The sequence below is a fragment of the Anthonomus grandis genome, chromosome 3 (assembly GCF_022605725.1).
Source record: "Anthonomus grandis grandis chromosome 3, icAntGran1.3, whole genome shotgun sequence".
In the NCBI taxonomy this organism is placed as follows: Eukaryota; Metazoa; Arthropoda; class Insecta; order Coleoptera; family Curculionidae; genus Anthonomus; species Anthonomus grandis.
The window spans coordinates 20,185,550-20,762,265 of NC_065548.1; the positions used below are offsets into that span (position 1 = coordinate 20,185,550).

Sequence of the window (576,716 nt, forward strand, 5' to 3'; positions counted from 1 at the left end):
GACAATACCTTTAAAAAAATCTTCACATGGAAAGTAGAAGCCAAAAACTAATTATTTAAAATTGTTAAAAAACATTTTTTTAAAATTAAATCATTGCGTCCTTCCACTGCTTTAAATATACTTAGTGATAATATTAAAAGTGACCTAAACATTTGCAATTTATCTTATCTTAGATTATAAACTGCAATATTTATAATAAACGTATATATTTCTCATCACTATAATTTTGTCCAATACTATTTGGACAACTTTAACATATTTTTATCACACAATAAATAGAAAACACTCAGTTCATTGATACGGTAAGTATATTAGTTAAAAGTATTAATAATAATTATTTAATCCCATAGGTTACTTTAGACAAAAACATTTATAATATTCATTTAAATTGTGCCTACTATGCATAACTTAATTGAAAACGATTTTAATTTGTTAACTGGTTTTTGTTAAATTAAACTTATTTCATATTTACAATATTATTTATTTATGTTTAATTTAATTTTAGTGTGTTGCCTTTAAAGCTTAAGTAAACAGTTACGTAAATAACATTTTGAATAAAGAGCACAAATAAAGTTCTTTAATTAAATTGAATGATAAGTGTACAAGGAATCAAAAACTATTTTTCAAATCATTTTAATAGTTTATAATAAATAGGACTAATTAAGACTACTAATGAGACATGAAAATAAAGAGTAAAGTGTTTACGGCACAAACACATATTTAAGACTAATAAAACTGTACTTTCTAGTCCTTTTTTAGGACACGCTGTAAACTATTTAATATAGCATAATATTCGCGTTTTAAAAAATAATATTCGAGATTGCGATTATGTTAATCAACGTGTATAATTATCAAGAGTAATTAACTCAAATCTACTTTCTATTAAGTGCGTTAATGCTTGCTTGCATCATGATGTCATTTCCAGCTTATATTAAATTGGGTTCAATAAGATGTAAATTGTTCACTGATTTTTAAAGAAGGTTGTCTTCTGTAAAATATCTAAAATGTTGCAGTAATGGTCAAATAACAATTAAGTATTATTACCTCACTTTCAAATGCGGCTTGACTTTAGATATTAAGTATGCATTTATAATTATCTCAGGGTAATTTGCAAATAATTTGTTTGGATTAAAATTTAATATATCAGGGGGATATTAACACGACAAATCAGTATTGAATTTAAATATATAATGATAAATAATTTTGTAGGCGTAGTACGCACTTTGAATTTTATTTTAGTTAAAAACAACTCGTTTAAAAAAATATATTAAGTTTAAAGATAATAGTTAAAAAACAGACATTTTAGAAAATAGTTTATAAAAAGCGAAATTTGTTCTTTAAAAATAAATATAAATTCTTTTAAAGTTAATTAAAAAAAAATTAATGGTTGAACTTTTACAGTTGGTGTGTGCGATGGTATATATTAAGTCATATCACAGCTGAGAATAACATATAATTCTTTATCATAGTGATTCAATCCCTTCCCGCATATGATGATTCATTATAATTTTTTTTGATCAGACTTTCTAAGTCACAAAAGCCGTCATAAATAACGATCATCCCCATCTCTTTTTGGATACACATAAAAAAGGTATAGAGCCACAATTCACAATACATTCACTTCCTAATTAAAAAACCTGCGAAAATATCGCGTGGGCATTAGTAGGGCCTTAATGGGATAGGAGATGGAAAATGAAGAGCCGGCCCCGGAATTGGATGGAAATATGATTACGCGGCATCGCAATGGCATGGCATCGGCAAAAGTCCCTCGCTGACCGAGAGCCAGAAAAACAGAGGGAATTTGACTGTGGAAAATAATAAAAATTGGACGATGGACTTTGAATTATGTAGCAGAGTGGAAGAGAAAGTCTTTTCCGCCAGTTGTTTATTATTTCTATTAGTATTTTACTACATTTTAACTAATATTCACATTTATTATAAAATTTATGTTTCTCTCGCATAATTTTCTTTAAATTTACTTGTTACTTTATCTGTTTCTTTTCATAACATTAAGTTTTGTTAAAAGATCCATGCTTCTATGATCTGGGAGCCAAAAAGAAAAAACTTGTTTTACAGAGCATAAGTTGATCATCTTAATGTGCACTCATATAATAAGTAAACCCAAATAAAAAATAAAATTAAGTTAACATAACATTAAACTATAAAACTTGCCAAATTGAATGCAACAACATAATAGATATTAAATTAGATAAAGGGTGATTCTTAACATATACGCATAAAGTTAGAAAATGAATGCTAATAATAAATAATGACTAATATTGAAAAAAAGTAATTAAAATATTTTTAATTCAGTAGATAATAAACCATTGATCACGTAAATTCTATAAAATTGAATGTACATTTAATTATCATAGTAGCTCTTCGAAGTTCCTTCCATGTTTTTCAATACATAATTGAGCTCGTATAATCGACGAGTTCGGTTACATAAATATTTCTATTTTTTAGATGACCCTAAAAATAGAAGTCAAACGGATTAAGTTCGGGTGATCAAGGAGGCCATCCAACTGGACCACCTTGGTCTATCTATCGTTCAGAAAAAAATATTTGAGCCAAATGCTCTCTGAGCACCATGGTGAAGAAACCACAAATGCTTTTTAACGTTAAAAGGAACGTCTTCAAGGAGTACCAGTAATTTATATCGCAAGAATTGTAAATAAAGAGCACTGTTGTAAATTAAGAGCACACAGTTGGACGATTATTTAAAATAAAAGAGCCAATAAGTATTCCGTTCACAATTCCGGTCCACACATTCACTGAAAATCATTGTTAAAAATGTGTTCGCCGAATCCGAATAACATGCGGATTTTTCACTACCCAATAATGCGTGTTGTGAAAATTGTGAATATCATTGATGGCGAAAATTGCTTCATCCATAACTAAAATGTTCATGATAAAGTTTGGGTTTAACTGCTGCTGACTAACGACCACTCGCAAAAGTTCACTTGAGGCGCATAATCCCTAGGAAATAAAGCGTGTACTTGTTGCACGTGAAATGGATATAGTAATTCGTATATTAAAATTTACCAAACTGTCGCTTGTGATAATTCAAATTGCCTTGCAATTGTTCTAGTGTTTATGTCAGGCCTCTCTTCGATGACATTTAAAATGAATTCCTCCAGATTTAAAATGTACCTAGGTATAATAGCTCCTCCATATTGCCCTTGGCTGCAAATTGTCAGTTTCTCTGTCCTGTTGTACCTCACGTAAAAAGGCTTTACTCCTGGCCACTGCATCTTGTTGCGATTCCCCGTACCCCTGTAACATGTACATAAGTTCTTCGTTTAAAAAATTATGCAGCATAATTTTAATTTTAATCGCAAGAGAAAAACGATCAGAACAAATAGCAAAGTACTAGTAAAAATAACAAACATTATACGGACTTGTTTACTTGTAAGTTTATAAACAAAATTACAGGTGATAAAGTTATAGATAAATTTTTTAAACAAAAAAAGTACTCAAGTTTTTACGCAGTTTAAGAATCACCCTGTATATTAACAAGATATGTCAAACTTTAGCCGATGACCGTGAACAATTATATATAAAACTTTTACCTTAATTAACAAAAGATCCAAATATTTGAGATGACAAATATATATACGCTTACCAATCTTTTGAGACCATTTATTAGCAACAGATCAGATATAGTTTTAGTAGACAAAAATAGACAAACAACAACACAACTACGAAATATCTGGGCCTAGCAGCACTACAGAAGCAATCATAGATCATTAAATAACACAAATTGGCAGTCAACCACATGAGTAACACTAATAATCTGGAACCAAATGCATATGCAGTAAGCCACAAAAATCAGTGGAATGTCCGAATACTTATTATTATATATACTTATTATTAGATATTGTTACAAATTAAGGTAAAATCGAGGATAAAAATAATGTTATAAACATTGCCAATTGTTGCAATGCAAAACAGCAAATAATGAACATTTGCAATAATAACCGTCAGTTTGTGTTACGAGTTTTGTTTTCGGATGAAGCAACTTTTTATTTAAACGGTGTCGTAAATCAGCAAAATTATCGGTACTGGTCAGTGTGAAATCCACACTGGGCAACTGAGGCTCATACACAGTACCGTAAATCTATTAATGTTTGGGCTGGTATCATGAAAAATAATAGGGCCATACTTTTTCGAAGAAAACTTAACAGGACAACGCTATTTGAAATTTCTTCAAAAAGATCTTATCCCTGCTTTGGCTGCCCTATAGCCAGATGAACAAGACCCTGCTGTCCCGACAGATAATTTGTGGTTTCAGCAAGACGTCGCACCGCCACATTTCTTTCGAGATGTCCGTAATTAGTTGGATACAGTGTTCCCAGGAAGATGGATAGGATAAAGAGGGCCAATTGAGTGACCGGCCAGGTCACCAGACCTAAATCCCTGCGACTATTTTCTATGGGGGTACCTAGAAGTAAAGTTTATATTTAGAAGCCAAACAACGTAGAAGATTTAAAAAATAGAATTAGATATAAAATTAGACGTATATCACCCGAAATAAGTGATAGTGTTTTACATGAGTTTGTAAACCGTCTTGCTTTCTGCCAAGAAGTAATTGGGAATCAGTTCGAACACTTGATACATTAATAAGAGTTTTCACAGTTTATAACATTTTATCTTCCATTTTATCTTAATTTGTAAATAGACGTACTTATATTGCTTTCTGTTGGTTAAATGTAAATATTTCTGAAAAAGTTGAGTTTTGAAATAAGGTGTGTTATACGAAACTTGCTTGGAATTTCGCCTATATTTCATAAATGCAATAAAAAATATAGCATTCTATTTAAAAAAATGACCGATGTCGTCATATCTTTTTTTGTTCCACCCTGTATACAAAAATTTATGTGAAATAATGCGCAACTGAAGATAAAAATCGACGGGTCCGAGCGTTTTCTCAAAAAATCATGTCACTAATTTTTATCGAATTTATGCGGAACTTTAGGCGGGCACTGTATAATGTATTAAACTTACATTATATTAGTGAAGAAAAGAAGTTTTCGAAGATTGCAGCTATTTGTCGAGAGCAGAAGTGTATATCACATAAAGTTCATCATCATCAAATAAATAGGAGACTTTGTAGCAATATTAGTTCGAATTATTTAACAATAAAAAGTTTCCTTTAATCGTGAATTATCTTGGAATGTACACGAAAATGTATAATTGATAAAAGGTGTTAAGAATTAACAAGATTATAAACTATTTTATATAAGCCATTTAGAGAGATGAGGATTCTTTTAACTTTTAGTGATTGAATACTACATTATGATAGCAAAATACATCAGACTTTTTAAGATAGAAATCTCCTTTGAACACTCTCCAATGCATTAATGTGAACCTGATAGATAGGATATCAAATTAAATAATACTCACGCTTTAAACGAATTAAAGAATATTTTTAAACAATAACATCCCATCTAAGACATAATCTAAGACATAATTTGGCGGTAATTAAAAATCTTGTAATAAATTGACGACTTCAAAAAAATTTTCGAATAATAATGATCTCTCTTAAAGGCATGAGGAGCCAGGGTTTCAATGGAACATCCTCCTTATGAATTTTTGGTACGCAATACAGTTTTCAAATATGTGTATAATAGTTTCTTTGGCACGCAGATATAAGTAGCCTTAACACATTCCTGGTGAATGTTTAGCAACTGAAATATAAAGATTATCTCTCTTGAGATATCAGTAGCTAAATATGTCGAAGATCAATGAAAGCAAGCTCAGTGTGATTCTTAGCTTAAATAGGGAAGTGACACTGCTGGTTTGGTAAATATTTCATTTAAGGTTACAAAGGGTCCGTGCTATAATCTCAAGTGGTGTAAGTGTGTAAGTAGCTGGTAATTGCTAAAACCACCCCCGTGCTTCTCCACATCCGTATCCTCTGGGTCTGCCTCTTCAATAACCGGTCATCAAATGATACGTATAAACGTATGCTGTCATGCCCAATACCGGCTCCATACATTCCTTGGCAATCCTCAGGCAATGATATTTCTTCGAGGATTATAGTTTTTTCCACTTTTATGGGTGTGCGAGTAAGTTTAGATAGAAGCCAAGAAATCTTAGGTTGCTCTTATTTGATTCAGATTAACTAACAGGTTTTTGTTATGAGGCGGTTTATGATTGGAAATAATTTTTTTAATCACATTCTTAAATGGCACGTTTTCTGCTCTATGAACTTTGGACTAGCCTCTGTTATCGGGTTAAACTCTTTTGATTTCATGTTACATATTTCGATATTTTGTTTTTATACAAATAGGTAATTAAACTAGAATAATAGAATTTTAACTATAACCACTGGCGGAAAAAATAACACGAAACTCGGGCACATTCACATACATATACAGCGGAGAAACTCGCGGCTGCTTATCATACATATGCAACGGTGGAGCGTATCTCCACCAGCGGACAGAGGGGGCCTGCATACCGGGATAGGGGGTGGTGTGGGTTAGTAAATGGTTTAACGGCTGGGCCGAGGGGGAGACGGTCCATAATTTATTTGCGAAATAAAAACGACCGAAGCAGGGGCTAATTATTCAAACGCGGCCTGAATTTCCTGATAGCCCGCGCGGGATTTGATGGAACAACGTCCCGAATTGAAAAAACGACGTATTTTTGAATAATAATACTAAATAAACAAAAGCAGCCCGTCCTCGACGTCCTACGTATATTTAGCGATTTTTTCGCGGGATTGGATAAATGCATTTGGCATTCAATAGCGGGCTGGACAGTCGAAAAACGCGATGTGTTTCTTTTTTCTTTGAGTCGTCAATAAGCGTGACGAATTTTGCAGCGCTCTAGCTGCTATTCTATTCAGTTTTTCCAATATATCAGCATTTACTAATCAAACGCTTAAATAAAATATTTTGTTTGTACATCGATATGGCAAAGTTTTATATAAAAGCAGTTAGATCTTAAGAAAAAATATCTCTTGCTGTTTCAACTATGTGCTATTGGTAAAATAATTACTACATGAAACGACCTGAAAATGTATTAGGCACTCAAACATTTTTATTCAAAGCCAATCGTTATTAAATCTTAAAGTCATTGTTAAAGAATTTGGAAAAAAATTCTTATGAAAAGTTAAGAAATGGAATTCAAAAGTTTTGTGTTTTTAAAAAATGTCTCATGAAGGGATAAAAAATACACACCTGGGCAATAAATAAAATTACTTACGTAATATAATAACTATTAAGGAATAAAATGATATGGCAGGAGGAATACTAAGACAATCTCAACATATTTTACATTTAGTGCGAGATATTTAAGCCTATTTCTAGTTGCATAGGAGTTTCAAAAAAGACAAGCAAGCTATTAAGCAACTTATTATCTAAAAGCACAAAGACATTCAACAATTTAATAAAGAAAAAACTCATAAGAGACTCAAGACATCTTTAAAATGTTCGTTTTCACGTTTTCGTTTTCACGATTACTAGTGAATGATTTTAAAGGAAATATGTGATGAAAAGATTAGTGTTCAAATTATGGTTTATAGATGTAAAGAAGACCTGACTTAAAAAAAAAAACCATATTTAATTAATTAGTTTTAAAATAAACATACAAATATAGTTTTTTTTTTAAACTTTGTTATCCTATATAAGTTTTGAGGTACCTGAGCAAAAAAGCTATTTAATAATAAAAATAATTAAAAATTTAATATCTAAATTAATTTTTTTTGCGAAAATTACTTAAATAAAAATTATTGAAATAATAATTAAAGTAGTTCAAAAAGTCGCATATTTCTTTTAAATTAAATTGTTTATTATAGCATGTTTGGTTATAAAATTATAAGAGCCTAGTAAGTAGAATGAAATAAAAAAATAATTAGATTATTTAAAGTATAGTCAATAAAGCCATTAATATTCTATCTATTTTCTTAAATTAGATTTTAATTACTTTGATAAATAAAAAAATAATTTCGGTATTTTTTAAATGTATTGTAGTTATAACACAAGGAAAATTCAAAATTGTATTTTTTTTTCCAAAATTTAGTTTATCTAAGTAGGTTAGAATGGCTTTAATGTTAAATATATTTTTTTAACCAATATAAAAGCCTAGTAAGTAGGAAAATAGAAAAATTACGACTTGTTTTGAAGTAAAGTTAATAAACCGGTTACTATTATATCTAATTTATTTTTTGAGTTGTATTTTTTCAGATGAATATGAATTTATTAGGAATAAATACCTTTACGGAAGTTTTTTTTTAAAGTGATATTATTAGTAATTATAGAATTTTTTTAGTGTATTTATTAAATTTTCTCTTGAATAAAGGGAATTAATCTCCTGCCACTCCATCACCAAATAAGAAACTTTTGGAAAAAATATTCTTATCAAACGTTCAATAAACGCATTAAAATGTACTAAATGTATACTAAATTCTTTTGGGTCTGATATTTATGTTGTTTTGATATTCTAATATTCTGATAAGTGCGTTATTTAAAGGTAAGTAAAGGCTACTCAAAAACATTTTAAGAATATCTTGTACCACTAAAACTAAATATCTTTACTAAAATCACTATCATTGCTAGTATACAGCAATGGCAAAGATTTTAGTGAAAATATTTACAGCTTTAATTATTTCATAAAAATTGATATAAGAATTATATATAATTCGTATAGATAATAGTAAAAATAAAAAGTGAATAAACTAAACTAAATTATTTAATATTTTATAAATAATTTATTATTTTTATACCGGATTTTAATAGTGACAATATTATTGGTAGATAGAAAAACCAAAAATCTACAAACAAATTTACGTGTCGAGTTAATTATTAGGCTAAATTAGAGCTAATGTACAAGACCAATGTACTAGTCTCTGTCACAAAAGTGTTACCTACATGGCAAGAATTACACATAAATAAGTAAAAGAATTTATTGATTTTTAAATCAGCTATATCAGGAGAGAATACATACAGTATATAGCTACGGTATGGCTAAGTATTATACAAAAACAGTTTTTCCATGATTTTTTGTAAATTTAAATGATGAAGATCTCTACCAAAAGTAATTTTGATTCCAATATTCAATTCCATATTTAATTAAATTATTTATAGAATAGTAAACTAACATACAATTCTCGTCTAATAAACATATTAAGCCGTTTAAGATCATTAAGCTTATAATTAATATATTACTTCATTTATTAAAACCATAAATTAAATCAATACAAAAGATTTGCAATTTCTAAACTCGTGGCGAGTCTTGACTATCGACATAATTTACGTACGACATAAGTTGTACGCAACCCAAAAAAAGATATAAATCAATTATACACACTCTGATACTATTAATTATCACTCTGATACTATTAATTATTACATTTATCACAGAAGATTAAGTGTTAACCTGCATTTCTTATGCTCGGGAGGAAGTTTAAAATTATTATATATCCGTTATTTTTTTTTAATTTCATTGATAATCATAGGTCCGTTACTCTTAATTATATTTTCTTGCAAGTTGTTGAGCGGATCCTTCATTCATTATTGTACTCCCCTATAAAACATCTTATCGTTAGTCGACAGCTGTCATAAGATGTTTTATCTTTTTCTCCTTCTTCTTGTCTTCATAAAGGGCAGATCCACTGCTTACAGTCGGCCAAAATATATAAATCGATCATTTCAAGTAGTTTTTTTTAATTACGTTTATCTAACAAAAAAATTAGGCAACCTTTTATTCTTATTAAGGTCATATAATTTATTTTAGAACCTCTAAATAAGTCTCAAGCTTATACAATCTATACAGACTTCTCGAAAGCTTTCGACCACCTTGACAACGCATTTTTACAAGAAATTCTTCTGTTCATTTTGGAATTTCATCTCGTTTAACCGCCCTTATATTTTTAATAGTAGTTTTAAAATAGTGCAACAGTAGCTTCTTCAGGTGTACAATTGAGCTCTATATTGGGATCTATATTCTTCAACCTATACATAAATAACATTTCTAAGCATCTAGAAGTAAAGAGCTTGCTATACTGTGATGGCAAAAGGCTATGCTCTAGAATTGCCACTATTAAAGACTGGGTGGCCATTAATTCAGTGGAAAAAAAAACACACTGATGGAAAAAAAATTGTTTTTAGAAGCCTCTAAATGTAGTTTAGTTTTCCAATACTTTAAAAAAAGAACTATATTACTTAAAGATCAGGTCCTACCTATATCAACTGACTTTAAGGACCTGGATGTTATTTTTGACAGCTCACTTAGATTTAATTTGCATTTCGAAATTTACATTTATTGTTCATTCGAACTTTACTCCCAAAAAGATTAACTGCATATTTTTCGGGATTTAATTTTAATGGATATTTATTTCAGATTTAAAGAAGTACCTCATGGTCGAAATTTATGTGGTTTCTGGAAGGTAAATTGTAGCGGGTAAAAAGGACTGATAATACAGATGTGTTTTATCTCTGTACATCTAATACAGTATTTAAGGTATTGAAGGAAGTGTCATGAATAAACACTAATTAGTAGTGGAATTAAGATACTTCTTTGAGGGGTACCATTGGAAATTATTAACCACTTTTTTCTTAAATTTAAAGCAGAAATCACATTAGGCAATCGTTATGGTATTCTACTAACTATATTTTGTAAAATAAAAGATTAATTCATATCATTTCTCAAAATTACCTAGTATTTTAATGGATACCAAATACAAGAAAATGACTGATCACAATACCTTAGTTCCCACCCACGTACTATTTACCCCAAATAATATTTAAAAAAAAAGTGTCTTACTAACTTAAGGTCAGGTTAGTCGGGATATTCCGTGAGTAAGGAAGCAGAATAAATAAGGATAGTACTTGCCAATACGTGTTTTTGCTTATTGGCTTCCTCAGGGTCAAGCCTCCAGAAAACTAAAGGAAAAGCTAAATAGGAAAAATACGTAAGGAATCACTTAAGGGATAAGGATATAACTCTAATTTTTTTCGCTTCCAGCATTATCCGGATTACCCTATCCTATTATTATTTAAATTTTAATTGCAATTTATTTCCAAATATTAATTATTTTCTAAGTATGCCCAAAAGCTTTAAAACTAAATTGCCCACATTTATGCTAAAATATTATAAGTTTGCTATATTGAAAAATACTGTTATGGTATAATTTAATCTATTCAGGTTAATATAATTCTGTTAAAGTTACTATATTTAATAGGCAGTAAGCTCAATAAGTGTTACCTTTAAATTGCTATTTAAAATATCATTTAATTATTTCTATTATCATAAGTTGGCTGCATAACACGCTATTAGCATAACTGATCAGAAAGAAAAGCGCTAATGATTTAAAAAATTTTTTTTTGCAATGATTACTGAGCTTTTCCAGTAAGCATTTTAATATTTACACAACGAATTATTTTATGCAAATTACAAAGTATAATGCATAGTTTTTAAGGTCGTTTATGACCGTTCCCTTATAGGTAATTAATACTTGGTATTTAAATTTTTAATAAGCTCGTTAACATAATTCTAGTTAAAAAATGGTAGTGATACCGGTTTACTGTTTGTTTCAAGTAGTTGAATAATAATAGCAATTAATTTAGGTCTTCGAATAAAACTGAAGAAAAGAATAAAGGCAAATTTGTATTGGTTAAATTTAATAAAAAAATATGAGTAAATTTCATTAAATTTGATTTTTCTGATTAATATGAGTAGGTTTGTTTTTTGAAATATGTACTCTTGTCCTTCTCATCAACTACAGAATTAGCTACACATAATATTTCTACGAAATACGAGGATTGCTACTTGTAAGCTGAATCTTAACGACACCATTAGCTTTAGGAGCCATTTGACATTTCTACCTTAAGTTATCTTAAGGTTTTTTTAGAACGTTTTGTCAAAGTGACAAAATACGAGCAGTCATCCAAAATTTGTTGTTGTTCCAGAACATAATAATGGTTCGAAAAAACTAAGTATAAATAAGTATCCTTGAGGATAACTATAGTGAGCACTAATGAGATATTGCATGAGCGTAATATAACAAAAGCTCAAATAGATGTTCGTGTAGATGTGATAAAAGAAGGCAAATATTTCCTAGAAATATATTGACGCAGCAATAAAAACCTCTTAGCAGGTGACAAATTTTAGGCCTGGACTCACACCTAAAATAAAAAACAAGAATCTATTATATTGGTTCTAAGACCATATTATTATTATAGACCATATTATATGTATTCCAAGACCAGTCGAATTCAACAAAAAGTGATTTGTGTAAACAAAACATTTGTAAATGAAGCACAAGAAAGTAAATTATTTCTTGATTCTTTAAAATAATTTTTAAAGAATTTTAAATAGTATACGAGCATTTATTTACCAGAAGTGCTTGGTCAAATATTTTTGGATCATTTTTTATCATGACAGTGCAGGCTCTTATAAATCAGCTTAAACAGCTCAAAGAGTTAAATTGATAGGTCATCCTTCTTAGACCTCCTACAGCCCTGATTTAGCATCTTAATTGGAGTAGAATTCTTACTTGGGAAAACATTCAACTTTATATATAACATTGCTGAATTTACACCGTAAAAAATACTGCAGCGTAAATCAATAGACATCATAATTCATATTAATTTAAATCCTATTCATCTTATCATATTGATTAAAAGTGAAATCAATATAAAGATCAAAGTTTAAGAACGAGTAAATAAAAATTTCTTGAATACGTTATTAACAATTTTCTATAAGCTGACAAATCTGTCTAGCATACTCGTTTCTATAATTCAACAGTGTTTATTTTAAAAATAATCCTTTTGAGCTATTAGAAATACTACCGATTTAAAGAGTTGACTGATATTACTAATAATACAAATGCATAACTTAAATTATTACGATTCTCACCTTTTTAACAATTAAATGTAGTTTACAACTCTCGACATCTTATTAAACTATTATACAACTAATTAAATTTTACCCTATCTTACAATGTAAACCATTAAAAATATTTATATACATGTTTTTTTAATAGCATAAAAGATATTTTGCTGCATTTGAAGGAGTTAAAAGCTGCCATACGGGTACAATTATGGTGTGAAGTACTAATTGTATATTGTAATAAAAGGTATGAGCTACTTAACTAAAAATAAGAACAAATAAATCGAATATGTTTAGATTATTCTGGTATTCCACGTCCAACACAGTTTAGTAAATACGGGTATACTTGTAAACAACGAGTTTCTATTGCTATTTTTTTCTTTTTTAGAGAAAGACAAAAGCATAGTTTTTAGGACATTTAATTATATAAGTGATATAGTTTTGGCTATGGTATCGATTGGGAATATAGACGGCATCAAAAAGATGTCATTTATTACTATTTTTCCAGAGCGTTTGATAGAGAAGATAATATTATGAATAATGTTTATATAATGATTAATTTTTGTGTTGATTAGTTTGCTGATTCTTCGTCTAAAAAAACATAGTACACATCAGTTGGTAATACTAGGTAAAGCTACATTGATGGATTCTCTGGTGTTCCATAGACATAAAGTCATTGTTCTCCCTCAATATTCAGTCTTTTTGTGAATGATATTGGTCCGTATTTTATGAAAGCCACTTTTTTGTTAGTTCTAGATGGTATAAATATTTATAGATAGGTTTTTATCTTATATTAATCAGGCCTTATTGCAGAGAAACATTGTCTATGTGTGTGATGTATTTAAAATTAGTTCTTAAATGTGCAAAAAAGAGTATATGAAATATTATGAGAAATAAAAAGATAGTTTGTATTATTATAGAAAGGCACATTTATTTTTAAAGGGCTATTCAAATTTTGGCCATTATCTTATCTAAATTCAAGCATAAAATTTAACAAACAATTTAAAAACATGACTATGCTATTGAGGTGTATTTTTTTTCTAAGGAAATGATTATTTATTTATTGATTATATGATGTATCATATTCGTTTTATGATTTAGCGATACTACTAAAGCATCATTTTCCCGTCATTTTTCTATTTTCGGAAAAAAAGGTTTGATTATATTTTTTCAAAAACTCCAGAATAAATAGAGTGTAGTCCCTGAAGAACTTAGGGTAAGCTTTGATTGTAAATTTTGAATAATTTAGAAATTTTTAACACAAAAAGGGATTTTTTAAGTTTGAATAGGCAGAAATACCAGTTGTTATTTGTAGACTACAAAAGACGTTTAAGAAAAATTGTCGTTTTGACGTCTTAAAAAGATTTTTTTTTATTTATTTTATTTTATTTTATTTATTTTTATTTATTTATTTTATTTAATAATTATTGAATGTATTTTTTCTATGTTTGTCTATTACAATAAATAAATGCCAAAAAAAAATGTGATATCAAATTAAGGTCGCAATATTTATTAAATAACTGCTGCTATAAATTATTTGAAAATTTATAATTTATTTTTATTGAATCTTACATTTTCAACATTTTTTTATGTCAAAATATTGATAGAATGTGGAGGATTAAGAAAGATTTAATACTTAGTTTAGACGAGTTGGTTACGGAATCAAATATGATTAGGACGAATAAAATGAGGCTGATCTCCTCACCTATTTTTTAGGCAAAGTAAAGATTATAAGATAATATGAATTTTAAAATTATTTATAATTTCATTTTTTTCTTTTGGTTTAACAGTAATAAAATAAAATTGTTGCACAACTAAAATGGCTACGATAAGCAGCTTTTTAGTCAATAACTCTGGCAGTATATTTATAGTTTACTTATGTGCAAATTTTATCCTCTCTTGTAACATGAGTTGTCAATCTTTTCTGATTGTTTTTTAACATAAATGATAAAATACGTATATAAAGATAATAAATATATTATATTAGTTTTAAAAGCAGATAGCTTAAACATCTTACTTACTATTCTTTAAATTAAATTGGCTAGTCTAGTAACTTTACATAATTTAACAAAGATTTCAAACTTCATTAAAACAAAATCGAGCAAAATTGATGCATAAGAGAGTATAATAACATATACAAATAACGGGTTTAAGGTAAAACTATAATCAATTTCATATCAATTAATCTACTATTTCTTTTTTGAGAAAGCAAAATAATTTGAAATATTACTTTACCGAAATATTATTGGTTGTATATTTCAATATAATCTTATTAAATAAATATATTCTATATGCTGTATTTTTTAAGCCTCTGATTACAAAATCGAATAAAAGCCAACTAAAAATTGAAAAATAAATAGTAAATGTAATTAAAAAAAAACGAAAAAAAATATTTCGTATAAAAATTTTGCAATATTCAATTTTTACAACACCCCCTCCCTACCAAACACGATTTTATATCGAAATTTCTCCCAAATGCGTCGTTTTTTATTAATGGAATAATTAAAGAGATTTAGTTTTTTCGAATAAAAATTAATGGATTTTACATGCAAAATATAAAAAACGCGCTTTGCAATAATGCCGTATATTCCAGTGCTTTTTTTATTTTTCATATAAAATAAACTGCCTAAAATATTAATTAAGGGAACGTTCGAATTACGACCGCCCGTTTTTTGGTATCCTGTGTTGTGATTGGTTGATTTAATATTGATAGAAAAATGCCATTTTTGCGAAGAAAATTTGCATTAGCAAAAATATAGTCGATTTAATTATTTAATTTTTAACTTTTAGTGGAGAGGGAAGTAGATTATTTTTAGGAGAATTTAAAAAATACCTTAAAAACAATTAAGATACGGGCGGTATTTTCAATAATACAACCAAAACAATCTTTATAACTTTATAAACACTGAATGATCTCTCATTTATCCGATTAATGTATAAATTGCTTCTAATTTGTAAAGAAACGATTGCCCAAGAAATATTTTTTTGAATAATTAGAAGGTAATTAATATTTAATCTAGGAAAATAATTTTGAAAACAAAAGTTTTCTTAAGAAATTTTAAACATTTAGATTTAGCCATTATTATCCATTATTAAACCATTATTTATTTAATCGATTGAAATTGATCTAGAAAAAGGTTTCCAAAGTAGGAACTGGTGTCGTCTTTTAGGCAAGGAGATGACTTATTATAGTTGAAGCTGGCTAGTGTTATCCTGACAAGCTATCGTATATTCCTTTGGTTCTTAAAGTATTTATTCGGAATTTTCTTACTGATTCTGAGAGTTTTATGGCTTTTTCATGTTTTGAAATAATCTGAATAAATTAGAAACCAGCCCAATACTTTACCTTTAGAACATTGGATGGCTAGAATTAGCATTGCCTTGGAACTATAGACATATAGTTTGTTTGCTTGCAACATTTCTGATGCAATAATGCCAAATGTTTATGTAGGAATGGCCAAAAGACACTTTATATTATCACAAAAATTTGTCAGTTATTTTGACAGGCACTAAACAATACTACTATTCCCTTTTAATAAAATATGATATGATTCCCTATAAAGAAATCAATATTCAAAGTTAAATGAATGTGTGTACGTATATTAAAGGAAAGGGCAACAACAAGAAATCTACACAAGAAATCTTTACCAGTGACGTCGTCAAAAAATATTTCCATGATAAATATTCATTATTAATAGATTATGCTTTAAATATAAACAGTATGGCCATTTATACACTCTTTATATGTTTTTTTAAACGGAATTGATTAAAGTAAAAGTACATATCAAAAATAAGAATTTTTATGGAAATTAAATATTTTATAATTATTATAGATTTCTTAATGATTCGTGTTTTAAAATATCAATTTTTAACATTTTATTATGCCATTTTTCTGCTAAGACAATAAGAAAACATAAAATTAGTTCTCTTAATAAATCCATGAAAAAAACAAAAATTTCAATTTAAAAATATAAAGATGCTTGTATTTTATACATTTCGCATTCAAGTTTTTATTTATGTTTATTTTTATGATAACTTATTCTACGGTTATGATAACGGTTCTCCCTTGATATGATATTATGAGAGTATCGGTATTTACTTGTGAAAATATCGGCTTGAATCGTCTTTTTTTGATGGTGCGGCACAAACGGCACAAGTTTTTATTATCGTAACAGTTCACAAAAACACTCAAATAGGACCTCTTTCTTTTTTCAACCAAAAACTAAAAGCAAAATACAGAACTTCACAAATGCCCAGTGTAAATACAAAGCCTTTTAACAAGATGATATTTCGCGCATCACTTAGTTTCTTTTGCCATTCCAAATTTTTTTGAACAAAATTGTTGTTTACTAACTGTAGTCTTTCAATGTTTTAAGACTTCACCTTAACATTAAGTTGGCATCTGTGATACTGCTTTGTTGCAATATAAAACCTTATGACCTTAAATAATTTTTGATGCACTATCTCTTTTTTCCTTCTTATAGGTGATGCAAAAGACCTGCATTAAGAACTGGATCACAAACCCGCATTTAACTTTTAAAGAAATGTAGTTTTTATAAAATTTTTAAACAAATAGCTTTTATTAAAAATAGAGTTATCTAAACAGGATGCTTCTGTTATCCTTCTGTAAAAAGTAAGATGGTAAAGTCTAATGCTGTCTCCTGTTTGCTCAGAAAATTTTAAATGGTGGTTATCCCATAATATGTGATTTGATTAGGCAAAATATTTTCTTGAAGTCTTGTTGTTCTACTGGTATTGGCAGTCTACTAATTATCTTGGACACCATCAATTTATTCGAGATTGTTTAGCTTTTGAGGTCGAGCATGACCAAGGGGTCTTTTTTAAAACTTTCTCTAAGAATGTTAAACTATTGGCCTTCTTTGATAAAGATATATCAATCGAAGATCTATACTAATAGAGAAGGGGAGAGTAGAACTATAAGCAGTGGTTTTCTCAAAGTATTAGCATCATATCCATGATTATTATTTTGTTTGAGAATAACAATACAAGTTAAGTTAAAAGTAAATCTGGTATTCATTTATTGGGCCCTAGAGTTGTTCTTTTTTGCTTTTGAAGGGATTATTTACCCCATTTTTAAAAGTTGCTTAGACCAAATTAGGATTACATTAAATAGCTTCTATTACTTAAATTTATTTATTAAATATACCTCAGTGTAGGGATATACCTGTTGAAATCTTACTAGGAATATAAGGAAGTGGAATTTTGATATTTGAAACATTATTGGGGGATACTATTAGGATCTATATTTTTGTATGAGTTCTTTGATTTCTTACCCAGAATAAGAAAAAAAACTAACTAAATTAATAAAAATATATGGTTACTATAAATTTAACTTTAATTATAAAAAAGTAAAGCAAGTTTAAGGTTATAAAAGTATAATCTTTGATTCCTTGACTATTTTTTTACATAGTCTCACTAGATTTCAATGCATTTTTCATAACTGTGGTAAGCTTGTCGAACCTCTTGATTTCTTCATTCATAGGGAAGCACTGGTCACCTTATTTTTTTGCAGCTTTGGGAAAAGGCACTTAAAGTCAGACCCAGAGAGTAGAGAGGCTGATAATTTTTCCTTAAAATTTGTCTGTGTTAAGTATTATTTAGGCGGAATGATTATGAAAAAAAATAAGACTTTTTTTAATAGTTTTTGTTGTATAAGAGACATTTTTTAGTTAATACTGATACCTACTAAATTGTTGTACCTAACTCAAGACATCACAAACAGCACCTAACTCAGTAGAAATTTAAAGTTATACCTTTTTTCAGAGTACTATCTTTTAAATTATTACAAATATGTATTTTTTGTTATGTATTTATATATGTATGTATTAATTGTCTTAGTGCCTAAAATACTCACAAGTTCACTGTAAATCTAATTACCACTTAGCAATAAAAAAATGGATAACCGTACTTAGCTCACATGACTCTGATTGCAGACCTTGTATTGCTGAAAATAGTATATTATAATAATATAGATATTGTAATAGATGCCTAAAACGAAGTAGTTGGATATGGCTAAAGAAAGGTACTACATGTTCTCTTGAAATTTAATAAAATTATATTTAAGAAATGCCCAAGGTACCTATACCAAAAAGCTAAATTCAAATATGACGCTTATGATACAAATGCCATACCTTCTAATCTAAGTGACCTGACGCCGTCTCTGTTTAAACGTACAATTAAAACTTTCTTTATAAAGAGTGTTCCAATAAGAATGTAAGATTTGAATTACGCGCTAGATTTTACAGTCATAATGTAACAAAATTATGACTTGACAGATTAAAAGTTAACAGATTATCAAAAATTATTATTAATATGGTAAATATTTGCCGTCCGTCCAGTGGTCGGTCGAAATAATGTTCGTAGTTCATCTACTGTGAAAATAATAATCAAAAAATTCGAAAGTACTGGTTTGGTTAGTGATGTGACAGAAAGGCCAGATACGTAAACTCGTCATGGGTCAAAAGAATTGGACATTTCAAGGTACTCGTCAGCGAATTCTTCCTAAAGATTTACCGCTACATGCTTACAAAATCCAGCTGACTCAATAACTTCTGCCAGCAAATCAAGAGCAGTGAAAAGAATTCACCAGTTGGATCCTTGAGAAAATTGCTGATTTTGAAAAACAAAATCATTTTCAGTGCTGAGAACCATTTTCACCTCAATGACTTCCTTAATAGGAAAAAACGTTACATTTGGGGCTTAGCAAAATCGACGAATGATTCATCAGAAAGCACTGCGTCCATAGCGTATCACTCTTTGATGTGCATTATGGTCTAGAGGAATGAATCGACCGTTCTTCTTCAAAAACGAAGATAGCCTGCAAGTAATGCAGTAGCCGAACGTTACCGTGCTATGATAACACGGTTTATTTTGCACCAGGCTTCAGTAGGATGGTGACATATGACATACCGTCGTGAAACCATGACGATCTTGCAGAATTGGTCTCCACGATCTTGCGAATTAATGCCTTTAGAATTCTGCCTGTGGGATTATTTAAAGTCGCAGATTTATGCCAATAAGCCGGTAACCATCGAAGCATTAAAGACCGAAATTAGATGCTGTATGAATGATATACCACATGTTTACAATAACATTATTGAAAATTCAGTCAAAAAATATTTCAATATTTTGCTACAGAAAACCATGTTTTATTAAACACTGAAATCTTGCGCTCTTATTAAAAGAGCCTTTAGAATCAAATTAATATTTTTTCTCGTCGCTTTTATCATATTTTTGTTTCTACTTAGCTTATATAAAGTAATATAGAATAGTATATAGTTTAAGATAGGAAGTATGCTTCCACTTCGCCGTCTGGTATTTATTCCGTTAAATGAAATAAAGAATTATTATTATTATTATTATTATTATTATTATATTGAATAACCACTGAAGAATAGGCAAATTCTACCGAAGTAGAATTTGCTTGTGTTCAAGGGCCAAAATGAATCTTTACGAACTGATCATGAAATACAGCCTAAATTAATAACTATTTATTTATCTATTAATAACTATTCCTAGATTAATAACTATTTCCAAATGTAAATACTTTGTTACAAAAAGAGTATTCTTGGCTTTCATTCAGAGCATCTAAGCTAGGTTTTATTTATCGTTTCAATATATTAGAATAGGGTTATTTATCGATATTAGAATAAGGAGGGATTCCTTATTCTAATATCGTAAATATAAGAATGCGATTCTGTATTATAAAAAAATTAGAAAAATTAATTTATAAGCTACTGTTTTAAACTATTCCATTACTATTTTTTTAATTAGGTCAATTAACTTGAATACATATTAATAAAGTGATTTTTTAAAGATAATTTAATTTCATATAGCAAAAAAAATTAATTTTATATTTAACATGGGAAAAGGAATAAAAAAAAGCCGACATTGCAGTTTCATGCGAGATGATAGGCCTTAAGAATCTTCAATTCTATATGCAAAAATATGGGTAAAAGCCATGTTGATATGCAAGAATTGCGATGTAAACAGTATAAGTAAAAAGTAAATATGTTCAAGCATCTCCAATTAGATTATTCATTAGGAGCGTTTAATGGCCAATTTTAATGGTGACCGTATACGCCCCACCCCCTTTTAAATATTAATAATAATGTTACTTACTTTTAAGTTTTTTTCGATGCCTGCAAAATGAGGCTGTTAAATAAATCACAGTTTATAGCTACTTGCATTTAAATGGAGTCCCCATTTTTTCGCTGCTTTCCGAACACTGGCAGAGTATTAATTATATAGTTTAACCACTATTAAAAATTTAACATAATATTTTGTTAATATAAATGTAAATTATTTTTCGTTTAAGTTGTTGCAGTTCATTTAACTTTCCATATAGCTAAAGAACGTAAGCTACAATGATGCAGCCCAATATTTTTTCATCTAAAAAAATTAAAATAACTTCTAGTGTAGATTATTTACACCAACGTATGTTTTTTTAATGTAAGGGTTCTATCTACATGGTGGCATATTGAAAACATACCGCAAAGGCCTTGTAGGGTAAGAAAGAATCTTTCGACAAAATTTAAGAGTATGTCAAGCTTCTTTTTAAAGGAGACAAATTTTCAGCGAAAAAACATGGAAGGGTATCATCTTCCATTTTCTTTGCAAATAGGAATGTCGTTAAATTAATACCTCAATAAGCGTTTTTAATTATCTCTACTGCTTAATTTTTAAAAATCTACTCTTTTGGAAAATATGAAACTTTGAAATACCGATAATACGTTTAAAGAAAAAAGCACAAATCTAATTTGCTTCACACTTTACCATATTAAATAAGTTAATGCTAAAAGTAATGTCTACCAATACATTAATATAGGTTATTTTTCAACCGTTGTGATATATTCCAAAATATTTGCGGTGTCATTTAGTGACCTACGTCAATGATTTGTAGGTTCAAAACGACCCATGTCTCAGATGGAGTATTTGCTATTGATAAATTTGTTTTTTATGTGTCTTAATAAAAATAAATCTAGGAAACTTAAGGCTAGTAACCAAGAGGGCCACTCAATGGCAGCTCTTCGTCCAATCCAGCATTGTGAAAACGTGTAATTTAGATAATTGTGATTTACATATTCGGCAAATAATGCGTAGGAGCTCCGTCTTGGAAAATTAGTTCTTAATCATTGGATCCTATAATATTTATGGCGATATCATTTTGCAATAAATATAAGAACCTATCGCCTGATAAATTTATATCTTCGTAATTATCTGAATATTTTAATTGGATTTAATATTCGTTGAACCTGAATAGTACGACCATAATGCCCATGGCAATAGTGAGTTTTCTTGTACTTAAGATTTTCCAAAAATACGCAGAAACCTTCAAGCATGTCTTCCTCACATCCTAAAATATTTTTGAGTTGTTCCAAAAAGTTTTTTTTATTCGTAAAGCTTTACGTTTTCGATGTAAATAGATTATTGTAGAAAACAATACATAATACACAATACAAAAAAATATATACAAAGTACCTACCTTTTCTAAGTAACTTTACAGCAAGATAACAAGTTTATTTCTATGCCTTATAAGGACTTATGTAATAAATGTAGTTTTTATATTTAACTAAAAATAAAATAGATTTACCCGTATTTTAGTATTAATGTCAAAAACGTACTATAAATAACCAACGATTTAGTGTTTTGTCAAAATATTAAGCACTGTCAGCTGCCTTTGGTCCAAGAGGACCCCCATCATAAATCTATGGAATTTGACATTTGCCTTTCACCTGTGGATAAAATTAATTGCAAGAATAACACTAATGTCCATAATTTTAAAAAAGGTGATTACGATGATCTAAATTTGCATTTTGATAACTTTGATTGGGAAGACATTTTTAAAGATCATAACATAGATTTATGTATAAGTAAATTCTATGAAATTGTAAACCATGCAATAAAAATTTTGTACATTTAAAACAAATTAATAAAAATTTTCCACTTTATTTTAGTAAAAAAACTATTGATAAAATTTTGCAAAAGAATCGAGCTCATAAAAAATGGAAAATATCAAGCTCTGAAATTCATCATCGCGTATTTAGTGAGTTACGTCGACAAAGTAAAACAATGATGAATTCGGATTATGTTAATTATGTAAAATCTGTTGATAATAATATTTCAAAGAATAAAAAGAAATTCTGGCAATTGATCTCGCTTAACAATAAAAGTAGTGGGATACCCAATTCTATATACTTTAATCAAGCTGCTCGGGGACCTCAGGTCAGCCAAGTATTCTCAGATTTTTTTAGAGAAGCTTTTCAATCCTATGTACAGTCAGTAAATCATAATAATTCACCCATATTTGATGCAATTATTCCTAATGCATTCTTTTTAGATTCAGAGGAAGTATGCAGAGCTCTGTCCGACTTAGACGAGAGTAAGGGTGACGGGCCTGATGGTATACCGTCTTTTTTTGTAAAAAAATGTGCACATTCGCTATATAAACCATTGTCTATTATTTATAACTTATCTCTTAAGCAATGTGTGTTCCCTTGCAAGTGGAAGATGGCTAATGTGGTGCCAATTTATAAAAGTAGTGACAAATCTAGTGTGAAAAATTATAGACCAATAAGTAAACTTGATATCTTCGGTAAAAAATTTGAATTAATAATTCATATTAAATTAATACATTTTCTAAAACCTATAATTATCGATGAGCAGCACGTTTTTTTTCCAAAACGATCAATTGTTTCCAACTTAGTTGTTTACTCGGAATATTTACTCTGTTCAATAGATTGTCAGACGCAGGTAGACTCTGTGTACACCGACTTCAGCAAAGCATTTGACAAAATTGATCATAACACTTTATTACAGAAACTTGCTGGAGTGGGACTTCATGGAGATCTCCTGCGGTGGTTAGCGTCGTACATTTTTAATCAATCCCAGTATGTCACTGTACATGACCACCAGTCCTCCACGTATCCAATTACCTCAGGCGTACCTCAAGGTTCCCACTTGGGGCCCTTACTATTTGTAATCTATCTAAATGATGTTATAAAATGTTTTACCTTCTCCAAAATATTACTTTATGCAGACGATATTAAGATTTTTGCTTCCATTAATGATCTCGGTGATTGCTTTCTCTTACAAAATGATTTGGATGGATTTTATGAGTATTGTCAGAGAAATAAACTTTACCTTAATTATGATAAATGCGCATTCATTAGTTTTACACGTAATACTAAATTATTTCAATTCGAGTATAATTTTAATGGAATTCTACTTAAGAGGACTGATAAAGTGAGGGATCTGGGTGTCATATATGATCAAAAGCTAACTTTCGCAGAACATATTAACTACTTAAGCATCAAGTGTAATCGAATGCTGGGATTAATTGTAAGAAATAGTAGGCTATTAACCTCTAAAAGCTCTCTAAAAGCATTATATTTTGCCTATATTTATAGTCGTTTGGGTTTTGCCTCCTTCGTCTGGGCTCCGCAATATGCGGTGCATGCTAACAGATTGGAAACAATACAAAATAAATTTCTAAAATTTTTGGACTATAAAAATATTGGTATATTTAACCTACATGCTAATTTAATCGAACTTAGAGTTAAATATCAATTATAATCACTTGAAATACGGCGCTCTCACACATACATGTTCTTTCTCTATAAAATAAGTAAACTATCAGATTGACTCGAGTTATCTAATATCCCAAATACCTTTCCATATACCTCAGCAAAATTTTCGAAATTCTTATTTGTTTCCAGTCTGTTTGTATAGAACCAATGTAGCAAGGAATTCGCCGTTAAGTCGTATGCTTTCCTTATATGATTCCAAATTTTTTTTCTATAGATTTATTTTGCCGCTCTCTTTCCATGTTCGAAAAGAGAATCAGAGATTCTTGTTCTAAATAACAAAAACACAAAATTAGAATCTTAGCACCTTACTGTATTTCTGCTCTTGTATTATTTTTTAATTTTGTATTAGTTAAGTACACCTGAAACACTTTGTAATTTGTGGATGTTCCTTTGGGTTTCGGCCTGTTAACATCCTATTTGTTTTTGATAAATAAATAAAAATAAAAAAATAAAATAAATAAATAAAGTTCACACTATGTTCAAAAATACAAACTTCTGATTATACCGGGTGGTGCTTCGCCGAGCGGAACGTAGGAAATTCCATGTAAATTTTAAGGAGCTCAATTATTAGCTTCCCTGTACGTTTTACAGAAAAAATGTAAGATGATGTAAATGTTAATAAGCGAATCTTGAATTATTCAATTAAAAGTAATTGCAAAATTAGCAAATTTTCGGTTCAGGTAAAACCAAACAGGCACCAGTAAAATGAATTTTGTCACTGACGTGAGGAAAAGTGTCAATAAATCAGTGACAGTCGATATTTGACCAACTATGAATTGAGTATGAAGTATGAGTATGAAGTATGAAGTTTGAAACAAGTATGAATTATTCAATCGACGAAAACATCGCCATAATTAAGTGGCATAATGCGTAAAACAGTTTTAGAGCAGTATCTGAAATGTTTTCAGTTTATTTCCCCACCAAGCCCATTCCGTACAAAACAAAAACATTTCTTGCATTCGGCTGTACGTTAGATTTAACAAAGCCTTATAACAAATTGTTTGCTGCTGGCTGGTGTCTTGTTTCACCTGAACCGAAAATTTGGTAATTGTGTAATTACATTTAATTAAGTAATTCAAGATTCGCTTATTAAATTTTTTTTAAACTTTGCAGGAGGTTTTGCCAGATTGGTCTCTTTAAAAAGTTATGTTACATTTTGTCTGTAAAATGTACAGGGAAGCCAATAATTGACCCCCTTAAAATTTACATGGGATTTCCTATGTTCCGCTCGGTGACGCACCACCCGGTATACCCTTAGGATGCAAAAGTAATATCGTTACATATACAAATATATGTGCTAAAATTGTTGTAAAGGTGGTAGTTTTATGTAACTTCTATACTTTTATGAATCCACTAGGTTACACAAGGTTATACTTCAATCCTCTTGACTAAAAAGGATAAGTAGGAATTTTTTATGATGCAGAGAATAATTAGATGAATACTGCCGTCAAAATATGATAAAAAGCCTATTTGGGACATGTTTAACCTAAAAGATAATTAGGAGGTTATAAAAATGGTTCACACATATGTTTTTATTCTAAGTGATTTAGAAATGACGGAAATTATAACATATGTACTATTTGTTATATCACTGTATATTCGAGGCTGTCGGACTAGAACTTTATGTCAAAATTTGTATCATATTCGGTAAGGTATGTACACTACTAACGGATGTTCGGAAGAATCAGATCAGCCAGTCAGATCAATAACAATTTTAATATTCGCGGCAAATATACCTAATAAATACTAATTAAAATCATTAGAGGCTCTTTCATTTAATATTTTCTTTTCGTGTTTTTCAATTTATATTTAGTTTCATAAAGTTCTTACTGCAAAATGGGAGATAAAAACTAATAGTTGCCTACATACATACTAAATTGACTGACTGAAGCAACCTTTATGTGATTATCTTCTCCAAATCTAATCTTATAACGCAAATGGGAGTCAAAAAATTAAAAATTTGCACTTATTTTCAAATTTTAAACATTCGTATTTCTACTATTTGCTGATGATCATTATAGTATTGTGCTAGAGTAAAGTAGTACCACCAGATTACACCAAGTTCACCATTCTCTATTATTAACAGCAGATTTATGACAACATTAGAAAAAAGGAGAGAACCGAGAATAGACCCTTATAGCGGTATATCTGTTGATATAGTAAGGTAATTACAGACTTTACCTAAACCACCGCAAAAGGTAACCAAAATCTTTTTTTTGCATCAGTATATAAAGCAACTCATAGTTCAAGGCTTCTACCATAATTTAAAGTACTATCTCATCTGCATCTCAGATAAACCTTTTTCAACTAATATTAGCGAAGATAGAGCTTTTTTATCCAGGAAATCAGGAAATAAAACCAGGAAAGAATTCCGTAACTTAAGAATGAGTACTATAATCATCTGCAAATAAAGCTTTTGGATTTGTTAAAGACGCATTGCTTCTTGTAAATGTTGCTGCTGAGTTACTCATTAGGATAACTCCGTTAAAGTATATTCTGGATCTAAAGATCTATAAATTTTAATAAATTTTTCACGCTCTCAATAAAATCGCATATTTTCTTTTGATAAATACACTGCTTTAAGGTTACTGTCTTGATTTAATTAAAAAATCACTTTATTGTCCGGTGTTCTGGTATTTCGCAAGTACTGAATTACCAATGTTCCTAAGACTAATTGCTATTTGATGTTCTCTTGTTCTCTTTGTTTTTGAGTCTTCTTTTGATGGCTCTAATGTACAAAAAAATTCTATGGGTAATTAATCGTTATCTAATGTAATGATTTATATAAGAATTGCTACCTGAAAAGTTGAAGCTTATTAGCAGCAAAAATGTTTCCAATAAATTATCTAAATCAAGTTCTAATTCCATGCTTCTTTTCATAATTAATAAGTTGTAAATGAATTTTTTATTAATGAAGAAACTTGATATTTTTTGTTAAAAAATTATAAACCAGTAATATACGAAGAATATTTATTATTTGGGGATATCCTAAAATTAAATAAAAATTAGGCCAATTAAGTCGTTGCGTAGTAGACTCGTTATTTTTCAGAAAACTAATTTAAATGATATTAAAAATACAAATTGTTTAGTAAAAGAGGCTCTGCATTATTTTGTCCCGGGATTTCATGGAAAAAATCGGATTTTTTTTAATTGCAGGATTAATTTGGTAATTAAATTCTTAAAATTTTACGGAAAAATATTAAAATTTATATCGGTTGGGGTTACTTAGAATTGATTGCTTGCTTTATTGTCTTGCATAGAAACTGGTCTCTTTAGTAATGGTTTTAAAATGTTATAAATAATTTAAAATTTCAGGGTTTACTTATTTGCATAATAAACTTTTTAAATTTAAATACTAAATGTATAGATTAAGTAAGAACGTTAAGAAGAAGATACTAAAGGAAGAAATTGAAGATATTTCCATTTTCCCTTTATTACTTCTTGTGCTCCTGAATTTAATGCTGTAATATTTGGAGGTGATTATAATATAGACTTTTGCACAGACTTCAATAGAAGTAGCTTTTAATTTTTATTGGTTTTTATTTTCGCTACTTGGCTTTACTGTACCCATCCACCATACTTAAGTATAGCTATGTTAAGTTAAGTAGTTAAGCCACTATACTTAAGTTAGTTTTTATATTAATTTGAAGCTTAAAACTAAATTGGATCGACATGGATAACATATTAGTTCATTCACTTAATTCTGCTGAGAATATGATTTAGTTTTAGAATGTCAATATTCTGCATTACGAGAACTTTTTACGGTAACACATGGTTACCTTTATGTAATCATAATTGTAATTAATATTAATAAAATAACTTAAATTATTTACACCTGGATATTGAATATGTATGAGTGTAGGTATTCGTGAATTACATCCTAAGTAGGGCCTTTAAGGAAATACCTTCTTTTTTGTTAGGAACTGTATTGACGATCTTTCAAATCTAATACTAATATTACAAATAAAATTACTCTTAAATCGTCAATTCCCGGATACATGAAAACCAGTATATAATGTGCCTTGAATGGTCAAGAAAATTTAGTTAAGAATTATCAAATATTAAATATATTTTTTATTGAGTTATAATAGTTATAATTATAATTATATAATAGTTATAATTATAGATTATTTTGTAATTATATAGATTTTTATCTAATCGATTGCATGCCATTTATAGTGATTTTCATAATAAAAAAGTTGGTTCAAAATTTATGCTGCAAACTGAAAGATCTATATTTTAGCAATTATGTGAATCTTATACGTTTCTTGGATATTTTGAACTAGTTTTCAAGTTTTCAAAAGCATTTTTTTTTGTTTCAGTCATTTGGCGGAATTTGTGACTTTTTCCGGGTATTCGATCAAATTTATCGCGACTATCGGGCTTAATGCTATAGAAAGGTGATAGCGAAGCTTAAGTAAAGTAATTTTTAATTTTATTACAAATATTTGTGATGATTTGTATATTTTTAAGGAACTGGAATAATCTTTTGCGTTTTCCAGGATATTAAAGAGTATATTTTTCAATGAAGCGTTAATTTGATGGAATTTTTTTGTTTTTCAGGCAAAGCCAAATTTAAATTTCTTTAATATTTTATAAAAAAACTTTTACAGTAGATAAAAATTTTTTTAATACATTTATTTATTGTGTTTATTCTATTGTACTATCTGGTAAGAGGTGTGTTTGTGCAAGTGGGTATATAGAGTTACTCAAAAGTCCCGCATAAAATTCACATTTCTTTAACGGTTTTATTTTTAGTAAGATGGTGAAACGCGTAGAATACTTTTAAAGTTTGGAGATCTTTTACGTCAATTTTGAATTTTGCTGCTTCAACCCCTTGAGCTGACATCTAAAAACTTAAATGGATTAACAAAGGGTATAAATGGGCATGGAATCCTTTTTTGAACGCCACTTAGTTTCTTCCAATTTGTTGTTTTTAAAAAAACACGTTGAAATAATTTCAGTAGTAGCATTTGTAAAACTTAAAATTACTAAACAGAGTATTCAGTAGATAATTTTTAATACATGTTCATATTGTTCCATTAAGGTCGTTTTTTCTAATGACCCTAATTTTTATAAAGATGGATTTAAAAGTAAAAACAAAATATAAGATAAGATATGAGATTTATTGATGATGTATGTGTTGACCTCCTTTAGCTGAACAAGCCGCAAGGCAATGATAAAAGCCGCCGACGGAGTTCTGAATAATTTCAGTTACTATATTATTTAATCATATTCTTCACTTGCTATTCCAGTGATGTTAATTCAGGAGATCTAGGTGGCTATTTAACAGTACCCCGTCGACCAATCCAACGATCCTAAAAAATGAGATAAAGATACCTGCGACCATTATCCATAATGAAACCATATTCGGTCATTTCGGTCGTATATTTGGATCGACTGCATTTGGAAAAATTCAAGAAATCAAATCAATCATCACTCACTCTCAAGGGGTTAAAATAGCAAGGTCTAAAATGGACTCAAAAGGTCACCAAACTTTGAATGTATTTGTCACCGTTGTATCACTGTTTTAACAAAACAAAAAAAAGTTTAACAAAAAAAAATGTGAATTGTAGGCGGGACTTTTGAAAAACCCTGTATACATATCATTAAATTAAAAAAAATTAAATAATCAAAATTAAATGTTTTATTGCATAGCTTTTTGTAAATCTGTTAACGAATTACCACCGCATGTTATTCTTCAGAAATGTCACATCAAAGTGTAGGAAAACAAGATTTCTGTATAAAATATCGTATATTTGGCTAATATAATATTATAAGCGGGCGATCGTTGATAACTTAAAAAAAAATAAAGTTAGTTTCTCTATATTTGACGCTTATTGTTTTCTCATTTTTATACTGGTATGCGTCTTCGGATAAATATTTATTAATGAATAATTTATCGTTCTACTAGCTCATCTATTTAAAAAAATGCATAGAGCTCTGAACGTTGGCAAGCACTAGTGCATGAAAAAACAACCAAGGGTAAACCTTGCAAAACTCACCCTCGTTGCCTTCACAAAAAGGAGAATACTAGAGCTCATAAGAGACTTAGTGCTCTTTTGCGAATATCTGTGACTCGAAACCAATCGAGTAGTAAAACCAATCATTACATTTGCAGCACCAATATGGTAGCATGCGGCAGAAAAGAAGACTGTTATTCAAATACTCAACAAGACACAAAGAACAGCGTGTCTGGGTATATCAAAAGTGATGCCAATGACACCGACTATTTTTTTAGAAAACCTGACAGTGCTAAGCCCACTATACCTAATAGTTCAGGCTCAAGCAATATCAGGAACAAAAAGGCTACTATTGAATGGCGCAACAATCCTAACGAAAAAGGACCTTGCATGTATGGCACTAAAAATGGAAAAAACAAAAAAGGACCTTGCATCTAGGGCACTAAAAATGGACAAAACCAAGGTCAGACAGCCATTTAAACAAAATACGAGTATCAAGCGAAACAAGCCCTTTGTAGTTAAATAGGGAAAACCTGACAGGGCTAAGCCAACTATAACTAGTAGTTCGTGCGCAAGCAATATGAGGAGCAAAGAGGCTACTATTGAATGGCGCAACAATCCTAACGAAAAAGGACCTTGCATGTATGGCACTAAAAATGGACAAAACTAAGGTCACACAGCCATTTAAACAAAATGTCAAGCCAAACAAACCCTTTGTAATTAAGGAGGGAAAAGCCACTATACCTAGTAGTTCGGGCTCAAGCAATATCAGGAGCAAAAAGGATACTATTGAATGACGTAACGATCCTAACGCAAGAGGACTAGAGGACTATGATGGCACTAAAACTGGACAAAATCAAGGTCACACAGCCATTTGAACAAAATGTTAAGGCAAATAAATCCTTTACAATTAAGGAGAGAAAGGGACTACTGGGCACAAAAAATGGAGGTTCAAAACTACCGGTGTTTATAAAAAATTTCTTCGCTGACAAAAAAAAAACGAAAAATTTATTTCAAGTATTTTACAAAATTAACTAATTATTAAGTTAAGGCACATATTATAAACTAGTAATATTCCTTTTAATTAAATTCTACAAAACAATAGAAAAGATACATATCATAACATTTCAAGTATACCTTTTTTTATTGGATTATCAAAATAAAAGGGTAGGGTAATGGGTACAGTTGTTGGCCGGCCACTAGTGATTGGCCACTTTTACAAAATTCCGAAATAATAAGGTTTACAAAAATTAAAAGGAAATATTATTATTTGCATTGCAATCTGGCAACATTAATATTTATTTTCTCTAACTGTCCTCTGTCTCAGTCAAGATTTTCTTGTTGTTGCAGCATGTGTTGTTTGAAGCTTAACAGGTGCATCCAGTTTTAAGGATTTTACAAGGAATTTGTTAAGGGAAGCTATAAACAAGGTTAGTTATTCTGGGTAATAGTATTGTTCTATATTTGTATATTACACTTTTATAGCGATTTAGAAGGGTATTTCTTAGATTATTGGTGGTTTCAAAAGTAAGGTTATATATTTTGGCGGTAATATTTAGTGGCCAACGACTGTGTTTAAAAAATGTCCGTGTTATAATGATTGGCCTGCCTGCCAATTACTGTACTTAGTTTAAATTAAAATATTTATTATAATTTGGGTTCTTTTAGTCTAGTTTGGTCCAAGAAAACATATTTTATGCATTTTTTTAGAAAAATCATGGCAATAACCAGTGGTTGGCCGACTGTCAATCACTGAACAACAGGTTAGTGCCAATAATTGTAATGTGTAATTTTAAATTCCCCATTACAATTGTTGGCCAATCATTAGCTAATATAATTATAAAGGTAATATTATTACCATTAAATTATTTTTATTTCTAGATTAAAATACCAAAAGTTCAGAAAGATAAAAACTATTACAAAAAATACACCGAACAAGATCTGCAATCTGCTTTTCAGGCCATGGAAAATAGCATGAGCCAACGAAAAACCGCCGAACAATTTAATGTGCCAAGAGCAACACTGCAGTTTAGAGCAAGCGAGAAATTTAATGAAAAAACGACCCTTGGCCCTAATCCTATTCTTTCTTTGGAGAAAGAGAATCGTTTAGAGAATTGGATTAAAACATGCTAAGACAAAGGTTTTCCAGTAAGAGTGGAAGATATACAAGATTCAGTTAAAGGTTTTCTGGACGCAAATCCACGTGCCAATCTTTTTACTGACAATTGGCCCGGTAGAGGTTGGTATAGATCCTTTTTAAAGCGACACCCAGATTTAATCGAGAGAACTCCAGAGGCAGTGACAGCAGTAAGTTCAGTTGTGTCAAAAAAAGATATAAAAAAATGATTCACCAATGTTCAAGAATACTGGGATCGTAAAGGTTACAGTGAATTTCTTCAAGATCCTTTACGTATTTTAAATGGGAATGAAACCTGCTTTCTCTTGTGCCCCAAGAATAAACGAGTGTTAGCTGTCAAGGGAAGCAAAAATGTATATCAAATAGAGCATCACTCAAAAGTAAATTTGACAGTTATGTTTACTTTAGCAGCATCCCCAATGGTTATTTACCCTTATAAACGGATTTCTAGCAATGTCGTAAATTCAGTTCCACGAGAATAGGGCGTATAGGATGTAGGGAATAGGGGGTGGAAGAAAAATGAAAACTTCTATGAATATATAGGAAACGTCTTATATAAATACTTAGTTGCGAAAAACACAAAATTTCCAGTTATTTTGTTTGTTGATAAACATAAAACTCATTTAACCATTCAAACTAGTAAATTATGTTTAAAGTTACAAATAATTTTAGTGGTATTGTATCCCAACGCGACCAGAATTATGGACCCAGCAGATGTTGCTGTATTTAAACCATTAAATGTGAATTGGAATCGGGCTATGTTAAAGTTTAGACGAGATAATCCAAACTCAGTAGTTACCAAGGACAATTTTGCATTGGTACTTAATACAGCCATTAGTGAATTAAAATCAGATTCCATCGTTAATGGCTTTAAAGCTTCCTGATTATACCCGTGGAATCCCGAAGCAATCGACTATTTCAAATGTTTAGGAAAGATTAACTACCCCAGTAAATTTATTAATCGGAATATTTCTTAAAAAAATCAATAATATATGAAGATTTTGTAAACACAGTTGGAGCCGCAAAAATATTAGAATTTGAAAGTCTAGAAAATTCCGAAGAACTAATTGGAGATTCAAAATTGCTTTTCAGAATATTTAATTTATTTCAAACTAACCAACCCACAACACAGCTTACAGAAACCAATAGAATTACAAATGATAAACAAGATATCTCTATCACTAGAGAAAACCATATAGCTTCAGATATTTCAGTTGAGCCTTCAGAGGGCAATGAAATCATATGCAACGTACAAGATATCCCTATTATCACGGAAGACGATCTACTTTTGGATTTTAGGGTACAACGTCCAGAAAACGGTGATATCACCGGCATAAAACATAGTACTAGTATTACAGAAGATAATATAATGGCTTTAGATATTCCATCGACATCCAATATTCCTTTACATAATCAATCCTTTGGAGATGCTTCTGAACAACAATTACCACAGGAAAATTCATTATCTAAAGAAACTGACACCTCAACAGAAAAATATTTTTTTTGGCCAAAAACCCCAGAAAGAAATGGTAAAAAACAAACAGAAAGGTTGCCTTTTGTGCTCACTTCTTCGGATCGTCAAAATGCAGAAAGGCGTAAAATTGAAGAAAAAGCAGAGCAAGAAAAAATAAAATTAGAACGGAAACAAAAGCGAATTGATAAGCTAACAAACAAACAAGTCAAAAAAACAAAAACACCAATATCAAAGTAATTTAAAAAAATGCCACAAAAGACAATGCTGAGAGCAAAAAAAGTCAAACTGTTCTAAAGAAAAAAGAAAATGTCGCTTTATCTACTAACAAACGAGTAGACCAAATTGGAAGCAGCAGCAAAGAAAAGTTTTATTATGATCTAAATAATAGTTCCCGAGATCTGAACGTTGATGCAGGTGATACTCTAGACGTAGATATTTTAAAGGCAGATACACTTTCCAGTCACACAATTAAAAGCACTACTTTAAAAAGTCGATTTAGAGTGCACATACCAGAAGTAATTCGCCCCAAAGATGATAGCCAAGAATTATTCACAGAACAGAACCAATTTCCTGATTTTGTAGATGCAAATATTAATCCCACAATTGATGACACATTTTTTGATGTTTTGAGTAGCAAATATGCTAATTTAGAAACCAGGATAGAAAAACATGATGGTGAGTCGGCTAAAAGAAAGTTATTTTTTGAAACTGATAGGTATCTAGAACAGGAAAAAATACGTATTCTCTCGGATACAACAGTGAAACACTCAGACGACACCAAACCATCTGTAAAAAATCTCTTGTATACTGAATTATGTTATTCTTGTTCGTATAATATGACTAAATCCAAAGTTGGAATAAGATGTCAATTTTGTGTTAGAAGTTATTATATCGGCACTTGTGCAAAGAAACAACAAGGCATTGAAAACTTAGAAGATTTTGTGTGATATAATAACAAAAAAACATAAAACAATAAAGAAACTTATAATGGCCAATAACTGTAATTTTACATGCCAATAACTATATTTGTATGGCCATTAACTGTGAAGTTTTATAAGTTTTTAAATTTGTGTTTATTTTTTATACCCAATGTTACTTTACTTAAAATAAATTGATTTTTTGTAAAATTTGGTGTTTTCTTATTATTAAAACATCCATTAAACATATTTTATTTAAAAACATTCCCATTTACAAGATTAATATAATTCGCAATCCCTTAAGTGGCCAATGACTGTACCCGTTACCCTATTTAATAAGATTCTGTATATTGTACAATGAAAATAAAAACTAATTTGTCATATTGCAATTGGGTTGGTACTCTTAACAACCCCCTTAATTGTGCTTAATTTTGTAATCGTCATTGAAACGTGCCTTTAAAAGTTTTCTTTGTACTTTAAAGGGTGAATTTGTTTAATCGCACGACACACAATAGACTTGAAAATAAAAGGTATTCTGAAAAAGTCATTAAAAAGGTTTTGTCATTTTTGTTTTATTTTAATAAAATCTTTAAATGATTATTGTAATATACATTATTATCATTAAAAATTCTAAGACCATAAAATTTAAACCCGTACTCGAAAAAAAAATATATTTAAATTTCAGATTAAATTCCTTCATTTATCATTTGAAAAAATACAAATTTTAAATTGACTTAAAGGGAGAGTAATTAAACTCAAGAAAAGAATATTCTTTGAAATCAAAGGCTAGTACTGTCGTAACGTATAGTTTTTTTAATTTATGATTTTTTAGTTATAGAATATACAGTGTGCAAGTATTTTTTTTTCACAAAAGTCAAAAAATCGTTATAATTTGTTTGAAATTCTGTTAATGGCGGCTACTTTTACAATCTGATAAAATAAATTTTAAGAATGTGGAATGTAATTTGTAAATTTAGGATGCAATAAATTTTTATTTAAACATAATTATTTCTTGAACAGTTACAAGACATGTCCAAAATTTCTTGGGAAATCAAAAAATGCAAAAATAAACAGAGAGTTTCATTTAAAAAGGAAAAAATTCTGTCACATTTTTTTGCGATACTCCGATACGTTTGATGTCAAAATATTCCTGAATAAAATAAAATCAAGATATCCGAGGATTTAAAAAAAAACTAACACTCCTTTAATGAATATATCCATTATTAAATATTAATAATTAGATTAAAAATATCCTATCCGCAAAACTTTAATTTTACGTTTACCTTAATAACTCAAGGTATTTCCCATTCATCATCTAAAGTAACCATCAGGTTTTTTTATATTTTTCATAATCCTACTTGTTTTTTTCTGCATAATTAAGTTCAATTATTGATAATAAACATTGTAACAAAAATTTAAAATAAATATACTTTTAAATAATAATACTTCTTAGAATTTTGTTTTTTTGTTACATACATTCATTTCTTATAGTGATCAAACTGCCACAAGTAAATTAAACTTTGAGTTAAAGTTAAGTTAGAATATTTGGGGTAAATAAAGTGAATTGTTTGGTTTTCGCAAATTAATAGTTTAATTCTATAAAAATTTATTTGTGAAAAAAACATATTTTATCAACATATAAAGCCATTAGTTTGCACAAATAAATAAAGTACTTTTTTAACTGCAATTTAAATTAGTATAAATTTAAATTTAAACAGTTTATTTAAAATACATTTAATCTGTCTATGTCAATATAAAGTGCTCTCAAAATATATTTAAATTACCAGTTTTTTAAATAAGAAAAAAACAAAATGAATTAACTTCATGTCTCTAAATTTAAAAAAGAATCTTTAAAAAACTAAATTTTAATTAAATTATGTATAATAACTTGCCCATTTTGACACCACTAGACCTATTAATTTAATTAGGTGTAAGTTAGGCCCTTATTACTAGAAATAACATAAAAAAGAAAAAAAATTTTTTACATGACTTTAAAAAATTCATAAAAATTCTAAAATTTATATGTTAAAAGAAATCTCAGCAAAGGTTTCCCAGCATAAAGCCTATTTAGAAATCTTACTTTTTGGTGAGTGGCAGTGGCTTTCTCAATAAGCTTGGACTAGGAACGGGTTAACATTAGATATCCCCGGGAGTTGAAAAGAGGAGAGAATGCTGACTTCAGAAGAGTAGTTCCTTCGATGGGATCTAGGAGGATAGACAGAGTTCCTGAAAACAGGACGCGCCCACTTTTGTACTAAATATGAATTCTACAGGATAGGATCTCTGGAGGTAGCCCATATGAATGTAGCCTAATAGAGGGCCCAAAGGTCTAGTAGACTCGGATATAATTTCGTTCTTCTTCTATTTCTTCTTCTTCTTCTTTTTCTTCTTTATATCACGCCTTCTCTTCACGGAGATCCATATAGCTGCTGACATTGTCCTGGATTCAGCAGCTCAAAAAATCTCAGTCGAAGTTTACCTAGTTTTTTTTATCTTCTTTTGTCTTTCAACCAGAAGTTCTGACGTCTTTCAACAGATCTTCTTCCGTTAATTCTTCCTTTAATAATCAGCCTTATTCATATTTTGTCATTATTTTTTATTCTGAAAATTCATATTTTTCTCCTATTATGATACGTATATTTAGTTTTTCTTTCTCTAATGATCTTTAGTAACTCTTTTGCCGTTTTTAATCTTCTCCATTCCTCTTTATTTCTAACTTGGTGAATCCATGAGACACGAAACATTCGGCGATATAGATACATCAAAGCTTTGATCTTTTTCTCAGTGATCGGATCGAGAGTTCAGCATTTACAACCGTACAATGAAGATATAGTACCATGCGTATTCTAAGCTCTAAGTTCAAATCAAGACTGGTGAATAACTGCTTAATTTAAGTGAAAATTTTCCTGGCTTATTATATTCTAGAACGTATGTCACGCTTCGGATCGTACCTCAAGTTGATTATAATGCCAAGGTATTTGAAAGATGATACCTGTTCGATATTTCTACCATTTACCAAAAGCGTTTTGGTGATATGTACCTTAGAGAATACTATTAATTTGGTCTTGGAAGTGTTTATGTCTAGTCCGAATCATTTATTGTATTGTGTAATCTGGTGCGTCATTTTTTGGAAGTCTGATTAGTTATCTGCTAGGATAACGGTGTCGTCTGCGTATCTTGTATTAGTGATGTGGACTCCATTCACTTTAATAGCTGCCATTTCTTCCACTAGATTCTCTGAAAATGGCTTCCGAGTAAATGTTAAACAAGAGCGGAAAGAAAATGCCCCCTGTCATTCTCCCTTCCTTATTGACACGGCTTTGGCAGTCGCCCTGTCTACTCTCGTAGTAGAGCGATGCTATAATTGTAATGTCCCTCTTGTCAATGGGGTCTTAGTAATGGGACGAACGTATATGAATATGAATATATCTATGTTTATGTCCCTACACATTACGTTCGGAGGAAAGAAAGCTTCTTGAGTGCACTTTCAAATACGATTTGAATGTTACTTATTTATTCTTTGTAGAAAATGCATGGATTATTCTTTATCCTACGAATACTTTGAGGACATGGGCATCAGACTAATTATGCGGTAGTCATCACACTAAGAAGAGTTTGGCTAGTTTTGAAACCTCACGGGGGTAGACTTGAGCCATTCGAAAGAGATTTTTGCTGCACTGTAGATAGTGTTCAATAGTTTAATTAGAAGCTTTGCCATTTGCTTTGCCATAATTTAAGGCACCTCCGTATGCACTTTTTTCTGATCCTGTGGCTTTTCTGCATTTATATTTGCATCAATAACTTCGCTCCTTGTAATAGTAGGTCACTTCTCTCTGTCGTCATCCACCTCCGTGGAAGACTCCGGCCGGTCATCAATAAATAGTTTCTCTAGGTAGTTCTTCGATCTCATTTATGGTTTTATTTCCACGTGCTATTTCCTCTCTATTCCTGTCAGCTTTTTAACCTTCGTGTGCGCGTTGAATAAATCATGTCTCTGCTTCAGTAACTCATGTTTTCGGCATTTCTCGATACAGGTCCCGTGCGTTTTTAGACTTCCTCCTCAGAATCCTTTTTATCTCCGTATACTTCGGCGGTATCCTCTTGCAATTTCTTCCCTCCGTCATGAGTTCCAATATGTCCTTTGTCGTCCTGTCGTTTCTCCTTATGTTTTCCTCATACACAATATCATGTTTCTGAACTTTTACTATGATATTCTTTATTTCATCCCACGTATTCTCTGTCTAGTTTTTCTAGTGTGGCAATGTCTTCTTAGTCCCTCTTAACTTTTAGGCCTTATCTTTTTTTATAATTTTATATTATGTCATAAGGTGTTTTCAAATCTATTTGTGTATTAAACGTTTCATTCTAAAGTCCATAGTTGAGAAATGCGCTTATTTATCACTACATACTATACTACGCTACAGAGCATTAGAAAAAAAATGTTCTTATGTGATTTTTTTGGTGGTGTAAAATTGGTAGTAACATATTTCATTATTGTGTAATTATTTATGTTATTCTTTTTATTGAATTTTGTTTTTTTTACTAGGGATTTCGATATACAAGATAAAGGATGTTTAAATATTTAATGAATATGATGCAACTAAAAAATTTGGAAACAAATACCTAATGTTGTGAAGGTGAGTTGTATTTTAAAAATTTTAATAGTGGCTTGTGGGCTTTTTTAAATACGTACGCGTAAAAAGTAATTTCTTTAGTCCATTCCTAAATTTGGTTTAATTTTAAAATCTAGGTTTCGCTTTAGAATATACAGATTTATATTTTTTATTATTAATCTGCTTGTATGGATAATACAGTAGGATAAACTTTTCTAAAATAGCGAAAAAATGCCCTTATATTGATAAAAATGTTTAACGTTACCACACATTAAACCACAAAATAGTAATAGCGCAAAAGTTTTTTATATTATTCATATGAATTGCAGAAAATTTATATTATTCTGCAATTCATATGAATTAAAAACTAAATTAAAAACTCCTTCAGTGGTTAAGCTTGACTACGTTAAGTATTCTTCTGAAGTTTGCCTTAAAATTTTTTGCAATATCAGAATAGTTTGCAAACTGTTTAGAATTAGAAGGTATATCAAATAAGGATGCGACTATAAAAGAATATTTTAGATTAATTTTAATAAAAAAATAAAACAGATTTATAGGTATTAAATAAATATTTATTAAAAATAAACACAGGTACTTGACGTAAAATAAAAATAAAATATCTTAGTCTACCAAACTGTAAGTTAGTATCTTAACCTTATTATCTAATTAATTGTATTAGTATCTAAATTTGTAATTTTATTATAGTTAGTTAGCCTATCTTCTTCATATGATCTTTTAATTTTTTGCTGGCCTGCCTGAATTCCTTTTGATCTAGATGTTATTCCAGATCTTTGCGATCTTCTACTTGTGGACGTAGGTTGTACTTCTACATTCATTCATTCATTCTACTAAATAGATTTAGTAGCTCCGATGATGTTTTTATTTTTTCTAATGTTCTGTTCAATTTCACTATCATATTTGTTGCTTCTTAAGTCGAGTCTCTTTTAACCATCTGTACGAGATTTGAAAAATGTTGACTTAATTGGTCTACCGCAACTTGTTTTCTGTTAAGTAAATTTAACTCTAAATTTGGAACCATATCTTACTGAAAAAACATAAGTGTGTAATTTTTTTTTTACTTTTAGAATTATCCATTCATTAAGGCGCAAGGTCACTAAATAAACCTGTGCCCTACAATCGTCAAAACGCAATATATCACTAAATTTTTAAATTTTTTCTTTTAAGTTAATTCCTTTTAAATTTAAGCTTTTTGTTATGCATACTAGGTGTCATCTCTTTAATTTTTTTTATATAAAATAGATCTAATAAAATATTGAATGATTTCTTACAGCTTTTACTTACTGATTACAAGTGGTGATCGTATAAACTGCTCAAGTTTGGTAATATTGTCTATAAATAGGTAACCTGTCCAATCTTAGGTAGATGAGTATATAAAAATCAAAATAAATAATAACATGTATATTCCTATATATATTTTGTGTCATTAACACACAAAAATATGCTTCTACTTCTACCATTTCTAATGCGCAAAGTTTTATGGTTTTGCTTTCATATTTTAAGCAAAAGTAATTGCTTTATTTATGATTTAAGCAATTTTATGATTTAAGCAATATTTATGATTTTAAGCAATACAGATTCAAATAAAGTAACTTATGACCTTTGGTTACTAAATACTAATATTTCAAGATAATAATAAAGATATAGTAATACAATAGCACTTAAATAATTTAACTATTACAAAAAAAAACTATAACTAAATACGCATAAAATAAATTAGAGAACCCTTGACATAAACGTATAATAACTAACAGGCATAAAATGTTGAATTTAACATTTAATAATATAAATACACAAAAATTTAACAATTTATATTAATTTATAGGTAATCAATAAGTTTGATGACTTAGAAGAAATTGCAAATTCATTTTAAATTTAAATGAAAGAACAGAACATGTGAACTCATTCCAACACTTCACACTCAACCAAACACTTGGAAGTGTGTGGTTGGCTTTTTAAAGGCCTGATGATGCTCTAACTAGAGCGAAACACGTGTAGCCCGTTTAATTACATGTTGTGAGACCGTGACTTTGTGTTTTTATTTGTTTTTCGTTAATTTTGTATGTTGGTCTCTTAGAGAAGAATGGATGAGATTTTTAAAAATGTATATGTACTTATTCAGATACATACTTTATATTCACATACATAAAAATTAAAAACCTAACTAGCCTTATTTAAAGCACTATCAAAATTTGAAAACCCAAAATAGAACACACCTTCACAACATTGTTTTTAAATTTTAAAGTAGCATTGTATTCATTAAATATTTTAACACGCCTCATCGTGTATATTAAAATCTCCAACAAAAATTAAACAAAAACCAATAATAATATTAACATAAATAATTACACATTTATTCACTCTGTTACTACCAATTTTACAGCACCAAATAAATCACATAAAAACATTTTTTTTTCTAATGCTCTGTAGCATATTATAGTATGTAGTGATAAATAAGCGCATTTCTCAACTACATATACTGCGGTGCAGGGCCGCTGAGTTCTATGGTGCTCTGTGCTGTAGTATAGTACGTAACTACGCAACCGGGTTGTGATCGCTACTGACATCTGTTCCGAGATATGTCTTTACTAAGTTAACATACTTTTTGATTTCGAGGGCAGTCATTATGTAATTATTAACATATATTATTCCTGGGTAAAGTTTAAGTATTGGAAATAAAAATATTATACTGATCGCAAAGCTGCATAAGCCGATCACTTTTAGAGTTTCTCGCAACGAGATCAAAAGCCCTGACAGTCCTAACATCTGCATCACGTCCAAGTTTAGCATTTAGATCTCTCATTATTATCGTAGTTTCACTCGATAATCATAATAGTGAGTTTCATTACTTCATCTACCTTGCTATGAAATTCTTCAATGTCTGCATCTTCTGACTCATCATTGGTAGGTGCGTATAATTGTATGACGTTCATATTACGATGAGATGTTCAAACTTTCATTAGTATGAACGAATCCTTGAGAGGTACACAATAGCCAAAAACAATTCACAATGGTACGCTTTATCTCGTCTCTGATGAGTAGTGCCGTTCCCGATTTATGAACAATATCGGATCCTCCAGAATAGTAGATATAATATAATTTTTTAAGTCTATTTCTCCGGTTTAGGAAGGGGGATAGAGGAGTCGGAGTCGATAATTCAATTTAACAGCGTGCGCTGGTATGCTTGGTATGAAAGATTTACTTGACGAGGTAATTAAAAGTAATTCTATGGTTTATTAGCTTAGTTGGTCTGTAGTTTTCAGCTGAGTAGGTTTGATGTTTCTATTTTTCTCTTTTATGTCTTCCATTTATTGAAAATGGACTGCCTTGGGTTGGGTAGGCTGGTGAGTGCGGTACTGGAAAGGGGCTCTGCTTCAGGTTTTTCTGGAGGCTGTTTTTAAGATGGCATTGTTATACGGTAGAGTAATATCAACTTTTATGTGGAAATATCACTTTCATACAATATATTGAAAAAAAAAGATAATACAGGAAATCCTTGAGAAGCTTATAAGAGAATAAGTCTTGGGTAAAATCTCAAAATTGGTGAGAAAGGAGAGAAGAAAATAGTCATGGAGATTAGTCCAGCACGCCACAATTTATCACTATTTTTATTTCAGAATCCAAGAAGAGTTCCAGTTTTCATTAGCCATTGTAATTTGTATCTGGCAAGCTGAGTGGTTCGGTAAAATAATGCTTCCTGAAACCCAACTGATTTAAATAAATAAATGTCAGAGATGAGATTTATTATGTGGTTGACAATGTTAGTTCTTAAGTGTTGATAAGAAAATAGTTTATTTACCACAATTACCTCTAAATGTCATGTTTGTATATTGGAGGCAATTTCTATTTAGAATTAGATGTTGGCTGTAAAATCAGAGGTACTTAGCTTCCTGTTTTTATCATCTAAAAAAACACAATGTACACAAAAATAAAAATAGATTGAACAGTAATAATATACTTAAAAAATAATTTTATAATAAATTAAATATTAACACTTTATTTTATACTTGGATACACTAATAAAATTTAAAAAAATTAACAATTAATAAATTGTTGTTGATTTATTCACTCCTTCATGTTCCAAAAGCAATAAATTCTAAAATTTAATTTAAATATCAAATATAGATCATTATTTACGACCATCATTTACAGTTAACAATGCCGGAAAAAATTCCTAAAAAAATACAAAGAAAGGCCGGTTATTTTAAGGGTTGTATTTTGAATAGCTCTTAAGTTCAACTCAAATACAAGTTTAAATTAGCCCTGGAATAAATTAGCGCGGTGCGCGGTCTATCTCGGCAATTATCGCGCCTTTGTAATTATTGTTATTCAAAATTATGGAATTTTCGATGTTTTATTATGCTGATTTTAACGGAGGTGCTAAATTTATTCCGTTATTCCTTGTAATATTGCCCCCCGTGGAATCATTAAGGGTCCCAATGTTTAGTCACACAAATTAAGTTAGAACAAGCCTTTTGCCAAACTATTTTCGTTCAGAAATCAAAATTTAAGTGAGCAAAGACATTTTGCGTATTTCATTTGAAGATATATAAGATTTATATTTTTTTATTTTTTTATTTTAGCATATGGTATTTTTTAGCAAGCCACAATTTTAAACCATTTTTCTAAAGAAAAGATAGCTACCCGATAATATATTTATTCTGTGTCTACATATATTAGCTTCAAAGATATTAATTTTTAACCAGTCATTTTAATTACCTACACCCCTGTTTGTGAATATTTAACATAGTCTCTAAATAAGTATCAATTTTTTAAAATATTCAAATGTTATTAATTAAATTGAGACTCAAATAATAATTATTCGGGGTTAGTGTGAGAAAACTAACAGATAATGAAGTTAAAGTTATCTTCAATAAAAAAAAAAAAAATAAAGAATCGGTAAGTCAGTATGTACAATCAATAATAAAATTGAGGCTAAGTGGAGAGAGACTGAAACTGTGAGCTTTACAGATCAAAAGAAGCAAGAGTGACATCTTCATAAAATTCAATTACTTCTAGAGCTACTAGAAGATGATCGCAAAGATGACTTTTGCCAGATAATGACTGACAGAACTGTGCTTTTCAAATGAGGCAACTTTTTGTTTAAATAGACAATAATAGGCATAATTTTATATACTGGGTACCTAAAAATCCACACTGGTTTAGGGAAAGTTATTCCTAGAATTATGAAAGGGTGTATATATTGTCATGAATTAATAAGAGAGTAATAGGAACATACTTCTTTAAAGGAACTTAGACTGGCGACACTATATTCTGATTAAAATATCTAAGATATGCCAAACTAAGGATTATCGTTTTAACAGTATAGAGCATCCTCCCAGTATACTGCGATTGTTTGAAGATTCCTAGAAAATGTTTTCCTAAGCCAGTGGATAGGCAAACGATGATCAAGAGTGGGCGCCTAGATCACACTACCTCCTTCCACTGGACTATTTTTTTTGGATTTATATCAAAAATTAAGTGTACAAAAATAAGCCACCCACGCTTGATATTCTCAAAGATCACATTCGTAATATAATTAGGAATATTCATATAGTTAAAAATCTACTGCAAGAATTTACCGATCGTCTGGCGTACTACAGCACTGTTAGTAGTGGATACTTTTAACATTTGATGTAACAAATTTTAAATTAGATTCGAATGCAGATTATAATTATTTCGTGATCAGTTGAATATAGAGGTACAATATACATAAAAACCATTTTTTTTTCTGTCACATTTTCTTACAAGAACTAGTATACTTATATTTGCTGTAAAAATAAGCCTGATCAAGAAATAAAATTGACGTGCCTAAGGATAAAAAAAACCTTTTATTACGATTTTCAGAATATTTGACTTGATATTCTATTTAAGTTTTTCATAATTTTCAAACATTTTAAGTGGTTTCTTATTCTACTACAGGCAATTAAGATAAGTTATTTTTGTAGGCATTAAAAACAATTTCTCATGTTTTTGTTTTAATAGCGACAAATTGAAAAATATTTTTTAAAAATTCATATTTTTGTTTGTCTCCTAGGCACTTTATATGATTTTTGTTACAAAATATTTTTAACATAACTATATTTACCACAAGTTAAAAAATTTTAAAATCAGGACCTGTTACTAAACGTTTATTTCAAAAAAGTGCTAGCCACTAGTCAACTTTTAGTATTTTGAACAGTTAAGGATGCTATAGATAAAATATGCAACAATGAAGATATGGAAGAAATGCTTTCCAGTTATTTCTCTAATACAAGCGCTTTTGTGTAACCGTTCTATTAAGATTAATTAACTTTTTAGGTTTCATATTTTGAATAAAATTGTAAATATGTAAATTCACATATTTACGCAATGTAAGTTGCACCAAGTTTTTAACCCAATAATTATTAAATTAGATACACCAGTTCATCAGCGAGTGCACCACTGAGGTTTTTGAAGAACCCATAATAACTCGTCCCCTATAATTTCTGCACATTAAACAACGGGCCCTATTAATTCGTCCGAAAATTTACGACATCTAATTAATAAAGTAAAGGATCTGCACGACGAAGAGCGTAATTGGTCGAACATTCAAATCGGCCAATAATAAATCGTCATAATACACGGAGGGCCGAATGTATTATTTATTAATGACCAAATCAGAAATCGTATCGTACGTACGTGTGTCTGGAACAGCAACTGGCAACATCGCAATTTATGTGCCATCTTGGATGTTTATGCGATCTGCAACTGACTGATGTGGCTGCTCGTACAGACCATGGACGTTGGCTGCGTGGAATTGAATGCCTAATAAGTCGCTGTTAACTTAAAGGTATTTGAGTTTCATGGACAAACATAATTTTAGCATTTATTATCTAATCACCAATTTATATTATAAACCAGTAATTGTTTATTATAGAAACAATAAGAATATATAATAATTCTAATAATTAAATCCCAGAGCTGACCTGGTCGCTTGTACATCCCCAGAAAATAGGGAGAAAGAAAGATGTAAGTTAAAGCCTCGACAGCAAAAGTCTAGAAAAAATACCTTAAGCTAAAACCAAAAGATAAATGGACAAAGATGGGAACCATGCAAAGAACGTATTAGCATCAAAATAATAAAAATTAATAAAGAGAAGTAGAGCCAGGAACCAAAGAAATCTAAAAGAGAACAATAATTTTAAAAAACGGTCAATACTTACTAGGCCTGGAGTTATCTTGTCAAACTCCGTCAAAGCTAAAAACTGAAATTGTACCATTAATAACAACACGCCAATAGATATAGCTATACCAAAAAACCAGTGAGATATTACTATTAAATATATAAGACGAAAAAGTGTATGAACATCGACAAAACAGTACTTTTAGACTATAACCCAAAACAACTCAAATGTAGAGCTTTACAAATAGAACTAGAGAGGCTCTGGAAAATGAAGACTACTGTACTTCAGTAAAAATAGTAGGTTTAATTTCCAAAACCACTTGTGTAATATTTAAAGAAATTTTAGGCAACTATATATAAGTCCGACCGACCTAGACAACTTTATTATATCAATAACGAAGAATAGATTGCATTATCCGAACGCATATAAATACTAATTGAACCTATCAAAGGCAAAAGAAACAGGGATATTAGGAATCTTAAATAATTAACGCTATAAAGAATATAGAAAACTTTTACTTACCTAAAATTTAAACACCATCCAACTAATAGGGAGATAGCTAATGTAGACACAAAGTTATTGATTTGGCAGCTGTCGAAAACATATTATCATTTGGTAAAAGCTTTTCTAAAATTAAATCAAAGTGATGTGAAGTTACCCTCAGTTAATCTATTTGTGTTGATTAGTTCTAATGCATAAATGCAATAACATTATATTTCTCATTATGAGGATCACAAAAGACATGAACTGATGATCAAAATTGTCCCATAATTATTGATTTTGGACTTTTTGTTTAAGGGTTTGACCTATTGCTCTAATCATAATGAAGGAACAATATCTTATTGCAAGTATATCTATATCTTTTATTTAAAGCATTACCTATTATACTTCACGTAAATCCAAGTTTAACACTCTGCCTGGCCAAATTATAGTTTTCAGCAAAACTTTCCAAAGGTTTTCTGTCTTAAAGAATATTTGGAATTCTGTCTGAATTCTGATGTTGTACATTTAACCCACTCGCATCAGAGTTTGGTAAGATACCACCGCATTGGATTTAGATGAAGTAAATTGGACCTACGGGACTGTGGAAGAAAAAAATAACATGATGGCCCCTTCTGGATCAAAATAAAATAGAGTAAAAATAGTTTCCCATTCAGATCTCAGAACGCCATGTATCAACATCTGCAGACAAAGAAATCTCACGTTGTAGCTCTAGCAGACACGAAAGTAAACTCGAAACAACCAAGGCCCAATATTGTATCCTGGTGCCCGACCCACACTCGATTTAAGTATAACTTTAGACTTGCCGTCTTCGTTAGAAGTGACATATTTTACTGGCGGAAAGAAGCTATGGAACCCCCAGGGTTCAATGTTACGTGGTTCAAAATAGCAACCGAAAGATCCACAAAGTAATTCTGCTTCATCTACACACCCAGTGATATAGAATATACATATAGAACTGATAAGCAGAGGCGCCAAGCAGAAAACTTTGCGATTAGTTATGGTCTAACGCAGCTGTATGAGAGCCAACCAGAATCCCTGACAGACAGTAAACAGGGAGATTTTGCGAGCCTCCTGGATTTTTTCTTACGACAGTTCCTGACTCATACAATATTACCACATATGCACCACAAAGAACATCAGATCACAATTTAATAACCGCAAAATATGTGAACTAGAAATAAAAACTCAGGATCCATCAATATCGCGTAGTGTTTGACTTTATATATCAGCCAACTCGAGACATTTAAAAAAGTTCCCCTCTTCGTTTCCTTGGAATGATGTCTGTTTCAGGACCAATGTTCAGCGTGTACGAGCGAGATCTTAAAAGTGATTTTAACATGAATGGAGAATTTATTCCGAACACCTTGATAAACTATTCAGATAGCAAACCGTCCTTTGATAGAAGTTGCACTAAGACAGTCAACAACAAAAATGCTGCATATCGCAAATGGCGCCAAGATCCAAACCGTGCAAATTATGTCAAATTTCTTGCATTGAGAAATGCGTAAAAGCAGACGACCGATATCTGCACAGAAAAATATCATGAAAGAGAGAAAAGCAAAAGTTTTCCAAATGGATCAAGTTCATTCTGGTTTGCAGCAAAAACAGTTGGTCAAGATTTCTGTAGGTCAAAAAATCCACCATTGGCTAAGGAAAATAGTTCCACTCTAATGGCCGCAATGAAAAAGGCAGATTTGCTGGGTCAAATATTCGCATTAGACTCTACCATAAAGCCATAAAGCTAATGATCGCCGACTTTACTGAGATAGGCTTCCTTAATGCCAGAGATAATCTTCCATCACAGAGATCTTGAAAAAGTTATCAAGGGTTTAATCACTAACAAGGTCAGCGGTCCTGATACCGCTGTATATAAAATAATAGTATTAAAAAAGTATACGGTCGTGCTAACACTACCATTGCGGAGCTGTTTTCACTTTCATACAGAAGAGGTCTCTTGGCTGGAAACCAAAAACTTGCGCGGACTCAACCGATACACAAAAAAAGGAAAAAAGACACTGCTCATCAGTTACCGTGCGATTTCTGTAGTTCTGGCAATCGCCAAGGTAATAGAAAAATTTCTCGTCGAAATTTTGAAATACGTGGAAGCCACGAACTTAATAAATATACCTGGACCGCTAATGCATATGGCCACGATACCCAAAAATGACCACTGCCTGGGGGCCGCCATTTTTATAGTGGTTGTGTCCTTTTGATGTTGGTCAACATTTTTAGTGTTGCCAACAAAAAGTATATTGAAAAGCAGTAATGTTGACGACGCTAACGTTTGACGTGTGTGTATAGCGGATTTCCTAGTTTTTGGCGATTTGTAAAAGATGCTTGGGTATATCGTCTGGAACAGGCGATCTATCTTCCTCCTTACTTAATACGTGAATAATGTACCACCATCTTTATTTAAAGGTATTTGGTTCAGTGTTTGTCAAAACCGAATTATTGTGAATTGTCTGTCTGTGTTGTTTATGATAGAATAATATATTTTTACTATATAAGCCCTTGCTAATTACAAAACCTCATAAAATCATCTATATTTTGATTTTTATTGATGGTATTAATGTGGAAACACGCTGTACATGGAAGGAAAGTAAAACTCGTAGTAGTAAAAGTAGAAAAAAAAAACTGTTTTTAACTGAATTTGTTAAGTAAATACAAGCAAAAATTTAAATGAAGATAATCATTTTCATGGTATTAGAATTTATAAGATTCAAGTTTAAGTTTAGAATTATAAGATTTAAGATTATCAGAATAATAAAACAAACATTTTAAAGTGCATGCATCTATTCCAAGTTGATTAGAACTTTGTCTTATTTTAGGTGAGGATTACTTTCTTTCATAAATTTTAATGAAATTCTTAAAGAAGTACAAGAAAAATCACAGATCTAACGCAACTATCTTAAATTCTTCCCTATATGTAACTTTCTATTTTGTATTTTTGTAAACATAACCTCTCAAAAACTTTTTATTGTTTTTTTTCCCTACAATTCGCACAACTAAAATTTGTTAGATTGACCAACATCGAAAGAACACCATCACGCAAAATAGCGGCCCCCTAGTAGTGGTCATTTATTTTTCATTGAATTGGCAGTCCAGGTATATTTATTAAGTTCGTGGTGGAAACCATCAACATTGTTAGCGACCGTTACTATGAAATCTGTTGACCTATATCACGTATGTGTAGATGCGAAGCTATTGTGAAATATAGTAAATTTTGTAGAATAGCTCTGAATATTTCAAAAGCATTCGCTAGGGTCTGGCATAAAAACCTCTTAAACAAACAAACAATTTCCTTTAAATCACCTAACGAGATGTCTTCAGCCGACATGCAGTACTATAGGCGTCGCCAGATAGCAACTATTTATGCCCACCTTAACATCATATTGGAGTAGGATGAGTGGAATCTGAGTTTAACGCAGCTATGACTCGGCTGTGTGCTGTATTTAAAAAGAAGGCTGCCTTTGCCTCCCCAAGCCTCATTATGTTTGTGCTTACTTTGCCACTATTTTCAGTTTGCTTATAAGGTGTGAAGGTTGGAAGCACTCAGTCTTGGCATCCTGTAACGAAAATAGCTAAAGACGCTTTTTAAAACTTGGATCTCTCTTTATAGCGAAAAGGTTGAATACACCGCAACAGGTTTTTACGCAAGGTTTAGATTCGTCCACCTCTTGAGTAGTGCTATCAGATATGTCAATAGTCACTATCATATGCATATCGCAGTTGAGCGTATAGAAGAAAATACTATATACTTGAGTAGCATAGGATTTGCATTCTTGTGCCAGTGTATTTAGTAAAAAAATATATATTTAGTTGACTACAGCATCCATTCTTGTCTATTTCTGCGGCATTATCATTCGCATCATTAAGTAAAATAACGTCCAAGGTAATAGACGTCACTTCTAGGTTCTCTTTGAGTCATGGATACCTTGGATTAAACTCATATCTTCGACGTTTTTTGGACATTGCCGAAGAAAGTTGCAGTCGTTCTTTATCATTTAGTTGAAAATTGATTAAAATCTTTTAAATATTAAGATCTAAATTTATAATGACATCTACAGTGGAAAAAAAATGCGTGTGAAGGAGTCTCTTTAAAATGTCATTTTGGTTTTGAATTTATTGGTCATTACAACGTCTGTTAATAGACTAAAAAGACATTTAGACTAAAAAGCACCAACAATAACATATTGTAGATGTAATTTTTCTACGTAATCTCCATTATAAGTCTGTATAATTAAAAAAAAGGAACAAAATAATATTTTGGCTTATATTGCAAATATTAATATTTAAGATGATAAGCATTATTGGTTCTTGGATACGTCAATGGATTATTTAGTCGTGTAGCAGACGGCAGCCGCCCACGATTGAACTGAACGAGTCACGTCAGCACAATCCGGCTAATTTTCAGTTCCAGCTTAGTCATAATATATTATGTTAATTGCATTGCAGGATCGCTGCTATGGCCCCGACTATACAAGACCGCCGCTATGCTGCCGGCGGCGTAATTTACGATCGGCTGCATATTTTCGCCACTGCCCCGTTATGGCCCCTTTAAGGGGACAACCTATCGGCTAGATTTTACAATCAAATTTCGTTATCGGTGGTTAGTTTTAAGTTAATATTTAGTAGTAGAGGAAAAAGTGCAAATATGTTATATGCTTGTAAAAAATCATGTCATTCATCATAGAAAATATGAAAGAATTTTTTTACAAGCGTTTGTCCGAAAATGCATAATTTCTCAAATATTGTAGTTTTAGATTTACTTCAAATTATTTTATGGTATTTAGTGATATTATAGTAGTCCCAATTTGATTCAAAATAAAATAAAGTAGCACTTTTAACTGCTTAATCTAAAAATAATTTAAAATTTCATGACGTTCTATAATTTTTTCTAACTTATTTACAAAAAAATTACATGTGTAAAATTTTTCTTAGATGGTTTTAAGAAAAATATATAAAAAGTTCAGTATAAAAATATTGTAAGATTCTCATTCTCTAAATTTTTAATGTTACTTTATTTAAAAAGCAAAATTAAAATAACTATCTAGTCCTGTACTAATAATGTCTTTTACAATATAATCAAAAACGCATGATATAGGAAGAAGCATCTCTTTAAACCTATTAAAGTTTAAAATGGTAGTGAAGTAGCATGTCGTAGATTAGAAACATCAAATCAAATCTCTTTCTTGCGTTGGTGATATCTCTACATCCTCCTTCATCATCAGATTTTCAAAGTATGCTCTCCATTTATTTAATATAGTTCTCATCATTGATGGCATTACGGTTTGATGCAAAGGACGAATTATCTGCTTTATTTTCTTAAACATTTCCTTAGTTTCAATTTAATTTTTGTGTACTTATTTTAATATTCAGTGCTTTCAATAAGAGATGCCTATCTCTTTTAATCTTATATCTTAGTCCTAAGGCTCTTAGTTTCCTTATTTGTATTCTGTTTCAAGTAACATCTGTTATATAATCCTTCTACTTTTCGTTCGTATAATTTTTGATGGTTTTAGTACCATAATTTAATACGGATTTTGTTTCTGTCCAGATAATGTAAGGTATTTCTTATGATTCTGCGGCTCGTTTAAGTATATCCGGTATCACAGCTTTGTGTAATATATCTAGGATATATATGGATAATTTTTTTGTGCTTCCGTAGTTTTATGCGTAGTTTCACTAATAAAATTGATGATCGCTCTTGCAATCTACACCTGGATTTACCTTAAGGCCTTTAACTGCAGATTTCCTACGAGAATTGATCTAATAAATCTGATTTTTGGGTCTGTAGGTATATGAACGTCTCGGATGATGCTAAAAGCCTGTGTTATGAATAAGTATGTTATTCTTAGGGCAGCAGTGCAGAATACGCTCTTCTCAGGCATTTTTTTCTACGAGGCTATATAGATGGACAGTTCCTTGCAAAATATCTTCTTTAATTGCACCAATCTTATTCTTTAAATCACCCAGGACTATCAAGAATTTGCTATTTGGTAGTTTTTTCTAGCGCCTCTCCTAATTTATTTTAGAACTCATCGGTAAACGATTATATACAGATTTACTGAACTAGCTTTGAATCTTAGAACAATGATTAAAATATTTTTAAATTGTAAATCTTTCTTTGTAAAAAAAAACTAAATATAAAATAACCTTAATTTGTAAGTTAAAAAATATTAACCAATCTTAGTTAATATTTTCATTTTAAGTTGATTGAAATTGATCGAAGAAACTTTATTGAACGTGATTGCCAAGTTTAAAATGCTGCGTTCTTCATAAAAGTGTAAAATTTCAAACTCAGGTATAATTCAATTTTTAACAAAAACTTGAAAAATAATGTTTTGTGATAACTGTATATGTATTTATTTATCATTTAATTTCATGAATATATTAGTCACGGCAATTAAATAATCATAAAATACGCACTTAATATATTATAATCCGACATTTTGAAGTTTATTGAAACGTTATTAGATATGCAACGAAGAACTGTTACTGAAAATTGACGGATATATAAATTGTAGGCCTTACCATTACCGTATGCAAAGTAAGTGGCTATACATAAGCGATACAACTAGTTAAAAATCTCATTTGTCATAAATCTACCGGGCAAAACATTATATTATATGCCCCGAAAAAAACTCGATTAAAACCTCATGGCAGGGCCGCGTTCGCGATTTTTAATTAAAAGGGTTACAAACCCATAATAAGCCGTTTTTGCACGGGCTGAAACATCCATCACTGTCCCCCCGCCCACCCTTCCCCCTCTTCCTGAAAAAATAATATAAAATTTAATTATAGGCTACTTAAAATTAATGGGCGCACAGCGACCGAATTAACATAAGACGATTTGCATTTAGATTACGCTTACACAAATTAATATGATGAAAATAATATGCGTTCCTTAATCATGGTATTGAAGCAGTAGGGATTAACTTACTGAAATTTATTTAAAACTAAGGCAAAATATTTTTTTTTGCAATTTGAGGTAACCATAATAAACACATTAAAATGGTCTAGGGAACAAAAGTATTAAAAGACAATTAAATGAAAATTTCAAAATTTATTTAGAAAAACATCTGAATTAATTTTTGAAGTACTGCTAAAAATTATCTTATCAAAAACATAAAAATTTATTGCAGTACACCGCATATTCCTAATGACTATTAAATTGTCAATATTAAATTAATGTCAATTTTGCTCAATTTGTATTCATTGCTCTTGTATACACTTCAGCAAAGATGGAACACTATTTCTTAATTTAAAGTACTGTCAACCGGGGTTATATCGGACGATATTTTTAATTATCTGTCTGTATTTCTTGTATTATACGAAATTTAAGCTAACTAATGCATTCTATAATAAGACGTTAACCTAGTAAACATATTTACATAAAAAAATATTTTAAAAATGTCATCACATCTTGTAGGAACGTCAAAAAATAAAAATTAAACCAAAAAAAACTTTAAACATTAGATAAAAAATTAAAAATAACATTCTAAAAACGCAAGTAGGTAGGTATAGCTAGTTGATCCCTTAACTCTGTAACTGCAGACCTTTAAACACAAAAATACCGCGATGGATTTTCGGCGCAGTTAAAACACAGCAGACCTGTTTAAGTTTGATCTTGATCATGTCCTGTTTGATCTTTCTTGTCATGTATGACAGATTACTAGAAGTTTAATGTTAGATACTTCCGATGGAGATTCATCGTCCGGCACATCCATTTGCCACCGAGGACGTTAATCTTCAACTTACGTTTGGGTCTAGTTGTGGTTTGATCCAAAGGACCAACAATCGCGTTCATCGCTTCTGTAAATCACGCTCTCATTGCATCATCTATGCCTCCTGCTGGTTCTTTCCGAATACTTTTTAAAACTTGTTTTGTATCGACTGGGATTATACCGGATGCTCGGAAACCAGACCGTATATTATTTGACGTGCTATCCTTTTATTTTTCCAGAAGCTTCTTCAGCAGAGAAGGAAATACAGATTTTGGCACAACTCCTTTATGGGTCCGTTTCCATTCGGTCAAAATTTCTCGCCACACCCGTTTTAGAAGTGCAAATACTAAAACGTTCAGGGGCTCACCTGGGTCTGTCGAATTCTTCGGCAAAAAAATAATTCGAATATTATTTTCTGTGCAACTTTTGATAGTCCGGTAGGAAAGATGCCTTGCTTGCCTCTCAAAAGGATATCCGAATTTTCCTGCAGTAGTAATGGCATCTACTATGCAACGCTCTTCACTCACTGACAAAATTGGGGGCCTCCCGAGTGTGTCAAAACGCTCACCGCTTGTAAATATCGGTGCTTTTTTTAAAAAGGTGCTTTTTGGTACTCTGTGCGTTTCTGCTGCCTGTTTGAATGAATATTCACCATCTAATATGACCTTCAATGCTCTTTCCATGCTTTCTTGGGAATAATTGCGCCAATAAGGCGTCTCAAGCTTATGAAGGTATTTTCGTGGCATATCCGACATTACCCCTGAAAAACACATTTTTAGTTAATTTCGATTTTATGCAAAAAGGAAGGACGCAAAATAAACTTTGAGGTTATGGGGTCTTTATAAGATTAAAAGCAAATATTAATCCCATTACACCATGTAGCTATTATGTACAGGGTTCACAGGCCAGAGGACACTATTTGGCTGTCTCAATTTTAACAAAAAAGTGATTCTAATAATTAATTTTTTGTGAGCTTACCTTGATTTTCTAATAGATTACGAAACACATGTACGACTAGTAGATTACCCGTTAATCTAGGGATATTTTTGTTTAGTAACCAAACTGTCACCCAACATTTGTAGCGCGCGCAGTTTAAAATATAAGCACATCATCCGATATAACACCTGCCATCTGATATAATCTCGGTTGATAGTACGCTTTTTAACATATTCCAAACGTGCCCAATAGGATTTAAGTTAGAAGATTACACAGGGTAATAAAATACTTAAGTATTATGTTTCCTCAAAAAGTTTCTAGTGGTTCTTGCAACATGCAGACGTCCATTGTTGCGCATAGGTACAAAATGATCACTAATTTCTGCAGTATCTGGATGAACAATAATGGGTTCTAGAATTTGATCCCGATATTCGTTTGCTGTTAAAAACTCAATCGATATAAAGTTCCGCCGTGGTGTCCGTTAACTTATTGAATGGTTTGCAAGGAGGACACAGTACCAGGTGTTCAGACCTCCTTAAATCAGTATAAACGATAAACCAAATCTTGATTCATTAGTAAAAATAGTGCAGACTTATTCACATTCGAATGCTCGAAGGCGAATAAACCAATGATGTATGGGTTTTTTGCTCTTATTGGATAAACTTATCTTTCTCGCATATTAAGTCTCTTCGAATTCGCCACAATCTTCCTCTTCATAGAATTTAAAGATTTTGCAACATCGCGAATGTTCACAATACCCTGTATTATATCAACAGCCCATAAGTGTAGTTAGTGATTAAGATATTACACGTTTAACAAAAACAAATTCTTACTATAATAGCAGCAAACATTTGCAATAACAAAAAGAAAGAGCGAAAATAATTTTACAATATATCTTATTAGAGGCGAACGCCAAAGTGTATTTACTCTTGTGTTACTAATGTACTAAACGTTTAATAAACTTTTTTTTATTGCTACAATGCACTTTAAGAAAATGATGCAGCTAGCAGTTTAATAGACCCGATTTTTATTAACAATAAAGACATTGTCAATAAATACTACCCTCTAATAGAATAAGCGATCATAACCTTGTTTTTGTCAAAATATCTATTAAATTTATAAAGCCTCCACCGCGTTTTTTTCAATATAGGACGTTTGAAGACTTTAATCTAAATGATTTAAAAAATATACCATTGCATAGAATTTTTTGGGAAAGAAGCATAAAAAAATTAATATCTTTAATGTTCTTATTTTTGATAAACATGCTCCAGTTCGGACGGTAAGAGCAACAAAACCTAGGGCTCCTTGGCTTACCAGAGATATTCGTGAATTACAGAGATTAGAAGATAAAGCATGGCAAAAATATAAAAAGACTAAAACAGAAACTAATTACAATTATTATAGAAGAAGACTTTAAGAAATCATACATTATCTTGTATTAGAAAAGAAAAAGGAAATTACATATTAAATATTTCTAAACTTAATAATCCTTCGAAGCTTTGGAAAACCCTATAAGGCTTAAATATTACTTCACAAAATAACAGTACTCTTCCGCCAAATCTATCAAACGCTGAAAATATAAATAAATACTTTACCTCTTTTTTACAAACAGTAACTGAATAATGTAGGGATAAGATATACTAAGAGAATACTACAACAATAATGTTTATAACTTTAAATCTAGATTTAACTTTTCAGGAAATACATTAAATTTTACTAACCCTTAAATCAAATGCTGTAGGTGTAGATTCAATCAATTTAAAAATGTTAAAAATGTGTAGCCCTTTTATAGAAGATATTATTATGCATATGATTAACTCTATAATTGAAACGAGCGATATACCGACTCTCTGGAAAACTGCAATTGGCATCCCTTTACCTAAAATAAATGATCCTTAAACCTTCTTCGACTTAAGAATTATAAGTATATTACCCACATTATCTAAAGTATTGGAAAAAGTTTTATATAAGCAATTTTTTTTCATTTTAACAATAATAAAGTTATTCCTGATTTTCAGTGCGGATTTAGAAAGACGCTTTAGCATCAGTACTTCATGTCATTAAGAGTTTCGACGAAGGTCTTTTTAGTATTCTGGTTTTGTTGGACTTCTCTAAGACCTTTGATACTTTAGACCATAGGCTTTTATTAGCTAAACTTAAATACTATGGCTTTGAGTCCGATGCACTTGGTTGGATCATTTCTTTAAACAGATCGCAAAAGATCAGTTTAGGTGACTCAGTGTCAAATAATATTTTGATTAAATCTAGTGTACCGGTGCTATTTTATCTCCGCTCTTATTTATTATTAACGCAACGTTATCGCTTCTCCTTTGTTTTGTAGTATACATGCCTATGCTGATGATACTCAGATCTAGTTTTCTTTCAATTCTCAAGATACTCTCTCAGACAACTGTTAAACTTTCATAAAAAAAAGATGCTATGAGCCTTGTTTTTTCGCATTTTAATTATTGTGACTTTCTGTGCGGGCCTTGCCTAACTGCGGAGGATAAATATAAAATTCAAAAAGTACAAAATGCATGCTGTAGGGTTTTGTATGGAATACGTAAATGTGACCATGTCTCTCATTTGATCTCTGAATGCAACTGGCTGAATATGAAAAACCAAAGAACACATCATCGTACTTTGTTCATAAATTGCTTACTGAGGCGGAAGCATCTCAAGTTCTTAAATTCAAATTTTTACCACGCACAGCAATTCACAATATTAACATTAGATCACGCCATGCTTTTACTGTACCGCAACATAAAACTGCTATGTTTCGGAGATCTTTTATTTTCAACGCCATCAGCATATACAATCTCATACCAGACAATTTTAAAATTCTTAATATAAATAAATTTAAATTTAAATCTTGACAGTTCCTGCTTCCACTTAAGTATCTTATTTTTTTGAAACTTATAAAGGTTAATAAAAGTCGTTTTTATTTATTTATTTATTTATAAAAATATTACTGAGAGGGTTGCCTTTTCCTTCTTTCATCATGAAATCATAAGCAAAGTTTCCATAAAAAAATTTATACTCTATAACGGTATCGGAATGTATACTATGAAAATGAAGTGCTGCTCTGTTGATTCAAATTAATAATGCGGTTAACTCAGCTATCTGGTATATCTTGACTTGCAAAAAAGTATTTGATATAATCAAAAGATCTTGCCGAGCATGCTGACGTTCATGGTATTTGTAACACTTAGTTTTAGAAATATCTGATAAGTCAAAACATTATTTGCTCTTGATACTGTACTGGAATCCTCCAATATACGTAAAAAGGGATGTATGTACATACATGGTGGCCAACTAAGAATACGAGGTATTGTATCTCGGAACGAAAAGAATACTTGATCTTTATAGAAAAAAAACAATTTGAAACTTTTTTGTTTGACAGTTTACTGTATCTCTGAAAATAAAGTGGCAAGTTTCAAAGGTTTCCGTAAAAAATACCCTATATCTTAGAAATGGCTTAGTCGGCTATAACACAAATGTATTCTTGAAAAGTTAGTATAATACTTACGAGTATTATTTGTTATTATTTAGAATTTGTGTGTGTATTAAGTAACTCTAGTCTGATGATGACAAGAACACTTGCCGATTGACTTTACTTCAGAATGGACTTTTTCCTTAATACAACTGTATTCTTTAAAAAGAGCCATTCTTGAGCTTTAACTGTTTTAGTATTCGAAGTTTTGTTAGTCTCATATATCGCTGCCAAAGGACGTTTTTGACCATTCCGACAGAAATGGTAAAATGTATTACTTAATTTTTTTGGCAATTATTAGTAGGCTATAGAAGGGAGCCATGGAAATAAAAAAAATAAATATTTAATCAAAACATAAATATACATCAAATTGTCAATAGTTTCGCTTACTTTTGTATAATTTGGGTCATAATAATCCGTTTTACAAACGTTGAAGCTGTGTATTTGCTTGCGGTTTATTTTGAATGTCTTTAGAATGTTTTTTCCCGATTAGTGGCTACTTATCTTGAATGTTTACTAGTAGTTTTAATTACTTTTAGAATGCATCCATATCATGTCGTTTTGCATCAGGTCTTAAAAAGGGAAGACTTTAATCGGAGGTTGGACTATTGCGGTTGAATGTTGGGTATCATTCGGGAAAATGGAGAGTTTTTATTCAAAATTCTTTGGACGGATGAAACCACCTTTAATAGCGATAATAGAGTCAATCTGCACAATATGCATTACTGGTCTGCAGAAAATCTGCATTGATTAATTACAGTTCAGCACACGTTTGTTTTATCTTTTTGACCAATTAATTGCCACTGTTGCTGGAAAATGTGCAATTAGAATTATGGCAAAACATATTTTTGCAGTTAGATGGTTGCCTCGCACATTTTTCTAGAGAGCACATTAATGCAGTTTTTCAACAGCATTGGATAGAAAGAGGAATTCTTTTTATATGGCCTCCACGATCACTAGATTTAACTTGTCTTGATTTTTATTTATAAGATCAAATAAAGGGCATCGTATTTCAGAGTCAACTTACGACCAGAGAAGATATGAAAAACCCTATTCGGAATGCAATTGGAATGCAAGGAACATACCCAGAGCCGAAATTCAAGCTGCAGTTCTGTCTACTCATGAGAGGCTTTAAGAATGTATAGAGCTTAATGGTCAACGTTTTGAACATCTACGAAGGCATTAAAAATCTCTTTCTTTTAAATTGGTATTTTTCAGAGCCACAAATAAATATAAAAGAATATTCAAGAAAAAATAATTTAAACATTTGTATAAAAATTTTTTTTTACTAAATTTTAGGTTAGAAATGAGATATCGAGATGCGGTTTTCGAAAGCCTATTTGGGCATTATTTAGCTACTTTTTCATGAAAAAAAATCTCAATGAATTTAATTTTTTTGAGAAAATTTATCATTTCTGTGGGATTGTTTAAAAAAGCCTTCTGGCGGTGACATGTGAAACTAATAAAGCTTCGAATACTAAAACAGTTAAAGCCCAAAAATGGCTCTTTTTAAAAAACAGAACTGTCTTAAAATCAACTAAGTCATATCTAAGATACAGGGTTTTTTTACGAAAACCTTTGAATACTCCCTCACCACTTTATTTTCAGAGATACAGCAAAACTACTGAACAAAAAAGTTTTAGATTGTCCTCTATCTTGAGGAATCACAAAAACTTTATTTTTTTAGATTCAAGATTGCGGTTACACGCTGTTTCTAGAAGGACTAGTCATTTAACAAACTGAAAAATATTTTCTAGGTTTTACTTTTAGCCATTTTGGTCATAATATTTTTTACCGTAAGCCTCTGCGATAAGCACGTTCCGAGATACAGTATTCCTAGTTGGCCACCCTGTACATCATTACTTTATGTAGGTTATGATTTTACAGGCTGACAATAAATGCGAATAAATCAGGATTTTCGTTTTAAAAAATCACATAAAAATTGAATATGTTCTGTTAAACAATTTTGGTCTATATATGGATAACTTGAAACTATAAATTTGAGAAGTAAATTATTATATTAAAACGATTTCTTTATAAGGCTTTTTAATACTCATAATAATTTATTACTAGCTTGTTTATATTCATATGACATATTCAATATTAGATAAAAGTTAAGTATTGAACAGTAAATTTGATGTTTTGTCTGTAAAGCCGTGAACAAAACTCTAAATATATAATTATTTAATTAATAATTTAATTAATCTTCAGGAATCTATGACTTATAGAAAAAGAAAATATTAAAGTCTTAAAAATATCTTAATTATTTCGAGTATTTTCTATCTATTGTAATTAAATATAATTTCAAATATTGGCAAGAAATAATTAGTTTGCTTATTCACAAAATCCTTCATCTGAAGATATAAACCAACTACAAATAGAATACACTTTTAATACAAGAATGATTAAATCATGACTTATATATACGAAATATTTTCTAATATTTATCTCTATCTAATAAGTTACTTAGGCTTAGATATTCCAATATTTCCAATAAATTTTGATATGATATGCACACTTATAAATACTCAGTAAGGTCAGAAGAATATTTATTCTAATGAAGTATAAAATTTCATTTAATAAGATTTCTTAAGGAGAATACACACATCTGTTATATACAAATTCATACATAATTTTAATTATATTGGTTTCACTTTGTCTACTGATTTTTTTATTTAATATCATCGTTTAGAATAATAAACCAATTTTATAATAATTTTAAAATAGTATGACAAAGTAACAAAAATAATAGAATTACTGATCAATGGATATATCAATATTTCATTACTATTAGGAAGTAGTTCCAGTTTTTTTTAGAGCCAGTACCTTTACCTTCATATCCAGATAAAAATGATGATGCAGTAACATCTGCATCATCATTTTCATCTGGATTTAACATAAAAAAGATAAAACTAAAATGCATCGATTAAAAATAGGAAATATTTTAAGAAAATCTTATTCACCTCAAATAAAAAATTTACTTCAAGCTTTCAGGACCTTAGAAAAATACTGTTTAAGTCAAATTTAATGTTATAAAGTAAGAGAATTATATTAGAGTCCTAAAAACAATTTAAATTCATATATAGGATGGAAATAATAAAGATGTTTTATGTTAGGTAAATGCTAAAATGCGATGAAGGTAATACGAAGCATTAATTTTGTCGATTTTTTATAATCCCTTTTAAATGGTATTACCAAAACACGTTAAAGTTACAACCAAGAGAAGAGATTATTTATTATTTTATTTTCCATTTGAAATTGATCCTTAAATAGCTTTTTTAAACTGAAATGTATAAACATTATTTACACATTTCTACGATGTGTATTCGTACACGATAGCGGAATTAGCATGCATCGAATGAAACTGGTTTATTACTCTTATAGAAATCTTTGCCCCAGTTCTGTTATATTTATGATTCACACCAATGATGAGTTTTGCGTAACTCCTTTAAATACAGGGTGACCCATCGAATACCGCCAACAAGGGGTACAGATTTCAATGTAGAAGTTTAAAAAAATCCTAGGATGCGTATATGATTTAACCTTCTTTAGAATGGCGCTTCGTTTTTAAAATTTCAAAATCATTAACCATTTTATAAATAACCATTTATAAAACTATTTGTCCTATGTTTTTTTAACTATTCAAAGTAATTAATTGTTTTTTTTAATATTAAAAAAAATATTGGTCAATAATTTTTAAATTATTTAGTAGAGCATTATAAAACTTAGGAGCCAAGTTAAAATCTGTGATTTCTTGGTTTTTTAAATATTTACTATTTTTAAACATTTGTTTACATTATTCTTGATTCCATCATTATGATTAACATAATTTTTTAGATTTAGTGAATATACACTAAAAGTCACTTTGGAATATAGTTGTCAAGTAGGAAATATTTTTTTCTTTTCTATATATAACTTTTAGAATAAAATTTTGTACTACGTTAAGCTATCGGAAATCATAATAAAATAAACCACGTACTAAATAGCTACGTTTACAACGCGTGTACCAAAAATATTTAATACTTGGATCAAATGACGTCACGAGGACTATTTTTTCAGTGTAAATCGCAGCGCACTAAAATTAGATACGCGAATTTGATGGTTCTCAAACAGGATAGATTAAATTAATTTTTTTCGGTGTAAACAACTTAGGACTTGATTTTGACGTACTAAAATGACAGATTTACCATTTTATTGGATTTTAGCTTAGGAGGTTTTTATTTTTCTACATAAAAATAAACAAGGGGAAGAGAAGGACCAGCTCAAGTCTTGAAAAAAAAATATTAGTTTATTTTCATTATTTAAAAAAAATAATAACACTTTTAAAAATTTAGAGGTTATGTCCTATAATCGTCTTTGTCTAAAATAACAAACTCCTTTCAACTGATATTTTGATCCTAGAGATAATTCTGCACTAATTCAAATAAAACTCAGGTTTCAGACTTACTCAGGACTGCCGACGTTACATCCTCAGGGCGATAAAAAGTTAAAACCTTTTGTCCATAAACAATATACTTTAAAGTCGCAAAAAAACGTACTAAACCTCAAAAAACGATATTATAGACCATTAGTATTTTTGCTTCAGTCTAAAGTTGGTTCTACTAACCATAACCATAACTAGTTATTAGTAGAAGTATGTTCTTTTAAATTAATGTAATAGATTCTGATATTTGGTGACTTTAGCTTGTGCTTTCTGCATGTTGGTATCTACTGGAATAGCGAAATCGATGATAAAGGCCTATTTTTTAGGTTTGTTGATATCCAGAATGGCAGGCTTGTTAATTGAACTATTTTTATAGCAGATATTGCTATCTACGATTTTCACTATATCTTTGTGCCTATTTAAGTATTCTTTTCGAGCAATTTCTCTACATCTACTAATTATATGTTAAAAGGTTTCAGACTTCTGACTGCCAACTTTGCTTTAATACATGTTGGATATAAGACCTTGTCACCACCCAGGACCAGGTAGTCCATGGTGGATATGGCACTCTCTATTTCGCTATACAGCTAACCCTCACGTGAATATGTAACAAATTGTTCCTTATCAACAGCATCATCGCAAAGTACAGCTTCAAATTGACCATAGAATTCTTTGCTTAAACATTGATGTATCATTTCATTTTCATAACTAGAACGAGGATGGTCTACGTGAGAAGCCAGATTGAGAGCAGTAAAATTTTCATCCGATCGAACTATAGCCTCATGGATCGGTTAGTTGAAAATCGGTTACTTGAAATATTTTGACTGAGTTTTTTGACTAATTTTTGATTAAATATTTGTGACGAGAATTTAGACAGGAGAGATCTCGTCCGCCATTTTGTCTACGGATATAATCCGCCGCGCATGAAGGATTACGGATGATGGCTTCTTTATGAGGTGAGTATTGGGCGTACCAAACTGTCAATTTCTTGCAGGTCCGTATCTCGTATAGGTCTAGTCTACGGTATAGACGAATAGTATTTTAATCATTATTATTATTTATATTATTATTATTTACATAATAAACGAATTATACAAGAGGCTAAAAATTATACTAAAAATAAAATATAACTCTAAATATATAACAAAGGTCATCAACACGTACGTAATCCCAGCACTATTAGACTTATTAGGAATTATGAAAAGCTCAAAAACAGACTTGGAAAAACTACGGAAAAAAAGAAAGATCACCTTGACAAGAGTACAGATACACCACCTAAAAGCTAGCTATAAGAGGATGTCTCTTTTTTAAAAGATGGGAGGAAGAGGCATATTTAGCATAAAAAATTGCGGCGTTAACTTTAGAGTGTTACTGTTTTGCCAAGAGTTTGCAGACAGTAGCTCAGAATTATTGGAGGCTTGAGATTGTTCGAAAGTTGACTTATGACTGGCTATTAAAGAATCTAAATTTGATTATAACTATTAAATAAGAGGGCGCCATTAACAATTAAATGACCCTGCATAAGGTAGATTTAAAGAGGCAAAAAAAATCTCAACAATATAACCAAATTATATTTACATCAAAGATATGTACATACCTCATGTTTTAATCTGATAAATGTTAATAATTTGCTATGAATTAAAATATGAATAATGTTGATATGAATAAAATAAGTTTGACAAAAGTAACATTTAAATTATGATTTCGCTACTAGGTAGATTTCAGCACTTGAAAATTAAATTGCAATTATTAAAGTTTTTAGTATATATTGGTATTACGCAGTAAGAAATTTTTCAGTCATTTTTCAGTCAAGAACCTTTTTACCTAAGGCATATCAGCCTTAACCGTATTATATCTACTTAACTACCAAAAAGGGTACTCAAAAATACTGAACAAGAAATAATTAATATTATAGATAAGAAATTGACGTATTAAATTATGACATTGATTAAATATTTGTAACATTAAATTGAAATAAAAGGTATATTAATAAAAATTTAAATAAGTGAGACAAATCTATGGTAACCTGCAACACGGAAACAAGTCCTCGAAAAATGGCCGCAGTACCGACTTGTGAATTTAAAGGAATATGAATAAAATAAGTTGACTGAAATTATTAATGTAATTATTGAAATTAATGAAATGTCAATGAAGCGTTAGTAAATATAAGAAATACAAAAATAAAACGCTACAAGATAATGAAAAAATAAAGAATATGTGGAAAGTCTTTTACTTAAAAGAAAATCTTGCTCTTCGTGGTACAATCATAAGTGCAGATGATAAACTAAAACTAATTTACTTAAAAAATAAAACCGAGGCACCCTATGCCTCAAATATACAGGAATCTCGCAAAAACTGGAGATCAAAAAAACCGCACGGCAGATTTTGCAGAAGTCAGCGGATAAGCAAACATTACTCAGATGGCTGACACAGTGATTTCAAATGCAGAAACTGCAAGAGGTATAATTTGCATACAAGAAATTGTACCTTGAAACTTTATCTACCATAAAATCTTGAAAGATGCACTTTCGGAAATAAAAATACTTACAATGCAAAAGACAATAATCCTCGTCGACAAGCATTGTGACGTCCTTTCTTAATGGTAGCTCCAGGAGTGCTCGCTTGATCTACCATGACCCGTGTCTCTCTTGGTGATAAAAAATTATATTATGTAGTAGCTTTTATGTTACTATATGCTAATATACTACATGAACCTGAACATGCCTAAAGATATAGTCATTCAATATTAATTAATAATTTAATAATTTCAGCATAAGTAATACCACTTATGCTGAAATAAATAGCACATAACTTTAGGTCACGATAAAGTAACAATTCCTATACCTTATAATAAATATATTTCTTATGAACGCCACTGATGTGATATTTCAAAGAGAAGTAAAATTTAAATGTAGTTACTGAAGCGCCTTCTGCAAATCCATACATGCAAAGCGATTCATTAACCCTGATTTGTGCTTCTATTGAAAACTCCAATTTCATTATTGATATTTCTTCAGCTGTAATAATTTTATATATTTCTAGTAATTGCATAGTAGAAAATTTGTTAGTTTATGTTAGCCTGCTTGAGAATTATTGAAGAGAATCATATAAAGCCAATCGTTCAAAATTTTATTTGAAAAATAATTAATAATTTAAACCAAACAACTTTTACTAAATTAGTTTTATTAAATTAGTTTTTTGTTGTACGAAAAAAGCATTTGATACTTATTACTTAAGTGATAGAAAATATATTTTATAATCTTATTGTCGCAGAATATAAAATGTTGGGCACCAAAGTTTAATAAGTAATTTTTTGCAGTGTTTCGGCGTATTAGAATTAAAAAAATTGTATAATTCAAAACAGTTTTCAATAAAGAGTTTGTGTTAGCATTACAATGAAATTTAAAATGCGCGAATTTTCTTAAACCATTCCAGTCAAAGGCATAATAGAATAAAATACATCCAGGAAAGAAACGAGAAAAGAAGCAGATTTGGTAAAAAATGTTACGTAGTTATTAATAGTTTAATGGTGAGACTATTAAACTACTAATATAGTATATATTTTACAAAAGGTAAAATATATTTAATGTAATATATTTTACCTTTGAACCGCATTAATTTTTAACAATCTTAATTACGACCTGGATAGCACGTAAGTTTAGCGCTTGCCTACGAACCCGATGATCGCTGGTTCAATTCTTATTTCTTGCTTCATTTCCGTTCTTCTGTTCAACTTAACCTTATTTTGCTTGTTTTGTTTACTTTTATTTTATTTAGTTTTGAAACCGGATATAATGTGAAGGTCAGCAATAATTTTTATATGTTTATTTTTTTTTAACTTAAATTTTTGTGGTGTTAAACGAATAACTTTATCGGTAAGTCGTATCTTAACATTGTAATTCATGTCTATGCGTTGTTATTTTTTTATACCAGGGTTGCTTTTTTAGATCTGATGATGGTTAAGGACAAAACACATATAATAGTTTTTTAAGGAATAAACATAATCTAAGACCATTGACTTTGTGTCTTTTCAATCCCTGAATTCCTACTAATATAGGGTCCAGTTTTCAGTATTTCATTTCATTTTATTTAAGGCCTCTAATTTTCTTAAATCTTATTTGAGAATGTTTACTGTGAAATTATTTTTCGTTTAGTATAATATTGAGTTATATGTTTTTAAAAAATTGGTTAGAAGAAGATAAAAGAATATAATTTTTATAAAAATTTACGCATCAGATATATGATGTACCCATCAAGTTTCCAAAGAACCTAACTGATTTTAAGCGCTGTTATGCTAGTAGTTAAAATCTGTTAAGCTAATTTAATAGATTTTAACTTAAGCTAACATCTAAATAACTACTTTCTATAAAAAATCAATGGTTTTCAATTTTTTTTTCCAATAAGAAACATTGTAAATATAGATTATTATAGCAGTGTTTTAACATAATTGAAATATCACTGCGTAAATATTATGTTACTAACACTAAGATAACGTGGCTGTGTCAATCCCCAGCAGTTCCTTTTGCTGTTCGATTAACCGAGTTTTGCAACATGAGAGCGTTTAATTTAACCCTTTTTAGGGCCTCGCTTGAATCAGGCAACCCTAAACCGAGCCGTGCGGGGTAAAATATCGCCCTCATTATTTCCCAAACGATTCCCAGGATTAACTATCAAGTCTTCTTAACACTCACTCTGCCAATGTTTCATGTCTTTATTGTCTGCCTCTACTTGTTCGTTTACTTTGCCTCGGATGGAGTTGCTTGATCCGAAGTGAAGATAAATCGGGAATTTAGATTTATTTATATGTCTATTAAATGGACGGTAAGTAAGACAAGTAAACTTGCATTTTTAGGGTATAAGTTGGTCATATAGATTTGTTTTTAATTTAATCATTTCTGATCGATTTAATATTTTGTTAAGCATTTTATTAGTTAAGAGATATTTTATAAGCGAATTTTATGCTAAATCAATGGCTGCAACCTGCTTTTTAAAGTTTGTTTTATACGTTATATATATCTATTACATTTTTTAAAAAGGAATATTTTGAGATATTAGGTTTTATTAAAGGATTAAAATAACTTTTATAACACGCACGCACATTCATAGAATATTACCTAATTTTTTGATAGAGGACAGTTGCTTTTATGTATAAAGAGAAACAATAAATTATTATTTAAACTTTATCATCGTCACCTTTTTTTTTTAGCGATAGTATCGATTTTGTTATAAAGAATATGGAGATGATTTTTTTTTAATAAAAAAAATATTTGTTCTTCTTACTGCAATAAAAAAGGATTAAAAGGCTAAGCACTAAAGTTGAATTAAATCTTTTTCTTAGTTTAGCCTAATTGATTTTTTTTTTAAAAGTTTAAAGCATTATAAAAAATATTTTAAGTGGAAGACATTCCCCAACTTTTGGTTTAATATTTTATTTTTTAAACAATTAGATTTATAAAAAATTGGAATGTTTCTTGTCGTAAAAAAATATTTTTTTTCTAACTTATTATATATTTTTTATAAGCATATAGCATAAGTATTTAAGTTATTGTGATAATTCTTTGGTAATTATAGTTGCTTCTGAAACTCTAAGGCATTATCATAATTCAGCTTACATTTAAATTTGTTTTGTCTAAAAGGTTTAATTTTATTTTTAAATTCAGAAATCTTTCAGATAATTGATGATAAAATCAGACCTATTTTTCAAGATAAGAATTTTATAAATATAAATTTTAAACTATATTATCAGTTCTCTTATTAATTTTAAATGATTTTATTATAGTAAATACTAAAAGTTTTGTAAAAGAAAAACTAAAATTTCTTAGGGAAGGTCTCGAAATGATTTGTGATTTAATTTTTAAATGTAGGAAAAAATATTATTTAGGACAATAACCCAACTCAATTTATAGCTTGCTTACTTTAGTCATCATAAAATAAATATTTATTAATTTTAAAATTTAAATAGAAGAAAAATGTTTTAGTAAAGATATTTAAAACCTGTTTAGTTATCATTTAGACTTTACATTACAACAAAACAGATTTAAAGATTATTATTAATATTTATTTGTAATTTTAAACGTTTAATTAAAAAGTTCAGTCAATTTGATATTAGGCTGTATTACAAAAATTAAAATTATTTTTACATAATTAAAAGAAAATAGTAGTTAATTTTTAACTAGAGTTATCTAAAATGTTAAAATAATTTAAACATTATTTAGACTACTAACTATATAGTAATGCATTATTTGATAATATATTTGATTTAATGTAAGCCGTATCATTATTTTAGAACTATTTGTTACGAAAAATAAAGAGTGGAAGATTACAAGTATATTTTGAACTCCTATCTTTAATCTAACTTATTTAAATATTCCATATACATACATATATACATAAATCAATATTTTGATAAATAAACACAAAATAATTTTTCTTATTTAAGAAAAAATTTAAACAAGCAAATTCAACGTGTTTGAATTGTCATTGACTTTATTATTTTATTATTTTATGATGGCCGAGTATAAGTGCGATTCCTGCCAGAAGAACATCTTGGAAAAAGAAAAATATAAAGTTCGCTGTAGTGGAGAGTGCCGACGAAGTTTTTGTATGTCATGTACGGGCAAAAAAAAACTACCAAGGCCTTATACAACCAAAAACACAACAACGTAAGGTTTTTCTGCTCTTTATGCGAATGTGAAATACCTTCATGAAAAAGTCACCCAACTACAAAATTCGCAACTTCCCTTGGAACTTTTGGAAGCGTTTGGGACATGTTTAAAAAAAATAATGACCTTTTTCCCGTGGTGAATGAAGTTTATGAAATTCTAACCGATCACGACTCCAAATGGAAAGAGCTTTACCAAAAAGTGGATGACATTCACAATCTGCTCTCAAGCAACAGATCTGAGAGTGAGCAAGAGTCATTATTCTACTCCATTCGGGACATGAAACAGGACATATTTAATAATTCCTCGCTTCTAATGGGTAATCATGAGGAGCCTGTAAACATACTGATTCGGGAATCTTCAAAGGAGGAATTAATACGAAAAAGCGTAAATCAAATGGCCGGCAAATTGGAAAGAATGGAAAAAAATGGACTTTAAAGAAAAATCTGTTATTAATTATACTGCACCTAAAATTAAAAAAAACGATTTCGACCCAGACTGTTAAAAGTCATGAAATGCCTACATCATCAAAAACTCAGAAAACCTCTTCAAAACAAATACCCAGGGATGAATGGCATTACACTGTTATAGAAAACATACCTGCCTACTATACTATGAGTCAGCTTGCACACTACATTAAGATTAAACTTAGTACCAATGACTTTATTCGATGTTTTCCTATGCTTAAGGATGGATACAGTTTACCCTCTAGTTTTAAAGTCAGTGTGCAAAACAAGGATCTCCTGAAACGACTTAAAGAGACAGACACGTGGCCTGCTGGTACTGTAATAGATGGCCATAAAGCACATCCCTCCCAGCATATAGCCTTACCGCCAACTCCAATGTCCATTGCTGCCCGAGCAGCCTCCGATAACATTTCAAAGCAAGAAAAGCTACTTAAGATCAACTCAGATAGGGAAGCCATAGCTGCTAGTAAGTTCTTAAACGGTGAAGCCGTCAAGATCAAGATTGTGGAGAAAGCCAATAACGATAGTGGTGGGCTCCATCTCGACCCAATGATCCCACCAATACTACGGCTCTCTCGTAAATCTGACATGGAAAATTATCGTTACTTGTTGGCTAGACTGAGAGATCCTTTACTCCTTAAATCTTTCAGACTTTACCTGGCACATCCGATCACATGATTAACCGAGGAGTACATGTTTTGATGGACAAACCAACACCAGCATTAAACTAATGCATACTGCTGAGGGACTGCCGACCGATCTGGTCTCGCTACGAAAGCTGTACATCCGGTTCCACGAGGCCTATGGTTTTGGATCCACGGAAGTTGAAGAGGACCTTTCTGCCTTTAGGACCTATTTTTCATCGGAGAAGCTTTTGCGGCTTCAAAAAATTAGGGAAAGCCAAAATAATTATTTTTCTAGTGGTTCGCCATCTAGAAAAAATTTTTAGAATACCTGACGCGACCAGAGGATCAAGCACCCTCTTTAAAATTGGTTGATAGTAAGCCTAGTATTTTTCTTTTAAATATTCAGTCCTTAAGACACAAAACTAACGATCTATTTTTATTGCTAGAAGAACTAAATTTCCCTGAAATAGTTGCTATTACTGAACATTGGTTAAATACTGATGAACCCATATATGTTGAAAATTACAACATCATAGCTAGATAAAATAGAACAAACATAACGCATGGAGGCACATTGATAATGTCCACTAATAACGGCTTTTTAGTAGTGACAAAGTTTGATAACTTATTATCTGAAAAATTGTTTGAATTTTCCATTGTTTATAATAATTCACATGATCTCAACATTGTTTGTCTATATAGAGCACCCGACTCTGATATACAAAGTTTTAGCTAAGCTTGCTAGAATCCATGCCCTTAAAAAGCAAACTTAGCAAAAAGCAAAAATTTACGTATACATCTTAGATTGACGTCGCGCACATCTCTTCGAAAACTGAATTTTTCACGAAGGTAAGCAGGGGAGGATGTACCAAGCAATCGATCCACAAAAACGGCCAACTGATAAAGATAAAGATTCTCTACACACAACCATTCAAGAGTACACATTTTTTCTGAAACTCTGTCATATTTTCTTAAGTTAAAAATTAATCTACAGCACTGATTTTGAAGCTTCTGCAAACGATACAGGGTGACTTTATTTAAGCAAGGAACATACACAATGTTACAGTAATTCATAATAGGTAGTACTAAGGAGTCGCATAATTTCTTGCGTACTTTGTAGTTAATAATACTTCTACTAGCATACAATGGTTTGATAGCAAAATAGGATTTTTTAATTATGTCAGAAACGTGCATTTTGAATTTCGAGTCCTCCTCGAAAATTACACCAAGATTTTTATTGTGACCAATTTGTTATTTTGAACTGCGTTCCCCCCATAAATAGTTGTAGATTATCCAAGACAATTTTTTTCTTATTTTTTGAAGAGAACACTTGCTAGGATTTAATTTTAAATTATTGCTCGACAAGAAAGTTGAAATACATGACCAATTTTCATTTATTCTATGAATTATATAATGTAGATTTTCAGCCTCTATTTTTAGGATTCATTTGAATGGTAAAACCGATATTTCATGTTTTTTTCTAATTACTGTTACTGCATAACAAACCAAAATATTTCCAAAGTAAAAAAAAAATGATCAAATTCTTCCTATTCTACGATATTAAGGTATAAAATTAGCAACTTTATTTTAAATGTTTAAGTATCAAATGACAAAAAAAATAAAAAGATAGCTAAACTAAATGATTCTATTACAATCCAAACATTTAACCGTCATGCATCTACCCCCATACTCCTTAACCATACCGAAATTCGTAATAATTCATAAATAGCCTCTCCGTCCCTCCCTACCCTCCTCCGACGCTGAACGCTGCTCTACACCTCCGATGCCCTCCTGCTGCCTCCCCTCACGTCCCCGAAAACCCTGCCCTCATCGGCCACCTAAAATACGAAACTGGACATTCGAATCTAATTACAATTCTTGCTCATGCGTGGCCCTGATAACAGAGGGGCGAGGGGTAGGACCCGGGGGGTGCGACTTACCCCCTTCCCACCCGCACCGCAAGGGGTAAGTCGCGAAACAAGCGAAGAGCAGGCCGCGACGGCGATCGGCAGTTGTTTCAGTCAGTCAGTTGTTTTATCGCGGCTTGCCTGTTGAGATCGTAGCAGGCGACAGAGCAGCGCTGTTAGTCACATGTTTTTCAGTGAACACGCGAACTTGGCGCGAAATTGTTTTTTGAAAGTTTCGCCTTTACGATTTTATGGTTTTTTGATTGGAACAATGATATTTAGTTGGGGAACTGCTTATGTGTAACTGTAATTGACAATTTTGTGATTAAATCACTCTGGTGTATTAACCATTGCAAAAAAAATTTTGTGCGATACATTTGTCAGTTTTTGAAAAAGTTAAAGAACTTTAATCGAAAAATATAAAGACTTTCGAAAACAGGCTGAAATAAAATATTAAGTATAGTTGAATGAAGGTTAAATAGATCGAAAAACAGTTTAATTTATCTGTGGCTTCATAATTAAGGATTATTAACAGCTGACGCCAAAAGTAATGTAATAATAATATATAGACCGAGCATCTGTTCGTCAAAATTGTAATTTAATTTTAAAAAGTCTGCATCGAGATAGTTTGGATATGAGTAGAGATATTTAGAGAAAAGTCTGGACTTTTATTTTTGGACATCGAGAAGAAATTGACATCAAAACGGCGGGCTATTTTCGAGACTGGTACGCAGCGATTCAACAAAATAATTTAGCAAATTCAGGTAAGAATGTCTTTATTAGAGTTGTTATATTAGATTGAAAACATTGCTTAAAATTGGTAAAAAAAATAAAGGCATGTAGTTTCTCTAATGGTCGATCCACTTATTCCAAATATACAATCCATTGTCAAAAATGTACCAACAAAAATAACTTTAAGTTTTATTGATAGTCTTTCAAAAAAGTAAAAAAAAAATATAGTAAAATCTTACAATTTCCAACTTGAATTACCTAAAAAGACGTTAAAACGTTTACAAATTTAAAGTCATTTCAAATTTAAGTCATAACATTTATATTATTTATAAATATTATATTTAACTGATCCAGTTATAATCGTCGCTATTGCTAATAAACTTTTTTAACCATGAAAAAAGCATCGACTACAAATTGACATACAATAAAATTATTTAAAAAACTCTTTAAAAAAATGTTTTTTATTTCAGTATCATTTTGAATATTAAACTATTTTTCTTAAAATTAATTTATAGTAAAATACGTATTTTTTGTAATTTTTCATCAATTTCGTAGATCAGATAATTCAAGCTACTGCCTTACTTGCCTGTTAAAGTTCTTTTAAAAGTTGATTTAAAATGTTGGCTAAATAGATTATTTGCTATTATTTTGGTATTACTATACGTTATTTTAAATACCTATTAAATAATAAAAGTATTAAATATTATCTTTTTTATAAAATTTACTGGCTAAAAATTCGGAATAAATTTTATTATATTCTAAACGATTTATATTATGGCAAAAGTGCATGCAAATGGTAATCTAATTTCTTTGATGGAATATATTTTTGTAACGTTATATTTAAAAAATTTTTTTTGATCGAGAAAAAAACTTATGGTCACCTAAATCTATCAAATGTATTACAGAGGCTACTATTACCCTGTATTTTATATTTTAATTTGCACTAAGCATTTAAAAAAAATAAGTTTAGCGTAAAATAATCTAATTATAATAAGTTACAAGCAAGGAGTAAAAATATTTGCTCAACAGGATATTTAAAAATGCTCTTCTCGTCAAAAAGAGAAATCTTTCCTAATATCGGCAATTAAGTCATTATTTCTATACAAACATTCAGAGAATCCAAAACAGTTGTAAAGTTCAGAGTTCCAGTAGCCCATACAAAAAAAAAATCAATAGGTGTAAAATCCGGTGAGTGAGCTGGTCATTCTGTCGGTCCGTAACTCCCAACCGGCTATAAGCGGATAAGTTGTATTTAATATTTATTAGTATTTTTATGAATTAGCAGATACTCTAATTTTCTTGGCCCAAGTTTTACATTTATTATGGAACTTCTTCTGCTGGGTATACCTTATGGTAAATTATTTTAATTTATCATATTAACAACAAAAGAGTTATACCGTAGTATATAATATACAAACTATAATTTAAAAATTACTATCTTTATGTACAAGATGATTATTTTTAATTAATTGTAAAAATCAAATCTCAAAACAATTTTACCATTAACCAAAACAAGATGAATAAAACTAAGAAAATATGGCTTTAATCAATATATATTATAAAATTCTAAGTAAACTGTTTAAACGTTTATGTTTAATAATTTTTAAACCATTTATCATTTTATTAATTAAGTACTTATAAGCATTCTTAAAATGACTAATTACAGACATTTTTTGCAAAACTAAATAACACAAAGTATTAAAATCTGCAGCTTGCTTAAATGTATAATAATTTTAATAAAAGACCTGGCGTTTTAAAAAACTTAAATCAGTAGATATAGTCACCATCAAACGTAATTTATTTTGAGAACATGTCAAAGAACCTGCCTAAACCTGTAAAAGATTTTAACAAACAATGTAAATAGCAGGCGACAACATAATTTTGATAGGCAAAAGGCAGCAGTACTGACAGGTATCCAAGTTTAATTGTCTGGAGGCGACTATGAACGAAGAATTTAAATTATTCGTTGAAAATCTGATTTTGGTTTACATATTTTTTATGTTCTTTTAATATTATTATGTATTGTATACAGCTTAAATATTTAAATTTATTTTATTTAATATAGAATTTTAAAAAAATCTATAAAATGTATTTTTTTAGACTAATTACTAACTATTTAAATTTAATTAAAAAAAAAGAAAAAAATAAAAACAAAAATTCTATTATAAAATTAAAAAAATAAATTAATAAATAAATAAATAAAGCATCAGCGAACATAAAAAAATATTAAAATAAAATTTACAATTTTTTCTACAATAATTATTTAACTTTTATCTTAAACCCAGCTTCAAGTTTGTTTAAAGTTAGATGAAATTTAGATAAAGGGGGTTTGTTTTGAAAATATGTTATAACGAATTAATTATATTAAATTTGAACAAAAAAACTTTAAGATATTTTGTTGATTTTATTGGAACTTTTATAGTTTATTTAAACAACAAACACCACATAGATGTCTCGGAGTCTTAAATGTGGTTAACAAGCAAAGGTTGCATTTTTCAAAACATATTTTTGTATTCAGAAGAAATTATTAAAATAAAACATATTTTGTTTCTGATTTCTTATAAGGATTTGCTTAATTACAAAAATACCATGACACGTTTTTATACATCTAAATCTATAGAGATATAGAAAAATTCTCAAAAATTAATATTTTATCGCCAAAAAATAATTTTAATATAAAAATATACGACAGGCGACAAAATATATGTAATATAATATAATGAAATAAGTTGAGGGATATTTCTTTCTGCATTTACTTTTGTTCATATTTCTAGTTTCTCTAGTCTTTCTAATCCTCTAATCTGATTATTCAGATTATTCTGATTATTATTATCCAGTATTTATTCCAGTACTGTTGATTGTGTAAATAAGCCATAAAACTTTCACTAAAATCAGTTAAGTTGTTTTTTTATCCGTTATTTATGTATTTTCTTTACCTTGTTTATTTATGTGATAAATGCTGTGTTTAAGAAAATACTGTATTTAATATTAACGCAAAACACTTTCAATCTTTGAAGAATAATTTTGATAAGAAGTTTTTTTTTGCTGAGTTAAATTTTTCTTAGGCTTTTTCATTATAACTGTGAGATGTCCTATAACTGAAACTATTTAAGTATAATATTATTTGTAGAATATTACAGAGTTAGGAATTAAGAATAAGTGTTGAAATTATTTACAGATTATTAAAGTCATAGGGCTTCTTTATTTCACTTTTTTATAAAAATCAATGAATATATGAATTATAAAATATAATATATTTATTCATAAATGAAGCATAGATGGAAATGATGAGTGAAGTTAAATTTTAAATAAACATTTCAATAAAATATAAAAATTAAACAAAGAAAAATAAAAGAGTTATACATTATATAGAGGATATATCAAATGAATTCTAAAAATTAAATTGAAATCAAATTGGAACAATAGCTAAACAGTTTAGCTATCCTAGTGTCTTAACACTAATTATGTCCAAAACGCAAAAAATATACTTTTTTTAAAGAACCTCCTTGTTCGCATAAAGAAACTTAAAATTATAAAAGAATTTTATTTCTACATTTCAATTAATAAGTTTTTATTAATTATATAACTCATTATTGCTATAATTTTAATCATAGCAATTAAACTAACCATACTTGAACCAATGCCACCATTTGTTCCCCTGCAATTCCTAAGGAGTAATCAAGATATACCAGTAATTACCAAGAACCGCAATTAAGGCTAAAGATGGTTATCAGCAAGTGCCCAAAAAAACGCGATACTTTCATTATTAAAAATTCATTAGAGCAAACACGTCGGTAAGGCCGTCCTCATTTTAATAATTTAACTCCGAAAATGCGCCAAAAAATAATTAAGCAAATAAACTAATGATGGATAATTGTCTTCGGGGTCGTTATTTTCTTAATTTTATGTTTTGGTTTATTTCTTTGGAATTTTTTCAACGAGATAATAATTTAGTTCTTATTGTAATAGTTTCTTTTTAGTAATGGGTGATTAATAATAAATTGTCACCGATAAGGTTTTTAGCCCTATAGAAATATAGAATAATGATCGGAGCCTTTATAAACTTGATAATGAGTTTGGTCTTCAGTTGTATAATAGGTAAACTCTTTGTAAGATATTTATTTCATTAGTTTAATTATTAAATATAAGTGTTATTTTTTTGAATTTGTAAGTATAATTTTGGTTATTTTCTTAAATATTTACATGCCTTTTTCTAATAAATTTTCCTTTATATAATTTGTTTAAGGAAAAATGTAACTTTTTTAATAATTAAAAAAAAACTTTCTTAGAAGAAGGTCTTTTCACCACAAATAAATTACCAACATTATTTCAAGAATATTATTTTAGGCATCACTCTTGATACAAGATTGATATTATTATTATTATTATTATTATTATTAATATCTCTTGCCAGAATACGGAGAGTATCTACATTAGAAAATACTAAATCTAAAAACATATCTTTGCTGTTAGGTATGAAATTATGTTCATCAAAAGTTTTAAATAATCAAATGATCGCGCAACCTGAATTGCTGAATCTCCTCTAAAGCACTATACTTAATATTGGACCATGCAGTTATGGATAAGACGTATTTACCAAAAACATAAATGTTGCAAGATGTGTGATGTGACACAATGGATTCAACTGTCTCACAGTGATGGTTGTACAAAACCAAAGAAGACAATAAGTTTGTAGTTACCAACTTGGCAGAATATCCTTCCATCCTTTATTATTGGGACAATGTGGGTCCACAACTTGTAATTAACAAAAACTGGAACCCTTGCGCTACTAAATTTCTTGCTAGTTCTATCATTCCTGTTACACCTGAATAGCTTAAATCCATTACACTCTTTCAACAAAGATCAAAATATCATAAGAACAACAAGATATATATCTTAATAATTGCACGATTTTGGGCCAGAGGTCGCTGACATTTTGTAAATATACATTAAATGGGGCTGCTGTGAGATAAAAAATTCATAATTTAATTTTTTTCTTTCAAGTTAAATAATAAATAATATTAAACCAGATTTATGCAGGTAGGTACATTATTGTATTTTATAAGTGTAACGTCTATTTTCTATCTTCAACAGCCCAAAATTATATTTATTATCACCGACTTTAAAATATTATTGGTAATTTTTTATATTGTGCTCTTATTTTATATTTATTTTAACTAGATTAGCTTTTTTAAGGTTTATTAGTTAAACTAATGCCTCTTCCATGAAGCTAATTTATTATACAAGTGATCTATTTTCCTCTAATTTCTAAATTCTTTATTCTGCATTTATTTTTCATTCAAGCTTTATAATATTGTTTTACCATTTGGAACCATTGTTAGGGTTTTTATTAAGAATTCATTAACCTTTTTTTGCGTTATACATTCTTCATTTTATTAAAGCTTATAACTATTTTTCTTTTCTCCTTCGTTTTTATTTTCTTCTTATATTCCTTTGCCATTTCCCTTTTAATATTTCCACATATCCATTTTTAAGCGTTAAACTCTTTCATCAATTTCAATATTGTTAACGCCCTTAATTTTATTTATCTGATTATATTTTTTTCTACAAAGTTTTAAATAAATAATAACTAAATATTATCTTTATTTACCAAAAGCTACATTCAATAAAAACATAAAGGAAAAATAAAGTAAAAGTATAAGTTGGCCATAACTGTATCAGGACTCTCCGGTTTGTCCATGGATGGTCTCGGTAATCCAGAACCAGCATCCCGGTTCCAGAAATATCCTGTCAGAGGTAGACCATAAATTAAAACTAGACTTAACCTAAAGATTATTTCCTTGCCTCACTTATTAAAAGTTGGCCCAAAGATGCCCACTCAGCAGATAAACCCACAATCAAGATGATGATTGGAGCGGGAACAATGCATACTATAGTAAAACTTAATAAACCACATAATTAAAATAACAAACACAATATTACTTATTCATGATAAATTTTCTCAAGAGACCTCTGGATTTATTCAAAGTAATACAATTTTTGATGTTAGCAGGCAAGTTGTTAAATAGAATTAAACCTTTGTACAGAACTGAATTATGCATTTGGGTTGTGTTATATCTGTCGACCAGTATGAAGTCTATACGATTTCTCGTATTATAGTTATGTATATCTCCAAAAACTCATAATTTATTACAAATATAATCGGGAAGCATCTGATGTTTTAATTTAAAAATAAACAAATAGACGTTATACAAAATTCTTTGATGTACAGACAACATATCTAGAACACCCAACATAGAGACAATAGGCGTGTAACGATTACAATTTAGAATCAGTCTCATAGCCCTATTTTGAATTCTTTCCAGTTGGTCAATTCTATACTGTGGCAAGTTAAACAATAATGTTGAACAGAACTGTAAATGAGGAAGAGCAATGGCGTTGTAAAGTTTTAATTTGATGTACATTGACAAATTTTTTCCAATTCTTGTGATATATCTATAAAAAAGTCTACTATTTATAAAGAGACTAACGTTTCAATAGTTACAATAAAAAAAACTACAATTTAAAGTCTCACAATTATGTAGCTAAAAATTGTGGGTCATAGATTAAAGCTGTTTCATCCATCGCGATAACAGTTATGTTATAATCATTGTGACTATATGTTAATTATTAATAACAACTTCTCTTATAAATATTAATAAATATATTATAAATAAATATATAAATAACTTTTTTTTACAATTATCTGCATTATAAAAACTGTTTCTATTAAAGAAAAAAAGTTGAATTTGATGAACATAAATATTTTGTAATATTGTGCATATTTTTTTTTAATACTTATGTTAGTTCTTTTTTCTAGTTGAGTTCTGTTTTAAAAATAAATGAAAAGAAAAAATAAATTATATATTTATTTACTATACTGATCTTTTTTTCTATATTTATTGGATTTTTTTTTAACTTTTTTAGTTTTTTTTTTAATTTTGCATTAAAGTTATATGTCTTGCTTATGGTTTTAACCTAAAATGCCTATTAAGGAAAGTTAAAGATCTTCATTTTTCAATCTTATTTTTATATAATAAATGCAAATTATGAAATAATAATATGTAATATACAATAATACAATTAAATTCTAAAACTTTTATTATATACAGTTTACAACGAAAAGAAACAACATATTTATTTTCTATCAATATTCAGTTCATAAACTATAAGCTTTATAGAAAAATAAATAAAATCATTTTATTAGTGACGCCATTATAAAATATTTTAATAACAAAATGTATAAAAACATATTTTTATTATTCTTAATTTTAATACGCAACTAAATAAACATTCATATATATTCCTAGTAACAGTTTTTCATAAACAAAAAAGGATATATTAGTTTAATACTTTAATAACTAAGGAATAATTTTTAAATCCTTACTAAAATACCTTAAATTGAAAATATTTATAACTATGTCTTTTATACATACACCTATTTTTATATAAAGTGATAGCACTCTAATAATTTTAACAGATTAAGCTCAAAATAAAATAAAAGGTGAAGAATAAAAATCATAGTTAAAAAAATTAAATAGAAAGCTCTACAGAATTGAATTTTTGTTTTATAGCAAAAATTTTATTTTTTTCAACGTCAATACGTTACTTATTCTAAATAAATAATAAATAAGTTTTTATTTTTTAATTTTTTCTTAGTTTGGGTGCCTTACGCCTTTATGGCAATTAGGTATTATGTTTGAATATCAAGAATTTTTTTTGCAATTTTTTTTAAATTGACTGAGAATAACTATCGACTACTCAAAAATAACAAAAGTTTCTATTTCTAAAATTTTCGAAAATCCTTTTATTTTTTTTAACAATTAACTGTAGTATATTGAGGGATTATTACTGTATGACAATTTAAAGAAGAAAAATATCCAAAATTTAAAATTTACATATTTAAAAACAAACAGTTTTTAACAAAATTCTAAGAAAAGTTAAATGAAAAGAAAAAGTGAGTGTTAAAAGACTGTATGACTGGTGTGGTCATACACTCTGTACTTACACTGTTGTTAATAACAATTTGACATCTATTAAGCATTCTCTAAAATAAATTGTTAATATCGTTTTATCCAATTTGTAGACATTGTTCAGCTCTTTCCTTGTCTGGAGCATCATCCTTGATTTAAAACACGCCTTTTCAACATATCCCAAAATCACGCAGGTCATTATATTTTTCCAAAAAGTGTCTAGCGGTTCTTGTACCATACGGCCGTGCATTGTCCAGCAATAGGTTTCAGAATTATAGTCCGATATTCATTTGATATTAAAAACCCTTCAAGTGGGAATCAGAGTAGCCCAGAAATGTAGGTATCTAAACTTCAGCCCAAATCATCAAAGTTCCGTGGTATCTGTCATCTTCTTGAATGGTTTGCAACCAAGACGCAGGTATTCCTCATAACCTCATACCCTAACCTCCATCCTCGTAAATCAGGGCGTAAAATAATCTATGGATTCATTGATAAAATAATGCACACCCATTTACGCTCTTGCCAATTCTGTGTTCAATAATCTTCGGCCCATCCTAATGTCCATACGCGATTTACACGGGATAGTAACGTAGCTCTAATGGGACGTCTGACGTGAAATGAAAGAGAGTACTTTGGATATCTGATAAGATGTGAGCAGGCCTTCATTTACCTGAAAGAACTAAGAAATTACTTTCAGGGTACAATATTTGCAATGAAGTTTACTTAGAAATGCTCTGTGAATAACTTTCTTGAAATTATCTCGTATATACGCGGCGCAATCTAAGTTATTGAGTGCAAAGTAGCCTTGCTCCTAAGTTCTTCTATTTCGGCACTCAAGAAAGAGTTTTATCAGGGGTGTATATAGAGTTTTAGATGTATTGATAAGTACAGATTAATTTTTTTATATTTAGTCTGGATACAAAGGTGGTTATTAAAAATAATATGATACGATATTCTTTTTTCTTAGAGAGTAATAATAAGTATATCGTTAAACTATGAAAAAATCATGACTATATTTTTCTATTAATCATTTTAAATTATTAGTTTAAATCTCTAACATTTCAAATTTTAATATGGCAATGGAGAAGAGGTTTAACATTTTAATATGTGTATCGAAACTAGTTTTTCTTATAACGGAATATTATTATGATAAGTATTCTTTAACATTGATGATGATAATATTTTTTTTGTCAAAACATCGAATTAATAATAAATATAATATATCCATTATATTTCAAATTATAGTAAAATTCATAAAAGAAAGGAAAAAGAACTTTAAGAAAATCAAAGTGTAAAAAAAATAGTTCTAATGACAAAACTTATATCAAAATGTTTTACTCAGTGGACAATCTATTAATGTCTCTCTATATTCATTTTGTAAGTATTTTAAATAATATTTTATTTATTAAGGCAAATTCGTTAGTATACTTTATTGTTTAATTGATTTTTTTGACTACACAATTATAACTATATTAAAACCCAAAAACAAAACACAACTTTTTTTCTTAATATTTAGGTTAACCGAAAGTTTTTTTAGATTAATCTCATTTGATTAGGCAGCCAAATTTTACTGATTTGCCATGGTAATTACGGTTGCTACTTTACGTAATCGTAATGATGATTTCTAATTTTTTTGGTAATTATGAAAGTCAAGGAAATTGGAAACAGATATTAAGTAAAATTAGCTGAAGGAATTAGATCATATCATAACCGTAGCTAATTAGGGTTACGGCATTAATGAGTTTTAATATTAGATTTAATAAACTAATTCTTGATGTTTTGTGTAATTTAAATCTAATCAAATACATGTGTTTAATCGAAAGCCATTTGTATACTCTATTTGGTATATTTCGATATATTTATTACTCATGTGAATGGTGGTGGATATAAGTAAATGCATTTTTGTTTGTTATTCAATAAAAGTGAAATGTGATCATAAGTGAAAGGTAAATAATTACATAAATTAACTTCTAGGCAGATAATAACGAAAATAAAAAAAGTTACTAAGTTTAACTAATAATAACTTAATATACAACGTTTTTTTTATATGAGGTTCAATTTCTATATTTTTGCTTAGAAAAGAAATTAAGCATTTAGTTTTAATCGGTTGACTCTATATTATTGGGAAATAAAAATAGTAAAATTATATATTTATTAAAAAATATTCCTATTAACACGCAACTAAAGAATAAAAATAGTAGGTATATTTTTATAGCGGCACATAGACTTATTTATGTGTATATGTTTTATTAATATAGATATATATTTAGGTAGATCACACTAAAACGTTTAAATAAATACGAACATAAGATTCTTTTTGGTAACTATTTATTTAATAAGGTAATTTTTCATCCAATGAAGTATTTTAATATAATCAAAAATAATAGTTTTAAACCTAAGTCGATAGTTATACTTAAATCTTTATTTGAGTTTGATGGTTTTAATAGAAAAGAAACTGCAATTTGAGTAGAGTTCTAAATTGTTTGCAATACTCCATTTTATCTAATAAACTGTTATATAATAATTTCTATAAAACGACGATTCCAATCCAGAATTTCAATTCCAGTTCCTAGAATCCAATCCAGAGAATAGATAATACAATGGAAAAGTGAACCGAATTATATATGGATTGTTGCTCAGCGAACTAATTTAGTCCTAACATCAAATAATGACAATCCATCAATAAAACCACTGACGTAAAATTTAGAATTTTCGCTAATGACAGATGTAAACTTATTAAAACCTTTTTGACTGAAGAAAAAACTTAATTCATCATAAGTACGATAATTCTTTCATCCAATACTATAACCTTTTTTAAATTTAAAGAAGTCGTCCATATTGGCAGAGACCTTGATATAAATAAATCAAAAAACAACAACACAAAGTCCCGGTCTCAAAACAATTTCTTTTTTATCTTCATCAGACCCAAAAACTAACGTAAACAAAACCAAATAAAATTACAAAAAGACCTTAAAGTAGAGACTTAAAAAAGTAAATTGTAACTTTATTTGGTTTTGTCCACATTATATTTCGGCTCTGATGATGCTCTAAGAAGCGAAACACGTGTCACCACTATGACTAAAAAAAGAAATTGTTTTGAGACCGAGACTTTGTGTTGTCATCTTTTGATTTATTTATAACTTTTTATTCAAATTTAACTAGTTTTTGGCAGGAGTTTAGTGCTAGAAATCTATAAAGACATAGATTATAATCTAATTAATTAGGAGCTACTGACTTTAATAGACAGTTTGTTAAGTTTTAAACAAATTGTTCAAGAAAGTTGTTTTTCTTAAGCGTATTTTTGCATTTAAGGCATCAATTTCTATTTACGTTACAAAACCGTTGCTAATTTAGAGGATTACATTTTGAAGTTAAAAATTAAATACTTGGAAATAAGGCATATTTTAAAGATAAGTATATAAATAATCTTATTAAAAACCATTAGTTCACTGTTAAACAAATATTTTTAAAAATATTAGAGGACTGTGTGGGTCATCTTAACATTTAATAATTTGTTAAGGCTTAATTTTTTTTAACTTAATTACTTAGGGAATAAAAAAATATAGCACCTTATTTTTATAAAAAAATATATGTTCTTCTATAAAATATATGATCGTAGTCAAATCGAGACATAACTGCAGTCTTTTCAGACTTTAATATGCCAATTAAATATTAGGAATTTTTTTTATATGAATATAATTTTCACCTTTTTAATATTACAAAAACGTTTAAAAACGTACAAGTCCATAAAAAGGTCTACAAAATTCCTACTCAAAAGCGCACAACACAGCCCTCTTCAAATAACTGTCTGTTTTGTTTTTAGTCTGTTCTAAGTCTAATCTGTTGCCGGCTATTCTTACTAGTAGAGTCTTTGCTTTATGAAGAAATGCTATGAAAATAATGGTAAAACTCAATTATAGAAAAGTCTATGGATCAGAGTACAGAGAAGTCGGTGTAACCATATTAAGTGCTCTATTTTGTGAAATATAAAAATTAGAGATCTCCGTATAGATTTTATGACCATAATATTCATCATCGCCTAAGAAAAACCATAGAGATGTTAAAATAGTAAAAGATATTAAGGAATAAAATTTGTTCATAATATTAATTAGAACATTAATGATATTGTAATAAACAATAATAAATTAGCAATATGGTTTACTTATAAGGGTTTCATGTAAATTGTTCAAGTTGTTTCATGTTTATAGCGTATTTACTTTATAGTTTCTAATCTATTTATTTATCATATAGTCCAATTTGACAATATAGTAATAATATGGCAATATTTTCTTAAAATTAATGTTAAAACCTTTGCAAAACTTAATTATATAGCACTTTTCAATTTTCAAACTTCTAGAAACTTCATATTTACCTTTACTTATTTTACGTTTCGCACCCATTCCTTGCTATAGAATAGAGTTTTTCATAGCCATTTATACAGCTGTTTAAGAAAAATCTTATCAAAATTGAAGTTTTTCTATTAGGACTTTCAAATATAATTCTTACGATGAATAATTGCAATTGTTTATTATTTTAGTGATTTTTGTTGTTTTATTTTTCAGTTATGAAAATATAAATGCTACAAATTTTTTTAAAATATTTCTTAATTATTTAATAATGATTTGTTATTAGATAAAAAAACTCTTAAATAAAATCTAATACTTCCTTTTTGCATAATTCTTTTAATAAAAAACCAAATTTCACGTTTTCTGTCAGTAATTTTACTTACAATGTAAAAACGAAGTGGCATGTATCATTTCTTAGGAGTGTAAGTTGACATTGGTCAATATAAAACCAGTTATGAAATAATTTCTCAAAAGTGTGTAAAGAGTTTTTTAAGTTATAGTTACCATAAACTTAATTTAAATTTTAAAAACATAAAAAAATCAAATGTAGCTTTAATAAAAGTTTGCCCTACAAAGTTTTAGTAACGAAATTACCCCAAGGATTATAAGAAATATAAGAATTATTAATATAGCGGGTTGGGAAGGGCGGAAAGACTTTTCTCCACAAATGAAAATGGCAATCTTTTTGTCAAGAGTTATGCATTTCAATGTATTGTGATATTTACATATAAACATCATAGCTATGTAGTGTAAGAGTCTGATGATGAGTGAACTCATCGAAATGCATAACTCTTGATAAAAAGATTGGCATTTTCATTTGTGAAGAAAAGTCTTCCTGCCATTCCCAATCCGCTATATTATAGCCACTCCGCTTGAAGAACGGACTACATACGAAAAAAAAATTAATTATAAGAACAAAAGAAACTATTTTATGTTGATTCAACAGACTGCTCTAAAGCGAAAGAGTTGGCGGAAAACCTTATTAAAGAATGAATGAATTGATCCGTCAGTTTATCACTTATATCAAAAGAAATGGCAGAATATAATATACACATGTAAAAGTGAAAACATATAAGTAAGTATAAGTTTTTTTTGACTGATGTTAATAATGGCAATGTTATCAGGTCTGAATTTTTATCACACAAGTCATTTGCTAAAATCTTAAGCACTATGTTACGTATTTAGTAAATATTTTTACATAAGTCTTTTAGTTAACTTACGTAGCTAATTGTAATTAGTTACTTAGCTTACATTTTGTTTTTCTTTTAGATTTATTTATGGATAGTCGTTTTACATGACTTTCTTAGCAAAACAAATAAATAAATATGATTTACAAAATAAGTAATGATTTTAAAGGTCACGGGCAGTTACAATAGAACCAACTTTACAAAGGAAATTTAGAAAATTAGAAGTGATAGGTACTATGAGAAGTACTGGTGAAGGAGGCAATGTAGTATATGAAATAATATAAATAAAAGACATGAATAGAATACGAATGATTCAGTCCTACATTACATCAAATTTATATGAATACGAATTTATTTGATTGCTCTATAAAATTAAATATTTTAGTTGCTTAACAGATTACTCCAATCTCTAACTATTTTATTATTTTTCTAACCTGAATGATAATTTTTTATAATATTTAGGCCGTATACTACTTTTTATAATAATCGTTTTTAAAAACTTAATTGTCACTATTACTACATTGATGTTTTCGAAAATAACCGACTAATATTTTCTTATTAATTTTACAATATTTTTTCCAGTGAATTTAAAATTTGTTTTAATTTAACGCAAAAACAGTGGTTTCTGGTCAGTTTACTTTATTACTTATTACTTAATTACTTTAAATTAGTAATTAAAAGTAATTTGAAATTTGAATTAAGGGAGCTAGAATATCCTTAAATTTAAAAATTATGAAAAAAAATTGTAAAATGTAAAAACGTTTGATCTAAAGGCTGCGTATGTATGATTTTTTTGACACTCTTAAAATGATTTTTTGCATTTCTTTTAGAATTTTTTGTGGCTATTTTTTATTATACAGTATAAACCGTATTATCATTATATGAATTTTATTATTCTCAACAAAATGTTCCAATTTCTGCAAACTGTAAACCCGCAAGAGATTGAAACACTTACGTAGTTTTGCGTCATTGTAAAAATTTAACAAGTTGCCTGCAACAATTTATATTTAGCTTAAGTAATGTCTAAATATAAATCCGAATTATTTCTTAATTTGCTCCGTCTAATTTAAGTGTCTAATTAACGTTAACTAGACGATTAACAGTAACTTGATTCATAGAAAAAATTGCGTTAATTACCATGGCATAATCAGATGTTTCTCTTAAATTAAAGGCAATTTGTACAGTAATAATATTTTAAAACCTTTTATGAACCTTGTCGAAATGATTAGACTTTTATAGCTACTGAAGATACGGTTTTAGAGTTAAAAATTTAAGTGAGGTTACCACTTTTACTCTCCCTTAATATTTTTTTTATTTTCCACTTAGTTAAATTAAAACATATAAATAATTGTATGAATAAAATATATATAATGTAATAATTTTTGTACAATAATAAAGCAAAAATAATATTTACTAATAATTAGTTATTTAAAAACCGCCTTGATATTTTTTTTAGAAAATTAAAATGAATATGTGTCAAAATGATGTGTCATAAATATTATATATATTTATATATTCTGTAAATATTTGAACGTTTTGAAACCATCCAATTATATTACTTTGTCTTAATTTGACCGACTTTTTGTATGGTTTTCGAGATCCCAATGGTCATCCTCGATTTTTTGGGATAATGTTAATATACGTATTTAGACTAAATCTAAGAGCTCTCATGCTTCAACAGATATTAAATGATTAAACTAAATCAATAGAGGTTTCTTGTGATTGTAATATCGGAGGTTTATGTGGTTCCATTGGAATCTTAGCACAATTAAAATATGAAAAACTGTTATTTCTGTGTGAAAGTTTAACAGGATCCCTTGCAAAGTAGTGAATAAACTGCTTTTTATGACTATTGGGATATAACTTATCAATACTTTTGTATTTTATCATTTTAAAACACATTTACTATTATTATGTTTTTGTTTATAATTTTAAATACTTTATTGGTCTCTAGACACTTAATTTTATACACTATAATTTTAGACACTTATTTCTCTGATAAAATTGATACAGGCATTTTTTAAAACCTACTAAGCAAATAAATACAGGTAAAAACTTTAGACTTAAGTTGCCAAAGTCGAGTTTAATTATTTCTTGCAGAGATGTAATGTGTAGGTCGAGTCGCGAGCCCTAGTCACGGTTCACATGAGAATTTTCTCATAAATTTTTAAACATTTCTCTTTCTTCTTCTTATTACCCCTATATTCTATGAAATGTCTCTCTCGTACTCTTTCTCTATAGATTCCTACTTACCAGTTTCAGATTCAAAAGTTCCAACCAATAGTCAAATCTTCCTTCTTCTTGTTACTTCTCATGTCTTAAGATGGATTTGTCTTGTCTCTCTCTACAGACTCTTGGTGATTACCTGCAGATCGAAGAGTAACAGTAAACAATCAGAGAAATTACTCAAGAATTAACTCCAGAGTTAAAGTCTAAGACAGAGTTTTCTTTTTACACTTTTGATGATCTAGTGAAGATCCATAAATGTTATTTTGGATTGAATTATCTCTAGTTATAAGTTCGATCATCGTAAATTGATGCAGTCACTTAAAGTACTTAACTCGTTGTAATTAGGTAATAAGTATCATCGCTTAGAAGATGTCAGTGAATATCTCTGTTCAGAAGCATATTTGAAGACAGTAAAAACAGCCTATATTTTACACCTGCTAAATTGCACATATCTGCATAATCTTTTCATAAGATCTAATGGGCATATTTAGTGAAATCGTTGTTTTATTATTAGTGCAGCTTTTAATATAAAGGCTGTGTAAAACAATTTTGTTAAAACTTAAATTTTTTATATACAGACAGATCGTGTTATCGTGAGATCGTATTACTCAAAATAATGGCAACACCGCTTGGTTGCGGCTTGCAGGCGGCGGAATTTTTCGTTTTTATTTTTTGAACCGGGAGTCAGCAGACCTCACTTTGCTGTGTTACTGCACGTTGCATTAACAATTTTTGAGCGTTATTTTCGTGTTTTTTTCACTATGGCTGTTTATACCCCTTCCAAAAGAGTTCAACTAATTAAATGGTTTTATGGAGGCAATTCGGCAGTACAATGTAGAGATTTGTTTTCAGTGACATTTGAGAATAGACCGATTCCTTGTGCAAAAACGGTTTTAAATGTGGTTATAAATTTTGAGACATCTTTTTGTCTTCAAGATTGTAAAAAGTGCCACATAAAACGTCAAGAACCACCTGTTGAAGTGGTCCAGGATATAGAACAAAGGGAAGAAATGGTTTGCAGTACCCTAGAACTTGATTCGACATGGTCCACTTGAAGTGTTGGAGAGGAACTGGGAATGAGCAATAAAACTGTTGCTCGTATCTGAAAAAAATATAGGTACAAATGTTTCAAGTATTCAAAAACTCAGGAAATATTTCCTGAAGACCAGTGGCGAAGAATGGAATTTTGTGAAACCATGATGGAAAAGGCAAATGAAAACGAATTTTTTTAAAAAATATTTTGTTTTCTGATGAATCTTCTTTTCCATTACATGGCAAACACAATCCTTCCATTGTTCGTTATTGGTCTCAGGAAAACGAGCACAGAAGTTTTCAGTTTCGTACTCAGTATCCCCAGAAATTGAATGTTTGGGCAGGTATTTTGGGCGACAATGTTATAGGGGCATTTTTTTATTGATGGCACTTTAAACGCCCAAAAGTATCTTGAGTTGCTGCAAAACCAAGTTCTTCCTGCCATTCAAGTCCTACCTGATGTAGACTTGGGATCGGTTTATTTTCAGCAAGATGGCTGTCCTGCTCATAATGCGGCTAGGGTAAAAGAATTTTTAACAAATACTTTTCCTAACCGCCTTATTAGTGGGACTGGCGATATTAAATGGCCTCCTAGATCTCCAGATTTGTCTCCTAATGACTTTTATCTGTGGGGGTTACCTTAAGCAGACCATTTACAAGCATGAATTTAGTAGGCCAAAAAATTTAGAGGAGTTGCGAAATAAAATTGTCGAAGGTGCCAATTCCATTTTACCTGAAACTCTTTTGGAGGTGCGAAGTAGCTTTTACGATAGGTTAAGTTTTTGTTTAGCGAAAGAAGGCGGTTTATTTGAGCCTTTTATTAAAAAAATGATATGTTGTTAAGTTTGTTTATTAGAGTTTTATTTTTGATTTTTTATAATATTTTTACCAGAGTTGATATTTTATTTTTTATTAGAATAACGCTTTAATTTTCATTATGCAAAACACAGCATATTAAACATTTTAAGATTACAATTCTATACGGGTTTTACACATTCCGTTTAATTTACTAATCCGGTCCTCGGGCCGGCCGGGGCGGTGCTCTGTCACAGGCACTCGTACACGCGCGACGTTGCAAATTTTCGCCTCTATGCGGTTTCCTATAAGTAACGAACGAAAACACGATCTGTATAATAAAACTAGTGAAATCACTTATTATCTAATTCGATACCGCACTAATAAATTAATCAATATTGTTCACGATAACGCTCAATTCAATGAATTAAAAATTATTTCAGCTACGTCACATTCCATCAAGATAAATCGTTCCAGCACTTAGAGCACCTCGGTATAACAATCAAGTTATACAGTTTTGAAAATATCAAGTCATCCTTTTTAATGTGTTAACACGTTTTGTAACAATTAAACTTATTAAGGATTATTTCGGAAGAAGCGATAATTTCATTAAATTAATATTAAAATTATTAATGCTCGCTGAGCGGCACATTAAATTTATGCCGATATACAGAGATAACTACTCAAAGTTGGTGATGTTTTTACCTTATATTTTATTATGAAAATGCTGCAGAATTTTAATTTAGTGGCGCATCGGTTCTGTTATTTAATTTGTGTTCTCGTATAAATAAATAATTGATAATTGAAAATAAAAATAATATGATGTTATTATTTTATTAGAAGTGCCTTAATTATTTTATAATTATTTTATTATAATTTTTAAGGTTGGTAATATTAGATGAATTTTTATGTTAGTACAAACAGTACAAATACAGAAATTTTAATTATGCAAGTAGATATATTAGTTTGTTAAGTTATTCTAAGGATACATCTTTTTCTAATATTTGAATTGGAATGGAAGAGGTTGTTGGAGGTATATGGGGTTAGTACTGGATCTAGGGATAAAGCAAAAGTTGGCCGTATTTCGTTTGGTATTAGAAAAAAATCTAAATAAATTTCATTTTCATTGTAATATAATATTATAATTTAAATTCCAAAACGTACAATTTGAATGAAGCAAATTAATTTTTTTTCTAATTTTATATAAATATATATAGTGTTAGAAATAAATAAATGTTTTATTTTTGGTGAATTTTAAACAACCATGTAAAACAAACAAGTGTATTATGAATTATAGAACTTAACAATTTAAACGTCACATAAAGACTGAAAAATAAACTACTACCAGAGCTATTCATGTTTTTTTCCTTGTTCAGCATTCTTGCCAATATCTAGACTGCGTGTGGTTAAGAAGACCGCCAATCGATAAAAAAACATAAACAGTCCTGATGAAAGAGGATTATATTCGGCCTTGTTCACATTCGGTCACTCCTGACGTGGTTGCGACCCCGCAACTCCTTACAGTCTGAGGTCCTAGGATGTCGTCCCCCTGGTCTACTTGCTCCATCATGCAGCTTTGGATTGCTCCACGGTACACTAGACCACTCGGTTAGTAGTAACCTGGACTACAGAATAGTACACTAGACTACAAGAGACTACTGATCTCATCATCGTGTAACATACTGAGCTACACTTTAGCATACTCAGCCAATGTAACATACTGAGTCACTATTGAGCCGTAGTATACATTCACGACCCTAGTTACTAAGCACACTGGGCTACTCTCTAAACAGAGCATTCACTAGGTCATGCTTGTAACACACTAGGTTACCCCAGTTTACTAGACTGGTGTGGTTCACTGGACCACGCGGTTAGAAGGCAAAAATGACACTTCCAACTATTTGGTTGGCCAGACCGACTTTCTATACTTAACGAATAAACTATACTCAATCCGGAATCCCCTTTTCTAAATTCCCTTTTTTTTACAACAAAAAAAAACAGGACTTTCTAGAATTAAATTCTAGTCACTACAAACTATAATTCTTAGTAAAACTAAACTTTAAACATATTAGATTTACAATCTAAAATGTAAACAAAGGGTACTGATTCTTTCTTTCACTATACTGCCCAGCTATACTAACTAATAATCTAACATACGTGTTTACATTAACAAATCGCATTCTGTACTAACTTTTAAATCGTTTGCGGTCTAAATAACCTAAGACGGTGGCTAGCCACGATGCCTTTAAATCTTCTTTTGTCCTTACTAAAAGAAACAACCCTATATCTGTCGTTTCCTATCACTTCAACAATCTTTACTGGTCCTATAAACTTGGGCACTAACTTGCCCCTTTACTAGTAAGGTTCTTTCGACTAGAACAGTATCTCCTACTTTATATTTTTCTGCATCCAAGCGATTTTTGTCGTAGCGCTTCTTCATTTTCTTTGCTACCAAATCGCACCTTTTTTTTGCTTCTAATCTTATTGCTTTCAAATCTGGATGCTCTTTGTTACTGAGTCTAATTTCATGTTCAACTTCAGGCCTAAAGCCGTAAACAAGTTCGCTAGGAGATACGCCTGTTATTGCATTCTGCGTAGAATTTGTACCACGCTGTACCCTGTACAAATGTGTATCCCAATTATCGTGTTCGCCTTCGACGCTAGCGCGAAGAGACTCTAAAATGGTTTTATTAGAGCGTTCCATCTGCCCATTACTTCTAGGTAAGGCTATAGCATTCTTAACATGGTTTATATTATATTTGGCACAAAGTTGTTGAAATTCTTTGCAAACGAAAGCTTTTCCTCGATTAGTGATTATTCTTTTAGGAGGGTGGACAAGTTTTATCAGCTGTTTCATTTTTTCACATACAAATCTACTACTAGCATTTGGTATAGCTTCCAGCCAGACGAACTTTGTAAAACCATCAATAATAGTCAAAATATGAGTATTTCCTGACTCTGTTTGGCAAAAGGGTCCTACATGATCTGTATGTAAAGTATTGAACGGTTCTGCAATTTTTTTTAATCAAAATAAAGGAAGCACGGTGGATTCTATCCCACTTCTGATATGTTAGAGATAAATAAATGTTTTATTTTTGGTGAATTTTAAACAACCATGTAAAACAAACAAGTATATTATGAATTATAGAACTTAACAATTTAAACGTCACGTAAAGACTAAAAACTAAACTAATACCAGAGATATTCATGTTTTTTTCCTTGTTCAGCATTCTCACCAATGTTTAGACTGCGATGTGGTTAAGGAGACCGCCAATCGATAAAGAAGCATAAAGAGTCCTGATGAAAGAGGATTATATTCGGCCTTGTTCACAATAGGAATAAAACGAAATATAATGATACACAAAATACACCCTCCTTAGATCTGATGGAGAGACTCAATAAAAGGTAGTAAATATCAATTATTTTTTCTAGAAAATATAAGAATAATATATTCTGGACAACCGATATTCATAAAAAATCTGTCCAAAGTATTTAAGCAGTGTAGAACTTTAGATAAGAAAATCTTCCAGTAAAGTAATTCTAATCTTATCTAGATATACAGAGATTCATTTCATGTACATACTTAAAGGTCTTGAAACTGTTGATCTTTCTATTTAGTTTTTTTCATCGATATATTTAATTCTTTAGCTATCGAAAAAGGGAAACTTAAGGAAGTGCTGGCTTCCACTTCAGTATATTTTTCTGGTTATTTTATTAAGTAAAAAAAATCTATACAACTATGTAAATGTTGTTTTAATAAAAATCGGAGGCATGGACTTATAATATCTGAAGTCCTACTTAGTAGTCCTCACCTAATAGGTATTTTTAGAGCTTTCTATGAATTAATTTTAATAGTGGTCTCCTCAGGAAAGCACTTATTAATGAGCTAAATAAATAAATAGTTGTTTGCAGATGGTAATACTACTTTGTAATGCCAAAGATCACCTATTATTGAATCACTGGTTGATTCCCTGAATGATTGAGTACATTATACAATAGCTTTTTATATCTCTGTTTATACTCATTCTAATTAAGAAAGTCAATATATTTTGCTAAGTTCAGTAGCCAACTTATTGGTTTTAAGAATGGTTTATTTTCGTGTGTCTTGTCTTTCTCAATTTCTCAGTAAGTAGTTTTCTTACTGGCCTATCACGAAGTATTTTTATCCTAGTTATCTTGTCGAATTTCTAATCTGTGATCTATTTTTTTATTAGGCTTATATTCTTTTAGTCGACAGTCATTTTTTTCCCAATTAGATGTGCCTAGTGTAATTGCTAAATTTGGTTGCATATTATTAAATATGAGTTGGTGAACTTTGTACATCAAATATTTTAATTCAGAAAAGCGCAATCAAAAAAATCTTCAATGGTCTATCAAGATAATTGGACAAACCTCGTTTCTAGGTAAACCTTTATGGTTTCCTCCATACTTTAAATTAAAAAAAAATAATAAATTGACCCATCTATCGTAATATTGATAAATCTTCATATTACTGATTCGGTTTAATGGTAAGCATATTGTAAATAATAAAATAACTTATATAAAGTCGTGTGCAAAACCTATGGCGATAATGGTCTCTAATTATTTATAAGTACAGAAAGCTTAATTTTCAATCTTTCAAATACCTCTAATACCAAAATCTTGCAAATTACATAAATATATACATAAATATTATAAACATATCGTAGAAATGAATAATCTTAGTATGGTTATAATATTTTTTTATTAATTTTTATTAAATAATAAAGTTTTTAACACATTCAAACAAATAAATCAAAATATTATTATTCACATAAATCTATTAATAATTAAAATTTTAATATAAAGCCCGATTTCAGGCTTCATATTTGTACGATTTAAATAGGAGCTTAAAAAATAATAAACCAGATACGTAAAAGTATTATTAAAATGGTTTTGGTGTAATTTTTATAAATTATTTTTTGGAAATATAAAACATAACATTATTATTAGACTTTAAATAAAAATTCTTATTTAGGTATTTTTTAAATATTTGTATCAGAGGGATGAATATTTCTAAAGACTTTGAGCTATTTTTTACAATAATAATTGATAATAGCCGACCAAAAGCTTTGTTATGAACTAAGAATTTCCTAGTATAAAATTTTTATTCCCATGATAGTGAGTATAAAAATGAATTAAATTCAAAAAATAAAAATTTGTGTATCCGGAAACAAATTTGTTATTACTTTATTGGCCCTATAAAGACAAATACAATTTTAACTTAATAAAAAAGTTTTGTTATGCAAATTTTAAAATTATTAAACTGTCTGACCATGAACTCATTGTTAAATAGAATTTTTGAATTATTTTTTAAATGATATTTTTGATTAGAACCTAAAATTCTATTTTAATAATATTAATCTTATAAATAAGAAAAAGCAGTGAGGAATAAGAATAAATTATTTATAAATATTTCTTAACAAATTTTAAATTAAAAGTAATTTTGCGTTATTTTATTTCCCTAATATATCTGCCAATAAAAAAAAATAAATTATAATCTTTACATATATAGAGGGAGAAAATATATTTAAAAGCTAAAGGTAAAATAAGCCTTTTCCAGCTTAATATATAATGATTTTTTTTTAAATTAAGACCTTCTGTGTGGTCTTTTTAGTCACTAATCAAAAAGCAAATTCACGGGACTTATATTTTACAACTTTTCAAAAATTGAAATTTTTAGGTGTATCTCAAAAATTGTGAAAATCACATAATATTGCATTTTATTATGATTTTTATTTTATTCTATAACATAAGTCTTTTTTAGCCCTATATCCAATTCATAGATATAGACCCTCTTATCAAAATTAGTTACCAAAGGTGCATTCTTATGATTAAATTTTAGTCCTTTAAATAAGTTTTTGATCGGCTTAAATTTCATAAAGTTACTATCTAAAATAGCGCCACCTGTAACTCAATAACTAATATTATTATTAATTTATTTATTCGGAACTAAAAAAAAATCTACTGAGAATAAACAGAAAATATACAAAAAGCTGGTTTTAGTTACGCAATTAAATTAAAACCGGAAATTAGTATTGAGTTTTAAAAACTACTCTAAGAGAGCTTTGAATTAAGAAAAATACGAAAACTAACTTGAAATATGTTTATAAGATAGTAGGAATAACTATTATTAAAGCTAGATCGTAAATTCCATTAACAGAATATTCTTATGCAAAAAGCCCTTTAAATTAAAAAATTGGTAATAAATTTGTGAAAATTGTGAAATTTTTTAATTCAGCAGTTATTTCAGATTTATCTGTAAATACAACATTGTAAGCAAATATGTTTGTGAAAATAATCAAAGAATGGAGTATTTGGCGCTTATGAAATTTTTCGCTCAAAACATTTATTTTAAAACAATACGTAAGATTTACGTGTCTATCTAAAAAACAGAAAATATTTAATTATTGTCTATCTAGAGCACGCCGCATTCCAGAGAATGCATTTGAGATTTTAGCCTCGAGATTTAGGATATTTGAAAAACTGATATATTTTGCGATTAAAAAGAATATAAAGGAAATAGGTATATATCCATATTAAGGATCAGCTTTCTTGCAGTTAACAATATGAAAAACCGGAAACACACATTAATTTTATTTGTAACACTTTAATCGAATATTTTTAGACGTCTTGTTTTAACCCCCTAGGTAGATGTCATCCTTAAAGCCTTAAATGAGAATAAGGGGTCAAGTGACATATCCTTTTAAAGGGCGTTTAATTCTCTTTTAAGCATTATCATACTTTACTGCTTTTTGTTCATAGGTTTCTGAATAATCACGTTTCAAATTTTCAGAAACAATTAAACTTGCTTGCATTGAGATTTTGGTTTTCAGGGTCGTGTTTTCAAAAAACATTGCATTGGGTCTTGTAGAAGAAATTATTAGAAGAGTAGACTACACCATAAAAATCGTTAAATACCGGAAAGAAAATCTAGTTTAAAGAATTTATTTTGTATTTATTGATTGTTTTACATAGACAAAAATTACTTTTTATTTGTGAATGAGAAATTTCTAGAATCATACATACCCATCTACATACGCACTATAAGTTGGTGAAAATGTTATCCATTATCCTATAAACAATAATAAGGTCTGTTTTCGAACACTTTCCTAACATTTCGGAAAACTTCACCAAGAAGTGACTGGCATTTTAATCTAATTCGTCTTTTAAAATCAACAATATCAACAGGTTGTGTTTTATAAACAATGGACTTAAGACGTCTCCAAAAAAAGAAATCTAAGAGTGCTAAATCCGGTGATCTGGGAGGCCATTAAATTGGTCACCTTGTGCCAGTCCATTATCCGGGAATCTTGAACTTTAACGGTCTCAGTGCATTAAATAATATTAATGCACTGAGTATTTTTATTACATAATTCTATCAATCTACTTCAAACGGTTTGGAAATTATTAACAAAAAGAAATTAAAGTTTCAAAGTAAAAAAAAATAAAAAAAGAAGAGAATATTGAGAAATGAATCCAGGATCGTCTTCACCATATTTGCTGTACGAAATAAAAACATTTGTTTATTAATATCCAAAGTTTGATCAAGAGTAGATTTTTAGCAGTTCGCAATTTTAAGTTACGAAATAAGAGCAATAATTTCTTTAAGTATACCTTACAAACAATATTTACTTTTAAAGATTTGTTGTATTATTGATGTAAATAACTACATTGTTTATACAAAAATTTAATATTTACTATTCAGGAGGTAATGCCCGCAAAAAATATATTAAGATTCAAACTTGTCAGTATATTTGTGCCGAATGTTTCCTCAAGAAAATTAACCAAAGAATGTTTGTTCTATTTTAATATATATACAAATGAATAAATAAATATATATTTGGAAGTTAAGTGAAAATGTTTTTTTATATTTAAGAATTTCTTAAAGGTCATTTTAAATTAGTTACAATAGTCTTTAAACGTCGTCCTATAGTTAAATATGTGACATCTTTCAGGAGTCTTTTTCAATTCGGTTTGAGACGTTGTTAGGGCCAAATTTGAACAGCGGCATCACCGCTCGTAGTTAGTTTAATGAGAGTCTTCAATAAGCTCACACCACGACGCCGTTCCTATGTACCAGTCGTTACTTTTACGGTTGTATTTAATATAAATATTAAAGTTATTACAAATAAATTATACAGTCCATATCGAACCCTTCATTTTGGTCCTTCGAGCCGGATTTGAGGTAGAAATTACATTTATTGTGGCAAATTTGGTGCCTGTTGTCGCGGCCATTTTTGCAACGCCTTCACGAGGCTATTTTTGGAGCCTACTACTGCTAGTTCCCAGGCCGGAATTTGCAAGTTTGTTAATGGTTTGATTGCTAAAGTGGTAATCAGGAAGACATGTAAGTCCGTTGACATTTATTACTTTGGTCAGTCTATTTGGGTTATTTTATTGTTCAGTTCTGGTAGGTTTGTTTAGTGAAATACGTATAATTACATTTTATTTATATCTCAATAGTTAAAATGTCAAATTTAAACAAACTTAGATTAAAAAGAGGTGGTATTAAAGGTCAGTTGACAAGACTTAAACACCATTTTGATGCCCTTGACCTAAATAATATTTCTGAATTAGAGGTTACTCAACTTCATAGTCGCCTAGACAGAGCCGAACCTCTCTTGAGCCAGTTTGAAGACATTCAAAATGACATTGAGGTAGAGTTGAGTGCCGCTGATCAGGAAAATGTAAATATTGATGAAATTATTGAAAAGGAATCTTCAGAGAGACTTAGTTTTGAGGAGGAGTTTTACTCTATTATTAGTAAAATTAAGATTGTTGTTAATAAATTTAAGTCATGCAATATGTCACATACTAGTAGTTCAGGTAAAAGTGCAAAGGCGACTTCCAGCATTGTTGTAAGGTCTATTCACGATATACCTGATGTACCGGTGACAGTGCAGAGCACTGCAAATACTCAAACTTTCTCTCAATTGGAGCCATCAGCTCAACCTCAAACTTTCTCTCAGTTGGAGCCATCAGCTCAACCTCAAACTTTCTCTCAGTTGGAGCCATCAGCTCAACCTCAAACTTTCTCTCAGTTGGAGCCATCAGCTCAACCTCAAACTTTCTCTCAGTTGGAGCCATCAGCTCAAACTCAAACATTTTCTCATACTCCTATGTTTGTTAAGCTGCCTGATCTAAAGCTTCCTATGTTTAACGGAGCCTATGAAAAATGGCTGGAGTTTAGAGACTCTTTTGTTGCAATGATTCATAATAATTATAATCTAAGCGATGTACAGCGTTTTTATTATTTAAAATCATATTTAGAAGCCGAGCCTCTGCAGGCTATTGCTAATTTATCGGTAACAAATGACAACTACTCTGTTGCCTGGTCTCTATTGGTTGACAGGTATGAGAATAAACGATTAATTATCTTTAATTACATAAAGGCTTTGTTTGAGTACCCTGCATTAACTAAAGAATCGCATAATGATTTGAGAAAGTCATATGACTTGTTTAACAAGAATTTGCGCTCGCTTAAAAGTTTAGGACAAAATATAGACAATTGGGACACTTTGATTGTCTATTTACTTACTAGTAAATTCGATTCAATTTCACGGAGAGAATGGGAGTCTTATCAAATTTCAGGTGAATTGCCCCAGTTTAAAGATGTAAATACATTTTTAAAGGCAAGATGTGAAATTTTAGAAAAATTGGAATCTGTTAAACAGCCAAGGACGTTGCCGCGTACCGAAAATAAAGTTCGTTGTCACCATTCTACCACGAACTCCCAAAAGCAAGCCAAATTTGTTTGTTATTTCTGTAAGAAAAATCATTCCGTCTATCGGTGTTTTGCCTTGAAAAAATTGGATGTTAAAGCTAGAAGTTCAGCTGTAAATAAATTGAATTTATGTGTTAATTGTCTTAATCCCTCTCACACCATAGAAAATTGCTGTAGTAATTCAACTTGTCGCCAATGTGGACTCAAGCACAATACACTTCTTCATTCATCAAGTAGCGATACTCCGGACGATCAACAGCATAATAGGCGTGATGCCCCAGACGCAGGTGAAGCAGTCGCGGAGCCGATGACGACACTTGTTGGTCATACGAGTGGACAGGGGACGACGTTGTCAGTTTTATCGACGGCGAAAATAAGAGTTTGTGATTCTAACGGAGCGATGTATGTTGTGCGTGCATTATTAGATGCTGGATCTCAGAGTAATTTTATTACGGATAGTTTGGTAAATAAATTGGGTTTAGAGAGGCATAAGATTAATTTTGATGTTATGGGTGTCGGTGAGGCTCTGACGACCACCGTCAACTCCAGGATAAATTTAAATATTTCTTCAATTAATGGACCTTTTAGCGATTTTATTTCTTGTCTTGTTATTTCCAAAATAACTCAATTTTTACCCACGATGTCATTTAATGTTTCGCAGTGGAATTTGCCTGCTGATTTGGAATTAGCCGATGATTCCTTTAACATACCAGGGCCAGTTGATATCTTATTAGGAGTAGACATCTTCTACCGTATTTTATTAAATGAACAAATAAACTCACCTGGTTTGCCGGTTGTACAAAAAACGAAATTAGGATGGATCTTTGGCGGTCATTTTAATAAGAATTTTAACAAAGTTGGTTTTTCAGAAAACACTGTTATTTCTTGTTTTTCTAGAGATATTTCAAATGAGGTTATTGATATGCAGTTGACAAAATTTTGGGAGTTAGAACATTGTCCAGAGACATTAAATCAGCTATACTCGGATTCTGAACAGTTTTGTGAGGATCATTTTATGCAAAATTATAGTCGTGATCATAAAGGTCATTTTATCGTCAAGTTTCCTTTTAGGGATAATGTTAGCAAATTAGGAATGTCTAAGGAAATGGCTGCTAAGCGTTTAACATTTTTGGTGCAGCGTTTAAACAAAAATAAGTCTTTAGAAAGAGAGTATATTAATTTTCTGAATGAATACCGGGACTTAGGGCATATGGTTAAAGTCAAAAACTTCTCTATCAGCGACGTCGATTCCAGGTTATGCTATTATTTACCGCATCATGCAGTTCTTAAAGAATCAAGTTTGACGACAAAGCTTAGGGTAGTTTTTGATGCGTCAGCCAAGACAGATACTGGATTATCTTTAAACGACATTCAGTATGTGGGCCCAACTATTCAAAGAGATCTCTTGTCTATACTCTTACAGTTTAGAATTTACCCGTTTGTCATTAATGCAGATATATCCAAGATGTATCGTCAGATACTTATTCATCCCGATGAACGACGATTTCAAAGAATTTTATGGAAGGATCCGCAGTCCTCGGATGCTTCTATTGAATGTTACGAGCTACAGACTGTTACTTACGGTTGCGCCTCGTCGCCATTTTTGGCAGTCAGATGTCTAAAGCAGTTGGCATTAGATTTTAAACATGAATTTCCGCAGGCTTGTGAAATTATTTTAAACTGCTTTTATTTTGATGATCTTTTGGCCGGAACCTTTTCAAGTGCTGAACTATTGCAGCTTCAACGAGATATATCATTTATTTTGGAGTCTGGAGGTTTTAAATTAAGAAAATGGCTTTCTAATAGGCCTGAATTGCTGCCTAAGTTTCATGTAGATAATGAAATATCTTCGGGTATTTTGCAAATTGGCCAAACTGAACAAAATAAAACTTTGGGTATCATTTGGAATGCTTATAGTGATACTATTCATTATTCGATAAAATCATTTTCTGGTAGGGGCATTCTGACCAAAAGGGTAATTTTGTCAGTAACAAGCCAAATATTTGACCCTTTGGGACTGCTAGGGCCAATAGTTGTCGTTGCAAAACTTATTTTGCAATCTTTATGGCAAAGCCAGCTCTCTTGGGATGAGCCAGTACCGGCAGTTCTTACTGAAAAATGGATACATTTTTGTGAAGACCTTCAAACTCTAAATGAGTTAAAAATTCCAAGGTTTGTTTTATGCAATGGTTTCCTAAAGGTTTGTTTATATGGATTTGCAGACGCCTCCGAAAGGGCCTATGGAGGTTGCGTTTATATAGTAAGCTCTACAGAGGATGGGGTTGTGTCTTCTAATCTATTGTTATCAAAGTCTCGCATTGCCCCAATTAAGACTATAAGTTTACCTCGCCTTGAGCTGTGTGCTGCGTTGCTTACTGCAAAGTTGGTGGATAAGGTAAAGGAATCCATCAAGTTAAACATTGATAAATGTTATTATTTAACTGACTCCACTATTGCTCTTTGTTGGATAAAGGGCTGCCCAAGTCGTTGGAAAACATTCGTGGCAAACAGAGTGACTAAAATTCAGGCCTTAACCAGTTCGATTGATTGGTTTCATGTAAGGTCAGAGGAAAATCCTGCCGACTGTCTATCCAGAGGCATTTCAGCCCAACAACTTTTAAATTTTGAGCTATGGTGGAAGGGACCCGTGTCTTATTTTTTATGCTCAGATAATTTGCAAGAGTTCCCAGTTGTACCACAAGAAATACCGGAGGAAAAAGTTGTTTCCCATTCGTCTATTGTCTTCGAGGCACCTGATTTTAATTTAGATAAATTTTCACAATTAATTAAATTACAAAGGGTGTTTGCATATGTCTTAAGATTTATTAAAAATTTGAAAGATAAAGGGAAATTCTGTGGGCCTCTGTCTTGTAGTGAGCTTAATTTCTCGCTACAGAATTTGTTAAAAATTGCTCAAAAACAATCGTTTCCCAGTGAATATCATTCCTTTTTAAGTCAGAAAAAAATAAAAATGTCTAGTAAACTCTTGAGCCTTAATCCATATATTGACAGTGATGGTTTAATAAGAGTAGGTGGTAGGATTCAAAAGGCGAAGGTTTCTGAGGAACAAAGGCATCCTGTAATTTTACATAATAAACATTTTTTAACTACTTTGATTATGCGTCATACCCATGAACGCCTTTTGCACTGCGGTCCACAGCAGTTGTTATATACTGTAAGACAGCAATATTGGCCAATTTCTGGTCGTGGCCTAGCTAGGTCTGTTGTTAGACGGTGCGTTATTTGTTTTAAGGCTAAACCAGTAACTGCTGATTATATTATGGGAAATTTACCCGAATGTAGAGTATCAGCGTACCAACCAGTGTTTACATATACTGGTATTGACTACGCAGGCCCAATTGAAATTCGGGACAGAAAAACTAGAAATCCCAAACTTTTAAAGGCGTACATATGTATTTTTATTTGTATGAGTACAAAATGTATTCATCTAGAGTGCGTGACAGATCTCACAAGTCAATCGTTTATTTTGGTTTTGCGGCGATTTGTTGCGAGAAGAGGTAAACTTTTGCACCTTTATTCTGACAATGGCACTAATTTTGTCGGGGCCAATTCAATTTTACGTCAATTTTTTGAGTCCAATTCTGATAGGATTGATTCTGCTTTGTCTAGTGAAGGTATTAACTGGCACTTTATACCTCCCAGGGCTCCTAATTTTGGCGGGTTATGGGAATCGGGCATTAAATGTGTTAAGTATCATTTAAAACGCGTAATTGGTGAAGCTAAACTTACCTACGAAGAGCTTAGCACGATTTTAACGCAAATAGAGGGAGTGTTAAACTCCAGACCTTTATCGCCATTGTCAACGGACCCTGAGGATGTGACACCTCTGACCCCAGCTCATTTTCTGCTGGGAAGACCGATGACAGCCCTTCCCGATGATGACTACAAGCAAGTGCCTGAAAATCGTCTTGCCAAGTTTCAGCGACTTCAATCAATCGTGCAACACTTTTGGGAGCGTTGGAACAAAGAATATATTTCGGAGTTGCAAAGCCGGGTCAAGTGGAAGAAAAATCATCCTTCTTTGTTGAAGCTTGGATCGATTGTGCTGATTAAGGAGGACAATTTGCCAATTTCAGCATGGAAGCTAGGTCGAGTCACAGAATTACACTACGGTGAAGACAAGGTCGTACGAGTCGCCACAGTTATGTGCAAGGACAGGACCTGTTGTAAACGGGCTGTTACAAAACTTTGTGTGCTGCCTATCAGTGAAAATAATTTAATAGAATAGAATTAATTTTAAAATATGTTCTGTTAATGCCTGATTGGTATTGTATTTTATTTAAGTTAGTTTAATATTTTTTCTTAAGGCTAAGGCACTTGTAACAATTTAAATTTATTTAGTTTGCTTGTTTTTTATATTACTAATGTTGAAATTGATATTTCAAGGCGGGCGGCATGTTAGGGCCAAATTTGAACAGCGGCATCACCGCTCGTAGTTAGTTTAATGAGAGTCTTCAATAAGCTCACACCACGACGCCGTTCCTATGTACCAGTCGTTACTTTTACGGTTGTATTTAATATAAATATTAAAGTTATTACAAATAAATTATACAGTCCATATCGAACCCTTCAGACGTATTTTAGCCTTAATTTAGTTTCATCGACGTCTTTTAGCATTTATTTGAGACGTCTCAGCAACGTCTTTTAGGGCCATCCTTATAACCTTCTTTACGTAGTGTCATATGTAGTCCAGTGTTAAGTGTCCTTGTCGTAGTATATGTTGTGCTAATTCCAAGTGAATTTGCATTATGTTTTCTTTGTGGCTCTGTTGACGAGGTTTTCTGGAAACCTTCTTTTATTTCTTTAATATTTCAGGTAACAAATTGTCTATTGGTTCATTGAACTCACGTACATATTTTTTGCCATGACAATTTTTATTTTTCCATCTCTGTGCTGTTACGTCTATTATCCCCTTTTTGAACTGTCTGCAATCTTATTTATGCGTTCTAAGTGATTCTTTCGCTTCTGTTTGAACTTCTAAGTACGTTATGATTGTCTTTAAGATATTTGTCGGAATTTTTCTTTTTTTTTATGTTAGGTTTTGATTTTTTTGACACTGTCTATGTTTTTTGGTACAGTATTGTTACTTTTTGTTCTGGTAATTGCCTTTGCGTATGTGTACTTCTGTGTTATACCCTTCTCTTTGTTATAATTATTTTTGATAGGAAAAAGACTGCGAGAAACACAGCGAAGTGAAGGAAAATGAGCAGACGGACGAGTTTTCCAGACTTAGATCATGTTTCACACTGATCAGTCCCGTGTCCTATCTTGACTGAGTAAGAGACACATTTTTTATATCCTTGATAACTGAGAATGAAAAAAAACTAGAGAAAATTGAAACAGAATCTGCATATCTTAGGCATGGTACCTATTCTGATGTGCTCTAAATGTGGCGTAGCGAAGGAAAACAAAATAAGTCAGGCGTTAAGTCAGGTCATGCTAAGTCAGACTTGTCTCTCTTGCGAAACCATGGGTCCTCCCTTTCTGCCCCTAGCAGAGTTAAAGAAAGGCTAAATTAATTGGGAAGGTTTGCTCTCCTTCATTAGGAGGACGGATCGCCTGTCTAGAGAGACTAGAAAGTTTAGCTAGCGGTAAAGGCAGGGCACAGATGTAAATACCTCCGCACTAGCTATTTACATCTGTGGACAGGGTTTTAGGCCTACCTACCGGACACTGTTCTCCCACTATCGAATCATGTAAATGCGCCTTAAATTCCTCTACTGTAAATAAGCATTATATTTTTTATTACCCATAAACTGTGAAAAAATTTAAATAATGAAAAATATTTCAATTTGAACTTTTGCCAAAAATTTCCCCTATGCAAAATAATATCCTTCAAAATAGCCACACTCATATACAGTTTCTCCATTAGTTCTCATATTCTTCATGTACATTAAATATTACTACAAGCACAACTGCACGTTACAATAATAATTATTAATTACATTTAAACATTAGAACTACTTTTGTAACAAATTAACCAAATTTGTTAACAGCCTGTTTCGCGCGAAAGCATTAACAAGAAATTAACAAAACAAACCTTGCATTATTATAACAAATTTGACTAATAAACATTGGGAGGGTAGATAAAATATGGTGTTGTTTCTGTGAATTGCTAAATTTGATTTATTAATTATTTAAAAAAAAAGTGTTTATGATATGAACAGAAATTAGAACTCGTTATTTAATTTTATATTAAAGATGTCACAGTATGCCAAAGTACCACATATCTAAAGAATTTCCTTTTTTATTTAATTATATACGAATTAATTACAGTGTCGTGTAAATTACTCACCGCTATGCCGTTAATCACCCAAACGGTAGAATTTCATTGTTATATAAACAAATCATTGTATATGACGATCGATTAATAGCTAATATATCTTTTATAATTACTAAGTCAACAAAACCTAGAAATAATCCATTAGAAAACGGAACAAATGGTCGATATCAAAAACTTAAAATTTATTCAAATAAAAAAATAATTATTTTTCTTTGGCAGTGTTTATTTGGCATTAAAAATAATCAGTAATTAATTTTATTGTTACTATAAATAAATATGAAAAATGTGTGTGGGAGAGTTATGAGTAATAAAACACACCTATATTAATATGCAGATTTAACGTAAAGTAAATATGGGCTTTTATTATGAGTGTTTTTATGCATATTTAATGTACAGAGAAATATCTAAGATATAAATTATATACAAGGTAACAATATTTAAGATTACAACTATGAAAGTTGATATAGATTGATATTGAGTCAGCTTTAATATTTGTATCTTTTTGGATATTTTATATAAAATTACAGAGCGACTCCTAAAAAAAGGAGGAGGGATCAAATTGATGTTTTTTGATGGCAAAGCTAAAGCTTTATTCCTGCATATCCCTATTTTTTAAACTGTTATAAATTTAACGCCAATGATTTTAACTATTCATTTGTTATCTCTATTTGTCAGAGTTTTAATAATTTTCATTTTATTAGGTTATTTAATGAAATGATTTTTGTAACTAATACTTTAATTTTTGTAAAGGATGTTTTTTTTTAGTTTATTAGGACAATATTTTAATTTAACGTATTTTTATATAAGGTTATTAACACTTCATCAATAGGATATTTGCATCTACCAGTTTTATACCTTTACTATAATAATTATCTTAAAAGTTGATTTATTATTGATTGCGTATCGTTATATCGTCTTTTTTGAAGTTAAATAAACTAACTTTTTTAGGTATAATTCCAATTTTTAAATGGCCCTTTTTCAATAAAAATATACAAAAATAAATATTACCTTATTATTGAGCATCTATTAACATCAAAAATATGATCTATAATTTACGTAAAAAAAGTTGATAGAAGTTAAACTCCTTAGATTAAATGTTTTTTGAGATAAATGGTTTATGTCCACAGGTTATTAAAAGCTTATTATATGAATTAGAATTTATAGTACTGGTACCTGTGATAACATCTAGAATCTTAATAACTGTATACAGATATCATACCGCTATTGCAATAAATTAATACACAAATTAATATTGATAAAGTTTTGATAGTCTTAGTCCATATTTCTTACTACAAATTAAAGAAATATTGATGATAGATTTGAAAAAAAATTGCTAAGAAAGCGTTGGTGGTAAAAATAAATGTTTATGGTAATGAACTTTAAATGCTGCTACTAACTTTCAATCTATATATTTATTTAAAGAATTTGAGGAACGAATATGAAATGACAGTGTTAATTTATTTATTTTTTCAAATTAACAGAGAAAAAAATCATTTTATAAAATGTTGTTTTTATATACAATTTTATAAGTATTAAAAATTTTCTAAATTTATTGAATTTGATATATTTTGCCCATATATTTTAATAATAAGATAAATTTGAGCTATATCTCTCATACGAACCGTTATAGGCAGGATATATGAATCGCTAACTGCAGAAAGGGGACATCTCCAAATTCTTAGGAAATTCATATTTTCATATATTTAGATTTCATTACCTTAAATACATCGTTTACTGCATAAACGCGACATACGACATTGTCACACCGTTTACTCGATAGCATTATAATTCTCGCTAACCGCAGAAAGGGGATATGTCCTGGAGAAGTAACCTTTCTGCGGTAAACTATTGACTTCGGTTCTTTTCGTGCAGTTTCGTACACCAATACAAAAGAACAGATAATATAATCACTAAAATGCAGTGGCGGCTCCTTCTTAGGGTCAATTGGTCAATGACCCCCCTTAAATAATCTCATAAAAATACCAATTTTATTATAAATATCTTTTATCTAAAACTTCATTGTGAATTATAAAATTCTCTAAGCAGTCTGCATTGGCAAAACAAATAAATATATTATCGCGCCTCGCGCGCATCACAAGCCCCTCGGCTGGGCCGTATTTTAAATTGTCCCTATACAGTTCTTATGGCTTATGGAGAAATGCATGTAAAATAGAACAAAGAAGGCAGATTAGCATTTCGTGAGCGGGAGTGAGAGTCACCTTTCAGTCCTATATCGCTAACGTAGTCGACGGCCCGACTGGATGAATGTTTTATTGTTTTGTTTTAGTTAGTTACTGTTTGCCGCCCGCACGAAATAATTGCCTTAAAATCTGCTGGAACATTAAATTATGAACGGCGGCTTGAGAAAAAGGAAAGTGGTCGACCAAAACCAAATATGAATTTAAAACAAACAACAAAGGATAGGGGTAAAGATATTCAAAGATATTTTAAAGAATCAATGTACAATTTGTGTGATTGGATTTGTGGCTGCAGTGTGAGAAATGCATTTTTTTTGCTACCCGTATTTATTGTTTTCGAATGACGCTGTATGGGCGAAAAATGGAGTAACTGACATGAAGCATTTAAAAGTGAAAATTACAAAGCATGCTTCTTCCACTACTCATATAAATTCATCAATGAGTTACGCAAGTTTAGGACGTGTTAACATAAGACAGCAACTTGATAGTGTATATCGTAAATCTGTGCATGACTTTAATGAATCAGTTTCTAAAAATAGGTATATTTTAAACAAACTAATCGACTGTGTAAAATTGTGCGGAGTTTTCGAAATTGCATTGCGCGGTCATGACGAAAGTATCGGCTCCAATAATCCTGGAATTTTTCTGGGCCTTATCGATTTTGTTTCTGAACTGGATTTAATGTTTAAAGAACATATTGAAAAAAGTACAGTATTTAAAGGCACATGAAAAACAATTCAGAACGATATTTTAGAATCAATGTTAGCCATTTGACATACTCATATAATTAAGGAGATTGGCCAGACAAATTTTGTGGCAATTCAAGTAGATGAGACCACAGACAGCTCCAATAAAACGCAGATTTATTGTCATATTGTGATATTTAACTCGAAATGCTGTAGATTTCGTGTTTTTTACCTTTTATAAAAAAAATATTGTGATATGTATTAACTGATATTGTACATGAAAGATTTTGGAAATTTGTTAACCCTCCAGGTGCCACAGCACAACACTTAACTAATGTAATATTGGAAGAACTTCAATTATCAAAAATTAATGAAGCACCTGAAAAATTAATTGCCCAAAGTTACGATGGTGCATCAGTCATGAGCGGTAAACTGGGAGGAGTACAAACAAAAATTAAAGAAATATACCCAAATGCACACTTTATTTACTGCTATGCCCATCAACTTAATCTTATCCTGCAAAAAGCGGCGAGTCAACATAAACCGATAAAAATATTTTTTGCAAATTTACACGCTTTTTCGTCCTTTTTCGGCCGATCTCCAAAACGTACGATGGTTCTGGATAGAGTGGTTTCGATAACCTGTTTATACCCTTTTTCCTATATTTTTATTTAAAATATTTACTCTAATAAAAAGGCAAAGTTAATATTCGGAAAACGATTTAAGCATTTAAAGTTATTTTTACCCGCTTAATAGGATAAATATCTCGGTAAATATTATTGAGTTTTATCTAAGTCTGTATTTTTTAATCTAAAATATAAATGCTAAAAGATCTTTCAAATACTTTAAAAAATCAATAGTTTGATTTGTTTTTTTTTCTATTCTGAGTAAACTATAAGTTTTCAAACCAAAATGACCCCCCTGAAGATTGACCCACGAGCCGCCACTGCTAAAATGCAATATTCGGAGATTCGGAGACCTATTTTAATGTTTCGCTCTGATTTATTTTGGTTTTTGCTGGCTGAGTAATAAAAAACGCAGTCGTTTAGTTTTGTTTAGAATTTCATAGAAACAAGGAAACAACACGTGCTTATTTCATTTACAATTTCATTTTATTTAAGTTGAATAGAAAAAATGAGTTCGAGTTCAGAATCTGAAGATATCCCAAAAAAACGAAAAAAAGGCGTTGTGAACACTGAGAAATATAAAAGAAATTATATTAAAAGGGCAAAACTGCAAGGCGTCCAACATGTAAATTATTCTGGAAAATGCATTCCTGCCAAAGAGGTTGCGGGTGATTGATGGTAAGCCTGGGATTTTTTAAAATCATCGTTAGGCAAACTAGTTTATCCTTTTAGTTGTTACAAGAAATGTTTAAGTGGACAGACTGAAGAAGAAAAACAAAGTATGCTTAATTTGTTTTGTAATTTGCAAACAAAAGACTTACAAGATATGCATTTACAAGGACTCTTAGAAATACATTCCATTTCACGAAAAAGGGGTAGCATAGACGCTTCTAATAGTAAACCAAAGTCTTTAAGTGTCAAATATTTTATTCTTAATGGTTCAAGTAGAATACAGACTTGTAAAAGAGCATTTCTATCAATTTATGGAATCTCTAAGAAGCGATGCGAACGTATTGTTTTTCTCCTAAAAATCACAAAACCCCTCAGGATATGCGCGGTAAAAATGTACGTGGAAATGCAATAAAAGGATCTGTTATTGCAAATATCCGGAACCACATTGAATCCCATCCGGAAAAATATCGCATTATATGAGCCAAGCAATTCATTATCTAGATTGCAAATTATCAGTAAAGACAATGTTTGAGATGTTTAGAGAAAAACACCCGACTGATAAAATTTCTTATAAATTTTTTTGGTCCTATTTTAAAGAAAATTATAACTTAAAATTTGGTAGACCAGCAAAAGACACTTGCAGTACCTGCGAGGAACTTACTGCTAAAATAAAGAGTGACTGTCTTAACGATAATGCAAAAAGAGTAGCAGTTGCTGAGCTTATGGTCCACAAGAGACGAAGCAAGAAGTTTTATACTGCTCTAGATTCGGTAAAAAAGTGCTGTACTGAAGATGAGCAGACCTTAGGTATTTGCATTGATTTCATGGCAAATGTATCGCTACCACAACTTCCGGTTCAAGATCTGTACTACTTTCGACAGCTCACTGTTCGTACTTTTGGGATACATAATTTAGGATCTAATAATATTGCTTGTTATGTCTACCATGAAGGGGAGGCGGGCAAAGGTGCAAATGACGTATGCTCTTTTCTTAAGCATTACTTAGATCAGCAAAGCTTGCAAAAGTATAAAACTCTTCACATTTTCTATGACAACTGTAGTGGGCAGAATAAAAATAATACCGTGATTTATTTTCTAATGAGTTTAGTTGAATTCAAGAGATTTAATGAGATTGAAATGTACTTCCCAATGAGAGGCCATTTATTTATGCCTTGCGACCGTGACTTTGGCCTAATTAAACGACAGCTTAATAAAATAGAACGATTTTACACCATTCATTATGTTAAAATAATTTCCAAGGCTTGCAAAAATCCAGCAAAATTTTCAACTGTTCAGGTGTCTAGCTATTTTGTGTACGATTTCAAACGTTGGTGACCACAATTTTATAAAAGAACCTGTCTGAGTAATGAATCTTATGGAAAGAGTGTACCACGATCTCAAAAGAAATCGTTTTCTATCGCATCGTTCCAACATTTGAGTATTTCAACAACCACTCAGATAGTTGGCCGTGAGTTTATAAACTGCCCTGTAAGTAATACTTACCGGCTTAGAAATGCTGAAAAAGAATTAACTCAATGTTCTAAAAAAGCATACCTTGAAAAAATACCAATTAACAAAAAAAAATGACTGATATATTAAATACAATAAAATTTATTCCTGAGGATTATATGGAATTTTGGAGGATCATTTCGGCTTGGCCGACAAGTGAGAAAGAATGCGATGTAGAATGAGTATGTACTATTTGAATAAAGCAAATGTCAAAATTATAGAATTTTGTTTTATTTTACTGCAAAAAAGAGGCATGTCCATATGTCAAAATTGACAATAACTTAATGGGAAATTTAAAAACACCAAAAGAGACGAAGGTGATATATAAAATATACCTCCAGATACATTTCCGCAAAAAAAAATAGTCAAATAAGCTTTAAGCAAAATTTAGGTAGTTTTTTCCTCTTCCTGTACAATTTTAAAATTATGACATATCCCTTTTCTGCAGTTAGTTATTCATATATTAATATCATTGGTACCACAAGAATGGTTGCGATGAATATATAGATAATACATATTTTTCTTGTAACCTTCTTGCCTTTTTGTTTAAAACAATATTGACCATAAATTAATATCTAATAGTTAATATAATGCATTTATATGGAAAATTCAACTTGACAGTAAAAATTAGCAAGTAGACATGAGCTACAACACAAATATATTACATTAGAAAGACCTATTAAAGAAGTGTACAACTATAGAATCATAGACTTTGCTTTTACCATAAACTATAAAACAAAGTAAAAATTATTTTATTGACGTATATTTAAATATTGATAAAGAAGTTGTCAAAACTTTTCATGGATAAAGGCCATTGAGACTATACTAATTAATAAATATCTTGTATTGATTTATCTAAATACAGGTAAACAATAAGACAATATGACTATCGTAACATAAATTATTTTTATTGTTATGTTAATAAAAATTGGTAATAAATTAATGAAAAAACGTAAAATCAAACATTATTATTATTATTATCATAAATGTATTAAATAGCATAGCTGGTACAGTGTATATTAATAAACACAATTAAACGAATAAATAAAATATTGAAATTTAAACTCATTTTTTTATTTACTTTTTGTTCATATTTAAATATTACGAAGAAGTTTTCGTAAGTATTTATTTATTTTTTGATAAAGAAATTATAATAACTACGCGTAAAACAGGATATAATATCTTTACGAAATGTAAATGAGACCACCTGAAGTCGTTCACCACTGACTGAGTCATCAAATATTGTGACTATTTTAACATACTTTATATACATACCAGATCCGTACGGTGTTATTTTGTAATCATGTTAATTATAAATGGGTATATTTTTATAGCGGTTTTATTGTAAGAATAATCGTAGAGAATATATTTAAAGCATATTGATCAAAATTATAGGAGTGTATAAACATATGTAATTTTGAACGAGTTACATCATATGCAATAAATAATACCTACATTAAATTAATGTTCTTGTATATCGCCGGTGGTGTTAAATATTCATGAAAGGTTGAGTGTAAGTTGTTATGAAGTTGTAAATTCTTATCGTTGCTTCATAAAAAGCCATTGGATCATAAAATATTCTTAAAGGACACTCAAATGTTAAAGTAGTCTAAACTCAATGCATATGATTAAAGTGGCATATATAATATTAGATTATTTCAAAGACATTACTATAATATTAAGATTTTAAAACGCGTCAAAAAAATGCAAAAAATTAGATAATAACTTTTTTACATAATTTTTCATATAACTCTTTTACATGTAAATAAGTTACTTGCAGATAAGTTGTTGCATGCAAGAAAGTAAGAATTTATATAACATGCAGGTTTAAAAATATAGAAAATTACACATATTTACCGCTAGCTAAAACAAAGTGAATAAACAATTCCTATACAAAACCTTTGCAAGATCTGAAATAGGTCTAAAGTTTTTCACGTCAAATAATATTAGAGAATAGTAACTTTCTTTAAAATTTAAATAAGTTTTTTTGAATTGGATCATCATTGAAAATAGCTAAGTGAAGAGAATAGCAGAAATAGAGTCTTTTAGGATTACTAGTAATGGTGATCTATTGGGTTCAGGGATCAATGAATATAAATGAAATTCGCCCCATATATTAATTTTTTTTAGAGCATTTTTTCTTAACCCAGATACCCCTGAAACTCTTAACGTTTGTTTTTTGTTATATACTTTTGTAAATCTACTTATTGGGTTAAAATAAACATTTTTTTCTAGTAAAATTTTTTAGTTGCGGTTTTAGGTTTTTCTGTAAAAGCCGTCGGTTTAAACATACGGTAGCAATATAAGGTACTAAAACTCAATTATTCTTATAAACTTATAAAACTTTATTTAGAAACGAGATTTTTTTTTAACCAATAATAATAGATTAGTTTTTAGTATGGTAACTTAAAAAACACATTTTTGGATGAAGTGCAACATCACACTTCTGGCATGTGAATGCTGCTTGTCTGTGACAAAATGCGCAGCGGGTTTGCTTTTCCTGATAATTCACAAGATGATCCATCCGATCATATCTGGACTCATAATGCAGGTATTTGCCTGGTTTAGATGGCCCCCGTTTTGTTTCTTTCTTATATGTTTCTAATAATCCCGCAGCAATACACCTCCTAAACTGCAAATGGTTCATTTTCCCGCCAGAATGTTTACGAAGTTGCCATGCGTTTTGTTCTGCCATATCCAAAGCATGTGAAAACAAGCAAAAATACCACTTCTTTCCTGTGATTCCTAGGCGGTAAAGGCTTATATTTTGGTCAGCCCTATCAACACCACCCATGTTTTCGTTGTATTTTTTGATCAAACATGGCTGCTCAACATGTATCATTTTCTTGTCTTTCTGAGAGAAGCGTTTGACTTGTTGTGTCGGAAAAGGAGATGTTACATTTGAGGCGATTGTAACAACACTATTCTCATTCCATTTACATACAATATTATTTTGGTTCTCCTCTAAAAGATAATCAAAACTAGCACGGGATTTTTTCTTGAACATACTGGATTTTTCAAGAGGGCAATCTGACAGTCTGTTTTCTCGCAGAGTCCCTGTACATTTGAGGCCCCTGGAGGTCAGCTCAGCCAACAGACGTAATGACGTAAAAAAATCACAATGTCACAAAAGATATAGAAAGGAGCTTTTTCACATTGAGACTGAATAATATCAGCAAACTGAAGTACAACACTAGCCCCTAAGCCAAGAGGATGATATTTTTCAAAAATAATAGTTGTGGACTCTTGATACGGCTCAAACCATTCAATGTACCCCTTTTTAGTTGTTCCCACCCATACCTTATAACCCCAACGAATGGACTTTCCTCGGATGTACTGTCTTGATCCATGACCGCCATAATAGGGTACCATCGACTCGTCCACGCTATGGCACTCTTCAAGGGGTGCAAATGACTGAAATTTCTCATTCAGAGTAGAAAACAAATTCCTCAGTTTCGAAAACTTATTTCCTGCGTCACTGTTATTTTCCCAATACATTGACCGTCGAGGAAGTGAGTTGTATCCAGAGAGCAGTAAAACACCAACGAAACATTTTATTTCACTGGAATGTATATTACCTTGGCGATTATGCTGAATAGCATACAAATTGGAATATTTTACAACCAAGTCAATAATTTCGTCATCTATATACTGAAAAAATAGTTCTAAAGGAAATAAAGAATTTTTTAGACCACTTGCGTTTACCCATTCTGGAAAATCTTGGTTGATGTCACCTTTTTTCCAAGAGTAATTTGGTTTTGAGGTCGATAATTTTGGTCGTTTTTTCCTAAGAAAGATAGATAAAGGTAGGTCATCGTCGCTATCAAAATCACTCTCAACTGTAGTTTGGTTAGATCCCTTATTTTCAAATATTACCTTAACTTCAGTCATCAGCTGACTTCCAGGAAGGTTGTTTATATCCACTTCATTTTCGTCGCCGAAATCTTCATCAGTGTTATATTCATTTGCGTTAACTGGCGGTAGAACGGCAATAGCATCAGGAATCAACTCATCGTCATCAAGGTTTTCAATTTCTGCCATGAGTTCATTAAGTTTCAAGGGCAGCTTCCAATAACTGCAAATATAAGGAAAAAAATCGAATAATACCGGATTTTCCTACTATCCGTTAAAACGGACATCGGTATTTGAGATTATATTTTTGCCGGTGAGATGAAAATTTTTAACTTATTTGTTTACAAGTATAAAGATTGATGTTTTCCAAAATTACTTATTCACAAGATGGAAAAATAATATGAATAGTTTATCAGTATATTTGCCTATAATTATCCATTGTTTACAAGAAACTAAGCACCTGTTATTCCAAACACTTTCTCGCATACAGAACTCTCCCTTTAAGAGGTTAGAAAACAAAATTTCGCTAAAACACGCGTTTCTAACAACGAATAACCCAACGCCATCTAACGCGGAGTGACAGAGTTTCAAATCTGCAGCGAACTATTAGGTGATTGTTATAACGGACGGTAGGGGTATCTGGGTTAATAACTGATGTCATTATTTATTAAACTACAATCCCACAAAAAAACCACTGTGACAGAAAAAATATTTGATCGTTAAAAGAGACCACAAGATTTTATATCAGGATATCTTTATAACTGACGTAGGGAAGAGCAAGCAAGACATGGAAATATTCTATGGCAAGGAAGTAGTTACAGGATAAAAAATGTAGCAGACTGCAATAAAATCCTTGCTATGGCGATGAACAATTGTCTTGATCTTTGCTATTCCCACCATAATCTAGTCTATTACTTATAATTCACCACTAAACATAAGTCTTTTTCATTCGGCATGATCCTGGGCAGCTTTGAGTCACTGAGTTAGTGCTCTGTCACTCATCTTTTATATCAACTCTTTATCGTGTTAGTAGCCTACCTCTGCTATGGGTATTTGCAAAAATCACCTGTCATTCTTACAACATATTCTCATTTTCATTGCCTTATGAGTGAAGTAATTCTTTCTTAGATATCTTTAATTTTTTGCTAATTTTTTATGTTTCTTGCGTAAGAAGTCTCTTAGATTATACCCAACATAGCTTTACTTATTCATAGTTCATATTCCAGATATTTATACACGCTTACTTCTTTAATTAAAGTTTTCTCTAATTTTACAACTTCTTTCAGTACTTCTCTATTTCTTTTGAAGCAATTAATTTTATATCTTTGCAAGAGGTAATCTGTAGCTGTGGCGATTTAAGTTCACTTTCTTTTTTGAAAAACTCCTCTTTAATCTCTTTAGTTAATGCAATGTGCATGAAAATCCTAATTTTTTTTTCTGTTTGGTAATATAAAGACCAGTTTTTTCAGTTACTTGCCTTCGCTCTTCAGCCATTACTGCAGCATCCTAAATTGTCATTATTAAATAGTTTTCCAAACGACGATGTTAGATGCTTATATTTCTTTAGTCTACTATTATGAAGAGAATTGGTAAGTAACTTGGAAGGGTTTGTATCGTTTTGTCTAACTGCTCTTTTAATAATATTGATAATCTGATGGCAAATCGGTACAATTAATGTCATAACACAGTTTTGTATCTTAGTCGTGTGGACTATTTTTTGAAATATTTTAGTATTTTTAGGATAACATAAAATTAAACTTCTTTTATCAATACACAAGTTTAATTTTGCTTTATTATAAAAAATAAAATGTATTTTTTACTTTTTATAAAATCTCTACTTTAGTCTTTATCGGTAACCAATTAGCTCCTAGAAAGTTTTAAAAAAATGGTATCAAGAGCGATCGACAGATGAATACACAGTACCCTATAATGAACCGTAACAATAGTAAATGAAAGTAAATCCCATCAAAAGCAAAAAAATACATTTCAGTTGCCTGAATTAATACCAAAAAACCTCCTGGTTTTGTTTCTTACTTAGTAGTAACTACGAAAAGCTGCAAAATTTATCTTAAAATTATAAAAACAATAGAACGTGTGCAATCCAAAGTAAATCTGATATTTTAGGATAATGAAAATATATCTCTTTATTATTTTGTATGTCCATACTGATCCTTATATAATTTTGCCCATGATTCTGATGTTCTTAGTACTGCTGCTCGTCCATTAGTTTATTTTCTATTACCTATTAGTTTATATCTATTACGTCTAATAAATCTACTACAATTTACTACATCATTTCTATCATTTGTTTTTTCTTCACTATCGTCACAACAATTTTAGTAATTTTTTTATTTAATTTTTATTTTCAAAACAGAAGAATTGTTCTATTCTGTCCTTTATTTAAATTTAATTTCATTTAATCCGATTAACCTCTTCTACCTTTTGAAAAGTAAATCGCCCGCAAAAAGTTAAAAGAAGGGCCGCAAATGGACTTAAAAAGCTTATGAAATAAAATTCCTTCGGGAAAATTGACTAAAATAGCGGAAATGCCGGTGTAAAAGAAAACTTCACAAGGGCAAATGATTATGACCTACTATGGAATATCCGGACCGTAGATTAATGAACAAATTATATTCTATTCTACTTTATTTTCGTAAAGTTGTTAACTGCTATTGTTATCTAAACTAGCTTATTTGGTAATTGTGAATAAAAAATTGATAAACTAGAGAATATCTACATTCTAAGTTCAATAAAAAAGTTTAATAATTATATAGAAAAATACGGATCAAACTAGAACATTCTTAAATTCAAACATGACTCGAATGAAAATTTCATTCTTTAGTCATTATCTTCTTGAATTTAATAAATAAAAAAAACTGTTAAAAATGCACCTTATAATTACATTTTACTTAAAACTAAAATTCTGGCCTTCAAATCACCATAAAAACCCAAAATCATCAGGTAAAAATTGATTTCCTTTTTGCCTTTACGCTCCCGACATCCCTTTTTACCCTTACAATATTTAGCGGCGCCTGAATCTATTCTCTTTCTCTCTCACCCGCAAGGTTAAATCTGAACCAGTTGAGTTTTCTTTGCTTCTCTTTTGGTCGGCCGTTCGAGGTGCGAATCGCACTTTCATAGCTTTTCAAGTCTCGAGGATTATCTCGATCTTTCGCTTTAACTCATACTTAATTTTCAACGGACTTGACAGCCGACTCGTGCGGTTCACATTTTGCCTTTATTACAACTCTTTTAACGTGTAAAAAATGTTAGGTGAAACAATTATTTGCTGGATGTTATTTTGATATAATCTATTTAATATATTGCTTTATAAAATTAAACAGGTAATTTTATAAAGATTTTATGTTATGATACTATTTATACATTGTATATAAAAGGCTTCGAAACTTTTGTATGGATGTTAAAAAGTTTGGAGCCTATTATTAAGCCTTGTGGAACCCCACAGAATCTTTAAACAAGCCTACCATAAGGTTGGTTATGTATTAATTATTAATATTAGAAACAATGATTAGGATTAGAAGCTTAAAGAGTTATGTTATGCTTTGCTCTGGCTATGCTCTGGTTATAATAGTCAAACAGAATCAGGACAGTGCTTTTAGTCTTACCTACAAACGTTAATATTATCATCTGTTATATTGAGAAAAACTGTGGCTCACAATGAATTAGACAAAAGTTACCTTTTTTGACGAAATGGTAAATTTTCCAATACATTTCATAAAACTAAATTCACATAGGTGATAACTCATAATCTTTGGAAATAAGAATAAAAAAAAATCTAAGATCTAGTATTGATTGTTATATTGATAATACAAGATTAGCATATGTTGAGTCTGCTAAAACCATGGGAATAATTTTGGACCATCTATATAGATTTAAAGAACACTTAAAGGAGATTTTTCAAAAAAGTTTTTTTGTACTTAAGACTCTTTATAATAATAGACCCATATTAAACGTTAAGTTAGGAAAACACATACGTGAATCCCTTGTGCTATCACACCTTAATTAGTATGATTCGGTTTACGAATTCTCTTCTGATTTTAAAAGACAATTATGAATTCAAAAAGTTTAAAATGCCGGATTACGTTTCGTCTATTATGGTTTAAGAAAGTTTGACCATATATCTCACTTACATCAAGATTTTGGATGGCTTAGAATGGACTTTAAAGCTGTTGCATTTTGGCGTTTTCATAATTACAAATTATTATTAGTCCATCTTCCCCTACCACTCTTCAAGACTGATCTTCCGCAGACATAACCATAAATTAAATGTGTGTTGTGTGAAAATGATTTTCTTGACAGGCTAACGGTTCCACTCCATCGGAGTGCAATGTTTCAACGATCTTTTTCGTATAACGCAGAAATAGTACACAATAAATTACCAATAAATCTGTGACATTTACCAATTAATATCTTTAAGCATAATTTATTTTTATTCATTAGTATGTATTTATTGACACATCTTACTTAAGTTATGCTGATCGGTTCAGTAGAGTAGCTATTAGCTAGACTGCACCAGTCCACACTTAACATTTTTATTTTTCAGCTCTGTTTGAATAATTATGTTCCAGTAAAAGACATTTATTATTATTATTTTTAAATTGTAAACCATGTGTAACATATGCTATATCTAGTCCACTATTTAGCTACTAACCAAGTGTACTTTTCTTCCTTCAGGTCAGGATTATTAAGATATTAGCCCAGATTCGTGCGAATGCGTTGCCGAAAAGTATAGAAATTATTGGTTTATATACTATAAAGCGTGTCTATTTTGTACTACCTTCCTCCATTCTAGCTGTATTTTTGAAGCAAAAATATCAATTTTTGGTAAACAGAGCGTAAAAAAAGCTAAATTTTAAAATTATTTTGGTTTATACAGGGTGTTCACAGAAGGTTTGGCAGATAATATTTGATTTTCTGGTTCTGAGTCAAAATGTAAACAATTTGATGTATTACATGTTTTACTTTTAGTCAAGTATTTAGTATTTCAATTAGAGACTTAATATAGAGTTTAAATTTTGACGCAGAATCAGATATTCAAATAATATATAAGGTCTTCCATTTCAAAAAAACATAAATTTCTACTGCCACGCCTTGTGTGAACACCCCATATGAGTCAAAATAATTTTAAAAGGTAGATTTGTTCACCCCCTGTTTTAATTGTAATATTTGAAATATAAGTTGTAATATTTAAAATTACAGCCACTATGGAGAAAGGAAGTATTAAATGGACACGCTGTACAAAAACAAAATGCCTCAAGTTCAAAGACGTTAAAATTATCACTGTAAACATCATTATCATGTTAGCTATTTTAAGAGGTGTAAAATTATTGCCTATCGAGACATTGGTTTATGCAATTTCGGATTACAGTCGTCAACGTTTAAACTTAAGCATATTATGGCAATATTGGAAGGCAATATGGCACAATGTCATCTTCAGTGACGAATCGCGATTCTATCTAGGTATGCACGATGATTAGGTATGGTTGTAGAAGGGTATGACGTCAGCGTGGAGAATGGCGTGACATTGGATTTGCTGTTGAGAGACATGTACACTCAACTGCTGGTTTGGGGGGCTATTGCCTATGATAGCCGGCCAATAATCCCGTCACTTTATTCGAGGAAATATGACTGCTGCGATGATATCTTACAAATCACTTTAATGCCTTACCTAGAGAGTCGAACGCACGTCCTTTTTCATTAAGATAACCCCCGTCCCCGTATTGCTAGTTATAATACGGACTTTCTTCAAGAAGCGAGCATTACTTTTTTGCCGTTCACGGGATTTAAATCCCATAGAACATAATTATGCAAGATATGATAAGAGGAGACTAACCACTTTGCACTATTCGCCATAGATTCTGGCACAGCTTATCCACGAAGTTCGAGTTTCTTGGAATACTCATACTATCGATGCCTAGAAATATTAGAATATAGTTCAGCACGAACGGGTCAATTCAGCTGCGGGGTCGCCAATTTCATTATTAATTTTGCTCTTTTTAGATAACTAATAAGAGCAAAAATAAAAACTATTTTAAATGTTATAATTTCATTTTTTATATACCAATGCCAAAAAAATAAATTGAAGAAATTATTCCTTTTGGGGGTAATACTTCTTGTGTTAGTGAATATATTTACAGTTTTTTGTATGTTAGATCTAACATAAATTTAATTGTTTAAAATCCTTTGCATGAAAACTTTTGAGGTTTTTCTATGGCTTACTGAGTTTTCTTTCAATTGTCACTCCTGCTAAGACTATTGTTTCCTAAAGTTCATGGAAAAACTTTGAGTTAAATAGTTTCTTTCTATAGCCTATTTCTTTCTCCGTAGGAACAAAATGCCTTATTATTTATTTAAAAGTACTATAAATTTAGTGTAAGTCTTTTTTTTTCTTATGTCAAACAAAATAATAAGGCAGATCGGTTTTACCAAATTTAAATCGACACGTCCTCTATCGTTTCAAAAATATTAGGGTCGCAAAATTTGGCATAATGGTTAAGGCTTCAATAAAAAATCCTATCGTGCTCTGCCAAAATGGCCATAAAGGCAACAAACTTTTATCTCCTATAACCTTTTTTAAGTTGTAAGTTAGTACTTTGATTTCCGCACTTAAGGTCTTAGTTGGCCAGGCCTGTACATAATTAGTAGGGCACCTGGAATAATTATTTGGAATAATTGTTTTAACTCAAGTTTAATTAATTTCTAAATTTTATTTTTCTTTCTTATTAAAAAGAAGGAATTTACGAAATTGGGAAGAATTCAGAATTGCAATGGTTGAAATTATAAATAAAATTTGTTTTTATATACTAAAATAGATTTAATAAAGTAGAAGGTAGAATTTAATAAAAGTACTAGGAAAGTAATTGCCTTAAAATAGGAAATAAAACATCCCGGAAAGGAATAGTGTGTTACAACCTGACTAAAGGCAATTGATATCCAAGAACTTATAAACCTAGTTCTGGTATTTTACTCATTTCAACCCTATTTTACTTTTAAGATGTTATTTAACAAAAATTCTTTTTAACATGTTATATATGTTTGATAACATGTTATAAAAAATTGAATATTTTCCTGGAGTAGTAGGGTTTTTTTTATCGACTTCTTAATTCTCTGAAATTAAAACAAGAAAGCCTTTTTTGGTACCAATGAACCCCAAGTAAAACCAATCAAATTTCTATTAACACCATATAGTAACCAATGAGTCGACTAATATGGATAACTTTTCTTAGTGGTTTTTGGATTTAGTCGATAACATCACCACATAGTTGTCAAATCTTAGATTATTTATTACATAAGTACCTTTAGAAATACCTAGTTAATTCTGCAATGTAAAATCGGCTCTTGACAATGTAATAACTATTTACTAATATTATGATACCTAACTTTTGCACTAGTAAATAAACTCGACAAATGAAACTCTTTGGGTCTTTGTACCACAAAATGTAGCACCAATGGTTTATTACTTCTTTACGGGTATCGACCCTTTCTTGTGCTCTTATGCAATAGGAAATGGACTTTAGCTTTGGTAAATCTAAAAATCTGATTTCACAATCTGTCTTTTTTAAGTTGTCACCAAACATCAAGAAAATAGTTAAGATTCTTAATAAACTTTATACGGCAGAACTAGGCCAAAAACAATATCATCAGTCCGCTAACGCCGAGATAAAGCAAAGAATAAGTAAAAAAAACTCCCCGGCCTTGATCTTGAACTTGGCCCCAGTTTCATCTTATTTCGCCGGTTAATTAACGAATCATTGTGAAAAGAAAAATGGCAAATCAGGGTTGAGACGATTTTTTTATCATAAAAGGCAAATTATATGGAAAATTGGCCATATTATTTTAGAATATTTTTTTGTCTGCTCGTTACCCCGTCTGTCTCAACGGGTAATTCGAGTCATTATAGTTATAAAAGAAGATTTTGTAGCTAAATTGTAAAATAATAGTTCATTTGATATTATATTTGATTGACCAGACTACGCAGTTACTAGGCAAGTAAAATTATTCTAAAACCCTTTTAACTAAAATATTAAGCAAGCCTTCAGAAAACATGACTAGATCTAGCAAAGATTTTTAAATTCACGGTAATCTCCTAATTACACATCGTAGCTTTTCCGTAGCTTGATTTAAAAAATAAATGTGTAACACTCCGTAAAATCGGCGGATTTATGACAAGCCGACCAGAAATCCCAGCGTTTAATATGAAAGTGCTGCTTAATATGCATGTAGTGTCATATTCAATTACCAAACGCGAAAATACATAAAACTGAATATAAAGTAAAGGTAATGTCGATATGGTATGCCTTTTGGATTAGTAATAAGTATATTGATATATTAATGACTCGCTTCGTTTAAATTGAATTTCAAGTTACACTGACATCAACATGTTTTGAAGTTTAATATATAATACAACCACAGTGAGAAATGTTTTATGCCAATTTACATTCCAAATTTGATTGCAATAATAACCTGGTTAAAAGCAGTACTTTTATACCTTATAAATGTTTACGATTTTAAGCAGGTTTCTAAATATGTTATTTTTTTGTTTTATTAAATTATTTTTCTCTAGCATACGCCTTTTCTTATCTATTTATATTTATCAGCTGTTTTTCAAATGTTCTTTAATAATAGTAGGACGATGCATACATCGAATTGTTCTTTTGTTCCATAACAATGACAAGCTGGTGACCAAATTATGCTGGTACGTAAAAAACTGATTTCTGCAAGTTTTATGTACTATTACCCTGATGAAGCCAACAAGTCTCAATGTTTTTTAAAACAATTAGTAAATTTATCTAAGCCTTACTTTCCAAAACTAAGTCTCCTCTCTAGTGACACTCTCAAATTAAGTCCGGTTGCAGAAGCTAACTCTGAACCTTCGTGTATATGTATACTTTTTTATGATCTATAAGTAGAGTCAGTTGTTTAAAAGCAGAGCTTATGTGAGGTTCTTGCGTTAATTTCTTAGTCCCAGTAAACTGACAGAATAGAGGTACTGCCTTAAATATTACAAACAATCAGTAAAAACGATTCGGATGATATAAATGGTTATATGCTATGGATATAATAAGAATTTAAAGATGTTATAATTAGTTTAAAGAAAAGTGCCTACTGGTGCAAAACGAATCATTCTCTGGTCGGATATTCACTTATTAATATGACAATATCATTGCCAAAGTGAACTTTGTCGTGATATACGACCGTCGTGTGTATATATGCAATATCCGATAAATTGCGCAACTTCGTCTTAATGTCTTTCAAGACATGATAAAATCGACAAACATTTACTATCATCATAAGTAAGGCCCTAGGTGTGCTGACATGCCACCGAAAGTAAATCCCAGTCGTCACAATTGACGCATTCCCCAGCAAGAAAATTCCAAGCCAAACAATCACCAAGGAGTATTACAAAAATGTCTTAAGACAGATGACCCAAGTTGTGAGCTCAGACTTTTTTGAGAAAACCTAGTTTCTTCTGGTTTAACAGACTCCTAAAACCCCCATATTGATCTTTTTAATTCCGTTTTCTTAGATTTTGTTATTGAAATAATAAGGATAGTTATTTAAGTTATTGCTTGTTTGAGTATTTTATTGTTGGATGTGAATGAAAGTGAACATGAAAATGTTACATTTTGAGCTACAGTTTAAAGAAATTTTTGTAATCGTCTTAATGTTTATACTAACTGTTTCTAATTCTTTATACTGATTGATTGATTGCTTATTTGCGGAGAAGTGTACAGCCGAAAGCTGTTACGCACATAGGTATTCAGATGAACCCATGCCTCACCAAGGATTACTAGAGGCCAATAGTCTTGGAAAAAGTAATTAGGCTCTCTGGTTTGAAGGACTTAAAGTCGCTCGGTATATTATAGGTGCTACCCAAGAATTTGTACTTTACGCGTGAGAATTGGGCACTCCCCGATAACGTGGTCTGAAGTTTTGTCCTCGTCCCAACACTACCGGCATTCCGGGTTGTCCGCTATATCGATAGTGTGGAGATGGTGCCTTATGTGTCTGGTTAAGAGACTCGTCACTAGCTTAATTTTGCGTCTTCTTAAGCGCAGTAAATTTCTGATGAGGCAGGCAGAGAAAGCCCGTCTATGTGTGCCTTAGCCTCATGCCAAGTGCCTCATCCTATCTGCGAAAGGTTCACTAGTCTAGCAGACTCTTCATTGATGCAGCTGCTACGCACTTAGCTATACCGATTATGGATTCAGGCCCCACCGGCTGTTTTGCAAATCCTAGTCTATCAAAAAAATGTGCTTTCTCAGCAGGAACTGACTGCCCAGATAACCAGACAAGCTGAACCCTACAGCCCACCTTTACCAGTTCCTCTAGAACTTTATGCGCTCTAGTATGAGTTTGGAGTTAACCTTTTTGACCGTAATAGTCTTAAGGGCAGTTCTGCTCTCCGAATGGATTGATACGATTGACTTGCGGTTTACGATTTTCTGTCCGCATTTCAACACAGCAAAAACTTTATCCTAGAAGACATGCAGCATACTCTCCTAGCAAATACGCTCTGCTGGTATGTGGGACCTCAGCACAGAGCCCTATACTATCTCTATTGTTTTTTCTGAAGCCATCTGTATACTAAATAATCTCTTAATTTAACACTAGAGGCCTACTGGAATTCTGCCACTCCTCTCTGCCTACGATGTAGGTCACAAAACCCCTGTAATCCACAGTCTCAGGGGCCTTACAGTCACTGCCCATCAGAAGAAGAGGGCGCTCCTGTACGGTCTGGGACCAGATTTTTACATAGTCAGGGCCACCAGCCCGTAGGTCTATGTGCCGTTCTCATTGCCGTCAGGTCCAATCGCGGAAGAGTCAACAGAGCTTCTGGCGATTTAGTTGGCGCTGTTCGCATGAAATTCGTTATTCTAAAACATGTAAGGCACTGGATGCTATGCAGTTGGGCTTAGGTTTTTGCTTTCTCTGTATATGGCTACCAAACGATAGAGCCACATGTGAGAAGAGGTTTGATAATGGATGAATAGATCAAGTTCAGGATTTTAGGGGTCAGACTTCAAGTGTTGCCAACATCGCTTCTACAGACACATAGCAGGCAGGTGGCCTTCTTAATTTAGGTGACTGCGTGATCGTAACTGGACAGTTGGAATCTAATGTGATTTCCAGGAACCAAATTATCCTGAAGTATTGCAAAAGGTGTGAAGAAGCAGGAGGTATGTCAAAGTTACGTCTCCTCGTGATTATTAGTAGCTCTGCTTTTTTTGTCGATTGATCCTGAGACTCCCTGAGAGGCACCATTTGTGCACTATACGCAAAGCTCTCATCATCGGGCCCTGCATTGTGGCTTCATCTTTCTCCGGTCATAGCATTACCAGGTCATCAATGTAGGCCTGTGTGTATAGGCCAGCCTTAATTAAATATTCAAACAAGCTATTGACCATTAGGCACCAAGGTTAGGGATTATACTCCTCCCTGCGGGCAGCCCTTAGCCGCCAACGTTTTGACAATCTCGCTGTTTAGCTAGGCAGATACATTCCTAATAGTACAGGCTCGTATCATGCTGGGAACATTACAGAAACATGCGACACTAGAAACATGCCAGCAATGACCCTATTTCCTTATAGATAGATATACCAGAAATATTTCTGGCAGCGACCATGTCCCCTTTTCAACGTCTGCATGACATCTTTTGTGGAATATTTCTGCGACATTTTAGAACATCGTATGTATGCGTTTAATACATAATATATTGGCTGTGGACAAAAAAACGCCGTCTACGACTCGTTCATAGCGTCACTGCAGCTAGCGCTGCCAACGTAAATCTGGTGTCTTTTAGTTTCTAACCAATAATGAAAAGATGTATTTCATGTCATTTCTATGGCGGTAAATTTAAATACATAATTTAGATAATTTTAAGATCGTTTTGCAAAATTTCTGTAGGTATTTAAACGAAATATTATGGTGAAATGGTAGTATAATATTATATTTTTACAACACTTAGCCAGAAACTGGATTTTTTAAATTCTTGATTTGCTGCATAATTTATATATATTATATATTTGTTAGCTCAAAGTAGTGGACTGTATGAATGAAAACTGTGCTGCACTTTACTAACAGAAACTATAATTTTTACTTCAAAATTACAAATAAAGCGCGACAAAAAGATTCTAGCGGGACGACCCTTCTAGAACCCACACAGATCTCTCTTTTCTCCACGTCGCAGCGTGGCTAGTACAAAAATGGAGGGGCAAAAGCGGCGTTGTCGGTTGTTACATAAATACCCTTTAAAACGTCTTGAAAAATAATAATTATGCTCAAACATGCCGCCCGCCTTGAAATACTTAATTTCAACACAACAAATAAATAAAATTACAAAATGTAAAGCTTGCCTTAGGCTTGACAAAATAAACGACTTCAAAATAAACACTTGAACACAAATCTTGACTCTAAGATTTCTTAAAGCTTATTCTACTGGCAATACACAAATTTTAGAGATTGCACGTTTATACACTGAACCATCAGCACATTTCAAAGTCACAACACGCGTGATATTATCTGGACCTGGATGAAGTTCAAGGACACGTCCAACCTTCCATTTGCAAACTGGAACATTGTCTTTTTTGACGATCACTAGACTGCCGACCTTTAACAAAGTTACATAGGACTTCTTCCATTTGAGACGTGACTGTAACTCGGATATGTACTCCAAACTCCATCTCTTCCAGAAGTGCTGGATCATAGCTTGAAGACTTTGGTATTTATTGAGACGATTCTCTGCAACTTCGGTATAAACTGGCTCCGGAATAGCAGTGAGGGGTTTTCCCACCAAAAAATGTCCAGGAGTGAGTGGAGTGGGGTCTTGCGGGTCCGTAGATAATGGTGATATTGGTCGGGAGTTTAACACTCCTTCAATTTGGATTATCACTGTACTCAGGTCCTCATAAGATAATTTAGAATCACCCATAATCCGCTTTAAGTGAAACTTAAACCCTTTTACGCCGGCTTCCCCCAACCCACCGAAGTTGGGAGCTCTAGGCGGATTAAAATGCCAAGAGATACTTTCCGTGGACAAAGTTGAACCTATTTTGTCGGAATTTGACCTTAGGAAATCAAAAAGTACTGAATTGGCTCCAACAAAATTTGAACCGTTGTCCGAATAGATATGTAAAGGTTTTCCACGTCTGGCAATAAAACGCTTTAATACCGCAATAAAAGCTGAAGTAGTTAAATCAGTTACCACATCCAAGTGAACGCATTTGGTACTCATACACACAAAAATACATATATAGGCCTTTAAAATTTTCGGATTTCTGGTTTTCCTATCTCTTATGGATATAGGACCAGCATAATCAATGCCCGTATGTGTAAACACTGGTTGGAATGCGGTTAATCGACTTTCAGGTAAGCTGCCCATCAAATAGTTTTGAGAAATTGGTTTTGCCTTGAAACATACAACACAACTCCTTACTATAGATCTGCAAATTCTTCGACCAGAAATTGGCCAAAAACGTTGTCGAATTGAATATAAGAGCTGTTGAGGCCCGCAATGAAGTAATTTTACATGTTCCAGCCTTAATATTAAAGAAGTCAACATATGCTTAGGATGCAAAATAATAGGATGTTTCTGTTCCGTAGAGATGTTTGCCCTTTGAATGCGTCCTCCAACTCTTATCAAGCCTTCATTATCCAAGAAAGGATTCAAACATAAGATACGACTTGAATTTGACACCAGATCCTTTCTTTTCAAAGCAACATATTCTTTAGAAAACGATTGTAATTGACAGATCCTTAACAAGCAAATAAGAGCACAATTCAACTCGTCACTACTAATGGGACCATTTTTCTTAACCTTTGACTTAAGACGATGATAAAACCGAAAACAATACGAAATAATTCGCTGTAACTTTAATAAAGCTGAATATCTTAAAAAATCAAATTCAAATGTCTCTTCTACACCTCCATAATGACTCAAAACCCTTTGTTCTGGTATATCAAATTTAGGTTCTATTAGATTTTGCATATCGGGAGGTGGACTAGAAAATATGTCAATAGGCCCTTTCCACCACAACTCTAAGGAAAGCAAATAAGCAGCGGAAGTTCCTCTAGAAAGGCAATCTGCTGGATTCATCTCTGATCTAATATGGTGCCAATTTTCAGGGATAGATAAATTCTGAACTTCAGTTACCCGGTTTGCTACGAAAGTTTTCCACCTACTGGGGCAAGCTTGAATCCAGCACAATGCGATTGACGAATCAGTCCAATAAACACAATGGTCAATTGACACACATATTGAATTTCTGACCTTCTCAACCAACTTAACCGTGACAACCGCGGCACAAAGCTCCAACCTCGGAAGGGTAATTTTCTTTAATGGCGCCACACGAGACTTAGCCAATATTAAATGCGAAGAAATATATTCGCCCGTAGATGAAAATGAAACCAAATATACGCAACCACCGTAAGCCTTTTCCGATGCATCTGCAAAACCGTGAACTTGCAAAATCTTCCAATTATCAGCCAAAACATAGCGAGGGACATTTACCTGACTTAGAAATTGCAAATCTTTATAAAACTCTAGCCACCTTTCTGCTAGACTTTGAGGAACTGACTCGTCCCATGATAGGCGATTCTGCCAAAGAGTTTGCAATATTAATTTTGCAACTACAATAATTGGACCTAGTAATCCAAGTGGATCAAATATCTGACTAGTGATAGACAGAATTAATCTTTTTGTTATTCTTTTAGGTACATCACCATTTATTATGGAATAATGAATAGAGTCCTGCGCGGCATCCCAGAATAAACCCAATGTTTTATTTTGTTGGCCTTCACCTAATTGTAAAATGCTGGAAAACTCATTTTTATCAATTTCAAATTGTGATACCAGCTCAGACTTATTTGAAAGCCACTTCCGAAGCTTAAAACCCGCGGTATTGAGAATAAAAGAAATTTCATGCTGAAGTTGCAATAGAGCAGCTTGCGAAAACTCCCCAGCTAATAAATCATCTAAATAGAAGCAATTCATAATCGCTTGACTTGCTTTGGGATATTTATCTTTATACTCCAAACCCAACTGATATAAGCAACGGACCGCTAAGAATGGCGAGGAGGCACAACCGTAAGTGACGGTATTAAGCTCAAAACATTCAATTTCTGCGGATAAATCGCCAATATTTTTCCATAATATTCTTTGATATCCACGTTGACTAGGGTCAATTAATACCTGTCGGTACATTTTTGTGATATCTGCATTAATCACGAAAGGATAAATTCGGAAGTTTAAAAGAATAGCCAATAAATCATTTTGAATTGTGGGACCAACATGCTGTACATCGTTTAAAGAGAGTCCCGTATCAGTTTGAGCCGAAGCATCAAAAACAACCCTGACTTTGGTCGTTAAGTTACCCTCTTTAACCACAGCATGATGTGGTAAATAGCAATATTTATTCGAATCACTCGAGTCGATAGAAAAGTTTTTAACTTTAGTCATGTGTCCCAGATCTCTATATTCATTAAGAAACGCTATATAATCCTCTTTTAAAACTTCATCTTTAAGTAATCTTTTTTCTAAATAAATTAATCTTTTATACGCCATCTGTTTTGAAAAACCTAGCTGATGTAAATTCTCTTTAAAGGGGTATTTAACTACGAAACGACCTTCGGAATTGCGCGCGAAGCTGCTCACAAAATGTTCTTCACAATCTTGTTCAGATTTCGACAAAACTTTACTATTTGACTCGCATTCCTCCAGTTCCCAAAATTTAGTTAAGCTTTGATCAATACTCTGCTCAAAAGAATGACATGCCAAAACTCTATTCTCAGAAACAGGTATACATTTTGGATTAAAGTTACCTGCAACAATCCATCCCAACCTACTATTCTGAAGAACAGGCATGCCCGGGCTACAAATTTGATTCATAAGTAGAATTCTATAAAATATATCATTACCTAACAACATATCAATATTACCCCGTACATTAAATGTATCATCAGCCAAGCTTATATTCCCTGGAATTTTCCACTGAGAAATATTAAAAGACATATAAGGCAAATCTTGCGTAATTTTTGAAATTACTAAACAAGGAATTATTTCTTTAAAATCGTCACAAATATTCGACATAATAGTTACGTTTACTCGAGAACTCGATGTAGCTAACAATGCCTGAGCCAAACCCCTAATCTCATAATCAACATTTTGCCGCTTTAAACCTAATTTACTAACCAAACTCTCCGATATAAAGTTACTTTGCGACCCTGGATCCAACAACGCTCTGATTATAAAAATATTTCCGCGTGAATCGAAAACCCGTATTTTAGCTGTTACTAAAAGCGACAACGTTGCCTTAACATTCGAATCCACGTGGTTGACTTCCCCTATTGTGGCGCTCAAAGCTACGGCATTTTCATGAGTCGAATTCTCGATCCCGTTCGTTACTGGCGGAGGGGAGTTGACCGAAACGAAAGGCCTACTATGCACGGGCGCAACCGGAGACTGGATGTTTAAATGCAATAATGAATTATGTTTTTCTCCACATTGACGACAAATATTAGATTTAGGACAATTATTTTGGGTATGATCAGGACTAAAACAATTACTACACAGTTTCATTTTATTTACTGCCGCAATTCTAGAATTAACATTAAGGTTTTTAAATGCGAAACATTTGTAAATCGAATGATTTTTCTTGCAATAATAACATGAAAACTTCGATTGTATTGTTGTTGCAGCGTGACATTTAACCCTTTCACATTTAATAGGCAACTTACCATCCTGTTTTGAAGCCTCCAACTTCTCAAGTAGTTCGCACTTTGCTTTTAAAAACTTATTAACATCTTCCAATCCTGGCAACTCACCTTTTATGGGAAAACTTTCCCATTCGCGACGGGTCACAGAATCAAATTTATTTATCAGCATAAACACGATTAATGTGTCCCACTGATCAACTTCTTGCCCAAGACTTTTTAATGATCTTAAATTTTTATTAAATAAATCGTATACTCAAATAAGTTTTTAACATAGTTGTATACAATTAATCGCTTATTTTCGTACCTATCTGACAATATTGACCAAGCATTTGAATAGTTGTCATTCGTAACTTGCAAATTAGCAATGGCTTGTAAAGGTTCACCTTCAAGAAAGGATTTTAAATAAAAGAACTTTTCAACGTCCGATAGATGCACATTTTTATGAACAATGGCTTGAAACGCATCTCTAAATTCGAGCCATTTTTCATACGACCCATTAAAAACCGGCAACTTCAGATCAGGTAATTTTATTGAGGGTTTAGATGGGACCACATTTTGCGCGTCATGAGTACTAACTGCGTTATTATTAATGACTACCGAAGTCTGCGAATTTATTTCCTCTTTTTCTTTAATAATTGATTTTAAACTGCAAATTAGTGAAAAATATTCATTCTCAAAACCTACTCTGTTCAAAGACTCTTCCTCAAAAATTTTACTAGAATCCTCATCACTTTGCGATTCCAAGGTCATTTGACATTCGATGTCAGATTGAACATCGTTAAACTGACACAAAAGAGGTTCAACGTTATCTAATCTTGTCTTAATTTGTATCAAATTTAATTCGGTCAAATAATCTAAATCAATAGAGTCTAAAAAGGACTTGGTCCTGGTTAAATATCCCTTGATATTTCCCCTTTTTATCTTTAATTTACGTAGATCCTCCATGTTACCAATAAATTATAATAAAATAAACACACAAATGATTCTAGTTCTTACCAAAACCTAAATACAGTACACAATACCAAATGAAAGACCAAAATCATAAATTTATTATCATGGAACGGACTTACTCTCTCGTCGACCCAATTTCTTCGGACTGGAACCTTCTAACGTAGGCCATACACATCAACCTGCCTGTACGATGACGATGCGACGGCTACACGGGCCAACATGGCCGCCTGACTGCGGATATTTTATCTGAGCAATCACTTCAAATACTGACCCATCCGTCTCGATTGGACCAAAAATGTTAGCTCAAAGTAGTGGACTGTATGAATGAAAACTGTGCTGCACTTTACTAACAGAAACTATAATTTTTACTTCAAAATTACAAATAAAGCGCGACAAAAAGATTCTAGCGGGACGACCCTTCTAGAACCCACACAGATCTCTCTTTTCTCCACGTCGCAGCGTGGCTAGTACAAAAATGGAGGGGCAAAAGCGGCGTTGTCGGTTGTTACATAAATACCCTTTAAAACGTCTTGAAAAATAATAATTATGCTCAAACAATATTATAGTTCGCGTTCGCGGATTTTTCCTGTTTTTTTGCTTTAAATGTATCTCAAAAACCTTGTTTGTTTTGCTTTAATTTACAAAAATCATCGTACTAGAGTGTACGATAAATGTCTGAAACATTGGGTCATACATTTGACTTAAATGGTATGTTTCTGGCATGTCCGGTATTATCTGGGATAACGTTGCGAGAGCATGGCCTCTATCCGCCTCACCAAATAGGGTTTTGAGCCATGACATTGGAGTGCTTGGAAAATTACTTCGTGTAATGGAGTTGGTGAATTCATGAGAATGAGCTTATACGGCTGTACAGAAAAATGGTTAAATGTTAAGCCCAAGTTTTAAGAATCAAAAACTGTTATTAAAAAACAAAAATTCCTTTCATGTATATATTTAAAGGATGCATGATTGAGAAAAAAACATACACAGGAAAACCATAAAATCCGGCAGAAAGCCAAGAAATCCGACGGCAAGCAGACGTCAGACGGGCAGAGGATAAATGGAAAAAGGAGCAAAAAAAAACTCGATGGAGAAATTCTTTCCGCCACGACCCTAACCTTTCTCACGTGACGGCATTGGACCGCAGCACGTGCACTTTCGCTTTCGTATCAAGGCACCCGCCGCCGCGACGCTTCAAGGTCGCGGGCGACGCGAAGGGCGGCCTCCCGCGAGTTGCAAGCATATCTTGCCCTTTTCTTATTTATTCGCACATTTTATTATTGGGCAGTTTAGTCTGTGAGATAAAATATATAAAAGAAGAAGAAAGACATTTACTATTTTTTTGTTGAGTTTGCTGTTGTTAATTAAATGCTCATATTTTAAGAAAGGGCGCCGTAGTTAGATAAAATTGTTAGCAAAATTTAAAGAGAACTAAAATTAATTTTTTTTTTATACATTTTGCGACACTTTTTTATTAGTTACTCTTCTTCTTTAAGAAGAAGAGTTTCTTAAAGCCAAAATGAGTATTTCTTTTTTAATCATCTAATAAAGTTGATCCTTTACAAAGGAAAAAAATGGTTGACCACCTAAGAGATTTAATTTTTTAATTAAAATTTAAAAATCCTAAAAATCTGATTTTAACGAATCTTAAAACATTTGGTGTAATAATTCGATGTTCGTTTCTGATCCTTCGGCTTAGTTAGACAGACTTTTACTTCCAGAGAACCTCAAAGTTGAAAATCTAAGGTCTGGTGACCCTGCTGGATATTCGATTCTGCCTCTCCGTCCAATCCATTTATTGCGGAACATATAATTAAGATATTATTGTACATTACCAGGGTACAAAACGTGCACCAAAATTTCCATTTTTAGTAGGAAATTGTTGTGAAGGTACATATTCTGTAAAAATTTAAGATATGTGTCACCAGTTGTAAAAAAAATATTGGACCAATAATTCGATCTCGAATGATGCCCGTCCACACATTAGATGTATGTGCTACTTGACCACCAATTTTGTACTTGTTTGAATGGATGAATACAACTACAATTGTACAATAACGCCTACAGTACAATGTAAGTTTGAACATCGTTAAACTAATTAATAAAATTATTTAGTTTGTTAATAAGGTAGTTATCTAGCATCTACCACTAATTATAGGACCTTAAGTAATAAATTGGTTACAAAATATTGTACTTAGTAAAATAGGAATAAAATATTATAATTATTAATAACTTTTTAAGTACATTTTTAAATACTAAGACTAACACATACATAGTACAAAATACAAATAAATACAAATAGTAGTAGCTCTACTAAGCTCAGCAATAGTTTGCATTACCGCAAACTATAAGAATGTTATATGGACTTATGTGAAGGAAGATTTTTTTTTATTGTGAGTTTAAATTTATTAGAGGGCAGACTTTTTATTTTATCTGGGAGGCAATTAAAAGGTTTGATGAATAATATTTTAAAATTTCTTTGCGTTAAGGCTAGTCTATGGTGAGAAATCGTAACTTTATTTTGTATTTCTTGTTTTATTTATATTGGTAAGTTGACTTTTTTTACATATTGGAGTGCTTGTTCTATGTATGCTGCAGGAAAAATGACATTTTTAAATTTTTAAAGTGTGGTGACATGAGTCTATCTGTTTCAATTTTATTAGGATTCTTTGCTTTTATTGATTGAATAAATATGATATGCCAGTCTGTAGATTGACCCCATCTCAATACACCATACATTATTAGACTCGGAAACATGCCCATGTACGCAATTCTACCAATGCCTATTGTTGTGTATTGCATTATTTTTCATAAGAAGAAAATGACACTTGCTAATTTGTTATTTATGACAATATATGCGGGTTAAAAGAGAGCTGCTTATCTAATTTAATTCCTTGAAATATTGTATCGTTTTTATTACTTAATACTTGTTTTTTTTAAATTACAAGTTTATTGTTTTTTTTTAGGTTAAAAGAGAAAGATGTTGAGTGAAAGCAATTTTTTACATGTATGTTTTGGCATAGTAACGACAATTTTGCCAGTTTTCCTAAAAAGAAAAGATAAAGATAATTTTAGCCTAAACTTTAAAGTGACATAGACATCTACATACGTTCCTCTTCATTAATAGTAAAAAACCCAAACTAAAATATTTGACTATTATCCACCAAATTCATCATTGTTTCGCAAAATTCTAATCTACAATCAGAATTGTCGTCTAGCAGCTCCTGGATTGGTTTCATTTTAAAGCCTATTTTTCTTGCTGACTTTAGAACTTTTCTTCATAACTCACGAGAATATCCAGTTTTACATTCTCGCTTACCGATGGTTGCTTTTGTTTAAGAATACTTTTTACATGACCATAAGGTATGAATTGCTTTTTAATTTTACTTACATTACTTTGACTCAGTGGGGGCAAATCAGGATGAGTTACGAATAAAATACGCGTTTAGTGTCGGTATAATTTTTTTTTTAAATTTTTATACCATTGTCGCACAATGTTAAATTGTACACAAGTATTGCAGACGGTAGCTCAAAATTATTGGCCGCTCGTAGATAAGGATTCAATAAGTCACAGTTTGCAAATAATTAAAATAGTAATAAAGAGAACCAAATAGGCGCCACTTAGTTTTACTAAAACTAAGAAAACTTCTTACCAGATTATTTCAATTTTAGTAAAAATATTTGGGATTGCGCTATGGCAATCAGAAGCAACAGTTCCTAACAACAACCCATTTTATTCACATAAAGCACTTTTTACAATTTATACAATATTTGTAAAATATAATCAATGATCACTCTTTATAAAATAATAATTTGAAATATTATGTTACACTTTAGGTTAGATTATAGCTTATGGTTTGAAAAAGTATTTAAAAGTGAATTGTATGGAAAATAGTACATATTATATAGTTATTGAGTGAGGCGAGAAAGACATGAACACACAACCCAAGGTTATATGGCTTCGAGTATGTGTTCATATCCCCCTAATCAACATTAGTCAAATAAAAAACAAATTATTTAGAAATAGAAAAAGGTTTAAAAAATTAATAAATATAATAAAACTGGCCTGAATTCTCCTAGTCACCAGTCAGCAACACGTGGAGCTTTATCAAGACAAGCTGGGCAGTCTGTCCGAGTCCTATCTGTATGAAATGGGGCTCATAGTTAAGTTAGGCTTCCTTACCGTAGGTGACCGAAAAACTAGATTGTTCTGGTGTCAGTGGTGGCACATCACAGAACTCCAAACCATTACACCCTCAAGGCAGTGTTAAGGTTAAGAAGCAATCGAAAATAAGAACGGGAAAGAAATTAAAAGAAAAGAAAACCATCGCTAAGTTTCTAATTAAATCTTAGGCATCCTGCCAAGAAATAACCAAATCTTGTCTTAATAAGGTAAAAGAGGTTCCAATGAATCAAAAGTAAGGAATATATTATATATAACTTGCATTCTTACCTCTTTGGTTGGGCTGTAAAGTTTTACGGGCGCTCCTACAAACACACGGGAACCAAGTCCGCAGAAATATCGGAGGTGGCAATCGATATCGATCTTAACAAGTGACAGACCCATGAAGAACCAAGGCAGGGAGCAGAATCCAATAAATAAAAAAATCCGCGGCGTAGCGATACTAGCGCCACCAGTATACCGAACAGGTGTTCCACTTTAAGAGAAGCAATAAAAATGTATTTCAGTCATATTAATCATGAGAAATTGTTCCTTACTCAATAATTATAAACAATTCTTATTGTGATTTATTTAAGTAACGAATGGGGCATCTAGCTTATTGTATTAAAAATCAATTTAAATTGAAAAATAAAATGCAACACCATTAAACAGTTTTTTTCAATTTACAGTAAAGGTTTGGTTTTTTCAAATAGAAGAGTACACCGTTCCGTTAGGAGGTTCAACAAGTGGCATCACCCTATCTAAAAAAATTGGGTTGAGTAAGGTTTTTCCCTTTTGGAGGAAGTAAAAAAAAATATTTTTAAAGATTGTAAAAAATCTTAGTAGATTTTTTTTTGCGTTTTTCTGAAATTATTTTTTTTAATTTTTAAATTTTTCTAAGAGCGCTAGGGAATTTATTTTAGCTAGAAATGTACATGAGGCCATTGTTCTAAGACATTCTTAGTTTACAGTATCCAGACACTAGGTCACTTCTATACCGCATACCATTATATAATTAATACTACCAGATTTGGATAGATGTTAATTGTTCTTCACTTAGGGAAGATTTAAGAAAACCGTGTCATTATATACTATAATAATATAATATATATAATATAACTATCGAAAGACATCTTTACCATCCTAGTTCTCAAACAACTTAACCTAATTATTAGCGTCATCCAGTGTTATCCAATAAAAACAGTAACCACATATTTCCTACAAACTATCCCAGAATCATAGAGTCATTTAAAGCAGCTATATAGTAATAAATGTGACTAAATTCTCACGTAGAATCGAAAAATGTAATTGAAGTTAAAATTTGGCCTCGGTGTAAACAGACATACCAACGCTATCAACATGTTTTTGTTGTGTGTCGTCTAATAGCCCGGCCACGTTGTCAAATTTGCAATATTTTTATTAATAAATCATAGTTTCCATAAAATCCATTGATGTAGTTTCCGCGGACTTTGTAGAATATAACAGTTAGAAACTTGGAATACTGTTTTAAGAGTTTCACTTTATATTAGTACAATTAATCTCGCATACTAAATTTTAAAATCTTCAGGCAACCTGTTTTCGGTCCGTCGTTAGTGGAAAGCTTCAAGGAAAGCTTTAAGCAAAAATGTATACATTTCCTTTGTACATACATCTTATTATTTGACGATTTAATTTGTAAGGCAGAATATCTAAGATGGAGAAGTAAGAACTACTTTTATTAAGTTTTCTGTTAATTAAATGCCCATGTTTTATATGAAAGGCCGACATACTTAGATAAAATTGTTAGCAAAACTAAAATGGAAATCATAATATATACTGAAATATTTAACTTATATTTTATAGCACTTGTTAGTTTTAGTAATCAGCCTTTTTTTCCAAAGTTTCCTAAAGCTAACAAGGATATGTTTCTTCAAACCGAATTATCTATTTCTTTTTTAATTATCTTCTAAAGTCAGGTATCCATATTGTCCAGATGAAACCGCCTATATAACTGCATCCACTGCTTGCTCACTCCAGGATTGTCTGTTAGTTTTTCTGTGGTAAAGCAATATCATTGGGAATTTTGTTGCCTAAAAAAATTAAAATCGCAATTATTTCTGGTCAATCATAAAAAGAAATTAATAAAAAACTAAAACCTTTGGAGTTATTTAACTTAAGTGAAATACAAATTTTGATTTATTTATTTATAAAGGAAGTCAAAATATTTAGTAATACCATTAATATTATGCGTTAGTATAATATGAGACACATTTTGTACATTGGCTCGAAATGGGATAATGATATAGAGTAGGGCATCCCGTTTTACCTAAACTGCATTTGATGAAATTAACATATTTATCACCAGCTAACCACAATTAAATTTAGCACCGCCCTTTTACTAAATATAAAGCAACTGTTAAGGCTATAATATTATATGATTAGATTTTATTAAAGTTTACATTTGTATACAAGTATTTCAAAATTAACAGGAATATTAAAATATTCAATTTAGTAACATAATTAGATCGAAAATAAGCATTAAAGTAAATAGATTAAAACCCATTCAGCAAGTACAATTTTGTTGCTTTTTCATGCGATTTGCATTTAAAACTATTAAGGTCTTTAATATTTATTAATAGGAAAATAAAAACTGTTTTTTGTTGGGTGAGAGTCGTCTTTTTAAATAACTGCCAAAATATTTAATTTTGAAATAATAGGAATACAAAAAATTAGTTTTAATTTTCTCTGTTTTCCAATTTGTTACTATAATAAATATTTGATCCTATTTAAGCCCATAAAAGAACAAATATATTATATTTATTGCAGTTTCATTTCGGGTGGTGTTTCAACAAGCATAACCCTTAAAATCGATATTGAGATTTAAAATTCTCATATAGCTATGTTAGCTAATGGTTACTTCAAGTATCAACTAAAAGTCTAACTAATTTTTTAAATGACCTAACCTCTAATATAGTTTTTTAATTATAATCAAACCGATGGGAAAAAAAATTATAAATTCCGTTTAATAAAGTCGTTAAGTTTAATAAATCACTGCTGTTCGAAGTATGTTGTTGTGCTATCTTATCCAGTGCTAAATAAAACCAGATTTGATGGTGGCTTAATTAACTTTTAAAATCACTGACATTATAAATGTTTGTTCACCTAATCATGTAACTACTTCTAGTTTACCAAACTTTAAAAATTAGTATTTTACAACTAATTTTTGACTAGTTATTTAAAAAAAAATTTAATATAAAAAAAGACCTTTTATATATGAAGACTTTTTCAACACTTTTACCTTCGTCAGAGTTCGCGCCGTCCGCTGCCATAAAACATTAAATCGAAAACCGAAATGCGGTTTTCGCTATTTGCCGAAATATTGGCGTGTGAACATGCATAATATTTGCTATCGGCAGACACTCTAAATAGCTATTATTTCCCTTTTAACTCCATTATTTATGTAAAATTTCCTCTAATGCGCGATTTATACCGCCGACTCGGGTTCATGCATAATTATTTACGATTTGTTTTGATATTATATTTATCATTTACAAAGCGAAATTTGTGCATTTTCACATCATTTTCGAACTTGTTAACATTGACGCTTGTTATACCGGCTTAGGTGCTTTAATATTAATTAGCATTCAGCCAAATTAATATTTAGTTATTTTTTAATTAATTATGTATTAGTTTTTTATTAAGCCTTACTTAACTAATTAGTTTGATGTACAAAACAAGTTTCTTCTCTAATAAAAATGCCTTGCCATACTAATTTTTAAATTCAGTTCGTATAATCGGTATTGTTGCATGCCAAGACTATTTGATTACGTACTTTCTTTAAACATCCTAGCCGTTGACAATGTTGACATAATTTTAACTTAACTAGGGTTAAGTATCGTAAATTAGAAATGAATAAAAATCTCAGAGCGCAAATTAAACTTGAGTTGGTTTTTATCGCTAATGGCGGCATTAATATAGTGCTAAAAATAAACTCTTAGCGTCACTAGGTTGGGATTATTATGACATTTAAAATACATTCAGTAGTTATTATAGACCTAGATTAAGTGCATAGCATTTTACTTGACAATAGAATATCTACGATTAAATGATTTTTTTTCTCACACTCGTATCGTGAAGGATCGTAATAAATAAATGTTTATTGTTTATAATAAGTAAAATTACGTAACAAGAATATAATTAAATGCTACATAGAAGTGCAGTAGAATTTAATGTTGAATAATGAAAAAATATATCGTTTTTACTATTTTTAGACAATATAAACCTGTTAAAAATATTACAAGACAAATATAGTTTTAATGCAAAAACCTAGAGATTAATTTCATCCCGAAATAGTATTTGATAAAGAAGTAGATTCATTCTTCTTCTATAATCAGTGCAAGAATATTTAATTTCACCCTTATTTGGGAATGTCTACCTGTCGCGTCATCATTAGCTTTAAAAAGGTAATTCTTTAAACCAAAAAAAATGGACAACCACAAATTAACAAAAGTAAAAATAAATAAGTGGATGTGGCCAATAGAAAAAGAAATTAAGGTATTTGATCCAGCAGAAATACTAAATACAATAAATATGTTTAATTACAAGATTATATACCTGACTCCATATTCAATAAAAACATTATGTTGCCTAAACTTAACCTGCCTGAACTACTACTATTATATAAATAATTATTTCTTCATCCACTTAAATTATTTGCTAGTATCTATGACCATTACTTAGCTAAAAAATCAGAATTTCAAGGAAATATATTATTAAGTTACTTCTCAGAGGAAGATAAAGGCTAGGTTAAGAGGAGCTACAAGGAGCCACGGTGGAATGAATTTTCAAAAACGAGAAAAAACTCTACTAATAACTCTTAAGCCTAATATCTAATCTTTTCTAAACTATTGGAAAACAATGTTTTAGAAAAACGGATAAACACATTCCAGTATTTTTAACCTGTCCCTAAGACTTCGTGACCTATCGTAGTCTACGATATTATTAAAAAAGAGACATATGCTTAGGTAGATTTTTAGATTGGCCAAAGACTCTTGATAGGATCTGCAATAGGATTTCATTTGAAGGGTACAAGCAAAGAAGGTGCTATGTCAAAAAAATTAGTTTTGAGAAAAACGGTTTTTAGGGTTTAAACTCCCTCTCGTGTTCGTTTATTATTGGATAATGAAATGTGAAAAATTATTTTGTGGTGTATTTTAGTATAACCTTCTAAACACTCAATTAAAGTAAAATTACTCAAAATAGATTATCTTAAATAGATTTGAATTTGGAGTCAGTGGTAGCGGTGGATTTCCACGTACCATAGTAGCTCTCTCGGTGAAAAATCATTCTTGTATGTTCTTTTCTTATCTTCATTTCCCTAATAGGCCTGGAAGGAAACGGACACGTTCGTCTATAACATTTCTCAAAGAAATCTGTCCAGCTTCTGAAGTACGTTTGGATAACGTTTTCCACTTGAAAATGAGAAGGTATATTTCTTGCCAACCTGAAAACATCCTGCCATTGTTCTGCCGAAGTTCGATTCGTGTTTTTTGACTTATTAGACCAAAGTCCATCGCACTCCATGTACGGATGATCTCTAATTGGAAAGGCTACCTTAGTTAGATCGAGTCGTTTTTCTACATGTACTACATAATGCAGGAAACAAAACATGGTATAATTTTCTGTCATGGTATAAGTTCTGCCCTCCACAGGAATCGCAGAAAATTTGAGTGAAAAAGTGAAAAAAAAAAAGTGACTTTCTTTTTGTGTAGCCTATTCTATTTGCTTAACATGTTTATATCTCTCTCTATTTTACGGTGAGGAAAATTTTTCGTCTGCGATAAGTTTAATTTTGCAGCTTCTAGACTTTTTAGTTTGGCTAGATATCCAAACGAAATGTTGATCTCAGTTGAAAAAATGGTTCTATAAGTTTCATATGACGCATGTTCATTTGAAAATATTTCGCACAACATCTTAAACATTTTGATGATATTTAGTTCTTCTGGTAGATATAGTTTGGTCGCATCATGTAAGTTATAATGACTTTTACGACCCTTAAATGAACCAACGTGTCTTTTTATCTCACTTCGTGTTTCAACAGAAAGATTGTGTGGTCGATTTTTGTGTTTACCTCTCTGATCTTTTGGTGCATCTCCTCTTAATTTCGGTGATTTTTGTAGCGATGCTAACTTGCCTCGACCTATTCCATGCATAGACATGAATGCCTTTTTAGATATTTCGATATCTTGAACTTGCCCATTCGTATTATTCACAACTCTTACACGGTAACCAACAAAAGCATCTTGCTCTTGTTTCTTCGTTGTTTGATCGGGAGAGCCGTGATGAGACCACACAAATATATATTCTGCTCATCAACTGAGTTAAGTAGGTTGAAGTTCTGAATAATTTTTTTTCGAGAATCTTCTGGTACACTTTCAAAGACTTGAATCTTTTACACTCCCAGTCTTCACCTATAGTATGGCTTTTTAAGTTTATTAACTTATTCACGTCAGTCATTTTTCCGTATTCCTTCCTTTTTTGCTATCAGTTCTTAATCTTTATTACTACTCGTATTTTCACTCTCACTCGACTCCATTACACTTGCTTTTTAATTAGGAATGATTGGGCACTGAAGAAAACACGTTCGTTTACAAAATAATTCCATCGTTTTTATTTTAGTTCATGCATCAGTCGATATGCGAAACATGACACAGCACCTTTTTAGCCTGACTAGAGAATTTTAGATAGGCTGATATTCCTGACCAAATACCCTTTTAGCCGTAATTTATATTTTAGATAGTTTATACCTCCTATTATAATTGATAGTTTAGACCTCTGGCTAACAGATGGGACTAAGAACTCATTTTCTGTAAAAATTGACATAGCACCTTCTTTGCCTGTACCCTTCATTTGATAAACTGTTATACAAAGACCAGTTTTAGAGTGAAAAAAATTTATACTTATAAAAAAGGTATCTTAGATACAATATTCAAAGTACACACTAGTGTTACAGGTTCAAGACTTATTAAATTAACATAATTTAAATTATTTAAATAACACAATTAGTGAAATCCTAAAAACTTCCACCTTTCTAGTTTTGCCGATGACACAAACTTATTAATAGTTAGGTCAATACCTTTAGAACTAAAAAAAAAAAATTTTTCTAAAAGATGATTTGCCAAACATAGGCCTGTTTTAATTTCTACTAAAATTTATTTTATCTGCTTGTCAACCAAGTAGAAAAACTCCTGAAACTGTCGCGTTTTTACTAGAAGTTCAAGGGGATTTATACAGATATATTTCTAAATAAATTAAAGAAGGATACATTATTTGCCGTAGACATATACGTATTAAACCTAGTTAACCTAGTACCAGTATGTTTGAAAATTGTAATCAAATTATGATTTTTTTATTGAAAAAAACTTAGATCCAATTCCTTAATGAATTTAGTTTTCTTTTAGCAAATCACGTATTAAATGAAAATCTAACTACAAGAAAAAAAACCTAAACTATATTCATTTTGTGTTGTAAAATTAATATAATTTTTATTCATACGTACAAGTTTTTTCAATACAAATTGTGCAAATGTGTTTCCGTACGCACACCACTGGTAAAAGTCAAATAACAAAAAGATAGATCTTTATTATCTAACCAAACATGCCAAATTTCATTTAAATATCTAAAGTAGTTTTAAAAATATAACTAAATTTAAATATTTTAATTAAAACTTTGATACCCTGTATCTTTGTAACGAAGCATTTTTCCAAAATAGTTTATATAGTTTACATTAAAAAGTGAGATTATTTTGAGGTTTTCTATTTGCCACTTAAATTTCCGCTTTCAAAACTAGATCACCTAGTATGAAGTAAATGTTTTTCAAAAATTACTCAAAATGTCAAAAAAATTGAAATAAGTTGATAGAAATATTACTTCAAAAATAATTAAAAGCATATGTAATAAGCTAAATTACAGACATTTGTTCTATTTTTGAATATAATAATCCTCTCGGATTCACATGTTAAAGAAGATCTGAATGAAAGAATGATTGTTATAGGTAATGTGATCAATAATTATAAATGTCGTATAGAGAAACTAAATATAGTAGAAACGAATTAAAGTGCTTTTAAAAATTATAAATAATTTAAGTAAAAATAGATAAATAAAAAATAACAGTCAGTGACACTCATATGTAGTGAACCAACATTTGTAATTAATTTAATGAGAAACAGTATTTAAACATCAAATATAAATATAGGAATGAAATATCAAAACATAATTTTAAGATTCATGCATTTATTGTAGCGTAGAGGTTATGATATGGTTCTAATATCAACGTAAAGAACACGAAACAAATGATCACCAGCAAAAGAGATATAAATGGAGATCACTTATATGTTGACGGAATCCGAATTAAACGTGTTCAACAAAATTGCTACCTTGAAACCGTCATAAATGAACAATGGGACAATGCACAAAAAATAAAATGTCATACAGGTAAAGCAAGAATGGTATTTCACAAAATAAGTGCCATCTTTAAAAGTCACAACATATCTCTTGAACAGACACAGCACCTGAAGTAAGACACTTTAGATGCTATGTATTTTCTATTTTATTGTACGGCGTAATATTCTGGACACTTATAAAAGCCACCACTAAAAATCTAAAAGCATTTATGATGTGGCTGTATAGAATGCTCATGGACAGCTCATAATACAAACAGAGAAGTGATAAGAATGCTAAGAAGAATGAAAAAAGATCTAAAAGTCATGTACACTATTAGAAACAAAAAACTAGAATATCTGAAGCATGTTATAACAGATAAAAATTGATACTTCCCACTGTAAACCATAATACAAGGAAAGATATTGGGTAAAAGAGAACCCGGAACAAGAAAATGTTTGTGGAACCTACGGAATTGGTTTGAGAAAAGTTTAGTAGAAGTATTTCGAGCTGTTACAAAAACAGTTATAGTTGTCAACATGATTCCTAGTATCCGAAACGTATAGGTACCTGAAAAAGAAGAAGAAGAGATGAAACATTAACCAAAAATCTAATAATTATAGACCTAAACTAAAGCATATTTTTCTTTAAAAAAATACCAAAATAGACTTTTTTTAAAAATCTATAAATGATATAAAACTTGAAAAAGTCGTTTATTGTTCTCAAAGAGACTGAAATTCAATATATAAAAAATTAAAGTACTTTTGACCATAACTTTAGTCTTATAGATATGAAATTTGTTAGTAACTTTATATACAGGGAATATAAGGTTATAGAAGAAAAAAAAATAAATAAAGTTATTGACCTTTAAAAACTTTTCGACGTGTCGGTGTTTTTTGGACCTTTCTTAACTTGAACTCTTCGAAATAAAAACTTTGATTCTCTGAAGGAGGTCAATTTGGGTTCACAGAAAACTGTCTTATTTATTGGAGATTTCTAATAGAAAGTATTAGAAAAGTGTTGTTCTTTAATTTTTTTTTACCTTATTTTTAAGTTATATGTTTGGCATAAATTGTTGCTTTTTAATGAAAAATCTTTTTTATTTTTTTATATTTAATAAAGTCATTTGTTACATAAAAATTGCCATTAACTCTATGAGGATGAAAGTTATAGGAGATAAAGATCGGGTTATTTATCTCAATAAACTTTTCGACGCCTGGATGGTTACGGCGGCATTTTCGTTAAGACCTAATTTAACTTCGGCCGCATCAGAAAAAAACTTTTATTCCCAAAAAAGCGTCAAATTAAATCAGACAAACCCGTTTTATTTGTTGTTTATTGCAAATAAAATATTTTCAGATTTTTTAAATACTTTTCTATACAACTATTTTTTAATATGTTTCGTTTTAGGGTTTACCATAGGCCTTAACGTATTTTTAATAAAATGTTCATATTGTTTCTGATTGCGACTGAATGCCTTTAGAAAATATGTATTTTATGCATATATTAATTTTTTTTTATTTTAGTTTTAAAACGATCTATATAGTTTTGCCAAAAGTTGATTTATTGGGATAGTTTTATGGAATAAAAATCTGAATATCAAGATCAATATTGATTGGATGTAGTTCTTAAGTTCGTTAGTCCTTTTCTGTTTTTGATTTCTAAGCGAACGGAAGATAAAATGTTTTAATTTGCAGTTTCAATTAAGCCAACTTATTTACTACGAAAGAGATATATTCCTATAAAAAGAAGTTTTCCTGATTTCTAATTTTTGTTCGCACGGTAATTTTCAGTTATGGTTTACATGACTTTATTCTTCTCAATCGGTAATAATTGTTGGTTATTATTAGTTTTATCACAGTGTAATAATACGATTAAATTCGTAACATTTATTATTATTGCTTACATCAATCATTTTATTTGCTTGCATTCATTATTAAAAAACTTTAAAGTTTGCGAATTATCGTGGCAGTCCAATACATTAATGCATAATATACCGATATGATATTAGTTCGGGCATTCTCAAGAACATAATGTGAGTTTATTGTTAGAAGACCGCTATAGATATTTAGCCAAATCACTCCCAAAGCCATTAATAATAGAAGATAGCGTTTTGTAGGGGTTTCTAAAGTCAAATTAGTCATTTTATTAAATTTTTCAATGATATAAGTAGCCTAGTTGATCAACCATTTTTGCAGAGCGACCCAAATAGACTTAACAACCAAATATATAAACATATTCCTTTACCCCACTTTTTACAAAGTAAAAAACAGTAAGCAGAAAACACTAGGAAATCATTTTTCAAGAAAATTTAACCTTTGTAGAATTGTAGAACTCATAATTTATGTATATACTGTTAATACTTAAAAAATGTTAGGTTTTATGTTGAGTAATCGATATGATCCTTATCAGGCAGTGCACGACCTCACTATCAAAAGGCTTCAAGATGAACGTTTGAGATTTTATGCATTTGGATTAGGTTAAATAATTGATCATGATTAATCTGGCAGTGTCTATTAACTTAGTTTAACTACTATTAAGGAAAAGGTGCAATTGTAGCGATTTTTCACGTTTTTGATATTTATCCAACGCAGGTTCCTATTAATGTGTTTAAATTACTACACGCAGAGAAGGAGAATCATAACTTTGCTTTGCCAAGAATAATATGTATACTTATGAAGCATGTTTTACATGAAGAGGAATTATGAATTTTAATGATGAACATATTCGGATAAATATACACTTGCTATCAAGGTTAAACATTATTTAAATTAGTTATCTTATTGGTTTATTTCATATGGTATTCACATTGTTGGTCCTGCCAATCTTCTACAAAGATTAACAAACTAAGGAAATTTATTTGTAATATCTACAAAATACTCTGGCAGATCTATAAATAGATTTATCTTCATAATTTTCGAGAGACAAGGGGGTTTTATGCAAGATTAAGCTCTTCTCCATTTAACATTAAATATGTAAGACATTTTTTGAATCAGCATTATCACTTGGGCTAGTAGATGTAGTGCCGCTGTAAATTGGCCATCAGGATCTCCGGACTTAAATCCATTGGACTATTGTTACAAATGCCTCTCAAGACATTGACTTACAAAAATAACTCCAAACGACTATGACGACATATTCAAGATGTAATAAATATTCTTAATAGCGATGCTGGGTGTATTTCAATTTTCTTTAAGTCATAAAAATTAATAAGGAATTTTGAATCAATTTGCAATTTAATCGAATCCCATTTCTTCTTTTTTTTTTCATGATAGGAATCGAGTTTGACCAAGAGTACTTTTGTTGTAGCAAATGAGTTGACCCCCCACCAGTATCCTATTGTTCGATTAGCGTAAAAAACTAAAACGAGTAATTATTCAAAAACTTTGGTTTTACGCCTAAAACCTAATAGTAATCATATTTAATAAGCTATGCAAATGTACCAAATTTTGGTAAAATAGTATAGGCAGTCTTAAAAATACTGACAAAGAAAGAATTTAGAATATTATTTTACAGCAGTATAGCAGTCAAACTAATAAACTTTATATAATGCTTAGTTTATTTAAATCATCTGATTGTAGTGTGAAAATTAGTAGGTATTTGTAAAGATTTTTTATAAGACACCTTGTATATATTTAGAAGTTAGAAATTAATTGCAAGTCAATTTGCAAAATGTTTTTTTTAACTGCCTCGAGAATATTTATGCAATAGTATTACACGGTTTTAATGAGATGCAAGGTTCTCAAAATAAACCAGAACACAATGACTAATACCGGTGCGTTTCGGTTTACTCCCACGCAAATTATTAAGATCTAAATGAAAACTGAATTAATAGATAGATTTAGCATGCATACAAACTTGGAAATTACATATTTAGTTAATATGTATAACGATTTTTTTAAAATATGTTATTATATAGTGCGGTTCTTAATTGTCACCTCTCTCTTATCTTTTGAATGCCTTTATATAAAAATTTTAAATTTGGCACACATCATTAGCAACCTCAATACTACTTTTTGGTTCCTAGCTTATTTTGCAAAACTTTAAAATGACTGCGGAACGCCATTTTAAAAAAATAAATTAAATAGAAAGGGGTCACGCGCTACATCGTTTGAAAGCTGCCACTGAATGCTTTATAATCCTAAAATATTAACTCATTACTTTTACTCATAGCAATATATAGCAGCCTTCCAAAACCTTATTTTTTGCATTTTTATTTCCATTTAAAATAGTTGTAATAGAAAACACTATAGATAACACAGAAATGTAACTATTTCACTATAAAAGATGTTGAGAATAAGTACCGTTAACTTCAAGACTCTAAGATAATATATTGAAGAACTCTTCACCAACATTTTGGAAAGTGGCAACATCAGTATTGTGACATACATCAATTATTCTTTGACGTAGATGGAAGATAGATTCTTGCTGGTTGATGTAGATTTTTTGTTTCAAGAAGCCCCATGATAAAAGTCCAGATTTGTGTTGGTAGGCCACTCGGTAGACCCTCGACGACCAATCGACCGATTAGCATAAGTATTAGTCAGATATTCTCTTTAATTCTTTTATTCTCTTAACATTTCTGCTAAAGAGAGGCGGTGCCCCATATCGTGGAAAAACTGTTTCTAATTCAAATTCATGAGGATTGTCTTCAATAATCTTAAGGATCACTGATTCCACTGCACTTGTTGATGATGAAAGATGCTCTGTCAAATTTTGGTCTAAAAAGAGAGTACCAACAATGTAATTCCCTAATATGCCAGCCTACCCATTTATTTTTTCTGGGTATTGTGCGTGTGTTTTACGAAATATGTGAGGATTTACGTCGCCCCAATAATGGAAATTTTGTAAAGTAAAAAAAAGTACATTCATCACTAAAACACATGTTCTTTACATAAGCAGGCCGGCGTCCTATTCTCTCGGTCATTATTTTGCAGAATTCCATACGTCGATCAGGATCATCCTTTGTCAATTAATGAACCATTTGAATTTTATACGCATGAAATTTACGATTTTTAAGTACCCTTTTCAGAATAGCAGAAGATACATCACACTTATCACCAACTCTGGAGGTAGACTGTTGTGGATCTCTTACCATAGCTGCTATAATACCCATATGATGAAAATTATTTCAATTTTTTTAGCAAGGGGACGTGGATCAGGCAATCTCGATTAAATCAAGGTACAAATAAAATTGCACTAAACGAAATAGCAAAAATATGCTCTTCTTTCGATATTATTCGCTTTTAATGGCATTTGTAAACCAAATAAGTTTTTGTGTGGAAGAGTAACTTTTATGATAATATTTTGACATTGACATTGATAAAAAAAAACTCTACAAATAACAACTTACCTACAAACAAATTGCATCTGAAAAGGTATATCAATTAATATAAGTATCGACTTAATATTCTAAGACCATAAAGCATTCAGTGGGAGCTTTCAAATGTATCACATGATCCCTCTTTCTATTTAGTTTTACAGTTTTATTTTGCGACATGAGCTAGGGACCAAAAAGTAATATTTAGGTTGCTTATTATCTGTGCCAAATTTTAAATTTTTATATAAACGCAGTGAAAAGATAAGAGGAGGAGGACGATTCAGAATCGCACTGTATAAATGGTAGTTAAAAGAATAGGCCAAGTAAATAAAAGCCGCAATTAAAATCATGACAAATTTATTTGTACGAAATATGAATTTATGACAATGAGCCAAAATGTCAGTTACTTGATTTGATTAGTTGGCAATAAGACCACGCCCATTTTTATTAATGAGAAGATGACTAAGGAAAACTATACGCTTTTTAAAAAGGCAAAGCAACTTAAGGACTTGGGGTATCGATATGTGTTGTATCGTGATGGCAGAACCTTGGTAAGAAAAAGTGAAAGCGATAAGCCAATCCATACAAAAATAAGGCTATATTGGAAGAACTTTTTAACTAATTTATCTTGTTTACTTACGTATTTGTTAGGTATGTGTATTTTAATATTTTTAAATGGCTCAAAGGAATTTTAAAAATTTAAAAGTTGGTCATGTCAACATACGTTCCTTGGTACGCATCTAGAGGTGGAGAAGTTGAGGTTTACGTGAGGACCTCAAGACAAATTTGACAGTTCATAAAGTGGATTTGTCAGAACAAGTAGAAATTTTTGAACAACAATGGCTTATTTTAGAAATAAACAAAGTTAAAATAGGCTTTGGGGTTTTTTATCGCCCGCCTCAGTTTAATGTCCTTAGAGCATTAGAGCATTTGAACACTTCAATTTCATACATTCTTCCAATGGTAGATGAAACAATAATAATAGGTGACCTCAACATTAACCTCTTAGAATATAAATCTGTAAATTAGCAGTTTGATTTTCTGTGGTTGTAAATCCGACTAGGTTTTCAAAGCAGAAAGCAAGTATAATTGATGTCATAATGCTGTGAAATAGAAATCTACTAATAGGTAATGTTAGACATAAAGATATGCATGAGCACTCCGACCATCAACTTATTTATTGCGCTCTTGCTCTTAATGCTCCAAAAATTTGGCCAAAACTTGTCACATTTAGAAATTTTAGGAGTTTAGATAGGATTGCTTTTAATTCCGATCTTAACGCAGTAGATTGGGGTGAGGTGTTTAGTTTAAAGAAACTAGATGATAAAGTACAGTGTTTTACGCATACTCTTATGCAACTTTTTGATAGGTATGCACCTTTCACCACGGTTGAGGTAACAAAACCAAAAGCACCTTGGTTTACAGACGCTTTAAAACAAATGAAAAAATACAGAAATTCACTGCTTTCGAAACATAGAAAAACTAAACAGCCTGGTGATTGGAAAGCTTATCAAAAATATTGGATATAAGGGTACTAAGCTCAGCAAATATAGGAATCAACCCCAGATTAGTATTAGGTAAATTAAGGGGATGTGTACAAAGAAAACTTAATATGGAGGCCTTCAGCGATGCTACCGCAAAGTACATATACTAGCAAAGACTAAAGCAGAAAATTAATGAAAAATAACATACCAGCAGCTGGAAATGAAGCAATAGATCAATACAAAATACACAAAAATGGAAAGCAAAACAGAGAATCATGGTTTACCAAAGAGATTAAAATACTTGCGGTGGAGAAAAGAAAAGCTAACCTACAACTTAGAAGTCAACCTATTTCTTACGAAGATTATAAAATGGTTCGAAACAGGGTGAACGCAGCAACTCCCAAATTAAAAGAGTGTTTTGGAAGAAATACTTAATTGACATGGAACACGATTTGTACGGAGGCCAAAGAAAAATATGGAATATGCTACTAAACCGCAAAAAAAACTATTAACGAATATGTACATTAGAAGCGTGGGGGAGATACTTTAAAACCATCTATAGTAACTCACACATAAAAGAGACTATAGGACTAGAACCTGAAAATGATAACACCAAAAGCAACGAAGATAAAAATTAAAGGATACAAATATATATCTAAGGTACTAGAAGAGTGGAAACAGAGTATAACGATCCAATTTTTTTAAAAAAGGAGAAAAGATGGGTATACAAAATTATAGAGGCATTAGTCTGTCAAGAGCACTTTCAAAGCTATTCACAAAAATTCAAGCTAAAGAAATTCTACAGACGGGCAAAAAGAAGAACAACAGGGGTTTCGACAAAATAGATCCACCAGAGATGCAATATTTACTTTAAGATAAATAGCGGAAAAATCAATTGAGTATAACAAACTTGCCTTTATGTGCTTTACCGAATAAACAAAAGCATTCGATAGGGTTAGACTTAAAGCAAACAACAAACCTTCCAATAAGATACCCGTCTCAACAACAATAAGGCAAGCGGACAAGGTCTTAGTCCCATACTTTTTATTGTCCCAATGGATAAGATCCTCCAAGAAGTTAAATCCGCGGAAAAAGGATATAAAATGTGTGCAAAAGAATTTAATATAATTTGCTATACTGACGACGCGGTGATAATATCGGAAGATGAGGACAACTTGCAAAGAATACCTTATAGATTCGAAACAGTTGCAAAGGAATTGAACACTGTGATTTCTGTCCAGAAAACTAAGTCTCTTGATAATGTCAAGAGAAGGTGCAAGTTAGCGAGCTAAGTCCTTTAAATACCTAGGTGTTAATATCACAAGTAATAGAAACCTAAAAGAAGAAGTTTGAACATGGTGGCAGGTAGGGTATCAGGGTACCTTCAAGATATAATATGAAGGAATAAATTTATCGAAATTAATAATAGAAATTAATTTAAAAAAGAGTATCGGAAGCAAGAAGCGAATATACAAGACATGTGTACATATGCCAGCAGAAACAGCTGCTACTAGACAACTGCTCAGAACAATGGAAATGAAGACGCTTAGGCCAATTGTGGGAAAGACCTTTAGAGACAGAGAAGTCAGGAGTGAGAAGCAGCGACATCAGATCCTAATATGACATACAAGATGTTGTAAGATGATCCAGAACAAAACGAAGAGCACGGAAAGGTTATTCCTGACAAAAGACTAGCTAAAATCGCAAAAGAAAAGAAATCAACTAACCGCAGACTAGTAAAAAGACCTTTAAAACGTTGTTTCGAAAATTGGACATCGAAAGTACAGTTTAGGCAACAACTTTGAAAAAACAAAAGACTGTCTTAAAATAAGAAGAAGAAGAAGAAGAAGAAGAAAAGAATACTACTTTGATGGAAACCTTATAGGAAAAGGGATTTGGATATTATCAGTAGCGAAAGCTAATTCATTGCATACATAAGTAACATAAATCATGGTTTAAAAACCTTTTGCTGGCTTGCTATAGAATTTTACAGCTTATAATTACACAAGCTGGAACCAATATCACATTTGCATGGAGTATTCAACAGATTTAAGTCCATTCCATTGATATCTAAAATCATTAATTTTATCTAAAATGTTTGTTAATCAATTTTTTTGAGTCACCCCTTGCTTACATTCTGCTATTCACCAGCATATAAATTACATAAATAAATATGTTCTTACATCCAACCATATATCGCTGGTTTGCTCTTTATACTGTAAAGGCAATAATAGTGTATATATTTTTATCATAAGCCAATATAATAATAATTTATTTAACTTGTAAATAATAAATTTGACTATAAGTTAACTGAAAATATATAAATAAATATAAAAATGTGTAATTTTATAAGGAAAGTGATGTCGCATTTCAAGAAGTTTCAGAAAGTATTTTTAAAGAGATTCAATCTGATATGATTCCAAAAACCGTCCAGTACCGTTAAAGAACTGTCGTGAAAGTGAATGATAATAAACTAAATCTTTTTATAAGCAGTCTTCAACTATACACGCTTCTTTTCAAACCCTATGAGGGTAAAGTTAACGATTGCCTTGTTTTAAAGGTTAAAAAAAATTAATTTACAAGTGTTTCTGTTTACTTTTGTAAAACTTAAAAACAAATAATTAGCATATTAATAAAAGCATCATTACATAATATTAAAATTAAGATAAGACTAAAACTCTAGTAGTCTATCTCCCCTATGTATTTGCTCATTACTATAAACTGAATAAAAGATATCCTATAAATTTAAGGTACGTATATACGTATATAAGTTGAGTCAAACAATGACTGAACTGATTTAACATAATTTAATGATGGCTTCTATATCTATTGCATCAAGTTGTTTTCATTTCCAAGTAGTATTTATATTATTATAAGACAATTGACTCAAACTATGATTTCACAAAACCAATTATTTTTCTCGAAAGCAAAAAACGTTCCTAATCTTCTTGGGCATAGGCACTCATTAAACATATCTGTCTGCAATTTTTTTGGCATTTAGACCAAAACAAAGCAACTTCTAAATCGCTTGATAAAAATAATGATTCCCATGGTTATTAATTCAATCGTAACGTGCTCACGTGGCTCACAATCCGTTCTTCAAATTATAAAAAAAAATCATTTGAAAATAAGGGAACCCAAACTGTTAATTATTTAAAAGCTGAAATACATTCGGGCCAATTCATTTAGCATTAACGGAGTCTCTCCCCAATTTTTTTGTTGATTAAATTGCCCTTGAAAAGAGTCGTGCGCCCCGCCTAAAGAATCAAAATTGTGCGTGATGAAGACAAAGGACCGGTCCCAGGAAAAAACGGTTTGAATGAAAAGAGGAAGGACTCTCCAGGCAGGGGTCGCCCGATGCCTTCCAGTGTGAAGTGCGTTGATTATGTTCATTAAAGTTATAGCTGGTTTTGTTTTTCCATTGGGGGCAAACGGCTTTAAGGAAATGTTAAAGGGGTGCATATGAACCGATGGTAGTTATTTTATCGCAATATACTGTTTTTGATTTATAATTTTTATTAATAAATAAATATATATTTAGTATTGAGGGTAATGTAAGTATTTGGTTTTATTTAATGATGAATATAAAACATTATAATTTAGTTTTCATAACCTAAATATGGCGCAAGTTCTTTTTTGTATTTCGTTGAGTCCGTTTTTTCAGTCATTTATTTTTACAGCCTCTCCTTTCGTCTTATTCCTTTTTTAAAAAGGAACTGTTTAAATCCAAATTCTAATTTACTCAAGTGCTCTCAAATTATTCAGTATAATTTTACGATAAGTATATGTTTTTAAATTATGTACATATATTTTTTATCTTCTTTTATTTAATTTTGTTCTTTATCTCGTTTTTTTTTACAGAATATACTGCCATAAAAGGGCAGACCCTATGGTAGTCGAGTATCACGAGTAGCGCCAATGCTATGAAAACCAGTGCTTGTAATCTTTTACCAATGATTTGTTTAATTTATTTTTTTTATATTTCAGAATATAATATTTTTTTGTAACTTTATTATCTTCACTAATATTTTGGTTTCATCGGATCTAGTAGTAAGGTTTTGTTTTTGACATTATATGAGACGTCATTGTTTTATTGCTTTTTTAAAAATTCTTGTAAGATTTGTAAAGAACACAAACATTTATATTGGTATCCATTTCTTGTAAAGACTAGCTGACTATATCCCTAGTTTGCCACGTGTAGAAATTTTCAAAAAAGAAAAGAATTTAATTTTTTGTTATCGCAGATTCTCTAGCAACGCATTTTTATCACTCATGGGCATAATCAATTTAGAATTTCACTTATTCTTTTTCTCTTTTTATTCTTTTAGAAGCCAGACTTCTAGGGTTGGCTATATTACTGATATCAGATGATGTTTTACTCATTCATCGGATCGGTTCCTGAGCCATGAGTTCTGTCTTCTCGTTATTGATATTTATTTCTGAATTTTTTTCTCGCTAATCAACCAAAGTATTTCATATTTAACTGCTCTCATTATATGACCAATATAGCTTAATTTGCGCTTTTTGATTATGAGACACAGCTCCTTATTTTTCTGCATTCTATTGAGAACTTCGGTGTTTCTTATTATTTCGATCCAGAATATGCGTAGTCTTCTCCGATAAAGATACATTTCGAAAGTTTCGATGCGTTTTTCTAGCAAAGGGTTAAGGGTCCAGCTTTCGCAGTCATACAGTAGGATGGGGAATGCGTAGAAGCGCAGTATTCGGAGTTTTATACTTATACTTAGGTCTAGGTCACGCCTGATAAAGAAGTTCTTCGTACTGATAAATGTCTTCCTGGCCTATTCAATTCTTAATAGTACTACCCTCGTCGAATCGCAACTATTATTCATAAGTACCCTTAGATATCTGAAGGATGATACTTGTTCAAAGATTTTGTTGTATATTCGGAGAGCAGCTTCTGTTTAAACTACGAGTTGCGGGAATTTAGATAAGTTTCTGGCAGTAACGACTGTATTATTGGCATATCTCATATTGTTAATTGTTTTTCCATTGATTTTGATATCAGCACTAGTGTTTTTAAAAAAAATCGCGAATATAGATTAAAAAGCAGCGGGGATAATATGCATTACATCCTTGTGGTACTTTCTTTTCCTAAGGCTATTTCGTCCAATACGTTGTTCTTTACCTTTATTGGAGCTGTCTGATACCAGTAGAGTTCTGTAATGATTCATTAATTAGCTTCGCCTACGCCTGTTGCACTGAGTAGTTCTGCTGGTTTTTAAATTTTGCATGCAATCAAAGACTTTGCGGTAGTCTACATTCATATTTGTCGTTACGACATCCAACCGATCGTGGTCACAACAATTAAAAATAAAGGCTTAAGCCGATACATGATTATGCTCATCAGGATTTAAATTCTGCAATGATTTCTGTCATAGTAGTTTTTGATCTAGGCCTGTAACTATGAATTTAGATAGCAAATTGTTATGTCCAGTTCTTTAATATTGTGTAGATATTTGGAAAAAGTTTCGAAATGTACACTTACTATAGTGTATAAGAACTCTGTAAAATATCTGTGACCAACGGCTTCTCAGAAGAATGGTAATCATCTTACATTATGAAAGATCTTAGATATCATACTTCGTAACTTCCAATCCAAGTTAAAATTTGCGGGAGAAAAATAAAAATTTTGGCTTATAAACTTAATGAAGTGGTCATGTCATTAAATTTATTCAAAGCAGAAGTTTCCAGAGTCAAAGTAGTAACTATGATAGCAAACCATCAAAAAAGGAGAATGCACCTGAAGAAAAAGAAGATACTAGAAGTAATGTAATAGTATTACCTTATCAGCTATTGTGTTACAAAAAATAGTTTTCTATTAAAAAATTTACTGACTTGGTAGATAAACCACTTTGTAAAATAATTGAAAAAAATTCTTTGTTTTAGACGTTTGCACTCATGGCAGACTGGAGTTGATGGATCTCTAGTTTCCATATAAATTATATTAATATCTCATAAATATTTAAGTTTGTAAGTTTCGTTAAATGCTTGGAACATTTTATTTGTAATCTGTAAAACTATTTATGTTCAGTTAATTCATTTACGTTTCCTTCTTACTTTTTATATTGTTAAATTTTATCTAAACATCTAATAATATAATTTCAAAGGATATAGTTTTTTGCTATCTCATTATTATTACGAACAACTTATTACCGCTTCAAGATGATTAATTATCTTATTTTATAGAGTCCCTTATTCCTCATATATTTTAATTTTTGTGGAAGCCTTTTATTGAAAATTGATTGATGTAAAGTAGAGAATCTTATTCTTACAATTTCTTTTGTCAACTTATTGCAACAAACAAGGATGGTTTAAACAAATCAAAAAACAAATTTTTTTAGAGTAATAAACTTTTAAAAGCTTTTCTTCAAATATCGTTAAAACAAAAGAATTTTGTGGGGTTCTCTGAAAAGACAATTTTTTTAGGTATCTGTTCAGGTATGTAGGTCAGGTATCTGTTATTAGGAAGTGAACGTTTTATTTTTTCAAACACTGTTACAATTTTTAATGGTAAATAGATCGACTCTAATTATCAATAAGAAAATAATGATCATTATTTTTTTTAAATAAAAAATTATCTTTAATTAAGAAACTTTAATATAATTTACTCCTTTGCAGTACTAGTAACAATTAAATTATTTTTCATAAAGAGTTTATGCTAAATTTTTCAGTGTATGCACTTGGACTAGTTTACTTGAAATATACAATTCATCTTCTATAACCACTAAATTGATATTACAGCTTAAAAATAACATGAAAAAATCTATATCGTAAATAATCATCATACATACATTGAACATAATCAAAATTATTTGTCTTGAAGACAGAAAATCCTAAACAAAATTACTATACGGGCATAATAAACGCTAATTTTATTCGACTCGTTTCGTTACCTAATAGCTAAAGTAAATACCTCTTACATAAAAAAAATCCAACAATCATTATAATAATTAAACTAATTATTGTAAGTATTCATCATCAACTTCCTACATTCCAAGCACATTACAAAGGAACAGCATTAAAATAACACAAACATATTATAATCCACCGACGAAATCATTAGCTGAAAAATCATTAGCTCGCCCAAACCAAATTTCCATGACTCGACTCGCCTAATTATCTTCATTAATCATATTTAATTAGCATATTTTTTATCTCATTATTGACTTCATTCTCTAGCTTTGTTTCGGTCTAATGTTGGAGAGGTTTAGCATTTAATTAAAATTAGCAAAGTTAAAAGATATTTTTTACATTACATATTTAAAATACCTCAGAAATATTTTTTTAAATCTTATCATCAAAATAGAGATTTTGGGCATGTCTCACATACAAATATTTCTATAATATCTGAATATTGAAAGTATTTTGAGATTAACTGATTGTATGAGTTTACTTATGGAAAATATATTATTCATGACGGTTAAAAAATGGAAATATTTTAGACTCGTTTAATATTATTTGTATATTCTTTTACCTTTCTTAGGAAGTACATGTATGAGAATATTAATTAAGATATGAAAGGTGCATCCTTTTTAAAATCGGATGGTGAAGTGAAAAGATGGCTGTAAAGATAGGCATATAACAAACAAAAAGATGCTCACGAAATGTTATATAATAACCCATTAAATTTAATCAAATTAAAAGGTATAGAATATTTACAAAAATACTTTTTCCAATACGAGATATAAATGATTCTCTAAATTGAAATATGTCTTAACTCTCACGAGATGTGTATGGTTTTTACGTCCCTACATCACATAATCCTATGCATCACATTTAAGTCATATTTAGAACTATGTACATATTTTACTTTTAACATACCAACTGACCAACGCTTTTTTTGACAAGATTAAAAATATAACTAACAACCCTTGTAATATCTTTTAAGTTACTAGAGATTTAGTTGAATTACATTTTTGATACTAATTTTGTCATTACTCATGCAACTCTAAGTTATTAATATTAAGCTTAGTTCTAGATTAATAGATGAATTAACTCTAATAAAACCCATGGATTTAACCAAGTCTGTTCAAGAAGATGATCTTTTATGAGAGATTAAACCTCATGTTTACCTTTTTGCAATAAACAACTTTTAAATATTATTATTATATATATTTTAAAAAATGCATTTCTTGACTTGTGGAAAAAAGGTATTAGCAGACCACTAGCTTCCAATTGTCAGGAGCTTAAAAATTTAAGGACTATTAGTATTTTACCGGTTGTTTCCAAAGGTCTTGATAGACTTAGTCATAAGATGTTACTTGTAGAATTGCACTATTTTCGTTTTTCAGATAATTCATCAAATTTATTAAAGTTTTATCTTTCTGATAGATTTTATTGTATTGTAATTAAAGGTCAATATTTAATTTCAAAACCCAGCTATATACCTTTAAATACTGAAGTGCTTCAAGTTGATTGAAAATTAAGAATTGAAAATTGACTTATTCTCACGCATTTTGTCCAAATTTCTTACCTTTTTCCCGAACACAGTTTTTAAATGATCTGGTTAAAACTTCTTATATGGTAAAAAACATAATATAAAATTAAATGCTATTAAGTCATGTGGTCTTTTCTTAAAATCCAATAAAATTAAACTCAAAGAACAAAGAACAACTATGCTCTAGAATTCCAATAGTAGTGGGTGAAGCCAAAAATTTAGGATTGACTATTGACAGCAGCTTAACCTTCTTAATTCATATAAATAAAAAGCTGAGCGTTAAGCTCACATGAGTTTAAGAGGTCTGCATAATCCAAAGCATTAGTGGTGTAGTTTATAATATTACAATTGTTGTTGTTAGTGTTAGCAGTATCTTATTCTATGCAAAATTTGCAAAATTCCTGTTTGAGGTTTTCTTATGGAATATCATACAGAAGTCCTAAAACTTCTTTTTTTTACTCTTTACTCTTATTTAAATTTGGAAAACATATAATCAAAACTGAGGTATACTAAGTGCTATTTGATATTTGTAATCACTCCCACAATACTAGATATTTTAATTACTATAGAATGTACTAGCATCGTACAGTCGCGTGTCAGCGATCTTTCGGTTTTGTGGCCATTATAATATCGAATCATTTACATTTACCTGCTTGTGCAAATGAATATTTTTTTACAGATTTGAAAAATATACTAAAAGATTTCTTTTAGAATTTTAAAACATACATCGTGTATGTTGATATGATATGCATTCATAGTTCTTTGATATAAACGTGTTTATCTTTTTGGTAGCACTACAAGTCTTGGTGGATGCGTCACTGATTTACCTCCATCGGTGTCGGTTCATCATGGCCTTCTTCTAGTCATATATCGTATCAGTAGGCTTATAGCCTAAATATCATCGTATGTAGGTGGTTTAAAATGGTTGTTCCTTTATCTGATTTTGGCCCCAGCAGTTTCTTCTTTGCTGAATTTCTTTCCTATGCTACCTTAATCAGCCAGTAATCAGCCGCTGGAATTTTATTGATTTATGATATCGGGCATTCGGCATAGGTTCTGAAGTTCTTAATTCGTAATTATGCAATATTACTTCGTATCTGTATTCTTAACGGAGCCAAATATTCCTCTCAGGATTATCCTCTTAATCCACTTCAGTAGAGTTTCATTGTGTTTCGTAAGGGTCCACGTCTCAGCAGTTAACTCGTTTGATCACAGCCTAGTATACCTGTTTTGATACTTTCAACTCCGTTGTGAGTTGCATGAGAGCTCGCATGATAAAGCAAAATATATTTTTACTGTGTATTCGTGCTTGAATCTATTCGTTTATGTCATTGTCTAGCATATCGTTGCTCTAAGATATTTAAACTGTCTGACGCATTCAAAGTTATAGGTGTTTATCGTTATATTCTGACCGATTCTGTCCCTGGTTGGTTGTCGAGTAATGTGCATATTTTTGGTTTTTTCCTCATTAATGTTGAGGCTAATTTTTTTACATTCCTTTTCCGTTTTTAGAAAGTTTTTCTTGCCTATAACTGTAATTTTTTTGACCTCGTTAATATCGTCCGCGAATGTCAGGATCATCTGTGGCCCCTGGTTAGTAACTACTTCCGTTGCGATGTTTGTCTTCTTGATAGCCATATTTAAAACTATGGTAAAGAGTAGGCGCGACTGTCTCAATCCACTCATGACCAAAAAATTCCTCTGTTATATGGTGACCTATCTTATAGCAACACCTATATTTGCCATGGCTAGCCAAGCCACACACTGTCGTGTATAACGGTGTCGTAAGCTTGTCTAAACAACTGCACGTTTTTATTAAATTCGCAGTGCTTCTTCAGTAGTTGTCGGATCGTGAATATCTGGTTTATTGTTTACCTCTTTGATCTATATCTACACTGATGGTCGCCAATTTGTCTTCCGTATACGGTGATACGGCTCAATAGCAATTTGGAGGGTATCTTGTATACTGCGTTCAGTATTGATATTACCCTGGAATTAATATATTTTATGCGGTCTGCCTTCTTATGAATGGGGATAATATTATTCTCGTTCCATTTATTTCGCAAGGCTTCCCATTTTCATATTTTTAGTATTTATGTATGTAGTTTTGCTGTTATGAGTTATTTTCCTACATATTTTAGACATTCTGGTATTATGTCGCATCCAGGAGATTTGTTATTTTTGAGTTTGTTGATTGCCCCAATTATTTCTTGGAAGCTCGGCTCCTTTACGTCTATTTCCGCCCTTTGGTATATCGTGGTCTCTACAGGTATGCAGTTATCTACAATAAGAAGCTTGTTAAAATACTCTTTACTTTTTATGTTGTGTCTTTTTTAGTTATGTCTTTACTATTTCTTGTAAGAATCTCGTGCTATTATTGCTTTTGGGATCCTTCTCCAGTTGCTGTAGAATTTTATTCTGGACCGCTCTTTTTTTGTTCCTTATAAGTTTCCTTTCCTCCTTTTTGCATTTTTTAAATTTAAAGCGTATTAGTATTAGAATATTTTATCTTCAAATTACTAATAATACCAGTACAATTTGTATTGTGGGCATTGTGGGTTTATGTATTGGTTCTGTTAAAATCGAGATACATACATATTCACTAGAAATTTAACGAGTAGCATCTTGTTTTTGTTATTCTTTGGCAAATCAAGTTTTTTGAATTTGAATTACATTTGATATATAAGCTTGCATGGAAATTAATTTGACGATAATTTAGTATTTTTATATACATAATAAAACTTAATGTTATTGTTTACCTATAAGAAATATACATAATCTAGACTAGGAAGTTAACTAGCATTTACTTTTCTATACTAAGACACAAACGTTACATAAACTATTCATAAAAAAAGTTAAAACGCATCAAAGCTGATAATTGTAATTTTCCGCGTAATTTCGCCGGATCGTTTAAATGCCTAATGTTAATAACATCGCGATACGTTATTCGCCATCGGTGGCGATCAGGTGTGGGAATAATTTACCGCCATTGTTGCTAAATCGCCAATGCATACAGTTTTGTGTTCAATATTACGGTGCCACGATGATTTAAATGATATCTCTATATACGAGAATTGCTATAATTTAAGAACCTTGATTTTAATTTATTGTCGGAAAATCTGGGAAATTAATTAGTATTTGAATTATCTATGTGTTGTTACATCCTTAAGCTCTATTAAGTAAGAATTATATGTTGATCGGTTTTATAATACTGATAATGAGTTTATCCTTAATAGAAAATATATAGCAACAATGTTTTAAATAAATATTTTTTTAAAATATTTTTCTTAATATTGTAGTAGAGGTTTTTTGACGCTACAAAATGGCACTGGCACTTAATAGCGTCAAAAAAATTATTCAGTGAGTTTTAAAAGTAATAGAGTTAGTATAGGCAAAACTAAAATGTTTTTATAGAATTCTAACATAAAAAATCTTAATTTATATGCTGTATAACAATAATAGAGGTTTCTGTACTATCAGATCATGGCTTTTTAATCTTTATACTTATTACAAGTAGTAAATTAGAAATGTGTGGGAATGTATAAAGAAAGAGAAAATATTTACGATAAGTAGTCGTTAAAAATCCATTTACTTTCTTCAACTGGTGTATCGTCGATATACTATATGTGTAGTGATTTTGAACTCGAAGTAAGTAATAGCAGTACTTACTTACTACTAAGTTTTTTACTGCTATAAGGTTGAATGAATTAGTGATTAGTGATTGGTAACAATTTTTCTATCTGATAATGTCTTGCTTTAAATATACTTATTAAAAGTGGATTTGAAAGTAGTTAAATTAACTTTTATTTACTTATGTATACACTATTGATACATGATAATGTATAAAACTTAATATATATCGATAACGTAAAAAATAGTTTTATTTTAACAATTTTTATGTAAGTATAGCCAAACAAGTTTCTGTTTATAACACTTAACTTTCACAAAAGGTTTAAATAAGAAACTAGGTTTAAATTTTACTATCTTATTTTTCTCTAAGTATTCCAAACAAACTTTTAATATGCCAACCTAAATTCCTTTTAAATAAATCAACAGTTAAAACTGGGTCTTCTGAATGAGTATTTGATATGATCTTAAATAAACAGGAACATGAATCTTATAGACGGATTGTGCTAAGGCTTTTGACAAGGTTAATCATGGTGTTTTATTCGTTATGGTTTAAACTGAGTAATGCTCATCAATACATTAGGCTTCCTCAGGGTAGTATCTTGGGCCCCGTTTTCTTTTTAATTTTTTTTGATGACTTGACCAAGTGTCTGATGTCCTTGAGTTTGAGATGAATTTATGTTTTTTTAAATCTAAAGGAAACTATAAAGGAAAAGTTGTTGACATTTTAAATGACTTAAATAAAGGCAAATTCTAGTTCGGAAATGGTGTACTGTTCTAGACTATCTTTGAATTTAATATTTATTATTACAATATTATAAATCAAGCTTTCAAATAACTTGGATTTATTATTCGGATTACTGCTCTTGTACGATTTTACAGGGTATGAATCCAATATGCGGTATCCCAATAGCTACTAGCTGATTTCGTTTAGATCAATGCTATTTAATTTTCATTTATGTCCTTTTAGAAAGAGGGCTCAGGCTGTGATAGTCATATAAAACATTTTAAATATTTTAGCTGTGGTTTGATGAATTGATAAGAAGACCTCATCGCCTGCTATTGTGATGCATGAAATATGTATCTGAGATCTAAAGACATTTTTTCGGATTTATTTAGTATAAAGTTCTTAAAGAATAAATACAAGCGCAGGCTGTATCAGAATCAAAATCCGTCGCGATATGTGTTATTTAAGTTTTAATTTTTATTGCCTTCTTTTTTATATTTTATGTTCTATTATTACTTTTGGTTCTTATTTAATTAAAATAACCTTATCTTATTAAAATAACCTTTAAAAACTAGTTTTTTTTTAATAGCTCTGGAACTACTTTAGCCACCGCAATACAATTTTGGGAGGTAAATTATTGTTAGTACGTTTATTCTTTTGAACCTACTAAATAAAAAAAAAATTTACCAGGAGCTTCAGAATCAGAGGGGTATTTGCTAAATTTAGGGCCATTTCTTTAAGACTTTAATTTCTGCCCGTTTGGGCATTAGATTATGATGTTCCTATGCTTTTTACATAAAAAGGGTGCTCTTAGTAAAAGTCGGTAAATGGTAAATATCACCGTTTTTGTGAAAATTGACGAAAAGCAAGTTATGAGATACAAAAATGAATTACCTATTATTATTAATAAACAATTTAAAAAAAACAAACAAAAAACAATTTAAAAAAAAATCTGGCGCAAATAAAAAATAAATGTTTAAAAAAAGTTAAGGTAGCCACTTTAATAAATTGGTACTCACATTAATTAACTGTCACTTTAATTACCTTGAGGCATAAAATGTTTAAATGATTTTAAGTGTAATAAAAAACCAACAAATTAACAATTTTGGAAACGTAAACAAATTTTATTAAAGATTGGTATTACAAAAATAAACTTACAATATTAATTGCTCAAAATGCCGGCCGCCACGATCGATACATTTATTGTATCTACGCACCATATTAAGGTTGACGTGGTTAAACATATCAGGCGTGGTTTGGATTACTTCAGCAGCTGCGGGAATTCTGGCCACCAGGTCTTCTTCTGACTCGACTGGAGTTTCATATACGAGACTTTTCATATGCCCCCAAAGAAAAAAATCTAAGGGTGTCAAATCTGGTGAGCGCGCTGGCCAGGTGACAGGGCCTCCGCGGCCAATTTAGCGCCTTCCAAAATTTAAATTTATAAACTCGCGGACAATAAGTGAAAAATGAGCTGGCGCTCCATCGTGTTGAAGCCCTAAGTTCTGTCATCTATTTAGGGGCAGATCATCTAATAGTTCTGGCAGTACATTTCTTAAAAAATGTAAATAAATATTTCCCGTTAAACGAGGAGGCAACATAATTGGACCAATTAAGCGTTCTCCAACAATGCCGGCCCACATATTGACCGAAAACTTATGTTCAAAGCTCCTAAAATGAATACCATAAGGGTTTTCCTCACTCCACACATGATTATTCTTAGAATTAAAAATGCCTTCTTTTGTAAATAAAGCCTCGTCAGTAAAAAGGACATATTTTAGAAATTGAGGTTCTTCTGTACACCGGTCAAGAAACCACTGGTAAAAATTGACGCGGGGCATAAAACCATTGGGTCCTAATGATTGCACCTTTTGTAGGTGGTAATGCCGAAGAAGCTGTTCATTAACAACGTTCCATACCCTAACATGATTTACATGCATCGCATCAGCTACTGCTCGAGTACTTACTGATGGGTTATCTTCAAATCGCTGAAGCACATCTTCCTCAAAATCCGGGATTCGGATGTTCCTTTGTGCGCCATGATCTTGGCGTTTTATTTTAACGGAGCCAGTCTCCCTGAGCCTTTGATTGACCCTTTTAAAAAGTGTGTGAGCTGGGATTCGCCTTTCGGGAAATCGCTCTTCATATAGTCGAGAAGCAGCTCTACCATTACATCGAACTTCCCCATAAATTAAAAGCATATCGGCGTATTTAGCAAAAGTGTAATCTTCCATTACTTAACCGTAATAAAAAGGGAATTAATATCATGTAAAAAATACTGACAGTGACAAATTTAAAAAATACTGACAGTGGCAACGAATTAGCATTATTATTATTATTAAAATAATTAATTCAGGTGCTGTATCTTAGTTTGGTTTTAGTTAATTTCCACAAAAACGGTGATATTTACCGACTTTTACTAAGAGCACCTTTTTTATGTAAAAAGCATAGGAACATCATAATCTAATGCCCAAACGGGCAGAAATTAAAGTCTTAAAGAAATGGGCCTAAATTTACCAAATACCCCCCTGATTCTGAAGCCCCTGGTAAATTTTTTTTTATTTAGTAGGTTCAAAAGAATAAACGTACTAACAATATTTTACCTCCCAAAATTGGTTGCGGTAGCTAAAGTAGTTCCGGAGCTATTAAAAAAAACTAGTTTTTAAATTTCAAAGAGCTCTAGCTCCCTGAGGAAGCTTTTCCAGACCCATGTTTATATGAACTTTTGTTTTTCTTTTGACATTTTCTATCTGCTAGAAGTTTGTAACATGATCAATGGAACACCCTGTATAGTATTCTATTGATTATTAATAATTATATTAAGGTTACTACTTTGCATATATCGAACACATTAAGTTTTTGTTATACAATTATTTAAAAGAGCTTTATTAAAAAAGACACGCTTTTCTTTAAAAACTTTTCTCTCGTAATTTTAGTAATTTTTTTTTATTTCATTTTATTCATCATTTTCACACCATATAACTCATTAAAATTTTCAAAGGTAAACAGTATTTTTAATAAACTATAAAGTATAATTAAAATACACTGTATAGCAATATCAGTAACGCGCAAAGCCCTGAGTACTAAAAAAATATACTTTTAATTAATATACTGCAAAATATTGACTGACTATTTTACTTGTAACACTGACTAATTAGTGAATATTGGCACCATAAAAGAAATAATAAGTTTAACAAAATTATTTATATATTATTTAATAAAGTACTATTTTACAGTTTTTAGTAAATGTAAAGTATGGTACTGTTTATTGGGCCAAATAGCTTTTTTATTTTAAGGTAAAATAAAAATCCTTTAGTCTCCCTCCACTTATTTATTAAGCATTAAGTAAACTTAAAATTCCCTACATGTTTCGGGCACAGTGGTGTCGATCATCAGGGTGTAAAAGGTTCAAAATTGGTATCAGGCACACGCCCCAGGATTTGATTGCACATCAAAAACCCTCTATGTAATATTATAGTTTTTAGTTTTTTTTAGTTAATATTAAAGTTGTATCATTAGGAACAATATTTATATGAAATAGAGAGGCTAAATACAGTCATAATATTTAGATTTAGATAAATTAGAGCATAATAGTAGAAACCTCTAACTATTATGTTTATTGGTTTCTATCATTTTAATCTAACCGAATTCCAAGCCGATATATATATCTCGATTCTTTATCGCGTCTGCCCTATTATATAAAAGCATCTTAAATTTTAATACTTCAAGTTATACATGCGACTAATTTGAGACTACTTTTTGGAGATCACAAAAGCGATTCGCGTTTTATCGGACTGTTGCATTTAGTTTGGAATAATTTGTTTAATAACTTTATGAATCAAAGCTTTTTTCAGATTCAGAGTTTTGTCATTCAACTAAAAAATTTCTTGAAAAGTTGATTACTAAAGCTATCATTGGTCAATGTAAGGACTCACAAATTCTACACAAATCTTCTTTATTATCAGACGTTACATTCATTAGGGTGTAAGTTATCTATTATAAAAAAATGGTTCTAAGTATCTCTTAGGGCTTAGATTTAGGCAACTTTAAAAGAGATTTCTTATTTGAAAGTAAAACCTTTTTATTAACGTGCAAACCAAAGGTGTACATTTGATGATAAACCTTGGAAGATTTAAAGGCTAGAATTAGTATTTCCGTAAAACTATGGGCAGTTTGTTTGCTTGCAACGTCTCTGATGTATTGATGCCAAATGCCTATGTAGAAATAGCAGAAAAATACTATATAATATTATAAAAATTTGCTACTTATTTTGACAGGCACAAAACAATACTAAGTTTCTTCGTAATTAAAATATGAATAATTTTCTGTAGTAGAATATGAAAAGATACTCTATAGAGAAGTCAATATTCAAAGCCAATTGAATGCAAATAACGTGCCTATATTAGAGAAAAAGACAACAACATCTCAACGCCGCTTGATCGCATTATTGATTTCACCGACACATGGAATCTTTACCAGTGACGTCGTCAAAAAATATACATGATGAATATTTATTTATAATAAATTATGCTTTAGACCATTAATAATATTACCGTTTATCAACTCTTTATAAGTTTTTTTAATGTGCTTCATTAGAGTAAAGGTGCCTATCCAATAAGAAGCATTTTTACGGAAATAAAATATTTTATAATTAGTATAGATTTCATAATAAGTTTTTGTTATTCTAGGTTTATGATGACAGTAGCATGATGTTATGATAGTATTGGAAAAGATCAGCTTAAATCACCTTTATTCGAAAAATTCATCCATTATCCCAAAGATGCTGGTCATACTCTTTTATAGACGGTAAAAAACACGAAATCTACAGCATCACAAATACATTTAATAAAATTACGAAGGTTACATGTTTCGCTCGACTAGAGCATCATCAGACCTAAACAATAATTAAAATTATGTAACCCGAAAAAAGGAGAATTCAACAAAAACTTACCATTACATACACAAAACACCCGAGATATAAGTAAACAAAGCTTACAATAAAGTGGCACTATCTATGTACAAAGAACTTAACTAAACAATCCAATCACTTTATACATTTTATAAATCTAACCATCATTTAAGAGTCTAGAACTACTTAAGGTTATTAAAAACTAGGTGGCCATCAAAATCAAACGTTTCATTAACACAGGACAGATCTGGACTTTTAAAAGCTTTACTAATCTCCATTGTCCTCCAACAAGACTAGTTTTTTTAGCTTTTGTTGCATTGATGCAGTATTTTTATATTTTGGCTGTCAGGAAAATTATGTTTGGAGTCGAGGAGGTGATTAACAAAAGCTGATCTGGTCACTGTGATTTCGGTATTTTTAAATTTATTATATTGGGCCTTGTGACGGTCAAAAACGGCAAGTTTTTATCATCATAATAGTTCACAAAAACACTCAAATGAAACATTTTTCCTTTTTTAACCAAAAAACTAAAGAAAAAACAAAGAACTTTATAAATGCCGAATGTAAACATAAAGCCGTTAACAAGTTGACATTTCGCAAAATGACATTAGTTTTTTGCTTGCGGGTCTTGCCATTTTAAATTTACAAAATTACAACAAGAATATTAATAATTTTTATTTTGCTTTAAAAATCTTATTTTTGCGCTTAAATAAGATATATCTGTTCCTCACTTGTTATTTTAAAACCCAAATCTAACACCAATAAGTTAAATTAACATTAATATATGCGTTGATATATAGGTGAAAATGTCTCCTCTGAACATGTGTGTAAACTTGACAAGAGAGAATCGATGAATATGTTTGTCAACAAAACAGCCTCCTTGCCCCTGGGCACATGTCGAACTCAAACAAAGTTGTTGTTTACTAATTTTAGTCTTTCAATATTTTAAGTAATAAACTCAGATAAAATAATATAAACGGGAACATAAAAAATTCATTATGTGCAAACAAAAAGTTAACCCGGGTCGTAAAGTAAAAAACCCAAAAACCCGGTGAGTTTTTTAGAGTATCCGCAAGTAAGTGAAACAAAAAATAAGTTGGAACCGTATTTTTTAACGCGTATTACTGCAGAAAGGCTATTTTAATTATTAAACTTAATACTTTCTTTTTTTATTGCAGACGAATCAGGATGCGAGGCTGACATGGCAGAAGGCAGCGTGGAGGAGGACAACGGTGAAATGTTGGGTCCCCTCTGGGGTGCCACCTATGCCAATGCACGCTCCCTCGGCTCCCACTAATTTATCTATTAAAGAAGAGGTAAGTTATTTATTGATTAATTTATGGTTACTCCTTACAAACAGAATCAAATGTTAATTACATACAAGAGGCTGTTAATACTTTTTACAGATTTATAACTAAAATAAATATTAGAAAACGCCCTAAACACAGTAAATATGATGGTAAACCCAATTACAGAAAAATGGTTTGAGTTTCCAAACATACAATTTCTATTTGTTAGTATATCTTTGGAAAAGATACGTTATAATCTTTTTAAAATCTGTTTAAAAATACACATCATATTGTTGATGGGGTGAACAGCTTAAGAAGCTTTCACAAAATAATTTTTCATTATTAATCATTATTTCAATAGATGGAATATTTTTTATTAGAAGCCAACCCCATATTTAATTTTGGTAACTAAGTGGTAAATAAATAAAATTAGGATATTTGTCTTCTTATTGCTAAAATTTGAATATTAAAGTACTTTAGAGTGGTTTTATATAGAACTAGGTAATGGCAGACATTATTTCTTTTAACATAAAGATATTTTAAAACTCTTTTCTGATTTTTTTCTATTGTATCCAGTGTGATTTGCTTGTTATATCCATATTACCCAAGCATTATTCTAAATCTTACCAGTGTATTACATATACTTATTATACACGTTCGTCGTAAAGTAAGGAATAAATTCAATATATTGTAAATTTATTTTTTTCTTTAAAATCGCTCAGACTCGTCGATTTTATTTTTTTTTGAGACGTATTTGTGAAAAAAAATTTATACAGTGTTTCAAAAAAAAAAAGCTTTGCTATTTTTTTATATTTTTTTATATGTTTTTTTTAATTTATTTCACAAAGTTGTGAAATAAATTTAAATAGCACTATACTTACAGCAGAAATACATGCTCTTGAAGAAAGTAAGTTACTTTCATAAAAACATAATCTTTTAATAAATTCTCAATTTGCTACAGACTTTCTCAGCTCATTAAATACTCTTAAAAGGTATAGTTATGAACACCCAGCATTCATAAAATTCAAAAAATAACATAATTAAATGCAATAGAAATGGTAAATGATTTTATCTGGATTCCCAGTCACATAGGTATAGGCGGGAATGAAACAGCTGATAACATGGCAAAAAATCCAACTAGTATTTGCTGTAGACTATCAAATACCTTTTACTATAGAGATCTATTTCTGCAAACAAAAAACAATATTTAACTCAACTCAAACTAGATTTAAACGAAACCGACAATAAGTTTCTCGAGATAATCAAAATACAACCTTCGCCTTACCTAGATGTAAATTTAAATAGAAAAGACCAATCAATTATTTTAGAATTCTGATAGGCCACACGGAAAACCATTCATGAATATATCTTAAAGAAAGAAAATCAACCAATATGCACCTTTTGCAATGACCATAATCTCACCATAAAACATATTTGCACATTGTAATAGACTACATACATTTAAAATAAAACACATTTACCAATCACCACTAACAAATACTTGAACCAAACAAAAAAAAATATAATAGAATTCTTAAAGCAAGTAAATCTATATAATAAAATATAAAAATAAATCAATCAATCAATCAATCAATGCTTTATTATCATAAAATTTAAAATTTTGTCGACAAAGCTATTATTTAAATAAATCATACAAACAAAATATACACAAAGACAAAACAAAAAATACAAATATATAAAAATAAAAAATACAACAAAACATACAAAAAACTTAACAATTTTATAAATTGTTTAGGTCACATTTCCTTTAAAAATATGTATACAATCACTTGTATACAAAGTCGGCAAAAGGTAGTTGTTTACAAAAACATTATTAGCAAACTACTAATTTGTTTACATAATATACGAATATTATTTATGTACAATATCATAACAACATAAACAATATTTACCAGTGTGTTTAGGAAGCGCGTGCTTAAAATTACATAACATTAATTGTTAAAAAAAGTCGTTTACTGTGTATAAGGCTCTCTCCAGCAAGTATGAGTTTCAGAACTTTCCGAAATTTGTAAAAAGTTGTTATTGATTTGATTTCAAATGGAAGATGATTGTGCATTTTTTTTTGCATTGTAAAGATGGATCGTTTAACTAGTTCTGATCGTGGGGTTGGGTAGATAAAGATCGTACTCTGCGTTTCTAAGAGGATAATTGTGAGATGGCCTTTCTGACATATCTGATAAGTGCTTGCGGATTAGGCAGACGGATTCAAATATAAATAAGGAAGGAAGAGTTAGTATTTTATATTTTTTAAAATATTCCTGGCAGTGAGTTCTGTAATTTAGTCTTAATGAATAGCGTATAGCTCTCTTTTGTAGCTTAAATATGCGTTCAAATTGAGTCGCACCACACGTACCCCAAAACGGAAGGGCATATCGGAGGTGCGACTCAAACAGGGCATAATAAACTGTTATAGCCGTTGCCAAACTTAGCTCCCTGGATACTGATCTCAGAGCAAAACATGCAGAACTTAATTTTTTGGATAAGTAATCGATGTGGATATCCCATTTTGAAGAGGTTGTCTACCATTAGTCCCAAGAACTTTACGGAGTCAACGACCTCCATTCTGTTGTTATTAATTACAAAAGGTTGCAATGCACCGCTAAATGATAATACTCTAGTTTTTGAGACGTTAAGGCACAAGAGATTTGAATCGCACCACGATTTAATGGTGACTAGGTCACGAGATATGGTTCTACGAAGAGCCACCATATTTAAGTTGCTCCAAGAAAAACTAGTATCGTCCGCAAAGAGACATTTTATCATTTATGTCCAGATTAGCAATATCATTTATAAATAGAAGAAACAAAATAGGGCCTAGAACTGAGCCCTGAGGTACCCCTAACAAACTGATTCCTGTTATTCAGGTATGACATGAACCACTCGAGAGGTGTTCCTCTAATTCCATAGTGCTGCAATTTATTAATTAGGATATTATGGGTTTACACAGTCGAAAGCTTTAGAGAAATCACAGAAAATTGTTGCTGTAGAGAGATGGCTATTTAGGCTGAAATATATATTATTAAAGAGGGACAACATAGCATCATTGGTGCACTTGTTACTTAAGAATCCGAACTGATGCGGGGGTTATAATTTTAAATTTAAGCAAAAAGGATAAAAGTCGTTTCTTTACCAGTCTTTTCAATAATCTTCGATAATGTTGGGAGAAGTGCAATTGGGCGATAGTTCGAACATTGATCCTTCTCGCCCCCTTTTATGTAAAGGAATAATAATTGCCGTCTTAAGGCAGCTTGGAAAGATTCCAATTTGAAGAGACATATTAATCAAATTGGAAAGATGGCTTAAAAGTGATATCCGGCAGATTTGAAAACATTTTGAGTGTTAGACCATCAGCCCCAGATGAAGATTTGTTTTTTAATGTCTTTTATTGTGCTGCGTAGTTCTTCTAATGCTATGGGTTTAAGAAAGAAATTATGTAAATTCTCATTAGCGAGATATGAGAGAGGATCGTGGGAAGGAGTTTACGGTATTCATGAGATTTTTGGCTACTATTATAAAGTAGTTGTTTAAGTTATCCGGTGAAGTGGGGATTGTGATAGATGGAGAAGCCTTATCCCTTTAATTCATTAACAATAGACCAAGTCTCCTTACCAACATTTTCAGAATTAGAAATCCTTTTATTGTGGATGAAAACGTACAGGGCGCTAAATGGCCTTAAAACCTAAATTCCTCTCTCTCTTTTTATATTTGTGGATTTTCCTTACAATTCTAAATATTTTTCATGTAGCATGTTGCATATACCTAAGTTTAAGGGTTCTGGAGTAAGCAAGCTTTGGATTTATGATGCGGGAAACAAAGAAATTATTAATATTAATAGTGATTATCGTTGACAGTTCTGTGTGTATTTTGGTAACGTTTTATTGGTTTACCAGTCTATTTTAATTTCTTCAACACTAAATTACATTAATATGCGGCTTACTGAGATACAGCGCATAGAAATCTTGATAATGATTGGCTACGGTAATTAAGTCAGAAACTTTGTGAGATATTTAATAAAAAATACCCTAATCGTCCGCCAATATCGCAATGGACAGTTAGCAAGATTAAGCAAAAGTTTAATCAATTCGGTCATATAAGACATGTTCCTAGATGTGGTCGTCCTCAAGTTAATGAAAATATGTAGTTAGAAGTTTTATTGGCGGTTCAAGATAATCAGCATGTAGCATCTAGGCAGGCAGCAAAGGATATAAGCATTGAAAAAACAAGTGTTTTTAAGATACTACATACAATTAAAAAGCACCCTTATAAGATACAAGTTCATCAAGAACTCTTGGAAGGAAACCGGATTTTGTGAGCTTGTGCAAAATATGGGTTTGAGAATTCAAATTTAGTCAAAAATATCCTTATTTCCAAAGAAACCATTTTTTGCTTGAATGATGGCGTAAATATCCAGAACTATTGGTACTGGTCCGATGTAAATCCACACTGGATAAGGGAAGGATATACATAATTCAATCGAAAAATAAACATGTGGGCTGGCGTTGTTGATGACATTTATATCGTGTCTTTCTTCTTTAAAGAAAATTTAACAGGTGAAAGATACCTGTTAAAATATGGTGAAAGCTTTCTAGAAGAAAAAATTGTTCTAGCTCTGGCTACCCTTTTTCCCGAGATAGAACGTCCGTATTTGCCACATCATAACATCTAGTTCCAACAAGATGGTGCTTCTCCCCTTTTTGCTATGGAAGTCCAAACTTTTTTGCATGATACTTTCCCAAACAGGTAGATTGGAGGGAGCGGTGTTATTGAGTGGCCACCAAGAATACCCGATCTAACACTACTAGACTTTTTCTTATGAGGTTATTGCTGAAAGCGGAATGTAGTTAAAAGCCAATCGGAAATCTAGGTGATTTAAAACAATCAATCCGTCAAGAAATACGTCGAATAACGCTCGGAATGTTGATCGATTAGGCTACTGTCAGGTGACTAACGGAAGACATCTCGATCATTTGCTGAAATAAAATTATTTTAAAGTTGACGAAGCTTTATGTTCGATAGAATAAAACGTTTTTAAAGTTATTTTATTTTTTTCTCTTTTTAATTTTTTTCTTCAATTTTCAAATTTTGAATGAGAATAACTTAAAAACGATTGGACACTTGCACATGCTTCGTAATTTTTTTTTATAATTATAAGCTTTTTAAAACTAATTAAAAATTAGTGTCAAAAAGCTTTTTCCAGACATTTCGAGAGATATATTAAAATTACGAGATATTAAATTATTTTTTTCTTATTTTACGACCAACCTGTAGAATTATTAGTTGTAAAATCTTCTGGTAAAAGTTCTACGATTTTGCTTAAACTAATTTTTTACATCGTATAGATCTTCTTAGAACTTTTCGCAGTATGTTTCTGAATTTATACGTTTATATATTTGCAAGTCATCAGCAAAAAAGGCTTTCCGGGTGTTTTACTACTTTCATAAGAATATCAATAAAACTTATAAGGTAACGATAAATTACTACTTTGTGGTACCACAGAATCCAGAAAAACCTCCAGATATTGATTTTCTAACTTTAACAACCTGCTGTCGTGTTTCCTTCCATAATTCCTTTACAAGATCAGGTATATTTATATATGAGCACGTTCGTTCAGAAAAATCAAAGCCGAGCAACTTGTCTAGCAGAATCTGGTGATAGACAAAATTAAATGCCTTAGTGCAATCAGCGTAGATCCATGTTAACCAAAACCATGTTGAGATTTTGAAAATCTATTAAAGATATCTGATATATTTTTAGATAGAATTAATTCAAAAAGGTTTTGCCAAAGAATTTAAAACACTATTGGCATGTTGTCTCAATTTTATTACGATTTCCATTTTTATATACTGATGTTACTACTGCATTTTTAAGTCTATCCTAGTCTATCTATTTTAAGAAGTTTTTGACAATAAAAACATATTAAGTTTAATGGTTGCTTATGTCCTAAAAAATCTATAGTTACCAATTTACCAGATTGTCAGAACTTTTTGGGTCGGTTAACATAGTTTACCGCATTTTCACAGAATACTTAAAAGCTTTTTACCGTGTGATTAACTTTTTATTTTTGGCCAAAGTATAGAGCATCGACACTGCTGGATTAACTTTTAAATTGTAGGAGAATTTGATGGTAAATAGATGCCATAGTGTTAAAGTCATTAAGTTTCTTTCAAATCCTTGCTTGGTATCATCCAGTATGCCTCAACGCACTGATTGTAAGACTCTTGAAGCTTTTCATACATATGTAAGTGTGAAGTAAGTTTATGATGTTAATTACTCTTCGCTAATGACTTGAAACTATGTCGAGCAATTAACCATGATGGGAATTATGCTACTTTTCAGAAATATGTAAATAGGTTGATGAAGTGGTAAAAGGAAAATGGTTTGGTTGGTATTTTCCAAATGTAATGTTATTACCTTTTTGAGGAAAACGTTATTCTCTTTAAAGTATGTATAGTGCATAAATTTCAACACATTAGAATGAACACAATTAAAGTATATAAGAGTTTAAGTTCATTCAACAGCTTAATTGCATTAATTAATTTAATAAACTTAAAGTCTAAACTTTTAAGTAGTTAATTTATACTTTTGACATTTCTACTACACACTCATCTAACACTTCGAATATGCGCTGATAGTGTGGTCGCTCAATGCAAATCACATTGAAGCAATCGACTTTAATTTACTTAGATATATGTTTAAGTTTCAGTTATTAACTTCCTAAATACCTACAAGAGATATGATGAAGTTAAGCTCATCTCTAATCTAAAAAATTATAATAAGGTTTATTATAGGTATAAGTTTAATATGTCCACGGAATTATAATATTCCTCTGTTTTCTGGTTATTGTTGGACTTTACTCGTATGTCTATACTTATACCTAATTGTCTTATTATACCTTAGGTTCACGAAATTCAGATCCCACTTAACTAGTTTTTAACAAATCGAAAAAAAACATTAATTTAAATATAAAATTTCTTATATGTAAATCTATTCAAAGATTATTCCTTCAAAAGCACTGGAATATGTATTCCAATACTCAACAGCCAAATTCTATTTTCTATTTTTTATAAGTCTCCATAAATTTAATACATAAAAAAACATAAAATATGTAAGTAAGTTCATTAACCAGAATATTACCCCGATAACAGTAAACTCCCTTTTAGCAAACACCCTATTTAACATACTTTATGTTGCAAGTTCGCTTGAAAATAAGCTCGGCTTGGTATTTTTGCCCACCAACAACTCTCATATTATAATTAAAACGTACAAATTAATTCAAAATTACTCCTAATGTCGGCGTATATCTGTTCAGGGATCAAAAGGAAAATAACAAAGTCCTAGTGGAACTTTAAAATCTGCGGTTCTTATCTGAAGTTAATAAGTAGTTGGAGAACATGCGATCCAGCTATAAGTTATATTATACCACTTGAGTGTGCTAATGCGCAAACTGACGTTGTTTTTATTGTTTGTTGATGGGGAAATAAATTCTAATCATCATAATAAAGTAGCCGGTTACATGAATGTTTGTATTTAAAGAGCTGCTTTATAATAGGAAAAAGTCTTTGGTTTTTACAGTTTTAGAAAATATGCACGTCCATACATTTAAATTTAATGATCTTATGATATAACCTTAAATAAAATTAGTAAGAAGAAGTTAATTATGTATTTTCGTTGCACCTCAAGCGTATTTTGGTAGATTATTAGTTTCATTAAAAAGGCCCGTTTAAATAAAACACATAGTAAAACTTGGAAAATGTTCTGCTCAACATTAAGTTTTAGCTCAACCCTCCACATTAAGGTGCCCAAATGGTCAATTGGGTAGGAAGAAATGCATGTCGTGTGTCTGTTGTGGATATTTTTGTCAGAAACAATAGGTAAAAAAATGATTTTTTAACCTTTTAATGTTAGCCATATTGTCATATTCCTACTTCTTCAAAGTGCTCATTATTAAGTGCACCTAAAATGAATATTTCAGTTAGATGAAAAGAACACTCTATATTCAGCTGGCTTCTAAAATGATAACTATAAACTGGCTTCGCTCTATTTATATATTACACATTTTCTGATCTAGATAAGAAACGTTGAGTCTTGTTATATATTCATTTGACACCTATTTCTCAGGAAGAAAGCAACACATAAAATAACATATTTAGCTTGATAGAATGAGAAGAAAAGTATAGAATATTTAAGGAAATAAAAATCCATTTTTTTTGTATTTCCAGTCGGTATTTTATTTTTACGGGCAAATCACTTTTACTTCCTAAACCATCTGCAGTGTCCAGTAAGAAGTGGAGTAAAAGTGAAAATTGTAATTTTATGTATTTAAAGCAATTGGAAAAAAATTTTACTAAACCTTATTGATTAATTGTAGAATAGAATGACCCTAGTATAAAAGCACAAATTGACAAATATATTTAAGAACGTTAAATATTTAAAAAAAAAAAATTTTTGCATAAGTTTGTCAGTTGTCAAAAAAACTAAAGAGACAAAAATTTTTATATTAGGAATATTAGAGTTGTACCTTATTTTCTCTTATCTCTGAGTTTATATTTAAATGGTGTTAAAAGACCTAATAAATAAGACATTGCATTTTGCAATATCATTACCATTTGGGATATTTTTCTCAGTTAGTTAAATAATATTGTGAGTCTGTGATAGAGATGTTTGTCTGAATATTTAAAACATTAATAATTCTCTTAATGCTTCAATATAAGGCTTACTGTCTCATCTGCTTTAGAGACGTTTCTTATTGAAATGGCTTCGAGTGGAATAAACTCTTATCAAATGTATAAATCTAGTACGGAAACCTGATTAGTATAACAATTTTAAACTTGTCTAACTTTGTTTGAATAAATTATATTTTAATAACTGAAAGATAGTGTATAAAAATTAAGTTACAATTTACATATTCAATTGATGTATGCTTGTTCTAAATATAACAAATTACAATATAGCAGTAAAGTCATGGTGTCCGATATTATTGGTCCGATATTATATCCGATTTATTATAATTGAATGAAATAAAAATACAAGAGTCTTTATTGAAAAGTTGATGCATCCACAAAATTCCTTTATTAGGTTTGAATTATTTGATGGTAGAATTATTGCTAATTCTTGTGGAAATTTTTTTATCGTCAGTGGTGAGCTATTGGGGGAAAGGTATTTAAATGGTGACTATATTCATATTTGTTTGTCATATTTTAAGTTATTAATCCACTCTAAAAAGCGACTAAAATATCATTTAGATAGAATTTTATGGCTTTTACTTATTGAGCCAAAAGAGAGTAATTATTACCAAAGCTATCAGTTTTCCTCGTCAGTGATTGTAAAACATGTGCAAGATATTTTACAATGGAATATGTTGCAAAACATATTGTTTGTTCTTACACGTTCTGTCTGAATTAAAACAATCAAAAATAGTCAACTAATTTGTTTACACATTTACACTACGAAATAGGCTTAATAACACTTACTACTACTCAAATATTAATTATTACTGTATTTATTTACAACAATTTATATCTGATTTTATTTACTGAACTGACAACTGACTTCCATTAGCGATGCGGCTCCTTATATACTCGTCAGAACGCTATTCTGGATTCTCGCTAACCTTCGAGACGTCGTGTAGTGTGTCACTTATGTCATTCCGCAATTACGGAGAATCAGCTAGTTTCTCGGTATTTACAATATAAAACTAACGATTGGCCCAGGAAAAAAATTAGATTTGTAGATCTTTGGAAGGCGATTTTGGGAAATCGATATTTGCTTTATTTTCCTTTTGAGTTTTGGTATACCCTGTAATATTCAGGCTGTAATACTCAAGCTCCAGTAGGCAACCTCTTCCACAAGTAAACAAATTGAAATAGTTCTCCTAATTTAAATCCTGAGAAGATTACTTATATTTCAAATTTTCGGCTTAACTATGTTCTAATATAATTTTTTTTACATATTATTATTAACGGAGCAATTAATTGTCAACTTTTGCTTCAGCTGGTCAATTTCAGAGCGAATGTAAGGTTAATGTACTTACTTATGAATTACTTATATCTGGGCGACTTATTTCTTATTTTATAACATAATAACAAGATACGTACATGTTAATATACACACATTAAAATGATCTAGGGAACAAGGAGAAATAGCCGTTTTACTTTTTGTTTTAATAAAAAAACAATTAGTTCTAAGACAAATTGAATTTATTATTTGTTTGAATTTATTATTTTTTTGAATATTCGACAATTCTTCAATTCTACTAAAAGCATTATAAGAATAGGTTGTATAGGCTTGCTTATTTTTTATTAATGAATCAAGGTTTGGGTAACGTTTTGATTTAAGAGAACTGCGACTGTGAAGAACACTTGACAATGCATCTTAGTTGCAAACCATTTAACATTTGACCGAACTTTGATGTTTTGAACTAATCTGGTTCCGATTAAAGAATTTTTAACAACAAACAGGGATCAATTTCTGGAACCCATTGTTTATCCATCCGCTATAGAATTTCATAAAAATGTCGTACTTATGAACGTCTGCATGTTGCAAGAAGCGCTGGAAATATTTTAGGACAATGTTCAGGTATATTCTTGGCCTGTGTAGTCCCTTGACTTAAATCTCTCTCTCGAGCACGTTTTCAATAAATTAAAAAGGAATGTTTTAAATCGGGAAAAAGTATTCTCGGCAAAGAAACAATTACTAAACTGTATGCAAGACCAATGACTACAAATGAAGCAAAACGACATTAATCATTTAAGTATTATCACCTTAAACAGATATCAAGCTGTTATTAGCAACCGAAGTGGTCATCCACCCATATTAACGGTTATATTAATGTGGACATTTTGTTTTCTATTTTTAAATGAATTAAATTATGCTATTTACAATTTTCAAAATTTTACTTCCTTAGAATTAATAATCTATTGTTATACTATGTATACTATATACAGGGTGTTCATTTGAAAACTTCCCACCACGGATTTATTGAAAACCACTGTTTTAAAAAAAACTGCCGAAATACGTCAAAAGGTTTGTTAAGGGGGGCAACTTTCTAACCTAAAATTACTTCACCCCCTTTCACCCTCTGCCCCCCAGGGTCATCCCCTTAAAAATTTTAAATGGCAAGGGGTATCGAGTAATAGATTGTTTAAAAGGTCTTTCGAAGTCTTTTATTTTGACGTTTGACTTTTTTAAATCGGTCGATTCGTTTTCGAGAAAATTACAAAAATCTTTTTTTATCTTAATTTGTTCAGATAGAAAACAAAAACATGAAAAAGTCAGTTTTTATTTCAATAAGTGTTCAAAATGTTGCCCGTTAGGATTTGCCAAATATACAATTCGTTTATGATTTAAAACGGAAACTACCAACATAAAGAGCAATTCCGAAGTTTAGACGTGGAAAAAACTAAAGAACAACCTGAATTTTTTTTCCGCATTCTTTTCATTAATACAGATATCCTGGGCGAACTGTATTTATTGTTATACCTGCTTAGTTATTTATAGTTGCTAAGGAAAATAAAGAATTTATTTTGCCGTCAGTTACATTTGTGACAGTCTTGGAATAGTGAAAATTTATTTGTTCAATTGAAGATTTTACGTCCAAAATGGTTTACACACTAGTCGAAAGAGTGGAAATTATTCTAATTTATGGTGCCCAAAATCAATGTGCTCGGCAAACTGCCGTCACGTTTAACGCCAGACATCCGGAGAAGATAACTTCGCATAGGTATGTTTTGAACCTTGTTACTAAGTTTACTGAAACTGGATCTGTTGCAAATAAAAACGTGATCATCGGCGAATTTTGAATGAAGCCGCTCAAGTTGAAGTTTTGGGTCATTTTGGAATAAATCCTAATACTTCATTATGCAAAATTGTTGCTGCCACTGGTATTTCATTAGCTCTGTTTACACAGTTACCAAGAGTTACCAAGAGTTAACCGAAGACGATTTCGATAGGCGAGTTGAGTTTTGTGAAAAAATTACTGAAGCGATTAACGATAATTCTATTCATGTAAAGAATATCTGCTTCAGCGATGAATGCATATTTTATCTAAATGGATTTGTTAATAACCATAACTGTAGATATTGGAGCAATAAAAATCCTCATGAATTTATAGAAGGGTACCCAGTACCCTCAAAAAATTAATGTATGGGCAGGCATTTTAGGAAATAAAGTGATTGGGCCATTATTTATTAACGGAAATTTAAATGGAGACATTTATTTGGATATGTTGGAAAATACCATCAATCCGCTTATCACTAAATCCATTGAAAACCAAATCGATGATGATGGAGACCCTATACTTGATGAGGTGAAATATATTTCCAGTAAGACGGCGCTCCTCCTCACTATGTTCTTCCCGTTCGGCAATGGCTAGACGACGAGTTTCCGTTTCCAGATAAATGGATAGGGCGAAGGGGGCCTATAGAATGGCCTGCTAGATCTCCTGATAAAACGCCGTTAGACTTTTTTCTATGGGGTCATTTGAAATCTATTGTGCTTACTCCCCAACCTAAAAGTTTGGATGAACTTCGTCAACGTATCATCGACAGCTGCCGTGATATCCCACAACATGTTTTTGAAAATGTCCATCAGGAATTTAAACATCGCCTATATCATTGTTTGGCCAGAAACGGGCAACATTTTGAATATTTATTTAAATAAAAACTGATATTTTCATATTTTTGTTTTCTATCTGAACAAATTAAGATAAACAAAGATTTTTCTCGAAAACGAATCGACCGATTTAAAAAAATCAAACGTCAAAATAAAAGACTTTGAAAGACCTTTTAAACAAGCTATTACTCGATACCGCTTGCCATTTAAAATTTTTAAGGGGATGACCCTGGGGGGCAGAGGGTGAAAGGTGGTGAAGTAATTTTAGGTTAGAAAGTTATCCCCCTTGACAAACCTTTTGACGTATTTCGGCGTTTTTTTTTTAACAGTTTTCGATAAATCCGTGGTGGGAAGTTTTCAAATGAACACCCTGTATATATTCGGTAAACTATGATGATTTTTTGTGTTTTGAATGCATTAATGTTTAGCAGTGGTTTCAAAATGATTTCGTATGTATTAAATTTCAATATTTTCTAAATATGTATTTAATTCGGTTTTTATACATTTGTCCAATTATTCTGATCTAAATGTCTCAATTATTCTGATTTATGTATATATGTATAAATAGTTTTATTTTTGGATTGTGTTAATTGTTTAGGTTTCATTTCATTATATTTTTTCGCAAGATATTTTAATTTACATTAAGTTCAAAGGTTTCAGAAATGAGAATCAAATTACCATCAAGTTCCTAAATCTTAATTAACGATACAACTGTCACTCACAAAACTAAACTAATATATTTTTTTTTACCGTGAATGTCTCTTAAACAACTCTTTGAGATTTTTTATATGCAGCTGATCAGATCTTACTTAAAAGAAAGTAAACTTTAAAGAAGGTCATTCTGGTATAACTGAAATGTTTTCTTACCAGAAAATTCCTGAATATTTAATATAAAATGAAAGAGAAAATATTTTGTTATTTTTTTATTTTTAACTGGAAAATTTTATTAAAATGAGGTGGAAAATATAGACTAACTATATACTATAAACTTTTAAATAATTCCCCGTTCATAATAAAATCAAATAATTTAGACGAAAAACAAGTTTTGCATAAATCTAAGCGATGTAATTAATATCGAATCAAATACGTGAAAAGAGATTGCGAATGTAGCTCAGAATTTTTGTTGTTCTAATTTTGAATTCATTAATATCGCATTATGCATTTATTGTAGGTATGTCGTCAGATTCTAGTTAAAATAATAGAGCAAAAATAAATTAACGTTATATTAGATTTAAAATGTTTAATTAATTTCTCTTAACTCCCTATAGAAACCAGAATAGGTAATAATTTTAATAACTATAATTATATTTGTTGTTTAAAAGCTAATACACAGTAGGTATAGAAAAATATGTAGTTTTTTAAAGTACTATATAAATCAAAATAGGGGGATTGCTATTAGCTGTGCGTTAATAGATTATTACAAAGCTTAGATCTTCTATGGTCAGTTTAAGAAAAATCAAATATAGTATATATTGGTGAACATACACTTATTTCTTTATTGACGTAGATGCCAGAAGAAACTTGTGATTGTAGAATAGAATCAACTCACTTTATATCAGTTGCTGTTTTCTATTTAACATGAAATTTTACACACTTTAACCTTTAATGTAACCAATGACGTGATAATAACGCCCTGTATATTATAAGCAAATAATTTTTTTTCATAAAATATTTACTCAAAGGTAAACTATCTGCGTATATTAATTACTAAATTATTCAAATCTAATAATAATTATATGACCAAATCAGATTTCTAATTTCATCATTGCTTATTATACATTAATGCAACAATAATTATCATTGTCAGTTTTTTTGTATCTATTTGCTAAATAAACCAGATCAAGTAAGTATTTTTAAATTATGTATTATAAATAAATGAATATGGTTTGTGCGAGTATGGTAGAGTAATTAAATTAAAAATAATATATATTTTTAGTCCATAAAAATTTTATAAATTTAGATAAAAAGCAAAGAAAAAATATATTATAATGCTTTAGTTGACCATTATTGAGTTTTCATGAAATGTTATTTTGTTTCATTAACTAGTAAAAATTATTATTATCCTTATTTTTTTGCTAGACTAAGGATATAAAATATTATAATAATTATAATAATAATATTATAATAAAATTAAAATTTGAATTTTTGACATGCTCATTTTAATTGTGTATGTAAACACAGCTCAAGATTTGGAAGAACTACTCAGGTACAATATTTCCAACCAAATAAAATATTTTGATTATTACTTCAATTCTGCGTCCTGTCCATACTAAATTAGGTACCTACCAGATAATCTCGTATTTTAGCATTATATTAACATAGAAAACAATTTTTAACATCAATGTAGTTTGTCTTTTATTTTTCATAAGCCAAAATACTTGTCATTCAAAGTTTTTCTGAGACCAGTTCTCAAGGTCACAGAAATCGATTTGCGTTTTTTTGCAAAACTTTCGCATTCTTGGTTAGAGTAATTTGTAACATAATCAACTAGAAGTATACTATATATTAGGAGGTACAAAATAATAGTCTCATTTTTAATAGACTTAATAAATATTAAGGAAATAAAATTTAAAGAAGCTTCTTTTGTAAATAAATATTTATTAAAACAGTAAAATTGAATGAGGAGTTTTTATAAAGTCCTATATCCAATGAATACAGTGATTGTCTCTTAATTTTTTTAATGATATTCTGTAGAAAAGCACAAGGTGCTTGATTCTCTTTTCAGTGAAAAATTCTTATCGAGTTTAATGAGTATCTTTAATCGTAGGCGGTTTCGATTTTTATGAGGAACGTCCACATATATTAATTTGTTTGGTATTTAGGTTGCATATCCAATTGCTTTGAGAGGTCTCCAGGCTATATATATATATATATATATATATATACTGATTCGTCCATGCTTTTGATAGGGCCAACGATTGTATCGTCTTAGAGAGGCTGAGGCTAGTAAATAACCTTACAGATACTTGGTTTATTTGAATATAGTGGGGTTCCTATCTAATAAGTTGCTTAAGATAATGAAATCCTTCGAATCTGACTTATGATAGAATGTCAATAAATATTAACAAACATCGTAGAAAGGATAGACTCTGAGTAATTTTACCCGACAAATATTTTCGCAATTGCTTTTAAAACAAAAGCATTTAATTTAAGAAAGTAAGTCACAAAAAATATAGAAAGGCCAAAGTGGTTATTTGTCTTGTCAGTGCAACATATAGGGTTTCAGAACTATCTTTAAGGAGTTTGAACCTTTAAAAGGAACGTCCACATATGTTATTTTAGTTTGGCATTTTAATTGCATATTTTTATTGATACATGGTCAACGATAGCATCCTCCTGGAGAGGCTGAAGGCACTAGTAATCAAAATTATAGCTACGTGTTTCCTATAATAAGAAGTTTGAAATATAGTGGTGTACTTTTGTAATAAGTTGCACTGGATAATTAAGTCCTTCTGTTTTAGAAGGATATTGGTTAAACGGTCGAGTTTAATTTTTCAGAAAACTTCAGAAAAATCATCAGTTTTCATTTAATAGTTTTTTTTATAAGGGTGTAAAAACCTTATAAAATTGCAATCTTTAAACAATATGCCATTGTTAAAAGTTTAAACTTTTTCTTATCATTATTTCGAGGCTGATCTTAAATATCTTAATATTTTTTTTTCTTTTATATACTAATATGTTTTAAAAACTTTTCGTTTTTTTATATACTACTAATTTTATATACTTTTAAGTACTCTCAGATTTTCAATATATTTTGTCTATTAGCTACCATTATCGGTCTTTTTCTCATAATCTTCTCATTTTAATATGACAGTTTTAAGTACTCCCGAATTATCTTTTTGTGGAGCTTATTTGGAAGTCAGCTTTTAAGTGACCAAATGAGAAATCAAACATCTTTAATGAAAAACATGCTTTACCCTAATTTAACCATCTTAGACAGTTGCCATTTAAATGGTGAATGTTATTTATTCATGCAAATACAATAAACATACTTTTCTTCACACAGGTTTAATTTTATTGCAAATTGTTTAAGCATATTTTTGGACCATTGGTCAGTTGTTGACTCAAAAAGAAAAAGCAAGAGATCTGAGTGATTTGAATTTACTTTGTACATCAGAGTATTAAAGAACTTAATTTGTATTTTTTTAAATGAAATAATTATTGCCGCTATTTTCAGTTGATATTATTCAGTAAATATTTAATAAAATTGATAGAAAATAAGAGACTTTCATAGTTCCATTTTACCACATTTATAAGGGTTACTAACTTTTATAAACTCACTTCGTTTTGATGAAGAATTATACCAAGTTTCTTTTTTAGATGCTATTAACCTTACATTTAAATCAATTCTTATAAAAACTCACACCATATATTATAGGGTATAACAGAATAGAGTGCTCATCATTAAATTTATATTATATATGAATAAATTGACCGTGGTAATTGCATGTCAGATGAAAAAAAGTCAAGAATCAAATTTGCCCCAAATTGAATGGGGATTATGAAAATAGTATTTTTTATAAAATAAAATTGTATCTTTTATAATATTATCGGGTTTTATAAATCAATTAACTAAAAGTCCAATCCTATTTTAACTTGCCGACGTTTCTCAAAATATATTTACATCTTTCGGGCGCTTAAATAGAGTAATAATAATTAGGGCAACATAAAAAAAGTATTTGTACAGTTAAAACTTAATTATAATTGAAATTAACATAAATAAAACTGATTTTCCTATTTGTAATACAACCAACATTAGATACACACTTATAATGCAAACGAGAAAAAAAGGATAGATTTTACAGCAATGAGAAAAAATAATACTTACAATTCAATATGTTGAACTTAAGTCAGGAGTAGTCTTAATTTCCATTATTATTAAGTTTTAACTGCACAAACACTTTTTTTTGATGTCCTAATTATTATTATTATATTTTAGCGCCCTAAAGTTGCAAATATAATTTGCGAAACGACGATAAGTTTAAATAGGATTGGACTTTGATTTTATTGATCTCCTAACCAATATTACAAACGATATATAAAAATAGCTTTTATTTTACGGAAAAGCAGTGGCGTTAATATTTTTTTTTAAATAAATAGTTTTCGTTCCTGTACGGACGCCACTCGTTAAACTTTAAAAGAAAATCCTACATCAAAAAATGGTTATTGATTCTTAGAGGGTTTGTGCTAAATTTTATAAAGATATCTAGGAAGTTAGGATAACGAAACGATTTTTTTCTTCAGACTTTAATACCCTATAACTCAAAAGTTTAGGACATAGCTTTATTCAAACTTTTCTTCTTAAAATCACTTAAGAATTAACACTGTTAAGGATCAGCACCTTATTCTGTAACACTCTGTATATACAAAACATTCTTTAACTCACATAAAGAAAAAGAAATAAGTTAAACACTGGCTTTGTCCGACCTATTTTGCCAGAATCTTGCAGCATCAGATCCTAACTCGCAAAATTGGAATTCAAAGTGGCCTTACAACCCCCGAGGAGCGGTAAAGGGGTCATCGTAGCCGGCCTAGGGTTTGGATAAAACAGACATCCCGGGGGCTTCTTCAACTCTAAGTTGCCAGTAACTTATCTCGAGAAAACACTGCTTAATTTGCAGTGTCCAATTTAAAGGTCTATAAAATATTTGCGGGTCTAATCTGTTGAGATTTTGGTCGATTGAGTGTTGTTACTTAACTTTGATTGATTAAAAGTACTTAAATGTGTTAGTACAAGTTGTTGTACCAAGTTATTTTTAAAAACAATTATAATATTTTATGATAATTTTCAATGACGACTATTTAGCATAATGATGTCGGTATTAACGCAAGTTCTCGTCGAAAGCCCGCTCACCCCTAAACGTTTTGTTTCTGCTTTTCCCTATGTATTATCCACCATGCGGCGGTGATTCATTCTCTATTATTATTAATAACTATGCAGATTTTAAGATTAATTTTATAGAAGGGGTGAGTTCGAATTTATTTGTTCATCTGAAAGAAGGGGCTTAAATTTTCTGCGTTGTACTCGCACGCCCTTAATTCCCGGGATTTATTTCTGTTTAAAAAGTTTTTGATTGTAGTCGCTCCTATATTAATGGACAATTTAAGTAATTGGGAAAATTATAATGTTTAAAATAAAAAAACAGACATATAGAAAGCGGCAAAGACGTATATGGAATTAAAGCAAACTGAGTATTTTATTTGAATTTTTACGTCATTTGTAATTTTACAGAAAAAAAGATAATTTTATAGATAAAAAAATATAACAGAACAAAAAATTTCTGTCACCTTTTATCAGAATCTTAAAATGGCTTAAAACTTTTTATTACATATTTGTTTTTGGTATTTTTTTAATATTACTAAAAGTTAAAAAGATGTGCATATGCTACTGATGGCTTAAATGGCTTTTGAATTTACATATCTAATTTTTATTTAATACAGGGTGTTTTAGAACTATGGGATCAAACTTCTGGGGGTTGTTCCGTACAACAGAAGAATCCATTTGAGTATAGGAACCCATACGAGAACGAAACATTAATTACCTAAATAGGATCTGCTGAATTTATTTTTACCTTTTGTACATGATACCATAACAACAATTGTTTAAAATCAACGCTTATCAATGTGAATTCTCAATGTCATGTTTAAAAATTTTATAGCTTACAATGTTTAAACATTTATTGCTAATAGAAAACTTTACCAATCAAGAATTGGCGGATATGCATTTGGCATACGGAGTAACAAACTGCAATGCACGAGCAGCATTGCGGTTGTATGATGAACGTTATCCCGAACGACAGCATCGTGGATACAAAAAGTTTATTGCGGTTCATCGGCGGCTCGTTGAGAGACAGGCATGTTTAAGACCAAGATGCATGATACTGGTGTTGCTCAAACCGTAAGAACGGTCGAATTTGAAAAAGAGGTGCTTCAGCGAGTTGCCGATGAACTATCAAATAGCACACGTGGCGTCGCTAAGAATATGAATACGAGTAAGAGCTTCTGTCTGGCGGGTACTACACGAGCAACAACTCCATCCTTACCACTTCCAGAAAGTTCAAGGTATGACTGCAGCCGATTATCATCCTAGAGTTTAATTTTGTCGATGGCTTCTGAATCACATCATTGCACAACCAATTTTTTTACGATATGTTTTGTGGACCGATGAAGCCTCTTTCACAAGAGACGGTATTTTTAACAGTAGGAATAGCTATATAATGTTTGGGACGAAGAAAATCCTTATGCAATTTTTCCAAGAAAACATCAGAATCGTTGGTCTGTCAACGTATGGGCAGGCATTGACTCAGAACTCCTTAAAAATGTTCCACTAAACGTTAGACAGCAACTAAAGTCTTTAGTCTACGAACCTCCAGTAGAATCAGAGCTAGACTTAATTGGACGAATAACAGCAGCATTTAAAATCATTCAAAACGAGGATCAAATTTTTAGTGTAGTCCGCCGAAATCATGTGCGGCGTTTAAATCACTGTATTGAGGTTGGAGGAAGACATTCTGAACAATTGTTGTGATGGTATCATATACAAAAGGTAAAAATAAATGCATCAGATCCTATTTAGGTAATTAATATTTTTTTCTAAATTTATACGCGTCTTGGGGTCGTAGTGGTGTAGTGACACATTTCCGGTCATGGGTTCCTATACCCAAATGGATTCTACTGTTGCATTGAACAACCCCTAGAAGTTTGATCCCACAGTTCTGAAACACCCTGTATATTTTTGCTTTTTTCTTATTTTTTTAAATGTACGTTTTTTAGTAAAGATGGGGAGGATCATTTTGACTTGATATATTTACCAATATTTTTTTTTTATTTATAAAGTATGAGTAAGGTCTTCTAAGCAAGTTGATTATATTAATTTTGATTACTTAAATTTCTCTATCTACAAAATATTGCTTAACTAACTAACTTTGCAACATTTCAACATTAGATGAATGCTTCCTTCGCTTCCCCCTTTTCTAAAAGAACCAAATTTCAAACATTTATTTCTCCCATTACACCAACTAAAAGCACGCATGGTTCAAGCTTTGTTCGATTACTCATTTATTGATCTTCCTAAGATACTGCCTATCTTTTCTTACCTTATTTAGATACACTGACTCGGGACATCAGATGTTTTTTTCTTTCAAAAACTAAAGCTCGGTTCATCTTTTAATACCAGTGTCTAAACTGTTGTCAAAACTAACATGAAAACATTTTCCTATAATCAAGACTTTATAAAAGCCTTTTCTCATAAATCAAAAACTAAATTAGAACGAGACGAGGCGGTACATGTAAGATATTTAATTTCACTTCGTTTTTGTCTTACTTTTCCCTTTAAACTCATCGTGGTTTTATTCTAGGCCTATACTTTTGCCAATATACACTGGGGGAAAAAATTAGGTGCTAAGGTTTTTTTTTTATTATAAACAGCTAAAAACTTTTCTGTACAAAGGTCACAGTTTTGCTAAATAAAAAAATAAATTTAATTAAAAATAGCAAAACTTATATTCCAGAAATATTATTTAAATATAAAAAAAAATAAAACATGCTAAAATAATTAATAATATGTGTGACTTATGTGAACCTCCAGAACTTCATTAATGCGTAGTTCGGTATGCTAAGAACCAAACTTTTAAGTTGACCTTGAGGAAAGTTTTCTCATAATTTCCCAAATTTTGAAGCATATTTCAAACTTCTATAGTGCTATGCGGAGTGCATTATCATTCAAATAAATAATACTTTCCTCGGCTGCTTGCCTTATGATATCAGAAGCATAAATCATTCCTGTCATATTGTTTTGGCATCTTTAGAGAGGGGTACGACGTCCCAGAGCGATTTCTCCCCAAACAGTGCCACCTCTAAAGAGATTCACTTCTTGGACAAACCTGTGATGTCGACGTGTTTGCTGTATTTTCTACACTCTTAAATGCCTTGAGTTACTATGCAAACCAAAACGAGTAGTAAGTCGACGAGAGTTCGTCAGTAAAAAGGACCGAATTCCATTCTGCAGCCCAATTGTGCTTTGTGTCTTCGTGTAAGATGTACACCACAAAATGCTCTTCGAGCAAATAAACCACTCTTGTACAGACGATTTCTCACTATTCTTACAGAAGTTCTAGTTTTATCTCGGTTGTTCTTAAAGATTAACAGATACCTAGATGATGTTCAAGCTGATGTCGTAACTACGTTGTAGGGACAATTGGGTTTTTCTAAAGAGCAATGAAATACACTTATAGTCACAGGTCTCAAATTTATTAAATTAAAGTCAAAGGATTAATGGGTTAACGTCGCCCATACGGACAATTCAGCCTAGATGATGCCTAGTATGGGCGAAACACGTGTAATCCTTTGAACTTAATTTATTAAATTTGAGACCTGTAACTTACAGTTGATTTCATAACTAGTTAATGTTAGCTGGTCTCTTTAAGAAAAGATGAGAAAATGCTATTTCTTGGAATTGGGTTTCTTCTTATAATGAGGGTTATGTAACGATCTTGTTGCTGTATAGTGCACCTTCTACGACTTTGTCCACGCCTTCTCGAGACTATTCCTGTTTCTCTAAAACGATTCCACATCCTGCTTATAACACTTTGTAATGTTCTGAACTTAAGAGCAACATCAATTTGTCGTAGCCCCGCTTGAATTATTTCAACTACTCTGTTGACTTCCGCGGGTGTTAAATGTCTTAATGTGATGCTAAAAAAATAACTTGTAATGTACGACTATACTTTACTAAAATAAGTGACTTCTGAAACTAAAGTCTATTTGATATTGAGATGGAATAACAAGACTATATTCCAACCGCAATGTTGCAATAGCCACAATAATTTTATAAATAGAGATATATTTTCTAATTTTTGCCACCGGTGTATATCGACGTTCATGACAGCTTTAGCTGTTTAATGAAGCTGATATTCGCACAATGCCATTTCTCTGTTTTCTCTATTTTTGACAATCTTGAAAACTATAGGATTTTCTTCTGGTCACTTTGGACTATTTTCATTTTAAATATATTTGTTCGCGTCTATGTAACCTGTAAGGATTGAAAGCGGTCTGAAAATTTAAAGATTTAATACCTACAACCATTTATCAAAAATTTTAACCACGTAGATGAGATTAATACATATAAGTTATATTATAATGATTTCGCTTGAACTAAACTACATTTTCTAAATGTATAATTATAAATCTACTAAAAATTTGTCCAAAGAAGTTACAGAGTCATACACCTTAAGAGCTAATTGCATTATAAGGTGTAACGAAAAAAATAGGGTGTTGAATCTTTATTAAAAATTTTAGAAAAATCTCTATCATCAGCATTTCTCTATCATCACATAAGAAAGGCTTTTGATTTAGAATTTTCAATTAATATAATAAACACAAGTTTCAATTTAGACAAAAACATTTATAACAACTTGCTGCTAGTTTTAGTTAGATATTAAATAAGATTTATCTTCCAAAAATATCCTCTATAACTAGTCAATCTATATATGCGAAAAAAAAATTTGAATACCGAAAACTAATAATTTAAATTCGCTTTCTTTCTATTCCTAGAAATTCATATTGGGAAAGCAAAAACAATAACGTAAAGACAATTCTGCTTTTCCCTTCAAAAAAAGTTCAAAGAGTAACTTTCTAGTAGTTGACACGAATCCAGTATCATTAAAAACCTGACAAATATATGTTTAATAAACAAGAGAAATTCTTGAAAAAACAGCTTCCTGTTCTTCTTAATAATAAAAAAAAATTGTTGATGGTATAGTTAAGGATGAAAAAACCAGAAAAACAGCTATTAAAGCAACAATTCAACAAATCATTCAAGATACTGAAAGATAGATAATGAAACAAAGGCTTTGGCTAATGATGAAATCATCATTAAATATGAAGTAAAACTATATCATCTATAACTTTAGGAGAATCATATCAGATACAAAAGAGACTCAAAGTCAAAGATTTTTAGACTTTTACAATAATATGGTCCAGACTTTAAGTATTTTTGACCTTATATTTTCCCGCCATCTATTCTTAAAATTAATAAACAGTTTTTAGATAACTAGTCTAATAGTAATTAATTACCTAACTATAGGATGAGTCAAAATTGCAAATTTATATATTTCTTAAAAAGTTTGTAGATTTATTGATTGACGCATTTCCCTTGAAAAATTTTTATTTGCTGCCAAATATTTACTTTTAATTTACTTGTATCAGCTGAACTGTTTTCGTAGACTTGCCATTTAAGGTGAGCAATAATCCAGAGGCGATAAGTCTGTTCTCCTACATCTTCAAATTACTTCATTAGATGTGTGGTAGGTAGGTCCATTGCTAATGCTTTGCAACATCCAGTAGATTTTCTTTAATTAATCATATATATTAGTTATGCATCTAGTTTTAGTCCCTGGTTAAAAGGAGTTGCAATTATTTAGTAAGCCGCCTTTTCGCAATATTTTTGTGCCATTTAGGGAATATAATTCAAGCAAAAAAACTATAATTCCAACTTAAGCCATTCATTTTAAATGGTAATTTAAATTATGTATCTAAATTACAGCATTGCATAAATTACAAACTTATTAAATCTTAAACGGTATAATAAACCATATATCGGTAAAACTAATATTCTCCAAATCACCAGTAAATTTACTCAGAAAATATGCAAAAGTGAAAGGACAATTATACTGGCATTTAAAGAACCCAAATAAAAAACATAATTATTAACAAAATAATTACAGAACAACTACACGTATAATATACTTAAATTATCTTACTTTATATGTCGACTTTTTACAGTGCTCACTCGACCAGTGAGCTAGTGCTTATAATTCCTAGGATTTACGGAATAGACAAGTAATGGTTATAGAAAAATGTCATTACAGAATTACCGTGAGTGCGCTTTTGCATATTTAACGTTATTTAATATGACTAAAAAGTAATTAAAATTTGGTGCATTAAGCTGTTATATAATAATGTGTTAAGCTTATTTAGATAGTGGGCAGCAGGTTAAAAACTAAATTTGTTTTCGCAATAAATTTTTAGTAGTATAGATCTCTATACTTTGCAGAGGAGTGGAACTATAAAGGTTAAGCAAGGCTGTCGTTCTTCCCACATTAAATGAAAAACAGCCTTAAAGCAATTTATTATGCATTTCGGGTATTGTAATAGCTATCATCAGATACCAAAAAAAACGCAGAAATCATAAACTTCTACGCTTAATATGTATTAAAGGCTCGCCAGAATTATTTATAAACATTTCATTATATTTCAAAAGCGTCCAATAAATCTCATTTCAATCCCTTTTAAGAGAGAGAATGAAAGACTTTCATATTAGGTCCTAGATAAGTTACGATCTGACTCTGGAGTATGGTTTACGGAAAATGAAAGGATAATTGGTGTTAGTTATAAAAGTCTCTTTATTTCTCTTAATAAGTCTGATGTGTTCATTTACTCTAATTTCAATTCTTTCGCTTTGACCCACATAGCAAGCTTTACATTCTGGATGGACACAATCAAGTCAAATCACCAGATCTATGTATTATTAAAACTCAATTATCTTGGGTGTTGAGTAAGTGTTTCGCTAATCAGTTCTTTGTTTTTAAATATATATTCGGCTTTAATTTTAATTCATTAGAACAAAAATACCTAGCAACACCGGACGAGAGACTCCCAAATTAAACTAAAGAACGGAAAATGTTTTAGAGGTTTCCGCAGTTTGTGTTAAAAGCAGTTAATTATTCAGTTTATGTAAGTGTTTGTAGTATAACCTTTTGATTGTGTAAAGCGGATAATCATTATTATAAGCCACTTGTAAAATATATCGTATTCTTTTTTGAACTTTTCACTGGGCAATGGGATATTAAATAATATGTGAAAGAATAAATTAAAGGCTACAAATTTGTGATTAAAGAAATGAGTGGATATGATGATATAGAAGTATTACTGTAATGTTATGGTATATTTTCGCTATATTCCAAATTTAAAATAGCTATTACTATTTATAATTAGAAAGTTCAAAAATGACAAAGAAGGATCTTTCTCCATTTTGTAGTTAAATTACATGTTAGGATGAATTGAAACAATGAATGGAAGGATATTCTCCAAATTATTTTTAGTTTTACTAAATATGGTAAAAATATCATTGACGTACCAAATCCATGTTTTTAACATACGTTTTAAAAAGAATATGTTTACTTAGTTTTTATTCATATTGTATACAAATATCTCAGCAAGAAAAGGAGTTTGGATGAAAACCGACCTTTATTTAAAAAATACCATCAAACTAAAAAAACTTTTAAGAAGCACACAATTACCTAATGAGCGTTATTTAAAGAGCGTAAATAATAAAACAGTTTGGTCATAATAAAAAGCATTTCTCTAATTATAACAATAAAATCATCAGGAAAAATCACTAGGAAAAAGATGCGTTACATCAAAAGTTATTATCCATGATTAGGGTAGTATTCGGAGACTTGATAAGCTTTCTGTTAGTTAAAAAGAATTTTTTATACAAAAAAGACCTTATAAAATTAAAAAAAAGGGTAAATAAGGATGTTGGCTAAGGAGAAAGTTTGGAAGAGGTAGTATTTATGAAACAAACTTCTAGATAAACAAGCTAATATATTTTCGACAAACAGTATAAATAAAGGGTTAAATAAGGATGAAGGGTTCATAGCAATGAGGTATTTGTAGATATATATTTTTTATTTGGATTTAAGTTAAAGCAATAAGTTAAAGTTAAAGCAAAAGAAGGTCTCAGAGCTTAGGAAATCATTGACTTTTTAAATAAAATCAACCCTAAAAAAATTACCATACAAGTGCTCAGCTTTGGTTAAAATCAAATTATTTATTTTAACTATTTATAACTTTTTTGTTGACCAATAATCAAGTTCCCTAAACTTGATTATTGGTCACATGATATGATTGACTGGCTGTTATAATGATTGCTATTATAGTTGTAATTCAAATATTTATTAATTTTAAATAATATTTTACCTCTTTCTTTTAACTTTTTGCGTGTACTTAATATAGATGCCTCTGACTGTATTGCCTGCAATGTTTTATTATTTTTGTCGGTACCATAAAATCAATGGTTTTCTGAATTTTAAAACTTATCTGATGTGACTTATTTAGCTAAAAAGTATATTATTTCTGTGTTTTCAGTATTTGGTAAAAGCTATTAGAATAAACGAAATGCATGATAGATTAGCTTAAATATATATTGCATTTTGTTGTGCGGAAAACGATAATCTTGCCTACGAATTTTTTCAGTTTCTAGAATAGTTTGACAAAACTACAAGAATTTTCTTTGGAACTTCTATCAGCACACCTAAATATATAGAAAATTAAGGCAAAAAAATATATTTAAAATATAATAGAACTATTAAAATAATGCCTATTTACTTAAAGAAATATATATATTTTCAATAAGAAGAAATGATTATTTATATTAGCAGAGGGCATTTAACACTACATGTCATCATCACTACTGACACTGAAGGAGAAGACATAATAAAATTGTAAATTAAATTACTTTATAATCTATTTACTTATTTTAATCTTCAAGGTATTTTCTATCAAGATCCTAAAGACATAGAGACACCAATAGGCATACTTTTAATAAAGATTAAAACTTAAAATAACCTTAGAGAATAACATAAAATTACACTTGAAGTTTAAAACAGATCCAAAGATAGCAGCCAATAGGAGAACCTACGGCTTTCAAGACTTTATCATAAATCTGCCGTCCAAGGCATAAAAGTGGATAACTGACATTTTTGTCAAAATTGAGTTTTTTATATCAATAGATTCGTGTTATTGCTTGTTAAAAATATAGATGCAAAATTTATTATGCATGAGAGAATAAATACATTATGGAATAGTAAAACTATATTTTCTTGGATTTAACATAAATGCAGTTAGCCACTTTATGTTTTTATGGGAGAAATGTCTTTTTGTTAAAAATTTGACGCTGAAACGGTTAGAAATAGTGTTGTACGAGTGCTAACTTTATATTGCTAAAGCTGTCATGAGGGTCGATAAACAACAGCAATACTGCCGTCCTAAGAAAGAATGTCGTATCTGCACTTTTTATATTTTTACACGAGGGTGATTTTTATAAAAATATAATTTTTGTAATATTTTAGTCACATTATATAAAGGTATACAATGAAATAGGTACTTAAGAAATATCATTTTTTTAAATTATGTGGAATATGTTTAAAAACTTACAGTTGAATAAGTCAGATACGCCATTTCTTCTAGATAATTTTAGTTATAATTGCTAAAAAAAACAATCGTATCTGTCAAAATATTTTATTAAGCCTTTAAAAATAACATATTTTATTACAAAAAAAAATATTATTCTTTAAAATATAATATTTTCTTTAATTTGAGTCAATCTAGAGCTACTTTTGTTTCAGCTTCTACGAGATTTTGCCAGAATGGTAAACGATTTTCTGGAATCAACCATTGAATTTTAATTAAAATGTTACTTTTTCTTTCTTTGGATATACCCCTCTCACAAATTTTTTGATTAGGGTGAGGTAAGGGCCCTGTTTCATATTTGGCTAATAGGTAATTTGCTAAAAGGACTGAAAATCTTCTGAAAAAGATGTTTTATAATTAAAAGATCTTTTTCCTCTTTCGAACTGAACCAAAACCATATCTTGTAAATAGGGTCTGGGGTTAATTTTCTTTAGTTTATATTGGGAGGTTAAATCCGAAAAAGTATAAAAATTGTTTATATTCATTTCTTTGACAACTACCTTTTTTGAATTGGCTAAAGTAACACATTCGCTGAGATCATACACTTTTTTTTTCTTTTTAAGGCTAATTCGACTTGATGATGAAAAGCATCACTAGACATAAAAGTGTGCCCAGGCTAAAAATATTTTAAATTCAAAGTTTTTGGGTTAATTTCGTTCGAATTAATTATATATGTTAAAAAAGAAAATAATCCTCAGTATTTATTTTGGGCCGCACTGTTGTCCAGCCATGTGGTCACATTTAGAGCATCTCTCACGGCTAATAAAAAATTATAAAAGTTGAAATAATGTCGTCTCTGGATCTTCCCGATACACCTTTATGCCAAATAAAGGCAAATAGTTTTTCCTGAGATTTCCCTATTGTCACAAATATTTCGTTGAATGCAATAACTTTCGGCATAAACATAATTTCTTTAAACATTTGGCATCTAGGAAGCATAATAACCTGTAACAGTAAAAAAAATAACTATTTAATTTTAGATATTTAGTTTTAAATTAAAAGGTACCTTCTGGAGGTCAGCTGAAAGGTATAAACAATCTTTCGCAGCACTATCCTGTTTATACTCCTCCCTTGCTTCCCGATATGCATCTTGATGCTTCTTGAATGATGTACAAATTTCACAAGTTTGGTAGATATTTTCTTTTTCATGTTTGGTCGAGATACAATGTAATCTAAATGATTCACAGTCAAAACACTCCTCATGACCTAGATTTGAGAACGATATATTCATTTTGGCAACAACTTTTCTATACATTTCATAAGAAATTTTAGCATTAAGCTTCAATAAAAAATCTTGATGCATTGCCCTTATTGTAATATCGCTTGGCAAGTATCTTCGTAGTGGGGCGTGCTCCCGTCTGTAATGCGAAATTGTGGGCTGAAAGCTTTCAACATGTTGTTCAATCAATGTTTCATCAAATTTATTTTCTTTTTGTTTTCTACCTCTATTATCTGGTTTTGGAGCAATAGATGTCCTTTCATTTATTAAAGTAACATTTCTAAGAACACGGTCATTTTTTAGTTCATATCCTAATGTTGTAAAAAAAAAATTCTTGCAAACTTTTTGATTGCAGCCATTCTCATCAGGTAAATTATACTGAACAGATCTGTTTCTTCGGGATCCTTCAGCAGCTAAAATGATTGATCTTCTTTTAACACCAGTGGTGCTAGTTTTATGCAATATAAAGGCTCGCCTTTCTTTTTCCTCCCAATATTCCTGATTAATCTGATTCTGCCATTGCATACCGATTTTTGTAAAACATTTCTTTGTACACTTTTCACCACAGTTTTTCCCTTTTTCCTTTTCCTTATTGTACCTTTCTTTGTATAAATAGCACCATCCACATTTTTTAAAACTTCTTCAATTATAGAATTAGCATTTTTTTATTTCTTTTGGAGTGTCTCTTTCTTTTAAGATAGACAAAAGAAGGTCGTCTTCTTCTAAATCTAAGAATTCATTTATGTCATCTTCCGATGAACTACTGACTAAATCCTTTTCAAAGTCTGATAAGACAAAGTCTCGGTCTTTATCAGAATCATCACAATCCGAAAAATTAGCAAACGATTCCAACGAACTAGTTAGCTCATTTTTTCCATGGTAGATTTTGTGGCAAGTTGCATGATTTTTTGAGTTCTGCTATTCTTGCTAAAATGATGAAACAACGTATTAGAGGCTTAGACCCGAGACTAATTTTTCATACTTTTCAGTACTAAATTTAATACAATTATAAAATATACAAAATAATTTTGTTTCAAAAATACAAAATATACAGTGAAATTAGCACAACAAATTAAAACAAGTTCTAGTTAGTAGTAGCAAGTTTTTAGATTTGAAACACTTTTTAACATAGATAAACAAAAAACTACTTACCTTTATCTATTTATCGTCAATATTTCTCGAAGAATAAAACAGTAATCAAACCACTAAATATTAAAAAACATCGATTCTTATCTTACTGTTTAATTTAACATTCAAACGAGGCATACAAATTGAGGTTATGTTGTTTGCACATTCGCGAGCTCACGGCGAAATGGTAAAATACCACAATATAGTAAATAGTAAATAAGAACAAAGACCAAGTAAATTTATTACAATCGCCGTTTTTATCTCGTCTTGTTTCATTTTTTGTACAATCTAATAGTTGAATTATTATTCAATTTTCAGTAGGGCCGGTTTATCTGTTAAACGCAAATATTGTTGATGACTTGAAACTTCTCAAAACCCCAAAGGCTATTGAAAAGTTTTAAATTCAGTTTTTTTGCCAATATAGTCAAAACTATATTGGCAAGAGAACCATGGTTTAAAAACATGAAGTATATCCTCAAGAAGTAGTATGTATAGTCCTAGTAGTAGTATAGTATTTTGAAATTAGTTTTTTTTAATTAGGAACGATTAGCTAAGATTGATGGAATATAATCTTCATTTAATTTTTTTATCTGTTTTGCTTATTATATTCCAAAATAATATTAAATAGTGTTTAATATATTTAGTTTGTTTAGATACCACATATTTTAACGCTCTTAATTTAGAAAAGATTTTTCGACTAATTTTTCTCTGGAAATTAATTGTCTTTTACCTCAATCAAATCCCTTTTTCTTAAACGATAACAAATTTGTTAAACTTGATTGAGATAAATCAGGACTATGAACACTAATCAACATAATTTGCATACTTCTATCGTAATATGTTATTTTATAGCAATAAGTGTTAAAAAGATTTATGTTAGTTTTTGTGATTTATAAGGAGATGTTTTTCAAAAATTCCTATTTTTTCTCTGTGAACCATACCAATTATATTCTCTAGAACCAGAATTGTTTTTAGCTATTTCTTTGGACACCTTTTTTACCAATTTTTTTCCGAAAACACCTGAATTATTAATGGCTGATATACAGTATTTTGCTATATTTATCGAAACACTTCTTATATTATTGCTGTATCTAAACAATTATTGTTATATTTTGAAAATAAAAGTTTTTTCAATTACCATCTAGTATAGTTTGTGGGTTGTTATCCAAGCTTATAACAATATTAAAACAATGAATAGTAAAAAAGGGGACTGACTTATTGGAAAATAAATTTTCTGAAACCTTGACTTTCCTCGGAAAGACAGATTCAAGAAGAATTCTATAACTTCGACAAAATAAATAGCTTTTAAGAATGTTTGACTGGGAAATCAATATCCACTCTTAGATTGATTTTATAGTTATGTTATATCATTGGTGTATGCCAAAATCTTAAAAAGTTTTAAGATCATTTAAGACATAAATTCCATAAACTTTTAAAGTAAATAAAGGAGATTGCTGTATTTTTTTTGGTTTTACAAAACATATAATACTTATCTAAGGGCTCCTACGTTTATAAACAGAAAACTTTTTTGCTTGATTGGCTCAAATTGTTACAGTCAATTAAATATTATATCGCTTTATAGAATACAATTTAACCAACAACTTAGTAAAAACTTTTGCACAATAATTTCACGGTTGAGAGGACCGAACTAAGAATGACCCGTAGGGAATGATGAGTTCGGTCAAAGAAAATGGACGTGGCTCCAGTGCAAGGCTATGGAATTATAATTGAAACGGATCAGTCGGACTTCAGATGGACGAACGGGAGTGGCCGCCCGAAGTCCGACCGCCGGGACTATGTTCAACTTTAATTAGTTTGTAATGCAAAGGGTCAGACTTCTACCTGAACTAAGTAAACGCCGAGTTATGAACAGTTAGATGAGCAGCCGGGCTGCTGTTAAGTTTCTAATTTCGACCCTTATTATCAGACCAAATTTATCTTAGATCTCTCGGAACATACAATTCCTCATCTGGACCGGACGTAATGACTTAATATCTCCATTTCCATAACTTTGAACTAATGCAACAATAATTAGAAATATGATGCCGTCTTTGTTTTGCGCTGTAGCTAAGTTGTTTCTCTTTGATGAATCTTTTAACTACTCATGACCTACTGTTATATTCTATAATACAATCAAGCTGTTGTGATTTTAGTATTTAATTTAAACAAAAAATAATTTAAAGTTCTAATATTTCTGCACCAGTAAACGTTTTAAATTAAGAGCAGTACCTGAAAACTTTAACTTAAACTGGTTTTTATAACGTAACATAAATAAATTTTCAATTTTGTTTTGAGTATTTAAAGTAATTTATTATAGCTTTTAGGAATTAGAAAAAGTTTTTAAATTTTCCAGGTTTTTCGAAATGTGTCTGATGTTCCTTATGTTTGATACTTGTTGAAAAACTTTTCTAATGTAAATACTTGAAAAAGTATCTGGAAAGATCTGATGGTAGAAGTAATTGAAAACCTAAGGGAAAAATCGGACATGTCCAATTTTAAAAATTGTTGGGAAATCAAGAAAAACTGAACAGTATAAGCAGTATATAATATTTTTAACCAGCCTTTTTTTTGTTGTGTATTTAGTCCCTATATACTTTACTCTTAGGTTTAAAAGATTTTTTAATAAAAAACATCGGACAGAGACAATTTTGAAAATTTGGAGATGTCCGAATGTTACCCCAAATTAGCCAAAATAATACAAATAATAAAGTAACTTTAATAGAAAAGTGTTATTATTCACAAAATATATATTTAAAATAAAACAAAATTTATATATTGATATGCAAACAGCATATTTTTATATTAAGAACACATAAACAAAAATTCAAAACCAATAAATAAAAAAAATATATGTTAAGAAAACATAAACAAAATAATCATATAAATGAACTGTCTGATTCATAGGCGGGTTCTTCTAAATTCGCGAGATTTTCGGCATTATCTTCACCTTGAATACCTTCGGATTCTTTGGCAAATATCTCGTCATAGTACCTTTAGCTTTTGGGACATACTTCTGCACTAAAAGCATTACATCTTTTACTTTTTTTCATTAATTTTAAGAGAATAACAGTGTGCCAGTTAATTATTCGGTAATGAAAGAACGCCATCCGATTTTTTAGCAGAAAATTTATCATAGACGGGTTGACTCACTGCATTCAATAAAGTTACTGCCTCTTTCATATTTAAATAATCGGTAAGTGGATATAGCAAACTTAGGAGTTTTTTCCATAGAAGAATATGAAGGCTTAAAAATGGGCTTGAAATGCTCGGTAAAGTTTTTAATGATGTCCTGATTAACATCAACCACCCTAAACTTTTTAGACGTTTTACGAACCAAGTCTTTCCACTCTTCAGGTATGTAAACTCGCTCTGCTTTCCGCTTTTCTTTTTCTATAAGCCCAAAGGATCGGTCACATGGTAAAAAGCTGTGACCCGGCTCAGGATATTGATGGATAATCAAACCAACGTTTTTAATATTTGAATTTACCACAGTAAACAAATATTTGGTCATCGTATGATTTTTGTTTTGTGCAAAAGCATTATCAGAAAAAAGGTATATCGTTGTAACAGAGTCAGACAAATACGTGCTTATGAAATGATGCAGAAAACTTATCACCTCATTACTACCTTTTTTTGGTGTTGCTTCATCATATATATAAAATGTTGATATATCTGATTTTGCAGACGTAATGCAAAAGTTGTACTGCCACAACTGACGTCTATAAAATACGTCTCCGGCTAGAACATGTGGTAGAGGCAAATTCTGTTGGTAGTGGAAACACAAAGCATCTACAGTTTCGTCATCTTTGGCAACTTCTGTTTTCTCTGGTTCATTTTTTTCTAAATACAGCATATGCTTTTTTTTATACTCAGTTCCGGAGATAAATAGCTCCTTCCCTCGTTTTTTCCTCTACTGTAATGTGAAGATCTTTTTGGGAAGCTCTGTATATGTTTATCAATAAGAGAAATATTATTATCTGGAATTTTATTTGCTCTGTTTTTGTGTTTTCCTGTCATATCTGACGGCGGTAGAAGTCTGTTATTTTTTAAATCTGTTGCTATACGATGTACTCTATGCTTTGTTATGCCATGAAAAGAACAGAACGCATCTCTACATATTTTTTGGTCTTTGCTGTTAAGACGAATCTGTAATAAAAAAATATATATTAACATTTTCATTTTGTTTAAATTATTAGTTTCATTTAAAATAGAAAACCAAATCTAAAACCTACCTTGTAAACAAAACTGGCTGTCTTCTTACGAGCTTTTTCCTCTAAAGTACCAGTTCTCGGTCGATTTCTTGATCGATCGTCTCGAACATCTTTTACCTGAATAAGTCCTCCCAGGTAAATATCCTGTTTTTCTTTTTTCAGCGACAGCATTAAATCCCTTTAAAATCCTATTTGTCTCCTTCTCCTTTACAAGGTCAAAGCATTTTAGGCGACATTTACAATCTATTCCTGTTTTTCGTTTTGACATTAATCGTCCCGTTTTAGCCGACTTGTATTCCGCCCCCTGAGCCCTATTTTTTTTGCGAACATTTCTCACCCAAGTCTCTTGTTTCTTGTCCCTTTTTCTTCCTTTTTTTGACATTAGAATTTTCACCACTAACTTCTGTTGCACATTATCGGTTTCCATTACCAATATTAACATTTAAAACATCTGGTACGAGGAGTTTCTGCGGGTAAGATTTGTTAATATCTAAAAATAAATTTAAAAAATTATTATTGTCTTTTTTTTCATATTACCGCGCCGTTTTTGTTTAAAAAAATATTACCTTTAGGTTGCCGTTTCTTATTATTGTCTGGCAACACTGGTTTTCGGAAACCACGGCTTGTGCTCGGCAAATCCTCGGACGGTGAATATTCCCTCCCCGATGATAAAAAAGAATCATCTTCTTCTGCACTGCTTGAAGACATATTTAATATCCGCAATACGTACTCAAGAAAATAAGTGTGACACACTCCAAAAATAAAACTAAAAAACTTAATTCCACATGCACTATGCAAATTTGGACACACGCACGGACGATCCGCACTCGTCAAATAAATCTATTAGACTAATCGAGGCAGAGCAGTATGGCGCCGGTCACGTCCTATATCCCTTCCATAAATGATGTAAATGTTTGGAGCAAAAATCAGACAAGTCCTGGACTTGACCGCTTTTTGCCCCAAAACATGCAGTCGGCTATGTCCAAATCGCATATCGCTACGTTAAAATGCGTTGGACTTGTTCGATTCTTGCACCAATCAATGCGCCTTCCCATGGAGCACGTGGGTATGCGCAAAAGTAGTTTTCGCCCAAAAAGTGGACATGTCCGGTTTTTGCCCCAAGGTCTTCAATTTGTTCTTTCTTTTGTCACACAACAACGGTCAACATTTTGAAATAATGTGTCATGAATTCAAACTATTTATATGTATGACTTTTGGAAAAAAAGTAATTTAACCTATAGCTATTTGTCAGGATTTCTAATAGTATATTCTATAACAAATATATAATAAGCAAAACTCGTACGTACTCTGTATGAATTGAGAGATTTATCGAGCGAAAGACAAAACGGGGGGAACGACTCTACGAGTGTCTTTTTAAGTACTTTTTGTACGATTATAAATTTGTCTTAGCTTCATTTTTTAAAGTGCATACCTTTATTCATGTTTAAAAGTATGACTGTAAGATGACTTTAGGGTAGAAAAATAAAAACGGTACCTAGATATTATTTAAAGCAAAAAAATACGCGAAGGGTCCTGTTTACTCCACAATCTTTATTTTAAAAATCCCGACGCATTTTGGTTTTGAACCATTGTCAAGGGAAAACTATGTAAGTAAAAATATATAAAAGGATGTTCTTAAACTAATAAATTAATTAAAAACATAGTATCACAAAATGTCCATAAAAAGGTTAAAAACACCAAGTTGTTGTGTCTAGATCTATCTAAATCTAAAAGGTCTAAAAAAATCTATGGTAAACCTAGATATTATTATTTGGTCGAACGGATGATCTTTCTAAATTCATTGACGTTAATTTTTAATTTGAAACATGACTTTTAGATGGTGCTATATTTACGTTAGGATACTCCAAAACTAGAGAGTAAATGAATATTTCACTAATTGATTGAAAAGTAATTGTTGTTTTATGCTTTTAGAGCCCTTTTTTCTTATTCCAGGCTTTTCGCAGAAATAACATTTCGGAATTTCTATTTTTTTGTGAAATTTTGAAGTTAAACTTTCTAAGCATTTTATAAGGTCTTCCACGTTATATGACACGTCTTTCAAGAATTTTAAATATATGTTCATATTTGTTTCATTGTAATTTTGAACTTGATAAAACCTTTTGATTTTAATCCTTTAAAAATATGTCCATATGTTTTAGGTATTTAAGCTGATTTTTATGATTTCCGAAAACTGGAAATAATTTTGGAATGTTTTGAGTTTTTTGAAAAAATGTAAAATTTCCAGGCACTTAAAGATATTTTGAGTTAGTTTTTTATTCCATAGGATCTTTTTTTTGGTGTTAATCTAGTAACCTAATACAGGAGCAAATCAACATACCATTGCAGACAAACAAACCATATAAATAACAAATCATTCATTTTATATGTAGATACATAGTTTTTTAAAAGGATAAACCTACAGACTTCATAAAATATCATCCACATTTTGCTACTTTAACAACTTTTGCATTAATATTATCTAATAGATAAATTCAGATATTAATTTGTAGCAGTGGTATTTTTTAATAACTCTATCTCAAACTTCTTATGTGATTTTATATCTTTATTCTTTAAATGATAAATGATGAATTCTTTACAAAATGTATAATTTCAAATAAAAAAATTTAATTTTAAAATTACTTTTTGTAATTGTCTAAGATTTCGGTATAAAATATTTTTTCATTGTATCACAATTTATTATTTTAAAAAATTACAGATATTCTATTTTAATAACATTATGCCAAAAATCTCACTAAACATTAGTCCATTTTAGAAGCCTTCAAATAACCTTTAATTATGTTTTTTTTGCTACGACTGTAAAGAAGCTGACTGAAACGATGAAAAAGAAGTTCCTCGGCTTAATTTTCTCGGATTTTCTGATGAAACTTCAGGATTCGTCATTGGATTATCACATGTCTGGACGGCAGGATACTATGACAAATGAAGGACGAAATGAGCAATTATTGACTTATATCCCGTCCAATGTCCTGCTTGAAATAGGGGAGAAAATTAATAATAAGGAGCTATTTGGAAGAGAAAAGATAAAATATTAGATGGTAAAGCTTTATGGAGTTTCGCTTAAATAGGATCGTTTTGAAACCGCTAAACAAGATTTATGTTTGCCTTCTATAGCTAAGTTAAATTCGTTAGGTTAGTCATATATTTAATAGAATCTGTAAAAATTCTCGTTAAAATTACATGAAAAGAGTATGTTTATTTAAATTATTACTCCCAAGATAAATGCAAATTTAAAAATCACTTAACATTTATAAATAGTTTAAGAAAATAACATGATATTATAAATCACTCCCGCGCTTGGGTAGGAATAAATTAGTTGAATTTTTGTAAAAAAAAAGTAATCCTGGGCATATTTTAATAAGTAAATGTATTAAAACTTCTGTTAAATTTTTCAGAATTTTAAACGTATCATCAAATTTCTTATTAGGTATTTTAAGTAATTCTTTTATTTTAATCTGTCAAAAATTGAGTTTTTTACAAATTTTAGGCATTCAAAGTATTTAAAATTTCATGTACATATTAACAGTTTTTTTTTTGTTTAATGCTCCTAAATTTTTTTTATATTCTGAGTGCATCAAAAGATAAAAATCTTGTAATGTAGTAAAAGAATAAAGTAAATATTTTTCTTCTAAAAGGTTTAAATAGTATGCAGCATTATCAAAATAATAAGTAATTTATTTGAAATAATAATATATGTATGTTGTAAGTTTATTAAATAAAAATCCAAAATTTGATTTTGATTTTGAATAACACTTTATTAATACAGAAGCTTTAATATATATTCTCTCTAATATTTTATTTTTATGCATTTTAGATTATACATATATTTTTCCTTTTCCTCCAATTAAAAATAAATGTTTAGTTAGGTTTGGTTACAGAAACATATACAGAATGATCTTTTAGTGAAAACCTGATGAAAAATCTAACAATACAAGAATTCTAATTTACGCGACATTTTAATAGTTAATGAAAAGGATCCAAAATAATTTGATTTTTAGACCATTAATAATAAAACAATTTTTTAAACTTCTATAAATGCAGTGTATTTATTTTAATAATTATTTGTATAACTTTTTCAAAAGAATTCTTTATTAAACACTTTAAATATTAAAATACAACACATTAAAAATCACATAGAACTATAATTCCCTTTGATGGTCTATATCTGTGTTTACTTTAATAAAATGCATTTCTTTTGAAGAATATTACAGGCTACATTATTTTAAATATTACATATTTTATGAATTTTAACTGCAACGTGGGCAAAAGCAAAAAACGTTAGTCGAGTTAAATTCTTATGCATAACTTAAATGGTTGCGGTTCACGCTTTTTATAATAAAACACTTAGTATGGTAAATAATAGTGAAATACAAAGGTATTTTATATTTTATCGCTATTCAAATATAGCCGGTTACTTCACTTAACATTTTTGGAATCTAAAACTAAAAGTAAATCTTCATAAGGCATGTTTTACCTAAGAAAAAATCCCTAACAACTGTTCGCTCTTACACATATACTAGGCGCTAATATCTGAGCTAATATAAAGCATTTTCAGTATTATCAATTTCATTAAAACGGTTTTTTATTGTTACTAAAATAGTCCAGAGATGTCGTTAAAATGGCTTTTAACATAAAAGAAAATGTTGTTATCATAATTTATGTCATACCATCAACTATTGAATAGTTCGTTTATAACGTAGTTTTTTACACAAAGATTATATTTGGTTTCATTAAAAAAATTATATTTTGTAATTAACTTTTTCCTTTGAGAAATTGAATATTTCTAATGAACTTTTTCCCTCGTTAATTACTAATTGCATTTTATTGATTCTACAGAAAGTCTTTTTCAATTATAAGAAAAACAATTATTATTCAAATAAAACCTCCGTCATTATCATGCAAGGACAAACTAATACATGTTCACTGTCCATTAATTCAAGAGAGAATTTAATATTCTTACAAATAGTAAACATTATTTGAAAATCGTTTAGAAGGTGCACACACATCGAACGTCCACTTTAAACTTTTCCCTTCATAAATAAGCGAGCCTTAACTACCATCTATAACATATTAAAAAGAAATTAAATAGGGGCTAATAATAAACGAACAAACGAGCGTGCCTGTACTACTTTTCTGACGAATTATTATCGAGAACATAAAGTAAATTGCAGATTATGTTGGGTCTTTTATACATTCTTAAACTTATTAGTTTGGTAAGGACAAAATTACCTTTTGGCAGATAAATTAAAAAAAAGCCTTATAGAAATGAGACTTTATGAGACTATTATTTTTTACCACTAATAATTATTAAAATATATACCGCCTTATTATCGATATCTGAAAACTTTAGAGTTGTATTTTGGGAAAAAGTTAAAGAAATTTTTGCTCTAAATAGAATTGACATATTATAGGGATAATTAAATTATATCATAATCAAAATATTTTATATATTCGTTTTCTGATCATCCCTTATGAAAAGTAGTGAGTAATCAGGAAAAAAATATTTTGTTGTCTTCAATCATGATTTTTCTAAAGGAATTTTATTTGAATTTATTCAAGAAATGCTAAGCTAAAATTATGTTGACACTACAACTGGTGAAATTTAACTTGACTCTTGATATTATTTAACTTTAGATATTCTTCTAATAGTATCCATAATACACTTATTACCACATTGGTATTAAGTAATTGATGCATGTTTATATGTGGTATGTTTCTCTTCGTAACTATTTGGATAGAGCATCAGTAGATCTGTGTTTGCTAATGCAGTGTTTTAAGTCATTGAAGTTGACATTATGTTGAATAAGTAGGTAATATGTAAACTTCCGAAGCTTAATTCAAGCTGATCTACTAGCGTAATATTTCTTTTCGCCATAAGTAAATACATTACTTACTCAAAATGTTTCAACTGTTTGTCAACTAAATATCAGGACGAATCTAGATATTATAATAGTAAGTACATTAGTGAAATGAAAAAAAAAGATCTCCAATTTTTTCATTATATTCTAGCATAAATTTATCAATTTTATATGTATTTTTTAAGGAATTTATGAACGTATTTCATTTAAAGCCAAATTGATAATCTTTAATAACTAATTATAAAAATAAAATATCACGTAAAGGGCTTTTAGAGCTTTTAAAAGTGCACAGCATGTAAAACTAGAAGCAATCCATTAAACAATCAAAATATTCCATTTTCATTTGATATCATGAAAAAAATACGCTATGCAGTTCGAATGCGAATTAGCCTATAATTATTCAAATGGACCTTTACAAAAAAGAGAGGGAACGACTGCCCACCCCTTTCCATGCAGCAATAACAATAAAATGTATAAAAATGGCGGATTTTTTCCTGCTCGCCAGGGCTGTATTGATCCGATCGGAATTAAAATGCATCGGCTGCATAAAAAAGCACATTTAGAGAGATAATTAAAACATGTAGCGCTTTTTTTAGTAAATATAATCAGCTTTTTAATGAAATACATTTTGTCCCTAGACAGAGCGAATTGGGGGAAAAAGAACCGATAAATGTATGAGGGCTGATCATTAAAAAGGCATTTTTTGGTTTTAACTAAAATTAGTTTGTTTTTTTAAAGAAGAAATTTAGCATCAAAATTGTAGTTCATTATTTATTTTCTTATATAACTAGCATTCTTAGTATACTTCAAAACTCAAAAATGTAGATTTTTAATGCGGATAAATAGATTTATTTTATGGCCTTCTGAGCAGTCTTATGCTACTGAAGTATTGCTAAGTTATATGAAGTATAAGAATTTATTAACGACTTTGATTAACGTCGTAGATTTATAGACTTCTTAAGATGCCAAACTCCAAAGTGCAATTACCATTTGACTTCTCTTTTTGAATTGAAGAATATTGTCAAGTTTCTCTTTAATAAGCTCAGATTTTGATCTTTGTACATAAGATTTTGCTAGTTTCATTTAATGTCTACTCTGCTGCTTTGTAATAATGCTTTAGTTATCTGTTCTTACTTTAAAAAAATCTTTCTCTTTGAACCATTCTTTATTTCTTTCTCAGTACTTTATTAACATTCATATCATTCTTAAAAAGCCCTTTTTCTTACAATGGACTAAATATTGATTTAAAATAATATTTTTATGTATTTCCTTTTACTCTTTTACCCGTAATTTTTAACACTTTACTGCGACTCCATAAAATAGCAAAAATTATTGACGAGTCTCGGTATTAAAAAAAAAGCTATAACAAAAATGGCGAGAGAAGTGAGACGGACAATGTGGAAAATACAATGGAATTAATTTTGTGCAATTTAGATTAACTTCGTTTGCGATTAGTTCGTATGCAGAAAAATATAAAAATAAAAGTACTGAACGATCAGCATTGTTTTCGGACTTTTTTCAAACATTGCATTATTTGTACTCGCTGATTAGTTCAAAACTATTCGGGCGGAAAGTGCCGCTCCCTTCTGACCCCCCCCCCCGATGGATTTTGCTTTAATACAACAAAATCCTGTTGTTTTACAGCAAAAAAAAGTTACCATGAAAAATGGTGCATCTGCTTGTTTTCCCATTACATAAAATAGCAAAGTTTGCCTCATATTAGCCATTTATGTTATGCATCAATCCATGTTATGTTATGCACCTGGAAAATAAAGTATTTTGGTAAATAATTTGCATTTCGACTGCGCTTTCTTTCAATTAATTTAATGAGTAAAGAAGGTCTTCCTGATGAGTATAAATCGACTTAGAAGAACGCAATTGAGTTTTTATTGGCTGACAACTTTACTGATCTCCTACCGCGTACATGTTTTAATATATAAAAGTACAAAATAGATAGTAGCCATTCTTAAAACTTCATATTTTCTAATAAATAATTATATGATGCTCCTACCAAATCCTATTTTTAAAATTAAATCTAGGGCAAGAATTTAATTTTTTAAAGTAAACGAACCTTTAACTGATTGGCTGATTATACTCTACAATATTGAATAAGAAATGAGCTTAAGTTTGCAGAGTGACCTTGTTTCTACCCCTATAGTTAGCTATACCTTTAAAAAACCGTATCTGGGACATCAGTGAGGGATAATTGTAGTTTAAAAGCCTAAGCTTCAATAGAAAAACGTCTCTATTCTATTTTTAAATTCAAGAAATTACTATTATTCGTTGGGATTTAATAACGGTAAAATCTACAAGAACTTAGAAAGTTCAATTTAATTTAGTTTATGATTACAAATGATTATTATTGGAAGAGTTAATGCTATTGTACAGCGTGTTTCAAATTTAAGGGTGGACAAGCCAATACAAAGTTGTGTGATTTGATTAATTAAAATTGATGAAACGACGTTTCTTATTTTGGCAACCATCACTATCTTTGTTTTCTTGCACATCTTATTGAATCATCCTTGATTTAATCATCTTCTTAACTACTATTGCATTCAACTAATAATAATAATAAATTATTATAATAATAATATTACTAATATCTTTATTTATGGTCATAAGAAACAAATATTTCTTCCATAAAAAAACGATGAAGTCCAGATGAAACGATGAAACCATTGTAATGTAAATTCATAAAGAAATATTTTTTAAGTAAATGTAAATGTGGTATATCTTTTTACATATGGGAAATTTAACTTAATAAAAATCAAAATCATAAATACAATTAACTGTTCAAAATTTTAAAAAAGATTAACGTTTTATCCTACATAAAACGTTAATCTTTGCTTATGTTCAAAAGGAGAGTGTGATAATTTTCCCGAAAAGAGTTATACAACAAAATAGTTAAAAGAGCGTTCGAAATCAGTGGTTTTCGGAAACGATAGTGTTAGCTTATCCCTACCTCATATTATGAATATCTGTCCTAAATGATGAGGTATACAAATATATTTTATTGCAAATAACTTTTTTATAAAAACATAGCTGATGTATTTTTCGCCTCTTCTTTAGCCCGTTAATATCTGTGATCTTATAAGAAATATGTTTAAACCTCCTTATGCTACAGATCAGCCACAGACAGGAGATTTGATTTTTTTAAATATTTATTTATTTGCGAGGCAATTAATATAGACAAAATCCCCATGATTCAAATTTGATAGTCTTAGCAGATCAAACAGCATAATTTTTATTTTCTGAAAAATAAGGTGTTTATTGTTGTATAGCAACTTTGGTCTGACAAATGCCTTTTGTATGCATTAAGAAATTTGAGAGGTAAATCTTAATTTATTATAAAAATAAACATTCTAATTATAAACATTATCTTTAGGTAACTCTGCGTCATTAATTTAAATTTTACCCAGACCTGCAGGAGCTTTTCGATTTAGATCTTGCTAAAAGATAAACAAATTGTAATGTTGAAAGCAGCATTTATTAAAAGAGTTGGTAAAAAGGAGGTGTAAATGGCATATAAGAGTGCGGATAAAATTGACTCTTTTTGGACACTTTGCAATATAGTTATAGGATATGAACTTTGTTTGTCATGCTTGATAGACAAGGACCTATCCAGCATAAAGTTTACAAAAAAAGGTAATAGTATTTGTTAAAAGACCTATAAAATGGAAAGTTGCTATATTTTGTAACATAATAAGACAAGAGAGGTAATCGTTTTACTATTAATTGTTCGAAACAGATTGTCTAATATATTCGTTAATGCCGTCAAACAGCCATGAAGTCTTCTGAACCCAGATTGAGTTTCACGTTATACATTTCCGTATGTTTTATCAGCTGTGAATTTATTATTTTTTCCAAAATTTTAGACATTACTGACAGTACACTGATTGGTCTTTCATTTTCTTAAAAAGAAGTTTTTGGCAATACGAGGTTAAAGTTTTTTTCTAATATTTAGGCAAAATGGATTGTTCAATAAAATAATTAAAAATATGAGTGATATAGGGTAATAAATAGGGACAACAGAGTTTTAAGAAATATGAATCCACACTGTCTATTCTCAGTGATTTACAGATATAGAGATAAATAGGATTATCCTTTTTTATGTATAGAGTTTTTGCATTTATTTAAATTATTTAAATTATTATTAATTGGGACTACTTCAATTAAATAAAATTGATTTATTTTATTTAGATCTTGAATCGGGCGGGAATTGTACTTTTATTTATAGATGCTATTTATTTTTAGTCGAATTTTTTTTAGTCTTGCCAGTTATCTGACGTATATTTAAATGCATGATTTAACGAGGCCTTTTTTTTATCTTTTAATTGTAACAGTTTTTCAGCTTTTATAATAATCTCAATAAGCAGGGAGTTTAACCTTTTTAAAACCTGATAGTGCTTTGATCCTCTCGGGGATAGTATGCTTTATTCAATGCAGATTGTTTTTAGTAATTTTAACTGTTTTTACAGACGCATCAATGTCTAATAGGATATTAAGGTTATGGTTAACTAGAACTATATTTTTTTACTAATGGAACCAAGATGGTAAATATCGGGAAATGATATAGTTTTCTCAGTCTGTATAATTAAATTATCTAGAACTACTATTACATCAATAAGTGTGGAAGTAGTAGCTGTGGTTCTTGTCGGCTTGCTAAGAATTAGCTTTAACTCGACTTCTAAAAAGATTTAAATTTAGTAACATTTGTTGAGAAAAAATTTAGCATGTTAATATTCAAATCTTCCATAATCATATTTTGAAATAATTTCGACCATTTGGTTTTCTAAAACTGCCACCCAAATTAGAGGATGGTGGCTTGTATTTACAACTTATGACATCTGAATTCTTTTGCAGTATGAAAAAGAAAACCTGTTTAACCTGTTTAAAGTGTGTAATACTAAATATTAAACTGTGATACCTATGTAATATATTTTTTAGGATCCGAGAGATTGCTAATTTTGATTTATAGAAGATAACCACTCTGTTTACCCTACCTTTCCATCATGCCTTTCTACCAGATACCCAGCAAGTCGACAGGGTCTATATTATTACTCATTTACTTTTAGTAGTAGATTTTATTGCGATTTAATCAGCATTTCATTTATAGTTTTTAATTTTTTCGTAGCGTATAATATTGTCTATCGTTTCCATCTACTGTGAGATGAAATCTATTAGCACCAGCCGCGCTGTATTTTATTTTTGGGAATTTAAACGTGAGTTTTTACCGACAAAATAGCGGAATTGGGGCTTTTGATAGATCTATGTTCAGATGGTTTGTGAACAATTCACATATACTGTCGATGACTACGTTTTTGGTATTTTCCGGTAGTCTGTGCAGTACAAGCTTTCGTTATTATTGTGCTTTTTTCTTTTTACTAATTCGTCTTTTAGAGAAGTTATATTTGATTATTATACTCCTTATGCCTGTTCATTGCTGTTTTTCTCTGACTACCTGCATTCTTTTACTGGTCGATAGATCTAAAGCCTATTCTGGTCTAATATAAAATAAAAATATTGTTAGTTCTCAATCATCAAGTTTTAGAATTGAAAGAATTAGCATCTTCTGATTTTCTTGTATAACACTGGAATTCGTAAGTTTAACTAATTAAGCCTCATTTTCTTATGGTTTAAACCGGTACATTTATACTTGTACCCTGTAGTAGTGGGCGTATTAGCTTTATGTATGAATAATTGGATTTGTCTTAGGTATCTGGTACACAAGATGGTCTCTTGTTGGGTTGTGACCCTTTGGTGACTTTGTCTAAGTCGCTGTCTAAAAGTTCCTAATTCAAAATATCTTCTGTAGGTTTTTGATACAGAGCCTTAATAGTTACTTAAAATATTTTTAGGAATTTGGTGAACGGCTTTGGAGAAACAAAAGCCATTTTCTTATCTAAAAGATTTTAATTTTTTTTTTATCAGCAGTGTCCGTATGGAATTTTAAATTAAACATTATTTAAAAAAATAGCCGGTTAATGCTTTCTAAAATACTTTTTTAATTTATAGTATATTTGATTCATTTCCTTTTGTTCATACGATGCAAGATTTCCTAGTAACAAAATTAAAACCAAATGTGTTTTGCATGACAATTCTTAATTTTCTTCAGAGAAGAATGAGACAAGCCCAAGCTCTTTTCACCTAGTCCAACGTGAAACCAAGATGACTCATTAGGACTTTAGCAAGTTCTTTGGTCTCTAGTAACTCTTAGTAAGGCTCTAGAAATCGATTAAAATTATTCAGTCGTTTTTCGAGAATAAACTCCAAGTTTCCTAGATTGCCTCTCAGGATCTTATTTATGACCATAAATCATCAGGCAATTAATCCAGTTAGAATTTTCTTTAAGTAGCTTGAAAATTCTAAAAGGAAATTGTTTATTTAGTCAAGAAAAGGGTGAGATAACCTAATACCTTTTACCTAATCTCAAGATGTAGAACAAAAGTGATTCATTAACATTTCCAAATTCTTTGGCTTCTGATAACTCTTAGTAAGGCTCTAGAAATCTATCAATATTGTTAAAAGGGCTTCTGATTTTATCAATAGTTTCAGTCGATGAAATCCATTCATTAAGTCGTTTTTCGAAAGCGCACTGTCAGTTTCCTAGATTGCCTCTCAGGGTCTCAGCCGTCGCCACTGATATTACCTTCAGTTAGATTTTTCTCTTAAAGTTTTGAATATTCTGTAGGAAAAGTTTTCATTTCATTCGGAGAACGATAAGACGAACTGAAGTTCTTTGGTCCTAGTCCAAGACGTAGAACCGTACTGTACCGTACACGTATGTTGACTAATTATAATTTCTAAGTTTTTTGGTCACTGATAACTATAATTAAGACTTCTGATAACTATAAATAAAGCTTATTAAGATCCTTATGAGAACTTTTGGTTCATGTTAATACTTCAGAGTCTATTTACGCTTTTAAGCTTGCTCAGAGACATAAAATGCATGATACAAAGAACTTTCAATGAAATTCCAGTGATACATCATGAGTCTTAAGAGTACTTAATCTTGAATTTTCTTTTTCTTACAAATGACTTACGTTTTTACACAAAGTTAAGATTTCAACATATCCTAGATCCACAAAACCTTCACAATACAGTTGGCTTTAGTAAAATTATACTAATAATCATTCGGATATTTAACCGTTTTTTCCTTGGTGCACTCTTCCAATAAATGGAATTCATTAATGAATCAAGCGTTTTTGACAGCAAATCACGGGTTTTTGTCCTAGGATCATGAATACGATGCATCTCATCTCCAGTTATATTTTCTTTAATGTCGTATGGATCTTTTGCAAGAATACTCTTCCTTTCTATGTAGACTGACATAAAATCTGCAGGAGATGGTTTTTCTTTTATAGTTGAAAATGGTGTATCGTACGAAAAAAAGGCAGGAAATTGAATTTGCTTTAAACTAAATAAGGATTTAGGAAATATTTGTTAGTTTCAAAAAAAAATGGTAGCGTCATTGATAATCAAGAATATTTAGTTTAAAATGACGTGCGGACACCCCTGATTAAAATTAAAAAAAAAAAATTCAGATCAAAAAATGCTTTTTATTACTAAAGGTGTGTATCAACCTTCTTAAAAATATCTCAAGTTATAAAAAGTTATGACTATAAAATAATTCTTTTTTCTTAAAATTGTAACATCCTGTGTTTTAAAAACGAGGCGTTTCTCGAAATAACTTTATAAAGAAAATTAAGGCTTCTTCTGAACGCAGAATGCACTGTTAATGTTTAGACATTGCAATTCGGAACATCTTCTATATGCCTTAAAAATATAACTCAATCCCAATTTTCTTTAATTTTCTATTAATAATATTATTACACTTTTTAATTATTTTTCAATCTTCTTCACAATCAAGCAACTGAGCCTAAATCAAATTTCTACATTATCTAGCAATTCGAAAGCTGAAGGCATTCGATTGCGTTCCCCATTTTGTCCCCCTTCTAGCCCTCCTAACACCTCATCAGTCAGAGTCATTACGAACACAGATAATTAATTACATTTACTTTCCCACCTTCGTAGAATTGCATAACATTAATTTCCTCCCTGTCCCCTCCACCATTCTAGTCAGGCTGCGAACACCCTTTTGGTCCCTATTATTTTTAGTCAGTGTTGCCATTTCATGTTTGTTCTGTATTTTAAGGCATTAAATTGTTGGTTTTAGTTTATATGTTCGGGCTTTAAAATTGCATGTAGTTGTATAAAGGAATTTAATAATTATTACATCTGTCTAAGTGAATATTGAAGTAGAATTTATTTAGTTAGTCTCTTTTATTGAAATATATGTGAAAGACTAATTGAATTGTTACATGTATAAATTTATATCATTTTTAAATGTAGAAAGAATTTTGTCATTTAATTATAAGGTAGGAAAGCGATGAAGTTTATTTCTTTGTTAAGACTTTACCGTTATTAAAGGAAAGATGATTAAATAATCAATAAGCGTACATTATTAATCAAAGAAAACTGATATTTCTTTAAAAGGTTACTTATTAAAAGATTAAATATGAATGCTCAAAGGATTTTAAACACACTTAACTACTGTTATTTATCTGGTAAGCTACGACTATCATTTAAGTAATTTTGAAGAGATGTGGCCAAAGCCTATGAGAACTCAAGTCAGTTGTAATTAATTTATATTATTACAAGGACGATGTAAATCACACTGATTACGGTTTTTACTTTACTTAAGGAAAAAAGCAGATTTGATTTGTTAAATTTAGATTTTTTAGATGTTGATATTTGGTCTTGCATATTCTGCAAAATTCCACACTATTCCTGATTATAAACTAAATTGTTCCTTTGCTACTGCTTAAGGATTATTATCTTTCTCTTTTTTCATCACTCAGTACCCTTTGGATTTATTATTGCTAATACTGAATTCATTAATATTATAAATTATATCAATTATAATATTAAATTTATTTCAATCTTATTTTAATTGCAAAAATCGGATTTCTCCAATGCATCAACATTTTTTTTTTCTAATTTTAGTTTATTTAATAAACTATTTATTATAAGTGATGAGTTTTCATTAACCAATGTCAGTGTTCTTAAAAAAAAATTAATGCATTCATCAACTGTACCTTCAGTTTTTCCAGAATCTTACTGAAATTTCTTAGTATTATTATTCTGGTTATCCTCCTGATTAATATGACCTGGTTCTCTATGTCTAATTTTTTTCATCTTTGCTGCTTGTTGACCGGATCTTAAATTTTAAGTAACTTGTTTTTTTTTTAGTTTTTATCAGTTATAACTCTACAATTAATTTTATATTTTAATTTTTTTTATTTTCCTGCTAATTATAATAAACATATCTCCTCTTGGCCGGGTTTGCTAAATTTTGTTATGTTTAATTTACGGTGGTTATGTTTTATATAAAAATACCTTATAATCTTAGCATAGTAATAAACAAGAATATGTGGCAAAATATTGTTTCGGCACAATGATATGCCTTATTAATAAAATGAAGCAGCTCTGAACTGATTTTGAATTAGAAAGTATCAATAATTTTTGGTAAAAATGCCAGGCATTATGATTTCTCAATTTGTCGGGCAAGTCGCCTTAAATCAAGAAGGTTTGTCAAATAGTCGATAAGGAGAAAAGTGGCTCTTTTCTAGGAAACTAACAGTTGCGCGAAGGCTGGTCGACCTAAAGTGACATCAGAGAGGAAAGTTCATTTATATGATTAATTTCACCTGGAGAAACCAAACTTTAAAGGTAACAGCTATTCGAAGTCATTTCTTGCGTAAATACCGGAGGGTAGTTTCCACAACTGCCATAAGAAGATTGGGTTCTTTAATTTTAAGGGCAAGAAGACCTTTAAGAGTGCCTAGAACCACACCTGAACAAGACTGCTGAGCAGCACCAGCACTGATTTTGACGAGTAACGATTTGGCAGTAATAGTCGATGGGAAGAAGTCTAGAGGGATCCAGATCGAACTGATTTAATTTGCCAAAGATGCTACTCTTTATCAAAAAAATCACTAAAGTTTTGGGGGGTATAATATAGCATCACTCATCGCACTACTTATCGCATAAAAGGAAAAATGACGGGTGTAATATACGCTCATAATATTTTTGAAGCGATTATTCAACCTTTGCGTAACGAATTTAAAAAAGTTCAATTTTTTAAGACGACAATGCTAGACCACATCATATACAAATGGTAGAAAAATTGTCAAGGGAAGGCAATATCCAGAGAATGAACATAAACTGGCTAGCGAATTCTCCATACACATAAATCCCATCGAACATGTATGGGATTATCTTGATAGAGACAATTCTCCTTTGATGATTTAGGACTTGATGGTTCAAGAACATTGAGCCTCATCAATAGCTTGATTCGTGAAATGCCGAGAGGTGTTGGTATGTTGACTGCAAGAAGAGGCAATAATACAGACTACTAAAGTTATGTTTTTTGTATCTATCACATTTTTGTCCTTAAACTATTTTTTTATAGAGTTTTCATTTTCAACACATTTCAAGATAAAAATTGAGAAAATTTATTTTCTTTACTTTTTTAAATACCCTGGGAGGCCAAAATTTTTAGAGATGAGTTTATCTCTCTGTGTTTAATTCAAGGTTGCATTAGAAAATTATTTGTTGTACAGCGATTTTCTTATATAAAATTTCCGAGACCATGTTTCCAATTTATAAATTTCTTCCTCGTTTTGCTCAAACATTCTTTTTCTTCATTTTATCATCTCGTTTCTATATCTTGATATAACGCATTGATCGAAAAGTCCGCAGTCTTTCAGTAAAACATTGTTTCTTTGCAAATTCGACTTTATTTGCCAATGTTGTTTCCGTCAAGAATAATACAATAATTAAAACGCTTTAACAACTTTTCTATACCAGCAGTATAAAAGATTTATCTTTTGCCTTAAAATGCGCTTTAGTTTCGGCAAATCACTTTTCCATTGGAGTCAAATCTGTTCCCTTGAAAGATTTTTTTTTAATATCTGTTAATGACCAGTAGTAACTGCCCTCTAGGTCCCATGAATATGGAAATTGTAGAAGCAATTTGAAGCGTAAAAAATGCAATTTGGCGTATTAGTGATCGTACTTAGTGATTTGTGACATTGTCTCATTGTCTTGGTGAAAACGATTTGTTTCTTCTTCAGATGAGGTCTGCTGTTGATTGTTTTACCTTTTTCAAAATAATCTATGAATACGATTTCATGAGCATCTCAAAATACAGAGGCCAAAAAATTCCCAGGTGATTGTTGCGTTTTTGGTATCTTCGGTAAATATTCACCGAACTCTCTTCAGTCAGCTAATTATCTATTCGACTTTTGTGTAAAGTGCTAGATCCAAGTGTGATCCACTATTACATATCAATGCAAAAAGGCCTTTTCATTACGTTTGAATGTTTCCAAACAACGCTCCGAATCACTAACGTTGTTATTTTGGCATCCAATTTAAATAAAAATATCTTCTTCATGAACAAATGTTCATCTGTAATAGTAAAAACGCTGCCTGTTGATATGCTCAAGCTGTCAGCTATCTCTTGACTTTAGTTTTCGATTAGACCAAATAATTTTGTATTTACTTATCTCTATATAATCGCAACAGACACATTTTAAGGCTTCAACAGCCTTAAAATTGAGGCAAACTAGACGTGGCAACGCGTTCCCGAACGGGTTACAATCAACATTTCTCATTATGCGAAGCAGGGAGTCGCCGAGAATAAAGAGAGGAATAAATTATAATTCGTAATTGCCTCGGCGGCGAGCGACGAAGGGCCGCTCCCGAGGGTTGAAAGGGCGGGGGAAGTCGCCTCGCTATCATTTCGGCGGGAGAACATTGATATGAAAACAGCCCCGATGGATCCACGTGTGATTTGAATATGATTTTTATTATTTTCCTAATGGTTGATTAGCTTGCATAGCATTTCAATTTAGTATTGAAGGAAATACAGTTTAAAGAATAAATTTGGCTCTATTGGCTGAAGCTTATACTGAAACAAAAAACCTTCATCAATTCATTAGTGAAACAAATATACTATGGATGTACAAATTACCTTTTGGGGTTAATTTTTTTGACCCCACAATAATATTCCCTACATTTACGAACTGTGAAAAGCCAATCCAACTATTCTTAAGGATACTTTATAAATTTTAAAATTACTTGGATTTTAAAGTGTATTTTTTTGGCTGTTACTTTTAGACAGGTCAAAATGGAGTCCACCGAGTCCATGTAATAAATATTAAAAGTTCTCAATAAAACCTTTTAAATGAGGTAACACAAGATTTCTATTTAATGCATTTATTCAAGATGGCGCTTATGTGTTATTTTGACATCTAGAACTGTCGTTTTTATGTCAAAATAAAATAGTGACGCATTTATTTTCGTACACTGATTTTTACCTATTCAAAAATCATAAAAATGTAAAACGTTAAAATAAAAAAAAATACTTTTTTATTAGGCCGCCATTTTGAAACGGGTTAAGATATGGGTCTAATATTTCAGGGTTATAAAGTACTCATTGAGACCTTTAAAATGAGGTACCACACGACCCGCCTTTCTGTTTAAAATTTTTTCTCAAGATGTCGCACAGTCGCCATCTTGGAATTTATCACTACCTAGTTTACAGTGAAAAATAGTATCTATAGACCAATTTACTTATGCCAAGTTTCAAAAATTTTTTTTGACCCGTTCAAAAAATAAATGGGGGGGGACTTCAAAGAAAAGCACTGTATATGTAATTATGACAACCAGTCAACTGATGATTTAACCATATTAAACTTGAATTGAACCATATAAAAAATTATAGTATAATTTTTTAAATACTATATTAGCAACCTGTTCAATTATAAATGAGTTCCTATATTGGTACACGTGACTAAATGTGCCAAGCACAAGGCCAAAAAACGAAAAGAAAAAGAGTACATTTTTTCTTTGAAAATTTTAAGAGCATACATTGGAGATTTATCCTAAAATAGGCATACTTAAGAATTTATATTTAATTTTTTGTCATGGAACATTTTATTTTTTGTTCACTGCCCACATCCGGATTTATTTCGTTTTCAAATTCCCACTTAGTTTTGTGCTAATTTTGGTTTATAATTTAAAATATTAATGCAGGTGTTCAACCGTCTAGCAAATCTGAAAATTGGGCGATTAATAATTTTATTGTCATAAAAGCAACCTGACAAAATTTAACAAAACATTTACCAAAAAACTCGTTAAATATTAAGTAATTCGCACAAAACAGCGTAAACGGGCGCCACGGGACCTAATAATATAATTTACGTGACCCGATACGGGGGTACATCAAGGGGGGCGGCAGGACATCGCAACGCGCAAAAAAAGCTATAAATGTATTTCATAATTAGTTAATTATGCAGTATTTGGCCATTAGTGATTGTGATTGCCATTGGCCGAACGGTTGCCAACCGAAAAAATGAATTTTATTAAAAATCAATACGTGGGGATACTCGCGTGTGTTTTTAAATTACTGATTGAAGCTGCGGCCAGAGGCGCGCCTTTACGTCTCAGCCTTAGTTATTTTGACTGAAAGAAAAAAGTGTGTTTAAAGGTTATCAAAGTGGTATTTAGTCTAAAAATAGGTTGTTCTTAAGCCATGTCCTTAATCTATGACAAAAAGACTTAATTAAAAAAAAATATAAGTGTAATAGAGTTTTGTTAAATTTATTTTAAAAATTAAAAAATAATAATAGTGCAAGTTATTGTAAAATCTGTTAACAAGCTTAAAAATCTTTTGAAAGCGTTTTATTATCATTTTTAGTAATTGATATTAAATGCATGATTGCCAATCATACTAAGTGCCTTAAGTTCACTTAAACTTTCAACAAACTTAATTTTTTATTTCTGTCTTATATGTTTTTAAATGCAAGATAAAAGGGTAATATAATTTACAATTCTTCTCCTTTTGCTAACTTGCTTTAATTTGTGTAGAGTTTTATATTAAACTTATAATAAATTTCTCTTAGGTAAATAATAATTTTTTACAGAAATTTGTTCTTGTAAATCTGACATTATAGATTTTTTATTTTAACACAATATACACAAAAAGTATTAGATTGCGAAGTACAAAATAATATTATTAATAATATGTCGATAAGAACTTATTTATTTAATATCTGTATGTGATAATATGATTATAATATAATATTCTGCATAACCTAAATAGGCATGATACACTTTCTTTAAATCATCGTAGATAAATAGTATTTATTTATTCACAATAAGAGGTATAAAGCAGAAGCAATAAAAAACTGTTTAATATACTAGTTATAAATAATGTTTTAATCAGTAATATCAAATGTAATAAATAGTTCTTCCCTAAGTATTAAGGTTTGCTTTTTTTCCTTTAACCCTTTGAGGCCGGATTTATTTTTTTTTTTAACTTTTGGTGAAAATTTTTGTTTTGCTCAATTAATTAAAGATTATTTAATATGTTTTAATATTAAATCTTTTTTTTTGCATATGAGTTAGTTACAATGAGGTGTGATCACTGTAAGGACACTAGGCAGATAAACAAAAAAAAATGGCAAAAACTAATTTTTTATTGCTAGAAAAATACATTGATTATAAAAAATTTATTTGGTATGATATTGACGGAAACAGTTTTTCTTATCTGAAAGGCACAGGGCAGCATCCACCTAAAAAAATAACAATAATTAACTGTTTATTTATTTATCAATGTAATATCATCAGCTACCCTGTACAATGCCATCTTGATTTGTGAGGTTCCGCCTTGGTACTACAAAAAGCACATCTTCCAGGATTGCCTTATAGAGGCATGTGGGAACAAGAGTCGTACCGAATTTCGTATGGTACAGTACGTTTGAAATGATTCACCGTTACTGATGCCCGACCCCTTTTCGGTAAACCTTGTTCAGCTCCCACAAGTCCTAGGCCCACTGAATGTCGAAAAAGTTTTAGCGAAAGTTGCGCATTGGAATCCGTTCTTTTTTGATACAATATGAATGCATTTACTAAGGATAAATATATGAAAAAGAAAAAAATTTTATGCCACCACTTTTTCGACTTTCGGTCAACCTCACAAAGAGTTTTTAGCATGTCCGTCTTATCCACGTATACCATATGCGTATTATATTTCTTTACTAGTTCAGGACAAGTAACATCTTCGGCGGAATCATCTTTTTTTTTGCGGGAAATCCATTTATTTTTGTATGGATCCAGATAATTAGTTAAAAAATGGACTGGCCTATTATCCATCCATTTCAAAAATGTTAATCGATCAGTGCTAACTCTCCAATCGAATTCACCCCTTGTTAACTGCTTCTCATCTAGTAGATCTGTTGGTAGATTCTTTTGATCTTTTCTGACGGTACCGCAAGCGTAAATCAACTCAGTTTGCAGTTGTTTTTGCAGCTCGACCGAATTAAAATATTTGTCAAAATATATTTCGTACCCTTTTCCAACTAAGTCTCTCGTTGATCTCTAACAACTCTACCACCAAGAGACTTTTCGGTCATTTGACCTATTTTACCAGTGTAAATCTGAAATTGACATACGTATCCTGAATTCTCGGAACGAATCCAAACTTTATAGCCAGGTTTTACTGATTTCTTTGGCATATAGTGTTTTAGGGAGCTTCGTCCTTTGAATCGGATCATCGACTCATTAATAGCTTGATGTTGACTTGGTTTCAAAGCATTTTTATATGTATCAAATAAGACATTTAACAAAGGCCGCAATTTGTAAAGGTTATCAAAGTTTTGGTGATTACGGCCAGGCTGTACAGAGTTGTCGTTTAATTCTTTTAAATTCATTCATCCAAATTCTTTAAAATTTCGAACACAGTGTGAGTTAGAGTTAGTCCATATAGTTTTTTTGTGAATTTCCTGGGCTCGCATCATCCTCACTGCTCCATTTGGCTAAGTCAGCATCAGCGTCTTGGGACAAAGTATCATTCCCAAATATAATAGGCATATTTTCTATGTCAAATAAATCAATTGCTGGCGACGCCGTTGCCGTTGGGCCTACTATTTCTGCGTCTCCTTCAATCTCATCTTCAGTAACATCTCCTAACTCGCTAATGTTGTCACAAGGAATTTCTTCCAAATAATCATACAGGTCATTGGAGTTGAGATTTATAAGCTTGTTATAAATTTATCTGTAAATAAAAATAAAATCCTATAAAAAAAAACGTTAAAAAAATACTCATGAAATTTTGAGAGAATTATTTGCCTAAGAGACTGGTGTCACCGCCCTAAGCACACCATATATTTTCTATAAAACTAATACCTTTTTCTCAAAATTTCATTCTAGCGATAACATAAATATCATCCTAAATATTTTATTTCTAATATAAAAGCAAATCTTACCACCCATGGTCCCAAAAACTGCTCCAACAACCAAAAAATAGGGAAACTTGTTACCACAACAATACCACGTGCGAACATTAATATGCAAACTGTCCAAATAATACTCGACTCTTATTGACGCTTTAATTTAGAGGAGCGACACGCTTTCGCATACGTCATCAATGATATCTTCGCTGTAAGCACACCAGGACCGTCAGTAAAAATTAATTTGTAAGTGTCCTCACTGCATGCACACTAGCACAGAAAGGGTTAACAAATGTTATATTAACTGAAAAGTGATTATATACTTTATTAGCCATATATTGCATGATTCTAGAAAATATTAAAATTTTATTCAAGATTTATTTCTAGTAGAATGTTGGTCCTAAAAATAAATGGTAAATATTATTTAAAAAAAAATATCAGGCAGCTGAAGACTCTTTAAGCTTGTCGAATTTGATACAAATTTTATATACACTCTTTAATATCAACAGGCTTAAGATTATGTTAATGCAAAATAGATAAGAAAAAATATTATATTGCTTAAAAAAACATTTATAATATGTTTATTCAATAAAATCGATTTATATAGCTATAATATGAACATGACATAAAATTTTATATAACCTAAATGGACATGAAACGCTTCTGGTACAAATTATAATACCTAAGCTATAAAATATTGTTAAAATAAAGTCCATGTAAAATAAAGTAATTACTTATATAATATAAATAGTTTATATGACAATGAGGAACAATATAAAAAAAGAACAAAACAAAATGAAAATAATTAACGTAATATAAATTAGCAATTGTTCAAAACATAATATTCTGAGCAAGTTAAATCGACATGATATACTTTTCTAAGCAGTAAGTATGTAGATAGATAGTAATAATATTAATATTAATAATACTAATAATAAATTATTCAACAAAATACAGTAAAATAAAGTCTAAAATTAACATGTTTGAATAAACAAATGACCCACAAAAAATATAACCTTGAATATAGTTTTTTATTTATTTTCAATAAGTCATAAAAATTTATTAAAATTAATGTCAAATGATATTTATTAAAACAAATTTACAACTAAAGGAAATTAATATCTTAAACAAAGCATCAAGACTTGCATTTGCACCTCAGCATTTACACTAGAAAATAGTGGGGTTATGTTTTATGGAAAGAGGTGGGCCTTTAATAAAATTAAAATAATAAAATTATTGATCGATTTGTTTATAGGAATATAATGAAAAATATCATGTTCCCTTTCGCAGATTGATAAATGTCACTACCTTTTACGTTCCAGCAGGATAACGATCCAAGACACTCTTCCCGAATTGTTCGAGAGTGATCCTGAGAAAACAACAAACACTTATACAAAGTAGATTAAAAATAGCTTATTATTCTAAGAGTATTTTAATTAAAAAAAAATTATATTCCTATAATTTTTAGTGCACTCTTCAGTAAGAGGTGTTTTATTTTTTTAAAAACTTTAACTTTTTTGTTTCAAATATATAAATAACAGAACCAGCATAAATATTTTACGAGAGAGGCAAATCTCGGTAAAAATCGAAGAATGAAATTTTAAATATGTAAAAAAATATGCAAAAATAAAAAAAAACGGAATTGTAAATTATTTTTAAAAAAATGCAATATGGCAGTTAAAGTATATAGTCATTTTCAGTTAACTTAAGAAAATGTGAATTACTTTTAAAATTACTTTTTATTGAAAAGGGTGAGTTAAGAAAGAAAGAGGGGGGGGAGGGATGGATGATTAGTATTTGTCAAGAAGGATGTTATTTATTTGTTGGAATTTGGAAGGTTGTGTCTAATTAAGGAGTTATAGAATAGATTGCTATCAAACTTAGTCTATTCATTAACACAAACAAAATCTTTTGATTTTATGGGTTTGTTAATTTCGAGGATCACAAGAAGGTCGAACCTTAAGCCTTTCTGATAAACATGAAGAACTTTTATGTCTGCCTCCGGTACGAATCTATATCTAGCCTCGATGATATCGTTGGCGAAAGGACAAGAAGTATTAGTACTAAACCTATTTATGCTATTTTCAATAGTAGTTTGGTATATTATTTTACCGTGGTTTCAAATGCTGCTTTTTCCGATGCAGCATTACAGTCAGAATGAGAATATTTGTGTCACATTAGGATCTAATCTGTGGGAGCTGTAGCAGGAATATTATTAATAATATTATATATAATTGGGTTTAAGCAGGTGATTAGAGAAGGTGTTAGTAGTAGTAGGTTAGCACACATATAATTTATTATCTGAATGTTTCAAAAAACTTTTGGTAACTTGGTTGAATAATTTATCGAAATATGTAATACCTCTTTATACCTAGATTTTAGTATCATCATATAAGAGTTTTTTATTTGACGATTTATTGAGGTTTTTAAATTAAATTTTATTAATGACATCGTCAATATGTCCGTGAGAACCAGTGCAAATAGTAAAAACATCGTCCACGTACTTTTATATAAGTTATTCTAATATTTTCCTTTGAATAAAAGACACAAAAATGAACCATGAAGCAACCATAGAATCCATGGTGATATTTGACTTCTGAGAATAGAACTTTTCATTTATTTGGAATAAGTTTTGTTTTAAAACCATGTCTGTAAGGAACAAATTTCTAAAATAATATGAGTAGGAAGATAATAAAAAATACTTTATTTTCCTATTAAAAAAAAAACAATTTTAACTAAAAACTAATTACAGAAAACTCACATTGTTTTCTTTATGTCTTACATGGTATCGCGATATTTAAAACCGTTGACACCTGTCATTAAGCATATCAGGAGTGATACTACTACTACTACTACTAGTACTTAACCTTTAATAAACTTTGAAATCTAACAGAAAGAAAGGCTTAAAAAATATCTAGTAATAAAATTGTATTTAGAAAGAAAAAGGCACAAAATGAAGTCACTATGTATGGTGTGCAAAAGGTCAAAATTGGCTCGGTGGTACTGCACCAGACAAGGGAGAATTGATCCGCAATATCTAAAACGGCCTTCGGAAACACTGAGAAGTTCTTAAGTATATGCATATATTATACCATTTCAAAAAAATCTTTTCATGTTAAAAACTTTTGCGTTTTATTGTAATTCTAGCAAAAACTCTTTTATAAAAAAAAGACTTGAGCAAATAGAATAAAATTTTTAAGAAGGTTAGGTGATTTTTGGGTTTTGATAATCTTAAACATAAAAAGATACATGTGATATTTTCGCCTATTTGACATATTGAGAATTTGGTTGTCTTTCAAATACGGTATCATATGATGTCTATAATATATGGAGTAAGCAAATCGCATGCACGAACCTTCCGAACACCAGAAATCGAGTATAAACAATATCTCCATAATTAAAAAGAGACATTGGAGACAAGGGGTCTACAGAGTAAATTTGTAGTTTCTAAGGAAATATATTTTTTATCTAAGATATGCCAATTTGAATTTATTATTGATCTGATTTTTAAATCTTAGTTGACAGTCCAAAAACATTCCTACCTTTTTTATTTTACCTTTTTTACCATTTTTTACCTCATCAGTAATTACTATAAAAACATTATCAATTTTAATATTTAATTTATCTTTAACGAGCTCTTTAATCTGAGGATTTAAATAACAGATCATCACTTGAGACTTAGAGATATAAATTTTTAAATTGTGTTTTTGTGCATATAAAGAAATATTATTTAATATAACATATATATTTAATTTAATATAACACGTTCACTGGCGTATAAACTTCAAAAAACTTTTTGAAAGCTAGGCCAGTATATTTTTTTTCAAAATCAATGAAAAAAAGGTGTTTTTTGGCTTCTCTTATCTATTATATTTGTTTTTTGGATGTCTTAAGGGTTAAAACTACCCTGACCCAAGGGTGGAGTCATCGGCCTATCAGATACGTTTCTACGACTAGAGACCGCATGACTCAATGTTCGAGTCATGTAATAAATTCAGTACATTTAAAAAAAAAAAAATTACAACAAACAAATAAAGAAAAGTAATAAAAATCACGGCAATGTAAGAATAAGAACTTTGTATTTCGAAAAGAGAACAAAAAAAAACCAAACAAAAAAATACCTAAGTTGTAGAAACTAATAACTAAATTAAATGCAAATTAAATCTCAAAAAAAAACAAATACTAAGTATAAACTGAGTAAACATCCATTTAAAATATAAACATAAACAAACAAAACTTTATTTCTCAACAAAAACATAATATCACACAAACTTAAAAGTAAAAAAGTAAGTTCGCACTTACTTAGAAGGATGATATATTTGAAGACAGTTTTCAAGACACAACCCCGGCTTATCTAAGCAAGCTGGACAAAAAAACGGAGTATTTTTGCGCAATTTATTCTGATAACACACTCTACATCTTTTTCTCATTTGTCGTCCTGCAGCATCTAACTGGTATTTTTCAGGAAAATGGCTAGATTTTTCTTTGGGAACTTTCTTTTCTTGGGATGGATCGACTTCAGGTTTTTCTTCTTTTTCAGCCAATAGGCTTTCTATAATGTTATGCCAAAAGTCATAATAGTTTAGTTTCTTCTTGGTTAAATATTGGTTATACAGATGATAACTGTTGAGAAGCATTATTGATATTATATGTATACCCATCTTTTTGTACCACCTGATTGTTTTCCGTTCACTTGCATAATACGCAAGCATTTGGTCTTGCCTATCTATTCCGGACATGTACTTATTGTACATAATGATCGCTTTCGGTTTTTGTTTTTCTTCTCCTCGTCTATTTTGCACTTGTACTATTTCATCATCAAATTCGGTAGAAATGAATAGAACTTCTCTCTTATCTCGCCACTTTCCAACTGTAACTCCATCGGAATATTTGATAAGACTCTCACCTTTAGCCAATTTCTTAGAAGTAATTTCTTCTGGGTTACCCTTCCTGCTCGCTCTTAGTGTTCCAGTCACGTAAGTTCTTTTCAAAAGTAGTTCGTTAGCTAAACGAATACTATTGTAATTATTAACCATGTACAATGAGTGCCCTCTTTCAAGATAATTTTTTACTAGACAAAACACAACATTTGCAGAATGCCCCAACTCTCCTTGCATGTCCTTTTCATCTCCAGTATATATCCTCATCTTCAACACGAGGCCATTAGGTTCCGATAAAACATATAATTTTACGCCAAATTTATGCTTTTTATTTTTAATATATTGCCGGAAAAGCAATCTACCCCTCCACAAGACCATCGACTCATCTAAAGATAATTGTTTATTTGGGTAATAAATCTCATCTATTTTTTCGTTGAAAAAATCTTGTAGCCATCTAATCCTCGACAAACGGTCATCGTATCCTGGCTCTCCTCGTTCCGGAATTTTGGCAAAATGTAAGCACCTTAGGATCGTCAAAAAACGATTCCTGCTCATATGGATTCTAAAACATTGGATATTGTACAACGTGTGAGTTTTCCAATAATCCTGCAGCCGGTTTATTTGTATATTGCCCATATGAAGCCATAACCCTATAAAAACTTTTAGAGTTGGAACTGTCAAAGGCTTCCAGTTCGTTATTCTTGAATTTTCTCTTGTTTTTTCACTTAAGAACAATTGCTCGACGTATCTGTTTGTCACAATATTTTCAAAAAGTTTATCCATATGAAACAAATTGAAAAAGTCAGATACTAAATTTACTTTTAGTCCAGGGTTGCCGGAAAATGGAAAATCTTTTATATTTGAGTTGTCAGTACACATTAGAGCCTCAAGCTGATCGTCGTCGCCGTATTGGGTGGTTTCAGCAGACTCAATAGGGTCTTCTACGCCAGACATACCTTACCCTCGAATTTCCTCGTCTTCGCTTGAACTCGTAGAATCAGGCTCATACTCGCTGCCACTGTCTATAAAAGGATCTTCACTTTCAGAACAGTTTAATATTGCATCTTACTCCGAATCACTCAAAAAAGTCCCTTTTTTATAATCCGCAAGCTTTCTTTTCAGTCTAGATGACCCTGCCATTTCATTGTCCATTGTACTAAAGACAAAAACTTAACCTCAAAACCAATCACGCAAAAACATGTGTTTATAGTTCGGTAAAAGGCCGGCGTAATATCGTATTACCCGTCCAAAGGCCGAAGCTGTACTGACTGGTAAAACAACGCATTGCGCTTGACCGTAGCCGATCGATAGTTCTAGCCTGGACACTTATCCCCGCTTCCATCGATACCTCACAACAGAAGCCGAAATCATGCGAGGCGACGACCGCATCGCGATGGCAAAAATTCCGCGCTGGGGCACATATTTTGCGTTGTTTCGAAATAATATTTTACTGCAGTTATTATTGTAGTTTATAGTAAGATTACGCATTTAAAATTTTAAACTACCAAACTATTTTGATACTCGCTTTGAGTTTTAAAAGGAATAAAAATTCAATAATAAAAATGTAAAATATTAGGTCCCGCGGTATCTCCACTTAGTCGTCCCACTGTACGGCGTGCGCCACCAAATCTCGGCTTCAATTTTGACGCCACGAAACCAGTGTCACGGCTAGGACTATCGATCGGCGACGGCTTGACTCAACTGTTGAGTCATCGGCCTCCTTCGGGAAGTCGCCGTGACTTAATAGTTGGGTCATCGGCAGTGAACATGTTTTAAATCAGTATTTATATTTAATTTTGCGTGTCAAATAATTATTGGTAAAGTTTAATAATAAAAATTGAGAGTCATCTGCATATTAAAGAATTTAAGAGTGTTTTAGTGATTTGTTCATGTGAACAACATAAATTGAAAAAAGTAATGATGCTTAAATTAAACCTTGAAAAACGCCTTTTTTATTTTGGTTAACTTTGATTTTAGAATAATATTTTAATAACTATACAAGAAAATTGAAAAGGTTTCTCTTTTTTGCTATAGGCTTGATAAAAGTTTATTTCTAAATATTTGGAAAATCCTCCTTAAGAATGTAACAGTTAACAATATTGATCAAAGGATCAATGTAATAGAGCAAGCATAATTTTAAATCTTGTGTAGAAATGTAAACTTCTCCTACTGCATTTGTCTTGATTTTATACCTTAAATTTTCATGTATATTTAATTTATAGTATGTAATTATATCCGAAGCTGCAGATCTGCTTGTTTGAGTTTAGAAAAAAGGTATTAAATCTTCCTAGAGCCTGCAAAGATAATCGCAAATCATAAGTTTTAGGTTTTTTTGATAATGTTTAACTGTTTTGCGGAGTGTCATTTGATTGAAATAATAATTTTTTTCTGGGATAATTGCATATTTTGTAAAATTTTTAAAGTGTTAATTTTTAAATCTATAATAATTTAATTAACCTTCAGATTTAGCTTTAATATAACTGCGCCTAGCCTTTTCTCTTAATTTTATTATTAGTTTGATATTATTTGTATTCCATGGATTAAGAACATTTTCATATATATTTTTATGACAAAGTATATGAGATAAACATTCATCGGAAGGGATACTTGGAAAAAAATTGGGTATATCAAAGGAACGAGGTTAGAGGTAAAATAGTATTAGACAAGTAATGTGCCAGATGAGAGGAGTTTTTAATGGAAAAAATGTATAAAAGCAGGTTTTTTGGGGTAAAGTCAATGTTAACCAGGAAAAAAATTTTGATGCAATTTACATGTATAATTTTGACTTTTAATTGTACCTAAAGTTTGGGCGTACCTTTTGATTTTAACGAACCTTTTGTTATTTTAATGTATTTCTCTTAAGAAAAAATAAATTTTAAAGTCTGATGAGGATGAGTGAACTTATCAAGCATATTGCAACCAAATTTTCATTTTCTCTTATACATAAAACTAAAATTATCGATTTAGTAAATAAAATCAATAAAAATGCAGTAGATAAAAGATAACATTTCTATACAAGATTTAAGATTATGCTTGCCCTATTGTATTGACCTCCTGATCAATATTGTTAACTATTGCATTCTTAAGGGAGATTTTCCAGATATCTGGAAAAAATCTATCCATCAAGCCAATAGTAAAAAAAGCATCCCAAAAGAAGAAACAGATCTTAGACCAATAAGTATTCTGCCAGTGCTATAAAAAGTATTATTACGATTTTTTATATAACCAAATAACTGCATATACTAAGAAGTTCCAATTTATTCCGGATTATCAGTCTAGTTTTAGGAAAAATTTTAGCACCACTGTATGCCTTATCAAAATTTCCGATGATATTAGACTTAACGAGGAAAAAAGGATCTAACCTGTTTTACATTATTAGATTTTAGTAAAGCCTTTGACACTATAGACCAGAACTTATTACTTTCCAAATTACATTATATTGGCTTTTCGAGTAATACCATTAAATTATTTCAAAGTGACCTTTCTAATCGATTTTGTTGGGTAGTTATTAAAAATGAAAATAGTACTTTAAAACTAAAGTTTAACAAACAAAAAAAATTCTGTCTTTAAAGTTCAATTTTAGCGCCATTACTTTTTCCAATTTATGTTGTTGACATGAACAAATTACTAAAACACTCTCAAATTCTTCAAAATGCAGATGACTTTCAACTATATTTATTATTACACTTTAATAATTTTCAACACGCAGAATTAATTTCTGTATATACACAAGAACATAGTTCAAAAATTAATCCGTCTAAATCTCAAGTTAAAGAGCTCGTCAAAGATAATTTAAATATTAAAATTGGAAATGTTTTTATACTAATTACTGATTAGGTAAAAAATTTAGGAATGTTTATGGACTGTCAACTAAGATTTAAAAGTCATATCAATAATAAATTGAAATTGGTATGTCTTAGATTAAAAAATATTTTACACTTAAAAAATATCTTTCCTCAAAACCTACATATTTACTCTGTGAATCCCTTCTAATGTCTCTCTTTAATTATGGAAATTTTGTTTATATTCGATTTCTGGTGTATTTTATAGAAAAAATCAAAAGGTTTAGAACTCCTGCATGCGACTTACTCCATACCGTAGAGACATTACATATCATCATATCTGAGAGACAACCAAATTCTCAATATGTTAACAATTTTTTATGTATAACTTTGACTTTTAATTGTACTTCTGTTAATTTTGGATGTACCTTTAGATTTTCATGTATCTTTTGTTATTTTAATGTATTTCCCTTAAGAAAAAATTAATTATTATTAAAAGTCTGATGATGATGAGTGAACTCATCGAAATGTTTTACCCTTGACTAAAATATTAGAATTTTCATTTGTGGAGACAAGTCTCCCGGATCCTCCTAACCTGCTATATTATTTAAGTTAGTTTAAAATTCTCTCTGCCAATAAAAAATACATCTGGGCAAAAAAATACGGTAAAAAAAAGAATTTTACGAGATTAAATTTCGCCGCCGCTGTCCACGTACGGTCCAATTTATACGAAAAAAAGCCATGCGCGAAAAAGAGAAGCTGATGCCGCGGACTAATCACAAAGAAAATAAAAAATACGCGGCGGCCGATAACCCCCTTTAGCCCGCCCGCCGATTCTGAGCGCGGGGGTGTCCAACCCCCCTTTTTGTTCTCCTAACTGATTTTCGAACGTACACATATACACACACACACACACGGTAGCGAACGACGCGGCCGGCGGAACAAAAGCCAAAAACCAATAGTCCTTCATTTTCATTTATTTCGCGAGCGATTGGAAAAAGGTTTTGTTTTGTATTCCGAGAAAAAGAGGGAGTAATGACTAATTTCAAATACTACCACGGGCTTATTAGAATTCTTTATTAAGCAAAGTCTTTATTAAAATTTAACATACATTTTACATTACTATTTAAGAATATTTGATCTATGTTATAAAGGATTATTGAATAAGTCTTATCTTCAAAAATTACTTGGGAAGAACCTAGGTTTGAAATAAGCTAAAATTAGCGACTAGTATTGACTATAATATCATTATATATTTTTAGTAACTTTAATTAGGCATTTTAAAAAAGAATATAGGCTCTTGATGCCCTTTCACTGCAAAAAAGGAAAACTTGTTTATATATAAACGAAAAACTTACTAAAAGCGTTTGAGTATCTCTAAGCTTCAACGTTTGTTAGACATCGAAGATAATTAGTTTAAATACAGGGTGTCCTATTTGCTATGTGTGACTATTGCTATTTCCGAAACTATAGGAGGTACGAGGGCGCTTAAATTAGAAAAAAGTTGCCAATTTTGATGCTTATTTTAAATTCTTTTACATCAAAATGTTTATTAGATCGTGAATTACAGGCTGATTTATAAAAAAAAACCCACATTTTATTTTAATTATTATTTTAAAAACTATTGGTTAAGAAACTTACTTTTAATTACAAAGTTTTATAATTTTGTGCTCTACAAAACTTCACCTTTAATTTTTTTTATGACATTTGGTATCTTAGCAACTTCTTTTTTTTAATACGGACCTGCATTTTTTATAACTTATTTTGAAAGCATTTTTTATTCCCTTTAAAATTATGTATCTCATCCGTACATTTCTCAACGTTTCAACGTATTAATACCCATTCTCAGAAAGTTTTTCTTAGTGCGGATCTGACTTTTTTATTTTAAAATTGCTAAATACTTAAATACTTTTAAATGTTTATTCTTTTCCTCGTGATTTAAAATTTAATTAATTAATAGCTTAAGCTTATTAAACTAATGGTTATTTGTGTTAAACCCGATGAACCAGGTTAGATAGCAGGTTGCAGGTTAGATAGCCGTTGCCAAGATACCAAACGTTACAAAAAGAATGAAAGGAAAAATGTTGTAGGGCACAAAAAATTATAAAATGTTGTAATTAAAAGTAAGTTTCTAAAATCAATAGTTTTAAAAATAATAATTAAAATAAAATTTAGCATTTTTTATAAATCACCCTGGAACTTACCAACTAAAAAACATTTTACAACGCTGTAAAAGGATTTAAAATAAGCATCAAAATAGAAAAGTTTTTTTTTAAAATTTAACCGCCCTTCTATCTCTTCTATAGTTTCGGAAATAGCAATAGTCACAAATGGCAAATAGGATACCCTGAATAACACTATAAATAAGTATATAAAAACTAAATCCATTTTTACTTTTTTCTTCTTCCGTTGCCTTATTCGTTTCGGACGTTGGCAGTTGACAAGGCAATTTTCACTTTATTTACTGCGCCTCTAAACATTTCGGTCGATGTTAGTCCGAACCATTACCGTAGATTATGCATCCATGAAAGTCGTCTTCCTCGGGTCTTTTCCTGCTGTCAAGTCTTCCTCGGACTACTGTATCGAGGTCCTTATGCCTCATGATATAACCAAATTATTGAAGCTTCCGTTTGTTTTTGGTGAAAATTATCTATTTGCACTTGCCTATTCTCTACATCACTTCCACGTTGGTGATGTAGTCAGTACAGGATATCCGAAGAATGCGGCGATATATCCACTGTAATTTCGATTTTAATTTCTTTAAGGTGACTTTTATGATGATCCATGCCTTTGATCCGTGACACAAGACTGGAAAGACATAACACTTAACCAGTTCTTAATTTTAATTTTTTTGAGATTTTGCTTGTGAGCCACATTCTTATTTCCATTGACTCTAATCCCATTTTGTATCTCTTCTTTTTTTTGTTTTGGTTGTAAGATCTCAATTGCATCGGAGGTTGTTGTGTTCTGCTGATGAACATACATTTAGTTTTGATTGTATCAGTTCTAGGCCATATTCTTGCCTTGCTGTATGTATGATTTGCATGAGTCTTTAAGGCTAGTTGCAGTTATTTGCAATAATAACTATATTATTTATTAATCTTATTATGTATTACGTCACTACTTCAGTAAAAATCAATTTAGAAAATCTTGTTCACTCAATTTACTTGAGGTAAAATATATTTTTTTATATACCCAGGTGCCTAGGTTTTATCTATCGACCTCTGAGCTCGTTCCTTCTTTTCAATATCCTACCTAACTTTTTTTTATTGAAATTGAAAAGAACGAAACACTTAGAACATTGAAAGGCTAGAATTAGCATTGCCGTGGAACTATGGGCAGTTTGTTTGCTTGCAACATCTCTTATGCAATGATGCCAAATGCCTATGCAGAAATGGCAAAAAACACACTTTATAATATCATAAAAATTTTTCACTTATTTTGACAGGCGCATAATAATACTACTTCTCTTTAGTAAAATATGAAAAGGTCAACACTCAAAGCTAAATGAATGTACATCACGTATATTAGAGAAAAAGGAAACAACATCGCAACGCCGCTGGATCGCATTGTTGATATCACCGACACAAGTAATCTTTACCAGTAACGTCGTCAAAAAATATTTACATGATAAATATTTATTATTAATAGATTATGCTTTAAATTATAAACAATATTACCATTTATAAACTCTTTATGCGTTTTTTTAGAGTAAAGGTATTTATCTAATAAAAAGCATTTTTATGGAAATTAAATATTTTATAATTATTATAGATTTCTTAATAAGTTTTTATTATTCAACGTTTATGACGACGTTATGATGTTATGACAATATCGGTATATACTTGTGAAAAGATCGGCTTAAATCGCCTTTTTCCCATAGTGCGGCACAAACGGCTTTAAGTTTTTACTATCGTAACATTACAAAAAAATACTGAAATGACTTAACCGTTTTCTTTTTTGAACCAAAAACTAAAGAACTTTACAAATGCCGAATATTAACACAAAGCCGTTTGTCAAGATGACATCATCGTTTGCCTGCGGTGTTGCCATTTCAAATTTTTTTAGAAGCGATTTCAGGAATAAGATTATTAATATTTTTTTTTTGCTTTAAAGATGTTTTTTTTGCGTTTAGAATAATATATGTTATTAATTAATAATAATATATATTATTTCTACTTTTATTTTATTTTTAATCCAAAATTTAACAACAATAAGTGAAACTAACATTATTATATGTGTTGTTATATTGCTGAAAATTTTCTCCTTTGAAATCCGTGTAAACTTAACAACAGAGAATCGATGAATATATTTGTAAATAAAACACCCCCCTTGCTTCTGTGCACATGTTGGACTCAAAAAAAGTTGTTGTTTACTAATTCTAGCTTTTCAATGATCTAAGACGAAACTTGTATTTGTTGAATAAAAAGACCTTATTTTAACCAATATTTCAGTAGTTTTATCTACTATCGTTATCAAGGTAACTAAAACAAATTTAAATTAAATGTAAAAAACTACTTATATTTTTGTCCTTCTTTGCAGATTTTCTCACAATTTCTCAAATACATTTTTTCATTTCAAATTTGTTTGAATTTGCCTAATTTTAAAATTGGTTCATCTGCTAAAATTGAGAAAGCATGATTTATTTTATGGTTATTGTCAAATGCATATTGTGTAATTTTTAATTTATAAAAATCATCATAATACATAAAACACAAATTTATGTTCATTTATTCTCTTTAGTAATCGTCTACAGGTTTAACCATAAATATAAGGAATCTTCCATCTTCTATTTAATTCAATTTAATTTTCATTAAAACTAAACGTCTTTAGTTTTTGTTAATAGATATTGTAATATATTTTGTAAGTTGAGAATATTTCTTATATTATTTTTTTAGCAAATGTTTTAATTTTATTCATAAGTAATATTAAAGAGCAATTTTTCAAAAATTATGGTATAATCTTTTTACTACACTGTTTTTTACCATTATTGAATGATTTGAATTAAAAATAAGATATCTAGTAGTATGAGTAAAATCTTTTGTATTCCGTTATGGTGATATATTGAAAAATTTCATCAATATAAGGCCACCATATTAAAGGTTTTTATCAAATTTATAAATAATTTCAAATTCAAAAATTTCCATAAATATAGTACTTAACATTAGAGAAAGGGGAGAACCCATAGCCATAAAAAATTTCGTTGATAAAATCCATTATTAAATTGGAAATAAGAAGTTTTTATACAATAGGTTAAAAGTTCTAAAATTGTACTAACATTTAGTGCTGTGCGTTCTGCCCAATTATTATCATTGTTTATATTGTTATTATTATCACAGTGTTTTGCGCGCTGTTTTATGCATGGCTATAAAACTTGACCGCAGCCATTCCTCCAAGAATCGCCTCTTTGTTGTATAAGATGTTAAAAAGGCCTGTCAGAAAATTAAGGAAGTGGTCATCCGTTTCCTATAGGAGTTATATGATCTTGCCCTGTATGTTATTGGCACTTGGAGTTTTTTCGTTTCTTTTGCGGTGAAATGCATATCTTCTTAATCCAGCCTTCCTTCGCTTTCTTTATCTTTGTTTTTATATTGCGAATTGTTTTTTGGTATTTCTTTTGATTTTTGCATTCATTCTTTCATCTTTACGCTATCCTGTAACACAAGTATCTTGTTTGTCACTGCAACAACTCCTTTTATGTTCTTCTATTTAGCAACTTTGTCTATTGCAGGTTCACTCAAGTTTCCGATGTTTCTTCTTAAGGATTTCTGTAATTGCTGCGTTGGGATATTTAATGCTAAGATCCCTTAATTTTCTTAATATTTAATTTGGTTTTGTTACCCTTTTCTTCTATACGTCTTAGTTTGATTATCCGATTTTCTACTACTAGGCTATACTCCGGTTGAGCGTTAGCTCCGAGATAAGCCTTCACTGATGTGATGCAGCATTCTGGTATGGTGATAAAGTATATCTGATTTTTTACTGAAGTACTTATGAATAGTTCTTGTTCCTGACAGATATGACTGAAGCGCTTTTTACTACAAAAAGTTATTGATAAGGGTGATTAAGCTTCAAAGAAGTAGTAGCGCAAGAAATAGTAATATGTATGGTCTTTTTTAACCTTCTTGACTCATTAAACCACTTCAATTACTGTTAGAAATTAGTAGGCACCATTAACCATTAATGCCTAGTATCAAAATACAAAACATTTTTTTTGGCACGTTTTATTTTAACGCTTTGATATACCTGGTATCAAATTTGGTTACTTAAAATTTAAGGAAAGTCTAGAAAACCAGTCCATATACCTATAATATTTAATGTGTTATTATAGATATAAGGAAATTGCTTTCTTGAGTGCGCTTTCTTGTTTTTTTTTTTCTTCATAATGGAAAAGCGAATACTTTGCGAAATATTTGAATATGTTTGATCTTCTTTGGCACAATCCTTAAAGCCTGATTTATTGTTTTCTGACACAACTAATTGTTAAATATGAAAGAGGCAACATTATTTTACTATCAAGCTTCATGATACATTAGACTAAAATGGAGATACAAATATAAGAATTGAAGTTTTTCATTTTGAAAATAACGTACAAAACATCATCATTTCATTGCTCCATTACTGCTTGGTTCTTCTGAAAATTATATTTCTTTGACATAATTGATCAAATATAAAAAAATATTATTTTATTACAATACTTTATAAGCAGAAATATGAACTTTACATAAAGTTCTTAATTTTAAGCAGATATTCAATCAGTCGGACAATAAAATATATCCTCAAAAATATTTGGTTAGTGAATTGGTGTATTCATTACTAATATAATATAATACACTGTAGCAATTTTATAAAATAAGGGGCCTATGGGAAATATTAGCACAAGTAAACGATATTCTCCTCTTTGTCAGCCAATAACTAGTCGACACCCTGAGCTAATTATTTCAGTTTTTCTAATGAAATGAAAAATGAATAGAAGCACGAAGGAACATTACTATTAGTTTTTATGGAAATACTGAAATATACTTAAGAATTTAAATTATATTTTTTTTAGAATAAAATCAGTAATAAATTTTCAGAATAAAATCAGTACTATTTAAATATCTTTAATGATTAGGATATCTTAACATTAAGGATAAAAAAGTTCTTGTCAAGTCATATCAACTTTAAAATCAACCCGATTAATATTAAACAAAACTTTTTCCATAAATATTTTGAATGACTTTTTAATATGCATTTTCTATTTCTCTGATCATTTGTACCATGTTAAAGATGTTTATATCAAAATTAAACTTAAAAAGTAGTTTAGTTAAGTAGAATTTTTAAAATGATTAATTTTTATTTTCTAGTTTCTGTTTTAATATTTTATTTGATGGTAGTCTTTGTAATACACAACATGTTCTTATATTATTAGCATTTAAGTTAAGTACCGTGATTTACTATAATAATTGTTATTAGTTAAATCTAAAGTACTCTTCTCACCTTATTCTTAAATATAAAGTAATTATATATAAGTGGAATATAATATAATTAATATTTTATACCTTTACTTTTTCTGGTTTGTCGGCTTCGTTAACATAAAGGTTTAAAATTAAAAAAAAAACTTAACTATTAGATTATTAGCGTTTGACGCTAGAAAGATCATGAAGAAACATCGTGTAATAACCTAAAACTAATTTTTTTCTTAACTTTTATCTAACTGGCATTTTAACGATTTTTTTAATAAAAATAAAACACTTCATTAGACTTTAGTCTGTAAATGGTTTTAAATAATGTAATACCTAGTGTGCGCTTAGAATTCTATATATCAAGAAAATATCCAAAGTACCCCGTATCTAAGGGCGTAATTTCATTTGCCGCTGTGCACAGTAGCACGGAAATAACATGCAGGGCAAGAAACAAGACAAATTAAGGCCTCGAGCTATAGACTTAGTTTAGTTGTGTAATAGAAAATCGATTAGAAAATCGGACAGAGGGGTCCGCCAGCACGAACGATGACGAGAATCGCAAATTACCAAGGGGTAGCTCAATAATTATTGTAATTATGGTATTAATGAGAAGAGCGTACAGTTTGGGTAAAAAGTACACTTTGGAAGGTTAATTTTTAAAGTAAACTGTAAATGGGCAGCAAATAGGATATATAGATCTGTAATAATTTTTGAAAGATGTTATTAGATTTTACGCTACTGTAATATAATTATTTATTTGAAATGACGCAATTGATTTCTTTGAATAATTGGTTCTATAAGTATAAAATAAATAAAAGAATATGCCATATTTATTTGTTTACACTGTCTACTATTATTCACTACTTATTATAAATTTTCTCGTGTTTGTGTGGCAAGTGACAAAGTATGATTTGTTAACCTACTAGCACTAGGGTTTGAGGTATACAGGATGATTTTTTATTAATTCCTAATCAATTTTTAGTTAAATAAATTTGTCCTTATACGTTGACTTTTAAAATCGCGATGAAAAATGAACATTAATAGTAGAGCAATAAAAATCTAAAAACTACCATCCTTAGCACTTAAGATAAACTTAGTTGTCTATCTCTGTACTTCTTTAATCTTCATTTACTCTCTCTCTCTAGCTCATTTTAAAATAAAAAAGATAATACAAATATATTGAGTAATTAATCCTCGTAAGATATCAGCAAAGCGGAAAAAATTTGAAGCCGCATCTTACAAGGAAATACATTTTTCAATCTGCTTTCAACATCCTTGTGCATGGTACCTTTAAGGATGCATAACTATAAATGACTACATTATAAGACGCGTTAAAATTATATTCTGAACAAGCCATCTTTACTTCACACTAAATTTTTAAATTAATATAAATTTTACAGTTCTTTACTTGTAAGAAATATTTTAATGTGGATAAAAGAGAGATTCTTAATAAATGAGGTAAGGTAAAAACAGACTCAGTAAAAGAAGCACCTGGATTATGTTTGATCACTATCATTGTAATCAATATTAACAACAACGACTTTACTTTCCTGCTTTAATGAAACACAACAGGATGAAACAATTGCACTCCATTCTCCAAGACCTGTTATGCCCCTTATAAATTCTAAATTGTTGCTAATTTTAAATCTTAGCAACTCGTAAACTATTACGACTTAAAACCTAGTCTTCCATCTTTGACTGTCACCACCTTAAGTATGTACAGTGGGTCCTGGAACACTCTATATAGAATATTTTTCTCATATTATTAACACACTTTGTTGTTGGTTAGGTTTTTGATTTCGTATGGCTGCGCATTTACTGTTATGGTTTGATTAAGTTGTGGTGATATTTGTATGCAAACATTTGAATAACTGAGATGACAAATATTTTTGTTTTTTGTATTTTTTCCTCTACATTTAATGAAGAAAACATGATATTGCCAATATCATTTTTATAATTAGTATTGATAAAATACTAGTATTTGATATTTTCAAAATACGGGAAACTAACATAAATATAAACAGTGATCTTAGAGGAGGCTATCAAACGTATGGAGTAATCTATCATTGAGACTTAACAAAATCTATTGTGTTATTTGCCAGTGATAATAGAGGACCATATATTGAAAAATTTTAATTTCAGAATTGGAAAGGAGAAAGTAATTTTTAAAGGTCATGCAATGAATTTGGTTTTTTTTTTAAAGAACATATCACCTCAAAACTTAAGAAAAGCTTATTCAACTTTAACAATAATATATTTACACAGATAATATTTAAAAAAAGATATAAAAAAGACATTATATAAATTTTTAGTTTTGTCCTTTTTTAGTTTTTGTGACACAATATACGGACCCTGCCTCGATAATGTGAGTAAACAACGTATTTAGGTTTTATAAAATTATTTTCTAAGATTTATATTTCACATTTATAAAGACAACCATAACTCACATAAATGATGATCTTTTTGAGAAAATGAAATTAAAAACATCAGAACATGCATTAAACTTTAGACACAGATATCTTATTAATATTCCAAAGCATATTAAAGAAATTTCTAATTGTTCGTTTTCTTATAATATGGCCCATCTGGTTATCAAATACAAGCTTAACAACAACATGTCTTGGATTTGGTTTCATTATTAAAGGGAAAAAATTATTTATAACTAATACCTAATAAGAAAATATTATGCCTTTCTTCTTCTTCTCTCTGATTTCTTCCGTTTTCCTTTTCTTTTCCATCTATCACTTTCTTTCTCTAACTCCCTAGCTCTTAGTTTTATATTTATTACTTCATCTTACAGTATAATTTAGATTTATCTTTAAACTTTGTTTATTTTGTGATCTTCTCAAATTTTGTTAGGATGCTGAGAAAATGGTCCTATAATACACATATTTTATTGCATCGCGGTACATTCTTAATATTATTATGTTACAGACTTTTCTGTTACTCGGTAAACTATTTCAGAAATGTCTATATCTTTTAGTGAATCTTATAGTTTCTTTGGAATTAATCACATACTTACATAAAAGAACAGCCGGAATGACCTTCACTTTTTCCAGATTTCATAACTCTTTTACTTCTCTTTTTAGCTCTTCTTATTTGTTCAGTTTTTCGAGATATTTGATTTCCGTGTTAGAGTTGGTTGAAGTTAATATATGGATTGGGAAAGCTTCGTTTGTTTGTTTGATGATCACTGTGATATCTGGTCGCGATAGTTTTATCGCAAAAAAATTATTCATTACCGGTGGGGATTTATATTTGTAATATGGTATGTTGTTTTTATTGATAACTTTAAATTTCTTCAGTCTTTCTTATTCTTTTTAGTAGGTAGTCTATAGTAGCTAGTTTTTAGGGCGCTCTAGGTCCTTGCTTTTGGCTGAAGTTTGGCAGCTAGATAAAATATGCTCTTTTATTCCTTGGTTCTTGTTATATTTCTTATACTCAAAAAAGGAAATTATTTGGTTATCTATTTTCTCTAATTTAAGTACATTAATAAGTCATTTATGTGAAACTGCATTGAAAGCTTGTCGGTAGTCAATGTTTGCTACGATAAGGTTTCTCTTGTTGTTAACTGCCTGATTGCAAATTACGAAGTCGACAATTAGCTATTCTTTACACCTCATGGCACCTCTGATACATCCTGTCTGTTGAGCCGCTATGATGCTATTCTGGTCACAATATCTGTAAATACGTTCTGTAATGCAAGATGTGATTAGTTTATAGAGTTACTGAAAATTGTAAAAATGCCATTTGATTATATGTTTGACACTTTGACCGTTCTTCAGCCAGCCATTCAGTATCGAGGTTGCATTCATTAGGTGTTGTTAATTGATTGCCCCAGAACTCTTCGATGTTTTCCTTTAGTAAGGTAATTGCTGGCAGTGTTTGTTGAAGCAGTATCGTTGAGCTTTCGACAAAATTGCTTCTTTGAGCGTTCAGAGAGCAAATTAACTTGTTTCCTTTAATTACTTGATTTATACCTTTTTAAGCGACCTAAAAAAATAGATAACTTCTGTTTAAGGGTCTCTAGATATTCCTCCGGAGTATAGTTTTCTGGCTCCCGCTGTATATGTTGTTAAGTCTGATGCATTATTTCCTTCACTCTTTTTAGTATTTTTTTAGTTCTGATACCCAATGTCTTTCCTAATATCTTCAGTCTTTTTTTAGTAATCTCCTTTCCCATGGCGGTATCAGTCTTCCCTTACATGTAATATTTGGCTAGTTATTTCTTATTTTAATTCTAATGTTTTATTATCAGCGGTACCCGCACAATAAATTATTAGAAGCTGTTCCAGTGTCGTAGCTGTAAGAATATAACCAGGTATAATTAGGTTGGCAACAGAATAATTGCTAATTTCCGGGAAGAATTAACTCTAGGAATAGTTGGTCTTGCTGAGGGGTTTGTACCTAAGCTCTGTTCTCAGTTTAGTATGCACTGCATCATTATGTTCATTATTCTGGTCTTCATTTTGGGATTCTTGATTAATTTCCAGATTAACCACCTTTACCAGGAGCTAACGGGGCCAAGTCTGGAGGATCTTGGTCGATAGAAATTTTATAGAACTGTAGATAATTAAGATACAACAACAAGTCGGCATTCTCCTGCAAATTTTCCCTTACTTCATTTAGGGCCAGTTGATTATTATTATGATTATTAATATTATTATCTCGATTTCTCTTAAAATGTAATGTTCCATGAAACCTTTTTATTGTGCTTTACTACTGTAATATAAAAAGTTTTACTTGAATCCTCACATTAATAATGTCGCAGGCTATACAAAGTTGAATGGCAAAGAAGCATGAAGCATACACAAGGGAAAAAATGCTGGAAGCGCATTAAACTATCCTATAAAAGTGATGCATCTGACAATTATGACTACATTTCTGCACAGGTGGACCGCGGGCGCGCGGTGTGCCAATAAAACGCCAAAAAGTGGCGGTCATCGTTTAAATGAACCGGCAGCACCGGTGCATCCATCGCGTTCTGCTATCTGGAAAAATAATGGAAACCAAGCCATATAAGCATAAACAAAACGGGAGGCTTAGCGGCCAGATAGCAAAGCGGCCATTTTTAATAGACGGTCGTCGCGAAAAAAAAAAGCCGGCCGCCGGCCAATAATGGTGATTTATCGCGGACAGTAGCGGTGGGATGCGGATGACTAATGCCCTCTCCCTGCGAGAGGGTGGTGATACTTTATTATATTTTTACGGAGCATTTGAATAATACGAATGAACGTAATTGGATGTCATATTTGCTCTACCAAGAATTTATCGTGGAAATTTCAACGGACTGGTCGCTCGTTTTCAGGTATTTTTCGGTCACCACTTATCGCTCGCTTTCACTGAATTTTTTCTTCTATCACTTTCAAAAAGCATGAACACTTTTCATATTTTTGAAAATAAATAATAAAGAATTTGTAACTTTAATATATGTTTACAATGTAAAGGGTTATTTATACAAATTATTGCAAAGTGGGTATAAATTAAAAAAATATTTCAGAAAAAACCACAAATAAGTCGAGTAAGTTTTTTTTTTCCGTCTGTAAAAATCTAAGGAAAAAATCTTTTTTAAACGGATTTATAATAGTTTATTAGAAAAAATTTTCTATTAGAAAAATCCGATAAGACAATAAGTCCAAATACAAGTGTAAAGAAATGAATCGAGTGGGAACAAACCGTGAAATAGAATTATTTTTGAGAGCAAATTATAACAATAATTTGCTCCCTATGGTTCCAACTATGATAAATAGTAAAAATGTCCTTCCATACTCCTATTATTGATAATATAATATAAGTTCAATATTACTCCACCTTGTAGTACTAGATGAAATTTGTGAAATAGCACAGAAAATAAAAAATGAGCATAGTAGTGGGATTGATGAAATTCCAACTAGTATTATAAAGAGCTCCACAACTGACCTTAAAAATATTTTAGGTTATGTCAAAAATAATTCGTTTAAACTTGGAATTTTCCTTAATAGTTTAAAAGTGGTATTAATTGAAGCTTGCTTGAAAAAAGGGTATCTGAAAATGTTGGACAACTACAGACCTATAAGTCTAGTGCCTGGCTTTTATAAGATCTTTAAATATGCAATGTGCTGTTAGCTGGTAAACTTTTTCAAAAATGGTAGGCTTTTAAGCCATTGTCAACATAGGTTTTTAAAGGGCAAATTAACAAATACTGCTATTTTTGCTTTTATTGATCATGAAAAAGGGCGAACTTACTTTTGGGAGGCTACCTACCTTTAGCAAAAGCCTAAAGCAGGAGAATAATATGAGATAAGGGGAAATGCAGTAAAGTGCCTTAAATGCTATATTATTAATAGAATGCAAATAGTCCAGATAATTAAGGACGGTAAAACTGCGTGTTTGGAGGTCTTACTAAATTATATGGGAGTAGCGGAAAGAAGCATATTCCCTAATAACACAGAAACATGCTAGGATCATACCAGAAACATTTTCTTGCGATAAAAGAAACATGCCAGCAATGACCCTATTTCCTTACAGATGTATCAGAATTGTTTCTGGCAGCGACCATGCCACTTTTTTTAAGGTTGGTATCACATCTTACGTGAGATATTTTTGCGATATTTTAGAATGTCATATATATATGTCTTTAGTATATGATATATTTGCTTGGAAAATATACCATAAATGTTTCATTTAAAACATCTACAGGAACATTTTAGATTTAGATGTTCTATTTAGTATTTAGTTAAAAGCATTTTACAGTGTTTTATACATAATTTTACAAAATTGACTCATAACAAAATTTACACCTATGTTACATAATAGGTTTCATTTTATTTTAATCCTACAACTAGGGGTAAAAGGAAGTGTTACCTATCTGCAGAAGTAATAGGGGAATTTTAACCCCTTATAACTACTACAAATATTTTAATTCACAAACGCGGAAATTAATTGACAAAAAAATTACACCGTTGAAATCTGAAATATTAAATCATAGAATAATACTTCTATTCTATTTTTTCTTTTATATTCTTCTGAGCTTAAACCGCATCAAAAATATTAGAACACGTTTGCACTACGTTGTTGGGTCACACAATAATATAACAATAACCTAAAAGCCGATGAAAACAACAAGAAACGCCGCCTGCGAGCTGTTCATAGCGTCATTGCAGCTAGTGCTGCCAACGTAAATCTGGTGTCTTTTAGTTTGTAACCAATAATTAAAAGACAACTAGGTAATTTCTACGGCGGTTAATTTAAATAGTTTTGGGTTAGTTTTGCAAAATATCTGTAGAGATTTACACGAAATGTTGTGGTGAAGTGAAAGTATATAACAAAATTTTTATTTATCATTTTTAGACGACACTTTCCAGTCGGAAACTGGATATTTAGAATTATTTATATGCTGCATTATACAGGGTGCTTCGTTATTAATGAGACAAACTTAGAGAGATTGTAGAGGGCTTCAAAATAAGCAAGTTTGCGCAATAAACCCCTTTCCGAAAATCATTAGATTTTGAGATACAGGGTGATTATTTTTGAAAATTTTAAGAAAAAACCCTATTTTTCACGATAAATATGACATCCCTGTAGACATTTTTTTGAAAATTAGTAGGTAGTTTTTATGGATCTATTAATATTTTTTAATACATCATTTAATGTTATAATTTACCAATGGCGTCTATGCGGGCTAGAACCTAGTAAACTCTTTCAAAAAAATGATACGCCACTGATTTTTCTTCAAATAAAATATATTTTTCAAATTCGAGTAAATTTCGCCTCCTGGCTTTGTTTTCTTCGACCTACCGTTTTCGCATAAAAAATTAAAATCTATTGTTTCAAATTTATTTCTCGCTATAATTTAAATTTGTAATTTCATATGTTTGATAATATTTACGGTATTTATTATAGGGTAAAGTCGGGTGGGATGGCCACCGTTTTCAATGGTAGGCGCCTGTGAATTGTTGAGGGATCTGTCTTACGATTATTTTTTTTATCATAGCCTATTTATCATCCTAACAGGTAGATAAATAAATAAGATCAAAATACTTTTATTTTTTTTATTATTATTAGTATAGAAAAAAGCTACATGTGGCCATCTCTCCCTGTTTGATGGGGACAGTTGGCCAATGCAGTGAGGGAGAGACGGCCACCGTCTAAAAAAGAAAATAAAATGGAAAACATCTGAAATTAACACATTATTCATAGGATTAATAAAAAAGATAGTCATTAGCAAGTATTTTGCTTCTTTTGAATATTATGCACTGGTATATTTGGCATATTATGCACTGGAACCAATCTTCCTTTTTTTGTAGAGTGTTGTTGTAGCTTTCTCCGCATCCCGCACATTCCGTATCATCCACTTCGGAAAGGGTATCGCTTTCCTCTCCATACTGAATTTCTATATCCTCCTCATCATCAGAGCTAGGTGAAGGTGAGCGTTTTCTCTTTTGAACATTCGCCTTTCCTCAAATTTTCTTTTTTGTGGGGTCATTGAGTTTTTTATTTTTTTTTTGCGTCTAACTTCTTGTGTTTCTTCCGCCTTATTTTCTTGAGAAATGGAATGTTGACTGTTTGTTACTTTTGGGAGTGTTTCCTGGTGTCCTATGGTTTCGCTGTTTATTATTCGATGAGAAACTGTGTATGCATAATCCGGTATAGAATCGGGATTAAATGAAAATATGCCAGTGGCTCTGAAGCCGGACATTGCATTTCCAGCGGTCGCTGACTTTCCACAGCTTTTCATTAGAACTTCACCAAATTGAAGACGCCCTAATTTCCTTCCCGGGTGACTGTGCATCCATTCTCTATAAGCTTGATAGTAGAATGACTTCAAAGACTTAAAAAAAGCTCTATCGAGAGGTTGCAAATAATGAGTGGTATGCGGTGGTAGGCACAACAAAACGACATTATTTGCCTCAGCTGTTTCTAGAAGTTCAACACAGGAACTATGAGATGCATGCCCATCAAGAATTAGTAATGTCTTCTCCTCTTCACCTTTATGAGGCAAGAAGTGGTTTTGGAAGTAATCCAAAAAAATGTTAGCAGTAAAATAGGCTGATTTTTGAGACATGACAATATGTGAGCTAGGCGGCATTAAATCGGTCCACTCACTCTTCAAATTCTTGCCTTTAAATATGCAGGCTGGTGGCAGAAAAACACCCTTTGCATTACAGCATGCGATGAACGAGATTGTCTCACACTTTTCCCCCGATGTTACTGTAACAACATCCTTTGCTCCTTTTTCAGCTAAAACATGACCAGGTCGATTATTAAGTTGCAGGCCTGTTTCATCAACGTTATAGATGCACCGAAATTTCTCGAAAAGATTATTTTCTTCCAGTATTTCTTGCAGAAGTTTGAAATAATTCCCTACATCTAAACGGTTCATGCCCTCACCTCGCCCTAGGGATACACCTTCTGCCTTGCGAATGGACAAATCGGGGTGTCTTCTTAAAAAAAACCTAAACCAATCAGAACCGGCAGCTCCCTTTTCTTTATTGAACTTTTGATTGATCTAGAGACTCTCCGCGAAATCGTACGCAAGTTTTCGTACATCGGGTACCGTCATTGAAAAACCATATTTTTGCGCTTTTTTAATATGTTGAACCAATCTGTTTTTTTATCCGGTCCCATTTTACCAGTTGTGGACACATTATTTTTTATTTTCCTTTCAAGGGTTTTTCTAGGAATTCCATAGTTTTTTGAAGCGATATTGACAGAAAGAACCATTTCTGACATCTTTAATTGCCCGTCTGAGATTTTCTTCAGTATAATTTCCACGATTTGAGTTTTTCCTTTTATAGTTCGTTGGCATTTTTCCATAGCAAACGCTGAAAACGAGGTCAAACTGCAAAAAAAAAATACGTTAAGACATATGGTCATCTATCCCTACTGTTAGGTGGCCATCACTCCCGAATGCTAGGGAGAGATGGCTAAGGTGATAATCAAAAACCCCTGCACATTAATAAATTTTTTTTGTGGTTAGGATTATCTAATGAACATTCTACTCACCTAATATGTTGAATTCGGCAGTAATTTTTCGCCCATACATTCACAGTAGAAGGTAACACAGATATATCATAAAATTTCACCGGGACGTGATATTGTTTTTATTATTACGGCGGTCAAATTCGACCTCGAGGTGAACATATACACACTGGCTGTGCTTAGATAACTGTGCTTTAAATATACTTCAAAAACCTTTGATGTCAAACATTTTGATTTTTCATTTTATGATAGCCAAAGCTTTCACACGTGTGCAAAAATTAATTTAAAAAAATTCTCTGGAATATCACATAAGATCCATACCAGCAATGTCTTACAAAAATCATCGCTAGAATGTACGACAAATGTCCTATGCATTGTATCGTAAATGGTATGTTTCTGGCATGTCCTGTGTTATCTGGGAGCACAGTGCTGTTCAAATATTGGCTGTAAATGATTATGTAAAAATGATATTTATTATGTACAAATTATGTGCATGCCACTGTACACCATTACCTTTAAGTGAATACAATAACTCAAATTTTTATTTACTAAAAAAACGCACAAATATAATGCCGTTCTAAGCAGAAAATTAAAAAATCGAAATCTTAATGATGATTGGGCGTGGAAACCGGATATGAGAGTCAAAGTACTCTAATTATGAGGAGCAACTCTAAGAACTGTAATTCAGACATGTAAAAAGTATCTCTAGATATAAACAACCATCAGTAAGCGAGAATAAAAAACTGGATGTTCTACTCCGTTATGAAGAATCACCTATTACTCGGGCAAGGCAAGCAGGTCGGGGATTACAATCAGGTACAACTAAACAACTCCAGAAGCTGCTAGAGGTATCCTGATACTAGATTAAAATTTTAGAATAAGCGGGTGGTCGAGCAGCTTTCACAGCATCAAGAAAAAACTAATATGTCGGCTGGAGATCGAATTATTGGCCCAATATTTTTTGATAACAATTTAACTACTGACATCTTGCACAAATAATGTACATATTTACCAACATAAATTTTTAGAATATACATTTGTACCAAAATGAACGTGACTGTTTTCTAAAAATATAATTTTGGCAAAAGAATTTCGACAAATATCGAATATCCAGTAATATAATAAGGTCACCTGACCTTACTCCATTCGATTTGTACCATTGGGGTTGCCTTAAAGTCAATGCTGTAACTGCAAGACTAACAAATATTGAAGAACTATAAAACAGAGAATCAGAATGGTAATTCAGTTAATTACGCCGCATGTTTTAAGTTTACAAACATAATCTTATGATTGTTTAAGACTTTATAGGAGATTGTTTTTTTTTTACAAAAACTTAATTTAACAGAAATACTTTAAATTAATTCTAAACAATTAAAAAGGAATTTGATGTTTAAATAAATTAGAGAAAAACAAAAGATGCCACCAACTTCAATTTTAAAATAGCAGTCGTACAAGGTGACACAAGAAATAACATTCCTTAAAAAATATGTAGAGTAAGTTCTGACCTGACTTCTTGTAGGATGACTCAGGTCATTTGTTACATATTGATCACTTTCTCAATATAAACAAAATACACATGTAAGTACAATAACACACACCAAAAAAAAAAATACTTTTGTTTGGAAATCACCTTTTGCCAACTGGTCACCATTTGTCAGTGTCTGATAATGTAACTATTTTACATAAGTATGAGAAAGATTATGTACTGGATCCTCTGGAAAAGCTAGAGATTACAATGGCTTAAAAACTCTAATCCTAAATTGTCTCAACAAGGTTTTTAATTTTAAACCTAGTCTCATATTGAATAACTTTCAATAAATTTAACTTTTTTAACTTATTTCATTAATAAAACATTTTCCATAAATTAACATAATACTTCAATGAGTCTTTTCTAACGCGGTTTGGCTACAAGGTTAGTAATTTGGAATTGTGCTCCAAAAGTCCAAGGTTTGATCACCATTCAGTTTTAGAAAACCTTTTAATTTTTTTGTATTAATTTTTTATAAAGAAAATGTATCGGATTTTAGTAATATTCAGTATTTTAGGATTCATATTTTAGTCAATACCGATAAACGATGTTGTAGATAATATTTTTACCTAAGTGTTTTTTTGGTACGTGTACATTGTACAATGAGGTATTTTTTTCTGTAAATTTGTCTCAAACCATAACTACTTAATTTTAATTTAGGTCTAATAATGCCGTAATTCAAAATGCGTAACCCAACAAACAGACGCTGCATTTATGAGACTTTGACTTTGATTTTAATTTTCTTCTTGTTATAGCAGTACGGATAAAAAATAATAAATGCATATAATATTCTTCAAAAATTATATTATAAATTTACATTTGTAACAATATTGGAAAGTGTTTATATTATTTTTGCAGTGCATGTTATTGAGGTGTTAAGCTGTTAAGTATAAACTTGTATGTAAACTGCTTTAACAGCAATATTAATAGTCGGTATATGAATTCTCAATAATACAAAATTGTCGGAAAATAATATGTACTCTCCTTTAGTAATTTCGTGCAATCGTCGCAAAAACCCTCTCAGTCTGGGCTTCGTTCCTGGAACTGTAATCTTATTAAATTTACATATTAATCAACGGATTTTAATTATCCCCCCGCGCTGCCCCCCTTCGGTCCCCACGTCGGAGCACAACGCGTCGCCGTAATTTACATTAATCCAATAATTGCATGGAGGTTTGCTAATTAGAAATTCAAATGAGGCTGCGAGGGGGTTAACGGGGAGAAGGGGCGACCGGAGGGGTTGCTTCACCCTTTCGCCTGAGGAGCGAGTTGGCCGAGTCAGTCCGAATCAGATCGATTTTCTATTTCGGAGATTCGAATGCTACCACTTTGCTGCCCCGCTTGCTGATGCTTCTGTTCACTTTGAGGTTAGGTGAGGGACCTTTGTGTTGAGTGGCGAGGAATGTTATTAATGTATGTGTTGTTTTAAGTAGTACAGCTTTGGATGGAATAGTGTTAGCTATGGTTATTGCGATAAAATACATTTTGAATATTCCTGAATAAAAATTTGGTTAAACTAACCTCATATTTCTGAAATAAACTTAAATAAATAAGTAATTGCTTCACTTTAAATCAACATACATATACAAATTTAAAAATGAAATGATGTCAAAATAAAAAAAATGCTACATTACATAAGAAAAACTTGAAATTAGACATCGAAATCTGCATTAAGTAACGTACAAAATTGGACAAAATTCTCTTAAACAATTTGGGTCGTTTGTTACTTACAAGATATTAGTCTGAGTTAAAATTTTTTTGATTTTAGTTAATGCTTTTTATTTGGTCTGGTAGGTCATTGTAGTTCTATGAGTAATATTTTCAAAATTCATTGTTTTAGGATTGTAGCTATGCTCTGATTTGTATTTAAATAGATGTTTATTTTGAAACAAGAACACTAAACTTTCGAAGATCTAAACCGCACATACAGTCATAAAGCCTATATCTTTGAAAATAGATCTACAGCTTTGTTTGTAATGCATGTTTTTTTTTTAAATCGCAAAATTAATTTCTGTATAATATAACATTTTCTATCATGCTATCCCTCTCCCAAAATATAATACCAAATTTAAGAACCGTTTCAAAATTGTCATACTATAGTATCCTAAGGGAAATCCATAGCGTACTGTATTTAATTTTTAACATAATGGAGATATTTGATAGTCCAAATTTTAATTTATGAAGATGCTCAAAAAGTTAGCATGTTGCGATATATCAAAAGTGTTATTATTAAAGCCTATTTGTGCTGGTCTAATGATCTTTGATTGATTTGTTCTAAATAAAAGATAACTTGTTTTTTTATTTTTAAAAATCAATCTATTTATACAAAACCAATGCAAAACTCTTTCAAAAATTAATTAGATTGTACTCTGAGTTCTTCCAAAGTTTTACCGCCAATAATTAAATTTGTCTCATTAGCATATTTTTTAATATGCTGATATGGATACTCTAGATTACAAAAATCATTAGCAGGATTATGCCTAATATGCTTTCTTGCACTACTCCTATATCGTTTAATAAGCACATGCAGTCTGTACTCCTTTAATGAGTAAGAAGCATTTTCATTTAGGTACTCTTTAATATTGGATTTAAATGCAGAAAAAGCCAGATTCTTAACAGAGACAAGGAACACAAATTTGTACTCTGCAATAAGAGCCGAGTAATCGGCATATGTCATTCATTTTTGATTACATTTTCAAGATTCTTCTTAACAAATAGCAGGCATAGAAGAATATAGGCAGAAAGCAGAGTAAGAATTCTCAGTTTTTCGAAATGTAAACTGCAGCACTGTGTCGCCCAGATAAGGAAATCACTCTTATACATCTGCGTTGTAAGACAAACATTTTGAACATATAAGCAGAGTGATCCCAATTATATAAAGATATTCCAGAAGTATCCAAAATATGAAGCCCTCAGCATGCAAGTCGAAATTCAGGTAAACAAATTTCTTATTAGGAATATACATCTTGATATCTTAGATGAGTTTCTTAACATACAACCGCTAGGTTAATCCCGAATCGAGATTTTGTTCTACTTTAGGCTTACTTAATTTGATTTTGCCCATACCCCCAGGTCACTGCATAACTAAGCAGCTCCAATATCCAAGCCGAATAGGCTGCTATTAGTAATCAAGGATGTTATGTCATCTGCATAAAGATAAGATACAGCCCAGAATGACAATTGGAAACAACATTGACATACATCAGAAAGAGAATGGGTCCAAGAACAGAGCACTGCGGCACGCCATATGTGTCATCAGTAAATGAACATATTGACTCTGCTCATTAAGTAGGACTAAAACAAGTTGCTAATTGAGTTATCTTGAGTTTAAGCGAGTCGTGTATTGAAGCTGAATTGGTACCTACTTGGATTAATAATTATAAAATCAATCACTTGACACAGAAATATCAAAGCCAGAACCACAATTACCAGTAAAGTAGGTCAAAGAGTTTTTGGAAGAGGCGAACGCAGCATTTGTTTCAATGGTCGAAACATTAGCAAATGTCTTATTAAAATATTTGTTGTATAGCATTTGTGTGGCTTGGTGACGTCTCTTTTATATTTTTATTAATGCTTTAATAGCTTGAGATGGATTGTTAGCTTCATTTATGCATGTCATTTGCCTCGATTTTTTTTAAAGTATAGGTTTTCTGAGATAGGGATATTTTCGATTAACTAATGTATCCCTCATTTCCATTAATAAGCTGAGGTAGACATCAAAAAGGGCATCAATAAAAAATGTAAAAACAATAACATCATCCAAACTATATATATGATTCTAAGTTGATGTCTCTACTGAAGCAAACCCAAGTTAGCAATAAGCAATAAGACGATAGCTGATGCTGCACGTCACTCATTCCAAAAGCGCCCTCTTTGAGTTGACAGAAAATTCCAAAAGGTAATGTGACAGAAAGATATTAAACTGGCTACCAAATGAGATTTTGGGAATATTTGTAAAAACATTATTCAGGAAATTCCTCTCTCTGGTGGCCAACTTAATTGAAAAATCATATCCAAGCCTATTTCATAATATAGGTTTAGTACTAAGAATATCTTTTTTATAATTTGTTATATATCGCATTAAAGGTCGCATTGATAGATTAAGATCAAGTTCTCCAATAATTTACAAAATATCCTAACATAAAAATGAAACCGGTGAAAAAAGTTTCCATCATGAAAATTCCAATAATCATTTAGGCAACATAAAAGTTTTCTAATTTAAGACAATGAAAAAATTAACATAAGTTTTAATACATTCAATTTTGGCCAACTATGAATACTATTTATCAAAACTAAGATCACTAATTAAATTCCAAATGTTAATTCCTTAATTACTTTCGTATTGATCTCTTGGCTTACGTGAAACCTTCAAACATATTTTTTTGGTCGTGCAAATCATATCAATAAGCCTCATAAAATATCCAATTTTCTTAGTTCAAAAAAAGAGAAGCTTGTTTCTAGTAAATTATACATTCTTACTAATATCTATGAACTGCTTCATACTAAGGAAAAAATTCAGCATAGTTTCAAGCTACAGCAACAAGTTCATCTTCAGTATGAATTTGTCAGTTCATTATGACCTTGGATAATTCTAGCTCTATTTGTAGAATCGTTACATCAATCTATTTCTAAAAATCGCTATAGTTTCAACACTAGTATTACTTGTCCTACTTGTCCTGTTCTCTTTGCTTTGCTACTCTCAAACCTATTAACTAAAAAATATAGTCTCAGTTCTTTTATGAAATTTTTAGGCATACTAAAGACTACAATGATAGCCAGTTTGTGAAAAATATTCCAGAATATAATTAGATAGGTCTCATAAAGTCAATTAAATAATAATTCGTAGCTACGTATAGGATGCGTCATTATCTTCGTTAACAGATGATTATTAAACAAATTCTTAACTGTTCTTAAGTTTTTTTATGTACAAGTTGAAGCTTCTCAGTTCAAACAAAATTAAAACCGCAAGCTGCACTTATATTAGTAAATTATGCATTGCAAAATTATGAAAAGATGAACTCCGCCGACAGCATCATCTTTTGAATTTCTTCATTCTTCTATAAAATTGTTGCGAACAAACTTTCTTATATTTTTATAAACTTTATCTCGTTAATAGCTATTTATAAGCATTTACCTTATACACTTGTCTAATTTTATTTATTACTAGTCGTTAATTTTTTTTCTAATTACGAGACAAGTTACTCTAGGACCTAATTGGCAGCAAATTTTAAACTTTTAATACCTCAAAAAATCTCAAGTATCACAGATTTCAGAAAAATCGTTTTGTTTTAATTAATAAAAAATATTTAAATCATATCAGAAAGTAAACGTCATGAAAATCATACAACTTTCCAAATTGTACAAAAAACACTTTTTCATTTTGTTTTCCTAAATACTTTGAGCAAGTCACCAATGACTTCACATATAATATTTTTATTTAATTAATATACTATATGATAATTCCCCTTATATTCGCGACAATATCGTTTCAATCTATCCAACAACTCAAGCCAAGCCGATTTATACTCACGATGACCATTCTGATGCCAAAACGAAATGTATGCTAACGTTTCCAAAATCTAGATGGAATAGGTGACGCGGGATTGTAAGCAATTCGAAATAGCCACTTCGGCCTGAATATCGCGTATCCAAACAGTGGGAATTTTTGTTAAATGGACTACGGGCCATTTCGACAGACCGTGTTTGACGGTAAACCCGAAATATGATGGGATTTGCCGGACGATTGTCGACGGTTGACCCTATATGAGTAAGTGACTGCTTTATCTAGATATCCACAAAGATGAGAAAATGCTGAAGGATAAGTGGTAAGGACGTTAATGTCAATATCTAAAAAAAGAAAGAAAAAGAAAAATAGAAAAAGAAAAATAAATAGAAATTTTGATGAGCTATTTTTAAAGTAGCTTAGGAGGAATATAAGTTTAATACAGATATTTTATTCTCGGGATAAACGCTCGCTTAAAAAACTGAGAGAGAAACTAAGGTTAAGACTATGAAGAACTCTATTTAAGTAGTATAGTTATGAAATCTGTTTCATGGGTAAATCTAAAACTTTCAAGTAACTTCTATAAAAGTTTAAAAGTTAGCAAACAACCCAATATTAGTCATAATATTTTATAAGAAATCAGGTTTAGTAATCTTTTTACTGTTAAAACATTTCTGTTGAGCTTAATGGCCCTTTGTGGAACTTGTATTTCACTTGTCTTGTCTAATGACTAATGTTAAAACAGTAGTTATCATATAAAGACAGATGATAATCCAGTTTAAAAAGAACTAACCTAATAATAGAATAATAATAGATATGCTGTGCTACTTCTAGTAGCACTAACTAGTGACGTAATATAAATACTGAAATTGTGTAGTTTGATGACGTATACAACAAAATCGTTAAGACACAATTCCAAATATTAATGTAAAAAGTTCAAAGTTCCAAAACTGCTTGACCACGTTATTTAATAAGCAAATTAAAATACAGAATATAGTAAGAAGTGTGAGGTAGTAGTCGTGTTTTATTGAAATGATAACATGTCAAAAGCTATGGAGTAGTGCTTTCTTATCCTGGTCATTTTTCGCAGAAAAGTCTATACTAAGCCGTTGAGTATCTTACCATCGAATATTCCAATTTCTTTTTATTACTGATAGTAATTGGTTATAAATTATACAAATAGTTGATATTAGCATGATCATAAAATCTTTCATTATCTGTCTGACTTAAAAATGGGCATTATCGCACTATGTTTCAGGTATTAGAAGAAGTATAAGGCAGTAACGAAAAATTACAAATAACCAAGAAAATTATCTTGTGTAATTTAAAAATAATAAAGATGAAACTTTTGAGACATGGCAAAGGTAATAGCGTTATTTTTCATGCAAATAACATATCGAATCGTAATTCCAAATAAGTGCCAACTAATTATCAATTACTTTCATAGTATATTCCATTTATAGAACTTTTATATTTATTTTTTATATCCCTTAAAAATAAATAAAGAATCAGAAAAACAAAATTAAATAGAATCATGTAATGCCAGAAGACAGTCGGAGCGAGCAAAAGCAAATCAAAATAAATTAAAAAAAAAACATGAATTAGGTTAGGTCAAGTTTGAGGTTAAGTTGAAAATTCTGCTGCTACATACGAAACAGCAAAATTGTATTTATTTATTTTTTTTTGGTGGTTTTGCCTCGTTCCCTTATCAATTAGTAAGTGTAAACATACTGGTTAAAAATAACATCATTGATAAGAAACTGGTGTTTAACATCAATTAAAAAATAATATTTTATTAGGAATAAATAGTAAATAATTTAAGACCAGATTCCTTTAAAAAAAAATGAGGTTAGGGTAAATTTTCCTAGTCCGAAAGTCAAAGATAACCAAGATACAGAGATGATAAAGTTGTTGTATGTTTTTTTTTTAATTTTGGCCATAAACTTACCATTTATTCTTCGTTTTAAAAAAAATTTGGACAGTAACATCATTTTAAAAAGGGTAATTTTAAGATTTGCTATATAAAAAACTCTTCGTCCAAATTTTGTTAGAAACGAAGAATAAATGCTACATTTAGGGCCAAGAAAAAATTACATTAATATTATCACTCTCTATCTTGTTAACTTTCGGACTAGGAAAATTTTACTCATTTTTTTTTCAAAGAAATTTGCTGTTAAATTTCTGCCATTATTTATGGGACACCAAGTAGATATTTATAAAACCTTATATCTGTAGCAAAATGTATTAAATAGATATCTTAATGATATTACATATTGGATATTTAACGATCTCTTTAAAAAGACATTTTAACGGTACTTGTCTTAAGATATTAGTACGTTATTTAGATATAAATAAGACATCGCAAAGATATCCTGTGCTATATGGGTAAGATTCTTGAAATTAGTTTATTGTTAAAATACTCGTTACTCTCTAGGATTTCTCGTCATAGGACTTTAAAATAAAAAAACACAACAAACACCTTTGAGTATCAAACTTTTAAAATAGACCTTTGTGGTAATCCTTATATCATACTGCATCATTTATATTAAAATGTATACATTGAGTGAAAGCATTCATCCCTTTCATCTTTCAGCACCATTATTAAAATACGACCTGTTATATGTTATATCCTTCGCATAAAAGAGCCCTCAACACAAAATAAATAAATAAGAACACGCGATAGCTATTTCATAAACTGAATTTTTATTAAAATGACCGTTCCGAATCAACATAAACCCAATATATAACGAGATATTGGGGATTTCATCTTTCCGGAGTCCATTTGAAAAATTTTATTTAGATGCCTCGCCTTAGTCCGATATATTGAAATATTATGCGGTTGCGGACGGTGGCCATCAGGGTTGCCAATGCATAACAAATAGGCTGGGGGGATGATCGCACCCCCTCCGGTCCAATAACGCCCAGAACATTTCTTAGAATAAATGAAGAAGGAATGGGAGTCATTTTGTGGACTTTAAATATCATTGGCGTCCATACATTTATGTTCTTATATTAATACCTTTAAAACAAAAGCTAACACATTACATTTTTCTATTTAAGATTAATATAACATAGTGGATACATTTTTTTCATACATTTTTTTTTAATTAACAAATACGCTATATCCCATTTATTACGATTGTCTACACCCCTGTCTATACATGTAAATATATCTTGTGCCTGAAATAGCCCTCGGTCCTCAGGGTAAGTGACTCTTATGTGTGAATAAGCCCTTCATCTTCTGCGCGTCTCTTATAGTGCGTACGATGCAACATCCCTAGTGTAGGGCTCACAAGAGAATTGCTAATGTGATAGAGATGTAATTGCTTTGTCTTTTTTGATTACTTTTATGGGGTGTTAACAGAATAGTTACTACCAGTTTAATAAACTATAGACCTATTTATTTCATCTAGCTAATTGATTAAGTAATATTACTTAATTATTATGTATAAAAACAATGCTTACTGAAACCCTAATTACTTTAATTTTTTTTTAAAAATGTTATCTAAATTTGAGACTTTAGTAGGGGCATCAGGCATAATAGACATTTAACGTACAGGGTGACTACTGAGATCCCGGAAGCTATATAAGATACACTAGATAAATACGATAAAATACAATACGATTAGACTATGGTAAAACTGCGTAAATTGGTACATAATAATGCTGCTTGAAAATTTTTAGAAGAATGGAGAGACTCGTAAAGAAGACGAAAAGTTTGTGTGTTTTAATGACGTTATTTAAAGTTGTAAGGAAAAATAAATGACACAATTTTCTGGTCATTTATTTTATATATCAGTGATTCAAAATTTAAAATACGATGTTTCGACTTTAGCAAGCACGATAATTTTTTATAAAAAATATTTTTTTATATTTTTTAGAAGTACATTGTCACTTCAATTGTCGTTCCAGTGATGTATCATTTTTGTATATTAAAAATACTTTGAGGGACTTCTGTCTCCTCCTTAAGGAGATCTTATGAAAAATTTCTAAATTATTGGTTAACATTTAATTTAAAAAAGGTAATAAAATCATTTTTACAAATTTCAATTAAATTTTGTGAACGTGATTTTTGTTTAAATATTTAAATGTTTGAACGAAAAACCTTTGGAAGTATCGTGACTTTTTCAGTAATCTCATTTTCTATTATTACCATTGCCTGCATTTTCCATCTATTAGGATTTTTGCAAACCATTTTGAAATATTTATATCACAAGATTTTTTAATCTATTAAAAAAATAGTAATTAACTCAAAAGTGATTATATTTATAAGAAAACCTGAAATTATATTTTTGGTAAAGAAACTAATTAGTATTTATACTAAATTAAAATTAATATAATCGTTTTGTAACTTTAAAAAATATTAGGATTTTTGTAAAGCTTTTAATAATATAAAACCATTTTTTCCGTCAAAACATGACGATGTTCACAAATCTAATAATTATTTCCCTTAAAACATTTTTTTAAACATTTATTAATAGTACTATTTAATCCAATATGACGCTAATAAGAAGAAAAAAGCTTCCTCTTCTTTGAATCTATTATTTTCTATCTCTTTCTTTAAATTTGTCACGTTCATCAAAAGGAATATAAATGCAAAATATTTTGATAATTATTTGATAAACCGCACTGGTTGAGACATATGTGAGACCTACCATAATACATACTTAATAAGCAAATATTTACATAAACCTTTTTGTCTTTCTCACCCTTACAAAAGGGAAGACTCTTTCTGGATAGAAATTTTTACCAAAGGTTCCTCTCTTATTAACAATTATTACAGCGAATAAAAATAACTCTATATTATTTTGTTAAAAGATCTAAGTAAATATCAAAATAAAATAAAGTTAATAGCACATCAGAGATAAAATAAACGAATTTAATAGATTTTGAAAATAGAGAAGATATGCATATACAATGCGAGTGTCTAACTTGGGATAAATTCACTAAACCAAAGGTATTCTTATTTTCGGAAATATATTAGCATATGTCGATTAGTATTTTAAATTGCATTTATTCTAATGTATAAAAAATGTATGCAGAGTTTCTCAAATGTGAGATATGATGCCATCGATAATTTTTTAAATTGCAACACTGTTTTAATAATGACTATTATTAAAGGCTTTAAAAAGTCACACCTGCGTGCCAAGCTTCAATATTCTACTTCTTATCTTTTAAAAGGCATTTAGCAAACATTAACTAATTTGAAAAATTAATTCAAGTCAATAGTATTTCTTTAATAAGTGTTTAAGCTGTAGTCCATTTATTAACTGAAACTCGTTTTGAACCTTTCTAGTTTCTTCTCCGAAAATTAGCCTACACTTCCATCTTATTCATTCTCTCAAATCCTAAATATTTGACGGTTTGGTCGTAAAAATTTCTATTTAAGTAAACCCATAAGAAAAAGTCCAAAGGTGTTCAGGTATCCAAAGTGTCCAAGTCTGAGGACCTGGGTGGATATTCAAAGGATCCTCATCTGCCAATCCATCTACCTGGAAGAACATCATCCAGATACTCACGGACAGGTCTTGCAAAATGAGGAAGCGAGCCGTACTATTAAAGCCAGATATTTCTATTCGGAATGTCAGCTTTTATAGGACAAGGGAATAAACTAGCCAAATTCAGAACTAAGTTATCCTGCAAAAATTTTAGAAAAAAAAAAGATTTTCTTGAAAGAAAATCGATCCTACAACTCGATCACCAACAATCCCTGTCCAAACAATGACTTTTTCTGGATGGTCAGTGAAGGATTTGCTCAACCGGTGTGGGTTACTCTTTGCCCAATAATGACAATTTTGATAATTTACCTTAGCCTTCAACATAAACATTGATTCATCAGAAAATAGGATGTTGGTATCTGTATAACATTCCAGTCTAGTAAATCCGTCATCGTATAGAAAACTAAAGTCTTCTATGGAGATCTTCGGTAATGATTGTTATTTTATGGTAGTTTAGGGATGAAATATCAGTTTAACTCTTGCACTGAAGACCAGTTTTTTTGAGTTGCTAGCTATCAATCTAGTAGAGACATGGAAATTGCAATGGAAAAAAAATTTGATCTTGCTTATGGTACTTTGCAACACGGGTGGTAAATCAGAATACTTCTTTCTGAATAAATAAATAATTAAATTTTGTGTTCTTGTCCGATCTCCGTAGTCAATCATCATAAGAGTTTTAATCTTGTGTGTTTTTTACAAATGACGAACAACAAACTATGAAACGACTAATAGTTCCTTCGCACAAATATTAATCAAATCAAATTATCATTTTAATCAAATATCAAAATTATCGCAGTTTCAATGTCAGGTATTATACAGGGTGTTTCAGAACTATGGGATCAAACTTGTGGGGGTTGTTCAGTGCAACAGAAGAATCCATTTGAGTATAGGAACTCATGTCCGGAAATGCGTCACTAAGCCACTACGGCCCTAAGACGCGTTAAAATGTATAAAAAACATTAATTACCTAAATAGGATCTGCTGCATTTATTTTTACCTTTTGTACATGATACCATAACAACATTGTTTAAAATTAACACTTATCAATATCAATTCTCAATGTCATGTTTAAAAATTGTTGTAGCATGAACGTTATCCCGAACGACAGCATCCTGGATACAAAAAGTTTATGGCGGTTCATCGGCGGCTCGCTGAGACAGGCATATTTAAGACTAAGATGCATGATACTGGTGTTGCTCGAACCGTAAAAAACGGTGGAATTTGAAGAAGAGGTGCTTCAGTGAGTTGCCGATGAACCATCAAATACCACACATGACGTCGCTAAGAATATGAATACGAGTAATGCTTTTGTCTGGCGGGTACTACACGAGCAACAACTCCATCCTTACCACTTCCAGAAAGTTCAAGGTATGACTGCAGCCGATTATCATCCTCATATAGAGTTCAATTTTGTCGATGGCTTCTGGATCACATCATTGCACAACCAAATTTTTTACGATATGTTTTGTGAACCGATGAAGCCTCTTTCACAAGAGACGGTATTTTTAATAGTAGAAATAGCCATGTTTGGGATGAAGAAAGTCCTTATGCAATTTTTCCAAGAAAACATCAGAATAGTTGGTCTGTCAACGTATGAGCAGGCATTGTTGATGACTATTTAATTGGGCCATACCTTCTACCGAAACGGTTAACAGGACCTATTTATCTGCGTTTCTTGGAGGAAGTTCTTCCAGAACTCCTTGAAAATGTTCCACTAAACATTAGACAGCAAATGTGGTTTCTGCATGATGGAGCGCCGGCTCACTTTGCTGTACAAGTACGCAAGTATTTGGCTTAGCGGTTTGGGCACCGTTGGATTGGCAGAGGTGGAGCAGTTTCTTGGCCTCCTAGGTCACCCGATTTAACGTCGCTCGATTTTTAGTTGTGGGGACATGTAAAGTCTTTAGTCTAGGAAACTCCAGTAGAATTAGAGCTAGACTTAATTGGACGAATAACAGCACATTTAAAATCATTCAAAACGAGGATCAAATTTTTAGTGTAGTCCGCCGAAATCATGTGCGGCATTTAAATCGGTGTATTGAGGTTTCAGGAAGACATTTTGAACAATTGTTGTGATGGTATCATATACAAAAGGTAAAAATAAATGCATCAGATCCTATTTAGGTAACTAATATTTTTTCTAAATTTATACGCGTCTTAGGGTCGTAGTGGCGTAGTGACACATTTCCGGACATGGGTTCCTATACTCAAATGAATTCTACTGTTGCACTGAACAAGTTTTCCAAACATTTAATAAAGAAAGACTATTCCACTGAATTTATGTTTCGAATTAGATAATGTTTGTTAATTATCTTTTAAAAGACAAGGAAAATAATTTAAAGTTGGCACGCACATATCTGCGTCCTTATTTTAAAGATAAACAAAAGCATATACTGTCCACCAGCCAAATTATTAAATTGGGAGAAATACAAAAAGTGGTGTGTTTTATTTATGAAATGGAGATAGTTCTGTTCTTTCATTATTCCCTATAAAATAATTATTAGGTGTAGGGGTAATCTATAGGGGTAGATTAAGAGAAAATAGAAACAACGTTGTCAGATTTGTATGTTTAATTCTAACCAATCAAGGATACAAAAAAAGATACAGTAACAACATTTTGTCTTCTGACCAACCATTTTTTGTAATTATTTTATTTTGATAACAATGTTTGAAAAATTAAAAATGTCATGCTTATTCGCCTATTTGAAACACTATCATTAACTTTACTAGCTTCTTTATTTATTCCTTTATTTATTGGAGAAAAAAAAAGGAAAATTCAGTTGATAGCTTCTGTTGGCCTAAACCCATAATGACAATGAAATCTAAAAAATAAGTTAAGTGTTTTATATTTTTGGATCTAACATTAGTTCTTAGTTGGCATATTATTTCATAATAAAAATTAAAATGTTCTATAAGGATTAGAGAAAACTATGTTTCTAAATTTGGTATCAATATGTTGTTCTTTTCATTTTTAATGCCTTATTACTCATATTCTCGACCAATCTAAAGATTTGTCCAGATTTTTTATAGGATAAAGAAAATAGATCTCTTAGTTAAAGTAAATTACGACAACATTCACACTCAAACGCTTTGAAATCATTAAAGAAAAGGCCCTAAACAATTTACTTTACGCAATCAATAATTTTTTTTTAAGAGTCACTAAAAATTCGACAAACATACTTAAACAAAATGTAATCTTAAAATCAATTTTAATTGTTCTTTGTTAAACTTCATTTATTTAGTTCAATTTTATGTTTTTTTTAAATTTCTTTCTATTTTTTACAGTTCTTTAAGAAGTAAATTTTACTGTCTTTTAAATGATGCTCATCTTGAAATTCAGATTCAGAAAAGGTTGATAATCTAAATTGCGTCACCAATAATGATAACATAGACTCCATACGTTATTCTTTAATTTAAGATATTAAAATTCTCTGTGTGCTTTGTCTTTTACTTTTTTGGAGTACGTAGCAGTCAAGTTAATATTGAATTTATTTATAAAATTAATAGAGCATGCATTTAATCAATTATACCTTCTTAGTCATCAAAGTTATTTTGCTTCTTTATTACTTTTCAATCAAGATCAACTCCCAGCAATATCTCTAAATGGGTACGTATTTCATTAATTTTTATATTCGGAAAACACAAATCACGTACGAACCGCTTAAGTAGCTCTCGTCGAAAATATAAAATAATTCCAGGCAATGCAACCGGGTCCGCATTTGAAATTATCCATGCGATTCGTTCGATACTCCCCGCAAGTGCTTATTAGACTTAAAAACAAAGGGTTTTTTAATTAAACACGGTTTCACACATCAATTGCGAATTCATTTAAAACAAACTGCACCAAGCCCGGCTCATAATTAAAACTGATACGAGACATTGGAAATATATTTCACTTTTTTCCCCTCACTCGAGTTTTTTGTTTTCTCCTTGCCGGATATTCTGGCTGCTCTACCACAATTCCTTTATAGGCTCGCTCGATTTAATTTATTTGGTGGCTTTTGTACAAGGGTTTGCTGGCAATTGAAGAACTTTTTTTTGGGAAAAAGGATTTTTGAATAAAAGGGTTTTAAATGTTCAAATATAACTAGCCATAATTACGAAAGAAATCTAAATATAAAAAAATGAAAACGGTTGTAAGGTAGGTAAACAGCTAAATACACGTGTTTCTGCTTAGTAACTTTTGCTGGAATATAAATGAATATAGAAATCTATCCCAATAAATCAGAATAGATCTAAATGTCAACTACCAATACCTTAATGTCTCTCAAATACATTTACTGTAGTCGAAGTATTAAAATAGAAAGATTATTAAAAACCATCGTCTTTATTAAAATTCTTTAATATAATTTAAATGTCAATTTAAATTGTAATGTCAAATAATTTATAATTTTTTTTCTTTTGTTGATCCAGTGGAATCTAAACTTGGAAACGATCTAGTGTAAAATGGGAAATCATAATTAGGTGTCTCTGAACAAGTCCAAAATATACATTTCGGAGAAAAGTGTATCTGATGGTAAATTTTAGCTCAGTTCACAATATTCATGCCAATGATCCAAAATAAATTTCACTGATGATTGCAAAGAAAAGAGTTTTGAATGTTTCAATATGATTTACTTTAATTACGATAGGCAAATTTCTAAGACCATGATATACAAATAAAATTTTTGAAACACATCAATCTGATCAATGGATTTAGATCAAATCAAAGATTCTGCTAAAAACTTAGCTTTAATTATTGATACTATTTTTAAATTTAAACAATACGGATTGTATAAGCTAAAGAATGCTGAAATACATGTGTTGTGAAAAAAATATAGTTTACAAATTACATATCAAAAACTAATTTTTGGTATTCGACGTAAAGACAACATTTCTCACAAATTAATGGAAGTAAAATGGTTAAAAATGCGCAATGGATAGACTTTTTGCATCCCCTTTGTTTGTTTCATAATCTAGTGAAAAATAAAACTCTACCTTATCTAGCTTATAGATTAATATACAGGACGAACGTGCAGAACATAAAAGGAAAGCCTATAAAGAGCAGGTTTTATCAGAACCAATGAGTGCGTTTTTAGCCATCATTTTATTGCTTTATCTATTAGGATTCGATTTTTCATATTTAAATTTTACTCTACTATGTTTCCATGGTTCCTACCCACTTTTAAAGTTAGTATACACAGTATGTACAGTAATTACTAAAGTATTTGTATTATATCTCACCTTACGTATGATGTGCGTCTTCAGTCAGCACGATACAATTCTACAGCAATATCAGATTGTGAGCGTCGAGTAATTGTAAAATGACTTCACTTGTTTTAGGTAAAATCAATCTTGTGGCTCCAATTACTATAAAAACTATTATGGTCTTCATTTTCCACATTCTTTGTGGTTCAATTTTAAGATCTTTATATTAAAGGTATTATTTCGCTTCTTTTTCTAAAGTGTTTTTTTTTATTTTTTGTCTTTAATAATTATGTATAGCTTAATTGGTTTAATGAATCGGTAAGTCTGAATCTGTGTATCCCAGACAATGGTAATGTCTTGGGTATTGAGAATAGTTTCTAAAGCGTGCTCGTACCACTGTTTTCCAACCGGTACATCTATGCTTTACATATCTTGTAAGAGAGGTGTGATGCTACCAAGTTGTGTCACTCCAGGTTAGGTTAAACCTTTTTGCTAACATAGATGAGCCTGATTCTACATGGTGTGTTGTCTCATAAAATGAATGTGTATCCGATATAAATAACATTTGGGGTCATTGCTGGTTTTCATTATTTTGACTTGCATGTAGCTTGTGGCAAACCATTGTTCTTAACGAGCAGTGATTAGCGCTTCTGTTTAGCTTTTTATATTTCTTTTTTAATAAACGATCTATTTACTGTCTCCTTTTCAGCATATACTGCTAATGGTCCATGCATCCAAGTATTTGCTTGTTTGTTTATGCTTCCCTTATTGAGTATTTCTTACATAGTTTCATTTTTATTCCATCGTGTTTTTTTATTCTCAAGTTTCAAGGTAAAATTTTTCGTGTTCTAACCCTATTACTTTTTCTTTTGGACCATTAATATTGTTATCATGAGTAATTTTTTCTCACTTTATTAAGTGGTATTTAATATTTCTTTTCCCAGATGACAAGATGTACCAAGTCGTTTCAGAATCTATTGCTTAAAACAAGGAATAATCATACTATATCGGATATTTTAAAGATTACAGACTGTTATATGTTTGTATGAACGTTTTAATTAAGACCAAGTTATTCAAGATGGATAATGAAGATATGTCGAGTGATGCCGGTCAGTGAAATGCCTGTAATAATCATAATAATTACTTTTTCTGCTTTCAAAGTCTCTGAACTTCTGTGGCTAATTCCACATAGTTTAAATATTAGGGTCGTTAGGTATTGATATATCTAAGACACAGATGATTTGTTTTTTTTGTTTTGGAAAACTATGTCTATTCTATTGCATGGTATTGTTTTATCTGTCTGAATTTCTATATTTTACTACATCAGTATATTTTGTATTCGTAGGTTTCATTAAAGTGCAGTTTCATATTTATTATGTTTTTGGTAGTTTCACGTTGGTAATGTGTCATCGTTGCTTTGTTGTCCATGTTTTAAGTCTTTGCTCTTTATTTTGTGTTGGAGTATATACATATATCCGATGGATGACTGGCAGAGGATAGATCAAAAGGTGTGTAATATTTGTCAGCTTTGCAGACTGCAGATAAAGGAATATTTGTTTACAAAGAACGAATTTTCGAAGTTGCTGGATCTGATTTGTATTAAATGGTGTTTCGATATACATCATGCCTCTCATTCCTTTTTTTCTCTGTATTGGAACTCTTTCCCTAGAAGATCTGGAATAGTGTTTTTTATATTTCATGAGATCTAATCTATTCACTATATGGACAGTTTCCAGATCTATTGGATTATACCAAACGTATGTAGATGAGTATTGGAGCTTTGAAGAGGTTACGGGAATAAAGTGGGGTTTTTAAAACGTCCCATAATCTGTTCCTTTAAATGTGTGTTTATTTCTGTGTGGTTTATCTTGGTGTTATAGAATCCAAGATATTTGCAAGTTTCGATCATTTTTCGATTTTGTCATATTATCTAATATTTCATTATTTATAGTTTCTCTGTTCTCACTTTCTTTCCAATTACCTCTTCGATATGTAATGATTTACATTTGCCTATACTAAATTCCATCTGTATGTCTATTGTTTTTATTAATATTAATATTATTATTATTACTAACTACATTTTTTTTTCAGAGACTTTTTAACATTTCAAACATTTGCAAAATCATATGGATTATTAAATTTTTAGATGATACATCTGAAAAATGATCATAGGAACGATTACTAATAATTGATTGAACAACGATTGCTTTTACTACAGATTTGCGTACGCATTTTCGGTAACTGGGTTTAATTATAATAAGTATGTTTATTACATCAATGAGATAATGCGATATATTAAAAGTAAATTATAGTTATTAAAAAATTAAAATTACATTTTTATATAAGATAAGAAACTGAGAACATATATCCAGAATAAGTGCACTTTGTTGGGAAAAATTTTAGAACAAACTTTTAGGACATCACAGCATAAAATATACCCCACTATAGCTATTAATTATAATTAGTACTAATAAAAATCATGTAGATGATATAAAATCATCTTTTATTTTTTAACTTTACCTCATCCCTTGTAAAGTTCTTAAGTTAATTTATTTTCATGATTTTTTACTTAGTTTTTTTATGTTCGCATCCTCTAATCTAAAATATTTTGTCTTAAACCTAAGTACAGAAAAGTTTTATTAATAATATTAGTTATGCTCAGACAAGTCATGTATTTCGACAAAACATAATGTTCTTCGCCTCTTCTAATTAACTAGTATTCATTTTATATAAAGGTCTCTAATTTCCGGGGAAAGCTATTCCCGTCTAGTTTGCGCTATGTTTAAGCCTAGCAACATAAATTAATTATAATTTAGTTTTAGCTTGTTTGCTATTATAGTTGGCTGAGCTGACCCTACTCTTATTGCATTTAAAATCGTGTTGCTTAAGTTCAACTCTTTTTTGGTGAAACTGAATGGTTTTTTGAAAGAATATTTAAGCACGGGGACTTTAAAAAGTTAACTTAAACTATTTTAGCAGTAAATTGGGTATACTCATAATTAGTATAAAAATATTTTTTTATTGTGAATTCCTAATAATAGTTTTCTAAGTGTAACAAAACGAAACTAAAGAGCTTGAGTTAAGGGTTAGTGATAAATGAGACTAAGCCAGAATTCCTACTTTTTCTATAAAACGATTTTTAAAATTCTTATATTTAAACTGCTGTAATAAAATTATGCCATATGAAAAATTTGATATTAGCTTAAATATATTTTTATATATTATTTCATTGATTAAATTATCCTTAAAAAGAACTTAAGAAATCAAAATATATATAAAGGCTTCCAATTTTTTAGTAAATATTTACGATCTACATATGTAAAAATGCATAACTTAAATGTATACGATTCACAGCATACCTAAGATATTATTCTAAATGGCATAAGTCGATAAAAAATTTGTATATTACAGTCAGTACTATTACCTTGTAATTATTACTAAAGTGATTCAGTTAATTTAAGAATAAATTACAGTACGTTTTTTTTAATTGAAATTTAAACTGGAAACCACCCACCTGTGACAAAAATTATTTTTACTAGTGGTAGGTATTTAACCTTCAAAAATCTTAATCTATATTAAGCCAAAAAAAATTTACGTCGCTCCTAAAGATAATCAAGATACTCCAGGGTTAAGGAATCAACCAGCATCTTATTTCCAATAGACTTCGGAAAATACTAAGTTTTAATAAAAATGGTGAAATCAAAAGTATTTCAGTTGCTTTGCTCCCAAACCAGAAGGTATATTTATGTAATAGACTATTAAATTATCTAGTATGATAAAATTCGTATAATAAGAGCCATGATTTACTCTATCTTATTGTTAATTTATAAATTATTAATTGGGAAAATCAAGGGAAAAATTTAAATAGCGAAGCAAATTATGTACTTGTTTGATTTTAATTTATTTGAAAACCTTTTAGCTTCAAAAGCCAAAGAAATAAAAAACCACCCTTATCTCCAAAGTTGATTTTTGCATTTTCTGCAAATAAAATGCGGCTTAATAAACAACGGCCGTGGCTTTAAAATCCCATTCTAACAAAAATAAAAAAAATACGTCGTTAAAATGACATAAATGAAAAGATAACAAACGTCGATTCCCCGATAGGATGAATTGGTTCGTATGAACGACATTTTAATATATGCAGTAAAAACAGTCCATCTTTAGATAAACAATGAAAAAATTAGTATTTGCTCAGGCGAATTCCGGTTAAAAAAATTAAAAGAAGAAATTGTTTAAAGAGAAGAAAATGACAATTTTATTTGAACAATATTCTTATTAGCGAACTGTTCTATTCTACAATTTTACTAGTTTAATTTATTTTTGTAAAAAGAAAAAAAAGTTTTCCCTAATTATTATTCTTCGTACACGCGCAACAAGATTAGAAAAGTAGATTTTCGAATTTGAGAAATGATGCAGTGGCTCTTTAGTATTCGTCCGTCGTTTTTCTTGCTCTAAGGTGTTAATAAACGAAGATAAATGCTCTCGGCAGAAAAAAGGGAGAAAATTAACCGTAAGGATAATAGGCAAAGATTTTATATTGATTTATTAATTTTACCGCTAAATGTTATTATTTTTCCCTATTTCCAATAAGAAAATCTAAGGTTTTGTATGCTCTATTACTGCAAATAAATTATTAAACCGAAATATCCCACACCACACAAGTATTTTTTTATATTCATCCGATTTTTTCTGAACCACTTTAATAAGTTTCATTAATAAGACTAAAGCTTCATACATTGATTTAAACATGACATTCTTTAATTTTTTCTTAATTTTTTTTATTCTTTAATTTAATATTTACCTACAACAGGCATGTGGATTCAGTATTATAATCTATTAAATCATAAGGCCTTATTTACTGTCTATAGTTTTTTTATTAAATATAAAGTTACATTCTTTATAATCAGCTTTTCATACTCTCACTTCATTTATTTCATACAAGAAGTAGAATTTAAAAAGATAAAGAGAATCTTAAGTGATGATCCACTTATCCTTAAGAGCTTTAGCTCTATTAGTATAGAAAACATTAATTTGATTATTATTAATCTTACCAAATTTCAATTTTATAACATTAATTTTATAGCCATTATAACTTTTTATCCATATTTCTAAGGTTTATCTTGCACTGATATTCAGTTACCTTAGTTGGTTACAATTTCACACATGTCTTCTGAAAATTGTGATTTATCCATTTAATTGTGAATTATCACAACAGTGATAGTAATGTCCTATATATAATGAATAAATGAATAAACATTAATTTAAAAATTTTATCATTGTAGTAATTTTGTCAAATTTTTTAGATTTTCGATATTGTTGCTAATTAAAAAATATTTCTTTATTATCTAAAATTTGTATTAAAGAGTTTACAGCAATCAAGTTACAAATTAGTTTACAAATTAAGTTTTTTTTGCAAACATTACTTCTGAAGAAATATTAACTTTGTTCAAAATTTCATTTGTAATTATGTTATTTTATGAGGCTTTTGCTTAGAGTTACAGCAATTCCTAGACAACTTTAAAATAGATTTAAAATATATCATTAAACAACTATTCAGTGGTACTAATAGTACTTAACTTAAAATGAGTCTCTCTTAGGTTCACTGATCTATTTGGGACTTTAAAGTTGCTGTTTTCGGAGCTTTTACAGTTTTAAGAATTTAATAATATTTGACTAATATACTTGCCATTCAAAGTATTTATAAGTAAGCTTATATTTTGTTTACATAAGATAACGTAAAATTAGTTTCTAGAAAACTAAAATCTTAATTTAAAAGCACTAAAATTGGAATTCTAAAATAAATTTATTCCTTTTATTATAAAAGCTCAACATAACAAATAAATTTGAAGCATTTTCTTTTAATCTAAAATACATAGGAAGTATGTATCTAAATTTAAACTACAGTCACCAGCATGAAAAACGAAGTATTTAATATAACACGAATTATAATGATATATAATTTTGTTTTAATTTTTTTGTAAATGTTTTGCGATGATGTAATGTTTTTATAACTTACGCATAAATAAAACAACATGATTCATTTTTTATCAACAATCACCATTTGAAACAAAATTTTGGTTACGACACTACGAACATAAAAAAGTAGATAAAGGTCCATTCCCCTAAGACCTAAATTCCTAATCTTTACCCAAGCATGGCCTAAACATGTTTAATTGATTTTACATCTGGACTTAACGGTGGCCTCTCCAAGATTGGATATAAGGAACAATAAGGTTAATATAAGGAACAAATTCTTGCAGAATTTCATTAATGTATCTGACAGCAGGTAAAGGACCTCTTGGGATGACGTACAACTAGGCTTACATACAAGCAAGCCTTTAGAGAAATTCTAGCCCACACCGTAAGTGAGCCCCTTGGTATCTTGCGGTAGGAGTAAAGATATATTCGGGAAAAAATTCTTGTCGTTTTCGCTATACTCTTTTACGAATATCCGGAGATTTTAAGCTAAATCTCGGCTCATCGGTAAACACAAGGCGCTCCCCTTAATTTTCACTTCAGTGTTCATGATTCGTGGCAAACTGAAGTCGCGTAACACGATCTCTAATATCTATCTCTGGACTTCTATGACCAGCAAAATTGACTTCATAAAATCTTCATATTCATGGACTTATATTCCGGATGTGGTCAAGTCAATTTCAAATTTTTATAGCTATAGCACTATGATTTCAGAGCCGTTATGAGCATTATTCCTTCATTGGGGGCGTCTAGTTTAACCTTCTGGTTCCAATAAATGCGTATAAATATGGTGCACAGTGCTATTTGATTTAGTATGATAACGTTGGGCAATAGAACGCTCACTCCTTCTGTCTTTAATCAACGCAACCAGAGCAGGCGCTATTCTAGGACTAACAGCAATCATTTTTAACTGAAATAAACGTAGCAAACTTTTAAGCGACTTACTGAACAGAGAAAAAATTTGTCAAATTTATTCAAAAAAATAAAAATCTATTGCAGCTATGCAACTTTGATTGATAAAATTATAGCACTTTTATTTTCACTTTTCCAATTTTTTTTCATAACCCAATTTTTTTAAGAAATAAACCGATGATTGCTTTAAACATGTTTTTTGTAATATAGCATTACGAAATACCTAAGAAAATTTAAAAAAGAAATGGTATATAAAATGTTAAGTACTCCATTTTTCATGCCGGTAAGTGTATTTATATTGACCCACTACCCGAAAAGAGTAACTAAATCATAGAATAATTAAAAATGATAAATCACAGTTTATTTATAAACATCTCCTTAAATTAAGATTCTCTTAAATAAGAATTAACCGGACAAACCATTCTTACTAAACAAGCAAAAAACAATGCATATACATGAATAATACTTGTAAATCCGCGTACGACCAAACCAAGATGTAGTCCAATAAATTGCCCATATGGTACTTGGTACCGGTTATGCATAATATATAAGATCGGGTTGCTACCATGGATGTAATTAAGGTAAATTAGCGTGCGGCCATTATTATCTGCAGACGCGGAGGCGGTCGTAAACAACGTAGCAAGACCAAGAAAAACGACGTCATACATACTAATCATACGAAAGCGATATATAAAAGTCGACAAAGAAGCGTGTTTAACTTAAATAACTTTTTAAATTTAAAACGCTCATTAAGTTAATGTGTAAAAAAGGGAACTTTATTAGAGCAGAAATTAAAGGCTATTCAAGCTGTAAACATAATAATATAGAATTTGTATATAACATCAGCTAACTTTTTGAGTAATCATCCTTATGCATGCATCCAAAATTAGCATGCCAGAAAGTATCCAGGTTTAGTGTAAAATATGCTAGTAATCATTTCCCATTCTCAACATGCTGATTAAGTAAATCAGTGGATCCTCATAATCACTTATTAGGTTATTAGTGATATTTTTTTTGTGACCTACGAAGTCGTCTGGCTAAGATCTATAACATTTTTCCAGGTCATGAGCGTAGACTATACATATGAAATTGGGTATATGGGATTAGACTGTGAGCGACAGGTGTCCTATCAAATATTGGAAAGTATATGATAATTGATTAGCTGGAAAAAAATTATACTTATAGGAAAACATTTTTTAAAATTTTTCTACCACAAAAAACAAATGTGAATTAGCTTACCCCAGTGTAAAAAATAGATATCAAAGAATACGGAGCAAACATTTCATATACCAAAATAGGCTTTAAATAATTATACCAGTTAAGGATACTACCGTGAGAGAAATATTAGTTTCATCTGCATTTGTGTATATCTAAAATTTTATTCTTATTAAAAAAAAGTAATATATTTTAATTACTTTCTTAATTACAAATTTTTAATTGAATATTAAAGTTTTATATAAAAGTAATACAAAAATTCAAATACGGGCGCTGATACATAATTATTTTACCGTGTAATAAATAAATTAATTAAAATTCTTTAATGTAGATATATTAAATACTAATAATATAGAACCAAATTTCCTTCTAATGCAATTATTAATTTTGAACCTAATGATATTGTAAAATAGAAAAAAATATACAATAACATTGAAAGAATTTGAATAGATACTATAATAACCACCCCAGGGATATTTGCAAGCACATTTTCAAAGCTAATTGTATCATATTGCTAATTTTTTTTAATGTTTTTAATCGTATTTAAAAAATAAATAAAATATAATGGCTTACCCGAAATATATAAGCGCATCATATAATGAATTTGGGTATAAATGCTAAAAATGCAAAATGTATAAATGCGAAAAAACCACATTTCTATTAATTATAAACCACAATTTCTCTTGTAATAAATGTCACATTTAGTCAGAAGTCACATTAACTTTACGTACTGTATTAAAAAAAATCTTTATTGGCCTTGGAAAATGCGTAAAATAAGTAAAAAAAGTCTATTAACAGTATGAAATAAAATGATCAATTAATTAACTTTTCGTTATCAATAACAACAAAATGTCATTAAATATGTTTACTTTTAACACATGATGTCGTTAATTAAAGTTTCCTATAGGAGTGTTCTGTTGCCTAAACTGTTTCTTTGTTGGTTCCTAACATGTTTTCAGTAAGTTTATAAAAATTTAATAATAATACTAAGCTTATTGCTATTTTTTATTCTCTATTTATTTATTTTATCTACTTTTTAAATTTTTTTATCAATGATTTCCATAATTTGTAAGATTAGAATTTCGAATATATCATCGGAAATGTTATAATTTGAAAAGGTAAATGGCATGGGAAGATTTCAGAATAAAAAACCAATAAAATTTTGTTATTTAAGTTTATTCCAACGTTTTGATTATTTTTGTTGTTGTCCCTAAGATTCATTCAGGCTATAAATAAAAGCTATAATTTTACATACATATTTATTTAATATTATAAAACAGTGCATATTAATGGCTACAAATTACTATAAATTATGAAAAAGAATTAAAATATCAAGTAGCTTTGTTTACCGCTGAAAATTCTCTTGAAAGATTTATGCGATAAGCCACTTTTTGCAGTGCTATGATACGATTGCCGCTCACTGCTCGGCGGGTAAAGTATTGAAGCGTTAATCCAAAGTTCGATTAAAAAATGTATAAAGTTTAGTTTTCAATTTCTTTATTTTTATTATTTGTCCGCTTTGTTGATAAATTTATTACGAATCTCTAAACAAAAATCAAACCAAAGATAAAGTCGTGAAATCTTAAATGTAGGTCTTAATTGATTGAACATCATGAAATAATATAAACTTAAATATTCATTCTTAGTATTTGTCATTATATAAGATAAATACCTTATAGACTCGATGGAAGTAGTGGAAAAATGTATTTGTTTTAATTATGAAATAAATGACCATCTTTATTTAGTTTATATTTTAAAAGCATAACTTAAATGAACATGATTTTCATTTTTCAGTTTTTCAACAAGTTTTTCAACAAGTTATTACTACAAATAATTTGTTATATAAGAGCAAACAACAACTAAAATTAAAGGCTTCTAAATACGTAAATATTTTTTTTGTCAAAGATAATCTCTGTATGTTACTTTTGTTACTGCATAAGGTTTAAGGCATTTTTTAATAAATATAAATAAATATTCTTGTCATTATGTTCATATTTTAGAAGATTTAAAAATGTTAAAAACCACTTTTCATATTCTTTTGTTCTAAATAAATGTAATAACCACATGTGTGTTTGTTCCTTTGCATCTGATCGGTTGACTGCTTTAATGCTATTTGAGGCCTGCATAAATAAGTTTTGTTTCACTCTCATGCAACATGTGCTACTTATTAACCACACATATTAATTTAGCGTATATTATATAAATTTAACACGTATAAGCAACCTGCCATTTTGCTTCAAACCTCTACTGCACACACAACATTATCGCGTCTTCCGTCCAAATCCAGGCTTATCCGGCTTTGTCTCAACAGAATAATCGTTTTAGAGAAAAGGGCCTTATACTCCTAAAGCTGACCAGTAATCGAGCCAATCAGCGCTCGGCACACATTACGTAGGTTATACAGCTACATCTCGTTACACATTCACACGACTGTACTCCATTCTATTGACAAAGTTAACAGGATCCAAATTTCTTGTCCTTTAGGGGGTTGTAAATGTTAAATTTTGAAACATTTCAAACGAAGATTGTCTACACGAAAATTATTTTATACTGATTTAATGTTTCATGATGTTATACATTTATTGAGCATATGATATAATAAATCTTTTTTATATAGTGTATTTGTCTTCCTTGCTCAAAAAATTTTCTATAAAATGATTTAAAGAATTGTTGAAATTGGCTAATTGTTGAGCAGAAGAGGCGGAAAAGTATTCTTTACATTTACCTTTTTTGAATTTTTGTTACTCATCAACTAATAATCGTTAAAATTCGCTGTAAAATCTGATTAATTAAATAAAAACATTATTCGTTTCTCTTTTTAAAGTTTCTCTACAGCAATATTATTAAATAGTTTGTATTAATTCCTAATTATATATTTCCGCTCTTGTTAGTCCTTTTTTCGAATTCTGCCAAGCAAATAAGCGGGTCCTAGCGACACAAAGCTACGCACGCCAAACAAAATGGAACAAATGCTAGCGTCTGCAAAAAAAGGACGAACATCACAGCAAACAGAATTTGACCGCCAATCGGGACATCGGACGCCCGAAGTCCGAACTGCAGTTGCAACATCAAAAAATCGTATTAGGGCCGGAGTTTTTCGAGGAAAAAAACGTAACACGGAATAATTAAACAGGGCTCGCAATTTGATTTGCATATTTTCGCGCTCGGAACTCGTTAGTCATTACTCATTAGGACAGCTTGGTAGGAGGGTAACGAGGGGAAAGAAGCACGTATTTTGCTTCCTTTTGTCCTTCATTGGCAATATTTTTGTACAATGGCTATTGGTAAAATGAGAATATCACTTAGGACAGTGGTGGAGTTTACTTCTATATGGTACCAACAATTTACCTCGTTCACAATAATAAACAAACACTTATCATTTTATAAAATTGAGAGCTTTCGATACTGTACCTACATGCCTTTTATGACATCCAGTCTATTACATAGAGAAATTATCACACAAAAAATATTCTACTCGGAACTGTCAGATCGTTCTCTATCGCATTACTTTAAATCGTTAGAGCCTCATGTCACATCCGACAATTATTTATACATCCTTACCATCAGGACCACCATAGTCAACATAGATGTACTAAAATTTGTTGCAGCAAGCCTATTCAAAAAATTGTTAATATTCTTACATAAAGAAGGAACCTCAATAACATCGGATTAGCTTGAATTTACTTCCAAGAAAATTAAAGAAAAATTAATTTTTACTGTAATATTTTATTTCAATTTTAAAATATATGTTAGTATTATTAATTTAAGTTTTAAGAAATTATCTATAACCATTAAATTAAACTAAACTGTAAATTGTATAACCCTAATTTACTATATTTACTTGGCTTAGTTTTTACAGGCATAACTTAAATGAATATAATTTCCCAAAGAAATCCCTCTAGTTCGAAATGTCTTAAAACTATAGCTGGAATATTTATTTGGCACAATGAGTAATTCATAGAAGAGAGAGTGGTGTTATGTTGTGTTAGGTGTATTTTGTATTTTAAAAACGTTATAAAGAACAAAGTAATTAGAACTAACACAGTAAAAAAAAAGTGGTAAAAACATGTTTAAGTATGTAATATACCTGCAAAAGCATATGATTATTTATTTACCTTTTTAGGAAATTAAAAAATTATAAAGAAAACTAAAAGAGACTTTAACGAAATATACAGTAAAATAAGAAAAAAAATAAATAAAAATACAGATAAAATCAACACAATATAAAAATATTTTAGCCTTTCTTTTTCAATGTATTAAATTCCTCTATTAAGGGTTTAATCCTGAAGATGTACTTTTGTCTAATTTGGGTTAGTTTTATCTCTTTTTAAAGGCACCATTTTATAATATATAGTATAGTAATAATACATAAGTAGAAGTAATTATCTTCTACTTCTATATTATAATTTAAAAAAAAAAAACACAGAACAATTAAATTTCTTTAATTTTAATTGTCTCTGCTGCAAAATTAAATAAAGCTTCTCATAAAACGAGTAATATAGAATTTTATTATTTTTCTTAATTTATTTTTTAATTATTTTTCTACTATTGCCTTAATTAACTAAAAAAAATTCTTAGTCACTATTTCTTACTTTATAAGAAACTTATAACTTTATTATTATACTTTATGATGTAGTAAGTATATAATGACACCTAAAAATTAAAAAAGAGAGTAAAATTGATGAAGAATATCTAAATATAAAAAAATAACATTAATCAATTGATATTTATTTTTAAACTAAGCTTCAGAAAAACTGAGAAAAAATATAAATTTGAATGTTTCGGAAAATATTCGGAGTATTTTGAATATTATTTTTCTGTAATGTATCGACTTCTCATTAATGCTATATCGATATTCTGCTTTAAAGTTAAAAAAAAACCAGCGGAAAATATTTTCCTAATTTCCATTAATGTTTAAAAAGTAAATGAACTGTTAAGTTTTACAATAAAGTAAATACACTTTACGATAGTATTTAAATGTTGTTAAAAATTTATTTTTTTATTTTTCTTTAAATAATTAAGAACTCTCTTATGAAATAAAAATAACTAGCAGAAAATATTAAAAGCAAGAGAAGATATTAGAAATAATAGAAGTGATACTATGTAAAAAAAGAACATATTTAAAACAGGCAAAATAATAAATGCTTTTGACTATATAAACAAAATATAATGATAACGAATAACTCGACCCTCTATATGATTTTTGATGTTTTTCCAGTATAAATTGAAGGCACCGAACAAACTTTGACTGACGGGCTTTTGACATTTGACTTGACAGAGGCTCAAAAAACCGTTCAAAGGTTAAAAGGAGAATTGTTGTTAAAAATGGTCATTATAAAGTCCCTAATAGCAAGCATCTCTTAGAAAATTTACTTCACCTGTAAATCAAATACTTAAAAAATAAAGTTATTCTGTGCCATCTGAAATAAACCAAATTAATCTGCAATATGCGATGAACTAAAACCTGTAAAAATATTTATTAATCCTGAGTGAAAATCCCAGGACAGTATGGTTTTAACCCGCTGTATGTAATATGAATACAGGAAGTTTCTGTTACATTATTTTTTACTGCTACTTGTTACTTCATTAAGCTGCCATGTAATCTTCCAGGTAATATTTGAACCGTATTATTCAATAGCATCAATAATAGCTTCTTCTAGTTCAAGTTAGAGTTTTTGACCTTCCACTACGTGGCTTCGTATTAAAATACTTAATTTCACATAATCTTGATTGTTGTGTTTTACATTGGAGATAATAATTAGTTACGAGTTCTGAATTTTACTGATTGATAATCAATATACCACTGTATCTATTAAGTAAGCAAAATAATACTATTTTGATAAAATGGTTAGCGTAGTCATTTAATTACTTCTTTCATCATTGAATTTCTTATCGCCCATTTAATAAAAAATATTATCAGCAATAAATAGTGGCATCCTTAGGGCATCATCAACCATAACAATAAGGTATGACATTAACGGTGTAACGCGCTGTATATTCAGATCAATCATCAATCCGCTGCTGGTATAAGGTACCCGTTGGGCGTGGCGTCGCGTACGCCCAAGCACCCGCATTCCATGGGCGCGAGAGACCCATTCATGAAGTATCGCAAAGGCGATGCTTTATGGCTACTGGCTTTCAAAAGTCATTAAGAGAGCCTCGTAACTAATGCTAATGGCCCGAGCCCGAGCTAAAATGAGATACCGAACGATTTCTTGTGTTGCCAATGCATTTCTTATTACCGTTTCGATGCATTTTAATAACGAAATAAATAGTCTGTGAGATTGATACGTTCGTTGTGCTTATGCCTAAAAAGTTATATTTAAATGTATATTGAGAGCCATCATCAGTTGTATTACCATAGAGTTAAGGTTCAAGTTAATTAAAATATAGATTAATTAATTGCAATGTATTTGTCTATGGACAATATTTTAGTTAAAAAATATTTTTTAGCAGATTCTTTAGGCTCATAAAAGTAGTCATTTTAATCTAAATAGAATAATACTTTATAAACTTATAACTTGTAGGATCGAACGATCGCGAGGTTAGGGGATCTTGTATGAATAAACATGACGAGACCCTTTATGTTATGCACTGCGCCTGGAATTAACCGTTCTGGGCAATTCAATTATAGGGTAGCACATATCTAGTCATATCGTCATCCACAAACTGAATTCCAGCTGCACCAGACTACCCAATCAGTCGGTGCGGTCCAAATGTTTGTTTTCGGATTAACGTAGTGCGCTGGGATCGTAAAATGTACAATTATTGCATTTATAACTATTTATTTAAGAAATTTAAAGCGCATAATAAGATTTAAAATATATTGAATTTATTTGATGTGGACGTGTCTTTTACTAGTTTTACTTCTAATTGATTTTCTTTTTCATATAAAAACCTACCATAACTAGATAGTAGATTTACTTTTAAAGAAATCTCTTCAACAAGGTTCAAGATATTTTGCCAATTTAGAATAAAAAAGATTACTAATATACAGGATTCCTCCAATTAAGTCGGCACTATTGGTGTTTGTTAATAATTAAGATACAGGATCGAGAAAATTAGCAAACTAGTAGCATTTGTTCTGGTGATTTAAATAGTGAAAACAGAATAAAAATATCGCGTTTTTAAGAAAATGTGAAAAATTTACATAAATCTGAGCGCTGGGATAATTTTAGCATGGAGAAACGGCAACAAGTCTATTTCCAATAGGGTATCAGCTAAATTATATTAGAAGATGGCTTAAGAGATTGTTTATCGATAAATGGATTGCGTCTCGTGATCCGATTCATTGGCCACCTAGGATACCAGACCTTTCCCCTATCGACTTTTATTTTTGGGGTTACATAAAGAATGAATTGTATAAAATAAAATTTCAAAAATAAATAGTTGGAAGATCAACCGTGCTTTAGTGTGCTCAGAAATGTATTAAGCAAGATGGCGATGTTTTTGCTTATAAAGTTATTATCTTTTGATTTATATAAAAATATGTAGACACTTGTATATATGTTTAAATGTATATAATATGTTTCCTTTTAACAAAAGTAAATTTTTTCAAAAACGCGATGTTCAATTTTTTGTTCAGCATTTTAATCAACAGAAAAAACTTAAATATTAACAAATATATAAATAGTGTCAACTTAATCGGAGTCACCCTGTATAAAGATGCTCTGTTTGCCTAGTTAAATCAGTTAAAAATGTCATATTATTGTAGGGGATATTAATCAATATATTTTTAAAAAATAAATGGTTTCTTAAAATGTTCACATCTACTTTTAAAAAAGATGATATTAAAGTCTCACAGACTATTTTGAAAAAAAATGCTTATTATAGTCTGTATATGTTCAGAGACGTTTGAATCATTACAATGGGGGTCCTGAAACTGCTTGATCACCTATGAGAAGATATTTTTCACTCCTTTTCTGTGAATTTGTCAAGCCTTTTGATTGCGTCATTCTCTTAAAAAAACTCAAACATTACGGGTTTAGTTATACAAAACATTTCTCATAGGCACGCATGAGCTTAAATCTCTAAAAACTCTTTATCACTTACCCAAATCTGCATCCATTTAAAGCCATTTGTTCTTTGGAAATTTTTAATGGCGCATGATGGGTTTATCAGAAGGATTATGTACACTGCCAAGAAATAGTTTTAATTTTTATTCATGGAAATCGTTTATTCTATCTGAACAATTAAATAAATTATATAGCATAATCTTATAAAACATGATGCTCAGTTTTCAATTTCTTAACGGTTTATTTGATATCAAATACAAATACGACATTTTAACTATATAACATAGAGTGGCATAGGTTAAAGATATTTTATTGCATTGTTACTATAGAGTAAGAAGCTCTTAAACAATAAACCGTCCTAAAAAACATTATAAGAACCTACAACCCGAAAATGAAACAAGAGAAAAGAAAGGAATCGAGAGACGCCTTAATTGTTAGTTGCCACTGGCCTGTTTTTCTAAAACGGGAGCGTCGATTAAAAAGATAAGTGTTTTGCGTGAAAATAGCGGCACTAATTAACTCGAACTAGAGAGGGTAAGATTTTTCCCCCTTTTAAGGCCAGCCAGGTAATTTACCCCCGTTTAAAAACTGGGTAAACATAATTAGGGTATATCTTTTTATCGCTCGAGCGGGTCACGAGCGATTTGGTGGCGAATATGTTGGCGTGTAAGAAATGGCAAAGAGGGGTTGAAAGGGTTTATTTTTATTAACTTTATAGAAGCCAAGGGAAAACAAGTGAGCTTTCAACTACCTGTAAAGATCATAAAATGGCTTATTTATGTGTTAGGGTATTAGGATATAGTCCTACAATAAAAATCATTTATATATTGCATATTAAGTTATTCCTTGGAAAAAACGTATAATACTTATTTATTTTAATTTTTTTTTCTGGGAATTAAAACTTTTGAAATTGTTACTAGCAATTTTTTACAAGTAATTTTTTCTGGTTTTTTGGGTGCTAATGGATCATATATTTTTGATTAAGAATTTATCTTTAATTTAAAATTCTTTTCCTAAAAATTTTACGTTTTAGTAATAAATATACTCCCTCAATTTTGTGGTTCAGTATAAAAATAAATCATTTGCTTTACTTCAGTAGTATATAGTCTCTTATCTAATTAATGAAATCCCATTCCCTTCCATATCGATTTGTTCGTTGGCTTAACTGTCCGTCAATTGTCCTATTGGGCTGTGTGTTTAATTACTGATGGATTAGACGTTATTTGTCCAGCACCAAATTACAGACTATGGCATTCTTGGCTAGTCATGTTTAATTTAAGTTCTGGAAGCTAATAACCAATTTGTAAAGGTAACATGTTTAAAATTGTATATTGATTTGAACACTTTTCTATGTTGTTTATATTAACACAATTTCAATTTCAATCAAAAACAGTTTTGGTGTATACCACCCATCTAAGAACTAAGAACTTTTATTGTTTTTATAACTGTTTTCAAATCCATCTCTTGTCTAGTTCATAGTTAACTTTTAATTATTTTTTCATTATTCAATTTTTCATAGTATAATTTTATTCGACAGTTTTAAATTTTTTTATTAAACTAAAGATAATATAGTTAGCATTAAAATTGAAAACAAGTTAAGTTTAAATTATATTTTCTATAATAAAAACATGTCTACATAATAAATTTAAATCATAGAAAGCAATCAAAATTTGGCACCCTTTATTTCCATTAATTCTAGTCTTAAGAGTAAACAAATTGGAGTTTCTTTTGTTTAGTTAACCACAGTATAAAATAAAAACTAAATGCTTTATTTTTTTAAAAGGTTTGAGTTTCTAGAAGTATTGACCTTAATTTATATTTGGAAGCATGACTTTTAGATGGCGCCACATGTACTTATTCCAAAACAAGAGTGAGACTGAATATTCTCTCTTAAAATGCAACATTTCTTCATTGAAAATTATCTCGGAATGCATATATTTACTTGTTTACTACTTTGCTAACGATATCTATGCCACGCAACAAATTAAAGTTTTTTTAAGTTTAAAAAATATTAAAACTCTTACTCTTCTTTGCGTTTTTATTATTCGATTATATTTAGTTGTATAACTAAGTTTAAACAGACTTCTAGAAATTTGTTTTTTATTTAATAGTTTTTTTAGAGGTTCCCCTTTAATTACTAATCTAAGCACTTAAAACTAATATAACTTCATACATAAAATAAGAAAGAGCCCATAAATATAGACTTGAATTTGATACTTGAGGCGAAAAAACAAAACGATTTTTTCCACTTTTCCAAAACACTTTTACAAATTTGATTAAATCCTGTAAAAGATAATTTTTTTCCCTTCCAGGGGCTCGTTTAGGTTTCACTTTTAAGTATACAAGTCTTTTGCTGCTGTGGTATTTAGTTCTTCTGGGTCTTATCTATCCTTCTCAAATATTTGTTGCTTTCTGCGACATAATGCCTGACAAATGTCTGATTTCTTTTTATAAATCTAACGCGACAAGTCAAGTCCCCAAGTCATTGTACACACTAATTCTACTAAGGTATGCCTTACTTGCCATATGTTCTATTTGAGACTTTATAATTGTTCCCAGTGTTCCTTCTGACATTAGAAAATTTTTGACTTTTTCTTTAATTCTAAGACCATCCCGTGTTTTACAAAAGGTGAGACAAGATTCCCTGCCTAGGGATGATATTCACGTGATACCCGGGTTTTGATATTTTCGTTAAGCAAGTTGCTGCTTACAAACCTGCTTACTAATTGAGCTAGAGCATTCAGTCATGATTCAATCCACCTGCATGTCATTGCTCGAAGGCTGCTTGCGGCTCTTGTTTTAGATTCAAATGATGTGTTGAAAAAAGAGCTCTCTACTTCCAGAAAAGCGGCTTTAACTTCAACACATAACTTGTTTGTTGTTTGAATCTTGTCCTGGACACAAGTCTTGAAGGAGTGGTTAAAGTTCCATCCCCAATGTGCCTGTCTAGCAGTTTCTTAAGTGTCTTCCGAGCAAATGACCTTAAGCTAATTCCAGGACTAAGTATAAACTTCATCCTAATGGATTGCCAGTTGACTAGAATGTAACCCCTGAACTGGCTCTCATCAACTCAATAAGCTTATTTCTTAGGGTATCTGGTTACTATTTTATCATTGCTGGAAATTCTGTTAGAGCAAGCAGATTGTCCTTATGGCTTATTAGACTTGACTCAAATGTCACGGCCTTTTTGAAAACTTTTAATTTTTCCCGATATCCTCTGTGGTAGACTTATTTTTAAATGGTGTTATTGCCAATGTTAACTAACTTTGCACTCTTATCAAATAATTTTTCCCTTAATTCTCTTTAACAAAGATTTTTTTATATGCTGTATTAAAGCACTGTCTTATTTATAATTTACCTTAAACATTTCATAATCTTACATTACTCTATGTTTTTGAATCTTGTTAGTGGAAGGCCCTCGATAAACTTAAAAAGTCTAGAAGGGTCCACTAGCGAGCACTTTCGGAAAGATGGCAAGATGCTTGGGATCAGTATAAGGAGCTAAAAAATCGCTATAAAAACAAACAAAAGAGCTAGCTGGTAAAGGTTCTGTAGTGAACTGGATATGACGTCCTATTGCGCCAGGCTGGTGAAACTTCTTAGGCCGGATAGAAGACGTGACATAAAAGGTAAGAAACTGGACAACTTGATTGGGGATTGGCTAGACAAATAGTGACCGACAGCGCTATCAAATGGGCTATAAGTGAATTCTGATCATACAAGTACTGAGCTAGACAAAATAATCCTAAAGATGCTGCAGTCGGACTTGGACATAATCCTTCCTCAGCTGAATGATATTTTCCAAACCAGCGTAGCATAGGACTACCTACCAAAGCCATGTAGAGCGGCGAATGTGGTATTTACTCCCAACGCGGGAAAAAAGGACTACAAGCCTGTCTTAGGCCCATCAGTCATCTCTTCTAATGAAAACCTTTGAAAAGATAATTAACAAACATCTAACTCAGGTAATTCTAAAAGGCAAATCAACACGCGTACACCAAAGGGCGGTCTAGTGCAACTGCTTTATATGCTGTAGTTGAAAAAACAGATAGGAACACCAACTATAAAGAAGTTGCATTATTTCTCTTCTTTAACATTGAGAGAGCCTTTGAAAAGGTGAAAGCCAAGGAGGTGTCTGTTGCCAAAACTCTGGTGTCTGGTCATAGACGATCTCCTAAGGTACCTTGAGTAGGAAGGGTTCCACGCGCAGGCTTCTGCAGATGATGGACTGCTTATAGTTACAGGAAAAAATTCAAACAGGTAGTGCGTGATCGCATTCAGAACACATGCAGGATCATTCAAAGATGGTGCGTGAAAATGGGCGTCTCTATCAATGCTGACAAAAAAGAGCTCTTATTTTTTATAAAAAGAAGAAATCTTGCAGAGAAGAACATCATTAATGTATCAGAAACCTATGGAAATCAAGAAAAATATTAAGTACTTAGGCGTGTACATATACAGCAAGCTAACCGGCTAAACGGCTGGAGTAAACACGTGATCGAGGCAGTCCTCAAACAAATTGCCAATTTGTTGTAAGTTTAAAGCGTATTTGGTAGAACAAACCTTCCTGGTTTTATTGGAAATCACACTGTGGATTCAAAGGGAGGTGCTCGCATCATATGTAAGGATAAAGGATAGCCTCGTATGGCAGCATCAACTTAGGGTAGCAGGGCATACATTTATCACCAAACTGGTGGAGAAGGAAATGCCAATTTTGCTCTCTCTGAAAGCCAGACGTCACTCTATGCCTAAGAGGTTCCTATAAGGTTGACATAACAATCAGCGAAGAATGGCGTAACACTAAAGGTCGATCTCAAAAGGATTTGCAAATACGGTACACAGATGGTTTAATAATGACTCACACAGGGCTGACAGGAGCTGGAATTTACCGTAGCAACATCGATTGAGGATAAGCTTTAAACAAGAAACACATTTCTTATATCCTAGACAACTGAGCATGAGACAAGATAAGAGTAAATTGGAAACAGCGGTTGTCAGCAGGTGAAAGAGCTACTATCAGATTGAACAAGAACTAAGATAGCGTAACCACTGTCTCGTCATGTCGTATATTATACCTAATTTTAGTTCCACCGACAACTACATGTCTTAGACTTGGTACCTAGACCTATGGGCCATACCTGTGGCGTGGCAGAGGATACGGCATTTCTAAGGAAAGGATGGGTTAGGATTGGTAGATAAATCATAGGTTTTCCCTTACTGCCACGACAGAACTAAAGAATCTTAACTGGAAAAGAGGAACTGCCTGCTTAGAGAGACTAGGGAGGGTGGCCAGCGGTGATGATGGTTGGCGGAAAGGGACTTTTAAGCATATTCGCCGTACACTGTCTCCTACTATTACTAACTACTACTACGTACTCGTGAATCAATAAATTCTTTGCTTCTAAGCTTTTTATTTCATATTTTAGCTTACTGCCTTTATCACCATTTTTGTTTTTCTCAGCAGCTTAAAAACCGATTCAAATTTTATTACTTCTTATATATATTTCATTCCAAAATTGTGTTAAGAACCGAAAACTATCTTACTTACTAGACTAGTTAACCAGAAACGTACCTGTTTAAAATCGTTAAACATTATATCAATACTACATTAACCATTCGCGGAATTGCAATCTACCTTAACTAAAAACAATGCTATACCGGCCAATTATTCAGGGCTTCGTCTCCAATCACTTCAATCCGACAACGGCGCACCATCTTACCCCGTTCCTTCTCACCCCCTTCTCTCTTCGCGCCCTCTCGCTCCCTTCACTTCGGGGTTGGGAAACATTAATATTGCGAAATGAAGCTCATTTGCATTTAAATAAGGTAGCCGGTACGGGCCGGGCTCTAATTACACTAACTACACAAAGAGCTCTCTGCTCGGTCCGGTTGCCCCTCGTTAAAGGGGGGAACGGGGGTGCGGTGACCCCCTCCTCCGATCCCCCATTATGCGGCGGGACTCGCCTGATTATCATTATAACGGAATAGATTATGTAAAGTTGGTTCAGGATCTGATTCTCCTGTACTGGACTGGCAAAGTGTACATATACACTGAATTAAATTGGCTTATTTTTAAGAACTTGCTTAAAATAATGTACCGTTTTTGGCCGTTTGTTAGGTTCATGTGAATAAAATACTCGATGGACAAAAATCGTCAACTAATTTTTTACAAACTTACACTACTAAACGCTATTCTTATGACTACTAGGAACATTTATTTGCACTGTACTTATTTACTACTATTTATGTCTGATTTAAATATCGCGTGATTGAACTTCACCTAGCCTCCTATTGGCGACGCGACTCCTCTCCGATATACTCGGTGAACCATGGTTCCGGAACATTCGCTAACCTTTCACGCGTCTCCCGAGTAGTCGTGCGATGTGCCCGCTTGTGTCAATCCGGAATAACGGAGAACAGCTGGTATATGCGGCGTTGCCAATATCGTTACAATATTACAAAATAAGACAAATATTACAAATTTAATGAATCGTTACTGATTTATGAATACAGATTAGCATCAACTCTGATACTTTCTAAGAAAATGTTTAAAAGAAAATTGTAAAAGCAAGTCATGAGGTCAACTTATGGTATACAATCCGCTATCCAAATCTCAAATTTCAAGATTAGATCTATAAGCTAGATTTCATACATTTTCAATATAGATCTCAAACCTTTGAAGATGGAAGAAGTTGGTGGACCTGAAAATGGATTTGATCTTCAGATCCCTAGGACCTCTGTAAATTCTAATATGAGCTCTTTTCCATCTGAATATTATAATTACGGCTATTCCATTCTGGGGTTCATAGATAATTCATTTCTAGATCTAGAACCTCCTTATTTTATTTCCTTAATTATTATTATTTAATTGGTCGAATTACTCTACTTTTGTTTCTTTCCAAAATCTATTTTGTCATATCTTTTTGTTTTTTCTCTTATTGTAAATTTTACATAATTATGAATTTTTATTTTATAAATTACAGCCAAATAATGAGTACTTAATTTCTAAATGTTAAAAGAAGGCAACAGTTATTAAACCGTAAACACAAAGTCGTTTTCTCATAGAAACATTATATTATGAAAAGGTGTACCCGCTGCCTCATTCAAAACACTTTCTTATCGAGAACAATTCCAATACCATCGCTTGGTCAGCACCGAGTACAATAGACCGCAGAAACTAATGCAATTATGACCGTTGTTATTAAAGTTTAATAGTTTCATTTTCCGTCAATCGACTCACCCTTTAGTCTCTTGACTAATTAATAGAGCCTCCATTCTAATATCGATTAGACCATTTGTATATATATTAGCTCTTTCAGCTATATAATTTTGTCATATTAGGACCCGTTTGGCGAACTAGTGCCACTAGTATTTTCTGTTACTACTAATTTAGAGACAAATCCGGAAGTTGCTGTTTATGTGGTAAAGTTGTTAATCATTGGAAGCGACAGATGATGAATTTATTGTGATTGATTATTAATTTTTTTCTTTAAAAATGATAATTTGTTAAAAAATTCAAATTTTATTGTTCTTAATGAGTAGCTTGATTCATATATATTTTCTAGCTTAAATGCTAAATGAAAATATTTTTTTAGACTCCGGTCTTAAGTTTCTTTTACAATATTTTCAGGGAGGACAACAAATGATTTCAACAATACTTTTTCTGAAAGGAACTTTGCCACCAAGAGATTTTGTGAACTAATCAAAGCATTGAATAACTCAAAAGAAAGTAGAAAATTAGCCTACATTGTTTAGTTATGAGCATTTTCAGCAGATTTCAGTTTGATGAATTCTTTGCAGCATAAAATACCTTTTAAGCAGAACTGAGAAACTAGTTAAAATTATTGAATAAATATATTAAAAGATGATCCCTACTTCTAATTTATTCTATTTGGTTCTAATTCAGTTCTCTCCTAAGTGATTGTAGGTTTGTTAGTATATAAGTTTACTCATCATTTTTTAATTGCACTTAGATTGATTAGTTTCTTTTTCTCTCATTGTTTATTGCTTTACAAATGGGCAACTTGCTTTTGCACTCATACTGTTAAGTTTCATGATATAATAATATCATGAAACTAACATAATAATATAATGATAATAACTCAGAAGGTAAGCATTTCTTTGAAAACAATATGTTATTTTTTTTCAATATTGCCTTGGGCCAGATGCATTTCTTTAGCGAAATCTATAGATTGGACTTTTCTGAAGATTGTAGTAGTAAGTAAGCACTGCAGCTTTAATATATTTGATTATAATGAAATTAACTCATCAGTTATGATGACTCCTTATACTCCTTAGTTCAAATATAGTCTATCTATAGTCCTTAGGTCAACATATTTTTTATGAAGTTTAGAAACTAATTTAATAGTTAAAAACTATTTTTTCGCTTCTCATATTCTTTGTTGTTTGATACTACAGATCGTTCGTTGAAAGTGGCCCTTTTAACGTTTTTTAATATTTTAATTATTTTCTTATCTTTTTACACCTTTGTCTATTATTAATGACTTCCTTATCTCAGTAACCATTTGTAAAACTTATCTTGTTGTGCAACAAAAACCTGCGACCCTTAACAAAATTTTAATTAAAATTATTGAACATTATCGTCATACATCTTTATGCAGGAAAGAGTCAAACAAACAAAACGATTATAACTTCCATTTTCCAAAACCATTAGTTCTTAAAGATTTATTTTCAGAAGTTCGCTCGGACGCCCCCGAAAGTTTTCCTACTTATAGTATCAGAACAACTGTGGATAAACTTCGTTTGCCAAACAGTCGATTGTTTTACTTTTCCCCGATTGACTTACCCGCTCGGTCCCTTAACTAATTACTCGATTCTCTGGCGATCGATTGTCCTGTCACTCCGAACGTCCATCTATCGTTCTCGCGTCCGTGTATTTAATTAGAACTGAATTAGACGCTATTTGTCCAGTTGTAAATTACAGACGATGTTATCCTTGCCAATCATGTACAATTTACGGACACCCCGAATATAACCAGGACTATTCAAATATTTAGAGCGCCTCTGGACGCGCTATCACTTGAACAGAACAAGGATTCGAGAGGGTTTACTATATCGTTTAATTGCTGGGGTCTTATTTGGAAAATATATTTAAGTTGCTAAGTAGTTAAACAATAATAATATTAAACTACAATAACAGTAATAACAGCTTCATTTTACGGTTACTTAAACTGCGACTATCCCTTATTAAGGGCTAATAAGAAATGTCATGTTTTTAAAAAGATATTTAAAATATTTAATTAAAATATACTCGACTATGTGAGTCAGGGAAAAAGATTATTTATATGAATGCATAACTTAAATGGATAAGATACACCAATGATATATTATTTACCTCAATCTGTGATTAGCTATTTCTAATAATTTATCAAACTGTAATATAATGGAGGGTGAAAGGACAATAGCAGCGAAGATCAAAAATAAGAACATTAGGAGTGTTTCCATGGTGGCAGCCCATCGTTCGCCCGAAGATGACCTGAATTATGCATGAATTTGTATTATTTGCTGGCCCAGGCGCCGCTAATATCTGACCGCTTCGACGGGATTATGCATACTATGTCCAGGAAGACTACTGATGGATAAACGTGATGGAATATCACGTGAACGCAATGCCTATGCTTGGCCGATGCTTCGGGGTTTAACTACTTTACGGCTTGCAGGGCCGTAGGGGTAACGAATTAAATTATATGTTAAAGTTACAAAATGGAACTTTTAGAATATCAAAAAAAAATTTTTATGTATTTTTTATTTATAAATTACAGCTTACACTGATACGAGTTCTTTTCTCACATTTTGTGTAAAACAAGTGAAGTAATAGGATTGATTCTGTTTGAAACTTTTTAGTAGATAGGATAAACTTTTTCTATTTTTCGCACTGAATTTCCTTTTCCATGAATAGAGAAGGTGAGTTAATGATGAAATAAGAACAAATAAAGAAAATCATTTTTAAAATGAAATAACTGTAATTAATTCTTTAAGAATTAATTATAGTCAGATTATTGTCTTTGTCTCAGAAATAAAGCCATATTCCATTCTTGAGACATTTACAAATCGATATCAGCGACATAGATTGGCTTTAGTCTTTTAGCATAAAAAAATTGATCTGTTTGAATTGATTGAAATCCTCCATGTATCTTAAAAGAGGAACATTGCAAACTGTTATACTACTATTTTTTTTTAACGCCAACAACTCTCAGCTTAATTAAATTATAATTAATTAAATTATAATATTTTAATTTAATTATAATATATTAATTAAATTAAATTATTTTGGTTAAATTATTTTTGATTATTTAATTTATTTTCCAATCTTTACCACTAATTTTTAATTCAAGGCTCTTGATAGAATCACAACAATCCATAAGGTACAGTATGACCAAAGCATTGAACTGCCAAGTAGTTAAGCTAGCTGATTGCAAAAGTGCTATATTTAAAGCATTGAACAGATAATATTTTTTGTTATTTATCTAACTATCTTAGCATAACAGCGACCATCACAATTCACCAAATAAAGTATAGTCAAAGCTTTAAACCTCCAAGTGGTAATAGAAACAGAACAAGTTGTTTTTATAGGTGCAATATTATTTTTGCGCTTGAGTGGATTTATTCAATTCAACTATTACAATTACTTAATAGCACTTACTTACCCTTTATCACTAATTTGCAGTAGCATTCAATTAAAGCTTAACAATAAAATATAGTATATAGCGAAAGCATTAAAATTTTGGTACTTGTGAATAATTTTAAAATGGGTAATGTTTGGTATTTTATCGAGGCATTAATCCCAATGACTTTAAGACACTTGCAAATACTTTCTTAAATGAATAAGAAAAAAGCTATAATTAGTTTACTAAAATTATAGGCTCATACAGGCTAACAATTTAAACATTTGAAATGGCCATATATTAAGAAAGAAAAGCTCAATAATTTAAAAAAAAATCTAAAAGCCGAAGGGGACAACAAAAACAAGCATATTATTTCACCCTTATCTGCAACCTCTTGGACAAAGTAAGCTACACCCCTAAAATCTTAAATAGAAAGCGAAGTCTAGTGATACATCATCTTGAAGCTCTTGAAAAGTGCTTTCCAATGGTATCATAGAAAGCCACATTTTAGAAAATTCGTCTTGGTTTATCAAGGAAAATAATAAATAAAAACACTATTTTCAAATTTTCAATATTATTTATTTAAATGTTGAAAAGGATTTCCGTTATTCTAAAGGTAATAATTAAGCCTACTTTCAAATGCTTCACGTACATTTACAAATGTTTCTCTGTATATAGCACAGCATTCCTGAACTATTTTTTGCTGGAATTGCTCTAGTGACTCAGGTTGCGTTTTAAAAACCACAGAATTTCGGTGATGCCACAAAAAAAGTCAAGAGGTATTAGGTCCGGGGATCTAAGTGGGCATTTATTTGGATCTCCTCTTCTAATCCACTGGTCAGGATATTGCTCATCCAACCATTGCCTGACGGGAACTACCTAATGAGGAGGTATTCCATTGTAGAAAGCGTTCTTCTAAAGGTAAATTTCCATGTATATCCCCCTGATTTTCTAATTCCAGCCTATTAGGGGTTCGATAGTTCTTTGTAGCATTTTAGCATTAATGTGGCTATTTAAATTTCCTGGAACAAAAAAATTGGTTCAATGATACTATCTTCAGTTATGCTACTATCTCAGTTAATATACCAGCACAAACATTAATTTTCTAAGGATTCTGAGTGTGTCCTTCTCTAAATACGTGTGGTTTCTCCATTTAAATAAAATGTACGCTCATGTGTTCAATTTGGGTGTTCACGCGAGAGAACACGCAAATTGGAATATTCAAGATTGGTCCAATATTTTATTCACGGATGAATCAAGATTTTGTCTATATTCATCAAATAGGCGTGTACCAGTATATAGGCGACGTGGTGAATGGCACGATCAGATTAATTTTTGTCAAACTGAAAGCTTTGGTGGTGGCTCTATCATGGTTTGGGGAGGAATTTCTTTTGAGGGTCGCACGGAGCTAGTACAGTAAATGATGGAAGACTAAATGCTGACAGGTACATAACCGATATCCTAGAACCCCATGTAGCGCCCTATATGCCATATATCGGTGATAATTTTGTGCTAATGAATGATAATGCTTGTCCACACGCTGCTAGAGCTGTTCGACAATACTTAAAAGAGGTTGATATAACCACCCTAAATTGGCCTGTACGTAGCCCGGACCTTAATCCGATAGAACATGCCTGGGACCATCTAGGATGGCAAATTCAGCAACATCCAGCACCAATAAGAACACTAGATGATCTTCAAAATGTTCTTTTTGACTTCTGGGCAAACGTGCCGCAAGAATACCTCCAGAACCTGTTTAGAAGCCTTCGAAGACAAATGGAAGCTGTAATTAGAGCCAGGGGCGGTAATACACGCTATTAGAAGTTCATTGGCTTAAATAAAGTTCATTTTTTTGTATACATATTTTGTACAATTTTTTTGATTTTTGTATGTTTTGGTAAATAAAAATGTTTGTAGATTAAACTGATTTAAAATAAATGTTGCCAAAGTCGTATTATTTGGTGATTTAATTATCAATATCAATAAAATTTAAAAAAACAGGCAAAAAATTTAAAATATTGTAACGAAATTCGGGAACACATTTATTGTCAACGTCAAAAACACTAACCTAACTCGCTTTGACTGTCGTTTAATTGTTTCCAAGGTAAAAACTGACTAAACAATTAAAACTGAATGATTTGTTACGAAGCGCGTCCTTTTTAAAACCCGATGGAACAGTTTCGAAATATTTAGAATTATCTTCATTGTTTTTGCCTAAAGAGACCAATAATTTTATGAATACTGACAGTCAAAGCAAGCAAGTATACAAATTCTAACTACAGGGAAAATTAGAACTACAGGGATTTACAATAATATAACCTAAATAACCTAAATTGGGGCCAAAATGGGGCTCTCAAACAAGATGAACTACCTAAAAACTAAACACTATAGATGAAAATAATAAACCAAACGTAAGTAGAACCCTAAAGAAACCCTACGAATTTTACTACTTTAACTACAGAATACTAATAAAATTGTACAAAAACTAGCAGAATAATTAACGTATTTACATTTTCATAATACTGCTCCCCTCTTAAGTTTGATCGTCCCGATCAAACATGGGACCACCTAAGTCATGATAGGGCGCTAGCCGGACGATGTTTACAATTTTCATCTTCGCTGTCGGATGTCGCTGGATACGGTACACCACGTCGTTGATTCTGGTGACCACATTGAATGGACCTTCTCAATCCTTCTGGAGCTTTGGTGACTTGCCCTTCGTCCTCCGTGGATTGTATAACCAGACTTTATCCCCAGGATTAAAACCGGTAGAATTTGCCTTTATGTCATAACGTGATTTCATTCTGTTACTTTCTAGATGAAGTTTATCCCGTGCTTGTTCGTGAACAATTTGTAAACGCTCTTGTAAATGGTCGACGTACTCCTCCAGGGTTTCAGACTTATGGGGTCTTCCAGTAATAATGTCCAAAGGTAAACGAAGTTCATCACCGTAGACAACTTTTGCCGGGCTTTTTCCAGTTGACTTGTGGATAGAAGAACGATATGCCAATAGGAATGGTTGTATACAGGTATCCCAGTCGGTTTGCGTAGAGTTTACTACCATCCTTAAATAGGTTTCAAATGTGCGGTTAAATCTTTCAACCATTCCATCAGACTGAGAGTGTAGTGGGGTTGTACGGGTCTTATTGATTCCCAGCAACTGGCATACTTGTTGGAATATTGGTGACTCAAAGTTCCTTCCTTGGTCTGAATGTATCTCTCTGGGTACACCAAATCGACAAATCCAGTTCTGGAACAGCACTTCAGCTACTGTCGTTGCTTCTTGGTTTGGAATCGGATAAACCTCGGGCCACTTACTAAAGTAATCCATAGCAACAAGAGCATATCGGTTTCCGGAGCTACTAGTAGGAAAGGGTCCTGCTACGTCTATGGCAATTCGTTCAACGGGTGCACCAACAAAATACTGCATCATCTTTCCTCTTGTCCGGGTTTTTGGGCCCTTGCTTGACGAACACTGCTCACACTGTCGGCACCAGCGTTCAACATCTTGATGACTGTTCAGCCAGTAAAACCGTTCTCTCTCTTTTGCCAAGGTCTTACTAACTCCAAAATGTCCTCCGCCGACACCGCCATGAACAGCTTCAAGGACTTCCGGAATACGTTTTCGAGGAAGGACTGTCAGATATGTCTTTTCTTTTCCATCTACGCTCTCCCAGACTCTTTTTAATAATCCATCTTTTATAACCAATGAATTCCATTGAGACCAATAAGCTTTAAGTTCTGGAGATTTGTCACAAATGTCTTTCCATTCTGGTTTTGAAATTTCTCGAGATTTCAGTTCGTAAATAAGACCAAATACTGGGTCATCACACTGATCTTGGATTAAACTAGCTACATCCCACTTCTGACACCAATTGTAACGAAATTCGGGAACACACTTTTATTGTCAACGTCAAAAACACTAACCTAACTCGCTTTGACTGTCGTTTAATTGTTTCCAAGGTAAAAACTGACTAAACAATTAAAACTGAATGATTTGTCACGAAGCGCGTCCTTTTTAAAACCCGATGGAACAGTTTCGAAATATTTAGAATTATCTTCATTGTTTTTGCCTAAAGAGACCAATAATTTTATGAATACTGACAGTCAAAGCAGGCAAGTATACAAATTCTAACTACAGGGAAAATTAGAACTACAGGGATTTACAATAATATAACCTAAATAACCTAAATTGGGGCCAAAATGGGGCTCTCAAACAAGATGAACTACCTAAAAACTAAACACTATAGATGAAAATAATAAACCAAACGTAAGTAGAACCCTAAAGAAACCCTACGAATCAACTTTAACTACAGAATACTAATAAAATTGTACAAAAACTAGCAGAATAATTAACGTATTTACATTTTCATAATAATATTTAAGAAATAATAAGTGATGCGATAATTTTTGTGGGGCGTGTATTAACTTGTCGAGGTTCTGCCGTAATTCTTCTTCTTGCCGTCATTATTTCATAAAACTGGATTCTTCTATCCGGGTCGTCGTCACCAAGTGCTTGCAGTATTGACTATGACGAACATACTCCAGGCTTACATTTTGACCTGGATGCCTTTCGTTAAAACGTTAAGCTATCCTTAAGAAATATTTATTCTGGAAACCATAAATGAAACTAATGTGTACACGTTCAGCTATGCTGTACACCATTGTTAAATACAAGAAGTGCTGTTTTTCGTTCAAACTGAACCGAAAGTCAACTGTTCTTAAAATATTAATACTAGTATAAGTTACTTTTAAAGTAAATTCTCTGATAATAAAATGCAAATACATATTTATAAGCAATACTTTTTTCGGCAAAAAAAGCATAGCAAATAGACCATTACAAAATATCTACGGAGTTCAAATTCAGCTCTATTTGGAGTTAAATTAGCCATATTAAAGTTGCTTGAACTCGCCCAGTTTCTTTACATAATTCTCCATAGTAGTATAGTATTTTCTTGGAGAGTGTTACATCAAGGTATCACTATCATCACTTCAAATATTTCCAATACGTTTTATTTAATTTCTTTAAAAGAGTAACGAGGGAAAAATATATTTAAGAGCCCTCAATGAATTAATTATAATAATATCATTAATGAGAATGTAAACATGAACATTTTTTAAGAAAATTTTATAATCGCAGATGAAAGGAATAAGGAATAACCTTTAAACGACATAGAAGCCACAAACCATTAACTCCACCACTGCATTAAATACCCTTTAATTCTGGCCTAATTTAGCGCAAGGGAGACGTTTTAATCAATAGCTTACATATAGAGTTCTATTAGAGGCTGCAGCAGACCACCGTTCTCTATTCTAAGATGACCGTCTCAGACCGAGGATTGCCCCCTTCCTCCCGCTGCCAATCCTCCCACCGCTAGTTCAAAGAGAACGGCCCTTTGGTCCCTTTCTCTCTTTGCCGCCGCTCCCGCTGCCCACGGGGTAATGTGGGATAAAGTACAAATATAATCAGATTCGGTATTGAAGGAAATCTTATTATTTTGGCTATGTGGTTTACGTCATAGACGACGATATTAAATTTTAGAGGAATGTAGATAATATTTTGTCTATAATATTGCTTGGAATAGTGCCATTTTAAAACAAGGATTACTTGAAAGCAATTAATAACTATAATAATATAAATGAAGAAACTAAATTTTGTTTCAGGAAAGCGATTGTTCAGAATCGTCCAGCGTAGGATCGCCATCTCCGGCGACAGATGCGGCAGGTTGTACAGATTTGTCAATTTGTCCGTCACGTCCAACGATGCCTCCTCAAGCCCATCCAGAAGACCATCATCATATCCAAGAAAACAAAATGCCAAGTCCCGGACCTCCAAGTCATACCACGATGCAACAGCAGCTTAACGGCACTAGTGAGTATGAATCTCCAAAAAAAAATCGACTATAGTTTAATTATAATTTACTTTTATAAAATATTCTCATGTTCCTTATATGATTTATTACACAGCAGGGATAGATTCGGACAGTTTTCAAAAAAAAATCAGATTAGAATTGATGAAAGACATTTAAAAAAAAAACCATTTAGGTCTTTTTGTGAAATCTATGCATAACCATGTAACAAAGCCTATTTGGTGTTTGCTTTATAGATAATAAGAACAGTCCTACTTACAATAAATCTTGGTCGCTATTTTTAACACAATTTAATAATTTTCTAATGGCATATATCCTTCAGAAAGCGACCAATGTTGGTATATTATTATTAATATTAAGAGGATTTTCCTGATTTTTTTTAGTCTCAAATTAAACCTAATAATATTTTTACAGAAAGGAGATATGAACGCTGATATTCAATTAGAATCATTGATATTTAGTTAAAGTAAATGATTAAAATTTTATGAATGTCGTGGAATATATTATGCTATTAGGGATCATAAATATCAATAGTTGAATAGTCAGCAGCTCGAGTATTTATATACGCCAGTCTATATGGCAACTTTGGCAATAATAAGTGACAATTAATTTTGTTAGCTTGTTGCGCTTTAATACTGGCACTGTATTTTTTATTAAATTTAAAATAAAGCAACTAAATTAAAAAAAGTAATTTACTTCAAAATTGACTCACAGTACTGAAATTAGCATAAACAACATCAGTCCCAAAATCATTTTTTAGGAAATGTGTATTTGTTGCATAACTTTAAAGGCTACGGGACATTTATTTTTTTATATTATTTTAAATGTTTCTTTACTTACAAAGCTTGCGTATATTAGTAAAGATGAGTTAGCTTTACAGTAAGTATTATTATACGAACTTCTAATCGCCTTACTATCCGAATAGATTTTAACATTATGGGATCAAATTGCTATTTTGCGCAACTGTCAATAATATTAGCCTGAAACTTGTAGTTTTCTTTTATTTGCAGTGACATGATATTTATTAAACAAACCAGGGTTTTACCATGTAAATCTAGAAAGATATACTTACTTATAGATATACTACCTATTTATCTTAAAAATAATATAAAGCAAGATTTAATTAAGATAAGATTTTTTCTTGATTGCTTGGTTTGATTTTTAATAAAGGATTTTTTTTAAATTTATATAAAGCGAAAATAAAATGAAATTATTATGAATATTGTATTTTTCTTATTAGAAACTTTTTTATTTGTCAATAATAGTCAGCGATTATCAATAACGAAAGGCACGTTTTCGTGCTAAATAGCACCCGAATTATAAACCTATTTATGCGACGCGATGAATTAATGTGGTCCATGCATCGAAAATCAGTTTTTCATCAATGAAAGTCGTTTTAAATTTCGAATTTATCGCAGCTTTTTTTATTTGCTGTTTCCCGCGAAAAAGTTAAAAAAAAGGTTAAACGCGTGTTTGCTTGAAGAAAAAAAAACCTGTAATTCAATGCTTCTAGGATGTAGTTCTAACCGTTTATTAAACGGTAGTAATAAAAAAATCTGGATGAAAACACATGTTGCATGACATTTGGTATATAGAATTAAAAATCCTTAAATTAAATCCTGCAGAAGCAAAACAGAAAATTTATGTAAAAAGTTTGAAATCATCATGTTATGGTTAAAAAGGACATCCCTATTAGACGATAATTATTCCAACCATACTATGAACTATATTATGGTTGAAATACATTATTTACTTTAAAAAAAAATTAATTAATCATCTGGTTAAACCGTAAGTATTCTGAAAGAAAAATATTTGAATAATGCAGGACTTTAATTTTCATAAAATTTTAATTCAATTTAATTGTAACAGTGAGTCGGAGTTAGAATTAGATATGCCCTCACTAGCAATTATTCATAATTAATAATTAGATTGATGCATGCACATTTTGCATTTCTTGAATTCCATGTAAATCAAGACTTTGGTTTAATGAAAGGTCCATTCAGCTGGAGGATCTAGAGCAGCTCCGTTTTGGAAAAAACATGAAAAGTGTTCGTCAATATTATGAGATAAATTATATAAAATTTTTTGATAAATGGACGGTGAAAGCCAAACATCGTCAAAATTATCAAGACATAGTTTTTCTTGGACTAAAAAAAAGTTTCCTTCTATGTCACTTATACGCTTTCATCAATAGTCGAAAAAATAAATAAAACCTAAGTTTCACAAGACTGTTTTTGAGACTTTCACGCTCACTAGTTTTTACATAATTGGCAGAAATGGGACTCATTTTCATTCTCATTTCATCTATTCATTTTCTCTATGAGAAAAGAAGTGAATAAGTAAAGGGAGAGATAAGGATAGCTATATATATTGGTACTCTATAGGCGTTTCCTTATTTAAAATGTTATATATTTAATAAATAATGAAGAAAATCGCGTACGAATTTATAAATATAATTTACAAAAAAGGGTTTTCAGAGCTAATAGTGATCCCTTTTCGTTAACTGTTCGGCGATTTCAGGAATTATAGGAATTATTATTTTCAGGAAAACTAGAGTTCCAAGGGAAGTTAGGATATTGATTGCAGTAAGGTTTTTAGCAACTGGTAATTATCAAAGAGGGGTGGACGAGAAATGGATGTTGTCAGCAACTAGTCAGTAGATGTATATTCAAGGTTTCAAAGTTAATTGTCTTTCATTTAGGCCCCATATGCATTCAGTTTCTATAAGAAAATATTCAGAAAATGGATATCAAAAGAGATTCCTTAAAAAAGGCAGGATTTCCGGGAAAAGTTGAATGCATAAATTGCACCCATATATCAATTTTGTCACTATCTTTGGAGGGGCACAATTATGTAAAATGCTAATATTTTCATTCTAAAAATGTGCAGATTATTTTTAGCTACAACTTAAAAATCTTTAGAAAAAAGCTCTCAAATAAAGCAGTTCTTGGAAAATGAACATAATAGACGTAGGTAATTTAATTTGTTAATACAAAGTAGAAGTAATTGAAATGCCTTTGCTGTATTACTTATATTAAATTATTGTATATGCATATATTATGATAATGAAGACCCAGACAATAATATACAACCTCATATTCAAAATCCACACTAAAACAAAGGGAGGCAGGTTAGGCAACAAATTGTTCACAGATATTTCACAAATGTTTGAACAAGATCTTAAAACATGGGCGTCTGAATTTCTAGATGTCTATAAATATAAACATAAAAATGGATAAAATGTAGTATTTTGAAAAACATTATCATCTTTAATTTAGTCATTAAATAGCTTATACCCAAGTTGTTCTCATTTTAAAATTGACTAAGCACATCAGTTTGTTAACTATTTTATTAAGTAAGCATAATTTATAAATATTTTAGAACTTCAAAAATACATACAAGGCTCCTTACTCAAATAATAAATAATTTATAAACATTATGTTTTTAAAATTGAGAACAATCCAAGAGGTAATTTATTTAAATATGTGCTATATATTCACCTAGATTTGAGATGTCTCATTTTGTATATTTTTAAAATATTTATTTTCTAATAATTATGGGTTTTGCAAATTTAGGTATTTACTTGTTAATAAAATATTTCTAAAGTAGCCCTTTTCTTTTCATAATGATATTTCAAAGGCCTTAGAAAATAAACCGTTTCTGGTATCAATAGGCATTATGAGGGAGAACCAGGAAAAAATCAAGAAAAATTAAATTAAAAACACTTTTATTAAGAATCATCCAGGTGGATATTTAATAATTTATATCCGCAACAAACTTATACAACAAAAATATTAATTTTAATAAAAATATGATCTTATGTTTATAAAAGGAACCTAAATACATATATATTTATACAGTGTAACTTAAAGTTATGGATTATTAATGATATATTACCATAAATAAAATCAAAATGATGTATTTAATGAGATTGGCATTTACAGCAGCATTTTAATTTTTCCAGAATTTTTTTGTATTATTGTAAGATCTTCATTAATTTCTTTTATGTATTGGTATGGAGTATTTAGTTATCATTCGCCATAGCTATTTTACTAATTATTTTATTTGGTGTATTTAGCTTTCCTACAAACTTTCGTTTTATAGAATTTTTCTATGAGTGAGTTTCTTCACTATTACCAAAGGAGGTAATTCAGATATCTGAGCTTCTATATTTTCATTAACTGGTGTGGATTGGGTGCTTTGGTGGATGTACTCGCAATTGCTGCTCCCGAGGCTTTTCTAGTATTAACTTTTTTTTCATGCTGGTACTGCTTTCTTGGGTCTGTAATTTTTTAATTCTGTTATTTAATTGTACTAAGGAGTAATAGGTCTTCTCAATTAAAACATTGTCAACTCATAAAAATAGCAATTTATAAACTCTTAGATTTGTACATGATAGAATAAACATTTTTCTTCACAAATTAATACTTTACCACTAATCCTAACTCCTCTGTAACATTTCTACAGCTGACCAACCAATTCAACCAATTAACTTTTCTTCAATGGGAGTAAGTTAAGGTACTAGACCTCCTCTACCTGTCCTGTTGATAGCCAATTTCATTTTATTTTTTCAGTTTGAGCCTTTACCTTAACTTTGCTTTTCCATTTGTAAAATTTCCTTAAACCAAATAATCACATATTATTATTCTATTTACAATTATTAAAATGTTGTTATTTTACATACTAAATGTATATAGTTACACAAGTCTGTATCTTGTATATTTATATTTACATCATATAGCTTTAACCGTAAGTATCGATTTTACCTCTATCCACTTATGTGGGGTTTTAGACCCATAAGCATTTTTGGATAATTCATCAAATACTCGACCAGTACTTGCCCCTGCACAGGGCTGATTTTTGGGGCTCTGTTAATTTGAATTGAAAGATCCATTTTAACTTAATTGTCCGGGACCACAAATAAACAAAATGTTCTTAGATACCTAATTTTGTTAACTTTTTCTATGATTTTTACTTTAATAAATTAAAAATTCCACAAATTAAAAATTACCATAAAGAAGAAAAATAAAATGGTACGTAGCTATATTAACAAAAACTAAGTTTAAAAAAAAGCAAATAATAAAGTTACTACCTTACCTGACCCACTCCATAAAAAGTATTTTTTATTGTATTTATTTAATTGACGGGATCAACCCCATTACAAAAAAAAAATATTACAAAGTTCAATAATTACACCTAACCATAACTTAAAATAGTTAAAATACAAATATGTTTTTACAGGCAAACCAACCTAAAATCAACAGAAGAGTTTACGCAATCTCTCTAATTTGATTCGTAAAACTAGACAAGCCAATGCCCACAACTTCAATATCCTCATGGTTGATATTATTTAAGGTTCTTTCGATAGGGAAGTGAGTGGCATAGTTGGTACTGTGAAAAGGCAAAGCAAATAGTCGGTTTTGTCTCAAGAGTCTTGAGGGGACATTGAAGCTAATTCTACCAAGAAGGTCGGGGCATACAATCAGACCATTAAGAAGCTTAAATACAAAGGTTAACTCACCACGAATACGTCTTTCTCTCAATGTTGTCATAGCCAGCATCCTTGATTGTATCAGAATACTGAACAGGGCTTCCCTCTATATTGTATGATGTTACAACTTTTTTACTTCTTTTGTGAAAACTATTATAATTACATTTCTTTATGTTTAAGAATAAGATATTATTGACACACCAATCATTTAGCCTATTCAGGTCATTCTGTAATAAAATTTGGTCTTTGTGAGTCTGGATTACTCTATGGAATTTCAGGTCATCTGCAAACAATAAAAAGGCACTATTTTCAAAACATGTAGCTATATCATTAATGAAAATGTTAAAGAGCAATGGTGAGAAGTGTACACCAGAACATACATTGATATTGCTGGATCTAGCACTAGTAAAGTAGACAGATAAGTAGAAATTCGACACACAATAGAGTGAGAAGAAAATAGTATCTCTTTAATAAGGACACCATCTTATCTGTCCTTATTTAAAGAAATTCCGAGCGCACGCGATCAGAGGCGATCTAATCCGATTGTAGTTACGATGTACAAATGGCGAAGCGATAAGTATTATAGAGAATCGCTGTTGCTATTTTTTTTACAGAGTTCCGTCCCAGTAGAGCTTTAATAGAGAGAGTGCTCTGCAAAGAAAAAAAATTGAGGTAACCTAGTTTAGCACAAAACCACATTTTTTCTCAGTTTTCCAAAGTACTCAAAAACTTAGAGCTCTAGGGAAAGGTAGATAAAAATATGAAAATTATATTTTGTTTGAAGCTTCCAAGGCTGATTGCCCCATTATAAATTTTTCCTACAAAAATGTTAAAGCAAGTATCCAGATATTAAATAAAAAATCACAGTATCCAATCGTTCATAAATATAATTATTTCAACAAAGTCCTACTGATGTACCTTGAACTGAGACGGGCGATATAAATTTAAAAACTGGAAAAATATTGAATTTTTTAAATATATCTTTCTATCAGTTTTTTTTCATTCCTAGAGAATACTATACAACCGGAAATTTTTTTTCGTAGTCTAATCAATCTTACAGAAAAATAATCATTTAAGTAAAACTCTTAACTATACCTTACACTGAGATAGTCATAACCACTCTTTTCCTAAAATGAATATAAATTTTGATTCAAATCTAGTAGCACATCCTTTACTTTTAATGGTTGCTTCGCATCTTCATTGATAAAGAGAGATCAGATGATTTATCTTAAAAAATCTAAAGAAAACCTCGTGGGATGACTTTTTTAGTTTTAGCCTATTCACATGGCTCACCAAAGATTCATGAAGAAAGAATTTCCATTATTAAGAAAATTTTTATGGATTTTAATTGAAAAGTTGTAGAAAGCTTTTACCAATTAAACTTGCTATTACTTTTCTATAAACACAATCCTAATTGGATAGTTCAGTTGTTATTTTACAAGACCAAAATAGAACACTCGAATATAACGCCTATAACATCTCGGAAGCTTATAAAAGAAAGTACTAAAAAACTTATATAATTGTTTGAGTTACATTAACGCCCTTATGAAAATCAATATTTAATTTCCAAGAAACAATTTATTGCTACCTTCAGAATAAAATCAGTTTGACATTGTATTACAGGAAGTGAGTGCAATAATATGACAATAACATATATTTGCCAATATCAATCTGAAAATCTCTGATGCAATATGACGTTAGAGATTTTCAAAATATTAGAAAGACCGCAAGAATATAATTAGATATTTTTACTATCAATATAAGATTTATTTGAACTAGGATTATAAAAATCATAAAATTGTATTTTAGAGCTTCAATAGCAATGTTAAAAAATATTTCAAGATTTGTTAACAAACCAATAAGGTATGGTTTGTTATTATTTAGAATTTGTGTATGTGTTAATTAACTCAAATCTGATGATAGCAAAAACACTTGCCGAAATGTTACACTCTACTACCTTCTCAATATTATATTGACTCCCCTTCAAAATTCCCCTTTTCCTTAATTAAGATAAATTCTTAAAAGTGTTTTCACTTTACAACGTATCGCATTTGGTTCTAATTTCTTCAAAAAAAGAAAAGGATTTACTACATTAAACGCTTTTGGCAGGTCCATAAATATACTAAATACTAGCTTATTTTAATCTATTGCTTCATATAGATCTGATGTTAATTGAATAATGGCATCCTCGGTCGACTTCTTTTCGCGAAATTCAAATTAATTTGAGAATAAAATATAAATTATTTCGAGAAATGTTTCTTTGTTTAAGAATTTTCTCAACAATTTTACATGATATCAGGGAAACAGGTCTGAAATTATTTACATTATCGGTTATTCTAGACTTATGTAGTGGTAAGACAGTCTTAATTTTTATTATATCTGGAAAAAAATACCCGTATTAAAACATAAGTTTATAATTTTACATTAATTAAATACATTTACATAATACATTTTAATGTATTTAGATCCTGTTTTTCGGATTTTAGATTATCTTGCCCTGAACTTTTATTATTTTTAAGACTTATTATATTTTCAACTTCCTAGGTATCAGTTAAAAATAAAAACCTAAATTGTTCTTTAAAGTGGCTTTTATCGAAGTCGTCTACTGCATGAAACCTAGAGGCAAGCGTCGGTCCTATTTTGCTAAAAAGCTTTTCTCCATTTTCCGTCTTTAGAGTGTTTATAATTTTTTTTAGTAACGACTTGTACCATATTATATAATCTCCAGTCTTGCATAGATTCTACTTAACACACTTAACACTAGCAACTCTTCCTCTGTCTAGAAAACTATTCCTTTAGTTAAAATACGACTTTTCAATATATTGCTGAACGTCCATCTATAGGATTTAAGTCAGAATATTGTGGTCATATTATGATCGATCATGGCAATACCTGAATAAATAATAAATAAATAAATAAATGCGTTTTTATTTTATACTCGTCGAAGTGCAGTATAGCTGTTTTCTTAAGCGAGTATGCAAAAGAAAAAATAATTACAATTCATCTATATATAAGCTTTAAAATATTTAAAATAAATGCCTAAATCTTACTATTATTAAAAACCAACTAAGAAAATATATGCGTTTTCTGTTTTAATTATAATTTGACTAAATCAAAAACGAATTTGCTTTTATGCCCTGGTTTATCAAAATGTACACAGTTAAACACAAAAATACAAATACACAATTACCTTCCATTAATATTTTGACAATAAATAAATTTGAAATTTTTGCTTAAATAAGTTACAGGATAAGTTGACAAAAACATTTTGCATCTCACTATTAAATAAATTGGGGATGACATATACAACATTGCTAAAAAATAGCAGTTCTTTGACAAGTTATATTGAATAAATTATTGTGGCATCAAATAACTTATGCAAAAAACTTGCCAAATGAAGCTTAAGCCTATCTTGCATATTTAGTCAGTTTAATAAGTTCAACTTTTAACATACATGGTCTTTTTTTGTAAGGGAAAATATGAAGCGAATTTAAGGATAATATTTAATATGCCTTTAGTTTTATAAAGATTTTTGAGTGAAATAATTAACCTTTGCACAACTTTTCTTACATGGGTTTTATACCTTAAATTATGATCAAAAATAACTTTAGGATTTTTACATTCTAGAACATTAGGAATTAAAGTATTGTTCATATAAAGTTGCATATTGTGTCTTTGTCGGGACAAAAAAAAAACATTCTGATTTGGATGGATTAAGTTTTAACCTATTATTGTGAGAATGTGTGTAAATAGATTCGAGACATTAATATGCCGACCCCTGTAGCACCGTAAGTTTCACGATGCGATCGTGTGGTCTCAGGTTCGAATCCTGACATGATCATGTCTGTTTGTGTTTGTCATACAAAAAACTATCGTGGTTCGGAACCCACGTTAAACTGTAGGTCCATAATAATAAACAACAAGATTGGACGGTCGTCGAAATGACGCGAGTCCATTGTATTTGAGGAAGAAGAAGAAGAAGAAGACATTCATTTATAATTATAGCGGTGTCATTGATTTTATTTTTATTAAAGCTTATACGCAATTGTGTATCGTGGGCATACCTTTGTATGTCATAACTTCTTACACACCTATTCATATCAAATGTATATATTAAAAACAATAACAGGCCTAGTATGAATATCCCTGAAGCACTCCTCTAATTACAGAAAGTAAATAAGACATTTTCCCGTCAACGAGTGCCCGCTGTGTTCTGTCTGAAAGTAGTTCCTGAAGAAAACCTAATATACCGTCAGAAAATCCGTTATAATGTAATTTTGCACCTAAAAGCCCATGGTTTAGTGTATCGAATGCTTTTTTATAGTCCAAAAATATTAAGTTAGATGTTTTATCACTATCGGCTGCACAAATTATATCATCTAATATTTTAATTAGTACTAAGAACGTGCTATAGTTTTTTCGAAAATCTTCGGTAGTAAATCATTTTATAGCAAGTATTCTAGTACCTGTGAATAAATTATTTTCTTAAACAGTTTTGATATAACCAGCAGCAAACCAATGGCTCTTAATTTCGAGATGCAACTATTATTACACTCTTTAGGAAGTAGTAAGATAACAGCAGTTTTCCATATTATTGGAAAAGATGAAGTACGTTGGTTAAAAATATGGGTAAAAAAAGGCGAATATTCAAATGTCTCAAGAGGTTTCTTCTAAAGTACAAATTTTACAGCAGATATGCAAGAGCTTCCGGAATTTGATCCCATTAGTCTATTGCTATTAAAATCCCTTTAATAAGAACCAGATCAGTCCGAAAGCCTATTGAAAGTCCAGCCCAACTATCTTCTCAAATCAAAACCTCAAATCTGGACAATTTTCCTATAATGCTCTTGGTAAAATTTTCATAATCTACAACGTTGCGGATATCGATACCACACTATATTAAACCAACAACTAGTATTTTTATTTCACGATCAATATGTTGCTTTTGCATATTTACTATATTACACCCACAATTAAAAGAAAATTAACGCTAACTGGCATCAAAAACTATGCTAAATAATTTTTTTTTAAAAGAACTTTTTATTTTTTCAAAACTATTCATTTATTATCAACAAAAACAACTTAATAAGATGAATGTGATAACGTCTGTTCTAAGAAGTGCTTAGCAAATAATAAATACAATTTATCTTGAAAACTAATTTTTTCATCTAAAAATTAAACAGCTTTTTTCTCCTTGTCCCTAGACAATTTTGATGTGTGTTTTTCCAATTATTTCAAATAACTTGTATATAATATTAATATTAAATTCAATTTAATATATATATATTTTTAGTGGCTAGCTTGGCAACACTTCAGAACCTGCAAAACCTAGCGTCGTTGCACCAAAGCTTACCTCAAGTAGCTACCCTTGCAGCTAACCTCACAAACATGGCCAACCTGCATACCGTTCAATCTGTGGCCAGTTCCAATGCTAGCATGGTAAACGGACCATTAAATCTAAGTGTTAATGCCGCATCAGGTAAGGATACTAATAAAGTATTTAAATTAAGTCAATCTTCAGCGATATGTGTAATTTTAGTCTTTATATTTACGTTCCAGTACCCGTTACTATTAATCATAAAATGTTTTATATTTAATAATAATGTTCTTTTCATTGATAGTAGTGCCGGTAATTTTTTCTGCAAGGACAGAAAAAAATTAAGACAAAGATATGATGATTGAATATTAGCAAGCTCCAGTTTATCTATTAAAGTAAAATGGATATTCTAATATTGCACTCTATTTCAGACATAAATAAATAAAAAAGCGTGCAGGAACAGTCGACAGTGGATTTTCAGTGGAAGTTCTTTTTGTGTTCTTACCAAAAATAAAAAACACATATAAATTTTACAAATATATGTATATTATATAGAAAATAGGACTAAATAATATTTTCAAATGAATGTACGTATTGAAATTATTACGTTTAAATGTTCACTAAATAGGCATAAAATTTTCAAAAAGCATAAAAAATAATTACAGCATTTTCCCCATATATAAAACATAAATATTCATTCTCAGAAATCCGGACTCTGAACTGAAAAAAAAACATACAGACGAGGAAAAATACTAAATTTACATCTGCTTGGCTGATGACCCAAACCTTGAGATTAAACCTCCAAAAAAAGAGCGATGGGATAATTCAGATTAAAAATCATTATTCGATTATGCAAATAATAGGTAGCATCCGATTATGAAAAAATAATACGATTATTTTAAACGAGTGATGAAAAAAATAAAAGATGAAATATAATCGTCATACGTCTCGTTTCTGATCACTCAGAATTCGGTAGCCAGCGTTTTGGGTTTTCGGTTCGGACTTTCTGATTGTCATGAGAGCATGAACTAGAGCGGCGGGAGCCAGGTTTTCAACTGCGTTGCCATTTGTTTCAATTTTCATATTTCTTAAGGATAATAGTAGTAGATCTTATTAATTTTATTTTTTGTAAAATATTCAATGTTTATTAATAATAAACATAATACTGGTATTATTATTTGCTATTAATTACTGTAGGGTGCAAGACGAAAGTATCTGACTTTTAGATACAATTTAATATTGTAAATTACTTTAGAGTAAATATAAAACAATAAAAAATATAAAATCATTCTTAAAATATTTTAAGATTTTCTTGCATAGGTATGTAACAAACATGTTGTTTTGCATCGATTTTGTTAAAATAGACCCAAACTACTGATTTTTTTTTAATTTAGCTGATAAAAGGTGTTACAATATGGGTGACAATTTCAAGAGTAGCCATGGCTTATAATTTTTAAACCGTAAAAGATATAAAAAAATGCGTAAAACCGTTTCTATAGTAACAAGGGGGAACCAAAATGAATGGGAATTTTTTAGGGATATACTATCATCCCCCTAACCCCCAGAGCCACCCCCTTAAAAATTTTAAATTGGAAGGGTAGTCGAGTGATACCTTGTTTGAAAGGTCTATTAATTCCCTATATTATGCGACCCTACTTATAATAATCAATGCATTTATTTTAGAGGTTGCCAATTTTAATATTTTATTAAAGGTTATTTAAGTGTTTTTTCATTTCTTATAAAATTAACATATTTTGAAAATGTCATAAAATATTTAACATTTGAACATTAGTACAAATGGTTAAGAACTAGGAAAACACTCTGCAATATTGCGTTTATTCTATTTTTAAAACAATAAAAATCTGCATTGAACTTTAATTATTTTATTAAATGCTCAAAGTAGCTTCCATTATTTTGCAAGCAAAAGTACAATCTGTTTTCAAACTCTTGACGAACATTTCTAAAAACTTCAGTTGTTAATAATCGGCACTCTTGTGTAATTCTTTGTTTTAGCTCCTCAATGGTGGCAGGCTGCGTTTTGAAAACGACCGATTTTAGGTGACCCCAAAGAAAGAAATCGAGAGGGGTGAGATCTGGCGATCTTGGCGGCCACTCAATAGGTCCTCTTCTACCAATCCATTGGTCTGGATAATGATTATCTAGCGACTCTCTAACGGGCAATACATAATGTGGTGGGGCCCCATCTTGTTGAAAATGCAATAAATTTTCATCAAGAACAAGATCTCCATTTTCATCCCTTTGGTTTTCCAATTCCGTTATTACTAAAGGCTCAACAGTTGTTTCTAACATTTCAGCATAAGTTTCTCCATTTAGATTATCATCAATAAACAATAGCCCAATTATATTATTCCCTAGAATTCCGGCCCACACATTTATTTTTTGGGGATATTGGGTGTGCCCTTCCCTAAAAATATGGGGATTCTCATCACTCCAGTAACGGCAGTTTTGCTTATTAACGTTACCGTTTAAATAAAAAGTGCACTCGTCACTGAAACAAATGTTTTTTATAAAACGTGGCTCATTTATTATTTTTTGGGTCATTAATTCACAAAATTCGATCCGCCTGTCTGGATCGTCATCACCAAGTTCTTGAACAATCTGTAGCTTGTAAGGATGGAATTTATTAATTTTTAATATCTTTCGTACTGATTCACGAGACACTCCTGTAGCAGCTGCTGCTTGACGAGTCGACATACCAGGATCCATAGCAAAATGCCCAAGAACCTCAATCTGAGTTGCTTCATCCAGTATTCTTGGCTGATTTTTCTTTATATCACCTACAAACCCAGTTTCTTCAAATTTTCTTACCAACTTCTGGATGTAATAATGCCCAACCTGCTTATCTGGGTGCCTCTCATCAAATATTGTGGCACTTCTACGAAAACAGCGATTTTGAGAACCATAAATAAATATCATTTCAACTCTTTCGGCGATCGTATAAACCATTGTAAAAATAAAACTAGAGCAGTGAGAGAACTTTAAATCACAAAAAGAACCACGATATTACTAACCAAACCAAAAATTAAACATTTTAAGGCAAAATTTAAATAAACAAAAAACAACAAATATTTCGAGAATGGCAGGCATCGAAAATTTTCCTTTTTTTTACATCGCCAAATACCATTCCGACAATTCAATAATTTCAGTATAAGTGTACTATTTATTGGAGTTTTGTTTTGGCTTTTAACAATTCATTTTAGTATCAGAATAAATATTTTTATTCTGATAGTAAAATGAATTGACTAACATTTAAAAGGACATACATATCTCGGAAATGGTTGCATTGATTTTAATGAGTAAGACGGCAAAATATAGGGAATTAATAGATCTTTCAAACAAGGTATCACTCGACTACCCTTCCAATTTAAAATTTTTAAGGGGGTGGCTCTGGGGGTTAGGGGGATGATAGTATATCCCTAAAAAATTCATCCTCTTCAAAAATTCTTCTACTCTTGAAATTGTCATCCTGTATACACTACCGCTCAAAAGTATTTGACCACATATGACTGTTTTAAAGTTATGATTAAAAATAATAAACCCATCAGTTATTCTTATGAAACGGTTTATTTATAACAAAATGAATATATATTAATACATTTTTCAATTAATTAAATTTAAGAAAATCAAATTTTGGATTCATCTACATGTCCGCCTTGATTTTTAATAACAGCTTCACAGAGTTTCGGTAGTTTTCTAATTAATTTGTTTCGAATTTCCTGAGGTCTTGACAGGTCTTCTTTTGATGTGGGGCATGATTTTCGCACTTGTCTATCCAGTTCATCCCACAGTAATTCGATAGGATTGAGGTCCGGTGATTGTGGGGGCCATACCATAACTTTCAGAAGATGTTGCCTTTGTAATTAACCTAAATATTGTTTTCACAATTTCGACGCGTGCTTGGGGTTATTGTCATGTTGAAGGATGAAGTTTTCCCCAATTATTCGAGTACCAGAAGGAAGTACATTGTCACTTAACATTGTTTTGTAACCCTTTTTTCGAAGAATTCCCTCTATTCTAATTAGATCCTCCGAAACAATCTCACACCATCACCGAACCACCCCGTATTTAACTGAGGCCACCGTACAGTTCTCAGCGACCATTTCATTGGCATAACGGCGAACAAAAACTCGCCTCTTCGTTCCAAAAACCTCGAATTTCGACTCCCACTCCAGAGAACTTTCTTCTATTCATCAATGGTCCATTCTTTGTGTGATTGGGCCCACTCAAGTCTTTTCTTCTTATTAACATCCTTCAGTAGCGGTTTTGATACAGCTAAACGTTCTTTAAGACCAGCATTATAAAGTCGCCGTTTTACTGTCGAAACACTGACCGCTTTTTTACGCTCCTTGTTGTTTTTTGCTGTGATTTCAGGGGCGGTAAGACGTCTATTGGGTTTGCTTGTAATTATAATATTTAAATCCTCCTTTGAACTTGTTGCCTGTGGCCTTCCCGATCGAGGTTTGTTGCTAATAGTCCCTTCTCTGGTGAATTTCCCAACATTATAATCGACAGTCCGCCTTGGAAATCCCAAATCCGTCGAAATTTGACGGTTAGTCTTTCCAGCCTTACCAAGTCCAATGATAATACCTTTTGTTTCTACCGATAACTCTTTTGTTTTAGCCATTTTGAAGAATGTTGAAAAACCCGCAAAGAAACGGTGACCATCATTAATAAGCAAGCGAAATTATTTACCAATGTTACACAAAATCAATTGTTGAAGACTAAACACCTTTAAATGTTTTAAATTTCATCGGAAACGAGCTGTAAAGAGATTAGTTTTTTAGAAGAAGTGCATATTTTCACTACATTGTTTGTTATTTCGCAAGACTATTTTTAAATACTTAGTGTTTTTCAACGCATCATAGTTGATAGGTATGCTGTTTAAGCATATATGCAATTTACAAAAGAGATATAGTCTAAATATAGGTATAAAGATAAGATTTTTGTATCTAATTTAAAATATTAAAAAGAATACATGGTGGGCAAATACTTTTGAGCGGTAGTGTACATACGATCGATTTTTAATTCGAATTATAATCCGATTCTTCCCATCACCAAAAAAAAACGCTCAATGGCCTGATGCAAATTAGATCGGGTAAGCTCGGCTCCATTTAAAGCCATGCGGTCATTTCATCGAACCAGCCCGGATCGATACCAAGGAGCAAAATCGCATGAATCGCCGCACGTTTAAAGTGATTCTTTTCTACGTTAAGGATAAAAAGTAATAAAAGGAAAAATTCAGTTTGAAGAATAAAGAAGAATATATATTTATATTATTATCATTCTTTTAAAATATTATATAAAGGTCACTAGCTAAATGGTGTGGAGGACATCCAATGTAATCATTTGTCGATCAACTCTTAAAAAGCTTATTTGATAATTTTGGTTCTGTAAATATTTGACAAAAGCTAAAAAACGCCTTCAATTTCTTAATTTTTCTTTTTATTAATTCTAATTAATTTTATTTATTCTAAGCAAACACTATATTTTTGACTTCATTGTTATCCCAAAGTATAAAAAGAGGTAATATTTTAAGTGTTTCGTCAACCATATGAAATTAAATATAATCCCTCAAGTTAAACATATTTCTGCATATTTATGGCTTTTAAATATTTAATACTTCCACGTATATTTGTAATGCAAGATCCTCATCACTTACGTACAAGATACCGCACCTAAGTTAATGTAAAATAATTAAACTGGCATCTAAATAAGTAACTGGTAAATCCCATAATTATATTAAAATATCTAAATGCAAATTGCAACAAACCAAGAGCATAGGCGGCGATTTAAAACATTTAATTAGATTTTTATAAAAAGCTAATTGGTATAGAAATGCAGTTAAGTATAATAAGTGTTATGTAAGAAGAAAATTAAGTCTGTTTATCAATATTAAATAACTTTTTTTATAGTGAAATAAAAGTAGTTTTCAATGATAAAATTAAAATTGTTGTAAGTAAAATTAAAAATTCATTATTTTCGATCAAATTTCATATTATAATGAAGCACAAAGTCAGAATGGATCAGGCATAAGGGTCTTGAATATCCCACCCTTCTAACAGAACAAAGACAAATAAGTTATTTATTTATACCTTGAAGATATTTATAGATTCCTTAATCCATAGATTGATTTTTCTAAATGATTTCCTCCATTCCTCAAATTCCCTGTAACATTTTAGAAAAGATAAAAGATGTCATCAAAAAGTATTTACTTTAAATTCTTAACTTTACTACTCTAATTTCTTAAATCTTCCTGAAATGATTAGAACGTCAAATTTTTCGTCTTAACAATACAACACATCAGACATTTCCGGTCATTTTTATTACAACAATGCAATATGAACGAATTTACGAACATGATTCAAACAACTTTTACTCCACTCTATCTATAGATTTGGCATTAAATACATTTTAGAAACTGGTACATAAACATAAATTAAAAGAACAAGTATTAATGAAACTAATAAAATCAACATATGCGCAACCATCAGGAGCAAAGTTATTACACGATGGTAAATCACCGATACATTATTCTGCTTATTTACTTCATCAGTGCGATGAAGCGCGTAGTCGATTGAACGCGTGGATGCTCAAAACAATCAATGTGCTTTCGAATCTACATACTTTATTTTATAGGAAATTATGTACCCCAACTTAGGCAAAAGGTAAAGTTGTTAGAAGGGACAAAAAAAACAACTTCTAACTCTCAAACAAATCCTACCAATTTATGAATATCCCATCATTCCCACTCAACAGAAACATATAAGACATTTATTTGTTGAATAGAAGTCCATATTTTGTAGGAGAATGCGTATATAAAGATAACAAATAGGGGAAGTCTTTATCTCCAAGAAAAATGCATGTGGGACACTTAGGTAAATGTATTATGCATTTCGGCTGTGTGAACAGCCATCATCAGATACAGAACATTACAAAAAACATATACGTTCAAACAAAACATATATGTTTTTTGTAATGTTCTGTATCTGATGATGGCTGTTCACACAGCCGAAATGCATAATACATTTACCTAAGTGTCCCACATGCATTTTTCTTGGAGATAAAGACTTCCCCTATTTGTTATCTTTAGACATTTATTTGCTTCTGTTCAGGCCTGGTAGAAGAATCTTGAAAAACTTGAGAAGGCCTGCTAGAAGAATCCTAAGATTCCACAAAATTCCACTTACTTTAAACGAAAGCACTAGGATATATGTTCTCTATATCTATAAATTAATTATAAAACTCGTTATGCTTTAAATGTTTTCCTTGACTTGTTAGTTCAACTTAAGAAACCTGTTTTCAGATTGTAATATTATTATAATATAAATATGATAATTGTTAATTACTTAACAAGGTGTATGTAGATTAATACGTCTGTGGATTTTAAATATTAACATATTGCAGTAAGTAGTGATATTTAGTAAATGTTCCATAAATCAAATTATATAAATATTCCCTGGAATGATCACAGAACGTGAAAATTTTCCATAGAACAACAGCCACACAGGACACAAATTACACAGACTTAAGTTCGACTCAAACTCATACGAATTCACACAAAGATAAAATCTGCTATCTTTTATTCTGGTAAACAATAAATTGGAGTAACTAGTAAAATAATATAAAAGAAGAAGAAGAACTGAGCTATATTAATGAAACTAATAAAATCAACGCAACTATTAACGTTAACACACGATAGTAATTCACCGATAGGCTATTCTGCTTATTAATTATATTAATTATATTATATTATATTAAAATATAATTATATATTTAATAAAGCGCGTAGTAGACTTAACGCGTGGAAGGTCAAAATAATCAATGTGTACTTTCAAATCTAAGTAACTTCCGCAAACTTAAACTTAAGGAAAAATTAATATGAAAAGGGAAAACAATCATTTCTAATTTATTTTCTTTAAACTAGAACCTTTAGACCATAAACCATACAATAATTGCATGCTTCTATAAATGTTGTTTTGACTTATATACACAATCTTGTTTTGGAGATTCCTTGTGCATTTATTCTTCTAGACTTGATTTTTGCTTTTCCTTTGTTACATTGTCTATTATCGGTAATCCTTTGCCTTCCTTAAAGTTTTATATTTTATTCCTACATAGTTGTCATAAATAGTTCGCTCTGTCGTTAAAATAATCAAAAACAAAAAGTAATAAATTGACTGACCTAAAATCATCAAAGCTAATACAGAAATGGAATAAAATAATCTTCGCTTAGGCAACACATTATTATAAATGATTTTGCTTTTATAATATTTATATTAACAAAGGGAAATTAGACCATAGTAAATCAATCTTGTCAGTTCGATAGCAATATCTAATTTAATTTTCTATTCGCGTTCATAATTATTATATAAATTTTAATAAACTTCCTGAAAAAATAGTCAGTCTCTTTAACAACCCATCACAAATGAGTTTTTAATTACCAAACTAATCAGTGGCAATTAAAAAATTATACATTCATTTACATTAAAGGAAAATCAGCTATTTAAGTTTCATTTGGGTTATGTAACTATATAATTACGACGAAAATGAATTTTATAAATAGTTAATTATGGTTTAACTTTTGTTGTGTCATATTTTATGGTTAAGTCATTTAATATAATCGTGATCTTTCCTTAATTTACCAAGAAGCTGCACAACTTGTCTAAGGAAATTCTGATAATTTGTAAAAATCACATGCTTCGCTAATAAAATAATTTCGAAAAAATATTCCAGGGACGTAGCAATGCAATTTATTGAAATAATTTTACATAATTTTAAAATTATTAAGCTAACTCTTTTTTTTTTCTTATCTGAATAATCTTTCATAACTCTTTTAGCAACTACCCCAAGATCTCAGCCGAGCAGCATACCATGCGAAATGCCAACAAATAGCATCACACCTTTGAGCTCACAGCCTCCCCCTGCCCCTTCGTTACCCCCACCAAACCCTCTTTTGCAGTCTCCGCAACCGGCACCTATGCCGCAATTCATTTTAGCCTCAGGACAATTAGTACAGGGTATACAGGGAGCACAACTTTTAATTCCCACTTCACAAGGTAAGCACATTTTCTATCAGTACCATGTTATTTTAATAAACATTTAAATTTAGGTTTGGCTACTCAAACTATTTTAACTATACCAGTGAACCACGTGAATAGCAGCGATCAAATGGTTAACTTAGCCTTAAACAATGGCCAAGTAATGCAGACTTCTCTGGCTAACCTGCAAGCTATGGCAGCTCAAAGTAATTTGCTTGCTAATACACCACCCCCACACCAAGGTAAAGATTGTATAAGATAATACAAAACGAAATTTCCTAACATTTTTTAAATTTCAGTTTCCAACACTAATGGAGCAATGACTCCTCAATCACTCCTAAATCCAGCTACTCTCACCCACCTTCTCTCTACTCCCACTTCTGCTCAACAGTTGCTACAATCCCTCCCACAAATGATCTCTAATCCTCACACACCCCCACAACCAACCCCATTGCTCAACTCACTCACGCAGCCACTTCTTAACCAAAGTGCGCCATACGTTAGCCAATCGGCACCGATGTTTCCACAAACCACGCCCCTTTTTAGTCAAGCTACGACTCCAAGCTCTCAGACCCCGCCCTCAAGACTGCCCATGGGGAATGGCCATTATGGAGAGGTAAAACCGCTGTCTAGCTATCAGCCTCCAACAATTTCCCGAAATTCTTCGCCGCCAGGAATAAACGGAGGTGGAAGAAGTAGTGTTGGAGCTTCGGATATCAGCGTTCCGACTAGCTTGGGGGCACCGAGTATTCAGAATGTGAGAAGAAGCCCCAGTTCGCTTAGTCCAGGATGTAACGATAGTTCTACGGCCGATTTGTTAATAGATTCACCAAGTAAGTTGAAATTATGTCAACAGAGTTATAATTGTTACTTATAACTTAGTATAACTCTACTTCTTATTAAAATTTGATTTTAAGTTAATTAAAAAAAAGAATATTAATATACACGCCTGGCTAATGAAAGTCGCGTACAGAAATCAGCGCTTTCATTCAAAAAAAAACCACCCTTAATAACTTCTTAAAAAAAAACAACACGACAATTTAGGTCAATTACCTGCAGCTAACCTCACTTTGATATGTCAAAAGCACATCATTGTAAGCAGCAATGAAATATGTATTTAACAGTGCCAAAAAAAAATTAAATCGGTTGATGTACCAGCGAATATTGACCAAAAATGTCTGGGAATAATGGATATTTTTTAAACGCAATACTTTGGTATGTCAAATGGCTCTTCTATAGTGTGATACATCATTTAAGGGTCATAAACCCAACCCAACGATGTATAAAAAATGTACTTATAAACCGTAACTTAATCAGTTTACAGAATTTATTTTATTAAGTGCTCAAAATGTGCTTCGTTATCCGTGAGGTAATAGTTAAATTTGTTTTAAAATTCCTCACTAACGGCAAGTGTTTGTCCGCTAATATATCTACATTTTCGGGTAATTCGACCCCTTAAATCATTAATATTTTCAGGTGAGATTTTATAAACTTTGCTTTTTAAAGGAAGGCCAAAGGGAAAAATCTAGTGCTGTTAAGTCTGGCGACTGTGCGGGTTTTCAATTCAATTCCACTACGCCTGACAATTCAAAACCCTGGAAACTGTTTATTACCATACATTTTTACTAAAAAATCGCCTCAACTTGGATCATTTTTTTTGGTGAAATAAGATGACAAATGGTTTTTCATTTTAAATAATGTGACACTATAAGGCAAACATTTGATCTACCAAAGCTTAAGTTGATAAAATGTCATTTAATACTACACGTTTTTTTTCTATTCGCTTGTACGTCAATCGATTTTGTTTTTTTCGTTGTTTGGTTAGATAGGAGATTATATGCCCTTTAAAATGATGTATCATACTTAGAGTAGCCATTTAAAATACCAAAAGTTTGAGGTTAATAAAATATCTATTACTCCAAAATATTTTTAGTCACTATTTTATTTTTGGTACATCAACCAATTTAATTTTTTTTGGCACTGTTGAACAAACATTTTAATAATGCTTGTCAATAATGATGTCTCACACGGTGGAGGTTCCGATTTGACTTCTCAAAGTGAGATTAGCTCGAGGTGAGAAAATTATTGACAATTATTATTTAATATAAAATTAAACGTCCCCTGTATATCTAAATTGACCTTGGTAATTTATGAGAAGTTATTAAAGGTGTTTCTTTTGAGATAAAAGCGCTTTGAAATGAAAGCACCAAATAAACTTATAATACCAAAGTCATAAATTAAAACTAGAAAGAAAGGATTTTTCTTACTCCTTCTCTGCAAACTACAGATGGTAGAGATACCAGAGACATGCGGCGTATTATATTATCCTTTTCAACGGCAAGTAGGGAGTCGAGGAATCAGTAAAGGAAGCATTGTCATTTTCTCTCCACATTTCTGCTATTTTTATTATGAACTTTTTAAAGCAATTTACTTAGATCTGGGTGGTTTTTATTAGAAACGTTTTCAGAATTTCTTCTAATAATATCATCTGACTTATGGGGGCTAAAATCGTAATGTAATTCATATTGGTTCTCGACTAGATTTGTGATTCGTCTTAAGTGTTCATTGAATGTCCCCTTTAATACCTTGTTTTTAATGAGCAGAATCTGAGCCTGGAATTAGCTCTTGGTTTCTTCTTGTAGTTCTTTAGAACAACATTTTTTAATATTTGAATCAGATAACATGCTAAAATTAATTTTTCTTGATTCTGTTTTAAAGCTTATATTTACTTTTTTGTACTTACCTTATATTTTTAGAGATCCTATCACAGGTATTCGGTAGTGATTCCTCTTAACAGTTTACTTACCTTAGTTCGACTTATGGTCTAATGGGAATGGATTTATCTAAAAATTTCTGCTAGACCTTAGTTCCAAGGATTTAAAACCCTCATGTTAAACCCGATTATGTGATGGAGAAATGTGGTTTTCAGTTCGTATTCCTAATATAAAATCAAATGACTTTTTTACGGTAACAACTTTTGCGATATTAGAAAGCCACACATGATATTTGCCGATGTCAAGCCTTGTTGTGCATTCATGTCTTGAACATTTACTTAGATTGTATTGAAAAAATTCATATTCGATTTGTATTGGGTGAATGTTGTTCTTCTTCTAATACAAATGTTGAGCATTATCGTATTGTAAGCAAGGCCAAAAGCTAATTCTTGACGTGTGAGAATCTTTCGCCAAGTTGTCGCCAAGACGCGGTTTGATATTTATGTAAGGAAAATGTTGGTATTGTCCTGTAACATTTTAAACACTTTATTGTAGTTCCATACCACTCTGGGTATAAATACTATAAACTTTAATTTACTAATTGTTCCTGTAATCTAAACATATTTTAATGATGAGAATTTGAAAAAGGCGACGCGACACAAAATTATTTGATATTGCTACCAATTCGTGAGTAAGCTTTTAAGTCAATCTTAAAGCCATCAATATATATGCTTCAGCCTTTTCCAGCATGATCTATGTTTACGTACTTCGGCTCCAATATGATAAAATAGTGGGTCTATGATCCTTCTCATATTATAGGACATTTCTGGTAGATTTTATCCATCAGGTCTACTCTATCATAATTTCGATCCTAGCCACAATGACACATTTAGATGGATAAAACAGATAAAAAAAGTTTAAACATATGTTACGCCTAAAAGATTTTAATTTAAGAGTTTGTTTTTTGCTAAAATATTAATTATCTTTTAGACCAACCTACGATAAATCAAACGAACAGCAACGTTGTTGATGGGATAAATCTAGATGAAATTAAAGATTTCGCTAAAGCGTTTAAACTTAGAAGACTATCCTTAGGATTAACTCAAACCCAAGTTGGTCAAGCCTTGAGCGTTACCGAGGGACCTGCGTATAGTCAAAGTGCCATTTGTAGGTGAGTTTAATTCAAACAATTTATTCGTTTAGACAAACAAGATAGTAATTTAAAATTGTAAATAAGAAAAAAAGAAACCAGATTCCAAATTCAGCCTCATTTATAAATGTATCCTAATATTTATTGTCGATGAGCTTTCCTTCCAAATTAAATAACTTAGTTTATTTTAGTATTGGTTTTGAAGGTATTAAAATAAAGAAAGCTGGTGGTAATATTTAAAATCTATGATACACACAATAAATAAAACAAAATACAATAAAGGGCTATATAGTTTTTTATTCATATGATATGAAGAAATAACTTAAATTTGTAATTTTGTTCCCAGTGCCCTGGCGTCCCAGATGGTTGCAGCTGCGCAACAGCAAGCAATGTACGTCTTTTTTTATTATTCATGTTATATAAATTAAAAATCACTCAAGAAAATAAAAATACTATTCTGCTTATTATATTATTAAATAATTATTTTTAATTTCTTGATATTTTCTTCCTTCAGTTTTCTCCATTTTTAAGTTAATTAGATACTTATAGAACTCCCCTCCCATAGATGTAGATTTCTGTCTTATTTTGCGCCAGGGCACTGGCATATTTTTTGTTTACGAATTATTTTCAGTTTTACTTATTTTTTTGTATGCCCAGTGTCCTGTGCCTAAATAATACTTAAATAGAGCAGGATTTTTCCAATTCACATATTGCATGTTTGTAGCATAATTTCCAACAGTAATATGCACGTGTTTTATATCATGCATATCAATATGTTATTCTATGAAACAATAATAAATTTCTGTTCTATAGGTTCGAGAAACTAGATATAACGCCAAAAAGTGCCCAAAAGATCAAACCAGTATTGGAAAGGTGGATGAAAGAAGCTGAAGAAAGGTAAGCATCCCAAATAAAAATAGTATTCGTTAAAAACCAATAAAATATATTTATGCACTAAGTTGGTGTTGAGGGCTAGAATTTAATTTGAAAAAGTTATTCCAGATATAAAAGCGGTCAAAACCACTTGACGGACTTCATAGGGATTGAACCATCGAAAAAGAGAAAACGACGAACCTCCTTTACTCCACAAGCGCTGGAATTGCTAAATGCTCATTTTGAGAGGAATACTCATCCTTCTGGTAAATAATTAAGCTTAGTTTTATAATTATGGAAGCATATTATTGTTTTTTTTAACATTAGTTAACACCAATGTAAAGGATTTAAGTTCCACAGGTTTAGGGTTTTGTTTTATTAATGAGATGTTCCTTAAATACAAATAATAATTTTGAACTAACAGATTGATTATTGCTTAATATTAACTAAATCAATGGCATTCGATTAAATACGCAAAACAACGTGCAACTTATAGTTATAGTTAAGTTATTGTTGTTTGATGGAATATTATGATTTCGGTAACGTCATTTGATACCCTGATAAACTTAAAGTGCCGTACTCATTTTTATCTAATATAACAACTTTAGAAGATTTTTAAAGTACATTTAAAATAAATGTGTAATTTCCTTTTGAAGAGAATTTTCTAAGAAGAGAAGTCTAAAATAAAAAAAATATGATCATCTCAGAAACATCTAAAAAACAGCATTTGGACAAACAGCAAAAGGGAAATTATACCATGCTCTAACAAAGATTAGTCACTAAATAATTATAGCATGTAAGAGTTTTAACGGACTAATAATTATAAAAATGCAAAATTGGCCAGAATAGCATAACAAAATATTTTTTTAATAATTCTTTTGAGATTTAAATTATATAAAATAATTAATGTATTTTAGACCATAGGACGGGTAAAAATTTTTTTATATTTTTTCGTCATAAATTTAAACATGGAACCTTCCGAGGTAAACTCAAAAATTTTAAGTAGTAATTTTCACGTCTTGTTTCTTTTAAAAGTTTTTTTTATGGCATTTATATTTAGGCTTTGTGACGACCACTTTTAGGTTGACACGTGTTTTGGATCGCTATGGTACTACAAATTAATTTTTTTTGGATTATTGCAAAGATGTGTAGACCCAGTATATCTTTAAGAAATCTTTCTAGAAAATCAGTTTTTGATAAATATGGTCCCTGTACTAAAAAACCCAAATCATAGTACCTCTTATTTTGACCTAATTCTATGAGGTCTAATAATATTTCATGTAACTTATCTACGGAAGAACGGAAGAGTAGCTTCTAATAGGTACATCAACCCAACGATTTGATTATCGCCCTCATCTATTTCCTTGAGTCATGGTGCAATACGTCTTTCTAATGCGTCACTGCAAATTATTAAGATGAATGTAGAAAACAGAAGACAATCATTTTGATAGACGTTTATGTACGTAAATATGTAACGCAATCTTTTACCATGTTCTTCAAAGTTGAGAATACCAGAGCACTAACTAAATTTATTTTATCAGTTTTTTAAGGTCATTATCCTGTCATATTTTGTTCCCATAGCTGTGTCATATCTCGCCGTTATATTTAGCAGTACACAAAAAACACGTGTAAGAATAATTGCTATAGTTGAAGGAATTTTCCTTACAAAAAAAAGTACAAATAGGGATGATAATAAATTATTAAAGCAATTTCTATAAAATTATAATTAAAATGTCCTCAAAATTGTGATTAAAAGTCTTGCAATTTCGTAACAAATTTTATACAATGTATCGAGAAATCTGATATATTAAAAGTACGAGATACTGGTATAAAATTAAATAATCATAAATGACACGAGAAATAGAAAAATTTCAAATAATATTAAAAAGTTTGATGCCACATCTTATGAGTTTACTATTTGTAAGATATTATACTTCTCATTGATCATTATTATTCCGGTTCATTATTGTTCGATAGCCACAAGACAAATTCACTCTTATTATAGTCATCACTGTATCGAAAAAAATCAAACTGATAATAGGTACCTGCTATAAAACTTCCTAGATTCATTAACGGAATTACAATTTAGGGATTGTATTTTTGCTATGAAAAAATCTCTGGACTGTCATGTTAAAAAATATCATGATTTTCTGAAAGCTAATTGCACAAACCTACAGTTTGAGTTAATGAACCACAAAAATTTCATTGAAATAAATGTACTAATATATACTATGTTAAACAAAAGCACATTATTATTAATTTATTCCTTATTATTACAGCCACTAATTTGTTTCGTAGGAATCAATTTCTCTTCAGTTGAATTAATCAAGAATTATAGGGTCTTGATAAAAAAATATTATAATTTTGATTTACTTATTTGGAGTTTTTAAATTAGAACTTTGGATAATACTTTTTGAACTATTTTGAACTTTGAATAATACTTTTAGCTCTATCTTTCACAATTCCATTAATATTACTAACATAACTGAGGGTGCTGCTATATTGCTCAGGGTCTAAAATTGGAGATTCGTATATAAACATCTTTTCTTACTTATCCCTAACAGAGTATTATGCATGAGTCTTAAAATACTTATACTACAATACTGCACTTACATTATTTTTGCTGATTGGCGAATCAATAATATTATAAGGCATACTGACCTCTAAATCTTTACCCTAGGACCAATATTTACCAAATTTTAAATTCTTTTAAGATGTTCATGTTTATTTTCCAGACTTTCTCTATCAACCTCATTTTCCAAAATAACCTATGTATATCGATAAGAATGCAAATTACTATAAGATAAATTATGTTCAGCTGCTGGTAGTGTAAAGGCTGATAGACAATTATAAGAATAGGAAATTTAATAAGCAATACAAGTATTTGAATAGGGGATCCTAATCTAGTTATTATATTTTTTCTTCTCTAATTTTTAAAAATTAATTTTTCGGTTTTTCCTAAAGTGGTCCTATAGTTTCTGCTTAATTTTTTCTGTTTGAATCCTTTGAATTTTTTTATTGTATTTTAGCGTTAATAATAAAAATTAAAATAAAACTACTGGTGTTTATAACTTTCAGTTTAATTAGCAATACGTAGCTCTCAATCACTTTAACCCATTTTCTCATTTCATTGTAGAAAAATGTGCGAATCAGTATTGGACTAATTACCACTTGACGAGTTTATAATACTGTCAGATTTGCTTTCACATGCTTATAGGATTTCTTGCAATTTTTTATAAGTAAGACAAAATTTATTACAATTTGTAAAAAAAAAAGCCATTTTTTAGAGTGTATGGTCTTAGAAGGCTCTTAGTTAAACACAACGGCTAACCACTTGACAACGACAACTCTTTCGAACTTTGGGAATGTTCTTATAGTTTCTATCAATATTTATGATTCTGGTTTCATTATCATTTATTTTCAGGCCATATTGAGAGTATCTGTAAATTTCTCCGGAAAGGTCTTTATACATATTACTCTCTGTAAAGCAGTAATCAAAGTCAGATCACGAGCAAATCTCAAGTTCTGTATTTTTTTGCCTCTGATGTTCACACATTGTTCCACTCTTGCAGTACCTGTCTCATAACATGTCCTCTATAGATATTAATGAGCGGCGGTAATAGAACATAGTTCTCCCTCATTCCAACTTTACAGTTTCAAGAGAGAGAATTTTTAAGTCGTAAATTTTCCGAGTTGTTATTTGATAATTATCGTATGGCAAACCCAAGGTAATGTGAGACGTCTGTTGACACTAATATATTCTAGAGTTGCTATTTTCTAAATCTAATCTGCCCGAGAAAATAATTTTCTAAACATAACGTTCTTCAGTCTTCTATCAATCACATACGGTAGTATAATATATGAGGACGACTAAGATCTTCTAGTTTCATCATCTCAATTGTCTGAGTAGTCACATCCTCCTTTTTTAGAGCTGTGTTGAATTTAGGTTTAATTAAGCGCAACTATCAAAAGTGCAACTTCAACATCATTATTTTTTTTTAATTTATATTTTTTGTCGGGTTCGAAATTTTTAAACGTCATTTGGGCCACCTTAATCAATAGTATTGCGAACACTACGTCACTTTATTTAAATAAAAGACTTAGTTGCTTGACTTTCAGCAATTGACAAATAATTGTCATATAACTGTATATATTTAGACTTTTTACTAAATAGAATATTTTTGCGTCTCTTATAGTTCAATTGATTTTTGTTGAAGACTTTATTTTAATTTATCTTTATTAAAATATTATTTATTAACTTACAATTTTCTTCTTATAGGTACAGAAATAACAGGATTAGCACATCAACTTGGCTACGAAAGAGAAGTTATACGAATATGGTTCTGCAACAAACGTCAAGCTTTAAAAAACACCGTTAGAATGATGTCGAAAGGGATGGTATAGAACCAATTGAATCAAGATCAAACCTAAATATAATTTATTAGAAAAATCTGTGATTATTTTCGATATTTGTGTGTTTTACATATGTGTACATGGTGTGTATTTTATATATAGATAATAGGAACAAAACTGTAAAAACCTATGGACTTAAGAATATTTCATTCTATTGCCTGTAAGATTAAAACATACTCCGATAAAAGCTTTTATGATAAAACAATTTAAAAAAAATCTGTTACTTTTATCTTAACATTTAAAAGAAAGTGTTTAAAATATATCCCCTTAAAAATTCTGATTTTTAGACATATCACTTGGTTATTAAAATAAAAGTTAAACTTATGTATAAAAAATAAAAAATGTAAAATGTGCTAAAGTTGGTTCTGTTATACATTAACTTTTTAAAATTGAGGTTGTTTTACCCAAATGATATTGCAAAGTGATTTCTAAATATAAATTTTGACATTTGATTTAAAAAATAAATCTAATGTCTAATTGTAACTGGTAAGGAAACTACTATAGTAAAGTAGGTACTAAATTAATAATATATAGAAACCAAATTTGTATAAAATTTATAATTACCAGCATGTATACGGTATTTACACTATTCCTTACGTTTTCGAATTTTTTATCAAAATTGATCAAGAATTAAAAGTATTTTTGTACTTCAGAAATTTGAACTGAATTTTTAGGGTATTTAAATTTTGTAAAATAGTCATTTTCGTTCTCGACTTATCTCATAAAATATTTCGCCTTTATTGTCATTTTTCATATGTATATAAGAATTGTATGTTAAAATTAATTAAAAAAATATTTAATTTTTGGAAGAAGTTTTAAACTTTAAAGCTTTTTTCTATAAGAGAAACCAAAGTTCCTACATATAGATCTTGTAAAAAAATATGTAAAAACTATTTCATAATGTGTAAAAATATTACTTAAGGCTACGCGTAGTAATCACGAAAGAATTTGCTAATTTTATTACTAATTCAAGCAAAAATTCATATTGTGTGAAAACTATTTAGACAGCTTTTTTCTCCACCAATAGACAGGTTCTATTTTTATACACATATTAAATGGTTATAATAAAGAAGTCTATGTTACAACCCATTTTAAATATTTGGACAATCACCTTTTAAATTAAAATTTACATAATGCGCCAACAACAATAGTGCTGTCTAAATATTACATATTATTAAGTGTTTTTAAAACATGTAGATAAAAATGTAAATTATTAAAACTATTTTAGATGAAAATCTGTAAGATATTAGTAATAAAGTAACCCTTAATGTGAATTGAAAGTACTGTATTTGTTCGTAATAAGGTAGACGTATCTTAAACAAAATTAAAAGTTGAATACAAATTTGTAGTTTTATTTTCTCAAAAAATTTTAACGATGGCATAGCATAATGGCCATTAATGCTGTAAATATGCAAACTATTACGTTTGTGGATATTAAAAAGAGAAAGACTGCTTGTGCTAATCAAGTCCCTCAGGTTGTATTTTCCATAGAAATTCACAGGTACCGGTTAATTTTTTACATTTCTTCACTAGTAAGTCTCAAGCTTGCTACTCATTTATCATTGATGCGGTTCGTCGGTGAGTTTATACAAATTGACACATTAACAAATCGATGCATAGCCTTTTACTGGTAATGCGTTGATGCGATTTGATAGTGCGTATATAAATTCATTCACGATGCAGCAATAAAACTTCAGTCAGTTCTCAAATGGAATCAGAATAACAGAATAATGTCACTGCTTTCTACATCACATGCCTTTTATGTGGTTGGTTCGCATTCAGTTAAAAAAAAAAGAAAAAGAAGTGGGTATACCCAACAGTAATCTGTTGATAGTACCTAGAATGCAACAAAATTATGCAAATATCAATGATTTATTTTATGTGCACCTAGCTGTATAAATGCGATTGTAAACTTACTGCCACATCAACAAACTAACGACGAATGAGATCTAAAAGTCATTTGTCGGTTGGTAATACTAACTTGATGGTACGCCTAACAACCGACTTATACAGTGAGGGTCAAAAGTATTGGCACACCATAATTTTCTAAAGTAATTTATTAATGTTTACTATATTTATGTAACCCAATAATAACTATCTAACTAAAAACATATAAAAGATTTAGTACCATAATAATAATGAAAAATAAAACAGATTTCCTTAAGCATAACGAGAGCATAACAAAAAAATTAAAATTACATTTTATTTAAAATGTACATAATTATTAATGAACATAATTATTGGCACACCAAATAAAAATAAAATTTAATCCCAGTTCTAATATTTTGTAGGACCTCCTTTTCTTTTTATAATATGAGTGAGCCTCCTTTTCATTAAGTGGACTAGCTTTTGCATATAGGAAGGCTCAAAACTATTCCATTATTGCAGCAAAACACTTTTAACTTCTTCCTTACTGGAAATATGGTGTTTCCTTATTCGTTTTCCTAGCTCACTCCAAAGATTTTCGATCGGATTGACATCTGGAGATTGAGGAGGTGTATTTAAAGTATGAGGGACAGTAAACGCAATTAAACTGCTTGACTATATAGGCTGTATGTTTCGGATCGTTGTCCTGTTGAAAGTAATAATCGTTTGCCAAATTAAGTTTTTCCGCACTAGCTCTTAAGTTTTTTTAGAATATTTAAATATACATTTTTGTCCATAATACCATCTATAAAAACCAGATTTCCGACCCCTCCCAATGACATACAGCCCCACACTAGTACACTACCACCACCATGTTTCACAGTCTTATGCAGATTTTGTGCATCTAGTTCACAATTGGGCTTCCTCCACACAGTCACTTTCCCATCTGAATGAAAAATGTTGAATTTACTTTCATCAGAGAATATTACTTTGTTCCAAAATATATTATCTTGATGAAAGTGTGCATTCGCAAATTCAAGACGCTTTTTTTGGTTAACCTTATTAATAAATGGTTTATTCCGAGCTACTCTGGCACTATATCCAGCCCTATGAAGAACTCTTCGTACTGTTTATGAGCTCACGTTGATGCTATCTTCTTCTGTCAATACTCCCGCAATTTCAAAAGCGCTAGTTCAAGGATTTTGCTTAATTTTATTCACAATTTTTCTTTCTTTAGCCTCTCCGTTAACTTTGGCGGACGTCCAGTTCTAGGCTTAATTTTGAAATTTTCTGCAGTTTCAAACCTTTTTAAGACACTAAGCACAGTAAATCGACTTTTCTTCACAATTTGGGCAATCGCTGAATACGATTTACCCTCTTTTCGCTGCTGTACAATTATTTTTCGCTCGGATTCCGTCGTTTCTTGGCCTTTGCGACCCATATTTGCAATGTATGCACTTAAAATAAGCACTAAACCTAAAGAAATATTTTACTTCATATAAATATTCTGTTAAAGAATGTAAAAAAACTGCTTCAAAATTGTCACATACAAGGCACCTATTTTTAAACACTTTGTAAACATGTGTGCCAATACTTTTGTCCATGGGATTTTTGATAGAATTTTAATATGGATTCTTTTGCAAAGCCTTTATTTATTAAATATTAAGAAACGAATGCTCTTGGGTATACACTTTAAATTAGAAAATATTTAAATGTAATAGGTCTAGTAGCTTAAGAGGACAGATACGAATTTTAATAAAAATCAATATGTGCCAATACTTTTGTCCCTCACTGTATATATCGCGTTATACACATTATGCATAGATTTGTAAATCGTCGCATGATGCAGTAGTAAGCACGGATTTTACAAGCATCACGTGATTTTAAAATCCTAGGAAATTAGAATTGCGAAGTAAGTAATTAGATCAATTCAAATAACTAAACCGAATACCATTAGAATTTGTGATTTGAAAGATGTATAAGACCTTCCATTAGTTTTTTTCTAAAATTTAGTATCATATTCTCACAAACATTCCGCTCACACCCGTATTTTATATTTTACGATATTGGATCTGTATATCTTAAATTAATAAGCACTCAAGTGCATAAGCAGAATAGGTATGATAATTACAAATTAAATGTATTAAATTAAAACAAAATTATTGTAGCGTTTTTATTTTTTTGGTTGCTTTTATAATGTAATAATTTAATATTGTATGAATAGTACCGATCGTGACATCTGGTGTCTAGTTAATGCCATTGTAAAAATAAGAACCCCTATATGGCGCTAGCTGTACTTGGCGTTGTATTTTAAACAATTTACTGGAATCAGGTTGTTTTTCTCTCCTTCTCTGAATAACGTGATTTTACTATCTGTCTTGGTCACGTACACCATGCTCAAGGATAAACTTTTACGTAGTATTGACATTTTCAATACTGGGCTGTTGTTGCCATTGTTTTTCCTGTAACTATAATACTCTTGCCTTTTGGGATTAGATTGATTTCCGTACTCGCTGCAACTTAAAGCTAAGCAAGGCAACATTGTATTGTCAATTCTTGTAAAACTATGTCTGCGTGGGATTATCCATCAAAGAGGTACTCAAAAATTGCTTTTTTTCAAAAAAGCACATTTTTCCAAATTTTGGCTGTTTTTCCAAATAGTGTAGTCTTCAGGTTAATAAGTTCAATTGCTTGAGGTTGGGATTCGAACTCATAGTTACCTTATGACGACACTAGCCTGTAATGTGAAAGATCACTTTAATACACTTTTTAAAAGACCCTCCAACATCTTGAAGTAAGCTTAATTCCTATTCCTTCCTTTGTTAAACGTTTTCTCATGGTTTTTAAGACCGCAATTTTTAAAGTTTCACGTGTTAATTTTAGGTTTTTATGCTGGGTTATAAACGAGATCTTATGCCGGGTCCTAAATCAAGTCTTAAGTGAGATCTTAGTTTTAAGGGCCATCCCAAGACCATCCCCAGCCATCTCAGGTGCTGTTCGCATTTGCCATCATGAATTAAAGCTTTATCAGGATTCCTTGCCTCTTTATGACGTTATTGATTGGATCTTATTCAGCTGCTGTCCTTGAATCTGCACAGTGGGTTACCAGGTGGAACCAGATAGAAGGAATGTCTAAGCAATGTTACGATTTCTGATTTGTATTGTTATTTCGATTTTGGAAATGGTCATATTGGCTAATTTATACTATTTGATGGGTCCCTAATTTATTAATTATTGTCTAGTGCCTAAAACACTTTCTTGGCAATTTGCACTGTAATGTAAATTGCATATCTACTGAAATAATATTTTACTTAATACATTTTAATTTCACTATCCTAATCTTCATACCATATTATACATATGTAAGCAACCGCACTGAAACGTTTTATTTATTTTGATTTGATTTAGTATATTATGTTGTACAGTATACTGTGCGGTAGGTTACTGACTTTGGCTAAAGGGTAGTTATATACTAGCGGGTTATTGATTTCTTTTTATGTTAATAGAGTTTGATTTCAGGAGTTGTACTTTTAACAAGAAACTGTCTTATAATTTTTACAACAATGATTTATTTAAGGAAAAGGTTACACAATGAACATTGACCAGTAATTGCATATTTTTATAATATAATAGTGTTAATAATTAATTATATTATTAATATAATAGTTAATAGCTTATTTTGTGTTTTACTATGTGTTATATTTCTTAACATACTTTTGTTTATGTGAAAATTGATGGCGACCACAATTTAAAAAAGTAAGCATCTCTAGAATAATTCATGCCAACCCACTACCAATTAATGTTCTCCAGACTAATAAGCTGCCGTTATCATATCTGCAACTTTTTATTAAAGACTCTCAACATCAGTCAATTTTTATAAAAAATAGAAATCGAAAATCAGTTTCTGCATCTTCGATCAAATTCCATTTTACCAGCTATGTACAAAATCCTGGGAAAAGACCTTTCAACTTTACAAACTTGTTTTAAAGAATAATATTTTAATTGAAAAATAAGTCGTGGTGGTTATACTTGAACCACTGCCTTAAGGTATATTACTAATAAAATAACAGAGGCCAAAGATAAGAATAAGGAAGCGGTGTAGTGCTATTGGACTATACACGGGCTTTTAGTTTAATAAACTATAATTTTTTATTAGGCATTTTATCTTGTACTGGTTTAAGATTTAGCGCTCGGGCCTAAATTAAAGAAATCATTATGATATAACAGCTCACAAAAAGTTATTAATTATTGAGGATAAATTATCAGAAAGCATGTCTGTAGAGTCAGGTGTGCCTTAAGAAAGTGTTTTAGGACCTCTCCTTTTTACACTCTATAGGTTGAAGGGATTTGACCGTTGACTGATTGCCCATCAAGTAACACACGTCACATTGCTAAGGATATGAATACGAGTAACGCTTCCTTCTGAGGAATGCTACACGAGTAACAACTTTGTCCTTACTACTTCCAGCAACTTTAAGGATTGACAGCAGCTGATTATCATCTCAGAGTTCAATTTTGTCAATGGCTTCTTCATCAAATCACTGCATTACTAAATTTTCTACGCTATGTTTTATGGATCGGTAAAACCTCATCATAAAAGTAGTATATTTAATGGTAGGAACAGTTATGTTTTGGACGAAGAAAATCAAAAAAAGCAATTTTTTGTAGAAAACCTTCCTTACCTTCTACCGGAACGGTTAACAGAACTTACTTACCGGCGTTTTTGGGAGTTTTTCCAGAACTTCTTGAACATGTTCCAATATACGTTCGATAGCAAATGTGGCTTCAGCATGATCGAGTGCTGGCTCACTTTGCTGTATAAGTACGTGAGGATTTGGCTCAGCGGTTTGGGCATCGTTAGATTGCCAGAGGTGGAGAACTTTCTTGGTCACCCGATTTAACGTCGCTAGATTTTTTCCTATGGGGAAATGTAAAGCATTTCGTCTACCAGACTCCAGTAGGAACAGAACAAGACTAAACTGGATGAATTTTAGCAACATTTGAAATCATTTAAAAGTATTAGTCTAGAGTATTAAATTTTTAGTCAAGTCCGCCGACATCATGTGCGACGTTTAAACCGGTAGTATTCAGGTTGGGGGAAGACATTTTGAACAATTATTGTGATGATATTATGTACAAAAGGTAAGAATTAAATGCATTAAATTAATGCATTTAAAATAATGCCTAATAGGCAATTCATCGTCTTTCTACATTTTAACGCATCTTAGGGCAGTAGTGCCGTAGTGACACTTTTCCAGACATGGGTCCCTAAACTCAAATGTTTTCTACTCTTACGCTGAATAATCCCTAGAAGTTTGATCCCATAGTTCTGAAACACCCTGTATATCTTTTTTTTTCATTAGTTTTACATATTTTAAATTTGTTTTTTGCGAGTTTTAATACTTTAACCTTTCTGAAAAGGTTTAATTATAATAGACAAATTATATTATTTCTAAAATTCAAAGCTTAGAATATATTATATATTAACATATAATCAAGTAAATAAAGCTTTTTAATATGATATTATGGGTCAACTAACTAACTAACCTTTGGTATGCAATTTTTGATTAACCAAGATAATTACTTCTGCATTGAGACTGCATTACTGCTTAATTATATATGTATGTCTATGATACTAATTAAATGCCTTTGACTCTAACTTTGAATGTTCATGTTCAAGTTATAACTGCACTAATACATAGCTTAGATATTAAAATCATGTATGCAGTCAAATGTTATGTAACAAATTTCGTTCGAATTAAATTTACGCCTGAAATTTAATTACCAATAACATTTTATTAATTTATTCATAATCAGGTATTTAATCTCAAAAGCTGATGATTGATCATTTTTTATTAATATATTCATGTATCCTCGATAAGAAATGTATTCTTAAAAATCTCAATTATAATTCTCTTATGGTATTTTCAAGTTTTATATCGAGTCTGCTCTAAAACGTGATGGAATTTAAAGTCATTTATATCTTGAGCTGGGTTACGGTTTAATAAAACGATGAACTTAAAAAATGATGTTCATCTGCCGGGAGGCCTGAATCTTTTTACGAAATTAAATTGGCATAATTCCTGCATACTTCGTTGCCCGATATCCGCATTATTACTACGTTTACTATTTATACTATATATGTTATTATTACAATAAACTTTATTAAGTGTTACATCAGTTACCCAACTGAGTAGTCATGCAATGAATTCAACAGTCAACTGATGCTTTACCAATTTAGACATTAAGTGAGTAGTTCAGTGAGTTTAAACGCTTTAGGACTAAAACAATGGATCGGTTATACAATGCAATGGTTAAACTACATTTACAGTATGTATTATAAATATTGTGGCCTTTAACAGCAGTAAATATAAAACAGTACTACTGGGTTTTATATAGGGAATGATGGGTATTTTAAATTTCATTGGACTGAATAAAAAAAGAAACTTGTAAGCAGTACTATTGTTTTACGTATATATTTTTTTTAACTTAAAATAGTTAGGTTATGACTTTTTTAGAATAAATAGTAGTAGCATTTCACTGATCAATAATGTGTTGAGAATATATGTCAAAATTTTGCATCATGTCGCCTTATTATTAAACCGTTGAGTTAATTATATAAGTGAAATAGCTTCCGAGGCACAGTCTCACAAATAAAACATCATTGCTACAAAACTTCAACCAGTTGATATTAAGTAAAAAAATTGTATGTAAAGTGGAGGGTTTTTGAGGCTGCTTGAAATTGAGTGAAACACAGTGTATCTAAGGTAATTATATTTGAGACTGTGACTTTGTTTTTTTTTGTCAAAAATATTTGTTTAGTCTCTTGGAAAGATTTCTGTTTATTCTTATCTTGGTTCTTTAACGTAATTTTTAAAGAACCATTTCTTCTGATGGGCCGTAACTGCATGGCTCCAGTGACTGTGGACTGCGAGGGATTCGTGACGCGCATTGCAGGCAGAGAGGAGTGGCAGCATTCCAACAGACCTGCATTGCTAAATAGGGGGACCATCTGGTACACAGATGGCTGCAGAATGAATAACAGAGCTGGATTAGGGCTTTGTGGTGGGATCCCACATACCAGTAGGGCATACTCGCTGGGGGAGCACGCCACTGTCTTCCAGGCCGAAGTATTCGCTGTATTAAAATGCGGACAGAAAATCCTAAGCTGCGGACACCGCAATACAGTCGTATCAATATGCTCGGACAACAGAGCTGCCATTAAGGCTATCACGGCCACAAATGTAAGCTTCAAGCTTGTACTAGAGTGCATAAAAGTCCTGAAAAAACTGGTGCTGGTTGACTGCACCTGGCCACGCAGGCCATGCAGGTAATGAGGAAGCGGACTCTCTTGCCAGACTAGAATCCGCGAATGTGCCGATGGGGCCAGAACCCATAGTTGGTATCGCCAAATACGTTGCGGTCGCGTCAATGAAGGGTCTGCTGGACAAGTGAACTCACCGAAGATAAACTGAGTCCCCTGGTATGAGACAGGCCAAAGCGCACATAGGTGGGCCCTCTGCCTGTCTCACCAAAAATCTACTACGCCTAAAAAGACGCGAAGTTCGGCTAGTGACAGGTCTTTTAACCGGTCACTGGCACTTAAGAAGCCATCTCCATACTATCGGTATTGCGGACAACCCGGAATGCCGATGGTGCTGTGAGGAGGATGAAACTGTTGACCATGTAGTCGGGGAATGCCCAGCACTCACGCGCGCCAGGTTCAAATACTTGGGTAACACTTTTAGTGTACCGAGTCCTTCAGACCAGAGAGCCTTATCGGTTTCTCTAAGGCCGTTGGGCTCTGTTAACCCCGGTGGGGCATGACGGGTGCATCAGGAGACCTATATGCACCACTGCCTTGGCAGCCCACTGTTTCGACAATTCAATTCAACGTAATTTTTGTATCTTCTAGCCACCTTAATTAATAACTCTTAATATTTTATACTAAAAATTGCTTTCGTGTTAACATTAAGGTTTTTTAATTTTTAGATTATCCATGAAGTTTTTAGTATCTTTTATTTGATAATAATATCTTCAATGGTTATGGATCTATTTGATTTTATATTTTATTATTTATATATTTTACATTTATTTATATATTATTTATATATTTACAATTTATTATTTATATATTTTAATTTATTAATAAAATTCTAGAAATGTGATAATTAGGGATTATATCCTAAAACTTGTTACAAGACTTTATTTAAAATTAAATAAATCTCTAAATATTTAAAAAACAAAAAACAACTTAGTTCCCACGTACATTAAAGCTAAAATAAAAATTAATTTACTATAGAGAAGTAGATTAATGTAGTAATAAGTAATTAAAGTAGTGAATACTCGCTTTAAGCTACACAAAAAAATAAAAGAGGTAGCTGAAACCTTTAAAAATCGACAAGTTATGAAGATCATAGATGCAAATGGAAAAATTAGCATTGACCAACATGATCTGAAGAATATGTGGAAGTCATACTTAGATAAGATTTTTGAATATCAAAGACCGAAGATCATGAATTACTGTCGGAAGAACACCATATTGCACAAGGTAAATATAGCAATAAAACAAATAAAAAACAAAAGACCAGTGGGACAAGACAACACAGAGGCTAAATTTTAGCCGGAACCACTTTCTAGACTTATGAGTCCTAATCCATGCAGAAACGTCAACTGTGATGTGTACGCATGTCTAGTCGTTTATGAAAAATCTTTTAATCGCGTTCAACATCATAAAATGATCAATATCTTGGAAGAGGCCGACTTAGACAATAAAGATTAACGGGTAAAAGAGGGTATCCTTTTGAACGGATTAAGCCAGAGTAATATTCGGTACGATACCATGGTGGTAGCAGCTTGGAAGCACGGCAAAGGTTAGTAGACCATATGGCATAGTTCAGTAAACAATATAGTCTTAATATCAACTTAAAGAAAATGAAACAAATGATCATCAGCAAAGAGATACCAATAGCGATCACCTGTTTGTCGACGGAACTCGAATTAAATCTTGGAACCATCATTAATGAACAATGAGACAGGGCACAAAAAATAAAATGTTGTATAGGAAAAGCAAGGAAGGTATTTTACAAATTGAATGGCATCTTTAAAAGTTACAACACATCTCTTGAAATGAAAGTAAGACACTTAAGATGATATATCTTTTCTTTTTTATTGTAGGGCGTAGAATCCTGGACAATCACAGAAGCCACTACTAAAAATTTGAAAGTACTTGATATGCGGCTATATAGGAAAATTATCAGAATACCATGGACAGCTTACAAACAAAGAAGTACTAAGAAGGATGATGAAAGATCTAGAAGTCATGTACACACACGTTAAAAAAAGAAAACTAGAATACTTATAACATGTTATGAGAAATATTATGATGCCGGAAGAAGAATATTATGGTTCCAGATACTACGGATTTGGTGTGGGAAAACTCTGTAGAATCGTTTTGAGCTGTAAAAGAAGAAGTGCATACATACACATTGGCATTGAGGGAACCCTCCATTTCACTTAAGTTAATATTTTTTTTGAGGTTATATAACAAAATCAAAATAACTTTTACAAAGTCATAAACAATAGGCCTATATTCTTATGAATTTTGAATACAGTTTTCTGATTACCAAATTATTTCTATTTAACTTTCTATGCATGTGATTCAATGCAAGGCTGAATTATATTGGACAAGATTACAAATCACAATTCGCACATGTCTTATTTCCATAAAATTGCAAGGTGATATTACCTTACAACAAAAACTCTATAAATTTACTTAAGATCTTGTAGTATTTTCTACCCGTTAGCTGTGAATTAAAACACTTGATGCACAAAAATTGTCAACTAATTTATTTACACACTTACACTACTAAACACGATCACTTAAGACTACTAGAAATATTTATTTACACCGTATTTATTTACTACTATTTACGTCCGCTTTAAAAATCGCGCCAATATTCTGAATTAATCTAAACCGGCCTCCCAGCGGTGACACGGCTCCTTATATACTCGGCAGACAATCGTTCCGGAGGATTCGCTAACCTTCTACGCATCTCCAGAGACGTCGTGCAATGTGCCCACTAGCATCATTCCGGAATGACGAAGAACAGCTGGTATTCGCGACGTTGCCAATATCGTTATAACAATATTATCAAAACTAAAATAAAATTTAATATAATCAGCAAATCATATTATATTTCGAGGTAAATAATTAACTCGCATTTTTGTCGCAACAGTAAGCACTCAATACTACCTCTAATATTAATCGTCACCTCGTGACATAATATAGGACAGAGATCCTATAACTGTTTTATATAAATATATTTTTTAAGACTAGCAGGAACGATGAATAATAGGTGGTTCTTTGTAAAACGATTTCATATTCTTCTTCTTTCAAAAGCTCATCTAAAGATTAAGAAAATGAAAATCAAAGAATCAGAACTTTTATTATCCAAAAAAATAGGCACAAAGTGTATGGATTTCGTCACAGGTTTACATGTTATAACCTCAGCCTAAAAAAATATTGCTAACTATCTAGTTAACTAAAATTAAAAAATATCCACCTATACTATATATTACAAGAAGTTAAAATAGTCAAAAGTAAAGTGACATTACACATTCAAAAAAAGGTTAAAAAGAAAAAAAAAACATTACATTACATCGTTAAAAAAGTTATATTACTTAACTGCCTAATCGGCTAGATGGCTATCTACATCATAAAAACATTTATTGGCTAGGAATTCGTTCGTACTTTCGTAACTTTCTTTTAAATATCGAAATGGTTTTGCTAATCTTTATATCATTCGGTAGATTGTTATATAGTTTTGGGCTTTTTCTTAATACAAATTTTTAAAAAATAAGTAGCCTGCTAAGAGGTATGGACCAGTCATTTCTAGAATGAGTTGGGTAATTATGAAAACTACCATTAACAGTAAAGAAATTAAATTTTTTTAAAACATATAAGCAAACTTCAAATATATACACACACGGAATCGTCAAAATTCTATATTCCCTAAAAAGAGGTCTACAGGAAGTTATCGGTAATACTCCGGCAATACACCTAGGAATCTGTTTTTGGCTAATAAATACTCGTGCATGCGACGTACAGCCCCAGAGCTGAATACCATACAAAATTCGTGACTGTATAATAGCGTGGTATAGACAAATTAGCTGATTAGTCTCCATTACCACCCTAAAGTTCCTAATGGCATAACATAAACTACCGAGCTTCATCGACAACTCAGCACAATGAGATTCCCAAGAAAGTGAATCATCCAATGTTAAGCCAAGAAACTTGAAACGGCTTTTTGGCGTTCCAAACAATTGTTATCGTTGGTTACACATAAATTAATATCACTTTTATTTGATTATGATGTGCATGAAAAACTACGTAATTAGTCTTTTTGTTGTTTAAGTAAAGTTGATTTAAAATAAACCAATTGCTAAGTTCCTCTAAGCCTTAGCCTTCCAGCAGGTACATCAATTGTTTTCATGTTCTGTCTTCGAACCAGCGCAGATGTATCATCAACATACATGGTGATAACACTATGTGTTATTGCCAGAGGCAAGGGATCAATAAATAGAAGAAATAATACCGGGCCCAATACGGAACCCTGTGAGATCCTAATGTTCGTATACTAAATCCGGAGCTATCCCTCACTGCCACATGTTGTGAGCGATCTGCCAAAAATGATGCAAACCAGCTCAACACTACTCCCCTTACACCATAGGATTTCATTTTATCCAAGGGTAAAGTGTGATCTACGCAGTCAAACGCCCTTCTAACGAGATCACAAAATATCCCAACAGGGTGCTCACCCGCCTCAAGAGCTTCGATTACCCCCGACAAAAATGCCAAAACAGCAGACGTTGTGGACCTACCAAACACAAAGCCATGCTGGTCTGTCGAAATAATTTGATTTTTTTCAAATAAGACATAAGCCGATTAAGCATTGCATATTCAAAGATTTTAGAAAAACAAGAGGTTAAGGCTACATGTCTGTAATTGTCAAGCATAACTCGATGCCCTTACTTTTGAATACCGGTATAACTTTAAATATTTTTAACGAATTTGGAAAAATTCTCTTTTTAGAAGATAAATTTATAAGATCAGTTAAAGGTTTAAGGCAAGCCCCAGCGGGTATTCTTAAAAATATGTAAAGGAATGTCATCAGGTCCACTTGACTTTTTATTTTTAATTTTAGTTTTAATAATATGTAAAATTTCATTTTCATTAAATGGAATAATGCTCATGCTTTGCCGTAAAATAAATGACCTGTTAATGTCTTTAGCAACATTTTTATTTTTAGCAATATTGCTTAAAATACTTTTTTGTTCTTTTCTAGAAAAATCATTAAAGTAAGAAGCCACTTCTTTGGGATTATTAATTAAAACTCCATTATCATTAATTTTAATATCAGATACCTTTTTTTTTGTTGCCATTTAACTCTGGCACAACAGACCACATGGCTCTACTGGGATTTTCGAAATCAATAATTTGCTGGTAAAATGATTTTTTACAATTATTAATCAAAGTTTTATGTTTGCCCACTAGATTTACGAACTTCGTTAATAACCCATGATTTTTTGTTACTACCAGAACATGTTGGTTTAGTGGGAGAGTTTACATTAAAATGCCACAGATATGATGAATAGAATATCTGAAACTGCAAATTAAAATTACTTTCTCTGTAGACCTCCTGCCAGGTATTATTCATAAGAGCATGCCTATAATTGTCTACATTGTTTTGGGTAAAATTTCTGTTGAACATAGTAACCCGTTCAGTGTTATTTTTAAATAGACTGGTATTAAAAAATATGATTTCAGGATCTGATATTGTATTATTTTGAACAATCGCATCAATACAAATTTGTAAAAATTAAATCCAATATAGTAGCACTTTCAATGCCAATACGAGTTGGTATATGAACCTGATTTTTTAAATTAAAACTGGCTATTACATAGTTAAATTGTTAGTTTTCTAGAGAATTAAGTGAGTTCATGTTAAAATCACCTAAAAATATAATCTCGCGATTATTATAGGTTTAAGATATTTTTCCATCATACAACACAAATTACAAATAAAAATATTAAAATCATAGTTGGGGCCCTATAACATAAAAAACTATGTACCCACAGAGCTGCTTCACCATGAGCCTGATTATAGCGACAATAGTGGGCACGTAGACAATATCCCTCGATAACCATAAAATTTATATTATTTTGATTACCCTACGTTTCTGTGAGACAGAAAAATTTTAATTTTTTTTCCATATAGTTAATTTTACAAAAGTCAGATTAAGAAGTATTGAACTCTAACATTTAACAACATAATGTCATAAAAACCAGAGCAGTCAGGTGCTATTTCTGTGGTAGTTTTACAGTCTTGGGGTGAAAAAACCGATTGACACAAACCCCATTAGGCCACAATGTAGGTACCATGGCAGCTGAGAAAATTTTAAAAGTCAGGAAAACAGGGTGACCAATAAATAATTTGTATAAAGTTTTAAATAATATTTTTATTTTGAATAAGGACTTTTCATTATTATAATTTTGTTCTTAGCTCTCTTTATGAAAACTAAATTAAATATCGTTTTATTACTCTAAAACACACAAAATTATTTTATTAACAAAGCAAAAAGAAATATAACAGATAAAATAAGTAATTAGATTATAAATCGCTAATCCATAGTCAAAAATAAGTTAAGTTTAATGAATGAATGAATTCTATTGTAACACATATAATTAAAACAATGCAGCAAAACAATAACCAAAATGAATATACAATGCGCATGCCTTATGCACCACTGAAACCATAAAAAGTAACAACACGGATTTTTTTTTAATTGGAAGAGAGTGCAATCAAAACGAAGAGCTACAAAGAATCAATGTAAAACGCATAGTAGGGTTTGTCACTCAGCAATCTTTTTAAGTTAGTGCTAAATATGCTTAAATAACACAAGTGGGGCGGTTATAGATCTTAAGCCCTTCAAAGATTATTGATTTTATAATTAGATTGTAAGGAATGTGACTGTTAATCCGTGAGCAACATATCTACATAATCCGAGCAGTTAAAGAACTCTTAGAGGCTAAGCTGAACTCCAGTCTAGGATGCCATTTGATGATAGAAAAGATATTATGGAAGTCTTCACCAGCTTCTCTTAATTAGTTTTGAGAGGGTTGAAAGCAAAGAGATGCATCTGAAATTTGATGAATCAGTAATTGTTTGAGACTTCCAGCTTTGTGCATAGAAATGGCCTTTGCCGATTTTAGACATGTCGGAAAAGTTCCATTGCCCAAGAAGTGTCAATTGCTTCAGCTAGTACATTTAGCACAGCATCTGGCAAACCCAAAAAGATAGCCATCCTCACCATAGGAATGGTTGTTTTTAATAGTGGATATTGATACTTCAAACTAGAAAAGTGACTTTTCAACTAGGATGCCAGAAAGAAGACGGCTTAAGTGATACAGAAGGTTCTCGGCAATATTAGAAAAAAATGTATTAAGGTTTTTATGAAGAACTTTTGTATTTGGAATTAGAATGTTCCTGGCCCTATTGGTAGGTGTAAAAATTTTGATGAAATGTAGAAAATAGATGTGGAGTTCATTAGGGTCTATGAGGAAGAAAATAGAAGAGGTTGTTAAACGATATTAATACTATAAACTTTTATTTAAAACTAACTTTTTTGAATCCTGTAAACAGAAAAAAAGAATTAAAAGTTAGTAATCATTGCCGACTGGATAAAATGCGGTGTTAGATAGTCGCATTCAGGTGTTCAGGTAAGACAGTGTGTAATATTTTGGTATTGTGGAACTTCACTTTAAATTTTATTTACAGTAATGCCTGACAGATATAGAATTATTTTTTTCAGAAACACTACAAGGCAAGTCATTAGACACCTCGGTAGACACCGAGTGTGCAATGTCTAATTCATCTGATGACGATCTTCCTTTCAGTGCAATAATTAAAAAACGTTCAGGTAAGAATATGAATGATATTTTGGGAATTATGTAAACTTTACTTTTGGAATTACATTTTAAACTAATGACTAATATAAAATTACCTTCTTTAGAAAAACTACAGTTTAAGTTACTAGAAGAATTACAGCCGGATAAAAGTAAAGAAAAACCTGCCGAAGAAAATGTAAATAAAAAATTGCCAAGAGGCCAAGGAAAATCGAGCACCGGTGATAAAATCATAGTTCCAGAGTGTGTAATGTTTCATTTACACATTCATTTTATGATGATACTTCTTTGGGTGTAATTCAAAAAAGTTCAGGTAAGATTACAAACAAAATTTTTAGAATTTCTAACTCATCATTTTGGCTGCTGATTTCTGATATAGAAATATTTTTTTTAAGAAAAACAACGGAAGTCCGAAGAAGACTTAGTCCTGGGACAGGTTAATAGAAACTCTGTTGTAGAAACTATAAACGAATTATCTTCAAGAGACGAAGAAAAATTAAACGCTGATGATTACGAGGATTTTGAGGAAGATTGCTATGATTCTGACGTTGATCCTCCATACAAAGCTACGTGTGAAGTAAGAAGATGTAAAGTTGAAGTATTTAGTTCATGCGAGCGTTGCTTAATTTTGCTATGCTGGGATCATTTTATCGACAATCCAGATTGCGGTAGACACGATAAAAGTTATAGAGAAAAGAAAGCTAAAAGAATATCTAGTTCGAATACAAACCTACAACCAGAACATCACACTGTAGAAGGGACAGAAAAAGAAGAGGTACAAAATTAAAAAAATCGTGTTAATAAACAAAAACTGGCTAAACATCTACGAAATTCAGGTAAAGAATACTTAACAGTCAAAGGGTTAAAAGTGATTTCAGCTAGGGTTAATAAGCCGAGATGCGGAGGTGAAAGTGAGTGCGGAGTGAAAGCCAAAAATTAGGTCGGCGTTGCTCTACAATCGATGAATCTCAGCGTTTGCAAATTTTTGCTGCATACTATGAGCTCGCAGATGTTAATCGTCAACGTGAATTTATAGTGCGTCATACGAAAAAAATCGATACCAAACAAAAAACAACAAAAACGGAATAATCACGCAGACAAAACAGTGTAAGATATTTCTTTTCTATAAAAAACAGCCCTGTTCGTGTCTGCAAAAAATTTTTCTTGAACACCTTGAGTATCTCAGAAAGAGTGGTAAGAACTGCTTTAGAAAAATTAGATTCACTGGGCGTGGTGAATTTAGATAAAAGAGGTGGCCGAAAATCTGAACAAATTATTGCTAGAGACTACGCAGTAAGACTTAACATTAAGGAACACATAGCAAGATTTCCTCGCATAAAATCCCACTACTGTAGATTCAGTACAAGCCGAGAATACTTGCATCCAGCTCTTTCAGTTTCCAAAATGTATTACTTATATACCCAGTCACTTTCAGAAGATGAGCGTAAACCAAGTTTTGCAACTTATCAAAGAGTCTTCAAGTCGAAAAAATGTCCATTCCATTCTCCTAAAAAAGACCAGTGCTCACTGTACATGACGTACAAAACAGCAGATCCGGAGACAAAATTTGCATTAGAAGACAAGTACAAGAAACACGAACAAGAAAAAATTGCTGTAAGACAGCAAAAAAATTATTGCAAGTTTCACATGCTATGTCCCATGCTGGTAACATTTTCGTGCCCTCTCAGCTATATCCAGTCTTCAGACTTGCCAGAAGACAACATCCTTACCAAGTTAACCCCCTTGAATTTACTGATGTTTTGGACTTTAAAGGCCTTTCAAGAGATTTAAGACTTCTATCGGTAAAAACAGCAACTACTGGAGAGCAGATAAAATGGACGGAGATTATGGTAATTAAGGTATGCAAAAATTCTTCTTATGAGATATTTTTCAAAACCAGCCATCTTGAAGAAAAATACAAATCATTGTCGCTTAAACGCCTTAAAGTCAACCTTAACAACGTACATCCTGGAAAGCTGAATTCAGAATCTATTAAAGTATCCAAGGAGAAGTTCTCCGATTTTCAAACATTCTGTATTGGTCAGACTCTCATAATAAGACTGGAAGAGCACAAGAACTTCTATCGTTCACTTTCACATTAAATATGTCGCAACTGTGTTATTTGTTTGTTTTTCGTTCTTGACAGTAGGCAGTGGTTTTAAGAATGACCTTTTTGTTTTTTGTTACCTACAGTATTATTCTTAGGATGAAGTTTATCTATTTAAAAAAAAAATCTTTGTTCAGTTTGTTTTTTACTACTTTTTTATGAAGAACTTTTCAGACAAGTATGCGCGTTTCTTTGTTTGATTTTGAATTGCAATAAAAAACTTTTTAATACAAAAAAATGTTTTTTAATTTCGTTTTATTTGCCTAAAGCAACATATTATCTAAAGAAAAAATGGGCGTAAATGATTTTAATTTAGATATTTTAGTCTCACAAATAGTCGTATCTGAAATTTTTTGAAAAATTTAAAAAACAGAAAGTTTTTAATCTTAACGCTCTTAGACGGTTTAAAGTAAACATATTTTTCCTTTATATAAATTAAAAATATGTTTATTTAACTAAATTATTAGTCCCCAATTTTACAGCCTAATAATCAATAAAACTTAAATCTGCTCTCCTGAACAATTAGGAAAAATGAGATACGTCAGTTTGGAAGATTAACGACGATATGTTTAACTTATTTAATGAAACATTCTGTATAATAATTAGTGGGTAACGTTGACATATACAATATACTGGTTACCAATACAATAAAACAATCCCTGCGTATACCATACACATATATTATTGTATACTCGGATTTTCCGGGTCACCACAAATTGATTCACTCGATGATGATGGATATGCTTAGCCGGTATCGGTTTGACTGAGTTTCAGTATCCACTCGCAACTGCCGCACATCGGGTCGGTCACTTAATACCGATCTCAATATTAGTTACAATCTATTTTTACTAAACTACCAGTAGTACAAGTGATAATAGTATAACAATTATTATTTGTTTTAATTATTATAATATTGTGTGTTAATTAAGGTAAGTTTTTATAATTATTTTAACTTTTTAAAGGTTGATACCATTTTTTTAACAATAATAATCCATCAAACATGTTATAAATAATATTCTCTATAATAATTTATTTTTAATCTAGAATATAAGGTATATTTTTTAAAGTTATTTTTAGGAAATTAATCGTAAATAAAGTAAAAAACCATAAAGAAATAAAAAAGATGATATTTTAACAGACAATATGAAGGTCGTTTCTTAATTTCTACAAGCAAAAGTATTAGTATTATCACGTAAATAATAATTTTAAAAACACTATATTTTAAAAGTTTCAAGCTTTCTAAATTTTACATCAAAAATCTACTTTTCAACATTTTCGTTATTTAAACCGAAATATTTTATTTTTGTTTTAATTTTTTTATTTAATAAAATTTTAGTGTGCGGATATATCTAACGAAAAACTTTTAATTTTTGAGTTAGCAGATTAGACGCTATGTCTAAAATAATTTCATTGTTTGTTCTACAGTAAAACAAAATAAAAAAAAATAAATTAAACATTTTTGTAGATTTCTAACTGTATACAAATATTTAAGAAAATAATTTATAAATTTTAGAACACATCTGGATCGGTTACTTGAAAACGTGAGAGTTTTTGTCTAGTATTTGACAAAGATGTAAAATTTTTATTATTATTTTTTAACAATCTGTATGAATTTTTTCTTATAGAGATTTATATACAGACACTTGATGTCAAGAAAATTATTTTGAATTTAATTTTTCTTGCTTGACTAAAAATCAATTTTTAAAGATTGTGTTGCTTACAATAATAAAATAAAATAATTTTTCTACTACTGTGCGTAAAGTACTCACTTTACACACTTTCCAGGGTTTATAATGTTACACTATTTTCGCACTAAAAAAGTCTTTTTAGACCTAGTGCTAAAAAGTAAGTTGACGTTTATTTGACACTCAGTTTTTAATTTGTTAGAAATGTTTTTGACGTTTTTTACGTGACGTTTTTTGACTTTTTAATGTTTTAATCGGTTGTAGAAAAAATGTTGTATGTTACACGTATGTAAAATCCTCTTTATTTATTCATGGGAATTGTCAAATTTCCCATTTATATAAAAAGAATCATTTTTTATGCTTGTTACACAAATAACTATTTTAACAATTTCAAACAAATAAAAATTTAAAAAAATCCTATTTAATTTTTCAAAACTTGTTGGTCTTTGCTTGCTATTGGGTAGACGCTATCTATGACAACAAAAATCACATTTCTTTTGTTATCATACAAAACGATAAAAAACATACTTATAACAACAATAGGTTTTTTAATTTATGCAAATATCTAACGCGCGAGCATTATTAACAGTATAAATATTAGTGTAAAATTATAAAAACATATTTTTTTTTTAATTTCAGACAAAAAACAGAAATGTAATTCAAAATAATCATCCATTATTCTCAAAGAGACTTATAAACTTTTTTGGTCATATATATAAAGACTTTAAATATATGACCAAAGGGTGAGTGAGAAAGCAAACTCAAAGTCAAAGTCTCATAACTCAGGCGTCTATTAAAAGGTTACGCGTTTCGCCGCATTAGGGCATCATCAGACCTAAATAAAATTATTAAAATTAAATAATACGGAACAGAACGCTAATTAACAGAAAAGACATACCTATCTATATCCAAAACTGCATCCTGACTCACACTAACATAAGAGACTTTGACTTGAGTTTACTTTCTCTTTCCCCCTTCGGTCAAACAGAAATGTGATGACAATATGAAAAGATGAAAATAAAATACAAGTCATTAATTAAAAATATATTCAAGGTTTTTGATACTTTTTTTTGCTAAAAAACTATATTCCTAATATTTTACCATTAATTTTGCTTTTCGTCATCTGTAGTTTAGGAATAATATATGAAATAACATATTCATCACGAATGTTATAACCTACAGATATAGTTGCATCAGATGCACTAATACGGTATTCTATTTTACAAGTCATTGTTTATATCAGCTAAATTTAGTTCTAAAGGAATGTTGCAAACAATTAGTAAATTGATTTTTTTATTTTTTTTGCTTTTTCTATTAGTGCTAATTTTATCACAGGCACATCCGCTTTGTCGTCATGAGTTGAAAAATAATAATAATTAATGTTTGTTAGAAATATTAAAAAAAACTTTGGTCTCTAAATAAATTAATGCAATATTAAAATAGAGTATAAGTTTTTATATTTTAATGTCTTTTGGTCTTAAGTTCTACTTTGGCCTTACATTTTACGAAGATATATAATAAATAAATATAAATATGATAAAAGTATAAATAAATATAATGATAAAAAATATAATTTTTTTTATAGAGATCATTGTAATAAAAGTAGAACATACTTAATTAATCACAATGTTATAAACTTTTTATATTTAAGAGAAAAAAAAATTAGTAATAATGTGACAAAAAAATTAAAAGAAAAGTGAGAAAAAAGACACTGCTCTATTATATCAAATTATACTACTATATCAATTATTACATTCAGTTTTATAATGAGCTCTTTAAGAAAAACACTATTATTTTTTTTTCTTAATTTTCTTCACTTGTCGCTTCAAAATTTTAGTAATAAGTTCATCACCAATATCGTAACCTACAGATATAATTGCATCAGACGCACCAACACGAAATCCAAAATTAAACTTTGTTACCTAAATTTAGTCCTAAACAAATGTCAATAAATATATACTGCCTTTAGTTAATACATTAAATTTTCTTATTTGCTAATTCAAAAGAGAAATATGATGAAAACGCGAATAAAATTATAATCACACACTATCAAAAATGCCGTTATTGTGTATTTTTAAATACAAGATTTTTAACCCTAATTTTTACAAAAGCCACAATATATTTTCTCCATTAATTTGCATTAGTTGTGACTTCTTTTATTTTCAAAACATTAACAATACATTCACCATGAATGTCGCCACTTACGAACAGAGTTGCATCAGATGCATCTTTATGGTATTTTAGAGCATTGTCATTGTTGGAATATTTTGTGAACTAAATTCGTATTTATTTTCTGTTGAATATACACTGATTGCATTTTAAATCATTTAAGTTCTATTACTTAATTATTTCTATTTTAGAAAAAAATCGTATCTTTATTATAATTATTAATAGGAAAATATCGGCTTTATTGTGCTGAAATATCATATACAGTCAATATATTTTAGGAAAACTACTGTCTAGTAAGTTATATAGTTTAATTAAACTAATGAGGATATAATGAATTATAGCTTGCAACTGATTACATATGTCATTATTCCTACCAATTTGCCTAACTTTGAATGGTTAATCCATTGATGTCACAAGCGACAAGACGGTATAGATAATATTAAAATAATTTATATTCAGCGTTACGTTCTTTAATTTTATAGACAGATTGGATGCAGTCTTATTGTTGTAAGACTGTTATTGACTGTTATCTTCTAGAATAACCGAAGTCATTACTTTCACAGGATCTGTATTTGTCATCTTATTCTTGAGTTAAATTTTGTTTGTCTTACAGCTTCATTAATTTGCTAGTTTTGCTATCTTAAGTGTAGTTCTTTCATTTCAGAATCTGAATTTATCAAATTCTCTAAAAGTGTATTTTGAAGGTATAATTATATAATATAATTTTGGTATTACTGTCATTTTTACCGTGGATGTTATTCTTAAGCAACGCCTGTTGCTATTGCTAATCTTTTATTCTTCTCGATAACATATCTTCAATATATTTCTATTTATTTAAAAATTCAGAGCCTGATAGCCACTAATACTAAACATTTGATCTTCTTTTTGTACCTATATTTTTCAATAACTATGAATAACAACTTTGCCATTTTTATTCCCTTAGTCTCTATTTAATTGTCCAGTCAATGGATGATTTATCTGATGTGAGTCCAATTGGTCATAGAGTTTCTCAGGGTTCTATGCTTAGCCATATTTTATTTCTTTTCTATATTAATCACCTTGCATCTCTTGATATAAGTGGTCGTTTCACAATTTTTGCTGATCATACCACAATTCTCTGAACTCATAAAGATTTCAATCTATCTATCTATCTTCAATTATTTAAGTTAAACCAGTAGAGTACTAAACTTTTAAGATCAATAATTTTATGTAAATTTATGTATTAAGTTTTAAATCAATTTAATATTTTAATGGTACAGGATGTCTCACAGTTTTAAGTGTTGTGAAAATAAGCTCTTTTTAAATTATATTTGTATAGCCTGCAACTCTGTTTTTCATCCAAGTTGTTTAGAAAGAATGACAGAAGTGGTAAAAATAGGAGTTTATAAAATTTTATGTTCAGAGCAATGTCAAAATAGTCACAATGAAAGAGAGAGTGAAAATAGGATAAATGACGAAAAAATTAAACATTTGCTAAAGGAGCTGGAAGGAAAGGACAGGTATCTAGAAAGATTGCGTAGAAATAGTACAGTATTTGAGGACGAGGTTTCACAGGCAGAAGCTAATAGAAAAGGAAACTGAATATCAAATAAACAAGATTAAGAGTATGCAGACAGAGATTGAAAGCTTAAATTGTATTAATACGCACATGTTAACATCAATTAAAACTCTTGAAGCGGAGAAGGATATCCTGTCTCTAAATAGAAACGCTAGCAGTAACTTAAAAGATTTGACGACTACAAATCTTCAATCAAAATCTACAAACTGCTTAGCAAAAGCGCATTTCAACCCACGAGCAAAATCAAATGTACTAATTTATGGTGATTCTAGTGCTAGAGGTTTCTCTTCTCTTCTCTCAGGTATTCTGAGCTCGCCATACAACACCTGTGGTTATGTGTTTAGTAATGTTACAGCCCAGACCTTATGTAATTATGCGTTTCCTCTAATTGTTAACTATACGAAGAATGATGTTGTTGTTTGTCTTGATTTTTCTTGTTCATTGCCATTTTTTTCCCAAATGAAATCCTTGCTATCAATGGGCAGGAGAACTAATGTAATTGTTTGTATTAAATGCGATTTTAATAAGCGCTCAAAAAGCAGATATTACAATACAATTCATTTTATGAATTCTTTCATCTGTAATCGTAACTTTTCTGTGAGAATAATTACTGATGTCAAACAAAATTTTAGGTACCGTCACTCTGCCAAATCTATGTGCAAACTGTTATCTTTATATGTTAAAAATACTTTTCTGTCATCCAAATTAGTATTAGCATCTTTAGGTATTAGCAATAGTGGGATAATCAGCGATACACCCTTGATCGAAGGTAGGTCTTCGGTTACGCCTCAACTAGACCAATCTATAGACACCCTTACTATTGGATCTTCTTTTTTAATAGAAACTCCCACCATAATCAAGTTGCCCTAGCATTTCTTAATGTTCAATCTGTGCGTTCAAAAGTTAGCGAATTGGAACTATTTTTAGAATCGGTTAACTTTCCTAGTGTGTTAATTCTTGTTGAACACTGGTTGAGGTCTGACGAGCCTATTGATATCCCTGGTTATGTACTAATTTCCAAATTTTCACGCAAGCAATATACACATGGTGGTACTCTTATTATGTTAGAAAAAGCTTTTTTAACTAAATTTGTGTTTATTACTATTGACAGATTTGATCATCTATTGATTGAAAAGGTGTGCGAGTTTTCTATTGTTGCACGTGGATCAGCCAACCCGGATTTTAGCATTTTCTTCCTCACTGATAGATTACTTCTGTACGAATTTTAACCAATACGAAAATCAGTGTACAACAATCAATGCCGGTTTGTCTTACCATGAGGCAATAGTGGGATTAGTAAAGCTTAATAGTGCAGCTAATGAGAATAAGTTTGGACGCGATAGACTTTATACTAGAGCTAATTTCCGTAAATTCTCTTTGCTTTGCAATATGTCAAGTTGGAATAATGTATTGACTACTGTTAACCGACATAGCTTTCATCAAATAGTATTAAATAATTTTAACACTGCTTTTCCTGTTGTCAGTATTAAAAAACGAAATAGAAAACCTTGCTATACTAAGGGTTTACGAGTATCTGGGAAAAATATGCGCTCCCTTTTTTACATTAGGAAATACGCTATGAACAATGCAACATTTTTAAATTATTATAACAGATATCGTAAGATTTACAGAAACTCAATCAAAATGGCTAAGTGGACCTACTTTCAAAGGAGGATAAATAATTCCTCCAACAGAGCAAAAGAGTCTTGAAAGATTTTAAATGAGCTAAAGGGCAAAAGTAATGTCTTGGTTATTCCAAGTACCTTAGATTCTAATGTCCTCAATTCCTTCTACTGTGATATTGCTAGTAACCTTGCAGCCAATCTCTCACAAAAAATAGATCCCAGGAGCTATCTCAGCAATGTGGTAGTAGCTGAATCTTTCTTTTTTGCCCCCACAAGTGTAGAAGAGCTTAAACAGTTAATGGTTAATATTAAGAATAAGAGTTCATCAGGTTGGGATGGGCTTTCTCTTAAAATATTTTCTGCTTTACCTCCTGTTGCTTTGCAAGTCTTGGCCGAGTCAATTAACTTTTCATTTATGTCTGGAGTTTTCCCAGAGTGCTTAAAAAGAGCAATGATTGTTCCTCTTTACAAGAGTGGCGATCGCGACTGTCCTTCTAACTTTAGACCTATAGCGTTATTGCCTACTTTAGCCAAGATAGTGGGACGGCTCGTTAAGGTGAGGATGGTTTCATTTTTTAAAATGCTTTCATTATTTAAATAGGTTTTGCCTAATGAGTCTTCAGCAGTTTGGCTTTCGTGAGTCTGTAAGCACAAATGATGCTATCTTTAGCTTTCTAGAGCACCTGTATAACCGACTGAATGTTGGTGAAGTTGCAGCAGCGGTATTCTGTGACTTGTCAAAGGCATTTGACTGCATGAGTCACAGAGTGCTGCTGATGAAACTGGAGCTCTATGGTTTCAGAGGAACTGCCCTTAAGTGGTTTCGTTCCTACTTATTAAATCGTGTCCAGGCTGTCAAATTTAATGGTGGTATCTCTAAGGAACTTAATATAAATGTGGGTGTTCCGCAAGGATCAGTACTTGGTCCTTTACTTTTTCTCATTTATGGGAACGACCTGCCACAACTGCAGGTAACTGGCAAATTTACATTGTTTGCCGATGATACCACCATTCTCTGGCACGACTCTGATGTTTCTCAAATGGAGGGCAATATACGTGCAGATTTGTTAAAAATAAAAGACTGGTGTGATGCAAATTTTTTGACATTTAATATTTCCAAAACAAATATCCTTAATTTTAAATGTAATACAAATGATATATGTTTAAATAATGAAGCCATCACCATGGCACCGTTCAGTAAGTTTTTGGGTCTTTCCATAGACAAGTTCCTTAAATTTGAAGACCATATTGTGAATGTATCTAGAAAAGTCTCATCAGGCTGCTACGCCCTAAGGGTTATTGCCACCAGTCTTAATTTCTCCATCGCCAGATCTGCATACTTCGCGATTATCGAGTCGCACCTTCGATATGGAATTTCCTTTTGGGGTTCATATTCAAATTCACTTTTTAGTTCAGTGTTTGTACTCCAGAAAAGGGCCATTAGATATCTATGTGGGGCCAAGCCTCGTGACTCATGTCGCCCGCTTTTTGTAAGTCATAATATTTTAACCCTGTGTTGTATTTTTATTTTGAAAACAGTTTGCTTAGTTTTTAGAAAATATAAACAGGAACTCCACTTAGGAAACCACTATAATACGCGACAAAATTATTTGTTGAGGCTATCCATTCCTCATTTTGAACTTGTCCGTAGCTCTATCATATATGGAGGTAGAAAGCTGTTTAATAAATTTCCACTAAAAATAAGACAACTTAAGATTGAAAAAAGCCTACGTACAAGGACGAAAATATTTCTTGCTAGTAAAGCGTACTATAGTTTAGGTGAATTTTTTAATGATTAGCATTTAAGTATTTTTTAAAGTTTTATATAATTTTATTTTATTTTAAATTAGTTTCTCGTTTTTATTCCTTTAATGTACAGTCTCCTGGCTTTGTCTACAACTTCTATGTTTATATTGACAATAAAGCATTTTTGAGTTTGAGTTTGAATCAAGATAAGTCACAAAAGAAGAGTCATTAATGGAAATTGTAGAGAAGAATTTATGTGCTTAACCCTACAAACTTATTATTAACCAAGAATATTTTTTTTATTCTTTTATTCCCTTGTCGATAATTTCTTTCACGTGTCCTACCATTCCTTACTATAATTAATATTTTATTAAATTTTGTGCCTTATTTGCTTTTCTTATTTCTAATAACTACATTTTCATAGTGTCAATATTTACCATAGCTAGTTAAATCAATTAATATTAATATTAGTAATTCTTACTATTCCCTCTAATCGATTCTATGCAATGATCCTTCTGCTTAAGAGATTTCTATTATAATATACATGTACTCTTTTTTCATTAGAAAGGTAAAATTATTTGTTTATATCTAGAAGTGTCCTTACATATTTTTATCTGTTTTTATACGGTATAGTTATTATTTAATATTTTTCATAGAAAACCCCTTATTTTGATGTCGGAGTCTATTGCATGTTATTCATTCTTGAACTTTGTTTTATTTTAAGTTGTATTTCCGTCAATTACTTCTTTGAGATCGACTTTTTAGTGAACGCTCTGAAAACATGCTTTTTTTAGAGGAATTGCTAACCTGTAGAAAAATTACAAGATAAAATAATTGGAAGCGTATTAGGTTGTTGATGAACGATGGTAGGTCAGAGGTATGTAGAGTCTGGTCATCAGATCTTTCTAATGATATTAAAAAGTATATTCATTGATTTTTAAAATATTGTATGCAAGGCTTTAAGTATCTAAAGCACTTCTTATTTTACAGAAATATTCTCTCTTATTAAAGGCATTAAAATATATCGACCCTTACCTGCACTTAACGCAACAAATCATACTTGCTTGGCATCTCATGGGCATCAGTTTTTTTTTCAGTAACTTTTTTTGGAAAAATTCAATATTGGATAACAAACAGATAATAATATTAAGCATCTTTTAATATTTAAGACCAAAAAAACAATAAAAGTTAGTAGCTTTTGTTATAACTTAATAATAAAGACATAAAAATAAATACAAAGTCACAGAAAATAAAAAAATGTTATCTGCTTTGCTTCAATAATAAATTTCACTAACGCTATTGTTTTAATATATGGTTCGGTCTAAGTACATACTTTAAGGTAAAACAATTGTAAATATAAAATAAAGTATTTTTCTGTTAGAACACGATAAACTATGTTTAAAAATATCAGATGACTCAACAAGGAAACTTAATGAGAAAATTACCAAATTACAGATGTAACCTTCCATGCCATTTGCAATTTGCAAAATATGATGTCAGGATTTAAAACCCAAAGAAAAGTAGAAAATTATTGAATTAGATTACAAGTAAAATTAAGATATATCCTATAATTTAATGTTGAAGAATAATTGTGATTTTATAGCATTTTTCAATATTGAAATTTAAGAATTTATTTATTAAAATTAAGATTAATTTATACATTTTAAAATATTAAAATATTATAATTAATTTGTAATATTAACAAATTAATTATAATATGGATGATATTCGCGATTTACATTACTTATACAAAATAAGAAAACTCTTAAACAATTATTAACTTTATACCTAATAATAAGATTCGCATATATTATTAGGCCTTTTAACCATTGTAGTATGAATTAGATGTCAAATTTATTAATACTAATTTATTTCTTTGAGTTTTTTTACATCAAAAGATATGTATTTTTATTTTTATCATCAGATTATGCGAGTTATAATCTAATAAGGTTTTTTTATTCAATTTGTTTACTGATCAAATCATGTATTTTTTATTTTATTTACGTAGAAAAATGATGTATCAAAAATTTTATTGTCATTTTTATTTTTGCACTAATCAAACTAATTTAATTCGTTAAGACACATTACATTTGAAAGCATGGAATTTTTACGTTTGTTATAAACGGAAATATATAATTTATTTATAATAAATTAAAAAAATTTAATCAAAAACTTTATATATACGCTTTTTAAATTTTTTTTGTTGCATCATGTTTCGTTACATAGTCGATGTCATAAATATAATATTGGTACCAATTCAAAATTTTATTGTCTTTTGTTCTAATTCTAATGACCGTAAATAAATTAAATATGGCTGAAAGAATTTTGTATTAACTAATTAAAATGCGATAATGCAAAAAAATTAAAAAAAAAATTATTTTCATCAAGCACCTAAACTATATTATACTTTACACTAAAATATGTGTACTCCTATCTTAATTCAGACACACTGTATATACATACAAAAAATAAATTCTCTTTTATTAAACGAATTAGTCCTGTAATGGATATGTAAATAATCTAGCCAATGACCTTCTTAAAGTAATAAAATACCACTTGTTTGGTTTCTTTACTAATATGTAACAAAATATATATTCAATATTCTTGAAGGAAAAATGAGAAAGTAGTATTTAGGTAGAGGAATATGCAGTCAATTATTATTATAACAAGTCAAAAATTTCAGATTGCTAGATTCCACAAGAAAATTTTCTTGGAAATTGATCCTATAATTCACAAAAATCAAGTAAGTTTTTATATTTTAGGAATTAATTTTGTTTTTAAATTAATAGACATCAATGATGGTTTAGATATCTTTGATGTTATCGCATAAATTTAGTGCTATTAATATTTTTAAAACTGTATTTTCCAAAAACGATCAGCACTCCGTTGAAATATGATTTTTTTTATATACTATAATCATATTTATACCATCGTTGTATAATTAAAAAAAAAACTATAGTAATCGAAACATAAATATAAATTTCTTAAAAATCTAGAAGTGCTTTAAAAAGCAATAGACGTTTTTTTAAATTATTGTATAGTTACTTGACGCAATATGTTTAATTCACAATTTTTCTGCAAAAAAAGTACAAAAATATAAGACATTAGAACATATTTGAATAATTAATCATATTTTTATATTAAAAAGTATACCAAGAGTAAGAACAAAAATGTTAAAAATTATTTGATGCAAAAATCTGTAAAAACTTAAAAAAAATGAAAATTTACTTTTTTATTTTTATAAATGTATTCTTATAAGATATCTTAAAATTTACTTTTTTATTCTTATTTGATTTTGAAATTAAAAAGATTTTTATTGAACTAAAATAAACTAATTAAAAATAATTTCGTATTTGGTTTTGCAAAAATAAACGATTAAATTTTAAAATGTAATTTTTTTACCCTAGCTAGTTTTAACATTAGTCTTAATTTAACTCAAATCGAAATTTTTATTATAATATCAAAACCCAAATTAGAAAACTATGTATTTTAGTGTTTATATTAGAATTCAAATAATAATAATTTTTTTTTTAATAAAAATACTATGGCACTTTTCTACCTAAACTTTTAACCAATATGTGTGCATATTATCCTATATTTTGGATAATATTATTTTAATTTATTTAATCAAGTATCTCATTTTTCTGGCAAAAAGTACATAAAAATGCAAAGCATAATACATCTCCATTTCCTGTCATTAAAAACTATATATTTAGAACCATAATCAGCACGATTATTTAATAATCTACGCCATAAACGTGATTTATTTGGATTTCGTCTGATGTTTTATATACTTTTTAAGATTTTGTCCAATATAATAAAATGCATTAAACACAATAAAAAGCTTTCGGTTATCAACTATTAATCTAACCAGAGATTAATTTTTATTTTAAAATATATTGGTAACGTAAGACCTAATTCTCAGTTAGAAAGCAGCGTAAGTTTATTGGCCTGGCTGACGTTTTAAAACTTACATAATTTTTTAGTTCTCTTACATGTTAGTAAACTTAAAATGTTAAGAATAAAATATTTAAAGACCTTTTTTTGGAAATAAATGAATAATTGATCGAAAATCAGCATAGATATTTTAATAAAGTTTAATTCTTTATAAGTGGCATGACGTCTGCAAAATAAAAATCGACCAGCTAATTACTCTTAAAAAAGGTTCAATTTAAACAAAGCCTTACGAAACGAGATAAACCAAATACAATTCTATGTGTAAATCTGCAAGTCACGTCGCGATTAGTCAACATGATTTTATTTATAATTGCTATTGCTTGATAAATAATACCAAAGTCTATATATTTCAAATTTTAACATTTCACATTATGATATTTTAATAACACTTGCATTACTTTAACTATTTACAAAAAGATGATTTATATTAATTAAAAATTTAGAATAACTGATTACATGGTTTCTCGTTATAATATTGTGGGCCTAATTTAATCGTTAAAAATATGTTAAAAGGGCTCATATTACTAATTCTATAAAGATTTCATCATATGCAAACAGCTAAGATATCCCGTAGTTGTGGTACAACTAACTTAAATATCTTTTATCCTTCAAGTTTTAAACAAGAATTATGGATTAGAAGAAAAAAATTTGATTGAATTTGAAAAATAACAATTTTTATAAAATCTGGTTTACGTTCTTTTTCTAAACAAAAGTCCACTTTATTGAGCCACAGGGGCTTTATATTGGGCTATTTTAATATATGCACCCAAATTTCTCGAAAAGTAAACGAGATACAGAACAAAGGTGGACATGTATCTGTGGAGGTTATTTTGATCTTGAGGTCGTCTTTCAAGGTTAGAGTTGCCGTTGAGTTCGAACATACCTCTATTTGCCTGAAGACACAACGTTAAATGCCTGATGATATTTGCATTCTATGCTTAACGAATTAGTCGCTGTTAAAAAACAATATTCTTCAAATAAAATTCGCAAATAAAAATCCGGAGAGGTCATATCGGGTGAGTTTACCGGAGCTCTTCGTCCAATCCACCTAGCGTAATTTTCGTTCAAAAATTGTCGAATATCATTCTTCGCCTCGTTTTTAAGTCGACGTTTGCAAGTCTGCGTCTATAGTTCTAGTATAGTTCCTATTTTTAAGCAACTCCAAGTAGCTGTGTTGATCAACATTTGCCTCGAAGGGCGAATCAAATAACTACGTACGTCTCTCTCTCAGTAAGGATTTTCATTTAACCAATAATGGAAGTTATATCTATTAGGTTGTTCGTCATTTTTAAATATTGCTTCATCAGAAAACAAGACAAGATCTGAATTATCTGGAATTTCCTGCAAGGCCCACTGGCAAAATTCAACGTGCTGTTCCATACAATTGACCTGTAATGCTTGAATCAAAGTGAAATGGTATGCATGGTATATTCATATTAAAGATATAATATATTAAAGAAATTCTTAAAAATATTCTTCTTGGTATACCATGCTGCTATTCAACTTTGCAACTGCTAATATACAGATCGAGATGAATAATAGAGCTATGGCACGAGGATCGTTTTCGTTATACTTATGGTGCTTCCTTTTTCAGTTAAATTGGGTATAATAATATCACTAGGGTAACTTCAATTAGGGAAACGTTCAGCATGCAGCCTTACTTCAGCACGAGTATTATTAGTAGATTCTCCTAAAATCATAATCATCTCCATAATTTCAGTAGGAGAGTAATCAGCCATGTTCAGACTTTTTTAAATTTTACCAATATGAATGTGAAGGTATTGAACGTGTCCTATCACAGTTTACTTTTTATGCTTTGTTATTATTTGTCATCCTAAATAGCTGATTTATTGAAGTGCTATCCAAGGTGGAAGCCAGCCTAAATAGAGTTCCCATTAAATGAAATCCCTTCCAACTGAAAATGACTTGATAATAATTGATCTCATGGTTCGGATGGTTAAGATTATTTAAACATTTCTGCATGATCCACCGACTAAAGTATTTTTAAAATGTTTAGCTTTAACAGGAAAAAATAAACAGCTAGAAAGCCGTTTTTGTAATTTGACCTTAATTTGACCATTTTTAAGTTACAATAAAAAAGTTTAAAATATCATTTTAAGCGTAAAATTTCTTAGCTCTTTTTAAATCGAAAAATATTTAGATATTAAAATGAATTAAAATATTTAGATTTAGAAATAATATATAGTATTTGGAAAACTAGAGGTTCCCATTTAAAAAGATTACTCTGACCTCAGACTTCAGAGTCAAAATGAGCTCCATAGACATATGTCTCCTTCTATCCTGAATCTGGTTATATCTGATTTCTATATCTCGCTTATTTTAGGAGCAAGTTGGGTACATATAATAAATTGCCTTACTTGATATATTATAGTGCAAATAATATAAAAGTTGTAGAGCAGAAAAAACTTGACCAGGCTAAACAGTATTTATAAAAATGAATTTAAAAAAAAGCGAATCAAAAGCCTGTAAAATTTATTCTCCCAGCTCTGACGACTCAATATAAAGTCATAGTGGTAGTCCATATATAATCTGATAAATCTATTTGTTTTGTTATTGTCTTCAGTTTAAATTCATTGCTGTAGTAAAGTGCTTTTCAAATAAGTAAAATATATCTTAATTTGCTTTAATAAAATGCCAAAATTCACATTCTGGTTTCGGTGTGATAGAATGGAAAGATTTTTTCATTAAGTTTTTGCAATAGTCTCTTAAATAGTATATTTAAATAATGAATTCTCAGAATTCATTCAATTTTATCACCACTTGATAGCATGCGTCAATTTTATTTTCTCGACTTGTTCATGTTATCATTCAAATCATATCAGTAGTCAATGTCGGCTTCGCCAAAAGAAGTCCTTGATCAATTTCGTCACCTTTTATGAGCTCAATCCAGATAAAGTCTTCATCTTTTTTTCCATATTTAGTATAAAGTACCAGTGAATAAGCTCATCGTAGTATATTATTATATATTAACAAGATCTACCTGCATGAGGTAATTTATTTAATATACAGGATGTCTTCGAAATTCGGGGAGGTGATAGTACTCTTAAAAATAGTCAAAAAGTTCTTATAAATATAAGGCGGAAAATGTGTACTAAGTGAGGTAGAGGCACTGAAAGGGTAAATTTATAAACAGTTTTTTTGGAATTGTATGATTAAAAAACGAGATAAAATTTCGAAAAAAAATCCTCTACCGTAAATTTTGATCCTAAATCAAATGGTGATACTGAGAAATTATTTGAAAAATCGGAAAGGGCAGTTTTTGCAAGAATACGGGGTTGTTTCGTAAATAGATTTGTTGGGGTAATTTTTTTCGAAACATGGATTTATTTTTTTAAAACTACATAATTTTTTCTAGGAAAAAGGTACTCTTATTGCACATCGCCCAGAGAGATGGGTTGGGTTATAGGATGCTGATGGGTTGCTAATCGGTTAATTCACTTTAATTAACCGATTATTTAAAAGTTATGGGTTTCAAAACTAATCAAGTAGGTATTAAATAATGAATTAAAAAATCAAAATTTCATGATTTTTTAACTTTAAAAAATGAAATTAACCAAATGCCAAAATTAATGATTAAATGCATACTTATATGATTCATTAAAGGTATGTGGTCTTATCACTTTATTTATTTTGCATGAACGCAAACAAAAAATTCTGGTTCACAAGTGTTTTTGTCAGTTTATTGTTGTTAAAGTGTGCGTGAATGTAAACTTTAATAAATTGTGGAATACTGAAACTGGCAGATATGCATTGTATTTATGGAAGAGCGGAAACGGTCTTTTGGCGAAACGCTTGTATGGCCAAAAATATCCAAATCGCACCTTCTCACCGTATATTTGCAAGAATTTATCAGCTTGCCTAAGAGACATAGGTTCATTCGAACCTAGAAACCAAGACCCTGGTGTAATTTGACGGTACGTAGACTTGATCTTAAAGAGCGCATTTTAGCACATGTAGAGGAAGATCCCGGGATATCTGTAAAGAGAATTGCAGCGCGTGAAAACGTGAGTTGCCATCTTCATTTTCTGTCATTGGTTAGTAAGAAAACTGGCATAAGAACTCTTTTTTTTAGCAAATGTGTTATGTACGACTGAGTTTACAAGAAATAGAATGTTCAATTATCATAATACACATCACTGGTCCCCTCATGCTGTTGTGGAAAGTCGATATCAAATTCGATTCTGAGGTTAATTTAACACCTTTCTAAAAAACACTTGTTGCTTATAATAATAAGCATTTTAGGCTAAATGGTCAAAGTTACCTTCATTTTTTAATACATGATCTACCAGCACTTTTGAAGAAAGTTCTCATAGCCCAAAGGCAGGTCATGTATTTTATGCATGATCGTGTACCAGCTTATTTTCCGCTAACAGTGAGGAATCATTTGAACCAAGTTTTTGAGAGGCGTTGAATAGGACGTGGTAATCCTCAAGCTTGTCCAGCAAGATTATCAGATCTTAATCCACTAGATTTTCACTTCTGGGGCCACTTGAAAACTTTGGTTTAGCCAGTTTAGTGACTGTTCCAATCAAATTTGTACAATACTAGGAATATTCCACAGGGTACGCAGATCGTCGAGAACAACAGATATCTGCATGGAAATGAATAATGGTTACTTTGAACATTTAATATGAATGCATTATTTTAATAAAGAATTTTGGTAATTGGTTTATTTTCTTTTTTAAAGGAATTAGATGTTTCAAAAATCGCGAAAATTGTATTTTTTAATTAATTACTTAATAAATAGTTAGATACTTTTAAAACGCCATAGCTTTCATAAGTTTATATTGAATAAACAGTTAGCAACCCATCAGAGCAAACTCTTTGCCCTCAATTTTCTCGAAAACCATCACTTTGGGCGATGTACAACAAGAGTATTTTTTTTTTCAAAAAATAAACAAACTTTTCCAAAAATATAACCTGAAAAAAGTTATTTACGAAACAATCTCCTACCCTTGCAAAAACTACTCTACGATTTTCCAAAAAATTTTTTAGTATTAGCATTTGATTTAGGATCAAAAGTTATGGCAGTGGATATTTTTCGACATATTATCTAATTTTTTAAGCCTACAATTTAAAAAAAATGTTTTTTAAACTCACCGTTTTAGTGCCCCTAATCCTCTTAATATGTACTTTCCGCGATATACTTACAGAAACATTTTTTTACTATTTTTAAGAGTAATATCGCCTTAAAATTTTTTACACCATTTTAATTATACTCTGTTTAATTTACCTCATAGACATAGATGGAGTTGTTCAAATATTTGGGACAACCTCTATCTTAAATTAATGAACATTTATAATATTCAATCTTCCACCAGTATCTGTTGTAGGAATATTATTAAGCCCATTATATTTTTGATCATAACAATGAGTTTATAATTAAATGATAAATCTATTTACTGACTTTTGATATAAATTAAGCCATGGTAATATTCTACTATGAATTTGACCTTATAATGGAATGACTTCATGCGATATTTAGTATCATTTTACATTTTCAGCTGTATAATTTTCTCGGTACTGCCAATCAGCTGCATCCAAGACGAGGTAATCGATTTATTCTTACAGACAGGCTTGATAACATCCAGAAAGACTATTAACAGTTTTTACATGCATTTGAGGTGTTCCTCCTAATAATAATTTCAATATTAAAATATCCTTTCAGTTTTTCTAGGAAACTATCTTCTAGTTGTTTAAAATGATTAAATGATCACTTCTTCCAAAGATTCCAAAATAGTTTTTTGGAATCTTTTGGACAATGCTAAGGGCAATGTTAATAATTGAATCTTGTATACTTGCAGTAATTTTAATGCACTAACGTGTAATTTCTTGAAAAAACTGAGACTGACGAGCGTTACTTGTAGGACTAAATATTGTTATTCTATGACTAGAAATCATATTGCAAGTGTAGCAAAATACATATACACTCTTTATTCGGTAAATTGGTCCTGATAAATTATCTACGGTAGTATAAAAAAATTTTCATTAAAAACAAATTTGTCGATGACTTTATAATGAATAAAAAAATGAAGGTCTTGAAGAAAATTTTAATCTTCTTATCTCAAGAATAATAACGGATGTTTGAAATTAAAGCGGCGTATCTTCGAAAAAGTGTATATTATGGAATAAGGACTGTATATTCATTATAATGAATATTTACTGCTTTAATTCTGTAAATTTAAATTGTGATCCACAAATGATGAGAGAAGAGAAAAAAGCATTTTCATTTTTTAAATTTGTCTCAGAACCTCTCTTTTTAGAAGCGATCCAGAAATTTGATGCAAGTGTATTATAGGAGCTTACCTTTGATATCATATTCGAACATTTCAACAAGGATCTAGTTAATTATTATTTGAGAATTATTTAAAAGCTTGAATAGACGCAAGAAATAATTATTTCTTGCAGCATTTTTTGATTAACTTTTGGCATATATATTTTTTATTAAATCGCTTTTTGCAGTTGGTATTTTAGATCTTGAGAGAAGTGAGACATGTCATGCACATTATGCCTAGCAATGTCATGTCATATTTATTTACTCTTAAAAAATTACTTTTTTCAAGCAAATGTCTACAGAAAAGGGTAAAAAATTTTGGAACAAAGCAAAAAAACTTAATTTTACTAAAAAAAAGATTGACCCTATTCCTGAAAATCTCAATTTACCCGAGGACTTAAATAAATCAAAGTCAAATGCAATAGATGGTGATGGAATTTCTATTAGAGATCTTAAACTATGTCTTCCTTTTTGTCTTAAGCCATTAGTCAATATTTTAAATTCCTGCATCTTAGAAAACCAATTCCCCGATGATTGGAAAAAAGCGATACTCATTCCCTTACCAAAAATACCTTGTCCAACAGATTATAAAGACATTAGGCCAATAAGTATTCTGCCTGTCATTTCAAAAATCTTAGAACGTCACGTATATAACGAAATAGCTGACTATGTTTATAATTTAAAAATTATTCCTGATTGCCAGTCAGGATTTCGTAAATCTTATAGTACTATAACAAGTCTTATCAGTATTGTTAATGATATCAGGTTTAAAGAGGATTCAAAGGAAATAACTTGCCTAACTCTTTTAGATCTAAGTAAAGCATTCGATACCATAGATCACCAAATGCTTTTGGCAAAACTGCACTATTATGGTTTTTCGGCAAATGCCATAAAATTTTTTAGCTCTTATCTTAAAGATCGGTTACATTGTGTCCGAACGGTGAATGATGGTGAATTTAAATTTTCAAGGTTTTTGTCATTTAAAAAAGGGGTGCCTCAGGGTTCCATATTAGGCCCCTTACTTTTCTCTTTATATGTTGCTGATATGAATCAGTGCATCGAAAATTCTAAGCTGCACCAATTTGCTGACGACTCCCAAATTTATAATTCTTTTAAAATATCAGACGCTCAGGTGGCACAGAATAAAATTAACGCCGACTTAAATCAGATTGCTTTGTTTGCTGAAAACCATAACCTCAAATTAAATGCTTCAAAGTCATGTGCAATGTTTTTTTCACAAAATAAAAGTCATCTTCTAGATTGCATGGAAAATTTTAAAATTAATATTAATGGAACAGCTATACCAACCGTTGCGGAAAAACGTAATCTAGGGGTTATATTCGATTCAAATCTCAGCTTTGCCTCCCACATTAAGAACAAAATTAAAATTGCTTACGGTCGTTTAAAAAACTTATATCAATACAAAAATCAGTTACCATCAAACACCAAATATTTGCTTTGCAATTCGCTTGTACTGTCTTTGGTGGATTATGCGGACATTGTGTATGGCGACTCACTAACCGTATCTCTGTCAAGGACGGTGCAAAAACTGCAAAATAGTTGTATGCGTTTTTCCTTTAATATATCGTATAGAGACCACATTACTTCTTATCTAAATTCACATTTTATATTAAATATGAGAAATAGAAGGAAGGGTCATATGTATAATTTAATTTACAAAATAATTAAATCAGGTCAGCCGCCATATTTAAGAGACTTATTTTTTCACCATGATTATATACACAATGTAAGAAATCCAAACTTAATTAGAATTCCATTTCATCGAACATCAGGTTTTAAAAAATCATTCCAGTATGTAGGCATTCATATGTGGAACAGGTTACCGGATTACATTAAAAATAGTTCACCAAAGAAATTTATTGCATATGTTAAAGAAATTCTTCTTGATTCTCAACTAACATAGGCATTTTAACAAATTCACGCCATCAAATTTTTATTAAAAATATAATTTAATTATTTTTACTTAATTGCAACCATATTATTTTTGAATTCTTACTTTTTAAATCAACACTGGTCTTGTTGATCTTGCAGGCATAAAAATAAAATTTTAAATGGTTCATTTTGGAATATCTATTTATTTTTGCGTCGTGTTGCCCTGGTTTTCCAGCCTCGGCTCGTGTTTTTTGCCGCCCTTCCTCCTCTCTGTCTATTGCACAGATGGTACCTATATTAATGTAATTGATATAGTAAATTATTACACTATATTTTTTTTGTTTTTATCTTTTATATGTTTTTAGGGTTTAATGACTTATTTTCTTAATAATTATAATTGGGAAAGTCTTTATTCTTCTTTTAGTTGTAATTAGGTTAGTATGTTTTAACGGTCTGAGCAGCACATGCGCGCTAGCTCGTGTATGTGTTATCGGTTGTTTTTATAATCGCAGTTCAGTCCGCATTACTCTTAGCATTGTGTAAATTCTTGTAATAAAAAAATGTAATTTTCTATGTACAATGTTTAAGTGGTAATAAAAGTCTTTTGAATTTGAATTTGAATTTGAATTTGAATTTAATTTTGACAGGTCTTCTGTAATTAAGGAAACAGGTTAAATAGCGTAGAGAAAATAAAAAAGAACTCCTAAAAAGTTCCATTACTTCGAAGATATAAAAAATAGTTTTGAAAAATTTTAAAAAGTATAATAAATTAAAAATAAATCATCTTAAATAGTTAAAGGAGTAAATACTAAAAAAAGTCTTAAATGGAAAATACCATTAAGATTAATGCAGTAAAGCGTCACAACTTTTTATAAGAAAACGATCTGACACGGCATGTGAGTCTCAGATGGTAACAAAAAACTGGCAGCACAGGATTCACCAGACAATCAGAGAATGACGTACAACGTAAAAAAATCGCTAAAACATCGTCAATAATTTAATAATATTTTCAATAGAATATCATATATATGACATAAATATTACTAACAAATATCGACTATTGTGCATTATCCAAAGTCTGATTACCAAAAAAGTCACACTTAGGAAGGTCTTAATCAGGACAAAAAAAATTAATTTGGGTATTCGTACCTTAGAACCTTTATTTATATATTGTATAAAAGGAAAACACTATTATTTTTTTTAATCAGTGCCCTAATCTTATTTATGGATGGATAATTTATTGTTTGTTATTGAGATTTTACAATAAAAATAATAATCTAATTTATTCATCTAACATGGTATAAATACTGTCAAATAAGTTTAATAGGTGTCTATTTATAAAATGTCTGATTAAATTAAATTTTGAATGATTTACAATCTTATTTATAGCAAGTTAGATTAATTCAATGCGATATCTAGTTATCATATTGGATAACTTTTAATATGAATTTCAGTTCGTTCTTTAATTTACTGTTCTAAGAATAAATCCTTACAACAGATAATAAAGTTGCCTCAGACAGTTTAAAATCACATAAATTGTTAATGAATGGATTAAAAACGATTAGGCAGTTATTACAATCATTTCGTTTATAATTAGTGTAATCCGACTAAAAAGTAAATAAATATTAATTACGTATTGTGAATTAAGCAATTTATTATTAATAAAAACAAACTAGATTTGATTGTGAGTATCGTATAAAAATCTAAATATCGAGATAAAATCCAAATTGGGTCAGTGTTTTGTATTTCATGGCCATAATAATTATTAAGTTTCAAAGTAAAAATTAATGGTCCTTTAGAATTAAAAAAAAAACTTGCGTTTGATAAGATTGAAGAAACGAGGATAATAGATATTCTATTATTGTTTGGCATATTAGATTGTTATATAACCACTTTGTTAATATTAAATTTGCAAACTTAGTAAGTTCCTATACAGGGTGTTCCTTAAAGATGTGCTAATATTTATGGGGATGATTCCTGGACCCATTTTAAGAAAAAAAGTTCTTACAAACATATGTCTTAAATGTATTAACTTTTGAGATACAGGGGGTAAAAGTTTAAAAAAAAAACAGTTTTTTAATAATAACAATATTGTAAACATTTTTATCAAATTTAGCACATATATTCTATGCATCAAGATGCATTTTTTGACGTACAATAAAAAATTTTCTCTGCCACTGACGTCCCTACATGTCTTCTGTTAAATATTTTTAGTGAAAAAAATACCTCGCCACTGATTTTTCCTAAAATAAAAATTATTTTTAAAATCCTCAATCACTTTTTAGCAAATTTGAGTTCTTGGTTTTTTTTTTCGTACGACGCATGGTTTTTGCTTAAAGAAATAAAAACAATTTTACTTCCTTAAAAATCTGATGCGATGTGAAAATATTTGTTCATCGATTGCAAGCAAATTAAGGGATCAGATTTATTACAAGAAGTATGAAAACGCATCTTTATTTAATAAAAATGCAAATAAAGTCGCGGAGTCACCTATGCATGTTTCTTATTATTCATTGCTATGGGTAACGAGCTGTGATTTTAAATGTCAAATTGTTAAAAACCATCACAGCGCGTCATTTATTTGATTTTTAACTATTTATTAAAATTATTTCGTTTTCACGCTATTTTTCTGAATATCAGTAATGGCAAATTATACCAACGAAGAAATGGCAGCAATGCATTTCGTATATGGCCTCGCCGATGGTAACGCAACATAAGCCAGACATATTTATCAGGAAAGGTATCCAAATCGTGTCCTACCAGATAGCCGTATCTTTTCAAATATTCATCGTCGACTTAGGGAAACTGGTTGTTTCAAGAAAGGTACTCCGGAAGGTAGACCTCGAACTGTCAGAACCCCTGAAATTGATTGGTTGATTTTTTATTATACTCATACCATATTTTAAGAGTACAGGCATTAGTTCCCGGAGATTTTCTGCAACAAGTGAACTTATGTCAGTGGTATCTCCAGAATATTATACTAAATCCGCAGTTTGAGTCACAGATTTTGTTTACAGACAAAGCAAATTTTTCTCGGAACGCTATTCAAAATTTTCACAACAATCATTTGTGGGCAGAAGAAAATCCCTATGCCATAACGGAAACCCATTTTCAAAACCAATTTTCGGTTAAGGTTTGAGCAGAAATTATTGGTAATTAGCTAATAGACCCATTTTTCCTACCAGGGCGCCTTGATGGTCCGTCATATTTACAGTTTCTCGAAGAAGAACTGCCTGGTCTTTTTGAAGATGTGCCATTTCTGTTAAGAAATCGAATATGGTACATGCACGATGGTGCCCCTGTTCATTTTAGTTTAATTGTCCAAAACCATTTAAGTACCGTTTATCCGAATCCATGGATCGGTCGCGGAGGACCACAACAATGGCCAGCAAGATCATCCGATTTAAATAGTTTAGATTTCTTTTTATGGGGACACCTTAAAACTCTAGTTTATAAAACTCTCGTAAATACTCTAGAAGATTTAAGAGACCGAATAGTTGCCTCGTGTGAAACTATACGAAATACGCCGGGAATATTTGAATGTGTACATAATTCCATGCGTAGATGAACGGAAGCATGCCTACCTAGTGAAGGTCGGCATTTTCGACAATTTTTGTAATCAGTGTTATTAAGATAAAATATACTTGAGCCGTTCATTTAAGCTTAGTTTCATAATATTAAAAAGAACTCATTTTTTGCACTTAAAACCCTGTTGTTTTCAAAGTAGAATTAGTTAGGTATTTCTGAACTAATTTTCAATTGATATTGATCATACTCAATAGCTCAAAAAAGAAAAAAAAACGTTTAATGGTATTTAACACCAACAACTACTTTTTAAGACAACAGCTATCGCCATCATTGATGTTTATGTATAAAAACGTCATTTATTCATGCATAATTAGATAAAGAAAAATTTTACATTTAAAATCACAGCTACTATGGGCAACGAGTAATAAGAAACATGCATAGACGACTCCGCGACTTTGCGTTAAATAAAGACACGTTACGGCACTTTTTTATTCCCATTTACTTTTTAAACGCGTTAAAAAATGAATATTTCTTAAATTATTTAAGTTTTTTAAGTTTTCATACTTCTTGTAATAAATCTGAATCCTTAATTTGCTTGCAATCGAGGAACAAACATTTTCACACCGCATCAGATTTTTAGGAAAATAAAATTATTTTTAAACGAAAACCATGCGTTGGCCGACAAAAAACAAGAAGTCAGATTTGCTAAAAAGTGAGTGAGAATTTTAAAAATAATTTTTATTTTAAGAAAAAGCAGTGGCGTAGTATATTTTTCACTAAAAATAATCAATAGAAGACCTGTAGGGACGCCACTGTCAGAGAAAATATTTTTTGCACATCAAAAAAAGCGTCTTAATGCATAGAATATATGTACCAAATTTCATAAAAATGTCTACTATATTGTTTAAGTTATTATTAAAAAACTGATTTTTTTGAAAAATTTAACACCCTGTAACTCAAAAGTTAAGACGTTAAGGACATATGTTCATAGAAACTTTTTTTCTTAAAATGGGTGCAGGAATCACCCCCTAAATATTAGCACGTCTTTAAGGAACACCCTGTATATCTAAGATTTTATTCGCTCATGTAAATACAAACAGAAAAATTAAGGTATTTTTTGAAACTGGTTAAGGGATGCATATCACGGTATATTTGCATTTTCCAGAACAATAAATTTTTAAATTTATTGAGAATAAATGAACTAGAATGCTCAAATACTGTAATTGCCAACATTATTTGATTTCAAATAAAAACAATCTGATTTTTTTATAGCAAGAATGTATTATTTATGGCTACTTTTTCAATTCAAGTTTTTAAATTAGTTTTCATTTTTAAAACTGTAATATTATTGGCACTTAAGGTAGTTAGAACGTTGGTAAGGGTATCTTAAACGCTACATCGCAGATGAAGAAATAAAGAAGAGACAGAGAACCGTCTTATGGTATTAGGTGTAGAGATAATTCGTATCCAACTTCTCACTACGCCAATCGCAACTATAACCCGACTTTAGACCGACTTAACTCTTGAACCTGTCACCAATAAAAATCTTGTGATACTAGGGGTAATAGGGATAAATCGTGAGCAACTTTTCATTTCAACCGTGGCTACGACTCAGACTACATCTTTGCGGCAATGACATAACTCTTAGACCTACAATTGATCATTAAGAGTATAGAGGATGAGACCCATCTTAGGGTTTAAAGGGCTACAACTTCTTATTTTTACTCGACGATGTGATACCCGTTGGTCTACTTGATGGATTTTCAAAGGTGCTTATGGGTAAGGATTTATTAGAGGTATCTAAGAGCTAAGAGTCCGACAAATATAATGGGCATATCTGCGTTATGCTTATGGTGTCAGCTATCCCCAGTTACCAATTTATTGTTTTAAAGTTAACCCTAGTATATCTAGGAATCTTTTTTTTTTTCGTTTATTTGTAACTATATACTTATTTGTGATGAATTGTAAAGTTTTGACAAATAAACGTATTATTATTAATAACTCTTTAAAAAACGGCTCATTTACAAGGGACGCGACGCCTGCAGTACTACAAATATATTTAAAAATTCTCATGAGTATTTGTTAAAACCACTGAAACATATTTTGAGCCTTACTTTTTCCTCAAAATTCCAAACGCGCGTAAATCCTCTCTTGTTATACCTGTGTTCAAGAAAGGTGGTCAAACAGATGTTAATATCTATTCACATATATCGCTGATCAGCCGTATCGCAAAAATATGGGAGGAATGTCAAAAGAATATGTCTCTAAATATTTTAAATTCAATGAACCTAGTCAATAATTTTATTTGTATATTTATGGATTTAGTTAAAGCGTTTGATACGGTTCTTATAAAATTGTTCTATAAAAGTTATATAATCTAGGCATAAGAGGAGTAGATTTAACTATTTAAATCATACCTAAAAACCAGAACATAGAAAGTGATCAATTTAAGTAAAACTCAAGAGAAGGTATCCCTCAGAGAACCGTATTACGCCCGTTCTTTTTCTTGATTTACATTAACAATAATGGCGACCTCTCAAATGGAAGAGTTATATCTTACGCGGTATATAATGTTTTTGTCTCACAATTGGGTAAATGTTTATAGTAAGGCAGAGGCCTTGTCTTCGCATTATTCAACAACAGCTAAAGGAAAATCTATTAAGCGTTAATATTGATAAAACAAAATTTGTGACTATCCATTTAACTTCTGCTGATCCACTATCAGAAAACCTACTAGAAATACATGATATAAAATGTCAAGACGTACGCCTAAATTGCCTTTGTTCATAATATATTCAAAAGGTCAGTTCATTGAAATGTTTAGGTTTAATATTTGATCAAGATTTAAGATGGACAGAACTCACTACAGAAACCGCTAAGAAGATTCAAAAAATGTATCGTAAAAGTCTACTCATGCTTAGTCGAATTTATGTTACGATATTGTATTATAATACGGGGACACTCCTACAATAATGCCTTTACGATGCTTAAAATATATCAAAATATAATAGTTAAGATTACATGTAAAAAAGAGTCTAGATACCCGATAATAAAGAAAAAAAATTCCGAACATAGGAACTTTCTTTCATTCCCTACTTTTTTATTCCCTTGTGCTTTTTACCTGACTACTCTCTCTCTCTCTCTCTCTATCTGTCGGTTCTTCATCCCATTAAATTATTATGTCCTAATAATTATTTTAAGTATATTTTGTAAACTTACTTAAGTCAGTGCTAACATTGAGATAATTGTTAGGGTCCCTTAAACACAGGGTATTCAGCTCTATATGAGACACTCCATCAATATTTCATCTAAATCTACAGTAGAAACATTAGGCAGAATATATTATTATAGAGTCTACTTTTACAGTGTACTTACTATATAATGTATATTATCAAACATTTCTTATTGTTATTAATTGTTAATTTTTCTACTCTGTTAACTTTTAACGTAATATATTTAATTTGATACTTGATATCGTCATCAAGATATATTAATTCCTATTTAGTTTACGTTCACAATTTTAAGGACATCATCGATCTCTAGAAGATTTCCAGAGTTCATGAAGCAATCAATTTCATTTCATGATAACTCTCAAACGGTAATATCATAAGTATAATTTATAAATTTCCATAAAATAATTTCACTATTTGCCGACGATATTGTAGTCATGGCCAACACAGGCGAAGAGCTTAAAAATATGCTTTAGGAACTTCATCAAACATCGCTATAAATTGGACTTAAATAAGGACTTAAACAAAACAAAGATCACGAGCACAGAAGACGTCGAGGTAACTGCCAACTCCTTACAATCCAACTCCTCCAACAATCCTTAAAAGTTGTTTCAGAATATATTTATTTAAGCTACAAAATTCAAGTTGACAAAGAAAATCAATCTTCTGAAATTACAAGACGAATAAGCCTCTCCTGGGAAGCTTTTGCAAACTAGAATTTATCCTTAAATCTCGTGAATTTTCAATAAATTTAAAAAGGAAAGTATTTCAGTCATTTGGGATACCAGTGCTTACATATGTACTCAAGAGGGCTATAATATGAATCACTTTAAGCGATAAAGGTCGTAACGTGAAAATTCGTAGAAGAACAAAAGTGACGCATAGTTTTGTGGCACGACAGATAGGGATGGGCTGGTCAGATAGCAAAGTAGAATAACCAAAGATAGGATATTTATTTGGCCCACAAGAGAGACCAAACGGAGCATTGGACCCCAGAGATGCCAAGACGATATCCAAAATAGAAGCAGGAAGGAATTGGATTCGGACTGCTAGGGATAGATGAGCGTGGAAAGATTTAGAAGAGGCCTACATCCAGGAGTGGATAAACACGGTATGTGGAGAAGAAGAAGAGAAGAGTTTGTATTGTACAAATTTGTTTCATTTATTACGTTTATTGGTTTGCGCCATATAAGCTGTTGTCTTTTGATGAAGATGAAAAGTGAACAGTCTACTGATACTCTCCATTGGCACAAATAAACAGTTGTGTCCCCTTCTATATCGAGAAAAAGCCAGGTAAAAGTTCTTCTCCGAATACTACAAAACTATATTATTATTATAACCATTTAATCATATTATTATAAATCTAACCAGTATATACCAGCCAGAAAAAATAAATATTATCACAATCACTTACCTTTACACTAACCTTACCTTTACCATAACTTCACAAACTCAAGATTTTATTGTTGGTATCAAAATTAAATAATCCTAATTGTATTATCATCTTTCTTTTGTAATTAGAATAGCAAATATATATTACTAACCTAAAAAATTAAATGAAAACTGTACTAATTTTTTGATCAATAAAGGTAATGTCGATGGTGAGCAACATGCTATCTGGATATTCTTTCTTTTCTTCCGTGGTTGAAATCCTAATATTTTTGGACTTGGGAAATAAAGAGAATTTTTTTTGCAGACGAAACCGAAAGAACTACTTTCTTCCTGTTAAGCAGAAAAATTATTGATAAGTACTATATAAATAAGAACATCCTCGAAAAGTCATTAATAAATACTATATCTATGATGTATAGTTATTAAATAATTTTATATATACGGTTTATCAGCCTATTCCAAGTTCAGCAAAATCACCATGACCTCGTACCATTTAAAAATAAATATAACCTTGCGTAGTCACACCAAATTTCAACTTCAGTTGTTTACAAATAATTTGCATTTAATAATGGTAGATGAAATGTTTTGTTAGTAAAGGTTAGGAATCACTTTAAATAATAAAAATAGGAAGAATAAGGTAAAATTTAGTTGCGTAATTTTTAACAGTATTTATGTAGGATAAATTTATATTATAATAAAATATTCCGTACAGTAAATAAAATTTAAATAATATAACTATGTGGTATTTATCATTATGGCAATTATATAGTATATTTAAGATTAAATGTTTTTATTAAGTACCTGCAATTTTTATTCTAATACGCTTATTTTTATTTTCAGCGAAATGTTTATCAAGGCCGCTTGTATTGTCCTATTAGTCTTATTTATAGGTAAGCCATTTATGAATTATTTTAAATATGAAAATGTTTAATAGTTTTTAGAGAGTAGTTAGAAATAATAAGAAAAGTTTTTCGCATGGTTCAGTTGAAATTAACATGTTTCCTAATAAGAATGATTTCCATTCGATCATGTTTTCGAAATACCATTACAACCATTTTTGAAATCGCTGAAGTGTCTTTGATACACGATTTAAGAAACCTCTACTTAAATGAAGCAAGTTTTATGATAAATTATAAAATATTAAGGCCACAATTTTAATACCCTCATTCTGACTGTCAATAAAACTCAAATGGTTTTATTTTAACCCAGACCAATAGATCTCTTCGGATTAATTTATCATATATTTTTAATTAATTTTTATTACTTTAATTGGTATTTAAAATTAATTCTACTTTTTGATTATAATTTTTGATAATGTATGTATGTCACTTTATTCATCAGATTTATAATTACCATTATGATAATCATGATGATTATGATAATCATTCATTAAATTTATGAAATTCGGTAGTTGAGCTAAATTTATATAATTATAAATTGTCAAGGTTAAGGGTAATAGGGATACCACAAGGGACAGTACTTATCCTTGTTTTATTGTAGATTTATTTGAATTTTCTCTTTGAAATTTACGGTTAAATTTAAACAAAACAATGGAAAAATAATCTTATATTCCGATGACATGGCATTTATTTTTATTTGTAAAGATGGTGTCAGACAAAACAATATTCTATACAGGGTTTAATTAACCCTAAATGTAAAAAAGAAAGTTACATTGCATTTTCTCTCACGGGGGTAAATAGGCCAAAATTTTCAAATATTTTAATTGTCAATGATAATCAAAGAAAGGAAACCGAAACAAAATATCTAGGTGTATATGTTAGTCAAAATCTTAAATGGTACGCTAAGACCAAATTTGTGGCTTAAAGACTAATATCTAAATATAAAAATCTAATATACAAGGTGTCTACTATAAAAACCGCCAAACTTTAAGAGGTCTTTTGCCCATGATATTGCTGTGAAAAATAGCTATCACAAAAGTAAGTTTATCATTAGAAAGCATATTAAATGCAGTAGTTTTTGCTAAAAAAAAACATGTCCCTATTTACCAAATTTTAGAAAAACGACAACGAAGAAGATACCACTAATTTTGCACATTTTCCAAATGTTACATTTAACTTCTGATAACACCCGTACAAAAAATTATTCAAAAACTTAAATATACCCATCTTATAGCAAATTTGATTCTCTTTCAGATGGTATATCTAAGTTTTATGTGGTGGTAAGAATAACGGAGATATTCTTGTTTATATGAAAAAAAAAACAAATAAATTTGATAAAATCAAAAAATATTAAATACCAGAAGAACTAACAACTTTTCGAAAAAATGTTATGCGACTTTTTTGTTGCAAATGACTTGTTTAATCACCTTTTAAAGTTTGGCGGTTTTTATAGTAGACACCCTGTATACAAAAAAAATATTCAACGAAACTATTATATAGGATGTCCCAAAAGTGATAAATGAAACTCAAATTGCTCTAAAAAATTGCTTTACAAGCTTTACCGCTTCAGGGCGTATTTATGTTTATTTATGTATTTATATTTGTATTCATGTATTTGAAATTATTGTAAATAAATATAATTATTATTATTATTATTATTATTATTATTATTATTATTATTATTATTATTATTATTATTATTATTATTATTATTATTATTATTATTATTATTATTATTATTATTATTATTATTATTATTATTATTATTATTATTATTAATATTAAATAGGGGATAAAGGGGGTCATTTTTAATCAAAATCACCCCCAATGTGGTTACGCAATTGTGAATAGCTGAAGAGCTATAGCCATATTTGTAGATTTTTTTAATTTCAGGATCTTATCAAATAAAAGCTTTTAAAAAAATTATACAGTTGATTAAATAATAGCGTATATTTTTTGCTTTATACCTAGAAATGATGTGCCTTTATAATAAAAATATTTTTTTAACATTACTTTTCGAGAGTGCTAGATAAATATTTCTTTTTGCCTTTTTAAAAATAAATACCATAAGTCCATTTTTTTTTTTAAAAATGTAGGGCATGAGAGTGATCCTATACCTTAAAAAAAAACTTTTTCAAATCATACTGATTTTAGCAAGGTATAACTTAAATCCATTATTTGTTAATGCCTAAAAAATTTTTCCAAGAAATAGGCAAAAAAAAATCCATGGCTAAATTAATATTTTGCTTTATTATTTTACAAAGAATAATTAAGGCACTCACTAAGTATTTCAAAAATCTTTAAAAATATGTAGAGTTCTAATTGACCAATGGATCTGCAGTTTTTTTGAAGAATGTTGATTTATCGTGTCTTTTGTCCAGGTAGAATCAGCTATTTTATATTATTTTTACAACTTAACATAACACATAATGCTCTTCCGTCTCAATCTACCATCCAGGAGTATGCAGAAATACATTATGTCTAAAAGGAAATATCGTGAACGATTTCCTGGTCGCGAATTATATCCCGATTACAGGATGTTTCAACAAGTGCATAATGGATACGTGGTGGGACAGATTTCTAGAAATCCTTAAGAAGAAGAAGAACAGAAAGACCTTATGAAAATGCTAAAGCAGAAGATGACATCGGTCAAATGGCATTAGAGGAACTTTCATATGCGCATATCAAGACGTTCTGGTATTTCGAGAACAGGACACATTACATACCAGTTGAACCCCTGTCATGTACAACAGGTTCAAGATCTATTACCGGGTGAGTACGACGGTGAAATTTTGTGGAGCAATGCTTCGTCGCAATATGCAGGATCCAAAATATTTTATGGTCAGACGAATGACCGCTTTAAACATCAATTTAGTGTGATCATGTGGAGCCGCATTCTTAATGACAGTTTTTAACAGTTAAAATTGAGATAGTTCTTAAGTAGGGCCTATCCTGGTTGTTGGATTGGACGGGAAAGTACAATTTGTAGGCCACCGCGCTCCTCCGACCTCAACCTAACTGCTATTTTTCTATAGGGGCACTTTAAGAAGTTGGTGTATGCCAGGGAAAATAATAACGAGGAAGAGCTACGTCACAAAATAATTACAGCAACTAGATTAATTCGTCAAAATGAACGCTCATTCAGAATGATTAAGGGAATTTAATAAGCTGATGTAGGTTATTATGCATTAGAGATCGCAGCAAACATTGTAATAAGAACACTTATCGTAAATAATACTAAGAATTTCATGTATAACAATAAACCATTTTCTAATGTTTATTATGCCTATTTGCAATCGACTAACCCAACAAAATACCACTGATTTCAAAAAATTTGCTTAATATTGAGTTAAGTATTGATTTTTTTTGCTGACTTCTTGAAAAAATCTAATTTTTATAAGGTAATAACAAACAATGTATTAAATTTGTACCTTGCTGAGATCAATATGAATCGCAGAAGCTTTTAGGCTACAGAATCACTTTTATGTCTTACATTTACTTTTTTCGCAAAAAATTGGACTTAAGATTAAGTACTTATTTTTAAAGTTGTAAAAAGTCCAAAAAGTTTTTTTTCGCACTTTCGAAAAGTATGTACCTAACGTTTAAGAAAATATCTTTATTAGAAAAGCACATCATTTCTAGGTAGAAACCAACAAAACTGTGTAACTTGCTTAGAAGCTTTTATTGGACAATGTTGTTTAAAACTTTTAAACTATTCCCTCTAAACAATTAGGGTGAAGTGGGGTAAGTGTATTTAAAAAAATTATAGTGGCACTTTAAAATTTCATAACAAAAAAACCAAAAGAGAAATCGGGTTCATTTTTAGTAGACACAGAGCTTATTTCTTTGTTAAATCAATGTCATATTTATTTATTTTTTGTCTGCTTTTGTTTTTTTTATAAACCAAGATAAAAAAAACATGTCGGCTGATTACACTTGCCCCTGAGAATGGGGCAAGTGTACTCACGGCTCCTAACTGCCATATGCTTACTCTGCAGATGGATCTGGGGCAAGTGTACTATAGTATGAAAAATTCTGGGTTAAAAAAAATAGCTTGATACCTATCTTAATTTATAAGGAAGTTATGAACTTTTTTCGTGGAGCAATGATAGGGAATAAAACTCAAAGTATTTCTGAAAGTATATTACTTAGGTAAGTTGAGCAAAACAGGCCGTGACATGTTTTTTTTTTATTTATTTAACGTTATATGAGGTAAAGGATACTGGAAAAGTTAGTTCTCCTCTTCGCCCTAAAGCGGGTTCTGGTAAAACTCGCTTTATATTTGATGTAGCCACTAAGTGATAGTCCTCTTGTTCAGGCCAGTGAAACACTGAACTATGCGCGTTTCGGTTTGATTTTGTTAAAAACTTAATGGTAGGTTGCGATTCTTCATCAAGCGTTGTTATTTGACCAGCATAGAAAAGTATACTTTTCTTTCCTTTAAATGAGACCAAAACCCAGTTTCCAATGTTAAGGTTTTCTACCCCTTTGAGAAACAATTCGTCTTGTTTCAATGCTTCTTCATCTTGCTCTAACCTTTTTGCATAAGTCTCAAAGGTGACGTCGTCGGATTCACTGTCACTTAAAATTTGCTGTTCGTCTTCATCTGAAGAGCTCTCATTAATATGTTTTGCTGTTATTTTTTTCTTCCTTAGTAGTTATTCCTTCTTTGCTTTAGCTATTCTTTCATTTTCTTTTTCTTGCTCAGCCTTTTTCTTTTTTTCTATGTTTTCTTTTGCTGTTATAATTTCAGCTCCTGGAGCTACCCTTTTTCTTCTTTCTTTTTTGTTAGGGCGGGGCGATTGCCTCACTGTTTCCAGCAACAATTCTTCAAATGATACAGAACCGCTACTTGGTGCTGCTATTGGTATTGGTCTACTTGGCCCTGCTATTGGTTTTGGTCGCAGTTCTGATGCTAGCTGCTGCGTGGTTGGTTTCTCCTCGTGACTTAAGGCTCTTAAAGACCGCTAGGTCCATGGGTTACAATAGGTTTCTGGAGTGTGGAGGTCATTTAGGTACAATTATATCATTTTCGACAGCCGCCTCGATAAGTTTTGAGTCTAAGTGCGTTGAATATCCATCATACAAAAGCAGGATTGGTCTTTCAGGTACAACGTTGCGAATAAAAGTTTTTGTAAAATAGTTTACAAAGATTTTGGTTTCCATCCAACCATTTGGTGACGCAGCATAAGAAGTACCTGGAAAGGTAGATTCCTTGGGAGCCAGCCAGGTACTCCATGGATTTTTTCCCTTAAAAATAATTAATGGAGGCAATTTATCCCCATTGGCGTTGCCACCCATGAGAACTGTCGTACTCTCCTTTAGGCCCAGTGGTAATTCTTGAAGCAGGGGCATTTTTCTGACTCACAATTTAAGTTTTACTTGGATCGAGCGTAAAACTAGTTTCGTCGATAATTAGGTTATAAATCTGAGAAGGCTTATTTTGAAGGTCGTTATTTTGTAAGGTCGCTTTTAACATGTCAAAATATTGTTTAATCACAAATGGATTATTAGCTTTTTTTCTGGCATACTCCAGTCGTTGTGGTTTTTTTAAAGATAGCCTGTGCCTTTTTTGAAAGGATAAAAACCAATCCTCGCCAGGTATTCCATCTTTAAATGGCGTTTTTATATTATTTTTCGTGACATACTTTCCCACCAATTCTAAGATTTTCTTTCTGCTGAGCCCCCAACCCCACTTCTCCATGATTTGTAGGTATTGCGGTGGGTCTTCCTTTGGACGTGCTTTTTGATCCTCGGGTTCCTCGTAGGTGTTTTTGAAGAGTGGAAAATGAGATTTGATACCTCTGGGCAGCACCACGAATACTGATACGATTTTCTTGGATGTTTCTGATCGCATCTTTTAAAAGTTCAGCACTGTAAGAAGGATCTTGTTTCTTTTTTTTTATACACTCTCACCATGTTGAAGGAACTCACTAGGAACTGTATAAACTAGTCTTAGATAAGTTCTATTTTAAAGATTTCCACACTGTCTTTACAATTAATTAAAGTCTTTGGTAAGTATTTACACTATTTCTTCGATATTAGTCTTAGCCTGTAACAATAGAGAAAATGATCAGTGATTACATTTGCCCCAGTCTCAGTGATTACACTTACCCCATATGCGTATTTCGGTAAGGTGAATGTAGTAGAAGAATGTGAAGTATCGAAAATCAAATCTGATAGCAGAATCAACATCCTTGTCGAAAATTACCTAAGGGAGCAAAATATTACAACTAAATACTAATATTAGCAGTAGTAATAGAAAATTAAAATTCCTAAAAGGCACTCACAAAATTATTATAAATGTTAAAGTACAAAAAAGAAAAAGGGAAATCTTTAAAACTGGAACTAAGGGGTTAATAAAAAGTAATATGGGTATAAAAAAGGGTCATATTTTCGAATTTCGAAGAAAATATGTTCCAAAACGTTATAAAAAAAAATCATAGGGCTTGATTACATTTGCCCCATGATTACATTTACCCCACTTCACCCTAATTTAAAAAACTTAAATTTATTTTTTTTTTATTTACCTTGCTCTAACGATCTATAATATTTTCCCACTGGAATTTCAATAAATTAAAAAAGGGTAAATTTATGTAAAAACAGGATGTTTAGATGATATTAGGGTGTTAAAAAAAAACTTTTTTGATTATAACAATTACGGTCGTTAGCGATAGAGTTACTTACGGCGATACTAACTTAATAATTTATACCAGTAATTTTTTTGAGAAGTACTTTACAAAAGAATCTTCACGATTCAAATATAAAATTGTAATAAAATCCCTAATAAAACATAAAATAAAAGAAAAATTTAATTACTTTCTTAAGAAAGGGTTTTTTTATCACTTTCTTAAACTACTTTATTAAAGGCCTGCGATAGAGAAGTTTCTTTTTATTGAAGTGATGTTTTAAATGTACCTGTTTAATTATTATTTGTATTTTGTCCTAAAAATTATTATTTTACTAATTATTTCGTATTTTATCTCAATGTGAAACATTAAAATATAATACGTCAAATTCTCTTGGATGGATTTATCAAATTCGCTTTTACTTTGGATTACTTACTCAACCTAGTTACAGTGTACGTTTGAATTTTGTACTCTTGACAACATAAATGGCTAAAGATGAAACGTTCAAATTAAAAAATATATATTTACTACATCTTATTTAGTTTCAAAAACAGTATTCTTATTAGTAAACTTTTTATATTCCACATTTTTAATTGTTAAAGAAATATATTTATGTTTTTTTTTTCAGTCGATAAAGCAAACTGTGATAGTAGCTTAAGTGTAGACAAACATGACATAAAACTGAAACTAAAAGAGAACACAACAGTTAATATTATATTGGGGTAAGTGTTAAAATAAGCTTATATTTGATTTATTAATATTTGAATTTTCTTTTAGAAGCTAATATGTAAATCATTAATATAAATATAATAGAGAAACTAATATAAGAATTACAACTCCCCGAAATCACCTAGATATTTAAAATGTAGAAACAGGGTCACTTTGAAGTTGATTCAGTCAAAATAAGTACATTATTATTATTATGCTACAGGACCCAAATTGTTCATTACTATAAATTAAGAAAAAATATCAGCTTTAAAGTCATATACCTTGACAGTTTTTTTAAAACAAAGAATGTTATAATAAAGGTGGCTTAATGCACAGCTCTTTTTTATTTGCAATTGATAATAGTTGATTAAAATTTAAAAAAAATACTTCTTAACGATACATATGCACTTCTACAGAAGATTCTTTTATGGTTTACAAGAACAAGTTCGCCATGAGCTTTCACTTGAGGTTTAGAGCGACAAATATGGCATTACTTGCTTATGTCTTTTAAATAAAAAGACATAGTGAAGAAAGTGTTTAAAAGTTAAATGCACTTTACATTAATTAGTTTTAAATATGCTATCAGAATGACACCTAAAAAATATATTTTGTTTTATAATTTTACCACAAATCTTATTACATGAATAGGGTGTACTGATAATGATCATTTATATGTTCCTATACCAGGACATTCCGACTATAATGTGCTAAGTTGAAAGTGACTGAAATCTACTAAATCTAAGGCCTATAGTTGTATAGATTTTTTTAAAGTGTCATTTATTACGATTTATGATGAATATTATAATCTTTTCATTATTTTCACTAAAAAGAAAATTTGAAGTTTTCTCAATTTTTTCAAAAAATTTCATATATTTTGCGGTACCGTGAAACGGGGTTAAATTGATCATTTCGTTTGTAAATTTGCTTGTAACTCTTTTGATAACTGCGTATCGATATTAAAATTAATCAAAAATGATTGTGTATGGATGCCGTTAAAAGATTTTGCATCTTATCATTGCATCGTATCTGCTCTAAATTTAAAATTGTTTAAAAAAATGCCAAAATAAGGTGTGATCAATTTTATACCAAAAGAGGGATGACTTTGATCAGTGCCATATAATTGTACTCTTCTTGCAGTGCCTTAAAATGCATTATGAACAATTTAACCCCCGCTTAAGTTCATCAATCCGTTTACAAGTTACAGATAATTCTAGGTTTTGGGGTGAAATTGATCACTTGGGGGAAATTGATCAGTCATAAAATTTCACTAATTGGTTATTTTTTTAGGTAAAATAAAAAAGAAACATTGCAGTTTATTAATACTTTATTAAAACCACTTGTTTAAAAATACAAAAACTTATAAAAGACATTCAAAAAGTAAAGAAACAAATCTTCAATTAATAGATAGAAGCAGTAATGCGTATACTAAGGATTTACATCTCCTTAATATCTACTGCTTTTTTGATTTGATAAATGATTTGACCTTTGACGTATTCAGCGGCAGGTTCTGGCAAAATAGCAATTATATCTGCCAACTCTATGGAAAACTCGTCGCCTGCTTGTGGTTTAAAAACAGTTTTTCTTCCATCGACAGATTTTAGTCCCAGAACTTCGAATTCGTTTTCATTGAAATTTTCAACTGTAGCTATGTAACGATAGCTAACACTTTTTCGCATGCCCCCAACACTTTAACCAATAAAAATGTCCCAATTTTGATCTCACTTTGACTTACTTCCAAATATTCAATTTCTTCGTTTTCCTGCAACTGGATAAATAGATCGTCGGCGGTCATGTCATCGTCGGAATTATCATTTGTTATAGGCTCTTCAACGTCGCTGTCTGAACTGTTGGAATCATTTTGGGCTGTCACACTTTTCTCTGGCTGAATCAAGTTTTGTTCTCTTCTTATTTCGTCTTGTTGGAGCATTTGAAAATCTCTGTTGTTGTAAGTAATTTACCAACGCGTTCTGCGCGTGGTCTTGATTAAAATCTTCTCTAGGCAGCTTGTCTAATACTCGGTTTGGATTTAAAGGGACTATGCCACTTGCTTCAGAAGAAGAAATAAGATTTCGTTTAACCGCATGATTTTATCTTTGTATAGTTTACTATCCATTGTCACCAAGGTTTTTTGCAACAAATGTCGGAAATCCTTTTTGTCAATTGATGAATGTGTTGGATACGTATTTTTCCATTCTAGCAAGACTTCTCTCCAGCCAATTTTAAATGGCCTGAAAAACCCTACGTCCAACGGCTGACATAAATGTGTCGCGTTCTTTGGCAGGCATACAAATCCAATGTTATGTTCTTCACACAGTCTAATAACTTCTTCTGTGAAAACTGAGACTATTAGAAGTTATCGCCTATTAGAATTTTTCGCCCTTGCTGTTTTTTGGCATGTGGAAGAAACGCAGACTTAAACCAGTCATTAAAAGTTTCGGCGTCCTTTCACCCATGTGACGTTCGGTTGTATCGTGATCCAGCTGCACAGCATCTATCTATGCAACAGGGTTCTAATTTTGGTCCTTGTTCAGTCCACTGAGCCCACATTTTTCTCGATAAATTACATATGGTGGCAAAAGAACTCTGCGTAAAATTGCACACTCGTTCAGGGTATTTTACTCCACGGGAATATATTAGTTTTTTGCGCCCAGGGTCGTCAAGCAAATTAGTTTAATCATAATTATATACGTTGCACGACGGAATACCATTTAAAGTTGTTTTAAGGTTTTCAAAATATTCAGTTAATGTTTGCCTGGAAACATCAGCACGAGCCCTTTTAATATTAGCTGCAAGCCTTTGAGTTATTACATTGTTATGTCTTTTTAACAGCAAAAATACCCAATCGGTACCGGGTAAATTGTCCTTAAATGTTGCCACTGAACGACCTTGAGTATCTAGCAGGTTTTTTGCCATATGCCTTAAATCTGTTAAATTAAGAGGAAACCCCCATTCGCCACAAATAGCAACACATTTAAGAATTGATTGCTCTTCATTGAAGCTAAAAACGGTTTGCCCGCCGATACTTTTAACTTGACGCCCATGGTATCTATTATTTAAGGTCCCGTAAGAAATCTTGAACCATTTTGCAGCTTTGCGTAAACTCCACCCTTCATTAATGACCTTTTCTAACGCTTTTTCTATGGACTCTTGACCGTAGTCTTTGTACCTTCGTGCCTCAACTTTTCTCTTATAAACTCTCGGCATTATGTCAATATTCTAAAACCAAAAATATTATTATTACTAGTAGTACTATACCCTTAAAATTATATAAGCTTTACAATCTGCTGATCAATTTCACCCCATCCAATAAATCTTAAAATTTGACAAAATCCGGCAACGCCGCAAACTTCATTTTGAGGTTATAAAAATACAAGATATTCAGAATGCTAAATATATCACGCACATATCCACAATTTGCATGTATTTTTAAATAGCAGTCAAATTTTGGAAGGTTATATTTTTGTTTAAATATTACTTCCTACATGTTTGAGAGCCGCAAACTCCAAAAAAAACGTTTAAGTGACAAAAAACATGCACATGGATCACTAGCTACACCATTACTGAATACGATTTTTTACCGAACGGAAAAAATCGGCACTTAATATGCGCTTAAATAATTTAAATGTAAAATATTTTGATATGATGATCAAAGTCGCCCCGCGAAATCAAATTCACCCCATTTCACGGTACCTATATCCATATTCGTTTTTGGAGAAATGTATTATGTACTTTTAGATTATTTACCTTTTTACCTAAAAGCGTGATTATTAATGATAAATAATTAGTTTTATATTTATTACATTGACATTTACTCGAGAAAATACGTAATAACTTACTTTTACAAGATTCTTTTAAATTTTCTATAAAATAAAATTTTTTTAGCTATACCTGTCATTCCATTTTTTTTTTTTAATTTTCTTTTAGCAACATATACAACTGGCAACTTTTCTAATAATCTGGTTTACTTTTAAAGAATTTCTTAATTTTCAAGAAGGTAAATAGCACCCTGCATACTTGTTCTTAAAAAAAATGCTTTGATTTTTGTTATTAAAATTTGAAGAAATTATGGTATGTTGTGTTCATTTATAGATTTTCTGCTCAGAAGATTTTATATCACTAATAGTTCGGTATGTGAAATAATAAGAACATTCATAAGTCCATGATTTTTACGATATACATATATTTTCTATACTTTTAAAAAATATTCATAAGTAAATATCACATGTTTTAATAAACCATAAATCATTTCACATATTTTTTAGTATCGCATTATCTACATTTAATATCTGAAACTCATTATTTATCTTTTTTCATATTAAAAACTTCGCAAGTATATTTTGATTAATTAATTACCTAATTACCTGCGAAAATGTACGGTTCACTATATATTAAAGTGAAAAATCAAAAAGCTGTGTAACATAGCATTATCGTATATCACATCACTGTGATATATACCATTATTTAAGGGTGCAATGCCATAATTATTTAAAATAATATATCCATGCCTTATAGTTTCTCAAAGATTCTAAAAATAATAATAATGTAAAACTTGTAATATTCTTGATTACAAAGCGTTATTTTTTTTTAATGGAAATGCTTGCTTATCTAAAAATATGACTGTTGAGGAAGTAGTCCATACTTGCAGTGGAGTTAATAAGTCAAAGGGTAACTAAAATTGTTTCTCCTTAGATTTATTTTATATCAGGGTCTCTTTGAGAATATGGACGACTTCTTTCAATTTGAAAATTGTTTCTGTCATCCTCCACTAAATTTATTTAAAAATCATCTATCCTACATATTTCAGACATATAAGATGTCCATCCTCGGGGATCTATAAAGAACCGAGGAAACTTATAAGCTAAGGATAAAAAGTGTTGAAATAAAAGGTATTAAAATTAACTTACATACAATGAGGGTTCGTCACAACATATAACCAGCTATCGTGCTACTGGCAAGGTCAAAAGTTAAAATCTCAACAATAAATAAAAGGGCATCTACAATAATGATAAAAAGCCTTAATTAATTAACAAATAAACAATTGAACGTTAAAGACAAAAAACTTACATTAAGATGCATGAGAAGGGACTAAGCAGGGTCTATACAAACATTAAAATCACATAATTACAAAACTAGGATAATTGTTATGTCAGCAAGAACTAAGAACAAAAGAAATATATAACTTTTCAAAAATTTTACCTATTTAAAATATGGTACCTGTAATTTGTAAAATTAGACTTTGTTAAGTTGGCTACAGATGGTGGTACTAGAAATGATACTTATAAATAAAAACTTTTGACTCTAATATGAGAAAAAGAAAAGGCGTTATAAATTATCATTAAAATTTAATGAATTAAAAAAATGTGTAGATGAATGATTAATTTGATCATTGACACATGATTTTTAAATAAATTTAGTGGAGGAGGACAGAAACAATTTTAGTTACCCTTTAAAAATATGACGTTTTTAAATTAGGAAAAAATTCAATTCAATTCACATTGCGAAAATATACGCAATGATCCTTTTTTTATTTTCTTACCTCAAGGCCCTTTGAAAAGAAAAATATAGTACGTTATGATTTCTTTCCTCAAATTCCTTTATCTAATCGATTTCAATATTTTTTTATTATCAATTATAGTAAAAAAAAATCCCTTCCATCAATTTATTCAAGGTTGAGGTAATATATGTATAACATAATATTATCCAACAGAATAAGAAACGGTTGCTAAAACACGTGTAGTGTAAAGCCAAATCCTAGCACAGACAAAAAAACAAAGTAGAACGAATTGTCCAGTTCAAGAAAATAGCTCTTTAAAAAGACAAACATGAACAGTTATGTATCTACTAATATATTAATACTGTATTATCAATTTCCAATTAGAAACATAATAATCTAATAGCCAAAATAGATATCTCTGTATCCCTGTATTATTGTCATTTTAATTATAACTTGTATCTTATTGATTTTATTTGGAAATTTATTTTTTATTTAGGTCAGATTATGAGCCTGTGAATGATACCTTAAACATTATTATTCAACACACTGATATAGCTGCCATAAATATAACTTCGCTAGATTTAAACGTTCTGAACGAGAATTATAGTCTAAACGTTCAAGCCATTGGAGCAGGAAAAACAGATATTTACTCAAATACTACTTACAACAGAACAAAGTAAGTACCATGATAAACAAACAAAAGTATTTGTTTAAAACTTAATTAAATTGTATAAATATTACATTTAATTATATATTTTAGCGTGGATGATGTCTATTTTCGGATTACAGTTTACAAGGCAGCAGCTCTAGATACCTTGTCAACAGTTATAGGTTGGATCTATTTTGCTGCTTGGTCTATATCGTTTTATCCTCAGGTTTACATAAATTGGAAACGAAAAAGGTAAAAGAGTTTAAATGTTTATTTGGTAATTATTTTTTTATCTTAATTATTTTAGTGTTATAGGTTTGAATTTTGACTTCCTATCTCTCAACATAGTTGGGTTTTTGTTATATTCAGTATTTAATTTGGGTCTCTATTACATTCCAGAAGTAAAGGTAAGTTTTCTTTAAATTATTTTATAAATTATTAATAATAATTAATTACTATTTTCATAAATTAGATATCTTTGAATACCTAACTCTCAGGAAATAAGCATTATAAACTCTGTTAAAACCAAAAATCTATTTTAGTGTGCGGTATTTTTTGGAAGTTTTGCATTATAATTAAGCCCATTATTTTTCTATTCCAAGCCAATTATTAAACAAACATATCTCGTTAACCACACAATTATTTTTCTTAATTTATCCTTCACAACATTGTTTAAATTAATTATACAGTTGAAGTCAAACGTCCAATGGAGTTGAAGGAAAAGAATATTATACTTATAATTTCTGGTGAAAGTTGGTTTGACGTGTTTTTTTATAACAAAAAGTTTGGAAAGTTTGAATAAAATCATTAAAAGATTATCTAATACAAGCTGTTTAACGATAAGACATTGTTTGAGTAGACAAGGAAATTATGTCTAAATCTAAATATCTATATAACATACATCATTCAGGAAATAGTCGACCAAAATTCTACCTATATTTTGTTTGATCATTGGGTTCTTGAAATTCTACTTTGGTCGCTGCAACTCGTTTTTACTTTTTAAATTATACAATTTATCCAAGAGAGAAATCAAGGACTGTTGACACACCGCGTTGGTTCTGTCACTGCCCGTCATTTACAGCCGATCCAACGTTGCTATGTCTAACAAAAGAGATTGAAGTTGATGGGAATACTTTAAATACTTTCTATTGTAACGTGGCTAGCTTGGCTTGCAACATTTTGTCAGATATAGATCCCTTAGAGTTTGTGTCTGGTATATCTGTTCCAAACTCTTTTCATTTTGGAAATGTTGAGTCGTGGGAATTATTGGAGGCTCTCAATGATATAAAAAATTAAAAATCATGCGGCAATGACGAGATTACGGCGGAAATCTTAACGAAACTACCACATGATGCACTTATCTCATTGTGCTCGTCGATAAACAGTTCTTTTAAGACAGGTAATTTTTCCGAGTGTCTTAAATCGTCGATTGTGATCTCGCTTTACAAGGGTGGAGCTACAAGTGATCCTGCAAATTACAGGCCAATTTTCCTACTACCTACACTTTTGAAAGTTATTGAGAAAGTGGTAATAAAGCGCATGTGGAAATATTTAACAAAATATAAGCTCATAACACCCAAGCAATATAGATTCCAATCCTCTAAAAGTACACACGACGCTTTTTTGTTTTTTTTGGATATGGTGTTCTCTCAGCTTAGTGGAGGTGCAGCAGTATTTTGTGATCTGTCGAAGGCTTTCGACTGCGCTGATCACGAAATTCTGCTGCGGAAGCTGGAGCGTTGTGGCTTTAGAGAGTCTGTCTTGTCGTGGTTTAAGTCTTACTTAAGTCATCGAAGCCAATCTGTTTTCGTGTCTGGTTCAAAGTCTTCACCTTCTGGAATTAATTGTGGCGTACCTCAAGGTTCGGTATTGGGTCCCCTGTTATTTTTAATGTACAGGGTGACCCAATAAGACTGTTCCTCGGCCATATCTCGGGAACTGTTCGTAAAAAAAATTTTAAAAAAAAATTATTAGGTAAATCGGTCATGAAAAATCGTTGGAAAATATTTTCAAGTTCTAAAAATTACCACCAGAGGGCGTAATTGCCATCTTAAATTTTAAAATTGCATTTTTCTTTAAATTTCGCATAACAACCAAATTTTTTTTTAACATTTTTAAAGAGAACCAAGTTATCTATGATTTTCGTAAAATAAAAAAATCAGCCATTTCAAAAACAAAGATGGTGGAGCGCGTTCAGTTGTTTTTGCAATAATTTGCTTTAACTTCTTAACGGTTTGACCGATTTTAACAATTTTGGTATCGTTGAAAAGAGCATTCCTTGGACAATAAGAATCAACCAAAATATAGTTGATTTAGTTGAATCCTTTTCCGCCTGGGGGCTAGCTTTGACACCATCACCCAAAATCCTAAAAAAATCAAAAAAATCAAATGGAATGATATGACTTTTTCTTTATGAAAAAATAGCCAAATAACATCCAAAGAGGCCAGTGAAAACCGTTTGTCAAAATGTCTTTCCTAACCGCAAATATTGGGAAAATAAGGAAAAAAAACGCATCCCGAATTATAGGTAGGCCTTGGAAAATGAAACAAATGAAACATGATGCATTATAAAATAATAACAGCTGTCATTTGCTGTGTTGTTGTCATTGTTATTGTCATTATTCTGCTGTGTTACATTCAGAAAGTGTAGTTATCTGAATTTTGAATCTTTTCTGCGATGCCGATTTCTAACCAAGAAGCATTTAATATGCTGGCGATATATTTTGAGTGTTTGCAAAATGCGACCATCGCTGCCCGCGCCTTCTATTTGCGCTATCCGAATCGACCACGATACCATCGCCGCGTGTTTGTGCGTTTGGCCCAGCGCCTGTTAACAACAGGTAGCATCCATAGACCTGCCATGATTAGAAATAGGCAAAATAACGAACAAAATGTAGTTAATGTCCTGGCATCTGTAGAAATCAATCCCCAAATTAGTACTAGAGAGATTTCTCGAGACTTGGGTATTCCTCAAAGTACGGTTCACCGCATTCTTCGAACCCATAGGTATGTAACCTGCTAAATATCATATCTTAGGGTTTTTTTTTACATTTCTTGCTATTTTAGGCTACATCCCTACCATATCAACTTACACCAAGCCCTTTCTCCTCCGGATTTCGACCAAAGACTAGATTTTTGCCACTGGCTATTAAGCATGATAGCAGAAAATCCTCAATTTCTTTCAACTGTGTTGTGGACTGACGAAGCCACCTTCAATAGCAATGGGCACTTAAACTTACATAATATGCACTTTTGGGCCCGAAATAATCCGCGCTGGCTTGGACAAGTTCAGCATCAAGGGAGATATAGTGTAAATGTTTGGTGTGGGATAATTGGAGGGCGGGTTGTTGGTCCATATATTTTGGACGGCGCATTAAATGGTCTAACATACCTACAGTTCTTAGAAAATGTTCTTCCAATTTTAATGGAAGATATTGCGCTGAACGTCCGCCAAAATATGTTTTTCCAGCATGATGGTTGCCCCGCTTATTATGCTCTTGCTGTTCGCCAGTATTTAGATGCCACCTTCCCTGACCGTTGGATCGGAAGAGGAAGCCTATTCCCTTGGGCGCCAAGGCAAGTATTTAACACAAGAATCTTTAGACGTTGCCTATTTGGAATGATTCTGTTTATAATTGCACACGTATTAAAACTTAATGAATATTTCTAGGTCTCCCGATTTAACCTGCCTTGATTTTTATCTCTGGGGAAGGATTAAGGATATAGTCTATGCAACAAGGCCAACTTCCCGCGAGGATATGATTGCAAGAATTAGGAATGCCATCTTAAATATCCCAATAGCTGAAATTGAAACTGCTGTTTCTTCAACTCATCAGCGTCTTCAGATGTGCGTCCAAAATGACGGAGGCCATTTTGAACACCTGGGTCGCCATTAGATCACTTTCTTGTTCCTTTCATGTTTCATTTGTTTCATTTTCCAAGGTCTACCTATAATATTAAAGTGACTTATTACGTTCGGGATGCGTTTTTTTTCCTTATTTTCCCAATATTTGTGGTTAGGAAAGACATTTTGACAAACGGTTTTCACTGGCCTCTTTGGATGTTATTTGGCTACTTTTTCATAAAGAAAAAGTCATATCATTCCATTTGATTTTTTTGATTTTTTTAGGATTTTGGGTGATGGTGTCAAAGCTAGCCCCCAGGCGGAAAAGGATTCAACTAAATCAACTATATTTTGGTTGATTCTTATTGCCCAAGGAATGCTCTTTTCAACGATACCAAATTTGTTAAAATCGGTCAAACCGTTAAGAAGTTAAAGCAAGTTATTGCAAAAACAACTGAACGCGCTCCACCATCTTTGTTTTTGAAATGGCTGATTTTTTTATTTTACGAAAATCATAGATAACCTGGTTCTCTTTAAAAATGTAAAAAAAAAAATTTGGTTGTTATGCGAAATTTAAAGAAAAATGCAATTTTAAAATTTAAGATGGCAATTACGCCCTCTGGTGGTAATTTTTAGAACTTGAAAATATTTTCCAACGATTTTTCATGACCGATTTACCCAATAATTTTTTTTTTTAAATTTTTTTTACGAACAGTTCCCGAGATATGGCCGAGGAACAGTCTTATTGGGTCACCCTGTACATTAACGATCTCGTTCATTTAAATATCCTGGCTGAAATTATTCTCTTTGCGGATGACACATCTGTCGTATAGCACCACAAAATCTCAAACACTCTTGAAAAATAATCTCGGAAGACCTCACAAAAATTAAAAGATGGTGTGATGCAAACCGTCTTGTTTTTATTGTTGCCAAATCAAATATACCAAGTTTTAAATACGATATAAAAAATAAAAAACTTGGCGATAATCCCCTTGAAAATAAAACTGTATCAAAATTTTTAGGAGTTCACACTAACAGCCAACTGCGTTTTGAAGTTTATATCTCTAAATTAAGCAAAAAACTTTCTTCAGGATGCTTTGCAGTTAGGTGTGTTAGGTTGGAATTGGGAGTTGAAATGGCTAGGACAATCTATTTTTCTCTTTTTGAATCCCATCTCAGGTATGGCATCGCTTTTTGGGGTTTAGCTAGCCAATATTTATTAAAAATACCTTTTACACTTCAAAAAAGCAGTTTTCATGACAAATGTTCACCAGAGAAAGTCCTGTAGACCGCATTTTAAAACACTCCGAATTTTGACTCTCGCTTCGGTATACACACTTGAGACAGCTAGTCTTGTTTATAAACACTGCAATCAGAAAATAAATAACAGAGCCAACCTTCCAACCAGACAAGAATTTACTGTTCCCTTACCGATTCCGAAAAGTACTCTAACTCACAAATCATTTATATATAAGGGAATATTTTCTAATCATCTTTCTGAGAATATTAGACTGTCAGGTATTTTAGAGGAAAATTTAAAACTCTTTTATTGGAGGAGTCTTTATATACCATGGGAGAGTTTTTTGAATATATATACTAAGTGTTCATTTGAAAACTTCCCACCACAGATTTATCGAAAACCACTGTTTAAAAAAAAAAACGCCGAAATACGTCAAAAGGTTTGTTAAGGGGGACAACTTTCTAACCTAAGATTACTTCACCCCCTTTCACCCATTGCCCCCCAGGATCATCCCCTTAAAAATTTTAAATGGCAAGGAGTATTAGCTTGTTTAAAGTAATAGCTTGTTTAAAAGGTCTTTCGAAGTCTTTTATTTGGACGTTTGATTTTTTTTTTTAAATCTGTCTATTGGTTTTCGAGAAAATTAGAAAAATCTTTGTTAATCTTAATTTGTTTAGATAGAAAACAAAAACATGAAAATATCAGTTTTTATTTCAATAAGTGTTCAAAATGTTGCCCATTTTTGGCCAAACAATGATATAGGCGTCGTTCAAATTCCTGACGGACATTTTCAAAAACATGTTGTGGGATATCATGGCAGCTGTCGATGATGCATTGACGAAGTTCATCCAAACTTCCAGGTTGGGGAGTAAACTCTTCTACAAATGCATCAGGATTTTCATTGCTCCAATATCTACAGTTATGTTTCTTAACAAATCCATTTAGATACAATGTGCATTCATCGCTGAAGCAGATATTCTTTACTTGAATAGTATTATCATTAATCGCTTCAGTAATTTTTTTCACAAAGCTCAACTCGCCTATCGAAATCGTCTTCGGTTAACTCTTGCAATATTTTCATTTTGAATGGATGAAATTTATGAAGTTTGGTAGCTGTGTGAACAGAGCCTAATGAAATATCAGTGGCAGCAACAATTTTGCGTAATAAAGTATTAGGATTTATTCCAAAATGACCCAAAAGTTCAACTTAAGCGGCTTCATCGAAAATTCATGCCGATGATCACGTTTTTTATTTGCAACAGATCCAGTTTCAGTAAACTTAGTAACCAAGTCCAAAACATACCTATGCGAAGTTATCTTCTCCGGATGTCTGCCGTTAAACGTGACGGCAGTTTTCCGAGCACATTGATTTTGGGCACCATAAATTAGAATAATTTCCACTTTTTCGGCTAGTGTGTAAACCATTTTGGAAGTAAAATCTTTAATTCAACAAATAAATTTTCACTATAACAAGACTGTCACAAATGTAACTGACGGCAAAATAAATTCTTTATTTTCCTTAGCAACTATAAATAACTAAGCAGGTATAACAATAAATACAGTTCGCCCAGGATGTCTGTAGTTTTATAGTTTTTTCCACGTCTAATCTTCGGAATTGCTGTTTATGTTGGTAGTGTCCGTTTTAAATTATAAACGAATTGTATTAAAATAAAAACATGAACACCCTGTATATACCTACCTAATTGAAAACCTAGTAATTGTATTTTAAGCATATGTTTATACTTGTGTTCATTTGTTTTTTCTTTTTTAATTCAAAAAGTGTTATTGCACTCTACCAGATTTTAATCGGTGGACTGTCTTTTAAATGTTTTGTATCTAATTGTACTTATCCAACTTCTACATGTTTTTAATTTTAATGTTTAATATTAGTTTAGTTTGCAGTATAATTACAAATAGTTAGATTGTTACGATTTAGTCATTAGCCTGCTTTTGTTGATAGAAAACGTTGTATATCTTAACAATAAAGTATATTCTTATCTTATATCTTATCTAACTAAATCTAATACTAAACGTATGAATAAAACCAAACTTCAACTAAAAATTAAAAGTATTAGACTAACTAACAGAACATATTTGACTATCATTCTCTTTAAAAATTATCATAGAATATTCAGTATTGATATTCGTAAATCAGAAAAGTTTTGTCAATACTTGATCGGGCCAAAATGAAAAAAGAGATGAAAGATACTTTGAGCACTCCGTGAAACATATCTTAACATAGAACAGGCAACAGATTTTAATTAGAATATTACACTAATTTAAGAATAATTAAATGGAAGGAGAAAATATTCTGGTATAAGGAACACAAAAAAAGTTGTCTGAAAGGTCCGTGAGGAGGAAATAAATTCATGATATAAGAATATATAAGTGTTTGCTTGCATTGTGTAGGTAAATGGCAACCTTTTAAAAGAATTACCGTAAATACACACCCCACAAAAATTATCGCATGACTTATTTTTTTCTTAAATATTTTAAATTTTTTGCCTGTTTTTTTTAAATTTTATTGATATTAATAATTAAATCACCAAATAATACGACTTTTGCAACATTTATTTTAAATCAGTTCAATCTACAGAGGACAAACATTTTTATTTACCAAAACATACAAAAATCAAAAAAATTGTACAAAACATGTATACAAAAAAAATTAACTTTATTTAAGCCAATGAATTTCTAATAGCGTGTGTTACCGCCCCTGGCTCTAATTACAGCTTCCATTCGTCTTCGAAGGCTTCTAAACAGGTTCTGGAGGTATTCTTGCGGCACATTTGCCCAGAAGTCAAAAAGAATATTTTGAAGATCATCTAGTGTTCTTATTGGTGCTGGATGTTGCTGAATTTGCCATCCTAGATGGTCCCAGACATGTTCTATCCGATTAAGGTCCGGCGTACATGAAGACCAATTTAGGGTGGGTATCTCGACCTCTTCTAAGTATTGCCGAACAACTCTAGCAGCGTGTGGACGAGCTTTATCATGCATTAGCACAGAATTATTACCGATATATGGCATATAGGGCACTACATGGGGTTTTAGGATATCGGTTATGTACCTGTCAGCATTTAGTCTTCCATCATTCACTGGTACTAGCTCCGTGTGACCCTCAAAAGAAATTCCTCCCCAAACCATGATAGAGCCACCACCAAAGCTTTCAGTTTGACAAAAATTGACCTGATCAGGCCGTTCATCACGTCGCCTATATACTGGTATACGCCTATCTGATGAATATAGACAAAATCTTGATTCATCCGTGAATAAAATATTGGACCAATCTTGAATATTCCAATTTGCGTGTTCTCTAGCAACTTGCAATCTTGCTACTCGATGTTCTCTGGTAAGACGTGGCCCTCTAGCTGGCACTCTGGCTCGTAAACCTGCTTCTCTCAGCCTATTTCGAACTGTCCGTAGGGTTAATCGGACATTACGAGCAGCCAACAGATCTGTTTGCAGTCTTCTAGAGGTGGTATGTCTAATTGTGTCTATGTCTAATCTCTTTGTTGAACTCCCCTTATCCGAGCGACCTATCTTTGACTGCGGCCATCTTCTATGAGCGCAATGATTCTAGCGGCTTCTTCATTAGTCACATGTCTTGTTAAACGTTCAGGCACATCCATTATTGACAATAAATTTAAATGTTCACTTTAGAATAACACTATTTGCTTAGAACGTTTTCGATCTCAATGCATTCGCCAACACAGGAATAATCTACGGGAGCATTTTCGCTTCAAAAAAATATGTAAGAAATTCCGATAATTTTTTGTCCATCATAAGAAATCAGAAATATCTTTTAAGTTGATACATACAGTGGCGAAGCGTGAACTTTTTTTTCGGGTAGACAAACAATAAAAATCGTTAATTAGAAAAAAATGTGTATTCAATATTATTCACTTTAATGAAATAGAGAATGAATGCGCATGAAATATTAACTCAAAGAGAAAAATTATGTAGTGATATAAAAAAGAAAAAAATAATTACTACTAGCATAAAAAGATAGATAGATAAAAATAAATACTACTTACAAAAAAACACAACATATGTAGGTATAACCATAACTTATAAATCCATAATATCCATTATTTTAAAATTAATTAAAGACAAATAAAAACACAACTAAAATACAATTGCCAATATCGAACAGTCGTTCATAAAATAACGACTAAAATATCCACTAAAAAAAAACCTTTTCTATACACCCAAAAATAAAAATACTATTTATTAAATTACTATAGCACGCGTCCCCACCAAATGCGAAGATGTATTGCGGCCGACCAGATCAAGCGTGTCCATAAACAATTACCCTCAACAGCATAATAAAATAGCTGGTCGACTTCGATAGACAAAAGCTCGAATGTCTTTTTGCGAGTAAATTTTGCATACGTAATAGGCTGAATACTGATGCGGCCGGACCTCCGTCACCTGCTTGATGCCTATTTGGTTCGATTAGATGCTCCAAATGTCGGAAGACAAATATCAATGTGTCTTCCTGGGGCTCGTATACATTAATTGCGTGTCAGCCCTGCATTTTTATTTTAATTGGTGCGTCAGGCGGGGCGCACCTTAGATATTATTATAGATAGATAGGTATTATAGCCGTTTAGATACTACATAATAATAGTAAGGAGAGCGACTACGTTCTGTGTTATTTTTTTTTTAATTTTAATTCAACAATTACATGAAATAATTACGTAATAAATTAATGACAAATAACTGGATAATTTTGGGTAGACAGTGTCTACCTTGTCTACTCGTACGCTTCGCCACTGGATACATATACAGATTGTTTTAAAAAATATTAAAAATAGTAGTGATGCGATAATTTTTGTGGGGTGTGTAAACTATATATCAAAGAAAAGTTTTAAAAGATCCCATGAAATGAGAAGAAGAACGCATGGCCAAAATCACTAAAATACTATAATAAATAATTTAGTAATAAAATTTAAATTTCATTTATTTGAGGCACGTTGTGCTCGTCCATCAATATACGTAAAAGATTCAACCAAAACTTCTTAACAAACTAAATAAAAGTTGTTTCGATTGTTTAAGATCCTCTGGATATAATAATTAAGATTATACGTTTTCTATACAAGAGTATATTGTAGACTAACAGGCTGAAAAGAAGGTCGTAACTCAAAATGTAAATTCCAGTTTATTAGAGGCTGTCTAAATAAACAAAACATTTTTTTGATGGATTGATCCTCACAGTTTTCCAAAAATAAATCCTAATATAGATATTTTTGGAATCAACGTGGATACGAGGATTCGATATATTTTTTTATTTCACGAAGACGTAGAGCAGTAACAAGTTTAATACATTAAAATTTCCCAAAGTGTGATCTAACATAGTATATATGTATGCAGAGTTCAGTTTCCATCAAGAGAATAATTATAATTTAATTTGTGTGAATGCGTATAAAAACAATAATAATAAGACCGACAGAGTCAAGTTATGCTATTGAAAAAATGTTGCAGGTTTACAACCTTAAATAAAAACTAATTTTGGTCTGAAAGAAATGTTCTATAACTATTAAAGGTACTATTAATAAAATCATGCCTAACAATTAAAACAAATTTTATTGAGATAAACAATGAATCATCAAACACTAGGCAAATACAAAATGGGATTCCACAGGATTCTATATTTGGATCAATGCTCTCCATTATTTTTGCTAACGATTTTCCCTTTAATGTACCCAACTATATAACTTATCTTTTCGCTGATGATACATCTCTTTATAAAATATCTGATGATTCGTTAATGAAATTCGTTAAGTATTGCTCAAACAAACGCACTAAAAACTGCGGAACAATTCTTCTAAAATAGGCTGGATTTGAATAAAGGAAATACCAGAGTTGTTACATAAGTTGACACCCAGTAGTTTTGCTGGCAAGAGGAACTGTCCTGTTTAATCCAGTTAAACTGCTGGATTCTTCATATATCTCCAGTAAACTGTCTTATAGCCTGTACCTGCTCACTCATTTAAAATATGGAGTACCGAAAAAAACTTTTAACTACCTGTTACTACATTTTACTAGCTTCAAAAAGAAAACAATAATACGAAGTCAAAGTCGATACATAAATTAACGTGAGAGTTTGACTTGAAGATGGATAATATTTTCTTCTTCAAAAAGCAGCTGTTCAAGTTATATCTAGTGCTAACAGTAATAGTGCAACTATAGTTTTTACATAGATTCACACGACTCATTTCTGAAGCAATATTGATACAAACTACCTAAGATTAAATAAATCTGCAAACAGATGGAATTTTCAAGAACCTAAGTTTTGTGGACTATTTTGGATATAAATAAAAATAACTAAAAGATATTCTGATGACAAGGCATGCTATGAGATATCGCACTTAAAGTATAAATATAAAAAGTTTTCCTATTATTGGTTGCCATGTAAATTTGAATAATTGCATCATTACGGCAATTCTATTAGAAATTAATTTGTTGCTAAATGCGTACCTACATGTTCCAATAAATTTGTATTCAATTTTGTTTAGAATTTTGGACAATAATTATTTCTGATATGAAATTAGTAATAAGCCTAATTAAAATCCGCATTAATTCGCTACATTTATGAGACATTATGAGATATATAAATATGAAGTGCTCCGTATCATTCTAATAAATGATGTGTTTATATTAAAAACATTTTAAACCCACCAAAAGTTTATAAATATTTTACGCTGTAAATGACATGCGGAAGTAGAAACATATTAAACTTTAAAGGTATGTGTTTATGTATTTTATATATTGGACCAAGTGCATTCAACTCTTGAGAAAATTGTTAAAGTAAAGAAAAAGTAAAGGTGTAAAGATAAAGATGACGGGGCAAAAATTTCTAATATGCCTATTAGTAGTAATGTGCTAATGCATGTACAGTATCTTAAAAATAATTTTCAAATATGATTTACATCTTTTATAGCCAAAGTAAGTTAAGAAGATCAAAATCTAAATTACCTATCAATTTACTTTGTTTGTGAAAAACATAACATGAAATTATAATAAAATGTTATGTATTACATAATAGTTAATTATGTGAAACCAACATTTTTTTAAGTAATGTTTTTGCATTTCTAGGAGAAAACAAAATCTATTATTAGCAGTAATGTTATTTGTTTGTTGTGAAATTTTGATAACAGCTATACATACTTCAATAATGGATAGCTCCGTAAAACTACTTATTAAAAATAATCGTTCTTATCAAACCTTGTTACAGTGTCTAAATATAATACTTAGTTTATAAAATTAATTTTTTATTTTATTGTATAAAAGGTCATAAATCTCAACTAACTTTTTATTAGGTGGGGGTTTAACAAAAAAAATAGTCCAATAAAACTACCTACATATTTTGCATCTTTTTTCTCATTTTAATTTGTAATTTTTTAGGAAGAATATTCCGCAAGATATCCAAGAGGTTTAAATCCAGTACAAGTAAATGATATATTTTTTGCGGTACACGCTGTCATTTTGACATGCTTTACCCTGTTCCAGTGCTGCGTTTATGACAGAGGAGAGCAAAGAGTGTCTATCACAGCAAGGATTATTTTAGGTGAGACGTTAAAGCTTTTTAAATTTTGTAAAGTAGGCAAGTGGTAATATTACTGAATTTGAAGAAAAAAACATGAACTCAAATAACTAATAACAATAAGTTCCAGAATCTTTGAGATCTAGCAGAAATTACTCTGAAAAATGATGCGTTAAATGAATTCTTGGCTTAAAGTTTCTATTATTTTTTCTAAAGAACAAGGTAAAAGAAATATTTTATTAAAAGTCCTAGTTTCCAATGTAAAATTTTAATTACTGTTCAATACTGAAGTTAATATAGTAGTTTGGAGAAAAATGTAAAATATGAAGATAGATAAATAAATTTAACCGATCTACAAATAGTAATAGTAGTAATAGGTTCTTTCAAAAATGCTGTAACAAGAACATTATTTCAACAGAAATACTTAAATTATATACTTTAGAACTTTTTACCCAACTAGGTACATAATACTACTTTTTTTTTAGCTATATTTGGTGTGTTCATTGGAATTTCCGCTATCATAGCTGGTTGTGCAGTGATCCACTGGTTGGACTTTTTGTATTACTGTTCCTATGTAAAATTAACCATTACATTAATTAAATATATCCCACAAGTAAGCATAGGTTTTTAATAAAAATTTTAATATAGTAAATTCTTATATAACTGCGTTCCTAATTGTTACGGCTTTTTTTGCAGGCCTACATGAATTATAAAAGAAAAAGCACTGTGGGATGGAGTATAGGAAATATTTTGCTAGATTTTACTGGAGGAATGTTAAGCGTTTTGCAGATGATACTTAATGCCTATAACTATGGTATGTTTACTAATATTATTTATCAATTGTATTTTGTAATATGGTGACAATTGCATTATTATTATTTCCGTTATTATTACTTACATTTTAGTTCACTTGTCATAGTTTAAGTATTATTTTTAATTTTGGCATCAGCCTTAAACAGCTAAACTCAAAGTTTCAGGCTAGAAGAGTTAAAGATCGTTCCAATAACTATTTCTTGAGACGTAAATTAAGAAAAAATAAAAAATGTATGTTTTTTGTGTTATCCGTTAATGATTTATATTCATTTAAACTTATGTATATATTTTATATTTCTCAATGTGACATTTTTATTGTATTATCTAAAATCATATCCTTTTTTTAGAAAGTCTTAAGTATGGTATTCGATTTTTTTTTCACCAAGTAGGTAGTTTGCAGTTTTCCTTGCTTATTTAAAGTGTACTTTTAAGCACTTCTTTCTATCAGGTAAGGTAGTTCGAAGTACTTTATTAGTTCTTAAAAAAGCAATTGAATATCTACTTCAAATTAGAATCCAGAACTACAGCATAGTCCTAGCAGAATTAACCATTAAAAGATTAAGTCATTTAAGGATATTGAGGACATTATATTCGCCATTTTTTTAATAATTTCTGAGATTTTTGTCAAATTCATATGAAAAAAGGCCGAACTTGTTTGCCGTCAGGTTGAATTTTTCAGGGTGTAAGTGAGTCTAAAACTCAGCTTTCGGGACTGCGAAAGCGCAAACTGCCGCTATATTTAAAAAAGAGGTGCACACGGTCTCCCTGGAATATCTCTATAACCGTGAGTTGTACAAAAATATATTACAAACCTTTTTTGTATAGAACTAAATGATCTTCAAATTGTCTTTATGACTTTTTTGCGTATCTGTTATCTCTATGGACTTATTAGCATTATCGAACACAATTTGTGAAAATGCGTATGGTAAAACTTTCTAAGGACGAAAAGCACAAGTTGTTTCAAATTGTGCGACTGATGTGCATAATGCGGAAAACTCTAAAGACAATAAAATATCTATAAGATTTGTCGAACCATATTTTTAAAAAAGGAAAGCACGAACTCCAAAAACCAAAAGAGAAATAAATGAAGAGGGACATGTTGTAGAAATAATACCATGATCAATTGGGGTACTTTCTCTCTGGAGAACTTATTTAATAATAACTAAATTAATATTAGTAAGATTCTTTAGTTTCATGTACTTGAGCGCGAATGTGCTCCAGAATAATTACCACTGCCTCCCGAATAATGCTTAACCTTCTTTACAAGAATCGGAATGTCTCTTCTGATAGCAGGAAGCTCATAGTACCTCATATCTCTATGGTCTCTTGTCCTGGTAAGTTAAAAAATATAATGTCGTCCCCGTATCTTTTCAGTAATCGGTCATTTATCGTTGCATGACTAAGAACATAATCGCCTTCTATAGCGCTCAGAGTTGAAAGAAGGAACTGACATTCATTTATATTTTCGTTAGCATAGGAATATACAGGGTGTCCGCAAAGTTAACGATAATACTGAAGGGGCTGATGGAGCAACTCATAAGCACGCAGAAAAACATAAAATGACCTTAGTAAAAAATCGATGGTCTTCGAGATATTGGCACTTTAGTGGAAGTCACCAAAATCCTACTCTTGGATCAAATTTTCCATTGTCACGCCTTAAAAATAGATATTTTTTAGAGTCTCTTTTTAGCTATGCAACACTGAATAGCCATTTTACTGATCAAAGACAAACAATAAACTAAACGGCCAAAAAATTTAATAAGAAATCTATTCTAAAATAAAGTATTACTTATTTTTATTTTTTAAACTTTGAATTTGACCGCTCATACTGGACCGAAAAATTGTACGGCAACCCGGCTAATACCTTAAAAAGTTTGCTCATTTAATTTAATTTTAAAATTACCCAATATGTTTTAGAAGAAGCTTTACTGTTATTGTGATGCAGTGAAAGATAAACGTAATTTCCCTTATGAAAAAAAATAAAACAAATTTATAATTATGTTATGTTCAAAAAATATTTTTATTTAACTTAAAAAAAAAATTTAAAATCAAATAATATGTTCGAACTGTCTACCACCAGCGCGAATGCAGGCGTGGCATCTTTTAATAAATGACCTATTGATCCATCTTGCATTCCTGGCAGCGTTAAGATCTTGGGCTGCATCATTTATTCGCTGCCGTAATTCAGCAATATTATTTATTGGTCTTGCATAAACCTTTTCTTTTATGCAACCCCAGTAAAAAAATCGAGGTGGTTTAGGTGTGGAGACCTGGGAGGCAATAAAATTGGACCAAGTCGGCCGATCCATCTGTTGGGGTATGTTTGCTTTAAATACCGACGAACTTCATGGGCATAATGTGCCGGGCAACCATCATTTTGGAACCACATTATTCGGCGACTGGCCAAAGGAACATCTTTTAGCATTGGTAGATTGTTTCGACAAAAATCTAAATAAGCCTGCCAGTTCAAATTTTCTGGTAATTCGAGTGGGCCAATTACACGTCCGTTCAAGATACCAGTCCACAAGTCTACTTTAAATCGGTACTGACCTTTCTTTTCGAATAGAGTGGGGATTTTCCAACGCATAAGTGTTCAAATTGTGCATGTTTATAAAGCCATCCTTTTTGAATGTACTCTCATCCGACCACAGTATATTATTTAAAAAATTCGGATCCTCTTGATTTTTTAGCAACATTCTGCGGCAAAATTGTAGGCGTGGTTCGTAGTCTCGAGGCAGTAGGCTTTGCACTCGTTGAACATGATAAGGGTGATATTTGAATCGCCTAGTGGTGTCGTTTACTACCGATTTCGGTATCCCTGTTTTTCTTTCGATTCGAAGTAGTCGGATCATTTTCAATTTCTTCTAAAAACTTGTTCAACATAATCAATACGAGGTCTTCCCTCTCGAACAGGAGCATGAGGCATTCTGCCTTCGGAATATGAGCGGTGAACATTAATAAATACACGATAGTCAGGATATCGGGCCAGATTCGGATATCTTTCTTGATAAAGATTAGATGCTGCTAGAGTATTTATGAGATGCATGTTTGCATATTCTTGGGCGGTATACGGCAAGGGCATAATAAATGATTAACCAATAAAACAAACAGCTCAAAGAACACAGTCTACAGGAAAATGACCTCAAAAACAAATCCAAAGCAAAAGGTAACAGAAACGTTAGGATACAAGTAATAGTTTATTTTAGAATAGATTTCCTATTAAATTTTTTGGCCGTTTAGTTTAATGTTTGTCTTTGATCAGTAAAATGGCTATTCAGTGTTGCATAGCTAAAAAGAGATTCTAAAAAATATTTATTTTTAAGGCGTGACAATCGAAAATCTGATCCAAGAGTAGGATTTTAGTGACTTCCACTAAAGTGCCAATATCTCGAAAACCATCGATTTTTTACTAAGGTCATTTTATGTTTTTCTGGGTGCTTTTGAGTTGCTCCATCAGCCCCTTCAGTATTATTGTTGACTTTTCGGACACCCTGTATAAACTCAATTGCTTGGTAAATTTTATCAGATACCTTTTTGGAAGTTCTCTGATTATTTCTTTTCAATGTCTGAAGGTATTTACAGCAGTTCCGATGTTATTTCGCTCCGATTGCGACCAAGTGACATCCTTTTCCGATGATCATCCACACGATTTACAAGCTTCAAAGAACAATCATCAGAACGTCCTTGCAGTAAATTCATTAGGTCGTTTTCAATGAAGCTTTTGTTACCACTGATTTCTGCCTTTGACTTTTATTCGATGTCGATTTTATCACAAATGAAACATTTATTTAAAAAATTGAAAGCACGTAATGATGTATCTGATGTTAAGACAGAAGATGTTGAAATGATCTAGCTGACGCTGCTCCTACGAGCATCAGTCGAATTACATTGCGAGAATCAGAATAAAATTTATAGCACGTAATATGTAAAGTTATCCCAGTTAATTGTCGCAAACATTCTTCGTGATTTCCTTTCTTTTGAGCAATACTTCCAGCCAGTACATTTTTCACACACAAAAGAATTCATTTTGACATAACGGAAAATGTATAGACGCTTCGAAAACTCAAATAGAAGACTGAGATTCTTCAGTTTGGAGCAGTTGTTTCCTTACCGCTTTACAGGGGGAACAGACCAATGGTGTTTCAGAGTTCTAGTCAATGTTTTTAGTAAACGTAATATGATTTTGCAATACTATTGATCAAAGTATGTAAGACCCCAAGTAGTCTAAATTCCTAACCCGAACATACGCTTTTTTTGATTATTTTGCGAATAAGTCCATAAAGATAATAGATACCCAAAAGAATTCGAAGATCATTTAATTTTTTACAAAAACAAGGTTTTTATAGAATTTTGGTGCAACCCACGGTTAAGAAGACATTCCAGGAAGACTAATTTTTTCAATATGGTAGCGGTTTGCGCTTAGAACATTGAAAGGCCTTTCAATGTTCTAAGGGTTTGCGCTATACTCCAGTCCCGAAAGCTGAGTTTTAGACTTACCAATACCCTACCTACGTACAAGTATATGTAAAAATACCATTTCATTGGACTAAAATGTCTAACTAGTTTTTATAACAGATTTTGTCAAATGCCTTGTTTACATTTTTGATTATATAAGCATAGAGAGAAAATAAAGAAAAAAATTGATTCTTGTTTTGTTTAGTGTAATAAGTTAGAAAGAACTTCGTCAATAACAACAATAGAAAAAATTCTTAATTTTTTTTGTCAAGTGACATTTTTAAGTGGCTACGAAAGCTAAATATAAATAACATAAAAATAGAGTTAAAAATCTAGAGCTGTAGTTAAAAAGGTAAAGTTGAAGAACGAAACATCGGATTTAAGTTTTAAAACCACAACTATTTTATGGTTTCCGAGATCAACAGGCGAGAGAAAACTTACTGTAGATACAATAGCAAAATTCGAAGAGTAGTAAACGATGTTATTTTGGGGAACAAATCATACAAACAATCATATCATTTTTTGTAGGACCTGTATGCACGATATTTTTCCAAAAACTTCAATGAGTTAAGACTGTCCTGGATAATTGTTGAGGGTCCAAAACATAGTACAATATCACTTAGTTTATGCTGTGACCTATTTTTGATAAAAAAAAACATGAAATTTTTTAATGTACCTTAATGTTCTGTAAATATCAATATAATCAACCTAGTGCATACAAAAATAAATACCTTTTCCTTTTGTCAATAAGTATGTGTTCGCAGACTGTATTGTGATACTAGGACCAATTACTCTATTTAAATTGCTTTCGAAGTATGGCTGTCAACGTTGGTTTTGAAGTTTTTGGAATATACAAGGTGTCCCAACAATCAACGATAAGCCGTACGTTTGATCATGTACTTGAATGATGAAATAATCTAGCAAGTATCTTACCATTTTGAAATCTAGATTATACGCCAACTTTTGAAATCACTTGCCAAACAAACAGTGAAGTAATTTTCTTTTCAAGGAGAGTTAGTTAAAGTTGGGAAATGATGGTCAAAAGACATAATTTTCAACACAATTTGAGCAAAAATCTGAGAATTTCTTAAAAATGTGAACAGTTGTTTGAATTTAGTTTTATACTTTATCGAAGGTTTATTCAGGTGATTCAGGGTTACATTAAAAAACATTGTTAAGAAGTTCAAAAATTTGTAACCACAGTACTAAAAAGATCAACAGGAGGTGTCAATTTTTTTCGGCTTTCTATCGATGCCTATAATTTTAAAAGTACTCAAGTACTCATACTCACTCTTTTTAAATATTTTTTTAATCCCTGAGCACCTGGTCTATTGCCCGTTTTCGGCTTATATGTGTTTAATTGTTTTTTAGGTACTCAGTTCGTGGTTATTTTAAATAAAACGTATTAAATATGTTACATACGATATTAGTCTTAGCACCAAGTAATTCTTTTTTGCTCTAATTTTCAGATGATTGGCAGTCAATTTTCGGTGATCCAACAAAGTTCGGTCTTGGAGTCTTCTCAGTGGCGTTCGACGTATTTTTCATGTTTCAACATTACCTATTTTACAAGGACTCCCGATATGAAGACAAATGCTGATTTGTTCCTATTATTATAAGGAAATTATTATATGCGTCCTTTTAACTTTCTGGTATTAAAAAAATAGTCTAAGAACGGTTATCCTACCTCAGATATGGATTTATAAAATTAAATAATGGAGCTTATCGCAGTATTTGGAGTAAGATACTGAACCCTGAGTGCAAAGCATATTCTAAAACTATCACAATATTATCACCATTTTATTTATTTGTTGTTGATTTCTTTATGTTTCTTTTGTATTTTATTTATTTTTTTGTGAAATAAAAATCTTTTTTTTTTACCAGTATTTTATTATGTCTTAAATATATAAGACAATTGGAATATAGCACAGTTACTTTGAAAAAAAAATAGAACGCAAACCAACAAAGAAGTAAAGCCATTATTTGTTAATGACCAAATTTCCTTAAACTTAATTTTTTTCATTTTTCTTAAGGTAATGTCAAGTTTCTTAATATTTAGAAATAACCTGAAAACTGGTGTATCAGACAAACTTTAACTTATTTTTAGGTTATTTATATATAATAATACAGTTGACTTTGTATTAATTTACTGTTTTATATAGCCTTGCTTTACTACATTGGTGGTAGTCCTGTAGAAGTCCTTCTAATTAAAATAATAATAATAAATGAACTTAATTTTAAGTGAACAAACTTTTTCTGTTGGTCTCAAAATCGATTTTTTTAAATATAGGTTTACTAAAAGAATAAACGAATTCTTAAGACCCTTAATTATATGGTTAGATAATATTAACTTATGACGCTATCTAAAAAAAAATGTCAACATTACAAGTGGATCTAGAAAACGGTACAAAATCGACAAAATAAAATTTCGGTTCTTAATAGCGGCCACTCCTGGGCCTGCGGCTTGGGGATCGGCTGCTGCCCCTGCCTCTTGACTTAGAGCGTCTCCTAGGAGACCTGGATCGAGAACGGGGCCTTGGTGGACCTCCGGGACGTCCTCCTTTTCTACGAGAGTATAAGTATCTAAAAGAGGAAAATTATATTATAGAGATCCCATCCAATCCAATCACATATGCTTTATTATCATAACAATAAATGTTGTTGACAAAGCTAAAAAAATACCAATACAAGTGCGGTAACATAAGTTCCTTTTTTGAAATATTCGCCATTCAAATTATGGAGTTGGTAGCTGGACGAGAGTGGTGTCATTTGACAGCTCTGGTTCTAAAGTTTTCTTCCCATCTCAGTCAGTTGCCATCATGCGTTGGAATAGTGAGCAGCGTGCGGTTGCCGTGGAGGCTTTTCGAGCAGACGTTCTGTAATCGTAGCGCTGGGTTACGATTACAGAACCCCTTACGAAATCGCTTCAACGTAGCCGTATTGGGCCTCGTTCCAGACAGACAATCCATTGTTACATAGGTCACTAGACTTACATAAATCGGGAATACACTACAAAGACTAACAACGGGGGTCCCTCGGCCCATCAGATCACCCGAGAAACTTGAGGCAGAACTTCAATCTCGTAATTCCCAAGGCGCTCTGCACGTAAACATTCGTTTGATCTACTTTAATTAGAAAATTATTTCTGAGGACGCAATTGTTTTTACAACAATGAAGCCCATTTTTGTGGGGTATTTTGATCCCGTGTATATGTCAACCATGAAGGATCCTACAAGAACTAAACGATCAAACAGACGCTAGTAATCGCCTTATTCAATGTATGAAAAATGGGTGGCGTCACCTACCAGACATGCTTTTTAAAACTGTGTAAAACTTTAAATATGTCCTTACATTCTTTAAAAAAAAAAATTAAAAAATATTCTTTTATAAAATGTGTTTTATTGTATTTTAAAAAAAAGATAGTTATGTTGCCACACCATGGACAAGCAAAGATGTGTCCACTTTTCCCTGTCCACCTAGTATTAATGATACATAGGGACAATTTAAATTTAATACAAGTATCATAAGAAAACATAAGTTGAATCTATTTTTTTTTAATTATTGTAAAATTATTAAAATAACAATAAATGCATAAAATACCAGCAACCACAAAATAAAATCTCATTAAAATAATAATAAAGTTTTTTTTTTTAATTGGTGTTTGAAATATTAGTAACAGGATAAAATCCAGAGTTAATTAGAATTTTTTTCACATTAGCTTTAAATGAAATGATATTTGGTAGATGGTTGAACAGCTTTTTACTGTCACAAATCACATACTTCTTTCTCAAGGCGGAGCGGGAGTCTGGCAGTTTAATCAGGTGCGAGGACCAAGTATATGCTATGCCTGGATAGAAGATCGTTGAGCTGTACTTTCTATGTATTAAGCAAGCAGACTTCATAATGAAAATCCATGGTAAAGTAAAAATTTGACCCCTGATAAGGAATGAATGACAGGATTGTCTGGAAGAGAGAGATACAAGAACACCAGAACCATATTCCATATCTGAAATTTGATTCCACAAGAGCGAAATACACATTTCTTATCAGTGCGGTACCAACTTCATTGCTCACAGTGCGTACGGCATAACATCCAGATGATACCTTACAACACAAATTACTAATATGGGTTTAAAATTTCAATTTGCTGTCAATAAAGATAACGAAGCTACATTCATTTAGGTCTGCTACAAAATAATTATCCCCTATTGTTAATTTTTGACACTACATTTAAAGTTTACAAGACAATATTTTAAAATATTGAAGATTAAAAGGTCAGTGTCACACAAGTCATATAGTTGTCTAAAGTCTTAATTATACTGTAACAAGGTGGAGACTTTGTGATGCCACAAAATGGTAGTGTCATCGGCAAAAACTGCACATGAGCCAATTTCCTTAATAAAATATTTTGGCATACACAAATAAAAGCCTTTGAGATGTCACAGAATACCATAGACGCGCAATGACCCATGTTAAGGTTTAAGTATAATTTTTCCACCACTTTCCAACACTTCAAAAATGGCGTCATTTGTCTTTAGGCTCAAAAAAACCTTATTAAGACTTATTAAGGTACCGAAGAATTACTAAGCCAATCAATAGTAGAGTTAGAAGCAATGGAAATATCATTAATCAGACTAATGATAACTGAGCAGTAATAACAGTTAATTTCACCATCTGAAGCATCTGAAATCATTACCAATCCTCGAAATCACTCTCTGTTTATTTCAGGCTGACTTAATGTGGTGATTATAAAAAGTGGATTAGCAGCTTTGATAGTATTGTGATCCAGAGATAATTATGTTTGGAAATAATTTAGAAAAAAGAAACTACTATGGCACCATTTCTTAATATAATGTAAAGTTCTAATGTTTCCTGAAGAGATTTTTAATCCCTTGGTCATCCATGTGATCTAATTCTTCTTCGATCTGGTTCTTGATTTTAAATTAACTATTAGGAAATAATCCTGGAAAAATGGTTGCAGCCTTTAATGAAAGGAACTAAGGGATACTGAAGAATTACCAATTCCATTCCAATCGACCTCATTGCACCTCAATGCAGAGAAGTTTTTCCTGCTTAATAGTTGACTTACAGACAATCAAAATATAAAGTGAGATTTGACAAAAGTAACATGTTCTAATAGTTTCTGTTGTTTTTCAAAAATAAATAAAATATGCAAACTACCAATTAAACTAACAACTTAAATCATCAAAAAGGTCCTAAGCTTACAAAATCTATTCAGCTGTTGTTTTTTGTCAGTCAAAATTATTGGTCTATGCAAAAAGCTTAAAAACGAAAATGTGTAGTTCCCTGCCTTCTCGTTTTTGTAATTCGCATTTTGCATCATTCAACAAAATATGGGTTGTGAGGTATCAAAGTCCTTATCAAATTTAGTAGTATTTAGTATGTATCAAAATTAACAGCTTGGCCCATTAGAAAAGAAAAAAATTGCTTAGGTTCTAAGCATGAATTCAATACTGTAAAGCCTCTAGAAATCAAAAGACAATTAGATATGTATATCTACTTTGCTGTCATTATTTGTAAAATGCACAACTTTAAAATACCCCTGGCACTTCACACTTTAAGGGAATAAATAGCTAATTTTAGAGTTAATATTCTAGCGAAAATACCACGTGATATTATAGATCTAGAAATTGAATACCAAAAGGGAAATCAATAAGATCATTATTCAACATGGACTTTTTCCAAAAAAGTCATCCATTTTATCCAAGAGAGCTCTTAGTAATATTTCAGAGAGTGAAGGGACACAAAGTCAATGGTCTTAGTGTATATACGATAGTGGCCAAACAATAAAGAGTATTAGAATAATTGCTATAATAGTTCCATTTTGTGGACAATATGTATAATGGTATTAACACTATATTCCCAAGAACCTAAGGTCTTATTTAAATATTAATTCGAATGTCTAGCATTTTCTTATGTCACAAATTCTTTTTGTAAATAAATTCCTCTGGACAAAAAAATAAGAGTAATGCCATTCATGTTCGACTTGTTATCAGTTGCCTTTAAATTCTTGTTGTGATCAGATCTGTTTTTAAATTTATTAAACATCATACAATTTCAATAATGGATCCCGAAGAGAGGCGCTTAATAATTCACTGCTACGAAATGAAAATTAAAGGTCCGCGTTTATTTGCAATACTTTTAAAAGATCACCTTGTTTAATCTCCAAAGTTTTGATGGAGCAACATGTAATAAATAAACTGCCAGAACTCGAGGTCGTCTAAGAAAAACAACGGAATATCTTGATAAAATCATGTCACGTGACGTACACAAAGACCCGTTTTTGACACCTGTTGCAACAAAAAGAAATTTAAAATTGAATATTAGTACAAGGAGATTCCATAGATATACACCTAAAAGCAATGACCAAAGATAACTACTTAAACATTTTAGAGACAGTCATGCTACCTTGTGCAGAGGATAATATGCCTCTCAGATGGGTTTATCAGCAAGACAACGACCCAAAGCATACTTCCAAGATCATAGAGCAGTGGTTTAGCAGTAAAAATGTTACACTTTTAAATTTGCCATTTCAATCACCCAATTTAAACCCAATTGAGAACCTTTGGAGAGTGCTAAAATATAGAGTTGCAGGCAAGAAAACTTCATCTTAATCAACAATCAACTATCACCGTAGTAGAGGAATGCTGACAGTTAATTGACTCTATACCTAGAAGATAAGCTGCCATTTTGAAGAACAAAGGTCATGCTATAAAATACTAAGGATTATCTTATAAAATGTTTAGTGGTTTTTTGTAGAGAAAATATTTTTTAGAATACTCTTTTTTTCCACTTATATTATTAGAATAAAATATTTTTATTTTATTACACTGATAAAAATAATATTGTTTTATTTTTGCCTAATACCCTTTCCATCTTTAAACAAAATAACTGTTATATAAATAAAATACAACAATAATGAGTTTTTTTTTTAATTATGCATAAACAACTACTTTACTTTTATTTTTTTGACCATAACTGTATGTTTAAAAAATAAACATACACTGAGATCATTGACTTTGTGTAAGGGGGACACCCTCTGAAATTGACTTTTTTGTTAAACTAGATTTGGTTCATAATTCATCCAAAAAAAGGTATTATTTATGTTTATGAAATGAACCAAAGAATTCTATTCATAAAGTTAGCTCTTTTAGATAAAAAAAAAATATTTTTAAACTCAATATCTGTTGATTTATGTCAATTCCTGTTTTAGATGTCAATTCCATATATCCTTATATGTGAGACCACAAATAGTAGGGCATCAACTGATATCATAACTTACATTGGCCTTTTAAAGATAAGACCCCTAAAGGTATAAATGTGTAAAAGTATTTATTGCATTATCATCTGTGGCTCTTTCAAGAATATTGCAATAGCCATATCTCTATTATTAAGGTCCAGGTAAGTTTCTTCTGACATGTCAAAAATAGCAGCATTAATATTCATGGAAGATTGAAAGAAAAATTGAATCTATTTAATATAATAAGCTTCATTTTCAAATTACATTTATTATAATTTATTTTATCTTTTTCAATTACATTTTGTATAATTCTAAAAGATTAAGACAAATATTAGACTCAGAGATGTAATAATTTTTTTGGATATATAAAACATAATAACAATGATAATAGAAACAATTTTGAATAAATTCAATTCATAAAGTAGTGACTTTATAAATTTAAATTATATAAAGGAAACATGAAGGGCTGAGAATCCAAGGGGTACAAGTCACATATTTTTCATAATGGAGTTAAATGCAGAAACTTACTCTTAAACACTTTAAAATGTTCGTGGCCAAGGGAGATAAGTGGAACTCTATCATGTGCTAACATCTAGTGGCGAAAAAAAAACTACTGCTTAAAAGTGCTTTTTAGTTTAGAAGTCAAGGGATACATGTGCCGCGAGTCACTTGTACCCATTGGCTTCTAAAAAATAGTTGATAATTTAGTTTACTAAATATAGTTCAGATAGTTTTCAGACAGATAGTTCTTTTAGCCTTTTTAATGGTAAGTTCTACTTTTTTATTAAATCCAATATTATTTTTATTGTAATTTGAGTCATTTAGTGTGTTTAGGTGAGGTTTTAAGGTTAGGTTTCAATGTATGTTGTTAATAATATTATTCGAAAGCTTGTAACCATCTTATTCAGTTGTCCTACTTTCAGATAATAGCGATGATGATGCTGATTATAACCCAGACGCAGATTATTCTTCCAGTACTAGTTCAAGTAACCGTCCTGAAGAAGGTAAGAGTAGGCCTTAGTTAATTATTATTATTAATATTACTAATCAGCCGATTTCATTATAACGTTTTTTTTCTCTAATAGGCAACTTTTTATTGATAACAAACTTTAGAGTAATAATTAAAAATTAGGCTTAGTTTTGACATACACAGCATAATTCATTAATCTAAATAAATAATTAAAATTTAATTTCAGATCAAATGGAAGAAACTGAAGCAGAAGAAGAACCACCTACAAAGCGGCAGAAGCATCCTGGTAAGAAAAAAACACGACGGACTAAGGAATGGAAAAGGCAAGGATGAACAAGAACAGGATGCATATAAGGAATCTAAGAAGTCTTTATTAGATAGAAAATCTGCTGGTGAGGAAAACCTGATTATACAGTATCGTAGAGGTGTTCCAGTGGTTGTAGAGTCCAAACAAACAAACTTGCTTCAACCCCATTAACTGTGTTTACCAAAATGTTGGAGGTCTTCGTACGAAGATTCAACCATTACTCAGTAGTATTATGTCCTGTTCTTATGATATAATTATATTGGTGGAGAGCAATTTGAATGACAGTATTGTAGATGCTGAACTGACATGCAAGGGTTTCAGGGTCTTCAGATGTAACAGAAGCTATTGAACTAGCAGTAAGTTGAGTGGAGGTGGTATTCTGATATTTGTCAGTGATACTATACAATCACAGTGCATTTCTATTCAAGAGGACCGTATTGAGCAAATTCTGATTCTATGCCAGTGTAATGGGACTAAGTTCATTATTGGTGGTGTTTATATACCTCCACAATCACCTCGGGATACTTATATCTGGCATTGTCAAACCATGGAGTGTGTTACTACTCAATATGCCAACCTAAATGTATATCTGTTTGGAGATTACAACCTACCAAGGGCTGCATGGGGCAATGACGAGCATGGTCTCCTGGTTCAATGCCCAAGAGGTGACCCAGCTTTAGATGCACAAAGATTTGGTTATTTAAAATTTAATCAATGTAACTTGATTCCTAATGATAGAAATGTATTTTTAGATCTGGTTTTTTCTAATGTTAAGGATTTAATTGTTCTTAAAGCTTCTGACCCTCTTTTTGAAGCTAGTTTTCATCATATTGGATATGAGTGTCATTTGGATATTTCAACAGCAAATAAGTCAATTTTTTCAAATCTAGCTTATGAAGAATTTTTTTATGATTTTCGAAACGGTAACTACAATGAGCTTAATATCTTTCTATCCTCAATTAATTGAAACGAGTGTTTATCTCATAGTGATCTTAACTTATCAATCAGCGTTTTTTATGAATATCTCTCTATGGGGATTGCATATTTTATTCCTTTAAAGAAATATAGAACTTCCTCATTTCCTAAGTGGTTCTCCCCTGAACTTAGAAAGTTAACTAGGAACAAAAGGAGTGCTCGTTCATTATATATGAGAGATAATACAGACGAAAACTATATAAAATTTTCTCGCCTTAGGTCTGAATGCGTAAAGGTCGTTAAAACGCGTTAGGTCTGAAGTCTGAAACGTATGTCTGATTTGTGCTTCCGACAATATATTGAAGGGATAGATTCCGGCTTACAGAATGACCCTAAATCATTTTGGAAATATATCAATGATAAGAGGTCCAATTATACCCTTCCCAATACCCTCTTTTATGGTGACAAGCAAGTGTCCAGTGGTTTGGATATTGCAAACAAGTTTAAAGAATTTTTCCAAACTGTTTATTCTCCTGGTATTGATAATAATCAGCTGCAAAATGGTCCCGCTAATGGTTTAAATTTAAACATTACTAAGATCTTAACATATGATATATTTGAAGGTATTAGCTCACTCCCTAACAAGATTACTGCAGGCCCAGATGGGATTCCGAATTTTCTCTTGAGGAGATGTGTATGTACTCTTGCCATTCCTTTATCTTTGTTATTTAATGCTTCCTTACAAACATCCACATTTCCAATTGCCTGGAGGGAAAGTTTTATTGTGCCATTGTTTAAAGCTGGCCGTCGGGATGTCATAGATAATTATAGAAGTATTTGCATTCAATCTTCAATACCTAAACTTTTTGATAGCCTTATAGCTAATCAACTTTCTTGTTTATGCAAAGGCTTAATATCAGATTCACAGCATGGGTTTTGCAAGAATAAGTCTACTGCCACTAACTTGATCTGTTACCAATCTGATCTTATGAGTAAATTAGAGGATCATAAACAAATTGATTCTATATACACCGATTTTAGTAAGGCGTTTGATCGTATTGATCATCAAATTCTTCTGCCAAAACTGATCTCCGTAGGGTTTCATGTTGATTTTGTGAGTTGGATTAAAAATTTTTTAACTGGCCGTATTCAAAGGGTCAGGGTAGGTGGACATCTTTCTGATCCTATCAGCGTAACATCAGGTCTCCCTCAGGGAGGGCATACATCACCCTTATTATTTAATTTATTTATTGATGATATAGTTAACTGTTTCCTGTATAGTCAGTGTTTGATGTTTGCAGACGACTTAAAATTTTGGAGGGTGGTTGGTAGTATTGTGGATCAAGAATTACTACAAGCAGATATGGATCGCTTAAATAATTGGTGTGAACAAAACAATCTTCATTTAAATGTTAAGAAATGTTATGTTATAAGTAGATTTAGATTATGACAGTTGTTTATGTAAATATTATTGCTTTGTAAAATTTACAGTTAATGGGGTTTTCCCGTATTATAAATAAATAAAAATAAATAAATAAAGGCAGAAGTCTTCAAGACTATGAAACATGGGTAAAAAGTACACCGACCGTAAAGGTAAAGTACACAATGAAAGAAAAGTTCAGGCATACGACCATGAATGCCGCTATAAATGTTGCGAGAATATGAGCGAAGAAAAGCGCCACGAATTTTTTAATGAGTACTGGGGTCTGGCGAATTGCAATCATCATTTTTGAACTCTGCGATTATAATAGAAGATCTGCATAGGAAGAAAGAAAACACTGTACATGGAAAGTCCCATTCTTGTCAATATTTATTAGGCGGTCTAAGGATCTGCAAGGAATTTTTTTTTAAAAACATTAGATGTGTCAAATAAGCGTGTTACCAACATTATTGCTAAAAAGAAAGAACCTGGAACGGGAATACCAGCTCGAGACCGTAGAGGGCGAAAGGTTCCAACCAATAAAATTACCGTTGAGAAAACTGATTTGGTCAAACAACATATTGCTATGTTCCCTAGATGTAGTAGTCACTATTCCAGACAGCAAGCTCCAAACCGAAAATATTTAAATGCTGACTTAAATCTGAAAAGATTGTACAACTGTTATAAACTCTTTTGTGCAGAACAAGGAAAGGAACCCGTTACTCTATCTTACTATAGGCATATATTTAACACATGTTTCAATCTTAGTTTCCATTGAGCACATACTGACACTTGTAATAATTGTGACAAGTTTAAATATTCTATTGAGCATGGAGATCTGGAAGCTAAACAAGCTACAACGATCGCTAAAGAAGTCCACCTATGTAAGGCTGAAAGTGCTAAAAAAGAAATGGATAATGCTAAAAAAGAAGTAAAAGATTGCCCATAAAGCTATATGTTTTGATCTTCAAAAAATGTTGCCCACGCCGGTATTAACATGTACAAAAGTGTATTATGCAAGGCAATTATGGACATATAATTTTAATGTACATGATATTGGGACTGATGATGTGTTTATGTTTCTTTAGCATGAGGGGCAAGCATCAAGAGGATGCGAAGAAATGGTATCGTGTTTAATCCAGTACATCAAATCATTGCCCTCTACAGTCACTCACCTCACTGCTTTCTGTGATAATTGTGGTGGGCAAAATAAGGGCCAACTTAGGGTAAAATTTTGGTTGTATGTTGTAAACGCAACACAGATTGAAATTGTCGAGCTAAAATTTTTTCTTACTCTCTGGTCATTCTTATAATGATTTTGACCAAGACTTTGGTAAAGTGGAAAATACCAAGAGGAACACAAAAAGAGGTGTTTTTGTTCCTAATGACTGGGTGGATATTATAGCCACAACTAGCAAAAAGTTCTTAGTAAAGAAAATGTTGGATGAAGACTTCCTTACTTTGGATCCCATAAGCAAACATTTTGTGAAAGCTGTTAAGGATATTAGAAACATGCAGTGGCTGCAGTTCAGAAAAAAAAGTCCTTACACTTTGTTTCACAAAAGTACATTTAATAAAGAAATGCCATTTTTAGAGTACAACATGCTTGCAAAAAATGTTAGAAGGATTCCAAAAACCTTGCCTTCTCTTATCCCTAAACAAAATAAAAACAAAATAAAAGCATCAAAGTACAAAGACCTTGTTGGCCTCCTACCATTTGTACCTCCCGTACATCACCAATTCTATCAAAGTACAAAGACCATATTATTTTTCTTTATTATGATAGTCTAAACCCTAGCAATTAAAACAAAACTGGTTTGAATTGCCATACTTTTGCCTGCATTTGATTATAACAATTTAACTTTAATTTGAGTTTTCTCAAAACTGACTTCAGTACACTTATACCCCAAGGCTTCTCAGCCCTTCACATGTGTTTCTCATACACCACTAGAATTTAATTCTTCTAGGCTAAAAGTTACCAGTTCAGTCTGACACTCTGACACTCACACAAAACATTTATATTTGTTTATCTCAAGTTATAATACTTTTAATTACTCAAAAATTTTAAACATTAAAAAATAAAGAACTTGATAAAACAAAATAAATCAATAGATTCTTTCTTACCTTCTCAATTCCCTAGAAATTGGCTTCAAGTGCATGAAATTACAAAATCCAGATCTGGTACATTCACCCATTTCATATTGACGACAGCAAGCTTCTCTAAAGTCAGTTACAGGACTTAATTCAGCATAAACTGGACGACCACCAAACCATCTGTTGTTTAGGTCATTCACTGCTCTTTCAGCATCCTCTTCCCTTCGGAACTGTAATAAGTATTGGTGAAAATTATATGTGCATAGGTTTTATGAACAATTTATTATCATACCTTGATATACACATTTCCCACAAGATGGTCTCCAAGGTTGTCACAGACATTCATCTCTTCAATTTCTCCATACTTATCTTCACATTCCACAAAGACATCTTCAAAAAAGTTATCATAATGCTCTTGCATTTCTTCATCAGATACATTGGCGACCACTAAAATACAGCAAGTTAATTGTTTGAAACATTTTTTTGTATATATGGTGGATTGTATATTTATAGTATATAACTTACAGTGGCTTCCATCAGCAGATTTGGCGGAATTTTGGGGATTTACGTACAAATTTTGAAGCAAACAAGTTTGAGAAAATGTTGGTTTATTATGGATCCTGGAACACCGATCCCCATGCCGACAGGCTCCGATTTTGAAATAAAATGAGCAGTTTACCCTAGAGACATGGAGACATGTAATTTGGCGGAAATGATATGAGCGAAAAACGAATACTCACTTGTCCTTTTCGGTACCGAAAATCGAGGCTAAATACTCAGCCATTTCGGAGAAGGTGAAAAACTCAAAAAAATCAAATTCCTCGCAAAAAGGAAGCCAAAGCCAAATCAAAAGCTGAACTATGGAGGACTATTTGACTTGACGCTTCCTTTTTTTGTCAACTGACGCCTGTCACTCGACAGCAGTGACAAGAGGTTATGTATTGATCCAAATTTCCTTCCAATTTATTCTTCTTCTTCTTTTTTTTTTCCTGTAGCCTAAGATCCCTCACGAAAGGCCGTTACACAATTGACCGGGAACGAGAACAGGAACGAAAACAGAACCGAGAAAAAAACTCTTTGTACGGTACGAAACGGCAGAGAAATGATAATATTAAGGCGCCTTCACATTAGTCAATATTATTAACGATCAAACGAACTTGTGTGTTGAAGTTTTATCGTAATTGTATGCTGAGAGCATCGTTCAAAGAGATTACTTTTACTATGTAGTATCGCCTTGCGATACTCTCTGCAGCACACTGTTTAAAGTTGTAGCGGGAAAATACAGAAAAGCATGATCCATGCCCAAACAGCATCATACGTCCTGGGAACGTAATTTTTATGTTATATTTATGTCCATCCGTCCGTTGTTGTAGAAATAACGTATTTAGTAGCTATTTTTGGATACATACGAGCCCTACAACTATATATTGTAACAAGTAGTCATTTTACGAATAAAATTCCAGTTTACCGTAATTCTTTTAATTTATTTTTTTTTATTTAAAAATGATAAATGAATAAATTATTTTATGTTTTAGAGAATTATTTTTAAGGTTTAATAAAATTTTGATGTTAAATAATATTTATTTAATTGTTTGATAATCAAAAAATGTTGACAACTAAATGTTGGAACATGGGTTGCTTTTGCTCCAATTTTTCCAGTTTTATTAGCATGACGCGAAGATGGCTTTGAATAAACAAAAGTAAGTAGTGTGTTGTCAACAATAAAAATTTTGATGCGTCACTTGACCATTATTAATCAATTGCTGTCATTTTTATCACGAGTAAAATACCATAATGGCTCGTGGAAAACCTACTGATCTAAAAGTGCTAGAAATTATTATCCGGCAGTACCATAAAGAAAAAACAATGCGAGAAATCTCCAGTGAATTAAATGTTGCAACAACTACTATATTTAATATTGTTGCAGGATTAATTACGCTTTAGACGGGATCTGGAGAATCCTAACTTTTATTCATTTGGTTAAAATATTTAAAAATGACTTTATTCTAAATTTTTCTTTCAAAACTGAGACACCCACCATAATTACAATTGCCTTCGACTCTTAATGGAATTCGCCAATATTTTTCATTAAACCACTATCAATATTATCACCATTTTAATTCTTTGTTATTGTTTACAATATGCTGTGCATGGAGAAGATTTCACGGCAATTGAATTGGTCAACCGGTTTACTAAAGCGGACGCCAGTGGCGCCGCGTGTCGAATTATTACGATTTGGCCCGTAATTGTACTTTCCACTAGGCACTCTATGGTTTGCTTATTAAAGACCTATGTATGGGTTTTGGTTGGGCCCATAGCGGCTAAACCCATAAAGTAACGAGTGAAGTTCCTCAATCTCCGGTCTTGCGCCCAGACGTCTTTTGGACTACTACTTAAGCAGTTCCGCGACGCATCTGGGGGTCTTTCCAGCTCCTGCGTCCGTCAAGAGTGAACCGTGCTGCCCGCTGTGACGGAGAGAGGTTTGAAATAAATCTACTATCATCTCTCTCCGCCAGCACCTTTTTTGTTAAAATAACATCTAAAACTAAAATGCATTAGTGTTTCTTCAGTTTCAACGAAATATTTTTGAAGCAGGATGGGTTTTAGTAGTTTGATGCCTCTCGAAACTTCGTAAGTAGTTTTCACCGTTGGTGACATTTTATTTGGTGTTCCGTGTTTCCATTGAGAAATCTCTCTTAGGGCTCCTTAAATATGACAGTGTAAACCGCCAGCCGTGACCCAGCAGTGATGAGGATTTCGCCCTTAGCCCCGTCAACACACATCATGCCGTAAGCCCTATGTGGTGAAAAATTGCCCATCGCGGGCTCTCGCCCCCGAAAGAAGAACACCATGGAACTTGACCCGTAAGCACATTCTTTTAATCTTAACCATATTCTTCTTTGGATTTTTTTTGTATGATTTAACATGAATTTATTATCACTTTCTCATTTTAATATTTAAAACTTAAGTAACTATATTTATGGTATAATTATCTAAATTAAAACAATTCAATGTTACGCCTTATTATGTAATGCTTCCGAAGTGATCACTGACGAATTCAGGTATCTACCTTTGGGTTATAAACTTGTATATATATTTATATCTTTTATTTATTTTTGTTTACCTTTTTAAGACCATCTTGTATATTTACTTCTATTTACTTACCATGTAGATTTAACTCCTTGTTTCATAATAAATAAAGCTATTGAGTATGAAGACTTTAATAAACACCCTATTTAAATTAAATTAAGGTGTTTTACTACTGAGTGAGTGAGTGTGACTGAGGCAACTGACCATACAGAGAACCCACGAAGCCGGCCTGATAGGTTCTTTTTTTTTTTGTTCCATCTTTTAAATTTAACAGGGTTTCTGGAACCTATCAGATCTAGGGAGTTGTTCTTGTTGTTTAGAACTCTTAAACCAAGACTGTCGAACAAACTCAACTCCCTAGAAATAGCCCCTGTAAACCGGATAGTCTTGCCGGGATAATATTTATAACATAACAATATAATTAAAAAATATGGTGAAACTGCCAGTATTGGTGTTCGCGGCACAAGTTTAGGATGTCCAAAAGTTGTTTCTCAAAGAAATGTAAGGAACTTGATTAAAATTTGTAAGTCGGGAAGAAGAAATACTCTACGAGAAGTAACTGCAAGGTGGAATAGAGAAAGTGGGATAAATGTTTCCAGAGAATGCTGCCGTAAATATATCCACAAGAGCGGTCTTAGTTTTTATAAGGTATGTTTAATAGGCTGTTCTGTGCTATATTATTTTCATTTTTCTCATTTTTTCGCCTAGGCCAAAGAAAAACCTTTGTTAACGGAGACTCAAAAAAGGAATCGTTACATTTGGACCAAATCAAAACTCTCGTGGACCAAAGAAAATTGGAGCAAAGTTATTTATAGCGACGAAAGCAAATTTGATGTCTGTGTCGGAGATTATCGAAAGCGCATGATTCGGGACAAAACAGAAGCATTCTATAAGGATTGTCTTAAAAGGACTGTAAAGTTTCCACAGGGCATCATGGTGTAGGGTTCTATGTCAGCTAAAGGGTTGGGACCGTTACACTTTATTGATGGCATAGTAAATGCAGAAAAATATCAAGACATTCTCGAACATTCGCTTTTACCAAGTGCAGCAAATTTATATCCATCTGGAGATTTTATCTTTCAACAGGACGGTGCCTCATGTCATACTGCTAAATCTACCAAAAAATGGATGGGGGAACATAATATTAAAGTTTTGTCATACCCCTCTAGCAGCCCGGATCTCAATCTAATCGAAACACTTTGGCACAAAATGAAGCAACGCCTAAGAAATAGTCGGCAGCGTACTTTGCCACAACTACGTGCTAAACTACAGGAAATATGGGATAGTTTCACCCCTGAATATTGTGAAGGTCTAGTTGGTAAAGTTTCTAAGTTTTATTTTCGATATTTCTAAATTCAGTAGGGTAAACAGAAAAAAACACCATTTGCATACTTCCTTGCTTCAATAGAAAAAGTCAACGAATTCGCTATAAATTGGACAACAACTGTCAAATCGAGATTCCCTCTTTCCAAAAGACTAATATACCCTACAAATTTAGTTGCAAAAGCAACCCAGTGTTTTTGTTGCCTCCACTGACTGTTAAATAAGTAATTGGCAACATGAGGGAGTTGACAGTGTTTAAGACAAGCGATAGGTATGAGAACCAACGCCCTTATTCGACTTTAGAATTTATCAAAATTGGGCTTATAATAATAATTTCTTATTAAATTTGAATTTAGTTTTACTGTTCACTCAGTTATAGGAAAGATCTACTACGATCTAACCCAATTAATGGTAAGAGTATATTTATTCAATTTAATAGAAATTAATTACTATTATTTACTATTAAATTGAATTACTAATTATTTGATAATTTGCTTATTTTAAAATATAATTTTAAAGTGCAGCACGACAAGTAGGGATTGGAAGCACAAAATGTGATTGAAAAATGTATCTCCTAACTCTCATTCCGTTTCTGGAGATATACTTTGATGCTAAATCGTTAAGATTATATGAAATATATGATGCAAAGAAATAAAGATATCTTCTTCTAGCCCATCGCCTGATCTCTCTATTTAGCACCGCGTGCTGGCAACTGCCCATCTTGTAAATGCAAACAATAGCTCTACAGTTGTCCACGCGTAACAGTATACTGCTTGAATTTAAATTATTGCCAAAAAAATGTTAAGCCTAAAAATATTAATTCAAACTCAACTTTCCTAAAGTATTCATAGTCTGATTTAGACTACTTAAACACCCACTTTTTGACCTTTCAATGATTCAGATATAGATAAATAGCTCATGCCATGTGATACCCTTTGGACATAAAAGCTTAATAACTGGTTTTAAAAGGTTTGTAAAAACATATGGTCTTGGTTCTAGACCAAATGGGCAAAAAATATTGAGCATTGATCCACAATACCATTTTTTTCTATACCATCAATAATCTCCTGCAGAGAGACACAGTTATTTGGTGGCAATTTTATGAAAGGCAGCCAATAACCTTCAAGTCAACTCAGCACTGTGTAACTGGGATGAAGAAAATTATGATGTCTCCATACATTAAAAAAATTTCTAAGTCTTCCTTGCAAACTTACCTTTAGCTCTTTTAGGATCTTTGTGAGAATTGAGGCTAGGGCTGATTTCTTTCGCAAGATTTGTACTCAGCAGATGGAATTTTCCAAATACTCTGCGAAGCATGTTAATATCCAGTATCCTAAGTGGTTTCCAATATTTTAATTACAAAAATCATTTCAGTATGGTTTCATGGTCAAGTTATGATCCAGATTATAAATTTGCATGGGTGGGCATTAAAGCCAATGTTATAGATCATACGGCGGGTCTTTTATTAGCTCTGGGAAGGCAACGGAAATGAGTTGAAACTTGAGAAAGTTTTTCGTAAGCGGGAAGCCATTGTGCATGTATTTATTGAAAATAATGTTTATTAACTTTCTTCCTGTTCTCATTCCCGCTTCAGTTCTCGGTCCCGGACAGTTATATCGCGGCCTTAAGAGGTTCCTCAGGAGACGGTTATTGAATAACCTGCTATAGCTATTCAAACCACTTTGTGTGTCCTTGTCTCTAGTCAGAGCGCTATAGAAGTAAGTATGCGCAGCCTTTCTATTACACTCAGGCTACTGAATCTATATAAAATAATATGTACAAATAGGACTATTTTTATACACGTGTGCATATGCGTATCAGTGGGAAAATGGTAAAAAATTCCAACTTTGTTATTATTTCAACGTAATTCTGTCACATACTTGTCATTGCAATGAAAGAAATATATATATTACTTTCATGCATTTTGACTATTGCTAGACGCAACTTTACTGTTCCAAGTCGAAGAGACTAAGCAATAGAGATTATTATAGTACTTTTAAGTATATATATGATTACCTGGGATGGTAAAAAGAACAAACTAAAAGATTTAAAAGTACTCGAAAGGCCACAGCCCAGTTCTGATCTGTTACGGCGATTAAGGGCATTATAACATTGCATTATTAAAGAACCTTGTTAAAAGCCTGCAATTTGATTATAAAATACCAATTAGTGGATCAAAACAAATTTTATAAAAGAATAATATAATAACAAATATAATATAATAACTTTAAATATCTATCTGGTAATTTTTTTCAAATGTATGCCTTCATGTTACATTAATTATATTTATGCTACAAATTATATTAATTTTAATCAAAAAATCTAGAAATAATATTTCTTGACTTTCCTCATGTATTATTATATATTCTTCAAATCAGGGCTTCATGTAAAACAGGAAAATTTAACATTAAAAACATGATTTAATTGTTTAATTAAGTTCTTTGTACATGGATAGCACCACTTTATTGTAAGCTTTTTTTATTTATATGTTAGGTGTTTTGTGTATGTTATGGTAAGTTTTTGTTGAATTTTCCTTTCTTCGGGTTTGATGATGCTTTAGTCGAGCGAAAGATGTAACCTTTGTCATTTTATTAAATAATTCTGTGATGCTGTAGATTTTGTGTTCTTACCTTTTATAAAAGTCTATGACCAGCATTTTGGGTATAATGGATGAATTTTTCGAGTTAAGTAACGGTAAAATTGTAAAAAGAAAATGTAAAAATTATTTTGACTCCCTGGATCTCTGTGATGGCATAGATGTGAAAGATGCCCAACGAGAAAGTTTTGATGCAAAATTGATTTTTCACAATTTTTTCACTGATCCATCTTTGCACAGCTACATAAAAACACTTCATACTTGAAAAATACTATGTGACACGTCGAGAAAATAATCGCTTCAGAATTTATTTCTTGCCGTTTTCCCACTAACACGTGTATGCAAAGCTATATAAAACACTTTCCAGGCATTAAATATTTTTCAGAGCTTTGATTTTATAATAATAAGCGGTACCTGTTTGTATACATTACCAGCTGACAGCCAGACTCGTTCTATCGTCTGGGTTCCATATAGTAGCCAAGGATTCCTGCTTTTAGAGCGCTTTAACCAAAATTGGAATCACAGTTAAGGTTTTCATGCATCCGTCAAGTTGCAATAAGTTTAATTTTTTATATGATATCGGACTTAATTGGCAACTATGTCATGATAATTTGTTTAGCTTTCTTTTATAAAATTGGTAAATTTTTTCTTGTTTTCAAAATCTATACTTTAATATTTAAAAAGAGTTTTTTGTTTATATTAAGACTTAAACTTATCCACTTTTTTTGGAGAAAATCGAGAGAAAATTTTATATTTTCTTTAAATTGCTTATATATTTCTAGCCACAAACTGTTCTCTATTATTTTGGCTCGGTCCTTCAGAGCCAACCTTAAATCTCACAATGCTTGCTTAAACGCATGATAACTCTGAAAATCACTCAATTTGAAAATGCAAAGCAGCAGTAAAGAATAGTAAAGGGCAGATTTAAGGAAATCTGGATAATGAAAGCTTCTCTATTTAAAAATTCTCTTGCTACCTCTAGTAATGTTTCATCCAAGGGCTCATTTCGATGACTCTCTGCGATCTTGATTCGTTGAAGGTATCCTACTTGTAAATTAAGACATGGAAGCAAATAGAATATACAAATGAAAAAATAATAATTACTTAAAATAAAAGGTCGAATTTTCTTCGAAAGTTTTGTTTGAATATTCAAACCTAGATAATTTAAATATTAGGCAATATAAGGCTCAATTCTGATACTGACACTAAATAAAACAAAAATATTGACAAATAATTTCGTACTGACGTACATCGGATTTATGAAAAAAAAAAACTAAATTTATAGATAATGTAGGGGAGACCGGGGACAATTGAAACAGGGGACGGTTGAAACAGTCGCCATTTTTTTTAGACGCGAACGTAAAAACTCGTGTACGCAGCCTCACAACGTTTGACTAATTCCACATTTCTGCTCGACCGTGTGAAACTAGCAGTTGAGCAAAGTGGGTGTGTTTGCGCTCGGCTCTCTTATTTTATGTCAACAAAGTAATTTTTACGTTTCATCTAAAAAGTGTGGAAACAAGAAATTTAAGTGTAAGTGTGTTACACCACTTTTTTGTTTTTAATCAATTTTTGTATGTTTTTGCTTAGGTTTAGCAGCCTAAACTTAAAAAATAATATTTTGCCAAAAAAACCTGAAGGGGACAATTGAAAAAAGATTTTGTAAATAGTTTTACGGGGACGGCTGAAACATAATTTATAGAAGGCTCTTGGTATTATTTTTGTGTAAACTAAATAACTGATTGTAACAAACTCTCTGAGGGCCATTATTTTGTTATAGAATGCCACGTGAAAGGGTCAGGAAAACAAATAAAGGTACCAAATCCAACTTGGTTTACGAAAATGCGTATAGGGAGGTTATTGAAAATGGAGCATCCGTAAGGTCTGCGGCAGATTTGTTTGAACTGAATCATTAACGTTACATTAGGCAGATTTATTAAGAAAAAGAAAGAATCTATTTAACAAGGGTCCACTGAAACTATAAAAATGGGGTATAGGTGCGTACGACGAGTATTTACGTTGAGCAGGAAAAATCCATTTTAAATACATAATAAAGGCATCTCAAATATTTTACGGTCTATCGCCAAAAGAAATACGTAAACTGGCCTACCAAAGAGCCGTAAAATATTCATTGAATATGCCGAATACATGAACTAAAAACTCATTGGCAGGAGAAGATTGGTTTTCCGGGTTTATAAAACGTAATCCTGAACTATCAATCCGTTATCCCCAGGCTACAAGCCTTTCAAGAGCGACCAGTTTTAACCCAACAAATATACAACTTTTCTTTGACAATTTTGCCATGGTAATAGACAGATATAAATTCCAAGCGAAGGACATTTATAATATAGACGAAACCGGTGTTACGACGGTACAAAAACCTGATAAAATCGTAGCAGAAAAGGGACGCAAACAGGTAGGGCCACTTACATCAGGAGAAAGTGGCACTTTGGTTACAGTGGCAATAGCGGTAAATGGAATTGGAAATAGCATCCCACCAATCTTTATCTTTCCAAGATTAAGATATCAGGATCATTTCGTTCGTGACGGTCCACCTGGGTGCATTGGAGCAGGAAATGCTAGTGGGTGGATGCAAGAAAATGAATTTTTGCTATACTTAAGACACTTTCAAAAACATACCAACAGTTCAATTGAAAATAATTTTTAATATAAAAGTTTTGCTTTTAATAGATAACCATCAATCTCATGTAAGCATACCATGCTTGAACTTTTGCAAAGAAAACGCCATTGTTGTCCTCTCATTTCCCCCACACTGTTCACATAAACTACAACCTTTGGATTGATCGATTTATGGTCCATTTAAAAAAGCTGTAAATTCAACTTGCGATTCTTGGATGAGAAACAACCTAGGCAAGTTGATGACAATTTATGACATCCCCAGCATCATTAAACAGAGTCTCTCTATGGTTTTAACACAACCTAATATTGTTGCTGGATTCCAGTGCACTGGTATATGGCCGTTTAATCGAGATATTTTTACGGCTTTAGATTTTGCTCCATCATATGTAACTGACAGACCTGCTCCCGAAAATTTGCAGTTAAATATCGCCCAAGAAGTCCAGGCAGTAGGTTCAAGAGAGAATAAAGATTTAAGCAGCACTGATTCTTTTCCAAAATTAGTAAATTCTAACTCTCCAAGAGCGTCAACGAGCGGAACTGTTTCGTTAGAGCCACCAAGCACCCCGCCTCCAGTTGCATCTACAAGTGTCCAGTCAGCCTCTCATCTTTAGATGTGTTTTCACCTGAGCTAATAAGACTCGAAAAATTCATCCATTATCCCAAAGATGCTGGTCATACACTTTTATAAAAGGTAAAAACACGAAATCTACAGCATCACAAATACATTTAATAAAATAACGAAGGTTACATGTTTCGCTCGACTAGAGCATCATCAGACCTAAACAATAATTAAAATTATGTAACCCGAAAAAAGAGAATTCAACAAAAACTTACCATAACATACACAAAACACCCGATATATAAGTAAACAAAGATTACAATAAAGAGGCACTATCTATGTACAAAGAACTCAACTAAACAATCAAATCACTTTATACATTTTAGAAATCTAACCATCATTTAAGAGTCTAGAACTACTTGAGGTTATTAAAAACTAGGTGGCCATCAAAATCAAACCTTTCATTAACACAGGACAGATCTGGGCTTTTAAAAGCTTTACTAATCTCCATTGTCTCCAACAAGTCTAGTTTTTTACTTTTGTTGCATTGATGCAGTATTTTTATATTTTGGCTGTTAGGAAAATCATGTTTGGAGTTGAGAAGGTGATTAGCAAAAGCTGATCTGGTCACTGTGATTTCGGTATTTTTAAATTTATTGTATTGGGCCTTGTGTTCACTAATCCTAGTAGAAATCTTCCTACCAGACTGGCCGACGTACACTGCAGGGCACTCTTTACACCTAATCTCATAAACTCCTGGAGAAGATAGCGGGGGTAGTTTATCTTTAGTTTTAATTAGATGTCTTTTTAAGGTATTAATGGTTTTAAAAGCTGGGGTTATGCCAAAGGGAGAAAAAAAGCGGGATAATTGTGACGAAATTGGTCCAAAATAAGTAAACGACCTAAAAGTTTTGATATAGTTTGTTTGTTGTCTGATAAAATTAAATGATAATTTATACTTGTTCACATACTAAAAATACATTTTATATATAGGTTTAAGAGGGAAAAAGTTACTGACTGCTAGTTGTTTAATGGTAAGGAATTCTTTTTTAAAAGCTTCACGAGAAAGTGGGATGTTAAAAAGTCTGTAAAATAAAGAATGGAAAGCAGCAAATTTATGTGAGGACGGTGATGTTGAATTATATTGTATAATATTATCTGTTGTTGCTTGTTTACGAAATATTTCGAAGGATATCTTATTTCTTTCCCTCTTAAGTAATAAATCTAAGAATGGTAAGGTGTTGTTCTGTTCCCGTTCGATTGTGAACTCAATTTTAGAGTGAAGAGAGTTGACATAATTATGGAAATTTTTAAGCTCTACCTCACTTCCATTCCAAATCAAACATATATCATCCACATACCGTTTATAAAAGAAAGAGAGAGTTTTTCACGTCTAGCGATATAAGCTGGGCTATATCTGGAACGTGAACATTCTGAATGCTTTTGGCAAAATTCACTGAATTTGTTACAGAATATGGCGCTTTGAAGTTTGAGACATTTCTAAGAATGTTGTTAAGCCAAGATGATAACTGGTAACAAGGGGAGTCAACAAAGGAAACCACAGGTCTAATTGGCATGCTAGTTTTATGGACTTTTGGCAACCCATATAATAGAGGTGTTTTAGGGTTCATGGGATATAGTTTTTGTTTTGTGGAATTAAAATATTCTAAGGTTACCAAGGTCATGTCTAAGACTTTTTTTAATTTATTAAAGAATGGACCTGTCGGATCTCTGTCGACCTTTTCAGAGTCTTCTGTGTTTAGAAAATCCATTACTTTATTTATGTTATCGTCTCTTTTTAAGGCAAGTAAGCATGATCCCTTATCGGCTTTTGTGAAAACTATATCGTTGTCCCTCATTTTCTTTTTTATAGATCTTAATATTTTGTTGTTGTTTTGATTTATTCTCTGTTTATTGTTAAGGAAACAATTTTGATTTAAAAAGGAAATTTATCTTGCTCTTAAAATGTTCTTATTTGATATATCCGTTGACTGTAGAGCATTTTCAGCCTCTACAGCCAATGTTTCCCTAACACATCGGTCGGTTCTAGTAGGAAGATTAAATTTTAAATTGTTGTTAAGAAATTTTAATTCGACTTCAGAAAAAGAAACGTCACTAAGGTTCATAAATCTATCGTGAAAAACATGACTAAAATTACTTTTGCGATATTCGTGGAAATCATTGAGTCTAAGTGAAGTTATATATTTGTTTTTAAGGTTACTAAGTTTCTTGTGTAATCTATTAAAAGTAGTAGAGCCGAAAGTTGTTACTTTATCTCTGAATTTACAATCCAAATAAATAAATTCCGCATAATGTAATACGTTGTTAAGTTTGAAAAATAAAAACTTTAATTTTACATTGACGTTGTTTAAGTTCCTGTAGTGGTCTTTGATTTCTTCTTTCAGCCATGATTTTCTATCCAGGTCTAAGGCTTTTCTACCTACATGTTTCGCTCTAGTCGAGCGAAACATGTAACCTTCGTTATTTTATTAAATGTATTTGTGATGCTGTAGATTTCGTGTTTTTTACCTTTTATAAAAATGAGGTAATAAGGCCGTTACCAAAAGCTCTTCTTAAAAAAAGATGCTATTCAACAAGAATATGAAGTAAAAAAAAAGAAGAAAGTGAAAAAAAAATTGATGATCCAAAAAATACATCAAAAACTCCAGTGTCCAAGAAAACTCGTCAACAGAATAGTCAGGACGATAGCAGCAGTGACAATGAAGACTGTTTTTGTCTAGTTTGTTTGGAATCGTATAGAAATAGCCGTTCAGGGGAAATATGGGTGCAATGCATTGATTGCCACCAATGGTCACATGTAGAATGCACTCGTCAAGAAGATTTGTATATCTGTCATAACTGTATGTCAGAATAAATATTCTACTTTACTCATTTATCTTTATTTCAGCATTAGGATAATTATTATGTTGTTTAAAACTTTTGAATAAAAAATTTGGTTTTATTTAAGTGTAAAAATTATATGTATGAATGTTTTTTTCTTCGTATTGCTAAATTGAATGTTATTTTAGTATTAAAATAAATATTTTGTTTATTCTTAATGGTGTTTCAACTGTCCCTGGTATGTGTTTAAACTGACCCCGTCTCCGGGACAATTGAAACAATATACAAGGCTATATGTTTCCTTTAATATCTTACAGACATTATATAATAAGTAAAATAACCTGATATAAAAATATGCAAGGAATTAATAATGGTCTTGAAAACAAATTTTTTAGCTGTAAATATGATTTTCTCTAAGAGAAAAAAATAAATATTTGGAAATTGTTTTAATTGTCGCCGGTCTCCCCTAATTTTCTGACCAATAAGAAGCTAGTATTTCCACCAATAGAAACTTGTACTGTCGTACGACGGATGCATGAAACATCGCCTTAAGTGGACGATTAGCCTTAACAGTTTAGACTGGATTGTGCGCCTAGGCAACCAAGAAAATGAAAAGAGGAAGAAGGAGATATTGACAATGACATTTCATTTGTAAATAAAGTTTGCTTAGCCAGTTCTTATAGGTATATTTGTGTTCTGTGGTTCTTATTCCTATTTTATTTTGAACCTGTATTTGAAGATAATAAATTTCATAAACTTCTGCATAGTATTAAACAATATCCCATATTTTAGATTAAAGTAGTAATTATTTAATTAGACTAGTGTAATTATAAATGTTTACAGTATGACTGTAATAGAAATTGCACTTTTTTCCAAATTTGATGATGATCAGCAAATGTTTAAGGTAGATTTATCATGAAAAAGTTCTGTCTATAAATTTATTTTCATTATTTGTTTGTAGTTTTTTCATTATTGTGTGAGCAGTCTATCTCCTGCTAGTTTGGATAGCCTCCAGAGACAAAAATGGGATAAACAGGAATTTGAACCCTTAAAAAAATTAGTACATGAATTTTATCAGCATAGGATACTCGATGACTCTTTCCCAATGCCATCTGAGTTACCACAGAGAGCACAAAATGTTCTAGAAGCTGCCTTCAAAATCTGTAAAAAAGATATAATTAATGCAATGGCTACGAACCAGCTAATTACCAATGGACATAATTTAGTTCTCAGCTTTGATTGGAAACTTAAATGGATTTTAGGGTCATCAAAACTAGACAGCATCAACGAACCAATTTGTCAAGTTGACTTAAATTGTAGTAAATTAGGTGAAGATCTCATTAAAGCAAAAAAGAGCATTGTTAATTTCGAATGTAATTTGGAAAAACTCGATGAACTTATAGCAGAGCTTAGCAAAGCTAAAGATGAATTTAAAAAGGTTGTAAGTTAATGCGTTTAGATATGAGGCATTAAGAATTATAGTGGCCTAACCCACAAAAAGTTGATATTTAGATAAACCCATAAAACAATTCCCACATATCCAAAGAATCAACAAAAAAGGGGCCTAACCCATTTTAAACTTTGTACGTATAGATGTCGCCACATGCTTCATTTTAATATTTAAATTATTTTTTCATTTTTAAATATTATACTGGCCTATCGGGGGTTAGGCCACTGTTATGTTAGGACTGTCATTTGTTTACTTACGTTTAGGTTAAAACGTGGCTGTTCTTTTTCTCAGTAAAAGTTACTGTCTTTTTGAAAAAAATTGGGTTGTGTTAGTATGGAGAGTGTGGGTAAGTATTTTTAATTTATTCCGATACCTGTATTATTATTTTGTTAGGAATTTCTACTTTTACTGATAGTAGCATGGTAAAAATTGAGGTTATTAAAATTTTATTTTACTTAAATAGTTTTTAATGCCACTATTGCAAAACATTTGTCAAAAAAAAAACTTATCATGTATAGCGATCAATGTGGCGCCCAGAATCGCAATATTAAGATGGCACTCATTTGCGACTAGATAACAAATTCAGAGCAATTCTCTCTCACTGAAATAAATCACAAGTTTTTAGTATCAGGTCACTCATACCTTCCGTGTGATCAAGATTTTGGCTTTGTAGAAAAAGAAAAAAAATTTCATATAGATGTGGTGTTTATACCAGAGTACTGGATGACTGTTATTAAAGTTGCACGAATGAGAAAGCCATTTTGAGTAATTGAAATAGAAAAAAAACATTTTTTTTCCACGAAGAAACTGAAGGGCACTATTACTAATAGAAAAAGCAGTACAGATGGCTCTAAGGTAGAGTGGCTGAAAATGCAATGGATTAAATTTTTGAATGACACAATTTTATTTTAAATCCTCAAACTCAAGGATGGTCCCATTTAATACAGTTTCAGTAGCCAAACGCAATCCTTGTGATCCAGTTGAAAATTTGGATCTGCTGTATTCATTAGGGTGTCCAATAGAAAAAAAGAAAAAAGATGACCTTATAGAACTTCTTCCATATATCCACCAATTTTTCATGGCTTTTACTATAACTTAAAGACATCTGCCTCAGTGATTGACGAACTGGGAGAAAACAGAGATGATGTGGCTGTGTAGGGCTCCTTGAATAGACTTTCCTAATTTTTTCATGTACTATCTGTATTAAAAATATACCTTTTTGCATTATAATCTGTTTTTTCATTTAACTTTTAGAGATTTCAGAACTTAGGCAAAAATTCTAGTTCCGTTTATAAAAATAACATAGTGGCCTAACCCACATCAAAATAATTTTTTTAATAAAAAAATAATAAGATGGCCATACATTTTTAATAACTAACTAAACTTAAAACGCATTAAATCAAAAATATTATTAGATGTTCACAAACTTTTTTAAAAACCATCATGGAAAAAGCTACTGATTTTAATTTTTAAATCACACATTTATTTAATTTTGGGGTTAGGCCATTATGATTCTTAATGCCTCATATGTGCTCTCATAAACTATTTTTGAAATAAATACTCAAATTTGTGTAGGATCTGCAAGCAAAACTTGATTCCAGTTCTTTGAGGTTATATTTTTGGAAAAAGCACTTTCTAAAAACAGTTTATTTTTCCAGCTGGATCCTATAGAACTAGTTAAGTTAATTATTAAAATATATCCAAAGCCAAATTACATTGTAAGCCTTATTGTGTAAACGGAATTGTCCTTCATTTGGTAACCAGTTTAATTTTATATGTTTGAGAAAATTTATCACTGAAGAAAGATTAATAAATAAAAAAATATTTAAAACTAATTTTGTTTTGGTATAATTAAAATAGTTTAAAAAGATTTACACTCGCACAAGAATATTTTAAAATTAAAAGTTTGTTATCGTCATCAAACCAAGCTTCAGAAAGTTAATTTTTTAATATCTCTAATTTAATAATTAAACTTTTACTATGGCATGGTATATTAGGTAATTTTGTTAATTTTTTTGAGAGGATTTTTCATTTTCAATCCTATATATTGAAAATACATTGTTCAAGAAGTATGAGCTCTTTGTGATAAAAGAAGAGGTATAACCATGCAGTCTTCAGTGACACCACAAAATAATACATTACTATTAGAATGTAAAGATTCAAGTATTTCTATTTCATTATTTTTTCTCCTAAATGCTATTTTGGAATTTATTTCACATGATTTTCTTACATTCATCAGTGATTATTTGTTGAGTATTTTGGTTTTCATATTTTGATGGCTATTTGTGTAGATGTATTGATTCTTTAGACAAATAATCAGCAATTTTTAGATCCAGTCTTTTTATCACAAAACAGTTTTACCACTAACCAAAACTCTATATTCTCCTTGTGTGTTTTACCAATAAGATTTATAGGTATTCTTGTCATCAAAAATATTAATAGGTTAGAATTTGATATTTGGAAAAAATAAACAAATACTTTTAGATACATAACTTGTGACATTGCTTTTAACATAAAATGGGTAGCATACATTTCTCAGTACATCATTTGGTCTCATTTCCTGTAAAAAGTAACAGATTTAATAGAGAAAAAAAAATATTTAAAACAATTGGTACTATGGTCAATGATTATAACAACAGGAATATAAATAAGCTGATCAGAAGACAGAAGTTTAAAGTAATCTTAAAAGCTCTACCACATTTTAAAATTATGAAACTAAAATTATTAAGCAAACTTTTGTTGTAATGATCTTGACAAAAGGCTTTGATAGGGTTTTTAAAGATTTAGGTCTAAGAATGGTCTATCAAAGTTCGGCCAAGTTAAGAAAGCTTTTAAGAAATCGAAAAGATCAAATGACAAGTCTGGGATCTATGAGATTAATTGTAGTTTTGATAAGAAATACATAGGGCAAACAAAAAGATTAATTAATGCAGATTTAAAGAACATGTAGCTCATGTGCAATATGGAAGGAAAAGTAGAAAATTCAAGTTTGGCTGAACATGTTTTAAATACTGCATGCATAAAAAAGTTCAGCAATATGTTCAAAAAATTATTTTTAATAGGGATAAAGGTGGAATCCCTTATAGTAAATGCTATAATTTAGTTAGTGTTTAAACTATGTTGAGCCATGCTTTATTGGAATTTTCTCTTTTAGTTACATGTTTAGTATATAAGGCCCCTTGTAAGTAGTTTTAGTTTAGTTTTAATCTTTTCCTGAAGGTGCTATAAGTTCGTTAGCGAAACACATATCGAATATAAAATAATTATATTCGTATCGCAAATAAATAAATATAAGTACATTTTTAGTGAAAAATGCTTTATTATGAATATGATAATTTTAAAATGTTGTACAAATTCAATAATAAAATTTGAAATCACTCAACCATATTAGTTTTTTAATATCATAATGTATAATTCATGGAATACAAAGTCAAAGTCAAAATATGCTTTATTTGCCAAGTTTACAAACTTATGCTAAAAGCTTCCTAATCCTAGAATTTATAATACAAGTATTTATTTGGTTATACAGGACAAAAACAGAATACAGAATCGATTTTGATTGTACATAGAAGCATATTTTAAAAGCATATATTATAAACAAAGACAAAACCAAAAAATGAATCATTAAAATACTCTTCAATGCTGTAGTAAGCTTTTGGTAAGATTAATTTCTTTAGTTCTCTCCTAAACTTTTTAAGGTCTGTAACAGTCCTAATCGAAAAAGGAACATGATTAAATATTTTACGACTAATAAATATAAGAGAATTTCTCGTAAGTGAGGAGGTGGGGATTGGAAGAGATAAGTTGCCCACTTGACGAGTATTATGACTGGTACAGGATGGTGGACTTACGGACTTATGTATGAGTGTTGCAGTTTCCAATATAAAGAGTTAGAAAACTGTTAAAAGCTACAAAAAGAGGTTTACAAAAGCCTCTTTCAGCTACAAAAAGAGGTTTACAAGAGACTCTCAGACCAACACCACACAGATACCTTAATGCTTTTTTCTGAATAGTAAAAATTATGTTAAGGAGTCCCTTGGAGCACAATCCCCAAAATGGCAACCCATAACGGATATGAGAGTCTATTAAGGCGAAATAAACTGAAGGAGCAAAAAACCCCCCCAACTCATGCCTGGCAACCCTGACTGCAAAACAACCAGAAGAAAGTTTAGCAGCGAGGCCCAAAACGTGGTTGTCAAACCTTAAACTCTCATCAATGAAGAGGCCGAGAAATCGACAATAATCCCTACCATGTAGTGGGCTCTGCTCATCAAACAAAAAACCCTCTACATTACACTTAAAGCCCAGAACAAAAGTCTTATCAACATTGAATACAAGCTGATTGCAGATGCACCACTCTTTAATTTTGTGAAGGTCCTCTACTATGAGAGATCTGACTACTTTTTGATCTTTGTTATGCCACAGAATTGTAGTATCATCGGCAAACTGAACCATTAGTCCATGCAGTGATAAAGAGCTTAAGTCATTAACGTATAATAAAAACAAAATAGGACCCAACACTGACCCTTGAGGTACACCACATTTAAGATGTGCTATCCCTGACGAAAATCCAGATGCAACCACCCTCTGTGTGAGGCCAGACAGGTATGACTTCAACCACCCCAAAGCCACTCCCCTAAATCCATAAAAATCAAGCTTTGACAGCAGTATTCCATGATCCACACAATCAAAGGCCTTGGACAGATCACAGAACACCGCTGCTGCAGCCTCCTTGGAGTTCATAGATAGATACACATTCTCCAAGAATCTGAAAATGGCATCCTGCGTGCCCCTAGATGACTGAAATCCATACTGATTAGGGGACAGCACATTGTATTTGGTCAAAAAAGAGACAATTCTCTTTTTTGCAAGCCGCTCAAGAACCTTGGAGAGGGTAGACAAAATTGATATGGGACGGAAGTTAGAGGGTCGGTCCAAGCTACCACTCTTATGAAGAGGGATAATCATAGCTTCCTTTAAACAGGATGGGAACTGGCCCTGAAGACATACTATATTAGGTTAAATATAAGACACTGACATTCCATAATTTGGGTAAATTGTATGATCCTTCTGCAAATTTAGGGTTAAAATATAAAATAGAAATAATACCTATTGCTGGGTACTGATAAGTATTTAAAAAAGTTAGATATAATGACAATGTTCCGATCAAATGTTTCTTTATCTAATGTTATCAATAAAGCCTACATAGATACTACTAAGTAAGGGCGTTTCATCCAGAGTATTTTATTTATTAACTATCCATATAACAAATACATTATACCTACTTCTACTTTCCTACTATACATCATTTATCATAAAATAAGTTATGAATATTAGGACGTGGCATCGCTTTATCGTTTTTCTTTTATTATTTTTAGTTGACTTACATACTAGAATATTTAAAAAGTAAGTATGAACCAATACACATGTCTAAAATTCCAGATTTTATTGTTACAAGCGTCATAAAATAATATAGGCAAAGTTTATATGTATGTATATGTGTATATGTTTTATTGTATTTCAACATGATAATTGAAATATATAGACTTTAATATAGCCTATATTCAGATTTAAAAATAGAATTAAGTATAAAGAAAAACGAAATTTGGCACAGTTAAGGATGGTATAAATGCATACGGTTTATTGACTGATAGGTATGCATATGGTTTTGTTGCTTAAAACTAAGTAAAACCATTAAAAAAATACTTAATTTAAGACTTAAATTAAAGACAGACTTAAATTAAAGACATTTTCTCAAATTTTTTCTGAACGTACTTTAAAGCTATTTATTAATAAATCGTCTCTAAGCATCGATCCTGAAAGCTTTTCGCAAAATTTTATTTTTGTTTAATAGGTATGCCCCAATACAGTAGAACCTATTTAAAACCGAAAAATAATGTACCTATGTAAAAATGTAAGACGTACATATGTATGTACTTACATACAACTGTACATACGTATAAGTACTCCAGTTACGAAGAATCAAGGTTATACCTAGAAGTTAATTGTGATTGAAACTTTCGAATTCAAAAAGTTATTGTCAGTTTCATGTTTGTGACCCAATATCTTCAATATTGCGGTTGGTCGACGCATAATTAAACAGGTAAACGTCGACATTTAAGTAAACAAGTTTTTGTTTTATTTTTGACCCCATCCAACAACCCTCCGCAATACCAAAAAATTATATTTAGTATGGGATAAAATTTGGAAAATATTTTGTTGTGTGTAATTTTTTTTTACTTTCTTCGTGCTACCATGACGTAATAAATACACCAGGGGACTGTTTCATAAAAATGAAGAGTTGATGAGCGACGAGTGAAGACGGTTGAGGAGTGAAAAGTAAATGCCGTTTTTGTTTCAAAATAAATTTGTGTGTACTCCTCACTATTTATGAAGATTTGACGAGTATAGCATAAAAACGAAATATCGCCCGGTTTTTCTTTATTAACCTTGAATTATCGTTTTACGGGCCGCAGATTTTCCAAATATCTGATAAAGAAGTTTGACAATACAATTTTATAGGTATACAATACAATAACTGCGTATAAAAACCTTTTTGTATAGATTCAGCTGCTTCAGTACAGTGTACGTCATTAATTTAGAGTATAATTGCGAACAAAATGGAAAAAAAATAATTTTTACACAAATTGCGCGATTATAAAGAGAAACTGGATGGGAAATTTTCCGATAAGGTGTCAAACGAAAAAAAACAACAAGCGTGGGAAGAACTTTTGCAATATGCCAAATCAATTCGGATGGTGCCCGAAAGTTACAAAAGAAAAGCTGAGAGACACGACTTGGGGAAAATGGAAAAGACATGCCAAGGTAAGTGATTTTTATTCATAAATAAAATCGCTTAATAACAGAGTTTCAATTTTATTTTTGAAAAAAAAATGTGTACAAAACTGTGTATCGATTAATTAAAAATTTTTCCGGGGTAGGGAATGCTTTTTTGCTTGTATTGTATGCACGCCATTGAACCTTTTAATACATGTAATATTTAATCTCTATTATTTCTTTGTGACAAAAATATTCTTTTTATTTTCAGAAAAAACTTGATAAAAGTCGGCAAACTGGAAAAGTGATTTTGACTGAACTGGATAATTTGGTGTTGAATATTTTGGGTAGAAATACTCCGGAGGTGGTGGGCATGATAGGCGTGTGATCAGATAGTGAAGATGCCAATGAAGATACATGTAAAAGTGCAGTAACTACAAATTCATTCAGCAGCAAGACCAATACAGGAAGAACGACTGAAGAACCACCAGAACCTACACCACAAAAAGAAGAAAGAATGATAAATAGCAAGACTAATAATATAAAAAGACACGAAGCGCAGTATAAATCTCCGCTAAAACAGAAAAAGTCAATTGACGATGAAATAAAAGTACTAGATAAACAAAAAAAAAATCGCTCAAATCAATTATCTCAATGCTTCAACGCATCTAGTTAATGCTCAAACATATAAAACTCAGTTAGAATGCCTTGCTTTAGAAAGGCAGCTTCAGTTACCTTCTACGACAAATTTAACATATTCCGGCTGGTCACAGGTGCCAGAGGAAGTATCTTATCCCGAAGAAGATGATAATCATTCAAATGTTATCACTGGTGATGGTAAAATTTATAGAAACTTAAATTAAAAAGTAAATAATTTAAATGTATTTATGTTCTCCCATAAGTATTCATGAAATAAATATAATTTCTCAATTTAATTAATGTTTTTATTAAGTCCCTACAGGGGGTGTTGAAATATAAAACATGACCCTGTTACTTATTTAGCCCTACCAATATGGTATTGCCTTAGGACAATAAATCAAAACTTGTTATTTACATAAAATGTTGTATAATTTCCTGATATCTGTTTTCAGCCATTTGTCTTCCAGCTGCATCGTTCTGGAACACATCATTATCGGGTTCAGGAAAGTTTTCGTCTGGTTCTTCATTTTCTAGAAATAGTTTTCTTTCAATATCTTTTTCACCCAGTCTAATGAAATTGCATAGCCAACGCAGCACTTGAATGTTCTCGCTACAAAAATTGGATTAACATGCAAGTGGCAAAGACATGGCAATTTTTCTTTTAAAATCCTAAAAGCGCGTTCTATGACTCTTCAGGTTCACTTGTGACTTCTAAGAAATCTTTGTTGCGCTATGTTTTCAGCGTCTGTTCTGGTCGGTCTGATTAAAGGAGGTATAAGCCAGCTTTTCAAAGGATATGCACTATCTGTAAGAACAATTGCTCCTGGTAAGGAATTTTTCCACTCTCAAAGTCATTGAATAAATTCGAGTTTCTGAGAACGCGACTATCATGCGTGGATCCTGGCCAATATGCATCAATAGCATAGAACTGCATATCAGTCCCACATACAGCCATTCAATTAATAGAATGGTTACTGTGTCTATCTACAAAGTCAACTTCATTTTCTCTAGGAGCATCTATTTTTATCAAGGTTCCATCCACTGCACCACACACCTAATAAAAAATTCGACTAGATCATAAAATTTATAGGAAATAATATTGCAAAAATGTACCTTTTAAACAATAAATAATCCATTAAAATTACTTGTGGCATATTTGCTATGCGGTGAAAATTCTGGGCAACTAGATGCATGTTCTATGGAAGCTTGACGTGCGATTCACATATGCGTTTTAGTACAGCCTTTACGAATTTATGTATGCATCGATGCACTATGCATGCATGTCTCCGACAGCATGGTATTGTACGCCTGTTCCTAGCCAATAAAGAGAGACCTCCATAGTTTGTTTAACTGTTAATCCTCCTCCTCTAGTACTTTGCTCAAGGTCGTTATTCAGAATCTTTTTCAGGGAATTAAATTTTTCTTCAGACATCCTGAATCCATTTGCATCAAAAGGTCTATTTTCTAACCACCCGTAGCTTTTGAAAACGTATCACTTGTAATACACACATTTGTAGGTATATTGTGCCAAATGTCTTACCTTAGTCTCTTCCTATATAACTTTCTGTGCGTTTGTGGCACATTTTCTTTATCGGAAGAAAAATCACTACTAAATAGTAGATTTTGCATTATATATGATGTGCACCAGAACATATTTAAAATAAAAATGAGACTCTTCGTAAACTCGTCAGTAAATCTTGACGAATTGAGGAGCGAAGAGTGTTTATGAAATGAAATTACACATTTTATAAACTATTCAACTCTTCACCTCATCACTCTTCAACCCTTCACTCCTTAAACCTTTTATGAAATGAAATTTAACATTATGCCGCTCCTCGCTCCTCAACTCTTCATTTTTATGAAACAGGCTCCAGGTATAATATACAGGGTGTCCGGAAAAAGGAGGCCAATCCGCTGGCCACATATAAGGTGGACCAAAATAATGCGAAAAGTCGCATTATTTTTGTTATGCCGTTTTTTAATTGGGCGCTCGGTAGTCAATATACAGGGCATCAAAATGAGAAATATAAAATAGTTTTTTTTTAATAAGTCGAGTGTTTCATAAGATATTAAATTACAATTTGGTGTGAGGGGGTTTTTTGGAACGAGAAATTGAAATCCGTTCACGGATTCGCTATACCTTGCAGAGGGCGCCACCTGTGGTAGGTTGCATGTTATAAAAATACCAAAACTTTTTTGTACCCCTGTATAATAAAGTTCTAGTAAATAATTCTAATTATCCAATCTTTTCTTGTAAAAAAAGTATTGGTAAATGTCGGCCTGAGAATCCGTTTATGAGATATCTTAATTTTAAAATCTAAATACATTTTAACAAAATAAACGTAAATTATTTTTCTAAATTAATGCTAAATTACTTATTACAATAAAAATCTTAAAATAATGATCCTAAATTATTTGTTCTACGTGACCTCCATTCATTTGTATACACATACGAGCTCTCTTTATAAAAGAAAATCTAAGGCTTTGTATAAAATATTTGGTTTTAACCTGAAATGCAAGTTGCAATGATTCTTTCCCTTAAATGATCCTCGTTTAAAATCGAAACCATATACACAAAGTCTTTCATACATCCCCAAGCTGAAAAATCCAATAGTGTAAGGTCGGGCGAACGGGGTGGCCACGGAACAGGAGCATCTCGACCTCGATCAATCCAGCGATTAGGAAATACTTGATGTAAATAGTTCCTAACATTTGCCAAAATGAGCCGGAGCACCGTCGAGTTGAAATCAAAGATTTTGTCTTAAATTTAGAGGTAAATCATCAAGCAAATCAGGTAGTATTTCTTGTAGAAACAGAAATGAATCACCAGTCAAATTAACTAGTCAAAATCCTGCTAAAATGACAGGTCCTAAAAGAAAGTTATCCACAACAACTGCCCACACTTTACTTGATGATGTGTCTCGACTATGGCCCTGGGATTCTCTTCAGCCCATTTGTGTTCGATAAGGAAATTTGTCATGCCGTTTCTCGTGAACGTGGCTTCGTCAGTAAATAGAATCGCCCTTATAAAATCCACATTTCTATTATTCGTTTCTCATAACTATCTACAAAAAGCAAGTCTTGCCTCGGGATCGTCGGGTAAAAGACCTTGTACTTTTTGAAGATGAAATGGGTAAAGTTGTTCACTTTATAAAATATTGTGTCTCGGTTTTTCTTAATATTTCTCACCCGTTCAGCCAAAACCCTAGTACTTATGTTTGGTGATTCTTCGACAATTCTTAAAATGTCTTGGTCTGGGCCTGGTTGAACCGCACGAGGTCGGCCGCAATCATCCTTCCGTCTTTCGCTGAAACTTCCTTCTTTTGGGATGAAATCGGTTTGGGAATGTCTGGGCATAGCGTTTAGCGGCTAAACTAATATTGGAGTCACATTTTTCTAGTTGAGAATTGACAGGTATTTACTATTTACAATAATATTTAAAACTTAACAAACATTATAACAATATCCGCCAATTCGGAAAAGTGTCTTGGTTTATGGGTCATTATGGTTTTATAAGTTGTAAGACAACACACCAAATACAAATATGTAATTAAAAAATGTAGATTTATTTAAGGAGTAATTGAGAAGCTTGTTAAAGCGTCAGAAGCCTTTAAGTTTATCACTTATCACACAGTACGTAAAAAGTTGGTGGTGGTCAGCCAATTTGTTTAGAAAGAAGTATCTAGATTTTAAAATTAAGATATCTCATAAACGGATTCTCAGGCCGGCATTTACTAAGAATACTTTCTTTACAAGGAAAGATTGGATAATTTGAATTTTTTAGTAAAAAATTTTATTACACAGTAGTACAAAAAAGTTTTGGCATTTTTAAGACATTCAATATACCGCAGGTGGTGCCCTCTACAAGGTATAGCGAATCCGTGAACGGATTTCAATTTATCGTTCTAAAAAAACCCCTCACACCAAATTTTAATTTAATATCTTATGAAACACTCGACATACTTCAAAAAAACGATTTTATATTTCTCATTTTGACGCCCTGTTTATTAAATACCAAGCGCCCAATTAAAAAATGGCATAACGAAAGTCGCATTATTTTGGTCCTCCCTATATGTGGCCGGCGGATTGGCCTCCTTTTTCCGGACACCCTGTATATTTGCTGATTATGTTGACTAACCATGAACTACGTAAGGTACAGTAAATATTTCGTTGGTTTCAATAGTTTTATCCTATTCGTATTTATGCGCTCCTGGTACGAACGTTGGTTGTTTGGAAGAACGACGTAAGTCCGAAATTGCGAAAGTAGACAGAGGAGAAAATAAAGACGGTTTTTTGTTGTTTGATTTTTTTTTAACTCATAAAAAAGATATTTTCTAAATAATAATATGGAGCGTATCATGCTCATGATACGCTCCATATTATTATTTACGCTCCTTTTTATAGTCAAAAATACGATTTATTTATTGCAGATACGCAATACTTACTTTTTATAAATAGAGAAACAAAACACCTTGACGCTTTCTTTGTCCATATTCGATGTTTTCACCAGTTTAATTAAATTAACTATATTTTATTTAAACCCCAATAACTAATATAACGTTAAATTTTGGTAAGGCTCCCAGTCCTCCCTCTTTTTTCTCTCTGCTGGTAATAAATATTCTATCTAGTATCTTGTTTTTGATATTGCCTAAACAAAAGCAGCCCTGTCCAACCATCGTATCAAGGAAACAGAAGCTTTAGACTAATAATATATGAGGCTTCCTTATTGTATGCAATCCCAATCTTTAGTCTGAAGGCCGGGTATAGTAGGAAGGAACTAAAAAGTATTAAGAGAACATAATATATACAATATACCTACCCTATACTACTAGTAGTTGAAGAAGAAGACCACACACATGTCCTACCCTCGCATGTTCCCAAGCAATACCAAAGTTTACTGAATAAAATACTATTTTATTGAGTAAACTTTGGCAATATAATGCACATAAGGCTATCCCGAAAAAGCACTAACTCGGACTAACCTAACCGGAGAACATAATAACGTTATACGAATGATACCCTCTGACAAACTCTTAACATAGGTTACTTTACAAATAACGGTATTAACACCATTAATTTTATTTGGTTGTCATTTATATTGCTATATTATAGTTTAAAAGTATTTTATGCTTGTATTCAATTTATTTAGCGTTTATATCTATAACTGGTTCTTCATATATGGTATAAATATCGTTTTGTCTTTTCCAGGTTTTTAAAGACAGCTTTCTTTTGATCCAGGTATTTGTGAAAGTATTTTTGATCTTGCATTTCTAGCAACTTTTAGGCTTTAACGGGAATACCTATTTTTTACTTTTATTTTAGGCATTCGACGTTATTTTTATATTTTACGAAAAAAACAATATATTAAAAATAATTTTTTATATCTTTTAGACATTTTAGAGTTGAAAATCATCACGCGTTTTTCGCGAAATTTATATATTATTCGAAATCCAATTTAAGTTTGTTCTTTTTTTCTTATAGTTAGCTTTTTCTTATAGTAAGTCTTTTTCTTGTCAGGAAAGTTATTTTTTTGGGATTAGGAGGATCCAAACACCTTATGAGGAAGCCACCACTGATAATTAATTAATATATGTAACTATATATTTTAAAATAAGTACTGATATAGGTACTATTGTTTTTAAATAATTTATAAAAAAAAATTAAAATTTAAATCTTTTCGTGTTCTTTGCCATCTGCCAGACTATTTATGTATTTTATATCTATTTAATATCTATTCTTATGTATTTTTAATAAAAAATGAGTAATAAAATAACGACGTGTAGTTGTTATTTCATCACTACTGCCTCGGCTTGCGACGGCCGTGTGTACCAATAGAGGTTTGAATAATTATATCCGTTTTGCATAATTCTAAATATTAAACTTTCTGGTTTTTGCTTGTATACAGGGTGTCCCGAAATTACATCGCAATATTTTTTTCGAGCCGCATCTTTGTCTAAAAATAAGACAAAAGCTTCAAATACAGGAATCTTAAAGAGTGAATCGTTTTCATGTTACAGGGTGTGTTATAATTCCTATTGAAGATGGTTTGTTGTTAATATTTTCGAAAGACCTGGTCGTTATTTTTCGAAAATTTTATCGTAATATTATACTACTACTGTTAATTATATACCGTAAATTATACTACTGTTATTGTTACTAACTGATTTTATAAAATTTTTTGCTAAAATTTATACGGAGTTGATTAAAATTAGTGGTTAGCAAGGTTAAACATGTCAAAACCTTTTTTTTAGCTACTTTCTAATAATTTTGGTAATAAAATCAAAAAGAATCAATATTTTTAATTAAAAAAGGTGCTCTTGTCTTATTTCGATAGGAGTGCCCGTTTTCGAAATAATCAGACATAAATGTTTTGCAACCTACACCCATAAATTATTTTTGATTAAGTTTAATAAAACTAAAAGGTATGTTACAAATCATCAGGTATAATGACATACGTGACATAAGATTATTAGAAATACTTAATTTTAAGATCAAAAACTGTTTAAAATTTTATTTCAAAATTGTAAGTAATGTGTAAATATTTGATAAAAATTCAGACAATTAACTTATTAGCTAAGAAAAAAACTGAAAATACCAAACAAAACAAACAAAGAAACAAAAGAAAACATATTATAACAAATGCTCAAAGTGGTTGCCATTTTGTTGCAGACATAATCTTGCCCTACGCCTTATTGCGCGAATAGCCCTTAAAATAGAAAATGGATTTCGAGAGAATTTACACAAGGACCGATTTTTTTTTAAATGCCAATCAAAACGCCAAACAAAATTCAAGCAATAAACAAACTGTCAACAAGCACTGCCAAATACTATTTTTTGTTTTATACATAGTTTTCAATAAGTTATGATTTACTTCCAACTTAATAATTATTTTTCTTGAAACTGGAGGCTTCTAACGAAATAAGACTAGAGTACCTTTTTTATGTAAAAATTTTGGTTCTTTTTAATTTTACTATCCAAATAATTAAAAAGTAACCAGAAAAAAATGTATGACATTTTTATCTTTGCTGACCACTAATTTTAAATGATCCTGTTTTCATTTTAGCATAAATTGTTATAACATCAGTTAGCAACAATAACAGTAGTATACGATAAAAATTTCGAAAAATAACGGCCAAGAGTTTCGAAAATATTAACAAAAAACCATCTTCAATAGGAATTATAAAACACCCTGTAACATGAAATTGATTCACTTTTCAAGATTCCTGTATATGACGTTTTTGTCTTATTTTTAGACTAAGATGCCGCTGGTAAAATATTGCGATGTAATTTCGGGACACCCTGTATATACGTATAATTTGCAATAGTTTTAAATAACCCCAGAGCGTAAGATCCGGTAATGTTGATGGCGATTTTATATGGCTCATTCTCATAGCAGTCTACTACTGTCTATAACTAAAAAATACGATACCCAAAAAACGGCGGAAAAAGCTACTGCAATCATTTGCGCGAATTTGTCGGTGTTAAATTAACACTCAACAACCTACGACAGACAAGGCAGCACAACGATTCGCTTATTAGACTTATCAGGGCAGCAGCTTTAGCGAGAAATGAGTATACTTACTTTCAACAACTTTAAACATCGCATGCCAAGAGGCTTGGCGTAGAATTTTCGGATGTCCTGCCCTTGACTCTCGGAATCTTTAAAATGCAAAACTAAAGCAACCTAAATTTACGTGACAGGAAATCATAGCATTAAGCATATTCTATTTAATTAAGCAGGTATTTTATTGGTATTTCTCAAATTATCAACTTTCGTTTGATGGTAAATTGGGGACTCAATATGGCGGTTCGGGATTTGAGCTTGACATTTGGTCCCAAAGTACAGCTTATATAAATCTACTTATAAGATTAGAGATTTACTTGTATTACTTATAATAAGGCACAAAGAATTCAATACGGTCTATTTTCCAACTTTTTTTTGTCAAATTTTAATACCATACATACCCAACCCAACCCTGCAAAAAAAAAAAATTAATTGAAAAAAGTCCTTTTTTCTTGGTTGGCATTTTGGTACGTAAAACCGTCGTAAGTGCCCCTATTTTTATTAGGATTGCAGAATGTTAAGAAAGCTTCTTACAAATTACAATCATTCGTATACGTCTCTGGGGAACAAACAAATCAAACATTGTGAGCGACTTTGTTCCTCACTTTCTAGGGAGCAAGCGACTTTAGTCGACTTGTATAACAGGTTATCAGAACAGAACGGAGAATTTAGATAGTTTCATAGCGGATTTAACCCCGCATATGCATATGAAAGGTATGATTGCTACAACAAGTTCTGTTTTCCTGTTGCTTAGAGTCTGAAATACGCCTATTCACAACAAACACAAGATCAATCCCCTCCCACATTTTCTCCTCTCGTTTGGAATTTCATCAAGTTATTTATTTATATTATGTCTCAAAAGAGATCGGGGTACTCCTTCATCGGCACAACGCTGTTAGTACACTTAACTTCTTATGTGCTCCTATTATCAAACTGCGTTTCTTGAAGCCAGATCCAGGCTAAGTTTAGTCACATGTCAATGAAATATTTGGGGTTGGAAGGTTGGTTGGTTTATTATCTAAACAACCTTTTTTACTTTACCTTTTTAACTGAATAAGAAAGAGTAATCTAACTAGCAGGCAGATGTTCTAGGAAATGTGTAAAATAAAATATTCAATTTAAAACCCATTATTAGTGAACTTGATATAAAAAAAATCGTGATAAATAAATAAATAAATTTAAAATTCAATATTTATTATGTGTTTCATTTTCTATATTTTAAAAGCAAATTGAAGTTATTTTGTATGTGTTCTGTTGAGAAAATAAGTCTTAATTATGGCACCAAAGAAGAACCGTTTTTTTGTAATGTTTGTTTCGAGTAAATGAAAAAACGAATACTCCGAAGTGAATGATACGGACGATATGGTATTCACGCCGCAAGTTAATACTTACTCTATATAAGTTTAATTTTATAATTTTAATTATTTTAATTTTTTGCATAATTATAAACATAATATGTAAAAAATGTATTAAAATAAATGTAGTATTTGTTCCTTTTTTAAAGAAGGAACAAATATATACTTATATTCAATCTATAAATTTAAATCTCACGGGCTACCAGCGCAGCCCCTAACTTGTTATTCCTTCTTTCATTTTAAAACACATATTTAAAAAAAGATAAAAGCTACTTAAGTAATTCTCAAAACCAGATTATAATCATAAAATTATATTTTATAATGGCCGGGTTCATCAGAAAAAAGCGCTCCCTGAGCGCTCGATTTTTGGTCAGATATGACAATTTTTATTGGTCCTTACTATTATAGGCAAAACTTCCAGCGCTCGGTTCTGATGAACTTGGCCAATTACACCCTAAATGTTTGACCTGGCACGATTACTTAAAAAGATTACCTATCCCTTTTCGGTAAACCCCAATATTTTAACATAACTTTGCATAACAAAATACTTAAAAGGGATTATTTTCCTTCATTTGTCTTCCGATATGATTACGTCTGTAGTTTCTGTCTTTCCCATCTAGGCGATACGTTTTTTTAAAGTAAGCAAAACAAATGAGTCACACCCAACGACCCTCTTCATGCCGTGCAGTGCGTGCCTTCATTCTGCTTTTCGTATCTAGCGAGTACGGTTTTTAATCGATTAGTGCGAGCTCGCGTTCAAAAAATGCCGCGTAAAAGAGATTCGGAAAAAAGTGTCAAAAAGCGGGAATTAAGTGATATTTTGGAGGAATTAGACGGGATGAGGAAAAGATTGAAAGAGGCTCTCTCCTCACCTACCCCAAGTAAGTACTTTAGATCTACGTTATTAATAAAAAAAAAAAAAAAAAAAAAAAAAATTTTACCCCATAATCAGTAATTTTATTATGCCAATAAATGGTGAATGGGCTTAGGGCCTAATTTTGTTCATTTCATTACGGCATTACAGGTAAAGATAACAATATTATATTTTGGTTTACCATTTTGCCGAGGGCAAACTCTAATCTTCTTTTGATATTTTGCCGAGTCTTTAAATTAGGCCAAGGGCCAATATTATATTTTGGTTTACCATTTTGCCGAGGGCAACAAATTTTAGCCTTTAAATTAGGCCAAGGACCAATATTATATTTTGATTTACCATTTTGCCGAGGGCAAACTACAATCTTCTTTTATTATTTTGCCAAGGGCAACAAATTTTAGTGCAATTTGGGCCAAGGGCCAAAAATTGGCATTATTATTATTTTATTTTGTCTTTTTGTACCAAGGGTATAAAAACGACAGGTTATGTAATCACATCCCTATTTACGCATTTCCGCCGGGGTGGATACCTTATTAAATTAATCATTGAAGGTGGCACACTCAGTACACAATCTAAATTATGCGTCTAATAATCAAAAATAAAATAAACACATTTGAGAGATCTGTTCTGTTTATATTAACACCATTAAAGTTTTTATTATGGGTTTATACATAAGACGAAATTAATATGGTGTGACGGGCCTCTCTCTTGGTCAGCAGTTCTTATAACCGAGGGTAATTAAGGATGTTGAAAGTTAAAAGGTTACAAATAAATTATATTTTGTTCTGTAAATTTTCTTTTGGGGTCTCTCTATTTATGTAAATGTAAGATAAAATTGGCAAGGCCATTCAACACTACAACTAATAATGATAATCTAAAATAAACATTATCATTATATTAATGTTGTCTTAAGAAGATCCTCTATTCCAGGTTCTTCTGGAGAGGAGGAAGAAATAGTGTTTGTTAACGTGGGTGACACTAAGACAGAAGATAATACCGATTTTAACATGAACGACAACGCAGATGATGAACCACCTACCTACCTCGAGGAGGAAAATGGTGATCCTATTTTGGAGGATGAATTTAAGCCGTTGGGAGCCAAACCTCCTATGGATGATGCAAAACTGGGTGCTGAATTACATAACGAAATAGTAATAAGATGGCAGTCATATTTAGTAAAAGGAGTAAGCTTAGAAGAACGTAAGAAAATTGTTGAAAAGTACGATTTACCGGCAAACTGTCAGCAATTACTACCTCCAAAAGTCAATGAAGAAATTTTGGCCTGCCTTCCTGATACAACAAACAAACATGACAGGCTCCTAAAATCCCTACAATATCAGTTGGGGCATGGATTAAGTGCAATAGGAAAAGTAATGGACCTGTTATTAAAAGAGAAAAATACAGAAAACCTGACTTGTTTAGCAGATAGTGCACAACTTTTCGCAAACGTACATAATGCCATTTCGGTGTTACGCAAACAAAAGATTGCACCATTTTTAAATTCTGAGGCACAAGCCGTGGCCCTATCCTCTTCCATTGATGATAAACTGTTTGGTTCCAATTTTGAAGAAACTCTAAAAGCTAAACAAAACTTAAAGAAAGCATCTATTGAGATCAAAAAGAAACAATTCTCAGGTCCACTTGCTCCCAAAGCCTCAACATCGGGCCTCTCGACCTTTAACCTACCCAAACCTATTCAAACAACTACCAGACGCTTCCAAACAAATACAAATTCAATGAATTTAAACTACCAGCGCGGAGTATTCAGATACAGGATGAAAGGGAGGGGAACACGTATGGCAACAACGAGAAGACCGTACCAGACCAACCCTTACCGCAAAAACTAAACTTGGTAAATACAAATATTAAATATGCGGGTCGCTTGCGAAACTATTTACCGGTTTGGGAAGACTTAACTGATGACAGATTCGTACTTCAATACATAAACGGAATTCAAATAAAATTTGTTCAAGAACCTATTCCTGTAAAAATTACATCTAAATTTGCATTAGGTACAAAAACATGTATTCAAAAACATATTACGAAACTAGAAAATATCGGTGCAATTTCAAAATGTGCATACAACAAAAACGAATTCCTGTCAACATTTTTTCTTGCCCCCAAACCAAATAATAAACAACGATTCATTCTGAATTTAAAGAATCTTAATTTCTACATTCATGCACCACATTTTAAGCTCGAGGAGAAAAGAACGATAGCAAAACTTCTCTTAAAAGATTGTTTTGTAACTAAGATAGATCTAAAAGATGCATATTTCCTTCTTTCTATTCACAAATCCTTTAGAAAATATTTAAGATTTATTTTTAATAATCAACGATATGAATTTAATTGTTTACCATTTGGGTTAAACATCGCGCCTTATATTTTTACAAAAATTATGAAACAGGTAGTTAAGTTTTTACGACTAAAGGGTTTAGTGTTAGTAATTTATTTAGATGATATTCTTATAATAAATAAAAACAAAAACACATGTTTACATGACACTAACTAAAACGATACAGCTGTTAAAAAAATTGGGATTTATTATTAATTTACAAAAGAGTCAATTAACTCCTGTTCAAAGTTTAACCTTTTTAGGATTTTTATACAACACAATAAATATGACTATTTCACTACCGGATGAGAAACGTAAATCTATAAAAAAATTACTATTACATGTCAAGAAAAAACTGACAATAAAAATTCGTGGTTTTGCAAAATTGTTAGGTACTTTAATAGCTGCTTCTCCTGCAATACCTTTTAGTCAACATCACCTAAAAATGTTAGAAAGAGAAAAATTTATGGCCCTTAAACTTAAAAATTATAGTAATTATATGGCCATCACCTCAAAAATTAAAAAGGAACTCTTATGGTTCCAAAATAATTTAGATCATTGTGAACACATAAAGAGTCTAAAATTTAGTTTAGAAATATTTAGCGATACTTCTTCTAGCGGCTGGGGTGCTTTTTGTAGCGAAGGAAAGTGCCATGGGTTCTGGGGACCAAGTGAATGTTCATTTCACATTAATTATCTTGAAATTAAAGCTGCTCTTTATGGTATTCAATCATTTTGCAAACAATTAAGAAATATAAAAGTCCTATTACGCGTTGATAACAAAACTGCTATTGCCTGTATAAACCGAGGAGGCAGTGTAAAATTTGGTACCCTTAATGAAATTACTCAAGAGCTATGGAATTGGTGTGAAGTGAATCGAATTAAAGTTTTTGCATCATACATAGCATCATCAGAGAATAAAGACGCCGACCTAGAATCTAGAAGTCTAGCTATAGAAACAGAATATGAATTAAATAATCAAATTTTTCAAAAACTAATTCATAAATGGGGTACACCGGAGATCTCTTCGCAACAAAATTAAATACTAAATGCAAAAAATATATATCTTGGTTCCCAGATCCCAATTGTTTAGCAGTTGATGCCTTTACGGTTCCTTGGAATAGTTACTTTTATGCATTTCCCCCTTTTTCTCTGATAACAAGGGCATTAGAGAAAATAATAGAAGAAAAAGCTTGTGGTATATTAGTGGTACCTGACTGGCCGACCCAGCCTTGGTATCCACTCTTTTTTAAAATACTTCAAGAAAAACCGTTGGTTTTTGGTCCTGACAAAAACTTACTTCTCTCTCCTTTTAGACAACAGCATCCGCTATGCAAGGAGATTTCCCTGGTGGCAGGGAAGTTATACGGAGGGCTCTTATGAAAAGAAGCGTTTCCGAAGCGGCTATCCCGATCATGATTTCCTCAATTAGCGAGGGGACTCTTAAACAATACTCTACCTGTTATAAGAAATTTTGAAGTTATTGTATTGGTAATAATATCGATATGTTTTCATATAACCTGAATACTTACTTAAATTTCCTGTTAGAAGAGATTAATAAAAACCTTTCATATTCATCTATTAATATATATAGGTCAGCTCTTAATTTAATCTTTTCTGTGGATAACAAGGACGAAATTATTATAAAAAGATTTATAAAAGGTACTTACAACACTATACCGCCTCAACCAAAATATGCTATTACTTGGACTTTAGATCCAGTTCTAAAGTATTTAGCTTCTCTTTTTCCACTGGAAAATCTTAGTATCGATAAACTTACAATAAAATTGGTTACCCTTATGGCTATTACAACAGCTCACAGAGTTCAAACCCTAAGTAAAATAACGTTAAATAATATATTTCGTTCCACGGACAAAATCGAAATAAGAATTTCAGAAAAAATTAAAACTTCAGGTCCAAACAAACTACAGCCTACCTTAGTTTTTCCATATTTCAAAGAAAAATTAGAAATTTGTGTAGCCACAACAATAGACTTTTATATTCAAAAAACTTCCTTACAACGAGGCAAAATTAATAACCTTATTCTAACACATAAAAAACCATTTCACGCTGCCTCGTGTCAAAGTATCAGTAGATGGATAAAAGCAGGCCTTAAAAATAGCGGCATTAATATTGAACGGTTTTCAAGTCATAGTGTAAGGCATGCTTCGACCTCATCAGCCCTTAGGTGTGGGGTCAATGTAAATACTATAAAAAATACCGCTGGCTGGAGTTTAGAATCTGAGGTGTTTCTAAAATTCTATAACAGGCCTGTCGGTGAACCAAATGAAATTTTTGCTAATACAATTCTTAAATTAGCATTAGAGAAATAACAAACTATGTTAAATACTACTATTTTGTTTAGGGGTTATGTTCGGCTTATATCTTATATTTTACATTATATTCTGTAATTACTTGTTAACCATTATACTATATAACGTTGTCTTAACGTAAGTATTATTAGTGTTGTTATTATTATTTAGTTGATCATACCAATATTAGGTATATTAAATTTATAATGAAAGCAAAACGATGGTAGTTTTACTTTCTTATTTTTTTTTCAGGCAAAATTGCTTTAAAAAAAACTTTAAACAGCTACAGTCGTAATCATATCGGAAGACAAATAAAGGAAAATTTAAAGATTAATCGAATACCATACTTACCTGTATGAAGATTAATCATAATTTTCCGAATTTGTCTTCCGATATGATTACGGCCCACCCACCTCACTATACATAAATCCCCTGCTTCCTTGCAATTTTGCGCTCCAAAAAAAAAAAAAAAAAAAAGCAGAATGAAGGCACGCACTGCACGGCATGAAGAGGGTCGTCGGGTGTGACTCATTTGTTTTGCTTACTTTAAAAAAACCTATCGCCTAGATGGGAAAGACAGAAACTACAGACGTAATCATATCGGAAGACAAATTCGGAAAATTATGATTAATTTTCATACAGGTAAGTATGGTATTCGATTAATCTTTAAATTATATCATTACCTGGCACAAACTCAAAATCGGTTTGGACCCATTTTACAGGCGACCGTATTATATTTAAAAAAAAGCTGCTTACAAAGCAAAGCTGTACGGTAAAATAATTTTAAATAAGTAGGAATAATTCTCCTCGTCTAAATCTACCAAGGTTGCATCGATGGGCGGGCTTATATTTCGCGCACATCATTTACTCCATCTGTTCGGTAATCCGACTATATGAACCCAACCGGCCTAATCGCGAACGAGAAAATAGGTCCGAATGCGAATTGCCCAGAGAAGCCGTTCAAAGCTGTTCGCAATTATTGTCCGAAAGGAATTTAGCGGGTTTGGTTGGGAATTTGGGAGAGAGACCAACTAATAATCAAAATTAAAGTAAACAAGACAAAGTGAGTTGTTTTTTATTTACTAAGACTATACATTTTATTTTTGTTCTGCACTATGGGGTATATAAAGTTAATTCAAATCATAATCCTTAGTACAAATCACATATGAAATACAGTATTTTAATAGTACTTTAAATGTGAAACACACAAAATAAGCTTAATACATATATAAAATTTGATTAAACTTCTAACATCTTGAATCTTTCACAAATTATTGAAGAGCATTTTCCATTTACCACAAAAACTGTACATACTACAAGTAAACAAAAAAAAATGGTTCTCATCGCAACTTAGGTCTATCAGACAGAATTTTCGGTTTTATATTTATATATATAGAATAGCGAGATTTTTACATTTAAATAGAAACATCGTTCATATTTCTAAATATCGTACAATAAAACTGTATGTACATTGTTGCTTTTTCCAAATTTAATAATTTTTACCTTATTCATGACATTCTATTTTTAAATTAAAATTAATATTTGTTTATAATAATTTTGTTGTTGTTTTGAGTCAAAAAAGTGGTATGATATCATTGTTTATAAAATATATTTTTTTATCAAAATATGTAAAAAAATACCTGGTATCCCATATAAAATCAGAAAATTTAGGTTATTTTTCGTTATATCAGAAGTTAGAGAAAACAATGGGAAGTAAAATTTCAAATTATAAAATTATTATTAATTATCAAATAACTAAGTTATAGATTTTTCAATATATTCCTATATTAAGGTCATAAAGAAAATGTTAAATGAAAAAATTAATAAGTATGATAATAATAAATTAAATAAGTTACGAGTGTTTAAAAAACTTAAAAAATTAATTAAAAAAAAACTATAATACATTTTTTTTTAATAGATTGCTTTTTATTTATGAGAATTTCAAAAATCTAAGAAGTAAAAAAAATACTGTAAATAAAGATATTACTAAATAATACTGCAATAGGTAATTTGAATACGTGTTATTATTCTATTTACCTTTCTCGATAGTCAATTACAGCGTACAACTGACAAAATTTAATGTAATTTGAAGTAAAGTCGATTTTTAATTTTTCGAATTTTATACTTTTAAGTGATAAGTGTATCACATATACATAGAGGATTGATGTTTAACGGTTTAAAAATGTCTAAATGTTCCTTTCATGCTTGATTTTAATGTTCTTCTAATATCCCTGTGCATGCAAGAAACTTTTTTTCATAATTGCTTAAATGTTTATTTTTAGTTTTACTATATACAAGTTGTATATAAATGTGTGTATTGTCTGAGAACTGCTATATTTCGTAATCTCTCCATTGGGGATCCTTTAATTTTTATTTTCTAATTGGTATATTCTTCACAGACCCAGAAATAGAAGTTAAAAATCGTATGGACAAGAAGTTAATTCCTGCTATGCTGCAAACGCAAATAGTTGAAGCGGTAGATCAATCTGTCGTGTCGCATAATCATGCCAGTAGAGTAAATCTGGGTTTTTGTTATATATATTTCTAAATAAACTTGTCTCTTACATCATTCGTATAGCCCAATCCCAATAGAAAACATTGTCAACTAAGGTAACAATTCTTGTTGAAGCCAAAGCCTAACCTCAACTGATCAGAATTGAGGTGAGATACAATGGCATGATGTGCTATAATTACAACTTTTTTGTTTGCAATTTTAAATGCAATATAATCCATATGCTTCAAGCAATATAATTTAGGATAAAGGTGGATTTCTAAAAACTTACGCCTCTTTTTTCCATATTAATGGGTCTCTGAAAAGGATAACGTCTATAGGTTGGAAGCAAGATAACTTGAAGCCACAATAGACCTAGGGTCGCACTGGAGGGACACAAGGTGCCCCACTCATAAGACTTAAGATGATTTTGCGTGAACCACTTTTATAGGGTTAGAGTGTTAAGAAGTCAAAAGAGTGATATCGTCGGTAAATAACGTTATATCATCATCCGCTACTACATTTATGAGGACATTGATTGATGAAAAACGATTTTCCACTCATAACTGAATCTTAAATGACAATATGATATGAGGCAAAATTATGAAAGTCTTATTACCATTAGATATTGTAGAAATTGAAGTCTGTAAGTCCGAAATGAGTGTATTTAGTTAGAACTAGTATTACAAAAATTGTAATGGCGGAGCTTCTGTGAAAGTGTATTTGAGTTAAACTCACAGGAAACGTTAGTGTAAAGACCTCTTTCTTGTCCTTGTACAATATAATTTAGTAAGTTATTGATATCTTGGAATCCAAGGGCATGAAATTATAATCATGTTTGTAGAATAATTTGTTAATCTCAAAGTGATTTGTTTAAATTTCTAAAATAGCTTATACCTTTTTTTTTGCCTTACTTACCTCTTGATATTTTTATGTAAAGTTTGTTCGCTGCCCGATGAGTAAATAAGAATTTATTTTTAATTTCTTTGTTTTTTTTTCTTTAACCAGAAACTAAAGTCAAAAGGCAATTTAACAGAGCATTGTATGTTTGTTATATCAAATAACATCTACTACTAAAAAGCCTCATTTTAGGAATATTAGGTTAACTCTAAAAAAATGTTAATTATACCTTTGTTAATTATCGTTTAATTAATTTGTGTTTACTCAGTTATATAAATCTTGTGCAACGTCTTATTCTTTTTTTATTTATTTAAATATCTTTAATTTTATTGAATTTTTGCAATTCTCGACTACACGATGGAGCTTTTTACAATTTTTATCTGATTTTTCGACTTTGCAACTTGTCATTGGCATTTTTTTGCCTTTATCGAGATTGCAAATGTGAGAAATAGAAATTCCCTACCTTATTTTTAGAAATTTTTATTTGAATTGGAAGATGTATTTTATCAATACATATACTATGTTTCTAGTACGTAAACACTCTGTATTTAACTAAATATTATATAATTTTGTTAATAGATATAAATATAATTTTTTTTTATCTAGACTCTAATTATTTCACCAAATTTTGATTGATTTGGTTTGTCAATTAGAGAAAAAATAATTCTATGAAATGAGATTACTTACTTGGCCATTCCTTGCAACAACTAACTAAAATACCAGGAAGCCAGAAATTGTAAGGTATAGAGGCTATTAAAGCAGCAAAAAGTCGGTATCACCATTTTTATGCGTTCCTATTACCAAAGTTCGATGTTTCGAGGAAGAATGGCATTTAGCAGATTAACTAACATTATTTAAAACCGTGTTAGTAGTGTGTTGGGTTAGTTAGTTGTTAATCAATTCCAATTAATTTTTTCTAGAAGTCTTATTTTACTGTTAGTGACGTTGGAGGTACAGGGAAAACTTAGATGAATCAAATAAACTAAATATATTACTTCAATTAAACTTAAAAAAAAATTGCAATTTTTATACATTTTCCATATATACCGATATACCAAATATACTGACTGAAAGTTTTAAATATTTGTAAACTGTGACCAGTTAGCAAACGCCACACTGGAATTTTACAAACTATGAGTCTCATAGTAGTCCATAACCTAATTGGTATTAAGGCTACAAGGGCTATTACCAACTTAGACATATAAGAAGAAACGTTTCAGGTAATTTACGCTTTCACAAAAATACTATCAGAGAAATAGCCTAGTATTATTAAACATTATAACAATTGCTTTTATCCGCATATTTCTCTCGTTTACTTCATGTGTTCCTATTCCACAGACGATTTGTTTGGTGCACAACTGACACAACTGAACGAACGAACACACGGATCGGGATATGCGACCGAACGAATGGGTTTTTAAACTGTTACTTGTTAGTACTACAAAAGCAGATCACACAGAAGTATTTTTTTGCGTCCTAATCTTTATATTTTAAGTATAAATAAATAATTTGTATGAGTTAATGCAAGCAAATATTACCATTTTAAATAATACCGATAATACAAAATAAAAAATTAATGAGTAAAATGAATTGAGCTTAAGTAGAAAACTTTCTTGTATGAGCAAAATACTGATTTAACTAAAATAACTTATTCTAAATCAGGAAAACTATAGGTAGAGTAAAAAAAATTAAATCTTATCAAACCAAGTCAATTTTAGATTAAAAAAATAAATGAACCAGAACTTGAGAAAACTTAACCAATTAAAAAAAGATGCTTTTTCTTGAATTGATTTTTTAAGAAAGGAAACTGTTTAAAAGACGCCATTTTAAATTTTAACAGAGGGAGAATGAAACTGTAGTGTTCTGGGACTTTGTTAAAGTACTTGACTGCACCAGTTTCAACTTATTCAAATTCAAATTCAAAAGACTTTTATTACCACTTAAACATTGTACATAGAAAATTAATTTTTTTTTATTACAAGAATTTACACAATGCCAAGAGTAATGCGGACTGAAGTGCGATTATATTATAAAAACAACCGATAACACATACAGGAGCTAGCGCGCTTGTGCTGCTCAGATCGTTAAAACATACTAACCTAATTACAACTAAAATAAGAATAAATACTTTCCCAATTATAATTATTATAATAATATAGAAAATAAGTTATTAAACACTAAAAACATATAAGTGCTCAAAAAAAAAAAAATATAGGGTAATAATTCACTATATCAATTACATTAATATAGGTACCATTTGTGCAATAGGCAGAGAGGAGGAAGGGCAACAAAAAACAAGAGCCGAGGATGGAAAACCAGGGCAACACGACGCAAAAATGAATAGGTATTCCAAAATGAACCATTTAAAATTTCATTTTTATTCCTGCAAGATCAACAAGACCAGTGTCGATTTAAAAAGTAAGAACTCAAAAACAATATGGTTGCAATTAAATAAAAATAATTAAATTACTTTTTTAATAAAAATTTGGTGGTGTGAATTTGTTAAAATGCCTATGTTAGTTGAGAATTAAGAATTTCTTGAACATATGCAATAAATTTCTTTGGTGAAATATTCCGCATAATGAATGACTACATACTGGAATGATTTTTTAAAACCTGATGTTCGATGAAATGGAATTCTAATCAAGTTTGGATTTTTTACATTGTGTATATAATCATGGTGAAAAAATAAGTCTCTTAAATATGGCGGCTGACCTGATTTAATTATTTTGTAAATTAAATTATACATATGACACTTTCTTCTATTCCTCATATTAAATATGAATTTACATAAGGAGTAATATGGTCCCTATACGATATATTAAAGGAAAAACGCATACAACTATTTTGCAGTTTTTGCAACGTCCTTGTCAGAGATACGGTTGTCGGTTAGTGAGTCGCCATACACAATGTCTGCATAATCCACCAAAGACAGTACAAGCGAATTGCAAAGTAATAATTTAGTGTCTGATGGTAACTGATTTTTGTATTGATATAAGTCTTTTAAACGACCGTAAGCAATTTTAATTTTGTTCTTAATGTGGGAGGCAAAGCTGAGATTTGAATCGAATATAACCCCTAGATTACGTTTCTCCGCAACGGTTGGTATTACTGTTCTATTAACATTAATTTTAAAATTTTCCATGTAATCTAGAAAATGACTTTCATTTTGCGAAAAAAACATTGCACATGACTTTGAAGCAATTAATTTAAGGTTATTGTTTTCAGCAAACCAAGCAATCTGATTTAAGTCGGCGATAATTTTATTCTGTGCCACCTAAACGTCTGATATTTTAAAAGAATTATAAATTTGGGAGTCGTCAGCAAATTGGTGCAGCTTAGAATTTCCGATGCACTGATTCATGTCCGCAACGTACAAAGAGAAAAGTAAGGGGCCTAATATGGATTCCTGAGGTAGCCCTTTTTTAAATGACAAAAACCTTGAAAATTGAAATTTACCATCATTCACTGTTCGGACACAATGTAACCGATCTTTAAAATAAGAGCTAAAAAAATGTATAGCATTTGTCGAAAAACCATAATAATGCAGTCTTGCCAAAAGCATTTGGTGATCTATGGTATCAAATGCTTCACCTAGATCTAAAAGATTTAGGCAAGTTATTTCCCTTGAGTCCTCTTTAACCCTGATATCATTAACAATACTAATAATACTTGTTATTGTACTAAAAGATTTACGAAATCCTGACTGGCAATCAGGAATAATTTTTAAATTATAAACATAGTCAACCATTTCGTTATATATGTGACGTTCTAAGATTTTTGAAATGACAGGCAGAATACTTATTGGTCTTTAATGTCTTTATAATCTGTTGGACAAGGTATTTTTGGTAAGGGAATGAGTAACGCTTATTTCCAATCATCGGGGAATTGGTTTTCTCAAATGCAGGAATTTAAAATATTGACTAATGGCTTGAGACAAAAAGGAAGACATAGTTTAAGATCTCTAATTGAAATTCCATCACCATCTATTGCATTTGATCCTATTTTATTTATAATATCGATAGTTTTATTTTCAGTTATAAGGCTTATATTAAATTACGTCTGAAAGTGACTAAATGTATTTGAATTATAAAAGTTAAGTTTTTCTAATGATATTGAATTAGTAGGGCCCACAGTGTTTGAAAAAAATTATTCAAATCCTCGGGTAAATTGAGATTTTCAGGAATAGGGTCAATCTTTTTTTTTAGTAAAATTATTTTTTTTTGCTTTGTTCCAAAATTCTTTACCTTTTTTTTATAGACATTTGCTTGAAAAAATTAATTTTTTCGCGACTAATTGCGTGTTTAGTAAAATTTCTTTAATTACCTGTAATATGTCAAATTCACGAGAGTTCTTTGGCAAGTATATTTTTTGCGAACTTTGTCTCTTAATTTAATTAGATATTTAATATTACTTGTTATCCACGGCGTAAATGGTCTATCCTTATATAGTCTTGTTTTAAACGGAGCGTATTTATTTATTAAATAGGAAATATTATTGGTAAGTAATGAGACTTTTTGATTAATATTAGAAATATAAGAAATATTATGCCACTGTAGCTGCTGGGCCTCCTCCCCAAATGAAGTCATGTTAATACTATTGTAGTCTATATTGTAGACTATTGTAGTATTATTGTATTGAAAAATCTAATAGTTATTATTCGGTGACTTAACTGGCCATTTAATCGTGCCTCTTTGTCCAAACATTTTAATTCGATTTGGTGAATCGATTGTCGTTCGAAGTACTAATCTTCTAATAACGTACAAGATAATTTGCACTGAAGACTAAACTGAAAACAAAATAATAAAATAAAAAATCAATTAAAGCTCCATCAAATAAAAAACATTAATATTATTTAATACGAGTGAAAAAACGAGTTAATTTTTGGAACTTTGTAATTAAATCTTTTTATATTATTTCAAATATGGTAAATAAAAGTTTGGCTCAAAAACAAATATTAGAGAACACTTTATGGCATTAATGCTGTCCAGAATTTTGTTTTGGCACTAAAAACCTTATTTTGATGCAAATTTTCAAACGGTCAATAGGATTATTTAGTGCTTTGCATAAAAATATATGAGATAAACATTTTCTATTACGTGTATAAAGCTTTATAGTGAAATTTTCTTATAGGATAAGTTTGAAAAAAATTCTTGCTTAGAAACACTCACCTTCGGACCTACTTCAAAGAAACTTTAAGAATAAACATGCCATACCTGAAGCATAATGTGGTTTGAATAGAATGACCATAAAATAGAGCACTAGTAATACTCTCAATATACTTGATAAAGAAAAGTGTTTATTAGAAATCCATTACTAGATCGTATATAAATAATTAGACACATTTTAAATTAAAGTGTAATTAAACTTAACAACAAGTTATTTTTACAAGGTCAGCTTGGAGATTAAACCAATTAAGACAATTTATCGTAAAATTATAAATTGCGTGAATATACCAGGTGTTCAATAGAAAAACAATGTCGGTGTCACAGTTTTTACTTTTAGAATAAAGACACCGAATATAGAAAAAATAAAGTATTAAAGAATTTTGTGAGTTGTTACACACAAGATCAGAAAAAAAAATTGAGAATTTCAGAAAAAAAATATTATTGCAGCAACATTATTTTTAATATATAATTACGATGACTATATGAAAATCAGTAATTGAATTTCAGACGCAAACTTTGATTTTCTACGCACGCTATGCATGCATGCGCAACTATGCGTAGACAACAAGATAAATTTAAAGCCGAACAGAAAAATGGAGAATACAAATAAAATAATTGATGTGGATGCGTTTAATAATAACGATGGTATTTTTAAAATAATGAAACAAAAAATATAGTAAAACCTTATTTGTTATTATCAAAATTTTAAAATTGCTAATGATCCCGGTACCTTTAGCACATATTATTATGGAGAGAAGTTTTTCAAACAGCATTGATATATACACCGCAAAGCGCAAAAGATTAATGTTTGCCAAATCAAAAAACTCTTACTTGTTTATTACACTTTAAAATCAAAAGTGATGAGACGTTTGAGGCAGAAGAATACTTTAAAGAATACAGGAAAATATTTTTAACAGATTACTTTTTTTCTTTCAAATCTACTGAGAATAATTTTTTAAATAAGAGAATTTACTGAACTATCATTGCAATCTAACTAAATTTTATTACTTTGAGAATTTCTTCTTGTTTTTTGTGAATAATTTACTTTTAACCAAATAAAACCATAAATGTTTTCATTGTCTACGTTCGTGATTTTGTTTACATTAAAATATTATCTACACGTAGAAAATGAGCTTGTCTAGGTCTACATTGCATTCCAGGAGAACCAAACTTTATTGCTCATTCTTATATTTTCTATAAAAATACTATTCAGTAAAAACTGTGATAAAGTAATTTATTTAAGAACATTAAAATGTAAAATAATACTTATATCGATATTATTTTGTCGATGTTCCAACTTATCACTACCTTGAACTTAATACTGCTTTGACCCTGCCATGTGACGTAAATGCCTTCGGCGTCCTGACGCACACCAAATCCCGTTGACGTCACGGCAGACGCGCGTCGCTGGCATCTCTAGGGGTAACGGAGCGTGCGTTAAAGTGATTGATATTGAAAAACGTCGGCTATTTAATTTTCATTTGCCAGTGCTTTTTTGCTGAACAAACTTTGGTCAAAACATCAAGGGATTAATTGTCAATGAGGTACCGGTATTCAAAAACGATGTAGAGGCACAAGATTATATTTATATCTGCAGCCCTCTTTAGGAATTGAAAGATTTAAGAGTCCTAAGTGGCTAGGGTAGCTAGGCGATACCCCATTTTTCGTGCGTTTATCTCTTACGCTATTATCTCTGTATTGTTTATTTATTTCTGTTAAGTCACTTGACAAAATAATTAATGGCTCTAATCCATTCTTATTTTAGCTGATTAGGAAAGTGAATTATATAGTGCATTTAATATTTTGTTGTCTTATGAATAATTATTTATTTATAAAAAATTTTTAAAACACAATTACTTTTAAAAGAATATTATAAACTATAGCAATAAATTTATAAGTACACTATCAAATTTTACATTTAGGATCAGATGCGTAAAAATCAAAGAAAAGTAATTTTTCTAACTTTTAATTTACGTTTGCTCATTAATAAATTTTTAATAAAGTTGACGTAATGCTTCGGTTTATGAATGAAAATTCAGTTTCGATCAAGTAAAGTTGAGACTGACGTTAATTGTTGCCACAGGTCTCCATACCGACTTGCGTCAAGGCCTTTAATGTAGTACACTGAAAACAGTTTGTAGAAAAAAAAATTATATCTCAAGCTTTAAGGGAAAATTATAATTCTATTTATTTAAATGTATAATAATCTTTTGTAATATTTTTATGCCTTGTTTTTGTACGTTTTTTATTTTTATAGTCAACAAAATATTATTGAAGAAAATGAATAATTTTTTTCATTCATATTAATTCATTATTAATCGACAAAAAAAATCGGCAGGTTGCTCAAATGCTATCCCAGGTTGCCGAGCTTCCTACTGTTATTTTTAAGCACTTAAGATGTAAAATAGGATCCTCTTATATCAGTGGGTGGCTGGAGGAGGATTCTTGTACGTCTATGGATGAAAGTGAGGCTTTGGCATTAGCGAATTTCAAAGTCAAAGAGATGCAGCAGCAATAAGGCTGAGGAGAAACGAATAAAAACTAAAAGACAAACTAGCTACTATAATGCTTAATCCAAAATAATTGTTTTTACCGTAAATATATCCCCAGGGAATCTGAAGAGTTTAAAAATAACGCCTAAGATATGTACAGTCCTACCTAGTAGATAATTTTAATAAAACCCTTTTAATATTAAACATTATATACTAAAATCTGAAATCTTAATGAAATTTGTTAGTCATTATATTTGAAATACTGTTGTTTTTTTAGTAATAAAAGGATAACAATATACTAAATTTTTAAAAATTATTTAAAGCGATGACGGCAGAGAATATCAAAACATGATTTAGTCCGTTTTAACCAAATTTTCTGAAATTACTGGAACTGCAGCTAAGCAATAGTTGTAGTAGTTTGTTGTTCAACGGCTACCTAGTGATATTAATTAAACAAAAACATTGTAAAAAAGTCATTTTTATACTCGAGTTTAGACAACGGAGCAACAGAATTTCGGCATTTAATGTCAGTACGTTTTAAGATCCTAGACATCTTGTGACTATATATCTAATAATGTGATTTAATATAAAATCTGTGATTTATTATAAAATTACAAAATGTCTATGAGCTAAGGACCAGCTTACCACTCGTAAATTCTTATACCTTGGTCTAATGTATTTTGTGAGGGGTTATAATAAATGCTTCGAAAGATATTGTAAAAGGTTAATGCATAAGTTGGATAAATTTTACTTAATTTTTGATACTGTATATACATATTAGTTATTTTATTTCATTTATTGGCTATTTTATTAAAAACTAATTCAATTAAATGATTTCTTAATTTGCAGCTCCATGACTTCTTCTCCGACAACGATGCAGGCATTCTCACCTTATCAATTTAATTTTTCTTTCAGCATATCCATGCCCTTCATCCATGACATTCTGTCCGTAAAGCGCGCAAGTTCAGTCTGTAGTGCTGGAAAATTAACAAAATCGATAGGCCAGATTACCAGTTTTCCTGTGAGTTCGCTTTGGCGTAGCAATTTCCTGGAAATGCTGTCGCGGTAATTATAGAGAATCATAAATAAACCTGTTATAATTTTTTTGTTGGTTTTAAATGAAATTGATTAGGGTTTTGATGTGGCTACAATTTTTAATTTATTAAAGAAATTTTATAATAATTTAAGTCTAAATGCGGATGAATTATTTTGGCTCTTCTGATTACACAATTTTTCACAAGAGATCTAAGAAGTATGTTGTTGATAAAAGTTAATATTAATTAATTATTTAACTAAATTATTGACATTTTATTAATAGCCTCAAAATGTAAATAGAAACTCGTATTAGAAATTTTTTATATACCTATAATCTAAAGTTTTATCTATCGATCCCTTAACTAATCTTTTATTTAAAATATTCTACCTAATTTACTTTTTTAATGTTGAAGAAAGTAAAAACGAATTTAAAAAAAATTATAAATTGAACCAACCTTAGTTATATATACTACTATTTTTAACACAAAGACAATTTAATTTAAGCATTAAGTATTCATGAGTATTCATTTGAGAGCCTTGTGATCTGGTTATCGATTAATCACTTAATCACGACTAATGATCGACTAAAAAAGAATAGCTAGATTTGGAATACATGGTTACAACTAACAACAAATATTTTAAGAAAATTCTCTAAAAGTTCATAAGATAAGCTTCTTTTAGTTACATTTGAGCTACATACAATTACAATTTAGTTACATAACCTTCTTTCGTGCTTAACGATCTTATACCGTATGCCTCAAATTGATAGTAGTTTTACAACTTTTGGAAATGGTTAATTAAACATGTAGTAGACACCATAACAGACACACTTTTAAATTCTTAGCCTTAATCGATTTATAGAACATCTCCACTCAAGGCGTAACATATTTCTCAAGTTTTAATTAATAAAAATACTTATACTCTATTTCAGAAATGTATAGAGCAATAAAACCTCATTAGGTATGCAAAAGTGGTACCCGGTGACCCACCAATATTTAAGCCACTACCCTAGTTAGGTATTAGTTTCAATGTAAAATTCTTTTTTTTCTTTTTTGCAGGTAGTGCCACCCGGTTTTGGGTCAATTTATGAGTTTTGCCCATTGTTATCCACTGATAAACATTGAAAACGGTTCGCCAAAGGCGTGCAACTGGGACTTGTTTTTTTATGAGACTTAATATTATATGTTACCTTATGATTTTTGTAAATGCTATTTTATTTGAAAAAAATATGCACAAAGTATGCACAGGGTATCCCAAATTCTTGGGTCAACATCGGGAATTGGGAACTTTTACAGATACAGGGTTGGTTGAGTTGGTTAAATTAATAAAAAGTTGCGCAACATCATGTATAACAGAATGCCTGCCCCATGTTGGCCGACGACACCTTATACATGGTATAATATATACATAGATATAAAAGTGTCCCAAAAAAAGTTTATAGATATCTTTTAGATCTATATTATAAAAATATTTTTAGGTATACGGAATCGTGAATAAAAGTTACTTTCGTTTAAATGAAATAATATATTTTTTTCACAAACTTATTGAACATAATTATGTAGAGCAAAATGGTTGAAAATTTCACTTGTGCATCTGGAACTTTTTGCACAGAGTGTATAACAATTAAATTATGATAGATTGTAGTCTCCCTCATCTGACGAACTGTCATCACCTCTTGACATTATAATTGAATCCGTGAGTGGAAGAAGGGTCAAGTGCGAAAATACACATTTTCCAGGAAATAAAAAAAAATAATTATATCAATTAGGAAGGAGAATATCGTGATAGTGTTCACAGGTAACTTGTTTATTAATTAACTGAAAGTTAATTGACGAAGTTAATTGACGAATTACGAAGTTTTATAGAAAAATAACATTTACAACGACATTGAAAACTGGTCTTTTTGCCAAAAATATTTAATGATTTTGGACCCTTCTTCCACTCAATAGATGTTTTCGAAACTTTTTATTTATTATTTTATTTTGTTTTTTTGCATTCTAAGAAATATAAGCGATAATAAAAGAGTTAGTACAATAAAGGTGAGCTTTTATTCAATAGTTTCAGAAACATTCCATGAAATAATATGGTAATAGAATGCTAAATCCTCACCACTAACGTATTGTAGAACTTTCTTTAAGTCCTGGATTTTTTTTTCATTAATAGGTACTGCTTCGAAATAGGCTTTGTCATTTAGAAGCTCTGGCCTTACGTTCGGTTTAACCAGTTTAAAACTGGAGGAAAATGCACCGCCAATGATGTCAGAAACTGTTACTGTTGTTGATGACCTGGAATTAAAGCATCAAACGTAAATTCACAATATTTTAAAACACTAAATACATTGTTATTTCTCTTTTCGATAGGCTTACAGCTGTTTTTTGTAATACTGTGGCCACCAGTTTTTGTAGTCAATAATTCGTGGTACGAGATATTTTTAAACTCAAATGGCTTGGTGATTCTACTTTTTAAAATCATGCTTTTGTATTCTTCTGGATGAAAAACTCTGTCGTGGTTTTTGACTAACCTCTTTAATGTACCAAAATCGCGGTCACAAGGAAGGAAAGAGTGTTCTCGAATTGGGAAATAGTGATAAATTTTTGAAAAACGTCTAGTTTCCTGAAGAGCCAGTAAAAATCGAACCAAAGTATTATTTCGGTTTTGTCCAGGACAACCGTCTGAAAAAATATGCAATTCTTGAACCTCTGCTGGTATGTGGTTTTTTATATAATCATGTACATTTGGCGACTTTTTAGCCTGGCCCTCGTAATAGGTATAAAAGTATCCACTGGAGTCCGTTAGATTATGGATCTCAAATAAGTATACCCATAACTGCCTATAGTAAAAAATTTCCTGTACTGGAATATTTGGAAGTGGTAGGTTTTGCATGTAGTCAAAAGTAAAACCGGTCACTTGGCGGTTATCTTGACATAATTTTTGAACGTCTTGCAACTTATAAAATTTTTTTGCACGCCTTTTGTGAACCATTAACTCAGTGGCTGCCACTCGTTTAGCATTATCATTTAGATTGGGATTTCTGAGATGAGTGTCTAGTTCTTCACAAATAGGTCGTTCGAAGCGAAGTTGAAAGTTTTCTTTAAAATATTTTAAGTAATATTCATATTTTACCTTATTTCCTAATTCTGGATACTTTTTAAGAAAAGTATAAGTTAAAAAAAGTTAAGTTTCATCTAAGTAAAAAATAGTTTTTTGAACTATAATGTGCTTGTTTTTTGGGAAATGAGTCTGTGTTCTTTAATCTTGATAAGTATATTCAGAGGTAATACATGACGTCTTGTATTATGTTTTCCTCTCATGTCACAAGGAGCTTTTTCCGTTGCGAGTAATTGGCTTAATCGTTGAACTTGGTGATGAGATAGCGCATAAAGACTTACAAATGCTTTTTTACAAATAACGACCCTTTCATTCTCACTATTCAATGCGAAAAAGGAGAATGTATTACTTTTTTTAAAAACATTACCTTCGGTGGGTTTATGTTTTTTGCAAGGTTTTACTTCTATAAGACCTATTAGGAATGTATCTTGCTCATTCTTAGGTTGACCAGCATATAACTTGGCAATAATATTGTTTTTAAATTCTTCGGAAAACTTCTCCGTGCACTTCAGCTTACATCTGAAAAGAAACGTATACATGTTAAGTACATTTAGATAAGTCTAGAGAGAGACATTTAAATAGAGTTCTATAGCGAGTAAGTATTTTATGCAATAAAGAAAAAAATAATAAACTATGGTTCACACAAGGGGGGCCAGGTTTCTTAGCCTCTTTAATGCTACCCGATGTACTACTGATGTAAGATTCACCTGCCAGACGTGCATGTTTATATTTTGTGGCCTTCCATTTATTGATCCTTTTTTGCCTTGCGGTTGATTACTCTCGTCGCCTCTATCACTTTCATTTTCACTATCACCGCTTTCCATTTTGATTTTCAAAAGTTAAATATTATTTTCTTCGTTTTTTAGACCCGGCAACAGTTCGATAACAAATGAATAATCTCTAAAAACGACAATAACAAACAGCTGACTCAGTCGCACACATATTGCACACTGAGTGGAAGAACGATCTATGTGCTCCACATGGACCGATCTTCCGCTCAGTCTGTTTCGACGGCGGGCTGATTGTAGGTAACGGTATTAAATTTTGGACCGCTTTTCAGCTCATTCGATGGAAGGAGGTCGTTTAATAAAGATGGCTATCTCACTTTAAAATGTCAATTTTGGTCACTTGGACCCTTCTTCCACTCACCGATTCAATTAAAGGGTCTACTGTCTGATCGATCAGGTTGTCAAGATCCCACATTTTGTCCTCTTTCTTAATTACATGCTGGACTGCTTTTCCCCAATTCTCTGATGTAGCTTCCATAATGGCTCTATCAACCAGTAGCTTAACATCTTTCATTTTAAAAGACGTGTTTTGTCTTGCTACAAATCCTTTTAGCTGCGCCCATATCAGTTCTATAGAATTCAGTTATATTATATTTGTTGGCTATATCTTCCACGGCGTATTTCATGAAACGATTTTTCTGTAAGTTTGCTATGGCCAGCAGTTCTTTTTTTTATTAAATTTGCTTCAAACGCATTACCTTTTGCCAATCGATAAAAAGAGTGAACTTTTCTTCGATTTATACATTTAGTATTTTCATCAAGGACTTTTGTTGGTCGGCCTGGCTTTTGCTTGGGAGATTCCACTTAAAATAATAACTTTTTCACTCAGTGATAGTGGAGAATTATTAGAACATCTCTTTGTTAGACTGAATACCTCCATTTTTTTAAATATTGTTATAATAATATTCTGATTACACTGCTGGACTACAGCATAGGAGTAAATATTGAGGTATTTATATTCTGTATATATTACTTGTCCTCATTTTTGCATGCTACAAAGCGTTAAGAGGTAACTATACAAAAGGATTAAAAGTATTAAATTAATAAATATTATAAGTACCTACGCCTATGAACGACCACGAAATTTAGCCAAACAGAACGGAATTCCTCAGTTTATAACTCTCTACATTTTTGGAATAGAGTATAGTTTAAAAACACCATCCCTATTACCACTAATAAAAATTAAATTTAAACAATATTTTATTTTATTAATATTACTTTTTATGCATCAAAATTTTTTTGAAATTAAGCATTTACTCCTATATTACATTTGCCTCTTTTGCTTTTACACGACTCAAATGCATTTTTGGAGTAATGAAACAGTTTAAAATATAAATTGTTAAAGAGATAGTAAGCATCTTACGCGACTAAAAAATCCATATGCAGAAACAACATTTTTTTAAAATAATGGTACTTATTAATTTAGTTAATTGCTTATTGATTATCATTTTCAGAAATAAGAACATTAAATACCTTTTTTTAACCTTTCGAATATTTAGTCGGTAAGACTAAAAATAAATTAATTATAAATTGATTTTTTGTGTGAAAATACAGATATTGTCATAAAGGAAAATTCTGGTCGTATGAACATCGTGTGGGTGTTAAGTATTGACAAAACAGTACCTAAATATTTACAAACATATGAAAAACATATTTGTTCATTTTTATTATGCTTGTAAGTCGCTTTTGAACATAAAATATTCGTATATTTCCTTTTAAGGTCACATTTGTATTTTTGAGCTATTCTATTTAGGAAATTTACCACAGAGAGACATGTGTTTCCTGGAACGTAGGTGCTTGGAATTTTAGTCTAGATTCCAGGAATTTGAATTTTGCATTCCTGTTAAATTCACAATATATTCGATGGATGTAGCTATACATCTTCGCCAATGTAGAATATTATCTTGTAATTTGAATTGAATGAATGATGGCACTAGGGTGCATATTGGAAATGATTTTATTTTTTTCCTAAATTCAAATTTTATTTTTGTCTATTTAATAGACTTCTTATGATAGTTTTTGGTAATTAACAAAAATAGTATTTTAACCTTATCAGTAAGCATAAGAGCATTATAATGTTTTTCTTCGTTATAATACAGCTTCAGTTTACTTAGACTCGGAGCATCCCAAAAGGTCAAAGGAGCTTGGTAACCCTAATTAGCACTGACATTTGCTTGGCTTAGAAACTTAATTACCTAATATCCTATTTACTGGATATTTTTAAAAACTAATTTTGGGTACAAGCATTTATTGATACATGGTATATAACAAAGGTCAAAAGTAAAAGCTTTCAGACATCTAACTTTGACCTTTCTAAGAGATACAAGAATTGTGAGAAAACAGTGCAGCTCCTTGCAATATATATGAATATTTAACGGCAGCAGACTAATTACTGCCGTTAAATGAGTATAAAATAGTCGCGTAGTTAAAACATAAGAAGCTTTTTACCATTTTTGAATATAGAAAGTTCAGGTAGTCTATTATAGCGTATATCCTCTAGAGAAATCCCTTGATATTGTAACCCCTCTTAAAAAATGTTCTTTACAAGTCAAGCACACTTTTTATTTAATTTTAGCTAACTCTATTGAAATGAATTTCTAAATTTATTAAATAAATTATTACCCTTGGTCTCATTTTTCTTAATGAAACCAAGGGTTATATCTTATACAAAATAACAGATATAAAATAAAAGAAAACTTCTAAGTATTTTTTTCTTTGTATTTTGTAACTTAAGATTTTTTTTCTATAAGTTTGATTGAATTTGTAATATAATAATAAAATTTAACTCTATGTATAGTAAATTTAATAACATGAAGTTTAAATTTTGCTGAGTAATATTAACTGTCCAACCGTAAAATTAATTTTTTTCATTTTTAAATCTTGAGCAATTTTTTATTAGTTAGAAAAGTTTAGAATTTTAAGTAAAACTTTATGTCAATAAAATAAAGACAAGAAAAACCAGTAATGCACCATTCTTACTAGAAATTATACCGCATAAATAACTGGTAATAAAATGAATATGATACATGCTAATTAGAAGGACTTTTTCGAAATTTTTCAAAACCTTTTTAATAACGCCAATATATCCTGGGAAAAAGTAGTTTTAAATGTAAGCTTCGTAAAATATGTATTTGATACCGGCTCAACGTATCTTTTCCAGAGCCATAAGCTTACTTTTGAACAAAATGTTTATTTTTCGAGTGGGTGGAGTGTTTTTGGGTCTAAAATAAATCCCGAGACTAAAATATTGTCACGTTTCGATTTACTACTAAATAATGATTAGAATACTACAAAAGTGTGTAAAAATTTTAAGGACAATTTAATAGATACATCTTAATAACATTAAAAAACTAAATAGAAGTTAATTAATAGCAAAAGACTTTGGTACCAAGACAGAATATTTAGGAATTATTTAGATATTTTATATATAAACGGCTGTCTCGTAAGCTTTGATTTATTTTTTAATACTAGCATGAGATGAGTAAAATTAAGGTTTTTCGTTATAGCTATGTATTTAATATTTTAAGAGAAGGGCTTATGCTTATGACTTTGTTGTTGAACCAAGCATATTTTTTTGGGATGAATATATTAAATTACTTTGAATATATTATTTCGAAAATTCACATGTCAATCAACATCGCAAAATTAAATGAAGACAACAATAAAAATGTTTTTAATCATATCATAGATAGAAAGTGGAAGCCCAAATAATTTTCACACTTTATTCTATAGAGTTATTATTTTAAATAACTTTTATATGTTAGATCTTATAAAATAAAAAATTTTAATAGAATGAAAATAAAATAACCCTGCTATTACTTTTTTAAACCTACAATAAAAAAATACTACGAGTATAGTTCATTTGCAAAACTTTCAAAATTATATGAACCTTCCTAGAAAAAAAAACTCTTTTTTCAGAGCAATAAATAAAAATAGGTTTGCTTTTGAATAAAATGTGCTTTTTTGTATTACATAAACAAGAATACGTTTCAAAAATCATAAGGCAATTTAATATACAGGGTTTCTTTAATGTAGACGTCGAAAAGAAAGAACGCGATAAAAGAGGTCATTGGCAATTTAAACAATCGTATATATTATTATCCGATTGATGATGCTTTAGAAATTAGTGCTGCTTTTCTAATTTTTATAAAAATCGTTTTATGCATTATGTACAAAATTTATCGCAAAAATATCATAATTTATTTGCTTTTAATTTAATGCGAGTGTGGCCCTAAAGAAGGAACCATTTCATAAATATGTTTTGGATGTGTAATTGTTTTTAGTCTGTAATAAGAAAAAAAGACTTATTAATATGTTTAATTTTATCATACAAATTTTTTGCGTGTCAAGTTACGCTGGCAGAAATTAATTTACTACAAAAAGTGAACAACTATCACGAAAAGTTACTTATTCAATGAAGATTCTCATATGATGTAATATTTTCAGATAAGTAATACAAATCTTTTTTGATTTACATTTTTATTAAGCTAATCGTTGTTGGACAAAAATCACTTATTCCACAACTACTTCTAAATACTGTAAAGAAGAGATTTTATTGCTGGTCAACATCATAATAAAACGTTCAAAATGTGGACCACCTGCCCTAATAAACATTTAGCAATGGCGGATTAAATTAATTTTTTTAAGCTGAAAGGCTCTTTTATTATAGGTAATAATGTTGGCCGCTTGTCTTATTTTTCTTCCCAGTTCTACTTCAGTCTGGCATTGATCAAACCAAATTCTTTGAAATATTCTGGTTCAGGTCAGGTGAGCGCAGCGGCTGTTAAATAGTTCCTCCTCTTCCAATGATTATTAAAAGTAGTATCGAGATGTTGCCTTACGATTCGGGCGCGTAAGTGAAGAGAAGCTCCATCGTATTACATCCACATGTCTTGTTGTGTTGCTAGAGATACGTCTTTAACTAAATCGTTCAAGTTAGGTTGCAAGAAAAGTAATTCATCCTCCTGGTAGCTTAAATGGTTTAATTTATTTGCCTTTAATCCCCGTTCTTTTAACTGGTTTAACTCCACGAAAATATTTCTAAAAAGTTAATGATCTATGACGATGCATTTTTCTCGATAAAACTAAATCCTTTTTTCATAGTCAGTGGCCAGAAGATAAGAATATAATAGATTTCTTTGCAAAATTGAATGAGCTATGGAATTGGTCCCGAACTCCAATATCCTTAATATCTATATCCTCACTTCTCCATCGTTATCATTCCTAGGCCTTCCTACTTTACGTGGCTGACCAGGAATGTTGCCTTTTAAGTAATACTGATGCACATTTATAAACACTCAATGTCAGAATAGCGATGACGGTCAAGAAAACGTCTTTCATAAACATAGTGCATTTCTGCATATTTATGGGCATAAGTATAAGCCATTTGTGAAGGTCTAGTTGTAGTAGTAGCAATGGGCGTAAAACACCACAAACTACAAAAAAAGAAGCAATCTAAAGTATGAGAAATTTGACAGAAGGTAAACCAAAAAGCCTAATTTGTTGACAACATATAAAACAAGTTGTTACCCATGCTATGAATCAACGATATGTAAATGTAATTATTTATGATTATTTTTTAATCTTAAAATGTTTGACCGTATGAGAATCTGCATTAAATAAGGTAACTTAATGTCTTCTGCTGGCTGTTTATTTTTGGCCGTACATGTACTTTATAGCAGCATCAACTTATTAGTGACAGCAGCAATTATGCATGTAATTAGTACTTATGAAAAACTACAAGACAACATTTGTAACAAATACGAAGCAAATATGTGAGCATATTCTTTTTTATATTTTTTTTGCAGAATGCATACCACTATTTTTATAAAAAAACAGAAAAACGGTAATAATTCTTAAACCATCAACAATCGGATAATAATATATACGGTTGGTTTTATTGCAAATGACTTCCTCTATTATACCGCGTTTCAACGTATACTTTTTGTACACGCTGTATAATATGAACGGAACTTAAGTTGTGCCATCCTAAATTTAAAATACATAATTTTATGTTAATCATAATAAAGCAAACCTAATATTTAGTTGAAATTTGTAACTCTTTATTTTATTTACTTTTTATTGTACTAATTTCAGTATCATCATCAAACAGACACTACTGGACCTAGGCCTTCTGCAGTTTTTTTCAACATGTTCTGTTTTGTTCAGCATTCATCCAGTTTATTTGTACCTTCTGAATATCATCGAACCACCTGCGATATGCGTCCTGTCATCGTCTCCACTCTAGTATTTTTCTTATCACTCAGAAACCAATCCAGTTTCACTTTAAATTTGCTATGCACGCTACAACATCGGCCATTCCGGACATGTTTCTAATTTTATTGTTCTCAACTCAGATGCTAAGCGAAATGTTCAATATTGACCTTTCCATCCTACTCTGAGCAATGCGTACTTTATTGAGGATTATCTTTGTAAATATTAACGTTTCAGCTCCATATGTGACATGTTTAATGTTTTATTCAATAAATTTGATGGTTTTGCTCATAAAATTTGTCATATACTGGTACTACTATTCAATCTCGCTAGCATATCCACAGAGTCGTTATGAGGATATCATCTGAAAATCTAAGGTGATTTAGTATTTCGCCATCTATGTTTATTCCCATTTCGTTAAATCCCAATTCTTTTAACATGTATTCTAGAGGGTTCGAAAAGAATTTTGATAATTTGACATTACCTTGACGTACTTCTTGTTTGATGTCAAATTCTTGGGTATCTTCAGGGAGCCTGACACATGCTTTTGCTATGACTGCTATGCATCTATGGTCTACACGTATCTTTTTTAAGGCTTGTAGCATTTTTCTTTGGTTTATACTATCAAATGCCTTCGCATAGTCGACAAATATTAGAAAAATAGGCTTGGTGTTTTTCGTACATTTCTCGATAGTACCAAACTTTCTTCGACAACCTTTCTGCTGTCTTGGTAGAGATCGAGTTTGTTTATTATTCTTTTTGTTACAATCCTTATAAACAGTTTAGGCATGTGAGAAGAAGCTTATTGGGCGTTCATTCTTTAGATCGATGATGTTCCTTTTTTTATGAAGGATAATTATTATGGTTCTATGCCACTAATAGAGTGTTATACCTTTTATCAGATAAACGTTGAACAATTTACTAAGTATCTTATGCAAGGCAGTTCCGCTAATTTTCAGGGATTCAATCATTTCCCATCATCTCCTGAGGCTTTCTTATTTTTTATATCTCGGAGTGCTCCTGCAAATTTATCCAAATTAATTTCTGAGATATCATCTGAGCCTTGATTTTGAATCCTAATAATATTTGTATCATGTGCCCTTATATCTTTGTCGCTATATAGTTCGGCGTAAAAAAGTTTAGCTATTTTGAGGATTTCCTCTTTGATGGTTATTATCTATGTTGATTTCGCAACTTCTTATCTTCTGTACAGTACAGCGGCAGGTTCTTCGTTAGGCTGTCATACCACTATTTGTATTTATTACCCTAATAATTTCTTTTATATTATAAGCTCTTAAATCTTTCCGGATTTTGACATTTCTCTGTTAAGAAGTATGAGTTCAGCGGCGTTTCCTGCATTTTTACTAGTCAGGTCTTTTTAGCTTTCCAGTAGCCTTTTATTTTCTTTACTGAGATTTTCTCTTCTGGAATTTATTTTTGTTCCGAATTCTTCCTTTACATTTTTTACAGCACTGGTAATAAATTCTGTGGTCGCTACTAATCGAGAACCTGTATAGCACCATACATCTTGCACGATCTTCTTTTTATCTGAAATAATGAAGTCTTTTTCTATATATAAGATATATTACTCAGATATAATAGAGTTCTTGTATTGTAAATGGAAATGTTAAGTTATCGTCCAAGGTAGCAGATTCTTACTCGTGATTCTTAGCACCCTCCGCCCGCTGTCCTTTCCGTTCACTTATGCGGGGATCCACATGCCGCCAGAAACTGAGGTCCTCATCTCTTCGAGGATTTTCATCTGGGGGAGTTTTAAGGACTATTTACACACATCAGTTCCGTATCAGTTCCGTATCAGTGTCAGTGAAAACTAAAATATCGCTGCCTTAGTTTTAAATAAACTTGTTCAGACAAGTCCGGCGCAGTGACGTTTTTTACCATCAGTGCTGCTTCAGTTTCAGTTCCGTCTTTTGCATTAAAGTCGGGAACGATTTTTTTGTGTATTTCACTAAGGAAAACCATTTAGAATTTGCGTTTGGATATGGATGAAAAATTAATCGAGTTGGTACGAAATTATCCAGAATTGTATGACTTGTCACACAAAAAATATATGGATGTCGGTTTTAAAAATAATATTTGGAATATCATAGGAGAAGAATTAAAACTCGAAGGTAAGTATGTTTTAGATTAGAGGTTATGTCGAATATCACACAAAAAACAATGATGAACTTAAACTTTTTCGTCTTGCCATGGCACGCATCCAATTTCTGAAGAAAAGTATTCTGTAAACAATTCTCTTGCTTGAAATGCATCAGCAGTGGCATTTCCCCCCTGCATAGGTAGATTTTGGTGTACTTGTTGTTGCGGAACATTATTGAAGTTTGCATTTGGATAATTATAAGTATTTGTATCATATTTTTTTATGAAATTATGTAGAATACAAGCTGCCAATATTATGTAATCTACATTTTCCGGTTTAGCCTGGATTCTTCTAGTGAAGATTCTAAATTTTTGTATTAAAATCCCAAAAGCGTTTTCAACGGTCCTCCGAGCTCTACTTAAACAGTAGTTAAACACCCGCTTAGAATTATGCAGTTCTCTTCCTGGATATGGGCGCATGAAATAGTTTTTTAGAGGGAATGCCTCATCACCTACAACTACATAAGGAGCCTCCATATCTGTACGTGGTAATGGTGCATGCTGTGGGACAGATAAACTATTATTTTGAAGTGCTTTTCCCAGATTGCATTTTGCAAAAATGCCACCATCGCTATTTTTGCTATACGCACCAACATCTACAGCTACGAAATTGTAATGTGCATCAACAAGTGCCAACAATACAATAAAAAACGTTTTTTTGTAATTAAAAAATTGCGAGCCGCTATTTGGGGGTGCTTGAATTGTAAAATGTTTACCATCTATCGCTCCCAAACAGTTGGGGAAATTCCAAATTGTGTTAAAGGTGTCAGCAACAGTTTTCCACATGTCTTCTGAAGGTTGCGGCAACATTTCATTTATAAGATTTTCAAATATGATTTTGCAAGTTTTCATTACAATGTTTTGCACCGAACAGTGCCCCATTCGATAACTAAATGATATAGTTTTTAAAGAATCTCCAGTAGCTAGGAACCTAAAAGAAACAAATTATTTATTGAAAAACTTCATTTTATGATAATTTTAATGTTTATAAACTGCAAATAAATTTATTTTTAGAGTCAGGATGTAAGACGAGATGCAATAATATCAGAGACAATTTCAGGAAATCTATAAAAAAAAAGTGCAACAAAAAGTGGATAAGTCTCAAAAAAAATCATACTTTATAAATATGCCGAAGTATTAGGATTTTTAAAAAAAAAATTTGATAAAAGAGATAGATAAGAAAGGAAATATTGAATTTCAAAAAGATGAGACTTAGGAACAGCAAGATTTTGAAGAACAAGTCAATGAAGAGGAGAACACAATACCGGGCGCAGTACATGAACTAAACACTTCAACTGCATCAAAATAAACTGACGATGAATCAAGTCAATCATCCGTTAATCAAAGGCTAGTGAAACGAATTGAGCCAACAACCAAAATGGCTAAAAAAAGAACAGCTTGTGAAAAAAAGGACACCTTCGGCATCTTCTCAGTTAATGGAGTACTTAATCAAAGAAAAATAGGAAAAACCTGCTACATCAACGTCGACGCCAACACATCCCGTTGACGCATTTTTAGGTGGTATAAGTGCTACTTTAAAAACGTTTAACTCGTACGATCTACTCTTAGCCAAAAAAGAAATATTTGATGTTGTTCAAAAATATGAAATGCGAATGATAACGGCATCGGCACAGACATCTGGGACATTATCCAGTGAACATCCAAGTGGATCTTCAGGAATATACCGTGAAAGCCATTTGATATCCCGCAGTGATACGACACAAGAATCATCTTCAAATATGTCTCCAGAAAGCCACTATACAAATTTGACATCTCCCTGTGATATATCACAAACACAAACATCCTTTCCAAATACACTCAGATCATTTTTTGGTAATTATCAGCAGGAATAAATACATAGATTGCACGAGTATATAAACATTGTATTTAGATAAAGTAGATCACGTTTCAAAAATAAAAATTGATGTAAGAAAAAAAAAAATTGTATACCTACTGTATTGTATGATTTTTTTTCATAAATAAAAATTTAAAAATATAAATAAAAAAACTTATAAATAAAATAACATTTAATTATAATAATAATTTAAAAATAAAAATATAATTTAAAAAATAATAAAATTCATAAATAAAACTTTACGTTTTTTTTCATAAATAAAAATTGTTTTATTTTTACTTACCTCAAACAAACTGCTAATCGTTCCCTTGATGTAATAGTTTTTCTCCAATGAGTGTGTTGTTTTATTAAATGCCTTTCTATTTTATGAAGCAACATATTAAAACAATTTTGAGACATTCTGAAATATTCAAAAAATTTTCTTTCATCGTCCACCAATTCCTTATATAGAGTTATAAATTCTTCTTCAGTTTCTCGTTTCATCCAAGCTTAATGTACCCATTTTCGTTTCTTTATTTGATTTTCTTCCTCTTCCTCTTCCAGAGCTGTGGTAATAATAGCCAATTCTTTATCAGTAAAAAAAACCATCTGAAAAAAGTTCTGATATTTCTACGTACGTGATCGGTACGGTACCACTCAGCCCCACGGATAGCACTTATGCTGAACTGATACGGCACTGATACGGAACTGATACGGAACTGATGTGTGTAAATAGTCCTTTACCATATACCTCTGCCACGCTGGTAAGTGCGGGTTGGCAGCGGAATCTTTGAGAGCAGCATTTCCTTTGACTCTGAGTTACACGGTCATAGCTCCGTGACTTAATTAAGGTTGACGTTTTGGGTTGACCTTGTTTCATCCTTTTATCCATCACTGCTTGCACGCCATAAAACCTTATCAAATTACGACGCACCAAATTTCGATCCTTATTTTAATAATTTTCTACTTAACTTTCTTATATTTCACTGCCTTGACAATAAAAGCGATTTTTGACACTGCCAGCACACTGTTATTTGCAGGGTAATAAAACACTATTTTTGCATACGACATAACTAAAACCAAAATTTTGCCCTATAGAGGGAAATGTTTTAAGTTTCCCTTAGATTAGTAATTTTCTATTATGCGCGGGTTTCACCATTCTGGTGAGGTATTTTTTGTACTTAAAAATACTTGACTTATCTAGGGAGGAAAAGAAAATAAGGCATAAAATTGTATTCAATTTGGAAGACTGAACACCAAATGAATCGAAAATGATATTTTTCCCTTACAGAAGAAAATCCAATTTCTTAATATTTTGGAATCCCTAAGATCACTCACGATTTTTTTTAACGGCCAAGTTCTACCGATTGAAATATTATACCATTTAAGCCTTCAAAAAAAAGCAAATATATACCGGTCATTTAAAAAATATTAGTTTTAACTTGTTCTAGTATTTGTTCAGCGCATAATACGCTGGTATCGTAAAGTAGTCTATCCGGAGACAAAGCCAACAAAAGGCATCTCTTCAGTAACACTGGCGCCGGCAAATATTGACTCTTCACTGTCGGTCATAAGCGCCAGACGAATAAAAACGAAGAAGAAATGTTATGTAAAGAAAGGCATGAAGATATATATCGGAACAATTCGTTCCCACAAAACTTCGGGTTTTATGAAAGCTAATTGATTTGACAAACTAACGGATTTTGGTCGCGTCAACTTCTATTACCAGGTGCCATATGTTTGACGTCTATCATTCTTAGTGCAGCTTAAGTTATGTTTATTTTTGTATAACTGATAGTTTTCCTTTTTTGGCGTATATTACTTACTATTTAGTATAATGAAATTATAGAAGAAAATATTACTTTGAATCAATTTAGACTTTTGAGAGAAAATTTTATTACATTATAACAAACGAATTTTCAATAAAATTTACTCGGAATACGTGATATTAATTCTTTTGTTATAGTATAATTCCTCTTTAGTTTTGCTAGATAAACCACAGCTAAATAATATTATTAAAAAATTTTACAAAAAAAGGCAGTATGCAACCTACTAATCAACAGGTCTGGACTACCAGGTCGTGAATGCAGAAATAAATGGATTCAAAATTTAAAAAGAGATTAGTACCGTTCTTCTCGTTGAATGTAGAGAAAACTTGTGGAAATGCACGATCAAGCTCGTGTTGTATTGCATTCGTAGTGAATACTATGCAAAACACTATGCAAAAATATATTTCTCTGCTCAACGGCCAGCGCAAGTGGATTATCAGAGAATCGGTGAAACATTGTCGTTCTTTCTTTAATTTATGGCTTTGCGATGAGTGTATCAGCATTTGAGAAAGTTGACCAGTCGTGTGTATATTATAAGACTGGTTATATTCATTAATACCTAATTAATGCATGTAAGATGTTCAAAAATTAAGTTTTTTTCTTGTATTACAACGCACTATTTCATTTGTATATTTAGACTTTAACACCATGCACACTTTATCAGATGCCCATTAATTAGGAACTTTATTCTAGTTATAATTATAAATAGAATACCCAAATCCGACATTAAATTAAAAATATTTTCCTTAATGGCCTTCGAACCTTAAAAAATTGTATTTCTTATATAAAAAATTGTATAACTTAGCCAAATTCCATAATACTAATTTCATGAATTATATAAAAATCTTCTATTCAAAAAAATTGTGATTCATCTTCAGACAATTTAAAAAAACTACTTGTTAAATTCTAAACTTTTATACTTTTTTTTGCTCCAATTACTCGTAATGGACAAATTTCAAAATGAGATTATGAGATATATCCTAATTGGAATGCTTATGGGTCTCATTGGGTGATATTTGATTTATTCAAAATAAAGTCCAAGGACTTATTTCCAGCTATCGGAAGATATTCAATCCGTTTCACAAGGATCTGTATTTACACTGTAAAGTTTTTAGGTATGACAGATTTCACTTTCATCCACCGGTAAAAATTAAAATTCTTCTTAAAGGCCATTAATTTTGTTCTTATTAAAACATTTTAAATGTTTATTATTAGAAATCAAATGAGTTAAAAAAAACAGAATTAAGGATGAAAGAGAAAATCTTTAATGTCGCGAGATTTTGCTCAAGTAAGTTTTATACTTTTACAAGGCCTGAATTTAGCTGTGGCTAGCAGTATTCCTTTTTTAGATTCTAAGTATCTTAGAACATTAAAAGACTAGAGTCAGTAAACAATAACTTTGTTTGAGTTCAACATATGGTCAGGGGCAAGGGGGTGTTTTGTTTACAGAAATATTTACCAATTCTCTGTTGCCAAGCTTACACATATTTTCAAAACAGGAAATTTTCAACTATATACATAATACACAACACATAATATTAATTATTTTTGTTAGATTTTGGATTAAAATTAAAACGTAGAAATAGATATAACCTATTCCAAGAGTAAATATATTATCTTTAAACCAAAAAAAAACTTATTAGCATTCTTATTTCGAACAAGGGCTTTGTGTTTACACTCGGCATTTTTGAGGTTCTGTGTTTTTTCTTTCGTTTTTGGTTGATAAAGAAGGAAGGTCGCATTTGAGTATTTGTGTGAACTTTACGATGTGATACTTTCATGAGGAAACTGTCTTCATAAACGTGAAATAGCAGATCTTATAAATAGGCATAAATAAAAATTTGAATGTGAATGCATGTGTAAAATACGAGTTTAAGTAAAATAAGAATATATTTTTAAATCTAAATATTTATTTCAAAATATATATTTAATAATAAGCTATAAAAAATAGAAGACTGGAATTTTGTCCGTGGTTTTACTAACAAGCCTTATTTCATATTTTCTTATTGTCTTGGCAGAAAAATGGTATAATCTTTATGTCCTATCTATAGTTGTTATGTATTTTTAATAAAGATATTAGGTAGATTAGTTTCCGGTATAGCAAAACTGTCCCTTTGAAGAAGTCAGCAGCCTGTATATATTATTATATCTGATGTGTATAAAATAAGTGATGTAAAACTGATATTTGTTTGATATAATAAAATTATGCAAAATATAGCTAATATATATCCAAAACATAAATTATTAAAACATTTATATTAATTGTAAAATATTTATAAAATATTTAATTGCACAAAAATGCTTCTTACTAATACCTTTACTCTAAGTGCGTTAAAAAAAACACATAAATAGTTCTTAAGCGATAATATTACTGATATTTAAAGCATACTTTATTCGTAATAAATATTTTTTGACGACGTCACTGGTAGTGATTCTTTCTGTCAGTGGCATCTATAATGAGATCGAGCAGAGTTGCCGTGTCATTACCATTTTCCCTAATATACATTATCTAGCGTTGAATATTGACTTCTGTAAAGAGTATCTTATCATATTTTATTTAAAATTTTTTTGATATTTTATTAAAGGGGAACGGTAGTATGGTTGTGTGCTTTTCAAAATAGGTGATAAATTTTTGTAATATTATAAAGTAATTTTTTGCAATTTCTACGTAAGCATTTGGCATCATTGCATCAGAAATGGTGCAAGCAAACAAACTGCCAATAGTTCCACGCCATGTTAATTCTAGCCTTTCAATGTTATAAGCTAAGTATTACTCCATTAATAAGGAAGTCCTTTCGGGATTGATTTCGAAAAAAAAATTGATTATACAGTGTGTACTAGCCAAATGAAATAAATTTCATAATAAATGGAGCTCAGACACGTCGATTGGTATTTTTGCTTGCCTATACTTTCCAACAAAAACAATTATATAGGTTGTATCAGGTAACAATATTGGTCAATATGAACATTTATATTTTAAATGAGACATCTTGTATGCAATTATTATCTGTCAGCAGTAGTTAGTAGTGTCATAGTCGGTAATCAAAATGAATTTCGTTAACTGCTTAACAGAAGAATGGCTCATTTATCCCAAGGGACGATTAGTAAACTAGAAAAGCAGTTTCGCGAGTTTTTAATATGCTTTACAGCATATTAAAAAAGCAGCTGCAAATACAATAACGCAAATACAATACAATATACGCAAATTCATTAATATTCTTTCAAGTAATAATATTTTGCTAGAAAAGCAGTCAGGATTTCGACGTGGACATAGTTGTACAACTGCGTTGGCTGAGATTACAGACCGTATTAATTGGATAACAGCAAAGCGAGCATTCTGGTACTTCTAGACTATTCACGAGCTTTTGACTTGTTAAATCATGATGTTTTGTTGAGTATTTTGGTTTATATTGGTTTTCGGTTTAATGCCCAATCTATGATTCAATCTTTTCACCAATCAATAGGACGCAGAGGGTATTAGTTTATGGGAAGTACTCTGAGGTCTTTTTACAATTTACACGTCTAATTTTATTAATTCTATTCGCCATTGTGATTATCATTTATATGCCGACGACACTCAAATTTTATACTCTTTTAAGCCAGAAAATGCGACAGAGGCTAACCTTAGAATAAATACGGATCTTCGGGCGCTTTGTGCGGTATTCGCGGGTCACATGCTTAGGTTGAAGCCCTTGAAATCGGTGGCTTTATTATTTTGTAATGATAAACTACGTGGAAATATCTTGAGTCAGTTGGATCGAAGTATCGGAAACGCTACTATTTCTTTTAAAAATTCCACTTAAAACCTGGGTTTAATTTGTGGCAATAAACTTAAATTTACCGAACACATAACAGCTTGTATTAAAAAATCCTACTGCGTCCTTAAATCTCTTTTTCCTCATAGGTATTACTTAGAAAAGAAAACCAAAATTGAACTATGTGACGCACTCGTACTATCACATTTTAACGTCGCGGATAGTGTCCTTTTCTGGATACAACACAGGCCCGGAGAGTGCACAACACGTATCACATAAGCTTAAAGAATTTAGCTGGTTGTCAATGTTCAAGAGGTGTGTACTGCACTCGGCTTGTCTATTTTATAAAATCATTAAATTTCAGTGTCCTATCTATCTCAGTAGGAAAATTGTTTACAGAACTGATGTTCTTATAATCATTCCTTATAATCAAATAAGGAACTTTTTAAAAGAGGATTCTCTTAAAACATCACGTCAACCGTAAATAAATTTCAAATTACTCATTTTAACACATCTTTATCCTGTTTCAAAAGAAGTATCAGACAGCAGCTTCTCAGTGAATGAGTTTTTATGGGCGTTTATTTGCATTTCAGAGAAAATAAGATATTATATACATACAATTTATTTTTTTAATTTTTTCTGACCAGAGCTTAATAGTTTTACCATGCTTAACATAATGGACCGAATCATCTAGCTTTTCATTAATGTATTGGGTTTTATTAGGCTTAGGTTAGGTAACTAAATGTAAGTACGACTTAGAATTTTTCTACGGCTTTAACAGCCTCTCCTTTTGAAGAGAAGCTGACTATAAAGGTTATTTGTTTCATATATATATTTGTTTTGTGTTTGCCAAATTGTTATAATTAATTGGAACGATCAGATGACTTTTTCGATTAGTTCGGTCATGCCTGAGATATTAAGTAACGTTAAAAGAAATTGATATTTAAGATTAGAATTTAGGATATTAGTTTTTTAAGTGTGGTGTAACGAATCTATGTAGTCAAATAATTTTCTTTGTTTTTAACGTTAATATTTTGTAATAAATCGAAAAATACTTAATATCTCTAAAGCAGTTGAAAATTGGTATAGAATATTGTACATGAAATATGCATAGAATATGCTGAAAAATCAAAAAATTAAATAATATACAGGGTGTCGCATTTAAAATAAAAAACTTGTTATTGACCCTGTATAGTTTTTCTTTATTTAAAAAATAGGCAAGTAAAAATACTAATCGACGTGTCTGAGCGTTTTTCTGAAAACGTTCCTATTTATTCATTAAAGAATTTATTCCGTTTGGCTGATGCACACTTTATACTAATAATCTAATAACATTATAGGTTAATATTTACTTTACTAATAACATCATTATTATGTATTATTAGGTTTAAATTATATGTTATAATTTAGAACCTTTCTTGCTTCGCCATTATATATTGAATATTTTAAACTATAATAATAGTAAATTAAAATCAGGATCATTTAAGTTCAAACTACAAGATATATCGTAGTCATTTGATAGTAGTCTTGGTGACTTAGAATGGTCATAAATCTCACATTATTAGTAAATACTTCGAAATGTCTTCTCTTAATAATTATATTCAAATAATCATGTGTAGCTTTTGTTATTTAAAAAAAAAATAATAGAAAACTATCCTTCATTATTATCTGAGTTCAATCACAATTCACTTTCCCATTATTCTTCTAGAACTGTGACCTTTTCTGATCTTTATGCTGCTGATTTGCCTAATCTTTAAGCAATACCTATTAAGTTTTTGCTTTATATTATAAAATCCCTAATATCCTAACACATTGGCTGGAATGAGAAGTTTTTCATAAGATCTATTAACAATTAATATAAGACTTAATTTACGATTGAAATCAAATTCTTGCATTGCTTAATGCATCATCCAAATAAATTAAAATTTTCCATAATAATAATCTTTCATAAAATAATAAATAAAGTGGTTATTTGATGACTGTTTGCAATTTTTTCCATTTCTATGTCCACGCATCTACAGGGTGCCATCTGCTAATAGGCTTTAGAATATTTTTAAATTATATTTATAGCTTTGTAAGCCACAATATATTGGTAATAATGAGGCTTCTTTTGACTTTTGCCTTAATAAATTGCGTCTTTTTATATCAGGTCAAACTTCAAACATTATTCATTGAATTTACTGAATGAACATAATATATATTATGTAAGGCATATCGCAACAGAAACACTTTCACCAACTTGAAATGCAAGAATCTGTGATAATTACTGCCTCGCAAATTATTTACTCCTAATTAAGCTGTCAATAAGGATGACGTGCTAAAGCACTTTCCTATTTTATTACGCTCTAAAAATTCCTTTATAAAGATTATGGCGACCTCCATAAATTAGAATACTAAGTCTTTGGTTACCTTTATAACGCCATGATCCAACTCATATGAATAAAGGGTCCTTATATTAACATAGTTTCCTTATTAGTATTCGGTATTTTTGTATTATTTCTGATATTATTGATTGAACAATTCACAATGAGTGTGTGAAATTTGTAATTAGAAAAACAGCTCTATTATATTAGGAAAGAATTAAATTGCTTGCCTTCCTTGGCTCCATATGGTGTTATAAAGTTGTTAATAAAGCTATATTATATTAAGTGTTTGGGCAAGCCCGTGCAATAATATCTTGGGGAGTTTTAGTATAGCCAGTACGTAATCAGTAGTACCTTACATAATATTTTTTATGGTAAACTCGTGGTAACATGTGGGCGAATTATTGAAAATGCCACAAAGATGTTGGTGTCATTTCTTATAAAACATATATTTTTTAGTTTTACGTAATTTTGGTAAAGATGCAAAATTAAATGAATTATATTTCTGTTGTAATATTTCCATCGTCATTAATGTTGCTTAAACTATAAGAGTTTTCCGTTTAATAAGCATCTTAGGAAACTTTCTGTAAATACAAAATAGAAAACTATTAGTAAAATAGAAAAAGCATTGCAATATCCTATACAACTATAAATTAATTTCTTACGAAAATAATAATCAGAATTGTGAAAAAACTATGTTATGGTTAAGATTTTAGGGGAAAAATGATAGGATTATTATTTATTAATCAAAATTTAAATAACAAAAATATTATGGTAAAAAATCTCTATTTAATGAATAATCAAGACTATTCTTATAACATTTTCCAATCCAACAATTACTAGGCAATGAATTTCCGCGTAGATTGAGAAGCGAAAAAATACCCTAACTTTTATATTGGGAGTAATTTTTCAGCCTTTTTTCTTTTGTTAATGAATCTTAATTTATAAGTGAGAGATAAGATGGCTTCTCACTGAGGAGGCTGCTTAGCCTTCTTAATAGGGAGATATATAAATAACACCGTAAGTGATTTAATAAATAATATTGTAGATCACCTCGGTAACCAAAATTGTTCCTTCTTGAGCCTTTTACATGGATTTTACTGTCTGAATCCTAAAACTTTATTTAAAAGAAATTTAAATTATTCTAAAGAAATTAACTACCAAGATGGATCAAAGCAATTAGAGAGATCATATGCATGGATGAGGTTCATCCAAAAAAAAAGATGGTCATTACTACTACTTAAAAAAAAGCTTTTGACTAAGGATGTTCTTCAGAACTATTTCTATTTAAATGCTACATAAGTAATCTAAATGACGATGTAGCAAAAAGGAAATTAAGCTTTGCTGATGATACTAAGCTTTTCATTGCACAGGCGACTGTGGAGAGAAACCTGAATGTTATTAGACAATATCTAATGTCTACAAAAAGATAGTCCTTGAAGCACTCTTACTTATTGTTAGAAACTTTTTTAAAAATTTATTTAGAATGAAGCAAGCTCTTCTGCTGTATTAAGATCATAGCATTTTGCTTTTATTAAAAGTACCTATATCAGTAGAGGAGAAGTTTCTGGACATTTATCTAAATTGATAGCGTACATAGGAAAACAGATTCATTATATCTCAAAGAATCTTAACAGCTACTGCAATATGCTTAGGACTTTAAGAAAGTACCTTGACTTCAAAACGATTCGTAAGTACTTACCGTGCAACCTTCAATTCTTGTATGAAATTATAAAAGAATTGATTATTCTAGGATAATGGTGCGAATACACCAAGAATCTTCATTGTATAAAAAGAGAAATTAGGAATAATTATATAAAAGGAACTGATTTAATTTATATGATTTATAGAAAGGAGTCTATTTAAAATACATGGTCTTTTTATATTGGCTGGTTTGCCTATAAATGATCATGTAAGATTTTTACATAATAATAAATATCTTTTTCTAAACTACTGACCTTATCACAAATACATTTTTAAATTTCCTAGCTATAATATTTATCCTCATAAAGAAACTCTATCCTTTATTAACTTGATTAACCTTGATTAACCCAAAATGCCAAAAATTAAAAACGTCGCTCGGAACTGATTTCCTGCCACAGCTTATTGTAGCAAACTTTATTTCTCAAGCGACATTTGGTTTATATTATCAACTTCATCAATTCGACTGTAATACCAGATATTTGTATAAGATGGTTTAGTTTTATTGCAGCTTAGAAACAAAGTTTTGAAAACTTCATTTGAGTAAGTTTTTGAAAAAAATAAATAGCCAAATTATTAGTTATTTTTAGATTTATTAGTTGTAAGTTTAAATTAAGAGAAAACTCTTTTAAAATAAACTTTACTGAATTTATTAGCAGTAGTAATTTTTCTTATTTCTTTTCTTAAATATTTGTAATTTAAGTTAATAGCTCTATTTAAACTTTTATTAAATTAAAAACTAAAAAATTTTTTTGATTTTTTATCTTATTTTTAGAAAGCTTATACGTGAAATCTATTATAACAATACAAAATATATCTCAAAGAAATTACCTTGTGCAAGGTACCAAAGTTGATGTCTTGTGCTAATGATTTTTATGTTTATTTATAAAATATTTTTTGTTAGTACAATTAATAAATAAAAAATAACATAAAAAAAACAAAACTTTTTTAAGGTTGTTTACCAAATTATTTTGTTTTATTTTAAAATGTCGACATTAATAATGAAATAATAAATTGTTTAAATTTTCTATCATCTAATTATTTAATTTCTTTGTATGCGTACCTATAACTTTTGTTTGTAGCCTAAAAAACTTACGAGTATTAGAGAAAAATAATTAAAAATAGCTTCTCGTAAAGATTACCTTTAAGCCAAGAAATATAATAAACTTTTTAAAAAATGTTATAATGTTCCCATAGCTCAGGATCTCTATTTTTCTTTTAAGACAACCTTTGTTTGGATAAAATTTTCCTATATAACGCTCTTATAACTTATATTATACGAGAAAATTGTCCTAAACTGTGGAAAAATTGACTTCACATTTATTGACATAACGTTTTGAGCAAAAGAATCTCAAAAGAATCTTATACCACTTTAACTTTACAAAAAATATTTATTAGTCATATCATAAAATCCATTATATCTGCTTGTTTTTTTTTTCTTGTAATTAATTTTTTTAGCAGTCTCTGTCCGACTGTCTTATTTTCTTCTAGTGATTGGATACTATTTCCTTTCCAAAAAATTTTACTAATTTTTATGTATAAATTACGTAGTAGCAGATTCTCTTTTTACAAGCCCATTAGATTTGAGTTTTATAGTCTCCAAGCTTTTAAAATTTTAAAATCCACGTCTTAGCTTTTCAAATAATGCAACTCTGAAATTTCCCCGTATTTTCGTTTGTTTATTATATTAGTATATTAGATCCATTTCATCGGTACCAAGTCCCTATGGGCCATACGGTTGCTGACATTTTGGTTACCTCTGGATCACCTATTCCTAATTTTTTTTTTAATGACTTTCAGTTAAACGAATTTCAGATTTTATAGATTCGTAGAGATTTTACCAAAAGTAAAAAATTTTCTGCGTTGGTTTTTTCACAAATATTTCAACTTTCAAGCTCTCATAGTTGATTAAAATGTGCTTTGAATAAGACCCTTATTTCCCAATATATTATTTACTGCTACCAAAATTTGACCTTTTTCTATTTTTTTTTCTTTTTAATTGTTCTTAGTATTTCTTTGTTTTTAGTTTTAATTCAGGTAAAGGTAAATTCTTAGGTAATGTTACATCTATCACTATATTTTTTTGACAAATGATTGATCCAAACTGAAGATATCTCGATCGAGATACTCAATAAATATATTATGTAAGAATAATAATAAAAAATAAAGCTCAAAAAATATTTTTTAATAAAATTTAATGTAGTAAAGTTATTATTTTTTAAAATAGGAGAAGCTTATTTTTTTATAATTAGATTCTTTATACTAACTTTTTTAAAATTTCTTTTAAATTTTTTTCTAAGCTTTATAGTAAAAACTCTACTCAGGGTAAAATAGAATTATTTAAATGAAAATGACAGGGCTTGAAGATGACATTTTAAATGAAGTGGAGTCTCTTGTTTTAGTTTTTCTCCAAGTTTCCTGTGCGTTTTTTGCTATCTGATCTAATTGATCATTAGATCAAATCTTTAAGGGATTGCTTGTTATTGTTATTCCAGTCTTTTCTGTTTCTCTTCAAGTTGCCTTAAATGGAAAAATTTCCAATTAATTCTTATATCTACTATATGGTTTTTGCTTGATATATTGATTCATAAACTCCAAATATTCTAAAATGTTTATGGACTTTTGCATGTTTGGTCTTAAACAATAAAACCTAAAGCTATTTTATTACGAAAAAAAATATCAGAATTATTTTTTCGTACTCCGAAAATCTTAAAATCTTATATTAAAACGCAAAAACTCTTCGACTGATTTCACTGTTTGTTTTACCCAAACCGGAAAAAATGGGCAACGGTCGCCTACCGTGTGAATAGCAAACAAGAATATTCATTCTATTAATTGGCTACTTGGACAATATTATCATTTTGTGAAAAGTGTACACACGCATCAGCGCGTATGTATGGATGTGTGTGACCCCGTGCTGAGAAATGTTGATTTTATACCTGCGTATTGCTCGGTAATATGTGTTCAATGGATTTTAAATAGATACTAATCTACTGGATATCAGCATTGAATCTTTAGTCTCACCACATTGATTTTATTAAGCGACTCATTCAAGATTTTTATGTTTATGTTATGTTTATACTAATGAAATGAAAATACGTTTTTCTGATAAAAAAGTTTGCTTTTTCTGCACCTCGTAACCTTCATTACCTTTACACTTCGAAGCAGGTAGACAAATATCTGACAGTGACACAAAATAATTTTTAAATTGCTCCATTGAAATTGTTCAAAAACTCTTTAAAATGTCGATTTACACTACGGAGGAACGTATTGAGATGGTTTCAAACTACATTAGAGAAATGTCGGCGCAAGAAGTGGTAGATAATTTTGCCGTGTCTTATCCTAACCGTCCCGTCCCGTCTAGATCAACTGTACAACGGTTTCCTGAAAAATTTATTACGATTGGATGCATCGCCAGTTCTCACTTAAAACGAAAAAGAACCGAAACTGTAGTAGACGAAGAATTTAAAATGGAGGTATGCTTGGCCGTTGAAGAAAATCCAACAAATAGTCTTACTCAGTTTGCTAAAGTTACCGGAAAAAGTAGGAGTAGTTGCTATAAGGCAATCAGAAAAGAAAAATACAAGTCTTTTAAAGTTAGAAATGTTCAAGAACTCTTGCCTAATGATTATTTTCTTAGAATGCAGTTTTGTGAACAGTGGATGGAACGAATTAACAACGACCCCACAATTACAAACAAAATACTATTTTCCGATGAAAGTACTTTCTGTACAAATGGTACAGTCAACAATACTCGAATATGGGCGCGAGAAAATCCTCACGTCATCCAGGAAACGCATACCCAAACAAGACAGAAACTTAACGTGTGGGCAGGAATTCTTGAAGATCGAATAATTGGACCATTTTTCATAGAGGGTAGCCTGAATACTGCAAAATATTTAGAATTACTTCAGGTGCAGGTCATTCCCGCATTAGGAAACGCTGTTCAAAATGGCAAGATAATTTTTCAACATGATGGAGCCCCCGCTCATAGTGCAGCGACTGTTACCGAGTTTTTGAATGCCACGTTCCCAGGACGCTGGATTGGACGTTTTGAGCCATCTAAATAGCCGGCGCGAAGCCCCGATCTTTCGCCTTTAGATAACTTTTATTGAGGCTATCTATCATCGAAAGTGTTTGATATTGTTAGAGGCAGACCCAACAATATCGAAGAACTTCGTAATAGAATTATCGAGGCTTCGCGTACCATGACTCCCCGGCAGCTCCTAAATGTTAAAAGATATTTCTACAACTGTCTGGGCTTTTGTTTGGCTCAATTTGGAGGTCACTTTGAACAATAATTTATTTGAAAGTTTTTATTTGTTTATTGTTGATTTTTGAAAATATATTTTTGAGATTTTGAGGAAATTATTTTGTGTTACTGTCAGATATTTGTCTACCTGCTTTGAAGTGTAAAGGTAATGAAGGTTACGAGGTGCAGAAAAAGCAAACTTTTTTATCAGAAAAACGTATTTTCAATAGGTTTCTCGCAAATTTTTTTGCAAAATAATGGGATTTTTTAAAGTCTGTTAACTTAAACTTCACTTGTTCCAAGTTTCAATCCTATCGATTAAATAGAACAGGTTCTGACATGGGGTTGAAAATATTACACGTAAAACCCTATGACCCGAGATAAAAAAAATGCACTGTATATATAATATATATTACTCTGTAATGGGTGAATTTCATGGAAGAACTAGTCTAATTATTAAGCTAGCTATGAATGATGCTAGAATAAGTGACAACGAAACAGAGAGCGATGAGGATCTATTTTTAGCTTAAGACTACACACCAGTATCTGATTTTACCTCAGATTTTACCGACGAAGAAAGACCTGAACATTTGTATCGCAAGAGAAAACGAGTACCAGTTGTGCAAAAAAAAGGAAAAAAAGCTAAGAAAATATCAAACCAAAATACAGTTACTGTTTTTAAAAACCAAGATCAAAGAGTAATAAGACCTGGTATGTATTTTTAGTAAATATGTTTCTTAGTGAAAATATTGGAAAAAAATATATGCAAAGTACAAAATTATTACTATTGGCTTCCCTTCATATGTAGAACAAAAATATTATTATTTCTGTCTCATGTATTTATATACTACAATATTTTTGTTATTAAAAAAAGTAATGTTTTGTTTTGAGTGAAGAATGTTCCTTATTTTGTGTGAATAGAAACTTTTTAATTTTTAGAACAAGACGAAAGGCAAACAAAAACTGTTATTGACCTACATGACCCCATTCAAATTATTGAAAATGAACTGGAAAATAATATAACTGAAGAAGTAGAACAACAGATTACTGGTAAGATTTTTTTGAAAATATGGTGCCTACTTGATAAAAAGCTAAGCAATTTTGTACATTATTTTGGCCATAAGAGTTGTTTGTTCTGGTAAATAAATATTTTTGATTTTAGAAATCGTGGGAGAAAAAAGAATAAATATGACTGATGTTGACGCTAAAGTTAACCCACCATAGGTTACTGGTAAGATTAAAAAAATAAATAAATAATAGGTTTTTTAAGTTTTTTTTTTTAAATATAGTACCTGCTTGTACAAAAGCTAAGCTAATTTTTTACATTATTTTGGTTATGAAACTTGTTAGTTCTGTTAAATAAACGTTTCGTATTTTTTCTAGAAATTATGGAAGAAGAAAATATAAATATTACTGAGGTTGGCGCTGAAGTGAATCAACAACAGATTACTGGTGAGATAAAAAAAATAAACATGATTTTTTATGGTACTTACTTTGATAATAAAGCTAAGCGAATTTTTTACATTATTTTGGTTATTAAAATGTGTTCTGCTAAATACATGTATTTTTTTTTAGAAATATACTCTGACTATAAAAATAGACGTGTCCCAGAAAAATCGTCCGCAGTTGGAACACAACTTTCACAGAAAAATGCAGACTAAAATGCAATAACAGCTTTGCAGACGCTGATCGCAATAGTTTATTTAAGCAATACTATTCATTACCTACCACTGATGAGAAAAACGTCTACCTCTTTGGTTGTCTCAAACCATTCGATGTTAAGCAACCAAGTAGTACAAATGCTGTTCGCCAAAAATCTTTCAGATATTTTGTAACTTTAGATGGAAAATCAAAACAAGTCTGCAAAAGTGCATTTTTAAAACTATTTAATGTCGGAAGAAAAAAATGAGAGCGTATTCGTAATCAAATTTCTCAGGGACAAGCTATTCCAGCTTGTCGGGAGGAAAGGGAAAGGGGTCGCCATATGACCCGCAAGAATCAAACACCCAACGAGCAGCTTGACATAGTTCGTCAACATATTAAATCATTTCTTGCAGAAATGTCGTATTATTCGCGAAATAAAAATAAACATCGCCTGTACTTATCGTCTATGCTATCAGTAAATAAAATGTATGAAATATACAAGAACCAATGTTCTGAACAAAAACTACAGTGTATCAAAAATAATAGATATAGACAAATTTTTGTTTCCGAATTTAATTTTGAATTTGGATCTCCAAAATCAGATACCTATAAGGTTTGTGACTCTAATGGAAATAATGACGAACACGTTAGGAGCTACAAGGCAGCATTTGAAGCACAGAAGAAGGACAGAAATTTGGCTCATGAAGGTAAGTTCTATACATAAATTTTGATATGCAAAAAACATTGCCCTTAGCCAGCCCAAAGCTCTCTACTAGTGTTTCCTTTTACCTTCGACAAGTGTGGCTATATAATTTGGGGATTCATTGTGTAAGTAAAGGTGATAATTCTGGTGATGGGTTTTTTCACCTTTGGACTGAGGATAAAGGTAGAAAAGGCCCAGAAGAAGTTGGAAGCAGTATTTTATCATTCTTACAAAGCATTAATATTGAAAATGACCATTTAGTGGCCTGGAGCGAATCTGCAGGTAGACAAAATAAGAACTTTTTCATAGTTTGTTTATGGCAATATATAGTCTACCAAGGAATTTTTAAAGTTATCAACCATAAGTTTGCTGAGGTTGGCCACAGTTACATGGATATTGATAGAGACTTTGGAGCTGTCGAAAAAGTTATCCGGAAAGCTCAAAATATTTATACAGTAGATCAGTACATGACGTTAATGAGGGAAGCTAGAAAAAGAAATCCGTTTGTGCTAACTAGATTGGAAGATAAATTTATTGATCTAAAAGAATTGCCACGAAAGTTAAATTTGTTTGACAAAAAGAAAAGTAACAAGGCAGAAAAGATACTTTTTCGCAATGTAAGATGGATAAGAGTTGATAAATTTGGAACAACGAAATATAGATATTCACTTGATGAGAAGGAAGAGTGGCAAGAAGTAGATATTATTAAACACAAATCGATCCGCACAACAGGCCAAAACGAAAATATGTTGGTTCCATTAAATAAATCAAGACCCATAGCAACCAAAAAATTTAATAACATTCAAGAGCAGCTTCCATTAACTCCGGAAAATTTACGGGGATTTTATATGAGCTTATATCGATCTGAAAGTGATTAATATTAAGTACCTACCTATTTCTGTATTTACTGATTACCGTTTTTTGTATTTTTTTCTATTAATAAAATGAGTTAATCCTTTCTTTATTGGTCATTATTTCGAATAATAAAATAAATGGTTATGCATAAAGGTGCTAACTCAATTTTTTTGTAAAAAATAAATAAAAAACATCTAAAACCAAAAAAAAATATACAAGCTAATCTATACTTTTAAAGTTACTTCTATTGTCTGCCTATTTACGCACACTGATTTTAATTTGATTTTAAACAAAAAAACCTCCGACAACATAACTTTAACCCTTAATATCTCAGAACTGTTAAAAAGTGACTTTCATGCACTAATAGCTTCAATTATGAAAATTTTGTTTCTTGTAAGTACATAATTCTTTAAATTTATACTAGTGATGTTTAATTTGGAAGTTTGCCTGATTTAGTTAATTTCTAGAAATACATTTTAAAAATATACTTTTGTAGTTTGTATATTTTATAATTTATAACATGATTTGCAATATGTTTCTCTATATTTTATTTTTAATTAAAATTATTAAAAATACGTGCGTTATTAATATACAGTCGGCTCTTAATTGTCCCCCCTTTTATTTTTTGAATGCGTTTATATAAAAATTTGAAATTTGTCACACATCATTAGCAACCTAAATACTAGTTTTTGGACCCTAGCTTCATTTTGCAAAACTTCCTAGAATATTCAGTCATTACTTCTACCTATAGAAAAATTACAGCCTTCCAAAACCTAATCATTGGCATATTAATTTCCATTTAAAATTATTAAACTTTAGGTAACACAAAAATGTAACGTTGTTTAATATATTGAAAATGTGCACCATTAACTTTAAGACAGTAACATAATCATTTAGAGAACTCTTCACGAACATTTGGAAAGTGGAAACATCAATATTGCGACATGCATCAATTATTTGAAGTTTTGTTTCAAGTAGCGACATAAAAAAAAGTTCAGAGGTATTAGATCGGGCGACCTGGCTGGCCACTCGGTAGATCCTAAACGACCAATCCACCGAATGGGGTGAGTATTAATTAAATATTCCCTAACATTTCTGTTAAAGTGTCCCATCTTGTTAAAAAACTATGTCTACCTGAAATTCGTGAGGATTGTCATTAATAATCTTAAGGATCAATAATTCTACTACATTTTCCAACATGTTTGAGTAAAGATTCCTTGTCAGATTTTGGTCTAAAAAGAGAGACATTTATTATTTTCGGGGTATTATGGTATGGTGTGTGTGTGTCTGTTAATTTCCGTCGCTTCAATAACGGACATTTTGTCTATGAACAGTACCATTAAAAAAATACATTTATCACTGAAACAAATGTTCTTCACATAGGCAGGCTGGTGTCCTATTCTCTCGGTCATTGCTTCACAGAATTCCATACATCGATCAGGATCATATTCTGTCAGTTGACGGACCATTTGAATTTTATACGAATAAAATTTATGTTTTTTAAGTAGCCTTTTTACAGTAGCAGAAGATACATCACACGTGTCACCAACTGTGAAAGTAGACTGTTGTGGATCTCTTACTATAGCTGCTATAATATCCACCTGTTTTTCTTCTGGATAGCTGGGACGCCCACGAATTCTTCCTACTGACAATACTACTCGACTCGGTAAATAAGCTCGCGAATACTTTCGACATACTGGAGCGTCAGGAAAGCAAATATTAAAAATTCTTTTCGTTTCAGGTACATTACGATTTCCACCGTAAATGAAAATAAATTCAATTTTTCCAGCAAGGGGAACCGATCAGGCATTCTCAATTAAATCAAGGTACAAATAAAGTTGCACTGGAAAAAATAGCAAAAATATTCTCTCTTTTCGGTATTATAGCTATTGCGGAGCTATTTACATCTGTGGTATTGGTAAACCAAATAAGTTTTTATGTGGAACAGTAATTTTTATGATAATAATGTGATAATGATATTGAGACAAAATACAAACTCTACGAATAACAACACACCTACAAACAAATTACACCTGAACAGGTGTAGTAAAGGAACTAAAAATAAATAAAAATGTGAAAAATAAGATTTTGAAAGGCTGCCATTTCGCTATGGGTAGAAGTAATAAGTTAATATTCTAGGACTATAAAGCTTTCAGTGGGAGCTTTCAATATCACTTTCATGTATCACATGACCCCCTTTCTATTTAATTTTAATTTTAAAATGGCGGCGAGACGCCATTTTGAAGTTTTGCAAAATGTGCTAAAGACCAAAAAGTAGTATTTACATTGCTAATAATGTGTGCCAAATTTCAGATTTTTTTATAAACGCATTCAAAAGATAAGAAGGGGGGAGGGACAGTTAAGAGCCGGACTGTAAATAACTTAAACTACTGTTACTAATTTTCTTTTTTTACCAATTTTGACACCCAACTATAATAAGTGATTATTTCACTTCACTTATTCAATTCTTTCAAAGACTTGAATTTTTATGCATTCACAGATGAATTTTCAGCATATTTTTTTTATATTTATATACGAAATTTAGTAGCTCTTTATTATTTTAGGGTTAATCTTAACCCATACTATTTTTTTTCTTAATTTTTAGTTCTTCTTTTTGGTGGTCAATTGTGAGATTAAATGAAGAGTATTTGTGCGAATTTTTAAAACTTTTTTAAATATTTTGTAATATTAATATAGACTAAAGGCAATCATATTTAAAAAAGTCATTTACAGTTGAAGAATACTGTTTTTTTGGCCAACAGTGACCTAGTTTGTCAGGGGTCTGCAACGGAATAAAAAATAGTTACTTCATTTTATTCATCTACAAAATAAATATTATTATTATTAATTAATATATTTAATAATTATTATATTTCCATAAGTAAAATTTAAATTTATCTATAATTTCGATTCTGTGCAATCATAATAATTTAAATACCTACCATTTAATTAAGGCTAAGACCTAATGATATACCCTGGTATCTTATTTTTATTTTAAAAAATTAACAGTTAACACTATTAATAAGTTTATTCTTTTAAATGCTAAAATATCCATGATCTGCTTTAAATCAAAATTTAGTATATTTTTAATATAAAAAATAATCACATTAAACTAAAAAACTCCCACGAAAAAACATCTGGTTTCCGATAGTATTTTAGCGTGTAAAGAACATGCTGACGAAAATTTACATAGGCACTTCATAGATAAAAATGATCGGTAAATATTGGTAAATGAATGATTAGCATGACGTTGGCCATAAAAGAAGATAATGCTCGAAAATAAACAAAGTTACGCGAAAGATTACTATGCTTATACCTCACGTGTCTATTTATGAAAAATATTTTTTGAATATATTAATAAAATTGTATAGTCTAAGAGGAAATATTTAGTAAGCTTCTTCTTTTTATTTTCATTTTCTTCATTTCTTCACTCATTATCCTTAGCACAATGAGCTTCTCATGAAAGATTGTAATCCTATTTGTTTGTTTTCCATATTAGTTTAACGCATATTATGTTCATTATTGAACTCCGTTGTAATGAAGAATTTATTAAATAAATAAAAAAATAAAGCAATTTTTGTTAACAGTAAAAAATCGTGTAATGAGTTTTCTTTTCTGTTATAGCTAATAAGCTTGTTATCGTTCTGTTTTTACAAAGTTCTTCGTTGACCAATCGTTAAATTATCATCAACATAAATAGGTTTACAACTAAAATATGTTTTAAATGTGAAGGTGAGGAGGAAGAATAAAAGAAATAACACTGAATATTGATACATCTTTATACATATCTGCCTTAAGATTTTCTAAGCACCAAGAATCTAAAATTTTCCTTACTTTTACGCATTCTAATTAATGATGGAAATCAAAATTCGAATACCCTAATAAGGTCGGAAAATATATCTGATGCTTACCCACATCAAATCTATTAATTATAAGTTCATGCTGCCTTGTCAAAATAATGCGAGTTTTTAATAAATATGATAAAAGGAATTTTTTGGAGAGGCGGGATATTAGTCTATAATTTTTAGTAAAAAGAGAATTTTTCTTTTTAATGAATTTCGAAAAAAATTATCTTTTAAAACAAATATTTGTAAGAGAAGCCTAATTAACTTAGAATAGAAATATTTACCAAAATAATAGTAGTTTTACGATATTTATGTTATGTTTACTTTTTATATATTTTTGTGACTCCACTATGCCGTTTCTGTTCTTGTCCTATTTTTTTCTAAATCTAATAAGTAAGTAGCCTTTTCCATTCATAAAGTTCGTAAGTTCCTATCATTTCTTAATTTCTTGTATATATTTATTATTGATTTACCTTCTTGAGTTGTTAGGTATTTATTAGATCTTGCTCTAAAATCTTACATTAGGCAGTGGTATTAACAGTGTTATATCATCTTCTTGTTAAAATATAATTTTGGAAAGGCAAATAAGTTCCAATTTACAAAATATTGTTAGCTCCACCTTCAGTTATATCTACATCTCTTGATGATTTTTCTCTCATTATAGTTTATTTTTTGACTTCAATCCTTATTTAATTCTCTAAAGCATTTTATAATATTTTTAAACCACCATGATGTAATATCTGTGTAAATGGGGTTCCAAAATATAGAAGCATCCTAAGAATGCTTGTTGGAGATATAGCTTAGGTCAAATTAGAAAAAAGTTGTGTTATTTAAAGCACATTTACATACTATTGGGAAACTTACAAAATAATAAACATAATTAACTTTTTCTGTGACCCAAAACAAATGTACAGCCTGTGTGTCATTTAATTTTTAATTATTTATGACAATATTGTGTTTTGGCTTGCTTAAAGGAAAAAGGCGATTTTTGACATTTCTTAGTTATATTTTTCAGCAGTCGACATTAATAAGTCTAAGTTTTAAAGCATTTGCTTGCAGCTCCTACTTTTTAAAAATTATAAAAAAAGTAAAAATCGGGTTATTCTTTATAAATAAAAATCAATGAATACAATGAAGATATGACACATCGTAAAATTTGTATTAAAAAAAGATTTAAATGTAATTTAGTACTTTTTATTAAATGCATATAAGAAATAAAGTTGACGATAATTTCTTGAAAATGAAACGTCGGATATAAAATTTAAAAGTACTACCCTAAAAACGCAAATAAAAAAGTTTTTTTGTAATATCTCCTATATTAAAGTCAAAAAAAGATATAGTTAATATTATATAAATTTTCATTTCCCAGACAAATAATTTTTAGAAAATTAAAGATAAAGTTTCCTACTTTGTTGCCTAGAGGTTTCCGAATAATCGCGTTTCAAAATTGCAGAAAAAATTAAACTTGCGTTCGAATTTTGGTTTCCCGGTTAGTGTTTACACAAAAACTATTACATTGTGCATTGGGTCATATGGATATTCATATTATAATTTAGATAACTAAGTACAAGAAAAAGTTATTCACATACACCAGAAACAGAATCAACCCAAGTGTGAGAATAGTTTATTCTCTTTAAGAAAGAACTGAAACTATTTTTATTTATAAAGAGGCTAGGAAAGGAGCACAAAGAAGGACATTGTTTTCAATAAATGGTAATTTCCGAAACTGGTTCTGTAATTAATTGAAAAAAAATCCACGAGTGATGAATGAAGGAGTTCGAATTAAGGTTTTGAGATTATTTGCTGTAGAGCCCACCAGCTCCTCACGGGCAGTAGCAGAACAGACATGAATATCACACAAGACAGTAAGAAAGGCACTGAAAATGCATAAACACCATTCATACAAAATGCAGATACTTCAAAACTCTATGATATGAACTTTATACGATGATTCTGATTAAAAAATTGAGTTTTGTGAATTCTTGAGTCGTTAAGTCAACACCATCCCTAATATTCTGCCGAATGTTTGTTTCACCGATCTTCATTTCTTTTAATTACCTACTCTTCTAATCATTTGTGCTGCAAGGAAACCCAATGCAATAGTTTTTGTGCACCTGAAACAACTAGCCTGAAAAGCAAAATCTCAATGTAGTTAAGTTTAACTGTTTTTGAAATTTTATCACGCGATTTTCACGCACTTGTGCCAAATGCGGAAAAAATCATAAATTAAAAAAATGTATTTCTGAAGAAAAAATGTGTATTAATTGTGTTAAATTAGGTTCTCATAACAAACATAATGTAAAGTCTATCTCTACCTGGATACCTTTAATAAAAATTGTTTTCTATTAGAAATATCTTTTAAAGCTTGGATCTCAAATTAATTACGAATAACCTCTTTTACCGAGATAAATAGCTATTTTTATTGTTTTTTTTATATACATAGTTTAATTTATATCTATAGTTTATAATAAATGGCTAAAAAACATTTATTTAAATGTAGCCAATTTAAATATTAGATCTTTATTGCCAAGTTTTCCGAATTTTTTTAAATTTTGTAAACAATAAATATGATATTTTGGATATAAGTGAAACGTGGCTAAATAGAAATATATTAAGCAGTGCGGCTTCTATGCCAGGTTATAATTTTTTTAGAAAGGATTGATTAGACAGAGTTGGGGGTGGTGTTGGCATCTATATCAGGTCAATGTTTCAGTGCGACATTATAAATATTAATGTTATAATAATGTAAACTTTGAATTTATGTTTCTAAATGTTAAAATTGGTATACACAATATTGCAATACTTATAATATACAGGGCCCCTAAATCGAAATCGTTTGAAATTATAACTTTCCTGGAAGAAGTTATTCCACATCTTTTAGTGATCTATGATTATTCAGAAATTCTCGGAGATCTGAATATTGATATGTTAAAACCTAATTCATTATATTCCATGCTTAACTCTTTTGGATACGTACAAATATTAAATGAACCAACTCGTATAACAAATACTACTGCAACATGCTTAGATCCCATTTTTATTAATACTAAAGATATTTGTCATGAAAGTGGCACCGTTGTTTCGGGTTTAAGTGATCATAACCAAATGCCTTTCTGCACTTTAAAATTGGTCGTTAAAAGACAAAAACAAAAATTTATAACCACTCGCAATTTTATATATTTTAATGAGTTATACTTTAGAATCGATTTATCACATATTAACTGGGATAATATTTATAATCTTGCGGACATAAATAAAAAAGTTCAATATTTAGAACAAAATATTAGTAAAAAGCCAGCTCCCTGGTTGACAGATACCTTAAGACTTATTTTAAAGGAACGTGATAAGGCTTTGACTAAATACAAAAATCACAACTGTTTAGAAAATTGGAGATATTGCACGGAGTGTCGTAATTTTGCGTTGGCATCAATAAGACGAGAAAAAGCTGCATGTCTTGCAAGCTTGGAGAGTGACAAAACTGGTAAAAAATTTTGGAAAGGTCTAGAAACTTTAAATATTAAAACAACCAAGAATAATAACGAGCTGCCGTTTAATATAACTAATCCAAATCAAATAAATGATTTTTTTGTAAGCGTCTTTAATAAATCTGAAAAATGTGTAAACAAAATTAACTTCTACTCCAGTAATAAATTTACCGAGGATAATTTTCATTTTTCTTTAGTAGACCAAAATACTGTCGAAAAAACTATAAAAAATATTAGGTTGAATGCCTCTGGTGTGGATAACATAACTCGATGTATGTTACACTTATGTCTCCCAGTTATTCTGAATAACGTCACTCATATTATAAATTGTTGTTTAGAGGTAGGATATTTTCCCAGGGGCTGGCTCCCAAATCCTCCAGTCCTGAAAGTGTTCAAGATTTGCGTCCGATAAGTTTGCTTCCTGTAATTTCCAAAGTTCTCGAAAGAATAGTCTATATGCAGCTGTCATCATTTTTAATGTCAAATAATATCTTCTCTTCCCATCAGTCTGCTTTTAGGAAACATCATAGTACAGCTAGTTCACTTCTAAACGTCACCGATAATATCATGCGAGTTCTTGACAAAAAGATTTCAGCCATTATGATAGCTCTTAATTTCTCGAAAGCATTTGATGTCATTGATCATGATTTGCTCAGCTTAGCGAAACTAAAATGTTATGGTTGTAGTGATGTTGTTTTGTTCTTTTTTAGAACTTACTTGTGGCGTAGAACCCAGAATGTGAGGGTGAATAATGAATATTCTGCTTCAAAAAATAATATTTCTGGTGTCCCATAAGGGTCGATCCTAGGCCCATTATTATTTCTTATATAAACTTCAGATTTACCCGATCTTGTTGAAGATTCTGAAATACATCAGTATGCTGATGACCCTCAATATATACATTATTTTGGCTCTGCTAATTTTGATAACGTGGCTGATACTATTAGCGCTGATCTGAACGTAATAAATCAATTTTCAAAAGAGCATAACCTTGTCATTAATCCTAATAAAACAAAAATGGTTTTGTTTTTAAATCGAGTATCACATAAAAATATAATGGAAACTGTTCACATTCAATTGAATAACGAAACTATTTTGTTCGCTGATACTGTGAAGGTTCTGGGACTTAAAATAGACAATTCTTTAAGGTTAATGTTAATACTCTTCTGCAGAGATGTTATTTACGCATGTGTATGCTTTATGCCAATAAACACATTTTAAATTTTAAAACTAGGAAAAAACTCGTAGTTGCACTTGTTTTATCTATTTTAAATTACTGCCTTATAGTTTATTATCCTTGCTTAGACTAAATAAATCGTTACCGCCTGCAACGCGTGCAGAATAGTTGCTGTAGTTTTTTTTTTTAACCTGGGAAAGTTTGATCATGTATCAGATTCTATATTTCAGTTGAGGTGGTTAACGCTACCTTACCTATTCAAATTCTTCACTTCTACTTTTCTTTATCGATTATATGTTAGTCAAAGTCCTGAATACTTTTTTAAAAAGTTAATACCAAGAAACCAGGTTCACATTCGAAATATTAGATACAATTTTTTGGCAATGCCGCACCATTCCATGGCTCTATTACTTAGCGAGTCTCTAGCGAGCGATCTTTTACTTATAATGCCGTTAAATTCTTTAATTTAATACTAGGAAATATTATAGACTTTTGTTTTTAAATCAATCCAAAATCTAGTCTAGTTTTCTAGAATATAAATGCTTTATATAAGTATACTTGTTACTTTTTTGTCTTTTTTCTCGTTTGCTCCATTTAAACTGTGATTGTTAGGAAGGTTATGGGTTAAAGAGTAGCTTTAAGCTAATCTTCGCGTTCTTTGGCAATATAGTATTAAGTAATATTGTAAGATTAATATTGCTTTTTCTAATATTATATTATTATTCAGAAACCTCTAGATACATAGCCCAAAGCAACAAACTAGGATACTACTTAAAAGAAAAATTCAACGCTCTTTAAAAAGATATGCTACTTGACCCTTAATCGCATTAAGGATTCTAAGGCTGAAATCTAGAGGGTTGAAGCAAGAAGGCTAAACATATTCATTTAAAGTGTTCCTATTACAAATAACTGCAGGAATTATATTAAGGGTCAGAAATTTTCAAATTGACTCTCTGTATATAGCCTGTACTAAATAAATTTCGATGCACATCAGGTATAACGTAATTTAGTTGACAATCATATAAATATTCATACCGGTCAGCTAACTATATAAATTTAAATTTTCCGCCCCTCGATTCTGTTAGTAAGGAATATATTGGTCTGTGTTTGCCAAGTTTGACTTGTTTATTTGCTTATTGTTATTTAAATAAATTTTTTATTTTCATAAGCTCTAAATTATATATAGTATCGAAAATTGTTCACTTCTAAAAATTTGTAACGTAAATTGGTATAGCAACTATATACAGCAACTTTGTTTTTATGGTCTGGTTTATTTAGTATGTTTCATTTAATATATTTATATCATAATAAAACTATAATTAGATTAAAAATATGGAGCAATTTCTGGTAGATAAGATATTTATTAAACTTTAATAATCTAATAATTTCATTGGTGATTCTCCATTAGAAATAAGAAGTGGAACAGAATTGTTGCATCTTACCCTGTGATCTTTCTTGTATATATATTTTTGTTTTCCTGTCCTTTATTTGGTACTTCTTTACGTCCGATTATGGTTTTCACAGATTTTTCTGGTTTATATATTAATAGTATTTCCACTAGGACTAAGCTGTTATCAATGTCTAAAAAGCTACCTTATTTTACCTTGTTTCCTTCAATGTTTATAGTTGTTTTGGGAAGCGAATTGATCATGTTTGTGGTCTTTTTGGTTTCTTCATCTTACTTTTTAAATAATTACTGTCTGAAAAAGCCTACGCAATTATTCAAAATAATCTTCTTAAGGATAATGATTAGTTCTCCTGAGTCCTTGAAAAAAAGCTATAAATGTGTTATTTTTAATATAGGAAGCTAAGCCATGTATAGAGCTTAAAATTCTGTTGGTGTTTTCTTTTGGTTTCTAACCAAATATAGTAAGTACCTTCTTGGTTTTCCTATAAAATTCATAGTTTTGACAAAAATGCATAAACAGCCATTTGTGTTTAATTTTAAATTAACCGTCGACTGATCGCCCTTGTTGCCAGTTGTGACATTGCCAATGCGCTGTTGTCCGTTTTTTACTTCTGTAAATGTCCCATTAGGAGAACTTTGTTTCGGAGTTTGAGTTATTTGTTTACTTTAGCATTTTATGCAGATTGTGCATTTGGTATTGGTATTTCAGAGAGCGGTGTAAATTTTTTCAAGGATTATTTGCGTAATAGAGACAGTTGTGTTATGGTGATTCGGCAGTCTGAAAAGCATTACTCAGAATTTACACCTTTTAACCAGGGAGTATCTCAAGGCTCTATAGTATCGCCGTTACTTTTCTCTATTTACGTGGCTGATATGTACAAAGTAATAAAACACGCCACTTTGCAACAATATGCCGATGATTCCCAAGTTTATATTCCAATTCACCTTAATAATATAAATCTATTCTATCAAAATTTTAATAGTGATTTAATTAGTCTACATAAATACGCAGAAAATCATAATCTTAAGCTTAATGCCACAAAATCTAAAATTTTTATTATGTGCTCCAACTTTAATATAAGGCAAAGGCTCGAACACAACTTATCCTTAAATCCTATATCTATTGATAATACTTCAATTCCTGTTGTTTCCGAGGCAAAAAATTTAGGCGTTATATTTGACAGCTCTCTCTCTTTTGAATTACACATAAAAAATAAAACGAAAACTGCTTATTTACGTTTAAAAAAACTTTTTAAGTTTAAGCGAAATTTATCGGCAAAACAAAAGTACTTATTGTGCGATAGTCTTATTTTGTCATTGTTTGATTATGGTGACGTAGTCTATGGAAATTCTTTATCTTCACAAAATAAAAAAATTATACAAAAAGTCCAAAATTCCTGTATGAGATTCTCTTATAGTATCCCCTATAGAAACCATATATCGCCTTATCTCAATAATAATAAAATATTAAATATGAACAATAGAAGAAAGCTACATATGTATAATTTTGTATATCGCATAGTAAATAATAATCAACCATTTAATTTAAGAAGTCAGTTTCAAGAATTCGAACATGCGCATGCCACACGAAATAACGTTTTTATCGTACCATTGCATAGAAGCGCAGCATTTCAACGTTCTTTTAAGTATGTAGCTGTTCAAATGTGGAATGGCTTAAACAATGACATAAAGCAAATGCCCTTGGGAGCTTTCTCTGGTCAAATAAAATCTAAACTACTTATGGAACAAATAATTGGCAATTAATTCAAGTAGGGTGATATATAAAATGTGATAATGCGTATAATAACATAATACAAGAAATAGTAACATGTAACAGAAGATATACATGTGTATATAATATGCTAATTTTCAGTGGAATGTTCGGAGATTATATTTTAAAATCCCGTTTTTAGTTTTATTCTTTCTTTTTCCGTAACATACATACGTATATTTTTTAATAGCCTAGGCCGATGCACGCATCTTGGGGTTATTTTTTGGGGTCTTTTTTCGCCTCGTCTGTCCTCTCTCCTTGCGCTCGTCCGTTGTCGCACTGCCGCTGCCTGTCTTAAAATCTTAGGTTAATTAATTCTATATCTTACTTTGCATTCCTATATGAAAACGTTATTTTTATTTTTGTAAAATTGTTTCTGTAAATTGTAAAGGGCTTTTTCATCCCTTCTTTGCTTGTGCTAACTAGGGAAAACGGTTTTATAATCGAGAGAATAGTCCTATTTGTCAATGTAATTTTTTTTCTTTGTAATTTTTATTGACCTATAAAACTGTACATTTTGACAAATAAACCATTTTTGATTTGATTTGATTTGATTTGATTAATTCTAGTTTTTCTAGTTTTTTTTGGGAGAAAAGAACGTTCGTTCTCAGTTGGCTGGAGATTATAGTTGAGATCGCACGTTGTCTCAAATTTTACCCATTATAGGGGATAAAAGTAATGCAAATTACATTAGAAATTTCGCAACACAAAGGGATTTTATATCAACCTCCAGGGCTTTATTTAAGATCAAACCTACTAGGCCTTGGCTGGTGGTTCAGTTGAACCTTTGAGATCTTTTAAATTTTCACCACTATGCTAGCTGTTTTTTCTGATTAAAACAAGCTGATTTGGAATATTTTATCTTGATAGTGGCTGACATCGTCTACTATAGAAGTGATGACTGATTGATTTTTACACCTGATAGTAGCCTAACACCACGTAAATACCCCAGCTTTAATTCAATTGTAAATAGACATTTGTTGTATTTATTTTTTCCTTTGTCTACCGACAATCTATTTTTTTTTAATTTGGTATACATTTAAATCTCACCTTATTTAATTATTCAGTAGAGTTTAGCTTTATTAAGTGTACTTTAATTAAGTGAGTTGTTGCTACTGTCCCTGTAAAGCACGTAAGATTCATATTTCACTACTAAGGGGGTGAAAAAAAAAGTAAAATTGAATAATTTAATAATTTAGCTGTTTCTTTCTTTTTTTTTATATAAACAATAGGTAGTTATACTATGATGTGAACCAAATATTTTAAGTGACTTAATTGTGATATAGGTATTTAAACTAGTTAGTTAAATTGAATAACGTTAATACTAAAACTGGTCTAATTTTAACCACCAGTGAGAAAGAAGAATTTGCTTTGGATTTTCAAGCGGTAGCTACTGGAATTTAAGATAACTTGAACTTGATCGAAATTGATATGCTTGAATTATACCAATGCCATACAATGCTTTTTTTTATTTAAATACATGCAGCGACATTTTATATGTATTGGATTATAGATTTACTGAATCTCTTTTAAATACAAATTCAGTTCCAATGGTATTTCTATTCGATATAAAATAAAAAATAATAAAATAAATACAGTGTAGAATGAATTAACATAAAATGGTACAAGGTATGATATTTAATAATTGAACCAAACTATAAGGTCTCTCATAACAATGAATAACAAGGAATGTGACAGGCTGCCAGCTGCATATTATATACATTAATGCGAACAAAACAAAGGATCTGATATCATTAAAAAAAATTGGGCAATAGCTTAGTCTATTTGTCCCATATGTTGCCTAAATGATAAATAGCGATTTATATAAATATTAAACTAGATTCTTACAAGATTTTGTTCTGCCTACGATTTCCTGCCTGAGCGAGCGAAAAATGGCCGGTGGATACGTAGGACGATGGCGCAGGTATTTTGAAACAAATAATACCGGCTGGTCGCATGCATGGCACGAGCCGACTAAGACCAGATTTAGGTACCCATTCTTAAGAAAATGAGCCTTTTATTTTTAGAATTAAATTCTTATTTGTAGGAAAAATCTATATTATAATGTATATTATATCCTTGAGATTAAATCCTTAAAACCTAAGGTAAAACAACTCTTAGAATGGTTATGGAAGGAAAATGCCTATTACAGAAGTAAGAGAAGTCCCTATTATTTGTATTTTATTTATAAAGATCAGGAAATATATAGCTTTTTAATTTATTATTAAAACACCCTTTTTATGCAAGTACATAAAACAGTGACTTCTTTATCACATTTAGAGAATACATTTAAATATCTATTTTGTTTTAACTATATATTTTAATATCTCATGACTTCTGCCTCTCTTACCTTTTAAATAAAAATATAATTTGTTGAACCATCTACTTCGTAAAGTAAATTTAGTACCATTGCTGAAAAAAGAAATGAATTAAATAATTAATCTATTGATCGATAATGCAGATACGTATTATATTACAAGTATTTGTGAATATAGATTAGGGTTTCTTAAAAACCTACCTATACCTGCTCGAGCAACGGCTACTGCATTGACGAGCCCTTCGATGACATAGGTCCAGTTCAATAAATTACACAGTTATGATTTACGATTACATAAGGGTTTATTGTACCTTTTGGTTAGTAATAATTTACAGGTATAGACTAATGAACGATTTACAATGTTGAAGTTAGTTATTTAACAGGGTTTACAATATTAGTTGACGTTACCAGCCTTCCAGAATCACAAGACCAATAGCAGGAACTTAGCAGGAACCAGGAACGGCATTAGCACTAACGTCACCTTGGTTTGTGCAGCTATTGACAACCACTGTTGCACTCACAACGTTGCACTCACTTTCAGTTCAGTTTTCCACCTTTACGCACACTTATTCACTATAGACCTTTTTACATAACTTAAACTACTTTATCGTAACAATTAGGTATACATATATGAACTTTAGACAAATACTTAAACGGAAGAGAGTGAGAGAGAGAGGAATTGCTTGCGCCAACTTGCTCTTGACTAACTTATTTTCTCGGTACTTTAAGCTTTGTGAATTACTTCACTGGTGAAAGAAACCTTGTGTTTCGGGGGCGCGAGAGTAGGTACTTCTTTTTGCGGCGACGGAGTGAATACTGATTTTTTCTCGTGGGACTCGGGGTGAAATGTTGGGTAAAAAATGTGGGATGCACGTGTGTCATGGGGCCAACACTTAAGTGAACTTGAGGAGAAAAATGGATTTTTAAGTGCACTTAAGCTAAACTGGTAACAAAGGCGTTTCTCAAAAAGTAGGTAAAAACACATGTTGGGATTTGGGAGAAAGTTCAGGCAAAAATTATTTACTTGAGAAAAAAGGTATTATTCGTTTGACAACCATAAACTTCGATTCCATAAAATCATAAAATAAAATAAATTGTTAAAATTAACTTTTAACATACTCCCCCCTTTTGAAGGCTTTGCCTTCAACAAACAATATACATTATAACTTATAGACAAAACTTATCAAGAAATACTATGGTTAAACTAAGTTACTATCAGATTTGGGCAACGGGCATAATTTGGTTATATTTCTAGTAAATATTCCATTTTTAGTCCTAATTTTTACCAAGCGTATTTTACCATCTTTATTAGGTAAAGTGTCTACTACTCTGGCCAACGGCCAATCAAGAGGTTTGGTGTTCTCATCTTTAAGAAGAACAAGGTCATTTGTTTCAATATTGGGGACTGGGGACATCCATTTAGGCCTATTCTGAAGATTGTTGAGATACTCTTTGGTCCATCTAGTCCAAAAGAATTGTTGAATCTGACTTAACCTTTGCCAACGATCTAAGCGGTTTTCAGGAATTGACGAGACATTGGGCTCAGGGTACGAAACGAGAGGACTTCCAACTAAAAAATGTCCAGGGGTAAGACAAGTTAAGTCCAGTGGATCAGCTGATAGGGGAAGAAGTGGCCTGGAGTTTAAAATAGCCTCAATTTGTGCTAAAATAGTGGAAAAATCTTCAAAGGCTAAATTCTGGTTTCCAATTAATCTTCGTAAGTGATGTTTAGTACTTTTTATAGCTGCCTCCCAAAGACCACCCCAGTGAGGAGAGAAAGGAGGTATAAATTGCCACTGTATTTCATGGCATGAGAAAAATGCAGTCAATTGCTCTTGTGTCTGTTGTGACTTAAGCGTGTCATAAACTTCTTTAATTTGATTGCTGGCACCAGAGAAATTTGTACCATTGTCACTAAAAATTGTTGCCGGGCATCCACGTCTTGAAATAAAACGTTTAAAGCATGCTAAAAATGCTTGTGAAGAGAGACTTGATACTAGCTCCAAATGAACAGCTTTAGTGACCATGCATACAAATAAAGCGATATACGCCTTTTCAATTTTGGCGCGTCGAAGAGATGACGATTTAATAATAAATGGTCCTCCAAAATCGACACCTGTTGTTAAAAACGGTCTAGAAGGGACAACTCTGGATTTAGGGAGATCTGCCATAATTTGTTCTCCTGTTTTAAGCTTAAATTTATAGCATTGTAAACAGTTTATAGAGATCTTTTTTATTTCTCTTAATCCATTTAGCGGCCAGTATTTAAGACGAATATTTGACAATATCGTTTGAGGACCAGCATGTCCTAACCTAATGTGTTCTTTTTTCAGCAAGAGTCCAACAACATGGTTTTTTGAGGGCAATAAAATTGGAAATTTTTGATCAAATGATATGGGTGCTTGGGATAATCTGCCTCCAACCCTTATGAGATTGGAGGTATCGATAAAGGGGTTTAACCTAAGGACTTGCTTGTTTGAAATTTTTCTTTCTTCTGACTTTAGTTCACTGATTTCCTTTGAAAACGTTTGGTGTTGAACTTGCTTTACTATAAAAATTTCTGCAGCCTTTAATTCAGTTACAGCTAAAGCACCATAAAATTTTTTACCATTACCTTTACAATTATTTACAAATCTATGTATAAATGCAATAGTTCGTTGCAATCGCAATAAGTTAGAAAACCGATTAAAAAGTGTTATCCAGAAATCTTCGGAGTTAACAAGCAAGACCGTTTTTGCTTTTCTTGCTTCTTCTTCAGTGGAGCAAGGTCCCTTTTCATACATTTTTAAATTTAAATTCGGGTTCAGTAAGAACTTTGGGCCGTTCCACCAAAGCGTAGAGGTGAGAATCTGGTCTGCGGTAAATCCGCGAGAAAGATGATCAGCTGGATTATCCGCAGTTGGAATATGACGCCATTTGCAGTCTTGGGATAAAACCTGAATTTGAGAAATGCGGTTTGCTACAAACACATTGAAACGAGAAGGGTGGGCATTTAACCAAGCAAGTACAATCTCAGAGTCAGTCCAAAGATTAATGTTGTCAATTGAAAATCTTTCTTTTAATATGAAACACACATGAGTGACTAAATTGGAAAGTAAAAGTGCTCCACAGAGTTCCATGCGGGGAATTGTAATTTCTCTTATCGGGGCTACTCTACTTTTGGCAGTAATAAGTTGACAAGAGACATTTTTGTTAGGATAAAGGGCTCTTATATACACACACGCACCATATGCCTTCCTGCTGGCATCTGAAAATCCATGGATTTGAAGTGAACTGGGATTATTATTAGCTAGGAAAAAACGTGGAATTTTTAAACACATTAGTTGGGGAAGATCTTTAATAAAGGTGGTCCATTGGGTTAAAATGGGTTCTTTCAGGGGTTCATCCCAATTAATTTTTTCTTTCCAAATGTTTTGCATAATTAATTTAGCATTTACAACAATGGGAGCTATGAATCCTAAGGGGTCGTACATTTGCGCAATTTTAGATAAAACTATACGTTTAGTAATTATGCTTTCGGACCTAGTATCAGGTAAAGAGATAAAAAACTCATCTGAGTCGGGATTCCAGCCTACACCAAGGACTTTATTTGAAATTTCCTCGGTTTCTATGGTGAAACTTTCTTGGGACCCATTATCACAAGTTTTGGACAAAAATAAATTGCTATTTGAACACCATTTATGTAAGTGAAAATTTCCAATCTTGCAAAGTTCCAACAGCTGCCTATGTAATTCTACCAAATTTTCATAGGTATCTTGCCCACAGAGAACATCGTCTACGTAACATTGAGATAAAATAGCTTGAGACGCAAGTGGATAATCGTCTTTATGAATAATGGCAAGTTCATTCAGGGTGCGTGTAGCCAAATAGGGGGCACAGTTCGTGCCATAAGTGACGGTGAGTAATTCAATGCATTGCATTGGCTGAGAGGGATGGTCGCGCCATAAAATATTTTGCAGGTAAGTTTGATTTGGGTTAACGCGCACCTGTCTATACATTTTTTCGATATCAGAAGTGAGAGCGAATTTAAAACTTCGAAACCTAAGTAAAATATCAAACAGTTCAGGTTGAACTGTATATCCTTTATGCATTACGTCATTGAGTGATAGCCCAGAAGACGTTTTCATAGATCCGTCAAACACTACACGAAGTTTAGTGCTTGTACTGTCCTCACGAATTACACAGTGGTGAGGCAGAAAGTATCGATTTTTGTGATTTTCAGTTTTAAGGGAAAGGGGAATAATTCGTGCATGATTGAGTGAGATATATTCACCGATAAATTTTTTGTATTCAAGAAAAAGGTCAGGAGATTTTTGAAAACGCTTTTCTAAGTGGTGAAACCTTTTCTTGGCTAATGAATATGACTCTCCTAGCGGATGTGACTCTTGGGGCCTTTTAAGGGGTAAGTCGACTTGAAAATGACCATCTTTAAATACCGTGGTATTTTGAAAATTCTGTTCAACCATAGAATCTTCAGGGGATAGGGGTTTTTCGTGAGTGGGCGAGACATCTTCTAGTAACCAAAATTTCTCAATTAATGAGTCCAGTGAGCAATCTGAATTTAATGATTGCACTAAAAAGCAATTCTTAGAATTTGCCAAAGGGGTTTTGTGAACGAGAGCTTGGAAGGGGATTAATCCTGAAAGAATGTGGCCAAAGTAAGTACCTACCAACGTTAAAGAGTCCTTGTTAACCTTGGTGTATTCGCCTGAAAGAATGTGGTAGTATACATCTGCTCCCAACAATAAATCTATTGTAGAAGGCGTATCAAAGTAGGGGTCTGCAAGCGGTGTATTATTGGGAAGGTTCAACATAAATTTGTTGACTTTAAAGTGAGGGGATTTTTCTGTGATTTTGTCTAATACACAGCAGTTAACATTCAGGAAGTAATCGTGATTGTGACAGGAATGAATTCTCAGGGAAATTGCGTGATTAGAGTGCTTAATTTTGCCGCCAATACCAGAGATTTGTATTGGCTGCGTCTTAGGAGAGAGATCAAGTCTTTGAACCAGCGATTGGGTTACTATTGATATAGTACTCCCGGGATCTAATATTGCCTTTGCAATAATAAAATGACCATTCTTGTCGGGTATTTAAATCAAACTCTCACGAGATGTGACTTCATTATCTTCAGTGGCGAAAACTGACAAAGTCACAGGTTTATTAGCGTGAGGGCGATTCGAGTTAATTTCATTGCTTGTGCTTGGGATTTGTGGTTCTTGAGTCTGAGAGGAGCTTTGGCTTGAACCTTGATTCCGAGAATGGGAGCTATTTATGAGAAGCGAATTTCTGTTAAAATTTTGAGATCGTTCATTTTGGGTTTGAGGATTTGGCCTCCAATCTGAATTTCTGCTTTGCAAGGGCTGTGCTGCATCATCCATTGGATGCAAAAGAGAATGGTGTTTCATATGACAAATCTGGCACCTCTGAGATGTACAGTTTTTTACTTGATGCCTTGAACCGAGACAATTAAAACATAGATTATTATGAATAACAAAATCCTGTTTCTGTTTTAAACTAAGATCTTTAAATTTAAAACAAGTATAAATTTTGTGATCAGGGTGCTCACAAAAGGGACACCTTTGTCCTGCAACAAAATGTGAGCGAGAGTTTTGAGGAGAGTTTTGAGGTATGACTTGGTTGCCTTGGCGTTGCCCACCATGAGCATAGTGTGAAATTTTTTTAACAAAGGGAGTGTTGTGTTGAGAAGAACGTCCATGGGAATAATTTTTAGTTGAAGGGCTTTCAGAGAGATCTTCTAACACCGAACAACGCTTTTCTAAAAAGCTTAGAAATTCTTCAAGCTTAGGGACCACATGTGAGGAAGAGCGCATTTGAGAACCTCTCTCGGATATATATGCCTTTCTTGTGCCAAAGTCTAATTTTTGAGAAAAAATATAAATTAAAATTAAATCCCAGTGGTCTACTGGAATGTTTTGATTTTTCAGTGAATCAAAGTTCTGTTTTATGCAAACTATAAATTCCCTAAGTGTGTGTGAGGATACATTATTTAGGATAGGAATGTCAACTAAATTTTTAATATGGGCAAAAATAATTGATAATTGATTATCATATCTTTGTCTAAGGGTATTTAGGGCAATTTGGAGGTTGTCAGTGGTCAATTGTAAATTATCGACCAAATTTAGGGGTTCATCTCTTAAATAAGATTTTAAATAAATTAATCTTTGAATATCAGAGAGAGATTGATTATCTAGAATAAGGGTAGAGAAAAGTTGAAAAAAGGCATTCCATTTAGTGATGTCTCCGTTAAATGGAGGTATGCTAATTTGGGGCAAACTAACATTTGGGGAATGAGAGTGTTGGGGAACTATATGTCTTACTTGAGTTGGCGCTTGCGGGGAAAGTTCTAAAATTTTACGTTGCATTTTAGCAACACACGTTAAGTATTTGTCTTCTACATCATCCTTGTCTACTTTACTTATATCTAAAACTACAATTTGTTTTTCTACCTCTTCAAAATCTTTAAAAGCGTGGGTTAACATACTTTCACGTACCTGAATTCCTAAAAAGTCATGTATACTATCATTATTTTCTAAAAACCAATTAACAATTCGTGTTACTTTAGCCTTTAAATATCCGCGATTTTTAACCAACGCTTCTACTGATATTTCTATTCCTTCAGTCATTTTACTTTTTAGTTTTAGGCTTACAGAATAAACACAAAAAATTACGAGACAACCAGATGCTTATTTTTTGGGAATAGATTTTCTTTAAATTTAAACAATAATTGTTAAGAGAAAATAAACTAATTACCAATAAACAATTTAAAAGAAAAAGTAAAAAGTGAGTTGCTACTTATTTCCAAATAACAATTATAACAAGTAAAAATAACAAAATAACAAGGGACAAATAACTAAAAGGTTTGTTAGTAAGTAATTAACTAAAATACTGTTTACTCGAAGGACCACCGACACATATGTCGGAACCAATTATATACTTTTTACACAAGAAGTATGTTTTGTTTTTGCTTAGATGAATCGTAAAATCACAACTTGGGAAAATCCGGCTCGAAGGACCATGAATATAGATTAGGGTTTCTTAAAAACCTACCTATACCTGCTCGAGCAACGGCTACTGCATTGACGAGCCCTTCGATGACATAGGTCCAGTTCAATAAATTACACAGTTGTGATTTACGATTACATAAGGGTTTATTGTACCTTTTGGTTAGTAATAATTTACAGGTATAGACTAATGAACGATTTACAATGTTGAAGTTAGTTATTTAACAGGGTTTACAATATTAGTTGACGTTACCAGCCTTCCAGAATCACAAGACCAATAGCAGGAACTTAGCAGGAACCAGGAACGGCATTAGCACTAACGTCACCTTGGTTTGTGCAGCTATTGACAACCACTGTTGCACTCACAACGTTGCACTCACTTTCAGTTCAGTTTTCCACCTTTACGCACACTTATTCACTATAGACCTTTTTACATAACTTAAACTACTTTATCGTAACAATTAGGTATACATATATGAACTTTAGACAAATACTTAAACGGAAGAGAGTGAGAGAGAGAGGAATTGCTTGCGCCAACTTGCTCTTGACTAACTTATTTTCTCGGTACTTTAAGCTTTGTGAATTACTTCACTGGTGAAAGAAACCTTGTGTTTCGGGGGCGCGAGAGTAGGTACTTCTTTTTGCGGCGACGGAGTGAATACTGATTTTTTCTCGTGGGACTCGGGGTGAAATGTTGGGTAAAAAATGTGGGATGCACGTGTGTCATGGGGCCAACACTTAAGTGAACTTGAGGAGAAAAATGGATTTTTAAGTGCACTTAAGCTAAACTGGTAACAAAGGCGTTTCTCAAAAAGTAGGTAAAAACACATGTTGGGATTTGGGAGAAAGGTCAGGCAAAAATTATTTACTTGAGAAAAAAGGTATTATTCGTTTGACAACCATAAACTTCGATTCCATAAAATCATAAAATAAAATAAATTGTTAAAATTAACTTTTAACAATTTGGATTAACTTAATTGTTGATTTATTTACTCGTTTATTTAAATTGATGTGCAACTCACAACTAATTTTTTTGTATTAAGTATCAAAGAAACTTTGGTAGGCAGATATTTTATTAATACTATTCAAGAAATCAAGAAAAGCTAATGCTTCTTTCCAATGTTTTAAAGTTAACTAACTTATCATTAGATAGATTTCGTTAGATTTTTTTTTACCAAACATAAAATAATACAACATATCGAACAGCTAAACTAACTTAAAGTCACATCATTAATATTCATATTATTAAAAAAAATAAATTGATATTTTTAACAACATAAATAATTTGTAAGCTTTGTTTGGTCTGTAATGATGTTCAGCCAGACTTAGGCTTGAAGAAATAATGTAAGAAATAATAACGCTATGAACAATTACTTGTTCAAAGCCTTACTTTATAGTTTTAAAAAAGTCCTTTTAACTTATGCTATTTATTTCACTCTAAATTGATGATTTCTTTGTAAATATCTGACTTTTTTATTTTGTTATCATAAAACATCTTCATCCTAAAAAAGAACTTAATAACCAATATCTTATTTTTTATCTTTATAGAGTCATAAATACTCTATTGCAACTACAAGTCTTATTAAACATCATCCTATGCAAATCTAAGTATAGACCGAAAATAATGTTTTTCCTTATATAGGCTAAAGCAGATCAAATTTGAAAGTTACTTGTTAAATCCAACATTAAAACTCACTTCTCTTTATTTCTGTTCTGGAAATTGGGATGATATTAGATGGTGTTAGGTAAAAGAATATTTAGCTATAGGAAAACTTAAGCTATATTATCCATAAAATCAAACTATATTACACGTTGTGCTCTGCCATCATGATTGCATCATATATTATCCCATGTCATTTTGAATGAACTATCATAAAACCCCAACAACCTTATTCGAGATACTGGAATTCAACCTTCAAGTGAACAGATAAAACGTAAGTTAGTCCTCGATGCGTATTACCTATGAAATTTAATTACTTATGTTTAAGGTCAGTATAAAAATAATAATAAAAATTAAAAAATGATATCTTTTACAAAAAAATATTGATGTCATAATATTGAAAAAGGGTATTAGAGGATTTATTAAACTGTCTCCTTCCAATGCTTTAAAACTTTAAAAAGTAAAACTCACCAGGACTATACAAACACAATATGTACATACATACTTATATGAAATATAAGAAAAATTATTAATAATTATCATGACATTTAAAAGCATAATTCAGTCAGTTAAAATATGTCCCCTAATCAGTTTAATAACATTTTTGCTACTATAGTTCTTGATTACAAGATCAATTGGAAACTTCGAATCTTGGGTTGCATTACTAGGTGTATAACTTTTGTAAGTATTGGTGAACTTAGTTTCACAATAAGAAATAGCATCTTCAAGTCTCAAAAAAATTAAAAATCTCTTTGGTCTTACAATCGAACATGTAAAAATGATCAAGAACGTTATTCTTGCATCCTTAACGAAGCTAATCAGTTACTACAATAAAATATGCGTCTCCGATTTGATATTTAAGAGAGCATTTGTGGTGGTATTACAACATATAACTTGAGACCAATTTCATTACCCATCAATGATTTTAAAAGCGTTTATGGCGACTTCCGACTTAGGAAGTCCTAATTTTTCCATGTTCAACTGATATACGTCGGTTACCGAACAGATGGAGTGGTCACGTGATCGTTCTGCGCCGGAGGTGTGGCCTAGAGCCTCGATAGGGTTCATGACTTGGGGTTTTATTTAATTTTATTAGTCGAGCGGCTTTAGATCATTTTGGTTGAATTTTCTGCTATTCGAATATTTGAATCTTCGCAATATTGAAAAGTTGAGATTGTGTTTATTTTTTTTTATTTGTTAATTTGTTTGTTAACAAGTAATGGCTGACGTGCCACACCCTTATTGTCACCCCCCAAGAAAAGAGTACGAAAACATTTGACCATTGCTGAAAAGGAAGTGATTATGAACATATATAAAACATGTGATAACAAGCATCCAGCATACAACACAGTGCAAAAAGTCCAGTTTACAGCAGAAGCAGCAGGTAATAAATATTTTTAATATACAGTGTGTCCCAGGATGAGCGAATTTATACGTGAAAATGACAAAAAATGTTGTGGTTAAAATTTAACCGCTTGGCATCCAGCCTGATTAAAAAATAAAATTTTGCATATTATTATTTTTTTTAAATTAAGCTTGCCTTGATACGAACATTTTTTAAATTTTATAAGTAGGTAAAGTGGAGGGTAAAGTAGTAATTCTAGGCAAGACATAAAAAAAGTTTATAAGAAAAGGTTGTTTAGAATGAAAAATTATGCCCGAATACCGCATTTCATAACCATAGACCTACATTGATTTTTACGTTTTGTGTACCAATGAATTTTTTTATTCATATTTAATTATTAGAGATTAAAATTTGTAAAAATCAAAGTAGGCCTATGGTTATGAAATTCGGTATTCGGGCATAATTTTGCATTCTTTTCGGTAAACCCCCATATATTAACATACCTTTGCATAACAAAATACTTAAAAGGGATTATTATATCATTACCTGGCACAACCTCAAAATCGGTTTGGACCCATTTTACAGGCGACCGTATTATATTTTAAAAAAAGCTGCTTACAAAGCGAAGCTGTATGGTAAAATAATTTAAAATAAGCAGGCATAATTCTCCTCGTCTAAATCTGCCAAGGTTGCATCGATGGGCGGGCCTATATTTCGCGCACATCATTTACTCCATCTGTTCTCTAATCCGACTTTCTAGTAACGTCAATTATATAAAAGCAATTTTGATCAAATTATCGTCTAGCTTCTATTCAGTTATATATCGAATAAATTTTACTTCTTATATGACTGAATAGGATCAGCGGAGAGAGCGTAGGCGTGCTCGGAGTTGAGACTGAGTCGAGTTTCATTTTTGTTCTTTTTAATGCGATATCTTCCTGATAAAAAGAGAAATATGGGTATACAAAAAAAGAAAATAAAGTTGGTAAATCAAGTTTCGCTAGAAATTTCTTGAATAGCCTTGATGTTAGACAATAGAGATTATATAGGAAATTAATGCTTGTCAAAGTTTAGCTGAAACATTTAAACTTTACACTTTACTATTCAAACATTAAATATCTACTTCGGATGCTAGCTATTTTAACTTTGTTTACGACGCCTCTAAATAGTTTGGTCGATGTGTAGGTTATGCAGCCATGAGTGTCGTCTTCTTCTTGACTTCCTCTTGCTGTCGACTCTTCCTTGGACTATTAACTGTAACAGGTGGTACTTAGTATTCCTCATGATATATCCGAAGCATTGAAGTTTCCGTTTCTTTTTAGTGAAGATGATTTCTTTGCTTTTGCCTATTATATTTGAATCATTTTCGTGATATGGTTAGTTCAGGTTATTTGAAGAATGCTAAGATATATCCACAGCTTATCACTTTTTTTCCAATGGAGACTGGTTATTATGCACAGACGAATGAATATGCATCTTCCTGACTATTTCCTTAAGTTTATTATGTTTAACATTATCAAATGATTTGGAGACGTCAATAAAGCTGAAGTGAACGTCCTTGTGCATGTCTCTGCATCTTTGAATTGTAGAACTTGTAGACTAAAGACTGTTTCATTTATTATATATTTTATTATGTATGATTTTGATGAAAACTTTGGTAATCAGGTTTATTAATTGATATTGATCACGGTGTTTTCACTTAGGTATGGCTTTAAAGGTTGCTTGTAGCCCGACGATTACTCTGAAATCGTTCTCTTGTCGTAAAAGGTGCTAAAAAGGCCTATCAGAAAATCGAAGAACTGGTGATACGTTTTCCATATGAGTTTTATGATCTTATGTTGTCGGTGATTTGCTGTTGTTTAGCAATGAAAAGGTTTTTTCCATTTAAAGCCGTAGTATTTCGAATCAAGTTATGTCGTCATTTTGGTCTTTTGTCACTCTTCGTTCATCGTTAAAAAGTCATTCTACGTAAATTTTCCATGTGTCAATGAGTTTCAAGTCGTTTAATATAAGAATTTCGTCTCCATCTATTAGTCTATTGGGTGGGAATTATTGGTTTTTCTTTTAATTGTTAACTGTTTGATCTTTTTGTATATGTTGTGGCAGTCATATTTCCTTTCATTCTTCGATTTTAACGTATTTTTGCTTCATCCAACGTTCGCTTCCTTTATCTTTGTGGTTATATTGCGAATTGTTTCTTGGTACTTAATTTGATTTTTGCATTTGTGTTTTTCTTCTGGTCTCCATTATATTAAGGCTATCATCCATCATAAATTTCTTCTTCTTTATGCGATCCCATAACAGAAGTGTCTTGTAAGATAATAGCTGGTTTTATTTCCTCCTCTTCAGCAACTGCGTCTTTTGCGGGTTCACTCAAGTTTCCGATATTTCTTCTTAAGGATTCCTATACTTCTTGTTTAATGTAAGGATTCTATAATTTTCTAATGTTCAGCTTGGTTTTGTTAGTCTTCTTTTTTATGCGTTTTAGTTTAATTACCAGCTTACTACCACTCAGCTGTGATCTGATTGAGCATCAGCCCGGTGATAGGTTCTTATCGATGTGATTGAGTTTCTGAATCTTTAAGTTTCTGGTGAGGTGATGAAATCGATCTGATTTCTTATATTTGTTTCTTTCGAGTCTGCTAGTAACATCCAGGTGTGAAGTCTGCTGGAGGAAGGTCAAATAAAGTATTACTTATCAATAGTGTTTGTTCCTGACAAATGCGTATGCTCTCTCATTTTCTTGTTATCAATCTGTATTCCTCCTCAAGACTTGACACCTTACCTCTACCGACCTTTGCATTAATATCGCCCATTTAAAATGTCACCTTATTTTTCTTTTCTCTAATTGTTGGTAAAATTCTTCCACAGTTTCGTCATCTTTGTCTGCTATTGGTGCATATATTTGTATGATATATAAATATATGCACCAATATATTTATATATCATGGTATGGATACGCTTTCAGCTGAAGGAGTGACCTTTGTCTGTCTGAAAATGAAATACATAGAGTTTATTGGTAAGCGAATTAACAGAGTTAGTTAACGAAGTACTGTAAAGTTGGCAAAAAAAGTAAAAAACTCCTTGTAAAAATTGCAAAAAAATGTTGAAATTACATCTTTATTTAAAAAGCCGCCATAATAGACAAATTGTACTAAATTACGCTTAATGGGGTAAATATTAAACTTTCATAAATAAATAATATGTTTATCAAATTCACATTCATTTTGATGTTTAAATAATTCTTAATCTTTTATATTTCTTCTTTTTTACAAAATAATAACAGATTAGTAATCTGTTATTATTTTGCATTCTTAACGTAATCCTATTTATTTACTAACTTAAGGAATAAAGTCCCTAAATCAAAAGCCACTTTGCAATCCATCTAAGTCTAAAAATAGCAACCTCGTCATTTCAGTAAATGCCGTAGGACGAAGTCAAATAAATTTCATAATAAAAATATCCAATTTTGTACTTGTCGGCATCCTAAGCCAATTAGACAATAAAACAAAGAGCAGCTTCTTTTAATTTGCGTTTTTATTAATTTATTTAACATTTTGCTTTACCTTTTATAGCAATATCTAATAATCCATTGTTTGGACAACTATATTTAGGATCATTATCCTGGTTAACATTTTACGCTACTGCTTATGCAAGCAATATATATTATTTTCTCCTTCAAAATCCAATACCCATCGGTCATTGACATCGATGCGAAAGCCGAACCAAAAATCCTTTTTTGGTACACCTGAGGCATGAAGTACCACTGAATGAAGCTGATGTTCGACGTGATGCTGATGTCATTGGTACAAGAAATCTTTCGCCTAAATGTGTCCGACCATTTTGATATAGGAACAATGGCAGTATTTAGATTAGTTTAAGTTTTATTGTTATTTAGGCACCAACATTTTTCTTATGCTTTGGAATGACATTGTTTAGCCTGTCGAGAATAACATCATTTAATCGGTTTATTGGGGCCTTTTGGCCTATAAGATTTATTTAGATACCAATTAAATTGCTTTAGGTATTAAGATTTAAAGTAACATACTTTAATTCAACCAAGTAGGGTAGAAAAATTTAATACTTGGTAACTCTACTACATTATATTAGGATCAGCAATTTTTTTTATTGCAGATTCTTTCTTACGTGTACCTCAAGATTTATTCAAAATTATATATCATCGAACTTTTAAAAGTTATATACGTCTATTTGTCTTTTTCGATATGCAGGAGAGTGAAAAAATATAGAAAATATTTTATGATGCCTAATTAATAAATTTTACAAGCTTTAATTGTTAGCTTTTCACAGAGGTCTTAAGGCATTTTTAAAGTAAAATATTTTTTTTTTATAATTTTAATTTTGAATCTTTAGATTTTAGACTAATAGCTGATTTTTTTTTTTAAAAGAATTAAAAAAATGAATAAGCTATCAAGAAAAAAGTATCTAAATAAAAAAAAAACAAGAAAATTAAAAATTAAATATAATACAACTCAAATTGCACTAACATAAACTATTCTAAACGTTAAAAAAAGCTTTTAATGAAATTATTTATAAAGATGGACTTAACAATATGCCCGTAAGGTAAATACTTTACTTCAACTAAAAGCAAGCGGATAAATTAGCAAAATCATCGCTGTGGTAAACGCGATACTGTGTTCAATTAGATAAAGAAAATAGAAAACTTTTTAATCAGTTGCTAAAACAATGGACTTTTTTAATATTACTGCATTAATAAATGTAACTACATCATAATCCATAAATTATTAAAATCACTGCTCTCCTAAGAAAGATATTACACCTAAGACGATAAAAAAAAACGGTTTTCTTAGCTAAACAAAGGACAATAAACTATTAAAATCACTACCAAGATAAACATATTACCGTATCTAACATTACAAAGATCTTACAAGATAACAGAATAATTTCCTTAATGGCTACCAACCCACTCAACCTATTTAAATCAATGCTTTTATATTTTTACTGGATTCAAGTAAAAGAATTATTTTACCAATCACCTGCCAATCAATTTCTTAATTATCCATTCCAAGCTGAGAAAAAGAAAATTTTATAATTTATAGAAAAAAATTTGCTGATTTTGAGCCACTCTAAAAATATTACTGCTCAAGTACGTGATCGTACCTAAGCTGATAAGGAATTAAATAATCTTATGCTGACTTTCAGGTCAATGATCTTGGACAAATCACTATGCTCATAAATATGTTACTGTATCAGAACCTCTAAGAGAAAAAACCTTTTTCTCTTTTATATTTATTATTTAAACATTTATGCCTTTACTTATTCATTTTACTAATTTTATCCTTTGTGGTTTTTGGCTCGATGAATCTTTAAAATCACTTGTGATTTATCTTATCTAACCAAACAAAGAATAAAATTATCTTTTTAATTCCGTAATTAACCCGTTTTTAAATTTTTTCTTGCTACCATTTTATATCACTATTAAGATAGCGATATGAAAAAAAAACTTCTTTAATTCAAGTAACATAACCACCAAACCTTTTTTACTTTTTTCTTCAGAAAAAAAAGAACTCTATTAACTCAAATATCTATTAAATTTCCTTAGGTAATTAAAATTTATGTAAAACTGCTATATTCAATAATTGTCACTAATTTATCACATTTACCAGAACTGTTGCTCATTATACATAATAAACGGTAATTATCATCAGCTTATTACATTTAATATAACGTAAATACTCCATAAATATGGTTTAGACTTCTGAAACAAATAGAAAAAATTCAAAATATAAAGAAATATAATATAATATAGATATATTCCATAATAATCTTACATTTTGATTTTGACAGGGACAATATACTTAACTCTTATTAACCTCCTAAAGCGTATCTAGCCCCTAGTTGTTTTTATTAGTCTTCTAATAAAAACATTGTCTAAATTACCGAAAATCACAATAAATAATTGTACGAAACCTATTATTATGACGTTTTTATTATCTAATATTATTTCTTACAAGATCAAAAAATTATATCGTTCCAAACATAATAAAATAAGAATGTCAATAAAAAGAAATACCAACAAGATACGTGTAGTTTCAATTTTATGACTTTATTTAAAAGTACAAGTATATAAGTTTATTTTGTGACAGTCCATTACAAGACCTTGTTGAATATATTTAAATTTTTGAATTGGAATCGTCTGATTAAATGACTTAGCTCAGGCTGTTAAGAACTGACGTTTATTACTTTTTGTTGAGTTTATTAAGGTGGAACTATACCAGCGCTTCAGCTGGTAACAAATAATAGAAGTATGATTTATTTTAATATATGTATTTAAAAATGTTAGTTTGACTTATGAACCAATCAATAATCAAGACCATAACAGTCACTTTTAAATAACATTTGTCATTTAAATTATTATAAAATTATATTTTTAGGTGTTTATGCAATATAATTTTAAATGGGACTTATTACAAGTGTATGTGGATTTTTATATACTTTACCACTATTTCTGTTTGATTGTGTTTCATTAATTTCTTAAACTTATTGTTATTTTATATAACGTAGACTTAATTCTTCTGCTGATATTTCTTTAATTTTTGCATTTTGTTTTACTCTCTTTATCATTTAATGATTTATACAATTTATAAAGTTTAAAATATTTTTTGACACACCTACATTTATACAGTTTTAATAATAAAGATACATTAAATTAACATATATTCCTCAATTTTATTATTACTATTTTTTTAAGCACAGCTATTAATATCGCAATTTTAAAAAAATTAGTTCTGGAAGAATTAAAAAAAATTGATAGTAAATAAATACATACACTAGTTATACAAATTAGTATAGGTTGACTCTATATTTTAGTATTTCTCTATATTTTTCTTATATTAGTTTGTCATTAGAATTTCCGCCCTTATAATTATTTTTTTTTCTTCATTTTAAAATCAAAGCAAATAATCGAATTCTTCAACACTTTCATTAGTAAAATATGGCAAATCTAATTGTATTAATTTGCTTATTATTTATTGGAATATTACTCACTTAAGTATTGTAGAGCCATATCAAAGCTCCTTCCATAAAAACCTCTACGAGGGCATATAAAATATATTCATATCCATTTATGTTATGCATCTAAAATTATAAATATTTCATATTTGATGTATTAAAAGCGGGTAATTGATATATTGGAAACTCTTGCTGTTGTAGATTTTTTTCTAAATAAATGCAATCAAAAGCTTTTCCGTACGTAATATAGGAACTCATCTTTTGTAATTAATTAATTAGTTTTTATTAGTTACTTTTAATATTTTATATTTACTTTTAATGCCTTCATGTTCAGATTCATACTATTTGTATATTTAGAGATAATTGACACACCTATATTTTGTTAGATTTGCTTTATTTTATTTAATTAGAAAAAAACAATCAACAAAAAATGATATTTAAGTTAACTTTTTATAACATAATACATAATTATAATAATTTAACTCTCTACATGAATTTTCTTAATATTAAATACTCAACATTAACATTTTAGCTTTTGTAATTTTTTAAATTACAATTTATTTTGTTTGTTATGATGCTGTTTCATTCTAGATTAAATAAGCCTTTTGTTTGCATATAGGTTTAGTATAGTAATACATTGCTAGAAATTTGTTTTTCATCTAACATATGTTACAAATCTTAACCTCATTTGATAATAAGAAGTTGTTATATAACACAATTGAATAAGTTAACGTACAAAAACACTTTTTATAACATAAAAAAGTCTCAAGATCTAACTAAATATTTTCAAATAACAAACACATTGCAAAAAGTATGGCACAACAAAACAGGTAAATGGTGAAGTGTTAATATGACTGAATTAGCTAAATAAAGCTTGGATATTAAAAAAAAACGTAAACAAAGAAAGAAACACATTTATGATATCCTAAATTCCAATTTAGCTTTTTTTTAAATTTCCGTCAGTATTATTAAAATGTGTTTTTTAAAAGTAATTATTTCATTGTTTTTTATTTAATGTATTTAAAATCTATTTTAAATTTAGATAGTTTAAATGACTTGATATAAATCCCAAGCGTAAATAACTTATCAAAAATAAATTATTTATTAATAATTTGACCAACATTTATAATTTTATTATAAATTTTGGCGCTCAATGAGTTTTTTCTTTACCAATTTAGTTCACTTCATTTAAGACAACTAATAGGCTGCTGTTTAACTTGGAAGGCTTAAGGAATACTAACTGTTAAGTACTCATAAGCAAATATAGCCATAAAACTATAATTAAAATATTATTTCCAAATGTAAGCTTTAATTGAGCGACGCAACGGTATTTAAATTGAATAAAGCAAATTTTATAACGCTTGCTATAATTGGTATTAGTATTATAAAAACAAGAGGACAAGAGAACAAGAGCAACGCGACACATTGTGTAGTGTGACTGCATCGGAGCGTCGAGGGAGTGGCACCCGACATAACCTGTTCCTAATCTCTTCAAGACTAAACTGGCATAATGCAAGAGGTGTTCGACGTGCCATAACAATCCGTTCTTCGGTTTTGTTGGGTTTTGTTATCGCCATTGGTCGATGATCTTTTTTATTTAACGGATATTTTTACAATGGTTATTTACAGATGTATTGAAAATTGTACAATATTTTGAACTGCAAAAAGAGAGAAAATATTAGCACGGAAAATTACATAACAAAAAGATAGGTTAGTAGAGTTATTCCGTGAGTTTACTTATTGACTTCGTCAGAGTAAGGCAACCAGGAAATCAACGAAAAATTCAAAAATAAGAAAAAAGCATCTCTAGCACCTTCAGTTTTAAAAAAATATAGAACGTGCACTAAGCAAGCATCAGTCATCTGTGTGATATAATGTTAACTCTTTAATATAATTAAAAAAGAAATTGCATGGATAGTAACATAACAAAATAATCAGTTCGTATAAGAATTCGATTAATATTAAATTGTTAAAAATGTTTAATGTGGTGGTTTTAGAAAAATTATAATAAGAATACAATTTAAAGTTGCAGATTTATAATAGACTGTTGGGAATGATATTTCTTATACTAAAAGAAAAAAAAAGTCCAATCTACCAATAATGGCAAATAAACTAGTGTTTAAAGCAATGTATATCATTGAGCGAAAGTTATTTAAAACAATAAAAATTTAATTAAAATAATTTTTTAAGAGCTTATTTAAAATACTTAACACTTTTTAATAAAATATCTTATTTTAATATTTATGCTTTCTGATAAAATATCCTGATTTAAAAACGCTGAGGGTGCAGTGAATACGTGGTAATGCGCCTCACTTACAAACCATTCAAGAAGTTGACCGACAAGAAGTGGGAACTCATTGTTCATCCAGGCACTACAGAATTTGGTGAAAATTTTATATTTATGCACGACAATAGATGTTTTGCTCGGACCATTTTAAAAAAGCTAAAAACTTTTCGGAGCAGCGCAATATTGAGGTATTGCCATGGCCTGCGTATCTCCTGACCTAAATCATATCGAATACGTTAGCGATATGTTAAAAAAGCGTCTTTTAAATAAAAAAATATTGTTCCAGACAATAAAGCACGAGTTGCTAAACTGTTTGCCAGACCAATGACTACAAATTGATCAAAATGGCAGTAACAATTTTGTTGGGAAATAACCCAACAACACCCTTTTCTGTCATCGAGTTGTATTTATTTTTATTTGGTTTATGTTCATAATTTTAAAGACATCATCGATCCCTAGAAGGTTCCCACAGGTCAGAAAATTATAAATTTAAAGTGGTTACTTTTAAACGCTTTAAGCTTTTACAGGCAACAAATATAACCCATAAATTGCGATGAAACTGTCAGGCTCTTAGGTCCTAAGCCCTTTTTTATATCCCTTGTTGATGAAGGATGCACTTAATGAGCATTTTAACACTCACTAAGTAAAACAAGCTAGTAAAAAGTCACACATATAGTGTGTGAGTCGAGTCACGAGTGGTAGTCGCGATCGAAGTGAGAAGTTGCTCAAGTATCCCCTTTACTCTTTAAACCCTAATATGGGTCTATCTTTTCAGACTCTTAATGGCCAAATACTGATCCAAGAGTTGCATTATACAGCCGATCTCAATTGCTGTAGAAGTCAGGTTGGATCACTGTCCCCGAGATGTAGTGTAAGAGTCGAGTCGCGAGTCATAGTCGCGATCGAAAAGTGAGAAGTTGCTCAAGACTTATTCTTATTCTCTTTACTCTTTAAACCCTAATATGGGTTTCCCTCTTCAGACTCTTGATGGCCAATTACTGGTCCAAATGTTGCAATACACAGTCAAGTTGAGGCATTGTCGCCGAGAAGTAGTGTGTGAGTCGAGTCGCGAGGTGTAGTCGTGACTGGAGTGAGAAGTTGCTCACGGTTTGAAGTTTTCTTTATTATCCCTATTACCCCTAAAATCCATGACGGGTTTTTCTTTTTCTGTTTTTATCTCTCTCTCTTTACATATTTAGTGAGCTAGGAAGGTCCGTAAGTACCCTTATACTCTAAACCCAGGTAAAACTACCTGTATTATTGTCGCTAGTTATAAGTTTGGTCGTCGTGTGTTGATACAATAGATTAAAGTAATTAACTAATTGTAATTAGACTATAAGCACCATTATTAGTAGTTAGTAAGAAGTGAGTTACCTGCTAAGAATCAAAGTGAGTGTAAATAAGGTAAAATTAGGTATACAAAAAGACAGCAAAGACATTTCATGGTTTATAACTGCTTTTATCAATAACTATTCCGTTTTCCTATCTACGGATCTAATAAATGAACATATATTGTATTGTAAAAGTTTTGTTTCATTTATTAAATTAATTGGTTCAGCGCCATATAAGCTGTGGTCCTTCGATAAACAATCAAAGTAAATTAGCACAGTCCACTAGTACTCTCCAGTGACACAATTAAACAACTAGGTTCCCCACTTCTTACAGATATACTACGATGAACGTTGTTGTTTTTAATAAATCATTTTTTAGCAGTGTTTCCAAAATGAATTCACATTAGTTGATTTTCGATTTTTTTAAAATTTCCATTTGTATTTTATTAACTTTGTCTCCTAGACTATTTTCATGTGCGGGCTTTAACAAATACTGAACCTTTTAATAAAAATAAATTAAATATAAGCATACGATACATAAAATTTTGTATAGTGGTAGTAAAATTTTGTTAAGTGAAACTAAAGGAATCATTATCGAAAAGATTTATTGACATAACAACTAGATTCAGCAATTTTTTTAAAATTTTCCAATAATATATTTGTTTTATGTTTTTTATAACAATGCAAATAGTACTAATGAAGTAAGTTAAGGTCCAGACCTTTATATATTCTTTTTAAATAAAAAAAAATAATAATAAAGAAATAGAAAAAATAATAATAAAGGTATTTTTATTTAGAAAAAAACTACAATTACAAAGATAATGGTTTAAAGGCGAGATTCAGCGTACAAAGATATGGATATCTAAATCCCTGTTCTTCCATCTAACCTAATTATTTATACTAAACTAAGTCTCAAAGTAGACATAATATAAGCGCTATAAATTAAAAAGAGTACATCAATTAGCAAAAAAAAAGAAAATCTGACAGCATATTCTACACAAGGAAAAACAAACAAATAACACAAACAAAACACATCATAAAGCAAAAGATACAGTCTGTTATATGCATGTATATTATAATATAATCTATTGCATTAATTGTTTTTGTTATCATAGTAAATAATAAAGTAAAAAAAAAACACCCACTAAATGTATGCCTTATTGCTACTACAGTAATTTCTTAAAAATAAATTAAAAAAAATATAAGCTAAAAATGTTTTCGGTATTTGTTTGAAGATGTGTGAAAAATCCTTATGTTGTGCATAGTCAACCACCTGGTTTCCTTAAGCTTGTGTTTTCTGGGATCCTTATACCATATGTATATATTAATCTAAGGCACGCATTTTAGAGTTTCTGCATTCTACTTTCAGAAGTTCTAATCAGAATAATATACAGCCGTTGCAAATTGAACTTCGAATTTTCAGTAATTTTTCACATAAGCGTTCAGTAACAAATAGACGAGGTAGGTTTTCCTAGAAAAAGATGAGCCAGAAAACACAATTAATCATATGAATGCTAGGTAATGTTTATAATAGCCACTAAAAAGCCGGAGACTGGAATAAGATTTTATACAAAAAAAGACAAAGGAAACTAGATTAAGTATTAGTTTAGTTTTTATCGTTTGCAATTGTACTTAATTGTGCTTCAAAGAATTTTGTATACTGCTTTAGTTTTTCTTATGAGTCCTCGAAACTAATATATTTGAATTCATTTTAGTGTAGTTTTAAACTATTTAATTGCTTTAATCTTTAAGCTCAATGATAGAAGTGCAATACATTTTCCAATTGGCATAAAAGTGATAATTGGTAAAACTGTAATTTGCTATTTGGACCGTATAGAAAAATATAAGATAACTTCATTTACTTTACAAGAAATTGTTTTGATCAAAGAAATTTTTAATAAATGTAATTAACCAATGTTTTAGCGAACTGAAAACTCCGCATTAACATTATTAATTTATCGTTTACCCAAGTTTTAATCATAATTTTTTTTTTCATTATTTTTAATAAAAACATGATGTTATTTACCCTAAAGAGCGTCATCGAGGATTCTAATTTATGTTTTATTTTTAGAAACAAAATTTATTTCTTAATTTTTTAAAGGAAAATTGGTAAGAAATAAGACTTTAAATGAGAGTATTTATTTAAAATACATCAGCGGAATAACCAGAAGACGTTACAACTGCAGTAAACTTAAATTGCCCTTTTTAATTTTATTAGTAAAATTACCAGATATCACGAGATTTAGTACCCGATCATTTTTAGGTTACTTAGGGCCATCACGGCTATTTAATAATAGATACAAGATCGCTAAATTAAGGAAACATTATGAAAATTTCTATTTTATAAAATATATTCAAATTGCTTAAAGAAATCAGAATATTGTTTTATGGAAGATTTTTCAAGAAAAAAACATAAATGCGTAAATATACATACAGGTCGGGAAATCGATCATTTTGCGTAGAGAGGTGTTTAAACGCAAAATATCGCAACGCATATGCATGCATTTCGTGCGCTCTGCTACTTACCTGCTACTTCGTTGTTTTTCAGTATGACAATAGAAAGCGCCTTACTTTGGTGGAATTAACTGTATTACTTGAAATAAAAATTAAGGCATTATCCTAATAAAAATAAAACATGAACTCTAAAAAATACATTTCACAAGAATTAGTTCTTTAAATAAAAGGGTCAATCAGACCTCCTTCTTTGGCTAAATAGCAACCATTAGCTATTTCATACTTCCAAAAGGGTTTCTGCGAAAAAAAGGAATTGTTGAAATGGAATTAAAAATTTTCTCTTGCAACTTCTTTAAATTTGTTGTATTACTAAACTCGTATTTGCAAATGGTCTCCTTAAGACAACCTCAAAGATAAAAATCATTTAGGGACAAATCTGGAGATCTAGAAGGCTATTTAATATCGCTAGTAATAAGACGGTTAGGAAAAACACTTAAAAATTATTTTACCAATAGCGTTATAAACAGGGCAGCCATTTTGTTCAAACTTAATGGATCCTAGGCCTAAACCAATAGAAATTTAAGTGGCAGGAAAAATTAGGTTTTGCAGCAAATGAAGATATTTTATTGATATTTTAAAGTACCATCAATAAGAAATAGCCCAGCCCAAACATTCAAATTGGTGATGTACGGATTTAAAAACTTCTGTGCTGATTTTCCGGAGATCAATGTCGAATAACTTCTTTTCCATTTCATGGAAAATATAATTCTTAGAGAGAAAATATAATCCTTAAGATTCATCTTAAAATCTTAAAATAGAACATTTCATAAAATTTTTCATCATCTCAACATTTTCATTTCATCTCGTTTTTATTTACTTTTTCGATCATAATTTTACAAAATTCTATTCTTCGCCACTGATCTTCAGAAAAAATCTCCTGAGTTTTTAAATATTTATTGAATATCCCCTCCAAAACTTCTACTTAACCATGTTGAATCCAGTTCTGGGGCACTATAAATTATTTGTTCCAGTCGTTCTGATCCTTCCGATAGATTGTTATTTAACTTTAGTGTGGCATTTATGACAATCTTAAAGACAATGATGTCTCGATTGCAAACAACGATTTGAAATCACGTTTAGAATTGTTGTTTGCAAGGAATCGGTTTACTTTTACAATTGAAGATAAATTTCTACATTGTACTGCCGAATTGCCTCCATAAAATTATTCAATAATTTGAACTCTTTGGAAAGGACAACAACCATTATAAATTAAGGTAAAATAATTGTGATTTAAAATTTATGAGTGTAGCGTGCAGACCTATCGGATGTCCACAGGCCGCTCATTGACCTATATCTTTATTATGTTCCACTTTCAGGCATCATTAAGTTTATTTTTTCTTTCAATCGGATGTTTTTTTATTTAAATTAGACCTACATCCCTTAAAAATGGTTGTGTATCTTTTATGCTGATAAATTTTAATTTAATGAATAATTTTCACAATGTAAATGTACAGGTTGTCTTAAATTCAAGAGACTAGGATTAGAATACTCGAAAAAGCTTTAAAATCAGTTAAATTATGATAAAGAAAATTTAGGAGGAATCCAAAAAATTTATTTTGAGCCGTCGCTCAAAATAAATGACACTTTTTTATGGCCACAATTAAAAATTATTAAAATTATTAAAATTAATGATGCCATGTAATTTATCGACCATCATCAACTTTTTATGAAAGTTATTATATAGTCCCATTAATTACCGTTTTTACGAGGTATCATTGAAATGTTATCTTATTCAATACTTCGAGTGTTCCCGTGCTGCTCCTGATTTTTTTTTTGCTGAGATATGGTACCTTTCTACTCATAATAAAATACCATATCCATTTCCGGCAAATATAGTAACTCTTTATTTAGTTGGATTATCGCAAAGTGTTGCACCTAATTACTTTCTAGAATCTTCAAACTTCTGGATATGGCAGGATGAACTTTTAAAGTTTTGTATGTAATAGACAAAATTTAAAGAGTTTTTCAGAAAAGTATAGTCATACATGAAATTTAAGAGACATGTGCAGCAATTTTTTAGGTGTTTTAATTTGAAACACTTGGAAGAAGGATAACCAGAAAGGAACGTAAAACCTTAAATCGATAAGGAAAGGCTTAGTCCAATATGCTGTTTTTCACCATTTTGTCACGTAAAAATGATGTTAGTGTGATTGTCTGTGACGCTTGTGACTGGCTTGGATCCCGACATGATCTGGAGAATATAAAAATCACTTCTTTGGAAACTTAAGGCTTAGGATTAAATGTTGGAGGACCACCATTAGGATCTTTAAAACCATAAATCATATAATGTTCGGTTAAGTCATAGCAAAATTGCACATTCTAAATATAACACTATTTAAAATGCGAAGAACTTACGATATTACGAATACTTTCGAGAATTATCTTTCTTAGTACTTGTATCATATGCTATATATAATTTAATTTATTTTTATTTATTTATTTGGTGACCATATAGGGATACAACAGGCTACAAGCCCAAAAAAGTATCCACAGTTTTATCTAAACTTAACTTAAATATACTATTTTATTAAGAATAATATAAAGACTAAATGGTTAAGTACATAAATCAAAATTAATTGAATATAAAAAACTTAAAAAAAGGTAATTTTTTAATGCTAAATTTCTACATTAGCCTCATTAGCCTTCAAAGACAATATTTTGTTTCAAAGTATTTTTAACTGTACTAAGTGACATATTAAAAACGTCTAATGAACGACGGTACAAATTATAACTTTTTGTTATTCTACATAATGGAGAGTTCTGACCATGATTTGTTTTCCTGAATGGAATAATTCGCTCAATCTGATGTTGACTTGAGGAATGTTAAATTTAAAAAGACAAAATAGAAGGAGTGTTCAGCTGACAATTCATTACTTTATATAAAAACGAAACATCAGTTATCAAACGTCTGTCGAAAAGTGAAATCACGCCAAAATGCTCTCGAATTGAATTGACATTTTGACATGAACGGAAGCGCGTTTTAAAAGAAAAAAATCTTAAAAATTTGTTTTGGATGCCCATCAATCGATCAAGGTAAATTCCATACCTAGGGTTCCATATAATGCTTCCAAAGTTCAATTTGCCAAGAATAAATGTATTAAATAAATATTTAATAGCTCGAAAACTAGAAAACATTTAACATTTACGAAAAATATAACTCAACAATCCAGAAGATTCTGTTACTATAAGATTAATATGAATGTCAAACCTCAGTTTAGAGTCCAATGTAATTCCCAAATCGTGTACGTAGTTTATTTAAGGTAAGCAAATATCATTACATTTATATTGATAATTTATTTTATTTTTACTTCTTGAAAATGTTATACTTTGCCATTTTTTAATGTTAAGAAAGAGACTATTTTTATCACAGTAGGCTCGTAGTCGATCCAAATCACTTTGGATGTTAAACTAGTCGGCGATGTTAAATATCGTACAGTTATTATACGATGACTTGTTCCCCATTTATATTGACGAATATTCTTAAAATTCGTTAATATTCATACCGATTACCTGGATTACGGAGAATTATTTTAAAATTTAAGTCTGTTTATTTAGAAATCAGTTTGTCAAATGAGGATTAAAATTATTAAACTAGTTGAGAGGCCCCTCACCTTTATATAAAATTAAAATCAAAATCTTGATATAAATATTCAGTATATTTAGATTTTCATAAAGCTTTTTTGACAGTATCAAATTTTTTTAGTATGGACCTGGGTTTGAGTTCCAGAATTAACAAAATCATTTGTGACTGATCGATTTAGTTATAAAAGTTATAGACAATAATCCATAGTGGAAAATTACTCAATATGTACTTTATTTATAAGAAAAATATGATCTTTTTCATAAAGAAACTAACAAAACTAAAATCAATAATATTAAGTTTTCAAAATGTTAAGGTTTTCTTGAAATTTTTAATATTATCCAACAATTATTTCTTATTTTTTATGAGATCTTCAGAAAAAAGAATTTGATGAAGGGGGCTAAAAGACGGAAACGTTTTATCACTTATTTTAAATTTTCATCGTGTAGGATGACAAAAGTGGCTATGCGAAGGTTTTTAGTTATGGCTTAAATTAGTGTCAGAACAAAATTCAGTTTTGGATATCTCTGGAAATATACGGAAGTTTTCAAATTTTTAAACAGCATATTAATAAGCAATTATGAAACATTGTCATGATAATGTCACACTTGAGTTTGAAATACCCTGGACAAATATCTCTAATATAATTTAATATCAATGGTCATTTTGTTTAACCCACAACTTTAGGCAAATTTGTTAAAATACTTTTTTATATAAAAGGCAAGATAAAACAGTTATATACATAGCTATAAATATTTTATTATAAAAGAAAATATTGGAAAAAAAATATTACCGTTATAACTTATGTTTATAATTAATTTTATCTGCGGTTTACAAAAGAAAAAGAAAAATTTTTTTACGAAAAATAGAAAAACACGCTCGTACTAAAAAAAATCAATAAAAACTGAAAAAGACACAATTTTGAATATCTGATATTTGTATTTGGTACAGAAAAATAAAACGAAATTCCGCAAAACAAAAACAAAGGTAGTTCCTTTGTTTTTGTTTTCGTTTGGTCTCTAAGAGAAAAATGGATGATCTGTTTCTATTCCGCTACATTATTAAAAACGAATTTTTTTCAAAATAATTTTTTAACTTCGGTTTTTACATTTTTTATGACCATATCGTCAATATCTTATAATTATTTTCTTTACCAATAAATTGCATAAATATACGCTCAAAATATTAATTTACATAATTAACCGAGTTCCTTATGGTTAATGAGGCCGAAAAATGGTTATTATAGTAGAAACAATTAATATTTAATAGGTCATATTATGTATAACCATATAGTACCTAATTTATTTTTAATAGAAGAATAAATCGAGCCATAAAAAGGTATAGCGTATAACAAATGGTTTGTAATTGAATTCTTACCACTGGCGCAAAACAAATCTCTTTAACAACTTATTCACTTCAGCCGTTGATGACACTGTCCAGCTTATAGAAAGAGAAAGAGTTGGGGGCCCCCAGGCTTAGAGGACGGTGCGCTCCGGCGATGAGCCCTTCTTTAAACCACACACGTTGCTCATTTGCACACGAGATCCTTTTGTCCGTCCGTATTGTCTGTTTTTAGTTTTAGCTTCGGACAACTCCGGTCACAAAATTTACCACCCATATGTTCATTTACTTGATAGGGTCATTAAGGTGACTGGAATTGCGTTAAAGAGGTAATTAGAGTCATTGCGAGTTTTTGCATTATAAGGGGGATTATAAGGATTAGGTGTTAACTGGGCAGTAGATATGGTTATCGTAATGTATATGCTAAGTGGATGGTAATACATTAAAAGAATTTTTAAAGCATGTTTGTTTCTTATAACACTTTGAATAAGAACGATTTAAAAAAAATAATCTTACGTTGACCCTACATATTAATCTACATAGTTATCTAAATCTAAAGTACAGATATTTCTTCTATGAGAATACCTTTATAGTCTGTTTAGGATTAATTTTTCTATATTCCATAAACATTTTATTGTTATTATTAATATGTTTTATGGCTCATTTTTGGAGAAATCACAAAGAACTATAGTAACGCTTAGCAAGATTCTCCAACTTATTATGTGTTAAGGAATTTTTCTTTGATAAACTGCTGTGTACTAATTCCGTAACAAACTTGTTCAAAATTTTAACCATTTGCTTTTAGATAGCTCCATCGGCTCATTGAATCGCAAATAATGTGGAATATTCTGGAAGTAGCTTCTATTCATTTTCAACTCTATTATTTTTACTAGCATATATTTCTCATTACGAACACGTACTTCGTAGATGTTCGTGATCACATATAGTTTTAAAAAATAGTAAGTAGAGATCCGGAGAAACTCGCAAGCACAAAACCGAAAACTACCGAGGCGAGCCAAAAAGATATACAGTGTTATTGTATGTGTATTTCGCCTACAGGGTAAAAAAAATTAAAAAAGTTGAGAATATCAGAGGAGTGTGTTCCAGAAATATCATTTAAAATTATTTTTAATTTAAAATTAATGGTGTTTCAAAATGCAGCAACATATCAAAGTTACGTTTTTTAAAATGTAACAGCTGTATGTTATTTGATTTTTGGATTCTAAATCTTAAATAAAGGTAGGTTTTATTAAAGTTAATCTAGCCTGAAGTTTTTAAAATATTTTGTGTTTTGTGGAAAAACTGAGATAATTTTAATAAAAAATGTGTTTTTTAACGCAGTAACGTCGAAAAACACTAAACAACTAAATTTTACATTTCATTAGTAAAAAAGTTATTATTTTATACAGAACGTTCAAAAATTAGGATTCAATTATTATAGTTTTTACAGGGGAATAAGCTGCTTATTTTAAATGGAACACCCTGTATTATACAGGGTGTTTCAAAAGTCATGGTCCAAACTGAAAAGGGGGGGGTAGGGGAGGCTATTTGGAATCACAATAACCCCCTATGTTGTTATCCAATTTTTTATGGTTTAGAAGTTATAGCTGTTTTTCAGTTTTTTTCTATAATTTACTTCTGGCTTAAAAAAATATTTTTTTCTACGTCTGGGGCTTTATTTTTTAAATATATTTTTTTGTTTTTATTCCAACAAATATCGAGTCTTTTTAATAAAAGTGTAGTGTACATTTTTTTTATGTTTCGCTGCAGAAAATCTTGTTTAATTTTTTTTGGATTCTTCAAAAATTAATTTTAATAATTTAATGAAGCACTACACAGTACACAAAGACCTACAGGAATTTAAATTAATGTTTAAAAACTTCCTACTATTTTTAGTCTTTCAAGTAAGATACTTTTCTTCCAAAAAAGTATCTGAACCGGAGTTAAGACCTGACATTTTAAACGACTATTATTGTGATATACCTAATATGTTGCTCAAGGGTATTCGTAGTAACATTGATCCCTTACACTATCTTCAACAAGTGTCGGTTGAGCATTCATTTTTCTTTTATCCTGTCGATCTTACCGAAGTAAAAAATGAAATCAAACGCCTAAAAAACCATAAATCATCTGGAGCTGATAGGATATCTTCGAGGTTGTTACTCTTTTTGCCTGATTCAGCCTTAAATGCTTTAGTTTCTGCCATAAACAATTCTTTACATATTGGCATTTTTCCTTCATGTTTAAAAGAGGCAGTGGTTATCCCTCTGCATAAGGGTGGAGATTTGGATCAGCCTTGTTATTTCCGTCCCATTTCTATTCTGTCTACCCTGTCTAAAATAGTTGAAAAAATTGCAAAGAGCAGAATTTTGTCCTTTTTACATCATAATGGCATTTTGTCTGCAAATCAGTTTGGATTTCAAGCCGGTAAAGGCACTCATGATGCTGTTTTTAGCTTTTTGGAGAGCGTCTATGTGTCCTTGAATTCTGGAGAGTCATCGGCGACAGTGTTTTGTGATCTATTCAAAGCATTTGACTGTGTGGATCATGGAATACTGTTATCTAAGCTCGATAAATATGGTTTTAGGGGCATAGCGTTGCGATTGCTTGAGTCCTATCTATCAAATCGTACTCAGAAGGTTACAGTGTCTGGGCGTTTGTCTGCTTCTAGATCCCTGAAATGCGGCGTTCCCCAGGGTTCAGTGTTGGGACCACTGTTATTTTTACTATATGTGGATGATTTGAGTTCATTAAAACTGCAGGGCAAGGTGGTTCAGTTTGCTGATGATATCACCATACTATGGAGCCATAAAAATTCTAATTATATTAAGACTTGTATCCTTGAAGACCTTCAGATTTTATCAGGGTGGTGTGCTTCCAACAGGCTCGTGTTTAATGTAAGAAAGACGTCTATTATGGGGTTTAAGTACGATGTTCAGGGTCTGATGTTTGACGAAATTCCCTCTTGCAGAATAAAGAGTGCTGCAAGTTCCTAGGAATTACCATTGATGGTCGCTTTCGGTTTGAAGACTTATTGAATCTCATATTCGGTATGGCTTGCCCTTTTGGGGTTTAACCAATAAGGGGCTACTTAACATTGTCTTTGTTATTCAAAAAAGCAGTTAGTTCTGCTAAGTTCAGAGATTCTTGCAAACCCCTCTTCATTTCTAAAAAAAACCTAACTCTTTTTTTTTACTCTTTATCTTAGAAACAGCTGCTCTTATTCACAAAATTCCCAAACTACCCTCTGACACTGGCCATTTGCCTCGTCATGTAAATGATGTTTCCCTACCTATTCCTACGCTTGCCAAAAACTCATTAATTTACATAAGTAAAAAAATTTACAATCATGTTCCTCTATGTGTTAGACATATATCGGGTGTTAAGAAATTTAAAAGAGAATTAAAGACGCTTTTATTGGCTAACATATTATAACCTGGATGACTTTTTTAATGATAGGTTTTAACCTTGGACATATTGGAAAGTTTTTTTTCTCTAGTTTTGTCAACAAGTTTACCTTTATTTGGTAATTGATTGTTTTATTTAGTTATCTTTAATTTAAGTATGTTCAAAAAGTTTTGTCGTCTTGTGTTTAATTTTGTTCATTGTTTTGTCAATTTTTGAAATTGTATTTTTGTTTTGTTTTTTTAGCTTGTAGGATGCTTGTACACAAGATTATTCTTACGTAATATAGCACATTTTCTTTCTTTCTTTCCTTCTTTCAATAAAAACATTTACCTTATAGTGTTTATTATTTGATCAATGCATGTTAAGAAAATTTTTAGAAAAATGAAACGTAAAAGAAATAAAATCATACCACATTTTTTGCTTGCATAGCACAAATTTGATACTATTTAAGTGCGCTTGACCTTCAAATTGGAATTTAGAATGCTATCAAGAGCCACAAACAGAAATGGTATTCTCACATGGACCATTTTAAATAGCCAAACCGACTATTGTTGGTATTTTCTGTATTGTTTTCTGTTTGTCTTTGGCTAACGTGTTAATCGATTTTTTTTCTGTTTTCTGACCTATTATACCATTAAAGTAATAATTTAATCTGCATCAAGATGCCGGATCGGTACACCGCACGGGAATATGCTGAAATGCATTACATTTATGGATTGTGCGGTGGGAACGCTCGCCTTGCTGCAAGAGAGTATCGTGATCGTTATCCGGATCGTGAACGCTTTCCCGATCACAGAGTGTTCATATGAGTACATAACTCATATTTGCGGGGAGAAATACCTGGTGATGTACAACAAATAGGCAGACCGCGGTTGGATGATGAAGAGGTGCTTGCTTTGATAGAGGCGGACCCTTCTACAAGTATTCGTAGAATTTCTAGAGCTACTGGATTAGCTATAGCTACGATACATCGCATGTTGCGGAGGAACAACCAGCATCTATACCACGTGCAACGTGTTCAAGCCCTCTTACCCCGTGACTACGCGCCTAGAGTAGCATTTTGCAAATGCTTCGACGCTGTCTGGAAGACCCGGACTTTTTTGACTGCATTTTGTGGTCCGATGAGTCTTCATTTCAAAGACTTGGTATATTAAATATTCACAATCTTCACTATTAGGCTGTAGAAAATCCGAGAATAAGGCAAGATCGCTTCCAGTACCAATTTGGTGTAAATTTGTGGGCAGGAATTCTCGGTGGTAGGCTGATTGGCCCTTTCGAGTTACCGATCAGATTAAATGGAGAGAGCTACCTAGATTTTTTAGAACACCAACTTTATGACCTTTTGGAAGATGTGCCTCTGGAATTACGGGCAAGAATGTGGCTTCAACACGACGGAGCGCCAGCGCATACTGCACGAATAGTCAGAGACTATCTAAATGGTGCTTACCTAGATCGTTGTATAGGCAGAGGAGGAGTGGTATCGTGGCCGCCGCGCTCACCTGACCTTAATCCTTTTGACTATTTTTTATGAGGATACTTTAAAGAACTTGTATACCAAACGGAAAATAATACTGAAAATCAGCTTCATCAAAAACTGCGAGATGCAGCAACAAGTTTACGAAACAATGCTCGAGCATTTAGAAACTTAAAAAGAAATTTTATAAAACGATGTCGTTTGTGTATAAGAGCCGGCAGCGGCTATTTTGAACATCTTTTTTAAATAAATGCCAATGAAATATTCGAAGTTTTATTTTAGCTTTTATTTCTTCTACGTTCCATTTTTCTAAAAATTTACTTAACTTATATTAAACAGATAAAGACCTTTAAGTTAAACGTTTCTATTAAAAGGCTATAAGTTGTAAGAATTTTTAAAACATTGGTTTAAATTCTTGCAGCGCCTTTTTGTACTGTGGTGCCTCATTAAAACGGTAAAATTTGTTTTTAAAGAAACCACAAAAAAATTAAACATGATTTTCTGCAGCGATAATACAAATTTTTTTTATGATATACTTTTATTAAAAAGACTTGACATTTTTTAAATAAAATACTAAAAAAATATATTTAAAAATAAATCCCCAGACATTAAAAAAAATAATTTTTTAATCCAGAAGTAAATTATAGCAAAAAAGTGAAAAACAGCTATAACTTCTAAACCATCAAAAATCGGATAACAACATAGGGGGTTATTGTGATTCCAAATAGCCTCCTCTACCCCCCCTTTCAGTTAGGATCATGACTTTTGGAACACCCTGTATATAACCAATAAATGTGATGTGCTTTTACATGTTTATGATAATTACATTTTTCAAAATACATGTTGATTTTTTGCTATGTTTTCAATATTCACTAAGTCACAAGCAAAGGTCATGTTGTTTATAAATTATTTATCAGCTACTTATATGCTTTTTGAAATGCTGGTTAAATAATTAAAGCTTTTACCAGTTTTTTTTGCTTAAATTAGTTTACAGAAAATAAGTTTACCCCAGAGAAAAACGAATTGACATGGTATTTATCTTTAATGAATGTATTTAAAATAGCTTGTTGGCATGTCACTTTTACGCCGAAAGGTTTTCTAAAAGAAATCATCCAGATGAGAACGAGAGTGTTGAGTACAATATAAATCCTAAAAGAAAACCCATAACGTAAAATAAAGATGTTGAGTAGGACGTTATGGCCGAAGTTGTCATTAGTCAAGCAAGTGTTTCTAGAGTACTAAATCGAAATCACTTTCATGCCTATAAAATTCATAGTTTCCAAGAATTTTCGGGGAATGATTTTAATAGCAAAGTTGAATTTTGTATGTGGATCTTGGATAAGGTTGCAGATAATAACGATTTTTGTAATAATATTATATTTACCGATGAATGTCCTTCTCTGACTCCAATCCTCCTGTGTTTAGAGTAGTAGTCTATAAACAACATAAGTTGTCTATTAATGTATGCGGAGGATTATTGAATGGCTTTCTAACTGGACCTCATTTTTTTAAGCAAATTTAAATGGAATAAGATATTTGGAGATCTTAAATAATATTTTTCCATTACTATTGGAGAATATTCCTCTACGCTTTCGAAGAACTATGTGCCTTCAAATGGATGGAGCACTGCCATATTTCGACCGCGAGTTAGATAATTTTTAAATAATCATTATAATCACATAACCGATGGATAGAAAGTAGAAGTCCTATCGAGTGGCTCCAAGATTCCTGGTTTTGACGGCGCCAGATTTTTTCTTATGGGGATATGTGAAAGATTCTGTTCTTAAATTATCTCCGACAACACCAGAAAATATAAACGAGCAAATAAAAGAAGCTTTTCAAAGTATTACTCCAGAAATGCTGTCAAAAATCGCTGTAAATTTTGAAAAGATGTTGTTTTGATGTTTGCAATTAGATAGTCATTATTTTGAGTATATTTTATAATTGTTATTTTTTTATTTTTCTTAAGTATAATGTATTGTTATGGTCAGTTGAAAATAGATACATTGTTAATACAATCCTAGATTTTACTTAGCCCTTATCTATTGTGCTGTAATCAATTATAATCAGCTGATAAATTTGAACTTAGCATGTCATCGTACCTCAAAAGCCATAACTATTTGAACTTAAACTTAAGTACCTGCCATAAATTAGTTACTTTTACATACAAAACATAAATAAAAGAATAAAAAAATTACACGAAAATAATAGATGTCAATTTGTTATCGTTTACTATGAAATATTATGTTTTAAGTTTAAAAAACTGAGCATTTTAAATGTTGCTATTTTTTATAAAAATACGAAGGTTTAGGTATAGGAAGATTTTATTAATTTGGGAAAAGCAGTCATTGTCACATTTTAATGATGATATAAAATACAGAGTAAGGCAACTTATTCTCTTATGAAAACTGTTAATATAAATAAAACAAATAAAATGTAAAATTTAATAATTTTTGTGATTCTCAGTGCAAATATGAAATGAAATTGTCTCAGCATATTCAGAAAATATAAAATATTTTCTGAAAGTGTTTATGCTGGGTAAACCGTAATAAAACCTACCCTTACTCGTATTTCTGATGTAAAGACTAAAAATCAAATAATATACAGGGTGGTCTATTTAAAAAAACATATCTTGATATGGTTTTGTACTTTAAAAGAATCTGTATGCCACGAAAATAATTTTAAAAGATATTCTTTAACACCTCTGATAATCCCTGTAATTTATATTTTTTTTTACTTCGTAGTTTCGCCATAATATTTCGTGTGGTATGTCGTGAATAACTCTATATTACACAGGTTACTAGCAAATCTTCATGACCGATATTTTAGAGTTATAAATTAGTCGTTAATGCGTTTAACATATTCTAGGTATTTTATAACCTCCTTTTCAGTTTCAATTATTGCATATCATGACTTTAAATTTTTTTAAATAGAAGGATTTTAATGACAAGCACATCTAATTGTCTCTCAATGGAATTCAAAATCTTAAAACGTAAAGATTTTCCATACTTGCCTCTAAGTCCATTTTTGATCAGAGGATCCATACCATGAACCATATTGTATTTTTAGACAACTTCGCAGAGTTATCAAATTGTGTGCGTGATTTTTTAGTATGTTATGTTTGGCTTAGCATATTATATTTCAGATTAAATTATATTAGCTTTGCATAAAATGCATATTATTTGTTGTATATTTGCAGTATAGTCTTGCAAAATTTCAATGCTAAATGAATTAAAATGTTATGATTCTCTATCACATCCTCTACAATTTATCTCATCGTCAAAAGCAACCTTTAGGCAGAAGATAAAAAATATTACTTTCAAAACAATATACAGGGTGGTCCGGTTTCGATGGCGGAAAATTAAATGGCCGACGGAGAACGCAAAAATAATAAGTTTGCTATTATAAATAATATTCGAAAAATGATTCGTTAAAACATTACAGGGTGTCAAAATTCTAATTAAGAAAATCAATTTTTTTTATTTTTCTTAAACCACTTTAGATATTTTAATGAAATTTGGCACGTTTAGACAGTTAATCAAGACGCATCTTTCTGTGCAAAAATTATTAATTTTATTTACCAGTGGCGTGTGTGCGAGCCGATCTTCATACAATTTTAATTAATTTTAATTAAAAAAACTGTTTTTTTTTAATTTCTTTTTTTTATAAAATCCTTGTTTAATTTAAAATAAAAAACATCTCTTTACTTTTTGTCGTACGACACACCGTTTGCGAGTAAAAATGCTGATTTATAAAAACACATAAGAAGATAACATATTTAATTCGTTTAAAAACAATAACACAATAAAAACAATTAATAATTAAAGAAGTTGTTCAAAATGCAGCCCACCGACCTCAATACATTTTCTACACCGAGTTATTAAGGAGTTTATTGCAGCCAGTACCACAAAATTTTGATTTTGCATGTCATTACATGCTTCCTGAATTCTTAAGATTAATTCCTCTCTGTTAAATACGGGATTAGCGGAGAAAAGTCAGGATTTTCCTCTGTTGAGTTTAAAAGCCACTGACAAAATCTTACTCTCTTTTTAGCATAACCAGGGTGTAAACCCTGAACAGGCTGTAGGTGATATGCATGCCTGTGGTCAGCGTGTAAGGTTCGCAATATTTGAGATTCAGGAATTTGTAGTTGTTGAGCTGCCTTGCGAGAGCTCAGCCTTGGATTATTATCAAAAGTGCGCAGTACACGATTTTCATTATTATTTCTCTGATTTCGGTATTGTTCATTATTACCACGTAGTTCAAAGTTCCTAAAATTTTGATGTGTTCTAATGAATACGCGAGCATCTGGAATTCTTCTATTTGGATACCGTCTTCAATATTCACGAACTGCCGCTTCCGCATTTCCATCACAAAATCCATAACAAAAATGAATATCAGCGTATTCATTACTTGAAAAATGCATTTTTCACAATACTTTTAATAACACTGTTAACAATAGCAAAATTAATAAGTTAACCAACGTAATAATTTGACTTACTTAAATAATTAACTGTCATAATAAAATACAAACAAACCGTCTTTTGTTTTATGCATGCATTGCCTTCTTGCCGGCATTCATTATTTATTTGAATTTCGGAATCCAGATTCTTGTGTCTTTTTTAGAACCCAACAGATCAGCAGAAAATCAGCATTTATAAAAATTTATTTTTTTACTCGCAAACAGTGTGTCGTACGACAAAAAGTAAAGAGATGTTTTTTATTTTAAATTAAACAAGGATTTCATAAAAAAAAGAAATTTAAAAAAAAACAGTGGCGCATCATTTTTTTAATTAAAATTATTAAAATTTGTATGAAGATCGGCCCGCACACACGCCACTGGTGAATAAAATTAATAATTTTTGCATAAGAAGATGCGTCTTGATTAACTGTCTAAACGTTCCAAATTTCATTAAAATATCTAAAGTGGTTTAAGAAAAATAAAAAAAATTGATTTTTTTAATTAGAATTTTGACACCCTGTAATTTTTTAACGAATCATTTTTCGAATATTATTTATAATAGCAAACTTATTATTTTTTCGTTCTCCATCGGCCATTTAATTTTCCGCCATCGAAACCGGACCACCCTGTATATACAGGGAGTTCATTTGAAAATTTCCCACCACGGATTTATCGAAAACCACTGTTTAAAAAAAACGCCGAAATACGTCAAAAGGTTTGTCAAGGGGGACAACTTTCTAATCTAAAATTACTACACTCCCTTTCACCCATTGCCCCCCAGAATCATCCCCTTAAAAATTTTAAATGGCAAGAAGTATCGAGTAATAGCTTGTTTAAAAGGTTCTTTTGAAGTCTATTATTTTGACGTTTGATTTTTTTAAATCGGTCGATTCGTTTTCGAGAAACATAGAAAAATCTTTGTTTATCTTAATTTGTTCAGATAGAAAACAAAAATATGAAAATATCAGTTTTTATTGCAATAAGTGTTCAAAATGTTGCCCGTTTTTGGCCAAACAATGATATAGACGATGTTCAAATTTCTGATGGATGGGATGAGATTCTGATGGGATATCATGGCAGCTGTCGATGATGCGTTGACGAAGTTCATTCAAACTTTCAGGTTGGGGAGTAAACACAATAGATTTCAAACGACCCCATAAAAAAAAGTCTAACGGCGTTATATCAGGAGATTTAGCAGGCCATTCTATAGGCCCTCTTCGCCCTATCCATTTATCTGGAAACTCGTCGTCTAGCCGTTGCCGAAAGGGAAGAACATAGTGAGGAGGAGCGCCGTCATGCTGGAAATATATTTCAGCCTCATCAAGTATAGGGTTTCCATCATCATCGATTTGGTTTTTAATGGATTAAGTGATAAGCGGATTGATGGTATTTTCCAACATATCCAAATAAATGTCTCCATTTAAATTTCCGTTAATAAATAATGGCCCAATCACTTTATTTCTTAAAATGCTTGCCCATACATTAATCTTCTGAGGGTACTGGGTATGCCCTTCTACAAATGCATGAGGATTTTCATTGCTGCAATATCTACAGTTATGCTTATTAACAAATCCATTTAGATAAAATGTGCATTTATTGCTAAAGCAGATATTCTTTGCATGAATTTATCATTAATCGCTTCAGTCATTTTTTCACAAAACTCAACTCGCCTATCGAAATCGTCTTCGGTTAACTCGTGCAATATTTTCATTTTGAATGGATGGAATTTATGACGTTTGGTTACTGTGTGAACAGACCCTAATGAAATACCAGAGGCAGCAATAATTTTGCGTAATGAAGTATTAGGATTTATTCCAAAATGACCCAAAACTTCAACTTGAGCGGCTTCATCCAAAATTCGCCGATGATCATGTTTTTTATTTGCAACAGATTCAGTTTTAGTAAACCTAGTAACAAGGTCCAGAACATACCTATGCGAAGTTATCTTCTCCGGATATCTGGCGTTAAACGTGATGGCAGTTTGCCGAGCACATTGATTTTGGGCACCATAAATTAGAATAATTTCCACTCTTTCGGCTAGTGTGTAAACCATTTTGGAAGTAAAATCTTCAATTCAACAAATAAATTTTCACTATTTCAAGACTGTCACAAATGTAACTGACAAAATAAATTCTTTATTTTCCTTAGCAACTATAAATAACTAAGCAGGTATAACAATACATACAGTTCGCCCAGGATATCTGTGTTGATGAAACGAATGCGGAAAAAAATTCAGGTTGAATTGAATTGTCGAAACAGTGGGCTGCCATGGCCGTTGTTCATATAGGTCTCCTGATGGATCCATCATGTCACACCAGGGGTTACCAGAGCCCAACGGCCTTAGAGAAACCGATAAGGCTTTCTGGTCTGAAGGACTTAAAGTCACTCGGTACACTGAAAGTGTTACCCAAGTATTTGAACCTGGCGCGCGTGTGTGCTGGGCACTCCTTGACTATATTTCAACGGTTTCATCCTCCTCACAGCACCATCGGCATTTCGGGTTATACGCAATACCGATAGTATGGAGATGGCTTCTTAAGTGCCAGTGACCGGTTAAAAGACCTGTCAGTAGCCGAATTTCGTATCTTTTTAGGCGTAGTAGATTTTTGGTGAGACAGGCAGAGGGCCCACCTATGTGCTCTTTGGCCTGTCTCATACCAGGGGACTCAGTCCATCTTCGGTGGATTCACTTGTCCAGCAGACCCTTCATTGACGTGACCGCAACGCATTGGGCGATACCAACTATGGGTTCCGGCCCCATTGGCACATTCGCGGATCCCAGTCTGGCAAAAGAGTCCGCTTCCTCATTACCTACATGGCCTGCGTGGCCAAGTATCCAGATAAGCTGGACCCTGCAGCCAACCTCTACCAGTTTTTTCAGGACTTTTATGCACTCTAGTACAAGCTTGAAGCTTACCTTTGCGGCCGTCATAGCCTTAATGGCAGTTCTGCTGACGGAGCATATTGATACGACTGTATTGCGGTGTCCGCAGCTTAGAATTTTCTGTCCGCATTTTAATACAGCGAATATTTCGGCCTGGAAGACAGTGGCGTGCTCACCCAGCGAATATGCCCTACTGGTATGTGGGATCCCACCACAAAGTCCTGATCCAGCTCTGTTATTCATTCTGGAGCCATCTGTGTACTAGATGGTCCCCTATTTAGCAATGCAGGTCTGTTGGAATGCTGCCAATCCTCTCTGCCTGCAATGTGCGTCACGAATCCCTCGCAGTCCACGGTTACTGGAGCCTTGCAGTCACTGCCCATCAGAAGAAAAGGACATTCCTGTATGGCCCGTGACTAAATTAATTCAGGTTGTTATTTTGTTTTTTCCACGTCTAATCTTCGGAATTGCTGTTTATGTTGGTAGTTTCCGTTTTAAATCATAAACGAATTGCAGATTTGGCAAACCCTAACGGGCAACATTTTGAACACTTATTGAAATTAAAACAAATTTCTAAACAAATTAAGATAAACAAAGATTTTTCTAATTTTCTCGAAAACGAATCGACCGATTTAAAAAAATCAAACGTCAAAATAAAAGACTTCGGAAGACCTTTTAAACAAGCTATTACTCGATACCCCTTGCCATTTAAAATTTTAAAAGGAATAACCTTGGCGGGCAGAGGGTGAGAGGGGGTGAAGTAATCTTAGGTTAGAAAGTTGTCCCTCTTGACAAACCTTTTGACGTATTTCGGCGTTTTTTTTTAACAGTGATTTTCGATAAATCCGTGGTGGGAAGTTTTCAAATGAACACCCTGTATATAGTAGACAATAATAAAATACGAGAAGCGATTTGTAGTTGTCTACTATTTATCTACGTGTAGACAGTCACTCTTGCAAGTTACAATATATATATGTTTAACAAGCGTTGCAGTGCTTCTGGACTATCAGCTAATATCGTGGTATCATTAGCATAGCCAAGGTTGATGAGCGTTCTACCTTTGATCTTAATTCCATAATTTGTATGTTATATTGCTTTTTATAATTAATGGTATAATTTTATGAAAAATAGAAGTAAGTTATTAATTCAAGTATTATTATTTTTTATGTTGTTTCTTAATGTGACATAGTTGTACTGACATCAAGTCTTCTTACCTGTAATTACGTTAAAAGTCTCTAGTCTCTTTAAAATAATAAAAACGGCTTTTGGTATTCTTTAAATAACCCTTATGAATATTATTTGGTTAGATAAAATCATATAGTTTTTAGTACCATTGCAGTATAAGATCCAAGTTATTATTAATATACATACAAGTTATAGATATATTCTTGGCCAAATAAGGTGATTCTTTGAGTAACTTTCTAATTAAAAGTTTATATAAATGTCGCTATGGCAATGCTTACTTTTTAAAATAAAAGATGTGATTTTTTTTAAAAATAAACAAATATCGTACAAATACCAATAATAGTTTGACCATTAAAAAAAATTGGCAGTGTTCTTTACAACAAAATAACAATTCTTTACAACATATTTAATTCGGCTATAGAATTGTTCGCAAAATATATTTCCACACCGAAAGATGTGGTGTGTATATTTTGACAAAACGTGCAAAAGTGACAAACGACAATGTCGAAGAAAGCTCATTTATATGCGATTCTCACCTTAAACTATTTTCTAAGGTTACTCTTAATATAAGTGATGGTACCTGTTAATTAACAAAGAATTTTATTATGATTTTTTGACGCGGTATAAAATTTATAAAAACACTTAATTTTAATTTAAACTGAAATGGTTTTTGTTCAACTAACGCATACACTCGTTAAACATTTGAACTTGCAATAACAAAATCTAAATAGCAATTACAACATTTTTAATAATAGTCTTAAAAAACGCACATAGGGAAAATATCTATAAAGCTCGTGATGTTAATATAAGTGCTGAACTGTTTGTTAATACTGTTAAAAAGCATGTTAGTGATGCTACTGACACAAAACAAATAAAGAGTATGTTCCGTAAAATAAAACCATGGGTCGCGTAATGCAAGGCTACTCTAATAACACTAAACTGATTTTAAACAAACATGAAAAATTATCAACCAGGCAACTTATGAGAAGGAAAAAAGAAAAAATATAAACTTAATAATTTATGAAAAGGGAAAAGAAATAAATGCAGGCGACAGCTTGACATAATATAGTTTCTTCTGTACAGTAGGTAAAACACTACCCAATAAAATATCTCGCATTAAATTACTGCATTACTGTGTATGAGTAACAAGTAAAATAAATATAGAGCTTTTCATTATGACAAATGTATGTATTGAATATTGCTTTAAAGAAACCATTTTACTCTTTTCAAGCGCTTTTTTTTACACTAATGTCCTAATGATTATCTAAAAATATATTAAACCAGTAATAAGATACAGTAGCGAGCAAAAGTAAAGAAACAAACTATGTCTTAAATATAATTGGTCTCTTAAATTATAATACTGTAAGTATTTCACTATGACTTTGGCTGTTCAAGTTAGAGAATTATTAATTAAAAAATATCGAATTGAATTTAACAAACAACAATTTCAAGGCAATTAGATCTATATCGCTTGGTAGCAGAAAAAAAATTAAGATGTTTTGTATCGGCTAAAGCTCAGTTAATGCGCCCAAAACTGGTAGACTTGATAAACAACGCTTACAATAGATAAGAAAATTGGTTTAAAATCTGCTTAACACTGCTGTTTCTAAGAGAGCAGAACTGAAGGAATAAAAGTTTATAAACATCAGTTCACATAATTTGAAAATGTTTAAAGCAATATGACTTTTCCGCAAGAAGATCAGTCAAAAACCCTTTATTTCACAAAAAATAGAAATGCACGTATTAGATTTGCATATGATCATTTCACATAATTTTGTTTTCTAATGAAAGTAAATTAAATTTAAGCTCGTCGGGCGATATTTTATTTGTCCGACTTCCAAAGAATAAATAATTTGATCTTACATAGTTTGGGGTGCATTTTATAGATTTGGCATGGGCTCCATTTATAAAATAGATGATATAATAATAGACAGATTTAAATTTCTACAGATTCTGTCTAATCTCATGCTTCCATAACAACAGCTTTTTAATAAACATAAAATTGAAGTGATTAAGTGGCCTTAAGCAGAGCCTCAATCTCAATGTAATTAAGAAAATATCGGATATAGTAGATAAGGAATTGCGCAAGCGGTGTGAAAAAATTTAAAATTCTAATGAGCTGTTTGAGGCAACTCAAAAGTTTTTAACTTTATTCAAGGATAACTGAGAATCTCATTGAAATCAAAAATAATAAGAAACATGGTTATAAAAGTTCAAATTCTACAATTCTAAATGTTGACCTTGCTAAAAAAAAATAAGATATTTTATTTCTCTACTTTTGCCTCTGTAAAATTAGCATAATGTAATGCATTTTTTAAGAGATATACCAAAATAAGTTTTGAAGTGTGTAAAATGGAAAAATGTTATGTTTTATTGTATTAAATTTTTTTTGTTATATAGGTGTGTCAGCGAGTATATTATGCACGTGCTCTCCGACTCAAAAATCGTGTTTTTTGGCAAATAAAAATTCATATCTTTGACTGTATAAGTAGCGAAACGACGAAATTTAGCACGTCAGCTCCTGATACATTGACAATTATGGATCCGTAAATATTTTTTTTTTTTTTGGTATCCACAAAGGGAGCGGTACCAAGTTAAAGTCAAAAATTGGTAAAAAAACGTGTGAAATTCCTTTCTGCGGCGAGAACTCAAATTTAAAGCCTTTAAACGACTTGAAATTTTTAGGACATAAAGATTATTGAGGGAAGAAGAAGAACTGTATACTTTTTGGTCAAGATCTGTATAGAGGGTGAGTAAATATAAGCGAGTAAAAGTGAGTAAAAAAAAATTTAAACTGTTTCAGAAGCTAAACTTTAATTTAAATAAAAAAGTGTTTCCGCGCAAATGCTTAGTTTTATATAAGAAATGACATATTTGGAGCTTTTTTTTGAAAAAAAATTTTTTAACGTGTTCTGGCATTTTCAGTTTTTTGGAATTTTTCGCTAAACGGTACTTATTTTGAAAAAATAGTTTCTACGAAAAAAAACCTTGATTATTTCTCCTTCAAATGCCATATAAACGAAATTTTTGTGAATTATACAGGGCGAGCAATAATTAATTTTTCCCATGAAGGTCCAAAAATCATATTTTCTTTAATAACTTTCTAGTGGCGCCACCTGAACCATTCATATTTTCAGGTATTCAACAATATAATAATATTATTTACGTATAATTAGAATTTTTCTAAATTAATAGCTTTTGAGATGTTTGCACTTTTGCGTTTTATTCATTTGCGGCGTCCCTGTACATTATTAGAAAATGAAACCTCATCTATAAGATCCCAAATTCTGTTTTACAACACATACTAAAATTTCAGCATCCAAGGTACATTAAAAGTACCGAAAAAAATTATTTTTCTCAAACAAGTCAATTTTTTCCGATTTTTTCTTTAAACGTCACCACAAGGGTGAAATGATCCAATATGGCCGCCAACTGATCTGAGCAAGTATCTACTCATATCCAACTGAGCAGGTATCTCGGCATGTTATTTTTCGGAAGGGTGTCATAGTTTCGTTAAATTTTCAATGAAAATTACCCGGAACCTGTCAATTAAATCAGAAAAACTCTTCCTAAAGCTTTCCGAATATGTGCACATTATTTGGGAAAATTATATATTGCGGCCAGGAAAATTCGGCAAAGTGTTTGACGTCTTCAAAATATGCCGTATTTTCCACACCTTTCAAGGCCAACTCGGGTGGCTCAAAAACAAATTGGCACTTTTTATTCATTTAAAAAAATAATGGGATTTATACACCGTGGATCGTATTGATTTATTTAATGTAGAATATGGATTTAGGTATTATAATAGGTATTATATAATAGGTATTATAATATTATTATACGTGAGTTTTAGGATGTTATGCATTTTTAGTATTTGAGATTTGTTGGGAATGTTTGTTGATGAATTTGTTTGGGTTAAATAATTATATTGAGGATATAATTATTTAATTTTTAAAATTATAGATTTTAGGGTCACGTGACCATCATAACTTTTTTGCTATTCGTCCGATTGGGTTGAAATTTGGTATTTCGGGTTTATTTAGTATATAATTATTGATCTCTTACAAATTTTTAAAATATTCAGTTTTGAGGTCACGTGAATATCAAAAATTTTTTCCTATTTGTCCGATTTGATTGAAATTTGGTATTTGGGTTTAATTTAGGATACAAGTAATACATTTTTACTGATATTTTGACATATTGAATTTTAAAGTCACGTGACTTTCATAACTCTTTTGCTATTGATTGCTATTCATAACTCTTTTGCTTTTGCCAATTGGGTTGAAATTTGGTGTTTGGAGTTTATTTAGGATGCAATTAATATATAATAAATGTTGATAGATATTTGACAAATTACACATTATATTGACAAACAACGTGACTATATAAAGCTGTTATAAAAATGTGGGTCACTATATTAATTACGTGCTAGTTTTAATTTGTTTGTGCTAAGCAAGGAACATAATATGGCGAAGTGATTCTTATTTAATTTTTTAAAAACAAGGCACAACCAAAATTTAACAGATCTTAAAGTTATTTATTTTTAGTTGTTTTTTATTATATATAAAAAAAAAGGATTAAAATAATTGAAAAGTCAGTGACGCCCAATAAAAAAAATTAAGATCTCTCTTAGATACTTGTTTACGTTGGTTTTTTCCAAATCTCTTTAGTATCGATAATAAGGCTAAATTATTAGAAACATTGATCAAATCATTATTAGGATTTTCACAATAAACGATTATTTTTGAAAATTTTAAAACTGCATAACTTACCAAACTTATATTTAAATATACCGCGTTGGAAGGGCAGGAAGACTTTTCTCCACAAATGAAAATGCCAATCTTTTGTCAAGAGTTAGGCAACTCGATGAGTTTACTCATCATCAGACTCTAACACTATATAGCTGTGATACATAAAAAAAAGTATGTTATGTTTAAATGAATGGTTATATTCACCTTTATTATTTAAAGAATCACGTCTATAATTTTTTATAGATTTACTTGGATGTATGTAAAAACCTGAAATATAGTAAACCATATTTAATTCAAACGAGTAAGTTTTAAAAAAGTAAAAAACATAGTGACAATTGTATTGTTAAAAATAAAATTCAATTTAAACCAACCTAGTACATGTTAGGTTCCAGCCAAGTGCAGCAAATTTACATCCAATCTGTTATTATGCTTTCGCGTCCGATTAAAACAAGTTCCTAAGAAAAAGGGATGGGTCCCGTCTAACTCTAAATAAGTTATGGCGATTGTTCGGAATTTTTATTTTTCCTATTTGGGCCCGGTACATTGGTTGACTTTGTGGTTCGGGTCGCATTATGGTCGGCCTATTCAATATTCAAGATTCTTGTATTTTGTGACACAGTGTAATTGAATTTTAAAGTTGTATTGACTGCTCGCGTCAAATTTATCGGCGTTTTTATTAAATTTATTCGCTGGAAATTTGATACTAATTATATAATCTTAAAGACTTTGGTAGAATAAAATTAGGTTCGTATATTTAGGTAATAAAATATATAAAAAGGTGAACCGCACAGATTGAGTAGGTTATTATCCTAAAATCTTTTTAATCATTTTCACATCAAAAAAATATGTTTTTTTCATAAATTTCATCAAAAGAACCTTGCCAAGAACAATGCCAAATTCATGTATCCATTAAGTTGCGTACTTAAAAAAACATAACTGTATAACCCACACAATGCAAAATTATCTTCATTAACTCATACGATCTTTTTGTATTCATATTTCTCATATTTCACCATAAGCCCCAACCCAACATTAAAATAATTATCCTTGGTATTATAGAGGATGCGTAAGCCTACACATTTAACCTGCCTTAAACTATTCAAAACGATCTTGCACGTTGAATCTATAACTGGTAGTTAGTACTGTGCAAGGCATTAGTCCTCGTTTTGCCCACCCCCGTTTTAATGTAATTGACGAGGAAATGATACTTTCTTCTATAAATCTCTTTTGTATAGTTGGTTTTGATTGAAATATAATAAGCTATAATTTATATTGTAGTATTTATAAAAGTTGTATTTTTGGTCGTAAAGTGCATGATATATCTTTTTTATTTACTACTGTTCAGAGGACATAACATAATTAATAGTTTTAATAACTCGTTAGAAAATAATGAAAATTAAGAATATGTAGTTGTCAGACATAGATTGCGACCTTGCCGGGGCCATCAAGATCCAAATTAATACCTGACACTAAACAGCTGTAAGGTAACTTAAAATAAAATGTATAACTCTAGTACATATCAAAATAAATATTGAAAGTATAGGAACGAATTCAAATAAAAACTAAATAAATTCAAACAGCAAAATTGAAAACTAATATAAGCCAGTTTTAAAAAGCTTAAAGAAGAGAATACTTAAGATGTTTTATTTTTTTATACTCTTTGATTGAGTGCAGCTTATCTTGGTAAGCCTCTGAAAAAAAGAAATACAATTGATCAAACTTCACTTGTCAACGTTTAAGTCACTGCATAACACAACTTTTTCATTTTCATTATTTTTAACATTTGATTTTAAGAATTTCTGAAGCTCAGATAAAATCTACATCCGAAGATAGAAACCACTAAACACAAAAATTTTTTAAATTAAATCCATTATGGAGAACATATCTACACCACAAATCCCAAAAGATTTTTCGGTACTACTAATATTTTGCATATTTCAATCTTTATAAATAGAATAGTAGCAATCCTTAAGAAACAGGGCCACATCACCATTTTTATATTTAGACCTGCAAAATCTACTACTTAAAAAATAATTTTGCAAACTTGTTGCTTCAAGTTGCTCTTTTGCCATCCAGTGCTCGGACAGACAGACATTGCGTTTAGTTGCGGAAAGATGCAATCCCAGAAAACCGATTTTATTTTTAAGAGGTTTGGTGAAATATTTTTATTATATCAAATGAATTAGCATTAAGATAACTATTATGTTTGCTACTAACTTATCATTATCTAGATTAATCTTATTTTTCTCAATATTTAAAGCTCTTTAAAAAACTGCACACTTCTCAACATCGAAAACAGAATGGTAGATATCAACCGACAAATTTAACCTACTATTGGCAATTAAGCAATTATTAGGTTTATACACATTAGATCTACAATCACTAGTAGTTGAGTGATCCGCAGCTACAAACTGCATTCGCTTCACAGGCATTTGCTCTATCGAAAGAAACCTGCAAACTTAAAATATCTAAACAATCTTACATATTCTCTATACGGGTATGACCATCACGCAGATGATGTACCTCCATAATGATCCTCCATAATTTAACCCCACTCTAATATTGCTATATACTTAGTTCTTATTTTTCTGTAGACGAAAATTCTTACATTCATATCTTCATAGTATATAGAGGCATTTTGAGCTTGAAGGGACTTTACTGAATCATCTTGTTTGTCAATAATTTGCATATTTTACAAAAGAAGGACAATGAATTAAATAAAGTATTTTGATGGAAATAATCTTTTTACATGCCAACTTTAAAAAAGGAAAAAATCTCTATGGCGCCTAAGAGTTATATCTACAACACTCACGTAAGCCTCACATCCACAATGTATTATTATTCCGTATATATATCTTGATATCTTAAACAATATTATGTCCAAAGGGATTCAAATCAATCCGTCGATTTAAATTAATAGCTGCAGCGCATAAATCGCCAAGTTAATAACAGATTCCCATTGCTACTGCTAACAAAACCGATGGGTCGTATCACAAAGAAATCGACATACTGATTGATGGTGCATTGAAGATGTGGCTTTTCAATTACAACAATACAATTGCAATACATTATTCAACAGCGCAAGTAATTGAAGTCATTAAAATAGGGATTAGGAATTTTTAAGTCCTCCTTAAAGGTTCTTCGAAAAATTTTAATTATTTCCACATAATACTTAGCTTATACTATGTTTAATTAAACTAAGAAGAGACCCAAAATTATGAAGAAAATATGTTGAATTAAAATTGGTATTATATCTACAACAATAAATGTGCATTAAATACTACAACATGTTAGTGTTACAGCAGAATATTTTAATATCTAACAATATAAATGTTTCTTTTTTACTTACAAAATGGTAAATATATAATTCTATATGGAGAGGAAATGCACTCCTTATTTTTCATAGCGATTATATTGCAGATTATTGACTGCACAATACACCTGAAGTTAGCAGTGTCTTGGCAACCATCCACACAAAGTTTTAAAGCTGTTTACTTATTTTGTTATTCTATAGATGTTATGAATTTATTTATTATTTTAATATAATGTATCACGTTAATTGCATAATTTTCTATGTGTTTTATTGCCTTTTATTTTCAGGAAGATATTTCATAGCCTTATTACGTTAGTACATTAATTTCATTCAATACTTAAAAGCATTTTTTTTTGAATTTACCATAATGCAGGTTGTTTATACTTGTCCATGATACTCAACTGACAGATGCCAAGAATTTACTCAAATCAGATGGAATTACTTTGTTTTTAATTATCTTTGTATTTGCAATGCATGTAAATTTATTGGACTTTTTTATTTTTGATTTAATTTATTATGAACTTTTTTATTTATTTTTTTTCAAATTCAAATTCAAAATTGTTTATTGCCAAAAGTAAAAAAATACATGTATCATTTAGTTACACATAATATATACAGTTGACAAAAAAGGACCAATTCACGATTACAAAACCGGTAACAGTGACCGCTGAGCAGACGCCTGCTAAAGGACCCTTAACCTAGTAAATAGCTACTATAATAAATACAAAAAATAAATTTAAAAAAATAGTACATATAAAGTATGCAAAGAGAAATAAATAAAAAACTACTTAATAAAATAATTCCCAAAAAAAAAGCAAAAGAAAACACTTTTTTATTTAAATTAATTAATAAATATTTCATTCTTATACAAGTAAATCATTTGATTGTTCCTGATAGCGTGAAGGGTAATGAAGGGTTTCGGGTAATTGTATTTTTTTAATTATTTAAATTGAATAAATTTTCGGAGTTTCAGTAGGACTAAATTTAGGTTGTTTTTTTATAAACTACATTTTATAGCTTCTGATCTAAACGGCCGACCGGTCCAGTTAGCTAACTAGCTAAGCTAAAACTTTTATGTAAGTTTTTCGATCTTCCTTATATAAGAAAGAGGTATCCACAGGTAAGCCTATTAGCCGATACAGCTATCACTATTATTGCATGGCAGTCATTTCTGGGACTATTTTGTATATTCCTGTTAATATTTTTACTGCTGTTTTTGGAATTTTAAACAGTACTTACCATGTCTACGATTAATAACTATACTTCCATTGAAAAGAGCTGAATTATGTGTTTAGTACACCTGCTAAGTACCTGACTAATACTTAAATTCCAAGTGAGTTCCAGGATAACAGACGACCGACATCAGGTAGAATAATTGGACTGTACATATTGTATTTTTAAACCTATTATTTTATTTTCTCACTATCCGTACATATGGGGGTATCTTGACCGGGCATTATAAAGTTCTAATTTAGTTTTATTTATTATATACTAAATATAATTGTATATTTTGAACAATAATTTATTGTATTTGCATGTAAAGTATTATATTATATTTAGAATAACTCATTTCGTTCTCGCATCACGTTCTTTTTTAAACCAAGTATTAATTAATAGAATATAGACGGAGTACCATAGCCATTTAAATTATGCATTTAAGCAAAAGATAAGATAAAAGTTCTTATAAGTTAAAATTACTCCAAATAATAGTAAAATGAACAAATGGAATTTTTGGTTAAGTCTATTAAAGGTTTTCCTGAATTCCTTACAAAAATACTAAATATAGTTTTGTTGACAAAAATTAAATACATGTTTTAAAATAATTTTTTTTTAATAAAATTCAGAAGAATATGGCAATTAATATAAAATGTTCAATATTTTGTTAGTAACAGCTGTAGAGCATACCGATATAGCTTAAGCTAAATTCATTAGTTAGTCTCTTAATATATGGTGAGAAGTTTGATTCTTCATAAATATATTATTTTTTGTACTAACCACTTACTATTCATGACAGGCTCTGAAGTAAGATTTGCCTATATTGTAAGCGAAATAATATTTTTTTAAATTTATTTTTTATATTGTTGCTTTTTTCTCTGTTTTTACAGGTATTTTTAATATACACGACGTTTTCTTTAACATTAAAATAATTTATATCTCATTCAATAGCATTTATTAAATATCACAGGTCAAATATAATATTTAATATTTTGTAATTTAGGTCTAAGGAGTCGTAAACAAGATAGGTAATTTCAGCCGCACATTCCATTTTCATCGGTAATAATAAAAATTAAGCTTACAATGTTAAAGAAACTAATAAGGACTTTGAATATATACGTTTGAGTACAGCTAGGAAAAGTACAAAGAAGTTCAAACAAAACTTTGAACTTAACATTGAGCAATGCAATGCAACGAAATGAATAAAACTTCTTTATTAACTTTTAATCAAAGCTTTTCAACATAAAATATTGTGAATATAATATAGAGAGTAATGGCATTAAAGAGAAAGCAAATTTTACACACAAAAAATTATAGACCAATAATGAACAGTTTAATAACAATATACGATTCAGTTTATAATAAAATTGAATATCATAAACATTAAAAATTTTAAGCAAAGGAATAAAATATATTTAAAAATAGTAAACAAAAATTAAGTAACTAGGAATGGATATAAACTGCCTTATAAACTAATAGTGTATTTGCTATCCAAACAATTTTTTTAAGGATTTTGTTTTCTCACTTAAGTATTTAAATACTTTTATATCATAAAACATATTCAACTTTCACTACTGCAGAGAGTGAAAGACGACAATCAGAGTAAAAATGTCTAGTAGGTATGTATAGGGCCTTCAGCCCCTAAATTTTTTGAAAATAAGTATTACAGTTTCTCAAGTAAACATAGAGCAGAAGGATGAAATTTGCGTTTACTAAATGGTAAACTACACGACCTTTTACAAACTTTACTCTACAGAAATAGCAAAACCTTTTTTCTATAAAAGAATGCTATTAAAACGAAACTTGGAACCAGAACTTTAGACTGGAATAAAGAATATGGTAGAAAATGCATTTTTTCTTTTATATTGAAATTTAATGCTTTTATTTTTAGACGGTTGAATCCAAAAATGTATTAAGTCATTTAAAAGAAATAAAGTTTAACAGAATAAGAATTCAATTTCAAATTACCAAGTTTTTAAAGCAATAAAATTTGTAAACAAAGTGATCTCACACCAGGCTTTCACCTCTTGTAGTTTAGAAGCCATTTAACTACTTATTTGACCCGCAGCTTTACTAGAAGATGGTTGGGTTATGTACGAATATAGAAAATTAAATATGCATTTAAATATTTATGCTAGACATGTAGCCAGATAAATAGGATCTAAATCACTAAAAGCCAACCGATCTAAAACCGTAAGTCCTCAGCTTCGTCAGCAGTATCTCGTAATTTACGTAGTCAAACGACTTACATAAGTTACAAAATATTGTGCAGTAGCCTCGCCAATATTGCACCCATTATATACCAACTAAAAAATACAAAATTGCATCACTAATTCCTGGATGGATAAAAAAAAAGAAATATCATCTTCTTACTTCTTATTTTTACAGCTAATAAGAACATTCAATATTCAAGCAAATCTACTAATTTTACTTATTAAAACAGACTACGGTTGTCAGGTATAATGCACAAAGAGCGACCAGGTATCAAAATATTATATTTAAAAAAATTAAATAAAACTAAAGAAATATTATATTCCTTTTATCTGCCTAAGGTAAAAATAATTATAATCAACAATGCTTGCAGCGAATGTGTTGAATACACAAATTCCCATAAATTCTAATTTTAATGATACAATCATAGTCTGAACATGCAAATACATAAACTCAACATATCTTTTAAATATTAAGTTACTGCTAAGAGGTAAATCATGTCCTTTCCCATGTATGGTACTCATTTGACCAGACAATATTACTGAACGGTCATAAGCCAGATTTGTTTACATACACTTTTTTCTCTTCTTCTGTATCGTGTAAATTTTTGTTTAAAACGTTACTGGGGACTGGCCGGCTAACCAGACAATATGGTTGGGTTTTCAAATATTTGTCGAAATACCAAAAACTAATATTGATTTGAAATTGATGCCTTTTAAGGAGAATATGGCGGATCCAATATTTGCCTAAGTAGATGCACGGTTTACTAACTTAAAATATCCCGAAAACCTATTCTTTTGCCATTAAAACAAAATACCACCTGCTTTAAATTAGCCATCTGTCTTGTCTATTATTTAATTGCCCCCTAAAGAAATAAAAATTCAATTATTATTTATTTAGAAGCTGTAGCAATAAAAACGTGGGCGAAACCAATTTATTCAATACGATTTTCTTGCTTATTAACGAGATGTAATTTATCTTTTCCGGTCTCGTTTTTTCGCTACTGGATATTATTCGCTACAGTTATGGTGACAGTTTAAAAATAAATTTGTAAGGAAAAGTACTACATCTAAATTTATATCAAATTATTAAGTCATTTATATTAAACGTAAGTCAATGAGAGTCCTTACGGCTACTTGTTGCTTTAAGCAGAAGAAAGTACGACAAAAGAAAATCTACGAGGCAAATTAACAAATTTGAATAAGAAATTATAGCGAAACAAACCAATCGCCATAAGTAATCCAACAACCGCACAATGTGTTATAAATCAAACAGGAAAAATAGATAATAAGACATCGAAATGGCCAAACAATATGAAAAATAAATATTGATTCTGTGGTTCACGGTTGAATAACTAGAGCAGTACTAGCAGA

The 576,716-nt window shown here is 30.7% G+C and overlaps 10 protein-coding genes and 1 long non-coding RNA gene across 17 annotated transcripts; 6 read left to right on the forward strand and 5 right to left on the reverse strand.

The window, feature by feature from the left end:
* The first annotated feature begins 73,572 nt into the window (after positions 1-73,572).
* Positions 73,573-335,639, forward strand: LOC126734734 (POU domain, class 6, transcription factor 2). 6 transcript variants are annotated; one of them, XM_050438457.1, is made up of 12 exons: positions 73,573-74,222; positions 173,315-173,452; positions 306,230-306,437; positions 317,220-317,405; positions 326,102-326,320; positions 326,374-326,544; positions 326,602-327,135; positions 330,007-330,187; positions 330,513-330,557; positions 330,980-331,063; positions 331,160-331,305; positions 335,319-335,639. In XM_050438457.1, the coding sequence occupies exons 2-12, from the start codon at positions 173,402-173,404 to the stop codon at positions 335,441-335,443; spliced, it is 1,950 nt and encodes a 649-aa protein (XP_050294414.1). In that variant the 5' UTR covers positions 73,573-74,222; positions 173,315-173,401; the 3' UTR covers positions 335,444-335,639. The 6 variants fall into 6 exon arrangements, with proteins under 6 accessions (XP_050294414.1, XP_050294418.1, XP_050294419.1 ...); XM_050438461.1 differs by having other exon boundaries at positions 331,169-331,305; XM_050438459.1 differs by lacking the exon at positions 73,573-74,222 and adding an exon at positions 173,039-173,211.
* Positions 101,342-105,746, forward strand: LOC126734311 (uncharacterized). Its single transcript, XM_050437883.1, has 3 exons — positions 101,342-101,347; positions 101,406-102,353; positions 102,426-105,746. The coding sequence occupies exons 1-3, from the start codon at positions 101,342-101,344 to the stop codon at positions 105,744-105,746; spliced, it is 4,275 nt and encodes a 1,424-aa protein (XP_050293840.1).
* Positions 116,573-117,532, reverse strand: LOC126734312 (piggyBac transposable element-derived protein 3-like). Its single transcript, XM_050437884.1, has one exon. It carries the CDS (start codon positions 117,530-117,532, stop codon positions 116,573-116,575), a length of 960 nt encoding a protein of 319 aa, XP_050293841.1.
* Positions 129,795-135,022, reverse strand: LOC126734313 (uncharacterized). Its single transcript, XM_050437885.1, has 4 exons — positions 134,762-135,022; positions 134,382-134,680; positions 134,099-134,301; positions 129,795-133,948 (listed from the first exon to the last, which is right to left on the reverse strand). The coding sequence occupies exons 1-4, from the start codon at positions 135,020-135,022 to the stop codon at positions 129,795-129,797; spliced, it is 4,917 nt and encodes a 1,638-aa protein (XP_050293842.1).
* Positions 335,640-355,129: 19,490 nt separating the features above from the next.
* On the forward strand, positions 355,130-417,629 carry LOC126733732 (cystinosin homolog). Of its 2 annotated transcripts, none has more exons than XM_050437116.1 (10): positions 355,130-355,322; positions 384,312-384,361; positions 391,628-391,721; positions 397,698-397,877; positions 397,962-398,102; positions 398,158-398,257; positions 410,345-410,507; positions 410,969-411,096; positions 411,180-411,297; positions 417,221-417,629. In XM_050437116.1, exons 2-10 carry the CDS (start codon positions 384,316-384,318, stop codon positions 417,349-417,351), a joined length of 1,101 nt encoding a protein of 366 aa, XP_050293073.1. In that variant the 5' UTR covers positions 355,130-355,322; positions 384,312-384,315; the 3' UTR covers positions 417,352-417,629. The 2 variants fall into 2 exon arrangements, with proteins under 2 accessions (XP_050293073.1, XP_050293074.1); XM_050437117.1 differs by lacking the exon at positions 355,130-355,322 and adding an exon at positions 365,826-365,919.
* Positions 400,025-404,741, forward strand: LOC126733733 (uncharacterized). Its single transcript, XM_050437118.1, has 2 exons — positions 400,025-400,856; positions 400,917-404,741. Exons 1-2 carry the CDS (start codon positions 400,528-400,530, stop codon positions 401,518-401,520), a joined length of 933 nt encoding a protein of 310 aa, XP_050293075.1. The 5' UTR covers positions 400,025-400,527; the 3' UTR covers positions 401,521-404,741.
* A 247-nt stretch (positions 417,630-417,876) lies between the features above and the next one.
* On the reverse strand, positions 417,877-429,631 carry LOC126733734 (splicing factor U2af 38 kDa subunit). The gene is made up of 5 exons (XM_050437119.1): positions 429,459-429,631; positions 429,244-429,398; positions 429,011-429,165; positions 428,749-428,948; positions 417,877-418,334 (listed from the first exon to the last, which is right to left on the reverse strand). The coding sequence occupies exons 1-5, from the start codon at positions 429,500-429,502 to the stop codon at positions 418,187-418,189; spliced, it is 702 nt and encodes a 233-aa protein (XP_050293076.1). The 5' UTR covers positions 429,503-429,631; the 3' UTR covers positions 417,877-418,186.
* Positions 429,632-460,250: 30,619 nt separating this feature from the next.
* Positions 460,251-465,285, forward strand: LOC126733983 (uncharacterized). Its single transcript, XM_050437485.1, has 3 exons — positions 460,251-460,433; positions 461,357-462,278; positions 464,078-465,285. Exons 1-2 carry the CDS (start codon positions 460,316-460,318, stop codon positions 462,271-462,273), a joined length of 1,035 nt encoding a protein of 344 aa, XP_050293442.1. The 5' UTR covers positions 460,251-460,315; the 3' UTR covers positions 462,274-462,278; positions 464,078-465,285.
* A 24,173-nt stretch (positions 465,286-489,458) lies between these two features.
* LOC126734316 (uncharacterized) lies at positions 489,459-490,238 on the reverse strand. The gene has a single exon (XM_050437890.1). The coding sequence runs from the start codon at positions 490,236-490,238 to the stop codon at positions 489,459-489,461; it is 780 nt and encodes a 259-aa protein (XP_050293847.1).
* A 19,391-nt stretch (positions 490,239-509,629) lies between these two features.
* Positions 509,630-529,014, reverse strand: LOC126734317 (uncharacterized). The gene is made up of 4 exons (XM_050437891.1): positions 527,478-529,014; positions 524,667-527,414; positions 523,668-524,549; positions 509,630-510,060 (listed from the first exon to the last, which is right to left on the reverse strand). Exons 1-4 carry the CDS (start codon positions 529,012-529,014, stop codon positions 509,630-509,632), a joined length of 5,598 nt encoding a protein of 1,865 aa, XP_050293848.1.
* Positions 529,015-548,469: 19,455 nt separating this feature from the next.
* On the forward strand, positions 548,470-572,174 carry LOC126734153 (uncharacterized). Its single transcript, XR_007659996.1, has 2 exons — positions 548,470-548,779; positions 572,025-572,174. It is a non-coding gene; the product is annotated as an uncharacterized LOC126734153 (long non-coding RNA).
* Positions 572,175-576,716: the final 4,542 nt, after the last annotated feature.

Coding starts and splice junctions, on each gene's coding strand:
- LOC126734311 (XM_050437883.1), top strand. Junction 102,354..102,425: donor TTAATAAGAATTTTAACAAA/GTTGGTTTTTCA, acceptor ATTGATATGCAG/TTGACAAAATTTTGGGAGTT.
- LOC126734312 (XM_050437884.1), bottom strand. CDS start 117,532: ATGGCAGAAATTGAAAACCTTGATGACGATGAGTTGATTCCTGATGCT.
- LOC126734313 (XM_050437885.1), bottom strand. CDS start 135,022: ATGGAGGATCTACGTAAATTAAAGATAAAAAGGGGAAATATCAAGGGA. Junction 134,681..134,761: donor AGGAAGAGTCTTTGAACAGA/GTAGGTTTTGAG, acceptor ATAAATTCGCAG/ACTTCGGTAGTCATTAATAA. Junction 133,949..134,098: donor GGAGGCTTCAAAACAGGATG/GTAAGTTGCCTA, acceptor GAATTGCGGCAG/TAAATAAAATGAAACTGTGT.
- LOC126734734 (XM_050438457.1), top strand. CDS start 173,402: ATGCCAATGCACGCTCCCTCGGCTCCCACTAATTTATCTATTAAAGAA. Junction 173,453..306,229: donor ATTTATCTATTAAAGAAGAG/GTAAGTTATTTA, acceptor ATTTTGTTTCAG/GAAAGCGATTGTTCAGAATC. Junction 306,438..317,219: donor ACAGCAGCTTAACGGCACTA/GTGAGTATGAAT, acceptor ATATATTTTTAG/TGGCTAGCTTGGCAACACTT.
- LOC126733732 (XM_050437116.1), top strand. CDS start 384,316: ATGTTTATCAAGGCCGCTTGTATTGTCCTATTAGTCTTATTTATAG. Junction 384,362..391,627: donor CCTATTAGTCTTATTTATAG/GTAAGCCATTTA, acceptor TTTTTTTTTCAG/TCGATAAAGCAAACTGTGAT. Junction 391,722..397,697: donor ACAGTTAATATTATATTGGG/GTAAGTGTTAAA, acceptor TTTTTTATTTAG/GTCAGATTATGAGCCTGTGA.
- LOC126733733 (XM_050437118.1), top strand. CDS start 400,528: ATGCCGATTTCTAACCAAGAAGCATTTAATATGCTGGCGATATATTTT. Junction 400,857..400,916: donor CGCATTCTTCGAACCCATAG/GTATGTAACCTG, acceptor TTGCTATTTTAG/GCTACATCCCTACCATATCA.
- LOC126733734 (XM_050437119.1), bottom strand. CDS start 429,502: ATGGCTGAGTATTTAGCCTCGATTTTCGGTACCGAAAAGGACAA. Junction 428,949..429,010: donor TGGGAAATGTGTATATCAAG/GTATGATAATAA, acceptor TACTTATTACAG/TTCCGAAGGGAAGAGGATGC. Junction 418,335..428,748: donor ATTTCTAGGGAATTGAGAAG/GTAAGAAAGAAT, acceptor TTCCTCTTTTAG/ATACTTATACTCTCGTAGAA.
- LOC126733983 (XM_050437485.1), top strand. CDS start 460,316: ATGCCGCGTAAAAGAGATTCGGAAAAAAGTGTCAAAAAGCGGGAATTA. Junction 460,434..461,356: donor TCTCTCCTCACCTACCCCAA/GTAAGTACTTTA, acceptor CCTCTATTCCAG/GTTCTTCTGGAGAGGAGGAA.
- LOC126734316 (XM_050437890.1), bottom strand. CDS start 490,238: ATGTTGCCGCAACCTTCAGAAGACATGTGGAAAACTGTTGCTGACACC.
- LOC126734317 (XM_050437891.1), bottom strand. CDS start 529,014: ATGACTGAAGGAATAGAAATATCAGTAGAAGCGTTGGTTAAAAATCGC. Junction 527,415..527,477: donor AGATAATGAAGTCACATCTC/GTGAGAGTTTGA, acceptor AGGCAATATTAG/ATCCCGGGAGTACTATATCA. Junction 524,550..524,666: donor CATTAGGTTAGGACATGCTG/GTCCTCAAACGA, acceptor AGCTTAAAACAG/GAGAACAAATTATGGCAGAT.